At 45.5% G+C, this 576,716-nt stretch overlaps 1 protein-coding gene across 13 annotated transcripts; it reads right to left on the bottom strand.

The window, feature by feature from the left end:
* Positions 1 to 100,999: 100,999 nt before the first annotated feature.
* LOC138451221 (variant surface antigen F-like) lies at positions 101,000 to 443,865 on the bottom strand. Of its 13 annotated transcripts, none has more exons than XM_069604894.1 (10): positions 443,737 to 443,865; positions 421,626 to 421,693; positions 368,472 to 368,525; positions 326,038 to 326,109; positions 315,051 to 315,083; positions 181,621 to 181,728; positions 176,274 to 176,381; positions 136,057 to 136,110; positions 117,500 to 117,542; positions 101,000 to 101,541 (listed from the first exon to the last, which is right to left on the bottom strand). In XM_069604894.1, the coding sequence occupies exons 2-10, from the start codon at positions 421,687 to 421,689 to the stop codon at positions 101,508 to 101,510; spliced, it is 570 nt and encodes a 189-aa protein (XP_069460995.1). In that variant the 5' UTR covers positions 421,690 to 421,693; positions 443,737 to 443,865; the 3' UTR covers positions 101,000 to 101,507. The 13 variants fall into 13 exon arrangements, with proteins under 13 accessions (XP_069460995.1, XP_069460994.1, XP_069460998.1 ...); XM_069604893.1 differs by lacking the exon at positions 443,737 to 443,865 and adding an exon at positions 442,019 to 442,186; XM_069604897.1 differs by lacking the exon at positions 443,737 to 443,865 and adding an exon at positions 442,019 to 442,185 and having other exon boundaries at positions 181,702 to 181,728.
* Positions 443,866 to 576,716: the final 132,851 nt, after the last annotated feature.

The following is a 576,716-nucleotide window of genomic DNA, read 5'->3' as shown; positions in this document are numbered from 1 at the left end:
TAGTATGGCTAAGTCTTGGTCCTGCTAAATCTAGGAAAAGAGTGCTGAAATTATATAAGGACATAGAAACAATTGCCAGAAATTATCCCAACAGCTAAGACATTCTAAAAAACAATTTACTGGACACATACTATCCAAACAGGAGTAGCACTTTGGAAAGGATGTGTCTATACCACATAGCTCAAAACGTTGCATATAAAAATAATATAAAACCCGATGAAAGCAAACATAGATATAGAGTGACCGATTGTGAAGGGAGCTTAGTGAAATTTACAAAACAAAGCTTAATTAATCATGTAAAATTGTCATTAAAAACTCCTCAACAGAAAGAACTATATTACATGTCTCTGTTACAACTTTTTAAACGATGGAGAAAAGAGGAAGACATACTAGATAACTATGACTGCTATGAAGATGCTTTCAAAGCAAATGAAAGCGCTATCACCGATGTGAACTTTACGCAGTACAAACAATGTTACACAATGAGTAGCAACAGGAAGAAGGACTTCAGGCCCAACTAGATAAGGACTCTTCCGACAGTAACAGGAAGTCAAGACCCACTAGGACAACCACCAATAGCAAATGAGGCAGAGGTAGCTATGGCAGAAGTAGAAAACACCATGTATCAGTATCAAGAAGATACAAAAGACTTAACTGTACAACAAGCAAAGCTTAACAAAGTCCAGCGCACCATTTTTGAAGACGTAACAAAACAAATTGTACATGGTGTACAACACGAAAATAAAGAATGTACCTGCCAAAATTACAAACCTATACTGCTGTACGTGAGTGGTGAAGCTGGATCAGGAAAAACATTCTTGATCAAAATCATCATCAAGTTTCTTCAACAATTGACAAAGAACAAACTGTCAGCTGTTGTAACGGCCCCCACAGGTTTAGCTGCCTACAACATAGGCTGTGTCACTTTACACCGATTACAACTGCTTCCAGTAGAGCATCAAAATAAATTAGACTATTACAAACTTTCTGCAGAAGCTGCAATGGAAGTACGCAGAGTATTGAAACAAATGAAAATGCTACTAATAGATGAAGTGAGCATGGTCTCCAAACTAATGTTGGCTTTGATTCACCTCAGTTGCAGTAAGTACTTAAAAATAACAACGAAGAACTCTTTGCAGGGAAACACATTATCGTTTTCGGAGATCTTCTACAATTGACACCAGTGAAAGGTGAACCTATTTTTGAAACCTTAGGCCACAAACTCTGCCGTAAATATGTTGGCAGCATAGGAAATGTCAACCTTTGGCAACATTTCCAATACAGAGAATTAACAGAGAACATGCGGCAATCTGCAGATCTCACTTATGCCAACATCTTAAAAAGTATTAGAGTTGGTGTACTATCGCAAGAAGCACAAGAAGTATTGAAAAAACGGCACATTCATGCACTTTATGGCGATAATGCATGTGCAACTGATGTTATGGAACAATTAACACACACAAATGTCAATTGTATGGCCTTAATGCTAAATCTTGCAAGCTGTTTCAAATTCAATGAAACAATGTTAAATAAAGAAATGCAACCAATAATGGAAATTAGGGCTACAGACAAACTAGACGTACATGGTATGACAGTACCCATGTGTGAGTAAGCCACAACAAGACTAAATAGTTTAGGAAATTCAATCTCCAACACAGCTGCGTTGGAAAAAATATTTAAATTATCCTTAAATTGTAGAGGAATGCTTAAACGTAAGCTTGACGTTGAGCAAGGGCTAGTTAATGGAGCACTGGGTACAGTTGTTGGCTTTCAATCATACCCACGTGATAGCAATGTTCAGTTTGTTAATATTCACTTTTATAAACTTTCAGAAGTGAAAAGGATAGGGCGCTCAATTGCTCGATTCCTTCTCTTCAAAGACATGTATGTACATAGAGAGCAATTTTCTCTAACTCGTGCATATGCAGTTACCATTCATAAATCCCAAGGTCTTACCCTAGACAAAGCATTGATAGATATAGGAAACACAGTCTTTAAAGAAGGCATGAGCTACGTAGCATTATCACGCATACGTACACTTGACGGTCTATTGCTAATGAACTTTGATGCAAGTAAAGTCAAAGCTGATATTCCTTGCATTCTACAATACAATAGACTGCGTTCACTGTGCACCCCCATCTGAAACAATATCCTGTTCCAGATAAAGTAAAACGTGGTAAAAGAAAACTAAATCAAACTGAAATGCAACAGAATCCAAGAGCAAATCCCTCAAAGAAAACAAAAGAAGCTAAAGCTTCATCAATTACCACAAACAAAGAAGAACCTATCAGGGAATGTGAACCAGGTGCGCCTTCAAAGAAGGAACAGAAACTCTGAAAAATGCACTCAGATACAGAACTATCTGGTCCATTCAAATTTGCAAATGAAACATGGGTAAGTTGCTATGCAAATGTAGCAATGAATATTGTATTTCAATTGCCACCAATTGTTAACAATATTTACTTACACAGTACAGACCAATTGTGTTTGCAAATGTTAGTGCTTCATAGAAACGCAACAAACAATCATGACAACACGTACAGTGTGAATGGAATAAGGCAAGAATTGGACCACTGTGCTAGAATGGTGAGATTCACTATAAACTCACAAGAAGATCCAGTATTGGAAAACAAAAGCATACCTGAAAATGAAATCTTCCAGATTTCGTACATGTGGAAACATACATGCACTCTCTGTAGCAATGTGATACATGAACAAATCCCAAATGAGCGATTTGTGTATGTTTACATACCTAATTGTGAATCTATTCCATTTCAGAAACTTTTACAGAATGGAAACCATGGCAGATTATGTACTATTTTGCAATTCAGACAATTGCTCCACCTTACTGATACAATCACATAGTACCTACATAATACTTATGCTTCTACGTAATAATGCAGATGGTACTAAAAACAACTGCAAACTGACTGGATTCACACACGGTCAAGTGCCACTTGGAAAGAAAGCCTTTACAACAATAGGTATTATCTACCATGCAGGAGCTACAACCAATGCAGGTCACTACACTGCATACATTAAAAAGAAATGTGGATGGTTTGAATGTAATGATAGCATCTTTACTCTAAAGCAGAGATTGCCAGCTAATCATACAAATGCGTATTTAATTTTCTTAAAGCCAAAATTTAATAAATAATGTGTACTTCAAGATTACCAAAAAATTATGTGAAAGACTACAAACAGTTAGAATACGCCTACAGGTATCTAACTGCCCAAGAGGATATAACAACGACACAAATAAATGAATATCACAGATCTGTAAGAACAAATGCCCAGTTAGAATACGCCTACAGGTATCTAACTGTTGTTAAAAACTGGCAGAAAGGCAACAAACATAACATTAATCAGAAAGAAGAAGGAAGCACTCAAAGGAAACAAGGAAGTAGTTAGTACCATAGCAAATAAAGGTTTTTTTAATCTGACAAGGATTTTTTTTCCCCAGACACAAGGATTAGAAAAGCAAACACAGAAACTGAGCGTAATGCACAGTACACTGGTTTGTAAACTAAATATGAGGGTAAAAAAAAAGATAAACTGTCTATTATGCAATGTAGTAAGTTTTCATAAAATGCAAAGACTAACATACCTTTTTCTTTTATCACAGAAATTAAGAAAGGATACTTCTGCCAAGTACTAAAGACATTTTAAACATATATGGATTCTGAACAAAGTAAGGCGTAAGTATATTAGCAGTCATTTTGTACACATGCAAACCTACACAGCAAATCTATGGTAGCAATATGCTTCTGCGGCTGTAGGTTGGCCCTTGCATCTTGATTGTGTAACCTACCACTTACGCATTACGACCAAGGTACAAAGAGTATAGTTCCTACCCACAACCATCACTGCATATCAAAACCATGGTCCTTGTAAATTAACTACTTTTAAGTTAACTTTTGGGACCATCGTCGGCAGCCATGCAGCCAAGACACTAGGACGTGTACACAACTACTGCATTACACCAGACCCATATTAATTTATAACCCCACTGCTTATGACTTCAGTCTTGGGTGCATGGCCTTTGGGCATGCAGGCAACACTCTGGGTCCGGGGCAGAAACACCACAGCATATCAGAACCATTGTGCCTTGTAATTTCACTACGTACAAAGCTGGTTTTCAGAATATGGCCTTCGGCCATGCTCCCAAAACGCTACGCCCTCCCCACAACCATCTTAATGATGTTGCATAGTACAAGTGTACCTATAGCTGTGATATGCTGCAGTAGTTTGTAGCCACAGGCTACAGACGTGAGTGTGAGGCCATAGATTTATCAATGAATGGGTATACAGTATATAAAATCCATAGGTGCTTACAACTGCAGTGCGTATTACTTTGTTCAAAAACTCTACATCCCGGCCACTACTACCACACCATATGACATCCATTGGGGCATATAACATCACTACGTACAAATGTGCTGCCCCTCCCTAGAGCCGCCTGAGTGATGCACTACCACACCATATCACACCCATTGTGCCTTGTAAGTACACTACATATAACTGTGATGTTGCATGACTGCAGAACCTCCCCACAGCCACCTCAGTTCAATACTAGGGGTGTCTCTGTAGCTGTGAAATGCTGCAGTGGTTGTGGGCACGGCCTAAAATCTTAGGTGTATGTCCATACATTTCAATATATGGATGTGAAGTGGCTTATAACCTAAGTGCTTAGAGGTTTCGTCTTGGGTGCATGGCCTTCAGCCATGCAGCCTAGACTGTACACACTCACCACAACCATCTGATCAATAATTAAATACTACAGGTATACCCATTGCTGTGACATGCTGCGGTGGCTGTGGCCAGGGCCTACAGTCTTGGAAGTATGGCGGTCTGCCTACAGCCTATGGCCATGCACCCAAGACTGTAGCCCCTGGCCATAATCTCCGCAGCATATCACACTGATGGTTGCGTAAAAATCAGTAGCACACCCATAGAAGGAAAGATTGTAAATGTAGCATGTACTGAATTTGTACCCAAAATTCTGGGAGCTGGCCACCTCTGCCAGATACATAATCGATTGTGTGGGTGTGAAGTATAAATGTGATAAGCTGCAGTGGTTGTGGGCAGTGTGTACATGCTTGGGTGTATGGCATACAGCCTGCAACCATGCACCCTAAAGTATACATCTTGGCCACAACCACTGCAATAGATAAAACCCATGTTGGCTTGTAAGTGAAGAGGTTATAACTTTGTTGTTGGGTGCAGGGTCTCCCCACAACCACCTCAGTGATGTGTGGTAGTTGGGGTTTTTCTATAGGTGTGGTATTCTTCAGTGCTTCTGGCCAGAGGCTGCACTCCTAGCTGTATGTCCATGGATATTACATGGGATAGGTGTGCAGTGGCTTAGAGGTCCAGTGCTTATAACTTTGTTCTTGGGTGCATGGTCTTTGGCCATGCACCCAAGACTGTACACACCCCCCACAACCAGGCAATCGTTATGCAGTACTACGGGTGTAATCATGGGTGTGACATGCTGCAGTGGTTTTGGCCAGGGCCTGTAGTCTTGGAAGTAAGGCCTTCACCCTTCGGCCGACGGCCATGCCTCCCTGACTCTAGGCCCTGGCCACAACCACCGTAGCATGTCACACCCATGGCGGTGTAGTAATGAATACAATACCCATAGGAAAAAGTAAAGCAATAACGGCATGTTGTCAATTTTAATGGTCCTGCGGCCATGCATCCAAGACTGTAGGCCCTGGCCACAATCACTGCAGCATATTACACCCATGGTTGCATAAAAATCAGTAGCACACCCATAGAAGGAAACATTGTAAATGTAGCATGTACTGAATTTGTACCCAAAACTCTGGGAGCTGGCCACACCTGCTAGATACATAATTGATTGTGTGGGTGTGAAGTATAAATGTGATAAGCTGCAGTGGTTGTGGGCAGTGTGTACATGCTTGGGTGTATGGCATACAGCCTGCAACCATGCACCCAAAAGTATACATCTTGGCCACAACCACTGCAATAGATAAAACCCATGTTGGCTTGTAAGTGAAGAGGTTATAACTTTGTTGTTGGGTGCAGGGTCTCCCCACAACCACCTCAGTGATGTGTGGTAGTTGGGTTTTTCTATAGGTGTGGTATTCTTCAGTGCTTCTGGCCAGAGGCTGCACTCCTAGCTGTATGTCCATGGATATTACATGGGATAGGTGTGCAGTGGTTTAGACGTCCAGTGCTTATAACTTTGTTCTTTGGTGCATGGTCTTTGGCCATGCACCCAAGACTGTACACACCCCCCACAACCAGGCAATCGTTATGCAGTACTACGGGTGTAATCATGGGTGTGACATGCTGCGGTGGTTTTGGCCAGGGCCTATAGTCTTGGAAGTAAGGCCTTCACCCTTCGGCCGATGGCCATGCCTCCCTGACTCTAGGCCCTGGCCACAACCACCGTAGCATGTCACACCCATGGCGGTGTAGTAATAAATACAATACACATAGGAAAAAGTAAAGCAATAACGGCATGTTGTCAATTTCAATGGTCCTTCGGCCATGCATCCAAGACTGTCGATTGTGTGGGTGTGAAGTATAAATGTGATAAGCTGCAGTGGTTGTGGGCAGTGTGTACATGCTTGGGTGTATGGCATATAGCCTGCAACCATGCACCCAAAAGTATACATCTTGGCCACAACCACCGCACTAGGTAAAACTCATGTTGGCTTGTAAGTGAAGAGGTTATAACTCTGTTGTTGGGTGCATGGCCTTTGGCCATGCACCCAAGAATGCAGGGTCTTCCCACAACCACCTCAGTGATGTGTGGTAGTTGGGGTTTTTCTATAGGTGTGGTATCCTTCAGTGCTTCTGGCCAGAGGCTGCAGTCCTAGCTGTATATCCATAGATATTACAAAGGATAGGTGTGCAGTGGCTTGGACGTCCAGTGCTTATAACTTTGTTCTTGGGTGCATGGCCTTTGGCCATGCACCCAAGAGTGTACACACTCCCCACAACCAGCCAATCGATACACAATATTACGGGTGTATTCATGGGTGTGACATGCTGTGGTGGTTGTGGCCAGGACCACAGTTTTGGAAGTAAGGCCTTCGCCCTTCGACAGATGTCCATGCATCCAAGACTCTAGGCCCTGGCTACAACCACCGTAGCATGTCACACCCATGGTGAATACAATACAATTCACATACTCCAACACCAATAAATAGAGACAACTCAAGAATTTTGCAAAGAGACTGTTAAGTTCATCAAGTTTTATTTCATGCCATCGCTGACACAGAACACACCCAGCGTTGTGGTCAAATATTCAGAGTCAACTCCCCAGACTCAAAATGGAGCGCCTTCTTATAGCTCTCAGGGGGAGCATTCTGCCCCCACCTTCCCTAAACAGTCTAGGCAAACTCATCATTAAGCATTAGCTCACTGGGCAATTATTTTTCAATTGAATTAAACCTTCAAAATGAAATACAATCTGCGCACAATCTTGCTTTTTCCCTCGGTGCTCTGCCCAATTATGGTTGATGCAGCTGGAACCTTCAGATAAGTTTCTGGACAAGGCCCAATTAAATGTCTGGTTTCTGCCCATTTGTCAACGTTCTGACCGCATGCTATCCTTGACTGTTTCAGCTTTGGAACTACCTCATTCTACACACTCTGAATCGTTGCTTAATTTCTCTCATTTTAGCCACATTTTCAGTTACATGCTTTTTCAGTAAAAGGCATTGTCGGAGCCCTTTTATGTCTGTGTACAGAAATTCTTATTTATCCATTCTGTGCCTTGCCACCTTACCACATCATGATCATGACAATTTCGACCTCATACACACGACGCCCATTAGACTACTATTATATACTAACATTATAAATACCATTTTCACATAATTACAACACCAAATTAGTCCATATGAATTTCTCTACTTAGTTTTAAGTGGGGGTGGGGGCTGCCCCCCACTGCATTCAGTTGTTGGTACCCTATCTTTATTTCAGCTTTCCCATTACATTAAAGACATCAGAGATGTGAGGAGAGAAGCGGAGTGTGCAGTTGAAGATGAACCCAAGGTTCTTAGCCTCAAAGTTGGGAGCAGGAAGAGGGCCAAGAGGGGCTGGGCAGAGAGTGACAGGAAAGGAAGGTGAAGGTGTGCCGATGATGAGGATCATCGTCTTCCTGGCATCAAGGCAAAGATCATTGCCGGCAGACCACTCATATATTGCAGACAGGCAAACTGGGATGAGCGAGAGAGAGAAGTGGCAGCAGAAGAGAGCCTGAAAGCAAGCGGAGTGTTATCCGTATAACACTGAAAGTTGGAGCAGAGAGCAGCAATGCGGTGGGCGAGAGGTGCCAGGCATTGATTGAACAGCCAGGGAGATAGATTAGACCTCTATGGGAACGTGACAGGTAGAATTGAAATTGAGGAGAGGAAGGACCCAAGTTGGACCTGGGAGGCTTGGTCCGAGAGGAAAGAGGTCAGCAAGGCCGGGGCCTGATCAGTGATACCCAGGTTATCACGAAGCCGGTTGAGCAGGATGGCATGGTTGACCACGTCAAAAGCAGAAGAGAGGTCAAGTAAGATGATGACAGAGGGTTTTTAGCATCAAGTTCAGAGGGCAGGTCTTCACGCATGTTCAGGAGAGCAGTTTCCATGCTTCTGGCTGATCTGAAGCCAGACTGATGGTCATGGAGACAACCTCTAATAATTCAAGTACGGGCTCTGATGATGAAGCTGGAGCAGCAGGTGGGGGCCCTTTCTTTCGGCCAAGACAGCAAGTGCGTTTCAATACACAGGTCCATCCTGGCAACTATGGTTGAGGCGGTAACAACAACAACAACAACAACATTTTTTAGGCCAGCGTGGCAACAACCGAGCCAGGCCCAGGTGGCAGACATTCTCACCAAGAATAACCTGCCGCAGGGGATACAACTTCATACAGCCAACATTTCCTTAATCATATATTTTTCAAAACACATACTTTCAACACCAGAAGAACAGTTTCTACAGAAAGGGCTAACCCTTTCCAAACACGCATAGAAATCACCCAAATAAGGCGTAAGATTAACATTTTTTGCCAATAAAATACCAGAGATGAACACATCCAACACAGGCCTGAGTCCACCATCCCAGTTTTTGCAGCTCCCACAAAGTAACACGCCCGAATCAGCCACCTTCGAAGAGGCACTCATGAATAAATTGGAAGAGCTAGAAGGTCGCTTGCCATTTATCAACAATAACTGTACGAAAGAACAACTACAGGAACTTAACTGCCTGGCACAAAATGACGACATAAAAATAAAACCTGCAGACAAAGGGGGTGCTACAGTAGTCATGGACCGTGAGGATTACAACAAAATGGGAACACCCTTTTACAGGATGAAAAGAGTTACAGATTACTACCTACAGACCCGACAGGCATTATTCGAGGACTGCTTGCCCCAATAATAGAGGAAGCACTATCTGAAGGCTTGATTACGACATGAGAAGCAGCCTTTCTAACACCTCCGTATCCATGATTACCTGTATTCTATGCCCTGCCTAAAGTCCATGAGGGGGTGGTTCCAATACCAGGGAGACCAATTGTTTCAGGGATTCAATCGATCCACAAACCTTTATTGCAATATGTGGACATATTCCTCCGAGATGACATACCTAAAATTAAGTCTTTTGTGAAGGACTCCACAGCAATGCTCATCCTTGTGGGGACTCTAACTTTTGACACTAACACACAATGGGCCTCATTACGAGGCGGGCGCTAAGGGATTACCGGCACCGGTAAGGGAACCGGTGCCAGTAATCCCTTCCTGCCCTACTACGAGTTCCCTTTGCAGGTCCTCCCTTAACGCCTGGTTTTTCCAGGCGTTAAGGATGGGACCCGCAAATGGACTCTGGAGCTAATAACGGTACCGCAATTTGCGGTACCGTTATTAGTGCCTTCCCCATTCCCTTTGAGCCCTATGGGGGCTCGAATGGGAATGGGGAAGGGCCCTAGTGAATGGGGAATTACCGGTCCTGCCAACCTTGGAATGGACCGGTAATTGCTCCATTCACCAGGGCGGAGTCGGAATGAGTTTGGAGGCAGCCATGGCGCTAATGGCTGCCTCCAACCTCGTAATGAGGCCCAATGGCTGGTAACGATGGATGTGGAGTCGCTCTATACCTGCATCCCACAAATGGAAACCATGGAGATGGTGAGGAGACATCTGGAACACGACCCAAATACATCAAGGAGGCATGCAGCATTCATCACTGCATTAACAGAACTAGCCCTAACAAATAACTTTTTCATTTGCGAAAATCAATTTTACAACAAATCTCTGGCACGGCCATGGGCACCACTTTTGCCCCAAGTCTTGCAAATCTGTATGTGGATCATTTTGAGACCGAAAATATATTCTCTGCCACCGATCTTTACCTTGACAAGATTAAGGCATGGCAGAGATATATTGATGACATTTTTATGATTTTTGAGGGCGCTAAGATAGACCTCTTATCTTTCCATCAATGGATCAACGGATGTAGTCCACATTTAAAATTCACTATAGACTACAATACAATTGAGACACATTTCCTGGACCTTCATATTTCAGCACAAGAAGGTACCCTCATTTCAAAGGTCTACAAAAAACAAACTGATCACAATGCACTGCTCAATTACACCAGCTACCATCCGCGTGCATTATGTGACAATCTGCCATTCGGACAGTTTCTTCGATACAGACGCACATGCACTGAAATCACAGACTTCAACACACAATCAGCGGAACTCAAAAACCAACTGCTCTCCATGGCTACCCAAGGAAGTTAGTCAGGAGTACACACAAGAGGCGAGGAACAACCTACACAAAATCACCCTACAGCAACATGGAAAACAATTCCAATCTGAGAACATCACAGTTGTTCTGAGCTACTCTCCGATTTTTAACACCTTGAAGAGAGAAATCGTAAAACTGTGGCCGATCTTGAACACAGGCACCAACAAATTACCCCACCCGACCTTCGATATTAAAAGAAGACAGAACATTTGGGACAGATTGCTACATACTCTGGAGGAACCAAAAGACAAATCCTATCCGAATACCATCTGGGGCACCACTGCACCTAGCAGTCACTCCCGAATCGGTTCTTGTGTAATGTGTAAACAAACAGTTATGAGCAAACCCATAGATATCGGGTGGAACACACCCTGGGAGCAAAGGAAGCTCAGTAACTGCAACAGTAAGGGGGTCATCTATGTCCTTGTAATTGAAAATATATAGGGATGAATGCCCGACCTGTAAAGACCAGGCTCATTGAGCCTAAATCCTGCATTAGGACACAAATACTCACAGCACCTTTGGCCACACACTTCAATCTGCACAAATATACTGCTGAAGACTTTAAGTGGACGGTTATAGAGAAGATCTTACCACCTCACAGAGGGTGGAACTACCACAACTGGCTATTGCCTAAAGAACATTAGTGGATCTTTCCTTTAAACACAGTGAACAATGGTTTAAACGAAGAGATACAGTGAAATAATCTAGCCCTGATGAAATAATCTGCAAATTATGGAAATCTACTTTACGACCCACAATGACACCATTTGGACCGTGCCTTTGAGAATGAAATGTAAGTATGACAGCTCGCACAACACTTATCTATCTGGCGCAATATTAGGTATGGGTTCCATATGCGGACTGGTACTAGCGAGAGCCAGCCCTCTTTGACACAATTAACCACCACTATGATGAGTGGCTTCACAGGACCATACAACCAATCAAAGACGGCCAACGCTATGCCCCAAAGACTTAACAACAATAGGTGTCCTTGAATGCGTTTTCTTTATATGTCGGTCTATTCACCACCACAGGGCACACGCCCAATTACACAAGGTGTAAGGTTTGAACAAGTTTGCCTTTTCACCTTTTTTCCTGGATTAACGCGCTGGTCTATCCAAACAAGGCCAATTTCAAAATGGGCGCTGTAACGTATACAACACAGCCCATTCCAAAATGTCCGCCGTAACGTATGCAACATGTAACGGCGTCGTCAGGATATGGTTGCCATGACTACCATTTTCCAAACAAGCAGCATGAGATTCCTCACGGAGCCTCACTGCAGTCTTGCGGACACGCAGAGGAGAACTAGGTAAACTCTTTTCTGCGAAACTGCTGATGCAATCCTTTCCCATAGCGAGGCATACAAAAACGATGCGTGTTGCACTCAAAATTACTAGGTACCTGGGAATGCGTGGCTATACACACGAAGCACTTAGGTGCCACTGATACTGGTCTGATAAGTTAATATGTCCTTGTAAATATCAGTGCCATTATTTTTCTGTCAGTAAGTATCCAAATAGATCTACTGCCCGAGTGAATACTCCTTCCCAATTTCTGTACCAGAAAATATAAATCAAAATTTGAAACTGCAAAGAGCATCACATTTTACAGGCTATGTTAGCGAATACTCTGCCCAAAAAAGGCGTATCATTGAATGTGACATAAGCTGACTGCCAGTGACTATTAAATCAACAACAAAATTGTGTCATTAAATATCTCTTTGGAATGCCACTTGGCAGTCTTTATATGATCAGGTTTAATGTGTTGTTTCAAATCCCACCTTGTTTTCCTGCCAGTGAATGTTAAATGAGCATTTGTATACCAGTGATCCTCCCATTACAATCCCTATTAGAAACACTACCGTATCACAATTGCTCTTTGTTTAGAGTTCATACCCACGTTTGTGAGTGGTGATGACCATAACTGGCCAACCAGCCCGAGCCAAAGTAGGACCAAGTGAAGCGAGGGCCACACAAGGGCTGTGGGCTGTGAGCAGTTTATAGACTTAAACCTTTGTTATCGAGGATATGAATGCTATTAGCACCCCAGACTTGTGCCTTGGGTGATGTTAGCATTTAGTGTTATGAAAAAGAGAAACAGCTACTTTTCATGAAGGGGGACATGCTCGAATGCTCCGTTTCTTGGAAGTGTTAACAATCCAAGATGGTCATCATAGATTAGGAAAGGGACTCGGGAGTGGCTCCCTTGTCACTGTCTACAGTGGCTCTGAGAGCAGAGGGAGAGGTGAGTTAAATGGAGAGAGGTGTGGGTCAAATGTGACTGGAGAAGAGCTGCGGGGTGATGGGCGATGTGAAGGGAGGTGGGGGGTGCTGGGAGAGAGGGCTGACTGGGAAATAATTACACTCATAGCGTGGAGAGCCTGCATCTCTCTCCAAAGGCAGGCGTTAATTGTGCCTTCAGGCCTGGCAATGGAGGGAGCTAATTGGCCGGCTCGCCATGCTGGGTACTAATAGACCTTATCCACAGTTATTTTGGGTCAGAATAAAGATGGCCCTTGTGACACGGGGCCAGTTGCCAGTTACGATTGCATATGAAGAAACTGGTCAGCAAGTAAAATTGTCACTAGGCAATCTGCCAGTAAATAAAAACAAAAACACGGAGGCCTTAGAGGCAATGCATATATGAGTTTACATTGACGGATAAACGACCTGAAGCAGATTACAACACCCCTGTCTCCTGAAAGCCGATCAGATGCTCACTCTCTTAGGTGCACTGCTTAAGGAAGGGGCTGCATCACATCCCACCTTAACCTGCGAACCAATTTACATGAGTGTATGCTCACGCCATGGATAGAAAACAATATGTCTGCCAGTAGAATAGCTGCACTGATGCTTCTTCAGTATTGACACACTCACCCACTTCCTCGTTATAGTCCTTAATAACAGGATGATATGTTGTCTTCTAGAGTAAAGCAACAAAAAAGGTTTGGCTTCGATTTGATATATCTTCTTCACTCCTTGTCAACCCTGTTCTCTTTCTCCCTGCGAGACAAGTTTCTCCCTTTAGATTGCAGCTAAGGTGTTAATGAGTTCCCACTATAAATGCACTTTTACTAATATATTGCAGACTAGTCCCAGAACATTCCAATGTGGTGCATTTTAAGCTTTATTTCTCCCCAGGGCTCTTTGCGGTATCCTAGAGGGAACGGTGAAGAGATTCAGATGGCATAGGTCTTCGTTGGGAATGCCCCATTTGGAGACATACTCCCTCCTCCCATCACAGAATCAGAAGGGCATATTTCTGCAATAGGTTTTGGCCTTATTCATTTCTGCCTTAGCACTTGGGAGGCCAGTCTATTCATCACTGCACTGCATCCCAGTTCATGGGAACTGGCGATCTATTTTGGAGGGGGACAGATATGTGCATGATTTACCAACAATATACATGCATAGCTTGATTATCCCATTGTCTTGCAGTGGTTGACCATCATGGCCTCCCATAAAGATTGGACAGGTTACAATTGGATCTCACGTCTAAAAGTAGATGTTTTAGAAATGAGATCTACATGGTCAGGTGACAGGAGATGCTGCATGGCAACAAGATGCCATCTGCCATTCCGGGACAGTCAGATATGGTGCATGAGTTCATCGCTGGTGGGCACGCCACATTATGATGGTGGCTGCAGGTTTAAAAGTTTTGTTTTACCGCAAAAGTATTTCCTGTTCTTCTTTAATAACTGAATACCATCTGAAGGTTTCGCACATTGTCAGATTTTCTGATGAGTCCAGGGGGAAAAGGAAACACACGCACCATCACCTGCCCTGTGCACTGAATAATGTGTGACATATGCACAGTCAACAAAGCATTCTAGTAAGTAGCTTGGTGGCAGTGCACAGATTCACATTAAGAGGTTCTATTTGCTTTGCAGCAGTAGATTGGGGGAGCACTCTGATGACTGCAAAGAAGATAGCACACTGACTTAAGTCACTTCCCCTAACTGATGGGGCTCCAGAGACCATGGACGAGGATGGGGCTCCAGAGACCATGGACGAGGAAAGGGCTCCTGAAATGAGTGGAGTGACATGCGGACTGAAATTCTACAACACATGCGTGATATCCTTTATCACCCAGCTACTCCTAGCTATCGAAGAAAATGTTTGTGTGATACAGAAGAAACATGGGCAGAAAGCAAACTACCCTGCTTTTCTCAAATGCCAGAGTGAGGAAGGTGAAGCCATATGATGTCTTTCTTTTGTTAATTAGTTTACTTCTTGGGTCAAGGTGGACTCATGATTAATGTTTCAGGTCGCTCGTTAGTGCAGAACAAAGAATTGTCACCTAAAGTAGTGATCAGGTGTTAACCCAGGTTCAGGCATCAATGTATTAGACGTATGCTGCATAGATCTCATACTACTAAGATATCAAAGCCTATAATGGATGTACAAAGTTGCATATCTGAGCCTTGAAACATCTGTAGCAAAATGACGACTCCTGTTGCAAAAAACCACTGCTCCACCAATCATTCATTCCTTGCCACTCCCATTTCTTAAAACAAGAGCAGGTAGATGATTTGGCATCCAAGCCCTCATGATATGGACAGCATGACCCTTTATTTCACACCTTGCCCTATACCCACCTCCATCAGGTGGATCTTTTATCCCAGATCAGCTGACCAAACACCGCAGCACGACTGAGGACATGCTGGTGCATTATAAATCCATCAATTAGGCAAGGATCATGTAAAATAATGATCATAATATCTAGCTATGATGGTGAATGTGCTTTGCACTCCTTAGTATTATCTTATGAGTGTGATGCAAAGTGTGTAGCACCACAAATGACTTGATACAAAGTTTACTAATGCAAACTGCAGGAATGTGGCAAATGCACATTGTATAGCATATGGCCAGATGGAACACACGTATTGGCAGCACCACCTTTTTCTTGCATGCAATTATTAACATAACAAAAGATACAAAATTGTTATAATGTGTAAAGGAAGTAATTGTCCAGAAATGTGCGAAGACATTGAATGTGATTGGGGAGAGAAGAAAAGAGAGAAAGAGAAGAAGATGAAGAAATATATGCAATGGGGAATGAAGAGAAAAGAAAGATTGCTAATGATCAAATACCAGTGACAGAGTTACACAAAAAATAAGTAATTGGATTAGCAGAAAAACAAATGATATTGATAAAGGTGAGATCACATTTCCTAAACTTTGAGGTCGTAGCATCCCTGCATTTTGCACTTTTGACCATACTGAATGGCCCTCTTACCAAATTGTATAACCTTATGGCCCTGATAATCAGAGCCTAACATGTTGGCAAATTATCATTTGATCATCATGCAAACAGAGCAGAAAAAAGCCAAATGAAGAAGAAGACTGGCCTTCTATATTTCATAATCAAAACAAAAACAAACGTGGTCATCTTTCCCCTAGGAACAAGCTCTTTTCATGATACTTCTCTCCATAATCACCACTTTCTTAATTTCTCCCCACCATTGCCCAACACTTGCCAGTTTCATTTGCCTCCATCCCTCAAAATTACTAGTCTTGGCATGGCTTTGGAAATAAGATCCCCTTGTCCAACAATTCTCCACATTCATCTCCTGAACAAATTGTATTCTAAATGGCACCTTATTGTGAGTTCCTCTTTACAATAACTATTCATAATCATCAGGTAGATTCCACATAGCTGTTTATTTCCCTGAAAGTAAGTACATATAGATGCATCTATAATGCTTCTCTCTCAACCAGCTCTCCCACCTCTCTGCCCCGTTCTGGAATGGAGCACATGTTTCACTCCATTGCAGACAGGCGGATGAGATCAGAACATATCTTCCCCTTGAAGGGGAATACGGAAATATAGGTGAATACATGCAGTGTTCTAAACGCGCGCGTAAATACGAGCTGTTGAAGTCCGTATGAAATAGCACATAGAAAGCGAAGAGCAGCCCTTTGTAATGATGGGATTCTTGCATAGGCCCAATAATCATGCTTTAGTTAGACTATGACACGCACCTTGTAGATTGACATAAGCATTTACTCTTAACCTAACCCAGCAGTATTTAACATAAGTACATTTAACATCATAGAAGTGTTTATAATGTTGAATAGATGATCGAAGGGCACATACGCTTTCCAAGTTTCAACAATTAACACAGTCAAAGGTTGAATGCCGGGCAATGATTGGTCGATGCAAGGTGGGCGATAGCTTTCCCAGGTTTTAGTTTGCGGTAGTGAAGTCACACGAGAGCAACATGAAAAGATACTAAGCCCCAGAGTTTAAGGACAAGACATTGTACCCTGATTGGCCTGGATGCTTCAGGTTTGCTGAGTTCCCACAGCCATGTTCCGGAGAGTTGCAACAATTTATGTGCCTAGGGGGAACAGCCAAAATACAACATAATGGAGGTCATTAGCTGGCAGGAGTCGAGCAGCACAACATGAAGAAGCATGATTGCAGAGCTAGGACAACCTTAACACAACACTGCCCTTTGTAGGGAAAATTTCACTTGGCAAGTTCTCCATGTCCAAGAATCAGTTATAAAAAGCTCCATAATCCACAAAGTAGCCCTAATTAGAATTAGCAACCAATAAAGAGGCTTACATCTAACTCACACGTGTAACTGCAAAGGTGATAGGGACTCTGGCAAAACAGAAAGGTGATGGCTGGAAGGTTTTGAATTAATCATAACCACGGGCAAAGCTCTGGGCAACCCTCCAGACCATCTTTTTTCAGCCTGTCAAGCCATTACAGAAGGGGAAAAACCATATGCAAATCAGGCTTAGTCCTACCCCAAAAGGGGCAGTCCAGCCCGAACTGCTAGGTCACATCCCTTCTGCACGAGACCACAAGCATCCCCAGACATGTTTCAGCCTTGTTGGGCGTCATCAGTGAGGAGTAGCTTGGGTCTCTAGGCCCGGCAGACTCGGGACCCACGTCTGGGCATACCCGTCCCACTCGGGGTGACTTTGGCAAAACAGAAAGGTGATGGCTGGAAGGTGTTGAATTAATCATAACCACGGGCAAAGCTCTGGGCAACCCTCAAGACCATCATTTTTCAGCCCGCCAAGCCATTACAGAAGGGGAAAAACCATATGCAAATCAGGCTTGGTCCTACCCCAAAAGGGGCAGTCCAGCCCGAACTGCTAGGTCACAGGCCCTGTATGAGGATGGAATGGTTGACCGTGTCAAAGGCAGAGGAGAGATTGAGTAGGATGAGGGCCGCTCAGGAGTTGGAATCCAGAGATGCGAAGAGTTCTTCACAGGTGTTCGGAAGAGCAGTTTCTGTGCATCTTGATGCTCAGAATCCAAATTGACAGTTGTGGAGACCACCAACAAGTTCAGTGTGCAAGTTGAGTTGGGGTAAGGCCAGCTTCTCCAGAAGTTTCCCCAGGAAGAGGGTGATGGAAACAGAGTGGTAGTTGGCTGGACAGTTGGGTGTACTGAAGATTTTTTCAGGAGGTGGGCACAAGGGAGTGCTTGAGGGAGGAGGGGAAATATCCAGTGGCAAAAAAGTGTTTTAGATCTGCCTTACACCCTTTTAAAAAGACTATCTAGATCCCTTATATCTTGCAACCCTATTCAAATTCCACCATTGTCCTTTATCAGTCATGACACTCATTCTGGCAACCCATACCACTCTGATATGTATTCCATACTTGGAATCACCTTTATGCACAATGTGTGACAATCTTATCCTGACCATATCTCTAACTTTGACAACAACATATTCCACATTCCTTTTCCTATCATACTCATCATTCATCCTTGTTTTGTTTCGCAACACAACTTTGGAATTCACATTCGTGCTCAGGTTCTTTCTTATTTTCACTGAGCGTACATTCCAACAAGCCCGGGTGCCTAGCATCTCTATAACGCCTTCCCCTCATCAATTCAAAAGGTGACTTACCGGTGGATGAGTGTCTTTTCACTCAGTATGCATATAACATACAGCAAATGTCCTCCTCTAACTCCGATCTAAAAGCATTTAGTTGAGTATGGTTTAATGGTGTGGTCATGTGGCTAATTCAATTCTCCTTTATAGACCTAGTCATTTTCTCTGACACAAATGATGTCACATTATTTGTGACAATTTTATGAGGTACACCTTCTCTGTGAAATATAGACATTTCTCTGACAAACTCGAACTCAGGCCTATGACTGTATTGATCCATCAAGACTTGTGCATACTTCTTCCCAGCCTTGACTGATATGGGCCTCATTGCAAGTTGGCCATTGTGGGTAGAATGCAGCAGTAATACCGTATTCTGCTGCATTACCGCACTCCCAACTATGAGTTTGTGGTTAAGTTGGTGGATTTACCTCCAGCTATGGGCTGGAGTTAAATCTGCCAAGTTTTCACCAAATTTCGGTGTATTTACCGCTGGCAGAATTATCATCGCAGAAATTACATCAAAATCCCCCATGGAGTCCTATGGACTCCAATTAAATGGGGACTAACACTGCTACTGCCACTTGTAATCCAGCAGTAAAACCGCTGGACCAAGCAGCGCTAGCAGTAATTCCATTTGGTGGTATTTCAGCAGATTTACCACTGAGATACCACTAAACTTATAATAAGGACCCTGCAGAAATGGTCCTATGAAATGGTCCTATAATATCCATTGCCACTCTGCTCCATGCCTTTGTCTGTACCACAGATGGTACAATGGTGGCATGTTACTGACTAAAGTTTTATCACTCACGTTACATTTCCCACACTCTCTGACATATCTGTCTCTTTCCCTAGCCATGCCTGACCACCAACAATTAACTCTAACTAGTCCTTTTGTGGCTGTCATACCTGAGTGACCCACATGTGCATTATCTATTATCTGCCCCCTGATGTCTTTGAGGGGTGCCACTCTCTCACCTCTTCTTTGAGTTCCTCCTTCCGTTGATAATTCTTCTCCCACTATCCCACATGATTTTAATTCTCCAGGTTGATTCTTAGGTAGTGGCCATCCCTCCAACACACACCTACTTACTTCATGTATTACTGCGTCATCATTCTGTGCACTCATCCAACTCTCTTTAGATATAGCGCACCCAGTTAACACACATACCTCAGCCATGGATATTTCTTCATCACTTGTCAAATCAACATCATCATTTCAGTTATCTTTGGTAAACAATCCTCAAATTTGTTATGTGTCCCCTCCCTAAATTCCATTTTATAATTGCATTCCACTAATCTTGATGCAATTCTAACAAGGTGGGTGTTGCCCTTTCTGCTCCCCCAACACTCAATATTCTGAGTAATGGCTTATGATCATTGCCGACAATAAATGGCGCCGCCCATGTAAATTGCCTATAATGCTGCACTCCTTAAGCACATTCTAATTCTTCCCTCTATACAAAAGAATATGTTTGTTCTGTCTGCTGTAAAGTCCTTGATGCAAAACGTATCTTGATCTTGCCCAATTTCCCATCCTCTTGCGTCAATGGAACCCTTTGTTACTGGTGTCAACAGTGATTATATTTTTCCTCTTGGTATCAAATGGTTTTAGGGTGAGAGCCCTTAATAAACACTCTTTTGCTCTCTCAAATTCTATTTGCTATCTTTGCTTCCAGTTAAAGTTCGCTCCCTTCCATGATTGTTCTCTGAGAGGCTCAACTACTTCTGCTTTATGAACTTGGTATAAAACTCAAACATACCCAGGAATGACACCAATTCAGTTTTGCCTTTGGGTTCAGGTGCTACAATAATGCTTTTCACTAATGACTCCCTTCCTTGTATGTCTCATGTCCTAAGTACTGTACCTCCCTCTGACACAATTTACCCCTTTGAATCTTAACTGTCAAGCCACACTGGTTGAGTTTTTTCAGTACTTCTAATTTCTTTGTGTTCTCCTTCTCACTTCTGCTGTATATCAATGTGTCATCTTGAAAGTGCATAACATCTTGTGTATCCTTGAATGATTTCCCTATCAGTTTCTGAAGCACTGAGGCCGCTGAGGCTAACCCAAATGGCATCCTGTTAATCCTCATGGGATTATAAATGTTGTTAAATGTTTAATTTCCTCTGTTAGCTCAATTAGATGATACACACTCCTCGAGCCTATAGTCAAGCAAATAGTTGTGACTCATATGCTGTGGATAATTTCTGCTAAATTAGGTAGTGGATGGGTCTCAATCACAACATTATTAAGTCCCCTCAAGTCCAAACATAAGCCTCATCACGAGGATGGTGATGCAGGAAAAAAGTGGCAGTAATACCGTTACCTACATATACAGGATTACAGTTGAACAATCTGTAATGCTGTGTGCTCACAATGTGTCCATGCACAAGGCAGGGTACCACAATCATACATAGAAATGTGATGACATTCGAATTGAGTGTTCAACTATTAATTATGCACAATAACCATTTAATGGGTTGATTGTGAGGAATAAAACAGGAAAGCAGAACAACAAAGGCCAATGCATTTCGGATAAACCATTATCCTTCATCAGGGCCTATATGAAATGGAGACATAAAGATGCCAGAGTTAGAAGAATGAACCACTAAATTAATTATAGCATTTGTTATACGCCCAAACCCGAAGGTATCTCGGCGTAGGTTACAGCAGTGCTTGGCATGTCTGATTACAAAGATAGAGCAATACAATATACGCATTTACAATTGGCGCAGAATAAACATTGGTACAGGTGCAATGGCCTTGGTTACAAGTGAGTCACAAATAGTTTATGTAGTTAAGTACTGATATTCATATTAGAGATGCAGAATAAACAGAGCTGAGATAGCGCGAAGAGCAGCTAGCAGAATTAGAATTTATTAAGGATCCAGGTTTTAATGAGGCTCTTAAAGCGCTGGTGTGAGGGCTCATTCCTAAAGTGGGAGGGGAGTGAGCTCCAGATTTTGGGTGCTGCTATTGGAAATCTGTTTCACCCTGCCCTTGTGGTTGTAAACCTTGGGACAATTAGTTTAGTGTTAGCATCAGATCTAAGGTTTCTGGTGGAACATTTTTGCAAAATAGCGATGTTGAGGTGGGGGGGATTCTTTGGTGACACATTTGTGGGAGACGCAGAGCATTTTAAAGCATTTTAAAAAGGATTCTGGAGTATATGGGAAAACAATGAGCTTCTCTCCGTATGTGGGAGATATCTTTGTTTCTTTTTATGCATAAGGCTGCTCGTAGGGCTTTATTTTGCAACAACTGGCGTTTTGATAGATGTGTTTTTGTGGTTCCTAAGAAGAGGATGTTGCAATAATTTATTTTGGGTAATATGAGGGCTCTGGCCAATGTGGTCAGTTTTGCAGGGTCAGGAATTGGCAGCTTAGTGCAATCAATTTATCTGTGTAGGCCATCGAAGAAGAGAGGGCACTGATATGTTTAATCAGCGTAAGGTTGGAGTCGAGGTGGACACCTAGAGTTTTGACTTGGCTGAGGACTGGGATGGGTCTTCCAACAATGGTGACTGTGGATTAGTCTGTATGCAGAGCTTTTATTCTGGCCGGTGAACTTATGATGAGGATCTCTGTTTTTTCATCATTAAGGCATAGGCTATTGGTAGCCATTCAGTTTTGAATAATATAGTATAACTTATTGATGGAGGTTGAGTCATGCTCATAGTTGCCTGTGATGGGTATGAGGATCTGGGTGTTATCAGCGACGTTCGTGTAGATGACACCCATGGCATCCAGGGCTGCAAAGAGGAGTTTTGTGTAAGCATTATAGAGAGTCAGTGATAAACAGTAACCTTGGATGACCCCTAGGGGTACGGTGATTGGGTCAGTGGCCTCGCTGCCAATAGAAACTCTTGAGGTGCATTCAGCTAGGAAGGATTTAACCCAAAGGGTAGCATCACTGGAGAAATTGAAGTTTGCTGTTAAGGCTTTACATAGTTTGTCATGGTCCACCAAATTGAAAGCCGCTGAGAGGTCGAGAAGGAGGAGGATACACAAGTTACCAGAATCTCTTATTCCATCCATCTGGATCTTTAGGTCTAATAGAACTGTCTCTGTACTATGATTAGGCCTGAAATTAGATTGTCTAGCTCCTAGCAATTTGTTTGTTTCCAGGTGGTTTTGGACTTGGGAGTAGGCTATTTTATCGACTATTTTTTGCAAGAAAGGCACCGTAGTTATGGGACGGTAGTTGGTCGGTATAGTGGGGTCCAATGAGGATTTTACCAAATAGTGGGGTGACCCAACCTTCTTTAATGCTGACGGGAACCAAATTAGTATTGAAGGAGGCATTGATGAAGTTGGTGATGATGGGTGTTAATGTGGGCGCACACAAATTGACTAGGTGTGCCGGGAAGCTATCGCCTTTGCAGTTAGATGGTTTTAGTGTGGAAATGGTATTCAGGACCTGGTCTTTGAGACCGGGAAGAATTTGAACAGTGTATCTGTTTTGTTTGCGTCAGTGTCTGGTACTGTGCGTGATGAACCTTTGCTGGCTAAGAGGTTCCTTTTGACAAGTATCTTGTTTAGGAGTGTGAGAATTTTGGAGGCTAGGTCTTTTGGATGGTTGTGCACCAGGCTTTGCTGGAATTGGTAGGGGTTGGTGGATGGGGTGGGGGGATTAAAGTTCCCTGAGAATCATAATAGTTCTTTGGAATTCGAGGCAGCGTTGTTGATACGAGTGTTGAGAGAGTTGGCTTTGTTGGTTATAACTGTAGTTTTGTACGTTTTATTAGCTTTTGGGTATGCATTAGTTGAGGTAGTGGAGGGGGCCTTTTTTGTAGGTGTTCCAGTGCTCTTTTGTTGCGCCCGAGTACCGTTAATTCTTCATTGAACCAAAAATTGGTTCATTTGGCAGGACGGGGTGTTTTGGTTTTCAGTGGGGCTACTGCTTAGATGGTGGAATTGAGGCAATTGTGGTACATGGAGAAAAATGTGAGCAGTGTTGGAGACTGAAGGTGGATAGGCCTTCAAGGATTCTGAGGAGATTAGGTATGAGGCAGCCAGCAGTGAGATTGCAAGTGTTTCTTACTGTGATGGGACGGGGGGTGTGGAGATGTTCCTTGTGAGCTGTGAGTCTTAAGGATGAAACTTAATAGGTAGTTGTCCGACCATTTGATTTCTGAGATGGATTTGATGCTTAGTGTGGTGTTTAAGGTTCAAATCCAATCCAGTATTCTTCCCTTGGAATGAGTGGGTGAGTTGACAAGTTGAGTGAAGTGCATTTCTTGGAGTGCCGAACAGAGAGCACTAGCTTTGTGATCCAGTTTGTCATTGTAACCTAGGTTAATGTCTCCTAGTATGATACATTTGGTGTTGGGCTTTAGGTAGGGGGTGACAAGGAGCTGAATATCTGATTCAGGGTGATTAGCATTGTTAGGAGCTCTATATATGATGAGGAAGTTTATAGTGGATTTAGGGTCGGCGGAGAGTTTGAGGAAGAGAAGGTTGTATCTGTCTACAGGGTCTAGTGAGCAAGCTCTGAATTGTAGGGAGGATTTTGCAATAATAGCTACTCCACCTACTGATTTATCTTGACGGTCAGCCCTGAGTATAGTATAATCAGGGGGGTGGCTAGGGAAAGTAGGGGGCCTGAAGCTTGGTGGAGCAACATTTCTGTGATCTCTAGGAAGTCTAGCTGCTGGTTTAGGATGAGGTGATGAGCGTCGATGGCGTGGACTCCTAATGATCTTACATTGAGGAGGGCACCTTTAAGACTGGGCGTGGGTTCTGGCTGGGGGGTGGAGGGAGCAATGTCGAGGGTGGTGAGAGGGTTGAGCAATTTGGGTTGCGCAATGACGTTGTTGTATATCGTGGTGGTCTTTGCAGAGGTTAGTTTGGTGTTTTGAGGCATTTGTTCTAAGATGCAGTGAGGTGTTCTCTAAGTGAACCCCCGATGGACGCTAGTGCGTGTAAGTAAGTCACACTCGTACGTGTAGTAAGTCTCACTCGTCTTGCATTTCCTAGGATGGCAGAGAGGTGACCAAAGGGGTTTTAGTCAGTCTAGACATGAGACGTTTGTATCGCAAGATTCCTGTGCATGGCGTAGTGAACTTAGGTAGGGTTGTGCAGTCTGAGGTCAAGGAAATCCTGCATGGTGGGGTGGAGGTCTTGGTAATGGGTGTGGGTCTGGGTTGGTTAGTTACTGAGGTGGGTGTTTGTGTTGCAAAGGGTTGCAATGGGTGGCTTTGGGTAAGAATGGTGTAGGGCAGGGTAGTGGGAAGTGTCTGTGACATTGCAGTTTGGCAAGGACATAATTGACATGGACATAAGCACCTGTTGTGCATAGTGGGAGAACCTGTGTATTGAGGTTGGTGGTCATTTTAGTAGTCACTAGTTGCTAAATTGTAGCACTGTCATGTGGTGAACAGGGATGGGCTGTATTAGAGAGGATCTAGGTCCTTTCACGTTGTAAGAGAGTCCCTCTGCTTCTTAGCAATAGGTAAATTAGTTGTAGACTATGTAGCACTATGTAAGTTATTTAGCAGTTAGTTGTGACTTAAATGGTAAAAGGCTCAAAGAGGGGTCAGGAGCTAAATTTAGCTAAGTTAGTTTGTGCCGCTGGCGTAGCATTAGCACTAGTCAAGGAGGGCAGAGTAGGGTCTGCTTAGGGCAGATACTACCATAAACTGAGCATAAAAGGTGAAGTGCATGCTGTGAGTATAGAATCTAGTCAGCAGGGGAAGGGAGGTAATGGTGGGGAGACTCTCGAGTAGTAGAGATCTGGGATCATCCTAAGGTGGGGCACAATGTTGTTCTGGAACACGGGCACAGAGGAACTTGGTATTGACACAGTGTGGCTCTGTGGGGTGGGATGAAAGCAAATGCTATGAGGAGCCGCAGAAGGCTTGGCCATCCAGCTTGAGCGACTGGTGCCGTGGGGCGAGGGGGTACAATTACAAAGCTACACGTGGCAACATGTGAGAGTTAAACATTAGGTAAGCAGCGTACATAGTCATTAGGCAAGGGCTAGTACAAGTGGTAACAAGGAGCCGCAGCAGGCTTTGTAATCCAGTTTGTGGGACTGGCACTATAAAACAAGGGGGTACAGTTAAAGATCATTAGTCAGCAATATTTAAAATTTAAACATTAGGAGAGCGGCGTGGCAGTAGGACAGTAGGCAGAGCAATTTGCGCGTACAATATGCAGCAAGTACAATTTTGCACCGGGCAGTTATTTAAAGGCACAGATGGAGGAAAGCAGCTAAGCAGTGCTCCTGTGGTACATAGATCTTGGGCTATGGCTGGTTGGTCAATCGTAACATCAGTGTTCCGCCAGCTTTGAAGTCATAGTTGATGCCTTGGTAGTGAGTGGTATAGGTGGCAGCAAAAGTCATAGGCCTTGAGGTGAGGTTGGTGAGATTTCTTACAGCTTGTGGCAGCCAGCCGCTGCAAACGCTAGTTGGAAGGGTGGGTGAGGTGGAAGCTCCTTATTGGGGGATCAGCTGGACAGGGATCAGGCGAGTGGTGAGCACAGGGAGACGGGAGATTGGGCCAGTTGTTGGATATATCAAGTCGAATACTGATACATGGTGGATCTTACCTGCAGTATTCAGAGGTGTGTGGGTAGGATCAGAGTAATGGCGCCTCTCAGTGCTGCGCCAGCTACGACAGGCTCAGTCAGAAGCCTTGTTTGTTTGCCTTAGTTGGGGGCCGGCTTCCACCTGCCGGTGGACCCTGATAGGTCAAATGATATTGGGTGTCCAATCAACTACCAGGGGGAAGAGTGTAGGCACTGGAGGTACGAGAAACAAACAGCGGCTGTCTTAGATGGTGTAAACTTTGCGGTTTACTTGTAGTAGAAGATCTCAAACAGCACAATAACGTGCTCTGCAACACTTGTAAAGCAGGCAAAAGCAATTTAGTGAATTGTAGGGAAGAGCTGCCGGCTACAGGTAGATTTCAAGGTGTAGCACCAAATCCAGCTGGGTGAGATTAAAAAGCCCACGGGTTTACCTCAATGCCACCAAACGATGAAGCCTATAAAGCACACCCACGTACACCTTAAAACCCCTTAGGTGTAGAACAGTAAAACCACCTTAGCAATGCTTATGCAACATAAAGCATGGATTAATGGTGACACCAACAGGAACAGAAATAGATAAATGAACAACAGTAATGATAAGAACCACCTTAACAATGCCATGGTAAACCACATGATAACAAATCAAAAGCATAAATGATAAGAAAAAACAGCTTAACAATGCTATGGTAAGCTAGAATGTGAATGTATTTATCAATGAATTTTTTCACTTATAAAGTGCACTAAGCTCGAAGGCAACAGACACCCACTGTTAAAAATTGAAATAAAAAGCATAATGAGATGAATTCAAGACATGTAAAATATATAGCACAGTGATAAACATACTCAATTCTGTGTTACCCTGCAATCATGATGAAGGGTGAACGAATATGAATGTAATCATTCCGGTTTCCTTACATCAAAACATACTGATGAGACAAATAGCACACGAGACTCCTGTATAGAAAAGTGGAAAAAAGCATATAGATAGAGATGTTTGAATGAATTCATTGAATGAATTCAGCAAATAAACCAATGAGGTAACATATGGAGCCACTAATACCATGAGTAATGCTTGCAGATCATCCAGCACACACAGGTGATGCCTAAGAGCTAGGGTGTGGAAACAATGAACACAAAGCAGATAGCCAGTAATACCCAGAGGTCCAAACACAGTATATAGTCCTCTAAATAGTGAAAACTGCACCCACCCATATATAGTAAAGCAGAGGCACTGCCGAGCCTGCCTGAATGCCAGTGCTAGAAGAAGACCGGGACCATGCCAGCCGGCTTGTTTAAAGCAAAAAAGACACAACGAGTGCACTTGCACATCATGTGGACGTGCACGTCCAAAATTCAACTACAGAAGGTGGACTCAATTTTGTAAGTATCACAGAAACCAGCCTGACAGTAGTATAGTGAGCAAAACCTGACCATTCCACACAATACTTAGGAAGGTATGAATCAGAAACAAAGGTCCAAAACTCTAAACCAAAAATAGAGCCAAAGTGGGTGTTCTGGCAAATAGTCTGGCAACAGAGTGATAAAAACAGTGAACAGAATGTAAGAACCAACAGTGCTAGGAGAATAGCAAATAGTAAACAAATGGTAAAAAAGGGACCAAGGGAAGTAAATAAGGGGGAAAACTAAACAGACACACTATTATGGAGGAAATGTGAGGGTAGAAAAATACACAGGAAATTCACAGAGCTTTCTGGGGCACGGGTCCAAAATGCATTCAACTTTCCCTCCGTAAATACCTTCCTACTCAAGCTCTTCGCTCCTCGCCTCCATCTCCCTCAGGGTCAGTCGCTTCTCCAAGCAACGAGTTGGTGGTAGATCTATTTCCTCAGCAGGAGCCTCCCTCTGGAACAGCCTCCCTGCCTCTCTGAAAAATGCGGAGAACCATCTCTGGTTCAGGAGGCACCTCAAGACCTTCCACTTTGCTTCTGCCCTCGCTCTCCCTCTCCCCTGCTGATCTGTCTGCTTCGGCAGAGTGCACCTGGTTACCCTGTGAATTCTGGCCCAGGTCCATGCCCAGCCACTCAGCCGCACTGCCCCAGGCAACCCTTGCACCAGTCCCTTTACCTGCACTTACAGACACCCCCTGTCTGCGCTCAAAACCTGCACTTCCCAACTTTACAGTTCTTTGAAGTTGGAATTCTCCATCAAAGAGTGGTCGCGTGTGCCTAATTCCAATTCTGTTGTGAAACCTGAATCTTGTAACATCCACAACAAGTACTTTATAATTGTAGAAGTTGCTGAAGTAACGAGAAGAGCAAGCTTTAACCAAGTCAGCAGACACATCGTTTCGAATGTGAAACCAGCCCTTTTAAGATCTGACCACCTTTTATTGGAAGTTGTCAAAGTTCTTACAAATCCAGTGTCCTATGATACAAGGGTGACAAGGTTATCCAAGGCTGGAAGAGTGGCAATACAGTTTTGGGATAACTGCTGGAATGAAGAATGTATGAATAAAGCTGAGGAAGGGAGCTGGGTGCTTGTTAAAATGATTAATCAACAATCTGTAAAGCTGAGACTGTGGATGCTGAGAGAGAGAAGCAGTCTAGAAGCCAAAGCAGATGTTAGTGATAGCTATAAAACAAACAGAAGAAGAAAAGAGACAGTCACTTTCTTATGATTTAGAAAGGAAGAGTGCCTTGCCTACCTGTGGGGGTAAAAAAGTCTTGGCCTTTAAGTTGGCTAACAAGTCCTCAATGTACCAAGCTGCAGCAGAGTTAACCGATATGTGGTTGTCTATAATATTGTCAAAGAACAATATATTGAAAGTGGTTGAAGCAGTAGTACCATGTGAAGCAAAGGAGCCTGCTTTCACAGGGTCATTAGCAGAAGGGAGTTGTCAAGAGGAAAACAACCCCCTTAGAAGAAGCATCCTGACAAGTTATACCAAAGACGATGCAAAGGTTACAAAAAGATGGACAGTTGTTGAAGCAGAAGTGGTACTTTTGTTTTGAATTTTGTCAAGTCTATTCTGGAAGGAGGTTATCCGGGATTACCATAGGTGCTGTTATATTTGTGGAAATTGGAAAGGGAACTTTTCAACAAACGGAGAAAGAAACATAACTGTGACCAATGGATTTTTGTTTGGGTGAACTTTGTTTTCTTTTGAATTTTCAAAAACTGGTTCAAGAGTTTACTTTTCTTTGTAAGAGATTGACTTTGGACATACCTGGGAAAGGTTTCTACCAAGCACAAGAGGAAGTTATCCAAGTCACTGGTTAATTGTTAATCATTTATTTATGTTGTTGTGATTTACTTTGCATGTTTTATTGTTTAGTTTGAGGGTCAGTTTTGTATATGATAGGAGATTTTCCCTTAGAACCTAGACTAGGTAGGTAACTCCCTGATAGAGTAGCCTTAGTTAGGTTTTCATTGCATGTTCTTTCATTAATAAAATGTCAAATACTGAGAAAACTACAAGCAGTTATCTACCTCACACTACTGACTCTTCACAGGAGCCAATGCTAGTTGCTGGTAGCTGTGGGTTTCAAGGTAACCAGGCTCTCCTATGGTAGATAAAGGAGCTAAATAGCTTGCAGCAATTTTGAACCTTGCACTCTTGTTGTTATATTAATATGACTGTCTCACTGCCAGTTAAAATAATAAAGTTGTCAAGACACCACAACATAAGCAAGCTGGAATCAGCAATAAGGGCAGGGGCTCAGAAATATGTGCCAGGGCTGAGACCAGGCAAGCCTCCCACCCTCCAAATTAAGCACTGGAAGCATTCCCTATTTAAAATCCACAATTTCCTTATCTACAACCTCCATCTCTTACAAATACAGGTTTTGACAACAATCCCTAAATTCTACATATATGTCCATCACTGTTTCACAAATCATCATGTAGACCAATTTTTTATCTTTTTCCAACTCTTCACATTCTGCCAACTACTTACTTCTCTTACTCCCAGATTTGTAACTTTTCCCTGTTGTAGGTCAGACTGTTTTGCCCTCAACGTTCTCAAATCACAGCTCATATGCATACTTGTTGTTTTTCAATGTATCCCAAACGTCTTTCTCATAAAACCCTGTCATCCTGTGCCTGAACCATGCTATTTTTCCCATGTATTAAGGGCAGACTTAAGTCACCCCTTCAATTTCTTCCTTGCTTCCTTTTTATGAATCACAAATGTGTTTGGGTTGCCGCTCAAGCATGCCTTAAACGTATACCCCCAATATTCAAGAACTTTTTCTTAATGTAATCCTGTATACATCTCTCTGCCCTCATTACAAATTCAGGATCATTTAATAAATACTTACCACATGTCCAACTACCAATTACCTCATTCTTCCTTCTTTCTGGCATTTAACCTGAACATGATCTGATAAACATATGGGCTCTTTACAAATGCTACTTAATTCAACTTGTCCTACACTCATCAGCAGCACACATTTCATACACATTCTACCTTTGGGAGTAGAAGGAAAACAGCCCGTAGATCATTCAACTGGAATCTATTCATCATCCTAATAATGTCTGACTTTCTCTTTTTTATTGTGGTCACACTTTTAAGGAAAATTCCTTCTTATTATTTCCAACTGTGCATTCACATGAATCTTGAAGGCACGCCCTAGGCAATATGTTTCTTGAATGAAGCCAGTTCTAATTGTAAATTCCCTAAAATCTTCTGATTGTAAATTCCCTAAAATCTTCTGATTAGCTATATTTGAACCAATGAAATAAACAAAACAGAAGCCCTCATCATGACCTTTCATTCTTGCCATCATCTATCTTCCTGCCTCGTCCCTTGCTTCTCTAGTGACATACAAGTCACATTTCCTTGCTAGCAGAATATAGCCTCATTTGGGCTGATGTAAAGCTCCCAGAAACCTCTTTGAATGTTGGAAATAACAGTAGCCACTCCTGTGGTTCTAGGTCTTTTATGTAGATTTAAAAGAACATTTACACTCCATATTGTAATATCACGACCAGCTATCTTAACTTATTACAATGCACCCTTTCCTTCCTTTTCAAACTCAGTTGCATGCTCCTTCTCTCCCTCATTCTCTTTTATGTCTTCCATAACTCTTATTGGTAGTGATTTTCCTTTCTTTCCATTTCCCCCTGACCCCAATTCCCCACCTCACCCACTTCCTTCTTATCTACTACCCTGCCCTCTACCACATCCAACCTCAAGGTTCTATAGAAACCTTCCCCACTTCATATTGCTGATTGTAACCTCTTAAAGGTACTTATAGAGCTTCGTACCCTTTCACACATTTATCCCACCCTCCCCTATCTCTGCTCTGCCCTATCCCTGCTAAGCTCTATCTCTGCTCTGTTTGCTTTCTTTCATAGCAGTAATCAAATTCATACTGATCTGCAAACATCCATCCCATAAACCCTGCTCTTCCATATCCTTAAATTCCTGTTTGTGGGCCCACCTCTACGGTCTGTCCATTCCTTATCTCTCTCTTAATCCAATATGACACTTTGGGGCCGATTCATGGACTACTTTGTGGGGAAAACAGGGACTTTTTGGGCCATTCTGCACGCAAAACCCCCCTTCATCGATTCGTGGAATCGACTATGCAGGACTTTTCCGGACCTTCGCACGCCATGCGCAAGACTCCTTGCAGAGCGCAGGTGGGGCCTGCGCAGAGACCAAAACATGGGGTGGAATATGCATATACCCCATTTTCCACACAGAATGATGATGAATAATGTGGTCGTGTTGAGGGACGGGACACACAAAGAAATGGCACGCCAATCCACCACAAACCCAAACACATTCATGGATTCCAACGCACAACTTTGCATTTTGAAAATTCACACGCACACCTGATGAGCCAACTGAATAAAGTTCAATGCGCAAGGGATCCAATGCATATAAAGCATGCAATGCACACCATACGAATGTCACACAGCCACGATGAACACTGCAATAATGGGAGTTATCGTAAATGGACACAGAAGGAGGAGGGCGATGCTCAGGCCCCATATTTTTGCTACACACACCACTCTGTTTGGGATGCCTGATGACCAGGTTTATGCCGGGTACCGGTTCCCTTCCCATATCATCCTAGACCTAGCCAGGTAGTGGGAGCAAGACCTAGCATCACCAACCATTTGCTCCCAGGCCCTTATCCCCACCCCGAAAAAAGGTACTGACAGCACTACATTTCCTTGCCACTGGATCCTCCCAGCGCACCACTGCCATAGTAGGTGTGATATCCCAGGCCACACAACCCTGTTGTCTCCACCAGGTTTTGGCCATCATTAGATCATGGGTTTGTCTGCGTAGGCACTTATATATTCCGTGAACACTGGAAGAAAGGCAGAGACAGGGCCATGATTTCTATGCAGTTGCACACGTTCCACATGTACTTGGAGCCATAGACTGTAGACATGTTGCGCTTCAGCCCTCTCCAAATGACAGAGCACATATGCTGCAATTGCAAGCACTAGCATTCCATCAATGTGCAGGTTGTCTGCGATGCAAATGGAGTGATCATGCAAGTAAATACCAATTACCCTGGCAGCACGCGTAACAGCTACATTTACCACCAGTCAGCACTCACCGTGCCCTTGCATCGGTAAAATAAGGCAACACCTGGCTCATTGGTGAGTATGAACTGGCACGCACATGCATGCATGCATGAACATAACACACCCAACAGACCATGACAATAAGTGCCAATAATAACCATGTAAACATTTCCAGGGGATAGTGCTTATCCACTATCACTGTTCATGGTGACACCATAGAGGAATCCTGCCACACCAGCTGAGGTAAGATACAATGATGCACATGTGGCCACAAGGGGTATAGTGGAGTGCACATTCGGGGTGCTTAAGTCATGTTTCCATTCGGTAGACCACTTTCTTGGGGTATTGCTATATGCCCCTACCAGTAGTCTGTAAAATCATTGTTGTAGCATGAGTACTGCATAATGAAGTCACATGGCATGGTGTACCAGTCGATATGCAGGCAGGGCATCGCCCTCAGTAACAAGCACTACCCTTGCACATGGTTAACCAAAGGGCACAGGGAGAGGCTGCACGCATCCAGCTGGTGCAATCATACTTTACGTGGAAAAATGTCCCTGTGGAGTACACACAGTGAGGCCACAGCCTTGGTGCCATTCAATGATGACTTGGGGGCATATCCTCTGTGCCTATAGCAATACCCTGAGAATGTGTGTCTGCAAGAGGCAAACTGTGTGTGTCCACTAGAAATAATATAACATGCACCAAACACCAACACAATAACAGCACATGGAAACAGCAGAATCCATTTTGTTGTTGGGAAGCCCGTTCATATCCCAGCCCCACCCAAATGAATCACATTGTGGAATCAACACTAGCACATGGCGAATGTACATCTGTGGGCATAGGGGCGAGGGGGAATCATGTGGGTAGAGGTGACTTGTGGGAGACACATGTATTGTATAAGCACATACATATTTAGGTGAAAAGAACCTCTTGCTATGTAGAAGTGCCATGTACAATACATTGCCTGTGGTTGATATACAGAACATTAACTAATACTGTATCTGACAGGCCTCAATCATCACAGGTTGTGTTTGAAACACAGAAAAATTAGGCATCTTCTCTTGCTTGAGTATCACATCCTAACTCCCATGCAAGTCACTGAACATGCACGTACACACACATACAAATATATCAAGTTACAACTTTGTACAATTAGACAAGAATGCTAGCAGTCGCAAGGGAGTAGGGCTGATTGGAAAGGTCATACCCATAGGAGCCAGGACAGAGGTCCAGAGCTACCAAAACATGAACTGAGCTTTAGGACACCATTGTCCCCCAGGATAATGATTACCCATTTGAATCACCAAACACCTAGGGAGAAAGATCATGAATCCATCAAGAATCAGATGGATCATTGGGTTATGCAGGAACCCCAGTCCTACCCCTTGAGAGGAGTAACGGACAAAGGGGGCAACAGAGAACAACAAGGTCCGTCATGTGTACCAGGTGCGATGCCAACGTCAAAAAGATTGCAGTGGGGAGGCCTCAAGGGAGTGCCTCTGTGTCTGGGATGGAAAACAGTCTCCTCGTTTGCAGGGACCAGGCTGACCCCGAAGTAGTCTACTGAGCGCGTGTTGGTTGCCATGTGCACAATCACATGGTTAGAACCCAAGATAGGGTGGAGCAATTTAAAGCTTAACCAATCATTTCACAATGACCCAAAGTGAAGAGGCTGTCACCCATGTGTGAATAAGTTGGAGGATAAAATGAGATGGCCAATGGGAGACTGAACAATATGTGAATATAAGCATTTAAATAGATGGTAGACAATGAGGGTGGTGGATGAACACTGCACATGAAATTATTCACACTTGATGACTTACATGGTCATACTGTGCTGCTTGCTAAGAATAAAAAAGCGAGCTCTGTGGCAGTGGATTAATAATACCATGTTGCCATTTCCATGTTTACTATACAAAACAATGCTCATTTACTTCCCACAAAAAGTGGGCACCAAGCCCTTTTCCATACTGGGCTGTCAATTCAATGTCTGTCTGTTGTGAGGTTACCCTACATTGTCCACAACAAAGCTCACAACACAAGCAACAAAGTCCCGACCACTGTAACGTGTGCCCCACTGAGTGCCATGCAACAAATGAAAACAAGAACTCCAAAGCCACCAATCACCATGTGTCACTGTTCCCATGCAATCACATCCACACACTTCTGTCAAATGCAATCCAATCACCCCACACAAAACCTACACTGCCTGCCCTCCAAAGTGCTATGCAGTGAAGGAGCAGGTACCACTTACCCCTTGTCCTGGTGAAGGGACATTGTGGACACACTGATCCAGCTTGAGTCAGAATGATACTGAGAGGGCTCCCAATTAGAGATCACTGAGAGATTGGAAACCCAGGATCCTCTTGGGAGCACTCCAATTGCCACAAAATGGCATCCCCTGATTAACATGGCATCAGGACAGTGCAGTAATCACTGGCACGGGAGCCGATGATGGAAAGTCCAAGATGACAGACTGCAAACATCTCATTGATTACAGTGAAGACAGGACCTGGCACAAGGCAGCTGGTCAAAGAGGCAGGAGTCATACAGGAAGGCAGGGAAGAGAGGAAACTAGCATAAAAGAGAAAGGCAGACACGAAAAAGGAATGAGGAAAGGAGACCAAGAGGACTGCCAAACGAAAGGGAGTAGGGAACAGGCAAGAGGAAGGCAAGGCAGAGTTCACAGGGACTGTAGTGAACAGGGACCAATGTGGTTTGAACTGAAGAGAGTGCTCAGATGCACTGAGCAGTAGTCAAAAGGCAGCAAAATATCTGCCAATGTGCCGTCCATGAAACGTGTCCCCATGGGAATCAACAACACAAGGAAAATGGCATATGCCTGGTGTCTGTGATGAACATGGCATCCCCAAATGACCATGGCCTACAATTCTGTGCTGGGTGTGGATTTGTCTCAGGACAACACCCCCAGAAGGGCCAGAAGTACCAAGGGTGGACTGCCTGCATGGGCAAACATGACATGGACATCTGAGGGAATGGGAAGCTGTGCGGCAGGCAACACACAAGCAAAAACTGCAAGTAATCACACACTAGACTCCCTTCACCATCTGTCCCAACACCCATGCAGCCGGATGGGCCACCCTCATTACAATTCACCAATGAATGCTCTACAGTAACAGCCTCCCTCACACCAATCCCCCCGCAACCAGTGCCTCCCTGATTGACATGCAAAAAAGCAAACATACAACCACCAGCTAACCGACACCCTGTGTTCCCGAACCCATGAAACCAGACGTGCTCACATCAGTACAAAGAAACAAAAAAAGGGATAGGGGAATTGTGGTATAAGGAGGAGAATGGCTGGTGGGGAGATGAGGAGAGACACGTAGTACATTAAAGTGGGCAAGGACAGAGAGAAGGTGAGTAAGAGAGGAGGACAGGCACAGAACCACATTAATAAAAACCAGCATGGTCAGAGTGCCTGGAAGCCATAGAGATGGAAATCTAGCACATGTTAGATGAAAAACTAGCACATGGTGGCAAGGAAGGACAAAGGTGGGTGATAGGGTAGGGCAGACTGGAAAACTAAGGCCACCTATGAAAGGTCAATCAGCAGCTTCACTTTACCAGAAACAACATGCAGAAATCACCATGCCACCTAAACCTTAAATAGACCCATGTCCGCAATATCTCAGCAAATAAGTGCCTCCAACCACATGCCCGTACTGTGGAATTTGGTGAAATGAGGAGCCTGGGATTGTTATCATTATTAGAAATCATAAGACTATCTGTAGAAGAACCATTAACCATTATTAGACTCACTGTTAGAGAATCATTAGAATCTTTGATATGGAATCATTCCATTATTGCATTCTGTTTAGTTCTGATTAGTACATTGCTGAAGTAGACACTGTCCACATATTAGACTGTCACCTTTGTATGCATTTGCAATTTGCTTATAGATTGACATATTAGGCATGTGAAGAGATAGGCCCTGTTATATGAAGGGTCTTCTTATAGATTGATATGTTTGCATATAGCGCTTGCCATGAGAAACATTAAGCCATTTTGCACTTTGCCATTTGCAATAGAATGACACTTGCGCCATATATTTGAAGTGCCATGGTAGTGTTTTAGAGACACAATATATACTCATCTTGATATGCTATGTATCTATGTTTGCATTAGATATAGTGCTTAGGCTGTGAGAGAAACTTATGTTTGCACTAGAGAGAAACAAATTAGGCCTGGAATGACACACACTGGCATATTTGAAATGCACGTAAAGCCATTCACACATTGTTATGCTTTGTAGAGACACATTTAGAGACTGTCATGTATGTATGTATGTATGTATGTATGTTGAGTCACTTAGAATGAGTTGCCTTATAGTGCCTGGATTTGCGGTAAACGCTAGAAAGCATTAGGCTGCATTTGGATCCATTCTGATGTGCCTGCGCCACTGGGCTCAGTGCGGAGAATTGTTATGAATTACACTGAGAAAGTATTCGTAAACATTGGCAGAGAGGGAGAGATAATATGACTCTTGTCCGAGAAGGGAAGCTTATCAGCTTGGCTGGTGTGCTTCGCGGAGAGACTGCAAGGGAGGGGGAGCGACATGGAGTGGGTAGAGAGGAGAGAGGGAAGCCTTTTCACACAGAAGAGGTGCTTTAAGAACGGGCCCTAAGAGAGCATTTTTGTAATGTATAGAGTGCCTACAGTGGAGAGAATGGGTATGAACAGTGAATAGATGGAATCAACAGACTCAGAAGGCCAAGACAGAAAGATATGGTGTTCTAATGTAACGCTGACAGTACACACAGTGACAGGACATGCTGTAAAAGTACACAAGACAAGAACCCATAACACAGACAGACAGGCAGGCATTTTGCTAAACGCTGAGAGAAAGACATTCTTGCAGAGATATGTGCGTCATTGGGGAATATAACCAGGAGGGAAGCGAGAGTTGGAGTTACTGAAGAGTTGTGGGACTGTACAAGAGATCGAGAATTGGCCAGAGAGATCGGGAGAGCCACAGAGAGAGTTGGCTGGAGATGGTGCTTGGTGCAGCAAACTGATGGGCCTTGATGAGATCTATGAGGCTGAGAGAAAGCTTGGCAGTTGGCAGTCTTGAGGCCTGCCACTGACTGATTGAGGCCTGCCACTGACTGATTGACAACAGAATGGGAAGTATGGTTTTGGCATAGGCTAAACTGAGGGGAACAGACACACACACACCCACACAGAGTTTTGGGTGAAGGGGAAACTAGACAGGGATTGTCTAGAGTGAGAGTGTGGATTGGCGTGGATTGAAGGAGAGGATTGTTGGATGCTTGAAGCTTGCATTAGATTACATTAGAACCACACACTTGCAGCACAGGCTTACATAGTTACTGCATGGTAGCTTTGCACCAGAAGTATAAAAGGTTCAAATTAGACATAGCATTAGAACTGCTTGCATTGTTATGCATTATGCTTAGCTGTGTGTATATAAATAAATGTATCCCATTGTTATAAATTGAATCGATTCTTTGTGTTTTCTTTGTGTCTTAATGTTATTTGTTATTTGTGTAAATAAACACAGTGCACATAGGGCCTGATACGAATGCAGTCAAGGGGTGGTATAGTGATCCATAACCCCCTAGGAGATTGTCTGAAGACCGGAGCGTGCTTGCCCAAAAAGGGGAGGGGCAACACGATGGTTAGGGGTTTGGGTTTTTCAGACTGACAGTACCCTGCAATAACCTCTCCCCTTGTTGGATACCACTGTAAATTGATATACACAGCTGTTCAATCACCCTCTAACAGTGGTGACGACTGATACAGATATAATACAAGAGACTGTGCTCATACTTACTTGCTGACAGAGCTGCCTTGGTGTGATTCCCTCATCAACTCCCCCGGAAACTGTAACTCTACATTTGTGAAAGCAGGGCCATTGCCTGGCAGAGGGCACAGGGACTAAGGAGTTGAAAGGGTGCAGGGCAGACCCCCTTGGAGTGCAGTCACTGGATGAATCAGGATCACTGCAACAACACAAGACACTGTATGTTGCCAGCCATAGTACCAAACCATGCATGCGGCACATATGTGGAACAGGTCCATCAACCCATTGTTACCTGCACATGCCATCCTGTTGTTCTCAAGGCAACCATGGCAGTTGACACCCCAGAGCATGGCTGCATCTCCAGTACTACACTCATCAGTACTTTGAGAGGGCAACAGCTCTTCTCTCAAGGAAAATAATAAAAACAAATAAAATTAAAGCCCTTCTTGGAATGGGAAAAAATACATGCCTCCATCCTGGACAGAGGTATCAAAAATAATGAAAAAAATTCCCCATCAAGTGGTGATGAAAAACAAAAATCAGACCACACCGGCCAGGTAAAAAACAAAAAGATGTGTCCATCCTGGACTGGGGGTACACAAAATGTCCACACTGGAGGGGACAGGGGAAGGATGCATGTCTGAATCTGAAAAAACCCAAAAAACTCTCCATTGGTTCATGGACATGAAAGCAATTGTGGATGAGGAGGCGTGGGTTTGCGGTTCTATGTTCATTTTTCGCTATTCATTTTTTCGATGTTTTTTTGGCAATTTCTTTCTCCTGAAAAAACCCATCAAAAATGTGTTTTCCCTTCCCCTATAAATTTAACTCTATTCCCAAACACCCAACCCTTATATTCCTTTCCAGAACCCCCCCCTAGGTTTATGGATGTTTTATTACAAGGGGGAAGAATTGGCAAAAAACCAATCGAATCAAAAAACGACCTTCAATGTATGAACGTTGTACTGGGTTTGCTGGGCCCCCCATCCTATGATTGATCTGCAGGTGGTTGTGGTGGTGGATCCAAACCACGGATGGCACAGAGTCTGTATGCGCTCACACGTGACACATCGAGTTGCATGAGACAGTGTCTGACACAAGGCATTCATCTCCTTATGCAGATGTGCCCTTGTGGCTGATTGTTCATCATGCAGTGCAGCCCTCAAGCTCTCCCTCTCATGGCAATTCGATCTATGAGATGCCAACTTCTCATTCCCCAGGGCCTTTCTATGTGCCCTAGCATCTGCATGAAGGGACTCCTGCAGACACCTCAGATCAGCAGACGGCCCTTGATGTTGGCATCCATGCTGTGTCTGTGGGAGCGTTTTGAGGACTGCATGATCTGCAGCAGTTACGCATCACGGGCGACTGGTGGGGTCATGTCTTGGCCACTTTGTCCATGCCCTGTGCAATGCTATCCAACTCATTGATTTGTCGGATGGTGTTACACAACATTTGCTGCTCCCACACTGTCTCTCCATCCTGCACACATCCACCATCTGTGCAGGGCCCACATTGGTATGATGCAAGGGACCAGGACTGTTGCTGTGGGGCCTCTGTCCTGTCATTGGCTACAGCTCTGCAACCCTCCATTGGACATCAGCCCCTGAACCTGACACCAAATCATGGGAGGGTGGCCTTGCAGCTGTAACCACCATGGACGTGGTGCCTGCCACTGACTGGCCTTGTGAAGCCAGCTGCACCGCTGCAGACCCTACGGCCCTATCTGACCTGCCTGTTGGGCACTCACCTTCTCCCTCAGTGAGTGCTCTATGTCTGATTCTGCATCCAAATCTGCAGAGTCAGAGGAATCCGAAGTGGCTGGGGCATGGTTGATAATGGCCTGTAGCACCTGTGGGTTTTCACGTTGCACTGCACGACAGCCTCAACTGGTGGACTGACGTACCACCTCCTCTTCTTCCTCCTCCCCCTCTGAATCTGCTGCATGATCACCTGCACATGGACAGACACAGACATTTGTAGTCAAGTGTGTCCTGACAATCATGCACATGTCCATCAAAGGGCAGACAGACACAAAATGGCAGGACACACATGTATCTGAAATTGTGACTCGTCAATCTGTGAGCTGTATACCACAGAAATATTGCATTTGCTGACATGCAGCACCACCCCACACCTGGTACAGTCAATGCCGTTAGTGGACACGTAGACATACTAAAGTGGAGACACAATTAGGCAAGTAATAAGGCATGTGTCTGTCATGCATCCACTGATGGACAAATATAGGGATATCATGTCAGACAGGTGGTACTATTTTGAACCATATGTACACATTTGTAAATCTATCATGACATACAATGAATACAGACACACTCATTGGTATTATTCATGCCCCTAACACGTTGTGGCACCTTATATTACACAATCATTGCTGTGAGCCACGTAGGGTTGCCGCGTAGTTGCGCTGAGTCCCCCGCATAGGACGTAATTTACTCATAAAGTGCCTTTAATCTGTTGTTGACTGTTATGGATGAGAGACGCACACCACAGTTCCTTCTGCATGTGAAATGCTGATTTTCCCACCTCCGTCCCTGCCTTGCCTCACTTACTTCTTAGCTGCTGCTGCCTGCGTGAGTGTCAGTGCCTGCTTGCAACCAGCACTGTCTTGGAGTGCCAGCTGTCCTACATTTGCCTGTATGCCTTTGTTGGGCCTGTGACCACCTCTTCTGTAGTTGGGCCTTCCACCTCACCCTGCCAAAACAACCACGGCTCCACAGCACCTACCATACCCTGCAAAGCCATACCTGCCTTGGGGTAGGAGGGGCATGTTAGGTCCATCGACATCATCAGAAGAGTGCAGCACCCCAACTTCACCTCCACCAAAGTTGTCATCCTGCTAGATTAGGCTCTAGGTGCCTATGTTGCACTCTTTAACCCAGCAACACAGCTAGGCAACAACGCAAGGCTAAAGATCTGGGATGACATTACACTGCCATCAACCCGGACGGAGTGGAAGACCGCACAAAGAACACGGTCTGCAAGGGTTGGAATGACCTTAAGGCCCATAGCCATTTCAAGGTGGTGGCAGCCCTCGCCAAGGAACCCACTGTGGAGGTGTATCATGCAGGATGCTACTTGTTCTCCCAGGTAGAGCTTTGGGTCCTTGAGAGGTTCTATCTGGACCATCATGCCCAGATCTGTGCCTGGAGAAGACATCTGGAAGTTGCTGGTAAGTTCCCATGTGGAGCAATGCTCTACAGTGTATATGTGGCATTCATGTTTCCACATGCCACATTCTGTTTGCACTGTGTGTGGTGTGAGACATAGCAGTTTGCTGCCTCATGCCAATGCTGGGCGTATGTGGATCAGAGATTGTATATGCATGGGTATTGGCAGATTTTTCATCAGTTACTTGTTGGACTCCGGCACATGCTGTATGAGATCATGGACCAAGTGCAGGGACAGTACAGATGCGGGCATGCGATGGTGTGGCCATGTGAGGGACGTGCATGATGGACACCTCCTTGTGTGGCTCACCAGCAAGTGCATCCATATGGCCAAATCTGCTGAGAGTGACACATGTGCATGGATGTCTGTGAATGTGAAGTTGTTGCATTGACATCTCCAGGACAGGGATGTGCATTTGGAGCACCTGTGTACGGGTGTACATGCAATATGCATATTCTGGGCCACACAACATGAGTAATTGATTCACAGATATGTGTGGTGGTACATGTTGCTTGCTTGAAGTCATGCTGTCACATATGCATGTTGGTGACTGTTTTTGTATGGGCACCTGCCCTCGTGTTGTTCCCATGCCGCTGGCTGCATGTCATACTTGTGTTGGTTGATCCTTGGTATGGTGGCATTGCAGGTTTTGGGTGATGTGTTGGCGGTCACACAACTATGTGCTGTGTTCACACGTGTGTGTCATGACTGTGATTCATCCTCCAGACTAAACTCATGCAGCAGTTGACATGCAGTTTGCATGGGCACATACATGTGTGTGTGTGCATTGTGTGTGTGTCAGTTCCTGTTTGAAACATGTTGCATGATCACTGATTTTAATGTTATGTAAGTCGTCATGCACTTACAATGATAACTGATGTCAATGTCTTTTGTCCCATTTTCACAGATGCTGCACCATGTGAAGAGGGCGGAGGCATTGCTGTGGAGCAGAAAGACAGGTACCGGGCCACCATGCTGAAGCACACACTCCGGCCAGACACCAATGAGACCACCTGGGAGTGTTGGCTGAGGGAGCGCATATAACATCGGGCGGAGCGGCTGGGTGTACATCCCAGGAGGTTGTTGTGGTGGGGAGTCAGTGGTTGTGGGCCAGGGTGCGGAAACAGAGGGGCCATCCAGGGAGGCAGGCTCTCTGCAGTCACCCAGTGAGATGCAGAGGTTGGTGGAAGAGGGGGCAACTGAAGGCCAGCACACAGGGTCTGGTGGGGACATACAGGAGGGTCTTCAGGCTGCACCCCTACACCAGGGATGCGAGGATGTGCAGTGCACCATGGAGGTATCTGCACAACCTCCTGTCCCTAGTTCATCTGCTGCAGCCCTGCCCACCATCGTTGATGCCTCCAGAGCTGCCCATTGTCCCCAAGGAGACCAGCCCTGAGTTGTTGCACGTCCTGCTGACTGGCCTGGGGCAGCAGATGACCATGATTTGTGATGCTGTGACAGCTTCTCGTGAGGAGCTGTCACAGCATCAAGCTTCCATGTGCCTCTACCTGGCCAAGCTGGCATGTTCACTACTCTCGGGTGGTCTCTGTGCACTGGCACATTCACTTGCCCCCTCCTCCACTGACTCCTCTGTGCCCCAGTTGTCCTCCGGGGAGCCTCCCTTGTAAGGTAACATCAAGGCACCCTCTAGACCAATCCCACCCAAACCGCCCAGTCTGCTGGCAAGCACATCCCTGCCTCCAGTGGAAGTCCCAGCTACTACAGAAAGGGTGGTCATTGTCCCTGCCCAGGCAGCAACATAGGGGCTGGCATCATTGGGACAGCCGGCACCTTAGGACAGTGCTGGCACTGTAACCCCCAAAATGTAACATCCAGACGGTGGGACCTGTGCATCCTACGCTCATCCAGGCAGCAGCAGATAAGGAGTGCCCGGAGGCAATCCTCGCAGGGCCATTCAACATTGAGTAGGCAAGTCAGGTGGGACAGTTCGGTCACCTGGCAGGAAGAACGGAGGAGACTCCATGAAATGGTGTGTGTCAGAATGGAATTCAGAAGGCAGCTGATGCCAGAGAGGCAGCAGGCTAGGGAGGCAAAGGTTGCTAGGGCTAGGGCAGATGTGGTGGAGAGCCAGATTCTGAGGTGGGCTCCCATCCTGGAGGAGGCTTACAGAGATGAGGAGGAGGAGGATGTTTGGGGGCCTGCAAGCCATCCATGATAGACCTGAGGCACGCCTCCAAGTCGAGGACGAGGAATGAGACTCTGCCCGGAGGACATTATGAGAGACAATTGACCCTGCTGCCTGTGTATATAGTTATTTGTGTGGATTTTCTTTTTTTTCTTTTGTTCATTTTTGTCCTTGGACATTTCCCCCTTCCACATAGTAGTTTCTTTATAGTGTACATATTTTGAATACAGGCAGTTGTTGGTGTCTCTTTGTTCAAGTGCTGCATTTGGTTTATTGTGGTTTTGTATGCATTTGTTCTGTGACTCTCATGTGGGTTGGGGGCCTCACTGTGGATGCGTGGCATACACTCATCACTTGTGCAGTCATTATTCGATTGGTGTGTCCCTCCCTATTCATGGCCACCCACCAGCACACATCAGCTATCACCCAGTGGATGCTATCATATCATGCTGCAAATCTGCCACTCAAATGCTCCATCTTCAAATGTGAGTCTTTTAAGTCTGGCTGTACACATCATCCATCTTCTTGGCTCAAACAATCTCAGACATTCTTCACATCACCCAAACACAGGCCTGTTCAACTTGTGTTAGAGTCAGGGGCTTTAACTTCTTTGCCTTCCTACCTGACTCCCTTAATTCATTGATTTGTACATGCTACTATGCACACACACATTACATTTGACTCGGTCCTATCAGCAATGCCTTGGACTTGTGTCCTCCTAGGTCAGTCACCTGCAGCACTTTGAGGCCATTGAAATGGCACATGGCCACAATGCTACATCACATTTCATGACATTGCTTTACTATGTCACATGTTTGAGTTACATATCTTTATATCAAATATTGCATATTGAAAGTATGTTTAACTGAAAAATATATACCGAAAACCTATTTATCAAACTGCTATTACCAAAATGAAAACAGTTTATTTAACGAAATATGTTTAGCGAAATACCCGAATATCGAAGTACATTGAGACCACAGTACTACATGAAATTGCAAAAACAAATAATATATTAGAAGGATGGCACAATGAGATAAAGCAATTGTTTAATACATGCAATCTAAACCTGTGGTGCTTTATAAACCATATAAAAAAGGAACAATTGCGGCAACCAACAAAGATGAAAAGAATGTGTTGTTTTTTGTGCTATTGCTTTTAACATAAACTGTTAGGAAAATGAATGTAGACTTAACGCTGCATAGGCGAAAACACATAAGAGCCAAGATTCCACAGACAAATCCAAAAAAGTGCAATCAATCCAAAGGGGGAACCAAAAAAACAAGAATGCAAAGAGTGAAAAAATCCATTAAATACCGAAAAGGTTTTAAAAAAACATAGCAGATCCAAGACACACTCCGGGAAAAGCATTGGAAAACCAAAAAATTATCCTAGTCAAATTCCATGAAGTCCGCAAATAAACCCAGAAATCTATCCCAAAAAGTTGCAAAACATCCAAGGAAAGGAACCAAATAAATCAAAATAAACAGCCAACAAATCCGCAAAAAATCATTATCTCCTGAGAAATCCTCCTTTAGCTCGACAGGAAGAAATCCAAAATGCCCGCAATGGATGCAATACATCATAATGGAAAGAAATGGAGGAAAGCTCGACATCAGGTGGACAAAAAAGATATTGCAACCACATAAACTTTTAACTGATTTAAGTATTGATAAATGAGTTAATATGTTAATATGTTAATATGTTAATATGTTAGTATCATAGTATGTTTTCAAGAAAAATAATCAAGATAAAAAAGTTCAATTTAAAAAATATTTGCTATAAAAGTATTTCAGTAAAGGATTTTGAAGAAAAGAGGTTTCAACATTAAATAATTTGACATAAACACTGTATACCATGTTCATGATGCGTTCACAGTGTAGCTGGTGCTACATTCTGCTGTCCTGTTACTGTGCCTGATTGTGATGTACCAGGGAGTCCTGTGATGAGCTACGGACATGGATTCTGCAGCAGTGGCAACAGGTGGTCAGGCTAGGGGTGGATATGTGGCTGTGTGCTTCATGTTGGAAGCTGGCCAGTGAAGTTGACGTAAGTTGTTGGTCAACATTTAACTGCTAGGGGTGTAATGTGGTAGGGCCTGGCTGAGGTGTGTCAGAGGTAAGGGGGGCTGGTGGGTAGTGTCAGGGCTGCCTGGGGGTGGTGTTGTAGGTTAGGGGGGCTGGCTGGGGTGATGTCAGGAACAGAGGGCCAGCTGGGGGTTGTGTGTGAGATGAGGGGGGCTGGTGGGTGGTGTCAGGGCTGCTTGGGGGGGTGTCGGAGATGAGTGGGGCTGGTGGGTGGTGTCATGAAAAGAGGGGATGCCTGGGGTGGTGTCGGAGGTGAGGGGGGCTAGTGGGTGGTGTCAGGGCTGCCTGAGGGTTGTGTCAAAGGTGAGGGTGTCTGGTGGGTGGTGTCAGGACCTGAGGGGCTGCCTGCAGGTAGTATCACAGGTGAGGGGGGCTGGTCGGTGGTGTCAGGAACTGAGTAGCTGCCTAGGGGGTGTGTCAGAGGTGAGGGGGGTGATGGGTGGTGTCGGGACTGAAAGGCTGCCTGTAGGTAATGTCCGAGGTGAGGGGGGGCTGATGGGTGGTGTCAGAACCAGAGGGGCTGCCTGGGAGTGGTGTCAGAGGTGAGGGGGTCTGGTGGGTGGTGTCGGGCTTGAGGAGGATTCTCTGAATTAGGGGTATATGCCAACAGTTTGGGTGCATTGGGAGTAGGGTGGACGAGTCGCAGTTTTGAGGGGTGCAGCGGTTACTTACAGGGGACATCATGCAGACTTGCAGGGATGCATTCATTACTTACGTGGGACCTTGCATAGGTTGGCAGCAGTGCAGCCGTTACTTTCGGGGGACCTCATGCAGAATCGCAGCGGTGTAGCCGTTACTTACATGGGACCTCGCACTGATTGCCAGGGGTGCAGCCGTTACTTATGGGGGACATAGCGCAGGATTTTAAGGGTGCAGCCGCTATTTACGTGGGACCTCGTGCAGATTGGTAGTGGTGCAGCCGTTACTTATGGGGGACCTTGCGCAGGATCACCGGGGTGCAGCAGTTACTTACATGGGACCTCGTGCAGATTGGCAGGGGTGCTGCCTTAACCTACGGGGGACCTCGTGCAGAATCACAGGTTTGCAGCTGTTACTTACGTGGGACCTCGTGCAGATTCACTGGGGTGTAGCCGTAACTTACGGGGACCTCGTGCAGAATCACAGGTATGCAGCTGTTACTTATGGGGTACCTTGAACATGTCTCTGGGCTGCTGGATGTTGGGTCAGAGGTGAACGCGGAGGTTTGCAGATCGGGTTGTTTTGCAATTTGGATTCCCTTTAATACATGAACCATTTATTAGAAACTTTGCGCGTAGGGTCGCGCAGAGTTGTGTTTATCACAAAGACTTTGCAGAATCAATGCAGACTTTTCTGTGACTCGGGCCCTTTATCTGGAGTCTACAAAACACAAATTGGCCTTTCGATCTAATTTGAAATGAAGTATGCACTTGCATACAGACCGCGGCAGCAGGAGGAATAGAATACAATTTACCCAGCAACCTCCTCCTATGAATCGGTTCTCTGCTAACATCTAGCCTAAAAGCACCAAGTGTTTGTCTTTACTGACTGGACAAATTGGTGTTGCTGTTTGAAACTATTTTACACAGAGAATTGTACTCATATAGGAAATGAAGAGCCTAGATACCAGTCTTTCTCATAATCTATTGGGTGGGATTCCACGAGCCCACTTTATTTACAAGCTCATCCAATATACAAAATTCCATTTCAACCAAAGAGCCTGAAATACCCTGGGATCTGTCGCCCTCATGCCCTTCCTCATAGCCCATCACCCTAAGGCTAGGTCTTCTATTCCTGTCCTCCAATTATTTTAACATCCTCATAAGTAATGTAATCTTCCTCTTAGAAACTTCAATTCCCACAGTATGTATTGTTGCCACTTCCTCTTTGGCTACCCTTTCCTGCAGCTATTCCCATTCATCTGTGGCCCTGCAGAGCTGGTTATCTTTTTTGTTTTTACTTTATTTTGTATTTGGTTACATACAATCTGAAACACACTTACATCAAATACACTAGATACATTTACAGATTATAAATTCAAGCATTTATATGTAAAACCAAGTAGGTAAAACAGAATATCATCAAATTCATTTAAAATTCAACAGGATAAAAGGAATGCATATACAAATAGAGCATTTCATCAAATCAGCTTAAGACAATAATTTCAATGCTTCTAAAGATGAAAGGCAGCTGCAGTGATAACTAATGAGGAGGCACTATACAAAGTGTCCCGGAATTGATCAGTTGTGACTTGGTCTGTGTGTTGTACACATTTTCTGTAACTCTTCAGATACCTAGGTATTAAGCCAGGACACTTGGTCAGAATGTGACGATCGGTTTCTATTTCTACACCACCGTTTCTACAAAGTATTTGTTCAGTCAGAAAATTCTGGCGAGCCCCCTGGAATTCCATGGTAGGTAGTAGGTTGAATCGCAACACCTTGTCAACGTCGGGGAGCCGGGCTTTTTAAGATAGTCAGCCATCTTATTTGCACCACACCCAGGCAAAGTGAAACTGAGGTAAAGAATAGTACGCTGGACAAGCAAGGATGAGGAGAAAGAATAAACAGCAAATTCCATCCTTAGCGCTTCGACAGGCACTGAGTTTGGTAGGTTCATCATAGACTATTGGATTTTGGCCTCAAACCCATCTAGCCATTTTACCAAGTTCCATGGAAGTGCCTGTAGGCTATAAAGTATCGGAGAGATGAAGCTGGTGCCATAAATGAGCAAAAGGCCCTTCAAGTTATTTCCCCCCTTTACAATAGACATAGCGCTTGGCAGCCAACCACTTCCTCCATGTCTTAGTGATGACATAGACCCTTATAAAAACAGTGTGAAGGGTTGCGTTTTAGCAGGAAACCCAGATATACATAAGTATTGACTACTTCCAATGGTTCGCTCCCCAAATTCCAAATGAAATCCAGTTCTTTCAGTCGAGAACCCGCAAGGCGCATGGCTTTAGTTTTGCTGACAATAATAATCATATTATTAGCGTATGTGAAAGCAGACAGTGCATCTATTCAGTCCTAAAGCCCGGTAGGGCTCTGATCGAAGAGAACAATATCATTGGTGTAGCAGAGCCATGCATTGGGTACACCATTTACCCTGGGAGGGAAGTTTCTCAATGCATCTAAGTAATTTGCTATATCGGAATATAGAGACTGAAAAGTACAGGTACAAAAAAACACACCCTGGTTCAATCCCACGTTGGTCTCAATTGATGCAGTGGTTACCCCCTCTTGTTTGAGGTGCAAAGTCGCTGTGTGTCAGTATACAGCAATTTTAGGAAGTAGAGCAAATGTAAGTTGATCCCCCAAGCAGCAAGCTTTGGCCAAAGAAGGGCACAAGACACTAAGTCAAAAGCTTTACTCAAGTCGATTAGAGAGCAATAGAGATTAGAGCTAGTGCGACAAGCGATATCAGTCATGAGTAGTTGGATAGTACAAATATTATCTATTGTTCCGTGGGATTTCCTAAAACCAGTTTGAAAAGGAATAAGGAAGTCTCTTTCCAAAGCCCACCGGTTCAGCTTGCTAAGAAGAATTGTAGAAAATATCTTCATACTTGAATCGAGCATTGCCAAGAGCTTATAGTTTAATGGATTTTGCCTTCCTCCTTTTGTGTACACAGGAATCAAAATAGGCTTTGACCAGCTGTCAGGGATCTGCCCACAGAACTCAATGTGACAAAACAGTGCCAGCAATACTGTTGCCCAAAAAGTCGGGTTGGCTTTCAGGGCAACATTGGCCATGCCATCAGGGCCAGGTACCTGTGATGGTTTTAACTTACTGATGACATGAAGTACATCCTCAATGTCACAAACCTCTCCAAAAAGAAATGGGAAGGGTCATAAGAGGCAATGGTCAGAGTATTCACAATAGCTGAGAAATAACAATTTCGGATATGCTCCCTCCATTGAGATTCAGAGATAGGGTGTAATTCATTTGGGGCAGGTCCTGCCAGGTGTTCCCTAAAGTGGGACCAGAATCTGTGATTGTCCTTAGCCCTAAGATTGCGAAACATGGACAAATTATGAATGCTATTTAAAGATGGTTTGTGCTGGGTTAACCAGTTTTTGTAATAAGTTGCTAGGGTAAGGAGCTGAGATAGCTTCTCTTTAGGGGATAACAAGTGTTGACTTCTAACTTGAGCCCTGGCCCTATGATGATGGACATTATTTTGATGAATTAAAGGATCAAAATCGGTCAGGGGTTGCCCAGTCCTTTTACCAAACATGTTAGAGCTCTGGATGGTTACCATGTGCATTAACTTGCCAATAAGAGTTTCTATGACCCCTTTATGCAATGAAAGCCTATTTTCTATATGTCGTTGGCTGGGATGATGTTGTTAAACTTGGCAGTCATTCCTGCCAACCAGACAATACGGTTTCCAGCACCGTTCACCCTCACCACTGGTCTGCGATGCGTTGGCAAACGGCGATGTGCAAATATAGAAGACCAAGTAAGTGTAGCATGATCACTCATGGTGTTATATGCAATGTGCAATTGGGAGCATCGATTGAGCTTGTTGGCGTTAACTATCACATAATCTATACATTATTTGGAGCGACCGTTAAACCAGGTAAATGACGAATCTGGGAGGTCTGAGTTTGGTCTAGGTAGATAGGCTAGGTCATGAGTGCCCAAAAAGAAGGCCCAGCCACGGGTAATTGCACCAGTGGTATACAGCATGCCAGAGGCATGTATTTCGCCATCGGTGTCATCAAGTATTGATAGATGCAGATCATGCACATTAAGATCGCCAGCGATCAGAATCATACTGTCAGGATAGATGTCATACCAGGGGCTTAGGATTTTCTCCATCGTACAGTGTATTTTTTGAGTTGCATTGCCATCTTGGGGTGATAAACATTGACAATCAAGACATGCTCCTTAGTTTCAGACAAAGATAAAGATGCTGCAAGAACGTGAGGAAGAGAACCCTCGACAGAGAAGGGAGCAATATTGAAATCGGAAAGCACGCCAATTGAGAGCCCTCCACTGGGACTGCCTCTGCATGATGCCCTTGCAGGATTGCATAGCATGTTCTAACCATCAATGTAAAAACTGGTGGTGAGCCATGTTTCCTGCAGAAGAAACATGTCAGCCGAGGTGAGTTTTGCAAGGCCCAGCGGTTATTTGCAGAAAGAGTTATGTCCACGCGTGTTCCTTGTGAGCCAAGACAAGGTAGATATAAGGTCTGGCTGCCAAGCAGATCCAGAGGCTACTTCTTCATAAAGCCATTGCACAGTGGATCCCACTGGTGCCGAGTTGCTGGCAGAATGAATACATGAAGCCAGCAATAGTGATCGTTCGGATTGAGGAGTGGGGGATGGGGTGACTATGGTAGTTGTCCAGGTAGCACGAGAGGGTCATTGATATTGGGCCTCTCTCTGTTTAAAATTGTGCCGTTTCCTGCATATTTCCGGATTAAAGCCCAATGTTTCCGGTTCATTTCCACTAGACTCTAGCAGGGCGACCACCAAAGGGGAAACACATTCTAATATTACCTAGTTGGATGAGCTGCTGAATTTAGGGAAGTTAATATAGGTGATGTCAGTGGAACATAATACACTCAGGCTGGCAATTTGTGTCAATATCACCAGAACAATTCTCCTATTTAACAACGGGCTGGAGTTTGTTGGGGCAGCTCTTCTAGCTTTGCCCATTTGCCTAATGCACTAATATTTTCATTTGTCGCAGTATCTCTACTGAAGAGTTGCGAGGGAGCTGCCATTGACTGCGTGTAGTTGGGCAGAGATGGAATGGTAGCATGATCAGAGACTAATGCACTACTATGCAGAGTAGGAGCAGTGTGTTGTGAAGGTGTCAAGCTTGAGATGTCAATAAATGGAACAAAGGTAAAGGTTGCATCATTCGAAGTAGCATTCATAGGTTGTCGAGAAGGGACTTGCAGCCAGTTATCCATCGGGCTTTGAAGGTACGTTCGCCTGACCTTTCCGTCAGACAAAGTGCGAGTTACCAGGGATTTACTACCTGTTGCTGGGTGGGCTTGGGTATGAGAGCAAATACCAGCTAGAGAACCAGGCTTCAAAGTGGATTTAGCATTGATTGTCATCTTCTTCTTTTTTACAAGAATTGGCCCGGCTCTTGTCACCACTGGAAGGGGAAGGGGCATAGGGGGAGCTTGATCTGCATCTCGATAACTAAATGAAGGTGAGAGAGAGAGTTATTCATAATCCCAATCGCTCTCCTCTGCATTTTCAGGGAGGACCCTGGTTGTTGCTGGCAGTGCTTCATTCTCGTTAAGTTTTCAGATAATGGGGGAACGGATTTCTTGCGACACATTTTCATTAGTGGGGCGAGAGGTCTTATTTACCTACTTTGCATTTCCAACAGAGGCCAATTGAGGAGGCGACGGAGAATTCTCTAAAATCACATTGACGATCATAGCTATAGCTTGCTTGGTCTCCCGCTGTTCTTTAGCAAGAGTGGAGTACAGTGCAAGGAGAGCTTCAGTACTGGCAAATATGGCGTTCAAAGCTAATGTGATAGCTGGTTCCCTGCTCATATCCGCTCCGGTTGGACCAAGGGGATAGTCGGATTCAGTATCACTATCTGACTCAATATGACAGAGGGCGGAAGAGTCAGAAGAAGGGGTACGTATAGCCACTTCAGGTGAAGGTTTGGCTCCAGCGAGGTTTTGAATGTCATTAGATGGTAAAGCCACGTTCGTCAATGTTCCTGCAGAGTTCTGCTGGAGTCCAATGCACATATTCAAGAGAGAGTGGTTGTTATCTATTGTATGTGAGATGATCGCAGCAGCAGTGCGCTGGGATGAAGAGGTGATAGCCCAATTAGATAGACCAGGAATTGGCAGTAAAGTACTGAGGAAGTTTGTAATAGTAGGTTGAGTGCCCATTGCAGTGTCAGGGTAATCCTTCTTTGAGGATTTAGTCATGGCTTTCAGGGCTTCTAGCTCTTTTGGCAGCACACATTGAGTTGCTTCGCAGCCCGTATTTGCGGTTTTCTGCTTGTTTGATATTGACACAAGGTTTACTGCTTGCTCTATGGAAATAAACAGCAAGCTAAACACAGTAGGTACCAACTGTTGTCCAATAGGCTACCTCCTCGGTTAGTTAAGGAAGTGGCAAGCTTCAGTTCAATAGGGCAGGCAAAGTCACAGAAAGCCGTGTGATTCAAATGTCCAACAATCCAGCAGTTAACAGACTGGTGAGATATTCCCTATGGATCTGGTGTCCCCCGGTTCCAACGCGGACCACGGCAGACCATTCCACCGCCACTCTTGTGCCACGCTTCGTGCATGTGAATTGCTTATGAAAAGGGAGCAGGCAGCTCAGGGTTCAAGGCACCGCCTTCACAAGAAAGCTAGTGAAAGACTTCAACTCGCTCCAGTTCACGGTAGGGACACGGCAGACCACTCCACCGCCACTCTTGCACTTGTTGTCTACTCCTCCATCTTCTCCTCCATCATGTATTGCTATTATATTATCTGCTATTATTTGGTTGATTCCTCCCCTTCTCGATAGCAGACAAGAAAGATTTCAACCTCTTTTGACTCTCGTCCTTCTGGTCCCTTGACTTCTATTTGTCGTCTGGCTCCTTTCTTACTTTAGGCACCCTCTCAACATCTCCAAAGACATTCCCTCCTTTCACCTGCCCTTTCCCCTTTCAGAGACATAGGAAATTACCTGTGTGCTCCCAAGTAAGAAGCCAACATACTAAGTCATCATTTTTTGTATAATAGCTGTAATAATTATGTAACTAAATTTGCTTTTCCAACTCACTGTTTTCTGAGCTCGATGCCTGAACTGCTGAAGTAGCCCTCAGCCCCACTGGGTGAGGCTTTGCCAGCTTGTGACTTTTAATCCTACTGTTCCCCATTTATACGTCTACTGTGCTCTTGCACGCCCACCTAGCGTTAACAAGGACCCAGCAATGGGGCCTGTCCCTTAGATTTTCGTCCTGCATATTTATTCCCCACTATTTGCTCCACATGCTTTCCCGCTCCCCACCCTGTATTTGTCATACAACTGTATACATCTCAACATTTACCATGTAACTGGCATACTACCATGTAACTTACAATATCACAGTTCTTTCTGTTTTCCAACCATGTAACCTATAACCTAAATGTAACTCAAACTAGCGCTTAGATGTCTCAGGGCTTTGTGCGCAGCTATAAATGTAAAACGAAATAAATAAATAAATCATGATCCACACACTTCCTGACTTCACACTAGCACTTAATGTGATTACAAATGCCTCAAATGTTCCATAACCAACAATCTATCCTATACCTACACCTTCCTCATTTTCTCTAGATAGGTGCAATGGAGACCTACTTTTCTAGGTGTGGAAATGATCAGGGGCTAAGCTAATGTCGGGACTGGTGGGATTCGTGGCTAGCTATAGCCTTTTGGTTGTAGTACCTGAGCTTCTATCTGGGGCTACAACCGAAAGACCTGGGGCTATAGCCCCCTCATCCCCCCAGGAAGCAACGCCTCTGGATGACACATTTGGGTAGAACACTGCCACTGGTTTGAGTGAAAGTGTTCCTTATGGTTACAGAGAGGCTCAGGGAGAGTGCAGACTTGTCTGGGTGGTGGTGTTTGTTTCCCTCCTACTTAACAACTACCTGCAAACTGATGTGTGGCAGACAATAAAGTGGACTTACCTCTCACTTACCTGAGGCTCTGTGTCCATCATTGCAGTTATAACATTGGCGACTAGTGGAGAAGCGACTCTTCCTGTGCTGCAGCTGCTGTGGGGGGTGCAGAGTGTGGAAACCACCCCAACACGAAGACCACCATCGAGGGCTCTGCCGTCCTTCGCCCGCCTTGCTGTACCCGCCTTGCTGTTGATTGTGCTGAGGCTGCCGTTGGAAGCTGTGCGTCAAAGGAGGAAGTTGATAACTGCAGCTGGAGCTTTACCACGTTTGCAGAGCTATGTTGAATTGTTCTAGTGAACTATTGAGGATGATGCAGTCATTTCAGATGTGATTCTTTGTTGAGAAACACCTGTTGTATGGAGTGAAGATTAGAAATGCGCCGTATGTATAGTATTGCTAGTGGTGTAATTTTGGGCAATGTTATTTAGCATTATGTGTAGGTATCACTAGGAGACATTTTTTGCAAGTGTTTTATGCCATTCTATGAAAGAGGATGGTTTGTGAATGTAAGTGTACTGAGTTGTGTGCAAACAAGCACGCAATGTCATCATGTATGTGATCAATTGGTGACAAATTTACACAGTGGGCCTCATTACACGGATGGCGGTAAAGGTTTACCGGTACCGGTATTTTACCGGTACCAGTAAATCCTTGCCGCCTTACTACGAGGTCCCTTTGCGGGTTGGGGAATTTAACGGCTGCTGTTTAGCAGGCCTTAAAAATCAACCCGCAGAGGGACCAGGGAGCTAATTACGGTACCGCAATTTGCGGTACCGTAATTAGCGCCTTCTCCATTCCCATAGAGCCCTATGGGGCAAAAATGGGAATGGGGAAGGGCAATGGTGGAAGGGAGAATTACCGCCCCGCCAACTTTGGATTAGGGCGGTAATTCCCCTTTCCACCAAGGCGGTGCCGGTATTTTACCGGCATGAACTATGGCGCTAATAGCTAATAGCTAATAGCGCCATGGTTCACCGCCATCCGTGTAATGAGGCCCATTGTCTGTAGTACTGTCATTTATGGCAGTGAGGTATTTTTAAACAACTAGTTAAACTATTGTGTGTGGATTTGCCTGGTGGCAAATACTTGTTTTGTGTGAAGAGTGCCTGTAACACTCTGAGGTATGGGTGGCAAACGTTGTGTTGTGCTTATGACCCTCATGGCATAGGTGGTGTTTGCATGTTTTGCGCATATTTTTGATGTTCTATGAACTTTGGCGCCTAACGTTAGGCTTGGTTGTCTGCACTCTTATATGTTGGAATACTTTTTTAGCCATAGGGGCCTGCTGGGTATTTGTGTCATGATGTGGGGGCCAAATGGCTTAATGCATTGTGCATCTTGGTATTTGTTTTGTGGCCAAGGGGGCCTTTGGTTAGGGTATGATGTCTTATATGCCTTTGTGCATTATGGAATATGTTTTAGGGCCAAAGGGGCTTGATGAGTTGTGTATGTTATGGAGCAGAATAATTTAGTTTTATTACATGACGCGAGGGCGATGTGGCTTAATATGTTATGCGTTGTACATTTTATGTCAATAACTGACTGTGCGTTCTAGTTAGCGGCAGCTGGGGGATATATTCATATTCTCTTCATGCCCCAGAATTATGTTCAAAAGTCTGAGGTTCCACATTATTGCCAGTACGTTTGTGTGATGTGGAGGGATGGCGAACTACGGGTTATTTAGGCTTTCTGCTGTCCTAAGCCCAGATAAGTGCATGAGCCGCTCCCCAACTTTACTTCGCATCTGCCTGTGCGCATTCACCAGATTATGTCCCTTCAAAAACTCTGTCTGCTTTGTCCAAACTATGCCCCTTCACCTGCCTTTTGTCCCCCATTTTGGCTCCATAACATCATAAGGATGTGTTTAAGGTTGTAGGGATTAGAACGTTACTGCTTCCTGTATATTAATTCAAGCTTGTTATCTTCTATTTTATGTTAGTGGAAAGAGTGTTTTCCGATCTCTGCTGCCCAAGATTTGGAGAAGACAGTGTGTTCTACAGTTGAGTGCACTGGAGGTAATTGTTATGGTTAATTGTCTTCTTTGGGTTAGGTCAGAAAACAATCTTCTAGAGGAAGTGATAAGAACATTAGTAGTCCGCCAACTGAACAGTAGTGAGGGAAGGTTGGAATAAGGAATGTTGGTTTCATGCTAATGTCTAGTTTCTCTCACGCATTGCCTGCTGCCACTCTGTCATGAGAAGCCCCTAGAGTGGTTTGTAATCTTAATGCAACATAACTACATTTCTACATCAGGTCTTGTCAAATGGTAAAGTTTACATATGAAATATATGCACATGGTCCAGGCACATCTTATTAACAGGATTACCTCAACCCCCTTCTCATGGTTACAGCTCTGGTGTTAGCCGGGGCGAAGTGGAAATAGGGCAAGTTACCTGCTGTAGCCGATGCACCCCCAATGCACCTCCAATTCTTTGGGCTGGAACACCATTAAAATATGGCAAAATAACAAGTGAAGTTTGTAAACTCTGCCTAGGAATAAACACCTCAGTAGAGTAAAGACAGTTGGAATCTTTGGCTGTGTATTCTCACGGTGGAGCAATGGATTAGGGCGACCGTGAACATTCATGTGCGGGAAGCAACAGCATTCCTCATAGCTGCACAAGGCAGGCACCTTTGTTTAACAAATTAATTCGTACATACTGTTAACATCATTGCTGTTTGTGCAGTTGTTCAAAATAGCAACACTTGAGCAAAGGATCGAGCGTTCCACCGCAATATTACCTTTGTGGGTGCGGTTTAGGCTTTGGGTTGTGCCTGCTCGCTTTTATTGTAATTTATAATGTTTGTTAACTCTGTAGAGTTGGTTGGACTGTACAAAACATAGGAACATTTTGAGATTTGTGGTTATAGATATGGATGTCTTGCTGTCCTGCTGTCGTTTGAAGTACTGTTTAACAGTAAAAGTCCTACCTTGTATTTAAAATATAATTACTGTAAAGGTTACTTATAAACATCACAGTTATGCATTGTGTGACATACTTTGCAGTTGGTTCTTCTGGTAGTACTGAGCATGCAGCAGAATGTCATAAAAGACACATGATAAACACAGCAGGAATGCCATTTGCCTGCTTACCACAGAGCAGCTTCTGTAAAGATTGCTGAATGGAAATGTTTACGGGACACCTTTACAGCTTGGAAACAGTGTGGACCTTTTGGCACAGAGTTTTTGTTCTCACCATTCTATGGCTTTGGGTATCCTTTCACAGGCTTCTTGAAGCACTTGCGCATTTGGATTTACTCATGCCATTTTAACTTCTGTATGATCTATTTCATGCTTGCACCTTTAGGGCGGTCACAGACCTGACATGTGGGGCAGAGTAGGAAAATAAGTGCTTGCTTCTGAACATCATTTTAGTGTCACCTGTGGAAATATGTGCCTGACTTATGCATAGGCATGTGTTTAATATTGTAAAATGATGTGTCATTTGTAACCTTTACTTTTCTGAAGGGAAAAGGTTCATTGTTAGAAAGGTTAAACAAATTCATGTTGTGTATTTGAATATAAAAGTGATTGCTTAACACAGTGTATGTGTGTATTGATTAAAAAGAACTCAAAGTATAATGTTAAGTGGCATCAATAAAAACCAATGAGGTTTTGGCTGTTTTGCATATCAAGTTGTTTTTAGGAAGATAGAAATGACCAAAGAGCTTTATATCTGTCATAAAAGCACGCTGAGATTGGTACGCGTTTCCTTTCCTTTTTTAAAAAAAAGTTTTTTATGTTCAATCAAACCTCACCCTAAAAATAAAGCTTTTGTAAATATCAAGCATATATACATGTTTGGCCATCAATAACGTAAACTGTTAGAGTGTAATTACTGCAAACAGCTGAAAATGACTTGCAGTGTTGTGAATCTGTCAGACACAGAGAGAAATAAATGCCAGGTTCAAAGTGAATTTGCCCTGCTGAAAAGTGACTTTGCACTGCCGACAAAAACCCTGATTCATGGAACCGTGCAAAGTGAATTTTGCAGTGCATGGTCCTTTTTGCAGTTCAAAATGACTTTGCCCGGCAGAAATACAATTTGCACAGTTCCATGAATCAGGCTATGTGTCGGCAGTGCAGTCAATTTAACAGCAGTGCAAATTAACTTTGACCTGGGCAAATATTCCATGAATCGGGCCCAGAGAAACAAAATTGGCTTTATATTTAAAAAAAATGATAACCAGTAAATTGAAAATAAACTGAAATAAAATGCTGCTGGCCTAGTTGGCCTTGTTGTAATTACATCTATGCCTATGGGTTCTGTCGTGTATAGAGCGGGACAAGAACTAGCTGTGGGTAGCGATTGTTGGTTTGTGTGCACCCCTTCATTCATGTGTCACTTAGGCCATGTTGTTTAGTGAACATGTCTATGCTGTTTCAATTGTTTAGTGTGCGGATGTGCTACCTGCAATCTATGTGTGACATTTGTGAAGTGATGATTTGAGGTGGATGCTTGGTTGGTTGTTGTGAGTGGCATCCGTGTATGGAATTTTATAGTTTGGTTTCTTAGTTTACTAACTGTTGTTGTTTCTGGTTACTTGTTGTTCTTTGGTTATTGAAGGGAGGGGTGGGGTTTGTACTTTACTGTATGGCAACAAGTTAGGATCTGTGCATGGCAACAACTAAATTCTGTATCCCTGAGTGTGTGAATATGCCTTAGCTGGCAGTTTCAGGTGAAGGGATGTATGGTGAGAGATAAGTATAGTACCTGTGTGAGAATTGTCTGTATTACCATCTCTGCAATGCGCAAGAGTTAGGTTCAGCAACGAAGAGTGATAGGTTATTTTCAAAACCTTTTGGTTTAAAGTTACTATAAGTTACCTAATCATATCTCATGCCGTTTTTAAGTTATGTGATTATTTACAAGTTGTATAGGGCTTAACAAACTTTTATTCAATACTGCATCCGGTTCTTCTGTGTTGAGTGCCAGTGTCGCCATGTTGGAAAGTGTGCACCATTTACTTCAGTTATCTTGTGGGTGGCACTACTTTTCTTTCCATGTTACAGAGGTTTAGGGAGGAGGAGTGTTGTTAGTTCTTCTGTGCTTGTGATGTCATTGACAAGTCAGTGTTCGATGATGACACCTCAGGGTAGAACAATGCCACTGGTTTGAGTGTCAGTGTCCCATATGTGGGCAGTTATAGAGCGGCTCAAAGAGAGTGAAGACTTGCCTGGGTTGTGGTGCCAGTTTCCCTCCTTAACAACTACATGCACACTGATGTGTGGAAGACAATAAAGTGGATTTACCTCTCACTTACCTGAGACTATATGTGTCCATCATTGCAGTTATAACACACTACTTTACTGATATCAAATATTCAGCAACAACAAACCAAAGAGAAATACATCACAATATGTGACATCAAAAAGAATGTTAAGGTGCAAACGAAGAGTCTCCCAGCCATCTCCATTATTTTGGGCAGATGAAGTAGGATGAAGCAGGACCATCTCCTGAACATTACTGGCCCCTTAGTGAAGATTTTTGACCTCAATGAAAAATCATATCTATCTGGCACCTCACCGGACCGGTTGCTATGAGAGGCTGGCTACAGATGGCCTTTTGCCTCCTGGGAGATACAAATGAGTCCATCACAGTTGAATGCCCAAGGGGGATCCTCCTTATTATTGAATGCAAACTGGATTTTGACAATGATGCAGCACAGACACGCCATCCATCCACGTTATCAATGATGCTCTACATACCTGGACAAAGAGGACACCCGATTAATCATCCTACTCAACCTGTCTGCCACCTTTCATACCATTGACCATGAAGCCTTCTCCAACATCCATGCTTTGTACATGGGCTTCAACTCTCCCTTCAATTTGCAGCTTTACTTTTTCTTCAGCTGGTGCCTGAGCTTGGACATGAATGGCTGGGTCTGTCCAACCCATACGAATGAATGCTTGAACCCTGTGCTTAGCAACCTTCAGCTTGACTCCCATGCTCCTCTCGAGGGTGTGTGAGGGCAACTGCCCCTTGGTGCTGTTAGCTCTATTGTGCTGATCCCAGAATGTATTTCCCATTCTACTGGAACATCTAGAGGATTTCCACATTCTCTATTCACCTCTAGATTCTTCTGGCCTCTTCACATGTATATATCCCTAAATCTTCAGGGTCACCTTGCCCTGATGATATGGAGTATTTATCAGAATGCTTGTCTATCCCAGATCTTTTTTTCCCATGCTCATCTGTTCCTCCTGGGCAAAGAGAATGGTCAATCCCTACTGCTTCTCTTGGTTCACTTGGATCAGCAAGTGCTTCAAACCAATTTTGGCTCCTTGTGTTCGAGGTAGTGGACTTTTTTTACCAGCCACTTCACGGCCGGCAAATCCTACCATAATATTAGGAGCCCTGATAAGTCACCAAATTGGCAGGTTGTTTCCACCTAGCTGGCCTGCAGGTTGATCAGGACCATTGGTGTGTAGATCAGTCAGTAGAATTCACATCACATTTCTATGTCAAGCCCCCCTCTGTGGCACATTGATGTGACTCTAAATCGTGTTGTACAAATGGCTCTCTGTCTCAGTCATGGGTGTGAGGCCTGGCTTGGTCGAACGTTTGAAGAATTCATGGATACAGGCTTCGGTGTGGCGGTAAAGGCTGCCCCATGGTTTGCTGCCCTGCACAAAAGACAACAAGCCTTAAGAACAGTCAATGCTTAACTGAAGGCTGAGTGGCCAAAACGAAGACTGCTGGCATGGTGCAGTGGACTCAGGTAGCTGATGCAGTTCTGTGACATCATCCATTCTTATGATTTCTATGTATGCTGTTTGTAAGATGCTACAGAGGTTTGCTAGTCTTGCGTTTCATTAAGGAAGTCATGCCCAATTCTTACCACTGTATCATGCTGTAATATTCGGTTCCTCTGCATGCAGGGAAAATGGGGACTGTCAGGCGTTATTATTATTATTATTATCATCATTATTATCATTATTAAGGTATTTATAGAGCTCGGACCTAGCTTTGAGAAGCAACAGAGGCAGCTCTTTACAGAGGTATACAACAGTATAGATGCATAATGGAGCGCTTTTCAGAGGTAACAACAGAACAGAAATACAATGGGGCTAGGATACAGAGGGGCACAGAGGAGAGGTACAGCTGTACGGGGTGGCAGGGAGGAGAGGGGCGGACGGCCTCTAGCAAGTCATGTGGCATGGGGTACGAGTGACCTTACCAGTTTACTGTACAGAGGAGTGCAGTGCCAAAAGACAGCACCGGATTTCACGAGATGGCACAGACTATTTTCTGATGTGGTGGCAGTTACTAAGAGGTACTTTTTCCATGACCTATATTTTAAAGTTTCAGCAAATAGTTACATTTCAGAAACTCTCTACCCTTTGATTTTCCCTTCAGGATTTAACTTTGATGCAGCTTTGACTGCTTGAGGGACTTCAGCCATGTATTTCCACCCAGATTGCTGATTGTCTTTCCATCAGTGGTATTCTAACATTTGAAAACTTTGTTTTTTAGTTTCTTTTTACAGAATGGGGGAATCCTCCTATACCCCTGTAAATTGTTTATTCCCCTAACCCGTTGTTCTAGCTACTCTTTTCATTCTGTCTTTCAATTGAAAAATGATACTTTAACAATGTCACATTTACACTAAAGAACAGAGATAACGATAGTCTTGCACAGATGTAAAATCTATGCATCTGCTGCACTATCAGCATTTAACATTCAGAAAACTAAAAGAACTATTATAACCTTGTAGACCTAGGGTATAGGCATTATCGTGGGATAATGACCCACCACCAAGTTATGGCCGGAGGCGAAGCCAGGGGCCATAAATTGGGAAGGGTCATTATCCTAAGTGATAATGACCCCCTCCAGAGGTCTATAAAGCTATTTCCACATAGTTGTAGAAACAATACAAGTTTTTGAGTTTTGGTGGTGATGTAAGAACGAGACTTTCACAATGAGTCCACTAAAAGACAAACTGAGTTAGGAAATTAAATGTATCTTTTTGGTAGTGTTTAAATAAGGTTGTCTTCATATGTTAAGAATTTTAATTGCAAACTTGTTTAAACTGAAGTGGGTTTAACATGAGCTGCATTAGGTGTAAGGTAAAAGTAAATGGTTTATCTATAAGAAAATGAAAACGTATTCTCATGTTTTCTCTCTGATGCATTGAGTAGGATGTGGAAGTGAGAAAAGGCCCTCCAGACAGGCCAGTGTTCTTTTAGTTTGTCGTATTGATCATGCTGTACTATAACTAACACATTATGGAAATATTCTAGGTCTAACAGTTTACATCCTTCAATGTTATCCAACTTTAAATATGTCCATGCTGTCAGTAATCTGAATATAATTCACATACACCAACCCAGGGACACAGTCTGTGAAATAATAAACTGTCAGCCCCATTATGTACACATCTGATTTTCTCCTCTTGGAAGTGATATTTTAAACAAACACAGATCAATCTATGCAAGCCGTCCACTAACAACTACCAATGATGGACATTTGTTTATTTGTTTTCAGTAACTTTAATAGCTTACTAAGGTACTAATGGCATCAATCCTTGAGGGCTGTTAATAGTAGATGCATATATTTTAATATATTGATATATTTTCAAAATATCTATTGGAAAATGAATTCGCAGATCTGCTGAGTGCCAAGTTCTTTGCCTTCATTGAATTTAGCTGACTTAGATACATTTCAGCTAACTTCCAATATTTGTTCCTGGACCGATGCTTGACTTCCATTGAAGTGTGAATATGGATATGTTTATGTTTAAAAATGTGTAAGGTGCCTTAGGCCCAAAGGCAAGCGGGCACACAAATAACAAGACCATATAAAAAAAACACAAAAACAAGTAAGAAAAATCAAACAGAATACAAACATACCAAGAAATAAAAACAACCAGCAGCAGTAATAACATCACTAAAATCAATAGATTCTTATAGACATGAATCTTCACTCAAACATGCTTATTTTAGTTCAATCAATTAGTCAGTCAAACACTGTTATTTTGGGAGCCAGCCCAACAAAGTGCAAAAGCACATAACATGCAAAATGTTAAAATGTGCATATTTTAGCTGCCTTTTTAATCAAATCCCATTCATTTTCGAGGAATGACTTGGCCTTTAAGAAGTTGGTTATATGTTATTCTAATTCATTACTTTTCATCAAATTCCCCACCCTCAAAGTACCAGCCACCGCATCTGAACCACCAAATCCTTCTCCCCCTTTCCTACCGATCAAATCCCATCACATCAAATCACCTACCCCCGCCTCCCGCTATCTTCTGTAAGGCCCACTAAACTATCCCCTGCATTAGGCCCTGTATTATGGCATGGATCCACTATGATACTCATGAAACCTGTAGTATAGACATTCATACCACTTCCTGTGTGTTGTGAAGTACCCACATCTCTTATATCTGTACTGTAAATACTGTAATAACTTCTAATGTATCCACTGTATGTACCATTGTATGCAACCAAGCTTTAGTATTCTTGTTACCGCTGCGCCCAGCTACCCCAGGGTTGGGAGTGCATTATCAAATAATAAACTAAACTAAACTAAACTAATGGGAGTGCCCCCATAATACCTCCTTCCCTCAGCCACCACTCTCCTATCTCTATGCTTAACAGGGGGCTGCTCCCAGAAACTCTGCAAACCCGGTACACTGTAACCTCACTACTCTGCTCCACTCCAAGTCCTCTACCCCCCACTCATTGTCCACAAACTCCCAGCATGCTCCCAATCACCCCCATTATCCTTACCTGCTCATCCTTCAGCGGACCCTTCTACACTTACTGGCTCTGCAAATTGAACATTAGGTAAAGATTGTAGACTACTTTTTGTTCGTCCAGAATTCGCTGTGGGGGGTCAATTGGTGGCCGTTTGGAATAATCTGCTGATATTCGATGGATTTGATGAGTCAATCTTCGCTAAATATGGGTATAACCGACTACTATACATTTTGCATGCAGACCAATGTACATCACCTTTCTGACCCTATGTCAGTGTGGGTCTGTGCTGAACATGCTCCCTGCTGCTATATGTTCAATATGTTCTTTCATGTCTTGCATAATGGTACTGTAATATGGATTCTACTTTTTTCAAAAATGTATATGTGTACATTATGGTAATATTTAGTCCATAATGAAATTCTGAAATGATCTTTTGATGGTGATGCTGAATTTTATGTGCATTATCGTAAGATCATTGTTTTGTTCTCCCCTGTTCCCCTCCCTTGCCTTGTCGCGCTCTGAAACACTTGTGTACAAGTGCAATATAAATAAAATATCAATTCAATTCAAGTGCAAGATTTTGGTGTGGGGTGCAACAAATAGATGGGGTTTAGAATCACTGTGGACCGAATGGATAGAAATTGCTACACAGATGATATCACTCAAAGTGCATCAACAACAAGAGGTACCTTGTGACAGTAAAATAAATACATTCTTTGGACTTATTTTGTTGTTAGAGGAGGAATAGTGACACATTTACAGTGATAGTTTCACTTCAGGAGTACCAAGGGCTGTATTACAGAAACATTGCACTGAAGCAAGAGCAAGTTTGCATGCTGTTAGCACTAGGCACAGTATTGTCCTAGTGCAAAAGGAAATATCCCGTCGATGAAAGGAATGTACCAGGGCAATGTTTCCAAAATTATTTATGAGAATGCGTGTCTCTCCCAGCTGCCCTAGAACTAATGTTGAATTCTATTAGCACCTGAACCTACTTTGCCCTGGTGCAGAAATTCATTTAAATAATCTGTTTTGAAACTACTGCAATTCTAACACATGGCACTGAGGCTTCTGTTGTTACTTCTTCTTTATCGTTTACTATAAATAGCACTAAGAGAAAAAAGAACATCTCCCATAATCCACTGTGCCGGCACCTACCAATCATGAGCGAGTGGTTTTATCACGTGGATAGACTGAGTGGAACTTTACAGATCTCAAATAGTGCTATGATGCCAAGCCCAGAAAGGAGAGAGGATGTTCCATTCAGAAATGCATTCTTAATGGGATCAGCTAAATATGTCACACCGGCATTTCTGTTTGAGGCTCATTTGTAAAATCCAATAAAAAGCCTTGAGGTTTCTGTGTTCAGAAGCCAAAATGTAGGGATGGGAGTACTATTTCAGTTTCTCTGTCCATTTCGGTTTAGCTGCATGGAAATAAACCTTTTATCTGCCTTTGCTGCCTGGTTTCCTATTGGATTATTTGATAATGAACTGTGGGATTCTAGACCCCACTGAGGAAACCATATCTAACATCTTTGACCAGACTCCATGAATTCCTTCAGAATATTTCATGCATATGCATGTACAGGGGGTTACAGCGAAACAAACAGACAAGATTTCCAGAAGGAAAATGAAAGTAGTGTCCCTTGTAAGGAGTATTTCTGGACCCTGTGCTTCTCTGATTTTCATTTGCTAAAGCATGGGAAATTAGCTTAGTATTATACCCTTTTTACATGGCTTTGCCTAGGACAATGCTAGACTTAGCGCTACACTAAGCATACCAAATGTTGGCACTGACGGATCAGATGCACTAGGCTCCACAAATGATATAAACTGATCACACAATAACAGACCACACATGGCCTTCACATGAACGCTCTCTGGCATTTTATCTTCACTTAGCAAAACAGAATAAAACAAACACAGAGAAAGCATCAGCGTTGCATCTCATAGTACGTGCCAGAAACAGGAAAAGAAATTGGCATAAACTTGCATAGACTTTCTTAATTTCCCCTCTAATACAATAGTTCCTCTTTCGCACCCAGTGAAACAGGCTTCTATTTTTAGTGAACCTGGCAGAGCACATGCATTTTTATATGCAGCGTACAAAGTCCCACTTTCCAGCAAATGCATATCTGGGCACAGAAAATAAAAATATCTGTTCTCTGGTGCTTGAAGAGGAGAGAGGTTTTTCCCCGCTTGTGCCTAATCTGACACTACTCTAAATATAATAATATTACCTCCAAATAAATATTTCTCTTTTATTTTGTCACTTATGCTTACCAAGATTTCCGTGTCAGTTTGTCTACATAGCCGGCAGAACGATGTCTTCTACATAACAGGCTGTCACTCTCCCACTCTCCACTGACTGCCGAGATTACAGCCAGCACTCGCCTGTCTCCTTTCTTCCTTCACTGTCTCCAGCTCAGCTACCGATCCCCACACACAGGCTGCAGCTTAACAACCACAACCAGCCAATGCCCAATCGCGCAAAATGTTCTTTTTTTCTTTTCTTCCTTCTTCTTCCTTTCAACCTTTTTCTTGCCCGCCCTCCCTTCTTCTTCCCTGCCTATATTTTTCTTTTAACCACCCACCTTCATGCCCCCTGTCGTGAGATCATAAATCAATCGAATCCCTCCCCTTTTAGCCAACATCCCAGTACTTTTCCAAAACCATTTCTGCTTCCCAACAATAACCTTCATCTAGCACTCTTTCTCCAGCCCGGAAATGTGTGCAACATTTCATATCCTGACATCCTGTATGAACAAAGGAGTTGTTTTTTTTGCAGCACGTTCAGCTGTTCTCTACTTCTCCCAAGCACATTGCAGCTCAGCTTTCAATTTGTACATTCATTTTCTAGGCCAATATTGTGGTGCAAGTTCATACGCCCCCCCAACCTGCAGCTGGACTATGGCCTAAACCCCACTAAATCCCTGAAATTCTTATTAGGTAATAGCAGTTTAAACAGGAACATTTGCTTCCATCTTCACATCCTTGGATAAAGTCCAGAAATCTCTAAAGCATATGTTTCAAGCAAAGATTTTTGCCAGAGCTGGATTTTACAGATGCTGTCGGTCCAAATGTGCTCAGAAATCCTACTCCCACGGGAATGCAGGGCCTGTGGACTGATAAATCAACCCATGTTGTATTTTTCACAAAGAAAGGCCAATCACATAGTGGTAGCGGTGAGTGAGGGTGTGGTACACCTCAATACGGACACTAATACCTTTTAAGTTACTCATAAGGATTTTACAGTACGGGTTGCATAGGATTCTTCGTAGCAAATTGGCTGTATGTTTTATAAACAATAGCGGTTTTAGAAAGTTTTACAAGAATTCCCCATAAAGTTTGAAAGTATGACAGACCCAAAGAATTTGATTCACCTTATTCTTTCACTTATTTGAAACATAGCATCAGCTAATACAGAATGCGATACAGCAATTGTGGGACAAAACGGCCATAGAATTGAGTAAAAGGTAAATTCAAAATGTCTGGAGCAAAGTGTATTTGGTGAGAAAGAAGGTCAAAGGGTTTCACCTTGTCTTCAAGTGAATGTTTCAAGACTCAGTGTGAGGTGTACAGGCACTTCAAGATGGAGATTGCCTTATTTTGAGATGTGTTCAGGTAAGTCAATTGCTTATTTCATCTGTACTACAAGGACATGTGTCATTGTGGAAATCGATATAATATTGTGACCCCAATCGCATTGTTTAAATGTATGTTGGCCTACGCCAAGCTGTCTAAAGAATACCATGTACATAGGTTCCGCGGCAAGGTCTTGACCTTAATGTATTGTGTAAGCCGCCATCTTGGATCTAGCCGCCATTTTAGGTACTCTTGCAGTGTGGAAGTCACCCTGGAGCACAAAATGGAGGCCGAATGACATTTTGAGTAAGACTCCGGCCATGGTGACCTCCGCACACGTGAATAAATAATATGTCCGCAGGCCACTTGTTAGGGTCACGAACTAAGACCTTGTCCTCTCTTTAACCTGTGTGTAAATATGTAACTGTATCAGCGGAACTGATCAAATTATGTAAATTGTGTGTTCGACCTGGCTACGAACCCTAGCCACGGTTCCAAGAATGGTTAACTTGCGAGAGGGCTGGCCAATGCAGGACAAAACGTATAAAAACCCAAGCATCCCGATGATCGGTCTCTCCCACTTTCAGTGCGAACCTTACGTTGAAGGTTCGCGTGTTAGTCAGAGGGCCGAATAGCTATCCGTATGTCAATTGACTTTGGTAACTTTGTAACTTTGAAATAAAGCGCTTTGTATGTCCTTTGTAACCTGTGTTGGTGTGTTTCCTTTTGGGCTTCCCGGCCTCATATAAAATTCTCTGTTTCAACATCATGACCCACAGAACACGCCCCTTCCGGACTTCCTGGTCCTTATCGCGGCGGGGCTTGAATTCATTGTTTCTCCCAACATGGCTGTATCATGTGACACGCCTCGCACCAGCCTTCACGGCAGACGTAGTATGTCCCATAAATATGCCACACCACCGCGGCCCCGCGTGTCTCAACGCTATCAACAGGTAGTGACTAGACATGTACTTCGCAGCATGGCGAACCCTTCTGTTATCCAAGTTCCTGGACCCTTATTCCCACTCCTTTCCACCCTCTCCTTTCCACCCTGTTCCTGGAAATCACGTATCCTTGCGACCGCTTCTTTCTTCCTGGATGTCCTGAACCCGCGAGTATCCTGGAACTCTGAACGCACGCTGGAGTCGGAAGAGACTCGTGCCGGCCTGTACCAAACCCGATCCGCCCGCAAGAAGAATCTTCCCACGGATCCCTGCAAGAAGCGATCTCAGGTGAGACGGGGGAGATTCATGACAGTTTGAGACGCCGAATGACCGACATTGAAACCGATATGGAAAAGGCCATCCAGGATCTCATGCGTGGCATGCAAGCACTAACAACCGAGATGCAGACTTAAAAGCGGAGAATGCCGCATTAAGGAAACTTATTTTGTCTCGCGATTCCGCTACAAAAGAGAGTGTGTTACTGGGTGGTGTCATAGAGAAGTATGATGGGTCTGCAAAATCCCTTCGTGGACTCCTGGCCTCCTGTTTGGTGCATTTTACCTTTAAGCCCTATTATTTTTCAACTTCCAGGGCAAAGGTGGGCTTTATAATCTCACACCTCGCAGGAAATGCATTGACTTGGGCTACTCCCTTAGTCAATTCTGGAGATGCCCTCCTAGATGATTATGACAGATTCATACAGGCTCTCAAAACCATGTTCGACCGCCCAGAACAGGTTTATGGTGCCCAGGAACGCCTACTTGACGTTCGGCAAGGATCCCAGGACATGCTAACGTATGTCACAAGATTCAAACAATTGGCCAAAGAAGCAGATTGGTCCTCAGAAGCAAGTTTCACTCTCTTCCGTAGGGGCCTAAACGAGGATATAAAAGATGAATTAGCCAGAGTGGCTCATCCTAGCTCATTCCAGGCTCTTATGGATTTAGCCATGCAGATAGACTTTCGTATCCGGGAAAGAAAGGCTAAGAGAAAAAAGACCAAGATGCCCTTCCAGAAAAGTTCTCTTGAGACTCCAGTAAAAACTGATCCTGTTCCAACCCCTGACACTGACCCGGAACCCATGCAAATAGGAGCCTTCCGTGGACCTATTTCCCCACAAGAAAGGATGAGAAGGATCCACACAGGCTTGTGCATGTATTGTGCATCGGATAAACACCTGGTTAGAGAATGTCCTCTAGCCCCTCCACGGCGTTCGGGAAACGCCAGCTCCCGATCCTAGATGGAGCGAGGTGTCGGGAGAGAGATATTTGCTCCACATCTATCCCATCCTTGAACTCTCCTGGACAGAACAACCTAGTGGTTCTACAAGCCTTCTTATCGTTATCAAAGAAGGAGACCTACCCCATCCTGGCCTTGGTGGATTGTGGGGCTATGGGAGTATTCATTGATCAAGATTGGGTCTTTAAGCACCACATTCCATATGAAGCACGGGGTGTAATGCAACCTGTGGAGGCAGTTGATGGAAGACCCCTCAGTTCAGGACCCATATACTTGCAGACCAAGGAAATACAACTTTCAATAAACCATCACCAGGAATTGATCAAGTTTGATATCATCAAATCAGCCCACTACCCCATGGTGCTAGGCATGCCCTGGTTGCAGAAACACAATCCATACATCAATTGGACAGCAGGATCCTTGTTTCTTGGTTCAGATTATTGTCTGTCTCATTGTTTATCCTTGGATCCCTCCTCGATATCGTCTGAAAGTAATCCAGCAGATCAACAAGAGGCACTCTTGGTTTCCAATATCATTCAGGTCCCAAAGGCTTATCAAAGTTATGCTGATGTGTTTTCAAATGCAATAGTTCAGGCTCTACCCCCTCACAGACCTGAAGACTGTGCCATAGACACAGAGTCTTCAGCAGTGATTCCCTTTGGGAGGATGTTTATCCTATTCGAACCCGAAAAAAAGGCCCTCCGAGAATACTTGGATAGCAACCTTGAAAATGGCACCATAACACCATTGAAATCCCCTGCTGGGCCTCGCTGTTCTTTGTTCCCAAGAAGGACACCAAGGAACTTAGACCTTGCCTCGATTATCGTGGATTGAATCAATGCACCCTCAAGGGTCGCTACCCTTTACCCTTGATCTCGGATATCCTAGAAGCGGTGAGAGGAGCTGTAATCTTCACTAAACTGGATCTCAGGGGTGCCTATCATCTGATTTGTATCAAGGAAGGAGACAAATGGAAAACAGCATTTAGAACACCTTTTGGACACTTCGAATATCTGGTCATGCCCTTTGGACTTGCTAATGCCCCTGCAGACTTTCAACGATTCATGGATAGGGTGTTCTCTGACATGCTGTTTCTGTTTGTCATCGTCTACCTGGACGATATCTTGATTTACTCCAAGGACCCTTTAAAGCATGAAGAGCATTTAAAGGCAGTCTTACAACGACTATGTGAACACAGACTCCTAGCCAAACCTGAGAAATGCCTGTTTCACATTACTTCTGTTCATTATCTAGGATTTGTCCTTAGTCCAGAAGAAATTGGTATGGATCATTCGAAGGTAAAGGCCATACTATCTTGGCTGGCTCCCACTTCTGTGAAACAAGTTCAATCCTTCCTGGGGCTTGCCAATTTCTACCAAAAGTTCATACCCACCTTTTCTGAGATTGTTCAACCGATCATCGCTCTCTTGAAGAAAGACATTCCCTTTCTCTGGTCTGCACCTCAAGACAAGGCATTCCAACGCCTAAAGTCAGAGTTTACTCAAGCCCCCATCCTAGCCCAACTGACATTAATCGGCCATTCCTAGTGGAGACAGATGCCTCTAACTACGCCATAGGAGCAGTCTTGAAGCAAGAATTTGAGGACAAGTTGGAACACCCCATTGCTTACCTTTCACGAACCCTGACTCCCAGTGAGACACGTTATTCCGTCTTGGAAAAGGAACTGTTAGCCATCCGCCAAGCCTTCACAGAATGGAGACATCTACTCCTGGGAGCTAGACATCCAGTCCAGGTTCGCAAGGACCATCGAAACCTTCAAGTTCTACAATCCTTGGAGTGTAGGACCAGTCGTCAGGCCCGTTCGGCTTTCTTCTTTGCCCAGTACCAGTTCCACATCAGTCATGTTCCTGGATCACAAAACATAATTGCTGACACCTTATCTCGTCGTCCTGATTACAAAACTATTGAAGATCGAGCCTATTCCAAGATATTTCCCCACACGATTTTTGTAGCTCAAGCAGTCAGTCTTTTGGAAGAAGTCCGGATGCAAACCCAATCCTCTGAGCTCTGGAAGGAGATTTCAAGGAATAATCCATGGAATCTGAGAACCAAGGACGGATATTTGTTCAAAGAGAATGCTCTAGTCATTCCCACACAGAAACTACAACAAAGGATAATAAACCTCTGCCACAATACCCTCCACTCCGGACATCGTGGCATCACCAACACTCTCCGTCTTATACAAAGACAATTTTGGAGGCCTAGAATGAAGACTGACGAACAACTGTGCATCCGAGCCTGCTCTATCTGCAGTCAAAACAAACACGATAACAAGAGACCGGAGGGTCTCCTACTGCAACCTACACTACCGACAAGGCCATGTGAATTCATCACTACATACTTCATTGTGGAATTACCACCTTCCAGGGGATACACGACTATCATGGTCACCATTGACTTGTTCACTCATATGGCTCAATTTACACCCCTGTACAAACTACCATCCTCATCAGAACTCGCTGGAATCTTCCTGGAACACATTTTCCGCCTTCATGGACTTCCTTCCAAGATCATATCAGACCGAGGACCTTAATACATCTCACAATTCTGGAAACATCTCTGTTGCATTCTAGGAATCCAACGTGCTCTTTCATCAGGTTATCACCAACAAACTAACAGAGCTATGGAACGTGTAAATCAGACCCTGGAAGAATACCTTTGTTGTTTCGCCACCAAGGTAGAGGATGATTGGTCACTCCTTATACCTGTGGCTGAATTCGCCTACAACAATTCTGATCACTCAGCAGTCAAGACCAGCCCCTTCTATTGCAGTCAAGGATTCCACCCGTCAGTTTTACCTTCTGTTCTTCCACATCCTACACCAGTACCTACCGTCAACTCCTGGATCGAAACTCTCATCAACATACACAAGGAATCCAAAGAACATTTGGAAAAGGCCCAAACACACACTAAGCGTTATGCGGATTCCAAGAGAAGACCAGGGCCTTCTTATTCAGTCGGTGATCAAGTCTGGTTGTCCTCAAAACTACTACCACAATATTTACTACCAAACAAATTGGCCCCCCGTACTACGGGACATTTTCCATAAAAGAAGTCATCAACCCAGTCTCATTCTGGCTCAAGCTACCAGACTCCAGGAAGAAAATTCACCCAGTTTTTCACACTTCTTTATTGAAACCCTACATCCGATCCACCCGGAAATCCTCCAGACCCAGTCCCGTCGTTGTGGACGACCAACTGGAATATGAAGTATCCAGAATATGCGATTCCGGATATAAACGGGGTCAACTTCAATACTTGGTTGAGCGGAAAGGGTATCCTCCTAGTGAAAGAACCTGGGAACCACTTTCTAACCTGAACACCCCTTGATTGCTCCGAAGATATCATCTCATACACCCGGGCAAACCTGGTGGAACAGGTTTTCGGAGGAGGCATGCTGTCATGACCCAAAGAACACACCCTTTCTGGACTTCCTGGTCCTTATCGCGGCGGGGCTTGCATTCATTGTTTCTCCCAACATGGCCGTATCACGTGACACGCCTCGCACCAGCCCTCACGGCGGATGTAGTACGTCCTATAAATATGCCACATCCCCGCAGCCCCGCGCGTCTTAACGCTATCAACAGGTAGTGACTAGACGTGTACTTCGCAGCTTGGCGAACCCTTCTGTTATCCAAGATCCTGGACCCTTATTCCCACTCCTTTCCACCCTCTCCTTTCCACCCTGTTCCTGGAATCCACGTATCCTTGCGACCGCTTCTTCCTTCCTGGATGTCCTGAACCCACGAGTATCCTGGAACGCTGAACGCACGCTGGAGTCGGAAGAGACTCGTGCCAGCCTGTACAAAACCCGATCCGCCCGCAAGAAGAATCTTGCCGCGGATCCCTGCAAGAAGCGATCTCAGGTGAGACAGGGGGAGATTCATGACAACATGTATGTCACTATACCAACTTCACCAAAACAATGTCACTTCAGTGCTTTTTTGGCACCATTAGATGTTTCAATTGTCTTCTTTGCCTTTTGGTCTTTCTTCCTCCCCTTGATGTTTTGCAAAACTAGAATACCCGGTGGTGTCAGTTCTAGAAGCAAGAAATGCATATGGATCTTATCTCTCTGGACAATATTCCGATACTGATGCAGGATCAGGATCAGACTGGGAATCATGCACAAATGGTGGTACATCTATCATTGGAACTGGGTTTTCTGGGAGAAGGCAGAATTCTACCCAACTCAGAGAATTCAATTGTTGTGCTTTGTAATCAATTTTGTCTCAACCACATTGCAGCTTCCATAATCAAAGGTTATAGCAATCTAAACTGAGATGTTGCAGGTGCTGAAGGTGGGAGTGACACTGGCACAGTTAGTCTGAATTGTAGTCCTTTTATCTGCTTCCATTCAGGGGATCTTTCCAGGTCCCTTACACTGCAGGGGCCTGAAATGATTTTAAATCCTCTACCTGCAAACTATTTTAGCCTATTTGGAATAGAGCCTAATTTCTTCAGGTGGTGAGACAGAATTGCTATGGTGGGTAAATATGATTTACCCACCATAGCATGTGATGGTGTGGAATATGGAGCAATTTTCAGTTCGACTACAAATTTTCTCTTATAGTCGGGTACCAGCCTTGCAGGTTTGGGAGCGAAAATTAGGCGTCTATCAATTGTGGATAACTAGTTAATAGAAGATTGCACATGAATTGTAAAGATTGTGTCAGGATCCTTTGCAATATAGGGTTTTGCAAATGACTAGTTGTGATGCATCATTTGTTTGAGGATGGACAACCTTTGTGCAGTCAGATACATCAACAAACTGGAGGAGAAAAACACAAGAGCAGTAAGAATCTTGCCAGAGACTTTGAAGAATTTTGTCTATCTCAACAGTGATCAAAGGAGAGTTTTTTCCAGGTCCTCGAAACAAAATAGCAGGCTGGCTCGCCCATCCTTTGGCAAAACCAGCAGATTGGTTCCTATGCAGGAATTTGTTCTTGGGGTTCAAGAAATCATTTTTTCCTCGTTACAAAATAAGCAGCTTCCCAGTTTCTTCAGCTAGTGAACAAACCCCCAGCATTGAATGATTGATTGATTGATTGATTGGTAGTTTATTTGTATTGTGCCTATACACAATGTGTTTCAAAACATTTCAAGGCAAGGGAGGGAGCAAGGGAAACAAAAAAATACAATGCATTCTTACAAGGCCTTGATACATTACAAATGTAAAATTACTATTGTACTAGGCCTGGCCACATTTCAGATAGTGCAAGAGCTATGGCAAGGATTAGTCGGGGGGGGGGGGTAAGAGATGAGACAGACAAGCAACTATCCTACTAGGCCTGACAGCATTTCCGGTAGAGCCAGAGGAATTGACAAGAGGTGAGGTGCGGGTGGGAGGAGCTAGGAGGAGAGTTACAAAACAAGTGACTATCGTACTAGGCCTGACAACATTTCAGGTAGTGCTGGAGGGGGAGGAACAAGAAGGAGGGAGGGGGAAGAAAACAAACAAGCTACTATCATATAAGGTCATATGACATTTTGGATAGATTAAGAGCTATGACAGAGATAAAGGAGGGGAGGGGAGTAGGAGATAAGACAGACAAGCAACTAACTTACTAGGCCTGAAGACATTTCTAGTAGAGACAGAGAATTGACAAGAGGTGAGTGGCAGGGGCGAGGGAGAAGGAGAGGAACAAAACAAGCGACTATCGTACTAGGCCTGACAACATTTCAGGTAGTGCTGGAAGGGGATGGGTGAAGAAGGGAGGGGGGAGGAAAACCAACAAGCTACTATCGTACTAGGTCAGATGCCAATTTGGATAGAGTAAGTGCAACAGTATAGTAAGAGGAAGGGGGAAAGGGTTGAGGAAGAAAGCTAGGGAGAGGAAGAGAAGACTGAGAAAAGGTGAGTGTTGTGAAAGAGAGCAAGAAGCAGGCGGGAGGGGCAGGGGGAGAGAAGTACAACATGCAGGAAAACACACATCGCAAGCACAAAGCAAGGGGGAGCGTACAAACAACAGGCAGGCAGACAGACATCACACACATACAACAGATGGAGGGGGCGAAGTACAACAGGCAGGCAAACAGATATCACAAGCACAAAGCAGGCAGGGAGCATATAAACAACAGGCAGGCAGACAGACATCACAAGCAAATGGCACAGCAAGTTTGCATAACATTTTGGGAACCCAGTTTAAATGCAAAAAACACAGTCAGATGTTAAGCTAAGTTATATGCATAAGAACACACTCAGATGTGAAACTACGTTAAATGCATAAAAACACAGTCAGATGTTAAACTAAGTTAAATGCATAAAAACACAGATGTGCATAAAAACACAGTCAAATGTAAACTCAGCTAAATTCATACAAACACAGCCAGATTTGAATAACAACCGGCATCATAAGCTAGCAGTAGGTGCAAAAACACAGTGCAACCAGAAGTGCAAACATGGGAGACAAGTAGAGAGGGAACTGAGAGTCAAAAGAGGTAGAAGCATGTCCAGAAGGAGGCAATTAATCCATAGTTATGGAGGTGTTTTATGGAAGACCAGATTTCTTAGTGAAGTGAGGTAGCAGTCACATGGAAGTTCAAGTGCAGGGGTGAAAGAAAATACCTCAAGCAGTATTCTGGTAGCAGACAGGGTGCAGACACGGACCTCCGTTCTGGGCCCTTGGCATACTGGCCAGCTCCTGCCTCGCGGGTGCTCTCATTAGCTTAACAAGCCAAGTGCAACCAATGGGGGGGGGGCTAGGCCAGGCACAAGGCTTTTTGAACTGGTTGAAAGTGATGCAGCCATATTGAAAGGCCAAGAAACAGTGAGGCAAGAAAGCAAGGTGCCAACTCAGAAAGGCACAAAAGTAGTCAGGGATGATGAAAGCAACTCTCGGGTGTAAATTGAGGTGATCCTCGACATGCGCATTCAGAATGCAGATTTAAGGCAGAAAAAATGCAGACTGTCATTGCACTGATGTGCGCTTCCAATAAAGGCATCAAGCTCACCCAAAAAAGTTGCACGGATGGAGAAGCATGATGGTCGTGTTGAAGGCCCGGGACGTGAAGAAAGAGAGAAAGATGCCTTGTTCATGGTGTCTGGCACATCAATACATTAAGGGCCTGATTTACAAAAGGGTTTTACAATAGCGCAATGCTATTGTAAAAGGCTTTGTAAATCGGGACCTATGCCTTTCCACCATTTCCTGTGATTGCCCGGGGAGTATTTCACTCTCAATTTCAGAGAGCAGAGAGGGGTGTGCATTACTCCACTCTGGAGTTCACAAGCATGATATCCATTATTGGTAATCAGAACCATCAAATGCTGCCACCACCTTTCCCAGAATTACTAACAAATCCACCAGGGGAATCTAGCCTATTTTTAATTTGCAACCATTTATTTCTCATTGCATAGAGAACTTCTGGCACAGGTGGACACCAAAGGTATTTACCAGAAAACCTTTGGGCCCCAAGCACCATTCATTCTGACAGCTCGTTCAGGCAGTTGCTGTGCACGTGGTGAATTCCTTGGCATATTTGGCAACATTTTTATAAACTGAATACATTTTTTTAAATCAGTAACATCCATTCATTATGATCTAGTGGCAGTGTTTTCAGTTAGGGTCGTCTGTTGGGATTCACCTCTACCCAGTTTGAGAACCTATGTATGTATATTCAGTGCCGTGAAGCATTCCCTCTGTGCCACTTTAAACAGTTGTATAAAACCAGACTGCGCATAAGGAAAAGGCGGCAAGTATTTGGGTGTGCTCCTTGACTGACATCAGGGACTTTTCTCACATGTCATTGCTGACAAACCAAACACTGCTTGCATAACCGTTTTGCCACAGATACAAAGCCTGACGTATACCATGCTCTTCATACCTGAGGGAACCCCCCTGCAGCCCCCCTTTGCCTACACGTGCAACCCTGTGATGCACACTTGCAAAATAATGCAGGAGAGACAGGTGTACCACCAAAAGGCCATCTTTAGAGTGCATGTGTGCATAAAACACATCTTGTCTTGCACAATTGTTTCAACATCTGATGCATGGTGTTGTATTTCGTCACGCTCATGAAGGCATCAAGAGTAGAATAAGGAGGTGTAAGTGGCTGCACCTGAGTTTATACAGTTAAAATAAAGTGGTGGGCATGGCGTATATCATCGTTATTCTCAATATCTTCTCAAACTGGGTGGGGGTGTTTCCAATGAGCAGATTTACAGGCAGTGGTTAATGAACTGGTCAGAGGTTGGGTTCTGGGCTTGGGAGTGACAGTGGGTATTAATAGTGACTGCAGAGCACACTTCCCAGAGAAAGTAATCCAGGAACTTTGTTAAGCACTGAAGAATCCACAGAAGCTCCATTGTCCCTACAACACTCAATCAGCGAGGGCAGTGGTAAGACACAATGGGGTCCTGAAAGATCAAATCTACAAAATGTGTTTTGAAATTGGTTTAAGTTGCTCTGTCACTCACTTTAATGAGTATGTGAGGAAGTGCAAATGGGAAAACGGGCTTCCTACAACCTTTGCCTTTTTCCTCTGCTGGTTTTGATGGTGAAAGAGCCATAGTCATTATTTGCATGTACACATGGTTTTGAGTGAAAAGGTATTTTTTGTTTACTCACAAACAAAAAAGGCCGATTTAGAAAGACCACTCCGAGACCGCTCTGAGCAGTCTTTCTAAATCAAACTGTCACGCCCTTGGGCGCACAGGAGTGCACGCAGGGGCTGACCTGCAAGCGTGAGGTGTTTGTGTGACTTTGTGTATGTTGTGGAGTAATGTTTGTAGTGCTGAGGGGAGGGGGCTGGGAGAAAGTATGTGTAAGTGAGTTTGTGTGGAGGAGTGTTTGTTGCGTGGAAGGGAAGGGTGAGTCTATGTGAGTGTGCTTGTTTGTGTTTGTGAGTGTGCATCTGTCTTTGTGAGGTGGTTGTGTGGGAATGTTTTAAGGGTTAGGGCGGGTGGGCGATTGGTTTTCAGGGAGGTTTGGGGGTGGTGCAAAGTGATATTAGCGACTATTAAAGCTTGCACCAAATCAGCAGAAAAACATCTTGTTTTGCGTGCAGCTTTCAATATTGGAAAATATCACATATAATCGTACACGCAGAGGAGATGCTTCCAATGCCAATAGATATCAAGGAGCTTGCAACCTTTGAGGATAACCCTTCTTTGGGGAAATGGTCAACACTGTGTTGTTAATGACTCCAATCAAGCATTCCCACTAAGTCAGTGCCTTGTCTGGGATTGCTCAAGGGAAGCCCTTATTTATATTTTTTATGAGAACTTATAATCTGGATGATGAACCCTTGTATAACGCCCCTCTCTTAGAATCCCCCTGACCCTACAGAGCCAAGAAGTAGGTTTGTGTTGCAAATTAAAAAGGTTTATTTGAAAAATTAAACAATAGATATATATCACACTTTGATAATAAATTAATATTTGATATCACACTTAGACATATGACAGTGAGTGATCAATAATGGATGATGATATACTAGCACACTGGTTTAATTACTTAGGAGTAGTATAGAGGATAAGGTAGCTGATAATGCTTTATATGGTACAAGGAAATGCAAGGTGGAAAAAGCAACACAGGAATAAACTTGATATGATTTCAGCAAAACATAATATAATCACTTTTCCCCTTTTGGCAGTTCATCCCCCCTCTATGCAATGTAAGGAGTCTTCAGGAATACAATCACAGTACCATCCGAATTCAGTTCCCCCCTAGCAAGCTTAGAGAAACAGGGATGATTTTAAACACAGGCAAAGTACTTTAAAGGTGGTATGCAAAGAAGGGGAAATATGCTTACAATGCTTTTAATTCCCTCTAGAGGTTCAGGGTGGGCGATAGCTACTTTAAATTAGTTAAGGATCACTTTAGCAATGCTCTATGAATGATTGTCAGGTTGCAAACGAATTTCAGCAAAGGAAAGCAAGAAGCTGCTATTTGACAAGTGAAGAAATTTGAGCCAAATCGCAAATCGCACACTTTTTCCTAGTGCGTCGAGCGCGATTACGGAACAAGTATAATGAATAGGAAGTTGGTTCTGGGTTTGTTGGAAAGCCTAGAATCTTAGCTTTATAATGAAAGTTAAATTTCGCTTCAAACGGTTCAAGAGATACGGACGATTTAGTGGAGGTAGATTTTCAGAAATGAAATTTTAAAGTTTCAGAATGACAGATGACAGTTTTGCAGCTTTAAAGTCACAGAAGGACACACAATTCTATGATGTATTCTGGACAGGTCCAAATGTTTTGAATCAGATTATTTTAAGCTAAGAGATTGGTTTTGCACAGTTCTGGCGAGATACTCACACTATAAATTTAAACGGAATGGCCTTGTCACGGATCTGGTCAATAGGTTTAGCTGCGGTTCTCTCTGCTCGGCAGGTCAATCAGGCACCGGTTCTCTGGTTCTGCTCACAGCGATCTGGTCTGGGTCCGGTCTGCGGTTCTGGATACAGCTCTGCTTTCTGGGTGTTTCTGGCACAGGGTTCTAGGCCAGAATCCGACATCTCAGCCCGGCTGTTTGAATAATTTGCAAATGATTTTGAGGCCTGCTGAAAAAAGATTCAGCTTGTGGATTCAGGCCTCTCTGCTACAAGTTCTGGAGTCTGGATTCAAACTTCTGGTCGCTGGAGAATGATGGATTTGAAGTCTGGAGTCTCCCGGCAAAGCGTCCCGCAAGAAAGTGGAAAGTGAATGAATCCCTATCTGGCTTCCAGTGGCTCTTTTTATGTCTTTTGAAAATGGGTGTGGATGCTAACTTTCTGTGCCCAACCCACTCACGATTTGATAGGTCAAGGATTTCTCTTTGACCTGATTTGAGAAGGGAGCAGTGAGTCAGAGTGAGTCATCTTTATGGCATACAGAAAGAACACTCCCCTTTGCTTTTACCTTAGAAAAACATTTTCATAACCAAACACATTTCCCAGATACACAAGTGGTTGACATTACATATACACATCATATATCACATAAGGTAGTTTCTGTTCCAACTCTGATGTTCCTAAGAGCTTGGATTAAGAAATGACATTTTGCGCTTTTCGGTTGGTTTCCCAATATTGGACTTTTACCCAAATTTACACAGAGGTACCCTGTCTCTCTACACATATTCCAGTAAATTTCCATGTCTCTAGCTTAAACCCAGTGTCTGCAACATGAATAAATTGCGGGGTTCAGTCCCAGAACATCGTACGGAATTGAGTTTAGACTCAAATTGTAAGTACATTTTCCATTTTAAGGATCTCCAAAATTGTACATTCCTGTCATCTGGTTACAATTAGTTATCAGTGTATTTATAAAACATATATTTGCCTTCAATTTAATTCTCAAAAAGTGTCTGGCCCGCCCCTAGGAGCTGGGTGAGTCAGGGATCACATGTCTCTTCTTCCAGGCAGAGCTCTGTTTACAGTCCACAGCCAAATCAGCATATCCCATTCAATTGAAAGAGACTATTGTGTTGGGTCCTGCAGGCTGGAGGAGAAACCCCTCCCTCTCAATTAACAGGGCCATGTGATATCCTGCCTCCTGGTATGGGTCTCTGGGGTGTTAAGAGTTCTCAGGAAAGGCATGTCTTTTGAACTTATAATTACATACAACCCCTTTCTGTTCACTGGACAGTTCTGCAAGACAGCTCTCCTGTCAGGATTTATAGAGCGCCAGCGCCGGTCAGTGTCCAATGCCGGTACTGCACCTATTTTTGACAGCTGTCTTGCATTAATACATTTCAAAAGGAAAGGATTTTACTTGATAGTATATGATCCTTGCTTGACATGGCATTGATGTGGATTTGTGGTAGAGTAAAGTAAAACACTCAACCATAGTTGGATTTTTGTTTGGTGGTTCCGGGCCCATGATCTTAGCAATTTTTGACATTAATAAAAACGGGTTTTGAACAGAACCATCTTTCTTTGCACTGGTGGGTGGCAGGTCTGGGGGCCATTTTGATGTGCGCAAAACTGCACGGTTCTCCAGGATTCTGGCGCAAATGTGGGCTTTTCCGCCCTCTTGGATTTCCTAAGCCCACAGCACCAAATGTTGCAGCATAATTGTCCAAACGTGGGTCAGGCCACCCAACAAGCCCCCCCGCCCGACTGCGCTTTGATTTCGAGTCGAGGGGGAGTCGGGTGCAGAGGATGTTTTGATCACCGCGCTGGTATGTCCGCATCATCTTATTCCAATTCCGCAGAAGGCACAGTTCAGCATCTTTTCCTCCATCCGGTTGGATCAATCGATTCTCCTCGCCTGTCCTGATGGGAATATTGGGCGGTACCCCGGGCCCCTCGGATCATTGCTCCCGGGCCCCGGGTCGTTCTCCTTGGTCAGTCTCCAGGTTTTCATCTCTCCTAGGATGATAAAGCGAAGCGGCAATACACATTCCTAGACATTTTTCCACCACTATTAATGGTGCGGCGAACATATACATTTTATACATCAGGATACAATTTGCAGTCTTATTTTAAAAACAAGTTATAACAGGATACATTGGCATTTAAGAATCATAATATTTTAGAGACTATATGTGGGATATTTTAGGGTTGGAACTGAATTACTCTGGAGCGGCCCCCTCTGGGATTCCAGAGGATTCCTCCAGTTGTTGCAGAGTGTGCCTGGGATGGCAACACTTTAGCTGATTGATGTGGACCCACTTGTCTTCCCCCTCTGCCAAACTGCCTTTGGGGAGGTGGATCTTGTATGCAACGGGGGAGACCTTGTCTATAATTTCAAAGGGTCCCTTCCATGTAGGCAAACATTTTCGCTGTTTGGCCTGGTTCCTTTGGAAATTGTATAGATAGACCCGGTCTCCCACCTTATATTCCTTCCTGGTGGCTTTCAAATCATAATGGGTCTTCATGCTATCAGCTGATCTTTCTAGATTTCGCTGAGCATAGGCTAACGCATGTTGGAGGTGTTTCCTCAAATTCTCCACATACTCATGAGTTGTGGAGGCATTGATCAACGTCTGCTCTTAGGTCTTGTATAGCAAATGCTGGGGAAGCACCATCTTGCGTCCAGTCATCAACTCAAATGGTGACATTTTGGTTGCAGATGAAGGGGTAGATCTGATGGCCATTAGGACCAGAGGTACTCGGATATCCCAACTGGGCCCAGAATCTGCCACAAACTTTTTTAATATGCTTCCAATGGTTCTGTTGTATCTCTCTACTGCACCAGAAGAGGCTGGCTGGTAAGCAATATGTAGCTTCCTTTTGACCCCGAGTATCTCCCACATCTTTGTCATTACCTCGCTGGTGAAATGGCTACCTCTGTCTGACTCAATCCTTTGAGGTAGACCAAAACGGGAAAAGATGTGGTTAATCATCAGGGCAGCTGCTGTTTCTGCCTTGCAGTTTGGGGCTGGGAGACATTCCACCCACTTGGTAAACAAGCATGTGACCGTGAACATGTACTTATTTCCTCTAGACGAGCGAATCACAGGGCCTACAAAGTCAATTTGAAAATCTGACCATGGCAGTGTCACCCCCCTCTTTTGGAGAGGCGCACAGTGTGTGAGGGATGATGGCTGAAATTGTGCACACACCAGACAAACCTTCAAGTATTGGTCGAGGTCCTGCCCCATGTGTGGCCAGTATGCAACCTCTCTTAAGATCTCAAGTGTTGTATGAAACCCCCTATGACCGGCGGTGGCCGCATCATGGGCATGACTTAACATCAGGCTTCGGAATGAGGTAGGAACCATCCACTGATCATGGCCAGTTTGGGATTTCCTTACCAACAAACCGTCTTGGATTCGGAACATCTTTGGACATTTCATCAACACTCTAAGGTCCTCTTTCCCAATATAATCGGTATCCGTCAGGGGAAAGTTCTCAGGGTCCTCAATGTGTTGGTAAAACTTACCAATTATTGGATCCCCCTTTTGAGCCGTAATCAAATCAGCATCTGGGGTCTCCTTACTCCATTGTGCAGTTGAAAGATCATTGTGAGCATTTGTATGGGACCTAGTGATAGCAGTGACCTGGAGTTCCCCCAACAGGGACTCAATCTCTATTAGATCCCCTTGGATGGCCTCGGTTTTGGCCAGCTGATCAGCTAAGTCATTTCCAGTTTTGTCTGGTCCCTCTACTTTGGAACCCTTGATCTTTTTCCAGTAGATGGTCATCCCATTCGATGTGACCAGATCATCAATATTTTGGATTAACTTCCTATGTTTCAGGGGTTTGTTATTAGCACATAACATGCCTCTGGTTTTCCAATTAAGCAGGTGCTCCACGAACCCATTACGTACATAATCGGAATCTGCGATTATGACCAGTTCGTGGAGTTGATGTTGGACAGCATTGAGGATGGCCTGATGCACAGCCATCAATTCTTCCACCTGACTACTTTGTGGACCGATTTTGTACCCAGCGGAGGGTTCTGGGGACTCCTTCACCCATGCATTCCCTACGCCGGCCACTAGTTCTTTTTCCCCGTTTTTGTCAACATGGTAAGAGCATTCGTGCACATAGACAGTGGGCATTCCCTCACACTTGTCTTCTTCAAAGACTTTGTGTGGGGAATTAAGGTATGCCTCCATGTTGTCCTTGATTTTTAGACTTTCGTCCTCGAGACAGTTTTCTCTGGCACAATCATGCAAGTCAGCCAGACCTTGCGCGAGGGGACTCTTCTTGTTTTGGCCATATCTGACCTCCACAGGAAAGCCTTGCATTGACAGAATCCAGGAAGTAATTCGGGAATTACTCACATTTCCGGCCCGGATTCTGTCACTTTGGAGGTATTGCAGAGGCTGGTGTGGAGTCTCCACTATGATGTGTTCCCCCTGGATGAACGGGCGGTAATTCTTCAATGCCCACACTGTTGCCAGGAGTGCCTTCTCACAATCGTTGAATTTTTCTTCCACAGAGGATAAAGTTTTGCTCGCATAGGAGATTACTTTATTGACCTTGTCATCCTTTTGGTATAATACTGCCGTCAAGCACGTATTAGAGAACCCGGTCTCCAGGAAAAACTCCTTGTTTCTGACAGGGTAAGCTAGGCAAGGCGCTTGTGAGAGGTTTCTTTTGAGTAGTCTTACTGCCTCGGATTATTCTGGACCCCATTCCCACTTGACCCCACCCTTCAAAAGATGAATCAGGGATCTGGTGATCTCTGCGTAGCCCTCAATGAACTTTCTGCTGTAATTATTCAGTCCAAGGAGGCTCCTTAGTTCCTGCAGAGTTGTGGGATCCTTTAGTTTCTGGAGTGCTTCCACTTTCTTTTCCTACAGAGACCCTGAGGAGTAATCTCATGCCCCAAGAAATTAACACGTGTTCTACACCACTGTGCTTTTTGGAAGGAAAGTTTTGCTTCCAGGGGCCCTCAACTGGGTCAGGACATAACGGATCTCCACTATCTGTTCCTCAACAGTTGAGCTTTTAATGAGGACATCATCTACATAAGCCAGGTTACCCCTCGCACCCAGGTTGGGCATGGCCAAGTGTAGGAAAATGTTGAACTCATTGCCGGAGTTGAGGTATCTGAAGGGAGTCCGGGTCCATGTGTACTGCTGGCCCCCAAAGGTAAAAGCCAGTTTGTATTGGTCCTCCCTACTGACAGGCACGGTCCAGTATCCATTGGTCAGGTGTATTGCAGTGAATACCTGTGACCCCTGAATCTGGGCCAGCCCTTGGTCAATGTAGGGCAGAGGCCATCGGGAAGTATGGACCCGTTTGTTGAGCTCCCTAAGGTCGGCGCAGAGTCTTCACTGGCCGTTTGGCTTCAATATTCCCAGCACCGGATTATTGAAGGTGCTGTGTACTGGACGGATTATTCCCCGGGACTCAAGGTTCTTAATTATTTCAGTAAGGGACTCCATTGATGCGAGAGGCAAGCGATATTGCTTCACAAACACTGGAGTCATGCCAGGGTCCGTGGGAATTGTTGTTGTTTGGATGTCGGTGCGACCACAGTCATATGAGTCTACCGCAAAGAGATCTTGGAAATCCAAGAAAACTTGTTTCAACTTTTGCTTCTGTTCCAGAGTTACACAGGCATCAGCTAGGTTGACTCTCTCTTCCACCATCTGCCTGAAGCCTGGAAAGACTTCTGGTTTTGCTATCTCAGCGGCCTCCTCCAGCTGGGTGGAGAAGTCCCTGGTCAGAGTGCTGATTTGGACCGGAGGCTTCAGGTGGGAAAGGCAGCCCTCATGGACATGGAAAATCACCTCATCCCCTCTGAAGTCACAAGTCACATCTTCCTTACCGTAAGGGCAAGAAGTGTACACCAGGAAGTTCCCCCCATGCCGGGTAAAGATCCTGTCTGGTGTTGTATTGTCATCACTGTCAATTTCAAAACAGTCCTTGGGGATTGGTCCTAACAGTTCATTTCCTAAATCAATGGAGAAATGTCGGTCATAAACCGCCATTCCAATAATGGTGCCTGCGGCTAGAGTAATACTTTTTAAGTCGCTGTTATCCACCTCTATTGGAATGGTGTCATGTTCTAGGTTGACTAATGGTGTTGGGTTTACCCCTAACCCTTGCTGTTGGAAGAAAGCATTTAGATGAATATAAGCATCAGGGTTTTTCAATTTTTGTCCTCTTTTAACTTTCACTTCCAGGGAGAATTGTCGGGTCCTTTCTGGGATGGTGACTTCCTCCTTAATCTGAATTTCAACTGCATAATGTAGCAATTCAGCTAACCTAAATGCTTTTTCTGGATCATCAAAGCCCATGGGATTATCCGCTAATCGGGACCAAGCTTTGAAGTTTATTAGATCCTAACTAATGGCAAAGCGATTGAGAATGTCACTGCCTAAGTAAAAGGTGGCAGTGACGTCTCGTACGACCCAACAATTATGGACTATGCTCTTATTGCCAATGGAGATTTTGAGCATACACCTGCTTGGCAGGAGATGTTTGGAATTAGGTGCTTCCAGGTCCATTTCCCATTTGTCTATCAGTTTGAATGCGGGCATGGCTGGATTTTTTGGGAGTTGGCGGAACATGGCTTTGCTGATGAAGCTCTTACCGTTGTTCACACACACTCGGGCGAGAACAGAGTCCTTCCCATCATTTAACTGAGCAGGGATGAACAACTGCTCTCCAATTTGCTGAATATCAGCCAGGCTCTGAGCTGATTACACATCTTTCTGGACTATCGGAGTGGGAATGTCTGATTGTGGATTAGTAAAGAATTTCAGAGTATTTCCTTCCAGTGTGGAATACCACCTTAAACTGGAAGGAAGGTTGATTTTCAGAAATAGAAAGGACCCCCCATCACCAGTCTGTTGTCCTACTGCTATTATTGTCACGTCTGGAATTTGGTTGTTCGGGAAGTGAAATTCTACTTGGTCAGATTTTTGTTCAACCATGTGGCAGGTGCCGTTTAAACTAACATGGTTGACACTCTGTTTTAATTTTATTGGTCGGCTAGTCTGGGTCCAGAGGACCTTGTTTAAGTAATCTATTAGGGGTGACAACCTTCTCAGGAGGTCATTCCCTAATAAACAAGGGGTGCCCTCTGGAGTCACTACTATGACCGGGTGTTTCTCCTTGTGTCGCCCAATTTTGATGTCGAAATCTGCAGTCCCCTTGATGGGAATTTCCTTCCCGTCAAAGTTCTGAAATTGTCCCGGAAGAGAGGTGAGGGGAATTTGGTACTTCTCCCCCTACCTGAATTCAGTTCATCAAAGGCCCTTCTGGACCGAAGGGTAGCATGAGATCCAGTGTCCACCAGCGCCAAAATGGTACCCTGCCCCTGACTTGTACCGGGGCATAATATCTTCCCTCCTTCTCCTCAAGGGGGCACAGATAATGCACATTTTTGGACTACTGGTGGGCTAAGTTTCTGGTTTTGGACATTGAGAGAGACGAAATTTTGGCAGAATTCTGTGGAGAGCCTTGGGAATCTGAAAGAAAAAGTTGGCAACTGGAAATGGTTTCGTGATCCTCTGGTTCCGGTTCTGGGCCGCCCCCTCCCCCTTTTTGGAGGCAGTCATCAGGATGGGTTTGACCCATGGGATTTTGGTATTGTTGGTTCTCGGATAGAATGATGGGCGGCGACAGCTCAATCCCCACATCTACCTAGTCTATTGATGCGGTTTTGGGTTCCCCTGGTTGCGGTTCTTGGCCGCCCCCCCCTTTTTGGAGGCAGTAACCAGGATGGGTTTGAACCAGGGGTTTTTTGGTCTTGTTGGTTCTGGGATAGAATGATGGGCGGCAACAGCTCAATCCCCACATACCCAGTCTGGGTTGGAATCCCTTGGGACCCATTTTTCCTTGGGAATTTCTGCCCTCCTGTGGGAAGTTAGGAGGGAAGTTCCCTGGGTCAGGTGCTTGGCTGGATCCCCCCACTCGGGCTGGAGGAGTCCACACATAACCCAGGATTGGTCTGTTTCCCTTGTAGCGGGGACTTACATAGTAAGGGGAGCGAGGGACCCCATTTGTGGGATTACCTCCTTGACTCCCTGTCTGTGACTGGCCCGAGGGCCTTCTGGGCTGTGAATTGTTTGGTGCAGGCAGGTTTTTAGGCCCCCCATCTCCAAATCTAAAACGGGGGCAACCTTTACCTCTGCCACCTTGGCAGCAGCAGGGGTGCTGTTGGTTTTGGGGTTTTTGGGCTGATTCTTATTTTCCACCGGTTTCTGCACCTCATAGATGCGGGTGGCTTGCTCAATGAGCCAGTCTAAGGATCTTTTCTCATGAAAATCTCTCATGAGCTGGGTCATTATGTATTTGGGTAAGGCATGGAAAAACCTATTAACAAATTCCTTACTGTCGGTGCGCACCCTTTTGGTAGTCTGCGCAAAAGCATGTTTTAACTCCTGCACAAATTCTTGTGGGGCCTGATCCTCCCCAGATTGCAAATTGTAGGCTGCCTTGCGAGCCTCTTGAGGATTTCTATGAACAGAAAAATGTTTCAAGATGGCCACCCTATAGGCGGACCATCTTGAATGATTTTGGCCCTCCAGCCCCGCAAAGAAACTGGTGTATTCTGGGGAGAATGTCCATTTGACATACTGGATGCAGCTACTGCTGTCCTTCAAATGGAAAGTCTCCATCATTTGCTCAAAGAGCTCCAAGTGTTCCCAAACAGAATACTTGGAGTTCTTGTGATAAGGGGTGATGACACTCCTTATTGCCTTGATCTGCTTTAAGGGGTCCTTAAGCAAGGCCCTTTTTTGCCTTATTGGCCTTTTTGGTTCGGGTAACCCTGGTCCACTCATCCTCTGACTCAGAGGCACTGCTCTCAGAGGTGCCCGTCTGATCTTCCAGGTTTTCCCGGATTCTGCGAGCCTGGGAATGGCTGGCAGAATGTGGGGACCTGGTCTCCTGTGTCCTGGGCTGCTCAGAGGAGTCTTCAGATCCCTCCTTGCTGCCAGGATTTGATGGGTACCCCCCAATGACCTAACTGGGCAGATGTTTTCAGGATGCCCTTAGTGGGCCTACTCTTCTGGGGTTCCTCACCAAATTGCACTGTGCTGGGGTGCCCATATCCGGATGCCCGCCCCTCCATTCCTGGGTGGTACTGGCCTATGAGCCCCATACTTTTGGCTGGATAGTAATCTGCCATCCCTGTGGCCCTGTGCTCATGTGCGCCGGGGGACATGGGGGTGGCAGAGTCCAGGGAATGGGAGAGGTGGAGGCCTCTGGTACTAGGGCTCCTGAGGTTATGCTCAGGGGTTTCCCTTTCCCAGCAAACTTCATCTCTATCAGCCCCTGCTCCCTGTTGCAATGCAAGAGCCTGGGCTTTCAGTTCCTCAACCAAGGCCTTACTAGACTCTATCAGTCTCTCCTGCATGGCTACCTTTTGCTGGAGCCTATCATTGTGTTGACAGAGAGCCTCATTTTCCCTCTGTGCTTCCTGATTGGTCCTCGAGCACTGGGTCAGTCTTTGCTGCAGGGTGGTTACCTCCTGGGCACCGTCCCTACTGGCCTGCTCCTTTCTTGTCAGAGCATCTTCCACCCTCCTGGTGTGCTGTAACAAGTCGTGGTGCTCTTTTTGGAGGTCACCCAGCCCCTGGAGGGCCAGATGATTTTCTTCCATTTTCCTTATAAGTGGCAGACTTCCTGGCCTAAGGTATCCCTTTCCTGAGTAAGAGCCTGCATCTGTGCCGCCAGGTCGTCCCTCTGCCATTGAAGGGCACCAGCTTTCTGGCGCTCTTCATCAAACTCTGCCTGGGTATCCAGGTCTTTCAAAATCATTTTATTGCTTTCCTCTTTCTCTCTGTCTAGTTGGATTTGCAGGGTGGCTACCTGCTCTGTGCACGCCCTGTAGAAATTGATCTGTTGCTCCAGCTTTTTCTGGCTCTGCAGTAAGGAGTCCAAACTGTCGTGGTGCTCCTTCTGCAAGGCCAGAATTCTGGTATCCTGGTCAGCCTTTTCCTGTTGCAGGATATCCATATCCTCCTTTATTTTAATGATGTACTGTCCACTCTCATTTTCGGACTCCTGGCTTCTGTGCAGCCTCTGCTCAGAAGAGTCCAGATCAGATTGGGCCTTCTGTAATGCCAGCAGTTGCCTACTCGCCAGATCTTGGCCTTCAGCACATTTGTCCTGTATGGCTCCCATATGTAAATATAAATATGCCGCCACACTGGCAATCTTGTTGTGCTCATCCTTGGCCTTAGGGGCCATATATAGTTCACTCAGGGCCACATGTAAGGGACCCTGATCTCTCCATATTTCAGTGATCTGGGGTGTGATTGCCTGCAACCAGACCGCCTGGTCCTGATGAGCCCACTCACCTCTCACAAATAGCTTATGTAAGAGGTGTTCTCTGGCTATTTTGATATCTACCAAGGTCGTCATTCTGGAACTTGATTTCCTTCCTGATTTACGGAAGTTTGTATTTTATTTTGCAAAACAGACCGTTTCCTTAGAGCATTCCTTTGAGGGGTGTTTTTACAGTGTAACACGGTGTGGTGATCCAACAGAATTTATATCTCCTGTCAGTTAGCACACTGTATTAATTTGCACAAGTGATGGATCTAATCCAGAATCCCCGGCTACGAGCCCCCACTCTGTTTATGACTCCAATCAAGCATTCCCACTAAATTAGTGCCTTGTCTGGGATTGCTCAAGGGAAGCCCTTATTTATATATTTTTATGACAAGTTATAATCTGGATGATGAACTCTTGTATAACGCCCCTCTCTTAGAATCCCCCTGACCCCACTGAGCCAAGAAGTAGGTTTGTGTTGCAAATCAAAAAGGTTTATTTGAAAAATTAAACAATAGATATATATCACACTTTGCTAATAAATTAATATTTGATATCACACTTAGACATATGACAGTGAGTGATCAACAATGGATGATGTTATACTAGAACACTGGTTTAATTACTTAGGAGTAGTATAGAGGATAAGGTAGCTGAGAATGCTTTATATGGTACAAGGAAATGCAAGGTGGAAAAAGCAACACAGAAATAAACTTGATATGAGTTCAGCAAAACATAATATAATCACTTTTCCCCTTTTGGCAATTCATCCCCCCTCTATGCAATGTAAGGAGTCTTCAGGAATACAATCACAGTACCATCCGAATTCAGTTCCCCCCTAGCAAGCTTTAAAAGGTGGTATGCAAAGAAGGGTAAATATGCTTAAAATGCTTTTAATTCCCTCTAGAGGTTGAGGGTGCATGATAGCTACTTTAAATTAGTTCAGGATCACTTTAGCAATGCCCCATGAATGATTGTCAGGTTGCAAACGAATTTCAGCAAAGGAAAGCAAGAAGCTGCTATTTGACAAAATCTTGCTTGTAGTACAAACGGTTCAAGAGATACGGACGATTTAGTGGAGGTAGATTTTCAGAAATGAAATTTTAAAGTTTCAGAATGACAGAGGACAGTTTTGCAGCTTTAAAGTCACAGAAGGACACACAATTCTATGATGTAGTTCTGGACAGGTTCAAATGTTTTGAATCAGATTATTTTAAGCTAAGAGATTGGTTTAGCACAGTTCTGGCGAGATACTCACACTATAAATTTAAACGGAATGGCCTTGTCACGGATCTGGTCAATAGGTTTAGCTGCAGTTCTCTCTGCTCTGCGGGTCAATCAGGCACCGGTTCTCTGGTTCTGCTCACAGCGGTCTGGTCTGGGTCTGGTCTGCAGTTCTGGATACAGCTCTGCTTTCTGGGTGTTTCTGGCACAGGGTTCTAGGCCAGAATCTGACAGCTCAACCCGGCTGTTTTGAATAATTTTGAGGCCTGCTGAAAAAGGATTCAGCTTGTGGATTCAGGCCTCTCTGCTACAAGTTTTGGAGTCTGGATTCAAAGTTCTGGTCTCTGGAGATTGATGGATTTGAAGTCTGGAGTCTCCCGGCAAAGCGTCCCGCAAGAAAGTGGAAAGTGAATGAATCCCTATCTGGCTTCCAGTGGCTCTTTTTATGTCTTTTGAAAATGGGTGTGGATGCTAACTTTCTGTGCCCAACCCACTCACGATTTGATAGGTCAAGGATTTCTCTTTGACCTGATTTGAGAAGGGTGCAATGAGTCAGAGTGAATCATCTTTATAGCATACAGAAAGAACACTCCCCTTTTCTTTTACCTTAGAAAATCATTTTCATAACTAAACACATTTCCCAGATACACAAGTGGTTGACATTACATATACACATCATATATCACATAAGGTAGTTTCTGTTCCAACTCTGATGTTCCTAAGAGCTTGGATTAAGAAATGACAACATTTTGCGCTTTTTGGTTGGTTTCCCAATATTGGACTTTTACCCAAATTTACACAGAGGTACCCTGTCTCTCTACACATATTCCAGTAAATGTCCATGTCTCTAGCTTAAACCCAGTGTCTGCAACATGAATAAATTGCGGGGTTCGGTCCCAGAACATCGTACGGAATTGAGTTTAGACTCAAATTGTAGGTACATATTCCATTTTAAGAATCTCCAAATTGTACATTCCTGTCATTTGGTTACAATTAGTTATCAGTGTTTTTATAAAACATATATTTGCCTTCAATTCAATTCACAAAAAGTGTCTGGCCCGCCCCTAGGAACTGGGTGAGTCAGGGATCACATGTCTCTTCTTCCAGGCAGAGCTCTGTTTACAGTCCACAGCCAAATCAGCATATCCCATTCAATTGAAAGAGACTTTTGTGTTGGATCCTGCAGGCTGGAGGAGAAACCCCTCCCTCTCAATTAACAGGGCCATGTGATATCCTGCCACCTGGTGTGGGTCTCTGGGGTGTTAAGAGTTCTCAGGAAAGGCATGTCTTTTGAACTTTTAATTACATAAGACCCCCTTCTGTTCACTGCACAGTTCTGCAAGACAGCTCTCCTGTCAGGATTTATAGAGCGCCAGCGCCGGTCAGTGTCCAATGCCGGTACTACACCTATTTTTGACAGCTGTCTTGCATTGATACATTTCAAAAGGAAAGGATTTTACTTGATAGTATATGATCCTTGCTTGACATGGCATTGATGTGGATCTGTAGTAGAGTAAAGTAAAACACTCAACCATAGTTGGATTTTTGTTTGGTGGTTCCGGGCCAATGATCTTAGCAATTTTTGACATTAATAAAAACGGGTTTTGAACAGAACCATCTTTCTTTGCACTGGTGGGTGGCAGGTCAGGGGACCATTTTGCTGTGCGCAAAACTGCACGGTTCTCCAGCATTCTGGCGCAAACGTGGGCTTTTCCGCCCTCATGGATTTCCTAAGCCCACAGCACCAAATGTTGCAGCATAATAGTCCAAACATGGGTCAGGACACCCAACAGTGTATTGTTTTACTTACTTGTTTTAGATTGTAGTGTCAAATTCAAAATCAATAAAAACACATTTCACAAAAACAACCTTTGAGGAAAACAAGAAGGATAAAGAAACAGATGGAGAGATCGAAAATTTGATGCAGGCTGAATATTTATGAAATGTGATGTGCAAGCACGCACTCAGAGAAATACATGCTAAATAATACATTTGAGTAAAGGTTTTTACTACCACAACTTTGTACATGCATGGACAAAAAATAAAGGCTCAGTGAGGAACTCATCATTCGGATGAAACGAGGAATTATTAAATGTTACGGGATGGAATAGAGAAAATAAAATACAGTAACATTTGTGCACAAAAGTGGGGGCTATCAAAACAGTATTTTATGTTCTCTTATAAGCACTTACCATGCAACTGTAAGTGGCAATGTAGCACCACATGTGGCAGAAATCTTTGGAGCCTGAAGACTCTGCAGTTTTGATATTTGCCTCAGCTGAAGGATGTAGGCATGCCTAGTGATGCACGACATGCCACACATGAGAGAGAGGCACTCTTCCCTGAGAAATGGAATAGGGGTCACATGGGAGATGGTCACCAGACCAGGGAAGTCATTTCACCAAAATGCCAGGGGTAGCGGAAGTGACATCGCAGTGCCACACCCCAAGAGTGACATCACAGGAAGTGATGTAATTTGACCACACCCCACAGGAAGTGATGTCATTAGACCACCCCCCATGTGAAGTGATGTCATCAGACCCCATCCCACAGGAAGTGATGTCATTAGACCATGACCCCACCATGACATCACAGGAAGTGGCCTCATAAAGCATTAAGAAAAAATGGTTACGATATCAGTGTATTGTGACATTTCATACAAGAATGGATCATCATATGTAGCAGTGTCAAGGTCCATGTTGCCACGTGAAGTGTATGAACCCCAATCCCCTCTTTATGTCGATCTGCCCCGTTATTTCACCAGGACTACAGAGCGAAATCACATTCTGGTGGGACAGGGATGGATAGGCGGGCACGGGGATAGGGGAAAGCCAGGATAAAAGGGGAGAGGGAGAATATTTCAACAGAAATCATGCATGGCATCCTCTGTTTTTAATGACTCTTCTGCTTGTGTTATTTTGGCTGCCAAAAGATTAGTTCAAAATGTGTTCAAGTCATACCGTGCATTACTGAGTGATACAAACTTCAGTACCAAAAGCCTCATCAGTCCAGTCCCCATATTTTATGGGGGAAACATTCCTGGCTGCATTTTGCATTACTCCCACACTCACCAACACTCTTTATATGCCTAGGTTTCTGTTCCTACATGTTCATTGTCCTCCACACCCCGCACCTCTCCACAATGGTACACATTCCAACAATTAGTACTATTATATAGATTTTGGGATAATGTCCAACAGTTGCTCTTCCTTCACTCTGATCATAAGACTTAAAATGTAGTTTCTTACTAGATTGAGCAGAACAGTGGCTTGATATGGGGTAGGGACAAACATTGAGCAGTGTGGATATTCTGCACACAAACCTGAATTCACTTATGATGGAGAAAGAGAGCCCAGCCAGCTGACTAGATTACTGGGAAGCTGGGATTAGGGGAACCAGGCAATGAATGACCTTTGTGGCCACTGGCCAGTGTGGAAGGTGGTGATCCGGTGTGCTGAGCAGTGGATCCCTGCACTCCTTCATCTTCTGAATGTGAAATAGGAGTGCCTGAATATCACAACACAGGCGGGGGAACTACAGGCTGAAAGAGGGAGACTATCAGTCACAAGTACGAGTCCTAGAAACGCTGGTTAAGAATGTATGTGCCGGCGGCAGCTTAACATTCGAAGCCACCGCCGGCACATATTTGCACGTTAGTAAAATGAATTTGGACGTTTACAATGTACAACTAATGGATCGTGTGTTCCCCTATTACTCGTTAATTGTTCTTGCTTAAAGAAAGAAGGTTGTTTTCTTATGCAAAATTACATATAGCTACCATGGGTAAATCAGACCATTCGTTGTGAAGGTATAACTACCGAATTAGGATGCTGAACATCTTGCATATAACTGTTAAAGAAATTAAAGGAACTTTGCGTATCATGTGCAGCAGTTCAATTAGTCCAACATTTACACTGCAATAATCCTTACGATTATGAACGAACGCCCCTCAGGGTTCTGAAGCCCTCGTTCCGCAGAAGTACAAGCAATACCCAGGCCTTCCACTACATATCTTTTAAGGGATGTTTTATTATGCATGCAATGTTTAGGGAAATGGCAAACCGCTGAAGAGGAGATATTGGCAGGTACGCACAGCGGCAAACAATCATATCTTTAAGCCATGCACAAAGTAAAAGCATTTTATGCTGTTGGGTCATGAACTCCCCACTCATCTTCCAGCACCTCTGTGCTCTCCACATACACACGCGATCGGTTTTGTTATGTTGCATTACTCTGCTTGATGCATACGACCGCGGCGCTCATGAGGGAACCATGATTTCACGAAGTCTTCAGTGAAGTGCGCCATTAGGTAGTTCTAATGTTGTAATTAAATGGCTCATTAGAAAAAATATGGCGGTCCTAATTTAATTATGTAATTCACTGTAGCCACAAGAGCAAACATCGTCTAACATCGAAAGCACCCATACAGCCGGAAAGACAATCTTCTTGTGATCGTGTGATCTTTTATTATATGCTCTGCAAAAATGATATTGTGTGTGGAGGGGAATGGGGCCGAGAGGAAGGTTTGTTCCAATGTGTCTAGCTGTGTGAGAAATGCAGTATTCATACCACCCCACCGCCCTTGGTGTTGCTGTCGGCACCCAATTCATTATACTACATTGCAAATATGTGCCGGCGGCAGTTAACAACATTGCAAGCCGCGCCCGCGCAGGCACATATTTGCACGTTAGTAAAATTAATTGGTGTCATCAAGTTAATAAGAGGAGGTGCGCCCGTCCGCCCGTGCACCAGTCAAAAATACCACAGACTCCTGCCTCTGTGTCCTGTTTACTGCTCTATGCGCTATGCCAGTACTACACCATGGTCAGAGGGTCTGCCATGCAGAGCTTTTCCGAAGCAGGTCCTAGCACCTCTGGGCCCCCTAAGAACTGTCCCCCCCTGCATGCACCCGCCTGGTGGTGTGCATTGCTGGTCGGGTCATACCCGACGACGGTCGGCATTACCGACGAGGTCCCTGGTCCCCCATGGTGCGGGCGGGCACACGCTCCGGAGTCCCAAGTCCTCTAGCCCGTTACAGTATTACCGTTGAATGCCCCTTGCCATGCAGGGGTTGTGATGGTTTCTATTACACCTACAATATATGTTTTTACACAATTATGTTATCTTTAAAAGCAGTGCTGTGTCCTCATTTTTTGCACATACTGCCTGCCAGTGCTTCAGTGAAAGCAAAACAGGCCTTAAACTAAATCAGCGAGAAACATTGGTATGCAGGGATGGGCCTTTATACAAGAATTGCCACCACGCAGGATGTTATGCAGTAAATATGGAAAACGACATGCACATGTGTGCCTAATAACACCCATATCATTGCGTAGGAAAGGATAATGCGCTGTAATGCTGTTCTACCAGTACACACGTATATACTGTTACCGTTCTATAATTAATTAAAGGTTTAATGGGCTTGATAATGCCCTCAACACAAGCAAATGCTAATTCACTCTCTAGAATCTATCCACCTTTCGAACGCACAGAGCCCCACAATGCATCCCCTACTTCTCATTGTGCACTGGTGAAGGCTGTGTTTCCAAGGAGATCACTTCATTGCCAATGCAAGAGAATAATGTCTCTTCCAAAATAACACAAGGCAAGGCTGCCGGTATAGCACAACCTAAATGATGGAGGGGGTGTTCAAACCCACGTAAACGATGCAGAGAAAGTGCTGAATGTTTAAATGACTGCATCTGCTAGGAAAAGATAAATCCACTTCGATTACCATATTGTATGTCAATAAATGGTGTGATGTTCACACTTATGCATCATCATAATAGTATGCATGCTAATTATTCTTACTGCTGACACCACCTTCATATTTATTACAGTCTGTACTGCCTCACTCGTACTCGAGTGGGACATTAATGGTAAAGAATGAAAATGTTACCTCCTACAAGGTAGCTTTTGCCTATTATAGTGACAGTGGGCTAGTGATTTGCAGAAGAAACTGGGTGTGCCACTGCAAGCACAGCAGGTAGGACAAGAAACGACGACAACGGCTGGCTCCTCCGGCAAGGCCTCTACTGTGGTGTGTGCGGCAGGAGGTCCCAGCACACATGCAAAACAAAAAAAGAAGAAACAAAGAAATCAGGACTCCCGATTTCTTTATTTCTTCTTTTTTTGTTTGGAGAACAAAAGGCTGCTCCTGGCCGGCGGGGGAGAGAAAACAGAGACGCCTTGACCCTGCCACATCACAGTGCCCTCCTGCTCCTGCTTGGGGGAGAGAGGTGCGGCAAGGCACCACAGCATGCCATTGGACTCAGGGCCTGGGGAGGACGGCGAAGCACAGACCGCTTTGGTGCTGCGGCTGCCGCGGCACTGAATTCATTTTACTAACGTGCAAATATGTGCTAGCGGCAGCTTGCAATCCGCCGCCGGCACATATTTGCACGTTAGTAAAATGAATTCGATGCTGCCTGCCGTCGGTACCAAATTCATTTTACTACATTGCAAATATGTGCCGGCGGCAGCTTTCAAGCCGTCACCAGCACATATTTGCACGTTAGTAAAATGAATTTGGTGCTGCCTGCCGTCGGCACCAAATTCATTTTACTACATTGCAAATATGTGCCGGCGGCAGCTTGCAAGCCGCCGCCTGCACATATTTGCACGTCAGTAAAATGAATTCGGTGCTGCCTGCCGTCGGCGGCGACCACGACTCGACTCACTGGCACTGACTCACCTTGAAGTCACTGGCCTGGCCTCCTTCTGTGGGGGGTGGATCGACGTGGATGCAGCCTGCCTGGACACAACAAACTCAGCCTCAGCAGTGAGATGAGAAGCACCACATGCGTTTTGCATGTGCAATAATAAAAATGGAGGCCAACACAAGCGTTGCAGCGCGCTGTGGCCACGCCCCCATCTCCTCTGATTGGTCAATGGCCAGAGGTTGCAAGAGATTGACAGGGGTCGCTGCCCAATAGCCAGCAGTCGTTCTTGCTACATCTGGCGACCCCCAAATGACGTCCCTGCACCAGACTCTGGTCCAATGATATGTATGATTGAGAGATATGCCAAAGGCAGAGATTGTGTAATGTGCAGATACTCTGTGGAATTGCCACGGAATCAAACTGACAATTGGCATTAGCAGCCGGCACGGGTGAACCAGCTAATCAATTGGCTAGAAACGTGGGCTGAAATCTACAATCTAAGGCTGCATTCTAAGCCTCCTGATGGCTGGTTCCCCCAGCCGTCCTTCTTCCCCCATCCTCCGTCCCCTTATTTATTTTCTTCTCCATTTCTCACCACCGTTTCCAAACCCACTGACCAGCTTGTTGTGGCAGCACAAGGTGCCACCCCATCTTCCCAGCTTCTCCCGCCGCTATGGAAAGGGAAGAGGGGCTCCGCATGGAGTGCTCTTCCCTTTCCATCAATGGTGTTGCTAGGTCTGGAAAAGATCCGGGGCTATGCTAAAGGCGGGACTGTCGGGACTCGGGGCAAGCTAGCCTTTTGTTTGTAACCCCTGAGATTCTATTCAGGGCTACAACCAAAAGAGCTATAGACCACTAAGCGCCCACCCCCTACCAACGCCTCCGCTTTCCATGGCGGCCATATTAACGCAGTATTTTCAGTTATTGAACGGCATGCGCGAGGTGTCCCATTCAATGACTGAATATACTTATTTTTTCAGCACCCTGGTTTATTGCTTTAGTAACCCAGGGTGCTAATGATGTTAAGCACCCGTTCCAAGGGCTGGAATGGGGGTAATGGCCCAGAGCCCTTGTTAATGGGGCTCGCTGAACTCAGACTGCTAACTTGGGCTTCTGGGCCGTTACCCACATTCCAGCCCTTGGAACAGGGGCTTAACGCTACATTGTACAGGCATAGGATGGTGATGTGAAGCCATGCCCCTCAAGGTCATAGGAGGTTCTGTTAGGAAGTTTATTGTTCAAATGTAGCCAACTAAATGTATCTTACTGTCTTATGTAAGATTCTCATTGTGTAAAAACCTATAACAACTCTTGGAAATCTGAACTGGGTTGGTAGGGTGTCAATTTTTGGTAGTCGGATACCCTGCCAATTTCTCTAGCTATTTCTCTGCATCTGCTCAGATACAATCTGTTGCTGCTGCAGAGGTAATTGTATTGGATCTATTTGGAAGGGTTTCCACACCCCAGACACGATTTTATCAGTGGCACGGAGGTAAGTATTATGCCGCCCATCCCCTTACCTAGTTTTGATCTTATGGTATTGTTTTCAGAACCATTGTATAATCAGACTCATTCCATTTACTGAAGAGGTGTTATCTGATATACACCGCATTCCATTTCTAAGGTGCCAATTTAGGATATGTCAAGTGATGTGAATATGTTGTTGGCCGCAATGGAAAAGAGGACTTGCTCCTCTCTAGAGGGAAGAATACATTTAAGCAATGCACTGTTTCCGTTTCTCAACTTAAAAGAAACATACGCAACAAAATGGCTGTCATGTATATAGGGTTAAGGGAATTACACGGAGTTCCTTCTTCATTATCCAAGGTGGCTATTGCCATGGCGGGGAAGAGTCAGGTCAGTGGAAGTGTCAGGAGCCGGCAAGGCTGCGGGTAAGTGGGGCCTGGGTTGGGAATGGAATAGTACAGAGTGGTTGGGCGAGGAGCAAATGGTGAGTAGTGGGGGAAGAAGGTACCAGGTGAGCATCGGCTTACTCCAGGGAGGAAATATGGCAGCCTCCTGCTTCTCTGGAGGTTTGGAAAGTAAGCAATACCTTGAGGTAAACCTAGCCTTGCAAGCTCTCTGATTGGCTGGGAGGTCCATGACATCCCCTCCCAGGTGCTAATGGAAATTCTAGACTGGATTGCTGGAGGATCACAGGGGCAGGGGCCAGCACAGGGGATTATGGACACATAGATTTTGCTTTCCTGCTGCTATTTACAATGAACAAGAACACAGCTGTGCACATTTCTCTCTTCAGGAGCATCAATAGACTCACTCCTGTTATAGTTTACAAGGACTCATCAGCATTGTTGCCTCGGTGCCAGTACACTACACAATTGCACTTGCATTGGTGCAAAGTTTCTTTGACAGGACCCCAAATTGGGTAGTAAACCCACTAACATGTGGTATTTCTCTGTCATGATTGACCGCACATTTGAGAAAACCTTTAGGTAAAATAGGCAGTCATTTAATACATGGCAACTTTTAAGAAGGAATACGGGTTTCCAAATCAACATTTATACAAGCCAAAGGAGAATTATTATAAAACTACTATCCATCAATAAATAGCATTTAGTTACACAGACCACGTTCTTCCAAGTACACATTTGCAGAAAACGACACCAAGTTTCAATGGATATTTTTGTCATCAACAACATATAGATGCGATGTTAGAGTGTTCAACGTAGTCTTCTTTCCATAACAACCAGTGTAAGCCTTGACTGCACCATCCTCCACTGCTTTATTTCGAATTAATGTAACCATGAATTTCATAACATCAAAAGGTTTTCTGAAATACTCCTCATTGTATCAGGAAAATCTCCCCTCGTCTTGGTGCAGGATTACACTTTCACATACACTGCAAAGCTTTGACACTGCTCTTGTGGGATCCTAGCTCATGCAGCTTCATTTCTTTCATTTCCAGTGCGGCGATGTTTGGCTCCAACACTGAGCATCATTCCGCGGTTCTTGGTGAAAGAGCGTAGTCCCTAAAAGAAATGGAAAAAGAACTCTGAACTGTGCTTTCCTTGGCAAAATAATCCTCCACCCGCCCACATTCTCCAATCCCGTTCTTTCAGCTGCATCCTAAACCATTGGTATGAAAGCTGTGGTGCTCCAGAGGTTTTGTACTATGTCCCACAATTGACTCTACTGGATAGGGCGGATGCAACCCTAAAATCCCAAACATGCAGATAGCTCAGACTTGCAGGACTAAGTTCTAAGCATATACATCCTACAGTGTGGTGCAGAAGTAGCCAGTCTTGGGGCGATATGAGGCTACACTATGCTCCTTCTATTGGTTGGCTGCCAACAAAGAGGTTGGCAAGGAAGAACTTTGCAGTTCTCTCCTCACAGAGAAAAAAGGGCCAATGATGAGGAGGGCCATTGCTTAGTTTACTCTAGGCTCTAGGATGTTTGAAATTAATCTTGCTGCCAATGACACATAAATCCATATGCAACCCTACCCAGTCCCGACCATCTTCTGGAAGATCGAACCACGCTGCACAGCCAGAGAAGTGAGGACCACTCACTTCTTGCACACACACGCACACACATATTAATCTACAGTGGGTATGAAACATCTGGGCCCACCGAAGAGAGTGATCTGCATCTTGCTAGTGATACAGTGGATCATCCGAAGCAAGGGCATCTTTCTAATGACAATATTCTTATGGTGCAGTGTACTTAAGGGCAGTTATTCATGACACTATTTGAGTTATGTGGGCCCTACTGGATCAAGGTATTCATCACAGCTACGGCAGATCAGAGCAAGGACCATTACCCAGGACAGCAGCACGGTTATCAACCATTAGTACCTGGCGTGACAAAAAAAAGAAAATCACTTAATTCTTGTTGGCTGGATTCGAGCCTTACTGGATGGTTATCCCAATAACGCAAGGGCGTGCAGCTCGCTCCCATCTCCAACAGCATTTTTATTCCGGAATGGCCACCATGGAAAGGGAGATGGGACTACATGTAGTCTCTTCTCCCCTTCCATGGCGGCCATTTTTTTGTTCGCTATGGCCACCACGGAAAAAGAAAATGGACTACGTTTTCTATCCGCGACAGGCATTTTTTAAAACTTGTGAAAACTTTTTTTTCTGCCAAGGCATCTCGCAGCCGAGAAAAGAAAACATTAGTACCCCGGTCTAACGCTCGGCCCTGTAACTATGGGCCCCAGGGCATTACCTCAGGAGGTAATGGCCTGCAGTCTCTGGGCTCATTGTCACAGTGTGGGTCACCAGCTAGTGTATTGTAGCGCAATATCAGCAGTGCACATGGGTCATTTTGTAGGAAAACAAACTGTGTACAGGGTACACAAATGTTTTTTCCCCCAAATTACAAGATATAGCCATCATTGAAAGCAGTTAGAAAACTTGTGTAAAAGCTCTTTTCCATGGTGGTTGGGAACAGTAAATCCAGGAGTAGAGCGGGAACAAGGCGACGCAGCATGGAGCTGAGAGTTAAGTTCAATTTTTTTCCCTGAAACAGCACTATGGGCTGTGGAGCCAACGTCCGGGGGCGCAGCTCTCAGGCTACCCGGAGGGCAGCCTTTGCTGGGCTACCACACCTTCCTCGGATACTCACTGTCAGTCACATTACAATGGGAGGATTCTCATGACACAGGATTCTGAAGGCCTTTTCCTAGGGAAACCTTTGGAGAGCATAATTCTTTTGGCACAGTGCTAACGCGTGATTCTTTTGGCAGAGCACTCTCGTCCCTTAACCTTCTGCCAGGGTCATGTTGTGGATATTCCTTTTATAATACATCCTCCAGTGGGTTGGCTCACTTAGTAGGATGCCCTACCTGACCATAGTGTCACATCTTAACACAGCGCTCCTTTTGACGACCTCTTGAAAACAGTGGGATTAGGGAGAATGCTGCCTTTCCTTTGTAGTGCCTGGATTTCAGCTCAGGTTTTTAGTTTAAAAATACCTTATTTAAAAAATGGCCATTTTTATACGGTACAGCTTTAAAAATGTGATTGCATTGACACTTTCAAGGTACTGCCCACAACCTTAGGTAATTATCTAAGTTGGCCAATTAATTACATAAGTTATCTCTTTTTTTATTATGGTTCTACTTCTTGGCTTAATGCATTTTTCCAATTACATTTTTCTACGCAGGTTATAAAGTTCACTAATTTAGGTTATAATTTAAAATGCGTTGGAAATGGTGAAACATCCGCCGGCAGGTTACCCGGCATTATCCCTTCAGTCTTTGCATGCATTTTTACTTGACCTCTTGCTCTGTTGCACGGCCAAATTTAACAATGACACCAAACACTCCTTCTTTAATCATTTATGTCTATTTGTATTTTTGTTTTTTTGGTTTTATTACAGGCTTTCTTTAGGTAGTAGTCAGTGGGCAGAATGTAAACAATGTTTTACACCTCGAGTCTGTAGGCAGTGGAAAAGAGTTATGTTTACAAGCCTCTTTGGTATTTTAGGAAGTTCTCTTCATGGGGCAAGCGAAGGGGACACTTCCAGAGCTGGCAACTCTTGCCGAGAAACTAGTCTCATGGATATTGGGCCTCATTACGACCCTGGCGGTAAGGGGTTAACGCCAGCGTTAGCTGCGCCGACCCCTTACCGCCAACTACGAGGTCCCTTAGCGCCATGGCGCTTTTAACACCTGCTTTTAGCAGGTGTTAAAATCCATGGCGCTAAGGGACCATGGAGTTAATTACGCCACCGTAATTTACGGTGGCGTAATTAACGCCTTCCCCACTCCCATTATGCCCTATGGGGCAAAAATGGGAATGGGGAAGGGTAAATGGGGATTGGGGACTTACCGCCCCGCCGACCTCGGAATGGGGCGGTAAGTCCGCCAACCACCATGGCGTAAACGTAGTTTACGCCATGGTGGTAAAGTCACGGCCCAGGCGGTAACTTACCGCCTGGGTCGTAATGAGGCCCATTGTGTCTGTTATGTAATGCTGAACTCAATCAAGGATGTCTAGGGGCACCTTGGAGAAGTGACTTTGAGCGCAGGAGAGTGTAGTGACCTTTGCACTCAACACAGTGAGGCACATTCTCAAACACAAAAGTACTCCTGACGATGCACTTCTTGTTTTTGGTGCATTCTGGTGGCACACTAATCACAAGGAACTGCCTGCACTGTTTGGTATTTCCAAAGGCAAGAGAAAGGGATCTCGGACTTACAATCAATTACTGCTGAGCTGTTCCTGTCACAAACTCTGTGAAGCATTTAGGGAAATCAGACATCCTCCCCTGCTCAAACAGAATCGCCAAAGCCTCCCATCCAACACCAAAACAACTCCAAATAATGATATATAATACACACCCTACCGTTAAGGTGACTGTTATGTTCCTAAACTGTGCTATGATTCTATGCAAAACACTATCAAACCACTTTGTTTTATTTGTCCCACTCTGCTTTTTCATAGATTATTTAGTTATTGAATAAAGGTTATTTATTTACTCACTGATTGTGTTGTTTATATAATGAATGGTGTAACTGTCTCTTAGATGTACGTTTCTCCCACTCCTACAACACCACACTGTGCAGTGAGCCTCTCCCTCGTCAATTACTTTACATTTTCACTTTAACTACAGAGAGGAAGCTCGTACAAATAGGCAACTATAAAACCACTCATACACTTCACTTATCACAGTTTAATAAGGGAAATATAATATTGGGGATGTGAATTTGTGTAATTTCTTATGGGGACTTCTGTTGGTCATCAGTAGAACTGCAGAGTTTCTGGCATTGCAAGAAATGTGGAGAAGAATGTGTGCCTTACCACTGATGATATAAATATGCCCTTAAAAGAAAGACATTGGCAACCAACACTATCTCTCTCTCTCTCTCTCTCTCTCTCTCTCTCTCTCTCTCTCTCTCTCTCTCTCTCTCACACACACACACCTCTCTATGTCGCACACACATACATAGACATATATACATACACACAGAATTACAAACCCACAAACCCCACACAGAAAGGGATTTCAGAGTGTGGGATACTTTGACCCACTCAGCAAAATCTCCATCCGTAACCAAGCTGCGCTTCTGCTGTCAACAGCAAAATGGCTGCGCTGACTCCTTGTAGCACCATTGCATCAAAACTGCGTTCTGCAGTGACAAAAGGTTGGCTGCCTCATCTTGCCAAACATCATTGGGCGTGTTGGAACAGAGGACACACTGAGAAAAGTGCCAGTGTGTTCTTGGGTGCACCCAAAAGAAGCAAATCAAAGCAACACTGCTGTGCTGCTTGCAAAAAGTTCCAATTGAAAAGGAAATATTTTACACTGAAAAGGATGCTGCCCTGATGCTATTTTCATCTATTCCACATCACATTGCTTTCATCCATAAGGCCCTGCAATGCCCATCCATATCCACATTGTGCTTCAGCAGAAGAAACCATGATCCCTGCATGACAGGCTGTATCAGCCAAAATCTGAAAAAGGCAAAAGAAACTTCACTTTCAGCTGCAGAAAACGCTTTGAGTCACAAAATATCAAAACATATCAAGGCTTCAAAGACATCCTAGCTCTCTGGGCCTATGTCAATTTTAGTGCGTCTGTGGTTTAAGCAAATTGCTGTATACAAGGAACTGATTATGGCTGCAAAACAATATTGGGAAGTCAGATGGAGAAACATATTTAAAAGGGAAAACCTTTCACGCACTTGCTCCCACCTGAAATGGGAGCCTCTCTTTTTTAACCTTCTCTTTACATACCATTCTAGGTATGATCTACTCTCTGGCGTGTCACACAATATATTTATACATTGTTTTTATCCGTAGGGAGACCTGCTTACACTTGCCACCAGAAGAAGGCTGTAACATTACCTAGCCGAAACGTCAACGGTCACCATGTCCCGTCGGAACTACTATGAACTATGACCTCAAGAAACATCACTACTTTTATCCTGACGTCAACCAGTTTCATGGTCATCCCTCCTAAACCAGGCTATAACAGACCCTATTTTTAAGGTCTAAACCCCACCCAAAAGTGGACCACACCATCAGATCCCTGCATAGTACTTTGCCACCAGATGAACAAACCCCTTTTTAAAAAAACGTGTGGCTTTTTGGTGACACTCGTACACCTTAAACATCAGGGATCCTAAGTGGACTGTTTGGTATAAATCAGTTGCATTTGTAAGGCCCACTGCATCTATTATGTTTGTAATGTTTGCACATCATTTTGGACTAATATGAAGTAATATTTAGTCAAACTATGCGTATGTGAGAACACGCTTTACAACTGATTCTTTGTTTTTTTTATTTGTTTTCACATAGTACTTTATAACTTTGTTACCTGTACTATTTAAATTGTATTGTTTATTCTCCTTTTGAAAATCTACGTGTGTAGCCAAATTAAAAAAAGGCAACAGTAGCTAAATTCCAGAGGTTGGATCATTCCTTTACCATTAACACAAATGTGTTCATTGACTTACTGGCTGATTTTGGAGGTTTAAATAATGATTGCAAGAAATTGCTGCAGCTTTAAATGTTTTGAGGACAGGACATCCCCCTCATATACACTATGATAACATGTACACACACCTAAAGTTATAGAATTATAAGTAAAATATTTCTCACTAAAAAGTGCAAAAAACTGGTAGAAGGGTGAAACAAAGTCTGTTAAACTGTAGAGTTGGACTGCCATGCTCAGCGTGACATATGTAATATGCCAAGGTAATTTGTAAAGATGCCAACATTGCGTAAATGTGTGATTTATGTGAAGAATGTTTATAGCTAAAGTAACTGTGGGATGATCCTATGAATAGTAAACCCACATCATAAAGCTGATGTCAGGTTTCTAAAAGTCCAATCAATTGACAGGAAAGCGGTAACAATCCCCCCTGACCAATCCAGTTGTTAAGAGGCATGCTCATATAATTCTATGATGTCACTATGCCTTATATAAAGGGTGGGTGACAGAAATCTAGACACACTCTCTCCTGAATTTCCAGCGCCTGCGTTTCTGATCTTCTTTATTTGCATTTTTTTAAAGAGCACAACTGCCCTCGGGCATCGTGGCACTGTTACAAGAAAATGTACTTGGCAAGGGTGAATATAATGAAGACAATGGGAACATGGTTATAGACATAGCTAAAGTTCCGAGGTTACATGGGAACAGTGAGCATAGGTACAGCTGTATATTACAGCCATTCTACATCCATCTTGCCAGATTCCAGATTCCCCAGCAAGGCTAAAGCATAGCTGATCCTATCCCAGCAAGGCCTTTATCTAGAAATCCCACTAAAATCCCATTAACCAGGGGAAAAGCTGTTGTACCGTAAGCATCCTGTGGCCAGACCGACTTGCTGCCCAGTATCTGCATCCAGCTGTACCTGTGCCATCCAGTGACCAGAATTACACAGCTGTTTGCTGTAAGGGCCCCGCCATGTGGTGACCAGACCTGGTTGACTGTTCCAAAATCCCAAAACTGAAGCGTGGACTGTGAGTATTTCCCATCCCATAGAAACACATAGCCTACCCATTCTGACCCCTTTTATCTTTATTCCACTCTCTAAGCCATCCTATCCATGCCTTGGTAATTTGTCCCACTGTCAGAATTTTCTGTGCATCTGGTCCGTGATTCCTAGTGTTAGCACAATTCTTTTATTCACCCCATCTTGTAATTCCTTAGCGATATTTGGAATAATTGAAATTAATTCCCATATAGATCTGAACACGGGGTGAAAGGGTTAAGTTGCAAATTACCCAGGATCCTACCGTGTCTTTCTTTAACACTATAGTCCTAGTAGTCTAGTTTAAGTAAAATCTGTTCTTTTTTCTCTACCAATTTTCTCTCTTTCACTGCTTCCTTTTACCAAAACTGAACTTCTTTTTATCTTGCAAATCTTCAGCTACAACCATACTTTCATTCCTATATTGTCCTTGTGATGTGCATCTATCCCCCAGCCCAAAAACCGGATTCCACATCTGAGTATGTCACCCGTTTTTCATAGAAACCGTTTGTGTCATTTAAAACGGCAATTGAGAAAAAAATGCAACTTTACAACATTGATTTCGGCCGCATCATGTTCTTACTTTCAACTTGTTGTTGAACTGTAGGCCTTTTGTTGAGAACTTGCCTTGTGATTGCCAGTGTTCATATATTCCTGCTATTGTGAGAAATCATATTTGCCTCATAGATTTAACTGCATATTCATTATTTATTTGTCAATTTCCAAGTGTCATTTTATGTCATTGCAAAGGGCTTGCCTCTTATTTCATGAGGGAAGGTAGGATTTTGATTCTCTTTGCTGCACAACATCCCTGACTCCCTGCTGATTATTTCTGCCCATTCGATTCATAGGGGTTAGTAGAGCATTGCAGGGGGAAATCTTAACTCATGTGCTATCTACCCAAAGAGAAAAAGTGCTCCTATTCATTTGTGCTTTGTATATGTTCTTGTAGAAGGTTAACCCTGTGTATTGCTTCAGTTTCCATTGTAATTAATTATCACCCCATTGGTGATTGCTGCCCAATATTACAATTTGTATGACTTCCTTTGAACGTTAAAATAAATGAATATTGCATTTTCACCAACCGGCCTGGTTCATGGTCCACTGTGACCTGGGATATTTGAAAAAGGGGGTGTGAGAGGGCTTGTGTGCCATCTCAAATCGAATTTGCATAAAATAAAGAGAAAGCATTCCAATTGTGCGCTACATACTAGGCTAGGACCAAAGTGTGTTGCCCAATTGAAATCATTAATAAGAGGCATGGAGATCAGATGATTGGACATTTGCACCCATTTCAGGTTTTTTTTTCATGTTATGGCCATGTCCAAATGGCAGTGCTTGGGAAGTGTCTTTTCCGTGAAAAGGCAGATTGATAGGCAGCCAGGATAAAGAGAGTAGACAACGAAAAGGAAGATAGATAGACAGATTGATGGATACATAGTGGGATTCACTGATAGGTACAAAGATAGGTAGAGTGATAGATAGACTGAAAGATGAATAGATTATATAGATAGATAGCTAGATAGAGAGGCAGACGGATAAGGTAAAATAATATAGACTGGTTAGGTTAAGCAAAATATTAAAATGCAGGTCTTTGGGAACAGAGTGTGAATGGGTTTAAAATTGGTTTAATTGATGGATGTGCACATTTAAGGCCATGAGTTCAACACTACAGGCAACTGTTAGACTTATGAGTAGATGTATCTAGAACAGGTACATTTATAGCCCCAAGAACTGACTCCTAAACAGGGTCAACCTATCTGCACGGTCTGGGGTAGGCCTAAGTATATAAGCAAAAAATAGATAGATATACAAAATATAACAAACTATCTTACAGTGTGTAAACGGGTTCTGGCTTTCTCACAGTACTGTTCGTCCAGATAAAATGTACCTAGTACCCATAATCAAATCTGTAGATTGTATAACAATTATTTATTAAATCATATATCAAATATGTTTGTAAAAAATCCATAGAATCACAAAGTGAGTAGTTACTCAATACAAAATTACTTCAACAAGTTAAAAATGCATCAACATTTACACAATACAATAGACACAATGACAATGATATAAACTACAGCACTCCTAAAGTGTCTCTATTCTATTTTCCCATCATGTTTCTGTTCTGTAATACCACGCTGGCTGAACATTCATCAGGGGATGTTCATAAATGTCAGTTTCTTCAACACTTTGTGCTCAGTTTAATATGCACCTTTCATGCACGCAGATTAAAACCTGTGGATGATACTTTATTCACGGCAACAACCCAATAGTTTTCGTCGCACAGTTCCAAAATCAATAAGGACTGTCCACTCAGTAAGTTGCTCAATCATAGCATTTAAGCACTTTAAACACTTCCATAGACTTGTCGGAGGACATGCAAGTCTCAAACTTTATTCCCAACCCAATGTGCTAGGCAGAGGAGGATATTCTTGATTATTCAAAGGCGCTCACATCAAATTAAATTTGCTCTATATGTCATAGAGACCGTGTCTGAGCCATCAATCATTTTCATTTTCCTTGGCTTCACAGCGTTTCCAGGAGCCAACTGTATTAGTGGCTCTCAAATAGACCTTGGGGCAGCAGACTAGCACTTCCAAAGGTCCATTTTGTTAAGGACGAACAGTGCTGTGAGAGAGCCAGAACCCATTTACACACTATAAGATAGTTTGTTATTTTTTTATATCTATCTCTTTTTTTGCTTATAGACTTAAAGGTAGCAGCATCTGATCCCTGTTGGGTTGTGAATGGCATCTTATTTTTGTGGTTCTCAGTGGGGGAGGGTTTACTTCTTCCTCCTGGTTGGCAGTAATTTACAAGGATTGGGGAAAATGCTGCAGAGACGGACACAGGTGAGCATCGGTCAGGTGCTGGCACAGACCCTGCAGCACGTCCACTTTCCCCTTTCCAACTGAGAGGGTGGGGTCATCAGGGAGACTTTCCAACTTAATTTTTTCATGTAGTAGTGGACTGGCCTACAAGGAACTCTGGAGATTTCCAAGGGGGCATCTGATCCGTGGGCCTCTTATTTTTGTTTTCTGCTCTCCTCACCCGCTCACTCAGCCATCCATTATATCCATCTCTCCTCAAACCCCACATCATTTTGATGCACAGAACTTAAAGTAATGTTTCCAGTATGTAATTCCTCACTTGTAACCGATGCTTTATGTCTCATTTATTATGCTAAACTGCTTTTTAATCCCTATCTAGATATAAAAGTGATTTAAAATTCACTGTTTGGACCCATTTTTCCAAATCTCCGTGAGTGGTGAATCCCCTAAACCCTACATAAATGGGTTGAGCTTGCTTGCTAAATTCTCTCAAATGGCGCAATATAGGGCCACTTTGAAAAAACATTTCCAGGGACACTTTTGATTTCAAGTCACCCCTGTTTTCATGCTCATGTTTTTTTTCTTCAGGTCAATAGCTGCTTTCACTATTCTGAAAATGTTTCAATTTTCACAGTTTAAAAAAAAAATCACCTGCAGGTTATATGTAGTGTTTAACAGTAGGAGGCCAACCGGGCAACAACAAAGGCAGACTTGACATAGGGGCTGGGTTCGAAATTGAGGGGAGCTGGGAGCTATTCAGCTCCTGCTTCTAGCATAGTAGAACCTGGTTAGCTTGAAACTAACAACTATCAGGAACTACTTTGAGCTCGTAGGGCAACTTTTGCCTTCCAAATATGTAAATGTGACATTAACTTTGACTATTGGAGAATGTTAATAAAGAAACATTTCAGATCTAATATACATTTAAACACAATGGTTCATACAAAAAGGACAATGAGGTAAGGAAGCATCTCTGGTAGCTCCTGGTTCCCTTACAGTAGCTCGTGCCTACGGGGTGATGCCTGACACCCAGGAGATGGTTTTAGCAGGTAACAGAAAAATGACTTGACAAGACAGATAAACAGAGCCGAATTAGCTGCATGACAGGCCCTAGGAAGCTTGCCCCTTTTCCACAGAAATGACCCCTTATTTCCGTCCATGGGAAAAGTGGATGGAAAAAGGTATCTGGATGTGAACATCCATAATGCACACATTCTGATGTGTTTCTTCAAGGCACACATTTCTTGAGCGCAAGTGATAAGATGCACCCAATAAATGGTTAGAATCTGCCTCTCTGTTTTCCTGATTGGTGAAGGGTCTTAAGCACCACTCTGATGTGGTCAAAATGTTTAAGGACAAAAATGAGTCTTAGCACATGCTTTCTGGCACCATGCTGCTTGTTTATTGATCTTGCTGTGGCCCTATTCGTAAAGCATTGGAGCAGTCCAGGCATGTTCTTTTACATGTTCTTTTACAGCCATCCTAAGGCTATTTAGTGATTGAGTTGAAGAATAGATAGAGAATATCCCAGGAAGATGGCAGGGGATGATTGGATACATTTGTTGTAACTGTGCTTACCTCTGAGGTGAAAGTGGGTGTCAAAGATTACCCAGAATTTGAAACACTGCTGCTGGTATCAGCTGCAGGCCCAATGGGTCAGGCCAGCGTTGGGGCGCCAGGGTTAGATCTACAGAGCCCATCAACATGATTTGTGTCTTCACTGCATTTAGGCATTGGTAGTTTTGAGCATCCACCATTGAACTTGAATCGGACAACACATCACTATGTGATGAGCCAAGTAACCCCCTAGTGATTTAAGACCGAACTGTTTGCCATCAGTTAAAAGCAGTTCAGGGGTCTGCCACCCGAGACTCTCCAGATGATTAGGACTATGGCTCCCATGATCCCTCATCATTGCCTATGATGCCTAAGGGTTATGGAAGCTGTAGTTAAAATCATCTGGAGAACCTACAGGGTGGCTACTGGATGGAGCTGTGAAGGGCATTAGGGTTCTATTTAGGAAGACATCGATCTGTGATAGGCTATGGCTATAAACCTAGCAAACATTTTCAGACAATCCAGCAGTATTCCATGATCAATATCATTGAAAGTGATGGTTAAATTAAGTAGTATAATTGATTACATTGCTCTAATTCCAGGCATTAAGCATCTCTTATCCGATATCTATATCAGACCTTTGCCATTCGCGGAAGCCAGCTTGGTAATCATTCATAATTTACTGGAATTCCTCTTGCTGTGAAATTTGATTCGTCAGCACTGTTTCAAAGCTTTGTCAAGTGTAATTATGCAAAAATTGCCCTACTGTAAAAACAAAAAAATTGCTTTACTGCCAATACCATTCCAAATTAGCAGTACTGCAAACGGTGCCCCAGTGCAAGAATACATTGGAATAATGAACTGGGGCAATGCTTGACTTAGTGGTAATACCAAACTGCACATGCACCTGTGCACATTGTCCATCCTGAACACCTGCTGGAGGAGATCTGTCATTTAATAGGACATCACCTTTTCACCGCACAGTTGGGAGTGGTGGGCTCCGCCTGCCTGCTCTGCTGATGACACTGCCATATAGATTTTGAAGACATCTATGATAGAACTGTGGCCTTCATTATGTATCTTACAGTGTGCATGGCCAAAATTAGGATCGATTGTACTCAATTTTCTCCGTACGGCTTGACCATGATATTTGATTTAGTGAATCTCATCTTTGCACCTGCTTTATTTAGAACTTTTTTAACCACTGCCTGACATCCTTGGCCTCTCTGCTGAGACTACCAACTAATGGAAATGCAGTAATGCTGTGTTGGCCTATTAAACCCCCAGCAGCCTTATTGAAATATATGACTGCCACATTCATATTTATTATGTACAGCGCAAGCAGACCTATTTGTGCTAAAAATACAAAGCATAGTTCTTCTATTTTTTCTACTTGAAATGTTTTGTGCTTAAAATAGAAAAGCATAGTTCTTCTATTTCCAAAGTGGGTGCATTGAAAATAGAATAAGTCTAACATGTACCCACTACCCTGTGACAGCCCACCAAGCCAACATGCAGTGAGACATGCAAATGGACTCTGCGTTGGATGTCAGCAGCCTGCCTCTCTTCACAAGACCCACATGTGTCAACCTCAAACATGTTCTCCCAGGCCTAGTAAAGAGCGAGTCGAGACTTCCGTTGTTGAGTTCTCCAAGTATACCACCAACATGCTAGCATACACCATAATAATAATAACCACATGCATTCTTACACACACCATCTTCTGATACAAAGCCAGACCTACTGATTTTAAGAATCTTTGTTTCTATGTTGTTATGTGAGGCTGTTTGTCTTTTGCTGGGTGGCCTTTTCTCAAATAGCCTGGATTATATGAACATTTTTGTAAATGCAAAATGTGTGGTTGGTTGTAAAACGCACGGCCACTTTCTTCGACCACTGAAAGACATTGCTCCCAGGCAAATATTTTGTCATTGCCAAAAATGTTGCAATATGATTAGGTTGGGCCAGTAGCAGTCAAATATCACGTTCAGGAGAGTAGGGGGTTTGTCCTTCTCTCGCCCTCTCTCTCTCCCTCACATACTCCCTTCACTCCCTATGTGCCTTGTATGACGATATACTGTGTCATCATATACCTAGGTGTAGCCTTGTAACCATCTGCAGGCATCAGAGGATTACTGTATACACTCACGAGAATGCACTGCAGTGCTGTCATATGCTGGGGGTCTGGGACCGCCATGAAAAGGGCATTTATCACCACAACATGACGGCCCTTTACATCCTATGTAAGCAACTCATTCAGTGTGTGCAGCGGTAGCATCACATGTTGAGCTGCACAGTCAGAATCATGGCTCGAGATTCGCTGGTGCATTTTGTTGAAGGGCAGGTTTTTAAAAAGACACTGGGCCTGATTGTCTTTTTGCCATGAGAAATGACTTTGCGTCGCAAAAAGCCACTTTGCACTTTTCTATGAATTAGGGTGGAGCAGTGCAAAGTGTCTTTTTGCTGTGCAAAGTGACTTTGCATGGCAAAAAGACACTTTGCACTATTCCGTGAATCAGGGTGTTTTCTGGCAGTGCAAAGTCACTTTGCACCATTGAAAAGTACTTTGCACTGTGCAAAATAGTCCATAAATCAGGCCCAGTACCTTTCAAAATAAGATAATAAGAGCACCTGTTGTAAAGTGCTTAGAAGCTAGTGGAGTCTAGCTTGAACCATTATATAAGAACACCATATTACGGTGATTTTAAAAGCTTTGTGTCTATCTTTGTTAGAAAGGCTAGATTTGATGACACGGAGGTTAAAATCAAAATCAAAAGGAACCCTCTCTAAAACTTGCTGTCAACTCTTTTCCCCATCCTGAAGCACCGAATTATATGGAATCCTTCAATGTTATCCTCTCTGATGTTGCTTTTAACCAGGATGAATATAGCCCAATTCTTCTACAATCCAAAACTAGTGAAGATCAAAATCTATGTATACTGGCAGATAGCTCAGTGAGTTAAGCGCTCACTTTCGAACATCTGTTTTCAGCATGTGGGACAGATGTTTGGAGAATCAAGGCATGGCCGGATTGGCCCTTCATCCGGCTGAGATTGATCAGTTGAGGGGTAGTAATACCCATTATTAAAGCACTTAGAACAGGAGTAATCATACATGAAGTGCCATATGAAAACCTGATACTATCCCCACCACTGACATTGTAGCTTCATTGCAGCAAAAACACCTCTGCTCAACTTCTAATGCTCCACGGTTCAACTTCCTCTTACCAGGCTGTGTCTAGTAGCAGTTTGATTGTATTGTGAGAGCACTGCAGATATGTAATAGTTGGAATGCAATACAAATGCATACTGTAGGTCAGGAAATAGGTGACCTGTGAGAGCTCCAGGGATTCCTAAGCTCTGGGATACCTATGCATACTGCAGATTTGAACAAGGTGCATTGCACAAACTCTATGGATGTATTACTTACGAGTGGGATACCAGCTTGTGTGGTGCACACAATCAGACTAGAGGTGCATTGCGAGCAATCTATGGATATTTCATTAGAGGAACACAAATGCATACTTCTCGGGAATACAGTGGTTTGTGTGAGCTGTTTTATATGTATCAGTATGAGTACACCAGAACACTTATGAAAGTCTACATAAAGGTGCATTTTGAGACTTCTGTTGCTCCACAGATATTATCTACTATGACTCCCATGATCCTCGCGATTGACTATGATGGCTAGGGCTGATGGGAGTTATAGTCCAAAACATTTGGAAAACCAAAGGTCGCAGCCGCCTGCATTAATGGAGTAGCATACAATGGTACAAGCCCAGATACAGGTAAATGGTAAGTGGTAAGAGATGTCTCATTACAGGAAGAGCAGTGAATGGAGTGGATTCGGATAGGCAAAACAAAAGATGTGATGGCTGGAATGTTTAGAATTAATCTTCACCTATGGCACAACTCTGGGCAACCCTCTATGATATTGTTCTTTGCCTGCCAAGCCATTAGCAAAAGGAGAAGAAACATAATTAAATCAGGCTTGGTCATACCTAGTTGGGCATCATCAGTGAGGTGTAGCTTGGATCTCTAGATCCAGCAGGCTCAAGACCCACTCTAGGCCAGCTCTAATGTATTTTAGCTTTCTCCAACCCCACTGCTTGCTGTTGGTGGTAAACACACCTTACTTAGTGACTTCTAATGCAGACATGTTAATTGCTAGCTGCTGGGCACGTCAACACTTCAATGTGCAGTGACCGGACGCGAATTGGGGGGCGCAAATCTGACAGTTTGCCTAGGGTGGCAAAATTCCTTGCACCGGCCCTGAGTAGACCTTGAACTTTGAGTATGTGCTTAATGGTGGCTGTTAATGTTACTGGACGAGAAGAGACTACTTAACAATTTGGAGGTGCTAGACAACAAGCAGCTGACCCTTTTAAATGTACAAGTAAACGAACAGAGCAAATACGTCAAACTGGAGCTTCGTACAGCACAGAGAATGGTGTGACTGAAAAACATTGTGAAGAATAACTCCTGTATGAAGTCTTTATGGAATGTATCTGTGATAATTACATTGTGGTATGTTTCTGTTGGTGGTAAGTGCTTCATTTGTTCACTTAAGTATTGTTCACTTAACTATGGTCGAGATGACTGTGAATACATGCATGATCACATTGCTGTTAGGTATGAAAGGCTAATTGATTGAAGGTTATTGTTTTTTATTTTCCTGGGGTTGAATACATTTTGTTGAACACTTTTAGGTTTGCCTCAGACTCGGATTTATCCTGAATGGAAGACAGCTGGTGTGTGGCAGTGGGGACCGACGAGGAAAAATATATGCGCACAACCAAAAATGCACGCAGCCAAGAACACGTTCAATTTCCAGAATAGTTTTTGTTACATTCACAGTTGTAGCTTTTTTAGCAAGTCTTCTCTACTTTTGAAAGCTGTTAAGAAGTACAATAAGGGAGCATTCAATAACATTCATATCCTCTGGGAGGAATTCTGGGTGACAATACCATCATGAACCTCAGGTGTGGGGATTAGATGCGAAAGCAGGAGGCTAGGGTTCAACCTGTACACAAATAAATGTACCTGCCACCTGAGGACTAGTTTGGTTAACAAGCACAGGGGGGAACAGAAAGGTGAAAGGGAATTCACTCACCCTCGCTCACTGGGCTTTGTAAGATGTTTCACCAGAACAGCGACTGAAAAACAAAATGGCGGCGAACCAGGTTATGCAGACATAGACATTCAGGGGAGCTGCAAAGGCAACTGCAGTCATGAGCCTTTAGTAGGTCCCTGTGATAGTGACTGAATGCTCAACACACCTGAGGAGCGCTCTTCCAATCTGCTGCAGAAATGACACACAAGTGAAGGCTTTCCCATTACTCCAGTGCCATAAATTCAATATCTCATTTATACTTTGCTATATTTTGGCTGTCACTTATGCCCATCAAATGTGACGGGCGGTGTCAATAAATAGCATACAACTCAACAAATGAATTGAAGAAATACAGTTAGAGAAAAACTAAGCTTAAAAGAATTTGAGAGGCAAGGAATCATGAAAAACGCATGACTTACGACATGCCACACATCTTTTCAGCACTTGAGGCACTGTTTCCTCACACACGAGGCTTGGGTTTTGTGCTCATTGCTCACAGAGAATTTCTTGCCACAGGCTCTTGGCCTCATCTCAAATGTTGTGGTAATGTTAAAATATCTAGGGGATGGGGGTCATTACGGGTAAGGTGCCGGTAATAACGTGTTCCAGCACATTTTTCGGACCTGCATACTCCGACTCTGCCGGTAGGGACAGTGAACTACCGGCATGTCTGACCTTCTGGAAGTTCAGGCCCCAACAGCTGAGACATGACTGAAGGCCCAGCACTGTTAACAACAGTGCTTCAGTGGTTCCCACCCCATGAAGTCCATGGTAATGGCAGCTTACTGTTACCTCGCCACCCGTAATATCCTGGTAATACTCGGATATCGGTGGTGGAATTGGTAAGCTGCGTTTGCCAGTAAGATGCCTCTACTACCGGCGACTTACCGTCTAACTCGCAATGAACCCCAGTCTTTTTTTATTATGGGAAGATTTACCACTGAGCCCCGATCACACATTTTGTGGTAGTGTTCTCAACATCCGATATTTTCTAAAACGGGAAGATGTAACACTCCGCCAAACTATGGTTTTCACACAGAGGGCATGATTCATGCAATTATTTTAGATGATGAAAAGTGACGATGCACTGGTGCAAAGTGACATTGCACTGCCAACAAACACCCTGATTCACATAGCAGTGCAAAGTGTATTTTTGCAGTGCAAAAGCCTTTGCACTGGTGCAAATGTGGTGCAAAGTCACTTTGCATTGCAACAATACACTGTGCACCGCTCCGTGAATTAGGGTGTTTGTTGGTAGTGCAAAGTCACTTTGTACAGTGCAAAGCCACTTCGCACCATGCTTAAAGTTACATGAAAGAGGCCCTGGAAACCTTCTTCTCCACTTGCATTACCACATGCAGTAGTTGCCGCATGCAGTAATAAAAAATCCCCCTGGAATGCTATGAGCCTTTAACATGGGGACTAACCTTTGGGCCTGCTTGACTTGGAGTCAGGCAGACCCATAATGGTATTATGATTTTGTGGTATTTTCAGAGGAAGTACCACAAAAATCATGATCAGGCCCTTTAGGTGGAAGAGGTGATGGGGCGCATCGTGAGTTGGGCGCTATCCTGGCAGTAAATCCACCAGGATACTGCCCAATGCAATTAGCATTACCGCAATTTGGACCGGTGCTATACGTGCATGATGACAAGTTGTTGCACCGCAGTAAATCCCCATTTATTGTGAGTCCATAGAACTCTATGCGCAATTTCGGCACAGTTACTGCAGCGTTAACTGCACTGTGGTAATTGCACTGAAAATGGGTGGAAAGTCAGTGCATTCACCCCCATCTCAGAGCTGGAGGTGAGTGCTCTGACTCTTCCCCAAACATGGGATTGGCAGAGCGGTAGTGGGACGGTAATTGTGTTACCGCAACCTTTTTACTATTCCCCCTAACTCTTGATGAGGCCCATATATGTCAGTTGATAAGCCACGTTACAAGGGAAACTCAATGGGGAATCCCCTATATTTAGTCATTAAAGGGGGCATTTATCATGCAGTCCTCTATAAGCCATGTGTCGTATAGTGCTCTATTGTCAATGCATCATTCAGTGCTCTCAGTATTATAAATATTATAGAGCTCTGTGGGCCATTGATTTTGCTTTTCCCAATAGGGCTTGTACTTCTCTATGGAAGTGAGCATTGAGTGATCTATGAAACACGGATTGCATAGTGCTATATGGGCTATGGAATATGTATTGGTTTATGTAAAATGAATGATGTAGAATTCCATGGGGCATCATTCATGTAGTAAAATGCACAATATAGAAAGTGGTGGCTGGTGAATATTTAAAGTGGTAGGGTGTAAATATTTCCCCCGATCAGTGTGGTGTGTCTACTTTGGCACCAGAGCTGCCCAATGCCAGTTCAAATTGTCTCGGAATTGCTCCATGGCACATTCACTCTTTTCAGCACTGCTGCATTCTACCTCTCATTGCCCGAATCACTGCATGCCACTAGTTGTTCCCACAGAATGGGACCATGCCACAGCCATTGCCCACTCTGTTTACCCATGGCAGTGTCTCAGGTATGCTCAGTGGCAGCTTTGGACCCCTGGCCTCATCCACCTATTCTCCCCTTGCTGTCCGCTGAGGGACAGAGGGCATGCATACTGGATACCATCCTATGAGCAGTGTGCATAGACACACAGGTGCAGAGGTGCGGGTATGGTCACATAGTACTGTATAACTACTCTCTATATCAGGAATAAATGAACATAGAAGAAGCAGGTCCTCTTTGGTATCCATACAAATGTTGACATGTGGATACACCCCCTTTCTCCAGTGTTTGTCCCTCCCCCTTTTGATACACTTTGATATAAACTTAATATACATTTGATATAAAAATGATCTTAAACATTTTTTATATCGATTTTATAACAAATGATTATTTGGAGTGCAGTGTCCATACATTTTATATTATTTGATATAAGTGAATATACCATTTTATATAAAATATATACAAAGGTGGGAGCTGAGGTGGACGATGTTGCTTGGTCGAGTGGTGAGAGCGAAGTGAGCTCTAAAGACAGGGACTTTGAATCGAGAGTTTTGCACAGTTACACAGTGATGGCATCACAGAGAATCTCTGCCCTGATGTGATAGAAAGTAGAAAATGATATAAAACAATGTAGATATCTTTTTAAGATAAAATGTATTTATACATTGGTATAAACATTTCTATTTCTGATATAAAAATGTGAACAAAAATGAATATAAACAATATTTGTTATATAGAAATGTATAAAACAAATAATATTAAAAATCATATTTTAGTTATAGAAATGTATATACAAATTAATATATTTTTGTTATCAAATATTTATAAAATGCATATATAAAGTTCCCCCAAAATGTTGATAAAAAAATGGTTGATATCAATTTTGATCTAAAAAGTTATATCAATGGTATATGCTGAGTATAGATGAGCTTTGATACAGAATGTAAATAATGGAAAAACAGTTCGCTTTATAAGTGTAGTGTACTTAACAGAGCCTGTATAAAGGTTCAAGGCGTGTTTCTTTTTAAATAATGAGAAACAGTTCATGTTATAAGTAAACTGTGTTTCCCAGAGCCTGTACAAAAGTCATTGTATTGTTCATATTGGTAACTACATCATCTCCCATGCAGCTTGCCTGTGTCCCTCGGCAGCTCTGTGTCCCAGCAAACAGGGTGTGACAGGAGAATGGCTAGGGGTTGTGTACTGCTCAAGCACAGATGATTAATACACATTGAATGCCTGAAATCCCAGAAATTCTGTTGACTCACACCAAGACTTGTGTGGGAAGCAGGAAACACAGACAGTGCTTTATATTTATCTCACCGGAATACAAGCTGTTATGCAACAGCTGTGTAAACACACCCAGGGAAATACACAAGGACATTTGTTTATCAACTAAGCCCAACTGACAGAATGCTGACACACGAAACATCTGCAGGATGAGCTTAATTTCCTGAAAATACATTTCTATATACACAATATGATTAATATACATGTCTATGCACATTTCTATATTAAAACATTGTTTATATTAATTTTTATATACATTTTTATATCAGAAATATTATTTTTTATATTTATTTTATATACGTTTTTATATTTCAAAATTGTTTGATATCATGTTCCGCTTCCTATCACACTCGGAGCAGAGCCCCTCTGTGACATCATCACTGCGACACACTCCAAAATCCTAGATTCACAGTCCCTGTCTTAAGAGCTCACTTTATTTAATGTATTTTGACTGATATCAAATGATATACAATTCATACACACTTCATATAAAATATACATTTGATATAACATCGATATAAAACACATTTGATATTTTATATCAAATGTTTATTAGGTTTATATCAGTGGGTATTAAAAGGGGGGGACTGAGACTGGAAATAGGGGGTATGCCCACCTGTCAACATTTTGTTGGAGACAAAAGAGGGCCCCTGCTACTTCTAAGGAACCTCCCTACACAGGAGAGAATTCACCAAGCACCAAGCACTGACAGGTAGGCACAAGGACATTTAAAACATCTTTTTTCTCTGCACATTTTGCCATATCAGAATGGAGAGGCTGGTATAATCATTTGTCAGCACTGCAATCTCTGACATCCCACTCTAAAGTGCACTTCTGAATCCTGACACACGTACACCGGAGGGCTCATTGCAAGGGATATATTACATTGTACATATCACATTTTGAATGTATCTACAAGTGTAGTCATGGCAGATGTAAACACTGCACACTACAGTATATGATGCATTGAGGAGTGAGTGTCATTGTGACAGGCCCAGGAGTTCCCCATTAGGATCTTAGAGGTGGGGTTCACAGAGCCTTTCCACCCGCTTTTAATAGCTGCCACTGACTATACATAGGGTAGTCCTCTGTTGGCCACAGATCACACAGTGCTTTGTGGATCATTAATAATGAAATGCTTTATGAGATTACTTTTTAAATAATTCTTTATTATTATATGGTTAAAAAAGAAACAACATTTAACCTTGAATAATTTAAAATAATCAGCAACCGATGTGTATAGAGTAGTGATGCATCGCTCTCTGGACTATTGTTCCGGGTGTGCTCAATGGGCCATGATACATGTGCTGCTCTACTATGAGCTGTATCGGCCATGAGTCACATAATGCTGGACAAACTATTGATCATCTACTTCTACAAAATGTTCCATGAGGTAGCACAGAATGGCTTGTGTAATGTTTGCAGGACATCAGTCAAGTACCACAACATGAGGATTAATGGCTTAGTATGGCAACATCAGCTGTTATTGTAGTGCTCCTCATGCTATTACTGTATGTGATATTAAGTAGACAATGTAATAATGAGTACTCTATTAGCCATGGATTGTATAACTCTCTCTTGGCAATGGATATGTGTTCAACCATCTCTGGGTATTGAGGGCCAGATTGCAGGTTTTCAGGATATCCCTTATTAATATTCATGAGCAAATATGTGCATACATTTAGAATCAGTGTTTGCAAATGTATCTCATGCCTATTGATGAGGGATATCCTGAAAACCCGACAGGGATCCGGCCCTTTTGGCCTGGAGTTATCATGCAGTTCCAATGAGTCATCAATGATGTAGTGCTGTATGGGTATGGGCTACTGTATATTGGATGCTATGCGGATCATGCCATGCTCTATCAGTGAAAGACTATTTTGTGTTCTATGGTCAATGCGTCAGGAAGTGCTCTTTAAGATATCGATAGTGCAGTGCACTTAAGATCATGTAACACAGAGTGCTCGCGGAGCCATGTATCAGATGGCGCATGGATGATTTAGTGCTCCACAGACCATGAAGTGCTGAACAGGCCATGCATCATGTACTATGCATTATGTAGTGTTCTATGGGCAACTGGCCCTGTAGTGCTCTACAGAAGATCAATAGCAGAGAAGCACATCTATCATGTGTTGCATGAAATTCTATGAGCTATGGATCATTTAGTGATCCCTAGGCCATGGAAAGTTCATTGCTCAGATTCTTTAGTAGTCTGTAATTTATTTATCACATATTATTCTATAGGCAACTAATCATGCAGTGCTCTTTGTATTACATTCCAGGTTGCACTATAAGGCCAATGGGTCACAAAGCTCTCCATGGGGACATCAACCTCGGCTTGCCATTTTCACCCCCCTGATTTCCCAGTATTACTGGGATATTATGGCCGGCAGAGTAACAGTAAATTCCCATTCTCATTTGAGTTGTTAATGGTGTCGATGCTTTAGTGAATTATCTGCTGGTAGGGGCCTTAACTACCGGCAGGTCATGCCTGCCGGTAGTTCACTGCCACCACAGTCAGACTCGGAGTGAGCCGGTCCGGTAACAATGCGAGAGCCAGTCACACAGCATTATTTCCGGCTTTGTTACTGTACCAGCTCACTTATAATGAGGCTGAATATCTCATGGATCATTTAATGTGCTAAGGATCACTTAAAGGTTCAGATGCCTTCTAGGAAAACCTGTTACTCTGCATTTTCTGTTGTATTCCCTCAATATAGTGACCTCCACATTGCCTCTCTTGCTCGCTCCTTGGCTGAGTTCTGTAACAACTCTTTTGTCACTGGCTCCTTCCCTTCACCCCTCAACCACTCCCCCAACCACTCCCTTGTGCCCCCCTCCTAAAAAAACCATCTGCAGACCCTTCATGTTCAGCTATCTACCACCCTATCTCCACTACCCCTTTCTTAGGCAAACTCTTGAAGAAATGATTTATCTCCAAACTGATCTATCACACTGAATCTGTTGGTTGTCTCCATGACCACCAGTCTGGCTTTAGAGCAGCCAGATGCATGTACACTGCTCTCCTGAACACCCGTGATGACTTGCTTTCAAACCTTGCTTCTAACTCCCACTGCATTCTCATCCTCCTCGATCTGTCTTCTGCTTTGGACATGGTCAATCATTACACCCTCATAAATACATGATAATCTGAGCATTACAGACCTGGCACTGGATTGGTTGACCTCCTTCCTTTCGAATCAGCCCTCCCAAGTGCAACTGGAGCCTTTCCTCTCTTCCACCTGACTCTCTACTTGCAGCGTCCCTCAGGGCTATCCTCTTGCCGTGGCTTTTCAATATTTATCTTGCCCCTCTGGCCCATTTGATTTCCACTTTCTCTCCTCAATTCCAGTGCTGCACTGATGTCCCACAGCTCTCCTTCAAGCTGCCCCCCTCTACCGCCTCTGCTTCCTCTCTCATTCCCGACTGTCTGACTGGTATTAATTTGACTGCTCTTGGAAGATAGCAGAAGACCACTGTGCCAATTACATGACTGCAGTTTAATGTAAATGGAGCCAGGATGTGCAAACGTCCTCACCAACATGTACGGGCCTCTGTCAAACATCAGTGATTAGAATGACATGTACTTTGGGAGACCCCCTGTATTTAAATGCAGCACTTGTACTGCATAGTAGTTATATATGCACATGTCCCATGTTACATCGTGTTTAATTCCATGCAGTTCATTGTACTCATCACCCTCCTGGTCTGGCAGCACCATATGTTACAGTGACAAACTGACTCCATATCAATTGGACACAACATTTACAGTCAAGGGTTTTCATTTAAATAACAAAATGCACTCCAGGAATTGTGAACATGGTTACATTCAATTGAATGATAATATAGTAGTCACACCCACCTTAGGGGACGTACATGGCCTGTATTAGCCCCCGAGCCTAGCTAGACCCAAACGAAGTGAGAGCTGTGGGCCATTAGTAGCCACGTACGCACACCCTAAATAAGGGGGTGATAGCTGTTCGCGCCCCAGGGTTCGCATAGGGTACAAATAGTTTCATTTTATTTTACAGGAGATGGGATCTGAATGTATTGCGTGAGCTCAATCCCCTGGATCAAAAATCTACAAACAAGATGGCCACTGTCATAGGAAAAGGGACAAAGTCAATTTTACATTTCCATGGTGACATCCATGGGCGGGAGAAGCGCTGGGACCGAATTACAAATCTCTATTCCAGCAGGTAAGTAGTGAGGGAGGGAGAGAATGAGGAGGGAGAAGATGGGGAAACAGAAACGGAGCAGAATCTCTTTGGGAGTGGGGGAGTGGGGAGGAAACAGAGAGAGATTCCCTGTTGCCTTCCGACAACCAAGATGGTGCCACCTGGGGAAGGCCTGGGGTGGCTGGAAAATGCGGGCAGTACACTGTGTGTTCTCGCCCGCATTTCCAGCCACCTGATTGGCTGAACGTCCAACCCTGGGTGCATATAAATATGTTGAAATCAAGAAAGGGATAGTATACTTTCTCACCTTATCTGGGATGCTAATCAACTAGTACTAATAAGACCTTTCTTACACTAGATATTTTAACATATGGTTGCATGTTTTGGTACAGAAATGGGGTAAATGTGCAAAAGCGTGGACCTTTCAATACTCAAATTATTCAATAAAACATATTTGGTTTATCTGAACAGCTTATACCAATGTTAACTGTGAAAGAAAATACTTGAGGAAAAAGTTTTATTTAATTTACCCCACTCAAATCATTTACTATATCTGAGTGAAACTTTCGCTGAAGACAGGCCTGTCAAACCCACATATGTAAAATCAACTGAGTAGGATTCTGTTGCAAATTATTTCATGGTTTCCTTGAAAAACTGCAGATCCATCATGGTTTTGTTGGACTCAATTATTTATCACACTCCTTTGATGTGTAAACTAGAATTGATTGCTACAAGGTACTTATAAAAATGCAAAGATACAGGGAAACCCTAAAGTCTTGTATAAAATAGACCTTTTTTCACTTTTGTTTCTAATCAGGATAGATGAGCTTCATGCTTACATCATGATAGAGAATTAATCATTCGTAAATATAATTAGATCTGAAATATTGAAACGAAATATTTCAAAAGACATTGCTGTTATCTAAAGAATAGTTATGGGCAAGCCTGCTACTTTGTAGATATTTTAAATAAAAAGAAGGTTTTGACAGGGATGCAATTTCACCAAAATGCCAGGGGTAGCAGAAGTGACATCACACGACCCTTGACCTCTCATGATATCACAGGAAATTATGTCATTTGACCCTGCCCCCACATGGCATCATGAGAAGTGATGGCACGCGGCCTTCAGATGCGTCTAACACCTGTGTTTCCACCCAGAACATTCAAACATACACTATCACATTCCTACACATTTACCCACTAGTCACTCCCTCAAAAACCTTCTCTTTCATCCACTCTCATAGCATTCTCCACAAAGGCACACATCCACCCAGAACATTCAAACACACACACTATCACATTTCTTCTCATTCGCCCACCGGTCACTGACCCATAGCACATACATACATCTGACATGCACTTCACACATGCAAAATACGCATCACATTGTTTTTTTTATTATTTAAAAGTCTTCTTAACTGTTTTTCTAGCTTTGGTACGTCACTCCAGGCCATCCTCGGCTCCTCTGTGCTGCTCACAAACAGGAACCAGGAAGCTAGTAAAGTATATGAGCCGCGAGGAAGCCAGTGGAGAAGGGGTTGGAGTTGAACATGACATGCATGTCACATGTCATGTTCAGCTCGCCCTACTGAGTGCTCTCTTCTCGCGCTACAAGCTCCGGGTCAGCCTTCACCCGCCCCCAGACCTGGTGTGCTGGGGCCACGCTACTCCAGTGCCCAGGATCTTCCATTTAAAAAAGAAAGTAAAACATCTTTTTTTTAAAGGGGTATCTAGGGAGGCTACAGGGGTAGAAAGGGAGACCATAGGGTTTGCGGCTGCGACTCCTGGTGACTTCCAAGTGACGTCCTTGGGTTTTGATATAGATATTTGTCATGCATAACCTGAATGTGATTCATCTTTAAAAGTTACATTTAAAAAATGTAAGGATCAGATATAAGCACACAAATAGAAAAAAAGATTATTTATTGGGACCAGTTATGCAACAGCCTATTGATGCCATTAAGAAGCAAATATTGGCAAAGCCAATAGTTTGGGCATTTGTAGTTGTTTATTGCACTTTACATTCAGCCTGGAGTGAAGGAATGAGGAATGACTGAACAGAGACCAAGGACTCACAGTGTGTGAGGGAATGAAGGGCAGCACCGAGGGGTGAGAGAAGTGCTGTTGTGGGAGAATTAGACATAAATGGACACACGAGGAAGAATAAAAAATCCAATAGATGAAAGCTAGTCCAGCAACCTTACACAGGAAAATTCTACAACATTTGAAGGAAGGGGAGAACGCTCAAATGTGAGGAAGGAGTGAGAGGAAGAAGTGGGGCGGTGGAGTCACAGCACAAGGGGAGCTGACCGACAGAACGAAGGTTGCGAGGGACAGCTCTAAAGGGGGAAATAGAGACAGCACAAAGGGGAAGGAGTGATAGCGCAAGGGGAGGAGCGACAGTACAAGGGGGAATGAGTGACAGCACAAGGCGGAAGGAGGGACAGTGCAAGGGGGCAGGAGGGAAAGTGCAAGGGGAGCAGAGGGAATGCACAAGGGGGACAGTGCAAGGAGGCACGAGGGCCATTGCAGAGAGGTGGGGGGACAGTGCAAGGGAGGGAGGAGTGATAGTCCAAGGCTTGAGGAGGGACAGTGCAAGGGAGGGAGGATGGACAGCACAAGGGAGAGATGAGGGACAACATGAGGGGGAGAGCAGGGACAGCACAAGGGGGAAGGAGCAACAGCATAAGGAGTGGGCAAGAGGACGGCAAAAGGGAGGGAGGAGGGACAGCACAAGGGGGAGGAAGGACAGCACAAGGGGGGAGGAGGGACAGTGTAAGGGGGAGGAGGGACAGCACAAAGGGAGAGGAGGGACAGTACCAGGGGGGCAGAGGGGCAGCTCAAGGGGGGGAGGAGGGACAGCACAAGGCATGAGGAAGACCAGCGTAATGGCATAAGGATGGCCAGCACAAGGGGGTGAGGATGGACAGCAGAAGGAAGGCAGGAGGGACAGTGCAAGGGAGGAGGGACAGAACAAAAGTGGAAGGAGAAATAGCACATGGCTGGAAGGAGCAACAGCACAAGGGTAGAGGAGCAACAGTGCAAGGGGGAAGAAGTGACAGTGCAAGGGGGAAGCAGGGGCAGCACACAGGGAAAGGAATGGAAGCACCAGTGGTGGGGAAGGAGGGACAGTGTAAGGGAGTGAGGAGGGGCAGTGCAAGGGGAGGATGTGGGATAGTACACGGGGGAGGAACAACAAAAAGGAGAAGGAGGGACAGCACAAGGGGGTGGAGGCACAGCGCAAGGGGGAATGGAGCAACAGTGCAAGTGGAGAGTGGCATCTGTTGGTTGTATGTATAATTACAGTCTTTGGTCGTAATTGTACTATGTTCTAGTTTTGACCAAAGTGATTTCTTAGAAGGACACCTGCATGTTGTCAATGGTACTGCACCTATCAAAAGAACTACAAGTTGCAGATGTCCTCACAACTTATTTTATTGGAGAGGTGTAGAAATGGAAACAGGTTGTGAGCGGGATAAAACATTTTTCAGTGGTAATGTACCACACCAATGAGCTGTAATTTACAGATGTCCTCATAATTTATTTTAATGGAGATTTACAGTACCACTGACAACATACTGATGTCCTCATAAGAAATCTCAGATATAATATGAGGAACTCTGTATGTTGTCAGTGGTACTGCACTTCTCCAAAAAAGAAAGCCTTGTAGAGTAATAGTATTCAGAAAGTGAAACCTACATGTAGACTAACGAGTCCAGGTAAGGAGCCCAAATATTTCTCAACTCCCTCTGATTGCGAAGAAAAAGATCAATATGCCACAGTCACATGATATGAAATAGAATGTCTGATTGAGAGAACATTAGTTAAACAAACCTCTATTGGATTACATCAGCATAATGGAACAAGAAATAACATAGAGTGTGTCAGACTATTATGCTACAGTATGTACAGTTGTCATGCAAACCGCAAAGTCAGCTTTCTGTCACCCCTTTATCCCTCTTCTCTTCAGCAATGGTGCTGCGATATTTTGGTGGCTGCACCACCAAATTTCTCCAAAACCAAAATTAATCCCAATGCTTTATTCTTTCTGCCATGATACATTGACACCTTCTAATTCAGTAAAGGAGGAGCATGGAAACAATATTTTCTCCTATATATCAAATGAATGATGGAAATGGGACTACCTCATACCCCTTCAAACCAGAACAGCCTGCTGTTTTGATACCCTCTTCCTTTAAGAAAATTGAAACTTTGTTTTTAGCATGTACATCTTTGAGGGCTCAAGGAATTGATGTTATTTCCATGTACCTACCATCTGCAGCAGAATACTGGGCCTCATTCCGAGTTCGGAGGTAACCACGCAGCTATTTGCGGCATGGCTGCCTCCGAACTTGTCCAAACTCCGGCCTGGGGAATGGAGTAATTACCGGTCCATTCCGAGGTCGGAGGGACCGGTAATTCCCCATTCACCAAGGCCATTCCCATTTGAGCCCCCATAGGGCTCAAGGGGAAGGGGAAGGCGGCAATAACGGTACCGTAAATTACGGTACCGTTATTGACCCCGGAGTTCCTTTGCGGGTCCTTTCCTTAACGCCTGCTAAAAGCAGGCGTTAAGGAAGGACCCGCAAAGGGAACTCGTAGTAGGTCGGTAAGGGTTTAACGGCACCAGTCTCATTACCGGTGACCGTTAACCCTTACCGCCCTACTCGGAATGAGGCCCACTGAGTTGTGGTCAAGTATCTTGCATTCTCTCTATAAAGCATGTTTTGGTTTTTGCATATTTAAACATAGTGGGTAGTATTATATTCTATACAGATAAATGTGCCAGGGAGCTCTCCCCATTAAGTATGCCACAAAAGAATTGTCAGAGACCTGTGTCTCTGACAGAGGTTTTTGATGAAGTATATTCGGAAGGCTGTATAGAAACGGCATGTAGATAACAAAATAATTTTGTTTGAACAAATAGGTTTTAAGAGAACTCCTTTAACCATTGATACCTGCTTAGCGCTAACATGTTCAGTTGATCAATCCTAGAGAACATAACTGTCAGAACCATGTACAGTATTTGTAGACTTCTCAATAGCTTTTGATTTTGCTGACAGAACCCGACTATGATATATTTAAAAATCTGGGGTATTCTGTCAAATGTATAAAATATTTTGGATGCTTTTCATAATAACTAGCTGTTCCCAGCAGAACATATGCCATTCAGCCATATCTTAAAGGTCAATATCGGTCGGTAATTCATAGGGTAATTCTGTCTCCCTTCATAAATATCAGAATTACCACTGATCACTTCCAGGAAGGGGGCGTAAATCCCTGTGACTTATTAATGGTCATTGAAAAGGCTAAACATATAGGAAACTGTCTTCTTTTGAATTTGAAAGGCATATTTGTATCAGATGAAAGGTATGAATGGTATAAGAACAGCATCTAAGCTTAATACATCGATTACACAGGCCTCTATGATGTGTCTTTGTAGACACGTAATTGTCAACCTTGTTCATTTGCAGAGTCTGGCATAAGATTGCGTAGTAGCATAATTACAGCACCTACTTTCACTTTTAGCTTGTGAGGAGGCATTCACCCTTCAGCATTTCAGTCTTTAGAGACTGAAACGTTGAGCCGGTAATTGCCTGTTCATTGACGTTGGACACGCTGTACCCTCTGTGAAGAGAAGTGGGGGTGAAAAGAAGTAACTTGAAATTATTCCGAATGTTTGAACAAGTGGAAGGTGAAGGTTACTGTGCTTCGAGGTTATGGTTCAAAGTGACTTTGCACTGCTGAAATGTGACCTTGCACTGCCGACACACGTTCTGATTCATGGAACTGCGCTAAGTGTATTTTTGGAGTGCAAAGTCAGTACAAGGTCAGTGCAAGGTCATTTTTGTAGTGCAACATGACTTTGCACTGACCTTGAACTGCAAAAATACACTTTGCACAGTTCCATGAATCAGGGTTCGTACCAGCAGTGCAAAGTCACTTTTCAGCAGCGCAAAGTCACTTTTCAGCAGCGCAAAATCACTTTGAACCATACAAGAAATTCCATGAATCGGGCCCTATACTTGGTCCTAGCAGATAACTGCACTGCCAAAAAGAGTAATATTGGTTGAGACTGTTATTAAACAATGCATTAGAGCATAGGGTTCAAGAGAATTCAAAGCAATACAAGCTGTCTTTAAATCTAAAATACCACCGATACTCATATATGGAAGTGTATGCTGCCCTCATTCCATGAATCGAAATTTTAAAATATTTAAAATGAAAGTCTAGAAATCATTTCTTTTGCTTTGAAAATCTTTGCCAATAGAAGAAATTAGATTAAAGTTTTAACTTTCAAAGATCATTTCATAGTTTGATTATGGCTATTAGTAGAAGTCAAGAGGGCTTCCACTACTTATCTACGCCCCAATATTTATAACACAAAGCAGACAGTAGTTACTTTATTAAAAGTTAAGTTATTCCTAGGTCTGAGTCCCTGTAGATAACCCATTGGCCCTATGTACAAATATCTCGTGTCCCCAAGGTTGTGGCACACCCATCCCTAGAATAGCGATGCTGTCCCGCCTACATGGGGGTGTGGAGATACTTGCCCTCAGCTCTCTCACTGCTTTCCTAAAACAAGCGAATAGGTGCACATCAGTAAGTGGTCGGTTATCTTCTTTATTATTACCGCCACCGTCAATGTGTCTTATAAAAAATAAAAAATAAAATGTTATGGTCATATTGATGTTATGGTCATATTGGCCAACTTCATATCTACTGTGTTCCTTAAATACACTGTCTGACACAGAAGTGCAGATATTGGCCGTCATTACGACTTTGGCGGTAGCCATGCCGCTATTGGCGGCATGGCTGCCGCCAAAATTGGATCCGGGTTCCCAGAATGGGGAATTACCGGCCCATTCTGAGTTCGGAGGGCCCGGTAATTCCTCCCTTCAGCGGCCCGGACCTTCCCCATTCCCATTTCAGCCCCCATATGGCTGAATGGGAGAGGGAGCAAACAATGTGCCGATTACGAGCGGCCCGTTGTTTGCTCCCTCTTCCCCTCGCGGGACCCGCTCTAAACGTCTGGTAAAACCAGACGTGCAGAGCGGGTGCCTTGAGGGGACCTCGTAATCAGGCGGTAAGGGGTTGACGGCGCCGGCACCTCTACCGGCACTGTTAACCCCTTACGGCCTGACTTATAATGAAGCCCATTGTATTTAATGTTTAAGTTCTGGCAGAAATAAGGGCTGAAGTAATAGGGACGTAGAATCATAACCTAATGCAACATAAGACGTTGCCCATTATGAGTAGAAGGTACCCAGGGCCTTTCACCCATTTTAGGTGTGTTTACAACGTTGATGTATGTAAGCAACATCTAAAACCTCTGTTGATTAGATATGGTGCTAAGACTACCCAGGATGCATTAACTTTACTATATATTCCACCATATAATCTCAATTGTTTTAAATGAAGGCATTTTTTTAAAATAGTTTCCATATACTGATGTACGAAAAGGTTTAGGAATATTGCTAAGGAATTAGCACATTGGATGTGATATTTCATTAAATACCTCTAACAGCTAATACATGTTTTCCACATACATAGGCAGCCATAGCCACGGGTGGGCTTATCGAATTTTGAACTTGTGTTTCTGCACATATCACTATCACAAAACTGGATTGCGCCTGCCATATGTGTCCTTTCACACCTGACTCATGTTGTTTCCCTTCATAGCAGTTAGTGCTGCAAACAGGTACATTTGCAATGAGCAAGTAGGTTCTACTTTATAGGACGTAGACGGGCAGACCAAGTCCAATATTGAGATAGGATATATGTGTGTGCATACATGTGGGCAGAAACAAAACTTCAACTGGTCTGAGGTAACTGACTAAAAACTGCTAAATGGTTGGCGCTTAGGATATCTGCCCTATTTAGAGACCCTGCCCGGTCTGTAAAGCAGCAGTTCAAGATCTTAATCACATGTTTCTATGTCCTGAACTGAATATGACTGACAGACAACAGCTGAAACCCATATTCCTAGAAAGTTGAGTAAGTTGAGTACGTTGAGTAAGACAGATGATGGTTGGCTTGTACTTATACAGGCCCCCAGACATGTCTATTTGCTTTCAATTTTGTAAATGGTTTAATATTGTAGAGGGTTTAATGGTGGTCAGCTTTACCAAAGCACAATTGTTGAGGTTTTCCTTATATATGCAAGAGTCATGTCGAATTTGCAGAAAAAAGAAAGTTGTTTGATAAACTCTGGAGTGGCTTCCTGAATCTGGCTTGAAACATACGAGCTAGAAGAAGAGGCATATAAGGAATATTAAGATAACATTAAATTGATGTTTTAATTAGAAAGTATATATGTCTTTGTTTAGTAGACATGAATGTCTTATACAATATTCTGATTGTAGTTTTAAAAAAAAACATTGAATCACCATATTAGTGCGCTGAGAAAAACGAGGCAGTCAACAGAGGATCCTAAAAGAAATGGGGAATTCCATCTGTATTATTACTATGAGCGATCTTGGATTTCCAGAACACATCACACCAGGGGTTTGTGTTGAGAGGAGCTGGAATGGTAGCTGTGGGGCAGAGGTCCTTGGCAAGAAAGATCAGTCGCGGGAATCCCTCCCAGGGCGAATTGGATTAGAAATTGTTTCAAATGAAAATATTGGCAGAGACCCTGAAGTTGAAGGATTCCGCTGGGCATAGGGTGCAGCAAAGCAGCAAAGCAGCAAAGCAGAGATGGCAGATATGTTTAGAGCCCTGTCATTATGAAAATGCTCATCATATTTTATTCCTCAAAGACTTCTTTTCATTGGTACGAGCGATGATTTTTCAACAGAACACACATCATTTTGTCTTATATGTAAAAGGAAGTAAACAATATAAGAGAATCATTACATCAGAATGATACAACACCATTTAATGATGAACTTCAATTTGGCAAAAATATAATTCTGAAAAAAACTGATTTACAGCCCAGCGAGAAGGATATTATTGCCTTTGGCAGCTGTCGCTGGAGCAAAATAAATCCCCAAAAAAGGAAAACAGAAGAAAATGGAACGCGTGTGTGCCTCGTGAGCCACCTCAACATGTCGAGGTAGGCGTGGTGCACACCAAGCCCTGGAGGCAGAGTAGGGCAGTCACGCATGGTGGGACTTCGAGTCCCATATCGGGCACCAATCCCTAGTCCACAATAGCCACAACAAGGATGCAAAAGTGCATGCCTCAATGAATCCTAGCTGTTGCAAGAGGCCTCTGATGATCTTTCTATCCGGGCCTGCATGTTTGATCTCATGTCTGCTTACCTAAGTGGTCTTCAATGACTCCCTGTTGAACATATTTAGTGCATGGTATTATCTCAGGGTTACTGTGTCTGTTGTCAAAAGCTGATACTTCCTATTCATCAATTAAGGCATTACGATCCATATCGTTCCATATGCTGTGCACAAAATAAAATTTTCTGGAGGCTCGTCTGCATTTTTCAAAAGATCCTAAATTGAAGCTCTGTGATTTTGTGCAAACAACATACTTGGTTTTTAGAAATGAGCGCTAAGAGAGCAGTAATTGCAAAAGGGCATTCAATAGTTGTCTAAATTTACATCTATAGAACATGAAATTCACAGTGAAGCATTGATCAAGTAGTGATCTATAGGGTCTTGGTTTGTGAAGCGCTGTATATGGCATGGATCATGTACTACTCTAAGTCCCATGTAGAGCCATGCAGCAATTAGTGTGCTCCATGGGTTGGGGACTATGCAGTGTTCAGGGGCCATGTTGATCACTGCGTATATCATACGAAGCGTACTGACAAGAAGTACTTTGCAATATTTTGCAATGAGTGCTTTGGAACAGACCATCCATGTTTGCCCCTTTTTCACACAGATGAACACATACCCAGTTTCCATACGACCAGCACCCAGTAGTACCACTGGAGTTATGTGGAAACCTATTGACCCCCATGCATACAAGGTGATCTTGTGTCAATCTCTACACTTGTTCTTATTAAGTATTGCCATCTTCAGGATGAGGGCTGTTAATGGCCTTACTCTTCTGAATGATCTGTATTGCTTCAGAAGTTTTTAGACAGATTGTATTCCTGGTTTCTCTGGCCTCACCACTTCTACTTTAAATAATACTCCACTTTAGTTTGAAGCACTTCCCCCTGTTATGTTAATGTTTCTTCGGTTTGTTGTATTTTTGTCCCTGGTATATGTCCCACGTTTTTACACCCTCGGAAACTGGCTCACCACTTGTTCTCACCTTGGTGCTATTCGCCTTTGTGGGTTTGCCTACCCCATTTGTAAATGTGTTATTCTAAGACATTTCTGATCGAAATTGACATCTCTGGTCTTCAAAATAAATACAAATACTTGCTCTCATGCATTCGTCCCTGATGAAGCCCCAATTTCACTTTAGATTATGTTTGAACTGTACATGGCATTTGCAGCCCTAGCGGACCTTAATGATGAGCAGGCATCCATGTACTTCATACCAGGGGGAACAGAGAGGGTGGAGCTTTTGCAGTACACATGTGTCCTCCCTGTAGCAGTGACTGTCAATTACAACTCCAAAAATAACATAGATACAAAACAATTTGAATGCATTATTTGATAGACAAACACTTACCAGCAATTAGCAGAACAACCAAACCAACCAGAGAACAAACAATAATGGTGATGTCTGTTGAATTGACAAAGGTACAAGTTAATGACGTGCCCATCATAGCATGACATTCCATCAATCATTGTTTGTGGCCCTCCACTCTTCCCTTCAATGCATGCACTTCTTTTCTTCAACACCTCCCCCATCAACACCAGTGTTTGCCAAAGCCCACTTTGCCCATAGGTGGGGTAGTTCGTTCATCTGCTTCCACATGCATTTACCACTTCTCTTCCGAATCCAATGTCTCTTTACATTATTTTTCTTTCCTCATAACCCTACAACACGTGCCCCAATGTATCAACGACTGTCTTGTCATCTTGTCAGTCTCCATGCTGGGCTACATTTCCATTTATTATTTCTGTCACTATACCTTTCCCTCGGATTCTCCCACTCAACCAAATGTTTATATGATGGACAAATGCACTAAAGAAACTGGCACATTTACAAGGGGGTGGGGTAGGGGAAGCGGAGATAGAAATGTTAAAAGATGCACACTGTATTCAGATTTAAGGATATGCAAACTTGTTCACAGTCTGATCTGAATCCCGTGGGCAGGATTTGGGCATCCTGCGATATTAAAATGTTCTACATAGCCACAAGAAGTTCACATCTGGATGTGCACTCAGTGACAGCCACTGAATATAATCTCTACCTGTCTCTAAATAATTCTAAGCCATTTTCGGTGCATTTACTATTTTCTATTGCCATTCAAACTATTGCAAGGCGTTTTCCACACAAGCCACTATTTTTTTGTGTTGCCACTAAACTGGCCTTGTTACATTTCTCTGCACCTATTATTTTCTCTTGTCACAACAAAGATGGCACGTTTTGTTACAGCCAATGAATGCAGCGTCCTGCCTACAAACTATTTGAAGAATTTTAATCGCTAAAATATTTTTTTATGTCACTGAAAATGTTGCACTGAATGGCAGCCATTGAGGTCAATCCCCTACTGCCTCCAAATAGCTCTAAGATTTTTCCTTTGCAACTAGTATTTTCTCTTTGTCAGACAAAAGAATGCACAATTAGCCTTTTTTCCTATTTGTTAAAAGTATCGTGTCTCCTCACAAAAAGACACACTGAATTGCAGCCACGGAATATAATCTCATTCTGTCTCAAAAGAATTCTGAGAAATATTAAGTATTATTTTCTCTTGCTACCAAAAGATGGTACACTGATTTACAAACGTGAACACACTCTAGTGCCTCCAAACTGACATAGGCCTTTTTCTGGTTGTCAATTATATTTTGGCTTATCACGAAAAGGCACACTGGTTGGCAGCTACTGAATAAAATATCCTCCTTCCCTCAAAATAACTCCAAGACATGTTCTTCACAAATAATATGATTTCATGTAATAAAAAATGGTGCACTGAGTTACATCCACAGAAATATTTTTCCTGCCTCCATACTACTATAAGACTTTTTTTGCAACCATCCACTATTTTGTCGCACCATCAAAAAAGGTACACTGGGTTACATGTACTGTATGTTATGTCCCTCATGGCCAAAGAATCCTAAGAATGTGTGTAGTAGCTACTGGTATATTGTAGTTTTAGAAAAAAATGATGGTGATCTCATTTACATACACTTAAGATAATCTCTTGCTGACAGAAAATAATTCTAAGACATTATGGGCCCGATTAATGGAATATTCAGTGCAGAAAATAGGGTACTTGTGCGCGAAAAAAAAAGCACAGAAGTCCCCGTTCGTCGGTTTACCCAGGACTTGCGAGAAATCTGTACCGGTCTGCCACATTACTGCAACTCAACGAATGCCTTGCGCGAAACTCCAATAGGAGGGTGGGCCGGGCCTTTGCAGCCTGACTAAAGACTAAAGACTCCTTCAAGAATTTAAATACTTACCTTCAGAGGCTCTTCCCATTCTACAGCATGAGTATCTTCTGAGCCTCACCACCAACGCACCCCTGCTTGAAAAGCAGGACGGGGAGCTCCCTAAAAACAAAACACAGGTGAGGAGAGTGTGGGCCTTAGGAACTATAGGAGAGCCAATCATGGTGGGAAGAGGGGAGAGCCATAGTAGTTTTGCCACATTCACATTATATTGATCCTCGTTTCCCCCTCCTATTTTCTCTCTCCTTAATGGCAGGGGAAAGTACTAGTTAACCAGTGTTGCCTGATCACCAGGGTTCTGGACCATTAATGCTCCTGCGGGGACAAGGTAAGCGTTACATGAATGCCGGTTCGCGAAAAAGCATGCACGAATTCCAAAACACCTTCACCACGCTATAGCAGGCATAAATGTCAATGTGCACACTAACAAATACATGAAAAGCATACACACACAACAAACACATGAATACAGCTGCGATGAATGCACCATTTGTTGCAGCAATCATCCAGGAACACCGCAGGAGGAGGAGGATGGCCAGGGCCCAGATCTTCCACCCACTGACCAGCCTTTTTGGGATGCCTGATTACTAGATCTATGCAAGAATAGCCCCCCCACATATCGTCCTAGACCTGGTGATGGAGTGGGAAGATGACCTCACATCACCCACCATGTGCTCCCAAGCACTGACCCCCTTGCAAAAGCTGCTCAATGCTCTGCATTTTTTGGCCACTGGGTCATTCCAGCGGACCACCGCCATATTAGGTGGCTTCGTCCAGGCCACATCGTCTCCCTGCTTACACCAGGTGTTGGCAATCATAACTGCACATCATTCTGTCCATATGCCCAGAACACTGGCAGAAAGTCAAGCAGTTGTCCAGGATTTTTGTGGGGTGACACACTTTCCAAAAGTGCTAGCTGATATTGATTGCACCCTTGTTGCTCTAAGTCCACCTCGAGCAACAGACCACATCTACCACATCTGGAAACATTGGCACTCCATCAATGTTCAGGTTGTGTGTGATGCCAAGGGCATCATTACGGAAGTGTATGCCAACTATCCTGGTAGCACACATGATAGTTACATCTTCAGGATATCCTCGCTACACCTGGCCCTGGAAGCTGTGAAGCAATGCAAAACATGGCTCATTAGTGAGTATGAATGGCTATACACATGCATGCATGTTTCTCAGAGACCAAGAGACACTGTAAACAAATGACAATGACAACCATTCTCACATTTACAGAGGACAGTGCCTACCCTCTGAGCACATATATGATGATGTCCATACACAACCCCAACACACCTGCCGAGGTAAGGTACAAAACTGCCCATATTGCGATTTGTGGCATAGTGGAGCGCACATTCAGAGTGCTCAAGAAATGTTTCCGCTCCCTTGACCACTCTAGTGCTGTGTTGCTATGTGTCCCACCAGTAGGATCATTGTGGCAATATGTGTCCTACACAATGTTGCAACACAGTGTGGTGTCCCAGTGGACATGGTGGTGGCACACCATCCACACCCACAGGCAAACGCTTGCGTATGGCTGGGCAAAGGGCAAGTGGTGAGGCTGCACGTACCCATCTTGTGCAATCTTGTTTCACCTAAAATCCTTCCGCTGTGGAGTGCCCATGAGCACGGAAAATCCCACATGCCATTCAATGATGACAATGGGCCAATCCACTGTGCCCACAAAACCACCCTGAGAAAGTGACCTTGGAAGTGATAATGAGTGTGCATCCCTTAGAATTAAAAATACATTCCGTTTTGTATTTCCAAAAGAAACACATTGAAGAGGGAGGACACCACAACCACCATGCCAACTCGTGAATGAAATCACCCCTCTGGCACCAAAACCATCCATATGACTAACTAACATACCTGTAAAATGTGTAAGCAGTGATAAATCATGAAACCCATCAAACATCATGCCTGAGCTGCAAGCCATACATGGCCTCCAAAAGTAACATGTCCACAAAATATAAGAAGCACAATGGCATATTGTTGCACACATGTCCGAGAATGTGCGTGATGCGCACAAAGATGTCCCTATTGTGGGGTGTAGAAAAGCAGCGCAGTAACGATCCACGCATGACAGAATTTGGCAACGTGAACAAAATAAACCCCATCCAAAATAAACAAATGACAAAGTGGTAATTGACCATTGTGACAGAGAGGGCGACACACCACAATGGCCACATCCAGACATGCAGCAACTAATGTAGCCATTCTGTAAGGATCAAGATAAATTCACCTGTCTCCTGGGCATGCAGTCGACAGTCAAAATTCATCCAAGGAAATAGCTAACATTCCCTAAGGGAAGGATCTGCACACAATGAAAAAAATGAAACAGAGTGCAGCCAGCACATCCATGCACCCAAAAACTCAAGACTCACGTGCCCCCCTCAGTGACATACAACACATGCAAACATCTCACAAGACAACCATCAACATGTGTCCAAGCACACATGCAGCAACACCTGCACACTGCATGCAATTCAAACACACACAATGAGAAACAACAACAACCCCCACACTGCCTGACCTCCCTAATGACATGCAGCAAATGTGCATCACATATCCTCAATCCCAAGCTGATGGCTCATACACAACACATGCATCAGTCAACATGCTGCGTGACAATGAGAAGACATCAGATATGCAGATAATTGAGACCCAAAAAACCAGGGACACCCCTAGAAAAGAAGCAATGACATGACAAGGCATGCCATCAACAGTGTTGTATTGGGACAGTGTAGTGAACACAGTCATGGAAGCCCATGATGCAAAGCACAAGAAGGTCAATACACAAATACTCACTTCCTGCACTCCAGGCAGGAACATGCTAGAGGCAGCATTTCACGGAGGCCGATGTCAGACCGGAAGGCTGGCCTCAGAGGCAACTGCCATGGAAGACAGAAGCAGACATGACAAAGCAAAGTGATACTGGAAGCAAGGATGAATGGCACACACAAGTTAGGATGCAACAGAAACTTGCAAGGTCAATGCAGACTTCATTGTGACAGCATACAATTGGTCCAATTGTGCATTCAATTCAATGCATTTGTACCATGCATCCAGCTGTGGTCAATTTGAAGCTGCAAACACCATGGTGCAGCATGCATGTGAAAACACCAAGACAGCACAAAGTAGTGTGCCGGTTCACAACATAGCATTGAAAAAAACGTACATCAATGATTCCATGATTGTGGATTTGAACTGGGGCTGCACACCATAATTAGGGAACCCTGACCAAGAGAGGCCAAATGTGCTGTCAAACCATTAGCCTACAAACATTGCAAGAGATGTGAAGTGTGACTCAGTACACATGTGCAAAGTGCAATGAGAAACACACCAGCACAACCATTAACAACTGCATAGGCCACAAACAGCTGGCCCTGCCATCCACTACCAACCACCTGAGAAAGGCCCACACTGTTGGAACTCCCACAATATGGAATCTAAAACCTATGGCCCCACCAGTCCATAGAAACACCATCATACCCAGACCTATGACCAGAACCCCACCATGTGACACATGCACCCATGAAGTAGTACTGATGCCCCACAAGACAAGTCTATCCCAAGTGATCACACACAGTGCAAGACTCCCAGCCAAACACTATACAAGTGTTTGCAAATGCCTTCACTCACCCGCACAGAGTACCCACTTCAGTGCATATGATGCAACCCACAGGGAGACTCAACCCCTAAATGCAATGACATGCATAGGAAAAACAGAAAGAACCTGCACGTCCATGATAACACATGAATTGAGCATGAACATATGCGGAGACCACCCACTGCAGAAGGACCACAGGGTGCAAGAGGGTGACAGGACATAGATTGTGATCTACCCACGAGTGCAGTGTAGCATAACAGAGAGAGAGAGAGTGACAGTGAGAGGGAAGGCAAAGTTAAGAACACATCAAGGAGTACACAGCCTGGATTGGAGATGGCCAATGACATGCACTATACCACAGTAGGTGCAGGCATTGCTGAGTTGATCAAAGAAGGAAGACAGTGACATGAGTGCCACATAAAAAAAAAACATCTTGACATGATAGCATGCAAAGCACATATAAGGGTAACTTCCACATGCAGCAAACATGGGGAACAATGAGGAATGCTGAACATGGAAGACAGTGCTCCTGCTTACCCGCTGACTTAGCCAGCATAATGTGAATCCTGCATCACCTTCAGAGGGAACTGTGCCTCAAAATGACTGACAGGAAGACCTGTGCCTGGCGGAGGGCATGGGGAGCATGGACGTCAAAGGGTGCAGGGCATCTCCCCCGGGACAGCAGTCATGGCTGTTAGGGAGAATTCTCTGTTTAGGCTGAATTTCCTAACCTAGTGAGTCCCCTAGCAGCTTTGCTGGATTTCTGGAGTTTAATTTTTTCTCCTGCCAAGAGTGAGACTCTTTTACCCTCACTCTTGGACATGATTTGAGTGTGTCTCTTTGATTCTAGATGTGTTTAATGGGCTGTGGGGTCTTTTACTCCATAGGGCTTCATGTGTTTTTGTGATGTGTGTTACACAGCACCCTCAGTGCAGTAACACAGGGGTGTCATAGTGACCCCCCAGTATAGACTCCATACCCTGGGACTGACTACTGTCTCCCAGGGCATGTAAAGTCACCATTGACTTTACTAGTCTTGAATTCCGAACAGAACCAGTACAAACCATCATATTGTGGACTTACTGGCCGGGGCAATTGCATTGCCCCGGGGTCTGTTAGTCGAGGGGGCACGTCTCCATCCCCCTGATCGAGATTTAGCTGGTGGCAGTGGATACTACGTTTTATATTCGACCGCGAATATATTCGTATGGTATTTTCCCATTGTTCGATGCTAATACTTTTTCTATGTAGCCTCGGTCATACCGTCGGTTTATAAAATTATTATGAATTCACTGGTTGGTATTTTCTGCCAGAACTCGGTTTTTAAATGGCGTATGTGTTCGCCTCTGTAACTCCAAAACAGAGGTTGAGCCCTTTGTTCCACTTTTGGCGGGCTTCTGCACAGAAGCCCTCCAGAGTGGCGCCATTCTGTCTGGGTACCACAGGGGGTGTGGGAGGGGGTTAAGGCACCCTGGACTGAGTTGCCTTGCCAACTCAGGTCGCACTCTTGTGTGATTGGCCCAGGTGGTGAGCCGCCCCGCTCACCACTTAGCATGTTTGAGTGACAGCTAGGCTGAGTGAATGGGGGTTTTCTGCATAAAAGCAGGGCTTTGGGGACTGGAACTTCAGAAGACGCCACAGGACCTAAGAATCCGACGAGGGAGAAGCTGAGCCGACCTGCAACGACGACACCACCGGTGGAGCCCTGCTGAACCGACTCACCACTTCCCAACGACAGAGGAGATCTCCCTGCTGGAGAGACTTCTTCCCTTTGACTGGTGGGAACAACCAGTCCCTTGCTTTTGCTTCGCTTCCGGGACGTCTAGTGGTTGAATTGCCCGTGCTGAGCACCCCGGCAACCGGATAGCCACTAACCACTGTACCGCGACCAAAAGGTGGTGCCTTGTGACTGAGCACTCCGTGGCTGGTCTCTTCCCTGGTGGTGCAACGATCTTCAACTTTCCTCTACGAGATCATCTCTTCTTCTGGCAAAGCCCCGACTTGCATCCACCACCAGGAACAACTGCCCCCGCCGGAGCTGTCTCTCCACTTTGAAGGTACTGTGTCCGCCTGGCTTCCCTTGAAACGGTTAGCGTGAGGTGTCTTAAATCCTTACCTTTCCACTGGGTCGCCTCCAGAGCTTCTAAACTTTTGTTCTAAAACTGGTCCAACCCTTCTGTGACATTTTGCTACAAAGACTTGAAGTGCATTTCCACTGTGGTATTTTTTGGGACATACCGCCTTGCCTCTCTCCGAGTGGGCCTGGCCTCTGAACTTTGTGATCTACAGTAGACCCTGCCTTGCTTGCCTTGCATTTGCTTCGTAAAAGTGTTGGTACTGAGTTGGTTTCATACCGTGCCTTTTTCTCTCCCTTTCTAACGAATACTAGAGTGCCATCTAGGTTAAGCACTCACCTCTGTCTGCAAATAGGTGGTGCCTTTGATCCTAGACTTGTCGAAATATTGTTATGGGATTGATATATACTTATAGTAACTGTGATTGAAGTTGTTTGCCATATTAGTGCCAGTGTGTTTTTCATAGATGTGTTTTTAAATAAATAATTATATATCTTTACACCCAAGCTCTGATCAGTGTCTGCTTGCTCTACTGTGTAAATTGCCCTATCTTGTATACTCTATATACTGCCTAACTCGTCTTGAGAGAGGTCTGACTGCTCAGCCACAGCTACCAGGTAAATCTGGGTGGTGCAGACTGCTACCAATTGGGTTTACTGCCAACTCCTGTAGTCTTAAACTGTTTGCAGTGGTCCCAGAGGGAACTGCACAGGTTTCTGCCTAACACTGGTGGCAGCGGTGGGATTTGCATCGAGTATACAGTTTAGAGTGCTTTTCAACACTTTAGGATAACTAACCACAAAGCTTAGCACTAAAAAGCAACTTTCTAAAAAACATGTCTACTATGGAAGTTTACAGTCACGAGTCCTTGTCAGGTGAAAATACTGAGAGTTTGAGAGCTCTCTGTAGACAAGAGAATCTTTCTGTAAAAGGCAAGAAAATAGAACTGATAGCAAGATTGCTGGAAAACCAAAGTCTGGGTACTGATTCAGAGGAACCAACTTCTCCAGCTTATGTAGATGACAGTTATGGTGTTGATCTAAATCAAAGTTCTGATGATAGTGCTGAAGAGGAAGGAGAGGCTAATTAAACTGTCTCCCCTACCCCTCTGTCTGCCTTACCAGCTGTACCTACTGGGCCTATAGCAGGTCCCACACTAAGTCCTCAAGTCCTTGAACTAGAAAAAATGAAAATAGACTTGGAATTCAGAAGGATTACTGCTCAAACTGAACAGAAACACCAAGAAATGCAACAAATTCTTAGGCTCAGAGAAATGGAGCTCAAGCATGAGTTAGAAATGGAAAAGTTGTCTGTTGAAACTGCTTCTGTCTCTGGCTCCTCTAGAAGTTCCAGTCCCAAAAGACCCCGGATGCCTAAGGAATTAATTGGTATGTATGAACCAAAGTTGGATGTGTTGGATTGGCTGAGTTTGTTTGAGAATAATCACGGGCTCCAGAACATCACAGGTAATGAGCTACTTACCTGGTTGTTCTCTAGGCTCCCTCCTGTTGCAACTGATGCGGTAATGGAGTTGGGGGAGGAGGATAGGAAAGAGTATGAAAGTGTGAAACTAGCTCTGATAGCTAGATTTCGGAAGACCCCTTCCCAGTATCTTAAGAGGTTTAGATCCCTCAAAAAGCATGATGGTACCCCTTGGGCTACCTGGGTGAGTGAAGGGTTGAAAAACTTAGAGGGATGGATTAAGAGTTACAAGGTGAACACTTATGAGGGTATGAAGAATCTTTTTATGTTGGAGTCAATTTATGATGCCTGTTCTCCTGAGCTCAGACAGCACTTGGCTGATTCAAAGGAATTGGATTCCAGGAAGCTAGCTAAGGCTGCTGACTTGTGGGTTGCCAACAGGGCTACTCATAAGGATTCTGGGGCAACTCAGAAAAAGGATGAGGGGAAGCAGCCATCCAAAGTGACTCCAGATAATTCTAATACCTCCCATACCAAAGAGGGCCACAAACAACAACATGACCAGGGTAAGCCACCAAGGAAGTCCCAGCAGACTAGTGTCCCTTCTGGCCACAAACCAGAAGGAGGTCAGAACAAGCCACCCTTCCAGAGAGCATTTGGAACATGCTATCTCTGTGGGGCAACTGACCACATCAAAGGAGATCCCAGATGTAAGGGTAAACCTACAGGGATCGCACAGTCTCCTTAGCCTTCACTCCTGAGGAAGAAGTCCAAATGGCTAGTGCTCACTTTGAAGTCTTTGCTGAAGAACCTTTGTTCTTCAAGCAAGTGTATCAGTAGAGTCAATGGATCTGGTTTGTAATCAGAATAGGAGTGTGTATGACTCTATACCAGAAAACTCTAAATGTTATTACGTGGACAGTGTTCTTGTCAATGGCCAGGATACTCCTGCCAGGCGAGACTGTGGTGCCAGCAGAACAGTAGTGGACGAAAGCTTTTTCAGGCCGGAGGATGTTGCTAAGGCACCCAAAGTTCCCACTAAGATGTCTGGAGGCCCTGTCCAAATGGTTCCAATTCTACCAGCCCTCATTCAGTGTAATGACATGACAGTGTTGATTCCTGTCAGTGTTCAGACTGAGGTGCCTGGGAGAGTCCTGTTGGGGAATGATCTGACAACTTTAGGAGTAGTATCCAGTACCCCCAGGCCTCCCAGTATGGAGAAACAGAACCAAACCAAATTGGCTAGAGAGGCCACTTTAAGGAACCACGCTATGCCTGTGGGAACCTCTAATGAGACCCCCACTACAAGTCCTAGTGTTGGTAAGTTGACCTCTGACCCAGGCAAATTTCAGGTAAAAATGTTAGGGAAATGGGAGCCCCAACCAAGCTCCATCATAGTTCCCCCAGTTTTAGAGTCTGTGACTCCCCCTGCTTCTGAGGAAGAGGTGGATAGACCAACTGGACCCCTAACTAGGCCTAAGAGAACTGGTAATTCTCAGTGCCAGTGGAAAACCAGAAAAGAAAAGTCTAAGGCCAAAAACCTTCAGACTGTGGGACCTTCCACTGAAGCCTCCCACCCAATTCCTAGTATTGGGAGTGAAACTCCTAAAGTAGGTAAGGTAAGATCTCAGAGGAAGGAGGAGCCTGTACCTGGCTTATCCCCTCCAACCAAGAGGCCTAAAACCCAACCTTCTCTCAACAGAGAGGTAGGGAAGACCTCTGGAGGCCCCTCTAGATCTAAGGAGTTTCTTTATAAGGACTCCTTGAAAAAGCCTATCATAGTTTCAGTAGTTGTAACAACTTCTGAGGGACTGGTCAACCAGATCCCCTATAAATTTAAAAAGACTGATGTTCCTCAAAGGGTTTGTAGGTCATATAGCTTACAAAGGAAAACCTTTGATTTAACCATAGAACACAGGTCAGGGTGTCACCACCAAAATGCTGATGGTCTCTCTAGGATGTATGTCATCGACTAGAGGTATGAGATTCATCCAGGGGTGGATTAAATCCTCCTGTCCCTTAGTCTTGGGGGGGCAAGTGTTAGGGAGAATTCTCTGTTTAGGCTGAATTTCCTAACCTAGTGAGTCCCCCAGCAGCTTTGCTGGATTTCTGGAGTTTATTGTTTCCTCCTGCCAAGAGTGAGACGCTTTTACCCTCACTCTTGGACATGATTTGAGTGTATCTCTTTGATTCTAGATGTGTTTAATGGGCTATGGGGTCTTTTACTCCATAGGGCTTCATGTGTTTTTGTGATGTGTGTTACACAGCACCCTCAGTGCAGTAACACAGGGATGTCACAGTGACCCCCCAGTATAGACTCCATACCCTGGGACTGATTACTGTCTCCCCGGGCATGTAAAGTCACCATTGACTTCACTAGTCTTGAATTGTGAACAGAACCAGTACAAACCATAATATTGTGGACGTACTGGCCGGGGCAATTCGATTGCCCCGAGGTCTGTTAGTAGAGGGGGCACATCTCCGTCCCGCCTGATCAAGTTTTGGCTGGTGGCAGTGGATACTACTTTTTATATTGGACCGCTAATATATTCCTATGGGATTTTCCCATTGTTCGAGGCTAATACTTTTTCTATGTAGCCTCGGCCATACCGCCGGTTTATTAAATTAATATAAATTCACTGATTGGTATTTTCTGCCAGAACTCGGTTTTTAAATGGCGTATGTGTTCGCCTCTGTAACTCCAAACCAAAGGTTGAGCCCTTTGTTCCAGTTTTGGCGGGCCTCTGCACAGAAGCCCTCCAGAGTGGTGCCATTCTGTCTGGGTACCACAGGGAGTGTGGGAGGGGGTTTAGGCACCCTGGACTGAGTTGCCTTGCCAACTCATGCTGCACTCTTGTGTGATTGGCCCAAGTGGTGAGCCGCCCCGCTCACCACTTAGCATGTTTGAGTGACAGCTAGGCTGAGTGAATGGGGGTTTTCTGCATAAAAGCAGGGCTTTGGGGACTGGAACTTCAGAAGTCGCCACAGGACCTAAGAATCCGACGAGGGAGAAGCTGAGTCGACCTGCAACGATGACACCACTGGTGGAGCCCTGCTGAACCGACTCAACACTTCCCAACGACAGAGGAGATCTCCCTGCTGGAGAGTCTTCTTCCCTTTGACTGGTGGGAACAACCAGTCCCTTGCTTTTGCTTCGCTACCAGGACATCTAGTGGTCAATTTGCCCGTGCTGAGCACCCCAGCAACCGGATAGCCACTAACCACTGTACCGCGACCAAAAGGTGGTGCCTTGTGACTGAGCACTCCGCGACTGGTCTCTTCCCTGGTGGTGCAACGATCTTCAACTTTCCTCTACGACAAGATCATCTCTTCTTCTGGCAAAGCCCCGACTTGCATTCACCACCAGGAACAACTGCCCCCGCTGGAGCTGTCTCTCCACTTTGAAGGTACTGTGTCCGCCTGGCTTCCCTTGAAACGGTTAGCGTGAGGTGTCTTAAATCCTTACCTTTCCACTGGGTCGCCTCTAGACCTTCTAAACTTTTGTTCTAAAACTGGTCCAACCCTTCTGTGACATTTTGCTACAAAGACTTGAAGTGCATTTCCACTGTGGTATTTTTTGGGACATACCGCCTTGCCTCTCTCCGAGTGGGCCTGGCCTATGAACTATGTGATCTATAGTAGACCCTGCCTTGCTTGCCTTGCATTTGCTTCGTAAAAGTGTTGGTACTGAGTTGCTTTCATACCCTACCTTTTTCTCTCCCTTTCTAACGAATATTAGAGTGCCATCTAGGTTAAGCACTCACCTCTGTCTGCAAATAAGTGGTGCCTTTGAACCTAGACTTGTCGAAATATTGTTATGGGATTGATATATGCTTATAGTAACTGTGATTGAAGTTGTTTGCCATATTAGTGCCAGTGTGTTTTTCATAGATGTGTTTTTAAATAAATAATTATATATCTTTACACCCAAGCTCTGATCAGTGTCTGCTTGTTCTACTGTGTAAATTGCCCTATCTTGTATACTCTATATACTGCCTAACTCGTCTTGAGAGAGGTCTGACTGCTCAGCCACAGCTAACAGGTAAATCTGGGTGGTGCAGACTGCTACCAATTGGGTTTACTGCCAACTCCTGTAGTCTTAAACTTTTTGCAGTGGTCCCAGAGGGAACTGCACAGGTTTCTGCCTAACAATCGCCCCATTACAGATTACTGAAACAACATGGGGCAAGACATTGCAATAGACATAGTTAAGTACCATTCACAAAGCACACATTTGTGATGATACACTGAACCCATATTTATCTGCACGTGTCATCCACACTATGAAAGGGGCAGAGCGCATGTCAACAACCTTTCCTGGGCTCACAGACTGCATGGCTATGGTGGACCGGGAGGCATGTGTGTGCTGGCATCCCCATCCTGCATTGAATCTGCAGGTTGAAGTGATGCTGGAGGCTGACCATGCAGGGCCCTGGCCTAGTCCTTAGTGGCAGCTTCCATGCGTAACATTGATGAATCACCAGGAGACTGAGGGCTTGGAGGTCACTATGCACAATCTCACGGGTTGCACAGAGTTTCTTCCAGATTGTCTGCCTCAGTGCTAACACCTCCTGGTGGAACGGTCTTCTGGAGGCTGCATGTTGCTCACGGATTTCAGACCTGTGGGCCAACAATTTATGCCTCAGGTCATCCCTGTGTGCCCGACCCTCTGCAAGCAGGGATGCATGCAGACACTTCAGATCTTCCCATTGGCCCCTTATGTTGGCCTCCATGCTCAGCCTGTGGGAGCGGCATGTGGACCGCATGACCTGCAGCTGTTTCCCCACCTGTTTTGCTGGAGGGATCATAGAAGTGGCTACTCTATCCTTGCCCTCAGCCAAACTCTAAAAGGCAGCATCCTGTCGGTGTGTGGAATGCAACATTTGATGTTGTCACTCTGTCTGCCCAGCATGCACACGTCCCCCACGTGTGCAGGCCCACACCTGCATAATATAAGGGAGCATGGCCCTTGCTGTGATGCCCCTGTCATTGGCTGCAGGACTGCAGCACTCCCTTGGACATCTGTCTCAGGACCATAAGCCAATACATGGGAGGGTGGCCTTGCAGCCTTAACCACCACAAATGGGTGTGCCACCGCTGACTGGCCTTGCGAAGGCACCTGACCCCCTGCAGATTCAAGGTCCGCAACTGCTCCACCCATTGGTGCACTGACCTCTGCCAGCATTGATGACGGCACAGCCGGTTCAGCATCAGAGCCAGTTGAGTCCAAAGAGTCAGAAGACTCTGTAGCATGGCTCAGGATGGTCTGTAGCACCAGTAGGTTCTCACGGCTTGCCACACCACGTCCTCCATTGGTGGTCTGAAGCACCACAGATTCTTCTTCATACTTCTCCTCCTCCTCCTCTACATCTGGTGCATCCTCACCTGCACATGCATAGAAAAAGACATGTGGAGTCATGTGCAATGTGTCTACAGTAAACATGTGTATCACATTGCTGTCCTGCACCAAAATGCAGGACATGTCACCATAAGAAATACAGCATCCACACACTATGGACAACAAGCTATCTGAGCATGGCACATGCAGACTGGCAACATAATTCCCTGCTCAGGGCCATGCTGCCAGTGGACACATTGCCAACCAACAGGGTCGTTAAGAAGCACATCATGTGCCATGGTACCGCAAACTGTCGACTAATAGCAGTGAAATGAGCATGAACATGTGCCCCTTTGATGTGCAATTACATCACATGGCAACAGGCAGACACACATATCTACATCCAAGTCCACATCCATCACATGCCACAGCAGTGTTTTCTTGGTACAGGAACTGTACACAAGGGGAACATGCCATACATTTGGGAAAAGGGAAATAGTCCCAGGTATGGCTGTAAGGTTTGGCTAGTGGCAAGGTTTGGGAAGTGGTGAGTGTAAGTCAATGGAGTCGTAGATAGGAACACGGGACAGTGGCCCACAAGAGGGAGAAGGGCATCTATCCAAGGAGTGTGGGCTGAGTGTGAGAGGGTAACAGGGAGCAGGCCTCACACTAAGTTGAATCAGGAGTCATTGCCATGGGGCAGCAGGGATGTGGACAGTCTGGACATATGCACACTGACTCAGGGCACACCATTTGGAGTGTTGGGTGTCATCTTGGATTGTCACTGTGGCATGATAGCACATATGTACATGTGTGAAAAGAGATTCAATACCCTGCATGGCATGAAGTATAACTAGGATTTCAGACACATGCACATGTCTAGCAGACCAGAGTCACTCACATTAAGGATGTAGCAAACAACTGTGCACATTGTGATATCATGTTGCAGATGTTGAGGGGTATGCTAGTGAGGGATGAGTATTGTCACGCGCACATGTTCAACTGATGTGCAACACATTGTTTGTATCCACTCTTGTGTACACTGGACTGGGGTTAGTACCCTACATGACATGGTAGCCCGTTGCAGTCATTCCAATGCAGCCAGATGTGCACCACAATTATAAATCTTGGTGATGCATTACTTCACGTACTCAGGATGCAAAATGTTGGTCACTCACCGGACATGTCATTTCCAGGCCTCCCACGCCTTGCACCTGCTCCAGTAGAATGATTTGGCTCATAGACTCTTCATGCTTGGTCAGCTCCTCCTCTGGTGACCCCCCTCCAGTTGTCAAAGCCGAGGCCAGGTTGGCACCCAGCTTGGAATTGGTGCGATGGTGAGATCATTCCAGTGCTTCACTGCCTGTGCAGCAGTGCACTTCTCAAACCCTAAGGTGTTCATCTCATCCATGACATGCTGCCAATGCACCATCCGCTGAGCAGTTATATGTGTGCTCCCCGGATGCTGGCACATGTCACGGTGGTGAATGGCCACGTAGTCCAGGAGGATCTGAGCTCTTCATCATTAAAGTTCTTCTTCCTCAACGTGCCAGTGTCCTGTGTTGAGTCATGGGGTTGAGCCTGTTCCTGCTGTGCAGGCTTTGCCTTCTTGCCACGAGGTGCTGGTGCCACCCCCGAGTGGCTGGGACCACTTTTGGATCCAGATGCCAGACCACAAGTGGTGTGGAGCATGGCATTACCCCCTGGGGCAGCAGCTTCCAGAGCACGTTCCTTACCCTTTCGGGCTGGGAAATCTGCTTCCACAGCACGTCCCGTACCCCCTGGGGCTCGGGCAGCTGCTTCCACAGCACGTCCCAGAACCCTTCGGGGTGGGACAGCTGCTTCCACAGCATATCCCTGACCCCGGCCCTGTCTGCCCCCTTTCCCTCTTGGGACCTTTCCACTCAGGTTCCAAGTGTAACGGAAATATGGAAGGCACACCAAGTAATTGTCCTGAGCAATATGAGTGAGGGGGCAGTCTACGTGATGTAAGACGTATTTCTGTGGTCCAGCAAGGCTTAAATGTACCCCAGGTGTGGATATTAAAGTATGTGTAATGCACAGACACCCCTAAAAAAAGAAAAATGCGCATGCGATATGAGGATAGCTTCCAAAATAAGAAAAAAGCGGTACGAGATACACAGTGGCTCCCAGCAACACAAAAAAAGGTATGCAAACCCCAGAAAGCTAACAGAAAGGTAAGGCTAGTGGTACGCGATACACAAGGGCACCCAGAGTGCAAAAGAATGCGTACACGACTCACTGTTGGCCTTGCAAAAATCAAAAGTAGATGAGAGTATGCACGGAGGCAAATCCTCCACCAAAATAAGAAGTTTGTACAGTCCCTGAAGTGAACGGAATGTGTGGTACCCCAAAATGCAAAGTACTCAACTTGCTCATCTCCTCCCCTTCACACGCATGTTCAGAGTTGCTTCTACACATACTTAGGTATCCCCGAATATGGTGTGCTCAAAGCCTGCGCGCAGGCTGTGTCATGTAAATTACACGCTGAAGGCCTTTCCTCTGATTTCAAGTGTCCACACTTTCCTAATTTTTTACACGCAAAGTCCCTTCACCTATTCAAGGCTGCCATCATTGCGAGACACAGAAGACCCATGCGCCTATCTCCATGCCATTTACTTGCCTTCACCTGCACTGTGCTGCCTTCAACTTTGCCATCCGCTGCTCCAAGTACAGTGTGTTTGTCTGCTGCCCACCTGCACTGCGTTTAGAGTGCCTTCTGTCCAGCCATTGCCTATGATCCTGTCTACGGCCCTGTGACCACCTGAGCTGCTTCATTGGCCACCCACCATGCCATTCCACCACCAGCCCGGCTTCAGGACTACATTGCCCACTCACTCCTGCCTCTGGGGTTGCCATGTCTGCACCATCATCCTCAGACCAGAGCGGCAACTCCATGGCAGCGAGGCAGAGGGTTGCCAACTTCAGTGCCAGGGAAGTTGACATCCTGGTGGCGAAGGTCCTGGAGCATTATGATGCCCTCTTCAACCCTGTGGTGCAGCACAGCAAGAAAGGACATCAGCAGATCTGGGAAGGGATCACAAAGGCCATCAACATTGAGGGGGTGGCAGTCCGAACCTTCAAAACCATGCAAAAACGCTCGGAAGATCTCAAATCCAGATCCCACAGCAAGGCCATGTGATTCATCCAGCCGGCGCTACCATGGAGGGGCACCGTGCGAGCAGGTACCAGATGTCGGGGAACAACATGCAGGTCATGGATAGGTTTTACCCAGCGCTGCACACCCATGTCTGCAAATTATACCAACGTCTGGAGTTGACTGGTGAGTAGCCTTGTGGTACACTGCTCTACGGTGCATGTATGTTGTGCATGTACCAGCATGCTGGCAGTGACCCCCTTAGGCTTGCAGCAACTATGCTTCTGAGATGGATGTCTGCATGCATGCCCCAGACATTGCTCTCCATGTGTGCATTCAGACATCTTTGGATTTAAAATGTGCTCATACTTGCATTGTGTGTTGTAGTGCTGTTTTACATACTGTGCACATGCAATGTTGCTTGTAGCTGTGATGTTCCAGGATGGCAAGTGTTCCAGTTGAGGTAGTGTTGCCTACGTCGTGTGCATGCATGATGCTCATGTGTATGTGCCCAAAATGGAAATGTGTGACTGTGCATCACTCATGCCTGAATGCAACACGTGCACTTGGATGTCTGGCTTAGTCACGTTGAGGCATTGCAGTTCACGGGAGTCTGATGTGATTGGTCATGGCACTGCTTGGGCCCAATGAGTTGATGTGTGTGCATGACATGTGTATGTGTTTGTTGCCATGGAATGCACACATGTGCATGTGCAATTGATGCATGTGTGTATAGCATACATAATAGTTTGGGTGTGACAGTCGAATGTAGTTTGATGTGATCGGATGGAGTGATGGCCAGGCAGGTGTCTGCATGGATGTGGATTGCATGTCCATGTGTGTCGGTGTGGAGGTTTATGGTTGTTCCCTTGACAAGTCATGTTTATGCGAATGTTGGTGGTGCCACGCTGCCTTTGGTGCAGTACAATGATGTTGCTGTTCTGTGTCTCCTTTTCCACAGTTGCATCTGATGAAGAGGGTGGAAGCAGTGCTCTGGAGCATGGATGCAGGGATGCCTCCACCTGGCAGAGGTGCACACTACAGCCACGCACACTCATCTTTGGGGAACAATGTGGCTGGGGCAACGTGGGTGACATTTAGCATGGCTGCTGGGGGTAATTATAAGAAGGTGAAGGTGGGAGTGGACTCCCCAGCAGTGGTGGGGCCAGGTGATGCCACACAGGGGCCATCAATGGCAGAATATGCCCTGGAGTCATCGAGGTTGATGGAGGTGGAGGAGGTGGCTGTTGCAGCCCAGCCCAGGGGGTCAGGGCTGAGTGTTGAGGTGGGTGTGCTTGGTGCAGTCCTGTCCCATGGGAATGAGACTGTGCAGGCCACTGTGGAGGTGCCAGTGCAAATTCCGGTCCCTGGGATATCGAATGCAGCAGGCCCACCCCCCTTTATCGGCTGGTGTGTCCACTCAGACCAACACCCCTTTGCCATCCGGTGTGTCCATGCGGGATTATGTGCTGCTCCTGCTGGCCGGGTTGACATGGTGGACAGGTGTCATTCGTGATGATGTGCAGGCTACTCATAGTCTTCTTGCCCATCATCACAGTGAGCTATACCGCCTTGCGTCCTGGCTTGCGACATGCCTGTTCTGTGGTGTACTCTATGTGATGTTCACTGCTGCAGCCACCTCCTCGTCTTCCTTCTCTGTGCACCAGTCATCCACCAGGGTACCTTATGGCCCAGATACCAGCAGGGCTCCCTGTGCAACAGTACCACCCACAACGCCCCATCTGGTGGAGCTCATGTTCCTGCCCATGTTGGGAGTCCAGGTCACAGCAGCTGAGGTGGCCACGTCCCTATCCAGGCACCGACAGGGGCATAGGCAAAGGAGGGACAGCAGGCACCTATGAGCAGTGCAGGTGCTGTAAGCCCCTGGGGATCATCATCAGTTCGGAGGGGCGTACCAACATTGCAGGCATCAGGCACTGAGCCAGGAGGTGGCAATGAGGAGGAGGTGATTTTTGGCAGGGCAGACCACCCAAAGGAGGCAAGTGGGAAGAGTGAGGCAGAGGGCACACATGGACATGAGGCACAGATTATCTTCTGTGTTTCAGGATTATGAAGGGCAGATCGTGGCAGAGAGGCAGCGGGCAAGGGAAGCAGGAGTAGTGATGGCCGGGGCTGGGATTGCGCTGCATCGTGCAAGGAGGCGTGATCCCATCCTGGAGGCCGCTTGCCGGGAAGCGCAAGTGATAGAGGGACAGATGCTGGACAACCTGCAAGCCTTCCAGGCAATAATGGAGGCCCACCTGAGGGCGGGAGCGTGGCATTGGACCCAGCCCTGGTGAAAAGGCTGACTGAGATCTGAGTGGAGGACTACCTTTGTGCATAGGTTTTTAGGTGTAGGTTTATTTTTTTTATTTTTTTTTTCCAGCCTTTGCAGACTTTCTTTCCCAGTATTTCATGTATATAGTTATTTAGGCATAGGGTTTTTATTTCATTTCTTATTTTCCCCTGGACTGCTTTGACCTTCATTCCCCATTTTAATTGTACATATTTATTTTCAATACAGCTTTCTTTTTGTTACATTCCATGCTTCATGCAGTTCATTTATGTGTCTGCAACTTTAATCGTTCTCTTTTCCGCAAGTGCATCTCTCCATTGCAAGTCATGTGTCTTGTGACGTGCATACATGTGTGTTGTCGTTGCTGTGATCATTGCGGCTGGAAGGATGCACATGTGCCTGACATGTGGGGGTGGGTCCATCAGATGACTGGGTCTCCACTGTATGTTTTCATTTGCATTTAGCTGTGCAGCATCACTGTATGTTTGTCATCAGTGTGGTTGGGATGGATGGAGGTGGGCTCACTGTGGAAGTGTTCCATGGGCACGTTAATGGCACATTTGTTTGTCATTGCCGTGTTAAACACGTCATGTAGACAAGTCCACCAGCATGTGCAGTCACACAATGCCTTCTCTCATGTGTTGCTCCACCTCGGACACTGGATTGCAGTACTGAGCCATGTTTGCTCTTTCGGAGCGGGAGCACAATTCTCCAGTCCCTGTGACTCAGGCACTCTCTGACTGCCCTCCAATCACCTATGCATGGCCCTGTCATTTTACTGTTCCCTGAAAGGTAATTTTCCACCCCTTCTACCCAGGTCACTGAAGCTGAGGCGGTGCCGCGCCTGACCATTGTTAGCAGATATTTCATATTTATTAGTAGATTTACTTCTGTCGTGGGCATACATTCAGTTAGTGTGCTTTGATGCCTCTGCAATATGCCATGGCCAACATGCACATGCCACTTCCCATTGCATTCACTTGTCACATGTGTGTGGAGTGGGCTGGTTAACGTCTTGAAGGATGTGTCAGCAGATGCTCCAGTCCCGGATGGATCTCTGGTGCTTCCTGATGATCGTGTTTGCAGTGGAAATATTGGTGTTCCACTTCATGTTGCTGGCAGGGCACATAGGTTCAGGTAAACTGCAGACATGCATTACACTGGTACTGTGGGAGACTGTTAGGGGACTGCCTGTGGGGTGATGACCAGTCTAGTGGGGGCTGCCTGGGGCGTGCCACAGGTGAGGGGGGTTGTGGGGCGGTGTCCAGACTGGAGGGAGCTGCCTGGGAGTATCATAGGTGAGGGGGGCTCGGGGGTGGTGTTCAATCTGAAGGGGGCTGCCTGTGTGGGTGTCACAGGTTAGGGGGGCAAGGGGGTTGTGTTCAGTCTGGAGGGGGCTACCTGGAGGGGTGTCACAGGTGAGGGTAACTGCAGGTTGATGTCCAGACTGGAGGTACCTCGGGATTGGTGTCCAGTCTGGAAGGTCTGCCTGCGGGTGTGAGGGGGTCACAGGTGAAGGGGGCTTGGGTATTGTCCTGACTGGAGGGGGCTGGGGGTGGTGTCCAGTCTGGAGGGGGCTGCCTGGGGGACTGATGGTGGCTGTGGAGTGGCGTCCTGTCTGGCAAGGGTTGCTTGTGGGGGGTGTCACAGGTGAAGGGGGCTGGGGGTGGTGTCCAGACTAGAGGAGGCTGGGTGGTGGTGTCCAGTCTGGTGGGGGATGTCTGGGGGGTGTCATGTGTGATGCGGGCTGGGGGTTAGTGTCCAGTCTGGAGGGGGCTGCCTGGGGGGTGTTACATGTGAGGGGGACTGGGGGAGTGGTGTCCAGTCTAGAGGGGGCTGCCTGGGGGGTTGTCACAGGTGAGGGGTGCTGGGGATGGTGTCCAGACAGGAGGGGGCTGCCTGTAGGTGAGGGGGGCTGAGCGGGTGGTGTCCAGTCTGGAGGGGCTGCCTGGTGGGGCGACACAGTTGAAGGGGGACAGGGGGTGGCGTCCAGACTGGAGGGGGCTGCCTGGGGCGGGGGGGTGACACAGGTGAAGGGCGCTGGGGGGTGGAGTACAGTCTGGAGAGGGATGCTTGTGGGGTGTGTCACAGGTGAAGGAGGCTGTGGGTGGTGTCCAGACTGAAGGGGAGTGGGGGGGGTGTCCAGTCTGGAGGGGGATGCATGGGGGGTGTCACATGTGAGAGGAGGTTGGGGGGAGATGTCCAGTCTGGAGGGGGCTGACTGGGGGGGTGTCACAGGTGAGGAGGACTGGGGGGTGGTGTCCAGTTAGGATGGGGCTGCTTGTGGGGGGTGTCACAGATGAAGGAGGCTGGGGGTGGTGTTCAGACTGGAGGGGGCTGGGTGGTGGTGTCCAGTCTGGAGGGGGCTACCTGGGAGGGTGTCACAGGTGAGGGGGGCTGCCTGGGCGAGTGTCAAAGGTGAGGGGGGCTGGAGAGTGGTGTCCAGGCTGAAGGGGGTAATGGTGGTGTCCAGTCTGGAGGGTGCAGCCTGGGCTTGTGAGGGAGGGCGAGTGATGTTCAATGAGGTGCAGTCTGGCCTTGTGAGGGAGGACCCACATTTTCGCTGGAGTGCAGCCTGGGCTTGCGCAGTGAGGCATGAAATTTCACTGGGGTGCAATCTGGCTTTGCGAGGGCGGGCACGCGTTTCCGCAGGGGTGCAGCCTAGGTTTGCGATGGATGACCTGCGTTTTCGCTGGGGTGCAGCCTGAGCTTGCAAGGTGAGGCACGTGATTTAGCTGGGGTGCAGTATGGGTTTGCGAGGGAGAATCCGCTTTTTCCCTGGTGTGCAGCCTGGGCTTGCAGGGTGAGGCACACGATTTTTCTGGGGTGCAGTCTTGCTTTGCGAGGGAGGGCCCACAATTTCGCAGGGGTGCAGCCTGGGCTTGCGAGGTGAGGCACGTGATTTTGCTGGGGTGCAGCCTGGGCTTGCGGGGAAGGGCTTGCCTTCTCACAAGAGTACTGGATGGTGTTTCAAGGGTGGACGCTGAGTCTTGGGCCTGGTTTGGCCTTTAGCTTGCTTTTTGGTGTGCATGGGGTCGATTTGTGGGTGTTCGTTGCACAGTTTGTTTTTACTTTGCGCGGCGGCTAGTGATGCGCCTTTGAATCCATGAATATGCAGGGAGTACAATTCTTTTTCTGCCGTGGCACAGGGTCCTTCTCGGCCCTTGGCCCTTGTGCCATTTCTGCACCTGATTCCATGAATCTGGCCCTATATGTGCAAATAGTACTTATTCTTGTCATGAAAGTGATGTTTCACAGAGTTACAACCACTGAATACACTCTCCTATCAACACACATAGGCCTTTATTTTCACAAGCAACTCGTTTATTTTCCTGGCATAAAAAGTTGGGAGTGACAGCCACTAAATTTGATCTCCTCCGGCACCTCCAAAGATGCTTTTGACTTTTTCTCCACAAATCGTATTTTGTCTTGTCACATAAAAAGACACACGGACTGACAGCCACTGAATAATTTCCTCATGTCTCGTATTCCAGGACAACAGCAAATTAGGGCTCAATAAGTAACAGTCAATTATTATAATCTACACCTGCCAACAATGAATATGAATACTTTTTCTATTTGCCTCTAGCATTTTGTCTTGTCACAAAAAGATGACAGAGTACGTTACAACCACATAATGTACTTTCTGTCTCCCAAACTATTCCAATACAGTTATTTTTACAAGCAATGAGCTACATTGACTCACCGCAAAAAGGAGGTGCAATCACAGAGAGTCACTTAATATAATCTTCTCATGTCCCATAGAATTTGAAATAGTTTTCTATTCATCACTTCTAGTCACACACAAAAAAGGCACACTGGGGTGCAGCCAGGGAATATAATCTCCTCCTCGCTCCAAATATTTTTTCTAGACACTATTAGTATATTTAATCATTACAAAATAAGGCTAACTGAATAGAATCTCTTCTTGATTCCAAATAATTCGAAGACCCTTTTCTCTGCAGCTAGTATTTTGTCTTGTCACTGAAAGATGATACATTGACTGGCAGTCACAGAATGTAATCTTCTGCCCCAGAACTACTAATAGATTATTTTCGTAAGTAACCCTTATTTTGCCTCACCTCAAAAAGAAGGCACACTGATCTCAGGCATTTAATATATTCTACACCTGCCCACCAAAGACTTCTCAGAATGTTTCTAATTGCTACTAACACATTGTCACATCATAAAAGAATTTAACGGAGCAAAATCTCCTCCTGCTGCCAAAGAAATTCTAAGACTTTTTTTCTGCAACCACTCTTTCCTGTTGTCACCAAATAACACACTCGGTTACAGCTACTGAATGAAAAATGCACACACGCCTACAAACAATTCAGTTATTTCTCTACTCAATGTTGTGTATGTTCACATCATGCAAGATGGTCACTGGGATGTACTATCCAGTAGACAATGAAAATGGACACATCTTTTACACATTTCTACATTTCCCTCAACTAATTACTATTTTTATGTTCTACCTCCTCTTCAACAACATCCTATTTTAGTTTTCTACAGCTGCCTCCTATGTATCTGGTTTATTTTCTGGCACACCCTCAACTCAAGCATATTCCGTCAGCCAACCTACCAACCTTCTTTCTCTCCCTCGTCTTCTTCCTAAGAAGGTTGATAAAAGCAATTAAAGTAGTCATGCCTACAATTGAAACATTTTCCTCAAGCACTGAACATTTAAATGGCCAATATTCGGCTGTCTCACAATATGTTCGCCTCTTCTTATTAAGTATTGAGCCCAGTGTGCAAAGGACAATAGATTTTTTGCAAGCCCAAGCATGTCACCCATTTTTGCAACAGACATACGAGACCATTCCCAAAAGGCAATCCACTAACATTCAGATTCCTGGGTATCCTTCTGTGTACCGCTGAATGCACATAGGAAAGGTTGAAAAGTGTGAGCATAGCACAGCAAAACATGATCTTATTATTTGCATGTTTTTGACAAGATTCAACAAGTGTATGCTACCCTGCAAACGCCCTTCAAATGGGAAATTTAGTTAAACAAACTAAACATCAAAGGCAAATTGAATGAGACATTTAAGATTGTATGCTACATTCAACAGGGGAATTGTGGCCAAATCTGATGGCACAGCAGATAATATAATTGCTTTAACCAATGCAATTCAAACTGATGTAAAGGACTTTTTGCATCAGCACAAAATTATCTTTTAGTAAGACAGACACATCATCAATGAATTGGAAAGAAAAGTTTTATTTTTAATACATCAGGGAATATTTGTGATCATTTATTTACTTTGACAACAAAAGGAAACATTTCTCAACCATAAAGCGCGCGCGCGCACACACACACACACACACACACACCCCTCCCCCCCTGTTAAATACACAGACATGAGGGTTTCTTCATCTAAGTGTTTTGTCAATCTCACAGTGAACAGAGAAATCTGAGTGTACACTTCTGAACTATTTGCTCATACAACCATGTACAGCATTTTGGAACACGGTCATAAATGGTTATGAACTTTAAGTTTGGCTATTTAACGTGGGTCTTCATCCTACTGAAACTTCCTGAAGTAACGAAAAGCACTAGTGAAAATGATCCATACCTTCTCAACCATAGGACTAGGTGAACTAGTCTTGGGGTGATGTGAACCACATAATTTTGGGGCGATGCGCAACTTTTCCAGAAGTTCATCTCGAAAAGTTGTGGGTTTAACCCTCGGTCACAAATAAGGTTCCTGCAAGGGATGTCATGGTGCTGCTTTCTCTGCAGGGCATATAATGTGCCACATTGCTCTGCTGTGGCCCACTAGGACCCCACAGGGCGAGGGGCCATATTAACATGTTTTCTATTTGTTTGAGTGCAGTAAGGTAGTGACTTTGGGGGCTATGGAGTTGCTTTGCTGGGGAGGCATGGATAGTTTTACCCACAACAATGTTCTGCAAACAGAACATTCTTGGGGTCATTTTGCAAGTTATCCAGCTTAATAAACAAGGTGTTAAGACTGGTGGTATGTGCTATGCCCTTTTATAACAACATTACTTAACTGGAGGGATTTCCTCATTGTTTTGAGATGGAGAGGTGGTGCTGAGCGCACGAAAATGCCCACAATGCATCCCCACTCCACCCCAAAACACCACTAAACATTTTCATGCTCGCATTAAACCAGTGGATTCCTCTGCAATCGAGCTACTTTTTAAACACCTGGTGAAAGAAGCCACCTTTTATGAGACTCCACGCAAATATCTTCTTCAATCGTCTTTTGCTTTAGACATTTGCACTTGTTTCCACAAAAAACAAAGGTTTAAAGCCATTTTCGCCTGTTGTCACGGTTTTGTTTTACACTATGTAGTGGCAATACATACAGTTGCATCGAGGGCAGGTTTTTGCATGGAAGTGATAATGTAAGAAGTCCCCTTTGCCCAACTTACTGGCCGATTCATGGAATTAATGTGCGCCAAAAATTCCCACGCAGAGGTGCCAAAACTTGCGATTCGCAGTAAAAGTGCGAAAATCGCAGTGCAACTGCGAAAATCGCAAGGAAACCAGCGCACATCGATTCATGGAAGTCCGTGCGTGAGGAAAACATTGGATGTGTGCTGAAAAAGTGCGCGGCGCACGCCGGCGCACAGGTCATCCAACGTCGTGCGCCACGGCCGCTGCGAAATCGCACATAGCGTGGCGCACATTACAAAAGTAGGCGTAACACGGGGCGTAACACTCGGAATGGGGAACAACGTGCGAAAATATGGGCTTCATGGGGGAAGTACAGGAGGCAAGTGCGCAGAACGCCCACACGCTCGCCTACAACTCGTATTCATGGAATCGAATAGGGCAAACCAGCGCACGGTCAAAGACGCGCTTAGGGCCAAACAAGTACGCCACAAGAAAGCAGGCGGTAGCGTCCCTGCGCCTGAAATAAATGTGCGCCAAAATGTGCGCTAACAAAAAGCACCCATATACAGCTATGATGAATGATCCATACAGTGGCCGTCTAGGACAAATGAGGTGCAAAGGGGTACCTACAAACACGGACACCCGCTGTGTGAAAAATAGCGTGTGCGTGTGTTACAGGGTTTGCGGGAAGTTCCACACGCGATTGGACTGGGAACGTCTATTCGGCATGTCTATTCCTGGGTGCGCGGGAAGTTTCACACGCGAATTTGCAGGGTACGTGTATTTCGGTGTGTGCGCATGAAGTTCCACATGCAATTTCAGCAGGGTACGTGTACTCCGGGTGCGCGGCAAATTCCACACGTGAATCCAGCAGCCTACGTGTATTTCGGGGGTGCCGGGGAGTCCCACACGTGAATTGGCCGTGTGGGTCCTCCCAGCTGTTCCCGCTACACCCTCCACGGCTCCTGCAGGCGGCACACACCACAGGGGACTACCCTGCACCCCTGCACATGTCCCGCAGGCAGCCCATCCACCATGGCCATGCCTCCCCAGCCAACCCACATGTTGCCTTGCACTACTGCCCATCAACGCATGTCTCCCAGCACCCCTACCCCCTGCATCCAGGGGCACCCTCCACAAGGCCCCCACTCCTGTCCCCCTGCACCCTCACCCCCCTGCATCCAGGGGCACCCTCCACCAGGCCCCCACTCATGTCTCCCAGCACCTCTACCCCCACCAGTCAGGGGCACCCGCCACCAGGCCCCCACTCATGTCCAACTCATGTCTCCCAGCACCCCCGCCCCCCAGCACTGCAGGGCACCCTCCACCAGGCCCCCACTCCTGTCCCCCTGCACCCCCACCCCTCTGCATCCAGGGGCACCCTCCACCAGGCCCCCACTCATGTCCAACTCATGTCCCCCTGAACCCCCACCCCCCAGCACTGTGGGGCACCCTCCACCAGGCCCCCACTCATGTCCAACTCATGTCTCCCAGCACCCCCATCCCCCAGCACTGTGGGGCACCCTCCACCAGGCCCCCACTCATGTCCCCCTGCACTCCCACCCCCCCTGCATCCAGGGGCACCCTCCACCAGGTCCCCACTCATGTCTCCCAGCACCCCCAACCCCCCACCAGTCAGGGGCACCCTCCACCAGGCCCCCACTCATGTCCAACTCATGTCTCCCAGCACCCCCACCCCCCAGCACTGTGGAGCACCCTCCACCAGGCCCCCATTCCTGACCCCCTGAACCCTCACCCCCCTGCATCCAGGGGCACCCTCCGTCAGGCCCCCACTCATGTCTCCCAGCACCACCACCCCCCACCAGTCAGGGGCACCCTCCACCAGGCCCCCACTCATGTCCCCCTGCGCCCCCACCCCCCAGCACTGTGGGGCACCCTCCACCAGGCCCCCACTCATGTCCAACTCATGTCCCCCTGCACCCCCACTCCCCAGCATCCAGGGGCACCCTCCACCAGGCCCCCACTCATGTCTCACAGCACCCCCACGCCCCTGCATCCAGGGGCACCCTCCACCAGGCCCCCACTCATGTCTCCCTGCACCCCCACCCCCCAGCACTGTGGGGCACCCTTCACCAGGCCCCCACTCATGTCCCCCTGCACCCCCGCCCCCCTGCATCCAGGGCACCCTCCACCAGGCCCCCACTCATGTCTCCCTGCACCCCCACCAGTCAGGGGCACCCTTCACCAGGCCCCCACTCCTGTCCCCCTGCACCCCCACCCCCCTGCATCCAGGGGCACCCTCCACCAGGCCCCCACTCATGTCTCCCAGCACCCCCACCCTCACCAGTCAGGGGCACCCTTCACCAGGCCCCCACTCATGTCTCCCAGCACCCCCACCCTCACCAGTCAGGGGCACCCTTCACCAGGCCCCCACTCATGTCTCCCAGCACCCCCACCCTCACCAGTCAGGGGCACACTTCACCAGGCCCCCACTCATGTCCAACTCATGTCTCCCAGCACCCCCACCCCCCAGCACTGTAGGGTACCCTCCACCAGGCCCCCACTCATGTCCCCCTGCACCCCCACGCCCTTGCATCCAGGGGCACCCTCCACCAGGCCCCCACTCATGTCTCCCTGCACCCCCACCCCCCAGCACTGTGGGGCACCCTCCACCAGGCCCCCACTCATGTCTCCCAGCACCCCCACCCTCACCAGTCAGGGGCACCCTTCACCAGGCCCCCACTCATGTCTCCCAGCACCCCCACCCTCACCAGTCAGGGGCACCCTTCACCAGGCCCCCACTCATGTCTCCCAGCACCCCCACCCTCACCAGTCAGGGGCACACTTCACCAGGCCCCCACTCATGTCCAACTCATGTCTCCCAGCACCCCCACCCCCCAGCACTGTAGGGTACCCTCCACCAGGCCCCCACTCATGTCCCCCTGCACCCCGACCCCCCTGCATCCAGGGGCACCCTCCACCAGGTCCCCACTCATGTCTCCCAGCACCCCCACCCCCTGCATCCAGGGGCACCCTCCACCAGGCCCCCACTCATGTCTCCCTGCACCACCTCCCCCCAGCACTGTGGCGCACCCTCCACCAGGCCCCCACTCATGTCCCCCTGCACCCTCACCCTGCATCCAGGGGTACCCTCCACCAGGCCCCCACTCATGTCTCTCAGCACCCCCACCCCCCAGCCGTGCGATTTGCCTGGGTACGTGTATTCCAGGGGTGCGCGGGTAGTCTGACACGCGATTCCATCAAGGTACGTGTATCATGGGTCCCGTGAACTTCCACACGCGATACCAGCAGGGTACGTGTATTTCGGTGTGTGCGCGTGAAGTTCCACACACGACTGGGCCTGTGAGAGTGGGGTACGTGTATTCCAGGGGTGGGCGGGAATATTTACTCGCGACTGGGCCTGGGAGAGCGTGTTATGTGTATTCCTGGGGTGGGCGGAAAGATTTACACGGTCGCCTACAACGCGCCAAAAAATAAAAGGACCAATCCTGAAACATGTACGCCAGCATGAAGCAGGCGCACGTCCCGCGCAGCATAAAAGAGTGCGCAAACAACAAACAAGCTCAGACGCCAGGATGAATATACCGTTCCTAGCAGCAGTGGCCGTGGGATACCGCAGGAGGAGGAGAAGGATAGTCAGGGCCAGAATCTTCACACCCAGAACCAGCCTATTTGGTATGCCTGATGACCAGGTGTATGGGAGATACAGGTTTCCACCACGCATAATACTCGACCTGGTCAGTGAGTGGGAGGATGACCTCACATCACCCACCCTGTGCTCCCAAACACTCAGCCCCCTGGAGAAGGTCCTCAATGTACTGCACTTCTGCACTTCTTGGCTACCGGATCATTTCAGCGGACAAGTGCCATAGTGGGGGGGTGTCACAGGCCACGCAGTCACGGTGCCTACACCAGGTTTTGGCCATCATCACTGCACGCCCATCAGTCCGCAGGCACATATACCTGCCCAGAACACCTGCAGAAAGGCAGGCTGTCAGCCAGGATTTCTACAGGGTGCCACAATTCCTCAAAGTGCTAGGTGCCATTGATTGCACCCATGTGGCTCTACGTCCCCCCAGGGCATCTGAGCACATTTATAGAAACCGCAAGCACTGGCATTCCATCAACGTCCAGGTAGTATGTGATGCCAAGGGAATCATCACCTCAGTATATGCCAACTATCCAGGTTCCACCCACGACAGCTTCATTTACAGGATGTCAACCCTAAACCGGGACATGGAAGCTGGGCGGCATGGCGATGCATGGCTGCTTTGTGAGTATAAATGCCACAGCACACGCATTCATGACAGATACAGAGTAATGCCAATACCCCACTAATGATCCCCATCAGCACCTCCCCAGGAGACAGTGCCTACCCTCTGAGCACACACATGATGACGCCAATTCGGAACCCCATCACTCCTCCCGAGGTAAGATACAACACAGCCCATATTGCAACCCGGGGCATAGTGGAGCGCACATTCGGAGTGCTCAAGTCACGCTTTCGCTCCCTTGACCGTTCTGGCGGGCAGCTGTTATACGCTCCCTCAGTAGTGTGCAGTATCATAGTGGCAGCATGTGTCCTGCCCAATGTTGCAACACGCTGGGGCCTGGCTGTGGACATGGTGGTGCTCCCACATCCCCAACCACATGCACGCCCACTGCGCATGGGCGGGGAAAGGGCACGGGGTGAGGCAGCCTGTACGCAGCTGGTGGCTAATTACTTCACATAGAAAGCACACCCCTGTGGAGTGCACACAGCCCTGGCACATACCATCTGACAATCAATGATGACTCAATCTGACAATTATGATGAACAAAGGGACAGTCAACTGTCAGAACCATAGCAGCCTGAGATTGTTCATGTGGAAGTGTCACAATGTGTGCATCTCTACCTACACAAACAGCACCAATGCAGTGTCATCAAAAGACACACTTCCATGCAGCAGAAATGAATACCCACTTGCAAAATACAACATGAGAACAGTGCCATGTCACCCAACCCCTCCCCGGCACGGCCACACAACACACCATGGCATGTCATGCAATGTGAGAGCAAACAAATTAATCCCCACAACATGCCCCAAGTGTCACCAACTACAGTGTCCCTAATGGAAACTGGCCACACATGAAATGCTCACAGTAATGCAGGACCAACAACACACATTACCAAATACTTACCAAGAATACCAATCACCTACACAACCTCCAACCTACCATAAACATGACAGTACATATTTAAAAAATTTGTTAGCCTCACTACCTGATAATGGCAGCACTTCGAACACTTCCAAGTATACAGTGTTAGCGCTATGCAAGAGTGTAGGTGCACTGCTTACAACATGGACTCCAGTCCCAAAGTAGACCACCTTGTGAAGACATGAGAAATGGACCTGCAAATTAGTAGGATGAGATGGATGCAGAGCCACATATCAATACACCATGCAGTGTACAATACAACAACAATATGCACTAGGAATGTATACACATATTCACTACAGACTGCCCACATATCAAATGGGAGTCCAACGTCACTGTGTAAGTCAATGTCACTTGGGCACACCCTTTGCAAGAACATGGAAACGGGAAGCAGGAGGGGTGTGTGTCACACAAACCCAAGCATCTGACCCAAATTCAGGACAAGCCTGCATGTGCCCAGCCACAATACAGCGTATGCCCACGGGAGCCACACAAGGCAACACACTGTCTAAAAAATCAAAAATCAAAAAAAAAAAAAAAGAAATCAAAAATGGCCATTAATGGGCCCGGGGGGTGGGGGAGCACACCCAGGAGGTCCGGGGACAGGGTGCACACCAAAACCCACCTGTGTGGATCTTGCGGAAAAAAAAAACACCTCCATGGGCTCATGGCCTGCATGGCTACCCTATTGTGGGAGAATCGCTGCTGTCCCTCTCCTCACCCTCTGCAGCTGCATCAGGAGGTGGTGGCACAATGGGAGGCAGCCCACGCAAAGCCCTAGTCTGGTCCTCCATGGCAGCAAGCATGCGGGTGTGGAAGGTCTGGTTCTGGAGGATAATTGTGCGTAGGTCCCCATGCAACAACTCACGGGATGCCCGGACCTCCGCCCTAGTTGCCTGCATCTCAGCTGAGAGCGTACGTGTGAGCCGCTCCAGCTGCTGTTCTGTCCTCGTGTTAGCTGAAGCCTCAAGCTCAATCAGAGTTGCCCTGAGCTGACGGAGTTCCACCCTCAGGGCTTCCCTGTGACCCTGGGACTCAATGGAAATGGCTTCCCGCAGAGTCTCCAGTGCCGCCCGCCTGTCCCTGTTGGACGCCAACATGTCCTCTCTGTGTGCCTGGCTAATGGAGTCTGTTGCCTGCTGTAGTTGTTCAATTAGCCTTTCTTGGGGGACAATGGAAGTGGCCACCCTATCCATCTCAGTTGATGCTGCCTGTTGGACTGCGATACCGTATATGGATTGCACCCATGCGGTATTGCCAGGTGGCGTACGGCCACTGCGTCGGCGGGCACCACACCTGTCTGGGGCAAGGCGAACTGCGCCTTGCTGTGCCGGCACTGCCTGAGGCTGCAGGACTGCATTCCCCCTCTGATCTGCTGGCCCAGGAACAGGATCCAATGTTGCAGAGTGTGACCCTGCATCCGTAACCACCAAAGGCGGACCTACCAACACTGACATCCCCATTGAGGGTTCTACCCCTGGTGCAGGTGGGTTGGACAGTACAGAATCCCTCCCAGAAACACTTACCTGCGACGCCACATAGGTCTCATCATCCGAATCGACACCCGAATAGAGCTTGGGGGAGGTGCACCCAGAGACACCCCTTGAGATGACGGCTTGCAGCAAGTGTGGGTTCTCACCCACCACTACACCACGTCCCTCACTGGTGCCCGGTCGGGCCTGAGACCCCTCCTGGGTCTGCACCATCTCCACAACCCCAGCAGTATCAAGTGCGTCATCCCCTGCAAAGACATGAAAGAAAAGAAATGGGAACAGGCATTAGCAACATGGAACACAATTAGGGCTGAGAAGCAACAGAAACAGTACTTCATTGACACATGTACCACATGACTATAACCCTCCCATGCATGCACTGTCACTGCGTATGAAGGGGAGGCAAATGTCACACATTGATGACACCAAGGTGGAAGACCAACACATTTGCTGCATGCTGCCTAGCAGTGCCATCACACATTGGCCTGTGATTGGCATTTCCAATACACATACATGACACATGCCATCACACAGATGGCATGTACCCTAGCCATGTCACACATGTGACAATAGGACTGAGAAATGCCTAGTGAAGTGGTGGAATGCAGACAATCAGCCTGAATGAACAAAGAATAACATGCAACTATGTTGTGGCAAGATGACAATTCAAGGGCAACTGGCGTGAGGTTGGGCTGAATGTCTATTGTTGCTAGAAGGGATACTGCAACACCCAAATCCTGGTGCGCAGAATGTATTGGATGAAGCACATTGGTGACCCAAACCACTCAGGCACACACCCCCTCACCTGGCACTCAATCAGAAGCACTCACTCACACACCATGCACATGGATGACACACACATGCATGTGCACTCACCGGACAATGCCTCGTAATCTGGCAGGTCTCCCATGCCTTGGATCTGTTCCTCCGTGACGTAGGTCCCAGCAACATACTCATGTGGAGTGAGTTCAATGTCCTCTGCCGGAGACCCACCTCCAGTCACTAGAGTTGCGGCATGACTTGAGGCCAGCTTTTTCTTTGCCCTGCGCTTAAGGTCATTCCAGCGCTTGTAGCAATCATTAGCTGTGCGCCTCATGAATCCAAGGGCACTTATGAGTTCCGCAATGGTCTGCCAGTCTGCCTCACGTTGTGCAGGTGTGGTCTTTCCTCCTGCAGTAATCACCATTTCGCTGTCATGTGCGGACACATACTCCACAAGTGCATGAAGTTCGACCTAATTGAAGCTGGGCTTCCTTGGTGGGCCGGACTGTGTAGCCGTGTCTGGGGCATCAGCCTGTACTGGACAAACTCTCTTCCTCTTCCGGTTGGAAGGTGGTGGTGATACTGAGTGTCCTACGCCGCTCTCGACACTAGGGGCAGGAGCCCCCGTGGACTGTGGACTAGGAGTGTGGGAATGAACACTCACCATGGGACTTGGTGCAGGCATTAGCTGAAGTGTGATGTAGTCAGGGGGAACGTCAGCAGGATGGACTAGGACCGACACTGCCCTGGCTGGGACACTCAGAGCTGGGGTGGATGGAGCCGCAGCTGCCCCTGCAGCCTCCCCACCCTGCCTACTCGGGGCAGCAGATGACATAGCTGCCCCTGATCCACGTGTGCTGGTGACACCAACGTGCACCGCCACACGTGGCCTAAACCTGCTGACCTGGAAGTCAGCCATGGAGTCACCCAGTGCCAGGTCTGGTGCCACAATGGGCTGGTCCAACAAGGGCTGAGCAGGGATGGTGTCAGCCACGTTACCCTCAACCGGGGGGGCATGGGTGTCCCTGACTGGTCACCCACACATGGGGGGCTAGGGGCACCCTGCAAGTCCTGGCCACGTCCCCTACCTTATCCACCACAGCCACCTCTTGTGCCTCGCCCACCTTTGCCACCCTTACCGCGTGCTTGCCTCCCAACCATGGCACTGATGTAGTTGTGCATATGGGAGTTGCAGTAAAATATTGTCCTGGGCAATTGGGGGTCAAAGGGGTAGGGTACTAGATGGAATTCATACCCTAGTGCTCTAGCAAGGCTGCATGTGACCCCTGGGGGAAGATGACGGGTCACGCAATGCACAGGCACCCCGAAAAAGGGAGATAATGTGCACGCAACCCCTCCTAGACCACGTGCGTGGAAAAAAAAACCTGCACTACGCTGTGGCACCCAGAAACACAAAAATGAACGTATGCGTGTCACACGAAGCCTAGACTGACCTCTGAAGGGGTAGATTACAGACGGGGCAAGCACAGATGTCAAATACGTGCGCGACTCACCGTCTGCCAGGAAAAATCGCGTGAAAAATACGCGCGCGTGCGCGTTGGCAACACCCCCGCCAAAAGAAGAATTGTACGCTGTCTGAGGAGACAGGACAACAGGAGAAGTGAACGCTGTTTGAGGAAACAGGCCCAGGAAAAAGACAAGAAGAGAAAAAGCTGTCAGAGGTAACAGGGAGTACGAACTTGGAACGCTGTGAAGCAAATCGCGTGTGAACCAACAAGAAGTACAGATTTCCCCCACTCGCTCTCCACGAAAAGCACGTACAAGGAAATGGCGTTCTACACGTACCTTTTAAAAATGCCCACACGTCCAGCGTCACTTCCGCGTGTACGCGCTAAGGCCCCATCCTCCAATTACACGAGCTGACACTCTGATGTGCAGTCATTGGACGTGTAACATGCACCCGTGTACAGGGAAACGCACAAGCACGCACGCCACAGACGCGCGTACGCGCTGTTGGCCTTTGGGCCAATGAATTTGCGTACGTGTGCTGACACGCTTACGCGCTAAGGCCCTTTTTCTTTCGAATTACACGCAGACGTGCTGAATTTTCACGTGCCAAATCACTTCATATCAAGCTGGCCACGCGTAAGCACACGGAAGACCACGCTCCTGCCCAGAAGGCCGAATTACTGCCCCCCAGAGCCCCGAGCACGCTCCCACCTGCCATCTGCTGCTGCCCGATTGCCTGCTGCCCACGTGCCCTGCCATTTGCTGCCTGCAGATCAGCCAGGGGTGCTGTTGCTGTGACCACCCCTGCTGAAACGGAAGACTCCCGACTGGGATTCCATCGCTCCACAGCCCAGCCCCAGGACCCACTTGCCCACCCACTCCTGCCTCTGGGGTTGTCATGTCGAGCACTGCAACATCTGGCATCACTGACAACCCCCGGCCAGAGAGGCAGAGGGGCACCAGCTTCACTGCCAACGAAGTTGGTGTCCTGGTGGAGCAAGTCCTGGGGCAGTATGATGCCCTCTTCAGAAGTTTGCGTGCCGACAAGGAAGGACGGACTCAGATCTGGACGGACATCGTGACTGCCATCAACGCGGAGTGGGTGGCAGTCCGCGACTTCCAACATGTCAATAAGCGCTGGGAGGACTTCAGGTCCAGGACCCTCAACAAGGCCCGGCACCTCTTGAAGGCAGCGGATGCTAAGGGGCACCGGGGCCACTTGTCGGACGATCAGATGAGGGTCCTGGAACGCATATCCCCAGTGCTCCACGTCCAGGTCCTTGAGAGGCAGACCCGTCTGGAGTCGAGCGGTAAGTGTACATGCGTCATGATTGTAAGCTGTGTGTGTGGTGATGTGCCAGAAGTGTGCAGGTTGCACATGTGTTTGTATGGGGCCAAGTATGGGTGGGGGTGTACAGGGCCGTGAGGCTAACACATGCCAGGGCTGTCATGTGTGAGACATGGATGGTGCTTGTGTGTGTAGGCTTGCATGCCAAATGCAGTTGTGTGGGCACACATGTTTGGATGAATGTGTATGTAAGTAGGCATGTTCGCGATGTCACACATGGATGTTGTTTTCAGCTGCATGTATCAGCACTGTGTACATGTGCATGTGTGTGTATTTGACAAGGGTGCAACAGTGATGCAACATGGATGCATGTGACAGCCGGATGTGGAAGCCTGATTGGCAGATGTGACATGGAAGCCCATCTGAACACTGTGACAGTTGGCAGAGGTGTACACATGCATGCAAGTGTGGTGGTGTGTGTGCATGTGTAGTGCACTCCCTGTGTTGCATGTGATGTCTGGCTCACCTTTTCCTGCTCATGCTGTTGTATGTGTATGGATGGTGCTGGCAGTTGCGATATTGCTGTGGTATGGCTCATGTGTGCAAGTTGAAATGACAGGTGTGTTGGCGATTGTGATGCCATGTCTGAGGTTTGCCAATGCCACTCATGTACAACTGTCATGTGTGTATGTGTCCATTGTACAGTGCCCTGATGCCTGTGTTTTATTTCTCCCTGTCTGCAGCGTCAACTGATGAAGAGGGCGGAGAAGGTGCTGTGGAGCACAGCGGCGGGGATCGCACCGCCAGCCGGAGACGCAAGGCCCGGCTCCCCTCCCAGGTTGTGATCTCGTCGGGGAGAAAGGAGTCCGGTGCCGCGTCCCAGGCCGCAGCTGCCGGGGGGAGGTCCAAGAGGAGGAGGTCGGAACCAAGGTCGGAACCAACGGGGGAAGATGGCACGGAGTCATCCAGGTTGGTGAGGGGTTTGGTGGAGGAGGAGGGCATGCAAGCAACAGAGATGGGGTCTGGAGGTGGGGATTCCACTGGTGCTAGTGGTGCAGTGCAGGACCAGGGACAGGAGGCAGCACAGGCCGCTGCGGAGGTGCCTGTGTGCAATCCTGTCCCAGATCCTGTCACTGCATCATCTTGCACCAGCAGGGATGCCTATGTCCAGACCCGTTTTCAGGCAGGGGATGAGCTCACAACAACTGGCCTTCCTCTGCCTGTGGACGTGGCTATCCGGGTCTGGGTTGAGCCTGTCCTGACTGGTGTGGCGTTGCGTCAACGGGCCATGCGAGGTGACCTGCAGTCTTTTCATGAGGAGACTGCACGTCATCTCGAATGGCTCGTTGACCGCGTCGGCCTACTGGGACAGGTCACCCAGGCCGGATTCCTCTGTTTGATGGGGCTTGCTCAGACCCCTCCTCAACTGAATCCCCTATGCGCCAATCGTCCTCCGTGCCATCTTCCCACTCATTAGTCATTTTTAAGGTCTATTTATTTTGAGCATCTAGTTCTAATATAACGATTAATTTATATGGAAGTCTTGAAGTTATTTTCTTTGATTAGTGATAACTTTTAGTTTAGAGCGGAAGGCTCACCTATATATTGAGGATGAGCACAATCCGTGAAGAAAAATTATTCACAATTGCAGCACAGAGATGAAAGTTAATGTGCTGTTCCTATTGCAACGTGAACTGTTGAAAAAGAAAACACTTTTAACATCAATAAGGTGTTTAAACAAAATAATATTATTGTTGAACCCTTTTTGGTGAATAATTAGACCAATGCTTACCATTGTTGTTCCCATAAGGGCCAGGGATCTAGGTTGTGATGACATGTTGGTTGGGGGACATGTGTGGGGGCCTGCTGGCAGGTGCCCTGACTGGTGGGGGGTGGGGGTGCTGGGAGACATGATTGGGGGCCTGGGGGAGGGGGGCCCACAGTGCTGGGGGGTGGGGGTGCTTGGAGACATGAGTTGGACATGAGTGGGGGCCTGGTGGAGGGTGCCCCACAGTGCTGGGGGGTGGGGGTGCAGGGGGACATGAGTGAGGGCCTGGTGGAGGGTGCTCCACAGTGCTGGGGGATGGGGGTGCTGGGAGACATGATTTGGACATGAGTGGGGGCCTGGTAGAGGGTGCCCCACAGTGCTGGGGGGTGGGGGTGCTGGGAGACATGAGTGGGGGCCTGGTGGAGGGTGCCCCTCGATGCAGGAGGGTGGGAGTGCAGGGAGACATGAGTGGGGGCCTGGTGGAGGGTGCCCCACAGTGCTGGGGGGTGGGGGTGCAGGGGGACATGTGTTGGACATGAGTGGGGGCCTGGTGGAGGGTGCCCCACAGTGCTGGGGGGTGGGGGTGCAGGGGGACATGAGTGGGGGCCTGGTGGAGGGTGCCCCTGACTGGTGGGGGGTGGGGGTGCTGGGAGACATGAGTGGGGGCCTGGTGGAGGGTGCCCCTGACTGGTGGGGGGTGGGGGTGCTGGGAGACATGAGTGGGGGCCTTGTGGAGGGTGCCCCACAGTGCTGCGGGATGGGGGTGCAGGGGGACATGAGTGGGGGCCTGGTGGAGGGTGCCCCTGACTGGTGGGGGGTGGGGGTGCTGGGAGACATGAGTGGGGGCCTGGTGGAGGGTGCACCACAGTGTTGGGGGTGCAGGGGGACATGAGTGGGGGCCTGGTGGAGGGCACCCCTGACTGGTGGGGGTGCTGGGAGACATGAGTGGGGGCCTGGTTGAGGGTGCACCACAGTGCTGGGGGGTGGGGGTGCAGGGGGACATGAGTGGGGGCCTGGTGGAGGGTGCCCCACAGTGCTGGGGGGTGGGGGTGCTGGGAGACATGAGTGTGGGCCTGGTGGAGGGTGCCCCACAGTGCTGGGGGGTGGGGGTGCAGGGGGACATGAGTTGGACATGTGTGGGGGCCTGCTGGCAGGTGCCCCACAGTGCTGGGGGGTGAGGGTGCTGGGAGACATGTGTTGTTGATCTGTAGTGCAAGGTGACATGTGGCTTGGCTGGGGGGCATGGCCATGGTGGATGGGCTGCCTGCGGGACATGAGCAGGGGTGCAGGGTGGTCCCCTGTGGTGTGGGCTGGCTGCAGGGGCCATGGCGGGTGTAGAGGGAACACCTGGGAGGACTCACATGGCCAATTCACGTGTAGTGCTCCCCGCGCACCCCTGAAATACACGTGCCCTGATGGAATCACATGTGATACTTCCCGTGCACCCTGAAATACATGTACCCTGATGGAATTGTGTGTGATACTTCCCGCGCACCCCTGAAATACACGTACCCTGCTTATTTTGCGTGTGATACTTCCCGCGCACCCCTGGAATACACGTGCCCTGATGGACTTGCGTGTGTTACTTCAGGCGCACCCCTGATGTACACGTACCCAGGACAATCGTGTGTGAAACTTCCCGCGAACCACTGAAATACACGTTCCCCGCTTGGCATTTGCTGTTTGGCAGCCCTGTGAACTGGTCCAGGGTTAGCGCCGCCCTTTGCGATGAATTGGGAATTTTGAAGGCTTTTCCTTGCGCGAGGGCGTTCTTGAGGGCGTAACTGGCGCTGCTGCAGGGTCGCTGCATCACTCTGCGCCACGGCTGGTTTTGGAGGCTGGAATCCATGAATACGCTGTGCGATGAAATGGATTTTATCGCACGCGGCTGGCGCAGTGTATCGCACGGGGACACTGTGCGCCAGCCGCGTGCGCCACTTTTGTGCGAAATTCTATGAATTACCCTGTTCGTTTTTAAATGATAATTACCCACTCTGACTTTTTGAGAGGGTATTTTCTTCTGTTTGATCATATGATCTTTCAGGTTATATATCCCACTAGAAGCTTTCAGCAGATCATGCTACCTGTATTTCCATGAACCTTTCATCATCTGATTCCCACACACCTGTCCCTTGTTGGTTGCACCCATGGCAGGACGTGGACAAATTATGATTGTACTCCCACTTTGGCTGCTCTGTTTTCTCACCTGTGCTGCTTCCATCCTGTGGGCCTTCTGTTATAGACAGGAAGAATAACATAGAAAAGGAAACACGTATTAATGATTTGTGTCTTCAACATCACCGAATAGATTCATTTTCAACTGATAGCCTTGCTCAGACGTAATAGCATCCATCTGCTAATACACATCATGCAGCCCGGCAACACCCTTGCAAGGATACTACTTAGGAAGCTCAGAGATATTCTAAGCTGCTCCATTCAACCCTCTGCTGAATAAACCGTCTCTGTTCCAGGATGAGGGCGGACTAGTAGTAACAGGAGTTATGTCTGATGCTTGACAATTTACGAGTGCTGCATCTGTGAATGTGGCAAACCAAGGAAAAGCACCGCCCAATGAACTAAGATCTTATTAAATGAAAAAAATCCTGTGGCATATCAACAAATACATTCTAAAGCTTTATTAAAACGTTATATAATTTCCACTTTTGTTTTAAAAAAAGGATACATAACTTGTATACTTCTGTACAAGAAAAGTCATTTTGTATAGAAATGATAAAAGGCATATGTAACTTAAGACTGAACCAATAATTTACATCTTTCCAAGAAACTAAGATACATTTGTAAATACAAATGCAGAATTCCTAACCTCAAAATGTATTTTTATCAAACATTTTATTTGAGGTAAATGTATTCTTCAACACTGAGATTAGTCGAGCACTGATATCTGGCTCTACAACACATTCATTCAATGTATGACATTTTTTTCAAATGTCAAATAAAATTTGAAGAATATAAATCAGTAATGTTGGAAAGAATTAATTTGATAATTTGATAACATACATTTAAAATTGTACAAGTAAAATTGTAAAATATCTTCTCACCCTGTACAAAGAAACACAATTTTCTCAAATTTAAAAAAGTTATGAAAATATATTAACACATTTTTAGCAAGCTTTCCAGATATATTTTTAAAAAAATGTATTATTTTAAAATGTTTCAACGTATTTTTATAATTGTGTAAAAAAAAGGAGAACATATTTGAAGAAAAGGTTTTGCAATGGTGTAACCTCTTCTCATCTTTTTGATCTTGCAATCCAGCCTTGTGCAAATGCTGTTAGAATTGGAAATTAGTTACAGGTATTTTCATTATTTCAAATGAATAGAAAATGCGCTTATTTTATGATGTTGCTCTTCAAACGGATTCTCCCCTACGTCAAACACTCTATGTTCTCTGCCTTTCTTACGGGAATTTGACCATTTTAAAGATTTCACAATCAACTGTTTCTTGTCCTTGGCTCAAAGAACAAAGCAGCTTCAATGAAGTCAACATAGGCATTGAGTTAGGGAGAGCAATATAACACCGGTTTGTGTTGAAGCCAAGGTTGCAAGCAGCAACATTGTATTGCGAGCGCTGGAAAGAACATTGTTAAAACGCATGTTATAAGAGACACAAGTGAAGTTGAACTGCTGATGAAGGATTTGCCCAATCAAAGTTCTCTTTATGGTATCCAGTTGAGAAGTCACAAAATTAGATAAATATGGTCCGAGCCTGATGGAGGGAGATGGATTGAAAGAGAACAAATAAATGTGAATTGAAGTGGTCCTGCGACGGGTCAAGCAAAATTCCACGCACTGTGTAAAGTTCATGAATTTAGTCCGAGCCCGGCAGAGGGAGAACAATTGAATGTGTTGTATAAAAGTGGGTCTGAGCCCAGTGGAGGGGGACCCGGGGTGAACAATACATCACCCAAAAGGTGTATAAGTAAAAATCCGGAGAAGAAAGGAACTTGTTGTGTTGCATCAGGCCCTCTGAAATAAGAGACTTTGGGCCTCATTATGACCCTGCTGTTCCGGCAACAATGGTGCTGGTAAATCCGCCACCACCTGTTGTTTCTGGACCGGCTGATTCCGAGTTCTGCAGGTGGGAGGTGTCAATCCCGCCAGGTTTGACCACACACACACCCCTCCCAGTGTTAAATACACAGACATGTGGGTTTCTTCATCTAAGTGTTTTGTCAATCTCACAGTGAAGAGAGAAATCTGAGTGTACACTTCTGAACTATTTGCTCATACAACCATGTACAGCATTTTGCAACACGGTCATAAATGGTTATGAACTTTAAGTTTGGCTGTTTAACGTGGGTCTTCATCCTACTGAAGCTTCCTGAAGTAACGAAAAGCAATAGTGAAAATGATCCATACCTTCTCAACCATAGGGCTAGGTGAACTAGTCTTGGGGTGATGTGAACTACGTAATTTTGGGGCGATGCGTAACTTTTCCAGAAGTTCATCTCGAAAAGTTGTGGGTGTTAGGCGGAAACCTGTGCAGTTCCCTCTGGGACCACTGCAAAAGATTTAGGACTACAGGCGTTTGGCGGTGAACCCACTTGGTAGCAGTCTGCACCACACAGATTCACTTGGTAGCTGTGGCTGAGCAGTCAGACTTCTCTCAAGAAAAGTTGAGCAGTATGTGGAGTATACAAAATAGGGCAATTCTTCACAGCAAGACAAGCAAACACGCAACGAGGCTTAGTGTAAAGATATTAAGGTATTTCTTTATAATCAAAACATCTATGAAAAACACTAAGGCTCTATCACGGCAAACAAATCAAACACAATTGCTCTACGAAGAAGAAAACGATCAATCCCCCTAACAATATTTCGACAACTCTAGGTTCTACTGGTACCACTTATTTTCAGACAGAAGTGTATACCTCAACCTAGATGACACTCTAATATTAGTTAGGACGGGAGAGAAAAATAAGCAGGTTACGAAATCAACACAGTTCAATCCTTTGCGGATAAAATGCAAGGCAGGAAGGCAAGAATCACAATAGATCATCAAGTTCAGAGGCCAGGCCCACTCGGAGAGAGGCAAGGCGCGATGTCCCAAAAAGTCCCTAGGGGAGATGCATTCAAGTCTTTGTAGCAAATTGTTATCGGCAGATTGAACCAGTTCAGAACAATAAATGAGAAAAGCTTGGAGGCGACCCAACGGAACGGAGAGGATTAAGACACCTCACTCGAACCGATCGAAAGGGAAGCCAGGCGGACACGGTACCTTGTTGTGGAGGGCAGTTGTTCCTGGTGGTGGATGCACGTCGGGTCTTTGCCAAGAGTAAAGATGATCTCGTCGTCGAAGAAAAGTGAAGTCCGGTGCACCACCAGGGAAGAGACCAGCCGCGGAATGCTCCGTCACAAGGCACCACCTTTTGGTCACGGTACAGGGGTAGTGGCTATCCGGTTGCCGAGGTGCTCTGCACGGGCAATTTGACCACTGCGTCCTGAGGCGAATAAAAAGCAAAGGGGACTGGTTGTTCCCACCAGCCAGGGGAAGAGACTCTCCGGCAGGGAGATCTCCTCTGTCGTCGGGAAGTGGTGAGTCGGTTCCGCAGGGCTCCACCGGAGGTGTCATTGTGCAGGTCGGCTCAGCGTTACCCTCGTCGGATTCTTAGGTCCTGTGGCGACTTCTGAAGATCCAGTCCCAAAGCCCTGCTTTTATGCAGAAAATCCCCATTCATTCAGCCTAGCTGTCAATCAACACATGCTAAGTGGTGAGCGGGAAGGCTCACCACTTGGGCCAATCACTCCAGAGTGCGACCGGATTTGGCAAGGCAACTCGGTCCAGGGTGCCTAAACCCCCTCCCACACCGCTGTGGTAACCCAGACAGAATGGCACCACTTTGGAGGGTCTCTGTCCAGAGGCCCGCCAAAAGTGGAACAAAGGGCTCAACCTTTGATTTAGGAGTCACAGAGACGACACAGACGCCATTTTAAAAACCGAGTTCTGGCAGAAAATATCATCCGATAAACTTATTTAAGATAAGGAGACCGGTGGTACGTTAGAGATTAACGAGAAAAAGGGTCAATCTCCAACAATGGGACGAATTCCATAGGGTTATGTTCGGGGTCGAACATAACAAGTAGTTTCCACTGCCACCAGCCAAAACTCGACGAGGGGGGACGGGACAGTGCCCCCTCGAGTAACAGATCTAGGAGTAATCGAATTACCCCTACTAGTACGTCCACAATAAGATGGTTTGTACTAGTTCTGTTAGTAAATTTAGGTCTAGTAAAGCCAATGGTGACTTTACATGCCCGGGGAGACAGTAGTCAGTCCCCGGGTATGGAGTCTATGGTTGGGGTCCGCTAGGACGCCCCAGTGTTACGGCACGTAGGATGCGGTGTAACACACATAGAAAAACATATGAGACCCTATGGAGTAAAAGACCCCATAGCCCATCGAACACATTGACATTTCAAAGGAATTACACACATACATGTCCAAGAGTGGGAGAAAAGAGTCTCACTCTTGGCAGGATAGAAAAAAACAAACTCCAGAAATCCAGCAAAGCTGCTGGGGGACTCACTAGGTTAGGAAATTCAGCCTAAACAGAGAATTCTCCCTAACAGTGGGTTTAACCCTCGGTCACAAATAAGGTTCCTGCAAGGGATGTCATGGTGCTGCTTTCTCTGCAGGGCATATAATGTGCCACATTGCTCTGCTGTGGCCCACTAGGACCCCACAGGGCGAGGGGCCATATTAACATGTTTTCTATTTGTTGGAGTGCAGTAAGGTAGTGACTTTGGGGGCTATGGAGTTGCTTTGGTGGGGAGGTATGGATAGTTTTACCCACAACAATGTTCTGCAAACTGAGAACATTCTTGGGGTCATTTTGCAAGTTATCCAGCTTAATAAACAAGGTGTTAAGACTGGTGTTATGTGCTATGCCTTTTTATAACAACATTACTTAACTGGAGGGATTTCCTCATTGTTTTGAGATGGAGAGGTGGTGCTGAGCGCACGAAAATGTCCACCATGCATCCCCACTCCACCCCAAAACAGCACTAAACATTTTCATGCTCGCAATAAACCAATGGATTCCTCTGCAATCGAGCTACTTTTTAAACACCTGGTGAAAGAAGACACCTTTTATAAGACTCCACGCAAATGTCTTCTTCAATCGTCATTTGCTTTAGACATTTGCACTTGTTTCCACACAAAACAAAGGTGTAAAGCCATTCTCGCCTCTTGTCACGGTTTTGTTTTACACTATGTAGTGGTAATACACACAGTTGCATGGAGGGCAGGTTTTTGCATGGAAGTGATAATGTAAGAAGTCCCCTTTGCCCAACTTAGTATTTAAATGATAATTACCCACTCTGACTTTTTGAGAGGGTATTTTCTGCTGTTTGATCATATGATCTTTCAGGTTATATATCCCACTAGAAGCTTTCAGCAGATCATGCTACCTGTATTTCCATGAACCTTTCATCATCTGATTCCCACACACCTGTCCCTTGTTGGTTGCACCCATGGCAGGACGTGGACAAATTATGATTGTACTCCCACTTTGGCTGCTCTGTTTTCTCACCTGTGCTGCTTCCATCCTGTGGGCCTTCTGTTATAGACAGGAAGAATAACATAGAAAAGGAAACACGTATTAATGATTTGTGTCTTCAACATCACCGAATAGATTCATTTTCAACTGATAGCCTTGCTCAGACGTAATAGCATCCATCTGCTAATACACATCATGCAGCCCGGCAACACCCTTGCAAGGATACTACTTAGGAAGCTCAGAGATATTCTAAGCTGCTCCATTCAACCCTCTGCTGAATAAACCGTCTCTGTTCCAGGATGAGGGCGGACTAGTAGTAACAGGAGTTATGTCTGATGCTTGACAATTTACGAGTGCTGCATCTGTGAATGTGGCAAACCAAGGAAAAGCACCGCCCAATGAACTAAGATCTTATTAAATGAAAAAAATCCTGTGGCATATCAACAAATACATTCTAAAGCTTTATTAAAACGTTATATAATTTCCACTTTTGTTTTAAAAAAAGGATACATAACTTGTATACTTCTGTACAAGAAAAGTCATTTTGTATAGAAATGATAAAAGGCATATGTAACTTAACACTGAACCAATAATTTACATCTTTCCAAGAAACTATGATACATTTTTAAATACAAATGCAGAATTCCTAACCTCAAAATGTATTTTTATCAAACATTTTATTTGAGGTAAATGTATTCTTCAACACTGAGATTAGTCGAGCACTGATATCTGGCTCTATAACACATTCATTCAATGTATGACATTTTTTTCAAATGTCAAATAAAATTTGAAGAATATAAATCAATAATGTTGGAAAAAATTAATTTGATAATTTGATAACATACATTTAAAATTGTACAAGTAACATTGTAAAATATCTTCTCACCCTGTACAAAGGAAACACAATTTTCTCAAATTTAAAAAAGTTATGAAAATATATTGACACATTTTTAGCAAGCTTTCCAGATATATTTTAAAGGAAAAAAACAAGTACTTTAGCTTTTTAAAAAGATGTATTGTTTTAAAATGTTTCAACGTATTTTTATAATTGTGTAAAAAAAAGGAGAACATATTTGAAGAAAAGGTTTTGTAATGGTGTACCCTATTCTCATCTTTTTGATCTTGCAATCCAGCATTGTGCAAATGCTGTCAGAATTGGAAATTAGTTACAGGTATTTTCATTATTTCAAATTAATAGAAAATGCGCTTATTTTATGATGTTGCTCTTCAAACAGATTCTCCCCTACGTCAAACACTCTATGTCGTTTGCCTTTCTTACGGGAATTTTACCATTTTAAAGATTTCACAATAAACTGTTTCTTGTCTTTGGCCTGAGGCATATGTAAAGAGCAATTCAGTGTACTGAACATTATGCTGAAATGCATGCCAACTAACCTCATACAGTCTTCACAAGAGATTAATTCTATCATTTGGGCTAATATAAACATCATTAAAACATGTGTTTTCAAAGTTTCCCTTCATATTATTTTACCTAATTTGACATGTGCACTATTTCTCTTTTTCTGCCAATTGAGCTCTTTTCAATTCATACTTTTCCTTGGGGTGATGGAAATAGCCTGCAACCTCCTTCGAAAAATGTGAACATGTGGGAACAGGACAATTTGGATTTCCAAATACCAGCCAATATGATTCAATCAAGGACATTCTTGCTTTGACTACTTAAGGTGGAATGCGAGAAAGCCGAAGGTGTCTCATCCACTAGTCCCAGGGGATCTGTCATCTGGGTGGCCAGGACACGCCATCGCTTTTGGATCCAGTTCCTGGGGTGGACAAGTGCAGGAGGATCACCTGGGTGAGGGGTCTTCAGGGAGTGGAGTGGAGTGGGACACCAGATGGTGAGACGTGGTATCCCCTTCCTTGTAACTCCTTTACCCCATCCTAGTGGGCAGGATATTTAGGAGCTCTATCCCCCCTTTACAACACAAACACTTTCTCATGGATAGCCCGCTACGAGAGAAAACAGACTAACACCAGAGCAGTATACCTGATGTGTCTGAACACAATAGTCAGACGAGGCCAGACAATTACTGACTATCACACACACCTGACTTCCATTTCACTTCTCAACACAGATAAAAGGTGTAGCACGAGAGCACACTCTGAGCGAGGCAAAGCACATGAGGAAACAGCAGATTCGAGACAGCAGCTGAACGAGAAAGGAAAGACGGCACAGCAGAAGGGGATTGCAAGAAGGGAAATTCCCTTGACCTTTTTTCGAAAAGGAACTGTTACTTTCCAGAGACCTCGAATAGAAAGCATAAGAGCAGGAAACCAGGCTAAAGAATTCTGCATTTTGTGTCAGAGATACCCAGGACCCTCCCACATCAATTATCAAGGCGGGCAGAATCACCATCCGCTGTGGTTCCGTCCTTGGCTCAAAGAACAAAGCAGCTTCAATGAAGTCAACACATGCATTGAGTTAGGGAGAGCAATACAAGACCGGTCTGTGTTGAAGCCAAGGTTGCAAGCAGCAATATTGTATTGCGAGCGCTGGAACGAACATTGTTAAAACGCATGTGATAAGAGACACAAGTGAAGTTGAACTGCTGATGAAGGATTTAACTATAAAGCAAGCTACAATACATATGCCAGAGTGGTCCGGCACCGCGTGGGTGCTCAATCAAAGTTCTCTGTATGGTATCCAGTTGAGAAGTCACAAAAGTAGATAAATATGGTCCGAGCCTGACAGAGGGAGATGGATTGAAAGAGAACAAATAAATGTGAATTGAAGTGGTCCTATGACGGGTCAAGCAAAATTACATGCACAGTCTAAAGTTCACGAATTTGGTCCAAGCCCAGTCATGGAGGTGAAATGGTATTTCGGGTCTGGTGGCAGCCTGCCGGTTTTTCCAGCACGGCTACCTCCAGACTCGTAATGAGGCCCTTTGAATGACAAAGAGACTTTGGCACAGAAGGCCCTGATGTTGAAGTTTCTAACTGCATTCTCGTGCTGGAGAAGCTAGAGAGTGTGCTGAGCTGCAGTGTGCCTACCTTGCCCCGTGCAGAAAATGTTGCATAGTGAAGCCAACGACTTGAATATCATGGCATATCATGTCTCCAACGCTTTTCTTTTGCATAAAATTGTTTCCCACACTATTTGTATTTCAACGTAAGGCTTGGCAATAGGTTTATTAGTATAGGCTCTTTTATGTTGACACACTCGACTAGGACTGTATTATTATTATTTGATGGTCGTAGCTTGCTCCTACGTTTAGATTTAGGATTAGATAGTCATTTTTCAAACCCAATTGAAGTTCAATAAACACCCTTGAACTGTGATCACTTGCGCCTGTCTTACTGTTTAATATCATGCCTTCCCTACAGGAACCACCAAGATATTATATCAAAATTAAACAGTCCAGAAAGTCTCACTTTTTCGAGAAGGGTCTTTACGATAATATACATGATGTGTAATCTCAATATTGTTTAATCTTGTTTTTCTACATTATGGGATAAACCCTCAATTTCTTGTCATGGCAACATTGTGGGAAGTGGCTCCCAGACTGGGAGCTGATATATTGCAAAAATTGGTTAAAAATGTCAGTATTCCACCGTCTAAAGTAAAACTGAAACTGGTGTTGGACATATTCCTGGATACATTTATTTGGTCAAAATGAAGAGTTCAGAGCTGTATTTATCTATAAGCTCCACAAATGTTGCATTTCGAACAGAATTGGCAATTTGGGGCCTTTGCCCACCAAAAATGTGTTTTTCAAAATTTCGTTTTTGAAAAATGACTTTCTGGGTGGGAAAAGAGGTATTTCGCCCATGAAAATTTCGCGTCTTCCCCAAAATGTCTGTTTTTCTGTGAAATTTGGACAAAAAAACATATTTATGGGAAAAACGAAATTTCCACAGCAGAACCAGAAAAAAACCAGAAAACGTGTGGCAGAAAAAAGTGACACACTGCCCAGCCAGCGGAACAGAATTATTGGTCAAATTCCATTCTGCCAATGGTAATTTCGCCCACCATTAGTGCATAAGAAAATATGTTTCCATTAGCAAAAAGACTAGGGGAAAATGAGCTCTAGGTGAAAATACATTACATTAAATGGGAAATAATTTTGAAAGGTGCTCAGAGGATGAGTTTAAGGACCTGATTTACAAAAGGTTTAGCACGGTACAAAGTGACTTTGCGCTGCAAACGTACACTTTTTGCCACGCAAAATAGGTTTTGTCCCTTCAAAACTTAGAGCTATGCAGGAGCACTGTGCACGACACTGGACGCAAAGCAGGGGAAGGGCCAGCGCAAAGAATACAACTGGGGCAAAACATGCAAAATCCCCATTAAAGGGGGAAAATGAGAAAAAAACGCGTGCGTGTGGAGGGACGCACCACGCAAACAACCAGCACCCCACCAAGCACAAAGTAAACCCTATTCACAGAAACAATGGTGGTATCGCTTTGACTCTATCCTTTGATGCTTCTTCCTGTATCATGCAACCGAGAACGCAACACTCCACCCACTTACTCCTCGCCTCATGGTGCCTGCAAGCAGACCCATGGGGCTTTGAAGATGGCCAACTGTGCAGCATGGAACATCAGCTGTTTTAGCATCTTAGCTGACGTGTACCCTTCCTGCCACCATGATTGGCTGGTCAGGTCTACATCCCTTACTGCTACGACGGAGGCGGATGGCGCTCGCCGGCCCGATCAAGGGCCAATGACGTATATAAGGTGCATTGCCTCCTGCAGCTGGAACACAACCCACCACCCACTTACATCTCACCTGATGGTACCTGCGAGCAGAGCTATTGGGCTTTGAAGATGGCCGACCATGTGGCAGGGAACATCAGCTGTTTTAGCATCTTAGCCCACGTGTCTTGTCAGTGCCGCCATGAATGGCTAGGCGGGTCTATAACCCTTACTGCTACAACGGTGCCGGAATGTGCTCACAGGCCCCATCAATGGCTGATGACCCATATAAGGTGCATTTCCTCCTGCACCTTTGGTGCTTATTTCTCTATCCTGCAGTTGGGAATGCAACCCTCCACCCACTTACACCTTGCCTGATGGTGCCTGCAAGCAGAGCTATGGGATCTTGAAGATGAGTGACCGTGCGGCATGGAACATCAGATGTTTTGGAACCTTAGCCCACGTGTCCCGTCCCTGCCGCCACGATTGGCTGGGCAGGTCTACATCCCTTACTGCTATGACGGAGCCAGATAGCTCTCGCTGGACCATCAAAGAGTCAAGTCCTGTCTGATCCTGTCCGGGCCTGGTAGGGCCATGGACCACGCATTTCAAACCTTCCCCAGTGTATCCACCATCTACCTCAGTTCGTTCCTTGTGCCTTACATCACAATCATGGCATAACAAGGTAAGAAGACAAAGCAGCTTGCACATCCATTGATCAAAGTACTGTTCCAGCTTACTGTCCTAATGGCACTCCCCCACTCACAGTCCCGTTCTCTGGCTGTGTCATCACTCCTTGAATTGTTGTTGCTCCACCACCCCTCACTCCCTGATCCTTCTCCCCTCAAGCCTCGTTCACTCCTGCTCCCCCCCTTGTTGTCTGCTGCCCGTCACCCTGCGGATGGATTACTGTCCCTTCCTCTGCTAATTCTCATTCTCCCTTCAGATGTTCTGGCGGTCCCTGCCTCATTCAGCAACCTGAGACAGTGCCTTGAGATTGTCGCACCACCCGTTTCTCAATGCATTCATGTGCTTTCATGAACTCTTGAATCATGTTATTTCACATCTTGGCACCGCCCACTTCTCAATGCATTTCTGTGGTTTCATGGACTCTTGAATCATGTTGAACTGGGACAGCCGACCCCGCCCTTTATCATGAGGTAGCAATACCTTGAGATGAATGGGGATGCAGAAGTTACTGAAACATCAATAATCTAAATGACTCGGGAAGTTGGCAAAGTTGACGGTTTTATTATCAATTATGTAAAACAGGGAGTACAATGGACATCAACAGACGTCTCATAGCAAGGTCTCTCATTGCATTTACCAAAAAACATCATACTTCTAGAAAAACCTTGTCATTGATGACATTAACCTACATACTTACTAACGTCCTCCTAAGTGGCAAACTACAAAACCTAGTGGCAAATGTGATAGGCTTAAAGGGAACATCTAGGTATACTTTCCATACTAGTCTAGAAAGTGATAGGCTCCTTAACATCAGGTGGGACTACTAAGCCCATCCAAGTCATTATGAATGTCACTAAATACACAACGTCCCATTGGTTACACAAACTATAGGGCTGTCAATCATATGGCCCCCTACCGTTGGTTGGCACTCTTACATTACTTTTTCAACCATGTTAGCAGCACGCAGGCTGGACTTCCAGGTGCTGGTGAGCTGGTCACAACCATAGCTTCTGACCAATGAGCATATCATCTATCATCACCTCAGTGGCCTGCATGTCAATAAGTCTTTGAACTTGGGGGGGCGTGGCTTGGACGGCCATGTAAGGAGTCGCACTCTGGAGGAGCTCCGCTGATCCTGTTTTGATCCTGATGGAGGGGTACGTCCACGGGGGCCGGCCGACGCTGGAAATCGATGTCCAGGTGTGGGAATGCCACCACTACACCCGGTGAAAGTTTGTGATGTCTGGGAGACCCAGGAACCAAAATAAATGCGATTGACTGGGACGAGCCCTGAGCAGGCAGACAAGACAAAATGGCAGCGACACGTTGCGAACACCGAGGATCGTGAAGTCAGTGTCGCGATAACGAGTGCAGGACCCATGGGTCCCTTTGCTTGGGGACTAGTACACGTGAGCGCCGCCTAGGACGCACGGTGGCCCAGCGAGCTGGAGGGCCGAACGGATGTAGCTGTGACGATGGGACCGTGTGCCCGGTGGTTGGGGTGCTCCGGGCGTGTTGGATGCCCTATGGTCGGGTGGGCCAGGCTTTGAGCATTGAGTGGCGTGACTCCCCTTCGGTGCCTGGCGGGACGGGCCCCCGCCCGACTCATACAACAACATGACCACGAGAGGTGTGAAACCCAAGGCCAAACAGCCCACGATGGAGGCTTACGCCAAGTCCCCCTCAGGGGCGGAAGGAGGCAAGAACAAAGAGACCCCCGTGACAGCCGCGGAGTCACCGGGCATGATACAGGAGGTGCTGGCGGCGATTGAGGACTTAAAAGTGTCATGGGAGACCAAGTTGGGCCTCGCCATGAAAGAGTTACAGGAAGGCTTAAACCTTAAGATCGGTGCCGTCCAGGAGGAGGTGAATCTGCTTAGACTGGATGTGAGGGCGATCTCGGAGCGCACGGGGACCATCGAGAAGGAGACGGCCACGAACACGGAAGACTGCGCTGCTCATAAAAAGGAACTACACGCCCTTGTGCAACGGGTGGGCAACCTGGAGGACAGAGCGGAGCAGGCGGAGGGACGTGCCAGGCGCAACAATATTCGCATCGTGGGCCTACCTGAAGGAACCGAAGGGCCAGAACCCACGGAATTTGTGGAATCCATGTTTTTGCAAGAGATTACCGGCGGGGTACTGACCCAGGGGTTTGCAGTCGAGAGGGCGCATAGGGCCCTAACCAGGAGGCCGCCTCCTGGGGCCCCCCCGTGGCCGGTGATCGCGAAAATTCTGAACTACCGAGATCGCGAAAAGATTCTTGAATTCTTTCGAAAAGGGGGAACGATTGACAGAGGATCGGCCAAGATCACGGCCTACCCTGACTACACGCTACAAGTACAGCGGAGTCGGATGCACTTCGGGGCGGTGAAAAGGAGACTTCGTGAAGCTGGCCATCGCTATATGCTACTCTAGCCGGCCAAATTGAAAGTTTCCTACAGAAGCAGATCCCTGTTCTTTGAAACACCGACTGAAGCGATGGACTGGCTAGACGCGCTGGGCAGTCCTCAAGAACCGGGCATCGAGGCAGAGACTACGGAAGATAAGTAGCTTACGGCTGGGTCGCCTAGGGCAATGGGGCCGAGACATTGGGACTTGAATATAGTCATTTATACGGTATTTGAAGCGTATGATGTGGTGCTGACTGGCTGGCCCATTGGGCGTGCCTACCCGTGGTTACTTGGTTGGGAGCTCCAAGAGGCTTCCTTTGTCCCCAGTAGTAACATATCTAGTTAGTTAGGTCGCTGTTAGATCGGCGGGGTCCTACTCCTTGAATACGGGATAAGACCAGACGCGGGTGGGCCTGAGATCCAGGGATGGAGCTGGGCTTTTGTTGGGATGGGAGGGGTTGTTTGCTGTGGTGTGCAGTTGGGAAACAGGGAGGGGGGACTGGGATCAAGGGTGGAAGAGCCGGCGGAGTGTTAGACCAAGGGGGTATTGTGTGGAGGGCGGGGCTGAATACAGACCGAACTGATGGCATCGGATAGTCTTCGCATAGTAACCTGGAATGTCCGAGGCCTCAATAGTTACCTCAAGCGGAACAAGGTAATGCTATACCTGAAGAGGATGCGGATAGATATAGCCCTGCTACAAGAGACCCACCTCACTAGGGAGAAATTGGAGGTGGTCAAGAGGAAGTGGAAGGGCAAGGTGGTGGGTGCCACGTACTCGACGTATGCTAGAGGGGTCATCACCTGGGTGGCGCCACACGTGCCGTTCCGGGTGCTTGACTCGATAGTGGACCCGGAGGGTAGAATGGTGGCGATAACAGGACTCCTGGAGAACAGAGAAGTACACATCCTCAACCTGTATGCCCCCAATCATGATACTGCAGCCTACTTTAGATGACTCTATGGCAAACTTGGCCCCTTGGTAGGGGGTGCGATGGTGTGGGGTGGGGACTTCAATTGCGCCTTAGATCCCAAAATCGACCAGTCCGCTGATACCAAAGGGAAAATGTCGCCGGCGGCCAAGGCGCTCGGGACATTGCTGGGAGACCTGGGACTGGTAGATGTGTGGAGGAAACTCCACCCCATAGATAGGCAGTATTCGCACTATGCGGCGCCATACGATTCATATACGAGATTAGATTATGTGTTTGGAACTGCCGAGATAGCGAGCGAAATAGTGGGGGCGGAATACAAGGCCCGAGTATTGTCGGACCATTCGCCCCTGGTGGTAGAGTGGCGACACCAACCCCCTAGGCCTCGGGTCCCCACATGGAGGCTCCGGTCGGAGGCACTGCAGGATGAGGGATTCCAGGAAGACCTGAGGGTTGCCATCGGGGAATATTTTGAGATAAACACGGGTAGCGTGCGCTCTGCGGGAACTCTATGGGAGGCCTTTAAGGTAGTGGTGCGCGGAGTGGCCATCTCTAAATCCAAGGGACTTCAAGGGGGTATCGGGAGGGAGCTTCAGGACACCGAAAGGGAATTGGAGAGCCTGGCTCGTCTCGAGAACGCCACTCAGGAAGTCACGACTAGGATGAGGGACCTTCAGGTGGCGTGCAGCGCTCTTTGGGATCGACTATGTAGATTGAACCATAGGAAATACACCGCGCGGCTGCACGCGGGGGGCGACAAGCCAGGCAGACTGCTGGCCTGGCTGTACAAGAGCGAGTCCCCCTGAGTGGTTATTCATGAGATCCGTGGTGAAGACGGTTGTCTTCGCAGCACTCAGGATGAGGTGAACGAGGAATTCCTCAGGTTCTACAAACGTTTGTATGAGGACACTGGGGAGGACAGGAGCCAGGACATCCTGAACACACTGGAGGACATTGGCTTGCCCACCCTAGACGACCTGGAGCGGGAGGAACTGGACGCCCCTATCACTTCGGATGAGCTGGAGGTGGTGATCCGGGGCCTCTCCACGTGTAAGGCACCTGGAGCGGATGGACTGCCTAGTGAGTTTTACAAGGTGTACGTGCAGGAGCTGCTCCAGCCACTGCTGGCCTTGTTCAACGAGGCATACGAACAGGGAGAACTCCCGCTGTCCCTCCGTGAGGCCATGATTGTCCCATTACTGAAACCAGGCAAGCCGGCTGTTGAGTGTGGATCTTATAGACCTCTGTCCATGCTAAACCAGGACAGCAAAATACTCACGGCGGTGCTAGCCAACAGGTTGAAGAAGGTGATTGGCAAGCTGATCCACCCGGATCAAACGGGATATGTCCCAGGCAGGAATATCAGCGATAACCATAGGAGGCTGCACCATGTTATCGACCATACTAAGGATGACATGGGTGAGATGGCGGTAGTGTCGCTGGATGCGGTCAAGGCCTTTGATTCAGTGAGATGGCCTTGGCTGAAAGCGGCCCTGCAGGGATACGGCGTGGGCCCTGGGTATATCAGATGGGTCCAGTTGTTATATAGCAGCCCGGTGGCAAGGGTCAAGACTGGGGCTACGGTCTCGGATGCCTGGCAACTCAGCAGGGGGACCAGGCAGGGATGTCCTTGGTCACCCATGTTATATATACTCGCGCTGGAGCCGCTGGCGATATGCCTGCGGCAACAATACGGAGAGGTGGGCATTAACACTGCCAGCAGCAGCCACTTAATATCTCTCTATGCGGACGATATGCTGCTTTACTTACGCTACCCGGAGGAGAACCTGCAGTACGTACTGGAAGTACTGGATCATTATGCTGTCCTCTGGGGCATATCAGTGAACCCCAGGAAATCTAGCCTGTTCCCTCTGGGCGGGTACAGGGACGTCCCGCTGGAGAGGCTGCCTGTGTTGCCAATACCATGGCGGACCGACATGTTTAGGTACCTGGGGGTAAATATTTACCACTGGATTGAAGCGGTACACAAGCATAACACAGAGAGAGCAATAGAGGGGGTCAGGAATAGCATGACATTCTGGTCCAGATTGCCCCTGTCCATGATGGGTAGGGCGGCTTTGCTGAAAATGGTGGTCCTTCCCAGACTCCTGCATTTCTTCGTGAACGTCCCGCATTTGATCCCCAAGAGCCTATTTGTACGACTTCATAGTATGTGTAGAGGCTTCGTGTGGGGTAACTCCAGAAATAGGGTGGCCCTGTGGAAGCTCCAGAACCCGTACGAGAAGGGGGGTATAGGCTTGCCCAACTTCGAACTATATTATCTGGCGGGGCAGCTGTTGTATGTGGCCAGGTGGTTGTCTGATGAAGATTCGGCGGAATCTAGGTTGTTGCGGGAGGATGCGGCCCCATACTTCCTGAGAGAGGTGGTGTGGCTACAAAGGAATAAACTGACGGGAAGAGGGCGGCTATTGAGGTTAGGATGGGAGGTCTGGCACAGAACGTGGAAACTGATGGAGGAGCCAGAACCGCTATCTTGGCAGGTCCCGCTGGTGGCCCTGTGCGAAAACGACTCCCAACTGTTTCAGTCTGTCCGTAGGCACTGGGAGCCGGTGGGCCTGGCCACGCTCGGGGACATATGGCGGGAGGGGGAGGCATTGGACTTCCAAAAGTTGCAGGATGAGACGGGGGTGCACAGAGGCCAGTACATCACCTATGCCAGGCTAGCGCAACGAGTAAGAGAGAGATGGCCGGTGACGGCACTGGCAGATGATCCCGATGCCAACCTTGAAACTATGTATGATGTCCCAGAGGGCGGGCATGAAATATCACGGATATACGAACTCCTCAGAACGAAGGCTGGGAAAGAGTTGCCCCAACTGAGGCTTGAATGGGAGGAGGAGATGGGTGGACTCATGACGGAGGGTCAGTGGAAGAGGGTCCTGGGGTATCATAAAAAGGTGTCCCGAAATGCACGGCTCCAACAACTCCAGTTCTACATTACTCACAGGGCCTACCTGACTCCCCAGAAGATCGCACGGTTCGGAGGCTCGATCACTCAAAAATGCCCCAGGTGTGGGGAGGTGGACGCTGGGTTCCTACACATGTTTTGGGCCTGCCCGTAAGTGTATAGATTTTGGGAGGAGGTCAAGATGAAGCTCGCAGGTGGGGGAGTGGTGTTGGACGTGGGATCTGCCTGGTTGTGTATGCTTGGGATCTTCCCCAGGCCCAGACACTTTAGGCACCTGAGCAAGCTGAGGGACCTGGCATATGTTCTGGCCAAACGCAGGATTGGAAATCGGCTCGCAGGCCGAGAGTGGAACTATGGTGGGCGGACCTTATGAGGTGGGCGGAGGCTCAATCCGTGGTATGGTTTGAAGCGGTCACTAGAGGGGGCGAGGAGGAGATAGGGCCCTTGCTGGCCTGGCGACAATTGGGGGCCTCTATGACCAACCCACAACAGGGTTTGGACGAATCTGAGAATTCGGAAGATGGGCCCACGGACAATGTTCCACCTGACAGTGCCCTGACTGAGGATACAATGGAGCCGGCTCTGGCTTGATGGGGGGTGGGGGGAGTATTTTCATATTTTCTTTTGTGTTTCTGTAAATAATTAACAGTTGTATTGTGTTGTGTGTTGTTTGGTTTTCTAAAATATAAAATCAATAAAATATTTTAAAAAAAAAGTCTTTGAACTTGGCCTTGGAAATGTTCTTAGCTCTGGAGAATACAGGGGAGTAGAGGCACACTCTGCCTCTCTGCGTAGGTGTGGTTCATCATGACTGAAGACAGCAAATCTGAGCTCTGGTGCATTTAAAATACAGCTAATTAATGAAACTCTGACGTCTTTCTTGTTTTCGGCCATGCCTTCTGAATAGGAGTTTCATCCTTTCACATGATTTGCAACTAATGCCTGCTCCTCCCAGTCTGATAAGACCTTGGCTTCTTGGGGCTGATTCAGCCTCGCATTTCTCCAAGATACACTTCTGTAATTTTGTTGTTTTTCAACTGCGACACACTTGAAAAAAGGCCTTCCTTCCCTGGCCAGGCTCTGATACAATACATTGTGGAAACATCCATTCTTTACTTGATTCCTATATATGTATATGTTGGCGCATGCTGCAATCTATTCACTACTAAGCTAGCCTCAAGACACTTCATCTGCTTGTGTTTCATTGCATCTGTACACATGTAAAATTACTTGATCTCTTCATCGTTTCTGTAGCATAGGTTTCTTCATCTCAAGCCCGAGATGTCACTTATCTGTGATACTTTCTTGATGTCTTATGGAATATCTACAATCTCTTGTCTCTGCATCTCTTGTCAGTACATCAGTATTACTTTGTGTGATGTCACCAATCCGCTCTTTCATTCATTGGTCCTGCTTCTTCTTAGAATTTATTCAAATGACCATCATAGAGTCTAGTATGCAGGTATGGCTTTGTCAATGGGAACCTTGCCTCCAAGATTCTCCTCGGTATTGGTATTTTCACTGCTACTTCACATGTCTCACCCTCTGGTTCCCAACACATAGATAATATGGGTGAGTTGGTTGAGGTGGGGGTACTTAGCTCATTCTCTACACTCCCCCTTCTGGGCGATTCACCGACCACTCTCCTATCATCCTTCACATATAGATATCCTTGTCCAAAGAGATGCTTTTTTGGGACCTATATCTTGATTACTCCTTTCAGGCATCCAGCTGATTTCACATATTTATCCTAGTTCCATGTCATGAGCATGCACTGACCACTTGGACTGCAATAGATCCATCTTCTTACATATTTCTTATGGTTCTTTGGGTACAGAAAGTTTGTTCCCTCAGGTGCATGGACAGTCTTTCACAAATTGTCTGATTTCTTCACCTTTCAGCTCTTTAGATTTCCATCATGATTCACCACCATTCATGATCTTCATTAATATGGCTTTCTTTGCAGTTTTCTTGCATTGTAAGATTATTATCGTAATCACACAAAATCCAAGAAGTACCATCACTATTAAGGCTCCAAGGAACTTGAATATATCTGCCATCCACTGTGGAACTCAAGAAAAGAGCACTCCGAACAAGCTATCATCAGGAATGTCTTCCACTTTGTCCACCATTTGGACATGCAGCCTCGTCAGTATCTCTATGGCCTCTGTCAAGGTGCCATTTTCGTCATCATGAGAAGTTATAATTGTGTAACATGATTCTCCAATTTTTGCACAAACGCCTCCATCCATAGCAGTAATCATGTCTAGGACGTAATTGTTCTGAAGAGTCATCAGTCGTATGGCTCTCAGCTCTTCTCTGATAGCATTGAATCCCTTTATCGTAGTGCTGATTGTCTGCAAGAACTCCCATCTGGTAATTTGCAGCCATTTAATATTTTCTCCAACCTGGAAACTTGACATAAAGATCAACGTGAATATGGATGAAGTCTGACTGAACGGTCTATGTTCATATGGAATGGCATCAAAAGCTTCTATAGAATTGGCTTAGAAATAGTTCTCTCTTTTTTTCTACTTATCAGTTCAACAGATCTCTTCTTTCTTAGATGTGCATCTGCTTTCGGGAATTCACCAATGTTCAGATCACTCTTTGGAATCACCAACGCTGGAACATGAACATTCACTATGGAACATCGTCCTTCCCAGTCCTTGGGCAGTTTCATGAAAACCTGGATCCACACGCCCAGTAGTCTTCCATGATCACTGCTGTTCCAATGCTCATTCCTGGTACATCAAAGATTCAACCACAGTTCTGGTTCTCTCCAACCTTTCTTGTGCCATTATTTCTGAAGCACAATTTTGCATTTTCCAAAGGCACTATATATGCAAAGGTCCTCCTTTATCTTCGACCCATGTTAGTAGTTTATCCAGTTTTCAACATATAGGTTTATATCCGTTCTGAACTATGTCATTGGTTGGCTTATTGAAACCGATGACCACCCATGCCCTGCAGATGACCAATCCCTCATTCCATCTATCTGCTGAAAGTACTGATCCTCATATCTGCATTTGTCCTCTATTCTTCCATCTATGAATTTCTTCTGCAGATTTTCCTGGACTTTCTACTCTTCTGTTTACTTCCCATCTGATTCCAGCTCCTTTCACTCTAGGCTTTTCTTATCTGATCACACGATTCTTGGTGTGAGATCTTAGTCTTCTCTTTGTATCTTAGACATGATCATCTTCTTCTGGATCAGTCCATTCAATTGCTCATTTGATATAGGCTGTTCGGCCCATGAACTGACCTCTTGTACGGCATAGTGCTATTTGTGATAGACAATGTGCTGCCTGGACGTCTATTTCAATTGCTATAAAGATCTTAGACTTCCCCATGCTATAAGGCATGAGTGCACCTACAAAACAAAACTCCTTCGCACTTCTTTCATATGCTGATACCATATGTTATTCCCCAAGTGTGCTGTACTATCCAGGCAATCATTTAACTCATGTTCATCCTCCCTGGCACGTCTCATAGGTCTCATTCTTTTCTGATGAGTTTCTATAATCATCTCATGAAGTCTGTCAGCATAATTCCTGCTTACTGTACCAATTACAGAAACATTTGTCAGTGGACTTGGTGTTTTTACATGTACTACCTGTGTAGGCGAAAGCTCCAAAAGCCTTTACCTATTAACATAATATGGAGTCCAAAATGTGTACCGTATAATGACCTTCTTCTAAAAGGAAGCCTAGAATTAAATATCACAGGACTAGGTGCTTTTGAATGCATAGGGAACATTGCATAAGGCCTTGCCTGCCTTGTAGTTGCCACATCTCTATGCTCCTTCTGCATAGGACGATACTCAGGAATCCTTGCCTTATTTGGATACAAATTGTAGCTAGTGCATAGTGTAAGCGAGATAAGAATCACAATAAACAAGATGCATGTATAAATGATGTGCAAATAGGCCCACATCATGCAGCAGTAGTTTCTTGCACATCGGGGAGGTCTGTCGTTGTCAGTCATGACATTATTACTATTTATGCTGCCCATTCTTAATCTTTTTTAAGGAAGGAAAAAAATCTACTTTTATTCGGGCAACATCATGCAGTACTCTAGTAATATCTTTATTATCTCAACAAGGTCTTTGAGCAACTGACTGATTGCAGGACGACTAACAGGGTTTCTGATGTGTAGAAAAGAGTCATCCTTTTGTTAACCAAACTATAGATCACCTCTCCAGCAAGAAGTAGAAGAGTGCAGATAGTAGCCGGTGGATCTCTTTCTCCAAAAGTCTCCTTCAGGACATCCTCAGTATTCGCTCTCTATATAGATTAACTTGCTCGATTATGTCGAATAGCAGTTCATTAAGTGCCACAGTATTCCTCAGATCTTTCAAGAAGTTGCAACCATCAGTTTGTCTTTCAGCAAGATGTGGGCATTCCTTAATCAGGTAGCAGAAAAACAACCCTATTACTCTATGAGCATTATCATCAGATAGGGGCATTTGTGTTTTCTCCACTGTACTCTGGAAGCTGGTGAACTTGCTCTAGTATGGCTTTGAGCAATCTCCTCACGATTGGACTGTTCTTAGGATCTTGCAGGACATTACAAACGTTGGTAGTTCTCCCCACCAACGAAGGGCATGAACGAAGAATGTAGAGAAAAACAGCAATGGGCACCCTCCAAAGAGAAACTCAAGTGAGAAAGGAATCATGGTATTGTTCCCTTTTCCAGTCGTCGAAAAGGAAATCAATATCTGGCATTCTTTCTTTCGTGATCAAGACTTAAACATGTCTCAGTCCAATGTTTAACAAGTTCCTGTGGTTCAAGAACAAATAGCCTTCTTTCACTCCTTTTTTAGCAATTTAAAAGAGCGTCCCAAAACAAGCCACAGTCCAATGTACTCTGTATCTGTTTATTTGAGTCGTTCTGCGTCCTTTCTCGTCATGGATCCCGTGTCCATGTTCTGAGGTTCTTCCCCAATGCTTGCTTCCGATAGGGGTGGGGGTAAAGGGGGTTCTCCAGCATAAATCTTCACGTCTCCAAGAAATATCCAGGCACGTCTTCCTAGTACTTTCACTACTGACGGCGTTACATCCTCAATGGTAAGTGGCCCATTAAAACGTGGCTCATGCGATCGACGTGCAAAGTTCCTGATTAAGATCTGATCACCGGAGAAAGTTTGGGAAGACGTAATTATTCAAATCTGTTTGTTGAATTGTCTCCATCTGTGTTCTGAGCCCCACACCCCTTCCGTTTGGCTGATCTGAAATAACAGAGATACTTGAAGTCTTGCATGTTAAGTAATCACGTAACTCTTTTCCTAACAATTCTGCTGTCATCTGGGAATCACTTCTAGTTCTAGATTGAGGTGTGAGAGGTGTCCTCATCCACCTCCCTGTCACTATTTCATGGGGCGTAAGATGGTGGTTGGAACCTGGTTGATTTCTCAACGCATACAATGCCAGTGGTAGACAATGCAACCATTCTTTCTTCAAAGTAAGCTTTAATTTGGCTATTCCTTCTTTAAGAAAGCCGTTGAGTCTCTCACAGTCACTGTTCACTTGCAGGTGATAAGCCGATGAAAACTTGTGCTTTATATTAAGCAACAAGCTTATCTGTTCAAAGACTTCATTGACAAAATGAGGGTCATTATTTGATCTTAATACTTCACATATTCCCCATCTGGGAAATACTTCTCATACTAGAAATTTTGCTGCGCAGGTGGAATCTGGGTATGTACATGGACCAGATTCAATCCACCTTGAAAAGGGACAAACAACAACAATCATATATCATAGTTGATGTCTAAATGCTGAAAGGGACCATTAGGTCTCGTGATAACTCCTCTAACTGTTCACAATATGTGCCCACCAGTAAAACCTTGACATACGATGCAGTTCACTGCAGTTCACTGCATAAAATGCAACATGTTATAGTAAATTTAGAACAAACAAATCCTCTGCAATTGTTGCAGCGAGGCTCTCTCTAGTTATATTCGCAGGGTAGTGCAGCTGTTCCAACGTCACCCTTAATAAGGCTACAGGCATCACCGGTTTACCAGTGCTCTCTTGTCGCCACAATGATTTGGAAGGAGTTAAAGACACCCCCTCCACGTCCACATGTCTTTCTCATCCTGCGGCGCTTCCCCTTACATTTCCATTAACTGAGTTTTAGACAGATTGTTATAACAATCAGGCACACTCATCATTACCACCATACTTTCATTCCCATCAGACGTGTCAAACTTCATGATATTGTATGAACATGCAACAAGTTTTGCTTCCTCGTCTGCAGCTTGATTTCCAAGTGAGATAAAGTCTGTTCTATTTAGTGTGAGCTGTGCATTTAACGACTGCGATGGCTACTGGGAGTTGTAATGCTTTAATAAGTCTGTCCAATAAGGCGGTATGCTGCACTGGATTGCCGTCCGCTCAGAGGTAGTCCTTCCTTTTTCAACATGTTAGCCCTGCATGTACCGTCAATGTCACGTAGGCGGAGTCACTGTACACGGTTACTTCCTAGTCTGAATGATTCTCCAGTGTGAAAATCAGTGCAAATAATTCTGCAGCCTGTTCCGAAAAGTGAGACGGTAGTCGTGCACTTATCAATACTTCAAATTCCCCATTTGCCTTGTGTTTCACCACACCAGCACTTGTATGTCTCTGTCCATCATCTTGATCGATTCTAGAAGAACTATAAATAAAAATAATCTCCCCAGCTGCCAGTGCATTGTCCTTTACTCCCGAAATCTCATCATAGAATTCCTCATAATTTGCACAATCATGTGCATGCTTGTCTTCTGCTAGTGGTTCTGCTATAAACATGGAAGGATTCACTATTCTACATCTAACTATTTTAATCGCTGGATTCGACATGACTACCTCGTAGGCAGAATCCCTTTGAAAAGTCAACGTACCTTTTGGTTTTTCCAAAATGGCAAACAAAGCATGTTCAACAAATAACGTCATGGAACATCCCATTACTACGTCAGCAGCCTTCTCAATGGCGAATGCAGCGGCTTCCAAAGATTGTTCACAGGGAAAGTGATACTTCATTACTGGGTCCAAAATCGCACTATAATATGGTAGAAGCTTGTACCACAAAGTGCTTCTCTGTGTGAGTACTGCCGTCATACATGTGCCATTTGTATGCGAAAATAAAAAGAATTCCTCAGCATAATTGGGAATACCTAAAACTGGAGCTGTGCAAATTGCCTTTTTCAGTTCAGCAAACCCTTTTTCCATTTCCTCAGTCAAGACATTTTTTTTCTGAGTTACCTGTGCTTTTTTTCAGAGCCTGCAACATGGGCCGTATATATGAACTGTAATCAAAGACCCATGCTCTCACATAATTGCACAATCCCAACAATCTTTGCATGAGCTTTATCGTATGTGGTTTTGCTGTTTTCAAAATAGCCACAGCCCTTTCAGGAGTATTTTTCTTTCCTTCATGCAAGATCAACTGTCCTATGTATAGCACTTACTCTTGGCAATACTACAATTTCTCTTTATATACTTTATATCCTTCTCTGCAAGAATAATCATCAGTTGAAATAAGTCACGTATGCACTCCTCCTCTGAGATGCTACAGTCCAATATGCCATCTAAGTATTGCAACATAACACTTTGCAAATCGATATTGCTTAAGTCCATCTGTAAGAGTCTATGAAAATCGATGGAGACTCACAATACCCCTGAGGTAATCTCATGCTTTTTAACTTAGTCTGACGAAATGTAAATGACATCAGATCTTGAGAATCTTAGTGCAATGGGATTGAGAAAAAACATTTTTCAAGTCAATAACCATGAAATATCATGCATCAACTGGGATACTACATAAAATTGTTGCAGGATTAGGAACTAGAGGGAACTCGGCCTCTACAATCTGGTTAATTGAGCGTAGATCTTGAATTAAATGTCACAATACCCCATTAGATTTTTTAATAGGGTACACTAACGTATGACAAGGTGACTCTGACATCACTAAAATGCCTTGTTCCATCATGGCGGATATTGTCTTGAAAATACCTTTGTCTGTCTCTCGAGACATGGGATACTGTTGTGCTCGAGTTAAAATTGCTACTGGTTTCAATGTATTCTTAACTTCTCCAGCCCCTTTCAACAGGCCTACATCATAGGGGCCTATAGTCCATAATGAAGCTGGCACCTTTGCCATATCTCTATCATAATTTATTGATGAACCTCACGTTTGATTGCTCTTACCCAATAAGTAATACTCATTTCAAATACTACTTCGTCATCTGACGGATGGTCTCCAAATATATCCTCATCAGTGACATCCGTCAATCTATACCCTTCCCCAGTGGCAATCACTGTGCACCATCATCTTCTTTCATAATCAGTTCCATCAAGCAAAGCCATTTCTCTTCGCACTATGGCTGCTTGTAATTCTAAGGGAAAGACTCCTCCCTCCTCATCCATAGGTATCTTTGGCCTGAATAAAAACTCATCAGGTATTGTCACAGTTTTACCCACTAAACCTGGTAACCATGTTAACAAAATGCATACCCCATAATGAAAAACCTCTGGATCTAATTGTGTTTCTAGTATGGTAATTTGTCCCGTGAATGCCACAATGAATTCATTCACATTTAAATAATGCATTCCTTGCATTGAACATACTATGCTTTTATCAGCAAATGAAATTGTCATGTTCAACTTTGTCATTTAATCTCAATCTAATATATTAACAGGCGTCTGTCTCGAATATAACAATGGTACAGACAATTCACATTCTCCTATAGAGACTTGCAATCTTTCAGTAAAAAGAACTCTACTTGTAGCTCCTGTGAAACCTTGAGCATTCATGGCATTTCCAGATACCGTAAATTTCCCCTCTTGTATACATGACTGTGTTGCCCCCGTGTGTACTAAAAAAGAAATGGATGTGCCTCCTATATTGACATCAACCCTTGGCTTCTCTTGAGGATAGGGCATCATTGATAGTACTGAACACATTAAGTCTCTCAGTGAGCTGTCCTATTGTGGGTATAAACTTATCCCCGTGCCTGTAAAAGGATTTCCTCCTTTGCCGGTAACACCCCCTATCCTAGGAGTCATTAACTGTCCTGCACTTGTTCTCTGCTGTATTTGCATGGGTGAATGCTGTGATTGCCCTTGTGGCGGATTCATTATTGGCTGCTGTGTTTGCAAACCTGGTTGCATTCTCGGTGCTTGTGTTTGCTGCACTGTCTGATTTTGGGCGAACCCTTCTCCATTCTGTTGAGTATATGCAGGTGGGTACATAGTCCCCCCTATTGAGAATTGCCTGTTTTGCACAAACCCTTGGCTTCTACACATGCGTGCACGGTGTACTGCCATACCACATGTTCTACATACTGGAGGTCTCCTAATTTGCCCTTCCTGCATGCTTTGATTATCATTCTGCATGTTTTGAAACCCACCCTGGTTATTCTGAAAATATCCCCAATTACCCTGGAGGCATCTGCTTTGGAATCCTCCCCTTCTCTGTGCCATAAATCCACCATTACCTTGATCAAACTGCCTTTGTTTATTCACCTGCGGCATGCTTGCTGTTTGCTGTGAACTCAAACCTTCTCTGCTAGTCAACATTGCCCCTTCTATGGCATATGTTGACAATGTACTCATTTCACCTCTTCATCTTTCCCAACATCATCCTTCTTTCAATTATTTTCCTGTAACAGTTTGCAGTAATGTGCAATAGTCAGCTGAATTTCTGATAATGGCTTCGCTTCCATGCCCACCAATTATTTGAGCTGCCTCTGTACCGGCTCTGGCAGCCTGTGGCATAGTATGTGATAGAATATAGGTATAGACTTCCCCCATAGCTTGCGAGTTTCCAAAGACCATTGCTCTTAGAAGTTTTGAATGTAAACAAGAGGATCATTCCCTTGCTGCATCTTTTTCGTCATTATAGCTCCCATATCTGAAGTGTCCGGATACAGCACTCTAAGCGCTTTTCAGACTGCCACTCTACAGTTATTAAATGGTGTTCCATCATGAGCCGTGTTCTGCATAGTAACACTTGAATATCCTGCCCTCAACCAGACATCATCTGCTCTCTCCCAAAGGATAGCGGCTAGAAGACCTGTAATGTCTCCTATAGCTAACGTATTTCCTCCTGTCATTTTTTCTAAATCAAGTTAAACTCAGGAGTTTACACTTTAATATGCCTTTATCCATTTGTGGGCATGGTATATACTGTGATCTTAACCCGCCTTTCTCTAACAAAGGAAACTGTGATATCTAGTCCCCCATTGTCTGTCTGTCCATAGCAGGGACAATGGTTCCACACCACCTTCTTCCTGGCAGAGATCTTAACCTGCTCACATATAGTGGCACGTCCCTCCTCTCACCATGGGACTGCCATTTAAATTCATCTAGTCGTGCCCGAGATTCTGACACGCTTGATTTGGGTAGATCTAGATCTGACCATCTCACTTCTCTGTCCATTGGGGATCATCCCTTGGGACCAAGTTATCTCCCTCCTCCCCACAGAAGGTTTCTCTGTCTTCGTCTGACATATCCTGTCCCCAACTTGTGTGGCTTCCTTCCTCTTCATCTCTATTCAGAGTTAGTCTATCTAAAGACAACTCTTTAAGCTCAAAACTACATGAGCCTCCCTCTCTGTCGTATAACTGTGTACTCTCAAGTCAATTATTTTTACCCTTTTCTTTCAGTTCTTTCTTCGTCCTCATGTCATGATAGACTTTATTGATTGTGCCCCCAATGCTTCTAGAGTTGTACTCATCCTCTATGTTTAATCTAGACGGGCCTGGCAATGGTTCATATGTAGGGAAGAATTCTTCTATGTCCTCCCATTCTACCGCTGGATTTTTTTTTAAACATTTTTTTATTGGTTTATAACAAACCTTCAAAATGGTTTACATTTACAACAAACAAACAAACAAAACACACATCACTCTAAATTGTTCCTTCCCTTTGTCATGTCAACATCTATACATTCCTTCAAGTAATTTTCAATTACATTCAGTTACTTTCAGTTGCATTCCAAGGAGTCCAAGCTCAAACCGTTTTCAATTATGGCTAAGAAATTCGTCAAAGGGAAGTAATAGTTTCAAGTCTGTTCCATTGAACATGTGGCCCCACCATTCGTCCGCACAAAGAGACGGGTGATTTGTACTCCAAGGACCCAACTGAATTGTTTTTTTCAGCTCGGAGGCTGGTACAAAATAATACCAAATGTTTAAGTGTTTCGCTTTCCTTTGTGCAAAATCTACACCTTAGCTCTAAGTTTTTATTGCAACTCCATGTATGCAGTCGCAGTCTTAAACAAATTCAATCAAAACATCATAAATGATCTTTGTGCATTAGCATTTGGAAATAAATTGATGTAACGTTATATGGAATTAAAGGCACAAGCTTCACAGGTACATCAATCATCAATTTGGCCATTGCTCTCTGTGTACATGTTAATTCCCAATCAAGTCGCCAGATTTTCAATTTTGCTGCATTTGGATTTTCATGAAGCATTTCGATCTTGATGTCGAATTCCACCAACATGCATTTGCATCTATCAATCCACATAGAAACAATGTCCTTCTTTGAGGACGAGGCACTATGAAGAATTTCGAAACTGTGGTATGTGTTCACGGGCACGTGTTTTGCGATACAGAGCCAGCAATATCCAACAAACCCTTGTGTGGAGTGAAATGAGCAACAATTCATATCTAATACACAATGTCATGGTCTCCTTTGGCAATCCCAGAACTTTCATCAAAAATTTCTTTTCTGGAGAGGACCATATTTCATGGGAACAGCCAAGCGCATTTTTGGCCCCATAGATTAACACTGGGATTACTTTTTGCTGGTAAAACAACAACAAATACTTAAATGAACATTTTCCAAATTTTCTCTTCATAATTAGAGCTTGGCTCGCCAATTGCATGCATTTTCTTTTTGTGTCAGCGATCCATGGGCCGTCATTAATGCAAGAGCTTATCGTCATTCCAAGATATTTTACGCTCTGTGATATATTTATTTTTTCACTACATAGCGTCCATCTTGTCTTTTTAGCACTCTTGGAAACAACACCTTTCAGATTCCTAAGTACAAGAATTTCAATTTTTTTTGTGTTGATCGTGAGTCGAATCTCAATTACATACCGCTGTATGTCATCAAGCTTCCTTTGCAGACTGATGGGTGTCACGTCCATCAAGATCAAGTCGTCAGCGTATAGGAGCCAACTTAGATGCAAGTTGTTGACTTTTGGTGGAAATGATTTTACTGCATCTATTGATGTTCCTACATCAGATATGAACAGATTAAATATCGCTGCAGCAAGAGGGCATCCTTGTTTTACGCCGTTGTGTGTTTTGATTTCTGCCGACAAGGACCCAGACTGGTCTAAACGGACATTAATGGAGGTCTCAGTGTGCAATTCGCGAATCGCTGCTGTTAGATCTGCGGGACAGCCCCATGTTCGCATTTTAGTTCACAACTGTTTCAAGGGCGTTGGAGAAATCAATGAAGGCTAGGTACACTGTCGTGTTAGATTTCAGAGCCTCCATTTTGATCATGTTGAGTAACAACAGATTTAAAGAACAGCCCACCTGTTTAACAAAACCAGACTGTCTTACGTCTATATGTGCTGTTTTTACTGCCCAATCGACCAATTTTTGTTGTACCATTGTAGCGTAGATTTTACCCAACACGCCCAACAATGCTATTGGCTGATAGTTTTTAGGATTAGTTCTGTCGCCTTTTTTGAATACCGGCACAATGATTGCTGACTTCCAAGATTTGGGGTTCAACCTTGCTTATTTATTCTGTCGAATAGTGGCACACATATCTCAGCCCATATTACAGGATGCTGTTTGATGGTAAAATTTGTGAGGCCTTCCGGGACAGGAGCTCCTGAATTTTTGGCCTTCATAATTATTGCCACAATATCCTCTTTTGAGAAAGTGAGTGACCAAGGGAGGAAGGTTGTGGCAGTCAAACCACCTGGCGTGTTGTTTCCTTTATATACAGCCTCAAAGTGAGAAATCCACACAGCTTTAGAAACCATACACGTTTGTAGTGCTTTTTGCGGGGCCTGCAAGTTGTTAATAAGACCCCAAAAGTCCTGTGTGTTTTTATTCTTTAGCAACAGTAACATTGCTTCAGAGTCATTTTGTATCATATTATACTTGTGGAATTTCAACCAATTTTTGTACCGCTGTTTCACAACTTTTGTTTCACGCTCACGTGCCTCTATTTATAGAGCTTGAATTGAACGAATTGCGCATCTCATCAGACGCTTCTTTTTTAGGATCTCAAGATCAAAGTAGTGTATACGGGTGAAGTTCATGTGTTTCAACCCAACATTCTTAACTTTAAATTGTACCAATAGATGGTTGTATTCCATTATCATACTAGTTTGACAATAAAACTTTGACAATATGGTAACTTCCTGCTCCTCCAGTCATAATCTGACTCTATTTGTTTCTACCGAAATGTGATGAGGCCACTTCCAGTTTAACTCTTTCTGCGCAATCAAAAGTTCTAATGTTAACATGTCGTGATCACTGCAGGTTTTCTCTCTGATTTTCAAAGATTTAATTCGAGAATGCAGATTCTCAGACACGAATATATAGTCAATTATTGACGATGAATATGCTCGATGCTAGGTGGTTGCCGAAGGGATGTCTCCAAGAGTGTTTCCATTTAGCATATTAAGTTTTCTCGCATCCATCTCTTCCATCCATTCTTTAGCCAAGCTCTTTTTGGTCGCTTCCACCTGGCTTAAAAAAGTCAATATTTAAGTCCCCGCAGATCATGATGTTTGCCCAGTCGGTACTTTCTTGCAGACTGTCTAGTATACTTGAGATCTGCTCTATAAACTCGAATTTTCCTGCTTTCAGATGGTCCCAATAAAGATTCAGTATAGTTATTTCATCTGGGACTTCATCACTCGAAGATTGTCTTTTAATCATAGTTTCTTGAATAAATGATGTGCGATTAGTTGACTTTGTAATCCGAAAGCCAGAGGCTCTTCTGACCAGAATTATCAAACCTGTCATCGGATGCCCTTTATTTAGTTTTATAGCCGGATTCAAAGCCACTTCAAACTCAGTTGTCATAGCCACTACAATTAACCAGGTTTCCTGTAGACAAGCAATCTGAAGACCATCCAACCAATTCAAATCAAACAAATGCGAAAACCTGTGCGTGTTCCAAGAGGCCACTGTGAAATCAGGATGGATATTCGCCTCCTGGCATTGTTGTTGGGGTTTACTGTTAAGTGTTGCAGCCAACCAGCGCCAGTCGCTGTTCTGTTCCATTGTTTTAGCACAAGTTTTACTGGCGTCCAACATATTACTATTGCCTTGGTTCCTTGTATTCTAATTCTTATTTTAGACTTGGTGGCATCATGTGTAGTCACATCTTCCTCAGGCTTCTCGGGTAGGTTCTTTCTGACTACCTGGATGACGTCAGGGTTATAGCTCATCTTCTGTTGATTTTCAAGGTTTCTTCTAGATGGTGGCTGAGGCCGTAGCACTATATTTTGGTGCAGGCTTGCGTTCTTATCGGGATTAACCTTCTCGCCTGCCATAGATTGTGTCACATGGTCCACTTCAGCCTTGTAGATGTCAAACCCTAGTGAGAAGAGCGCTACGTTGGCCTCAAGGATGGTGGTAGCAATTAAAGACAAAGTTACATGGAGGACCACCATGTCGTTCCGTTTTTCGTCAGGAAACTCAACAATCCTAAGATTGTTAGATGTAATTGCTCGAAGACTTGGTATATAGTCAAATAGCCTAATAATGTTGCTGCGATTCAAGATCAGCTTGTCTTTTGAGTCTAACCACTCGATCATTAACTTATAGACTATCGCCTTATCATCCTTCACTTTAGAATAATTATGTTGGAGTGCTTGAGGCCGAGTCCATGGTTCAGTTTCATTGCCCATTTGATTTTTATCACCAATCCATATACCATCAGATATAGTGTTGGTGGTTTGAGAATCTGCTTTGACATGTCTACCAGAGTCATCAAAGGTAAGCACTTTCCTCCCTCCAAGCACCCCTTGGAAGTCTGTGCTTAACTTTAGCCACTTTTCGTGCTTTGTTACAAAAACTGTACTCAAAGGGGAACGTAATTCACCTTCCACACCTGCCGGTTCGCCAATAAAATGACAAGTTCTTGTTGTTTGAATTCCTTCTGTCGGGGCAGATATTCTCCCCCCAGATTAGCATTCGTTCGTGACTGCCATCACTTTACTTTGGTCCACATTGTCGTCAGGTTGAACATTTGTATTACTTTGTGCCGTGATTGCAGACATACTAGTGTCCGTCTTGTTATTCCCACACTTCTCCGACATAACAACTCCCGGTCCATCCTCTTGTTCTATGCCGTCATATGTGGACATGTTTCAGAGCTCAGCCGGTGTGTCGTCTGTGGGACATATAAGATAAACCATGTCAGGATGTGTGGGCACTTGTTTTGTCGTAATTGAATCAATCTTATTGGTATTATTCAGTTGTGGTGCCATGGTAGGTTTGCTGGTCTCTTTAGTCACAATCTGTACCACTTTTATGTTCCTCAAGAATTTCTGTGCTCCTTTTAGCTTATTGTTTCATTTACTAGTAGATTTCATTTTTTTTTTACTGGGTTTCAGAGTTTCATATTTTCGTTCCGACAGGTTCGTCAAATTCTTGCAACCAACAGTAAAGATTGGAAACACAAGGGGTTTCTCAACAGTCGAATTTATAGGAGCCGTACTTGGTCATAACTTGTGTGAGGTAACATATTGGATGCCGTTGCTTCTTGTTCATCAATACCTGTTTGCTGCCTGAATGCTCTGGCTTGTTCAAAGGTGTTAGGCAGAAACCTGTGCAGTTCCCTTAGGGACCACTGCAAAAGATTAAAGACTACAGGTGTTTGGCAGTAAACCCACTTGGTAGCAGTTTGTACCACACAGATTCACTTGGTAGCTGTGGCTGAGCAGTCAGACTTCCCTCAAGAAGAGTTAGGCAGTATGTAGAGTATACACAATAGGTACAGAGATACAGTAGCACACGCAAACACTGACCAGAGCTTTGGTGTAAAAGTATATTATTATTTATTTAAAGACACACTTGAAAATTACACTAGCACAAAGAGGTAAGTAAATTCAGCACACAGTCACTATTATATATATATATATAACCCTAAGTACTTATTAGACAAGTCTTAATGAGAAAAAACACTTATTTTCAGACAGAGGTGCGCGCTTAACATAAGATGGCACTCTAATAAGTTATTAAAAATGGAGGGAAAAAGGCAGAGTTAGGAAAGCACACACATTTCAATACTTTTAAAAGAACCACAGTAAGGCAGGATAGGCAGAATTCTACTGGAGAGCAAGGAAGTCAATTGCAAGGCCCACTCTTGGAGAGAGCAAGCAGAATGGGTCCAGGTTCACACAGTGGGGTTATGCCCAAAGAGTCTTGTAGATAGTTTGCACACAAAGAATGAAATTAAAGTCAGGAAAAGTTAGCTAGGTTGTCCCAGGCCAGCCCAGGTTAGAAAGTCGAGGCTTTACTGTCACCCCAAACGATCTGTCGCAAGGGAAGCCAGGTGGGACACAGTACCTTAAGTGGGAAGGAAGCTCCAGCGGGGGCAGTTGTTCCTGGGAGTGGGTGCAAGTCAGTGTTTCGTCCAGAGGAAGAGGAGGTCTCGGCGTGGAGGGAAGATGAAGGTCGTTGCACTGCCAGGGAAGAAACCAGCCGCAGAGTTCTTCAGTTAAAAGGTACTACCCTTCTATTCGCGGTAGTGGTAAACCGTGGTATTCCGGTTGCCGGGGTGCTTGACACGGGCAAGGCGGCGACGGGATGCTCCAGGAAAGTGAAAAGAAGGCAAAACTGGTTATCCCCACCAGTCAAAGGAAGAAGACTCTCCGGACATTGAGATCTCCTCTGTCGTCGGGAAAAGTGCTGAGACGGTTCAGCAGGCCTCCACCGGTGGTGTTGTCGTTGCAGGTCGGCTCAGCTTCTCCCTCCTCAGATTCTTAGGTCCTGTGGCGACTTCTGAAGTTCCAGTCCCCAAAGCCCTGCTTTTATGCAGCAAACCCCCATTCATTCAGCCTAGCTGTCAATCAAGCATGCTACATGGTGAGCCAGCCGGCTCACCACTTGGGCCAATCACACAAGAGTGCGACTTGAGTTGCCAAGGCAACTCAGTCCAGGGTGCCTAAACCCCCTCCCGCACCCCCTGTGGTACCCAGACAGAGTGGCACCACTTTTGGAGGCTTCTGTGGAGAAGCCTGCCAAAAAGTGGAACAAAGGGCTCGACTTGGGTTGGAGTCACAGAAGAGAACACAAACGCCATTTTAGAATCGAGTTCTGCCAAAAAATACCAACCGGTGAATTAATATTAAATAAATAAACCAGCGGTATGTTCGAGGCTATTAGAATTAAATAATTAAAGTTGGTAGCCTCGAACAATGGGAAAATCCCATAGAGATATATTCGCGGTCGAATATAAAAAGTAGTATCCACTGCCACCAGCCAAAACTCGATCAGGGGGGACGGAGACGTGCCCCCTCGAACAACAGACCCCGGGGCAGTCGAATTGCCCCAACCAGTACGTCCACAATATGATGGTTTGTACTGGTTTCTGTTCATAATTTGGGACTAGTAAATCCAATGGTGACTTTACATGCCCTGGGAGACAGTAGTCAGTACCAGGGTATGGAGTATATGTTGGGAGATCGCTACGACACCCCCTGGGTTACGACACGGAGGGTGCTGTGTAACCCACATCAAAAACACATGAAACCCTATGGAGTAAAAGACCCCACAGCCCATAAAACACATGGAAAGACAAAGGAACACCTCAAATCATGTCTAAGAGTGGGAGTAAAAGAGTCTCACTCTTAGCAGGAGAAAAAAATAAACCCCAAAAATCCAGCAAAGCTGCTGGGGGACTCACTAGTTTTGGTAAATTAGCCTTTACAGAGAATTCTCCCTAACAAAAGGCAGTGTTGAAGGAGATTTCGGCAATATCATGACACTCAGGTGAGTCGCTACACGTTTGCCCTTGTCCATTCGATGGTAAACGGTCTACAGATGTGATAAACATAGACACTGAACTTCTTAGGCCTGCTTCCACAGAAGACATAGTCAATTCATGCTGGTCAATAACAGGGCTGCTTTTTCCGGTTAGGGTCTTGCTGAGGTTCTATGTTCTCCCATAGAATCTTGTTGAGTGAACTGTTGTTTCATCTTTGTATGATCAGTGAAAGGTGAGTTCCGATCCTTTGATGATGTTCTAATGGGCTCAAGAACCCCGCGTTGCAATACTCCAGATGTTCCTGAACCCTCACGTTTAAAAAAGAGAGTGCTTCTCTCACAACTTCGGCAAAAAGTTTCTTGTCAGTGGTGTCATTTTTCCTTTGGTCAAAGAGATTTATAAGTATCATCTAACCTTTTAATCCCTTAATAATGGCCTCCTGTAGGGTGACACTCTTCTCCATCGTATTTTTGGAAAAGGGTGCTCTATGAATAATGAGTTAGGAGAGTCGCTTGCGTCAAATTCAATATAACTCGACAGGTGTGAATTTTTTCTCGGCTGCATGGTGTCTTTAGACTCTGCTCGATTCAAGGTGATTGACCTTTTTTGAGAATTCAACTGATTGTAGGATGAATCATGTACAGGGTCACCACTTGAAGCATGTTCCAGAGGCTTCATTCGTTTGTAACATACATCAGGCCATATGTCTTTGTTTGTTTCAGACAACTGAGTGTTGTGCCTCTTCAAAGATGTTTTGTGCATAGGGTCTAAGTGCAGCGTCGTGGCTTTTTGTAGTTTGATGGTGCAAGCTTTATTCATTGAGAGCAAACTAGAAAGCACGTTGTTTGCAACGTCAAGCGAGTCGTGACCAGTGCTTTAAGTGGGCCGGGGCCTGCCGGGGCCGGGCCCTGGCAGTCTCCAAAAAGTGGGACTGTGCCGGGACCCTGCCGGGGCCCCGGTCCCACACAACATTGGCGGGACGCATTATCCCACCGCAGCCGCGACGGGAGATGCGCCCGCCATTATGTCAGCAAGCTGACAGAAGGGCCAGCCAGCCACAGCAACACTGAGGCTGGCTGGCACTTCTGTCAATGTAACTTCCTCTGACGACCCCTCTTCAGGGTCATCAGAGGAAGTTACTGTCCTTTGTTTTCCCTCCCCAGGTCACTGACCCTCGCGGTTCCGTGATCTAATATGCAGATTAGATCACGGAGCCCGCGGGTTCGCAGAGGGTGAAAGGCACCTCAGGCTCAGTGATCTCTGCTCAGAGCAGATAGATCACAGAGCCCTAGGCGCCCTTCTCGGTCGGCAGCTTTATAAAATATGTCCTGAATTGTTACGTTTCAAGCCATCTTTTATAAACATAGAAATATTTCTATGTTTATAAAAGACGGCTTGAAACGTGCACAATTCAAGGCATCTTTTATAAAGCTTTGTCGACGGATAAAGCCACTTTGGGTTTTGTCCGTCCTCAATGCTTTATCAAAGATGCCTTGAATTGTTTACCTGTCAAGCCATCTTTTAGAAACATAGCAACATGTTACAAATGTCTATGTTTATAAAAGGTGGCTTGAAAAGTACACAAACCGTAGTAAGGTAAGCACACACGTGTGCGTAACTTACTATGGTTTGTGCACTTTTCAAGCCACCTTTTTATAAACACAGAAATATGTAACATTGCTACGTTTATAAAAGATGGCTTGAAAAGTACACAAACCATAGTAATACGCATACAAATAAATAAATGCTCACATACATTTATATATTTGTTTGTGTACATTACAATGATTTGTGCACGTTTTAGGCCACGCCCACAATGGAAGCCATGCCCCCAAATGAGGGCCCCCCCTTCAATTTCTTACCCCACTTAAAGCACTGGTCGTGACACACATCCTTCATTGAATCCGGCGTTGTTTTCATATGTGCGACCGTAACCTGACCTTCAGACTCCCTATGTTGGCATAAGCTAACGTCATCTGCTGTATCTGCCGATTCTACCGATGTCGAGTCTGGCGAGCAGGGAACCTCATCAATGTGGTCTGCTTCAAGCGACCTATCTGCATTATGTGCCGGCGAACTTTCAGTAATGTGCTGTCCTAGTTGATTCAGAGAACTAGGACTCGTACACACTGAGTGAGGCCTCACTTCAACAGGGTCTTTCATGAATTGTAAAGTACAATCACACAGTGATATTTTCATAGGTTGCTTGACTGTTTACAGCAACAGGCAATCCTCCCTCCTTTTCGTTTAACAGTGTACGTTCTGCAGGGATCGGCAAGGGCGTCCCGCATGTCACAGACGACACCGGCACCTCTCCTACCCCAGACAGTGCTGCTTTCAGCGCGCGGTAGCCCGACCCACAAGCAGGCAGAGCGCGGCGCTCCGCGTTCGGCGTCCGAGCTCAACCCGCTAACGGGAGCAGCGACGGTCGGTAAGTCGCCATTCATTCCTCCGATGCAGGGCAGCAGTTGATAAGTCGAAGCATCTGAATTAGAGCACCCTGTAGTTAATAGTTGTTGAAACAGGGTCTCGATTCTCGGGTTGATAGTACAATCAACCCCACTCAGCCCTGTGACCGCGTCACATGATCGCAAAGTGCCGGCCTGGACCTCGCATGAGTCATTGTTTGGGGGCACAACAGTAGCGTTGACAGTGTTTATGTTGTGACCATCAATAGTTGAGCTGCATGAAAAATAGCGACTTACTTTAGTCGTACAGTGGCGTTGTGTCGACCCTCGCCCTTCAAGTCCTTCAGGGCACTTGCTTTTTTTCTGTGCTCATGTACTCAGGATTGGGGAAGCCGATGTTGACATCGTGGAGTGTCAGTGTTTTCCCGGCGCCAGGTCGCCACTCGCCAAACAGCTAAAAAGCAAAGCACAGCCCTTTCTCCACAGGGCTCACGACACAAGGGCATGCGATGCGGTCTTTTGTAGTCAGGTGACTGCAGACCTTAAAGGCACATGCACCTCGTCTTCTCAGGCACACTGGGGAGGTTCTTCTTCTCCAACTCCACTCGCCACAGCTAAACAGCAAAGCACAGCCCTTTTTCAACAGGGCATGGACCATCAGCAAGTTCTTAAAATATCTGTTGTGGCGAGACAGGGCTCCTGGGATCCATGTGTGATGTAATGCCGCGTGAGATGCTTGCTTTGCCAACCAACGCCTTCTGTAGAACTCAGTAGTGCATAGATAACCAAATAGCGTAAGACACGGATAGCCAGGAACCGCTGGATTTGGATCCATTAATCCTTTTTCTACATGCTCAATGTCACGTTCTCTCTGCCTTCTCTTTCATTCTATTACATCATCAAGCTCTCTTCGCTTCCTTTGTTTCTTCTCTCACCCTTCCTTCTTCCTTTTTTTATATCTCTTCTCTCATTTGCCCTTCGTATTTCTTTGTTTCTTTGTCTTTTTATCCTTTTATCCCTTAATTTTTGTTCTTTCTGTCTAGCCTTTCTCGTTCTTCGATTGCCCTCTGTCTGTTGTCATATTTCCTCTGTTCCTCTGCCCTTTCTTGCTAATTCAGTTGTTCATCCTGATACAACTGTTCTCTTCATTTTCTATCCTTCCTTCTTGCCCCATCTTCTTTCAATCCTTCCTCTCTATCCCTATCTTTTTGTCTTTCTCGTCTTGATATTCATTTTGCCTTACTTCCTCAATGCTCTTACCATCAAGTTTGAGCCACCCATCCAGTCTTTCTGTATGAGCGCTAACTCATCAGCATTATCCTTTTCTCCCTTCATCTCTTTATTTCTCTTCCTATATTTGAGGAAGTACTTGGTTGGTCACTTCTCACCTTGTCTTTTCTCTATCTGTCCCTCAGGACTTTAGAGATCTCTTCTTTTTCAGGAATTTTCTCTGCATCCTCGTAGCTGCTGTGCACAGGCGACTCATATGCCGGATTGCAATACCCTGCCGCTGCCTCATTCAATGCCTTGTAACTTTTTTGTTACATGAAATATCTCAGCCAAATTCGTCCCCTTTTTTTCCGACATGTAGGTGGTTGTAACGCCACCCAGAATCCTAGGTTGCTGTAGGGGGGTTAGAAAAAATAACCAAAAAGTGTGAAAATTTGGGTTTTTTTGAAAAAATTCCAATAAAATAATGTACAAAGAAGCCTGTGTTTTTTTCCTTGTAAGAGCTAGTAACAAATGGTTTGCTGTGCTGAATTCCCCAATTTCCTGGCTTTCAGGAACAGGTTGAGTAGATACAAAAAAATATATTTTTATGTATTTATCAAACGTTTTGTTAGGTAGGCGATTTTGGCCATTTTTGCCAATTGGACATGCATGGACAGAATGGAAGAAAACGGTAGGAAAGCCGAATTGGAGGACACAAAGGCATATATTTATGAAAAGTAGACATAATCCCAAGTTTAGGAAGGGGTGATTTGCGTAGGTCGGGCAACAACTAGGTAAGGGAAAAAGCCATAGATTGGGAAAAGCAGGAAAATGACAGAAAAAAAGGTATGTGGTGGACATGGTTGGTTTGGTATGGCAATGGCTTCAATGAATTTTGAGAAAAACAATGCTCCGCTCCATTCCTCCGACTCTTGCAGTTAGGAAAGCACACATTTTTTGTAGTGTTTCACAAAACAAGCAGTACCACAAGCCAAACACTGAGCCATGGTACACAGGAGTTTTATGCTTACGGCCTGAACAGACATATTTAGCATGTGTAAATCAGGAAAACCAATGTGGTGAGGAACGGCAAGCATACATTTTCTGAAAGAGCACAGGCAGTCCTTTTCAAGGGTAGGTAACTTGAGCAGGTTACAAAAGTGTATGGTGCCTAAAGCAGCAACTAAATATAGGGCACATTTCAGAAATTAAAGGGTTGTGTGACAAAGGGCACCAGAAAATGGGTCAAAACTGAATGAAAACCACACAAACACACACATGTCATACCTTCTGGCGTTCCCACGCGTGTCTCGATGAAAACGGTACCTCACATGTGTGGGTGCACCTACCTGGGCGCCAAGGAGAAAGCCGAGCACACCCCTAACTCCAAGTCTTTTCCGACATCTGAATTTCATGATTTTTCCAGATGGGCAGACCATACAGATATGGGCCTCAGGTGTCCAAACCACCAAGGAAAACAGGGAACCCCATACATTTCCGAAAAAAGGACACACGTGGGAATCCGCAGAGGTCTGACTTGCGCAAATCAGCCCAGAATGTATTACCCAGAAACCCTGGCAAAGTCAGAAATCTGGCAAATAAAACGCATTTTCCGCACATTTCACTCGGCTTACTCACAGAAACACGCGGCCAACAACACATGGCCTACCGTCCCTCGTTCCCACAGGTGTCCCGATGAAAACGGTAGCTCACATGAGTGGGTGCACCTACCTGGGCACCAAGGGGAAAGCCTAAAAGACCCCTACCCCTAAGTATGTCCTGACAGCTGAATTTTACACTTTTTCCAGACGGGTACACCTTACAGATATGGGCCACGAGTGGCCAAGCCACCAAGGAAAACAGAGAACCCCATGCATTTCCAAAAAGAGGACACCCGTGGGAATCCGCAGAGGTCTGACTGTGGAAATCGGCCCAGAATCTCTTACCCAGAAACCCCGGCAAAATCCGAAATCTGGCAAAAAAAAAAAAAAAATTCCGCACATTTCAATCGGCTCACCCACTGAAACAGGCCGCCAACAACACAGGGCCTACCGTCCCGCGTTCCCACAGGTGTCCTGATGAAAACCGTACCTCACATGTGTGGTTGCACCTACCTGGGCGTCAAGGGGGAAAGCCTAAAAGACCCCTACCCCTTAGTCTGTTCTGACAGCTGAATTTCATACTTTTTCCAGACGGGCACACCATACAGATATGGGCCTCGGTGTCCAAGCCACCAAGGAAAACAGGAAACCCCATGCATTTCCGAAAAGAGGTCACCCGTGGGAATCCGCAGAGGTCTGACTTGTGCAAATCGGCACAGAATTTATTACCCAGAAACCCTGGCAAAGTCTGAAATCTGGCAAAAAAATGCATTTTCCTCACATTTCACTCGGCTCACCCAACGAAACACACCGCCAACAACACATGGCCTACCGTCCCGCGTTCCCACAGGTGTCCCGATGAAAACGGTACCTCACATGTGTGGGTGCACCTACCTGGACGCCAAGGAGAAAGCCTAAAAGACCCCTACCCCCTAGTCTGTTCTGACAGCTGAATTTCACACTTTTTCCAGACGGGCACACCATAAAGATATGGGACTCGGGTGTCCAAGCCACCAAGGAAAACAGGGAACCCCATGCATTTTCGAAAAGAGGTCACCCGTGGGAATCCGCAGAGGTCTGACTTGTGCAAATCGGCCCAGAATGTATTACCCAGAAACCCTGGCAAAGTCTGAAATCTGGCAAAAAAATGCATTTTCCTCATATTTCATTCGGCTCACCCAACGAAACACACCGCCAACAACACATGGCCTACCGTCCCGCGTTCCCACAGGTGTCCCGATGAAAACGGTACCTCACATGTGTGGGTGCACCTACCTGGGCGCCAAGGAGAAAGCCTAAAAGACCCCTACCCCCTAGTCTGTTCTGACAGCTGAATTTCACACTTTTTCCAGACGGGCACACCATAAAGATATGGGACTCGGGTGTCCAAGCCACCAAGGAAAACAGGGAACCCCATGCATTTCCGAAAAGAGGACACACGTGGGAATCCGCAGAGGTCTGACTTGCGCAAATCAGCCCAGAATGTATTACCCAGAAACCCTGGCAAAGTCAGAAATCTGGCGAATAAAATGCATTTTCCGCACATTTCACTCGGCTTAATCACCGAAACACGTGGCCAACAACACATGGCCTACCGTCCCTCGTTCCCACAGGTGTCCCGATGAAAACGGTAGCTCACATGAGTGGGTGCACCTACCTGGGCACCAAGGGGAAAGCCTAAAAGACCCCTACCCCTAAGTCTGTCCTGACAGCTGAATTTTACACTTTTTCCAGACGGGTACACCATACAGATATGGGCCACGAGTGGCCAAGCCACCAAGAAAAACAGAGAACCCCATGCATTTCCAAAAAGAGGACACCCGTGGGAATCCGCAGAGGTCTGACTTGTGCAAATCGGCCCAGAATTTATTACCCAGAAACCCCGGCAAAGTCCGAAATCTGGCAGAAAAAACCAATTTTCCGCACATTTCAATCGGCTCACCCACTGAAACAGGTCGCCAACAACACATGGCCTACCGTCCCGCATTCCCACAGGTGTCCTGATGAAAACCGTACCTCACATGTGTGGATGCACCTACCTGGGTGTCAAGGGGGAAAGCCTAAAAGACCCCTACCCCTTAGTCTGTTCTGACAGCTGAAATTCACACTTTTTCCAGACGGGCACACCATACAGATATGGGCCTCGGGTGTCCAAGCCACCAAGGAAAACAGGGAACCCCATGCATTTCCAAAAAGAGGTTACCCGTGGGAATCTGCAGAGGTCTGACTTGTGCAAATCGGCCCAGAATGTATTACCCAGAAACCCTGGCCAAGTCTGAAATCAGGCAAAAAATGCATTTTCCTCACATTTCACTCGGCTCACCCAACGAAACACACCACCAACAACACATGGCCTACCGTCCCGTGTTCCCACAGGTGTCCCGATGAAAACTGTACCTCACATGTGTGGGTGCACCTACCTGGGCGCCAAGGAGAAAGCCTAAAAGACCCCTACCCCTTAGTCTGTTCTGACAGCTGAATTTCACACTTTTTCCAGACGGGCACACCATAAAGATATGGTACTCGGGTGTCCAAGCCACCAAGGAAAACAGGGAACACCATGCATTTCTGAAAAGAGGACATCCGTGGGAGTCCGAAGAGGTCTGACTTGTGCAAATCGGCCCAGAATTTATTACCCAGAAACCCTGGCAAAGTCTGAAATCTGGCAAAAAAAACTAACTTTCCGCACATTTCACTCTGCTCACCCACCGAAACACGCTGCCAATAACACATGGCCTACCGTCCTGCATTCCGACAGGTGTCCCATTGAAATCGGTACCTCACATGTGTGAGTGCACCTACCTGGGTGCCAAGGGGAAAGCCTAAAAGACCCCTACCCCCAAGTCTGTTCTGACAGCTGAACTTCACACTTTTTCCAGACGGGCACACCATACAGATATGGGCCTCGGGTGTCCAAGCCACCAAGGAAAACAGGGAACCCGATGCATTTCTGAAAAGAGGATACCCGTGGAAATCTGCAGAGGTCTGACTTGCGCAAATCGGCCCTGAATATATTACCCAGAACCCCAGGCAAAGACCCACATGGGAGAAGGGCCAGGGATATTACTGCCAACTTTGCTGGAGCCCTGGCTGCCCTGCGTTACAGCTTCTCCCCACCAGGGAGTTCCGGCAGTGTGCCAATACCTCCCCTAAGGGAAAAGCTGTAATGCAGCCAAGCCGCAACTCCAGGACGGTTGGAGGTGATGTCCCCGGCCTTGGATATCCATGTACCATGTGGGCGTACCGTCCCCTAAGCACAGCAGCAGCTCCAGGGAGCCCTGGCAGGATCCCCATTCCTCCCGGGAGGTGCCATCTGTAACGTAGCACAGCCAGAGGTGGATTCTGGGCTTGCAGATGGACAACCCACATGGGAGGGATCTGCTCCCAGGGAAACACCAATGTCCTGCTGGCATGGGGGGCAATTTGTGGCCTGCCCCTGCAATTGTGTCCCAGCCCACCAACATAGCTGCCCAGACGGCCCATTACCACCCACACCACCAACAATCGAGCCCCGGTCTCACCCACCCCACTGACACTGGGACCTAACCACAGAATAATAAAAAACAGTACTCACATAACGTTGCAGCTGCTCGCGTAGAAAAAGCTGTACACAAAAATAAAAACATGTGTTACCTACGGTCACACCAGCAAAAACAAATAAATACTTTGCAAGCATGCCTCTGCTTGCTAGCCATCCCTGGTGGTCTACTGAACCTCACCCCCCCCAGTGAATACCCTTTGCCCCTTCCTACGGACAGATATCTGCCCGCAGGGAGGCCTGCATGAGGTGCCCCCGCCACCCATTTGGGGTGAGGGGGGAGAGGGCCCCCAAAAATTGTGGGACAGGCCCCCCAGTGGGTGGGGCAGTAAGGTTTGGGCACCCCGGGCCAGAGTGGCACACCAATGTGCCCCTCTGCACCAAGGCAAGTTTGGCAAACAAAGAAAATAATTCAAAATGGCAGGCTGCCCTTTAGCAGGGGCTGAGGGGCACCCTACACCACTGGGGAATTTTCTAATGTGAATTGGGGTCCACCTCTCCACCCCCACCCCAATTGGAGGGGAGGCGCATCTCATGTAGCCCTCCCGGGGGCAGATAAGGGGGGATGTCCTGCACTCCTCCCTGGGCTCAGGCATCCCTTCCTAGGAGCAGATATCTGGTCCCAGGGAGGGCTGCATGACATGGCACCCACTCCATTGCAGGGGGGGCAATGCCCCATCCCATTAGAAAATTCCCCATCCCTTTAGGGTGCCACGCAGCCCCCCCTAAAATGCGTTCCACCATTTTCACTTTTTTCCTTTGGTAACCCAACTCCCCTTGGCGCAGAGTAGCACATTGATGTGCCAATCTGGCCCCGGGGTGCCCAAACCTTACTGCCCCACCCACTGGGGGGCCTGTCCCACAGTTTTTGGGGGCCATCTCCCCCCTCACCCCAAATGGGTGACAGGGGCACCTCATGCAGGACTCCCTGTGCCTCCTACAAACGGCTGTGTGAGGTACATCCCCCCTCCATGGGGGGGGAGGGCCCCAAATAACTGTGGGACAGTTGGAGGACCCAGTTGGAGGCTCCGGTGGAGCCCTGCTAAACCGACTCACCACTTCCCGACGACAGAGGAGATCTCCCTGCCGGAGAGTCTCTTCCCCTGACTGGTGGGAACAACCAGTCCCCTTTGCTTTTTCTTCGCCTCAGGACACAGTGGTCAAATTGCACGTGCAGAGCACCTCAGCAACCGGATAGCCACTACCCCTGTACCGCGACCATATGGTGGTGCCTTGTGATGGAGCAATCCGCGGCTGGTCTCTTCCCTGGTGGTGCAACGATCTTCAACTTTCCTTCGACGACGAGATCCTCTCTTCTCTTGGCAAAGACCGGACGTGCACCCACCGCCAGGAACAACTGCCCCCGCCGGAGCTGTCTCTCCACAATCAAGGTACTGTGTCCGCCTGGCTTCCCTTGTTGCCGGATAGAGTGAGGTATCTTAATCCTCGCCTCTCCATAGGGCCGCCTCCAAGCTTTCTCTAGCGTGTTGTTCTGAACTGGTCTAATCTGTCGATAACAATTTGCTACAAAGACTCGAACACATTTCCACTAGGATACTTTTTGGGACATATCGCCTCGCCTCTCTCCGAGTGGGCCTGGCCTCTGAACTTTATGATCTACCGTGGTTCTTGCCTCCTTGCCTTGCATTTGTCCGTAAAGTATTGGGACCGTGCTGATTTCGCAACCTGCTTATTTTTCTCTCCCATCCTAACAAATACTAGAGTGCCATCTAGGTTGAAGCATACACCTCTGTCTGCAAATAAGTGATGCTGGTAAAAACCTAGACTTGTCGAACTAGTGTTAGGGGGATTGATCTTTTTCTTCTTAGAGTAATTGTAATTGAAGCCTTTGCCGTAATAGTGCCAGGGTGTTTTCTATAGATGTGTCGTTATAAATAAATACCTTTATATCTTTACACTGAAGCCTTGTTGCGTGTTTGCTTGTCTTATTGTGTAGAATTGCCCTATGTTGTATACTCCACATACTGCCTAACTCTTCTTGAGGGAAGTCTGACTGCTCAGCCACAGCTACCAAGTGAATCTGTGTGGTACGGACTGCTACCAAGTGGGTTTACTGCCAAACACCTGTAGTCCTAAATCTTTTGCAGTGGTCCCAGAGGGAACTGCACAGGTTTCCGCCTAACAGCCTCCGAAACCAGCCGTGGCGCAGAGTGTCGCAGCGACCCTGCAGCAGCGCCAGTTACACTCCCAAGAACGCCCTCGCGCAAGGAAAAGCCTTCAAAATCCCCAAATCATCGCAAAGGGCTGCGCTAACCCTGGACCAGTTCACAGGGCTGCTAAACAGCAAACGCCAAGCGGGGAACGTATATTTCAGTGGTTCGTGGGAAGTTCCACACGCGATTCCATCAGGGCACGTGTATTCCAGGGGTGCGCGGGAAGTATCACACGCAAAAACAGCAGGGTACGTGTATTCCAGGGGTGCGCGGGAAGTATCACACGCAAAAGCAGCAGGGTACGTGTATTTCAGGGGTGCGCGGGAAGAATCACACGCAAAAGCAGCAGGGTACGTGTATTTCAGGGGTGCGCGAGAAGTATCACACGCGATTCCATCAGGGTACGTGTATTCCAGGGGTGCGTGGGAAGTATCACACGCAAAAGCAGCAGGGTACGTGTATTCCAGGGGTGCGTGGGAAGTATGACACGCAAAAGCAGCAGGGTACATGTATTCCAGGGGTGCGCGGGGAGCACCACACGTAAAATGCACGAGTGGGTCCTCCCAGGTGTTCCCTCTACACCCTCCACGGCCCCTGCAGGTGGCCCACACCACAGGGGCCTACCCTGCACATGTCCCGCAGGCACCCCATCCACCATGGCCATGCCCCCAGCCAACCCACATGTCACCTTGCACTACTGCCCACAAACGCATGGCCCCCTGCACCCCCAGCCACCAGGGGCACCCTCCACCAGGCCCCCACTCATGACTCCCACCACCCCCACACCCCAGCATCCAGGGGCACCCTCCACCAGGCCCCCACTCATGTCTACCATCACCTCCACCCCAGTGCAGGGGCAGCCTCCACCAGGCCCCCACTCATGTCTACCACCACCCCACCCCCCAGCCACCAGGGGCACCCTCCACCAGGCCCCCACTCATGTCACCCACCACCCCCACCCCCCAGCAGTGCAGGGGCAGCCTCCACCATGCCCCCACTCATGTCTCCCATCACCCCCACCCCCAGCAGTGCAGGGGCAGCCTCCACCAGCTCCCGACTCATGTCTACCACCACCCCCACCCCCCAGCCACCAGGGGCAGCCTCCACCAGGCCCCCACTCATGTCTCCCACCACCCCCACCTCCCAGCAGTGCAGAAGCAGCCTCAACCAGGCCCCCACTCATGTCCCCTATCACCCCCACCCCCCAGCAGTGCAAGGGCAGCCTCCACCAGGCCCCCACTCATGTCTACCACCACCCCCACCCCCCAGCCACCAGCGGCACCCTCCACCAGGCCCCCACTCATGTCTTCCATCACCCCCACCCCCCAGCCACCAGGGGCACCCTCCACTAGGCCCCAACTCATGTCTCCCACCACCCCCACCCCCAGCATCAAGGGGCACCCTCCACCAGGCCCCCACTCATGTTTACCATCACCCCACCCCCCAGCAGTGCAGGGGCAGCCTCCACCAGGCCCCCACTCATGTCCCCTATCACCCCAACCCCCCAGCAGTGCAGGGGCAGCCTCCACCAGGCCCCCACTCATGTCTCCCACCACCCCCACCCCCCAGCCACCGGGGGCACCCTCCCCCAGGCCCCCACTCATGTCTACGACCACCCCCACCCCCCAGCAGTGCAGGGGCAGCCTCCACCAGGCCCCCACTCATGTCTCCCATCACTCCCACTCCCCAGCAGTGCAGGGGCAGCCTCCACCAGGCCCCCACTCATGTCTACCACCACCCCCACCCCCCTGCCACCAGGGGCACCCTCCACCAGCCCCCCACTCATGTCTACCACCACCCCCACCCCCCAGCCACCAGGGGCACCCTCCACCAGGCCCCCACTCATGTCTCCCACCACCCCCACCCCCCAGCAGTGCAGGGGCAGCCTCCACCAGGCCCCCACTCATGTCTACCATCACCCCCACCCCCCAGCAGTGCAGGGGCAGCCTCCACCAGGCCCCCACTCATGTCTCCCACCACCCCCACCCCCCAGCCACCAGGGGCACCCTCCACCAGGCCCCCACTCATGTCTACCACCACCCCCACCCCCCAGCAGTGCAGGGGCACCCTCCACCAGGCCCCCACTCATGTCTACCACCACCCCCACCTCCCAGCCACCAGGGCCACCCTCCACCAGGCCCCCACTCATGTCTCCCACCACCCCCACCCCCAGCAGTGAAGGGGCAGCCTCCACCAGAACCCCAATCATGTCTCCCATCACCCCCACCCCCCGGCAGTGCAGGGGCAGCCTCCACCAGGCCCCCACTCATGTCTCCCATCACCCCCACCCCCCAGCAGTGCAGGGGCAGCCTCCACCAGGCCCCCACTCATGTCTACCACCACCCCACCCCCCAGCCACCAGGGGCAGTCTCCACCAGGCCCCCACTCATGTCTACCATCACCCCCACCTCCCCAGCAGTGCAGGGGCACCCTCCACCAGGCCCCCACTCATGTCTCCCACCACCCCCGCCCCCAGCATCCAGGGGCACCCTCCACCAGGCCCCCACTCATGTCCCCTATCACCCCCACCCCCCAGCAGTGCAGGGGCAGCCTCCACCAGGCCCCCACTCATGTCTACCATCACCCCCACCCCCCAGCAGTGCAGGGGCAGCCTCCACCAGGCCCCCACTCATGTCTTCCACCACCCCCACCCCCCAGCCACCGGGGGCACCCTCCACCAGGCCCCCACTCATGTCTACCACCACCCCCAACCCCCAGCAGTGCAGGGGCACCCTCCACCAGGCCCCCACTCATGTCCAACTCATGTCTCCCTGCACCCCACCCCCCAGCCACCAGGGGCACCCTCCACCAGGCCCCAACTCATGTCTACCACCACCCCCACCCCCCAGCAGTGCAGGGGCAGCCTCCACCAGGCCCCAACTCATGTCCAACTCATGTCTCCCTGCACCCCCACCCCCCAGCCACCAGGGGCACCCTCCACCAGGCCCCCACTCATGTCTCCCACCCCCCCGCCCCCCAGCAGTGCAGGGGCACCCTCCACCAGGCCCCCACTCATGTCTACCACCACCCCCATCCCCCAGCCACCAGGGGCAGCCTCCACCAGGCCCCCACTCATGTCTACCATCACCCCCACCCCCCAGCAGTGTAGGGGCAGCCTCCACCAGGCCCCCACTCATGTCCCCCAGCCAACATGTCACCACAATCTAGATCCCTGGCCCTTATGGTCAGCCTCCAAATGCCAAACACCCACCTGAGTATTTCATCCACCCACTTAGAAATGGCAAAAACATGATAGAACCCCAATTGCAGGTTTGGAAATGAACACATGTCCCTCACATACACCCAATGGGTGTCAGTAAATGTCAAAACCCATATCATGATAATCATGAAACCAATGAGATGATACTACACATTGAAGTTTGAAGAAAAAATAAGTATTAAAACCAACATAAATTGAATCAAAAATAAACAAACAATAATGGACATTTTAAAAAAAATAAACCAGCAGGTACGTGAAATAATGCAAAACCACAAATCATAATGCAAAGGAAAGGTGTCCAAAGTTACAGTCCACAAAAGTAAATCCAATGGAAAAATAAAATCGAAAACCATTGCTCCATGGGGAAATCATGAAAAAAAATGAAAAACCAAAAGTCAACTTTATACAGATAAACAATCCAGGGTCCATGATCCCAACCGAAGAAATGAAACCTATCTAATAACACTACCTAAAAAAAAAAAAACTATATACAAAAATATGGCCCATTGTCCAAAAGGTCCAAAAAAAATGCAAAACCAAAGGAAACCTAACACTAACTACAGAACTATTTACAAGGGCAGCGGGCTAGTCCGACGGCTCACTTCAGGATGTTCCGGGCCAGGGCATCATCGAACTCCTGCTCAATGTCCCCGAGGCGGTCCTCCTCCATGGCCCCGAGGGCCCACAGGGCCGTCCACATGTTCACTCCAAACTCCCTGCGGATTGCCTCGAGGCACTCGGCCCGCCTCAGGGCCCTCCGCATGGAGTTCTCCGCCCTGACCCTCGTGAGCCGTGCCTCTTCCGCCCGCTGCTGCTCCGAATCTATGGCGTGGCCCAACCGCTGCCACACAGAAGACACTTCCCGTCCTGGGTCCTCCTGCCCTCCGGCCGATGCCTGCCCCTCCGATGTCGAAGGCCCCGAGCCATCATGGCTCCCACCACGTTGCTGCTGCTGCTGCGCCTCTGCCCGTGCACTGCCTCCTGCTGCCTGCACATCCTCCGCTGGCTGGGGTGCAGTTGTTGATGTCGCCACCCCTGCTGGACGTCCGACTCCCGACTGTGGCAGGGATGCCTCCTCCTCCAGCCTGGCCGCACCCTCAGAGGCAGCTCCACAGGGCACCCAGGTGACTTATGGGTGGGAAGATGGCACGGAGGGGGTTCAGTTGAGGAGGGGCTCTGACCAAGCCCCATCAAACGGAGGAATCCGGCCTGGGTGAACCGTCCCAGTAGGCCGACACGGTCAACGAGCCATTCGAGATGACGTGCAGTCTCCTCATGAAAAGACTGCAGGTCACCTCGCATGGCCCATTGACGCAATACTACACCAGTCAGGACAGGTTCAACCCGAACCCGGATAGCCACGTCCGCAGGCAGAGGAAGGCCAGTTGTCATGAGCTCATCCCCTGCCTGAAAACGGGTCTGGACGTAGGCATCCCTGCTGGTGCAAGATGATGCAGTGACAGGATCAGGGACAGGATTGCACACAGGCACCTCCACGGCAACCTGTGCTGCCTCCTGTCCCTGGTCCTGCAATGCACTACTAGCACCAGTGGAATCCCCACCTCCAGACCCCGTCTCTGTTGCTTGCACGGCCTCCTCCTCCACCAAACCCCCCACCAACCTGGATGACTCCGTGCCATCTTCCCCCGTTGGGCCCTGTGGGGTCCCAGCTGCCCCTTCTGCTGCCGAGGAGTCCAACTCCGACCTCCGCCTCTTGGACCTCCCCCCGGCAGCTGCGGCCTGGGACGTGGCACCGGACTCCTCACCGGACTCCTCACTCCCCGACGAGATCACAACCTGGGAGGGGAACCGGGCCTTGCGTCTCTGGTGTCGGTGCGATCCCCATCGCTGTGCTCCACAGCACCTTCTCCGCCCTCTTCATCAGTTGACGCTGCAGACAGGAAGAAATAAAACACAGGCATCAGGGCACTGTACAATGGACACATACACACATGACAGTTGCACATGAGTGGCATTGGCAAACCTCAGACATGGCATCACAATTGGCAACACACATGTAATTTCTACATGCACACATGAGCCATACCACTGCCACATCGCAACTGCCAGCACCATCCATACACATACAACAGCATGAGCAGACAAAGGTGAGCCAGACATCACATGCAACACAGGGAGTGCACTACACATGCACGCACACCACCACACTTGCATGCATGTGTACACCTCAGCCAACTGTCGCAGTGTTCCGATGGGCATCCATGTCACATCTGCCAATAAGGCTTCCACATCCCGCTGTCACATGCATCCATGTTGCATCACTGTTGCACCCTTGTCAAATACACACACATGCACATGTACACAGTGCTGAAACATGCAGCTGAAAACAACATACATGCGTGACATCACGAACATGCCTACTTACATACACATTCATCCAAACATGTGTGCCCACACAACTGCATTTGGCATGCAAGCCTACACACACAAGCACCATCCATGTCTCACACATGACAGCCCTCGCATGTGTTAGCCTCATGGTCCTGTACACCCCCACCCATACTCGGCCCCATACAAACAGATGTGCAACCGGCACACTACTGGCACATCACCACACTCACAGCTTACAATCATGATGCATGTACACTTACCGCTCGACTCCAGACGGGTCTGCCTCTCAAGGACCTGGACGTGGAGCGCTGGGGATATGCATTCCAGGACCCTCATCTGATCTTCCAACAAGTGGCCCCGGCACCCCCTAGCATCCGCTGCCTTCAAGAGGCGCCGGGCCTTGTTCAGGGTCCTGGACCTGAAGTCCTCCCAGCGCTTCTTGACATGTTGGAAGTCGCGGACTGCCACCCCCTCCATGTTGATGGCAGTCACGATGTCCGTCCAGATCCGAGTCCATCCTTCCTTGTTGGCGCGCACACTTCCGTAGAGGGCATCATACTGCCCCAGGACTTGCTCCACCAGGACACCAACTTCCCTGGCACTGAAGCTGGTGCCCCTCTGCCTCTCTGGCCGGGGATTGTCAGTGGTGTCAGATGTTGCAGTGCCCGACATGACAACCCCAGAGGCAGGAGTGGGTGGGCAACTGGGTCCTGGGGCTGTGCTGTGGAGCGATGGAATCCCAGTCGGGAGTCTTCGGTTCCATCAGGGGTGGTCACAGCAACAGCACCCCTGGCTGATGTGCAGGCAGCAAATGGCAGGGCATGTGTGCAGCAGGCAGTCAGGCAGCAGCAGATGGCAGGTGGGAACGTGCTCGGGGCTCTGGGGGGCAGTATATCGGCTTTCTGGGCAGGAGCGTGGTCTTCCGTGTGCTTACGCGTGGCCAGCTTGATACGGAGTGATTTGGCACGTGAAAAGTCCTGCACGTCTGCGTGTAATTCGAGGAAAGGCCCTTAGCGCGTAAGCGCGTTTGCACGCATACGCGATTTCATTGGCCCAAACGCCCCCATGCGCAGCTATGACGTCATGTGCATGGCCGTAGAGAATGGCGCGTGTAAAAAAAAAGATACACGTCCGAGTGTCAAAGCGTGTAATTGGTGGAAATGGCCTCATCGCGTATGCGCGTCTGTGACGTGTGTATAAAAGGTACGTGTAGAACGCCATTTCCTTGTACGTGCTTTTCGTGGAGAGCGAGTGGGTGAAATCTGTACTTCTTGTCGGTTCACACGCGATTTACTTCACGGCGTTTCAAGTTCGTACTCCCTGTTACCTCTGACAGCTTTTTCTCTTTTCCTCTTTTTCCTGGGCCTGTTTCCTCAAACAGCGTTCCCTTCTACTGTTGTCCTGTCTCCTCAGACAGCGTACAATTCGTCTTTTGGTGGGGGTGTTGCCAACGCACACACGTGCATATTTTTCACGCTTTTGTTCCTGGCAGACGGTGAGTCGCGCACATATTTAACATCTGTGCTTGCCCCGTGTGTCGCGTACCCCTTCAGAGGTCATTCTAGGCTGCGTGTGACACGCATACGTTCATTCTTGTGTTTCTGGGTGCCACAGCGTAGTGCAGGTTTATTTTTCCACGCACGTGGTCTAGGAGGGGTTGCATGCACCTTACTTCCCTTTTTTGGGGTGCCTGTGCTTTGCGTGACCCGTCATCTTTCCCCAGGGGTGACATACATCCTTGCTAGAGCACTAGGGTACGATTACCATCTGGTACCCAACCCCTTTGACCCCCAATTGCCGAGGACAATAGTTCACATTGACTCCCATACGTACAATAACATCAGTGCCATGGCTGGGAGGCGAACAAGCCGTAAGGGTGGCAAAGGTGGCCGAGCCCCAAGTGGTGGCCGTGGTGGATCCGGTAGGGGACGTGGCCGTGACTTGCAGGGTGACCCTAGCCCCCCATGTGTGGAGGAGCAGTCAGGGACACCCATGCCCCCCCCCTGGTTGAGGTTAGCGTGGCTGACACCATCCATGCTCAGCCCTTGTTGGACCAGCCCACTGTGGAACCAGACCTGGCACAGGGTGACTCCATGGCTGACTTCCAGGTCAGCAGGTCTAGGCCACGTGCGCCGGTGAATGTTGGTGTCATCAGGCCACGTGGATCAGGGGCAGCTCGGTCATCTGCTGCCCCACGTAGGCAGGCTGGGGAGGCTGCAGGGGCAGCTGCGGCTCCATCCACCCCACCTCTCACACACCCAGCCAGGACAGTGTCGGTCCAAGTCCACCATGCTGACATTCCCCCTGAAACCATCACACTTAATAATAATAAATAATAATAATGCTGAGTTAAATAAATAATAATAAAACTTGAGCTAATGCCTGCACCAACTCCCATGCTGAGTGTGCAATCCCACAATCCTAGTACAGAGTCCACCGGGGCTCCTGCCCCTAGTGTCCAGAGCGGCGTAGGACACTCAGGATCCCCACCACCTTCCAAGCGGAAGAGGAAGAGTGCTCGTCCAGTAGAGGCTGATGCCCCAGACACTGCTACACAGTCCGGCCCGTCAAGGAAGCCCAGCTTCAATGAGGCCGAACTGAATGCACTTGCAGAGTATGTGTCCGCACATGACTGCGAAATGGTGATTGTTGCAGGATCCAAGACCACACCTGCACAACGTCAGGCACACTGGCAGACCATTGCGGACATCATAAGTGCCCTTGGAATCGTGAGGCGCACAGCTACTGAATGTTACAAGCGCTGGAATGACCTTAAGCGCACGGCAAAGAATAAGCTGGCCTCAAGACATGCCACAACTCTAGTGACTGGAGGTGGGTCTCCAGCAGAGGACATAGAACTCACTCCACATGAGCAGGTTGCTGGGACCTACGTCACAGAGGATCAGATCCAAGGCGTGGGAGAACTGGCAGATTACGAGGCATTGTCCGGTGAGTGCACATGCATGTGTGTGTCATCCATGTGCATGGTGTGTGTGGGAGGGCTTCTGTTTGGGTGCCAGGTGAGGGTGTGTGTGCCTGAGTGGTTTGGGTCACCCATGTGCCTCATCCTATACATTCTGCACACCAGCATTTGGGTATAGCAGCATCCCTTCTGCCAACATTAGACATCCAGCCCAACACCACGCCAGTTGCCCTTGAAGTGTCATCTTGCCACAACATTGTTGCTTATTTACCTCTGTTTATTCAGGCAGATTGTTTGCATACCACCACTTTTACTCGGGATTTCTCAGTCCTATTATCACATGTCTGACATGGCTATGGTACAGTGGACTGGCTTTGTTTCCTGGACATGATTTGTTTAGACATGTCCCTGTGCTATAGGACCATTTTGGACTGGGAGCTCCAGGTTAAACATTTGAACCATTTCAATGAAAAAATCAATTTCATGAGCAAACTGGACTGAATGAACAATTGGAACCCTCCTCTCCCTCTTTACTTTATGGCTAGGGTACATGCCATCTATGTGATGGCATGTGTATTTGACCTGCCAATCACTGGCCAATGTGTGATGCCACTGCCAGGCAGCATGCAGCAAATGTGTTCATCTTCCATCTTGGTGTCATGAATGTGTGCCATCTGCCTATCCTTCACACGCAGTGACGGTGCATGCATGGGAGGGTTTTAGTCATGTGGGACATGTGTCAATCAAGTACTGTTTCTGTAGCCTCTCACCCCTAATTGTGTGCCATAGTGCTAATGTCTGTTTCCATTTGTTTTCTTTTATGTCTTTGCAGGGATTGACGCACTTGATACTGCTGGGGTTGTGGAGATGGTGCAGACCCAGGAGGGGTCTCAGGCCCGACCGACCACCAGTGAGGGACGTGGTGTGGTGGTGGGTGAGAACCCACAACTGCTGCAGGTCGTGCTCTCAAGGGGTGTCTCTGGCTGCACCTCCCCCGAGCTGTATTCAGATGTCGATTCGGATGATGAGACCTATGTGCCGTCGCAGGTGAGTGTTCCTGGGAGGGATTCTGTTCTGTCCAACCCACCTGCACCAGGGTTAGAACCCTCAATGGGGATGTCAGTGTAGGCAGGTACGCCTTTGGTGGTTACGGATGCAGGGTCACACTCCGCGACATCTGATCCTGTTCCTGGGCCAGCAGATCAGATTGGGAATGCAGTCCTGCAGCCTCAGGCAGTGCCGGCACAGCAAGGTGCAGTTCACCTTGCCCCAGACAGGTGTGGTGCCCGCCGACGTGGTGGCCGTCCGCCACCTGGCAATACTGCATGGGAGCAATCCATATACGGTATGGCAACCCAACAGGCAGCATCAGCAGAGATGATGGCTCAGGCCATGGATAGGGTGGCTACTTCCATTGTCCCCCCCGAAAGGCTGATGGAGCGACTACAGCAGGCAACCGACTCCATCTGCCAGTCACACAGGGAGGACATGTTGGCGTCTGACAGGGACAGGCAGGCGGCACTGGCGCCTCTGCGGGAAGCCATTTCCATACAGTCCCAGGGCCACAGGGAAGCCCTGAGGGTGGAACGCCGTCAGCTCAGGGTAACTCTGGTTGCGCTTGAGGCTTCAGCTAACATGAGGACAGAACAGCAGCTGGAGCGGCTCACACATACGCTCTCAGCTGAGATGCAGGCAACTAGGGAGGAGGTCCGGGCATCCCGTGAGTTGTTGCATGGGGACCTCCGCACAATTATCCTCCAGAACGAGACCTACCACACCCGCATGCTTGCTGCCATGGAGGAACAGACTAGGGCATTGCGTGGGCTGCCTCCCATAGTGCCACCACCTCCTGATGCAGCTGCAGAGGGTGAGAAGAGCGACAGCAGTGATTCTCCCACAATAGGGTAGCCGTGTAGGCCATGAGCCCATGGAGGTGTTTTTTTTCGCAAGATCCACACAGGTGGGTTTTGGTGTGTACCCTGTCCTCGGACCTCCTGGGAGGCGTCCCCCACACCCCCAGGCCCATTAATGGCCATTTTTTTTTCTTCTTTTTTTTTTGGGACAGTGTGTTGCTTTGTGTGGCTCCTGTGGGCATACGCTGCATTGTGGCTGGGCACATGCAGGCTTGTCATGAATTTGGTTCAGATGCTTGGTTTTTGTGACACACACCCCTCCTGCTTCCCGTTTCCATGGGCTTGCAAAGGGTGTGCCCAAGTGACATTGACGTACATGGTGACATTGGACTCCCATTCAATGTGTGGGCAGTCTGTAGTCAATACTGTGTATACATTCATAGTGCATATTGTTGTTGTATTGTACACTGCATGGTGTATTGATATGTGCCTCTGCATCCATCAAATCCTCCTAATTGCAGGTCCATTTCTCATGTCTTCACAAGGCGGTCCACCTTGGAACTGGAATCCATGTTGTAAGCAGTGCACCTGCACTCTTGCGTGGCGCTAACACTGTATACTTGGAAGTGTTCGAAGTGCTGGCATCATCAGGTAGTGAGGCTAGCAAATCTGTAATGTCATGTTTAAGGTAGGTTGGAGGTTGTGTAGGTGATTGGTATTCTTGGTAGGTATTTGGTAATGTGGGTTGTAGGTCGTGCATTACTGTGAGCATTTCATGTGTGACCATGTTTCCATTAGGGACACTCTAGCTTGTGACAATTGGGGCATGTTGTGGGGATTAATTTGTTTGCTCTCACATTGCATGCCATGCCATGGTGTGTTGTGTGGCCGTGCCGGGGAGGGGTTGAGTGACATGGCACTGTTTTCATGTAGTATTTTGCAAGTGGGTATTCATTTCTGCAGCATGGAAGTGTGTCTTTTGATGACACTGCATTGGTGGTGTTTGTGTAGGTAGGGATGCACACATTGTGACACTTCCACATGAACAATCTCAGGCTGCTATGGTTCTGACAGTTGACTGTCCCTTTGTTGGTCATAATTGTCAGGTCGAGTCATCATTGCTTATCAGATGGTATGTGCCAGGGCTGTGTGCACTCCACAGGGGTGTGATTTCTATGTGAAGTAATTAGCCACCAGCTGCATACGGGCTGCCTCACCCCATGCCCTCTCCCTTCCCATGCGCAGCGGGCGTGCATGTGGTTGGAGATGTGGGGGCACCACCATGTCCACAGCCAGGCCCCGGCGTGTTGCAACATTGTGCAGGACACATGCTGCCACTATGATCCTGCCCACTACTGGGGGCGCATATAACAGCTGCCCGCCAGAACGGTCAAGGGAGCGAAAGCGTGACTTGAGCACTCCGAATGTGCGCTCCACTATGCCCCGGGTTGCAATATGGGCTGTGTTGTATCTTACCTCGGGAGGCGTGATGGGGTACCGAATTGGTGTCATCATGTGGGTGCTCAGAGGGTAGGCACTGTCCCATGGTGAGGAGGTGATGGGTATCATTAGTGGGGTAGTGACATAACTCTGCATCTGACATGCACGCATGTGCAGTGGCATTCATACTCACCAAGCAGCCATGTATCGCCATGCCGCCCAGCTTCTAGGTCCCGGTTTAGGGTAGACATTCGGTAAATTAAGCTGTCGTGGGTAGACCCTGGATAGTTGGCATATAATGAGGTGATGATTCCTTTGGCATTACATACTACCTGCACATTGATGGAATGCCAGTGCTTGCGGTTCCTATAGATGTACTCAGATGCCCTGGGGGGACGTAGTGCCACATGGGTGCAGTCAATGGCACCTAGCACTTTGGCGAATTGTGCCACAACGTAGAAATCGAGGGCGGCAGCCTGCCTTTCTGCAGGTGTCCTGTGCAGGTATATGTGCCTACGGACTGATGGGCGTGCAGTGGTGATGTTGAAGACCTGGTGTAGGCAGTGTGACTGCGTGGCATGTGACACCCCACCCACTATGGCACTGTGTCCGCTGAAATGATCCAGTGGCCAAGAAGTGCAGTACATTGAGGACCTTCTCCAGGGGGCTGAGTGCTTGGAAGCACAGGGTGGGTGATGTGAGGTCATCCTCCCACTCACTGACCAGGTCCAGTATTATGTGTGGTGGAAACCTGTACCTCCCATACACCTGGTCATCAGGCATCCCAAAAAGGCTGGTTCTGGGAGTGAAAATTCGGGCCCTCACTATCCTCCTCCTCCTCCTTTGGTAACCCACGGCCACTGCTGCTAGGAACGGTATATTCATCCTGGCATCTGAGCGTGTTTGTTGTTTGCGCATACTTTTATGCTGCGCGGGTCGACGTACGCCTGCTTCATGCTAGCGTACGTGTTTTAGGATTGGACCTTTTATTTTTCGGCGCGTCGTAGGTGAACGTGTGAATCTTCCCGCCCACCCCAGGAATACATGTAACACGCTCTCCCAGGCCCAGTCGCGAGTGAATATTCCCGCCCACCCCTGGAATACACGTACCCCACTCTCACAGGCCCAGTCGCGTGTGGAAGTTCCCGCAAACCCCGTAAAACACGTAGTCTGCTGGTATAGCGTGTGGAAGTTCACGCGGACCCATAATACACATACCCTGATGGTATCGCATGGGAGACTACCCGTGCACCCCAGGGATACACGTACCCAGGCAAATCGCACGGCTGGGGGGTGGGGGTGCAGGGGGACATGAGTGGGGGCCTGGTGGAGGCTGCCCCTGCACTGCTGGGGGGTGGGGGTGCAGGGAGACATGAGTTGGACATGAGTGGGGGCCTGGTGGAGGCTACCCCTGGATGCTGGGGGTGGTGGTAGACATGAGTGGGGGCCTGGTGGGGGGTGCCCCTGGATGCTGGGGGGTGGGGGTGGTGGGAGACATGAGTGGGGGCCTGGTGGAGGCTGCCCCTGCACTGCTGGGGGGTGGGGGTGATTGTAGACATTAGTGGGGGCCTGGTGGAGGCTGCCCCTGCACTGCTGGGGGGTGGGGGTGGTGGGAGACATGAGTGGCGGCCTGGTGGAGGGTGCCCCTGGATGCTGGGGGGTGGGGGTGGTGGGAGACATGAGTGGGGGCCTGGTGGAGGCTGCCCCTGCACCGCTGGGGGGTGGGGGTGATGGTAGACATGAGTGGGGGCCTGGTGGAGGGTGCCACTGCACTGCTGGGGGGTGGGGGTGGTGGGAGACATGAGTGGGGGCCTGGTGAAGGCTGCCCCTGCACTGCTGGGGGGTGGGGGTGCAGGGAAACATGAGTTGGACATGAGTGGGGGCCTGGTGGAGGGTGCCCCTGGATGCTGGGGGTGGGGGTGGTGGTAGACATGAGTGGGGGCCTGGTGGAGGGTGCCCCTGGATGCTGGGGGGTGAGGGTGGTGGGAGACATGAGTGGGGGCCTGGTGGAGGCTGCCCCTGCACTGCTGGGGGGTGGGGGTGGTGGGAGACATGAGTGGGGGCCTGGTGGAGGGTGCCCCTGGATGCTGGGGGGTGGGGGTGGTGGAAGACATGAGTGGGGGCCTGGTGGAGGCTGCCCCTGCACTGCTGGGGGGTGGAGGTGCAGGGGGACATGAGTGGGGGCCTGGTGGAGGCTGCCCCTGCACTGCTGGGGGTGGGGGTGATGGGAGACATGAGTGGGGGCCTGGTGGAGGCTGCCCCTGCACTGCTGGGGGGTGGGGGTGATGGTAGACATGAGTGGGGGCCTGGTGGAGGGTGCCCCTGCACTGCTGGGGGGTGTGGGTGATGGTAGACATGAGTGGGGGCCTGGTGGAGGCTGCCCCTGCACTGCTGGAGGGTGGGGTGGTGGGAGACATGAGTGGGGGCCTGGTGGAGGCTGCCCCTGCACTGCTGGGGGGTGGGGGTGGTGGGAGACATGAGTGGGGGCCTGGTGGAGGCTGCCCCTGCACTGCTGGGGGGTGGGGGTGCAGGGAGACATGAGTTGGGCATGAGTGGGGGCCTGGTGGAGGGTGCCACTGGATGCTGGGGGGTGGGGGTGGTGGTAGACATGAGTGGGGGTCTGGTGGAGGGTGCCCCTGGATGCTGGGGGGTGGGGGTGGTGGGAGATATGAGTGGGGGCCTGGTGGAGGCTGCCCCTGCACTTCTGGGGGTGTGGGTGATGGTAGACATGAGTGGGGCCTGGTGGAGGCTGCCCCTGCACTGCTGCGGGGTGGGGGTGGTGGGAGACATGAGTGGGGGCCTGGTGGAGGCTGCACCTGGATGCTGGGGGGTGGGGGTGGTGGGAGACATGAGTGGGGGCCTGGTGGAGGCTGCCCCTGCACTGCTGGGGGGTGGGGGTGCAGGGAGACATGAGTGGGGACTGGTGGAGGGTGCCCCTGGATGCTGGGGGGTGGGGGTGGTGGGAGACATGAGTGGGGGTCTGGTGGAGGGTGCCCCCGGATGCTGGGGGTGGGGGTGGTGGAAAACATGAGTGGGGGCCTGGTGGAGGGTGCCCCTGCACTGCTGGGGGGTGGGGGTGATGGTAGACATGAGTGGGGGCTTGGTGGAGGGTGCCCCTGCACTGCTGGAGGGTGGGGTGGTGGGAGACATGAGTGGGGGCCTGGTGGAGGCTGCCCCTGCACTGCTGGGGGGTGGGGGTGCAGGGAGACATGAGTTGGGCATGAGTGGGGGCCTGGTGGAGGGTGCCCCTGGATGCTGGGGGGTGGGGGTGGTGGTAGACATGAGTGGGGGTCTGGTGGAGGGTGCCCCTGGATGCTGGGAGGTGGGGGTGGTGGGAGACATGAGTGGGGGCCTGGTGGAGGCTGCCCCTGCACTGCTGGGGGCGGGGGTGATGGTAGACATGAGTGGGGCCTGGTGGAGGCTGCCCCTGCACTGCTGCGGGGTGGGGGTGGTGGGAGACATGAGTGGGGGCCTGGTGGAGGCTGCACCTGGATGCTGGGGGGTGGGGGTGGTGGGAGACATGAGTGGGAGCCTGGTGGAGGCTGTCCCTGCACTGCTGGGGGGTGGGGGTGCAGGGAGACATGAGTGGGGGCCTGGTAGAGGGTGCCCCTGGATGCTGGGGGATGGGGGTGGTGGTAGACATGAGTGGGGGCCTGGTGGAGGGTGTCCCTGGATGCTGGGGGGCAGGGGTGGTGGGACACATGAGTCGGGGCCTGGTGGAGGCTGCCCCTGCACTGCTGGGGGGTGGGGGTGATGGTAGACATGAGTGGGGGCCTGGTGGAGGCTGCCCCTGCACTGCTGGGGGGTGGGGGTGGTGGGAGACATGAGTGGGGGCCTGGTGGAGGGTGCCCCTGGATGCTGGGGGGTGGGGGTGGTGGGAGACATGAGTGGGGGCCTGGTGGAGGGTGCCCCTGGATGCTGGGGGGTGGGGGTGGTGGGGGACATGAGTGGGGGCCTGGTGGAGGATGCCCCTGCACTGCTGGGGGGTGGGGGTGATGGTAGGCATGAGTGGGGGCTTGGTGGAGGGTGCCCCTGAACTGCTGGGGGTTGGGGGTGGTGGGAGACATGAGTGGCGGCCTGGTGGAGGCTGCCCCTGCACTGCTGTGGGGTGGGGGTGGTGGTAGACATGAGTGGGGGCCTGGTGGAGGGTGTCCCTGGATGCTGGGGGGCGGGGGTGGTGGGACACATGAGTGGGGGCCTGGTGGAGGCTGCCCCTGCACTGCTGGGGGGTGGGGGTGAAGGTAGACATGAGTGGGGGCCTGGTGGAGGCTGCCCCTGCACTGCTGGGGGGTGGGGGTGGTGGGAGACATGAGTGGGGGCCTGGTGGAGGGAGCCCCTGGATGCTGGGGGGTGGGGTGGTGGGAGACATGAGTGGGGGCCTGGTGGAGGCTGCCCCTGCACTGCTGGGGGGTGGAGGTGCAGGGGGACATGAGTGGGGGCCTGGTGGAGGCTGCCCCTGCACTGCTGGGGGGTGGGGGTGATGGGGACATGAGTGGGGGCCTGGTGGAGGCTGCCCCTGCACTGCTGGGTGTGGGGTAGTGGGAGACATGAGTGGGGGCCTGGTGGACGCTGCCCCTGCACTGCTGGGGGGTGGGGGTGGTGGGAGACATGAGTGGGGGCCTGGTGGAGGCTGCCCCTGCACTGCTGGGGGGTGGGGGTGCAGGGAGACATGAGTTGGGCATGAGTGGGGGCCTGGTGGAGGGTGCCACTGGATGCTGGGGGGTGGGGGTGGTGGTAGACATGAGTGGGGGTCTGGTGGAGGGTGCCCCTGGATGCTGGGGGGTGGGGGTGGTGGGAGATATGAGTGGGGGCCTGGTGGAGGCTGCCCCTGCACTTCTGGGGGTGTGGGTGATGGTAGACATGAGTGGGGCCTGGTGGAGGCTGCCCCTGCACTGCTGCGGGGTGGGGGTGGTGGGAGACATGAGTGGGGGCCTGGTGGAGGCTGCACCTGGATGCTGGGGGGTGGGGGTGGTGGGAGACATGAGTGGGGGCCTGGTGGAGGCTGCCCCTGCACTGCTGGGGGGTGGGGGTGCAGGGAGACATGAGTGGGGGCCTGGTGGAGGGTGCCCCTGGATGCTGGGGGGTGGGGGTGGTGGGAGACATGAGTGGGGGTCTGGTGGAGGGTGCCCCCGGATGCTGGGGGTGGGGGTGGTGGAAAACATGAGTGGGGGCCTGGTGGAGGGTGCCCCTGCACTGCTGGGGGGTGGGGGTGATGGTAGACATGAGTGGGGGCTTGGTGGAGGGTGCCCCTGAACTGCTGGGGGGTGGGGGTGGTGGGAGACATGTGTGGGGGCCTGGTGGAGGCTGCCCCTGCACTGCTGGGGGGTGGGGGTGCAGGGAGACATGAGTGGGGGCCTGGTGGAGGGTGCCCCTGGATGCTGGGGGGTGGTGGTAGAGATGAGTGGGGGCCTGGTGGAGGGTGTCCCTGGATGCTGGGGGGCGGGGGTGGTGGGAGACATGAGTGGGGGCCTGGTGGAGGGTGCCCCTGGATGCTGGGGGGTGGGGGTGGTGGGAGACATGAGTGGGGGCCTGGTGGAGGGTGCCCCTGCACTGCTGGGGGGTGGGGGTGATGGTAGGCATGAGTGGGGGCTTGATGGAGGGTGCCCCTGAACTGCTGGGGGGTGGGGGTGGTGGGAGACATGAGTGGGGGCCTGGTGGAGGCTGCCCCTGCACTGCTGGGGGGTGGGGGTGCAGGGAGACATGAGTTGGACATGAGTGGGGGCCTGGTGGAGGGTGCCCCTGGATGCTGGGGGGTGCGGTGGTGGTAGACATGAGTGGGGGCCTGGTGGATGGTGCCCCTGGATGCTGGGGGGTGGGGGTGGTGGGAGACATGAGTGGGGGCCTCGTGGAGGCTGCCCCTGCACTGATGGGGGGTGGGGTGGTGTGAGACATGAGTGGGGGCCTGGTGGAGGGTGCTCCCGGATGCTGGGGGGTGGGGGTAGTGGGAGACATGAGTGGGGGCCTGGTGGAGGGTTCCCCTGCACTGCTGAAGGGTGGGGGTGGTGGGAGACATGAGTGGGGGCCTGGTGGAGGGTGCCCCTGGATGCTGGGGGGTGGGGGTGGTGGGGGACATGAGTGGGGGCCTGGTGGAGGGTGCTCCCGGATGCTGGGGGGTGGGGGTGGTGGGAGACATGAGTGGGGGCCTGGTGGAGGGTTCCCCTGCACTGCTGAAGGGTGGGGGTGGTGGGAGACATGAGTGGGGGCCTGGTGGAGGGTGCCCCTGGATGCTGGAGGGTGGGGGTGGTGTGAGACATGAGTGGGGGCCTGGTGGAGGCTGCCCCTGCACTGCTGGGGGGTGGGGGTGGTGGGAGACATGAGTGGGAGCCTGGTGGAGGGTGCCCCTGCACTGCTGGGGGTGGGGGTGCAGGGAGACATGAGTTGGACATGAGTGGGGGCCTGGTGGAGGGTGCCCCTGGATGCTGGGGGGTGGGGGTGGTGGTAGACATGAGTGGGGGCCTGGTGGAGGGTACCCCTGGATGCTGGGGGGTGGGGGTGGTGGGAGACATGAGTGGGGGCCGGGTGGAGGCTGCCCCTGGTGGCTGGGGGGGTGGGGGTGGTGGGAGACATGAGTTGGGGCCCGGTGGAGGCTGCCCCTGCACTGTTGGGGGGTGGGGGTGCAGGGAGACATGAGTGGGGGCCTGGTGGAGGGTGCCCCCGCACTGCTGGGGGGTGGGGGTGGTGGAAGACATGAGTGGGGGCCTGGTGGAGGGTGCCCCTGGATGCTGGGGGGTGGGGATGGTGGGAGACATGAGTGGGGGCCTGGTGGAGGGTGCCCCTGGATGCTGGGGGGTGGGGGTGGTGGGAGACATGAGTAGGGGCCTGGTGGAGACTGCCCCTGCACTGCTGGGGGTTGGGGGTGCAGTGAGACATGAGTGGGGGCCTGGTGGAGGGTGCCCCTGGATGCTGGGGGTGGGGTGGTGGTAGACATGTGTTGGTGATCAGTAGTGCAAGGTGACATGTGGGTTGGCTGGTGGGCATGGCCATGGTGGATGGGTTGCCTGTGGGACATGAACAGGGGTGCAGGGTAGTCCCCTGTGGTGTGGGCTACCTGCAGGGGCCGTGGAGGGTGTAGAGGGAACACCTGGGAGGACCCACACGGCCAAATCACGTGTAGCATTCGCCGGCACCACCGAAATACACGTACCCTGCTAAAATCGCGTGTGAATCTTCCCGCGCACCTTGGAATACACGTACCCAGGCCAATCGCATGTGGAACTTCCCGCGCACCCGAAGTACACGTACCCAGGACAATCGCTTGTGGAACTTCACGCGCATCCCGAAGTACTCGTACCCAGGCCAATCGCGTGTGGAACTTCCCGCGCACCCTGAAGTACACGTACCCAGGCCAATCGCGTGTGGAACTTCCCGCGCACCCCGAAGTACACGTACCCAGGCCAATCGCGTGTGGAACTTCCCGCGCACGCCGAAACACACGTACCCAGGCTAATCGTGTGTGGAACTTCCCACGCACCCCGACGTACACGTACCCAGGCCAATCGCGTGCGGAACGTCCTGCGCACCCCGAAACACACGTACCCAGGCTAATCGTGTGTGGAACTTCCCGCGCACCCTGAAGTACACGTACCCAGGCTAATCGCGTGTGGAACTTACCGCGCACCCCGAAACACACATACCCAGGCTAATCGCGTGTGAAACTTCCCGAGCACCCAGGAACATACGCACACGCTTTTTTTTCACACAGCGGGTGTCCGTGTTTGTCGGTACCCCTTTGCATCTCATTTGCCCTAGAGGGCCACTGTAAGGACCATTCATCATGGCTATATATGGGTGCTTTTTATTAGCGCACATTTTTTTCAGGCGCAGGGGCGCTACCGCCTGCTTTCTTGTGGTGTACTTGTTTGGCCCTGTTCGCGTCTTTGACCGTGCGCTGGTTTGCCCTATTCGATTCCATGAATACGGGTTGTAGGCGAGCGTGTGGGCGTTCCGCGCACTTTCCTCCTGTACTTCCCCCGTGACGCCCATATTTTCACACGTTGTTCCCCATTCCGAGTGTTACGCCCATTGTTCCAGCTACTTTTGTGATGTGCGCCGCGCTATGTGCGATTTCGCAGTGGTCGTGGCGCACGCTGTTGGATGACCTGTGCGCCGGCGTGCGCGGCGCACATTTTTAGCACACATCCAATGTTTTTCTTGCGCACGGACTTCCATGAATCGATGTGCGCTGGTTTCCCTGCGATTTTCGCACTTGCACTGCGTTTTTTGCACTTTTACTGCGAATCGCACGTTTTGGCACCTCTGCGCGGGAATTTTCGGCGCACATTAATTCCATGAATCAACCCCTAAATCTTATGCACAAGCCAAAAATGAATGCTTTTTTAAAATAGGACTTCCGTGGCTTGGCCAATGCTTGTTTTTAACAGGACTTCAGTGAAGGACATGCTGAGTGCTTATAAATCGAGTGGCTGAAGGCAAGCCATTTTAACTACACCAGTAACATGTATACAACTCCAATTAAGTCATTGGCCCTCATTACGACCCAGGCGTTGGACCATGGTGCTAACTTCACCATGGTCCATGCCGGTAACTTACCGACTCCGCCATGGCGGAATGGGGAATTATCGCCCCATTCCGAGGTTGGCGGGGTGGTAATTCCCCATGCCGCCATGGCCCTTCCCTATTCCCATTTTTGTCCCATAGGGCTCAATGGGACTGGGGAAGGCGCTAATTACGGCACCGTAAATTACGGTGCTGTAATTAGCTACTAGGTCCCTTTGCGGGTTGGTTTTTTAACGCCTGCTAAAAGCAGGCGTTAAAGTGCCACACGCAAAGGGACCTCGTAATCAGGCGTTAAGGGTTTAACGGCGCCGCCACCTTTTACGGCACCGTTAACCCCTTAACGCACGGGTCGTAATGAGGGCCATTAACTCTCAGAAGACAGCTTTGAACAAACACTGCCAGGCACTTTGAATGCAAAGTCTGATGGTAAGGCTTGACTGAAGTGAGCTCAAAGAGTTCCCATGAGGAGGTGTTTTGGGCAGGTAGAGGCAAGAATGGGTGGGAATGGCCATAGGGATTAGCATGACCATGGGCAGGCAACAGTTGGGCGCATAACCAAACAACACCTACAGACTCTGTGTCCTCCTCATATGCCATCGCTCCCTATGGGCCCTATCTGCACTCCAATAGGTTTCAAGGGGGTCCAAGGCTGTCTTTGTCATGGGCCCAAACAACTGTTAAGATGGCCTGAGGCAAAGCAGAGAGTGTGCTAGGAATTATATGCAATTGCAGACTTTCTCCAGGTCCTGGGAACCATCGACTGCACCCGTGTACGGGTACAACCCCCCCCAAGAGACTGAGCACATCTATTGCAACAGGAAACATTGCCATTCCATTGTCTTGGTAGGAAAGCTCATGGGTAATGCACTCACGTTTGAAGCAACATGATGCAGAGCAACAAAGGTTCAAACCCCGGGTCTGCGCATAGATATCTCTGGGTATTATGTGCGTTATAAATAACCAATTACACTTACACTTCCACTTACAATGGGCAGGTGATCTGTGATTCCAAAGGACACATCATGCAGGTGAATGCCAGTTACCCAGCAGGCACGCATGATAGCTACATCTTCCGGAATCCCCCCATATACCAGGCCCTTGCATCGGGAACCTTTAGAAACACCTGGATTGTGGGTAAGTATCAACTATCACGCACACAAGCAGTCACATGACACTCAGGAACACAAGAAATATCAATACATGCAATTAATAAGCATTTTGTCCTTCGCGGGGGACAGTGCCTACCCGCTGTCAACATACTTGTTGACACCAATCTGGAATCCAGCCACCCTAGATGAGGCATGCTACAATGTAGCACACACAGCCACTAGGGGCATAGTGGAGTGCATATTAAAAGTACTCAAGTCACGCTTCCGCTCCCTTCACCACTGAGGTGGCATATGGCTATATGTACCCCCTGTAAAATGTAAAATCCTTGTGGCATGTTGTGTCCTGCATAATATTGACAAACATTGTGGCACAGCAGTAGAGCTGCAGAAGGGCCTGCACCCTCATTCACAGGCAGCACCCATACCCTTAACATGCCAAAGGGAACAGGGACAGGACACACACAACCAGATAGTACAAACCTTCTTCACAGGAATTGCAACCCCTCTGGAAAACACACAGTAAAGCCACATCCCTGATGACTTTCAATGATGCAATCAAACTAATACATCTTGCCCATAACACCCTGAGAATACGTCTCTTGGATTGGCAAACAGAGTGTGCCTCATAACATTAAAAGTACAATGCCACCCCATCATCATCCATCTCATAAAGTTTACAAACCATGTCCCAAGTCCTTTCAAGTGGAAATTAAAGTTTCCATGTCACAGGCACAAAAATCCAAATATTGCAAAGTCAGCCCCTAGCACAATGTCTCCATACCATGTGTACCCCTAAGTTGCATGCATCAAGTACAACAGAAATGAGTCACCTGGCAGCGATCTTGGTGATGGGTCCCATTGCACGATTTCTGCTCGCCCTGCTAACATCCACTCACCACTGCCATGTACATGCTCTGTAATGAGGAAAATCAACAGCTGGCCACCGACCCCCTGCTCACATATGTCTCCAATACCCTCAACATGTCCCTTGTCCAATCATGAAGATGCCTTCCAAATCTTCCAGAATGCAATGTATCCACTAACAGAACACATTAACATAAAAAATGATGTAAGGTTACACACACTTCATCATCAACATTACACATCAGAAAGACATTTAAACCCTCCACACTTGCACCTCACCAGCATACTTCACACATCATCCACATGCACACTTGTCCTCTTACATGGATTGGGAGAGTCAGGTGCATTGCATTCCCATGCATCACAGCCTGGTGTGGACTGGGAACCAAAAGAGGCCCTGGAAATAATTCTCAAAGTTGCCCCATTTCACACTTTTTAAACAAGTCCAACCCTTTCCCTATGATTAAATGTGGAAATACCACACAAAAGAGGCCTAGGGTGCAGAGACCTACCAAGACATTTTCAGAGACCCTATAAGCCAGTCCACACATGATCATGGAGTGGCTACTTGACATGGCAAATGCCAGGAGATGTCATGCAAGTCTTACATGACAGGAGTGTAAATGTAAGGCCACACCAAAAAGAAGATATTGCTTCAGCCCTCACCAAAGACATGTGTGCAGGAACATCCTGAGGAGACTGACTTAAAGCAGCAAGTCATGGCGGTGTAACCAGTAACACAAAGCGGGTGCATAGGTGATCAAGGAGACATGCAAACAATTATGTAGGACAATTCACATCTTCAGTGAGAGTGACCCGCTCATCATCATGTACAATGCTCAACCTAATTTATGCCACAGCATGCCACTACTGGGATGCATATGTCACCAGCCATGAAAATAGATGACAGTGTCCAACCTTATCTGGTTGTACTGCTGTTGTGCTGTGAATGCCTCACTGCTTCCACCTAATGCTATGCCTTTGCATTAGTGCTAGGAGGGTCAGTGTCCAGGAGAAGGAATGGGAACTTGGGTGGAAATAGGGTGCTCGAGGTGTCTGCTAAGGCAGTGTCGGCACTGGGTGAGGCAAAATACCTGATATGACATTGGACATTTGTTTGGGCCAGCTACAGGAGTCTGTCTGACAGACAGCTCTTATACACATCAATGTTGAATGGAATATTCACCTGTATGTGGGAGGCTGTAGCAGTCCACAACACCACGTCAGTTGACTCCACTGAGCATGGCCGCATGTCCAGTCCCCAGCGCAAAAATGTGCCAAGTAGCATGATCAGTTGAGTCACTGCATCTAGAGCACAATGGCCCTGACATGAGGAAAACAAAAATTCAGTCCACCTTGGACAAGGAAAAAAATAAAAGGAAAATAATCCATATGCCATCCACAGGCTTATAGACTCCAGGGTGCAAGAAGAATGGGTGGTGGTGGCAAGAGGATAGGGGTGTGTGAGGAGATGCCCAATGGCATCACCTGCATGGTTCCTTTGCAATCCCCATTCTGTGGTGGATCCTGGGATAGGGCACTCTGACCATGCAATGCCAAAGCATTGTCCTCATTGGCTATGGCCACTCCTTAGAGGGATGCATGCATGAGGGCCCCAAAGGCATATTTCGGCAGTGAGTGCGGCTTTGTAGGAGATGACATTTACTGCCAGGCGATGTATGGACCTTGTCCCATTGGGCAATCGCACACAGCAACTTCTCCTCCCACCACAAGTGTTTGGCAGGCACACGTCCACCATATGTGTGTGGCCTACCAAGCCAGAATATGCAGGTGCCCGGGCCCATTGCAGTGGGTGCACTGTCATAGGGTGGCAGTCTACAACCCTCCCATGTACATCAGCCTGTGCTGCTGACTCCATGATGGTAGGAGGCACACTTGTAGATGCAGAATCCACCATTCAAGCAGGCCTCTCCACTCCCAGGGTCTCCTGGTTCTCCTCCTTGGACTCAGCATCAGAAGGAACTCAAGGAGCTCAGTGGCTGTAAAGACTGAAGGGGGCATCTGTACTTCTGGCAACTATATGGCACAGTAGAGGCATAGAGCACCCCAGCCAAGGTTCTCTATATGGTAGTAACCAAGGCTTAAGCTCTCAGGAGGTGATGCAGGCTGGTTCCTAAGTGCAGTGAGTCCAAAAGCCCCCACAAAGGAATGTCCACCCACTAGGTTATGTGCTAACACAGTTATTTATATAAAAATAAGGTTCAGAGAAAAATACACAAACCAATAACACACTTTGCTCTCTGGTAATTCTAGTATGGCAAATATATACAATGTCTATGTGGTACCACACTTAGCTATAGATTTCTTTAAAATGCATCAACTGTTGAGAGTTATAATGGCACACAAATCATTCAGCAAGGTGTAACAGCATAGATCATAGGAAGGAAGGCACATTAGGTTAAACATGGAAAATGCTTCTTTTGCTACTAAGCCACAATTCTGAGTGAGGATCTCCCAATTGGGCAACCTGCAATAAAAAGTATTAACACACCAAGTCCATTAATGTTAAATCAGTCTTGCTTCCAGGTCAAAAGGTTCAACCAACCCAATGTACCTGAGATAGAAGAGTTTCTTTGCCGGTTCATCAACCGATCCCTCGAGATCGGACTCCCTTTAAAGCAGGAGCCACAGTGCATCGAGATTCCTTGAAGAAAAGTGAACACAGGCGTCAGGACAGCAGCTTCGATCTTTACAGTGCTATTTGACGATCATTTGTAGAAGTCCTAGGAAGATGAGGCATGCTGTCCACCTTGATGCAAAGTGTTTGGTGCCACAAAGAAGACTCTTTGATGTATGTCGGAAGATGCTTCAGCGGTCCTCTGGCCTGTCATTGCTGCAGCCACAGCACATACCTCGGGATAGCTTTGGCGATTGGGACTCTACCATGGGCTGGACTTTGGATCTTCACTCCAACAGTGTTGTCAGGATGTCTTTGTCGGCTTTGGGTGGCGGGAAAATCCACTGACTGACTTTTCTCGGTAGCCGACGACCTCGAATTTCTCTGGCAGGACATAGTGGTCTACGGAAATGGCAAAGGAGCCCTCGTTCAAATGTTCTTAGGCAAGGTGGAGCTTTGTGGCTCTGGTCGTTGAGCAGCACAACGTCAATCTGTCTCGCTTCTGGACAACACGACTCGACTGGCTTCCAGTGGTTACAGAAATCCTCCGAACCCCAGTCAATGGCAATGGACTTCGATGGCCTTGATGTCCTGGCGCTTTACTTCAAGATTCTTGGCTGACCCTTTCTCCGTCGACAGTCTTTTGGGACTGGCTTCCAGGGTGCTTCGATGGCGATCAGCTTTTGCATGATGGTCCCTCGTAGCTCGGGGAGAGGTCCCCTAGCAAGTTCCTCTCTCGGATCAGTCCTCGACGGACTCGACAGCTTTTAGATTCCGTCTAAAAAAGTGCAGCAGCAATTCTTCTTCTTCCAGCTGGGCTTCAAGGATGAGCTTCAAGTTTCAACTTCACCTTCTGAACAAATTGGTAAGTGAGAGGTCGCCAGATACACACATCTGTCCCTCAATCACTCTGGCTGATCCAGGCTCAGTTGGCCAATCACACAGAAGGGCATTCATGCAGGCAGGCAGCCAATCAGGCTCACATGCATTCAGGGGTTCACTTGCACCCAGACACCCATAACAAGGAATGTGGATTGGGGCAAGCACCCAGCATTCCAGCACACTACACTGTGTTCATATCAGTTTCAGGCAGGACTGTCTCGCTCATTGTGTCACACACACAGAAACCAGACACTCATAACATAGAATGCATATTGGTCACACACTCTATTTACAAAGGTCCCACCCCAAGGGTGTACCCAAAACATACATTCACTGGGAATGCTCCAGCCAGTCTGACCTAGACTTCCCCACAATACCATATATGGTTCTTCCACCCAACAGCCAGTCAGGGGAAGGGACAGAGACAAGGTCTCCCAGGACATTAGGAAAAAAAAGGTAACAGGAAATAGAAACCAAGAGGACCTAGAGGCCATCTTGCCTTCTATTAGAATCCACTGATTCCTAGGGCAGGGCCTGGGTATTCCAACATGGAGGATACTCAGGGAACCTGTCAAATCCAGCATGGAGCTGCCACCAGGATATACCCTGCTCTGTGGGCAACACACAGGTGTCCAAAAACATACACTAGGGGTACAGGGTTGTACCCCCACCCATGGGTGACCTAAGTGTATCCCAAGGGTCTCTGTTCAACACAACTGAAAAGAGGAGGAGCTGCACTGCCCGGATTCCCAACTGGACTCCTCAGCAGAAAGTAACACATGAGAGTTACAATTAGTGTGCACAATGCCCTATCCACAAACATGACACTTTGTGCCCAAATCCATGTGTCTTGCAGGCCATTGCCACTTATAGCGACAATTCTAAAGAATACTGCATACACTAATGTGTGCATTGAGATCATTATCAACCGCGAACATGGTTCAAGCATCCACCTTCCAGGATGCACCACATTCAATGGAATTGTACATGTATGCATTACTGTAGTACTCATGGATGGGTGAGATGAACTATGACCAACTATACTACAACATGTGATAGCATATCATATCTGTGTCAAGAAAAACATGCATATCATGCACACATGGCACTCACCTGATGTGGCTGCATAAGTGTCCATGGCTCCCATGCCAACCACCTGCTCACTGCTGATGAGGCCACTGGCAAACTCTTCAGCTCATCCACATGTAGTGATCCACCTCCAGGAGCCTGGTCAGATGCCAAATTCCTGCCAGAATTCTCCTTGGTCTGCCTCATAAGGTCCCCCATCCTTTTGTGGACCTCTTTCGCAGTGCACCTCTCCGCACCACAGGCATTGATGAGATCTGTGACCTCCTGTCACATCCTCCACCGCAGCATCACAGGAAAGGTACTGCCAGTGCAAGGACACAGGTCGAGATTGTGTTCATTGATGTAATCAGTGAGGATTGTAAGCTCATCATCTGTGAAGTGTCACTTCCTTGGTAGCCCCTTCTTCTTCACTAGTGTCTCTTTGTGGGGTGATGTCTACGCCTGTACCCTCTAAATATTGCTGCCTCCAAATCGGCATGGTAACCCCTAATTTTCCCCACCTCAGCGCATAGCAGAAAATCTGCAGGGTACCCCCTACATTTTGATGCCCCCAAATCCATGTGGTACCCCATAAATATCGCAACCTCTGCGCACAGCAGGGAAGGCGCATTCAGGTTGGAGGTGCTCATGAGCATGTTATTTACAGAGTTACGTGTGTATGCCAGCTGCGTGCGGTGCGTAAATTACGTGCATATCGCCCTTCCTCTGATGTTTTCACTGCTGCCTCATACAGGCATGAATGTAAACACATGTGTTTTGCTATTACTGTTGTCCTGTGCCATATCTTGGCTTCCCCAGCCATATTTGCCTCCATACCTCTACATCTCCTGTTGCCTGGTAGTGTGTCACTGGCTACTGGCCCCTAGCACTGCCTTGGAGTACCTGGTATTCCCCTATATTCTTCAGTGGCTTCTGTGAACAACTCAGCTGCCATATAAGGATTTCCACATCTTTATACCACCACCACAGTTCCACCGTATGCATAGTCAGGGCCCAGATTCACACTATGAGCCTCAGGTGCGCCATGTCTCCAAAATCAACCAGCACCCCTAAGGTGTGGCCGAGGGCTGTCAACCTCTTAGCCGCAGAAGTTGGCATCCTGGGTGAACAGGTCCTGAAAAATTGTGATGCCCTCTTTGTTCCACAGAAGCAGCTTGGAACCTGTGGCCGTCAAAAGATCTGGGTGAACATCACTGCTGCCATCAACGCAGAGGCTGTGGCAGTCTGTAAAGAGGACCATGCAAAGAAGCGCCGGGATGACCTTAGGACCCGGAGCCCAGCAAAGGCAGCCCTTGAGAACAAATGTTTCTGAGGTGGTGCTCTCTGTAGGGCGCTATCGGGTGTCACTCCTTCACCACTGGATCCTCAAGAAAATCAACCCAGCGATCCATGCCCAGGTCTTTGACCTGAGTAAACAAAAACAAAATTTCAGGGTGAGAGGTCACACCAATCCAACATTTTGACACATATGAGAGTCAATAGTAATGCATTTTTTTGACTGAATGTATTTAAAAAACATCTGAGCAATGAAATAAATGGGGAAAGAGCACCGAGGGATATTGAAAGCCAATACAGGTAAGTATAATCCAGTGGAAAAGACTGGATTTCAATGAATAACAAACAAAGAATGCTAGTATTGGTCAACTATTACAATTGTGCAGTTACAGAATGAATCAAAAACCCAATTTGATGCGCATATAACAAAGAACAAAATCAGTGCATAAACTGTGCACTGTTCAGATGGTGTAATCGTCGACACAAAGGTGTTTCGGCCTAGAAGTGCTATAGAATGCAGCTTTTTATGCAGGCCTTCATCAGGACGTGTGATGGAGTAAGTTGTGGTCCCGGGATCTCCATCGAAGGCTTATCCAGTGCAGGGGTAAGTAAAAGTATCCATCACAGGTGTAGATATCTGGACGGCATATGATTGGCCGTTGAGGAAACAAGTGAGTACCTCAGGCGGTAAGTGGTGTCATCTATAGTAATGATGGTGTGGACACCCACTTCTTAATGGTGGCTGCTAACCCAGACTGTCTATAAGTGACAGAACCCCGGACTGATTAGAATGATTGTCTTGGGCTGCCCGGCTTGGGTTTTTGGTTCATTCTGTAACTGCACAATTGTAATAGTTGACCAATACTAGCAGTCTTTGTTTGTTATTCATTGAAATCCAGTCTTTTCCACTGGATTATACTTACCTGTATTGTCTTTCAATATCCCTGGGTGCTCTATCCCCATTTTTTTCATTGCTCAGATGTTATTAAATACATTCAGTCAAAAAAATGCATTACTATTGACTGTCATATGTGTCAAAATGTTGGATTGGTGTGACCTCTCAGCCTGAATTTTTTTTTTGTTTACTCAACTATGCCCACCTGGGTTTTTCAGGGCATTGCCAGGTGCCCTAATATTTACTCAGGTCCTTGACCTGCAAGCTCATATCCAAGCTGCTATTGAGTACTTACAGGGTGAATATTTGGTCAGTCCTGCATGGGTATGCATGACTTGAGTAAGTTACTTCTTTTCACTGCATGTGTGTTGCACGATCCTCAACTGGCATGCAGCCTCATACTGAAGCTGGAAGTATGTAATGGCACACATCTGTGAAGTGGGCAGGTGTAGGAATGAGCTCAGTCAGCTTTTGGTGACAACGTATACTTGTGTGCATGCACTGTGAGATGTTAACAGCTAGGCCTCTGACAGGAACAGTTGCCAGATTGAGATGTTGAGGGCATGTGAGGTACATTCATGCACGCTCATCTATGGGTTATTCAATTGTGTATGATGATTGCATCATCTCCACCCAGCAGCAGACACTGACACATGTGTTTGGATGTGTGTTGATGGTAATTTAGTGCATTCAACTATCCCGATTAACATTGAGACCTGTAAGGCCACTGAATGAGGGGCCATACATATTATGTTATCATGACATTTGTTTGTGTTGGGAGCAAGAGCATTGCTGTTTGATCCTCAGCTACAGGGGCATGCACATGTTGCATGCTTTCATGGTGTACGTTCAGCAGTGGATATTGTTACATGTGGTTGGATGGAGATGTGCCTGGCCCCGTCTGCAGTATACACTTGGGACAGTGCATTATTGTGATTGTGTTGTGAAAATAGTTGTTATTATGTGTATGTGGCCAGACATCAATGTGTATGTTCACATGTGCAAGTCTCATCATTGTGACGATTCATTTTACCTTCACTTGCAAGGCTGAATTCTTTCTGATTTCCAAGCATGGTCCTGTGTGTGTGAGGTAGTTTCTTTTTGACTAATGCCGACAGCAGGCTACAGATACGATTGGGCAGTGTACACATGCATTGGCACTTATGGTTAATTTCTATGTTCTTTGTTCCCTTTTCCACAGTTGCAGTGGCTGTATAAGAGGGTACGATCTGTGCTGCGGAGCTGCTTTTCAGGAGCAAAGCCTCCAGATGCAGGCGTAGACCCCAGGCATGCTCCAGTTGTATTCACCTTCACTGAGGGTGATCTGCCTTGGTATGAGTCCCAGTCAGATTGCAATGCTGCTGAGGAGGAGTCCCAGGATCCCATTTTCGTGGGGGACACCTGTTGGGAAGTATGGGTGAAAGTTACAGGGCCCCAAGTGATTTAGGATGAGGCAGTTGTAGATGGAAACGGTGTAAGGGAACTGGGAGAATGGGGGGGAGGCCCCACTCATAGAAATTGTAATGGAAACATAGTGAAATGTAACATTTGAATCACATGTGTAATGAAATGCCATTCTGAAATTTAGAAATTGTAGTGGAAACATAGTGAATTGTAACATTTGAGTCACATGTGTAATGAAATGCCATTCTGAAGTTGAGGCCTAGTGCCACAGCTATGCTAATACACTTACATTCAATCCCGAGCAATAGAAGGGTGTGTGTGCACTCTTTGCTTGCAGCCCTGATAGCTTCACAGAAGATTAATTCCGTGAACAACACACACACACACACACACACACACAGTGCTTTGTTGTGTCTTATCAGCAGTGCATGAAACCCAGAACGAATGTGCCCTGCAAGGCCAAGAGCGGGCTAGAACGGGACTTTGAAGAGTTATCCCATTAGAAAGGGAGTGAAGGTTTTAGGCCTTCACTGTCAAATTCTATAAGTTAAAGTGGCCCGAAGCCACCCAATCCCCGGTCTCAAACATTTGAGTACACAGAGCAGCCCAAGACATTTGGTCATAAAACTGTAAAATTACCAATTGATCAGAGAACAGGGGCGGCCTGCCCCCACCATTAGTTCATGCGATTTGTGCTGCGAGGTGCCAGGGGAGATGGTAACAACTGTATGCTGCACTTTTAAAGATGTGGAGGCACCAACATGTCTGTGAAAGCAGCGGCGGTTCACATAATTCTGTGACGTTATCAAGATCTCAAAAGTAGTGCCTCCGTCATGTGCTTAGTACCAGGTGCACTGTACAGCTGTGAAATAATAACTTGTGTTATGTGAGAAAGTTGAGGGCGTTCTCACAATCAGTCCCTGGAGATAGTCCATTCAGGTGGCCTAGGGAGGGCCATCGCTTTTGGATCCCAACATTGGGGGTGAACAAGCGAGGGAGGATCACCTGAGTGGAGGGTGTTTAGGGACTGGGGAGAGGATGCCCATTGGCGAGATGCGGTACACCCAAAACCCTTAGAAAAACCCACCCTCCCTCTTTGTGGACTATTGCCACTCATCCTGCCCAAAGGGGACCCCCACACACATTATAGGGGAATACCCAAAACCCTGATTAATGGGGGTTTCTGATAAAACAGTAACCCAGAAAAAGGGGAAACACTGGAGAGGACGGACGAAGAAAGACCTTGCCACTTATGGGAAAACAAATCCCTCTGAACCCATATTAGGGGAATTAAAACTACTGAAGCATCCTTCTTCTGCTAATACTAATCTCCCTTAGACCCCCCCTGCCTTTGTGGTTACTGGGACCCTTGCCCCGTGAAAAGTACTACACTTCTCTGCAAACTAGAAAAAGGAAGACGAAAAAAAGGCACACTGCTCCTTTAAGATTCAACTTGCTCAAAGCAAAAGGACAGGCATGTCCAGATAATTGGGTAATGGAAGGTGAGACAGGCTCTACACTGACCACACACCTGCAGTCTGTGGGGCAGTCAGTAGAGCAGAGAGCAGCAGTGGGAGACACAACAACAGGGGGGCTGCGTGGCTGAGTCCAGCAGGGGATCCCTGACTTGCAAATAACTAGTGTTTTGGAGGCGAGCAGCAAGAAGGCAGAGAGAAAACCAGCTGGAGGAGACTGACGAGCCGGCCCACTAAACGGTGGCAGAGCAAAGGCTCTCAGGTGAACAGGCAATGGAACCATGTCTTCAAGGAGCCAGTGTGGTTAAAAAGGGAAGGCCGTGGACAGGGTCTACCTTCCCTTACGTAACCCGAGCATGCTCATTCTACGGCTGTGGACAGGAGCATCTGAGGGGCAGGTGGTGAGACCCTGAACTCAGCTGCCTTGTTCAGAAAGCAGGTAGCCTAAAAGCATGAGCAAAATCACTGCCAGGAAGTCTTAAGTACAGGGAGACTCACAATGTGATACACGCAATACTGTATAGCAAGTGCAAGCAGAATGAAGGGAAAACCCATTATCAAAGCCTTCAGAGTGAAAGCACTGCACGCGGCAAGGCTAACAAACAGAACCTTGTTTGATACTAAGTTACTGAGTGGTTGCATAAGGAAGATTAAGTTGTCAAAAGTCTCAGTGGACTGAAAGAAGGAAATTGTCATTCTGAAGGGAGCTGTGTGAGGTACAAAGTGCGAGAAAAGTAGCGCTAGCAATCAAGAAACACAGGGAAAACTGGCAGAAGGCTGTACAGGAGAAAGAAACACTTTTAAAGAGCCAGAACAAGTACAGCCCAGCAAAGCCTAGGAAACTAAGTGAACTGGCAAGGAAGGGGCAGAGCTAGAAGCCCCAGGACCCAGGTTTTGCGACCTGTAATGGGTGGACCGTGCGGTCTGACAATTGTACCCAGACCTGGGAAAGCCTGAAAGTGGAACACAAAGGTCGTAGGGGAACCCCAGAAGTATCTGTGACTAACTACATCAGCTGCACATAAGAGCTAAGACTTGAATAAGTCAAGCCTGAGTCTAAAAAGGTACTGTGGACATTAAGGGAAAATACTAAGGGCTGCTTTCTGAGTTCAGGCAATAGAAGGCTAGAAACTAGCTGGACATGTGTTGTTTATGCATCTGAAGAAACCAAACAGGAAGATTGTGAAGCAGAGCATAACAAGACCGGTGCCACGTGTAACCAAGAGCCAGGAGCTAAAAAGGTACTGTGGCTTAAGATAAAGTATGAAAAGATCTGTGAATTAATATGTTACTTTGGTAGATTTTATTTTTGGATGTGTAACCTGAGAGACCTGTGGAGCTTTAAATCCCTGAGTGTCGCAAACATAGGGGAAGGGAGCTAGGTAAGAAGCTCCTGAAAGGAACTATTAGAGAAGACCCATATGCAGATTGGAAACCTAACCTGACAAGAACTGTGAGCCGTTAAAAGTTAAAATACTGTGACATTTACTTGAAACAAAATCCTGAAAGCTTTTGGAACTTTACTCCCTGAGTGTCCTGAACTTGGGGAAGAGGTACCATGACATACACTTGAAGTGAATCCTGAAATCTTGTGGAATTTTACAACCATGAGTGTCTGGAACTTGCGCAGGGGAGTTATGGGAAAAGATCCTGAAAGACGGTATTATATTATTTTGGAACACTTATTTAGGTTGAACATTCTAGCACATTGTTATTATTAGAAGTAAGGGCAAGTATAGGTTGTGACACAGACTGGCCGTAGATACATCAGTTTAGGGAAGTCCCCTCTTATAGTTAGGGCAAGTTAGGAGTTACTCCCATCCTGAAGTTTTAAATAAAGATTTTCAGCTGTATCTCTTAAGTCTGTGTCTAACTGTTGATACCATGTCTGTCTCACAGTAACTAATTTGCCAATTACTGTCTCTGTGCTGAATGACGACAGAAGAAGATCCACACATGGAAGAAGATGGATAGAAGACGCTGGGGCCAATCGCCTGTCATCTAGTATGGAGCAGGCTATATGTGTATAGGGTCACACCATACAGCTACCTGGATTTGTAAACTATGTGTGTATGTCAGTTGTGACGCTGTGCCACCTTTTAAAGGTATTGGTAATCAGGGGTGTTGCTAGGTATGAGAGCTATCAGGTTGAGCATTAATAATTGCAGGCTTGTCAGTAAAATCCTCCTCTTCCCTTAAATAAAGGAGATCTCCTGGTTCCCCCTCCTCCTCACCTGATGTGGTTAAATAGTCCAACTTCTTCCTTCGGGAGTGTCGATTGTTGGACTTCTTCTTCTTGAGCAGATAGGGTCTGCCTCGAAAGGAAGCCACCGTGATTCTAGGTCCGGAAATCTACAGTGACTCCCCTCCGCGACAGCCAGTAACGTTACAAGGGGAAAAAGCCTTCGGGCATAAAAAACCCCTTGGTTCCTAGAGGTGAACTGAAGAATGCCGGACCAGCAGATGATGACTTGGGCGCGATGATTGGAGGCAGAATACAACCCGGCTGAAGTATGTAGAATCTGGCGTAAGACACCAGTAAACTGGATGAACAGCCAACTGAATGAAAGGGCGCTGTGCCGTCCACTCTCCTGGGAAATATGCAGGTGAAAGCAAAGCATGATGTCATGCTTCCCCAATGGAAATTGTGGCACTCATGGAGACGCCATTGAATGGGTCGTTACGTTCTTGCAACGTTCCGCAGTGCGCGGTCTAGTGCTTTTTCAAGATGGCCGCCCACTCCTTATACTGGAGACGGTGCTGGCGTTCTTCGCGTTGCACCTTCGGTTCTTTCTCCGTGCTGCCAACGCTAGTGTATTTTCATTCTGTGAGCTAACGCTCCGCGTTATTTGCTTCTGACTTTCTCTCCCGCGACCGTCCCTTCGGTTGCTGCTCTGTCTTCATTACTTTCAACTACCTTGTTCTTACCTGTTTTTCTCCTGTTCCGCTCTCCTTCGTCCGTACACCCCGTGTATCGGAACTTCCTCTTCAGCTCCAGCCTCCTCGCTTCTTACCTTCTTGCCTCCCCTGACTATTCCGTTGGTTATATCCCCCGGCTGCTACCTCGTTGTCGGCAAAGGAGTGCGTCTGATTCCTCGAGGCTTCTCGTCCGGAACCCAGGCACTACACAAAGAGGGAAGTAGGTCTCCTTCCAAATCCCGCAATCCAGCAATCCCGCAAACCAGCAAGCCGGCAATCCAGAAATCCAGCAATTCAGCACAGGGTTTTTGCCGGGAGGCTTTTTTCCCTGTTGGAGGACGGTCTCCCTGCGGAGCCTCGCTCTCTGGGGGATTCTCTCCCCAACAGCGTGGCTTCCAGTGGAGACCGACCTTATTTACACGAGAAAAAGAAAACTAAAGAGCCTAAGGAAACACGCAGGAGAAGAAGGGCTACTCTACAGGAAGACGCCCACGAAGGCAAAGGTGAGGAGGAAGGGAGGAAGGATTTGGGTAGTTTTGACACATGAGTAATCCAAATGGAAGGGCAACAGGAGGAACAGGACGGGAGGATGCGGGGGAAAGAAATGAGAAAAAGGGGTCACTGACACAACAAGAGGAGGCCGAGAATAGGGAAGAAAGAAGGCAAGGCACGGAGAGAGGGAAAGAGCATGGTACAAGAGCGGGCGGTAAACCGCCAAGGAAAATCATCAAAAAATGGAGCGCAAGCAACGGAGAAACAAATAGTTGCAATGCGCTGAGTCGCCGAGTGCAAAATGGTAATATACTCAGTGGTGGCCATATTGGGGAAGACTAGACCGTAACAACGTCTACTAATTAACGTGGCAGCACAGTCTAATGGCACCGCGTTTCCACCTTCTCCACAACCGCCAGTCACCCGTGGTTGTGACAGTATGCCCCCCTCGAGGCGAGGGTCTCTTCCTCCCGTCTTTCCCAGGAGTAGACGGTGGAACCGTCGCAACAAACGGGGAGCTTGACCGTGAGTATGAGGTTCCCAGGTATCCTCCGATGTAGGGTAACCTTTCCAGTGAATGAGATATTCAAGGCGGCCTCTGTGATATCGGGAGTCTCGGATCAGGGAGACTTCGTATTCCTCAGAGACCGGGTTGGGCAAGATCCATAGTTTGGGAGCAACTTGCCTCCGGGTACCAGGTACAAAAGGACGTACAAGTGAAGAATGAAATACCAGATGCACCCGCCTAAGGGTCTTTGGCAGTTTAAGACGATAGGCAACAGGATTGATCCTTGACAGTAAATCAAAGGGTCCGATGTACCGGGGAGACAGTTTGGATGGATGGACTCAACGAGGCAAAAACTTGGTGGACAGCATCACCTTGGTGCCCTTATCCCAAGCAGGTACTTGTCTCCAATGTTTATCAGATTGCTCCTTGCAACGTCTGTTGGCCTCTTGAAGACTCTGTCTGGCCGTGTTATGGGCTTCTTTGAGATGTTCGAGCGTCGTTTCTATGGACGGTAGGTTGGTTTCCCCCCAACAGGTAGGTACAATAGACTGACGATGGAACACGTAGGTACAATAAAAAGGGCTAATTCCAATCGCAGTATGCACCGCGTTATTATATGCAAACTCTGCGGTGGGGAGCAAAGCGACCCAGTTGTCTTGTTTTTGGTTGACAAATCACCTTAAATATTGCTCCAAGGTCCCGTTTAGCATTTCGTTCTGGCCATTGGTTTGGGGGTGAAAACCCGAAGAAAGAGCCCTTTCAATCCCCAACAATTTACACAAGGCCGTCCAAAATCTTGAGGTATATTACTGCCCCGGTCTGAAACGATCTTCTGAGGAAGGCCTTGCAGTCTGAAGATGTCGTTCAGAAAGACTTCCTCCATGACGGAGGCTGAAGGTATCTTGGCCAGTGGGGAAAAATTTGCAAGCTTGGAGTAATAGTCCACAGTTACCATAATACAAGTGCAACCCTAGGAAATAGGGAGTTCAACAATGAAGTCAGTTGAGATGTGTTTCCAGGGACCCGGAGGGATTTGTTCCTGTTGCGATAACCCCAAAGGCTTTTGAGTAGAATACTTGTTCTGTAAACACACTAGAGAAGTCTGTATGTATGCTTGGGTATCTGCCTTCATGTTGGGCCAATAGAAAGACCTTTGAAGCAATTCCAGGGTACCTCGTGTGACTCGATGTCCGGCGACCTTAGAGTCATGACACCACAGAAGGACTCTTAGGCGAAGACCATGAGATGGTACGAACAATCTCCCGCGGATGAAGTACAGGCCATCTCTTTTATCGACTGGTAGATTCTCAAGGCCCAAGATTGACTCTTCCTGAGAAGCATCTCTTACTTCTTGCAAGAAAGAGGACACTGTAGAAATGATCCGGGTATGGGGGAACAACATTTCTTTCCTGTAGGATGGGTTAGTATCGTCTCTGCGAGACAAAGCATCAGCGATCTGATTTTGGGAGCCCGGAATGTACGTAATGAAAAAAATGGAATTGAGCGAAGAAATGCGCCCATCTGGCTTGTCCGGTGTTATAACATTCTTGCTGTTTGAGAATTTGGAGATTTCTATGGTCCGTCCATATTTGAAAGGGAGGCAAACTCCCCTGGAGTAAAAGCCTCCACTCCAGACTAGCCAGTTTCATAGCAAGTAGTTCTTGTTCTATGATGGAGTAATTACGTTGGTTTGGGCTCAAGGTCTTTGAGAAATAGGCTATGGGATGTTCCTGGCCTTGCCCAGATTGAAGGAGGACGGCACCCACTGCCGCCGCTGAAGCATCAGTTTCCAGTATAAAGGGCCGTTGTTGATCGGGCTGTCTCAAAACAGGAGCTGTGCAGAATCTCTGCTTTAAACTGAGAAAGCTGTCATCGGCTTCTTTGGACCAGATAAAAGGAATGGAAGTCTTTTTCAACAAAGAGGTAATTGGAAGTGTAAATTGGGAAAATTCTGGGATAAATTTCCTATAAAAATTTGCCAGTCCAAGGAACCGTTGGACCTCTTTGACAGATGAAGGTGGCGGCCAGGCCAGAATGGCCTCAACCTTCTTGGGGTCCATGGTAATCCCTTGCTCAGACAGGATAAACCCCAAGTAGGATAAGGAGGACTGCGCAAATGCACATTTCTCCAGTATCACCAGAAGATGATGTTGCTGCAGTCTACATAGCACTTCCTTAACATGAAGTGTATGTTCCTCCCGGTTGCGGGAATAAACTAGTATATCATCTAAGTAGACCACAGTGTTTTGACCCAATAAATCCGAGAACAAACGGTCCATGAATCTTTGGAAAATCGAGGGAGCGTTAACTAGGCCGAAAGGCATCACCTGATATTCAAACAGACCATAGGGAGTGCAAAAAGCCGTTTTCCATTCATCCCCTGTTCTGATACGGAGTAGGTGAAAGGCATTCTGTAGGTCTAATTTTGTGAACACCACAGAGCCCTGGACTGCTTCCAACACTTCAGAGATGATGGGCATGGGATAGCGATCCTTGATCGTTACCTTGTTTAATCCTTGGTAGTCAATACAAGGCCTCAATTCTTTGGTATCCCGTTTGGGTATAAAAAAACAATGAGGCCCCTGCAGCAGACCTGGAAGGTCGGATCAGTCCGTTAGTGAGGTTGTCATTGAGATAGCGTCAGAGTACCTCCTTTTCCGACACTGTGAGTGGATACATCCTGCCAAAGGGAACCAAGGCCTGTGGTACTAGGTCTATACGGTAGTCCTCTGGTCTATGCAGAGGGAGTTTAATGGGCAACTGTTCCTTGAAGACCTCCGAAAACTCAGTGTAACACCCCGGGATACAATGAATAGAGCTCGTTTCAGTGGCACAAACAGTCTTGACGTTTTCGAACAAAGGCTCCGGTAGGCACTCTTCTTGGCAACATTTGGAGTGAAAGCTCAGTAGATTTTCCGTCCAGTTTATAGTGGGGTTGTGCTTTCGGAGCCATCCAATACCCAATATAACTGGGAAATGAGCTGCGCGGATTATGTCAAAACTTATCACCTCAGAGTGTTGCTGGATGGATACTTGCACTTCCTCCATGGTATGGGTAATTAGGCCGGAACACAGAGGAGTTCCGTCCACTCCTTCCACCTTTTGATCTTCCTTTTTGGCGATCCTATGCAGCCCCACCTTATCGGCCCATAAGGTGTCCAAGAGGTTCCCAGTGGCTCCACAGTCCAATAGTGCCCGAGTGTCAACTTCCTTTCCTCTGAACCGAAGTTTGATTGTTATTACCATCAGGCACAAGTCCTCCGACGACTTGGCGGAGGTAAGGGAAAGAGTGGTGTAGGAACAGGGAAGCGTCCCTCGATAGTCCGTCCTACCAACTACCGAGGGTGTTCATTTCCCGCCCTCCTAGGGGGCACATCAGGGCAATCTCTCAAAAGGTGAGTGGCAGGACCACAATACATGCAAAGACTTCCACCACTTCTCTGCTTCTTTTCTTCAGCAATCAATGAAGCTCTAGCAGTCCCTATTTGCATGGGTTCTTCTCGGGCAGTGTGTGTAACAGATGAGGAGGCAGAAGGGTAAGTCTCCGGAAAAAATATACGACTTCGAGTCTTCTTCTTTTCGTACTTCCGTTCTGTCAAACGGAAATCGATTCTTAGGACAGCCGTTATGAGATCCGAGAAAGATTCAGGTCGAGGAATCTGTGCGAGTTCATCCTTTAATTCTTCCCGCAATCCCGTACGGAATATCGTGTATTGGGCCTGTTCTTGCCAGCCTGCTTCTGCGGCCAGTTATTTGAAGGTGGAAATGTAGCAAAGCAGGTCTGTGCTTCCTGGGCGCACATCTAGTAGGTCTTCACTGGCAACATGGGCACATTCAGTCCGAAGAAAGGTTTGTTTTAGAAGGTCCTTGAATGCTGCATAGTCTTGCAGAACCGGATCGGACTGGGACACTAACGAAGTCGCCCATGTCAGGGCATTCCCCGTCATACGGGTTATCATAAAAACCACCTTGGCATGATCAGTGGAAAAGGCATTTTGTCTGAAAGTGAAGTGTATATTACAGGCTTCCAGAAAGTCTTTCACCTTCCTTTCTGAGCCGTCAAACTTTCCTGACACCAGGGGAAAAGGGGGCAGATCCAAAGCCTTTTGTTCCCTAGCGGCTACTCTTTGCTGGAGGGCCGCATTGTCGGTCTTGAGAGCCTGGACTTCCAAACTGAGATTCTGGACTACTGCCACAAGCTCTTGAAGCTGTTGTGATGTTGCCATATTTTCACTTGGGCGTTGCAAGCTATCAGAGATATCAGGTTGAACATTAATAATTGCAGGCTTGTCAGTAATATCCTCCTCTTCCCTTAAATAAAGGAGATCTCCTGGTTCCCCCTCCTCCTCACCTGATGTGGTTGAATAGTCCAACTTCTTCCTTCGGGAGTGTCGATTGTTGGACTTCTTCTTCTTGAGCAGATAGGGTCTGCCTCGAAAGGAAGCCACCATGATTCTAGGTCCAGAAATCTACAGTGACTCCCCATGGACACTTATGCAGCCACATCAGGTGAGTGCCATGTGTGCATGATATACATGCTTTTCTCGACACAGATATGATATGCTATCACATGTTGTAGTACAGTTGGTCATAGTTCATCTCACACATCCATGAGTACTACAGTAATTCATACATGTACAATTCCATTGCATGTGGTGCATCCTGGAAGGTGGATGCTTGAGCCATATTCGCGGTTGATATTGATCTCAATGCACACATTAGTGGGTGCAGGGGGACATCAGTCGGGGCCTACTGGCAGGTGCTGTCACTGCTGGGTGGGTCGGGGTGCAGGGGGACATGAGTTGGGGCCTACTGGCAGGTGCCCGTCAATGCTGGGTGGGTGGGGGTGCAGGGGCATATGAGTCGGGGCCTGCTGTCAGGTGCCCGTCAATGCTGGGTGGGTGGTGGTGCAGGGGGACATGAGTTGGGGCCTGCTGGCAGGTGTCCGTCACTGCTGGGTGGGTGGGAGTGCAGGGGGACATGAGTCGGGGCCTGCTGGCAGGTGCCCGTCACTGCTGTGTGGGTGGGGGTGCAGGGGTACATGAGTCGGGTCCCTGCTGGCAGGTGCCCGTCACTGCTGGGTGGGTGGGGGTGCAGGGGGACATGAGTTGGGGCCTGCTGGCAGGTGCCCGTCACTGCTGAGTGGGTGGGGGTGCAGGGGGACATGAGTCTGGGCCTGCTGGCAGGTGCCCGTCACTGCTGGGTGGGCGGGGGTGCAGGGGGACATGAGTTCGGGCCTCCTGGCAGGTGCCCGTCAATGCTGGGTGGGTGCGGGTGCAGGGGCACATGAGTCGGGGCCTGCTGTCGGGTGCCCGTCAATGCTGGGTGGGTGGGGGTGCAGGGGGACATGAGTCGGGGCCTGCTGGCAGGTGCCCGTCATTGCTGGGTGGGTGGGGGTGCAGGGGGACATGAGTGGGGGCCTGCTGGCAGGTGCCAGTCACTGCTGGGTGGGTGGGGGTGCAGGGGGACATGAGTCAGGTCCCTGCTGGCAGGTGCCCATCACTGCTGGATGGGTGGGGGTGCAGGGGGACATGAGTTGGGGCCTGCTGGCAGGTGCCCGTCACTGCTGAGTGGGTGGGGGCACAGGGGGACATGAGTCTGGGCCTGCTGGCAGGTGCCCGTCACTGCTGGGTGGGCGGGGGTGCAGGGGGACATGAGTTTGGGCCTGCTGGCAGGTGCCCGTCAATACTGGGTGGGTGGGGATACAGGGGGACATTAGTCAGGGCCGTCTGGCAGGGGCCCGTCACTGATGGCTGGGTGGGGATACAGGGGGACATTAGTCAGGGCCGTCTGGCAGGGGCCCGTCACTGATGGCTGGGTGGGGGTGTAGGGGGATATGAGTCGGGGCCTGCTGGCAAGTGCCCATCAATGGTGGGTGGGATATGTGTTGGGGCTTGCAAGTGCATGGTGACATGTGGGCTGCCTGCGGGGCATGCCCATGGTGGATGGGCTGCCTGCGGGCATTGCCAGGGGTGTAGGGTAGTCCACTGTGGTGTGGGCTGCCTGCAGGGCCTGAGGACGGGGGATGGGGCACACCCAGGAGGACCCACACTGACAAATTGCGTGTAACACTCCCTGCACACCCCTCAGAATACACGTACCCCTCTCGCGCTAACGAAAACACGTGTAAAACTCCCCGCACACCCCTCGGAATACACGTACCCCTCTTGCGCTAGCGAAAACGCATGTTAAACTCTCCGCGCACCCCTCAGAATACACATACCCCTCTCACGCTAGCGAAATCGCGTGTAAAACTCCCTGCGCACCCCTCAGAATACACGTACCCCTCTCGAGCTAGCGAAAACGCATGTATTAGTTCCCGCGCACCCCCGACATGCATGTACCCCGCTCGCACAGGGCCTTTCCCATGTGAAACTTCCTGCGTACCCCACAAATACACGTACCACACTCACCCAAGGCCTATTGCGTGTGAAACTCCCTGAGTACCCCACAAATACACGTACCATGCTCGCCCAAGGACTTTCGCATGTGATACTTCCCATGCACCCCCGAAATTTGCGCAGGCAGCCCATCCACCCTGGCCATGCCCCACAGGCAGCCCACACCAGAGGGGGGACTTTTTCCACACTATTTACCTGGCGTGAGCGGGGTATCTGTATTCTTAGGGGTGCGTGGGGAGTTTTACATGCATTTTCGCTAGCGTGAGAGGGGTACATGTATTCGGAGGGGTGCACAGGGAGTTTTACATGTGTTTTCGCTAGCGTGAGAGGGGTACGTGTATTCTGAGGGGTGCGCTGGGAGTTTTACACGTGTTTTCGCTAGCGCGAGAGGGGTACGTGTATTCCGAGGGGTGCGCAGGTAGTTTTACACACGATTTCGTGGTTGGGGGGCTGTATGCTGGTCCACTGGCCTTTGCGCCATGTACTGGATTTGTGCGCTGTTCATGGCTCACGGGGCGGGGTTGGGGGCGTAACTGGCGCTCCTGCAGGGTCACTGCGCCACTCTGCGCCACGGCTGGTTCTGGATGTTTAAATCCACGAATACCCTGTGCGCTGAAATGGGTTTTGGCGCACGCGGCTGGCGCAGACTGCCGCACGCGCACACTGTGCTCCAGCCGCATGTGCCACTTGTACGCTGATTTCTATGTATTACCCTCTTAGTAATTTTGTCAACTCTTATTGATGATGATCACCACCTTCACCTTTGAAATCAATATTCTTTGGGGGGACTGAAGATTGCCTTGAGAGTAATTTGCTGAGTTTCTGATTCTTGAAGCGTTTGGGATACAGAACACAAACTATATGGAGTGCTTTTTACTCTACCTTTTGTACCAATGTTCTTACATCATTCTGTAAAACAGGAATGCAGCAGACCATTCTGAGATGTGAAATACATCTGGGAAATGCATCCGGTTTGGTGTACTCAAAGCATAATGTTTCGAGTGAATTTTCGAGTTTTTCAGTTCAGAGAATTCTACATTCAATTGTGTCAGTACTGATCTAAGTAGCACTGTTTCATCATTCATCAATACTAAAGTACAATTGGGACAGCTTGTGGGCTGTAGTGGAAAAGGTTACAGCAGGCTCTAATCGGGGGATAATATGAGGGATACAGGTACCCACTAAGGTAGCCAATGGTAAAGAAGGGTTGCCCAAACAACCAGAAGTCAAACGATTATCTCTATCCAATATTAAAAGTGAAAATCTATTGGCTGAAGGAATGCCATTAACAGTAAAATTAGCTAAAGTTACTATGGCAATATCATTAGGAGTAAATGTGACTGTACAGCTGTAATGCCTTCTTGCAATGCAGCTTGACGTGTTTCTCCTTTTTGCTGGGCCTCTTCTTTAATCTGCTTCCATGCTGCATCTATGCGGTCAGAAGGGAAAGCTTGCTCCAGCGGCTGTGCTGCAGCGTTCCTGGAGCTGTGTCTGGTGTACAGGTGTCTGGGTTCCCGCATGCTCATAACTCGGTGAGGCGAGTATTTCGGATGCCTGAATAATCGGCCTCTAGGCACTTTCTGACATGAATAGCAGAGGGTCTCGCCCTGCTATAATGTGCTTCTTTTAAAAGTGGTTGTGCTGATAGGCAATATGTCCCCATTGAGTGATCTCACTCCACAAAAACCTTTGAAACATGCTATTAGTGCCATACCTGCTCTGGCTTCAGAGCATGATACTGTGATATCTACATTTACGGCCATGTCCCAAGTCCACAATAGGAATGGTTTATCTGAAGTTATGGTGGTAAACTCACTTAGGAGGCGGAGGGCCTCATTATGAGTATGCCGGTCCAGTAACAACGGTGCTGGTAAACTACCGCCCAACTTTATTAGGGTTAGTGCCCACTCGTCCGGCGATATTACCACCGGATTACATGCTAACTGTAAATCCCCATTCCCCATTGGGTCCACTGGACCTAGTGGGGAAATTAAGGCACAATTACTGCACAGTAATACCACCAGTGGTGTGGGATGATTCAACCCACTTGTTGCTCTGCCATGCAGCATCACTGTGTTCTGATGGTGCCAAACATAGTAAAATGGCCGCAAAACCATTGTGCGCGCCAAAACCTCTGAAAATCGCGCTCTGTAAAACACAAAAAGATGGCTGCCCAATCTACTGCACAGGCTGTCAGTGGTGGAACAGAGATCTCACTCCTGAAATATGTCACTAGGCTCCACAACAAGCGAAAATGGAGTACAGAGGGAAAAGCAGTGCTCTGCTTAAGGAAACCCCCAAATCTTGCTTTAAATCTTTTTTCTTGGTTGCTGAAACAGCAGAATGTTGGCACAAAACACCCTCAAACATCCAAATTTCTTGCTGGGTGCTACAATTCACTTAGTTCAAGAAATCATTGTGAACTTCCAATTTCCTGAAAAGCTAAAAGTAACAAAGAAACATCCACAGCAAAAGTTGCCTGCCTGTGGAATCCGTCAAAATCTGGGCACAGTACCCACGGCCGCCTGAATGACAGCTGTTAGAAGCCTGCATGATAAACTTTAAACTTGTATAAACTGAAATCAATGTGTGCAATCTAAGTGGCCTGTACTGAAAGTAATCTACGTGGTCATGGTTTGAGCCCATGGTTTAAAATCTGGAATAAGTGCTCTAGCTGCTTGTTTGAAATCACAAGTTTGTTTTAAGCTAAGGAAAAATGTAACAGAATTAACATTTAAATTTAAGCCTGGCTAACAGCTACCCAAACTGGAATAACAGCTTTCCTCACAGAGGCAAGGCCTCTCCCTCCAGCTCCTCTCCAGCAGGAAATCACACCTAAGTGATGATTATAGGGTGGGGGAAGAATTTGCTCTGCAAGGGAAAGGAGACAATGGACATCCTCCAGCTAAAGAAAATGCGAGGCATGAAGGGTCGTAAATGGCCTCTGCCCAGGAGAAACACGGAGGAGACTGCTTCTGAACTGCAGGGAGACAGAATGAGGCGGAGACAAACAGCCATCTGTGGCTGACCATTCACAAAGAACATGTTGTTTAAATAAATATAACTTACTAGGTAAAATTGTGCAAAATATAGAAATAACAGCATTGTTAATGTAATTCCTGGATGCACAGGTGAAAAGGCGCCAGAACTCTGTGACATGTTCTGGGAAGAAACGGCGGAAAATGTGATATTACACAAAATGTATTTCTGATACTTTATACACATATGCCCATATTCAACGTGCACATTTTAGAAATTTGCTCCTAAATTGGACATTGTGTTCCGGATGAAAAGGGCAAAATTCTGTGAAAAGCAGACACAAGATCCCACAGCGACGGGGCTTGGAGGATTATCTGCTACACAAAATATGTAATCTGTAGATATGATTGTTATAGAGGCTGCGCATGTGGAAATATGTATTGTACCAAAAGTGGATTTTGTGTTCAAGGAGCTAGAGGTGGATTCTATGCCTCATAAACCCACAACAGAAAGGTGACACACTGTTTTTCTCCTCCTATCAAGGCAGAGAGGAGACCTTGACCAATCCCTGTCAATGGGCCTAGCTTAGGCCAAACCAGCAAACACACCCCTTTATCATAAGCAGAAATAGAGACAGCTCAGCCCTCAGAAGCACAGACAAATTCACCCATCCGAATGCTGGCGGAGAACCCTGCTGCAGAATTATCCATCTTACTTGCTCCAGAATCCAGAATCTTGGCAAAGCAGAAAGGCCCATTGCATAGCTGAACCATTTTCAGCTAGGCTTTACATTTTGAGAACCAGAACCAACCCCAGAAATCTAAGGGGATCGTCAAAATACAGCCGGGCTGTGCTGTACTGCTTGCCTGCTGAAATAATTATCATCAGAACCAAAAAGAAGGGTAGATCCGATCCATTTCAGTGCCGTGCTGTGAACAGACCCAGTCCAATCCGATGTGCCCAGCTGTCTATCCCAGAACCAGATTCCCTTCCCTGACCAGAAATCTTGACGGACCAGAATCCTGACGGTTTCGTTTAAAAACATATCTTGTGAGTATCTATAGATACAACTGTGTCACTAGCATATGTACTGTCCATAGTTAATCCCTATCTTAAACCCACCCTATCTTGTCTTCAGAACCTGATATTGTTAGGAGTATTTTTGAACTGTCAGAACTTTTCTTATTTGTATTCTAAAATCATAAGTCATTAGTGTTGTGAGTAACTAAAGTGAATCACAGAAAGAAATTGAGTATCCACCAGGTGAAGGGTTCCCTGGCCAGGAACTGTGGAGATTCATGTGGCACATTCTCTTTTTTTTATAGTCGTAATCTTGTGTAAGAAATCCCATTTGTCTTTTAAAAGTGCATTCCTGTTTTCCATTCCTGCGCCTATAAAAAAAAAGACCTCCACTAAAACGTCCATAACTTCCTCAGTTTTTGTGCTAGAAACGAACGAAATTCCAACTTCTGCGTGTAGCTAACATCCACATCTTTAATTTGCATCTAAAACCATATCCCAAATCCATACGGTTCTCCCGTAATCTCAATTATTGTACACTGAAAAGTTTGCCACGAATTTTGTTTTAGGGAAATTCTTACACATGTAAAATAGCTTTTGATTGCTTCCGACCTTAATTTTAAGATTTAACATTATTTCTCAATATCAAATCATTGCTAGTGTTTGTGTCCAACTATCCAAAGCGGCTCCCATAAGAATTTAAACAATTTCAGCAATTTAAACCATATTTAGTGTTTTGCCCAATCCATTCTCAAGATAACTTTAAAACCATTCTGACCACTTGCCAATCAATTCTGTTTTTCTCTTGTGTTGCTGGGGGGAAATTCGATTGATATTTTGTTTGAATTCTGCCATTCCTGAATACCTGCTCTCTCCTCCTATCTCTTTACATTGCCTATTGGGGGGGCTTGAGGGGTGTGCAAGGGGAAACAGTAATCACACTGCTATTTGAACTGAACACACACAAAAGTATAATTTCTGTGCTGAATAGTTTTGCTCAATATTACTCCTTGTGTATTACAGAGATTATTCTGTGTTACATCACCCCACTGGTGATTATTGTATACCTATAAAACATAGTGTGATTGAATTGTAAATACAAAAATATTTTAACTTTGCAAACCAGCCTGATTCCTGGTTCAGTGTCACCGGGGGGGGGGGGGGGTTCCAGGAGAAGGGCGTGATATGAGTGCTACATCATTCAAAATAAAAGAACTTTTAGACACAAATAAATAAGGATTTCAGTTGTGCATTACACGCTAGGCGTTGACTTAGGTGTATGCCGGATTGAAATCTCTTAGAGATTGGGGGCTCATCACGAGATCCTGAATTAGACATACCACTTGTGACAGTGTAACACAGCGTGCTAACTGGCGGGGTACATACACCTTGTTGGGCTACCACACTGTGCTACACTGTAAAAACACCCTTCAATAGAAATACTCAAAGGAGTTTGGCCTGTTTTGCAAAGGTAAAAGTAGCCCTGAGATAAGTCAGAAGGAAATTAATATTTCCGGAATGGTGACCCCAGTGGAAATTAATATGGCAAAAAGAACACCCACTGCACAAATTGTTTGTCAGGGGTGAATGGTTTGAGCAGGATGAGAATGTTTGTCTGCAGGAAATCAAACAACAAGCCACTGCCACAGAATTTGATATATGGCAGATATATGGCAGGACCAGGGTCAATTACGTCAGGCACTTAGTGAACTGTATATGGCCCCAAGGGTAAAAGAAGAGCAATGTAAAATTGCCAAAATAGCAGCGAACCTGTACCTCCACATTGGAGTAACACAGGAAAAATATGCCGAAAACCTATATCTGGCAAAAAGGCAAGTACAATCCCTAGAGAAAACACAAACTGATTTGGACTCTGTAGAGCAAAGGCTACAAAAGAGCCAAGATTCAGAGAGAGAAACCAGACAGTGCCTGACAAAATTAAAGGAAGATCTGGATCTCCTGCAGCAAAAGAAGGTAGAGCAAGATATCAGATTACTGACACTGCAAACAGAGTGTCATGAAAGATTAGACTCTCTACAACAGAGCCAACAAAAGATGGAACAGCAATTAACCTTCAACAGAGCATGCGCAGAACAGAACCGGATAGACAAATTAAAAGAGGAAAATAATAAATTAATTTTCAAAGACCTTGAATCCCAAACAGAATTTGATGAAGAGCGCCAGAAAGCTGGTGCATTAAAAAAACAAAGGGATGACCTTGCTGCACAGAGGGTTACTCTAATTCAGGAAAGGGACGCCTTAGGCCAGGAAGTCAGCTATTTGAAAACCAAGGTGGAAGCACATCACCTGGCCCTTCTGGGACTGGGTGACTCAAAATGGACTATGAAAAGCTGTTACAGCACACCAGGAGGGTGGAAGATGCTCTGGCAAAGAATGACCAGGCCAGTAAGGACAGTAAGGACAGAACTCAGGGGGCGAGCCTCCTGTAGCGAAAATTGGCCAAATTCTCCCAAATCAGACAGGAAGCTCAGAGAGACAAAGAGGCTCTCTGTAAGAAAAATGACAGGCTCCATAGACAAATAGCCATGCAGGAACAACTAATATAGACCAGTAAGGCCTTAATAGAAGACCAAAAGGGTCAGATCATTGCATGCCATCTGGAAGTAGGGGCTGAGAGAGATGATGTCCGATGGGAGAGGGAAACCCCTGAGCATAACCTCAGGAGCCCTGGCACCAGAGACTTTAATCTCTGAAATTTCATGAACTCTTCCATCCCATGTCCACTGGCTCACATGAACCAAGGGACACAGGGATGGTAGACTTCAACCCAAAGGGGAATATGGGGCTAATAGGTCAGCGCCTCCCAGAAATGGATGGGCGGGCATCTATGTACAGGTTCCCAAGTGCTAGGGCCATCTTCTCTGATCAGGGAGACTCCAGTGAGGGGAGAATCAGAGAAATGGATCCTCAGAAATATAACTCATCAAGAGATCAGGCAGTGACATTTGGTGGGGAATTCCATGTGATTAGGCCCACTAAGAGCATACTAAAAACTTCTTCCCAGCTAGGACAGTGACGGGGGGTCCTCAACCAATCCGGGGAGCAAGGAAGAGTCAGAAGACTCTTCTGAGCTCCACAGGACCCAAGGAACTAGGCCCCCACATTCTGCCAACCATTCCCAAGCTTGCAGAATCTGCGAGAGTCTAGAAGACCAGACAGCCACCTCTGGTAGCAGTGCCTCTGAGTCAGAGGATAAGTGCACAAGGATGACCCAAACTAAAAAGGCCAACTAAGTCAAGAGGGCTTTACTCAAGGATCCCCTGAAACAAATAAAAGCTATTAGGAGCGTCATCACGCCCTACCACAAAAATGCAAAATATTCAGTTTGGGAGCACCTTGAATTATTTGAGCAGATGATGGAGACTTTCCATCTGAAGGACAGCCAAAAATGTATTCAGTATGTAAAGTGTACATTTTCTCCTGAGTACTCCAGCTTCTTTGCGGGGCTGGAGGATCAGAGCCATTCCAGATGGTCCACCTATAGGTCGGCCATCCTGAAACATGTTTCCATTCATAGGAACCCTCAAAAGGCTCGCAAGGCAGCCTACAACTTACAATGTGGGGAAGACCAGGCCCCACAAGAATTTGTTCAGGTATTGAAACGCACCTTTGCGCAGACCACTAAAAGGGTGCGCACTGACAGTAAGGAATTTGTGAACACCTTCTTTCATGCTCTCCCTAAGTATATTATTACCCAGCTAGTGAGGGACTTTCATGAGAAAAGATCACTAGACTGGGTCATTGAACAAGCAGTGCAAATCTATGAAGTACAGAAGCCGTTGGAAAATAAAAATAGTAGCAAAAACCCCAAAAGGTCCAACACCCCTGCTACTGCTAAGGTGGCAGAGGTGAAGGTTGCCCCCATTTTAGATCTGGAGATGGGGGGTCCTAAGAACCTTCCCGCACAGAATCCAACCAACCTCAAACCCAGAAGGCCCTCGGGCCAATCCCAAACGTTGAGCCAGGGAGGTAACCCCTAACTCCCCTGACTACATCAGCCCACGCTACAAGAGAAATAGACCCATCCTGGGCTATGTGTGGACTCCTCCAGCCCAAGTGGGGGGGATCCAACCAGACACCTGGAAACCCAGGAAACCTCCCTCCTCACTTTCTCCAGGAGGGCAGTGTTAGGGAGAATTCTCATTCTATGGCTAATTTCCCTTACCTATAGAGTCTCCCAGCAGCTTTGCTGGAATGGAAGGGTTTGTTTTTTCTACTGCTAAGAGTTAGACCCTTTTTTCCCACTCTGAGACAGATTAATAGTGTATGTTTTAGGCTATCCTGTGACTTATGGTCTATGGGGTTTTACTCACCCTCATAGAAATCATCTTTTTAACATGTGTGGTACACAGCACCCTCCGTGCCATACCACAGGGCTGTCGTAGCAACCCCCAAACATAGACTCCATAGCCTGGGCTGACTACTGTCTCCCAGGGCATGTAAAGTCCCCATTGACTTTACTAGTCAATAATTATGAACTAAACCAGTACAACCCACTTAAAATGGAAGTACTGGAAAGCGTTAATAGTTTTTCTCTAGTGTTAATTTTCGAGGGGGTACCGTACAGTCCCTCTCTTAAAAGTTTCTGGCTGGTGGCAGTGGTTACTACCATAAATATTCGACTGCAAATATTTTCCTATGGGATTTTCCCATTGTTCGAGGCTACCACTTTTACTGTTTACTGACAGCCTGTAACATACCGCCGGTTTATTTTAATATTAACTTTAATCTGGTGTTTTTTTTTGTTGACAGAATTTTAATAAGATTTCTTTCTCGTGTCTTTCTCTGAAATCCTAACCCGGGTGGGGGATCCTTTGTTCATCCTTTTGGTGGGCTTCTGCACAGAAGCTCTCCTCTCGGTGCCACTGAGTCTGGGGTAGACAGGATGTGTGGGAGGGGGAATAGGCTCCCTGGACAGGGTTGTCTACGCAACCCAAGTCGCACTCTGCCCTGTTAGGCTGCGGGGTTATCCTGCCAGGAGAGCCACCCCACTGTGTGAGTGACAGCTAGGCTGTATGAATGGGGGCCTTGCTGCATAAAAGCAGGGTCCTGAGGACTGGAGGACAAGAGGTAGCCACTGGAACTAAGAAACCGAAGAGGAGAGAAGCTGAAGACATCTGCAACGACTGAACAACCGGTGAAGCCCTGCTGTAGATCCTCACCACTTTTCTCCAACGACTTGAGAAGATCTTCCTCTGCAAGAGTCTTCTTCCCTTGAGCTGGTGGGGCCTACCAGTTAGTCAATCGCCTTCCCGGAGCTGTCTTGGTTGAATCGCCAGTGCCCTGCAATGGGAGACCGGATAGCCAGGCACCCATCCACCACGTCCGCGATTTAAAGGAGCGTACCTTTTAATCAATTTCGGCATCACCGCGGCTGGCTTCTTCCCTGGGCAGTGCAGTAACTCGAACCTTCCTCCATGACGAGAACCTCTCTTCCTCTGCTGGACAACACGAACTGCAGGAACTGCCAGGAGCCACCGCAGAAGCCACTTCCACTTTTTCAGGTACATTGTTCCACCAGGCCTTCTGTTTCGAGGGGTACTGCTAAAGGTGTTTGAAATCCTTTGCCTACCTACTGGGTTGGCCGCCCCTATCGACTAACATTATCTTCTATTTTCTGCACCCTCCTTTGGAATCGTTAAACCAAATACTTGACTGCAGCTACTAGAACAGTTTGATCCTGGGCACATTGCCCTGTACCACTAACTCTGGCACAGGCCTATTGACTTTGGCTAAACCTGTTACAACTGTCTTCACTAGATTGCTTTTCATCCTCAACTGTGTTGGTGCACCAAAAACTCTTATAACCACTCTTCCTTCCACCTTAAGTATTTCTGAAGTGCCATTCTGCTCGGTTTTCATATGTATGACTATTGCTAAAGTGCTACCTTGCCTAACTTGTTCACAATCCACTTGGGAAGTGTTGCTCATGTGTTTAAGAGGTTAACTATGTATAACTTGTCCTTTTCCTCCCTCTTGAGAAATTACTAGAGTGACATTTTTGCTTGGTTGACCCTTTGCCATTTTGCTCAGTTTACACTCTGGCTCAAACTTGTCTATAATTTAAACATATAGTTGTGTATACTTTTCTTGACTGTTTTAACTTGCTTTGATAAATGTGATTTATGTGTTGAACTAGAAGTTTGTAAAATAAATATATATATTCTTTTTAATACAAATCTTTGGTCAGTGTTTCCTTGTACCATTGTACTGTAATCCTAATGTGTAAACCCTGAATACTGCTCATCTTCCTCTTGAGATAAGTCTGACTGCTCAGCCACAGCTACCAACTAAATCTTTGTGGTACAGACTGATACCAAAGGGAATTTATTGCATATACCTGTACTCTTAATCTGCTGTGGATTCTGCCTAACACTGCTGTTGTCATGATGCCTACTCCCGGGAAGCCAGTTCAGGCCCAGCGTCCCCGAAAGCAGACATCATGTCCCCAGGGAGGGACCCAGCAACCCCTTATAGGGTCTCTTTGGACATTGTCCTGGCGCCTTTGGCGCCGGGCTCATAGAAGGCATCAGTCCTGGCACCATAGGCGCCAGGCTCATTATGGGAGTGCTTGGATGGACTTACCTGATGCAGACCATGCTGCCGGATCCAGACCTCCTTGAGGTCTGAAAGGGACTATTTTACCTATGGGACTATTTTACCACTCGGGCGTGGCTGAGGAAGAATACTTATCTGGAATTACTTTGGGGGCTATTTAAACCACGCCCAGACAGCAGCTCACGCTTTGCGTTGTTCTGCATCTAGCAGCTGGACACTCACCGTGTCTGCTCCTGCATCCTGGCTCCAGTCACGCCCGCCTGCAACCTGGAACAGCTGAAAAGGACGGAAAGGAGAGAAAGGTGAATAATTGAACTTTACCTACCTCCATCCGGAGTCCGGAACCATCACTCCGATGATCCTGAGAAAAGACATTATTTTTAGTAGCGCATCACATCGCTCGCTGCAGCGCCGCGTTCCACTCACCTTCACAAGGCGCCCTCGGGCTCTTCAGCGACCATTGGCACCATCCGTCGCTTTTCAGCGCCTAAGGAGAAAAAGAGACAAAACGAAGGTGAGCGAAGGAACAGATTGAGGAAGGCCTGATTCTTACACCTTAAGACTTACCTGATTATTGTTGGGACAATCTTTCCTCACCTCGGGTCGGCGCCGCTTCTTTGGCACTTCCGTACCCCGGCCCCTAAGGGGAAAAAGACACACGCATTAGTGGGTGAAAGCAAGATCACTAAGGGAACCATCCATCAAAAAGACTCACCAGATTTTACCTTCGGTGAATCCATTCCTCTACGCGGAATCTTCATCCTGCATCTGAAATAGAGAAAAGGACACCGGACAATTAAGGCTTGAACTTTTGCAACTGAATACTTAGGGCCTGTAAGGATATTTGGCGTGTTACAGCACAGAGTACAGCACTACTGCACAGGTAGCAATTTTTTGATGCAGCACCACCACATGGGTGTGGTGCATTACTATATGTTTTGCCAGATTAACATGGACATATAAGTAAAGACAGGCTATTCAGTCAAAAATGATTTTAACATATAAGATGCAAATCTATTTTTACAGTTAAAAGCACACGTGCACATTCAAAAATGCACACTATTTTCACCTGAAATGCCTATGGTGCAAGAGACACATTTCAAAATTAATAACTAACATTATTAATAACTAACCTGACTAATAAAACTGCATTTAACATAACCCACTAATAAAAATGTGTCTTCACTGCAGAATTAGGCCTACTCTGAAAGTTAACTTTTAAACGCACATTCATTTTTTTCTTTTTCTCTGCTGCTCTCTCCACATAACTACAGGAAGCAAAAGGGCTCGAAGGAACAGGAAATCAGTTGGTTCCAAATAATTACTGTAGAAATGAGCCATTGTGTAGTGAGGGAGGAGATGGCATGATTGATTTCTGATTGGAGCAGCGTCATAGCAAGTATCATGCTAGAGGCAGTGATGAGAGTTTTGCTGGGGGAGCTTGAAGAGAGGGGGAGAACAGTCGGGATTTGGCAGAGCTGGGAGAAGGACCTGTTTCCTGGCTGAAGCATTCCTGCTGCAAAAGCTGAGAATTCCAGGCAATAACCCCGGTTTGAGAACGGCAGACGCTTGTTTTCACTGGGGTAATCTTCAAGGGAGCCAAATTCAGAAAGAGAATAGCCGGAGAAAACTCATGCTGAACAGATAAGGTAATTACAGAAGTGTGGGGGCTGAGTGTGTACGAGAATATTCAGACAGTGTAGGAAAGGAGAGTCCTGTGCTTTAATCACATGTTTAATGTTGCAATTTGAGTTCTTGTCTTCGCCACTCTCTTTTCAGTGTATCACAGACAATGCTGTTACTGTGCTATTTTATTTATTTCTGTAAAGAGTGAGATCGTGTTTAAATGCAACTTTTATAATACACAAAAATATTTGAAAGCAGACGGGTGGTGTGTTTTATATTTACCAATACAGTACTGATGATGTGGGGAGATGTTTAGACAGTGCAATTGTCATTTTCAAGGTAGCTAAACGTCAAATCTGCTGCAGCCGTGTGCACAATGTAATTCAGTATGAGCAATTATAACTAACTGTGTGTGTTGTAGTTTGTCGGAGGACTATGAGTCGGCAAAAAGGGAGGCCCGGGACATAGTTCACTACCGTATATAAGATAGTGAAAATACCACATGATAGCTCGCTGCCGTAGATAAGACAGAGAGAAATTGCCTATGGTGGCACACTAAAAATGAAAATGTGGTGTTCCTGAAATGCAAGCCTGAGGTCTCTCTAGTGATTACACGAAAAATCTAAGCAAAAATAAGGGGTTCTGGATATTGGGGCCACAAATAAAACAAGGGAATTATGCTCACCAAAATACCACCAACCACGCATACCAACCACGCATACCAAATACGCATGTCTGTGTGCTGAAATAATGCATGTCCACTGTATTATTGTTGTACATGGCCCAATCTGAATACAAGGAGTGATTGTTGCTAAGTTATTTTTCAGCGGTAAGAAAATACCGTCAGACCCCAAATCTCCACAAAATACCCTACAGGCCTCATATCGGAAAAGTCAAGCGGAGTTGAATACTCACCAAACCCAAGATCCAGTGAAGTAACTGGAAATCAACGCGCCCTGCAACGGAAGCAGGATGGAGAGCTCATCCTTTCAGAGGTGAGACTCTACGGGGAATCGCGGAGGGGGTTCGAGGAGTGTGAGAGGGGGAAGAGGGGGGAATCCGACACATTATCCAGTAGACAGTTAATCCCCTTTTCCATCTACAGAAGGATTCTTCTATGGGCCAGACAGGCGAGGTTTGGGGGTCCGGTCCAGTCTGTCTTCCGAGTCATGCGCATCGCCTTAGAAGAGGTCATAGCAGTCCAGAACAGATCGGCGCCTCCGTGGGAATCAGGTGAGCTTTACAGCTGTACAGCGGTGAGGATAAAAGTATTGGATTTACATTTTAGGGTGCTGCTAGTACCTTGGTTCAATTAACCAAAAGGTTTAACAATCACTAAAAGTTTATTTTAAAAAAGTCAAAGATGGAAAGCTATAGCCAGGAGACCCTCCTTATAAATACTGCTGATTATATAAGGGATCTGTGTAGACAGAAAGGTGTTCCTGTCAAAGGCAAGACATCATAAATGAAAGATTGTTGGAAAACAAAGTCTGGAGAATGGGGCTGTAGGGCCTACCCCTCCAGCAAATGTAGCAAACATTGAGGAAAATAATGTTGATGATGTTATTATTGAAGCAGATGAGGACGAGGAGGATAGCAATGCCACCCCCTCTGGCCCTGTGCCTGCTCAATGGCCTCAACCTGTGGCTACTGGACCATTGTCAGGTCCCACATTAAGTCCTGAATTTATCACCCTAGAAAAAATAAGACTTGAACCTGAATTCAAAAGAATTAGTGCCCAAACTGAACAGAAACATCAAGAACTAAGGCTCAAAGAAATGGAGCTCAATCATGAGCTAGAGATGAAGAAATTGTCTTTGGAAATGCTTCTCTCCTTGGATCCTCTAGATCTTCCAGTCCAAAAAGACCCTCAATGCCTAAAAAGATTGTGGGTATGTATGAACCTAAGTTGGATGTGTTATATTGGTTAGCTATGTTTGAATACAATCATGGGCTCCAGGTAATCACAGGGAATCAGCTGATCCCCTTCTTATTCTCTAGGCTCCCCCCACCCCGTTGCATCTGATGTGGTAATGGAGTTGGGGGAGTTGGATAGGATGGATTATGAATTTGTGAAACTAGCTCTGATAGCTAGATTTGGGAAGACCCCTTCCCAGTACCTTAAGAGGTTTAGGACCCTCAAAAAGCAAGATAGTACCCCTTGGGATACTTGGGTGAATGAGTGTTTGAAAGACTTAGAGGGTTGGATTAAGGGTTACAGAGTTAACAGTTATGAGGGAATGAGAAATCTTGTAATGTTGGAGTCTATTTATGATGCCTGCTCTCCTGAGTGCAGACAGCACTTGGCTGATTCTAAGGAAATGGATCCTAGGAATTTAGGCAAGGCTGGTGATTTGTGGGTTGCCAACAGGGTTACTCACACGGATTCAGGGGTCACTCAAAAAAAGGATGAGGGAAAGCAGCCACCAAAAGATAACCAAGAGAATTCTAATACCTCCCATCCCAAAGAGGGCCACAAACAACAAAATAGCCAGGATAAGCCACCTGGGAACCAAATAGGGCTAGTGAACCCTCTGGGGCCCAACCAGAGGCAGGTCAGCAGAAACCCCCATTCCAGAGAGCATTTGGGAAATGCTATGTTTGTGGGTCTACTGACCATATAAAGGGTGATCCCAGATGCAAGGGTAAACCTGCAGGGATCAGCACAGACCCCTTACCCTTCTTCCCAGAGGAAGATGTACAAATGGCTAGTGCTCATTATGAATTGTTTGCGGAAGAACCTTTGGGTCTTCAAGCAACTGTATCCTTGGAGTCCATGGGACTGGTTAGCCAACAGAATAGGGGTGTGCATGACTCCCTTCCAGTAAACTCTAAAGTATATTATATGGACAGTGTTCTTGTCAATGGCCAGGATACTCCTGTCAGGAGAGACACTGGGGCCAGCAGAACAGTAGTGGATGCAAGCTTTTTCAAACCAGAGGATGTTGCTAAGGCACCCAAAGGCCCCACTAAACTTTCTGGAGGTCCTGTCCAGTTGGTTCCTATTCTACCAGTTCGACCAGCCCTCATTTAGTGTAATAACATTACAGTGAGGATTCCTGTCAGTGTTCAGACTGAGGTGCCTGTGAGAGTCCTGTTGGGGAATGATCTAAAAACTCTAGGAGTAGTATCCAGTACCCCCAGGCCTCCTGGAGAAGCAGAACCAAACCAAATTGGCTAGAGAGGCCACCTTAAGGGACCACTCTAGACCTGTGGGAACCTCTACAGAGACCCCCACTACAAGCCCTGGTGTTAGTAAGTTGACCTCTAACCCGGGCAAATTTCAGGCTAGTATGTTAGTCGGAATGGGAGCCCCAATCAAGCTCCATCATTGTTCCCCCAGTTTTAGAGTCTCTGACTCCCTGTTATGCTTGAGATAAAAGATGGCGCTGGTGTGCAGTGTATTCTGGGGGCACTCAGAGCCATAATGGATATTTACTCCATGCCTCTTGAAAAGCTGTACTTACTTTGCTGAGAGCTGAATTTACTTTGCTGAAGAAAACATGCTTTCCAAACCTGGTATGCAGTCAATGACATTCTTCTGGGAAAGCTGGTTTTGTTATGTCTTGTTAGGAGTTATGCGACTGTTTTCCATGGCGTTTGTTCTTAGGAGAGGGAAGCGCTTGAGGTTACTGTCGGTTGACGCAGCTGGCAACCAACGGTTACCCATCAATGCGCAAGTGCATTGCCAGAAGGTTCGAGAAATTACCACCCATTTTCGAGGAGTGCATATATGCAGAACCCCTCAACGGTGAGACGGGACAAGTACAAAGACCTCAGTCGGAAGGGGGACGCCTTTGTCCGGCATACCTGTGGGCTGTTGTGCTCTCGGCCTGGCTGTTATTGGGGTCTTCCAGCCGCTTCTGGCGAGATGAGGGATTCAGTTACGCCCACGGTGATGTATTTTCTTTTGAATTCTCTGGGCCTCATTACACGGTAGGCGGTAAGGGTTTACGGTACCGGTAAGGGCACCGGTACCGGTAAACCCTTACCGCCTTACTACGAGGTCCCTTTGCGGGTCCTCCCTTAACGCCTGGTTTTTCCAGGCATTAAGGACGGGACCCGCAAAGGGACCTCGGAGCTAATTGCGGTACCGCAATTTGCGGTACCGTAATTAGCACCTTCCCCATTCCCATTATGCCCTATGGGGGCAAAAATGGGAATGGGGAAGGGCCTTGGTGAATGGGGAATTACCGCCCCCGCTCACCTTGGAGTAGGGCGGTAATTCCGCCATCCACCAAGGCGGACTAGGTACGGTACCGGCGGCAACCATGGAGCTAATAGCGCCATGGTTACCGCCTACCGTGTAATGAGGCCCTCTGTCTTTTCTGTGATTTATTTCTGTGTTATCACTTGTTGCTTCCAAGCTTTGAATAAATAGCCGTATAAGTGCTAATTATTTTCTAAGCGTGCGTGTGGTTGTAAGTCATTGCGTCGTCTACCTGCGTTTAAAGTATTGGCTCTGCAATTGCACTTGTGATTAATGACTGTCCGTGCACTCTGGGCGAGCAATACACTCCCCCTGCTTCTGAGGAAGAGGTGGATAGACCAACTGGGCCCCTCTCTAGGCCTAAGAGAACTGGTAATTCCCAGTGTTGGTGGAAAACCAGAAAATAAATATCTAAGGCCAAAAGCCTTCAGACTGTTGGACCTTCTATTGAAGTCTCCAACCCAAATCCTAGTTTTAGGAGGGAAACTCCTAAAATAGGTAAGGTTAGATCTAAGAGGAAGGGGGAGCATGTACCTTGCTTATCCCCAGCCCCTCCACCCAAGAGGCCTAAGACCCAACCTGCTCCCAACAGAGAGGTGGTGAGGAACCCAGGAGGCCCCTCTAGATCTATGGGCATCCTTTATAAGGACCCCTTGAAAAAGACTATCACAGGTTCAGGAGCTATACCAACTGCTGAGGGACTGGTCAACCAGATCCCCTATAGGTTTAAAAAGAAAGATGGACCAGAAAGGGTTTGTAGGTCATATAGCTTACAAAGGAAAACCTTTCAGCACAGGTCAGGATGTCACCACCAAAATGCTGATGGTCTCTCAAGGATGTTTTTAACCGACTAGAGGTAAGAGACTCAAACAGGAGTGGATTAGATCCTCCTGTTCCTTAGTCTGGGGGGGCGCGTGTTATGGAGAATTCTCATTCTATGGCTAATTTCCCTTACCTATAGAGTCCCTCAGCAGCTTTGCTGGATTTGAAGGGTTTGTCTTTCCTCCTGCTAAGAGTGAGACCCTTTTTTCCCACTCTTAGGCCTATGGGGTTTATCTCACCCTCATAGGAATCATCTTTTTAACATGTTGGTACACAGCACCCTCCGTGCCGTACCACAGGGGTGTCGTAATGACCCCCAAACAAAGACTCCATACCCTGGGGCTGACTACTGTCTCCCAGGGCATGTAAAGTCCCCATTGACTTTACTAGTCAATGATTATGCACTAAACCCAATACAACCCATCTTAAAATGCAAGTACTGGAAATTGTTAATAGTTTTTCCCTAGTGTTCATTTTCGAGGGGGTACCGTACAGTCCCTCTCTCAAAAGTTTCTGGCTGGTGGCAGTGGTTACTACCATAAATATTCGACCGCAAATACTTTTCTATAGGATTTTCCCATTGTTCGAGTCTACCACTTTTACTGACAGCCTCTAACATAACGCCGGTTTATTTTAATATTAACTTGAATCCGGTGTTTTTTTTTTTTGCCAGAACTTTAATAATATTTCTTTCTCGTTTCTTTCTCTGAAATCCTAAACCGGGTCGGGGATTCTTTGTTCGTCCTTTTGGCGGGCTTCTGCACGGAAGCCCTCCTCTCGGCGACACTGAGTGTGGGGTAGATAAGATGTGTGGGAGGGGGAATAGGCACCCTGGACAGGGTTGCCTATGCAACCCAAGTCGCACTCTGCCCTGATAGGCTGAGGGGTTCTCCCGCCAGGAGAGCCACCCCACTGTGTGAGTGGCAGCTAGGCTGTATGAATGGGGGTCTTGCTGCATAAAAGCAGGGTCCTGGGGACTGGAGGTCAAGACGTCGCCACTGGAACTAAGAAACCGAAGAGGAGAGAAGCTGAAGACATCTGCAACTACTGAACCACCAGTAAAGCCCTGCTGCAGATCCTCACCACTTTTCGAATGACTTGAGAAGATCTTCCTCTGCAAGAGTCTTCTTCCCTTGAGCTTCTGGGGCCAACCAGTTCGTCAATCGCCTTCCCGGACCTGCCTTGGTCAAATCGCCAGTGCCCTGCACTAGGAGACCGGAGAGCCAGACACCAGTCCACCACGACCGTGATTTAAAGGAGTGTACCTTTTAATCCATTTTGGCATCACCGCGGCTGACTTCTTCCATGGGCAGTGCAGTAACTCGAACCTTCCTCCATGTCGAGAGCCTCTCTTCCTCTGCTGGACAACACGAACTGCAGGAACTGCCAGGAACCACCACCACCGCAGGAGCCGCTTCCACTTTTTCAGGTACATTGTTCCGCCAGGCCTCCCATTTCGAAGGGTATTGGTAAAGATGTTTGAAATCCTTTACCTACCTCCTGGATTGGCCGTCCCTAATGACTAACATTATCTTTTACCTTCTGCACCCTCTTTTTGAATCGATAAACCAAAGACTTGACTGCAGCTACTAGAACAGTTTGATCCTGGGCACATTGCCCTTTACCACTAACTCTGGCACAGGCCTATTGACTTTGGCTAAACCTGTTACAACTGCCTTCACTAGACTGCTTTTCAGCCTCAACTATGTTGGTGCACCAAAAACTCTTATAACCACTCTTCCTTCCACCTTAAGTATTGCTGAAGTGCCATTTTGGTCGGTTTTCACCAATGTATGACTATTGCTAAAGTGCTACCTTGCCTAACTTGTTCACAATCTACGTGGGAAGTGTTGCTCATGTGTTTAAGAGGTTAACTCTGTATAACTTGTCCTTTCCCTCTCTCTTGAGAAATTACTAGAGTGCCATTTTTGCTTGGTTGACTCTGTGCCATTTTGCTCAATTTTCACTCTGGCTCAAACTTGTCTATAATTTAAATAGGGAGTTGTTTATACTTTTCTTGACTGTTTTAACTTGCTTTGATAAATGTGATTTATGTGTTGAACTAGAAGTGTGTAAAATAAATATAAATATATTCTTTTTAATACAAAGCTTTGGTCAGTGTTTCCTTGTACCATAGTACTGTAGTCGTAATGTGTAAACTCTTAATACTGCTGATCTTCCTCTTGAGATAAGTCTGACTGCTCAGCCACAGCTACCTACTAAATCTTTGTGGTACAGACTGATACCAAAGGGAATTTATTGCATATACCTGTATTCTTAATCTGCTGTAGTGCACCCCAAGGGAACTACAGTGGATTCTGCCTAACAGTAATCCCCCAAATGCCGGACCAAATTTCTTTCCCCGGTACCTGCCAAACTCCAACCCCCGAAACAACCCTTCTTTCTTTCCCCACTTTCCTGAGCCCAGACAGTCTAATCCGGGAGAGGGGAGGCCAAGGGTGGAGGGGTACCCAAACTTTCCTAACCAGGGGTATTATGCGAGAAGGGATAGTTACCCTTCCCGGGATCAACCCATGGTAGACTTGAGGACCCCAAACCAGCCAGAGCGGGTGTCCCAACTAGAGTACCAGGTCCAGAGCATGGCACAGGATCTGGGTCGCATGCTGAGGCTCAACAGAACCCTCATATGAGCATGGTGGCTCAGAACTCCTCGAATCCAAGGTCTGGTGCTCCAGAACAATGACTGGGGAAGAACCCCAACAACCCACCGGTTCCCAGGGAGGAGGCACAAGGGGAAGGGGGTGTAAAGCCTTGGAGGAAGCTCCCTTCCCTACTTGTGAAAAGCCCCTGGAAACCCAGGAACCGGAACCAAAATCTCCTGCCCACAAAAGTCTGCCACCCAAGGAGCAGAGGGCGGGTAGGAGAAATAAAGAGCCTAAAAAACCCATTTTGTGGAGGAGGTGCAAATCTTCCAGTTTGAAGAAGAGGGGTCTGCAGGGGATTCTGGGAAAAGGATATTCTCCTTCAGGGATGGGGGAAATCCTCCCAAAGAAAAATGGGTCCCAAAGGATCCAAATCCAGACTGGGCAGATGTGGGGACTGAGTTAAAAAACGCCCATCATCAAACCCCAGAATGACCAGAATGAAAATCCCTGTGTTCAAACCCATTCTGGTGACTGCCTCCAAAAAGGGGGGGGGGGCAGGCCAGAATCACAACCAGGGGAATCCAAAACTTCCCCCATATCTAGCTGTCACGTTTTTCTTACAGGTTCCCAAGATCCCAAACAGAATTCTGCCCAAATCACCTCTCTGTTGGTATCCAAAGCAAGGAAGTTAACCCACCAGTTGGCCACAAATGTGCATTATCTTTGCCCCCTTGAGGAAAAGGAGGGAACATGTTATGCCTGGTCCAAATACAGGGGGAATGTACAATTTTGGCAATGGTGGACACTGGATCCCAAGCCACCCTTCTGTCAAAAAGGGCCTGTGATGAACTGAATTTGGGAATGGGGGAGAAATACCAAATTTCTCTCACCCCTCTTCCTGGACAACTTCAGAACTTCGATGGGAAGGAAATTCCCGTTGAGGGGACTGCGGATTTGGACATTAAAATTGGGTGACACAAGGTGAAGCACCCAGTCATAGTTGTGACTCCAGAGGGCACACCTTGTTTACTAGAGAATGCCATCCTGTGTGGATTGTCTCCCCTCACAGATTGTGTAAACGAGGTCCTCTGAACCCAGACTAACCGACTAATTAAATTAAAACAGAGTGTCAACCATGTTAGTTTAAATGGCATATGCCCTATGGTTGAACAAAAACCTGACTAAATAGAATTTCACTTCCAAAATAATCAAATCCCAGACGTGACAGTAATTGCAGTAGGACAACAAACTGGTGATGGGGTGTCCTCTCTATTTCTGAAAATCAACCTTACTTCCAGTCCAAGGTGGCATTCCACACTGGAAGGAAATGCTCTGAAATTCTATACAAATTCACAATCAGAACATCCCATTCCTATACCCCAAAAAGATGAGAAATCAGTTGAAAGCTTGGCTGATATTTAGATAATTGGAGAACAATTGTTCATCCCCATTCAGTTAAATGAGGGGAAGGACTCTGTTCTTGCCCGAGTATGTGTGAACAACGGTAAGAGCTTCATCAGCAAGGCCATGCTCCGCAAACTCCCAAAAGATCCAGCCAATCCCACATTTAAACTGTTAGACAAATGGGAAATGGACCTGGAAACACCCAATTCCAAACATCTCCTGCCTAGCAGGTGTATGCTCAAAATTTCCATAGGCAACAAGAGCATAATCCATAATTGTTGGGTCGTGCGAGATGTCCCTGCTGCATTTTATTTAGGCAGTGACATTCTCAATCGCTTTGCCATTAGTTTGTACCTAATCAACTTCAAAGCTTGGTCCCGATTAGCGGGTAATCCCATGGACTTTGATGACCCAGAGGAAGCATTTCGGTCAGCTCAACTGCTGCCATATGCAGTTGAAATTCAGATTGGAGAGGAAGTCACCATCCCAGAATGGACCACACAATTCTCACTGGAAGTAAAAATTAAAAGAGGACAGAAACTGAAAAAGCCTGACGCCTAATGTCCATCTCAATGCTCATTTGCAACAACAAGGGTTGGGGTAAACGCCACAGCACTAGTCAACCTAGAACACAACACCATTCCAATAGAGGTGGATAACAGCGACCTAAAGAGTATCACTCTGGCCGCAGGCACCATTATTGGAATGGCGGTTGATGACCAACATTTTTCCATAGATTTAGGTAATAAACTGTTAGGACCAATCCCCAAGTACTGTTTTGACGGTGATTGTTACGATGACACAACACCAGACACGACCCTCACCCGGCATGGGGGGAATTTCCTGGTGTACTGTTCCTGCCCTTATGGTAAGGAAGATGTGATCTGTGACTTCAGGAGGGATGAGGTGATCTTTCAAGTCCACAAGGACTGCCTTCCCCAGCTGAAGCCATTAGTGCAAATCAGCACTTTGACCAGGGACTTCTCCACCCAGCTGGAGGAGGCCGCTGAGATAGCCAAACCGTAAGTCTTTCCAGGCTTCAGGCAGATGGTTGAAGAGAGAGAGTCAACCTAGTTGATGCCTGTGAGATTCTGGAGCAAAAGCAAAAATTGAAACAAGTTTTCTTAGATTTTCAAGATCTCTTTGCGGTGGACTCATATGACGGTGGTCGCACCGACATCCACACAACAACAATTCCCATGGACCCTGGCATGACTCAAGTGTTTGTGAAGCAATATCACTTGCCTCTCGCATCAATGGAGTACCTTACTGAAATAATTAAGAACCTTGAGTCCCGTGGGATAATTTGTCCAGTCCACAGCACCTTCAATAATCCGGTGCTTTGGATTTTGAAACCTAATGGGCAGTGGAGACTCTGTGCTGACCTAAGGGAGATCAACAAACGGGTCCATACTTCCTGATGGCCTCTTCCCTACATTGACCAAGGGGTGGCCCAGATTCAGGGGTCAAAGCCATTCACTGCAATAGACCTGACCAATGGATACTGGACTGTACCTGTCAGTAGGGAGGACCAATACAAGATGGCCTTTACCTTCGGGGGGCAGCAGTACACGTGGACCCGGACTCCCTTTGGATACATCAACTCCGGCAATGAATTTAAAATCTTTCTACACAAGGCCATGCCCGACCTGAGTGAAAGGGGTAACCTGGCCTATGTGGATGATGTTCTAGTAAAAAGCTCAACTGTGGAGGAACACATAGCGGAGATCCGTTATGTCCTGACACAGCTGAGGGCTGCCGGAGCAAAACTCTAAAATCAAAAGGTGCAGAACCCGTGTCAATTTCTTGGGGCATGAGAAAACTCTGCAGGGTCTCTGTCCCCAGGAAAAGAAAGTGGAAGCACTCCAGAAATTGAAATACCCCACAAATCTGTGGGAACTAAGGAGCCTCCTTGGGCTGACTAATTACAGTAGAAAGTTCATTGAGGGCTACGCAGAGATCACAAGACCCCTGATCCATCTTTTGAAGGGGGGGTCAAGTGGGAGTGGGGTCTAGAACAAGCTGAGGCAGTAAGACAACTCAAAAGAAGCCTCTCACAAGCGCCTTGCCTAACTTACCCTGTCAAAAACAAGGAGTTCTTCTTGGTGACAGGGGGCCTCATCACGAGATTGGCAATAAAAAGCAGCCATTAATGGCATGCCGTAAATAACATGTCCATCTTGGCTTGAACCCGTAAACATCGGGCGATTAAGAGTGCGCAAGCACAAGCACCTCTGCATGCCGGTAACAGCCGTACTGGCATGCCGGTAACGACCCTCAAACCCTCAGATAGCGGCATCAACGAATGCGCACATAACGACTCCGGCCTGCCAACCCCCAAATAGCGCTACCGGTATTAACATAGTGCTAAGAACGGGCCCATTATTACCAGACCTGGAAGTAACGTCATCGCGCCAGAACGGGAAATGCTTAGGCAGCCAGCTTCAAAAACACAATCCATTGCCATCCTCCACATACAGGACCTTCACCACCAGACCTCCTAGCACATCACAGACAAAATGTCGAAGTCTACCCAGAAATGCACTGCCCGCCTGCGTAAACCACAGTTCAAGGATGAGGAGCTGAACATATTAGCTGACATCCTAGTGGCGAATGCTGATGTGGTGTTCGGCAGCGACCACAGGCGTCCAGCCCAGCTGAAGAAGAAGGCCATCTGGGAAGAAGTTACCTGGAAAGTAAGTGCAGTCAGCACCACCGCACGCACAGTGCGCAATTGCAAAAAAAGATGGGATGACCCCAGGCTGAGAGTACGGAACATCTTGTCGGCCAATCAGAGCCAGGGGCTGGCAACAGTTGGAGGACCTCACTCACCAGTGAAATTGGCCAGATGGGGGGAGACTTGCAGCTCAGTCATAGATGTGGAGTCTATTGAAGGAGTCAGTGGAGCTGAGTTTGGCATGCCAACATCGGCAGATGAAGGTGAGTGTCCCTACAAACACACAACAACTAATCATCAACATAACCATTGACCTCCAAATGTGACAGCAATGCCTGCCAACACATGGCCCATCATGCACACCTACACATATCCATATTCACATGCTGGGCCCACCACTATCACATCCCAATGCATGCTGCATGCGGCACCCATACACAAATACACACCCGACACACAGATGACCTGCACGTGTCACACAGCACGTCACTCCCAACACACATCAAGGCCCAACAGCAGCCACCATGGTGTACATGTGAACACCTGCACGATTCCAAGCAGCACCCCCCAACCTTGCATGTACCCAGTCCGATGCAAAGCCAGGCATGCAACTGATCACATGGCGCCACCTGCACAAAGCCAAACACATGCATGATGCAAGCACCACCATCACTGATGCCCTGCCACTCTCTGTCCCCCACAGGTATGGATGCAGACAACGAAGAAGCACAGGGAAGTGCACAATGCGCAACACCCACCAAAAGGGCAAGGAGGCAAGATGATGGCACCGGAACATCTACTTCAAGTGGACCAAGGATGGGCCAAGTGGCACGCGGGACAACAACAAGTGTCCTACCAGCCACACTGAAACCCACACAGGACGAGCAGACACCTGCCCCTGCAACCCTGGACACACAATCGACACAAGCCGAGGACACATCTGGCATGGACGATGGCACACAGTCTGTTGCTGCAAGCACAATTGGGGAGACGGCTGCATCGGCACAGCATAGTGACCCTGGACAATGACAGCAATGCAGGACTCGTCCACTCAGAGCCTGTAGTTCGAACACCAAGCCCGCAGGTCACCCCACAGGACACACCTGGCGGGGATTCATCGGAACAGGGCAGCCATGGTGAGTGGTCTCCGACATTGCACAGCCACATATTACATGCAGTACCACCACGTAACCCACCAACCACCACGCACAGTGCCATAAGGGACCTTGAGGGACGTCTGTCCAGGATGGAGGGCCAGCAGGAGGAGATGCAAGGCTATGTCAAGCAGTACCTTGCTGAAGGGGAGACAACACGCCGTGTCATCCGTGACAGCACTGCAGCCGTAATCCAGGCCCTCAACTCAAGTGCACAGCAAGTGCGCAATGGCTTCAATGCCTTGGGACAGATCCTCACCAGGATTGCTGACAGCATGGAGCAGCGGCAAACTCTGGCTTTGGGGTCACAACCATCTGTATCATCCACATCAACCACACCAGCGAGTTCCAGGCAGACCAGCCCCGTGCGCAGGTCCCTGCAAAGTGCATGGTGCTCAGATATCCAAACCCCACCTCCGAAGGGGGCTTCACAGTAGCAGGGCTACCCTTCAGATTCTCTTTACGAATACATGCAGGCACATGTTGTGCCATTGTTGACTATGGGTTTTAGGCGGAGGGTGGAGGGTGGTGGTGGATGAAGTACTGGGGGTGTTGGGGGCTGTGGGGGTAGCGTGAGGGTGTGTGGGGGAGAGGGGGAGGGGTGTTGGGGGGCATGGATTGTTGAATCTTGTTGTACAAAAAATCACACTAATACACCTGTTGTGTACAAAACATCACATTAGTGGACATTGCTTATTTGTTGTTTGTCATAGTGAACTGTGCCCATATACCCACACACCCAGTGCCCATAGTGCCCAATACATGGCACCCTCTGCATCCAAGTACCTCAGAATGATTGGTCTATGACCAATCGACGGACTGCGCGACCCTCAAGTGCATTGCTTCCTGGCCTATGTCCAACATCTTCTCCTTCCTCTCCATCTACTTCACCAGGTGGTGGCAGCTCCATTTCAGGTGGCAGGGGTACGTTCTGCCGGATGCACATGTTATGCAGCATTGCACATACCATGATGATCTTGCCCACCTTCTAAGGCCCGTATATGAGTGCCCCTCCCGACCTGCTGATGCAGCGAAACCGTGCCTTCAAACGGCCAAACGTCTGCTCAATGACCACACGCGTGTGTGTATGTACACGATTGAAGTCCTCCTTGTGCCTGTGCTGTGGATTCCTGACAGGGGTGAGTAGTTATGCCTTCAGAGGATATCCAGCATCGCTTACATGGGAGCAGAAGGAGGTATGTATAAGGATAATGCTCAGTTGCCATGTGTCCTCAGCCAGTACATCTTACAAGTTCATATGCACAATCCCGTCAATGGCAGCCACATCCACATGACTATCAGCCCTGTACAGTGCATGCCAATCCGTGGTGCGAGCCTTGGGTGACATACATGACCTAGGGTCCTAGGCATTTAAACCACCAGGCCCCCCGATGCATTTTGGCTAGGGCCATTATGTATGCACATGTGAGGGCTGTGTGATGGCGGATAACTCAAGATACTTTCATCCCTCTCCTCCCATGGCCCAGGGGGCATTCCCCTTGCATATGCATGTATCCCCCCACCCCTCTCCTCCCATGGCCCAGGGGGCATTCCCCTTGCATATGCATGTAACACCCCCATTCCCTCTCCTCCCATGGCCAGGGCGAATCCCCTTGCATATGCACGTAGCCTCCCCATCCCTCTCCTCCCATGGCCCAGGGGGCATTCCCCTTGCATAAGCATGTAACCCCCACATCCTTCTCCTCCCATGGCCCAGAGGGAAGACTCACCCAACAGCCAGCCACTTCGTACAACATCTCCTTCCATGTAGCGGGGTAGTGAGGAGTTCCACAGCACCATGGCATCATGCGTGGATCCTGGGTATCTGGCACAGCAATGTGTTATTATCTGGCTGGCATCACACACCATCTGCACATTGATGGAGTGGTATAGCTTCCGATTGTGGTACACCACCTCCACGGCATGTGGGACTATCACCTCTACGTGCGTGCAGTCGAGGGCACCAATTACATTGGGCATGGCGGCCAGTGCATGGAATACTATTTTGGTGGCATTTGCCTCCTGTGGTGTATGTGGTAGGGATATGTAGGCACTTGCATGCTTCAGCAGTGCATCCAGCAATTGGTTTAAAAGAACAGAGAAGCATGATTGCGACATGCCATGCATTTGGCCCACGGTGTGTTGGTAAGTGCCTGTGTTCAGGAAGTGGAGCACAGATGCCACATTCAGCAGTGTGGGGATGGCTGTGTGGATGTTGATCAGGCTGACCAAGTCTTCCTGTATTAATTCCACCTTGTTGGTGATGGTGTCCCTGTCCAGCAAGTACAGGGTGTGGATCTGGGCTGGGGTTAAGTCAAATGGATTGGCCCTTATACGTGGAATTGATGGCTGACTGTGGGGAACAACTACCTGCATGTGTGGGGTTTGCTGGGCCAGTCTCACCCTCCTTTTCCTCCTGCATCTCCTCTGTGTTGCCTGTTTTACTGCCTGCTCAAGGAGTAGCAGTGCAGGCATGTCCTCCAGCCCCAGTATGGCAAGTGCAAGTGGTAGCATTTTGATTTGGAAAGGGGTGTGGTGTGTGGGTGTGCTCCTTTTGTGCTGGCCCTGACTCCATTGCCTCCACCTGTGCTGATTGTGTGCACCTGTCGCACTTGGCTACACAGCAGTTTGCTGTTAATGGGTGGTCCGCAATGCCGGTTTTGCCGGCATCATGGTGGCCCTTCTTACCAGCATCTCGATGCCGGTATGTACATGTCCGTGCGACTCGTGGTGTCCTCTTCGTTGCGGGATGCCGGTATTACAGGCATGCCACCCGCGCGCATGCCCACATGCCGGTACGGTGGTGTATGGCCACACCGGGTCCTTGTCGATGCCGGTGGGACCGGCATCTAGGGTCCTAATACTACGAACCAGTATTGGAGCCCGGTATTACCTTACCAAATTATTGCTGGACATCCAACCTCGTAATGAGGCTCAGGGTTCTCAAATACATGCTTGACTGCAGTATTATATCAAAAGCATGACAAGGGCAATAAAGTAATCTCCTATGCGAGTAACACTTTATCCTCTGTGGAGGAAAAATTCAACGATTGTGAGAAGGCACTCCTGGCAACGGTGTGGGCATTGAAGAATTACCACCCGTTTTTCCAGGGGGAACACATCATAGTGGAGACTCCACACCAACCTTTGCAATATCTTCAGAGTGACAGAATCCGGACCAAAAATGTGAGTGATTCCCGAATTACTTCCTGGAATCTGTCAATGCAAGGCTTTCATGTGGAGGTCAGATATGGCCAAAACAAGAAGAAGCCCCTCGCACAAGGTCTGGCTGACTTGCATGATTGTGCCAGAGAAAACTGTCTCGACAACGAAAGTCTTAAAATCAAGGACAACATGGAGGCATGCCTTAATTCCCCACAAATGAAGAAGGCCAGTGTGAGGGAATGCCCACTGTCTATGTGGATGGGTGCTGCTACCATGTTGACAACGGGGAAAAGGAACTTGTGGCCGGCGTAGGGAATGCATGGGTGAATGATGCCCCAGAACCCTACGCTGGGTACAAAATCAGTCCCCGAAGTAGTCAAGTGGCAGAGCTGATGGCTGTGCATCAAGCCATCCTCACTGCTGTCCAACACCAACTCCACGAACTGGTCATAATCACTGATTCGGATTATATACGGAACAGGTTCGTGGAGCACCTGGTTAACTGGAAAACCAGAGGCATGCTATGTGCTAATAACAAACAATTGAAACATGGGAAATGAATACAAAATATTGATGATCTGGTCACCTTGAATGGGATGACCATCAACTGGAAAAAGATCAAGGGTCATTCTAAAGTAGAGGGACCAGACAAAACTGGAAATGACCTAGCTGATCAGCTGGCCAAAACCGGAGCAATCCAAGGGGATCTAATTGAGATTGAGTCCCTGGTGGGGGAAATCCAGGTCACTGCTATCACTAGGTCCCAGACAAATACTCACAATTAACTCTCAACTCCACAATGGAGTAAGGAGACCCCAGATGCTGATTTGATTACGGCTCAAAAAGGGGGTCCAATAATTGGTAAGTTTTATCAACACATTGAGGATCCTGAGAACTTCCCCCTGATGGATACCGATTACATAGAGGACCTGAGAGTGTTGATGAAATATCCCAAAATGTTCCGAATCCAAGACGGTTTGTTGGTAAAGAGATCCATAGCTGGCCATGACCAGTGGGTGGTCCCTACCTCATTCCGAAGCCTGAAGCTAAGTCACGCCCATAATGTGGCCACAGCCGCTCATCGGGGGTTTCATATGACACTAGAAATCTTGCGAGAGGTTGCGTACTGGCCACACATGGGGCAGGACCTCGGCCAATACTTGAAGGGGTGTCTTGTGTGTGCACAATTTCAGCCAACATCACTCACACACCGTGCCCCCCTCCAAAAGAGGGGGATGACACTGCATTGGTCAGATTTACAAATCGATTTTATCAGGCCCGTGATTCGCTCCTCTAGGGGGAACCAGTACATGTTGACCATAACATTTTTGTTCACTAAATGGGTGGAATGTCTCCCGGCCCCAAATTGCAAGGAAGAAACAGCAGCTGCCCTGATGATCAATCACATCTTCTCGCGTTTTGGACTACCCCAAAGGATTGAGTCAGACCGAGGTAGTCACTTCACTAGCGAAGTGATGCCAAAGATATGGGAGATACTTGGGGTCAAAAGGAAACTACACATTGCCTACCAGCCAGCCTCTAGTGGTGGAGTTTAGAGATTCAACAAGACTATTGTGAGCATATTTAAAAAGTTTGTGGCAGATTCTGGGCCAAGTTGGGACATTCGATTACCCCTTGTCCTGATGGCCATCAGATCTACCCCTTCTTCTGCAACAAAAATGTCTAATTTTCAGCCGATGACGGGATGAAGGATGGTGCTTCCACAGGATCTGCTCTACAGAACCCAAGAGCAGACCTTGATTAATGCCTCCACAACTCATGCGTATGTTGAGAATCTGAGAAAACACCTTCAACATGCATTTTCCTATGCTCAGCGGAATCTAGAAAGATCTACAGGCAGTATGAAGACCCTCTATGACCTTAAGACAACTAAGAAAGAATACCAAGTCGGAGACCGGGTCTACTTGTACAATTTCCAAAGGAACCATGCCAAACAGTGCAAATTCCTCCCTACTTGGAGGGGTCCTTTTGAAATTGTAGACAGAATCTCACCAGTCACCTACAAAATCTGCATCCCCAAGGGCAGTTTGGCAGAGGGGGAACACAAGTGGGTCCACATAAACCAGCTGAAGAGTTGCCATCCCAGGTACACTTTGCGGCAAATAGAGGAGCCAACCGGAAATCCAAAGAGGGACATTACAGATCTCTAGAAAATTCAAACTGTTAAAACCATTCCACCTGTTAAAATCATTAGGAATTAAAGGCGGGAATATTGTAAAGAGTATTCATTGTGTGCATATGCCCCACTTCATGAATAGTAGTGGGGAAAGTTTCATAACCATGCTTTGTTCTGTCTCATAGCACTGAAACCAAGCATTCTAAGTACCAAGGAGGACCAATCGGGGACCGGGAGGAACGACCTATGGGGCCCGGAGTATCGCTCCATACTCCCATCTATAACCGGCGAGGAGAACATGTCATTTCAGCACTGATGGGAGAAGCAGCAGAATGTTTCCACCGGAACCAAAAAGAAAGAATGAACATCCCAATCTCCCGACTTCCCTTTGACAGGCGGTCAAACTCAAGTCGTGAGAGGGGGCTCTGTGGGATGATTCAACCCATTTGTTGCTCTGCCATGTGGCATCACTGTGTTATTATGGTGCCAAAAATAGTAAAATGGCCGCAAAACCATTGTGCGCGCCAAAACCTCTGAAAATCACGCTCTGTAAAACACAAAAAAATGGCTGCCCAATCTACCACGCAGGTTGTCAGTGGTGGAACAGAGATCTCACTCCTAAAATATGTCACTGGGCTCCACAACAAGTGAAAATGGAGTACAGCGGGAAAAGCAGTGCTCTGCTAAAGGAAACCCCAAAATATTGCTTTAAATCATTTTTCTTTGTTGCTGAAACGGCAGAATGTCGGCACAAAACACCCTCAAACATCCAAAATTCTTGCTGGGTACTACAATTCATTTAGTTCAAGAAATCGTTGTGAACTTACAATGTCCTGAAAAGCTGAAAGTATCAAAGAAATATCCACAGCAAAAGTTGCCTGCCTCTGGAATCTGTCAAAATCTGGGCGCAGTACCCTCGGCCACCTGAATGACAGCTGTCAGAAGCCTGCATGATAAACTTTAAACTTGTATAAACTGAAATCAATGTGTGCAATCTAAGTGGCCTGTACTGAGAGTAATCTATGTGGTAATTGTTTGAGCCCATGGTTTCAAATCTCGAATAAGTGTTCTAGCTGCTCGTTTGAAATCACAAGTTTGTTTTAAGCTAAGGAAAAATGCAACAGAATTAACATTTACGTTTGAGCCTGGCTAAACGCTACCCAAACTGGAATAACAGCTTTCCTCACACAGGCAAGGCCTCTCCCTCCAGCTCCTCTCCAGCAGGAAATCACACCTAAGTGATGATTATAGGGTGGGAGAAGAATTTGCCCTGCAGGGGAAAGGAGACAATGGACATCCTCCAGCTAAAGGAAATGCGAGACATGAAGGGTTGTAAATGGCTTCTGCCCAGGAGAAACAGGGAGGAGACTGCTTTTGAACTGCAGGCAGACAGAAGGAGGCGGAGACAAACAGCCATCTGTGGCTGAACATTTACAAAGAACAGGTTGTTTAAATACATATAACTTACTAGGTAAAATTGTGCAAAATATAGAAATAACAGCATTGTTAATGTAATTTGTGGATGCACGGATGAAAAGGCGCCAGAACTCTGTGACATGTTCTGGGAAGAAACGGCAGAAAATGTGATATTACACAAAATGTATTTCTGATAGAAGTATGAAACTTTATACATGTATGCCCATGTTCAACGTGCACATTTTAGAAATTTGCTCCTAAATTGGACATTGTGTTCCGGATGAAAAGGGCAACATTCTGTGAAAAGCAGACACAAGATCCCACAGCGACGGAGCTTGGAGGAGTATCTGCTTCACAAAATATCTAATCTGTAGATATGATTGTTATAGAGGCTGCACATGTGGAAATATGTATTGTACCAAAAGTAGCTTTTGTGTTCAAGGAGCTAGGGGTGGATTCTAAGCCTCATAAACCCACAACAGAAAGGTGACACACTGTTTTTCTCCTCCTATCAAGGCAGAGAGGAGACCTTGACCAATCCCTGTCAAAGGGGCGAGCTTAGGCTAAACCAGCAAACACACCCCTTTTTTCATAAGCATAAATAGAGACAGCTCAGCCCTCAGAAGCACAGACAGATTCACCCACTATCCGAATGCTGGCGGAGAACCCTGCTGCAGAATTATCCATTTACTTGCTCCATACTCCAGAAAAGCAGAAAGGCCCATTGCATAGCTGAACCGTTTTCAGCTAGGCTTTAAATTTTGAGAACCAGAACCAACCCCAGAAACCTAAGGGGAGCATCAAAATACAGCCGGGCTGTGCTGTACTGCTAGCCTGCTGAAATAATTATCATCAGAACCAAAAAGAAGGGTAGATCTGATCCATTCCTGTGCCGTGCTGTGAACAGACCCAGTCCAATCCGATGTGCCCAGGTGTCTATCCCAGAACCAGATTCCCTTCCCTGACCAGATATCTTGACGGACCAGAATCCTGACGGTTTCGTTTAAAAACATATATAGTGAGTATCTATAGATAGAACTGTGTCACTAGCATATGTACTGTCCATAGTTAATCCCTATCTTAAACCCACCCTATCTTGTCTTCAGAACCTGATATTGTTAGGAGTATTTTTGAACTGTCAGAACTTTTCTTGCACTCAGTTTCTCTTATTTGTATTCTAAAATCATAAGTCATTAGTGTTGTGAGTAACTAAAGTTAATCCCAGAAAGAAATTGAGTATCCACCATGTGAAGGGTTCCCTGGCCAGGAACTGTGGAGATTCATGTGTGGCATTCTCTTTTTCTATAGTCATAATCTAGTGTAAGAAATCCCATTTGTCTTTTAAAAGTGCATTCCTGGTTTCCATTACTGCGCCTTTGAAAAAAAAATAACCTCCACTAAAATGTCCAAACTTCCTCCGTTTTTGTGCTAGAAACTTCTGCTTGTAGCTAACATTCACAGCTTTAATTTGCATCTAGAACCGTATCCCAAATCCCTATGGTTTTCCCGTAATCGTGATTATCGCTCACTGAAAAGTGTGCTGCGAATTTCGTTTTAGGGAAATTCTGACACATGTAAAATAGCTTTTGATTGCTTCCGACCTTCATTTTAAGATTTCACATTGTTTCTTAGTATCAAATCAGTGCTAGTGTTTGTGTGCAACTATCCAAAGTGGCTCCAATAAGAATTTAAACAATTTCAGCAATTTAAACCATTTTTAGTGGGTTGCCCAATCCATACTCAAGATAACTTTAAAACCATTCTGACCGCTTGGCAATCAATTCTGTTTTCCTCTTGTGTTGCTGGGGGGAAATTGGGATTGATATTTTGTTTGAACTCTGCCATTCCTGAATACCTGCTCTCTCCTCCTATCTCTTTACATTGCCTATTGGGGGGGTTGAGGGGTGTGCAACTGGAAATAGTAATCACACTGCTATTTGATCTGAACACACACAAAAGTATCATTTCTGTGCTGAATTGTTGTGCTCACTATTACTCCTTGTGTATTAAAGAGATTATTATGTGTTACATCACCCCACTGGTGATTATTGTGTAACTATAAAACAAAGTGTGATTGAATTGTATATACGTAAATAAATATTTTAACTTTGCAAACCAGCTTGATTCCTGGGTAATTGCTCCAAAAATGTGCTTTTTCTTGCCGTGTTTACCCCCAGCTCTGAGCTGGGGATAAACATGCCAGACTTGTGATAGGGCCAGCCTTTAAATGCGGCAGTAACACTGTTACCACCGCATTTAAGGACTAAAACCCAAGTCATGATCAGGCCCAGTATCTGCTTAACACAGAACATTTTTTGCAATTGGATTCCCAAAAATCACTTGCGGTGTGCCTGAATGTTGATAAAATAAACAATTTCTGTCAAACAGACCTACTATCTGAGAAAGTGAACACGTTCTCACAAACCACACTGGAAATGGCAGACCATTATAGCTTGCAGGCAATGTTTTCCTTAAAGGCAGGACCATTCCTCCCATCTTCCACAACAAGCAAGCAAGTACAGAACTCTAATTCTTTATCCTTGGCTGGACTAGAGCCTGGTCTGGTTGGCTTTCACTGGCCTATGAATATCGGATTAAGATGGGCTATCCCACAAAGCTTCCAAATAAGGATATCTCTGGTGACAACGCCTAAGGATAAATCTATCAGAGACCTTGTTATGGACCATATGGATTTTATTATCATGAACATTGAGAAGTCACGTGAGAAAGAACAAAGAGAAGTCCTACGAAATAAGGTATTGGCATGGCTTTGCCAAAGAACAAGATCACGGGCCATCAGAGGTCTGGGCCTGAAGGTTCTTTGTAGGATAGAAATTAAGGATTGGTGTACCCAGACAACAGGGATTGTGTGTTGGTGGGGTGTGGAATTAGTAATCTCCCTAATTGTTTTAATATATGTCAATATTTGCCCAAGAGTTCCTAATATCTAAGACTTGTAGTTGATTACTTGACATATAATTTGCTTGCTCGTGTGATTTTTTACGGGTGCTTCTGTGATTATGTTATCCTTGGTGTTCTTTTTTATGTTTTTTGTTAAGATCTCTGCTATATTTGTAAGTTGTTGTTTTGTGTAGCACTCTGAGGCCTGTGGCCATTTAGCGCTTTATAAGAAATAATCTAAACTAAACAAACAATGGGGCCTTAGGAGGAGCCATGTGTTGTTCAACAGGCAAAATGAAGCTCCTAGGCTAGTCTTGTCGAGGGGCTTTGGGAATCTCAAACTGAGCATAGGGATCAACTTAAAGAGTCAGATCAACCCCAGATACACTGAGTTGAAGAGGAGCATAACCCGCCAATTCTGTCTTATCCAAGTCTTTCATATTAAATGTAGCAGTACACAATAATTTACTTGTTTTCTTTATTTTATTTTGTGTCTCATTTGTGTCTTTATTCACCACTGGGTTAGCATCTACAATAATTTACTTGTTGAAATTGTTCAAACGTGATCCTATTTCATTGATATGTGCATTAGCTTAGTTAATAATCATTTTTGGCAATTCTATGCTGGACCGACTGTTGGACTTATGCTTAGCAATGCTTGTAAAAAATATTTAAACAGAAAACGAATGATGGTATACTTAAGACATAACGTGAGATGTGTGATGTTATATCTCTAAGCAGCATAGGCACTGAAGAATAAAAACAACAAAGACCTATAAAATCTTAAAATCTAATCTAAAAAGTGCTACCCATAAATATCTAAATAATATACTATAATACTATGCTAATCTAACGAAATATAAAAACGACATAACAGCCTTAATGGTGCTAAGATTGTATCAAGGTATAAAATACAAGAGCTCAAGGGAGTAAACACTGACAGAGCATTTTCTTGCAGACATCTAGTTAAGAACCACAATAAATCAACACAATTATGGAGGGAACAAAAAGTCATAATTAATAGTCAAGTTAGAAACGGATGTCCACTCCAGAACAACATATGATGTGAGAATTCACAGGCATTTTCTCCTATTATGAGGAAGTGCCAGCAGCAAAATAAAGTCCAAGCTTCCTTCTGTGGTGGCCATACTCAGGAAGTAAGGGCCCACAATTATCTGAAGAACATCCTCTTTTCACAACCCAGCCCAAAGTCGAAATGGCCACTGTCACCCATTGTTCATAATACTAGGACGTCACACTTTCTACAAGCGATACAAATAAGGCTCATGGTACATTGGAAATATGTTATGAAGCCTCTGGCTGATTAGCCAAGTGAAAACCATATGATGGCCAGGCTCTTAATAGGATAATTGGAAAAGATTGCTGTGGGGTCATAAGACCAAAAAGCAAACAAACACAACAAACAACCCGCATAGGGCATGAGACACCTTATTGTGTCAATTAAAAACAAAAAATGTAATACAAAACTGAATCCATTTATGTTAGTGTTAACTGACAACTGAACAATTTGTTGAACATCAGAATATCAATTAATGTGGTGATAGCAATACAGCAATGCAAACCAACAGACAAACCTTTCTTGGAATCAATTTGTCAAAGGACAACAACATGATTGCACAATTGTACATGTTTTAACATAGCACTACATACAAAAAATAAATAAGAGCACACAAACATTCTGTTTTACAAATAACAAACACATTGTTTAAAGGGACAAGAACGCATGGTCCATAAACAGATATATGCTGACACTAACTGTATATGTAACACATTTAACCCATATTTTAGATTATGCAAACAATATTGTTTGTTCTTTTGATGGTCTTAATAATTTGTGAAAATAGTATTTGTTAATGTGTCTACGTAAGAACTTAAGTTTCGGCTCTTTGTTGCACACCAGTTCAGAGGGAAGCCTGCACCAGGATGTGTTTATGGATTCATGGGCTCCTGAGTGATTCCTTCAAGAATTAAGCAATATTTCAAATTGGCTAGAGAAAACAAACCAATTTAGAAATAAACTGAGACTTAAGACATTTCAAGCAACAAGCCAAATTAAGCACAGGCTTATCCACAGGAAAAAGCTTTTTACATTACCCTGAGAACGTGCTAACGGAGGCTAACATCAAACTCACTGCAGATAGCAAAGAGGTAGAAGAACTTATAAATGTTCACTCCCTAAGAAAATCTGATAAATTGAAAAAAGACATATTTTCATTTTCTAAATAGAAAAGGTCTATCTTTATTTGATCAAAGGTTATACAATGGCCGCCAAGTCCATTGTAGGACGAGGTTCCAACTTTCATCAAGGTAATGCCACATCTAACATCCCACTACTGATCTCCTGGTTTCACACGCCGACTGCCTGCTTGACCCGTATCCTATCATTCATCCGCCTGTAAGTACATTTCACCGCCTTATCTTTGCATTTCGCTGTTTAACCCACCACTCTAATGGTCCTGTAAGCACCATGAGTCTGATCACAACTGCTCTGTGAGACCAAAGCCACTGAAACCATTGTGCTACTACTATCTGTACTTTTGCTACGACAGCCCCAGACTCCCTCTGAGCTGTGAGCCCTGATCTGCGCTCCCAAATACTAAACTCTTGAACCTCCTCTGAACTTGCCTATGTCTTCTTACTGTGCCTTATATCTAATAGCTACTACTTCCCGGCCACTAGTACTTAAAACTGCAAATACATGCGGAACGCTCTCAGAGTACGCCTAGTTGCAACAACAACTTACAACCGCCGGAACAACGATTTTGCATCCGTGTATCTACCTTTGCTTATTTACATGCCAAATGCTTTATCCCTGGCCCAGGTACAACATCTCAGTCATCTATACATTTTGTTGCATCATATATAACGCACTGTCCGCTTCACAGTAGATCATATACTCTAATGAATGCCTGTACCCATTAAGCATGCTTATAGCTACTGTGTAATGAATGCCTGTACCCACTATTCATATTAACAGCTATTGGGTCCTTACCATATATCACATATACTAATGTTTGTACCCTCTATGCATTCTTATATCTTTCATGACAATGTATGTGCTAACTCCCTCAACATAATCTGTAGTTCCACAGTATTGCATGACTGTATGACTCACCGTATCTGCTCAAGGTGTTAGTTTGCTCTGTTTCAGCATGCCAAACATGATGCATTAGCCTAAATTATCCTTTAGATCCAATACTACCTCCTGGATACACTGCATCTGTGCATCATGTTACTAACCAGCTCCTTGAGTGTGCTGCCCTAGTCTTCTGCTCACTGTATCAACAGTGCCCCTCGGATACACTGCTTTGCATATTGTGTTACCTGCTCACCACTCTGCTAAACTTACCCTGCTACTAGCTCTCTAACCTCTTATATCTCTTCAAAACTTCGGCTCACGGTGTGATCTATACCGAACTTATCTCGTGGCAATACACATCTAATCTATGGTGTCTCACTACGTTTCTCTTTCTGTGCACCACTTACTGTTGGCCTTAACAACTTTGCAGGATAGCCTATCTCCCAGCCTCATGGGCACCTTACGCAGAGCCACGCTTACCATGGCTACCATCCTTCCGATATTCCACACCATCGCACCAACTAATTGCTTACCCCCTCTCGACCCTCATATATCTCACACAGCCTTCACCCCTCGCAATAATAATACTTGCATTCTCAGCCCTGTGGAATGGATTCAGGGCTTCGCCTCACCACCTACACCACTGGTACAATGTCCAGTGAGCTCCAGAAATAAGAGACTGGGGTCTCGCTTCCTAAACAGTAAGCCTCTCACCGGGCCCTCTGGTCGACCGTCCTCGATCAAAATCACTACCTCCTTTCCTGCTACCACACCGGTCGAGCCCTCGAAGTTCAATGATAACCCTAGTTCACTGCTACTTACATCACAGCATCAGGAAGCTCCACACTTAGCATCCCTTGCCATCAAAAGAGCCCTCATCAATGCACGGTCGATGACAGCTCAAGCAATCGACATTGCTGATCTCCTCGCAACCAACCGCCTAGACTTCTTGGCCATCACTGAAAACCTGGCTCCATCAGGCAGCAGGTCCAGCCCTTTCACTGGCTCTTCCAGAGGGCTACACCCGCATCAGGTCGGACAGAGACTCTGGCAAAGGAGGGGGAATATCTTTCATAGCCAAAACTCACCTTGGCCTCAGAGCTGTCTCCCATGTCGGCCTCCCTTCTGTAGAACTTCTGTTAGTTAAACTACCTTTCTCAACAACCCAAACGATCCTACTTCACCTAATCTACCATCCCCCTGGTCCTATCTCTTCATTCAAGGAAGACATCACAGACCTATTGACCCAAAATACCAAACCAGGGTTCCAAATTATCATGCTGGGAGTCCTCAATATAGGCCTCCACGACGCTAACGACACCACCGCTAGCTCTATAGAAAATTCTCTATCCGAGCTTGACTTCAAACACTGCATCCTTGGGCCTAGGCACAACAAGGGCAGAACACTGGATTGGTTTTCAGATCTTAATTGCACAACCACAATCCTCCAGAATGAGCCCATTGCATGGTCAGACCACCACTGCATCTCCTTCTCTATTCAGGAGAATGGGCCCCCTAATCTTAGCTCCACCATTGCCCCAGAAAGCCTATCCAGAAATAACCGGAACATAACGCTACAGAATCTACGACCCCTGATCCACGCCATAATGGACCCAGCTAACTACAACAACCTAGACCCAGATAAATTGGTTGACCTGTACAATGCACCTTAAAACTAGCCATAAACAACATCGCCCCTATCAAACTGAGAAAAGCTAAACCGGCAGCCCACCTTAATAAATGGTTCACAACCAAGCTAAAAACTCTATCGTAATGCCAAAAGAGTTGCTGAAGCCTTCTGGATAAAATCCCCTACCACTCATAAGAAGGCAATGTTCGCATCGGCTGCTTCCTCTCATAAATTGACCATCCTCAACAGCAAAAAAGAGACATACAATAACAGAATACTAAATGTAAAATCTGGCACTAAGGAGCTCTTCAGCATCCTGAGGGAACTGGAGAACCCAGCTCCACCAACAGAGGCCTGCGTCAAGGATGCAGACTGGTGTGCTAAAATGCAGAAGGCTCTTTCAGACAAATTAACAATGTTACAAACCAAAATAGAGACTAAAAAGGCTAGTTTGGCCAATAGCTCTATCACCAACTCCCCTCTGGACCCTCTCCTCTTTTAGGGAGAGTTCTCAAAATGTGCAAATTCCTCCCTACCTTAGAGACCCCCAGCTCCTTTGCTGAACTTTGGAACTCTGTACTTTTTAATTCTGTGGTTATTTCTTTGGTTATGGAGTTTTAAGACAACCCCATAGGCATCATCTTTTTTATTTGTGTCACACAGCACTCTCAGTGCAGTGACACAGGGATGCATTTTAGACTTCCCAAATGTTTAAATACCTTCCCTGGGATAAACTACTGTTTCCCAGAGAATGTAAAGTGAAATTGACTTTACTAGTCTTTCCAAATGTATAGACCCAGCACACACCATCTTACAATAGAGTGCTGGAGGGGTAACATAGTATCCCCTATGTCTAACTACTCATGTAGCAGTCAAATGCTACCATTTCCTATTGAAAATGCTGGTGGCAGTGGTTTTACAACAAACTACCACAATGTTTCTCGACCGCGAACACCGGTAGCTAAAAATCACAAGAGCCATGTTTTTCAAGATGGCACCTTAAGCCCCTTTGTTTAAACAGGCCCCGGTCTTCTTTTTTCACCATTTCTTCTTGGAAAGGTCCTTCTAGTGTTTGTCTCTGCATGCCAAACCAGGTTTGGTCCCTTTGTTCGTATGCCTTTTGGCGGGCTTCAGGACTGAAGGCCGCCTCTGGTGTCTGAGTGTCTGGGGTGGGTAGGAAGTGAGGGGGGTACCCGAAACTCCCTGTGCTTAGTCTCCTAGGAGACCCAAATGCACTCTGGCCTGATTGGCTGGATGACTGTCCAGCAATGACAGCCACCCTGCTGGGGGAGTGACCGCTAGGCTGGAATGAATGGGAGAAAACTGTTTAAAAGGTGAGTCTCTTCGACTGGAAAGGAGAGTCGACCACTGGAATGAAAGAACCGAAGATGAGCTGGAAGAGGACGGCTGCTGCACCTGGACCGTTGGTTTGCCCGGTGAAGCCCTGCTGCAGGTTCGAATCGCCAAGTTCATCTCGACAGAGAAGCCCCTTCAAGGATGACTTCTTCCTTTGAGTTGGTGGGACCAATCAACTCGTAAGCCACCTGGATACCATTCTCAAGGCTGGTTAGGATAAACCAGGGAGAGGGACACCAGCTTGTGCGCTTTAATCTACAGCTACTGGAACTGAAGCGACTCCATCTTGTTTGCTTTTTCGATGATCCTGTGCAGTGCAGGAGTCCCCCGACGTCCTCCCTCTTGTCCCCACAACTGAGGCCCAGGAACAGTGAGGTCTGCAGGAACTGCCAGGAACCAACAACTTTAGCTGCATTTGTTTCTTCATACTAAGGTACTGTGCCACCCCGATTGAGAGAATGCCACTCTTGCGGTGAAAGTTTGTGGAACTTTCCAAACTTGCAGGCCTAATCAGTTTGTGAACCAACAAATGATTCTTTATTGCCTAAAGTACTTCAGAGAACTTTCGCAAAGACTTTACCGTTCAATACCAGAACTGCTCTTTCCTATCCAGAACACTAGCCCATTGACTTTGGCCTAGGCCTATTGACTTGAATTGAACTCTTCTGGTCAAGTGAAACTATTTGCATTTTTGAATAAGTATATGTGATCTATTCTACTTACGTTGCCCCTTTTTGCTCACTTCTAAGTATCTAAACTGCCATTTCACTCCTATTTCAGTGGAGCTCAAACTGTCTGAAAATCTTGGAGTTTCGTATTCAAGTGTATTGGTTTATAATATTAGGATTCCTTTTCCTGTTGAAATGTTTTCTAAATGATTGTGTAATAAATGAATAAGTGTTTTACCGAGAAACCTTGAGTATAAGTGTCTACTTAAACCACTGTGACTAAAAGACCTCTGTGTAACTTCTCGTCCTGCTCACATTCACTCTTGAGATAAGCCTGGCTGCTCAGCTCGCTACTAACAACTGTGTGGTACAGACTTATACCAAAGGTTGGTTTGACTTACACCTGTCGTCCTAATTGTATGTGGTAGTCCCACAGGGTACTGCATGTCATTCTACCTAACATCCCCCAATCCTGCCCCCCTTTCTTCTTCTCTTCAGTCACACCTAAAGAGGTGGAAAATATTATCCCAGGCCTGAAACCGTCAAGGTGCCAGGGAGATGTTTGTCCTGCCCAGTCATCAAGGAAGGAGCTACACAAATTACGCAGATGACACCCAGGTCCTCATTAAACTTACTGGATGCTATGAAAATGATTCCAAATTGAAAAACAAAATCTACCTTGAAATTCAGGTGTGGATGGCTGCCCATAGCCTGTGTCTTAATGATAATAAGATGGAGCTCCTGATCATTGGATCCCAAGCAGGTCTTAACAAACTTGACACACGGTACACGACCTTCAACATTGACGGGAACACCATCAAAGTCACCAAGGAGGTCAAAACCTTAGGTGTCTACCTCGACTCCACTCTGTCACTTAAGACACAAGTGAATGCCACTGCCTCAACAACAGCTTATACCAATAAACTGATCAATGCCTGCAAACCTTACTAGTCTTCCAACAGCTGCATCACGCTAGCCAGGGCACTTGTCTTATCAAAGCTGGACTACTGTAATAGTCTACAGCTCCACAAAAAGGAATCTTAATAGACTACAGGTCCTACAAAATAATGCCCTGAGATCGGCATTAAACATCCCCCGGTCTAACCACATCTCAATTATCAGACGAGACACCGACTGGCTCCCCGTGCATGACAGAATCTCCCTCTGCACTCTCGTTATTACTCATAAATGTTTGTCACACATTGCCCCTAAATATCTGGCTGACAAATTTACTAGACACATACCCATCAGACCCACTAGACGCTTCTATTCACACTGCCTCAACATCTAGAAGTACAAACTAAAAACGGCTGGAGGAGCGAGCATCCCTGTCCTGGCCGCCAAAAGCTGGAACTCTCTCCCACTTACTATCAGAGCTGAACCCTCCTTCTGGTCCTTCCGAGCTAAAGTAAAAAAATTGGCTCATTGATAAGAAACTCTAAAAGGCCCCAGGTAACTCACCCCAACACCTGACACAATGTTTTATTGTATTTTTTGATGCTGTCTACCAATCTGTAACCGCTGGCAACAAATCTAAGCTTTTATATGTATTATTCTGTAATTCGACTAAACTGTAACCTATTGTCGACAAACCTGCCTTTCCTATGTATCTTTTTTGTATGTTTCTCTAACTCCTTTATAAGCTCAAGCACCCAGTTACCTCAGGGTTAGGTGCGCTCTATATATAATAAACTAAACTAAAAACGTTGTGTGACCTTCTCAGAAAGCAGGAGTAATGGCAGCCATTCAGAAGCCTATGCACCATCCAGTAGAGAGAGGGAACAACAACCTTATTTAGGGAGAGGTCGGCAAAGGGGCTGTCACCAATTTCAACAAGACCCAACATAAGGCACGGCTCAAAATCAAAACCAATGTCCACAAGGAATGCTTCAAACCATGAGCAGAGCTTATCCAATGTAGAAATGCATGTCTCTAACCAAATGCAGTACTTCTCTCAAACAGAAATGCCTATGTTTAACCTTTCCTCCAACATATTGACTAGAGACGAAAGTAACATTCTTACCAAGGGGTAATCAGTATAATTGATACAAACAGAAATTGAAATGTAAAGCCTACTTTGCTAGTGCTCCCTTTGACAATACTACATCTATGACAGTGTTCAGACCTACATCTTTCTTTGCCCTAGGGACACAGAAGTGCCACCTGAGATCCTGACCTTTGAGAAGCGGGTACTTAATGAATTACCTAGACTGCTGGACCAACACACATGCCTAGAGTAACCTATCTGCTGATGATAGAGTAGCCTTGCACAACCTGCAGCATAACCAAACTTTGGTTATCAAACCAGCCAACAAGCACAGTGGTCTGGTTTTGATGAACACATCTGATTACGAAAAAACGGTCCATGAACTACTACTGAAAAATAATCACTACGTTTGATTAGATAAAGATCTAGCACCTGCGCTCATGGCCTATATACAGTATCTATGTACTGGGGGAATGCATACAGGATTTCTTAGCCAACAGGAAGCCTGTTTCCTTACTCCCATTGATGGTAGGTGCCCCAAATTCTACACTGTCACAAAAATACAAAAAAGATCCCATAAATCCATCGGGGGAGACCAATCCTATCACTTTGTGGTTTTATTTTAGAACCACTTGGCAAATACATTGACTTCTTTTAGCAGCACCTTTCTACTACAACAAGAGCATTCCTTAAAGATACCAGGGATGTGATCAACCTGATCGAAAACCACATTTATGATCCCAAGGAACATCTACTACTCATATTGCAGCTTTGTATACTAATATTCTCCTAGACAAAGCACTAGAAGTGGCTGAATTTTCATTGGATGTGGGGCACACTGCCTTACAGCCACCTGCTCGGGATTAGAAGGAATTGTTCTTCCAAAGATGACTATTTGGACAACGCCAACGCCAACGCCAACGCCAACGCCAACAGTCTTATAACAAATTTACAAAAACAAGGCTATCCACTGTTCCTGTTGAACCGTACAGCCAAACGAGTATTGCATATTAACTGAGACTAAAAACTAAACTCATAGCATAGAAGACGTTTACATGTGTGACCACTTTCTTTAGATCTACTCCCACATTAAAACAGTTTATATGTAAACTATGTAACACTCTTGACATTGGCGGCATGACTTGAACACAACTGCTCTTTTCGTTTAACCAAGGAAGGAATCTTAAAGATAAACTGGAACATGCTTTGCATTTGATACCTCCAGTCCCCAAACAAAACAGGAAACAACTGAAATGACCACCCCTGGAACGCCACCACCCACGTGGCCATTGCTCTGTAGGTTAACTAAAAAAGAGTACCACCTTTCACGTGAACCACTTTATTTGGCAAATAAAATAAACTATCACATACTGCACTGAAATGCCATCTCATGCCCCTGCAGCTTGTGGTACCTTGGCATGACGACATGGGTAGTGGCTACCAGAATAATGGAATATCTTTCCAAAATCAGAACTTCAAAAAGACAAGCTCCTCCAACAAAGCACTTTTTGGGGAAAAATCACAGTGCAGATAAAATACTATTGCTAATCATCAATGTGTTACTCCCAGATGTTAACAATTTTGCAGTGGGAAACAGACATCTTAAATTGGAACAATATTGGATCTTGATACTGCAGACACATATTCATGGTCTTAAAGATCAAATCCATTGGCAAGCACTCTTGTGACCTTGAGTCTCAAAACTATCCTCCATGTATACTATAGAAGCCAAAATTCCCGTCCTGGTTAGTGCCACTTATTTCATAATGCACCATCTTCAGTTTTTCAGTAAAATACACACTGTTATACCACATTAATCCTAAAGTTGATGGAATGAGCACATGCTGCAAGTGTCGTGCACCCATAGAAATAGAAAACGTCAATCTCATGTTGCAGCTTTCACCTCCACAATGGGTGTAAGCAAGGTACATTTTGGATCCAGGCGGTGCGTCATGCAGACACTCTGTGCTTCTGGAAATGAAAATGGTAAGCAGAGCTGCATCCTTGACAATGCGCACAGCCACGCACACTATTTTACTGGGTTGCATTAACTGAGGTCACTTTGTAACCCCTTATAGCAACTGACTGAGACAACTGATATTCTTGCTTCAGTGTTGTTTGACCTGAGCCCTTTACACTACCAGCATTGAAAACTATGGTAAGGATATTCGTGCTTTTCTATTCATGTAGGGGACTGCATTGATGGCAGAACACAAACCTGGAGAGGCCCACCTAACTAGCTTCTCTACATTGTTGCTTCTCTAGGACAGTGGCCAGGGGCTACAGAGAGAGAGAGAGAGAGAGAGAGAGAGAGAGAGAGAGAGAGAGAGAGAGAGAGAGAGAGAGAGAGAGAGAGAGAAGAGAGAGAGAGAGAGAGAGAGAGAGAGAGAGAGAGAGAGAGAGAGAGAGAGAGAGAGAGAGAGAGAGAGAGAGAGAGAGAGAGAGAGAGAGAGAGAGAGAGAGAGAGAGAGAGAGAGAGAGAGAGAGAGAGAGAGAGAGAGAGAGAGAGAGAGAGAGAGAGAGAGAGAGAGAGAGAGAGAGAGAGAGAGAGAGAGAGAGAGAGAGAGAGAATGTGTGTGTGTGTGTGGGTGCATGTGCGTATGCATCTGCACTTGAACACCTTATCAGGGTAATGTAAAAAGCTTTTTCCTGTGGACAAGCCTGCCACTGAATTAATTTGGCTTGTTGCTCGAAATATTTTAAATCTTAGTTTCTTTCTAAATAGATTTGTTTTCTACAACAAATGTGTATTATTTATTTTTTGTTGAAGGAATCACTCAGGAGCCCATGAATCCATAACAGCGTCCTGATGAAAGCTCGCCTTTGAACTGCTGTGAAATAAAGAGGTATGTGGGGACTTCATGGGATCGCGGGAGCGCGGTCTTGTGAGATCTCGGCCCAACGTGATCTCGCGGACCCGCACTCCGCGAGCGGGGACTTTGGCGCCAGTCAGAAGCTTGTGGAGCGCCAGACTAGTCGGTATGGACAGCGCTGCTCCATGTGTGGAGCCAACGTGACTGAAGGCCCAAGCCAGTACCAGCTCACATCCAGGGCGTAAGTCCAATGCCAAGGAAGGCCTCCTGGGGGCCCTGGAAGTATACAGCGTGCAGCACAAATGCACACCCTGCCTCCAGTGCAAATAACAGGAAGGCTTAGCCAAGACTGTGAGTACCTGCCCCGTCCCACACATGGACTATTGCAATCCCACGTTTTGTTAATTAATAAAGGCAGTTACAATTACCCTGGCATCCTGTCGTCCTTAGAGGCCACAACAAGGTAAAACTTAAGTTCTTAAGTAGACACATCAACACATATTATTTTCACAAATCATTAAGACCACAAATAGAGCAAACTATTTTGCTTGCATAATCTAAAACATGGTTTAAATGTGATAGATAAACAGTTGATGTCTGCATGCAGCTGTTTCCAGACCATGTTATGTTGAACCTTTAAACAATGTGTTTGTTGTTTTTTATTTTTGTCCTAACAGTTAGTATAACCTTTGTTCGTATTCGTATGTGCTCTTGCTTATTTTCTGTACCCTACCCAGTGTTATGTTAGCACGTGTAAAATTGTTCAATAAATGTTTTGTCCTATGACAAATTGATTCCAAGAAATGTTTGTTGGTTTGCATGGTTGTATTTCTATCACCACATTAATTGATATTTTGATGTTCAACAAATTGTTCACTTGTCAGTCCACACTACTGTAAATGGAAAGCAAGGTGTTTGATGGAGCAGTAGTTGTTGAGGGGATCAGTGTACACCATAGTCTTCTTTAGTAGAGGGTGTTTCGAAGGTAGTCTGTGTAGTCATAATGCACGGTGGGGTGGGTGGAGATGTGTCTGCATTGGCGGGAGTCTCAATGTTTTGGTAGACTTACTGGGCTTTGGCAGGGGAGGTTTCGAGAGGGGGCTAATACACTACTCCCACTGCAACTTTGAATGAAGTGGGTACAGAGCTCAGATCTTGTAGGGGTCTCATTTTGCATTTATGCATCTGCATGCTTTAGAATCCTTTGCAGCTTGCACCAAGCTTTGGCTCTTTCTTGGTAGATGTTTGCTGCTGAGTACAGGTGGCTGGATCTTTCGCAAGTCAACCACAGTGTATTACCACTTCCCACTGGGGGTTGATTTGTGCTCTAGGATTTTGAGACAGATTCCGTGAAAGTACTCCTTCAGAATGTGGTAGCCTATGAATGCTTCACCTTTTAGGGTTAGTGACTTCCAATTACCTAGTTCTGGTGCGTTCAGCTTTGAGGAGATGAGTAATTGCCAGGCTGTAATAGGAGTCTTTATGGTGTCTCCAGATTCAGAGAACTTTCTCCAAATAATGTGTTTTCGGTGAAGAAGACCGCAGCATGTTTGGCAAGATACAAAGGCTGACTGATCCTGGAGAGAGCTGACTGATCCAACAGCCTGATCATAATGTTGGAACCCACTGATTCAAGCATTGAACGGCACAAATGCCTCTGCTGGAGCTCGAGGCCCACAATAGCCCCTACATTCAATCAAAATGATCACACTAGTCCAAAACATCTTATGCCATAGCTGGTCATATGGCACATGTAGTATGCACTCATCACAAGGCCGAGCATCGTACATTCAATAAGTTGCTGTGTCTCACTTTTTCTGAATGCAAATACACATGGAAAAGGGGACTTCAATACTCACGATATCTGTTGCCGCCTGTCCTCCATACCTGCATCTTCCCCTTTCATACCATTCAACTCCCCACCCTCTGTACTGGACTGTATCATTACCCCCCCTTGACTTGTAAATCACTTTGTTACTATCTAGCTCGATTTCCCCTGTACAAATCGAAATACATACATACATACATGCATACATACATCTAAAGGTATAAAGATTCGAGGTAGGGTGACTTAACAGTGAAAAATAATCTAATCATAAGGCATTGCCTCTTTCATCTTTTCATCCTTACTTCCAAACTGGAATGATTGCAACACGTTACATGAGGCAGCATGGTGCAGATTGTGTGATGATGAGCTCAGCTAATCAGCAATGAGTGCTATATTTCCAAAGGTCCTTTTTTACTCTACTCCTACTGACTGGGAACATGGCGCTGTCCCAAAACGGGAATACATATGTTTGTAGCTGAGGCAAACCCAGTTATATTTTTGGTACTTTTTTATATTTCAATTTAAATATTGGTACAGTTTTCTAAGCAGGCTTTGCAGGCTTTGTTCGTAGCTGCATTAAAACCACACTTTGGGGGGGCCTATGTTTGCCCAAGGTCTTCGTATGACTCTGGAAGATAAAACTCATTGGAGCTGCTCATCACATTCTACAGGAGGGCCAATTCACTCAGTTTAACACCTCTCACTATAATACTAGGTGTGCTATTAAAGAGAAAGTTTCAGGGAGCTTACTCCCAGGACAGAACATGGATTTTGGATAAATACCCTACTATACAACTATTATTGATCAAGGGAACCACCTATTAACTTGCATGTAATCACAAAGTGAACGTTTCAGGCACAGTCCATGCTTAATCCTTTCACCTAATAATTAATGTTGAGCAAATGGCAATTTGTAGTATGTTGCATTGCTCAGTTCATAGTCTGCAAACTGATTGACATGTGGCGTGTTTAGATCTGGGTGATGTTTTCTTTAGATGAGGGACAGGATCAACTACAATTCAAAAGTAGACCATTTCCTAGGCCCTCGTTTTTGGTTTTCCTATTGGTGATGTATTGGTAGATTTCCGTGTCATCCGTGCAGGAGTAGTGGAGGAGATTGCAGGTGTCCGGGATCTGTTGCGGCAACAGAGGTAGAAATTGATACACATTAAATTGGCCGGATTCATGCAGGGCTTCACTGCTTAAGGAGATGATGAAGTCGAACTTTGATCCTGAGTTTTGACAGCTGCATGAGATCTGGTAATTCTAGCAAGAGAAAACATGATTTTGTTCCATTGAAGTAGGTAATCTGCCTTTCTATAATATTGGCTGCTGTGGTTGTGGCCTATCTCCAAGGTGGATCAGAGTTTGGTAGGTTGATTGCTTACCCCTGACTAAAGTGCAAAATTGTTGGAAATGAGAGGTGGGTGTTTCCCCTCGATTCCACTTGATATTATTGCGGTAACATGACAAAGGAATCAACCTTTTATGAAATATTCCTATTTCCAATATATATGCACCTCGTAGACAATGATTGATAAGGAGCTAATTACTTTTTTGGGGGGAAAGACAATCAAATAATTCTTTCTTCCTTTTTCAAACTGCAAAACATCATGACCATCTTGTTATACTTGACCTTTCCACACGTAACCATGAAAATCATTGTCGCAGTACTCAAAAGGACTGATTGACACCCACAACACATACCCTCCTTTCCCAGAATGTCTGCTAAACTGCCTACAAAAGAGCAAAAAAACTCTGCAGCAAGACTCTTCCCTAGACAGCAAAGATGCCAATATACTACCCCATCCATTTGAACACTCCACTTGCTCAGAGCCAAACCATCTATATCACCTATCATGTGTTTCATAGTAGGTGCCCAGAATCCATTCAGAAGAAATGCATTCATTACAAACCAGATAAAAAACTTGACTTCAGCAAAATGGCTTTAGTGGCAATACCATGCTACAACTGGAATGCTTCTTGTTCCTACCAGCTACGCTATCGAAATCAACAGCCAGGCAACTTCACACAAAGGAAGATCACCAACTCTTCAGACAATCTCCCAAAACCTGGCTGTGAAAAAGACTAGCATGGCACATTCTAAAGGCATGACCACCCTGAATCATCAACTTCCTAGCCACTTCAAGCTGGCACTTTAAACTCCAAAGTCTGATCAGAGCACCAACACTGCAGAGCAGTATGACATAGAAACGCTACCTAGTCAGTTCAGCCTCACCGCTAAAATCTAAAACACTGGAGATCAAGCCAAATTGGGTCAGTCTTCCCAACTTTATTTTGTATTCAGACATAAGGTGTTGACACCAACCCACAATTATCACAAAATGGAAGCCGGAACATACATTAAGAACACCTTGATGGATGCTCGCCCAGGGGCAACGGGCAATGGAGGATAGCACAGGGGCAACGTGCTGGTCTTGGAAGCAAGACCATGCAGAGCAAAAGAGATTCGAATCCTGGATCCACGCTTAGAAACAGTACTCAGGTAGGGTATTGGAATGTTAATATATTTGTTCAAAATTATTTACCTTTCATCCTGTTTCTTGTATTAGTTCCCCAGTCTATAGAATCAAGGAGAAATAGAAAAATCAACACATTCTATGTCTGATGAGGTTAAAACACAAGCATTGCCAAGACATTCTAGAGTGGGTGAGAACCTGGCGGAAAGCATCACACCAGCATCTGGCATTGGAGGATTGAAAATGGTGTATTCATTAGAGATCACACATTGTATTGAATGTCAGGGAAGTGATTAGGGTCAGGCATAGAGTGGGAGATATGATAGAATGGAGAGAATGAAAGCTAGAACATAGAGAAGTGGGAGGGGCAGATTAGTGGACACATATTTCCCAAGGAGACCCGGAATGAGAAGCAGGCACAAGCACATTGCCAAAGCAAGATACACAATGAGAGATTGATATACACCTGTAAAAATAGAAAAGGTAATGTGAGGGTTAGGGATATAGACTGTAAGAGGATTCAATTCAACACTACAGCTAAGTCAACGCCTAGTCTATAATACTGAATGAAAACCCTTATTGATATAACTTTATGTCCAGTTCATGCGTTCTGGATGACTACCCCTATATAACACCCCTCTCTCTCTCTCTCCTCCTGACCCCACTGAGCCAAGAAGTAGTTCTGTTTTGCAAGTTTAAAGGTTTATTTGATAACTTAAACAATATATATTATATCACGCTTTATAATAAACTAATAATTGAATATCACACTTAATCTGATATGATAAAGATTAACAACGGAGAATCTGGCACTAGCACACTTCTTTATAATCACTAAGGAGTTGACATGAAATGGATAAGGTAGCAACAATACTTTTATGGTTTCAAATGAATGCAATGTGGAATGAAATGCAGTACAGAAAATAACTTGATAGGATTTCAGCAAAAGACAATGTAATCACTTTCTTGGACAATTCACCCTCCCCCCCCCTTTTATGCAATGCAAGGATATGGAAGGAGGCACACAATTCTCAGAAAGGCAATTCAAATGTAATTCAGTTCACCCAGCAACTTAGACTACAGAAGTTGAAAACACAGGCAAAATGCTTTGATATGTGCTGGCAATGGAGTGAAAATATGCTGGAAATGCTTTTAATTCCCTTTCACAGGTTCAGGGTGAGTGGTATCTAGTTAATATTAGTCCAGGCTCACTCTTGCAATAATTCAGGAATGATTAGCAGGTTAAACGAATTTCTGGCAAATGGAAGGCAAGCAGCAGCAGATTTTTTTACACGTGGAGAAATTTGCAAATCGCGGTAAAATTCGCGAATGCGTGTTTCACGATTACGGCAAAACTATAGGGCGTAGGTCGTAGGAAAGCCACGATTCTCAGCTTTCAGGGGAAAGTTACTGCAAGTCTCTAGCACAAACGGTCACGGAGATATGAGCGATTAAATAAAGGTCGTTTTTCAGATTTGAAATTTTAAAGTTCAAAAAGACAAGTGCAGCTTGCAACTAGAAATTGACAAGTGACAGCTTTACAAATGACAGGTGACAGTTAGGAGACAGTTCTACTTAGATTAAAATAGGATTGAATTATATTATTTTAACTAAGAGATTGGTTCTGCACAGTTTTCTAGGTACTCACACTATATTCTTGAGTGAAATGGGCCTCGCCACGGATCTGGTCAGGTTTTAAACTGGACTCTGGTCTCTGCACTTCACAGTGATCTGGGTCTGCTCTCTCTGGTTCTGCTAACAGTGGTCTGGATCAGCTCTCTCTGTGGATTCTGAAGATTGAGGGATTTAAAGTCTGGATCTTTCTGCACAGCTTTCTCTGGAGATTGATGGAGGTAAAGTATGGATTTTCCCGGCAGAGCTTCCAGCTGCAAATGGATTTGAAGGTCCCTATCTGTCCTGTCTGTCTGCTTTTATGTGTTTTGAATGTGGGTGTGTTCTAGCATCACTGACCCTACCTCTCTCTCAGCTTCTAATTGGTCAAACTTCCATTTCTCACTTGATTGGGGGAGCTAAGTTGCGTCAGAGTGATGTCATTTTACAGCCTGCAGAGAGGACACTCCCCAGTCAAATTGCACACATTCTATATTTGATAACAAAAGACATATTTGCACAGGTAAACATTGGTTTAAAATTACATGCACACATCACATATCACAGGAGGTATCTCCTGTTCAAACTCTGCTCTTCCTGGGAGCTTGCATTCAGAAATGGCAATATTTTGCACTTTTTAACTGGTTTGCAATTCCGGACATTACCCCAAATTTACACACATGTGCGCAAGGAGTATGGACATTAATTGATGAAGTGTCAGATTTTTCACATGCACACATCTTGAGTAATATCCTCTTTTCCGCTAAAACCCCCCTGAACATGCCACCGGTTCGAAAAACCTCTTAAAATGTGGGCAGAAAAATCACAAGAATTATGGTGTCATTTATACAATTTTCACATGTCCGCTCTATGAGTTATTCATCTTTTTCTAAAACCATATTCTGGCTATAGAGGTGTGTCTTTTCATGTCACATGGTACAGAAACCAGTCTTTCCAGTTTCTGGCAAGCTCAGAGACCCTGCCCCTCCCAGCTTCTGCCAAGAGGAAGCTCCATTTACGACTCCCGCCAATAAAACATTTGCCTGAGTCAGGACAGGGCTTTGTTCAATTTCCTGCAGAGCCCAGGTAATTCAATCAGGGAAGTGTCATATCCCTTTTGGTGTGAGCAGCAAAAGGGCAGCTAGGCCTGGGAACACAGCTCTGACTCAAGTTTCACTCCTGATGGGGGTAGTTGCCAGGCAGAATTGGAATCTCTTTAAGCCAGTTTCAGATAAAATGTCACTTTTTGTTCCCCAGTTTCTGCATTCAAATAAAACTAAACATTTTTACATATGCAGCTAGAATGCTGATTCTAAGTTTAAAACTATGACATTTAAACAATTGCAACCTATGTGACACTCAAAGTAGGTCACTCATTTCTTTTAAACATTTAGATTTGTAGTGTCTTTCAGTGCAAATTTACTTAAATTGCTGAAATCCACAGCTCAACCAGTCTTGTTATAAACCTTCAAGTCACTTCAGAATATAACTTTACATTGTATCCACCTCTCAGTAAGTCTTTCTTCGGCTTGCTTTGGGTTCATCTATTCAGTTTTCTACAAAAAAGTAAAATCTGGTGGTTTTAAAACGCCGGCTTTTGGATAGTGGTGAGTACTGGTACTGCACCCCTTTTTGGGATTTAAGAAAATGAATTCTCCACAGTTATGGGTTTGCTTTTGGCAATCAGCATTGCCATTCCCAATGGTTTCAGACTACTGTGTGGGTAGTCCAATGGTGGTTTTAGGCAGTGTCCTTCTGTGCCCATAACATTGGCAAAAATGAGTGGCAGCCTATTCTTCATGCATTTCCCTGTGCATTTTCTGGGAAGCTCTGGCCATCATGATGTTTTCCATGTCAGTACTGCACAGTTTTGAGGTATGGCTCGGATGCATGGGTAAATACATCCCACAAGACAATAATAAAAGATATGGGGAACCACTGAGCGCAGTATATTTTAAGATAAACAGAGAGATCTATTAATAAGAGTGACCCAACCTCCGGAGATCGAGCTTCAGGTGCAAAATATTTAAGATGTGTATGTCGAATGTTTTAGGGTATCTACATGTAGAATCAGAGATTGAGCGACTTAGATATAACTTCTTATTGCAGAGACAGCAATGGTGACTGCAGTTATGGCTAAGTTGCTTTTTTTCCTTTAATAGTACCATTTTGAGATGCTAGATCTTTGGGCCACTTACACTTCCAAATAGAACCGATATTCACTAAATGATGCCTGTGTGTGATCTCAATCAAACACCTATGGAAAACCACTGCTCATACATAGTGTAAACCTATTGGTCAGAATAACACAAACCTTGGTTTGTAAGAGAACATCTGGTGGGGCCAGATATGTTATTCAATTATAACACTTGTGGAATTAATATTGTTTTTGAAACAATTTGTATTCATAATTGTCCCCTGACCACCATCCAACACTCTGCCAGAATAGTCCAGTACTGGTGTTGTATTAGTAAGTTAAACCCATAGAATATCTAGGAGTGCATTTTGGCATCGGGAAACACATATCATTTCAAACATATTCTTTTTTTTAATTGATGTTATACACAGACTCATCATATGTGCAGGGCTTTCAAGTGTAGAGGTCAGCTACTGGTTCACAGACCTGAGCATGGGTCCCAATTTTCTGCTCTGCAAAATGCTTTTAGGGGGCATTTTGCAGCCCTGACCTAGGGAGTGTCCATAGCAGATCCCAGATTGGACGACAACGCCCTGCTTCTCCTATGTAGGCCACATTGAATCCCAAGGTCTATGGTTCTAGGGAGCGGCTGATCACACCCTGTGAGTGCTAAGTTGCACGATTATGCTTGCACTATGGTGAACACACATGCCTCACACAATGCCTCAGACACAGTGCCTGCAGGGCATATCCTTCAGGCGCTGTGGGCATGGCAGGAGTCCTGTGGCCAGGGCATGGATGAATGATGTACCACAGCACAGTACCGTCAAAGGCGCCTTGTATTGGCGGCTCTAACTACTAAGCTCTGTAATCCCCCTTTCAAGAAGGGAAAGTATCTTTCTGAATAATTTCACCAAAGTTAACATCCTTGTTATTGCTCTAGGACTTAACTTATGGCTGATGACGCACAAGACAACCACGTTGCTTTCCTCCTTGTTGCCTTGGATACCATTGGTTTCTTAAAATGGGTGAATCGGTCCATCCACGTAGGGGGACCCACAATTGACACACCAGTTTTCCATCACAAACACCACTGTCACCCACTGTCCCTGGTCTGACCTCTGTATAGTGAACACTCCAGTTATTCTTCCAGCTCCCCCAATGAGACTAGACGCTGTACCCATACACCTTAAGAAAACCAGAAACGCGAAAAACATTACACCTCACAAACTACCTATCATGCGCACGACTAGGTTATCCTCCCTTGAGTCCTTTTGCAACTCTACTGACCTTGCCTCCCACCGAACAGTGACTCTAGAATGTGCCCTCGAGGCGCTTGCCCCATGTAAAAACAAGATGATGAAACCTGAAAACAAGAGGAATTCCTGGTTTCACGATACCATTTTACAACTCAGACGTGTAAAGGGAGCTGCTGAAAGGGGATGGCAGAAACTCCTCTTCTATACAAGCAATTGGTTAAAAATGTACAGCAGCTACTGTTGAGGCAAAATCCATCAGTTTTAAAAACAGGATAGCCCACGAAAATCCAGCTCCAGGGGGCTCTTTACAATCTTGAAGGAATTTGAAGGCAAACCCGCCAGAATATCAGCACCTAGTAAAGACTCAGTTTGGTGCAAGGAAAATCACGTCAAATTCTCCTCTAATATCACCGGGAATCAACAAGCAATTCTTGCCAAAAAAGAGACTCGCTCATAAATACAGGGATCTCTTTTTGTCCCCTCCCGGCCCCTTTCCACAAGATAACAAGGCACTCGCCAAATTTGAATTTAAACAATGCACAGATATTGAAATTCAGAAAATAATAGAAGATTTGAACCCCACCTCCTGTTTGGTGATATCTGCCCAGCTAGTATTGTCAAAGACTGCATGGATGTATTGGGCCCATGGGTTACCAAACTAGTTAATATTTCATTCACGGAGGGCAAACCCCCCCCCTACTAAAAGAACCGTGGATTACACCTTTATTGAAAAAGAGCAATCTAGATCCATCATTAGCCAAAAACGATCACCCAATAACGAATGCGCCCTTCCTTTTAAACATCATGGACCATGTGGCATATTCCCAGCTTCAAGAATTTATTGAAAGCACTAACATCCTTGGCCCAGGGCAGTCAGGCTCCATAGCGGCATGGAGACAGCCATGCTGGACCTTATGTCCAACCTCACCATCATTGTTGACAGAGGTCAGCCAGCCTTTCTTATGCTGCTGGATCGCTCAGCAGCCTTTGATCTGGTCAACCACTGTTTGTTGGTGACCAGATTAAAGGCATCAGGCCACTTGCTCTAGCTCAGCAGCGCAGTGGATTGCATCTTTTCTGCAGCCACGGAGAGCAAGAGTTGCAATTGATGACGCTAGTTCCACCCCAGCTGACATAACTTGTGGGGTTCCACAGGAGTCCTATATCTCTCCTACATTATTCAATATTTACCTAATACCCCTCCATACCCTGCTAGAAAACCTGGGAGTACAATATACCAACTACACTGACGGCACTCAGGTCATCCGCGAGCTCTCAGGCACTTATAAACAGGATTCCCTGGCCATTAATTCCATCTATGAGTCAATCCATGTGTGGACGGCCATGAACTCACTTGCCCTCAGTAGAGATAAGATTGAGTTTTTGATTGTCACCACAGGTCCAAGATTGAAAAAACTTGCCACCGACTATGAGAGTTTTACCATTGCTGGCAGCAGAATTGCAGTGGCCAAGAGCGTGAAGATGCTGGGTGTCTTCCTTTCTGCCAAGCTCACAATGAGACTACAGGTCGTACATATTCGAGCAACCTGTGGGTACATCACCAAACTGCTTAACCACATTCATCCTTATATCTCTTTGAGCAGCAGATCCTTGCTGGCCATGGCATTGGTGAACCCACCGCTTGAATTACTGCAACAATCAGTTTCTTGCCACCTTCCAAGCCAGCATAAAAGCACGTCAAGTTACCCAAAACGGTGCAGATTGTGCCATTCACAGTCTGTGGTGATGAGAGCCTATCCCCTAACGCCAGGAGGAACCTTCATTGGCTCCCCATTGTGCACCGAATTACACACAAACTCGCCACCCTGGCGTGCAAATCCTGGAATAACGAGGCACCTAAATACCTCACAGACCACTTCAACGTCAGCCAGCCAAATTGTAACCTCCGGTCACAAGTCCAGTTCAAGCTGCTGCAACCCAGGTTTAAGCTGGTTATTCTTGGCAGGACTAGCTTTGATGTCCAAGCTCCCTCAACCTGGAATGATCCCCACCTTCGACTGAGAACAGCAAATACTCTTAAAGAGTTCAAAAGAATGACAAAGACTCATTTGTTCAACCTCAAATCTGGTTCACAACCACGCACCTTGCTGTTCCACCTCCAATGACCATGAATTTGATTCTGTTGCCTGTCTCGTCTCTGTTTTTTGTGTGCCCTGAGGCCCATGGGCATGTGGTACATTATAAACATTAAAATAAATAAATAAAGCTAGAGATCACCACAGCACTCCCAATCATAGACCTATTTAGAACATACCATGTGCTGCCAAGTCTTGCTACAAAACTGTTGAAATCGTACTGCGAACCCCACAACCTGTTCCATGACAGACAATCAAACTTCCGACCCAATAGATTCAGTGAAGCAACATTAATGGTTCTTGGAGAGTCCCCCGGTAAGTTATATGGGAAAGCACAAAAGTGTAATTCTAAACTAACTGGATCTCAAATTGGCATATGACACTGTTGATCTTTGCATTCGCTCAACATGTTCAAACATGTTATGTTATGTTGATTTATACTGTGCACCGCTACCACGCAAGGGCAGTCTCCAGGTGCTCACGTGGTTTTGCAAGAAAGAGGACGGGGTTAGTTAGTGAGGGTAGAGTGATAGGATAGGTCCAGAATCAAGAGAAACTAGTGAAACTCATGCCTTTGTGTGTTGGGTTGCAGATGGGTTTATTGAGCACTGGCTTGTTGTATCCGTAAGGGTGACGCCCAATGCCAAGGGTGTTTGCTGTAAGTGTTTGTTGGCTGGTATTTAAGGTTGTGGTTGAGCGCATTAGCTTGTGTTTCCGTAAGGGTGAGGTCCAATGCCTGGGTTGTTTGTGAGTGTCTGTTATGTTGATGTGTGTTTCATGTGTTAAATTGGCTGGTATTTAAGGTTATTGTTGTGCACCCTGGCTTGTTTTGTCTGTAGGGGTTGTTGTACACAAGTGTTGGTTATGTTGGGTGTGTTGGGTGTGTGATTGTGTGTAGTTTGGCTAGCCGATGGCTTGTATAGTACAAGCGAGTTGTGTAGGAGGGGAGCAGGAAAGGGGCAGTTAATACATAGGGTACTTTCAAAGTTCTTCTAGGTGCCTAATTATCACAATCTTATCTAAATGTGACACACAGGCTAATTTTCACAATTCTATCTAAATATGATGTGTGGCTAACTTTAACAATTCTACCTAAATGTGACGCATGGCTAATTTTCACAATTCTATCTAAATGTTACGCACAGCTAATTTCCAAATTCTATCTAAATGTGACGCACGGCATACTTGGCAAGTTAGTAAAATCAGAATATGATCAGATGCTGATCATACAGACATACACAGCAAGTGCATCTACATGTACAACTAGTTAAACAATGTATCTCTAAACAAAAGAGTGATTTTGTTGGTGCATGTTAGTGGGGGATACACAGAAAAACAGTATCCTTCTGAATTTTGAAATCCTTTTTGTATTGTCTCCATTACAATATAATTTATTTTCATCTGATCACCTTCAATGTGGTATTTCTGTTTAACAATGTTTTTTTCTTGTTTACACTTATCATTTTTTGTTTTAATTTTCTCTTGAATTTTTTCTTGATTTTTGTGCTTTTTAAAATTCATGTTTATAACCATACGTATTTCAACTTCATGTTGGAATTAAAATCATTGAACCTTGAAGACACATCTGTATATTCCTTTTTCTTTTTTTGATGACTCTTGCTGAGCATTGGGTTTGGTCTTTAAAAAAAAAACCTTCATGACTAACACCTTGAAATAAATAGGTGCAGATATGTGGATTTTTGCTTGGGACTACCCTACTTGTCTTGTTTATTTTGCACTGCTAATTTTCACAATTCTATCTAAATGTGACGCAGAGCTAATCTTACAATTCTATCTAAATGTGATGCACGGCTAATCTTCACAATCAATTCTATCTACATAGGACACCTTCACAATTCTAAATGCAGCAACATTTAGACCTGGGAAAGCTGAATAGAGGGAGAAGGGACTAAAGGAGGGGCGCAACAGTAGATGCAGTATCACTTTGAAATGATGTGTTACCAAAACTGTATAAATACGAGATATGGCTGGCTAACACAATCTGTCCAAATGCGAGATATGGCTAGCTAGCACAATCTGTCCAAATGGAGGTATCGCTGGCTAACAAAATCTGCCTAATTGCGAGGTACGGTTCAGTGATGGTTGGCCTAGGCGTTGCATGTGGCTAACAGATGAATGTGCAACTGACTACAGGATTTTAGAATAATGATAGGATAATAAGATGGGTCAGACAGTCCAATGTGGAGAAGTAATTGCTGGTCCCCCTGTTCAGATCTTGCCTACCTTGTCTCTGGGTGGAGGGGAGGACCCTCAGCTGCACTAATTCCTTCCTCACAGACTGATCAGTCAAACTGAGATTGGGATGCTTCTGATCTCCCATCAGTGCTGTCACGTGTGGGGCTCCGCAAAGATCATCCCTACCACAATGGCTTTTTAAGGTGTAGATGTGTCCCTTGGCATCCATCCTCGAAACCTGATGTAGTAATTTCTTCTATTTCTTGATGAGATGAAAATCCACTTCAAAGTCATTAACACGCCAAATTCCTACATCCAAAGCACGGATTTCAGGATGCCTGGACAGGCCTCACAGTTAGTTGCATAGTAACACATTTTGGTTCATGACAAGCAAGCATGTTCACCCACATTTACAAGTTTACCTTTCCAATGGCCAGGACTCTTGTTCAGTCAAAAATAATGGCATGCTTTGACTCTAAGTTAGCCTTCACACAGAAAAATGAACACACTCATTCAAAATACCAATTTAAAACTCCACCTACTAAATGAAATCAGTCCATGCCTGTACCTAGAACAGAAGTTGCAGTTTGTCTGGACAGTAATCCTTAGCAGTCTTGAGCACTGCAATGCTGTCTATCTTGGCCTATCAAAGTAGGGCAATTGCAACTTGTCATGAAGAGGTCTTCTGGATTCATATTTGGACACATCTCCCATCTTTGAAATATCTGCTTTTGCTTCCATTTCTAAAGAGGGTCCTGTTTAAATCACTTGGTCCCACCCTTAGGTGCTGCTGGAAAATCACTCTTGCAAATAAATCCAACGGATCACCCCAGTAACACCATAAACATAGTAATTAATTTGACCCTATGTCCAACGCAAAAAACTAACCTTTCCAAAGACTGAAAACTGGGAAGAAATCGCTCTCAGTCCAAGATATGGCATTGCAGAACAATCTTTCACTTGCCCTCTGTTATTCAAGATTATAGAAAGCATAGAAAGAAGAACCCTTGGTTCAAGCCTTTATCTAGACAGCTTCTGGGGGAAAGACCCATTATCTCAACAGCATGCTCTTGTATTATTCACATATGTATATTGGATGTATAACAGCACAGGGAACGTTGGTATTGTCACTAGAATTGACTCATGTGTTACCTTTTTCCTCTGATTCCCTACCCATTACCCCTGGTGCCTTGACACAAAGTGTCATGCATGTGGCACATAGAGATAAACAGAAATAAAAATAAAAACAAATGTTGATCTATCTGTTATTACTATTATTCTGCATCAGTAGAAGGAAACACTACAAAAAATACATGCATTGAAACACAGCAATGCTTTGAAAAGTGAAAGCTAGATATGAGTGACAGAGCCAGAGACGTCTCTATTAGGTGATACTGGCGTGTAGGTGTTCTGGATCATTGGCAGTAACCACTGGTTTTCACTGAAGCCCACAATTCCTGTGTGAATATGGAACCAGCAGTTTAAAGAATGTGTCATTTTGTAACCAATACAGACTATTTATTCAAAACATACACACTTAAACTGAAACTCAATGTAGTATTTTCCTTGAAAGGCAATTCTTTACACTAAACAAACCGAATACAAATAGTCTGAGTGTTCATTGCAACCTTTGCCAACTGATACATGAATATGTGCTAACACACAGGGCTCCTCTGTAGGTTCATGGCTGTGATGCCGAGAGGAGGTGCTGCATGGGTCTCTGTTGGGGTAGAATTATGCAGGACTATGATCCTCACCTGCAGAACCGCCCTCTGAATTGTCCTCATCATCTTCAAAGTTTTCACCCAATTTAGAATTATACATTTTCCCTACAACAAAAGAGACACAAAAAGAGGTTTACTGCACATAAAATAAAATATTTGATGTAATCCTTGCCAACATTGTTTCACTCTCATGTTTCCTCTTTCTCTTCGATGTCTATTTTTCTGTAGGTAAATATTCATGTAAAATATTGCCCTCTGTCCTTTCTCCATCACGTGTTCTTCTTGTGACCTCCCCATCCCGGTCAATTATCCTCCTCTTTTATTTCCCACCACAAAAGAGTGTGACATTTTCTCTCCCACTTCCTTCAAAGGTACATTTATTAACTCATAATTTCTAAAACAGCTTTGCAAAGAGAATCGGCTTACTAAGATTAATGCATAATGGGAAAAATGTATATCACACCAATAAACATTATGCACCCTCACTTAGTCTGATTTTGGTTACATAGTCAACACACACATATATTCAAAAGGGAATAGTAACATATATTCTATTTTGAAAGAAACATTCACTCAGTACCCTAGATGCCATTTTACATGCATTTATTTATTTATTTATTTGTTTAACATTTGTATCGTGCACATAACCCAGAGGCATCTAGGAGCTACTCTTAAGATAATGGTTACATAGGAAAAAACGTAGGAATAAGTGTTACAGTTAGACATATTACATACTTACAGATTTAGTGACAGAACATCTGCAATTCAGCAGGGCAGGTTAGACTAGGTTTGATGCCAGCAGTTCGACAAATTCAGACTTGCAGATTAAAGGACAGTGTATAAGTACAAATATTAAGTGTCGGGAATGCTGGTCTGACTGGACTTAAAACCAGCAGTAGTAGATATGTAGGAGTGTCTACTGGTTACAGTGTGATGAAGGGTGGCGGATAGTAAGGTGCAGTCACTTAGTCAACGGACAGTCATGTCTAGGTCTCCGGAATCAGAGTTGGGAGTCTAGGCTGAAAAGTCTAGTTTTCAGTGATTTGGGGAAAAGAGGAAGGAAGGCCTCAAAATCAGGTCACATTCTCCTGAAGCTGCACCAGAGAGAAAGGATACCCATGAAAACCCAACAGCTAAACTGTCCAGCCACTCCCTTTTGTATCTGTGTGTGATCTCTATGTTGAGAGAGTTCTGAGGAATAAAGTGCTATCTGTTAACGTCATCACGGTTTCCACGCCCCTATAAAACCTTCCTTTGATTACACACCTGATGTTATCCCTGGTTTGTTTCCATCACCTAGCTCAAAGGAATCTAACCATCAGGCTTGTCCTCTACCTCAAAAATCCATGTACTTGACTAAGACCTTCTATACTTCATATCTGGTTGTAGGTAGGTTAATCTTTTTGTGCTGTGAAGTGTGAGGCTTAAAGGTAGAACGCCATAGATCCATAGATGGAAGCCCATATTAGCTATTAACAAACAGGGTTAGAGCAGCCGGCCACTGAAAGACTTGCTGTGGATCAGTGTAGTCAATGTCCGCTGTAGATGTGCCATGGACAGAAGGTGAACCACTCTGAACTCAAGCACTGCAAAGAGATACCTCTGGAAAGAGGTTTGTGTTCAGGTTATACATGATTTCTTTCAGGGGGAGAGGTCCCTGATGTTTAGGCAGTTAGAATGAGCAGCATAAGCAGCATATCTGCCTGGTTACCGCCGGACTCGTATTACCATTCCGCCTCCGTGATTCCTGGAATTAGCGGGGCATTACAACCCCGGTTTCCCGGGAATCACGGAGGCGGAATGGTGTTAATCCCCATTCTCATTGAGTGCCATGGGACTCAATGGGAATGGGGATCATGGAAACACCGGCAGCATCTCGTGATGCTGCCGGTGTTTCCTCGTCCGCCTGCAGGCGGGCGGTGTTAAACCCGCCAGGTCAAACCTGGCGGGAACATCACCTCCCGCCTGCAGGAGTCGGGATCAGGCGGTCCGGAAACAACGGTGGTGGCGGGTTTACCGCCACCATTATTTCCGGACCACCTGATTTGTAATGAGGCCCAAAGTCTGCTGGGGACAGTCATCTGAGCAATTTCAGGTCTTTGGTCAAAGGAGCCAAGTTCAAGTGTTTCTTTCATTTCCCTGATGTCAAAGATATCTCACATTCTGGGAAGATAGCTATTCTCAGCCTGAACTATCCACTACTCACCTCAAATTTGGGTTACAGACTGCATTTATATTCCAATGGATCCTTGGCATTGGTGGTGCTGAAGATGGAACATCAGGGCAAAGGAGCAGCTAGTAATTACAGCATATAATGCGTTTTAAGCTGCTGATGTGTAAGACATTTCTAGCAGTCCAAGTCAACCTCTCTTCTGCCTTCAAAGCCAATGACCATAAAACTCTTTACAACACCCTTGCCATAAGCATGGGTGTTGATGGAACAGTCCTGCAGTGGCTCCCCCTACACTTTCGATATAGACCAGCTCATCCAAAAGTGCCATAACAGATCCCAGTGCCACCCAGTAATGTGCAGAGTTCCACACTGGTCTGTCCTGTCTCTCATCATCCTCAATCTCAACTAATGTGAAACTTCTGTGGGAACTCCTCACCAACACTGACTTCAAGATACCCTGATACCCAGTGCACACACAGATTTACATAAAGACCAATTGCATAAACAATATCCAGAACTTTGTGGTTGGTCTGTCCCTCATCCAAGCCTACATGTTAAGCACATATTTGGAGCTGTACCTGACAAAGACAAAATTAATTTTCCTAGGGAACCATACCATGCATGCCCGAATCTAGAACTGGTTAAATGATATGAAGCTCCGTGAAGGCATGCCTCATCTCCCACAAAAGCAACATCTCGAGGCTTTACCTTCGATTACAATCTCTCACTCAAAACACACATTGCAATGAACACTGGACCAGCATGGTATAAGCTTGTGAACATCCGCAAAGTCAAGCCTTTCATTTTTGTACTTAATTTTAGAACAACTGTCAAAAGCTTCTGTCATATACCAACTGGATGTTGGCAACACCTTACTTGCAGCAGTGCAATATGCCACTGTGGTCCCTCTGGAAGTCCTCCACCATTTTGCAGCATACCTCATCACAGTACGAAGAAATATCAATCACAATACCTTCATCATCTAAGAGCTGCTGCACTGGCTACTCCTTCAATCGAGCAATATGCTCATGATGGCCTGCAACAGCTACAAAACAGTCCCAACCAAAACACCACTTTACACAGATGAACAAATCACCATATCTGGAGACCAGTGCACTAGCAGAATTCACAACATTGTCAGACTGGAAGCAAGAAACATATGGATGTACCCTATGGAGGTTATTCTACTAGTCCTTGCATGTCAGGTGACTTCCCTGTCCCGTTCCCAAGAAACTATTTGTTACATTTTTGCAGAGAAGTGGGCTTATCATTGGTTCTTACCCCCTTACCATCGACCCCTGATTTTCTATTTCGTGATTGGCTGGAGCTGATCTCCCCAGACGTGGGACTCGATTTGGTTCTCAGCTCTCTTTGCACCTCTTCAAGGTGATGTGAAACTTCTATGTGTCTATACTGTATCTGGTAATCACCTTTGCCTATGAGAATGCGTCTCCAGGTTGCAACACGTGTTTCACTCTACATCTGGGTTGCTGGGATTGGCTCTCCTTTCCTACCATGGGTGAATACCCATTGTCTGGCTTAGCTGCATCACCTGCTTGCAGACCACAAAATCGAGCTCTTGAGCCTGCATTTAAGGAGATTTATTCCATTTTTCTCGTTCCTTGTCGTCTAGAGTTTGGAATGTGACTGGTTATCGCTAACCTTGGCTGTGAGCTTGCTTTGTGCTCTGTGCAGCCTCAAGCAGCTCCTCTTGTCTAGTGTTCTGTGGCTTGAGGCCTTCTGTAATTTTCCTTAGACTTATAATATGATTTCTACATGCTTGTGTTATACTAAGTAACGTATAAATTAGTCACACATGGTCCTACCAGGCTCCATATATACTCCTGTAGTTCCATAGGATTATTTTTCATAACCTCCTGCAAGCTTGCTCAGGATCTGTTGTTGCCTTGCGTTTCTGCATTAATGCATTTGGCGAGTGAAAAAATAATAAAGCTTTGATAGTATGTATATGTATCTGTCCTCTAAAGAATATAGAACTGTGTAAGTGTGTAATTTCTTCTATGCAAATGTGTGTTTGTGTAATGTTGTGCAGGGCTGCGAGTGTGCTTGATGCCTAACTCTGCTATGTCATGGTTTCTCTAATGATGTCAGCATAATGACTTCTTGGTGCTTAATCGAGACAGTCCATTAGGGTATTCCCATCCACAATCTCTGTTGATGCCCCCATACCTGTAAAGATATGTACTAGATTAGGTCTGTAGGGCTGGTTGAGGGGATACCTTTCTGTGTACGTGCCAGCCAGTGGTGTATTTGGGATTCGTCCGAAATAAGATGGGTGACTTTGAGCGTTCCTGGGTCGTCTACTTGTCCTGTTCCTGTGGGTGAGGAGGGGCATTCCTGGGACCATCTCTTCAAGTGTTTCTGCAAAATGTCTTTATCATATTTTCCATTCACATGGATTCAGCCCACGTCTCATTTCTTTTCATGTCCAGGGTGTGCACGCAAAACTTTAACATTGTAAGAGCTCTATGCGTAAGTACTCACTTCACAGTGACAGGCAAACAAGACAAACAATCACAATCAACAATGCCTACTTTACAAAATCAGCCCCAGACAGGACACTGTGCATGATAAGTGTTGTGTGCTTGCAAAATACCCCAAGTAGCTCAGTACGTGGCTTAGGGCTCATTGTGTTCATCTTCACAGGGCCCAGCCAACATGTGCATCTGTCCTACTGCTTTTTAATTCATTGAAATGTGGGATATTTTCTGTTTGATCCATTGGCAATGTTTGTGTCATTAAGAAGCAATGGCAATGCAGGCTTGATTTGTGGGTCATTGTCATTGTCACACCATCATATGAATGATTAGGTTTAGCTATGTATCAGAAGGAGGACACACTCCCCCTACCAGTGACACCATTTCCAGTCCAAAATCCAACTTCTTTCAACACAAACCTCATAGTCAGTAGTTGACCTTGATCCCTGTACCATGGATTTTTGTTTGCATCCATACTAGTGAATATTGTGTAGCTACTTAACATTTCGGTGCTTGCTCATATGTTGATGAATCACATCAATTAATTAATTTAGCCCTGATAGAGCTTGCACTCAAAGATCAACGTTCTATACAATATTTTATGGAATGTGACTTTAGTATTTAGGCTCAAGAGTTCAATGCATCTGTTTCCTTTTTGGCAGTCCTACTGCCTCTACGTATGTCTCCAGACTGCACACTATAGATTAATATGCAACAATTAAATAGTGTACTGTTCATATAATGCACCCTATGACCCGAATTAAACCTATGCCTTAATACAGGTTGGCTTGGGTGAGGCGTAAAACCCATTTAGCGCAGGCTACTCTGGTCTTAAAGGCATTCCCGGGGGAGTGAAAAAGAGCAGTGCTGGGAATCTGGCAAGGAGTGGGATGTTAAAAACCAAGCCAATAGCTCCTTGCAGGAGACACCTTCTTCTGTCTCACCACAAAAGAGTCCAACATGCACCTGGAAAATATTACTCCTATTTCACTTTTTCTAATTCCTCCTCCTCTTGCACCAAATATTGCAATATACATGTCTCAAGTATTTAAATACTCCTATACAAAATGCCAAACAAAACAACAATGGTTGCCCCAAATCCTATACCTTGTAGCACCTAAAGTACACCCTAGAAGGTTCACCCATTCCCTCCATGTTGAAAAATCTAAAAACCGAGGCCAAGAGAAAACATAGAGGACAAACGATGATCTTCCTGAAAGAACTCTGTCAAATGGTCGATGGCAGTGGCGTTCGGGCATTGATTTTAGAAAGAAATGTCAGTGGTATTCAGCATAGTTGGCTGTTAGCTCTCCTTCTATCATCCTCTTCCACTGCAAACAGATGGGAATTATGGGTATTGCGCTTCCTTATAAAAATGACATGGTCAGACTGTAGTTCTCCTTTACACAAGTCACTGAATTGGATGCCTCTGCAGAAATGATTTCTACAGAAAAAACCCATGCTCACAACTCCACTTGCAATCACTGCCCTTCATTTTTGGCAGCCCCTCTTCAGGTCTAAACTCCAACTCATTCTCTGAGATCTTCATATCCACTACTGCTAGTGGCAGTGTTTTTGACATAGACCATCTTGGGGTGAATTTGCTTCCTAAGGACATTTGATTGACCCGCAACTTCTGAAACCCTTATAGCGGTTGAATAGGAAATTAAACTGAAATCACTGTGCATCACTCACAGGACCCAACTGCTTTCTAAAACACACTGCACCCTACCGACTGACTTGCAAGGAGCATGAGCTCACCCACCTCCAAAAACTGCAAATGGTACAGCCTAAATAAAGTTTAGAGCAACTGACAATACAAGCCCATCAAACAAGCTTCAGGAAAAACCTGAGAGAACAGCAGCACCATGTCAGATGTAAATGGTTACTCAGAAATGCACTCAACAAACAGACCTTCAAACTTATGGTCAGCATGCAGAACCTTAAGACTATACCCAAAAGCAGACAGAGAACTATACGAAGAACGAGACTGCGAATAATAACCAGAACCAAGTGACGCATGATTTCACCAGAATGGGAATGCAACTCTCCGTGAAGAGCAACACTGGGCCTGATGCTCTAAGATCAGAAAGTCAAGAGATGATCGTGAGCATTTCTGATTTGCAGCAGCTACATTATACTTGATTCACAAAAGTTAAAAAGCAGCAAAGCTGAAGATGCCTGGTGCTTATCTGAGATGCCCATGTGCGCGTATAATTTGCAAAGATTTGCTCAAGCACGGTTCCCAGAAATGCTCCCGACATCTCTAGATGTGCCCCAGTTTCAGGCCTTGTGAATCCGCTGTAGTGTTCTTCGTGCAAATCACAGATACTTACTGGCATCGCTGATTTGCTCCAGCGCAGATCTTTGAGAATCAGGCCTATTATATGTAACCTTCTTCTTCACATGCCTCCATTCCACACCTTTCCCCAATTTCTTTTTAAATGTTCTCCGTCTGCAGTGGCTTTTTAATTTCCGGCGCATATGCAAATCAATATACATTAATAAACGCATCCATAAATGGGAGAGCGCCAGTTTTCACATTGTCAAGAATGCCGACAACTGGTATAAAGAAATGCAATGAAAAAGAAAAAGAACTACAGAATCCAAAATGCACATTGATGTCCAGTTTCTTCAGTAGTGTGAGATGTGTGGGACTGAGGATATATCCAAACGAAGGTGGGATTCATGCTTCTGGAGAAAGTATTTTGCACCTGCGAGAGTCAGATCTTAGTGGCTAATGTGTTCCACTGCAAGTACCATGTACATTGCTGTGATGCTACGGAGAGATGCCTATCCCAGAGATTTCTGTCCTCCATTTGCTCAGAGAAGGCTAAAGGATGGATTCAGTGTAGATGTGTAGATGGATGGTTTACAGTTGGGTGCTAAACAACCTGCCCTTTTTGTAGCTGTTGATAGGATCGTGAAGATCAAGGATCTCACGGGGGTCGGGGCGAAGATGAGGAACCACATAAGAATGGTGGGGTGGCCGGGTACCACATAAGAATGGTGAGCAAGCGAAAAGATGGATGAGAAATAAATAGATAGAGGGGTTTTGTTGTACAGCCTTCATGAGCACAGAATAACCAGTCAAAGCTCTAGGAAATGTAAAGTGTGGGTTTGTTTAGCAGTCAATGGTGTCATACTCAGAGGACAGGGGCAGGAGCTCCTTCACATCTATTTGTGGTCTAAATATTTGGAGGGTGAATTACCATGAATTACATGGAGAGGAGAGTAGATATACCAACGCCCATATAAAATGTGGTCAAGCAATGGGATAAATGGTATCCTTCCAATTTACATTTACAGCAACCACGAGCACGGACCTTCCCTTGGTTGACTTACATATAGCTTTGAGAGAGAAGGAATCGGATCACGGAGGAACAGTGACTTTGTAAATCACTGCCTCTTTTACCAAACGTACTCACTTTAAGAGAGCGTCCTGTGAGTCACATTCGGCCCTGTCTGATAAAATTGAGATGTCTGCCAAAGCCACAGGAAGACAAGGAAGAGAATGTGTTTGTATTTCCCTTAATCACAGCTCTGTTATCTTTTATACAAATATCAATATGCAAAACTGTGTTCTCTATGGCATTCATTGTAATGGGACTGGGTATTCTGGCCATCTTGGCCATCTCTCAGGCCCCTTTGTGACAAGATGCAAGATCAAATAAGTCCTTTCACACCACCATGTTTCTGAAGCCAGTGCGCAGAAACATATGACATATTTGGTAGGCTCTTGTTGTATATTGCTAACACTTCCTCTGCATTGCAGATTACATCTAAATGTTCAAGCATTGCCTTTAACATGCCAACATTGTGTCCTAACTGTCAAGAAACACCACAACCAATTCACTGAGGATAAAGCATTACCAGAAGGTGTACTAATCACAAATCCCACCTTGGATCTCTGTGTTCTGAAATGAAGAGGTATGAAGGTGAAATGGACTAATTCTGAGTCTACTATTGAATTTGCTGTACTTGGATTTTCATCACATGGTTCTCTCCTTAGGTAGTTACTGAAGGATCCAAGGTAACACCTAGTTGTTAGGTCTGGGCTTCTTTGGGCATCACAACCTGTCAACAGAAGTATGCGCAGGAGCTCAGACCTTGAGTTATTTGCTGATGGTGGATACAGCCTCCCAGTTCTTTTGGGCTCCCGGAATCCTGGAGACAAATATAGGTAAAGTCAGACACCTAGCAGAATATCCACTTCAAAGGTGGCACTGACCCTTGAAAGTATAGTCAAAACCAAGTCTTAGCTGAGGCAAAAACAGGATGAGTGATTAATCAGAGGGGCACCAATTTCAAGAACAGTGAAAAAAGGAGAACCAGGAAAGATCAAAACCCACACGACAACAAAGCAAAGAAGAAATGAGGAAGCACCAGTCAGGAGGGGGGATGCATGGAATGACAGCTAAGCACAGAGTGTTGCAACATGCTGAATAAATCCCGTGCTTTTTTTTCATGAGAAAGAAACCTGGAAGTGTTTTGTCACGCCAACGGTTATGCGTTTATCTTGGTTTGGTGAGCTTCTAGGGCCTTCTGATGGTGAGTACCATGTTGGCATTGCTTTCCTATTTTGTGTCTGGGGAAAGCTTCCGTCAAAAGCAGCTCTTCAACTGCAGTGAACCGTGATCATCCATGGCACGCCTCACATCTGGTCAGCCACCGCGCTCGGCAGTAGAGCCCTGCATACCACCCAGTGAGGTATCCTCAACATAAAACTGCAAAGGGTTGCCACCAGGTGACATATAATTCCCTGCAACATTCACACATGTCATTCCCTGCTTTTAAGGTGCCTTTGCTTTTTTCATTTTGCTTATTGCAGAGAATTCCATGACTGTGATGGGTGTACATCCATCTGAGCTGAGATCATGCAGCATGTTACATGAGTGTTTAGACTCAGGTGATGCTAGGGAGCCCCTCAAGCACTCTATACGAAGATAGTGTGTGCTGGGTCTGTACATTTAAAAAGACTAGTAAAGTCAATTTAACTTGACATGCTCTGGGAGACGGTAGTCAGTCCCAGAGAAGGTGTTTAAACCTTGGGAAGTTTGAAAGACATCCCTGTGGCACTGCACTGAAGGTGCTGTGTGACACACAAGAACAAGATGATGCCTATGGAGTTGTATTAAAACTCCATATCCAAAGAACACAAAAGTAAAACACACATCAAAATACATGAAAGAGTGGGAAGCAAAAAAGCTTACACTCTTTCCAGGTAAAAATTAAAAATCCTAGAAATCCAGCAAAGTTGCTGGGGGGTCTCAAAGGTTAAGGGAAATTAGCACATTCTGGAGAATTCTCCCTAACAGTGGTCTTCAACATCTAAATCTTAAAGAAAACCTATGCCTTTCTAGGGAATTCTTAATCTTAATCACATAAAAGGGGATTTTCTTAAATTGTATCTGCCCAGAAAATAAGAATAATCAAGTTGCCTGAAATTATGAATGTTGAGTTCAGTGGTGGCCTGATTATGGCATGACAGGTGTGAAAATGGTAGTTCCCCCTTTTTTAGTGCGTGCACCATGAGACGATATGCTTTGTATGTATAGAAAATCAGAATTTACCACTGAGGCGTGCTTACCGAAGAAAATAAGTTACCATGTTAGAGGGTGAGGTATAACTGAAGCATATCCCATGGAGTCGCTGCAAAGATTGTAGCCACATCACACAACGGCGACTCACGTATGGCCCTGACATGATTTGACTTATTATTTCTCAAACAAACAAATCAGTCTTCTCGCAAGTAGCACACACATAACCACATAAACAATTGCAAATATTTGGTTAAAAACAAATGTGCTCCATATGAGCAATTTTAATCCATTCATTGGTGCCCCAAACACAGATGATCTGCAGACATGTGCAGTATAATGTTGTTGTTGACTAGTGCTTTAATCGTGTGGCTGGTAAAGAGAGCTTTTTTATGCAGAAATAAAGATCTGTCTTGAACCACTTCATGCATAAACAGGAAAACATACATGGGCTTAATTTTGTTTAAAAGTGGAGTATAACAGAAAAGAGTAAATAAAGACAAAATTGCCTTTACTCTCTACTTTTACTCTCTCTTTGAGAGAAATAAAACACTACTTGTAAATACGCTTTGCAGGTGGTATTTTAGAACTGATTCTGTTGGAATCTGCCTAGTAAACACAAAGAGGCTTTTGTTGCCCAAAACCTTAATTTAATTGCAGGACGCCATTACGTTTACACTGTAATGTAAGGGGCTCCCACCACCAAATTTTCATCATTTGCACTGTGGGTTGCAAATGTAAAGGGCAAAAGACAGCGTTTACTTTTGTTGGTGAGCACCGCTTGCCATGCTTGCATTGGCTTACTCAAGTTTTGTACGCCTAGCATTTGAGTTACGCCACACATGGATCTGAGCTGCAAGGTGTAACAAACCATCAACCCCCATTCCTAAAATTGTTGAGAAGGTAGTGTCACCAATTTTCAAGATCTTGTATGATGAAATTCAAACCAGCAAAAATGATGTACTGAATATCTGGGTGCGAAACAGAAAGGCAACCCTGACAGAAATCGGCAGCTCTGAGGAAGAACTAGTAGTAAACCCATTGAGAGTAAAAAAAAATAACTACTTGAGCTGGATTGGATCCGGACATCTGAAGAGGCCTCCAAAAATACCCTGGCAAAAGATCTACCCTCGATTGACATAAAACTGAACCATCGTAGAGGGTACCTGAGAGATTTCCTTACAGATCCTTCCGAGATACTTTACTTCGAATGAGAATTTGCTCAAAACAAATTAAGTGAACTGCATTCGAGGAATATCAACTTCAGGATTCTGTCGATTATGCATACAGACTGGAGAAACTGAGTCGATCAAACATCTTTTTCTGACTTGTCCAAAATGGAACATTGAAAGAACAAAATACTTGTCACCTTTAGCAATGAACTTTCCATCTATGAGTAAAGAATCCCTTTGGAAGACCCTTGTCTGCGGAGAAAAGACAAAAACTGTGATTGCAGTAGTTTCCATGATGAATTTAATCATTCCATTGCTGGAGCAGGAACCTTGACTGATCTAGATAGAAACTAGAAAATGAACCGATCAAAACGGAGGAGTAATCCCATAACTTTCAAACACTACTGCAGTTCAGTATCATCAAAATGGAATGGATATAAAGAACCGCAAATTTGTTTTCTTTTTGTAAAAATTAATTAATTCAATTAAATCAAATAAAATAAAAAATAAAATAAAAAATAAAATAAAAATAAGGATGGCTGAAGGTGATACACCTGGATAGATTCACCCCCCAATTTGCCCCATTACCCGGATCTCTCTGGATCATTGTTCGCTGAGAAATCTCCTTTCAGCATTACATAAACAAGACCACACTGCATGGCATTAGATCATGTTGCCCCGAAAGCTTAAGCGCTTGCAGACTTCTGAACCATGCTATAAGATTTCATGATTGCACATGTTGAGGCCTCCTCTTTGGACTCCCCTGGTACATCTGCTACCCTTAAAGAAGTCCATCACTCCACAGCCCCCCTAAGCACCGGTTCTAAAATATTCAATCACATCACCCCCATACTGCACAACATTCACAGAATGCCTATCCCTTCCAGGATCCTATGTAAATGCCTGTATCACCTAAAAGGCAAACATCGCCTAGTCACCTTCTTACCTTGTAGACAAACATAACACCTCGGGCAGTACACTATCCTCTAGGAGCCAGACCGTTGCCAGGCGGGAAACCAATCTAGCTTGTGGGGAAAAGACTGGGAAATATGCTTCACCTGCTATGCCCCGTTGCACCGGAATAGCAACTTGGTTTTAAATTAGGACAGCTCCTGCCATTCAGCAAAAAACTGAAAACCCTGCTCTTCAGGGAATTTCTAGGTATGACTTAGGTAACTCTGTTCCTGTTTCTACCACTGCTATGGACCCATTGTAAACTGCCTTCCTATTTCTTAAACTCTTGCAGGGTGCCCATTGCTCTCGAGCTACGGTCACACTATATAAAACATACATGCAAATATAAGACATTATATTAGAACTAGTGTAGTAGTTTTAAAATGCACTTTCATTACTGGTTGCAGGAAGGTAGGAAGATCTGTCTCCTAAAGGAGACAGAAATGTCTGAAGAAACTTTATGTTGTACTTTGTTGTATTTATTTAATTGTTTCTGAAAATTGTTTTCTTTATGAATCATGGAAATGCTATGACTTGCAACGTTTTTTCAGAATAAGTGAAAAATACAACTTTTCGTTAATTATTAAAAGATTAGGAATTTCTTGCGATTGATTTTGGTGGCTTGGATGTTAAGTACCTGCATTGGCCTTTGTTAGGGAGAATTCTCTTTTTAGGCTGAATTTCCTAACCTAGTGAGTCCCCCAGCAGCTTTTCTGGATTTCTGGAGGTTGTTTTTTTCATCCTGCCAAGAGTGAGACTCTTTTCCTCCCACTCTTGGACATGAATGCGGTTGATTTCTTTGAATGTCGATGTGTTCTATGGGCTATGGGGTCTTTTACTCCATAGGGCCTCGTGTGTTTTGCTATGTGTGTTACACCGCACCCTCTGTGCCGTAACACTGGGGTGTCCTAGAGGATCCCCACCATAGACTCCATACCCTGGGACTGACTACTGTCTCCCAGGGCATGTAAAGTCACCATTGGCTTTACTAGACCTAAATTTACTAACAGAACTAGTACAAACCATCCTATTGTGGACGTACTGGTAGGGGTAATTCGATTACCCCTGGGTCTGTTGTTCGAGGGGGCACTGTCCCATCCCCCTCGTCGAGTTTTGGCTGGTGGCAGTGGATACTACTTTTTATATTCAACTGCAAATATATTCCTATGGGATTCTTCCCATTGTTGGAGGCTAAAACTTTTTCACATTAGTCTCTAACATACCGCCGGTTTATTTGTCTTAAATAAATCCACCGGTTGGTATTTTCTGCCACAACTCGGTTTTTAAAATGGCGTATGTGTTTCGCCTTTGTAACTCCGAAACCAAAGGTTGAGCCCTTTGTTCCACTTTTGGCGGGCTTCTGCACAGAAGCCCTCCAGAGTGGTGCCATTCTGTCTGGGTACCACAGGGGGGGAGGGCGGGGGTTTAGGCACCCTGGACTGAGTTGCCTTGCCAACTCAAGTCGCACTCTTGTGTGATTGGCCCGAGTGGTGAGCCGCCCCGCTCACCACTTAGCATGTTTGATTGACAGCTAGGCTGAATGAATGGGGGTTTTCTGCATAAAAGCAGGGCTTTTGGGACTGGAACTTCAGAAGTTGCCACAGGACCTAAGAATCCAACGAGGGTAAATCTGAGCCGACCTGCAACGACGACACCTCCGGTGGAGCCCTGCTGTACCGACTCACCACTTCCCAACGACAGAGGAGATCTCCCTGCTGGAGAGTCTCCGTCCCCTGACTTGTAGGAACAACCAGTCCCTTGCTTTTTCTTCGCTTCCAGGACATCTAGTGGTCGAATTGCCCATCCTGAGCACCCCGGCAACCAGATAGCCACTGACCACTGTACCGCGACCAAAAGGTGGTGCCCTGTGACGGAGCACTCCGCGACTGGTCTCTTCCCTGGTGGTGCAACGATCTTCAACTTTTCCTCAACTACGAGATCCTCTCACCTTCTGGCAAAGCCCCGACTTGCAATCACACACAGGAACAACTGCCCCCGCTGAGGTGGCTCTTCACTTGCAAGGTACTGTGTCCGCCTGGCTTCCCTTCAAACGGTTAGTGTGAGGTGTCTTAAATCCTTATCTTTCCATTGGGTCGCCTCCAGACCTTCTTAAACGTTTGTTCTAAACTGGTCCAACCTTGCTGTGACATTTTGCTATAAAGACTTGAAGTGCATTTCCACTGTGATACTTTTGGGACATACAGATTTGCCTCTCTCCGAGTGGGCCTGGCCTCTGAACTTTGTGATTTACAGTAGACCCTGCCTTGCTCGCCTTGCATTTGTTTCGTAAAAGTGTTGGTACTGAGTTGGTTTCATACCCTGCCTTTTTCTCTCCCTTTCTAACGAATACTAGAGTGCCATCTAGGTTAAAGCATTCACCTCTGTCTGCAAATAAGTGGTGCCGTTGAACCTAGACTTGTCGAAATATTGTTATGGGATTGATATATACTTATAGTAACTGTGATTGAAGTTGTTTGCCATATCAGTGCCAGTGTGTTTTCCATAGATGTGTTTTTAAATACATAATTATATATCTTTTCACCCAAGCTCTGTTCCGTGTCTGCTTGTTCTACTGTGTAAATTGCCCTATCTTGTATACTCCAAATACGGCCTAACTCTTCTTGAGGGAAGTCTGACTGCTCAGCCACAGCTACCAAGTGAATCTGTGTGGTACAGACTGCTACCAAGTGGGTTTACTGCCAAACACCTGTAGTCCTAAATCTTTTGCAGTGGTCCCAGAGGGAACTGCACAGGTTGCTCCCTAACACTGGTGTACAGCGGTGGGATTCGTATCGAGTATACAGTTTAGAGTGCTTTTCAACACTTTAGGATAACTAACCACAAAGCTTAGCACTAAAAAAGCAACTTTCAAAAAACATGTCTACTGTGGAAGTTTACAGTCAAGAGTCCTTGTCAGGTAAAAATACTGAGAGTTTGAGAGCTCTCTGTAGGCAGGAGAATCTTTCTGTAAAAGGCAAGAAAATAGAACTGATAGTGAGATTGCTGGAAAACCAAAGTCTGGGTACTGGTTCAGAGGAACCAACCTCTCCAGCAAATGTAGATAACAGTAATGGTGTTCATCTAAATCAAAGTTCTGATGATAGTGATGAAGAGGCTGAAGAGGAAGGAGAGGCTAATGAAACTATCTCCCCTGCTCCCCTGTCTGCCTTACCAGCTGTACCTACTGGGCCTATAGCAGGTACCTGTGGGATGTATTTACCCATGCATCCGAGGCCTACCTCAAAACTGTGCAGTACTGACATGGAAAACATCATGATGGCCAGAGCTTCCCAGAAAATGCACAGGGAAATGCATGAAGAATAGGCTGCCACCCATTTTTGCCGATGTTATGGGCACAGAAGGACACTGCCTAAAACCACCATTGGACTACCCACACAGTAGTCTGAAACCATTGGGAATGGCAATGCTGATTGCCAAAAGCAAACCCATAACTGTTGGGAATTCATTTTCTTAAATCCCAAAAAGGGGTGCAGTACCAGTACTCACCACTATCCAAAAGCCGGCGTTTTAAAACCACCAGATTTTGTAGAAAACTGAATAAATGAACCCAAAGCAAGCCAAAGAAAGACTTACTGAGAGGTGGATCCAATGTAAAGTTATATTCTGAAGTGACTTGAAGGTGTATAACAAGACTGGCTGACCTGTGGATTTCAGCAGTTTAAGTAAATTTGGACTGAAAGACACTACAAATCTAAATGTTCAAATTGACTGAGTGACCTACTTTTGAGTGTCACATAGGTTGAAATTGTTAAAATGTCATAGTTTTAAACTTAGAATCAGCATTCTAGCTGCATATGTAAAAATGTTTAGTTTTATTTGAATGCAGGAACTGGGGAACAAAAAGTGACATTTTATCTGAAACTTGGCTTAAGGAACTGGATTCTGCCCACCAACTACCCCCATCAGGAGTGAAACTTGAGTCACAGCTGTGTTCCCAGGCCTATCTGCCTTTTGCTGGCCACACTAAGGATATGCCATCTCTCTGATAATTTAATTAAGGGGAGCCCCACAGAATACAGGAGCTCTGAACAAAGCCCTGTCCTGACTCAGGCAAATGTTTTATTGCAGTTGTCGTAAAACAGCTTCCTCTTGGCAGAAGCTGGGAGTGGCAGGGTCTCTGAGCTTGGCAGAAACTGGAAAGACTGGTTTCTGTACCATGTGACCTGAAAAGACACACCTCTATAGCCAGAATATGGTTTTAGAAAAAGATGAATAACTCATAGAGCGGACTTGTGAAAATTATTTAAATGACACCATAATTCTTGTGATTTTTCTGCCCACATTTTAAGAGGTTTTTAGAACCGGTGGCATGTTCAGGGGGGTTTTAGCGGAAAAGAGGATATTACTCAAAATGTGTGCATGTGAAAAATCTGACACTTCATCAATTAATGTCCATACTCCTTGCGCACATGTGTGTAAATTTGGGGTAATGTCCGGAATTGCAAACCAGTTAAAAGTGCAAAATATTGCCATTTCTGAATGCAAGCTCCCAGGAAGAGCAGAGTTTGAACAGGAGATACCTCCTGTGATATGTGAGGGGTGCATATGATTTTGAAACAATATGTACCTCTGCAAATATGTATTTGGTTCAAATCTAGATTTGTGTGTAAGTTGACAGGAGGAGTGGACTTTCTGCAGGCTGTAAAATGACATCACTCTGACACAACCTAGCTCCCCCAATCAGGGGAGAAATGAAAGCTTGGCCAATGATAAGTAGAGAGGGGCTGGCTAGTGATGCTGCTCACACACACCCATTTTCAAAACACATAAAAGCAGAGAGACAGGACAGATAGGGACCTTCAAACCCATTTGCAGCTGGAAGCTCTGCCGGGAAAATCCATACTTTACCTCCATCAATCTCCAGAGAAAGCTGTGCAGAAAGATCCAGATTTTAAATCCCTCTAACTTCAGAATCCAGAGAGAGAGCAGACCCAGATCACTGTGAAGTGCAGAGACCAGAGTCCCGTCTAAAACCTGACCAGATCCATGGCGAGGCCCATTTCACTCAAGAATATAGTGTGAGTACCTAGAAAACTGTGCAGAACCAATCTCCTAGTTAAAATAATATAATTCAATCTATTTTAATCTAAGTAGAACTGCCTCCTAACTGTCACCTGTCATTTGCAAAGCTGTCACCTGTCATTTTCTAGTTGCAAGCTGCACTTGTCTTTTTGAACTTTAAAATTTCAATCTGAAAAACGACCTTTATTCAATCGCTCATATCTCCGCGACCGTTTGTGCTAGAGACTTGCAGTAACTTTCATCTGGAAGCTGAGATCCTAGGCTTTCCTAGGAACCCAAAACGATATTGCTGGCCCTTGTAGTTCCTCTGTAATCGCACCAGACGCATTCGCGAATTTTGCCGCGATTTGAAAATTTCTCCACTTGCAAAAGATAGCTGCTTTTGCTTTCCTCTGAAAAAAATCGTTTGCCTCATAAAAACTATCCCTGCATCACTGCTAGAGTGAGCCTGGACTAATATTAACTTGATTTCACTCACCCTGAACCTCCTAGAGGGAATTAAAAGCATTTTAGCATATTTTTTCTTCATTTCCAGCACATTTAAAAGCATTTGGGCCTGTGTTTTCAACTTCTGTAGTCTAAGTTGCTGGGGTGAACTGAATCACATTTGATTGCATTTCTGAGAACTGTGTCGCTTCCCTCCATTTCCTTGCATTGCATAAAAAGGGGGGGGTGAATTGTCCAAGAAAGTGATTACATTGTCTTTTGCTGAAATCCTATCAAGTTATTTTCTGTACTGCATTTCATTCCACATTGCATTCATTTGAAACCATAAAAGTATTGTTGCTATCTTATCCATTTCATGTCAACTCCTTAGTGATTATAAAGAAGTGTGCTAGTGTCAGACTCTCCGTTGTTAATCTTTATCATATCAGATTAAGTGTGATATTCAATTATTAATTTATTATAAAGTGTGATATATATATCTATTGTTTAAATTATCAAATAAACCTTTTAACTTGCAAAACAGAACTACTTCTTGGCTCCGTGGGGTCAGGAGGATTCCAAGAGAGGGGTGTTATATAGGGGTAGTCATCCAGAACGCATGAACTGGACATAAGGATATATCAATAAGGGTTTTCATCCAGTATTCTAGACTAGGCGCTGACTTAGCTGTAGTGCTGAATTGAATCCTCTTACAAATTGGGGGCTCGTGCCGGACGTTTGGGTTAGATCTACCATTTGTGCAGATTAATACAGCGTGCCAGCTGACCAGATACACATATCCGGTTGGATCACCACGCTGTGTTACGCTGTAAAGCACTCCTCAAAGGAACGCTCTTAGGAAAAGGTCTGTTTTGCAAAAATAAAATACAAACTTCTGTAAGTCAGGACAGAGACCATTCTCTAGAATGACGACCTTAGTAGACATGAAAATAGCCAGAGAGCACCTCTTACATAAACTATTTGTGAGAGGTGAATGGACTGAACAGGGCCAGGATGCCTGGTTGCAGGCCATCACGCGACAGGTCACTGAAACAGGGTCAGACCTATGGAGAGATCAGGGTCCATTACATGTGGCCCTGAGTGAACTATATATGGCTCCTAAAGCCAAAGATGAACACAATAAGATTGCCAGGGTAGCGGCATATTTATATTTACATATGGGAGCCATGCAGGACAAATGTGCTGAAGGCCAAGATCTGGCGAGTAGGCAACTGCTGGCATTACAGAAGGCCCAATCTGAGCTGGTCTCTTCTGAGCAGAGGCTGCTCAGGAGCCAGGAGTCAGAAAATGATAGTAGGCAATATATCATTAAAATAAAAGAGGATATGGGCATCCTGCAACAGGAAAAGGCTGACCAGGATACTAGATTTCTGGCCCTGCAAAAGGAGCACCAAGACAGTTTGGACTTCTTACTGCAGAGCCAGAAAAAGCTGGAGCAACAATTAGACTTTAACAGGGCATGCACGGAGCAGGTAGCCACCCTGCAAAGTCATCTAGATAGAGTGAAGGCAGAGATCAACAAGCTGATTTCGAAAGACCTGGATACCCAGGCAGAGTTTGATGAAGAACGCCAGAAAGCGGGTGCCTTTCAAAGGCAGAGGGACGACCTGGCGGCACAAATGCAGGCTCTTAGTCAGGAAAGAGACGCCTTAGGCCAGGAAGTCTGCCATTTAAAAAGAAAAATGGAAGAAAATCACCTGGCCCACCAGGGACTGGGTGACCTCCAAAAAGAACACCAGAACTTGTTAGAGCACACCAGGAGGGCGGAGGATGCTCTAGCAAGAAAGGAGCAGGCCAATAGGGACACAGCTCAGGAGGTAACCCTCCTGCAGCAAAGACTGGCCCAGTGCTCCAGGACCAATCAGGAAACACAGAGAAAGAATGAGGCTCTCTGCCAGCACAATGATAGGCTCCAACAGCAGGTAGCGATGCAGGAGAGACTGATAGAGTCTAGTAAGGCCTTAACTGAGGAACTGAAGGCGCAGGCTCTTGCATTGCAACAGGGAGCAGGGGCGGATAGAGACCAGGTTCGCTGGGAAAGGGAAACTCCTGAGCATAACCTCAGGAGCCCTAGTACCAGAGGCCTTTATCTCTCTCAGTCCCTGGACTCTGCCACCCCCATGTCCCCTGGCGCACATGAGCACAGGGCCACAGGGATGGCAGATTACTATCCAGCTAAAAGTATGGGGCTCATAGGCCAGTACCACTCAGGAATGGAGGGGTGGGCATCCGGGTATGGGCACCCAAGTACAGTACAGTTCAGTGGGAAACCCCAGGAGAGTGGGCCCCTTAAGGGCATCCTGAAAACCTCTGCCCAGTTAGGTCAGTGGAGGGGGTACCCATCAAATCCTGGCAGCAAGGAGGAATCTGAAGACTCCTCTGAACTGCGCAGGACACAGGAGACCAGGTCCCCACATTCTGCCAGCCATTCCCAGGCTCGCAGAATCCGGGAAAACCTGGAAGAGCAGACAGGAACCTCTGGGAGCAGTGCCTCTGAGTCAGAGGATGAATGGACAAGGGTTACCCGAACCAAAAAGGCCAATAAGGCAAAAAGGGCCTTGCTTAAGGACCCCTTAAAGCAGATTAAGGCGATCAGGAGCCTCATCACGCCTTACCATAAGAACGCTAAGTATTCTGTTTGGGAGCACTTAGAGTTGTTTGAGCAAATGATGGAGACTTTCCATTTGAAGGACAGCCAAAGCTGTATTCAATATGTAAAGTGGACCTTCTCCCCGGAATACTCCAGTTTCTTTGCGGGGCTGGAGGACCAAAATCATTTAAGATGGTCCACCTATAAGGCGGCCATCTTGAAACACTTTTCTGTTCACAGAAATCCTCAAGAGGCTCTCAAGGCAGCCTACAATTTGCAATGTGGGGAGGATCAGGCCCCACAAGAATTTGTGCAAGAACTGAAACGTGCTTTTGCGCAGACCACCAGAAGGGTGCGCACAGACAGTAGAGAATTCATCAATACATTTTTTCATGCCTTGCCCAAATACATAATGACCCAGCTCGTGAGGGATTTTCACGAGAAAAGATCTTTAGACTGGGTCATTGAACAGGCTACCGGGATCTATGAGGTGCAGAAACCGGTAGATAGCAAAAGTAATGCCCAGAAAAACCCCAAAGCCAACAGCACCCCTGCTGCTGCCAAGGTGGCAGAGGTAAAGGTCACCCCCGTTTTGGATTTGGAGATGGGGGGGCCTAAAAACCTACCTGCACCTAATAATGCTAGGCCCAGAAGGTCCTCGGGCCAGTCACAGACAGGGAGCCAGGGAGGCAGCCCCACAAATGGGGTCCCTCGCTCTCCTGATTATGTAAGCCCCCGTTACAAGGGAAACAGACCCATCCTGGGTTATGTGTGGACTCCTCCAGCCCAAGGGGGGAGATCCAGCCAAGAACCTAACCCAGGAAACTTTCCTCCTAACTTCCCACCGGAGGGCAGAAATTCTCCAAATCCTGGGCAGAACTTTTTCCCCAGGTATCCACCCAATTTCCAGCCCCAAAATCCTCCATCCTTCTTTCCCCAATTCCCTGAGCCCAGACAACCTAATCCGGGAGAGGGGAGGCCAAGGGTGGAGGGGTACCCAAATCTTCCCAACCAGGGGTACTACCAAAGAAGGGATAGCTACCCTTCCCGGGATCAGCCCAGGGGAGAAAACAGGGCCCCGTATCAGCCTGAGCGGGTTTCCCAGTTAGAGCGCCAGGTTCAAAACATGGCGCGGGATCTGGGTCACATACTGAGGGCGCAGCAGAACCCTCAGAACGGCATGCCGGCGCAGAACGCACCCAACTCGGGACCTGGTGCCCCAGAACAATGACGGGGGCAGCACCCCGATAACTCACTGGTTCCCAGGGAGGAGGCACAAGGGGAAGGGGGGTGTAAAGCCTTGGAGGAAGCTTCCTTCCTCACTTGTAAACAGCCCCTGGAAACCCAGGAACCAGAAACAAAATCTCTTGCCCCTGAAAGTCTGCCACCCAAGGAGCAGAGAGGGGGTAGGAGAAACAAAAGACCCAAACAGACTCAGTTTGAGGAGGAGGTACAGATCTTCCAATTTGAGGGAGAGGGATCCTCAGAGGATCCTGGGAAAAGGATCTTCTCCTTCAGAGAGGGGGGAACTCCTCCCAAAGAAAAATGGGTCCCTAGGGATGCAAATCCAGACTGGGGAGATGTGGAGACTGAGCTACCGCCGCCCACCATCTCATCCCAGAACCAACAGCAAGAAAATCCCCTGGTTCAAACCCATCCTGGTGACTGCCTCCAAAAAGGGGGGGGCGGCACAGAACCGGAGCCAGGGGAACCCACAATGGCTCTGATCTCCAGTTGCCAAATTTTTCTTTCAGATTCCCAAGGCTCTCCACAGAATTCTGCCCAAATCTCTTCGCTAGCGATGTCCAAAACCAGAAAGTTAGCCCACCAGTTGTCCAAAAATGTGCATTATCTGTGCCCCCTTGAGGAGAAGGAGGGAAGATATTATGCCCCGGTACAAGTACAGGGGCAGGGTACAATTTTGGCACTGGTGGACACTGGATCTCAAGCTACCCTTCTGTCCAGAAGGGCCTTTGACGAACTGAATGCAGGAAGGGGAGAGAATTATCGTATTCCTCTCACCTCTCTTCCTGGACAACTCCAGAACTTCGACGGGAAGGAAATTCCCGTTGAGGGGACGGCAGACTTGGACATTAAAATTGGGCGACACAAGTTGAAACACCCGGTCATAGTTGTGACCCCAGAGGGCACCCCTTGTTTACTAGGGAATGACCTCCTGAGAAGGTTGTCACCACTAATAGATTGTGTAAACAAGGTCCTCTGGACCCAGACTAGCCGACCAATAAAATTAAAACAGAGTGTCAACCATGTTAGTTTAAACGGCACCTGCCACATGGTTGAACAAAAACCTGACCAAGTAGAATTTCACTTCCAGAATAGCCAAATTCCAGACGTGACAGTAATAGCAGTAGGACAACAGACTGGTGATGGAGGGTCCTCTCTATTTCTGAAAATCAACCTGCCTTCCAGTCTAAAGTGGTACTCCACGCTGGAAGGAAACACTCTGAGATTCTATACTAATCCACAATCAGAAACTCCCACTCCAATAGTCCAGAAAGATGTGAAATCAGCTCAGAGCCTGGCTGATATTCAGCAAATTGGAGAGCAGTTGTTCATCCCTGTCCAATTAAATGATGGGAAGGACTCTGTTCTCGCTCGAGTGTGTGTGAACAACGGTAAGAGCTTCATCAGCGAAGCCATGTTCCGCCAACTCCCAAAAGATCCAGCCATTCCCACATTCAAACTGATAGACAAATGGGAAATGGACCTGGAAGCGCCTAATTCCAAACATCTCCTGCCAAGCAGGTGTATGCTCAAAATCTCCATTGGCAACAAGAGCATAGTCCACAATTGTTGGGTCGTGCGAGACGTCCCTGCCGCCTTTTACTTAGGCAGTGACATTCTCAATCGCTTTGCCATTAGTTTGGACCTAATAAACTTCAAAGCTTGGTCCCGATTAGCGGATAATCCCATGGGCTTTGATGATCCAGAAAAAGCATTTAGGTCAGCTCAATTGCTACCTTATGCAGTTGAAATCCAGATTAAAGAGGAGGTCACCATCCCAGAAAGGAACCGACAATTCTCCCTGGAAGTGAAAGTGAAAAGAGGACAACATTTGAAAAACCCTGATGCTTACATACATCTAAACGCTTCTCTCCAACAGCAAGGGTTGGGGGTAAACCCAACTCCATTAGCCAACATAGAACATGACACCATTCCAATAGAGGTGGATAACAGCGACTTAAAGAGTATTACTCAAGCAAAAGTTGAAACAAGTTTTCTTGGATTTCCAAGATCTCTTTGCGGTAGACTCATATGACTGTGGTCGCACTGACATCCACACAACAACAATCCCCACGGACCCTGGCATGACTCCTGTATTTGTGAAGCAATATCGTTTGCCTCTCGCATCAATGGAGTCCCTTACTGAAATAATTAAGAACCTTGAGTCCCGGGGAATAATCCGTCCAGTCCACAGCACCTTCAATAATCCGGTGCTGGGAATATTGAAGCCAAACGGCCAGTGGAGACTCTGTGCTGACCTTAGGGAGCTCAACAAACGGGTCCATACTTCCCGATGGCCACTGCCCTACATTGACCAAGGGCTGGCCCAGATCCAGGGGTCACAGGTATTCACTGCAATAGACCTGACCAATGGGTACTGGACCGTGCCTGTCAGTAGGGAGGACCAATACAAACTGGCTTTCACCTTTGGGGGCCAGCAGTACACATGGACCCGGACTCCCTTCGGATACCTCAACTCCGGCAATGAATTCAACATTTTCCTACATAAGGCCATGCCCGACCTGGGTGCGAGGGGTAACCTGGCTTATGTAGATGATGTCCTCATCAAAAGTTCATCTGTGGAGGAACACATAGCAGAGATCCGTTATGTTCTGACGCAGTTGAGGGCCGCCGGAGCAAAACTTTCCTTTCAGAAAGCACAGTGGTGTAGAACCCGTGTTAATTTCTTGGGGCATGAGATTACTCCTCAGGGTCTCTGTCCCCAGGAAAAGAAAGTGGAAGCACTTCAGAAACTGAAAGACCCCACAACTCTGCGAGAACTAAGGAGCCTCCTTGGACTGACTAATTACAGCAGAAAGTTCATTGAGGGCTACGCAGAGATTACCAGACCCCTGATTCATCTCCTGAAGGGGGGGGTCAAGTGGGAATGGGGTCCAGAACAATCCGAGGCAGTAAGACAACTCAAAAGAAGCCTCTCACAAGCGCCTTGCCTAGCTTACCCTGTTAGAAACAAGGAGTTCTTCATGGAGACAGGGTTCTCTAATACGTGCTTGACGGCAGTATTATACCAAAAGCATGACAAGGTCAATAAAGTAATCTCCTATGCGAGCAAAACTTTATCCTCTGTGGAGGAAAAATTCAACGATTGTGAGAAGGCACTCCTGGCAACGGTGTGGGCATTGAAGAATTACCGCCCGTTTATCCAGGGGGAACACATCATAGTGGAGACTCCACACCAGCCTCTGCAATATCTCCAAAGTGACAGAATCCGGGCCGGAAATGTGAGTAATTCCCGAATTACTTCCTGGATTCTGTCAATGCAAGGCTTTACTGTGGAGGTCAGATATGGCCAAAACAAGAAGAGTCCCCTCGCGCAAGGTCTGGCTGACTTGCATGATTGTGCCAGAGAAAACTGTCTCGAGGACGAAAGTCTAAAAATCAAGGACAACTTGGAGGCATACCTTAATTCCCCACACAAAGTCTTTGAAGAGGACAAGTGTGAGGGAATGCCCACTGTCTATGTGGATGGATGCTCTTACCATGTTGACAACAACGGGGAAAAAGAACTGGTGGCTGGCGTAGGGAATGCATGGGTGAATGAGTCCGCAGAACCCTCCGCTGGATAAAAAATTGGTCCCCGAAGTAGTCAGGTGGCAGAATTGATGGCTGTGCATCAGGCCATCCTCACTGCTGTCCAGCATCAACTCCGCGAACTGGTCATAATCACAGATTCGGATTATGTACGGAACGGGTTCGTGGAGCACCTGGTTAATTGGAAAACCAGAGGCATGTTGTGTGCTAACAACAAACCCTTGAAACATGGGAAGTTGATCCAAAACATTGATGATCTGGTCACCTCGAATGAGATGACCATCTATTGGAAAAAGATCAAGGGTCATTCCAAAGTAGAGGGACCAGCCAAAACTGGAAATGACTTAGCTGATCAGCTGGCCAAAACCGGGGCCATCCCAGGGGATCTAATTGAGATTGAGTCCCTGTTGGGGGAAATCCAGGTCACTGCTATCACTAGGTCCCAGACAAATGCTCACAACGACCTTTCAATTGCACAATGGAGCAAGGAGACTCCTGATGCTGATTTGATTACAGCTCAGAAGGGGGATCCAATAATTGGTAAATTTTACCAACACCTTGAGGACCCTGAGAACTTTCCCCTGACGGATACCGATTACATTGGGAAAGAGGACCTAAGAGTGTTGATGAAATGTCCAAAAATGTTCCGAATCCAAGACGGTTTGTTGGTAAGGAAATCCAAAGCTGGCCACAATCAGTGGGTGGTTCCTACCTCATTCCGAAGCCTGATGTTAAGTCACGCCCATGATGCGGCCACCGCCGGTCATAGGGGGTTTCACACAACACTGGAAATCTTAAGAGAGGTTGCATACTGGCCACACATGGGGCAGGACCTCGACCAATACTTGAAGGGGTGTCTTGTGTGTGCACAATTTCAGCCATCATCCCTCACGCACCGTGCGCCTCTCCAAAAGAGGGGGATGACACTGCCATGGTCAGATTTACAAATCGACTTTGTAGGCCCTGTGATTCGCTCTGCTAGGGGGAATAAGTACATGTTGACTGTGACATGCTTGTTTACCAAGTGGGTGGAATATCTCCCAGCCCCAAATTGCAAGGCAGAAACGGCAGCTGCCTTGATGATTAACCACATCTTTTCTCGTTTTGGTCTACCTCAAAGGATTGAGTCAGACAGGGGTAGCCACTTCACCAGTGAAGTAATGACAAAGATGTGGGAGATACTGGGGGTCAAAAGGAAGTTGCATATTGCTTACAGGCCAGCTTCTTCTGGGGCAGTAGAGAGATATAACTGAACCATTGTGAGCATGTTAAAAAAGTTTGTGGCAGATTCTGGGCCAAGTTGGGATATCCGATTACCTCTGGTCCTAATGGCCATCAGATCTACCCCTTCATCTGCAATCAAAATGTCACCATTTGAGTTGATGACTGGGCGCAAGATGGTGCTTCCGCAGCATTTGCTCTACAGGACCCAAGAGCAGACACTGATAAATGCCTCCACAACTCATGAGTATGTGGAGAATTTAAGGAAACACCTCCAACATGCTTTTGCTTACGCTCAGCGGAATCTAGAAAGATCGGCTGATAGCATGAAGACCCACTATGACCTGAAGACTTCCAGGAAGGAATATCAGGTGGGGGACCGGGTCTATCTATACAACTTCCAAAGAAACCAGGCAAAACAGCGGAAATTTTTGCCTACGTGGAAGGGACCCTTTGAGATCATCGACAAGATCTCCCCTGTGGCCTACAAAATCCACATCCCCAAAGGTCCTTTGGCAGCGGGGGAAGACAAGTGGGTCCACATAAACCAGTTGAAATTTGCCGTATCAGGCACACTCTGCAACAACTGGAGGAATCCTCTGGAATCCTAGCGGGTACTGTCTCAGACTAATTCAGTTCCAACCATAAAACATACCACATCTAGTCTCTAAAATATTGTGATTTGCATGAAACTGTATCTTAGTTATACTGTTTTTTTTTCAAAATAAGAATGTAATGTTTCCTTATGATGAAATGCATATGCTGCCCCACTATCTCAACAGTGGTGGAAAAATGTCTATGAATAGGTATTGCCGCTCTTCCTTTGTCGTCCTAGGAGAGATGAAACCATGGAGAATGACCAAGGAGGACGATCCGGAGACCGGGAGCAGAGACGCAACGGGCCCGGGGTACCGCCCAATATTCCCATCAGGACCGGCGAGGAGAACCGATCGATCCGACCAGATGGAGAAAAGATGCTGAACTGTGCCATCTATTGGGAGAAGATGAAGAAACATCCCAGGTCTTGCGAGTCCCATCAGTGAAACCGAATGGCCATCGCAAGAGGGGGGCTTGTGGGATGTATTTACCCATGCATCCGAGCCCTACCTCAAAACTGTGCAGTACTGACATGGAAAACATCATGATGGCCAGAGCTTCCCAGAAAATGCACAGGGAAATGCATGAAGAATAGGCTGCCACCCATTTTTGCCGATGTTATGGGCACAGAAGGACACTGCCTAAAACCACCATTGGACTACCCACACAGTAGTCTGAAACCATTGGGAATGGCAATGCTGATTGCCAAAAGCAAACCCATAATTGTTGGGAATTCATTTTCTTAAATCCCAAAAAAGGGTGCAGTACCAGTACTCACCACTATCCAAAAGCCGGCGTTTTAAAACCACCAGATTTTGTAGAAAACTGAATAAATTAACCCAAAGCAAGCCAAAGAAAGACTTACTGAGAGGTGGATCCAATGTAAAGTTATATTCTGAAGTGACTTGAAGGTGTATAACAAGACTGGCTGACCTGTGGATTTCAGCAGTTTAAGTAAATTTGGACTGAAAGACACTACAAATCTAAATGTTCAAATTGACTGAGTGACCTACTTTTGAGTGTCACATAGGTTGAAATTGTTTAAATGTCATAGTTTTAAACTTAGAATCAGCATTCTAGCTGCATATGTAAAAATGTTTAGTTTTATTTGAATGCAGGAACTGGGGAACAAAAAGTGACATTTTATCTGAAACTTGGCTTAAGGAACTGGATTCTGCCCACCAACTACCCCCATCAGGAGTGAAACTTGAGTCACAGCTGTGTTCCCAGGCCTATCTGCCTTTTGCTGGCCACACTAAGGATATGCCATCTCTCTGATAATTGAATTAAGGGGAGCGCCACAGAATACAGGAGCTCTGAACAAAGCCCTGTCCTGACTCAGGCAAATGTTTTATTGCAGATGTCGTAAAACAGCTTCCTCTTGGCAGAAGCTGGGAGTGGCAGGGTCTCTGAGCTTGGCAGAAACTGGAAAGACTGGTTTCTGTACCATGTGACCTGAAAAGACACACCTCTATAGCCAGAATATGGTTTTAGAAAAAGATGAATAACTCATAGAGCGGACTTGTGAAAATTATTTAAATGACACCATAATTCTTGTGATTTTTCTGCCCACATTTTAAGAGGTTTTTAGAACCGGTGGCATGTTCAGGGGGGTTTTAGCAGAAAAGAGGATATTACTCAAAATGTGTGCATGTGAAAAATCTGACACTTCATCAATTAATGTCCATACTCCTTGCGCACATGTGTGTAAATTTGGGGTAATGTCCGGAATTGCAAACCAGTTAAAAGTGCAAAATATTGCCATTTCTGAATGCAAGCTCCCAGGAAGAGCAGAGTTTGAACAGGAGATACCTCCTGTGATATGTGAGGGGTGCATATGATTTTAAAACAATATGTACCTCTGCAAATATGTATTTGGTTCAAATCTAGATTTGTGTGTAAGTTGACAGGAGGAGTGGACTTTCTGCAGGCTGTAAAATGACATCACTCTGACACAACTTAGCTCCCCCAATCAGGGGAGAAATGAAAGCTTGGCCAATGATAAGTGGAGAGGGGCTGGCTAGTGATGCTGCTCACACACACCCATTTTCAAAACACATAAAAGCAGAGAGACAGGACAGATAGGGACCTTCAAATCCATTTGCAGCTGGAAGCTCTGCCGGGAAAATCCATACTTTACCTCCATCAATCTCCAGAGAAAGCTGTGCAGAAAGATCCAGATTTTAAATCCCTCAATCTTCAGAATCCAGAAAGAGAGCAGACCCAGATCACTGTGAAGTGCAGAGACCAGAGTCCCGTCTAAAACCTGACCAGATCCATGGCGAGGCCCATTTCACTCAAGAATATAGTGTGAGTACCTAGAAAACTGTGCAGAACCAATCTCCTAGTTAAAATAATATAATTCAATCTATTTTAATCTAAGTAGAACTGCCTCCTAACTGTCACCTGTCATTTGCAAAGCTGTCACCTGTCATTTTCTAGTTGCAAGCTGCACTTGTCTTTTTGAACTTTAAAATTTCAATCTGAAAAACAACCTTTATTCAATCGCTCATATCTTCGCGACCGTTTGTGCTAGAGACTTGCAGTAACTTTCATCTGGAAGCTGAGATCCTAGGCATTCGCGAACTCTGCCGCGATTTGAAAATTTCTCCACTTGCAAAAGATAGCTGCTTTTGCTTTCCTCTGAAAAAAATCGTTTGCCTCATAAAAACTATCCCTGCATCACTGCTAGAGTGAGCCTGGACTAATATTAACTTGATTTCACTCACCCTGAACCTCCTAGAGGGAATTAAAAGCATTTTAGCATATTTTTTCTTCATTTCCAGCACATTTAAAAGCATTTGGGCCTGTGTTTTCAACTTCTGTAGTCTAAGTTGCTGGGGTGAACTGAATCACATTTGATTGCATTTCTGAGAACTGTGTGCTTCCCTCCATTTCCTTGCATTGCATAAAAAGGGGGGGTGCATTGTCCAAGAAAGTGATTACATTGTCTTTTGCTGAAATCCTATCAAGTTATTTTCTGTACTGCATTTCATTCCACATTGCATTCATTTGAAACCATAAAAGTATTGTTGCTATCTTATCCATTTCATGTCAACTCCTTAGTGATTATAAAGAAGTGTGCTAGTGTCAGACTCTCCGTTGTTAATCTTTATCATATCAGATTAAGTGTGATATTCAATTATTAATTTATTATAAAGTGTGATATATATATCTATTGTTTAAATTATCAAATAAACCTTTTAACTTGCAAAACAGAACTACTTCTTGGCTCCGTGGGGTCAGGAGGATTCCAAGAGAGGGGTGTTATATAGGGGTAGTCATCCAGAACGCATGAACTGGACATAAAGATATGTCAATAAGGGTTTTCATCCAGTATTCTAGACTAGGCGCTGACTTAGCTGTAGTGCTGAATTGAATCCTCTTACATACCACACTAAGTCCTCAAGTCCTTGAACTAGAAAAAATGAAAATAGACTTGGAATTCAGAAGGATTACTGCTCAAACTGAACAGAAACACCAAGAAATGCAACAAATTCTTAGGCTCAGAGAAATGGAGCTCAAGCATGAGTTAGAAATGAAAAAGTTGGCTGTCGAAACTGCTTCTGTCTCTGGCTCCTCTAGAAGTTCCAGTCCCAAAAGACCCCGGATGCCTAAGGAATTAATTGGTATGTATGTGCCAAAGTTGGATGTGTTGGATTGGATGAGTTTGTTTGAGTACAATCATGGGCTCCAGAACATCACAGGTAATGAGCTACTTACCTGGTTGTTCTCTAGGCTCCCCCCTATTTCAACTGATGTGGTAATGGAGTTGGGGGAGGAGGATAGGAAAGAGTACGAAAGTGTGAAACTAGCTTTGATAGCTAGATTTGGGAAGACCCCTTCCCAGTATCTTAAGAGGTTTAGAACCCTCAAAAAGCATGATGGTACCCCTTGGGCTACCTGGGTGAGTGAAGGGTTAAAATACTTAGAGGGATGGATTAAGAGTTACAAGGTGAACACTTATGAGGGTATGAAGAATCTTTTTATGTTGGAGTCTATTTATGATGCCTGTTCTCCTGAGCTCAGACAGCACTTGGCTGATTCGAAGGAATTGGATTCCAGGAAGCTAGCTAAGGCTGCTGACTTGTGGGTTGCCAACAGGGCTACTCATAAGGATTCTGGGGCAACTCAGAAAAAGGATGAGGGAGAACAGCCTAGAAAAGACTCACAAGAGAATTCTAATAACTCAAATTCCAAAGAGGGCCCCAAACAAAACCATAAGGGTAAGCCACAAGGAAAACCACAGCCGAATAGTGTACCTTCTGGTGCCAAACCAGAGGGAGGCCAGAACAAGCCACCATTCCAGAAAGCATTCGGAAAATGCTTTGTTTGTGGCTCTACTGACCATGTGAAAGGAGATCCCAGATGCAAGGGTAAACCTTCAGGGGTCCAGCTTGTCTCCTTAGCCTTCGCTCCAGAGGAGGAAGTCCAAATGGCAAGTGGAAACTTTCTACTGCTGGCTGATGAACCCATTGGAGTCTCAGCCAGTGTTTCTTTAGTGTCTCTGGGTTTGTGGGAACAACAGAATTTAGATGTCTATAATTCTATCCCAGATAATAATAAAGAGTATTATAAGGACAGTGTCCTGGTGAATGGTCAGGAGACTCTTGCCATTAGGGACACTGGGGCCAGCATAACTGTGGTGGATACATCTTTTTTTCAGGCTGAGGATGTTGCTAAGGCACCCAATTGCCTCACCAAGTTAGCTGGAGGGCCTGTGCAGATGCTTCCCCAATTACCAGTTCTCATCCAGTGTAACGACATGACTGTGAAGATACCTGTCAGCATACAGAGTGAGGTACCAGGACGAGTTCTGTTGGGTAACGATTTAAAAACTCTCTGAGTTGTGTCTCATACCCCCAGACCTCCTAGTAAACGGTTACAGGAGCTAACCAGACCTGCAAGGGAGAGAACCGTGAGAGGTACTCCCGATGAGATGATGAAGGAGGATATCACTCCTGCTCCACTAGATTTGTCAGCTGCTGTCTCCAAGAAATCAGAAGCTAAAGGGAAACCTAAAACTTCTATACCGAAACCAGCAGCCAGCACTTCAGTGCAGCCAACAAGGACTTCCCCTCGGTTGTCCAAAGTTACACCAGTAACTCCCCCTCCAACTGAGGCTGAGAGGGTGGTACAACCCTGTGTGGTAGAATTAGACTCTGAAGAAGAGCTAATGGAAGGCCAGGAATTCATTGGAGATCTGGATCCTGTTGACCATCCTGAGCTGCAGTCTTTACTGGCAGAAGGTGGACCCAACAGGGCAGACTTCAGCAAGGGACAGAGAGAATGTCCAACTCTGGAAGGTCTTTGCCACCAGGCAGAAGCTCAGGCTGAAGGGCAGGAGCCTGGGAAATACAGGTTGCACTGGGAAGATGGCCTCTTCTACAGTGAACCGACCGAGTCTGAACCTGGAGACTACAAACGACTTGTAGTACCCAAAGAGAACAGACAACAGTTCTTGCAGTTAGCCCACGAGATTCCTTTGGCTGGTCACTTGAGTTTCAGGAAGACTAAGGAAAGGCTCTCTCTCTCTACTTTTATTGGCCAAAGATGGGGGCCGAAGTGGAAAAACACTGCAGGAGCTGCCACACCTGCCAGACCTCTGGTAAGGTTGTCGCCAAGAATGTGGCACCTTTAGTGCCTCTCCCGGTTGTGGGAGTCCCATTTGAGAGAGTAGGGATTGACATTGTTGGTCCCCTTGATCCTCCAACCTCCTCAGGCAACAGGTTTATACTTGCTGTAGTAGACCATGCTACTAGGTATCCTGAGGCAATTCCTATGAGGACTGATACAGCTCCGGCTGTGGCTAAGGCCCTCCTTGGTATTTTTACCAGGGTCGGGTTTCCTAAGGAAGTAATCTCTGACAGGGGGTCAAACTTTATGTCCCTCTACATGAAAGCCATGTGGAAAACCTGTGGAGTTACTTACAAGTTCTCAACAGCTTACCACCCACAAACCAATGGGTTGGTAGAAAGGTTCAACCAAACCATGAAGAGCATGATAGGTGCTTTAGAGGAACCCCTTAAACGAAAGTGGGACCTTCTACTGCCATGCCTTCTCTTTGCTTATAGAGAAGTCCCTCAGGAGGGAGTAGGTTATTCTCCCTTTGAGCTTCTCTATGGTCATCCTGTCAGAGGTCCATTGGCCCTGATTAAGGAGGGGTTGGAGAGTGCTCTTCCCCCAAGCTAGTCAGAGTGACTGACTACGTGATAGGTCTCCGGAGGAGAATGTCACACATGATGGCGGAAGCAAGTGATAACTTGAAAGCTGGACAAGCATTGGTCAAGCACTGGCATGATCAAAAGGCTAACATGGTTGAGTTCACTCAAGACCAGCTAGTTCTCGTTATGATCCCAACAAGGCAGAGGGCCTTGCAAGACAAATGGATGGGACCCTTCAGAGTTTTGGGTAAACTTGGAGAGGTCAACAATCTGGTGGACTTGGGCAATCCCAAGGAGGCTCTGACAGTCTTCCACACCAACAGACTCAAAGCGTATGTCTCGAGACCTGATGTAGGAGCGTTGCTACTAGCATCATCAGAAGAAGAAGAAGAGAGTGAAGCGCTTCCGGATCTCCTCAGAGGCTTACCTTTAGACGAAAAAATTGAAGGAGTAAATCTCTCTTCAAATCTGACATCTGAGCAACAAGACGAGTGCAAATCTATGTTGAATCAGTTTGCCTCTCTGTTGTCACTTTCACCAGGCTTGACCCCTTGGGGCCAGCATGACATACTCACTGGTGACTGTCTGCCAGTCAAAAGCAGAGGATACAGAATGTCAGAAAGTGTAAGAACCCACATCAAAGGTGAGGTCAGCAAGATGCTTGATCTCGGTGTAATAGAGCCCTCTACTAGACCATGGTCTAGCCCAGTTGTGTTAGTACCAAAGGCAGGATCTAAAGAACTTAGATTCTGCATGGACTATAGAGCTCTTAATGCAGTCACCAAGACTGATGCCCACCCTTTGCCAAGAACAGATGAGTTGGTGGATAGACTTGGTTCAGTCAAGTTCCTCAGCACATTTGACTTGACGTCAGGCTATTGGCAAATAGCCCTGACAGACCATGCCAAGGAGAAAACTGCATTTTCTACCCCAGCTGGCTTATACCAGTTTAAGGTAATGCCTTTTGGATTGAAAAATGCACCTGCTACATTTCAACGGATGGTAAACCAGGTTCTGAATGGGATGGAGGACTTCTGCATGGCATACTTGGATGACATCGCAGTGTTGAGCAATTCCTGGGAAGAACATGTAACCCACCTAAGAGATGTTTTGCATGCTCTGGGACGAGCCAATCTGACCATAAAGGCGAGTAAATGCCAAATTGGACAGAGTAAGGTAGTCTATCTTGGACATGAGGTAGGAGATGGAGAAATAAGGCCTTTCCTCAGTAAGATTGAAGCTGCGCAAAATTGGACAACACCTACTACTCAGACCCAGGTGAGAGCCTTCTTAGGTCTCACTGGGTACTACAGGAATTTCATTGAGAAGTATGGGACCATAGCTTCTCCTCTGAATGTCATCTCCTCTCCAAAATCCCCTAAAAAGGTTAGATGGAACGAGGAGCGCAATCAGGCCTTTGAAAACCTGAAAAAGGCTCTTTGCCAAGCCCCAGTACTCAGAGCTCCTGATTACCACCAAACTTTCATTGTACAGACAGATGCTTCGAATGTAGGAATAGGTGCAGTACTCAGTCAACTGGATGGGAAAGGTAGGGAGCACCCCATTTGCTTCATCAGCCGCAAGCTGAAGGATCCTGAAACAAGGTGGGCAACAATCGAAAGAGAATGCTTTGCTATCGTGTGGGCTCTGAAGAAGTTTAGGCCATACTTGTTTGGTTCTACTTTCATCATTCCAACTGACCACCAACCCTTGAGATGGTTAATGCAAATGAAAGGGGAAAACCCAAAACTACTGAGATGGTCAATCTGCCTGCAAGGGTTTGATTTCACCATTGAGCACAGGTCAGGGTGTCACCACCAACATGCTGATGGTCTCTCTAGGATGTATATCATCGACTAGAGGTATGAGATTCATCCAGGAGTGGATTATATCCTCCTGTCCCTTAGTCTGGGGGGGGCGAGTGTTAGGGAGAATTCTCTGTTAAGGCTGAATTTCCTAACCTAGTGAGTCCCCCAGCAGCTTTGCTGGATTTCTGGAGGTTGTTTTTTCATCCTGCCAAGAGTGAGACTCTTTTCCTCCCACTCTCGGACATGAATGAGGTTGATTTCTTTGAATGTCAATGTGTTCTATGGGCTATGGGGTCTTTTATTCCATAGGACCTCATGTGTTTTGCTATGTGTGTTACACCGCACCCTCTGTGCCATAACACTGGGGTGTCCTAGAGGATCCCCACCATAGACTCCATACCCTGGGACTGACTACTGTCTCCCAGGGCATGTAAAGTCACCATTGGCTTTACTAGACCTAAATTTACTAACAGAACTAGTACAAACCATCCTATTGTGGACGTACTGGTAGGGGTAATTCGATAACCCCTGGGTCTGTTGTTCGAGGGGGCACTGTCCCGTCCCCCTCGTCGAGTTTTGGCTGGTGGCAGTGGATACTACTTTTTATATTCGACCGCAAATATATTCCTATGGGATTCTTCCCATTGTTGGAGGCTAATACTTTTTCACATTAGTCTCTAACATACCGCCGGTTTATTTGTCTTAAATAAATCCACCGGTTGGTATTTTCTGCCAGAACTCGGTTTTTAAAATGATGTATGTGTTCGCCTCTGTAACTTCGAAACCAAAGGTTGAGCCCTTTGTTCCACTTTTGGCGGGCTTCTGCACAGAAGCCCTCCAGAGTGGTGCCATTCTGTCTGGGTACCACAGGGGGTGTGGGAGGGGGTTTAGGCACCCTGGACTGAGTTGCCTTGCCAACTCAAGTCACACTCTTGTGTGATTGGCCCGGGTGGTGAGCCGCCCCGCTCACCACTTAGCATGTTTGATTGACAGCTAGACTGAATGAATTGGGCTTTTCTGCATAAAAGCAGGGCTTTTGGGAATGGAACTTCAGAAGTCGCCACAGGACCTAAGAATCCGACGAGGGTAAAGCTGAGCCGACCTGCAACAACGACACCTCTGGTGGAGCCCTGCTGAACCGACTCACCACTTCCCAACACAGAGGAGATCTCCCTGCTGGAGATTCTCCTTCCCCTAACTGGTGGGAACAACCAGTCCCTTGCTTTTTCTTCACTTCCAGGACGTCTAGTGGTCGAATTGCCCGTGCTGAGCACCCTGGCAACCGAATAGCCACTGACCACTGTACCGTGACCAAAAGATGGCGCCTTGTGACGGAGCACTCCGCGGCTGGTCTCTTCCCTGGTGGTGCAACGATCTTCAACTTTTCCTCGACGACAAGATCCTCTCATCTTCTGGCAAAGCCCCAACTTGCATCCACCACCAGGAACAACTGCCCCCGCCTGAGCTGGCTCTTCACTTGCAAGGTACTGTGTCTGCCTGGCTTCCCTTGAAACGGTTAGCGTGAGGTGTCTTAAATCCTTACCTTTCCATTGGGTCGCCTCCAGACCTTCTTAAATGTTTGTTCTAAACTGGTCCAACCTTGCTGTGACATTTTGCTATAAAGACTTGAAGTGCATTTCCACTGTGATACTTTTGGGACATACAGCATTGCCTCTCTCCGAGTGGGCCTGGCCTCTGAACTTTGTGATTTACAGTAGACCCTGCCTTGCTCGCCTTGCATTTGTTTCGTAAAAGTATTGGTACTGATTTGGTTTCATACCCTGCCTTTTTCTCTCCCTTTCTAACGAATACTAGAGTACCATCTAGGTTAAAGCATTCACCTCTGTCTGCAAATAAGTGGTGCCGTTGAACCTAGACTTGTCGAAATATTGTTATGGGATTGATATATGCTTATAGTAATTGTGATTGAAGTTCTTTGCCATATTAGTGCCAGTGTGTTTTCCATAGATGTGTTTTTAAATAAATAATTATATATATTTTCACCCAAGCTCTGTTCCGTGCCTGCTTGTTCTACTGTGTAAATTGCCCTATCTTGTATACTCCAAATACGGCCTAACTCTTCTTGAGGGAAGTCGGACTGCTCAGCCACAGCTACCAAGTGAATCTGTGTGGTACAGACTGCTACCAAGTGGGTTTACTGCCAAACACCTGTAGTCCTAAATCTTTTGCAGTGGTCCCAGAGGGAACTGCACAAGTTTCTGCCTAACAACCTTCACACATTCTTTCAAATATGTTTTTCCATGTTTTTGGTGGTTTTATTATCGTTTGATCTAAATTTCCCCCATTCAGGTTGTACTGACAAACTCTAATGTGCTTGACAAACACTTATTTGCATCCGGGGAAGGGCGCTCAATCAATCAGGTGTCTGGAAACGTGGGCAAAAACACACAGAGTAACGCCCAAATTTCTCCAGTCACCCGAGTCTCTTTCTCAGGATCTGCATATTTATTGTGGGAAGGAAACACAAAGTCTCTCCTGTTTGCCTTCCCATATGCCCTCATCCTCTCCAAGCCCCCAAGACATAACTTTACCCTCCTCTCTCCCTCCCCACTTATCTACTGGACTGGAGATGTGTGCTCCTGTCCATGCGCACCTTCCCTCCTGTGGCTGCCACCATACAAATAGAAAAAAGGACTATGTCCCTTTTCTATTTTGCTATGGTGACAGCCATCCTGTTTTATTATGGGAGAATGGGCTTGCAGAATATGCAATTGTAACCTGGATGAATGTGAAAAGCAATAAAGGTGGGCTTACGCCACTCCTTCTGCAGACAGTTACTTGATTTTGTGATTATCTGGACCTTCCTCTCTCCATTCTGCTGCCTTCCGCTACCCCACTCTGACTTCCGGGAAACTTTAATGTTCATTTAGGTTCCACCCCTACTCCTTTCCACTTCTCACTATTCTTAACTACTATTCCCTTTTAAAAATCACCATTCCTCCTTTTCATAAATCTGGTTCTTCCCTGGGCCTCATCTGTTCTACTTTTCCAATTTCTGCTTCAGTTTCTGCTCTTCCTCTCATTTGTCTCCTCATTCCCTTCTCTCATTCTCCATTTATCTTCTCTCCCCAGTCCTCATCTACATTTACTTTTTGATTTTTTGTTGTTGTTGATTTTTTCAACTTTTTGATTTATCTTCTTTCACAGCTGCTACTGCCTCTATTCTCCCCTTCTCATTGCACATTTTCTGCTTTCTGACCGGATTCTGCTTTCCTTCTATCCACTTCCTTAACAGATTCACTTGATCGTCTCTATCCCTCTATTCCTTTCTCATCTTCTCATAGGCCCTCTCAACCTTGGATCTTGCTGACGCTCTGCTCTGTAGATTCTGTGCCAGGCTCTCCTCTCTTCTCTCCACCTATAATTCCATTATTTTCTCTGCTAAACATCAATATTTCACTCCTCTTTTTTCCTCACTTGCTTCTCATCCTCACCAGATTTTTCAAAGTCTATTTTGTATTCTCTCTGCTCACCTGACCCTGCCTCATCCTCCCCAATGTCTGCTTCTGGTTTTACTAATTACTTTTCTTCAAAAATGTCTCTTCTTTGTGTATGTATCCCTCTTTCTTCTACTGCAGCTCCTCCTTCGCCCCCCTTGGAGATGTCCTCCTTTTCTTTTTCTTTAGTCTCTGATCTGGATGTTTCCTCTGCTCGCGCTAAGGCTCACACCACTTCCTCTCCGGATGATCCTCTTCCTTCTGTAATTTTGCATGTCTACTCCTCTCTTCTTGCTTAACTCACTGCTTTTTTAAACTCCTCTCTTTCTGCTGCTACTGTTCCATCTTCTTTCAAACACGCCTCAATCCTCCCCATTCTAAAACAATCTTAACTTGATCTCTCCTTACCCTATCATCCTATTTCTCTTTACCTTTCCTCTCCAAACTTCTCAAGTGCAGTATGTATTCCCAAATGTCTTCTTTTGTTTATCTGCACTCACTTCTACCAGTTTTTCAATCTGCATTTAGGCCCTGTCTCTACTGAATCTGCTCTTCTGATGGCTACCAATTCGCTCCTTCGCTCATGCTATTCTAAACTCTCCTCTCTTCTTGTTCTGTTAGACTTTTCGGCTGCTTTTGACACAAACAACCATTCTATTCTTCAGTCATCTTTTGATGGCATCGGTTTTCCAGGTTCTGTTTTTACCTGGTCTCATTCTTATCTTTCTGGTCGCACTTTCTCAGTTTATTGGGCTGGTCACTCATCATATATCCTGCCGCTGTCTCATGGTGTTCCCCAAGGCTCTGTCCTTGGTCCCTGTCTCCACTCCCTTTATGTTTTTTTCTCTCAGCTCTCTTATTTCATCCTTTGGTTTCTCCTACCATCATTAAGCTGATGATTCTCAAATCTTTCTCTCATTGTCCTCTTTCGCTATTAATTCTTTATCTGTTTGTCTTCTCTGAATACAAGCATGCATGTCCTCTTGTTATCTCCACCTCAACCCCTCTAAACAGAATTTATTTTCTTTCCTGCTACTTTATCCCTCCTCCACCACCCACTCTCCCTATTTCGTTTCCTTCATCCACTCTGTCTATTTCCTCCTGTTCGTGTAATTTGGCTGTTTTCTTTGATTCCTCACTTTATTTCCCTTCTCATATTTCTATTATTTCACGCTCATGACTCTACCAATTGTACAACATCGAGAAGGCCTGTTGCTTGCTCACCTTTTCCGCTACTAAACTTCTCAACTCTTTCCTTGTCTTCTCCTGACTTTTCCACTGTTCTTCTCTTGCTTTGGTGATCCCTCTGTTCCTCTTGCTACTCTTTGCTCTCTTTATTATCATTCTGTTCATGCTTACTGTTCCCTTGTGACTCTCTTGTGCTCTACACTCTCTTCAATGACTGTCTTTTGAATCTCGTCTGCTCCTCTGTCTCTTCTTTAAAGGCCTCTATATCTTCCTTATCTCTCTTCTCTTATTTATTTCAATTCCCCCACACGCTCCCTCCATTCACAGTCCCTTTTTCTTTTAACAGTTCCACACCCTCCTTGTGCCTCTTCCCATTTGTATCCCTGTTCTTTACTTGTACAGACGTGTTGGATATGCCCTGCCCATCTCTTTGCACTCTATTTCTTCCTTTTCCCTCTTCAAAACTCACCTTAAAGCTTAACTTTTTTCTATTTGATCTTTTGGTTTGATTGTCTCATTTCTCATCCTATTGTACTGCTGATCATTTTTTGTTCAGCGCTTAAGTGTTAAGGACTATAGTAATGACTAATAAACACAAAACAACACAGTGGGCAAACAAGTAGAAAGTGGAATAGGTTTTGCTGTCTGCTGCTTGCACATGTACATGCATAGACTTCAGAGATTCCATTCAGGCACACAGTGGTCAAATGTCAAAATATACAGATGATGCAATCTTTCTACATGATTGTGATTTTACCTCAAATGTTTTTACATTTCTGAACACCACCTCTACTGGTGCATGGACAGCAAAACATTTACTTTTCTCCAGTTTGTTACTCTTTGTTGTGCTGCATGTTTATTTGTGCACATTCGTTTCAATTGTGCCAGGGAGAACAGTTTGAGCTTGTCAAAACTTGGGGTATCGGTTATTCCCAAAAATGTGTAGACCATTAGAATTAGGAGAGCTTCTCTTTCACAGATGAATCTAAAATGTCCTTTATATCATTTTACACATTAGGGTTGTATTTCCTCCCTAGAACTGTTATTAAAAAATTGCACCCTTTTCCTGGCCTGTACACCTGTAGATATACGAGTCACTCCAAGTTCCAGTGGCAAAGCCCTACCAGAGGTGCTTCGTGGAACCCCAGGCATTTTCCGTATTGAAGCAATGTGATGTGGATCCAGAGTAGCCCAATTCTGCTTCCATACAAAGGTAGGGAGCTGACTTTAGCACCATAACTTCTCAGACACTGCTCGAGCATTCATGCACAATTTTCAGAATACATCTGGTCAGCCCTCCTCGGTTTTGCTGTATTAACCATTCTCCGGATATGGGGCTTCGCATTGCTCATCCCTGTGAAAAGAATCCCCATTAATGGGTAGGCCTTTATCACATCCACCGTAACAACCTCCAGGTTTACTTGTATCTCCTCTGCCCAAAGTACACTATTTTTCACTTTCCATGATTTAGTTTTAGCTGGTGAGCCCTGACATATTTATTCGCATCCACAACACTGTATTGCAGGTCTCCCCTCCCCAACAACCACACTCAAGATCAAGTTCACTAAAGAAGTCTAATCTCTATATAACAAGGATGAAGCTCTTCACCAGCTCTTCAATCATGCAGTGAAGAAGAGGGTGCCTAAAGACACCCAGATTTAAGATCCTCTTTTCTCCCACCGCTGACTTTTCCCCTAGTACTATGCAAACTAAGGCACTTCTGGCCCCAACATAGGCCATCTAGAGCTGTAACGGAATGATCCTAATTTGGTATGGCTAATCAATTATATTAATTTGTACCTATGCCTTCAAACTTGTCTTATTCAGATTTTCCTCACAACGTTCACCCTCATTTACACCTCCTTACGTAAGTGCCTTGAAGCCACTAACGAATGAGTAATTCACACTAAATCAGATAAGTAAAATGTTTCGGGAGGATAGCTCAGTGTCAACCGCTCGCCTTGGAAGCAGGATGATGCAGGAGCAACATGGGTTTGATCGCCGGGTCCGTGCTTAGAAAATAAGCACATTCTAAATAACCCATTACAATTACAATAAAAAAGTGTATAAATATGATTGTGATAAATCAAAATCCGACATGAACAATATATAAACTAAGGGGGCAGAGGACGTATCCCGCACCGCTGCCCAGAGCCCTCCTCTGTCGTTGCAGCCCCTCTTTTGATGTACACAGTGATATGTTTTGGAAATGGGCAGCCTGTTTGGTGCATAACAAACGGTCCCCAAGGCTAAGAGTCCCCAAAACACATTCATGTTCCTGTTTTTAGCTAACTGCCCCCATTGGCTAGAGAAAAGATTTCGTAAGACGTTCTTAATAGCCTCCTGTAATCTTTATTTGCAGATACGTTTTAGACCTGTTTTGCCTCTCTGGACTCTTTGTAAACCCGGATGCATGTCAGCGCCTTGTGGGGTCTCTGGGAACTACTTGAGAGGGCGTAACCCCACCCAGCAGCTCTTCAGCGTGCAGCTCTTAAAGTGTCAGCAGGCCTGCCACTGCTGCTAAGACATCAGGCAGCCATAAATGTAATTTTGTATAAACAACTGTTATACATAACGTCTTAGGTTCCAAATAATTGAATGGTATGCTGCTTGGCAAATTTGGCTAGTGCCCCGGGTCTTGTTGTGCCCACTAGCCTCGCATACCAATCTGTCCATCCCACTGGGGACATAACTTGCTTTTTTTTTTGCTACAGAAATCACAACAGAAATTGAACCACACACGTCTACCCAGAAACTGCCCCATCCAATTCCACCAACTCAAACAATAATACATTGTGTTCTGTTAGTTATACTCACCAGGGAATTGACCACTTGTCGATGGTATATTCTGGAAAGATGTGGTATTAGGACCTAGTACAAGAGCAAGAACATGCAAAGAGTTACTGCTTTCATGTGGTGTATGGCAATACTTATGTATCACAGCACTGATGAATATAGAGTGTTGTATAATACCATTTTCAGAAGTGGTGCTCTATTGGAAGCTTTGGTATATTTTGATATTATGTACCATATCCCAGAGACCATCAGTCTCCTTTTTTTCTGATTATTCCTGACATGCTTCCTTACATCGGTAGCCATGGATGTAAGTTAGAGATAAACAGGGGTATCCACCGCCGCACCTGGCATACATTGGCACACGATGGCATAATTAAACAGAACATTTTCTACAAAAACACCTGTCTGGTACGTGGCATCTAGAGATGTATTGGTATGTAGCTAGCTTTGTTAGTCTGTATACTTTGTGTGTATGTGTGTGAATGTGTGTGAGAGAGACTGAATGAGTGTGTGTTGATGCGTGCGGATGTGTTCGTTTCCTATAAGTGTGCCTTTTATGTCTTAGTGTGACATTTTTATGGCTAACTGTGCAAAGCACTTCTAGCTCTATATTTTTGAACATTTCAGAAATAACTTTTTTATACACTTCAAATGCGGGGTATGCAATAGCTCTGTGAGGTAAGTGTAATTGAGTGTTTTTTAATTGGATTACTGGCATATCTGACGTGTATTTTTACAAAATACATTAGAGCATGATAACAGAATATACTTGCTTTACCCAACATCTTCCGAAAACATACCTTTTATCATTTTATTAGGTTGATTAAGAATGTGGTTTGTTTCTTTACAAATAAGCTTCATTAAAGACGAACAATTGAAGGACACTAATACAAATAGGTTAGGCCCTTTTAAATGCTACATAACCTATCATTGTATGTTAGTATAAAACTATGGATGTATTAAAAGAGATGTGGTCACCAAGCTTAACTGGAAAATGAAACTAGGGTAATTGGGCCCAATCTCAGCTTCCCCACTTTGCAAAATGGTATGATCCTGGGCCAACCACTTTTACCTCAAAAGACCTATTTTTACTTAACTTCTGAAACTGAGATCAACGTAAAGTAATTGCTTTCATTGCACTACAAAGACCCCATGAAACATACCTGCCTACTCCCAAAATGCACAGCTATCACACTCAAGACCCCCATCAAATTCTGCCCATCGCAATCTCCAAACCCGGCGCACCATAGCCCCTTTTTGCATTCTAGACTAGGGGACCCCTCGTCCTAAGGATCATACTGCTTGGGAGCTTGAAGCAACTAGATTATCATGAAGCAAAACAAAAAAATAGTTACTAAACCAATGGTAGCTCTCTTAAGCTTTAAGGTAAGTTTGAGGATTTGTTGATTCAGTATCTTTTTTTGGCCCTAGAAGGAGGGGTGTCCCTGGACTGTATTTGGAACGAAATTTGGCTCCTAGTTAAAGGGGGTACATTGACAAAAATGTAGTATGTCGTGCGTTGTAAAGGCAGCCCAATGAAGTTATAGAGACTCAGTTGAGGATTTACTACATTAGTACATACTGAACTGCGATTCATTGTTGGAAGCACTCAACGCCACCCTCTCAGCTCCCATCGACCGACATGTGCCTCTGAAACAAAGCACCTACAGACCAACAGCGTCAGCACCCTGGCATACACAAGAACTGAACATCAGCAAAAGAGTCATCAGGAAACAAGAGAAAACCTGGCGCCACTGCAGGACCGCATCCAGCACACCGCTATTCAAGGAACTCTGAGCAACCTGCCGACAACTGATCAACACAGCCGAGGCCTGCTGCTATCAGAACACCATAGCAGAAGTCGACAGCAAAAGCAGAGACTCTTCAAAGCGGTCATGCACTGCATCAATCCACTACCCGACCTTCCAATACCATACTCGATTGAAAAATCCACTGCCATCAACACCTTCTTCATCGACAAAATCAGCAAGATTCGCCAGCACATTGACACCAGCTCTGCATTCACAGACCCACCTCACATCCCTCCTTGAGAAATCTCCACACCCTGGATGACATTCCCAACACTCTCTACAGAGGACCTGATAGAAACCATGGCTGCTTTCAAAGCCAAATCTTATACAGACAACACCCTCCCAGCATCCATACTCAAGACCCTCCCTGCAGAAAATCTCCTTCCCTACCTGGAGATCATCAGCAGCTCCCTAACTCAAGGCACCTTCCCACCGACCCTAAAGACAGGGCAAATACTCACACTCCTAAAGAAACCCACTCTAGATCCAGACAACATAAGTAACTATCTCCCCATCATCCATCTTCCCTTCCTAGGTAAGATCATCAAGAAAGCAGTAGCTGCACAACCGCAGCCACACATCGACACCAACATTCTTCTCAAAACCTACCAATCCGGGTTCAGAGCCAAATACAGTATGGAGAAGGCAACCATACAGGTGGTCGAAGCACCCCTTAACATACTTGATGATGGCCAACCCTGCCTCCTGGTTGTACTCAACCTCTCGCCTGCTTTCGAGACAGTAGACCACCAGGCATTCATGGACACCCAACATCTGTGCATGGGGATCAGCGATCTTGTCCTATGCTGGTTCAAGTCCTACGTCCCCAACCGCCAGCAGTTTTTTCAGATGGACTCCTCTTTATCACTAATGCTACCCGCTACTGTGTAGTCCCACAGGGTTCCATCCTCTCCCCAATGATCTTCAATCTGTTCATGTAGCCCCTGGGAGCACCTCTAGCCACACACAAAACCCACATCTACCAATACACTGATTTGACACAGCTATATCCCAAGATCGGCTCCATCAAGGACGTCCACATGCTCAAAATCTGCCTCTCGCTGATCCAGTCTTGGATCCAGTCTTGGATGTCCAGTGCATACTTGAAGCTCATCCTCTCCAAGAATTCCTACTCCTCAACAACAACACCGAACATGTGACATACAAACCTGGCTATCAACCATGAACCCTGTGGGATTCACCCCGAGCTCAACTCTGCGCCAAGTCCCTCGGGTTCCACATGGACAAACACCTCTCCTTCAAGACACACACAGCTAAGAAAATGCAAACAGCTTGGTATCAGCTCTCCCTCCTACAGAAAGTCAAGCCCTTCCTCCCTTCACACAGCTTTGGATCCACAGTTCAAACATTGGTCCTATCCACCTGGATGGGGCAATGCCTTCCTCCAAGGCCTCACGTCTTCCTCCCATGTGCCCTGAGAAGTGTCCTTCAGTCGGCCGCATGCCTCATCAAAGGTCTCTGCAGATATGACCACATCATTGCCCTCATCGACTTTCACTGGCTCCAACTGAACATGCAAATCACCTTGAAGTCTTGCTTCATCATCTATAAGGCAGTCACCCTCAAGCCACCCAGCTACCTTGCTGAGAAACACAGCATCTCTGGCACACAGCACACCACCAGAAGTCTGGACACAAGCAGACTTGAAATCTGCTGCTGCAAAAAGGAAAGGACTAGAAAACAAGCCTTCTCTTCCTACACTCCAAGACTATGGAGCATCCTCCCTGTCAGCATCAGACTCACCCCCACAGGCCCACAATTCTGAAAAGAGCTCAAAACTCACACCTTCAAGGAGTCTCTCCTCTTCAACACCTAAGCCATCACGTCACCCCCTGCATTACTTGTCTCGCTAGACACTGTCCACCCCTCTCTTCCTTACCAACCTGTACAGCTGTTCCCCTCCTCTTTGCCCCTCTGTATCCTACCCCCGCTGCATATCTGTTCTGTTGTATACCTCTGTAAAGTGCTCCGTTGCTTCTCAAAGCTAGGTCTGCACTCAATATATACAATAATAATAACAATAATAATAATAATCATAATTAGTGCTGAAGCTTTGCATGGTTATTTATTACTTCATTAAAACTATCAAATGTGGCCATTATAATGGATGTGTTAGGACAACCCTTTTTTTGTAAAGCTAGAAAAGGATAGTCTTTATCTTTTAATATTTAGGTTACAAAGAAAAAATAATCATCTGCATTTGTGAGAAAGTGACACTTCCGTAGTGTTTAGAATGGATATAAAAGCACTCTCCAAACCTTGGATAAGGAACAGGATTATAGGTCTGACTCTTTAAAAGCACACAAGTGAAAAATGTAGTGTGCACAATTTTTCTTTGCATGATTTTAAGAAATATGCAGGTCACATTTTTCACTAAGGCATTTCTGGGGGGCCGCGATCCAGCACAAATGATGTGTGTTAGGCAGAAACCTGTGCAGTTCCCTTAGGGACCACTGCAAAAGGCTTAGGACTACAGGTGTTGGCAGTAAACCCAATTGGTAGCAGTCTGTACTACCCAGATTTACCTGGTAGCTGTGGCTGAGCAGCCAGCCTTCTCTCAAGAAGAGTTAGACAGTATATAGAGTATACAAAATAGGTACAAGATACAGTAGCACAAGCAAGCACTGACCAGACATTGGGTATAAAAGTATATACTTATTTATTTAAAAACACACTTGTAAAATACACTAACACTTATATGGCAAGCAAGTTCAAACACTGTCACTATCAATATATATACATCCCTGATTACTTATTGAACACGTCTTAGTTAAAACACCACTTATTTGCAGACAGAGGTGAGCGCTTAACCTAAAATGGCACTCCAGTAAGGTAGTTAAAAAGGGAGGGAAAAAGGCAGGATTAGGAAAGCACACAATACCAACACTTTTAAAAGATCCACAGCAAGTCAGGAAAGGCAGAGTCTACTGTAGAGCAAGAAAGTTCATAGGCCTGGCCCACTCTTGGAGAGAGCAAGGCGGAATGTGTCCAAGATGACACAGTTGGATTATACTTTAAAAGTCTTTGCAGATAGTTCAAAAAAGAGTTGGATCAGTTCAGAGAAAGTTAGTTAACAGGTCCCAGGTCACCCCAGGATAGAGAGTCAAGGATTTACGGGACACCTTGAACAGTCTGTTGCAAGGGATACCAGGTGGGACACAGTCCCTGAAATGGTGAGAAAGCTCCAGCAGGGGCAGTTGTTCCTGGCAGCGGATGCAAGTCAGTGCTTCATCCAGGGGAAGAGAAGATCTTGGCGTGGAGGAAAGCTGGAGGTTGTTGCACTACCAGGGAAGAAACCAGCCGTGGAGTTTCACGGTTAAAAGGTACTACCCTTTTATTCGCTGTAATGGTGAAGCGTGGCTATCCGGCCGCCGGGGTGCTTGGCACGGGCGATTCGACCACGAGACGATCCAGGAAGGCGAAAAGAGGGTGAACTGGTCATCCCCAACAGTTCAGAGGAAGAAGACTCTCTGGGATGAAGATTTTCTCTGTCATCGGGAAGTGGTGAGGCGGTTCAGCAGGGCTTCACCGGTGGTGTCATCGTTGCAGGTCGGCTCAGCTTCTCCCTCTTCGGATTCTTTGGTCCTGTGATGACTTCTGAAGTTCCAGTCCCCAAAGCCCTGCTTTTATGCAGAAAACCCCCATTCATCAGTCCTAGCTGTCACTCAAACATGCTAAGTGGTGAGCCCGGCGTCTCACCACTGGGCCAATCACACAAGAGTGCGATTTGAGTTGCAGAGGCAACTCAGTCCAGGGTGCCTAAACCCCTCTCCCACACATCCTGTAGACCCAGACAGAGTGGCACCACTTTTGGTGGCTTCTGTGCAGAAGCCTGCCAAAAGTGGAACAAAGGGCTCGACTTGGGTTGGAATTACAGAGGCGAACACAAACGCCATTTTAAAACTGAGTCCTGGCAAAAAGACCCAACCGGGAATAAATATTAAATAAATAATCCAGCGATATCTTTAACATTGCACCAAAAAAGTGGTGTGTTTAAAATGAATGGGAAAATCCCATAGGAAATATTCCGGTGGAATATTTCACTTGGTAACCACTGCCACCAGCCAGAAACTCAACGAGGGGGGACTGCACAGTGCCCCCTCGAAAAACAGACCCAGGGGCAATCTAATTACCCCTACCAGTACTTCCACAATATGATGGTTTGTACTGGTTCTGTTCACAATTTAAGACTAGTAAAGTCAATTGTGACTTTACATGCGCTGGGAGACAGTAGTCAGTCCCAGGGTAAGGAGTCTATGTTTGGGGGTCACTATGACACCCCTGTGTGTTACTGCACGGAGGGTGCTGTGTAACACACATACCAAAAAGACATAAAGCCCTATGGAGTAAAAGACCCCATATCCCATAAAACACATTCCAAAGTCAAAGGTTATCTCAAATCATGTCTAAGAGTGGGAGAAAAAGAGTCTCACTCTTAGCAGGAGAAAAAATTAAACCCCAAAAATCCAGCAAAGCTGCTGGGGGACTCCCTAGGTTTGAGAAATTAGCCTAAACTGATAATTCTCCCTAACAATGTGCTGGCCAATTCCCTTGCATACATTGGTATTAAGGTTGTGCTCCTGCCAATAATGCATGATTGGCACCCAGCACTCATAGGGATGTAGGAACTATACAGTTCACAGGGACAGACCCTCAAGGTCCGTTTCATTGTAAAAAGCTCAAAAATGAAAATAAAAACATTTCTATCCCTATTTAAGGGATAGATCTGTAGTCTGTAAGTGGGACTGCATTTCTGTTCCACATAGAAGAAAAGTATGAAAGGGTCAGCAGCGAGCAGGAATGTTTTTGTTGTATGGAGATTTCAAAGCCTATCCTGTTTGTGAATTCTTGTTGTACTTTGCAATGAACAAAAAGGCCAGCTGCTTCCCACTTTGCTCAATTGCGCAAAGTGGGGTGGTGGGTGGAGGGAGTGAAATGGCACCTGAATGTGTTCACCTATATAATTGTTCTAGGGCAAGTGAAAGTGATGTGCAAAACACGTTTTCAGATTCAGGTCAATCAGTTTCTATCCAAAAAGAGCATGGATAGTGAGTACATTAAACTAACAAAATAATTTCCATGAACTCAACCACTCAAAGAATGACTCCCATCCAGGTCAAGGCAAAAGGAATGCATACTCTTTTGTTAGAACACAATTTCAACTTTTCAAATAGAAGTGGGCTAAAACAAAATCCTAGTTGAAATGATAGTGTGTAGGTTTTGTGTACACAACATTGAAACACTCAAACATCTAATGCTTTTGTAAAAGCTAAAGGAGACATATATAGTTATCACAGCCAGTGGCAGCTGGTCAGTTTTTTACTTGGAGGGGTGTATCGTCTCACAAATATGCCAGAACAACCGTGCCTAGTAAGGTAGCCTGAACCAGCCAAAGTGGGTTTGGGGGAGTGGGATGACCGGCAATTTACAATTGCTTTTGTAGGGTAACTGCAATACAAACATGGATGCAATTCACCAACAGTGCACAAGAGCATTTCCCAACGAATTTCCATAATGCATTCTCCCACATTATATGCCAGTATAAAAATATTTTCCGGCTGTAACAAAATATGCCAGAATTACGCAAGTTTGCTTTGTACATATTTGCCAGTAATCATGCTATAAGAAAACATGTCCACACTGGCTCAGCATATACATGGCTGTATCCCCACGTAACGACGTACTCCTTTTGGTGTTACCTTAAGAAAATGCCATTCCAAAATAAGAAAACCGGTCTAACCTGCGGCACAATGTAGTCCAGACAAGACACATCATTTACACATCATGGTTGCTTTATCCTTGATGCCCAGAATACAATGCTATTTCATAGTAAGAAATAGATAGGCTGGCTGCACCAAAATGGCAGTTTAGCCACATAATAACACCTAACAGGTTTCCTTTATCATAGATGCCCAGAATAAATTACCATGCCACAGGTAGAAAGGGCTATACTGGCTGCCCCAAAATGCCAGTCCAGCCAAGTAACAACACACATCCTGCTTGGCTTATCATAGATGCCCAGTACAACCTTCATTCCACAGTAGTAAAGGACTAGATTGGCTGCTCCAGAATGCCAGTCTAGCTTTAGTATAGTATTGCTCTGGATATCTCTCCAGTCCACCATTTTTCAGCGTGCCATGTCGGTACAAATGAAGAACGTCTTTATGAAAATGAGGCATACTTGTACCACAAAACTGGAGGTTCAGCAAAAACTGATAGGCCAAATTTGCATGAGACCACAAGCCAGCACTGATACTTTACTCCCAAAAGGGACTACTTGTGCATGGTGTCAGTGTGCAGTACACAATTGCATGATGCATGCCAAGGTTCTAATGCATCCCACAGCGATAAACTGAGTGGAGATCTTTGTTGGCAGAGATCTTCTGGTGGGGAGCTGGCGGCTCTGCTAACAGTACTGTAATGCACATGTTAACAGCCAGTTGGAAATCTGAAGAAAAAAAACATCTAATGCTATTGAACAAAAAAGTAGCAAAATGGGTCACAGCCAAGCCATAATTAGAGCTACCACCAGGCAGTAAATGTGGTACTAAGCTCCACTCCTTGTTTCATAACACGGATCCATGAGTAGAACAACTTCTTGCATAAAGGTTAATTTTCCACGGGCTGACCACAGGCTTTCAAGAAGCATTTCCCCTGCTCCACAAGTTTCACCCATGTGCCTGTACGTTATACTTCATGGGTCCATGGTGTGGTATGGGGGGCTTTCTGATGTACCTGGCACACGAAGATAGGGATGGAATTGAGGCATTGGGGGATACCCGGTATATCTCTGTTAACAATTAGGTCAATGTTCTCTGGTTCTACTGTCCCATTTTTTGGGACCCCTAAACCTTTAGCTTTTTCCTTTTTGGTTTATTAAGGCTTGCAACTTATTTCTGTGGCTCAAGAGATTGTATATGAAGCCCCCTTCCCCTGCAAACCTTTATCAGTAAATGGTCTTGTGGTAGCTCAAATGGCTCCTAGAACAGGGTCCATTTTAAGTACTGCATATTATCCCTACTGTGATTATCTCACCCCTCATAGATTTGAAGAGTAGGCTGATTGAAGCTGCAATTTCGTCTTGGTTTTTCATCAGGGGTGCAGACATGTTTACCACCTTAGTAGGCAAATGTACCCTTCTGTTGCCATCAGAGTGCTAACTTATTTGCTTAAATCCTACTGTCAGCCATTTTGTATTTGGGGCTTTCCATTGTTACGGGAACCATGAGGCAGGCTTAAAATGGATGATGTACACATATGGGCTCACGCTGAGCCCAGTCCTGCAACGTCTATAGTAGTTTGTACAGGTTTAGTCTGGTTCCTAGCCCCAACCAGCCCAATGCGCCAACTGTTTGGATGACTGTTTCGGTGGACCTGTGGGATTGGTGAGTGTCAGGGCCATCTCTTTTGACCGGCCAACAAAACCTTTGTGCATCTTACTGTTTGTGTGATTGTATGGTTGGTTTTGGCCAGCCCGTGAGCTAATGGGTATATATAAAAAATACTCTGACTCTTCCTCAATTCTGCTGGGATTTGAGCAGGTTTACTTATCTCCTGCTGGAGTATGTCCTCCACAAAGCCATGCTTCTGCTTTTAAGGACTTGTTCTTGCAATACTGGCTGTGCCCCATATTCTTCCTGTAGCCCCATTTTTCATCTTTGGCTACAGGGTACTTTTCAGGGCTTTCCTTCCCACTTCACTTGTCTTCATCACTGGAAGGACTGGACGACTTATGGAGGGATTATGTATAGGCCATTTTCCACTGTCTTCCCAAATTACCCTCCTTGTTGTACCTCCTTGAAGTAGAAAGCTTACATCATCCAGAAGGATGGTGGGATGCCACCGCCCCATCTCAGCTCTTTTTTTGGGATCCTTAATTTGATTGCTTTGTTGGTCCCTTTGTGGGAAATGTACTGCTTACTGGCTGTCCTCTTTTGCTCCTTAAACCATCTAAATCCACTTGGTGGGTTCTTCTTTTTTCCTGGAGTCTTCTTTATCAATGTTTTTGCTCCTGGACGGTTTTTCACCCTCCTGGAAAGGAATCGGTCTCCTTTTGTGTTGCATGGGTCCTTCATCTGCAGTTCAAGTGCCCTAAAACTTGACATGCAAGGGAAGATTCTTTTATCACCGATATGTTTCGCCTTTCTGGATCAAAGTTGTCCAGAACTGGCACCATGAGTTCTTAGCTCTGGGTCCTGGGCCAGTGACATATTCTTTAAATATACCATCAGGTGCCCCCTAAGTCTGTGAACACATGTTTTATGAGACTCTGTTTACAATATATTGTTCAAGACTTTCATTGGCACACATACTGTTCTGCATCCTTTCTTCCTGAGGTTTTGGGTCTCCAATCTGGCACTGCAACTCATCAAGAGGGTTTCCTTTTGTAGTCCCTCCGGCAGGTCAGTCCCCTCTGCACCTGCCGGGTAGAATTCAGACTTCCCTGACTTTTTTCAATAACCATGGCAGTGCCTACATATTTTGTCTCATTGTTTTCTATGGGGAACGTTTTGTCAATCTGGAAAAATGAATACCCTTCATTTGAATGATAGACGTAACTTGATGGCCGTGGGCCAACCGTCTTATGCACCGAATTATAGAAATATAGACTGTTATGTTTGACCAACAAGCGGCCATTTTAAAACGTAGCAGAATCACCATTTTGCTTGTTAACCATTGCTCATTGCTTTCTGTCTAAAAACTGCTTTGCAGCTTGCAATTCTTGCGGATTCTGCTTACTCTGCTCAACTGTTAACATTGTTGTCTGAATATGAAAGGACAAGGTCAGGGGACTAAAGAGTTTGCTGAACTTCTCATGAGTAGCCCAGAAAGGAATGCCCACGCTCCCTCTCTGTAGCCTTGGGAGGAAACTAGAGGGCATTTAATCACTTCACAGCTGCCAGCCAGTCTCGTACGATGGTAGAATGTGTTAGAATAATACAGTTAAAGGCTTGAATTATGCTTCTCTTACGGCCCCCCTTTGCAAAACCCCTTAGAACGTGTTGGCTCCCAGGACACGAATAGTACCTCATAGATAGTAAAGCTTGGAATGTGGCTCTTCCCCCGTGTGCAGATTGCTTCCAAGAACAGAACCACTGTGTTCTAAAAGATCCCTCCGCACTTTCTAAATTGCACATTGTTACAAGAATAGACATCGAAAGCATTATGATCGTCATACTCGTCGGATATGTCCATCGTCATCCGAGTTCAAAGGAACTTAATACAGAGGGGTGTTGATCATGACTTTGCTGATTGTATGATATGCATTTTGTATATATGTAACTGATGTACGTAATTTGCTCACTTGCGTCCCTCGAGGTCTAGGAAACTCACGTTGCGGGGCGTGAGATCAGAATTGACCAATTGATACTATCTTTTGCTTGCAATAAACCCTAGCATTTGGGATTTTGAAACCTCGTGTCTGGCGCATCTTTTCGTGTATGGCCATTGCCTTGTTTCCATAGCACAAGGGACCCCTAGGGGCCCCTTTCAAGATGGCGCCCGAATAGGGACCCTCCCCCACTTGCCCCATCGTACACGTTGTAACGGAGTAAAGGTGGAAGAACGGCGAGGACGGGACGGTCGAGCCGGGATCAAGAAGTGTACGGGGCGCCCTGTAGAAGAGAGGAGAGATTCCTTCTGCAGATCTGCACACATCTGATCCCTGATCGACGTACCGGGCAAGAGGGCAAAGGAGGCGAGGGTCCCGAGACGAGGCAGAAGCCAGAGAAGCGCAGACACGACGTGGGGAGAGGGTGCGTTAGAACAGGCGACTTGTTTTATCAGGTGAGTCATTCCCCGATTCAAAGAGGACCCTGATTTTTGGTAGAGTGTTGATTTTGCAAACTCAAACGTCCAGGTAAAGTTGGCTAACCAAAGGGGAAGGTTAAAGAAACATGCCTGGAGTACTGTCCACTTTAGCGGGGCTTTTCAGGTGCGGTAGACAGTCCTTGGAATATGGCCAAAGTGCACCGCCTGGGGGAACGCCGGCTTATGATATGTATGCGAAATATCGTGTGGGTGCGATAATATTTTTTGAAATTTGGCATAGGCAAACTAGAAAGCAACCCGACCATCAGTGGCCGATTAATGATAGTTTTGAGATGGGGAGGATAGATAACCTAGAGAGGGTGCTGATTAGAAAGAAAGCGCGACCTGCAGCTTTTGAGACCGTCAAAGATTGGAGGAGGGAAGCGATGCTCCGATTAAGGAGTAGAGAGAAGCATGCGCGTAGGCACAAAACGAAGCTGGAGACAGCAGAAGAGAAGGAAGAGGAAGAGTGGACTGAGAGTCTAAGACGGGAAGGGAGACGGAACCAGATGAACATAGACAGAATATACCCGCAGCGGGAACTACACATAGCAGATGAATTAATGGAACATTTGTTAACTAACACAGGTCGAGGCCCAAAACCAGAATCGAAACCAAACACGCCAGCAGTGACTGTGCGGGCCCAACCAATAGCTCTCATACCCCCTCCCGTAGCCCAAGCACTTCCCCTCACGCAAGCATTAACCCAAGCCCCACCCACAGCTCGAGCCCTCCCACAAGCGCAGACCGTGGACACACAATTTCCCAGCACCCAGCAAGGCCCTTCACAGATGCGACCTGTGTCACTTGTCCCATCCGCACCTCCCGCTTTAGAGACAGATTCAGCACCATCCGCCCCTCCCGAAGTCGAGATTGAGACTGGGGAGGAGAGAGGCGGGGCTGAAGGAACAGGATTTGGACGGGTAACTCGAAGCACGATCAGCAAAGAGAGAAAGATTGAATTACGGCAAGAGGCAGAAATGTACATAGAAGGAAATGACGAGACGGCAGCATTGGCCTCATTGTATGGGTACCGAAGAAGAGACGAGAGACAGGTAGTGTTGGAATGCATGGGGGAAATTCTGGTGGGAGAGTGGAAAAAGATACTTGGGAATTTACCGGCACAGCGGTTGTTAGATTTGAATAAGTTAGCACGCGGTGAGCAAAGAGATGAGGATGTAAGAGAACATGTTCACAAACTGATTCAAGTAAAGAATTAAATGGAAGACAGATATGCTGAAATGTTTGCTACACCTGAGTATAGTAGAGAGTTTATTAAGAAAGGTATGAAGGAGGCGTCAAGGTTGAGTATGAAAAAATCATGGCCGAGAGTTTTTCCAGGTAGTACAAAGCATTTGCCGATACCGGGACAGATAGGCGATGAACAGAGATTGCAGGTATGGGTAGGGGAAACAATGCGATGGATGTCGAACAAAAGAACGTCAGTAAAAGAAGTAAGTGAGATATGTAATGGGTACCCATTGGAGATGAGGAAGGAAGCGATGCAAACAATAGTAAGGGTGTTGTTGCAGCAGGTCATTGGATACAATAGAGGTAGAGGTAATGCACAAGGCCAGGGAAATTTGAATAATATGCACGGGGTGTCATTGGGAGTAAATCAATGTGCATACTGTAAGGAGGAGGGACACTGGCGAGCGCAATGCCCGCACCTACAGAATAGAGGTGGGTTTGGTCAGAGAAGGCCTCGTAGAGGACATCAGGGGTCAAACGGCTCAAGCAGAAGTAACATGCAGCAGCAGCAGGGATATACCAATGGAGGTACTCAAACCCAATCATATGGCCAAAACCAAGCACAGAAGAACCAGACATTGAACCAAAGCGTTTCGAACCAAAATCAGGGCGGGCAGGGCCAACAGAGAAATTATCAGAGTGGAGGACATCGAGGGGGAAATGGGAATATTTTAGATACACAACCAAACACGTATTATAGCAGTAGCAGTGACTACACATCGGATGATGTGTTATTTTCGCGATAGGACAGCCCACGACAGGGATCGGAACCAGTGTCTATTCCCGTGAATCAGAGAGGACCCTACGTAGAAATGAGAGTCGGGAATAAGGAGCACCGTTTCCTTGTAGATACAGGAGCACAGAAGTGCTCGATAGACCACCACTTGGTTCCGGAGATACCACTGTCGGGGCAGAAGAATGTTTCTGTAGGGTTCGCAGGTACACCAGTAATTAACCCCATGTCCGAAGCTGTCCCAATTACAATAGGACCATTTACGGAACAGTGTCCATTTCTTTTGACAGAGAATTGTGGAGAGAACTTGCTAGGATTAAATTTGTTGAGAAAATTGGGGGCAATCATACATTGTACGGCAGACGGGGTGTTCCTCACGATGTGGCCTCACGATGCACCAGTGACGGAATTTATGTCAAAAGAGTTGCCAAAAGAGCTAAGCAGAGTACCAACCTGTCTGTGGGCAATGCATGATAACGATGTAGGATGCTTGAAAATAGAGCCAGAAAAAAATAACTTTGAAAGAAGGTGTAACACTACCACGAATTCCCCAGTATAAGATTTCTGTTGAAGGTGAGAAGGGATTGAAAAGCATTGTTACTGACCTGGCGAGATTGGTGGTGGTTGAGGAAATTGCAGGAAGCACGTGCAACAGCCCCATTCTTCCAGTTTACAAGAAAGGAGGCAATGAAGTACCCTATCGTTTCATAATTGATCTGCGTCCATTAAACAAAGTGGTAGACCCACAATTCCCTTTGGTCCCAGATGTCACAACAATACTGACAATGATACCGGCCACTGCAGAATACTTTAGTGTAGTTGATTTGAAGAATGCATTATTTAGCATTCCAGTGGATAAGAGCAGTAGATACCTGTTTGCGTTCACTCTAGGAGGTTGATCATTCACATTCACACGCATTCCATAAGGATACACAGAAAGCCCGAGCATTTACAGCAGAGCGCTAAAAGAGCAGCTAGACATGCTAGAACTACCCGACAGTTGGTACTCTTGCAGTACATAGATGACTTGTTATTAGCTGCTGATACGAAAGAGATCTGCAAAGAAAGTACTATATTACTCTTGACACATTTAGCGACCCATGGTCATAAGGCAAGTTTGAAGAAATTCCAGTATAATCAAAAGGAGGTGTCTTATTTGGGATACCTACATTCGAAAGAAGGGAGAAGATTAACACCAGAACGCATAAAAAGTATTTCTAGTATGCCTATTCCAAAAACTCAAAAAGGAGTGAGAGCTGTAATAGGCATGGCTTCTTATTGTCGGCAGTGGATCAGTGATTTTGCGTTGATTGTGAAGCCGATGATAAAGTTGACTAAAAAGGATACAGAGATGCCTTTACAGTGGGATGAGGAATGTCAGAAAGCGTTTGAGCAATTGAAAATTGAAAGCTGCATTGTGTGCTGCGCCAGTTTTAGGCACTCCTAACTATAAAAAGATCTTCAGACTATTTGTGAGTGAGAGTGAAGAATGTGCATTGGCGGTTTTGACACAGGAACAAGGTGGAAGAAATAGGCCGTGCAGCTATTTTTCTTGCACGCTGGACCCTGTAGCGCGCGCACTACCACGATGTTTGCGATCCGTCGCAGCGGCTGCTATGTCAGTGAAACAAACGGAAGGAATGGTATTGGGGCACACTTTAATTCTGATGGTGCCACATGCTATAGACGTTCTATTAAATAGGACGCAGACGCAACACCTCACCTCAGCTAGACTGACAAGATATGAGCTCATCTTGTTTGCACCCCACATTCAAATTATGAGGTGTAGCGCATTGAATCCTGCAGAATTAATGCCACTGCCCATAGCAGAAATTGGTGACAACGAATCACCACCCCATGATTGTTTAATGATCACTGAAGAAGAAACAAAGGGAAGGATTGATTTGAGCGATATCCCGCAAAAAGAGCCAGATGGGGAGTTATTTTGCGATGGCTCTTGTTTTAAATTACCTGATGGCACATCAGCAGCTGCATATGCAATTACTACCCTAGAGAGTGTTGTAGAGAGCAGAAGGATCCCCTACAATTCGGCACAAGCCGCAGAAATAATAGCACTGACCCGAGCCTGTGAACTCTCTGAGAATCTGAATGTAAATATTTATACTGACAGCCAGTACGCCTTTGACGTGGTTCACAATTTTGGCCGACTTTGGGCTGAGAGGGGTTTCTTGACATCACATGGAGCCAGGATTCAGCATGGCCCTTTCATTGTGCGATTGTTGTCTGCGCTCACGTTTCCAAAACGCCTAGCTATAGTAAAGTGCGAGGCGCATAAGAAAGTAATATGCAGAGTGGGAGAGGGAAACGCGTTTGCCGACAGGATTGCGAAGCAAACAGCCACAGATTTGGGGAATAAAATGATGACAGTACAGACTGAGGAAGTACCTTGTATGATAGAGAATGGAGTTGCCACAGTCAAAGAAATGCAGGCTAAGGCCACGACCGAAGAGATTCAGGGGTGGGCCAAGGGCTCTGCTGAGTTAGATTTGGAAGGATGTTGGGTGGACAAGGAAACAAAGAACTGGATGTTGCCAAATTGTTACGTAATTGCAATGGTTATAATGGCTCATAGCCCTACCCACATTTGCGCAAAGAAAATGGTACAGCATTTATCCACAGTATGGAAAAATGAGCACATAAAAAAAGAATGCAGAAAGGCTAGTGCAGAATTATATCACGTGCCTGCAACACAATGTAGGAAAGGGAACCGTGACTCCAGGAGGTAGTTTCGGCCCACCCTCTATGCCGTTTGAGGTAATCCATTTTGATTTCATAGAAATGGAAAGGTGCCAGAATTACAAGTACGTGTTAGTGGTAATCTGTGCATTCAGCAAGTGGGTGGAGGCATATCCTTTAAAAGACTGTACTGCCATGTCCACTGCAAAAGTAATGCTGAAGGAGTATTTCTCCCGGTTTGGGTTGCCTCGTGTCCTGTGGTCAGACAACGGCCCCCACTTTGTGGGCGCAGTATGCTACAGATCTGTGCAGGTCTGCAAATAGAGAAACGGTTCCACAGTTCCAGGCATCCCAGTTCTGCTGGGCTTGTGGAGAGACACAATGGAATCCTGAAGTCAAAGATAGCGAAAATTTGCGCTGGGAGCAAGTTGAGTTGGGTGGATGCATTACCCCTAGCGCTGTTGTGTATGCGCACGTCTGTGCAGGCTAAGACTGGGCTCTCCCCTTATGAGATTATAATGGGGAGGCCAGCAAATGTATGGTGCGCACCGCAGCCTAGAAAATTATGTGAGGTCGAGCATCCTATGTTAAGCACTTACTGTGGACTTTTAATACAAAAGTTGCGTTTGATTCATCAGCAGGTTCAGGAGGCGTTGCCGATGCGATATACAGGAGCAGGACACTCACTGGAGCCTGGGAGCTGGGTGCTAATCAAGAACTTTGAACGGAAGACAGCACTAGCACCCAGGTGGCGTGGCCCCTATCAAGTACTTTTGGCAACACAGACGGCCATCCGAGTGGACGGACGTAAGGCATGGATCCATGCTACCCATGCCAAAAGGTTCCCAGCATCACTGAAAACTTTGCCTGATCCAGACGACGAGAAAAAGACAAAGGTCTCGGAAACTAAAGAAACTATTGCCAGTCCAGCACCACAGCATCAGCCTGAGCGAGAAGTGAAAGTTGAAACAAAGCGCAAACGAGAAGTGAAACTCGAAACAGAGTTTGAGGAGGCTCCCAGTAAGGGGGAAGGGTGAAAAGTGCCCGAACGTTGCTCAGTGGAAACAACATCACTGCCGAGCGACACAAACCCTGCATTGCAAACACGAGCAGAAACAACGCGTGTACCCCTTTGGCACCCAGCAGTTCTCGCGAATGCACCAAAGCCAGAGAAAGAAACTACATCATTGCCACGACGCCCATCGCTGCCCATCATTGTGCCACAGGCTGACACTGAGCCTGACACTGGAAATGCAAGGGCACTATTCACGAATCATACAATAGCAGGAGTGAATCGATACAACCTGCGGCCTCGACAGGCAAAGTGATCCACAGATCTTTGGTGCTTTTCTTTTTGGCCTTTGGTTCTACTCACGGATGGAGTAGGAACCAGGGGCGTAGAGGAGAGAAGTGTGAGAATTGTGCAAGTCGGACAATTCAAAACTCGCGGCTCCTCGGTGCGCTTATAGAGTACCTGTGTCCTAAGCCAGAGCGGGACAAGCTGGATGCACATGGTACTCTATCAATAAAGAACTGTTCAGAAATCGTCTGAGCAGTGGGAGAAAGAACAACTAATCTTGCTCGGGAGCGGTGAAATGATCCAGGCTGTGAAAAGGCTGGGAGAATTGAACTGTGACATTTTTCGTTGAACTTTTCTGGCATCAAGAACGAGAGACATTCACGACGAACTTCGCCAGCAAGAAGAAGGACGATGAAGAACAAGTCAAGACCGGTTTCAGCCTCCTCCTGCACCCCTGCTGAAAAGATAATAGATTTAGAGACTGTAAATTTAGGGAAAAAGCATGATGAGAAGAATAAGGTACTAATTTGGACATTGGTCCTATGTTTCTTAAGTATGATGGTACCAACAATAACCACTATTACATTATGGTTCCTGGAGTACGTACATCCATTAGAAACACTTTTGCCAAAAACGCTACTGAAAGCCCGGTTCATGTAATCACTGGTACTTTGTCCCCAATGGAAGAAAGACATAGAGAAGGTTATGACAACAATATATTGTTGCTCATCATGAACATGACCCATGCGGTGTTAAAGAAAAAAGATTGCTGGGTTTGCGCCCATTTACCACAGCACGGTGGGAAAGGGGTAGGCTGGTATGCACAATCATTGCCATTGATTTATTCCTGTGAAGTAACATTAAGTGCAATGTTCTTTGGGAAATGGAACAAGAGTAATACGGGTCAGCTAGATTAGACCAATATGAATGAATTTGAGGAAGTAATCATGAGACCTGTGGGTTGTTCCATATTACAAAAATCTCGCGTATTTGCACTAGAACCCGTGAGAAAGAATACACGAAAAATAAGAAGACTAGATAGATTACAAAGGCAGAATAGACCAACCCCGCCAGCAGAAAGAGCATCAGTAATGATATTTCGGATGAGGGATGAATGGAACAAAGATGCTGTGCCCCCTGCCTATGCAGTGGATCACAGCCCCACAATTGCTCCCCTATGTCTACAAAAAAAGGGTTCCTATAAAGTAGGAACGTTTAGAAACTGCCTGAACACAGTGGTTTTAAAAAATGAAATAGAACCCGTGTACGTGGGAGACCCTGTTTATTTTATATGTGGAGAAAAAGCATATCCATGATTACCTAAGAATTGGGGAGGTACGTGCTACCTAGGTCTACTGCTTCCAGGAGTGTTCCTCTTGGAGACAGCAGAAGTAGCCAGACGAACAAAAGATAGAACTCAAAGGAGTAGTGAGGATGGAATGATAGCAATGGATATAGCCAAATCATTTATACCGTTCTTGTCCCAAATAGAAAACTCTTACAATATAAGAAAACTGTCTGGAATATTACAAAAAACAATAGATTCCACAACGGATATTTTATTGAATATGAGTTAGAAGAAAAAGGAATAAGACTGATGGCACTTCAAAACAGGATGGCTCTCGATATAATATTAGTGGATCGTGGGGGAGTTTGCAAGCTCGTAAAAACTGCATGCTGTGTGTATATCGATGATTACTACCCTACGATATTTAAAGCAATCCAGAAATTACATGTCATAAGTTCCACACTCTCTACTAAAGCAGGGGGTTAGGGGATAGAATCCTGGTTATGGGGATTATTGCAGTCGTGGGTATGGAAGTTAATTTCAATACTAATGATGGTACTTGGGATATTCATAACATGATGTTGTTGCATACAATGCTTACCAATGATATGCACTGAAAATAACTGATGGATGTACTAAGGGATGTATGCACATGGGGTTGAGAGGAAAACAAACACATGGCCGGAATAACAGAGACACTGAGGAAACAAAAATAGTAAAACAATTCATGGCGATAGACATTAATGATAGAGATGATTCAGATACAGATACCCCAGACTCCTCCTCAGAAGAGGAGGATACAATGAATAAATAAGACGTTTGGCACATGGCCAAAAGGAGGGTTTGTCAATCTGGAAAAATGAATACCCTTCATTTGAATGATAGACGTAACCTGATGGCCGTGGGCCAACCGTCTTATGCACCGAATTATAGAAATATAGACTGGTATGCTTGACCAACAAGCTGCCATTTTAAAACGTAGCAGAATCGCCATTTTGCTTGTTAACCATTGCTCATTGCTTTCTGTCTAAAAACTGCTTTGCAGCTTGCAATTCTTGCGGATTCTGCTTACTCTGCTCAACTGTTAACATTGTTGTCTGAATATGAAAGGACAAGGTCGGGGGACTGAAGAGTTTGCTGAACTTCAAGTAGCCCAGAAAGGAATGCCCACGCTCCCTCTCTGTAGTCTTGGGAGGAAGCTGGAGGGCATTTAATCACTTCACAGCTGCCAGCCAGTCTCGTACGATGGTAGAATGTGTTAGAATAATACAGTTAAAGGCTTGAATTATGCTTTTCTTACGGCCCCCCTTCGCAAAACCCCTTAGAGCGTGTCGGCTCCCAGGACACGAATAGTACCTCATAGATAGTAAAGCTTGGAATGTGGCTCTTCCCCCGTGTGCAGATTGCTTCCAAGAACAGAACCACCATGTTCTAAAAGATCCCTCCGCACATTGTTACTAGAATAGACATTGAAAGCATTATGATCGTCATACTCGTCGGATATGTCCATCGTCATCCCGAGTTCAAAGGAACTTAATACAGAGGGGTGTTGATCATGACTTTGCTGATTGTATGATATGCATTTTGTTTATATGTAACTGATGTACGTAATTCGCTCACTTGCGTCCCTCGAGGTCTAGGAAACTCACGTCGTGGGGCGTGAGATCAGAATTGACCAATTGATACTATCTTTTGCTTGCAATAAACCCTAGCATTTGGGATTTTGAAACCTCGTGTCTGGAGCATCTTTTCGTGTATGGTCATTGCCTTGTTTCCATAGCACGAGGGACCCCTAGGGACCCCTTTCAGTTTAACCCCACTGAAGTGGGTATTTGACTGAATATTGGCATTTGTCATGCGTCTCCATGGGTCCCTGGAGTTTAATACAAGAGATTGAAATTTGAACATGTACTCCTGGTTTACCTGTATATTTAAAACCATGCATTATCTTCATTTTTATGGAAATGTATGATTACTGTATCTAGCTGTTGGTTAGTTTGTTAATTTCTGAGACTATCGGCCTGATTCATGAAATTATTAGCGTGAAAAATGCAGATTTGCGTGCCTTTCTGCCCGAAAATCCCTGTTTGAATTATGGGGATTTTTGGGCAGAAAGGTGCGCAAATCTACGTTTTTCACAGAAATAATTCCATGAATCAGGTTGTATAATGAGATTGTATGTGCCTGATACTGTAACGCATAACTGTACCATAAGTTTTGGTGACCCTCTCGTCTTGCATGGATGAAAAGTGTTAACTTCTTTTCCTCTTTTTATAGGATATATATATGTATTACTCGGCCCACTGTAGTGGCCGTGCAGTTATGGCTAAGTTGCTAAACCCATAGGAAGAGTACTTTTTGGGCGGCTTAAAACTTCGCTCCCCTGGACAAATCCACACCAAACTTTGCAAAAAAAGTATATGGCCCACTCTGAATTTATTTGTGAAGTTTGGTGAGGTTTGGTCCACGGGGGGCAAGTTATAGGGGGCTCCCAAAATTTATTTTTGAGTGGGGAAAAAACTTTTATCATGCCTACAGCCCAAACCGCAGGACAGATTTTCACCAAATTTGCGCAGGAGCAGCGGCTTGGTCCGGAAAGCGAGCTTTTGTAAATTTGGTGAAAATCCGTCCAGTAGTTTTTTTTAAAACAACCAAAAAGTAGGTCACAAAAAATTAGTGATATCTATGTCCGCTCTGCGGACACACTTCACTGTATGCTCCCTGGACAGGACACCGATTGGTTAATCGGCTTGCATCATGTCCGCGGACATGCAATGTGTTCGCTGATTGGATGGTGAAGAGTGTGACGTGTTTCAGATTTTTGGAAACGCTCACCATCTTGGATTCACGGACAGCGGTCGGTGTCCGCGGACATCGCTGTAAAAACATATTAAAAAACACACATTGCACTTGTCAAAGTTATCAAATAATCTCTGGGGAGGTGAGGGGTGATGAGGATGGGATGGAATATGGCTGCAAGAAGCAAAAAACAGGCATTTTTCGTCGCAAAAGTCCGCAAACAGTTTCGATGTTCGCGAACAGTCCTGTGAAAGTTTGTGGACACCTCAGCATTACAGGGTTGGTGAAATGAAGTTCTTGGATGGCTTATAACTTTGGGGCCACTTAGTGGAACTGCATGACAATTTGCATGTATATTCCGGACCTGATTCTGAGTGAGTATACAAAGTTTGGGGGGATTCTGTCATGAGGGGGCACAATTAGAGGGGGGTCCCAAAATAATGTAAAGGCTTATAAATGAGGTGCCATTTGACGTATCTACACTTAATTTGGGAAACTGATAATATATTGAGATATTAATGTTTTTTCGAAGTTTGGTGTGATTTTGTGAAGAGGGGGCAAAATTAGAGGTGGGATCCCAAAATAATGTAAAGGCTTATAAATGAGGTGCCATTTGACGAATCTACACTTCATTTGGCAAACTGATAATAGATCTAGATATACATGTTTTTGCAAAGTTTGGTGGGATTCTGTCAAGAGGGAGCAAAATAAGAGGTGTGGTCCCAAAATATTGTAAAGGCTCATAAATGTGGTGTCACTTGACAAATCTACAAAAAGGTTTGCAAAAAGATTATAGATCTATATATAGATGTTGTATTTGAAATCAGGTATTTGGTGAGACAGTTCTGGGGCTCCTCCAACCAAATACGGAAGTTGCTTAGGATGCACGGATTGCCATGGAATATTAATTCATTAGAAATAAAGTCCTATAGTTTATCCCCAAACTGTGAGTTGTACCTTAAAAGGGGGTACAAATCAAAAGGATAAAAGGGGAAGGAAGGGGAGATAATGGTCTTGATAATCATGGACTCAGAAAATGGAGAATCAAATAAACACTGCATACACTGCAATACCATTGTTCACAATGCTTTGTGAATCCTGACTATTCCCTCTACTCCTTGTTCTCTAGTCTTTAAGGTAAGGTTGTACCCTGGGGGGCATAGCTTTGTGTATGATTGGTGGAAAATCATTTAGCCATGGTACTTCAAGGAATAGACGTGAACGCTCAAATTCCAAAATTAACTCAAGTAATTCAAATGTATGTTTGGCCATAGACATCAAGTTATGAAGTGAAGAGGTTTATTAAGAAACCACATAATTGAAGGGCATAGTAATGTCCCTATTGTGTGTGTTCTAGAGCTTTAAGGGTGAGAAAGATACATTTTTACTGGTCAATGCAGTATGTCTTCCCATAAGGCTTAAGGTGCTGAAATTGTTGCCCTGGAAGGGTTGGTGTTTAATGATTGAACACCTTGGAGATTCTGGTAATGTCATACAGTAATCCATTGTGTAAATGTTGCATTGGGATCCTTGGTAATGTGTGTAATGTAGAGAGGCTCATCATAGGGGCTATGTTCTCATCAAATAGTGTGGAAAGAGGCCAGCAAATGGAAGGTTCTGGTGAAAGAGGAATCACAGGAGGCAAGAAAGAATGTTGAGAGTTGTTAGGTATCATACTATAATTATTTAGTAGACTATCTTGTCCTATGTCTCATAAGGGAATAGGAGAATCCAGGAGGATAGGGAGGAGAGATTTGGTGGGCAATGATTCTAGCAACCAGCCCTCAGGCATAGGGCTGAGTATAAGAATGAGTCTAGTTGGGGGATTACTGGAAAGGCATGGGGATCCAGACACTCCCAATTAAACTAGTCATACCGTCGTGCAATCTCTCTGTGGTATGGAGACTACTGGGAAGTCTTAGTTGATGCTAGCTCTGTCACTGATAGTTTTTGCAATGAGTAATGTGTTGAGAGTAAGAGTAGGGTGCAGGAAGTCGGGAGGGATAATGTGCCTATAAGCTTTTATGTCCTTAAGGGAAGGGAATGGGCTGAGTGCAACAACTAAGGATTACATCAGTGAGCCTAGCCAACATCCCTTGATAAGTGTTAATGATGAGAGAGGACTTTTGATGGAGTCTTTCGCGATGCAAGTGATCTGATCAGGCTTGATGCTATCAGGAACAAATGTTAAAAACAAAGTTCGATTGAGGTGTATTTGAGCTGGGCCCAGTCTTAGGGAAAATAGTATGAGTGAAGAATGGGGACATCCCTTTCTTTTAGAGAGTGAATGTGAGTTTGTAATGGCGTGATTGGAGGAACAACTGAACTTGTCATTATTTGGACTGAAAGAGAATCAAATTGAAGTGATTTAAGATTCTGCTGCAGTTGTGATGGACTAGTCAGAAACAGTAGAGCTGTAGGCTGTGTTTTTTGGGTTGATATGTAGACAAGGAGCAGCTGCTCTGTAGCTGTGGTGGGCCTTTAGATGTTTGGGGATCCTGGACATAAGCATGAGATGGAAGAGAAATGACAGTGAGTTCTATGGTTGTGAAATAGACTCAAAATGTAGTTGTCATATAAAGCTAATCACGGATTTGGGGACGTCATTTGGGGGTCACTGGGTGTTGTAACTGCAACCCCTGGGGACCACAGTTGAGACACCTGGGACTCCCTTGCGACCCCAACTTAAATAATAAAAAGAAAACATGTTTTTTTTAAAAAAGAAAATCGGGTGTTCCTGGTGTAGCGGGCCCTCCTGCGGCACAGGGCAGGGGTCACATCTGGTCTGGTGGGTCCAGGGCCTAGTCCTCACCCATCAGGGTAAAGCCTGGCCAGAGAGGCACTCAGTAAGTCTTGAAGCTGACTGTGACATGTGGCACATGTCACATCCCACGTTCAGCTCCAACCCCTTCTCCCTCGGCTTCCTTGCAGCTCACATACAGGAACCAGGAAGCTCTCGCAGCTTCCTGGTTCCTGTTTGTGAGCAGCACAGAGGAGCCAAGGGGGCCTGGAACGACAGACCGAAGCTGCAAGAAAAAAGAAAGAAGGCTTTTTTTATAATATATTGTGTGTTTTGCATATGCAAAGTGCGTGTCAGATGTATGTATGTGAATGGTGGGTGAATGAGAAGTGTTGTGATGTGATGTGTGTTTTTGAATGTTCTGGGTGGGTGGGTGTGTGCCTGTGAGCAGAGAATCTAATGAGTGGATGTAAGAGAAAGTGTGAGTGACTGGTGGGTGAAAGAGAAGTGATGTGATGTGTGTTTGTGAATGTTCTGGGTGGGTGGGTGTGTGCCTGTGTAGACAATGTAATGGGTGGATGTAAGAGAAGGAAGATGTGAGTGACTAGTGGGTGGGTGAATGAGAAGTGATGTGATGTGTGTTTGTGAGTGTTCTAGGTGGGTGGGTGTGTGCCTGTGTAGAGAATGCAATAAGTGCATGTAAGAGAAGGTGTGTGTGAATGAGAAATTATGTAATGTGTGCTTTTAAATGTTCTGGGTGGGTGGGTGGGTGGCTGGCTGGATAGGGCCTGTGTTGAGAATGGAATGAGCGGATGTAAGAGAAGGTGTGAGTGACTGGCGGGTGAATGAGAAGTGATATGATGTGTGTTTCTGAATGTTCTGGGTCGGTGGGTATGTGCCTTTAAAGAGAATGCAATGAGTGGATGGGTGTATGCCTGTGTAGAGAATGCAATGAGTGGATGTAAGAGAATGTGTGTGTGAGTGACTGGTGGGTGAATGAGAATGAATGTGATGGTGTGTTTTTGTGTGTTCTGGGTGGGTGGGTTGGTGGGTAGGTGTGTGCCTGTGTAGAAAATTCAATGGGTGGAGGTAAGAAAAGGTGTATGATTGAGTGACTGGTGGGTGAATGAGTATGAATGTGATGGTGTGTTTTTGAATATTCTGGTGAGGGGTGTGTGACTGTGTCGAGATTGCAATGAGTGCATGTAAGAGAAGGTGTGAGTGAGTGACTGGTGGATGAATGAACATATATGTGGTAGTGTGTGTTTCAATGTTTTGAGTGCTGTTTGGTCTCTGCCTGTGTGCTGAATGCAGTGTGAGTGAGTGTGAGAAGAAATGTATGGGTGAGTGACCGGTGGGTGCAAGGGGATGCATGTGTGTGTAAGGTCCTGGGAGATTGGGGATCACTGGAGCATTTTTGCCACATCCTTTATTGACTTTATATGTTTTACTGGCATGTTTGGGCAAAGGCGAGTTCATGTGTTCCACTCTCTGGCTAGACTGGCATTTTGGTGCAGTCAGTCTAGCCATTGGTTACTGTGGCATGGCATTTATAACTCAGCATCTTTAAAAAACCAAGCATGATAAGTAGTGTTACCTCACTAGACAGATGTTTTGGTGTAGCGGCCTGTATATTCTTCACTGTAGCATGACATTTTATTAACTGAACATCTATGATGTATCAAGCAAGATAAGTGTTCTTATGGGTCTAGAATGGCTTACATTGGAACCAGTTTGGACAGGTTTTCCTATTTTCCTATTGTGACAGGTCTCATTTCATGGCGAAACCAAAGGGAGTATGTACTTACATCGAAGTACTGGCATATATTGGCAGAGCCAGTTTTGTGCCCAGTGCCACTAATGATACTATAGAAAAACGTTGTAAATCAAATGAAAGTATGCTCTTAAATGGGAATACGAGCATATGTTGGTGGAGCCAGCATGGAAATGTATGGGCACAGCCAGCAAACAAATGTTTATTTCCTGGCACATATTGCTGGGACCGTCATGATAATGCATTGGGAAATGCCCTGTGCACTTTTGGTGACTTGCATCTATGGTGCTTTTTTCATGATTTACCCTACACCCTACAAAACCGACTGTTGGCTTTATACCCACCTCCATCGCTATGCTCAGTCGCAATCACATACTTATGACAAATATTTACACCCTCCAAAAAACAACTCATCAGCCACCATTGGTGGCTCGTATATATGTGGACCAGGCACCGCCCCCTAATCTCTATGTTACATTAAAGATTTAAGCATTGATTGAAAAACATATTTACTTCTTTCACTTGCAGTACTGAATGGCCCTGCAGTGGCATAATCATCATGGACATTGCACCCACCTGGTGGTCCGGACCAGCCCGGGGTGTGGCGTGCCCTGTGCTTAGTTAAGGAGCTTGGGGGGGGGCCCACAGCATGGCTCATAGGGGAGCTCCCAAACGTTGTGCTAAGCCATCGGGCACCAATGGATCTGACTAGGGGGTAGTGTGCAGTGCGCGCCTTGAAGTCTGCCAGTGAGTCCCCGGGTGAGAAGCAACTTGTGGGTGTTTGCAATTTTAAATAACTATGTGGTGCTATGCATTTATGTGTGCAGCAATGATATTACATTAAACAGTGTTTTTTTTATACTCCTCTGGCACCAAGTATTATATTTAGATAATAAGAACTAGGGGGGGTCTTGGGTATATTGAAAGAACCTTTCCCAGGTATTATACTCCAGCAAAGATAACATTATCAGGTGCACTCCCCTCTGTGCATGCAGAATAGTCTAACAGGTTTCTTCTATTGTATTGGTAGCTGACTCATAGATACATTTATAACCAGGGAATTTTGTTGATACTAAATCCTGGTCAATGATTTCATTTTCAGACCTTGCTGGAATATGGTATTCCCCAAATGTGTAATCGTGGACAAATCATGCCTCCCACTGTGCCTCGGTTCTTTTATCTGGCTGAAATGAGAGCACCTGGAAATAAGGGTGTTAGATTCATCTAATAAATCTGAAGGTCATAAGGTCATTCGCCATCCCTTCCTGTGATGTCACTTGGGGCGGGGTGAATTACATCATTTCCTGTGATCTTATCGGGGAGGGAGCGTGGGGGGGGGGTCAAGGGTCGTCTGATGACACATACGCTACCGCTGGCATTTTGGTGAAATTACGTCCCTGCTCTCTTATCCTATATTTTGTATTTTATTTCTGCAGGAAAATAGTCACATGCCGAAGACACCCAGTAGCTCAGAAAATGAATCACTTAATATGTGCGTGGCATGGCTGAGGTCCCCTTCATTAAGAAGACAGCATACCACAAGGGTGTCGTTCCTGCTTAGCAGTGAGTACACTGCGCTATTAGTGGAGTCATCAAATCTCCTGCACGCGGAGAGAGAGCCTCATCACACCTGTCTTGAGAGATAGTTGACCTCTAGAATATTCTTCAACTCCAAGCGAGGAATATTCCGATCAAAACGAAACACATAAAATCAAGTCCTCTGTAAGCAACGGGTGCGCACTAACAGAGCTTGTTGCAAACATCAGATGGTTTAAGTTAGTGCAGGTAGCATAGATGTTGCTGAATTAGACAGCATATGGTTATTTAGGCGCATGTGCCGCCCGAGTGAGTTCTGATGGAAATTGCTCAAGATGATGACTGTACGCCCCTCAACACGAAGATCAAAGGGTGGAGTCCAATAGTCTATACACAAACAAAACCTGATACACACCAGTTAAGTTGCAATGGGTGAAGCCTTGACTCACCTCTGCTGGACTCACTATGATGCGCCGCCCACAACAACCGTCTACATGAAAAGGCTCCCGAACAGTGTGGAACACCTTACTGGAGTATCCCACATTTCATAAGGGGCTTAAAAGGGGAAAACACGGGTCAAACACCAAGGAAAATGAGGCATGCAGCCTGCCAAAAGGATTCATTGTGGGATAGTTATTTTGGATCCTGCCTCGTGTTGGGGTGTGAGCAACAGCACTCATCAGAGATGAGCAAAGCGCAATAGCAATGGTAATGGAGGATACTGAATTATGGAGCGGCAGAAATGCACTGAAGCTAGCAAGAGAGGAGCGCAGGCATAGGTGGTGTTGATACGTTGGGGAATACTCCCTCGATATGACCTGGTGTTCTGAAGGCAATGAATGATATAACATGACCTGTAACATTGTGAAGTTTCGATAAGGATATGCGCAAGATACGAACTCACATTCTAAAATATTAAATGACACTCCTTGATGATAGCATAGGTAGCAGCAGCATGGCCGGTGATCCTTCAGGCAGAGGGCCTGAGTCACAGAGCTTCTTTCAGTGGGATTGCGCCATTGCAAAAGGCTTAAACCAGTTCCAAATAGCCTATGGCAGCATGAGGGTTAGTTAAAAATGATGTCCGTGACATGAGCTGCCATTCTTAAAACATTGAATGAAAACCCTTTATATCAGTAAAAGTTGGCACTCAAATAATTCTTTGTTAAGCGCTAATTCGCTGAAAGAGGCTACAACACCTATCTATGAGCAGCAAGCAATACAACCTTGATATGAGCTGGCATGCTTGAAAACATGGAGTGATTATTAAGGCTCCATTCCATGTATTTGCTGCACAAGGAAGGGTATTTAAATGGCTCTATGCGATTTCATGGAGGAGATTTGGTCGAAATCAAATCCATAGAATGTGCTTTCTTTTAAGCCATTTGGCTGCAAATATATGCAGGGAGAGACCCCCAGCACCCCCTTCTTGCCCCATACCTTATTTATTACCCTTACCCACCTCCACATATATTTGAAGCGATGTTCGGCAGAAAAAAGAGAATGGATTTGGCTTTGACCAAATCTCCTGCGATGAAACCTTCCTATCCCCTTTAAATCCCCCTTGTTATGAGGTAGCATGCAAGGTGCACATTAAGTGGTTGAGCTGCTAAGTAAACATTGAACATGGCCATGAATACAGCGAACGTTGAAATAGAACTGTTTGGTCTACTCAATGCGCAATTAAATTACTATTATTTGGGCTAGACTGACAACTAAACCTTCACAAACATCAGTCCCCAACAGAGCACGAGGAATGCTGGACTTGTATAGTTAAGCTGAACTCCCCAAGACAGAAACAGAATGAGGCGCAAACAGAAAAGGTTTAACTAGAAGGATTGATTTACTGTAATAATAATGTAACATGTAATTCTGAATAATTGCGCTAGGTGGCGATGCTGAAAAGGTTAAGGAGGTACATGTGAACGGAAAGAGTCGACAGTAGCCCAACCAGGCTGAGGATGTTCTAAGGCAGTAGTTAGGCAACGAAACACAGGCACAGACATAGACGATTCTAAACGGGGGCCCTGTCAAGTGTATGTAGAACGTCAGTGGTTTTATATCAAAGCAAAGTAAGAATAGGTTGGGTATGAAAAGGGTGCATACAAAATTCAAATTAAATAGATGATCTTAGAAAATGATAGATTGGCCCAGGAACCAAATGTATCTGTTACCACGAACGAATACGACCGTCTTTAATTTAATTCTGCATAATATTAAGCCTCCATAATAAATATGGAAAAAACAAAAAAAACAAAGAAAGTTCGTCGCGTGGAGTCGAAATATCGCCCCCCTTTCCAAGGGTCAAAGGGGTCAAAATACACATCATGTATGCAGTCTATTGTGCTAAGCTTGATCCCTTACCCTTTACGTCAGCCAGGTTGTGTCCCAACATCTTTGCATAGTTTTGCGCGATCAGCAGGCACGCATGAGATGGTCAGCTGCAGCTTGGCCATGAATTACTGGCTGGCCCGCGTGGGGGTGCAAATCCTTTTGAGGGGGCTGGGGAGAGGTTGGTCATCAGCACGAGGGTAAAGGTAGGTCCCCAGAATGAAAGGTCCCGCATTTGGGTACGACAGCAGCACAGGAATAATGCAAAAGGCCAGTGGATGCTGCCGTATATCAGGTGGGCAGGTCTCATAGGATCCCCTCTCCTGTAAGTGAGCCCTTCACCAATACCTGACAAGCTAGTACAGCAGCGGCCTGGGCACACCGTAGGAATGATGTGGCAGGGCAGTGGGTCCTGTAATATGCACAGGGCGGGCCTGAGGGCATCCCTGTCCTGCACATAAATTCCATGAACATTAGCATGTGCCATACTTAGATAGAATTATGAATGTTAGCAAGTACCACATTTAGATAGAAATGTGACCGACGTTAGCCTGTGCCGGACCCAGACAGAATTGTGAGTGATAGCAAGTACCACATTTAGTTAGAATTGTGAACATTAGCCTGAGTCACATCTAGATAGGATGGTGAAGGTTAGCAAGTGCCACATTCAGATAGAATTGTGAACGTTAGCCTGCGTCACATCTATACAGGATTATGAAAGTCGGCCGGTGCCGTATCTAGATAGAATAGAGAATATTAACCATTGCCACTTCTAGACTGCAATGGGAATTTCATCAATGCCATATTTAGATAGAAATATGAATGCCAGCTTGATTTGCATCTAGACATGTTTTGAAGATAGCTCAGTGCCACATATGGATATAATAATAGATACTGGCATGCATCATATATAGACTGGATTGTGAATATTAGCCAGTGCCGGATCTAGAAAGAAATGCTGAGATATTCACGAGCCACACCTAGAAAGAACGTGGACATATAGCACATATCTCCTCTAGATAGCGAGGCCAATAACCAACCCACTAACAATCTCACACCTCTGCATACACCTCTCAAACTCTAACCAAACACAACCACAACCACAACCCTAAAGCACAACAAACCACACAAACTTCACTACACCGCAACAACAAAACAAACCACACATAGCTTTGCACAACATCACATGACGGCTTCTGACCGGTGAAGCAGCCCCAAGCTCGGCGAACGGTGTTAACCAAACTGAAGCTGCCAACAACACATCACTGCTCTCTTGCACGTATCCCGTTCATTCCCACTAACTTCGCCCCCTCCTCACCCCCTTTTCTTTTCAGATCCGCCAGAGCGCCACGGGACCTCTCCGGTGGTGATAGTGCGCGGTACAAATAACCCTTAACATTAACATATGCTTTGTAGAAGGAGTCCCACGTTAAAAGGAGTACCGGTGCTGGGGCGGAGCAAAAACCCATCTTTTGGGCAATGGGAGGGTCCACAGCATGTGATTGTAACCAGGTGGTTAACCACCAAGGGTGTGGCGCTTTGGGTGGATCGAAAGCACGTCACCAGCAGTCTCCCTTTAGCATGACTCGATTGGCCTCTTGGTGGAACCAGTAAGCCTCTGAGAAATTCCTTGGAAATAGGGAAACATCCACCCCCTTTTGACAAGCACAACTGCCATCCACACTAGGGTCAGGCCTAGCCTGGGAGAGGTCCTGGGGCCAGACGCAAATGCAGCATTATGATTCTATGAGGGAGCAGGGCTGGTAGTCAGTGAACATTGCCTGGCAGAGTGACAACATGGTCTTTCCTGTAAATTGGTGCAGGTCGCAATATTTGTCCAGGAGTATGCCTTTCGTGCGGCTACCCTTGCAAGATGTTCATCCCTGTGAAGCGCATTGCATGCAGTTCTGCTTTGCTAGTGGTAGGTGGGTATGGTGCAGTTTGTTTTTGGTTTTACAAACAATGCAGCGCTGTACGAGACCCCTAGGAATTCCCTGAAGACGAGTGCCTTGAGTTCCCTGCTGAATTGCGGGGGCATTGGAACGGTCCTGATTGTAACTGGGATGGTATTTGTGTAGGCTAAAGAAGGGCTGCTTCCTGGTTTTGTCTTTTAGTCTTGAGACTCCAAAGGAACTGTCTCATAGAGGAGCACATACCACCTGAGCCCAGGAGTTTCTAACTAGGTAGGTTGCTGATTGGGCAGTGGCATAGCACAAACCTTTGGGGCCCCCCTGCGAGCCATGCTGAGGGGGCCCCGCCCATGCCCCAGCACAGAAACAAATCACGGGTCGTGCCACACTCTGGACCGGCCTAGATTACCATGCTTGCGCAATACACACAAACGTGCTGCTGCAGGGGTACGCTGCACACTGCACTAGGAGAAACATATAAATATGTGTTTGAATGCATTATACAGCACACTTTCTGAGAAAGATTGGCTAAAAAGCCAGAGCATTGCAAATTGTTTTGTAGAGTAGCACCAATTCAAATATCCAATAAATGCAGTACATGCGCCAACAGTGCACAGGAACATCAATGCTTCAATTATTTTAATGCTTTGCTATTAAAATGCTATGCCACAATGAAAACATGTCCAAATGACTGCACAATTTAGACCAGTCTAGACATGTAATTGCATATTACCGTAAAGCATGACAGGCCACATTTAGACATACCTAGACTGGTTGCATCAAAATGCCAGTTGAAGCCAAAACATTTATGTTAATGTTATGTTATGTTATTTGTTTTTGTAGAGCGCACGCTCAGCGAAGCATCTTGACGCTAAGAAGAAACCGGGGGGAATAGAAAGATAAATCAAATACCCTGAAGAAAATTAGAACAGAGAGGTTTTTTACAGCCGGCGAAAGATCAAGTGATTGTTGGTAGCTCTTAGCTGCACTGGCAGAGAGTACCACAATTTGGCGGCCGCCACTGAAAAGGGGCGACACCCACCTGCTCGAGCTGATAACGGGGAACCACCAGAAGGCAAGAGCCCTTAGACCACAGATCACGGGCCGGTGTGTAGATTTGAAACTTATCTTGTAGATATTCGGCACCTGAGCCATAAAAAGCCTGGTGTACAATAACCAGTGATTTAAAACAAACTCGCTAGAGAACCGGGAGCCAGTGCAAGGACCGGAGAATCGGGGACACATGAACATTGTAAGGGGTGTTGGTTCATATGCACGCAGTGTAGTTTTGAAGAAGCTGCATGCAATGGACGAGATAAAGGGGCTGGGCCAAGAGCAGAGAATTAAAGTAATCTAACCAACTCAAAATTAAGGAGGCCGGAGCTAGAGGTCTCAGTTGGACCGTAAGGAAAGGGAGAACCTTCCACAGCACAGAGTTGAAAGAATCCTGCCTTGCAGATGGCTCCCACTTGGCTTTCTACAGACAGTGAGGCTGAGAAAAATAACTCTGAAATTCTTAACCTCCACCGCAGGGGAGGGACATACTCCAAGTTCGATAGGCCAAAAGGCTGAAGACCAGGTTGGTGCAGCGACAAGGAGTAATGAAAATTACAGGGAACTAAGCCAAGCATTACCTCCATGTTCCTTTACCTCATTCCAGTACTTGTGTATGAGGCAAAGTGCCTCATACACAAGTACAGGGAGGAAGAAGAACATGGCTAGGAGTAATGAAGATTAGCAATAAGTAATCAAGGCATTAAACACAAGCAGTGGTGCAAATCCATCGCGCCCCCTCTGAAATGTCGGGCTATGTTTACCCGACCTGGCTGACCTACAGAGCCGTTGCTGGACAGAACAGGACAAGATTTTAAACAGTGACTGGGTTTTTTTGTTAATAAAGGCCCAGCAATTACTAACGTAAAGCATTACACTGTTAGTACCTGCACTCAAATGCTTAATTTTTAGGAAATTCAAATCATGATGTGGGCTTAGTAATTGCATACCAGGGGAGTGAATCAAGGTGTATAGAGGTGACAGGAGACGATTAATTCCACAGCAGTCCATAAGTGGGTGCCTTCAGACTTAAACGAGAGAGTTAACTGCTGGTAACATTGAAGCTGCACTCGAATAGTCTCATTAAAATGCATAAAGAATATAGATGCCCCCACACAAATACATATGCCCCTTCCCCACTGCCTATGAAGTTAGTACCTCTCCCAACATTTGAAGGGTTATGCGCCCCGCGAAATGTAGGTTTCGTTGCACCACTGAACACAAGTACACACACCATTCACCAAACATGCACACCCTGTCACCCATACATTTAAGTATGTACCCTTTCACCATAGAGGCACACACAGGCATCCACTCATACATTTAAGTATGCACCCTTTCACCATACAGGCACACCCAGGTAGCCACCCATACATTTAAATGTGTACCCTTTCACCATACAGGTACATGCGAACACCCAGCCAATCATACATTTATGTGTGCACCCTTTCTCCATATTCTCACACGAGCACACCGAGGAAGCCACCCACACATCATGCACTCACTCATTCATGCACATTACATTATATACATAAATGCATACACATTTACTTGCATGCACACACATTTAAAGAAAATACATTTTCTTACCTTTAATACATTGGTCCAGGGAACAAGGCCTTCAGCTCTCTGCGGCAGCCAGGAGCACTTGAACCCGTCATCTGCAGAGGATCTTGAGTCCTCCATGTCATGGGCTGGAGGGGAGCCCCATTACTTTAAAAAGAAATGCTTTTTTTGTTAAGTCACTCTGACTTCATAAAGAAATTATTTGCATTCAAGGACTGAACCATAACAGAAATCATTTCTTTATGAAGGCAGAGTGACTTAAAAAAGAAACAATTTCTTTTTGAAGTCATAGGGCTCCCCCACTCCATAACATGGAGCCTGGACATTATTTATGTTACGCTGTAATTATTTCAATTTTAATTTTTGCAATTTCTTTTTGATTTTTTTTAGGGGCCCCCTGCACCCTGGGCCGTGTGGGGCCCCCGCTACGCAAGTGTCTTTGGGCAGTAGTTTTTTACCTGCACGCCTCAAAGTACCAAGAGGCAAGGTCAGTTTCCACAGCACTCTCAGGCAAGACCAGTAACAGATCACAGCAAGGACAGGGAGTTGGTGAATAGGGTGTACCTCATCATTCAGGTATGGATGGCATCACATGGTCTCTGCCTGAATGATGATAAGACTGCGCTGATCATTCTGGGCACGCAGGCCAATATCAACAAACTAGGCAAGGACTACTCCACGTTTAACATAGATGGCAATTGCATTAAGGTCTTGAGTGTAGTAAAAACACTAGGTTTCTATCTCGACTCCACCATGTCTCTTGCCAAACAAGTTAATTCCTTAGCTTCAACGACAGCCTATACCTGCAAATTAATAAGAGCAGGTAAACCTTTCTTATCCAATAACCGTTGCATGATCTTAGCGAGAGCCTTAATACTATCACGACTCGATTATTGCAATGCCCTTTACAGTGGCGCCAACAAAACTATCACCAAAAGGCTACAAATCCTCCAAAACAACGCCCTTAGAGCCGCCTTAGGCATAAACAAAAGGGAACATATCTCCTCCACTAGACAACAATACAAATGGCTCTCCGCCGACAATAAAATTCACCTAAAAATGCTCTCCCTGACGCACAAAGCCCTCAATAACGCTGCCCCCATTTACCTGATGGACAAAATAAAAAGAAAAACCTCTAGCAGACCTACAAGAACGCCCAACTCCAACTGTCTGGAAATTCTAAGATTTAAACTTGCCAAAATTGGCGGCACAAGCTTCCCTGTGCTAGCCGCTAAATGGTGAAATGCCCTGCCACACAACCTTAGATCAGACCAACCTTTCCCCGACTTTAGAACGAACCTCATCAAACACCTCAATGACAACAACATGTAAGGTTTGAAAGACTTTATTTGTGTTATGTTACTCATCTGGATGTATATATGTACCTTCAAAGATTCATCACTATTGTAAATTTTAATTATGTAACATTGTAATTTGCTGTAACATTGTAATTTCTATGCAACTTTGAAAGCTTTGTATATTCTGCTCACTGCGCCCGGTTACCCTTGGGTCTGGCGCGCAATACAAATAAATAAACAAACAAACAAACAAATAAGCAAGCCTCTATGCTTTCTGAGTGTGTGTGTGTGTGTGTGTGTGTGTGTTCATTTACGTTATATGTTCCTTTTGAGTGGATTCATACTCAAGTGAGCTATTGGGTTATGTTCTTTTCTGTGCTCAGTGGAGTAGTTACATATGGGTTTGGCATTGACATTGTCTAAGTTACTTTTACCTTGGTAATAAGTGTGTTGTAGTATGGTATGTTTGATATTGGGATGTATTAATTTCAAGTTCTCCTAAGGGAATATTATAGCCATGGGTAAGAGGGAGGCAACAGGCCAACTCAAGGAGCATGAATCATCCAGACTTTGATGTCTCTGTGGAACATGGAATGGTCACAGATTAAACAGCGATGGGGCGGGAGTGGAGTCAATTGGTGGGAGGGAAGTCCCTGGGTGGGAGGCAAGTCCCTAAACCTAGGGCGACACGAGAGGCCCAGAACTTTAGGATAGGATTTGAGTATTGAAGATGCAATTGAGGTGTGCAAACTTGCCTTTAAATATCACAGCCAAGAGAAGATGCTGAGATTGAAAGGCTAAGTTGAGGACCACTGATGCAAAAGCATCCATTGCATATGTGGAGTCCGGAGTAGAAGAGCAGTGTGTCACTACTTTACAAAGGGGAACAAGGAAATCATACAAAGTGTGCCTACCACCTATTAACCGGATACCAGGGAAGAAATAAGTAGATGAGGAAATTAGATTTCGCAGCAATTCCCACCCTGCCTATGTCAGACATATTTAGTCAATGAGGAGGCCAATAAGGCATATACAGATATAGGGAACCATAGAGAACCATGGGATAGCCAATTCACTGTCACCAATAATAAATAGTATCTTCATTGGTTGGAGTTGAAGATGAGGTTTCAATAGATATGTTGATTAGAAATAGAAAGTTGATTAGAAATAGAGAAAGGATTGGAATGGTACTCAGAGGTCGAATCAGATGATGGTGTATAGGGTGAAACAAAATGGCGGGCAACAGCTAGCGAGGGAAGCACAGGCATGTTGACTTTGAGAGACTTTGCCAAAGACACACTGTCTTGGGCATGTCCTAGGCAAGGGTCCGGCACAAAGTGCTTTCCTTGGGCACACCTCCCATACACAAACAGTTGAAACACGCTGAGTTGAAAAAAAATAAATGAGGGCTGATTAAGAGGACCAAGGGCATAATGATGCCACTTCTGTAGTAATACTGAGAGAGTGTAAAAGAATATGCACTACAGGAAGTCTTGAGGGACAGTAGTAAAGTCAGTAGTGCCAGAAGAATTAAAAAAACAACAATAGAAGTCAAACCAGATAAAGCTGATGCTAGTGGACAGGCAGAATATACAAACTATAAGGAACCAAGAGAAATCAACAAACGAAACTTAAAGAACTTGAATACAAATGAATTCTGCATGATGTAAGGATAAGACACAAAGAGCATACAAGGGAATAAGCCAGAGGTTCTTTGTTACTTTAATGTTCTAATCCTTTTCCTGATCCTCTGCTAGGTTTTTCAGTTAAATAAATTTGGCTGGTGCTGCAGCAAAAGAAAAAATACAAATACAAGTGCAACCTCAATGTTTAAAATAACTGGGTTCTGACACATGGCTATTAACTCTGGCTGCTCTTGGCAGCGCTAAGTAGGACATGTATGTAATGGCGATGGCAGTAAATAGTAAAAGAATATCAAATAAATGAAAGCAAGGTCAGTCAACCATAATAAAATAACGTCCCAGCATCGAAATCAAGCTGTAAAGCAGGAGCAAGATGCAAACGTTCCTCAAGCAGCCTTGCAGCAGCGGCCTGTGACTGCACTTATTAGGCCTGACTGAGAGGATCATGGGCAGGATGATGTCACTTCCGGTATCCGCTCAAATGGACAAGGAATAAGCAGGCAAAAAAGGCTAAGGAGGACCCATCAAGGTGGAAAAATCAGAAAGGCAAATTAAATGAGTTAAAATACATAAAAGTAAGGCCTGTAACTTTTGCCAGCTGCAAGCAATGCATGTAACTGTACTTAATTATATAAAGTTAGGAAAAGATAAATCAAAAATGGAAAAAAAAATAACATAAAATATATCAACACAATGAATGACCAGCCATCGCGACCATAGACTTCAAACAAGTGGCGTTCCATGAGCATGTCGACCTCACTGAAGCAGAATTTGGAAAACTGAAGAATATGCATCAGCACAGGGGTGAAGAGCGGCTGTCAATGTGTTCGAAGCAACACACCATATATGCACACAGGAAATACATTCAACTAATAAAAGCAAGACCACAGAACCTCAAGTCTGGCAGACTTCATGGAACCAGGCCAATGAAATAAAAGAAACCTTAAAGAGGTTACATGTAAAAAAAATCAAATAAACTAAATCTGCATAATGTAATTCCCATGCCCCTAGAACATACAAATAAGCAAAATAACGTTTTAAGGCTAGAGTAGCATATGGGTGTTGTAGGAGAGGTTGTGAGTTAAAGGACATGTGCAACATGTGTACTTGTGCTAACATTTTGTGTTGGGAACAACAAACGGGGTGATGTTGGGCACTAACAATTAATATAGGGTGACTTGTGTGGGCTAGATTTGTTAGGCCACAGAGTCTGAGTGTACTGTGTTGTGCAGCAGGTGCACAAACGACACACTGACTGATCCTTGCCAGTTTCAGAAATAATGCAAAATTAAGAGCTGGCACAAGGAAGAGCGTGCGGTGTAGCTCCGAAAAAGGGCCTTGAGAATAAATGTTCACTGTTCTGAGCGGAAGAGAGGAAGGCAGAATAGGCAACATCATGTGGAGGTGTTATGGCGAATGCTGTCTGAAGGTAATTTAGCGGGTGCTGATAAGTTACATGTGCAAAGTCAAAGGAGGCAGGATAGATGCTAGAAAGTTTTGGCACGTGGTAATGGCATCACAAAAGAGGCTGAAAACTGATAAATATAACAGATGAATACATAGGCTTATAGTTGGTTTTCTAGGAAATGGTTACAAGGGTGAGAAACGATGAAGGTGGGGTCTTTGGCTTTTTGGAGCTTTCTGGTGAGAGGAAGATCTGCTGGGTGCTTTCTCTGACTTCCTGGGTTCTTTCTGGGCCTCTGTGGGTGAATCCTGTGGAGAGATTGAGGAGCTGCTGGAAGAAGGAGGGGGGTCCTGCAAAGCTGTCGAGAGGTTTCTCTGCTGGGTTGGAGGCTGATGTAGATGCAAGGGAGTCATTTGAAGGCCATATCGGGAGTCAGGGCTGTGTCCTGGCAGAGATTGTGCTTGGCTGAAAAAAAGGCCAGGCGAGTCAAATGCCAGGTCATTATTTCAAAAGTACAGAGAGCCCAGTGTAAGTATAAATAGTTAGGACCGTTTTCTGCAGAACATTGTAATTGGCAGCGTGTCAAACTGGGCACAGAAGGTAGAACCTTTTAATCTTTTTGGTACCAAAAGATTAACAAAAGTAGCTGCAACCCAAAATGTATTAGCTGGGGGTTGCTTCTTTCACGCAGAAAGGGTCACAATGTCATAATCCTGCAATTTCACAATCATAGTTTTGCTACTAATCCAACATGTGTTCCTCCAGAAGCCGTGAGCCAGCCAGCTAACAAAGATTGCCCTTGTCAGGGCTGACTAACCTAAGGATCCTGGAAGTGATGATGTCACTGCCTGAGCCAATATTGCCAGACACAGTAATAAGAAGATGAAAAAGAATGCACGACTCCCAATCAGCAGTGGTGTGGCAGCAAATGACTTACACCTGCATGCTTATAAGTAATACATACACATGCGTGTAAGTACAATGTGATCAGTGCCTTACCTCGCCAAATACTCTTACTATTTGATATACATTCTAATTAGTAACTTCTTAACAATGTTTTGGGCTGTCTGGAGCAAGCTTTGTTTGCTAGCACGGGGATCTAAAGAAGACACATAAAGAGAGGGTCTCTCGTGTCAGTGATCTGCTCTGTCATGCCTGACCTCTGTATCCTGCCCAAAGCTCTGCTACAGCAGTGGCCATTTTGAAATGGCCAGTGTAGCTGTTTATGGTGAAGAGAGATGTTCTGAGTGTTGGTTTAGGGTTTAAGATTTGTTTTCAGGCTGCCCACTACTGAGATGTTTTCCACTTTTGTGCTGCTAGTGTAACTGTCTACATTGGGGAATGATTTGAGCTTTTGTATGTTGCTTTGAAGAACATTTTCTGATCCCCCCTGCTTGGACATTCTAGTTGGAATTGTGGTTAATAGATGGTGCTTTGGGGTCTGGCACAAGTAATGTATGGCAAACACTAATATTTTGTGTGGCCGCAGAAACAATGAAACACTGCCCTCCAACTACCCCATGATAAAACAGCTGATACAATTACAGATGGGCTGTGCAATGCAAAGCTTTCAACAAACTGAAACATTAGCAAAATGGTTTCTGAGGGTGTAGATCAGCCTCTTTGTAAAACATGGGCTACTGTGTATGTGTGGCCTAGAGTTCTAGAATATTGTCAGGACAATCTTGTTTAGTCTTAATGGGAGCAGGCTGCTCCATGACGAATGGCCAAACACTGACAAATATTTTGCGAGGTGCCCATCTGATGTGGGTGGGTGTGCCACCTTTTTTAATTAATGTACGTGGAAACGTGCAATACTGTGGGGCCTGGCACCAGCTCTTGGAGTGCGTTATCGCAGTCATGAAACAATGGATGCACAAGGTTGCAGTACTGTATTCCATTAAATGGTGGCGTTATGCAATCTGCAAACAGCAGTCCACAACCACCCATGATTAATAGGTGGCACTGGGCCCATTGGCAGATGTAAATTCACTCCAGCCACACTAACCTTTTCATCACATTTGTCGAGTTGAAACACATGGCTTTGAATCTTTGTTTATATATTTTTCAGAGGATTTCGCTGTGCATTGATATTTTTTCCACTTATGTGCTGCATTCATACTTAAATATAGCAGGCCAATCCATGATGCACAGCTAATCACAGACAACTATTTGGTTATGGGGCCATTCTGATGGGTGTTGGTAAGCCACCATTGTAATCTGTGCACTATGGCATGGCTTACCATTAATCTATGTACTCACCCCACTTCCTTCCGATTTTCATACCAAACGGTGACTACTTAAGGGCTTGGTTATTTTCTCTCCCCTGATGCAATCTTCCAACAAGCTCAAAGGAGTGACCCGGTCAAATGACCAGCTTTGCCTCCTCCAGCTTTTTACACCAAATCGTTACAGCTTCCAACATTTTGACCGAATGGTAGGAAGGGGATTGGTAGTTTTCCACAATTCAAGACTGAACGTCTACCATGCTTAGCTAAACAGATCATACCCTCTCTAGAGCAGTTCCCATGCCACCTTCCAGTATTAGACCAACAGAATGACACATTGCATGTGACCTACACCCTGGATGGCATTTCTGAGCTCATCAACTAAGCATTCATTGCAAATTTGACAAACAACGTTCTTGCCGGCTTCAATTGCCTGGGACCGAATCCACTAAAAACACAAGGGATGCTTTTGCATTTCAAAGGCCGCAGAAATGGATTTTAAACTTTGTGGTTTACCCTGGTTTTGGGACAGCAGCAGTTTAAAGAAAACCCTGTGCCCCTATTGTCGTGCATTCTCTGCTCTGAAAGTGAGGTTGATAAATTCTCATCTAGCCCCCAAACTCTTGAAAACGGAGTTAAGTTGTCTTGTTTATATTTGTTGGTTTTCCCTGCGTTTGTGTCAGCAACCCGATGCTTGCGGGCTGTCGGCACTGTAGAAATAAATAAATAAAAATTAAATAAATAAGTCCCTCACATCCTCTCTGTTTCCTACACCACTTCCTCAATGACATTTTAAAAACTTCAGTAAGAAAGTATATGAACTTAAAATAGAGGGACTCATGGTACAAGTAAGATGCATGCAGTATGCAAATCAAACTCTCAACAGTTGGGTACTGGACTAGCTGATCTATCACCAACCGCCCATTAGCGGAAGGGTCATTTTTCATCAATGTTGCTGTGCCGACTTTTAAAATCAAGCATTGCCAAAGCCAATATGCAAAGCCAGACCTATTGGCTTGACAATTGAATGTCATTATTTATTTATGGTGTTGTTATATTGGATCTGTTGTATTTTTTTAGACATGCATACAAGAGTGTAAGGGGGGCATGTGGCAAAACATCAAATGCACACTCAAATTTATTTTAATTTTTATCAGACATCTCAATTTGTGGCAATCTTGCTCTCTTCAATTTAGGTATTGAGTGCAGTTCATGCTTATTAATTTGTAGAGCATGCACAACTTAATGGATTGTGGCTTACAGTTGACAGTGGGGCATGGTGATTGGCAGAGGAAGCTGTGGGCATGGCAATAACCTTCTTGGAAATGTTTTGGTGGGTAGGGTGGGCTTCCCTCATGAGCTAGAGCTTCAATTTACCCATAATGGGCCTTCAGTGAGATAGACTTGTCATAAGCCATCAATGTGATGTGCCTGTCTCTGCAGCTCCTGTGTGTCATATGTGTTTGATCATGGAAAGCTGACAGTGGTACATTATGCTTTATTTTGTCTTGTAGCTAGATTGGGCAGAGTTGTCCTGGAGCCTGCAGAACTTCTTAATAGCATTCTGGCCTATACTGGAAGTTGGTATATCGCTGTAGTTGTGTTGAGAGCGATTGGAAATTTTTGATGCTAAAGACAGGCCTGCTGATGGTGTTTTCTACCTTTTCAAGTCTCATGTTTTTAGATTTTCATTTAAAAGGGAATTGTCAAAGTGCAGTCGTGAGTTGCCCAATATTCCAAACACTATGACGTGATTTTATGGCGTGATGCTGGGCATTGTAGAAAGGTTTATTTAGAAGAAAAGTAATTTAACCATGGTTCCTACTAGCATATTTATGCTGGGGTTGACCACCCAGCTAACTCTGCGATATTTCGCCAAATAAGGTAGGAGCAAGACAGAGAACGTACACCTCCTTCAGACAGTCCTTTACATTTGGGACCAGTATCTCCGTTTTTGACCCATTCTGTTTGAGGCTTCTATTCCTTCTAGAGCTTGATGGTTTTGAGGCCCGTGGACATCGCAACAAACTGGTCCTGTTACTTGAATGTATATTTTCACATTGCCACCGTCTGAGTGACATTGCAGGTGATGTGAGTGGCCTTGGGGGAGGTGGAGACGTGGCCTCTAAGTCTCATACATTGACTTCAATTAGAAAATAATGGAAAGTACCATTTGAGGGAGGTTGCTTGGGCATTGGCGCATGTTCGAGGGCGGTAAAGGAAGAAGGAAGATGTTTTGTTGGACCACAACACATGCTTCCGAAAGGGCTAGTAGTGTCTGTGAGATAATGACACCATTCTCAGTGGTGGTGAGAAGTGCAAAGCTGGCACAGTTCTGCAAAATGCCTGGAAGGTAGAAGGCCATTGTCCAGTATGAACTCTGTGTGTAGGGAGCTGTGATGTGGCTGTGGCATCATTTCTATGGGTTCCTGAAAGGATAAGAGAATGTTTTCCACTTTAGGTGACAACACCCGATTGAAAGAAGCTGCTTTTAAAGCCAATTGAAATTGTGTTTCAAAAGAAAAGCGCTGGGCACCTTGCTGGGTATCAGTGTTTTAATATATAGATGTGTTGCTTTGTGTCACTTCCATTAGAAAAAAAATAATCAAGTATGTCCTCTGGTTAACACGTGTTTCGCAGTAAGCCTTTCTCAAAACCGAACATTAGCAATCAAAATCTTACATATATGGAAAATGAAATAAATAAACCAAAAACTATAACAAATACCCAAAATGTATGTGTGTGAAAATTCACCGACAGTAAAGGGATTGGTGAAGAGCAGGACAAGAAGGGTAATTGAAAAAAGTGAATACAATACAATGTTAGTAAGTTGAATATTCAACTTCCATATCTAACTAACTTCAAAATCCATTTTGATATGCTGTATTGAGATATGCAACTCACCCAATTGACTTCTCGTTATAGTTCACCATATTCATGTTCACGTCTCACCATGTGCAATCATGGGTTAATCCTTGATTAATCTGTATTTTTAACATCATGATGTAGATTAATATCATGAAAAGTTAGTCTTTATTACTGTGTCTTATAACGTGATCACTGCTGCTTGCAGTGTGAGGAGTTTGTCGTTTTATCTGTGCTTGGATGTAAATTGTGCTTGTACCATGAGAGATAAATTCAACTCGCTTCATGCCAAAGGAATAGACACAATAACTAAATATGCAATAAGGAGGTTCTTTCAATCCAGTGCAGTGATGTTCCCCCTACCACCCAGAATTTTTGAATGCTTATCAAGACCGTGGCATGGAGGCTGGGAATTCAGTCAGATATATGGAGCACAGTTGCAAAATATTTTCCATATTCTCTAATCTCTGAGTATTGGAGGAACATCTGAAGACTATGGGATGAAGTGAAATCTGTGTCTGTTGTGGTGGTGGTAGGGTACTCTGAGGAGAGAGAGCGTAATAGGTGAGGTGGAGAACTTGACCCCATTTCCAAGACTCCCTGATGAAAGGAGGCATTATTCAAAGGGAGCTAAAGGTGTAAAAAATTAAGGTTGAGAACAGACTTAATGAAGTGAGTAGGAAAAGGATCATCAGAAAAGAAAGTTTCCTGATTTAAGAAAACAGACTAAGCAAGTGGAGAAATGTATACCAAATGAGAACTAAAAGGGGAGTAACTAAAGAAGTAAAAATTAGGATTTTAGTTTTCACCAGCAAAATCATGCTCAATACTTGAGAATTTGTAAATGAAACATATTGACTTGGTCACGGAATAGGGTGAAGAATGTGAAGAAGAAGATTTGCTAATTTATTGATCACTCTTAATATTTTACACAGCTGATTTATATAGATTGAACTGAAAGTACAATGATTTGGCCTCAGGAATTTACATTTTGTAAATATTACCAAGATTGGGTAAAGTCATTTAACACTTAATATTAAAAACATGTATGCCATAATTGTTCAGTGTAGCAAACTTTAGCTCTAGGTTGGGTCCAGGGAACTGAGGGCTGATGCTTAGATTTAACTGTACAAACGTGGGACTGAACAATTAGCACTATGTGAGGCTCTTGGTTGATACTTGGACCGTAAGGAATTGTTATAGTATCATCAGTAAAATCAGCATTATTAGAAAAAAGAGAAATGGATACAAATAAAAGGGCAGAAGGAAATGTTTACAAGAACACATTTTTAAAGCCTGAGTACTGCTAGAAATAGTAGCAAAAAAACTGGGCAAGTAAGAGAGAAAGTAATTTCCAGGTAACCTGACCAATGAGGCAAACAGGGATCTCAGGAGGGAATATCCTCAGAACCAGAACCAAATATCTAAGCAGTAGCTAAGTGTTGAGTTCTGTGATTAAATTACTTCAGCCCGTCAGGATTACAAGGATGAGTAGAGGCTAAATCACCTACCTAGCCACACACTTCTACATAACAATAGTGATCCCAAACAAAGATAAAACAGGACCAGTTAAGACACATGCCTCCTTCACCTTTTGTGGTACCGTGGACTGAAGGAAGACTATACTCTCAAGATGGGTGTGAGTGTGATTCAGTAGCAAACCAAACAGCAAAGTATAACAGTCCAAAATGCAGGGAATGTCTAATCAAGGTTCTATAAAAAATATATACTTTAATTAAACTCGCCATCTGCGAGAAAAGTAAATAGACAAACACTGTATAAAACCCACCACTGTGAAAGGAACAGGAAAAATGCAAAGATGGAAGAGCAAGCACTCTGGGTAATGAAGCAGCAGGAGAAAATAAAAAATTATCCACATTGATTGTAAAATAGATATGTACTTGAGCAAAAAGGGATGAATGGTGACCTAGCCAGTCTCTAGGGCCCAACGATGAACCGAGAGGGCAGTTACCAGTTAATGGTACATTTGCTGTTCTTTGTATTTGACAACTTCAAACCAGGCTTCTAGGTGCTGTTTGTGTGGTTTGAGTGTCATTGTTCCTGACAGGGAATGATGTTTAGCATGGGATGAATTGAAGTTTGTTGCGGTTTGAAGCAATGCTTGAAGATGGGTGAATTATGAGTGCCAACAGGGTTGCTTTGACGTTTGATTCAATTGCGAAGATGCTAGTGATGTGATAGTCTGTTTTATGTGGTCGGTTCAATGAGCCACTCGAGGAAGTGCAGATCTGAGGGCCACCTGGTCTGGTTCAACAGCGAATATCCTGGTGACTGTACACACAGTTTGGGATGGCTTGATGCAGCTTTTGATGGTCATGGTTCGATGGGCCACAAAGGTCAGTTCGCTGGTGATGAAGATCATCAGCAAAAATGCTGGCGGGTCAAATGGTGCATAGAAGGTCGCATATTAAATGAAGAGATTCGAGTTCAAGTCTAGGCAACGACACACATGGTTAGTGTGGTGCGGAGGTGAATTGGTTTGAATGAGCAGTTCAGAAGATCAGATAAGTGCCAAAGGCATTTAGCAAGGTCCTGGTGGTTGAATGTGGTTGAGTGGGCTTGAATCAGGGCTCATAGCTGTCCGACAGAGGAAAATACAGAAATACTGGCTGTCTTGCCTCTCAAGTGCTACAAGCCCCTCTCAGCTGTCTCAGGAACATGTTTAGACCTTGTTGACAGGGTCTGTAAGCAAGAGAGGCTGGTGCACACTTTCAGAGGTCCTTCACCATAATGAGGTCCAGGCAACAGTGTAACTGGCAGAGATGCACATCTTGTTACAGCAGCAGGTCCCTTCCTGTAGATGGAGAAGCAACAGAGCTTACCTCTACCTTGGACACTCAGTCTTCACCTCAATTGTCAAATCTCTGAGCAGAGGTCCTTAGGTGTTTGTTCCAAAGTGAATCAGTAAATGCTGGAGACCCTTCATTTATACGCAAACATCTACATGTGATTGGACTAAAGCAAACCTTCCTTTGGGGTTCAGTCCCTTTACTTGTGACAAGTAAAAGTGTAATCACGCCTTGAAACACTTGTGTATAGGCGCGTTATAAAAGCCATATCATATCATATCATAAGTAAACTTTGTCTACTGAGATCATGCCCAAACGGCTTTGTGGTGACAGAAGTGGAGGGGACAGGAAGAAGAGAGATCAAAGAAATGAAACAAGAAGGTGGAATCTTGCGCCAGCTGGTCTGCGCTCCTCCTGTCTACACTAACTCCGCCCCTTCCCTTGTCAATAACAGCACAAGCCCTTTTGGTATGCAGCACCCTAGTGTGAGGCTAGTCCTTTTTGGATAGGTGTGTCATTTGATTCCTCTTTCACAGGCCAGATCCTACTATGAGGCTAGCTCACTAAAGAGATATGTTACGAGATCTCACAAAGGATTAAAGGTGAAGAATAGCCATTCTGTTTCCTGCCCTGTCAGGGCCAGGCTGTCTGGACAGAATACACATAAGCCCCCTTCCCAGCTGAGCTAGTACTGACACGTGTATAATATCAAATTGATGTGGCTGTAATACATATGACAGATGTTAGACGGCATACCCTAACTCAGGTATGTCTTATATTTGAAGTTTACTATAGCCACCAGGATAGTAACTCTCATAGTTGTGTGATTTTGGGACCAGGGGTGCATATCTTAAATGCAGTCTGGGAGCAGCAATGACTTGGCTCTCACTGCAGCTGTCAGATGGGCGCCTGTGACCCCTGAACCTGCTCAGTGCCACTAAAGAGCGGGTGATTCAGATCAGGATACCGACAGAGCAGGGCACAGGAGTACACTATGCTTTTGGCATGGAGATTTTGAAAGGAACATCTGATTTGTGGATTTTGCTTCTGGAGATGGAATTACCAGAATTGTTGAGTGAAACTTTCATCACTTATAGGAGACTATTAGTGCCTGGTTTAACTTGGTAAAAGCAATTTATTGCTCAGAATAAATGTGGTAGTGGATTGTCATGCATTTTCCTTTGAAAACAGAAAGCAGTGCAAAGAAAGAGAGACTGACCCATGATTTCTCTTCATCCTCTGATTATTTTTCTGACTACCCAGGTGGAGTAGGTCTGCTGAGTAGGCTGGATGTACCTGATGTTCCCCTTATTTCTACTGAAAATGACCAAAATGAATATATCTGGTGGTTTTGTGTCCATTGTGCCCAAGGAGAAAACTTGGGTAGAGGTGGGAAACCCTCAAATAACCCTCAAATAATTGACAGTTGTTTGGAAGGGGGAACATATTGCCTTGTGCTAGTTCAGATGCAGGCCCTCTATATTTGGTTGCTCTTCCAATTCCCTAAAGTGTAGGTGTCTTATCTAGGTGCCAAAGTAATCTAAAGTAACAGAGTCAGGGTCTTGATCCTGTCAGAGATGGGGAAAGTGACCCTTCTCTGCCTTGAGCAGAAGGCTTTAGAAAACATCCAATCTTCCCTCACCTAATCCGTCCTACCTTTTGCTGCTTGCAAATATTAATATTAGTATTGATATTTGCTTTTTTCACCCTCGCCCCATTCTCATCAGTCAGTTTTCTGTCTTGATTTAATTTTCCCTTAACTTCCTTCCTCTCTACCAGTGTCTTGATGTCCCTTTTATTATTCTAACCCTCTTTTAATTTCCTTTTCTCTCTCTCCTCCTGCTCTGCCTATTTCCTCATCCTCTATGCTTACCTTTACCTGCTGTAAGCTTAGCTCTTTTGACTCTGCCTCTTTTCTTTCTTTTTTGCATTCTTCTCTTGCATCTCTTCCCACCTTTCCTTCTCTCTCTCCTGATGTGGCTACTAACACTCTACATTCTACGTTGCTGGCTGTACTTGATTCTTCCTCCCCTCTGCATTCCGTTTCTCTTACTCAAAAAAGTTCCCCGCCCTGGCTTTCTGCCAAACTCATCTCTCACTGCTGCCATCTGATCTGCGTAAAGCTGAGTGGCACTGGAAAAAAAATCGTGGTCTCCTGCTAACCAAATCTACATTCCTCTTTTGACTCTTCTTTACTTGCTGCAAAATAATCATACTTTTCGGAACGCGCAGTTTCCCTCTCCCTCGACGTCTCTTTCAACATAGTTAATCTTCACTCTGACTTTACTCTCCCCGGTACTCCTCCCCTTCCTCCTCTCCTAGTTCATCTCCACATTCTCTTTCCTCGTTTTCTGCTCTTGCTGACTCTCATACTTCTGCTCTTCTTGCTTGCGTTCACCCTACTGCTTCCCCTTCTGATCCTCTTGCTTCTTCTCTTATTTCCCAGGTCTATCCTCATGTTCCTTATCTTGCTTCTCTTATTACTTCTCCTTTCTCAAATTTGTGCTTTCGTACTACTGTTAAGTATGCACTTAGGAACCTACTCTCGATCCCTCTATTTCTCCAATGTTTGCCATTTCTCACTTCTTCCTTTCCACTCTAATATCCTCGAGCAGGCCGCCTACACTCAGGTTGCTAATTATCTAAATCTTCATTCTCTTCTCCCACCCCTTCAATCTGGTTTTCATCCTTCTAATTCCACAGAGACTGCCCTCTTGCATATCTTTAACTCTCATCTGTCTGGTCGTCATTCCTAGCTTTCATGTATCCTCTTTCTTCTTGATCTTTGTGCAGAATTCAATAGTGTTGATCATTCTCTTCTTATCTCTCCTCTTTCCACATTGGACACCTGTGGTTCTGTTCATGAATGGTTTAATTCCTATCTTTCTCAGCGGTCCTACTCTGTTACTTGGGCTGGACACACCTCTTCCTCATTTACTCTCCTCTTAAGTGTCCCTCAAGGCTCTGTACTTGATCCTCTCCTTTTCTCTTTTTATACTGCCCCCTCTCAGCGTTCATTCCCTCATTTAATCTCTCCTTTCATGTGTATGGAGATGACACTCAAATGGTGTTCTCCTTTTATTCTTTTGAGTCTACGCTTCACTCTACTGTGTCAAACTGTCTTTCTGCTGTCCAGAACTGGATGTCTTCCCATTTTCTTCACCTCAACCCCTATAAGACTGAGGTTCTATTCTTCCCTGCTTCAACTATTCCTCCTGCTCTTCTTCTGCCATCTCTCTCCCTCTCTCCATCTTCTTTACTTTTTTCCTCATCTGTGCGTAACTTGGGTGTTGTTTTTGCTCCTTCGCTCTCTTTCTCACCCCGTATGTCTTCTATTGCCCATTGCTGTCACTATGCTCTTTTCAACATGTTTCGTGCTCATACTAACCTCTCTATCCATGCTACTAAACATCTTCTTTTTTCCCTGGTTTATTCTCGCATTGACTACTGTTCATCTCTTCTGCTTGGTCTCCCTGCCTCACATCATCTTCCTCTTTGCTCTGTTTATAATTCCTCAGTTTATCTCTTTTTTCTTTACCCCCTCGTTCCTCCATTACTTCCTCCTAACTCTCAATCGCATTGCACCCTTTCGAATCATGTCCTCATAATTTCCTCTCAATTGTTTTTAAATGTGTCCATGGTCTGGCTCCCCCCTATCTTTCTTCACTAGTGTTGGTCTACTTTCCTTCTCCGTCTCTTTGATCGCAGAATCTATTCCTTCTGACGGTTGCTAACCCACCTTGTGTTTCATGTCATTTCTGCTCATTTGCTCTTTTAGCCCCTAAATACTGGAATTCTCGTCCTCTCTCTGTCTGCTTTTCAACATCTCTTTGCATTTTTCAATTTCATTTCAAAGCTCATCTCCTGTCTTCTCTTTCCACTTAATGCTGCTTTTGCTCCCTTCTTCTGTTTTTAGCTATCATTGCACTCTCATGTAATTGTACAGCTTTTTTGTAGAGTTTGTTAAGCTCTTTTGGCAAAATCAAATGAAATGAAATGAAATAGTTGTCAAAGTCATATAATGTAATAGAGTCAGGGTCTTGACCCTGCCAGAGGTGGGAAGAGTGACCCTTCTTAGCCTGGAGAAGAAGGCTTCATAAAACATAACTCAAACCAAGACCTCCCCCAGGTATGTGAAGTAAGGTTTGGGGCATCACTGTTTCCTGGGAAATCCCCCCCTTGTGCAAGTTATGACAACACTGATGCCGCTCATCTATTCTCAATTCCTCATGATATAGCCACAATGCAACAGCAAGCGGCAAGGAAAACCGGGCCTGGAAGAAAACATCCTTAAATCATGAACTAAAGCAATGCCAGCAGACTGTGAAATGGCAACCCCACCAAACCACATCTAACGCATCAGAGAAGCAAACTACTCACCCTCCAGTCAGGTAAATTAACTTTCAGCCTACAGCATGGCAGAGAAACACCAAACTGTTTGTGAAAACATGCTGGAAAAGGGGGAGGGGGTAAGAAGGCTTTTTAAAGCCTACCAGCCGTGTTGCCGTCCTCCTGGGGAAAAAGCAGACAAGGATTGGCGCTGGGAATCAGCTGAGTACTGCAACCAATGGGGAGGTGAGACAGAGGAAGGGCAGCAGAGCAGTGTGTTGTAGAGTCAGATTCTGAAAAGATGAGTTATTTGAGTGAGAGTGGTATCAGTGGTCTGTAGTAGTGAACTGTTTAATAGTGCAGGAAGTAGGGAGGGGGAGTTTAGGAGGTGGGAGTGAAAAAGATTGGAATAGTGTAGGAGACAGTAGCAGTTTGTGGGAGAGAGAGCGAGTGTTAAGAGAGCGAGTGTTAGCAGAGAATAAGGGTAGTAGGGAGGGTGTAGAAGTGAGGTGCAAGGATTAAGGTGTATTAGAGAAGTGAGGAGGGGGTTTGAATAGTGAGAGCGGGTATAGTAAAGTGGTGGTCATAGCACCATATCCCTGAGTTTCCCGAATAGAGAATAGTAAAGGGAGAGCATGGCACCATATCCCTGAGTTTCCTAAAAAGAGAATAGTAAAGGAGTGAGCAGGGCACCATATCCCGAGTTTCCTGAATAGAGAATAGTAAAGGAGTGAGCATGGCACCATATCCTGAGTTTCCTAAATAGAGTATAGTAAAGGAGTGAGCAGGGCACCATATACCGAGTTTCCTAACTAGAGAATAGCAAAGGAGTGAGCATGGCACAATATCCTTGAGTTTCCTGAATAGAGAATAGTAAAGGAGTGAGCAGTGCACCATATCCTGAGTTTCCTGAATAGAGAATAGTAAATGAGTGTGTAGGGCACGAGATTCCTGAGTTTCCTGAATTGAGAATAGTAAATGAGTTAGCATGGCACCATATCCCTGAGTTTCATGAATACATGAGGAGTGGAAATAGTAGTAGCTGGACAATGGTAGCAGAGACCTTGGTCATGGTAGTTAGAACGATAGTGGTAATGATTAAAAAAAAGTCGTTTTCATATGAGTAGAGCAAGAAGACTCATAGTAGCATGGAGAAGGTAGAGAGAAGAGGAGAGAGGGATAGGAAGAAAAGGTATCTAGGATCCTGGGGAAGAGAAGATAGTCAGAGTTGGTAGAAGGGAGGAGATTAGGGGGAGGAGTAGAGTAGTAAATAGGACGGGGGTCATAACATCAGGGGGCACAGATACACCACCCTCTAGAACCAGCACCTTTGGGAGATAATCGGCCCGTGTCTCAGGGAATCCACCTTGAGTATAAGGAAGTTGCAGACTGTAGGTGCCAGCGAGCGGTAGCACTAACCCTGTTATGGAACCCGGGGTTAGGGAGGGGGAAATCCGGTGATATAATATGATATGATAAGTCATTTGGGAAATGAGTGAGGGACATCCATAGCTACACTCTCTAACCCCCTTTTCCAGCAGGTGCATCATGTATGTTGCCACCATGCATGGCTGTTCTGCAATTCCATTGAAATAGCAAAGAACTACCCCATAGCTGTGGTGTGTGCTAAATAAAAACCCTTGAAACAGGAGCAAGATTTCGTGCTTCATTCAAGCCATCTGTCACACTAATATAGTTTATGGAATTCAAAGTGCACCCAACAATGATACATGGAACGTAGCACATGTATGAAGAACAGCCTACAATTGTTCTATTGTCTTTGTTATTGTGTGTAAGATTTTGCTGGACCAGGTTATGTAGATATTCCAAATAAGCTATAGTTCCACTAATTGCAAATATCTAAACTAAAGGCACGGTTGCTTATCTGGATTTTTAACGACATCCCAAAACATTGTATATATGCAGGGGAAGAAAATAAGAGAACAGCAATGTTGATTTCCCTCATTATAAACTTACCAGTTCCCTCAGTAGACACTGCCAGGCCCAGCAGGACCACTGTCAACAGGGAAAGCCCCAACATCCTCCTAAAAAATTGAAAGAAGTGAGGGAGTCAGTTCTAGGTAGCTTCCACATTTAGACGTTCAAACTCGTTCTGAAGTCATCTGTCATGTCATATGCTATGGTATAGTATGTTCAAATATTTTTCGACAGCTTGATAGCTCATATCATAGGGACATTTTGGCAAAATTAGCAGTTTTTTTTTAACTAAACAATGAACATGTTATACCCCTATCCGTTTACTTGACTAGATGAAAAGTTTCCTAAATACCCCTTTCACTGTGCCCATCCATGCGGTCTTCTGCTGGCTCACCTTGCCTTTTCGTACCCATCTCTAAAGCACATCCTGCTTACCTAGGACCAGTGATACTACCTGTCAGTCTTGGCAAAACCTAAGAATCTTCCAACTTCAAAGCCTTCCAAACAAGCCCTAATTTCCAATAAGAATTACTGGAGGTCCCTAAGCTTTTCCCATTGGGATGGTAAACGACTGCACTTTCTATTTGCTAGGATTTGCCCGGCATTATCATTGCTTCATCCGTCCCTGGACAATTCCTCATGCGGCTGAGCATTAGTGTGTATTCCTTCAAAGAACTAACATAAACACACAAAATGCACTTATCATAGAGCCTGTTATGTTACCATTTATAGAACAAGTTAGAAGCACAGGGGCCCCTTATCGCTCGGATCTGAGTGAGGATGTGTAATGCTGAGCAAACATCTTGCCCATTGAGTTTGAACCTTGAAACAATGGTGTCAGTCCAACAGAGCAATTTTATGGCCAAATATTTGGCCTATGTAATATGGTATTTGTGCCAACCTATGTTATGGGCATCTCTTATTTACGCTTTATAACCAGTGTTGCATATCTGTGAAGTACTTAAATAGTATTATCCAGGGTATGTTTCGCAGTGATGCAAGAAATAATATCACTTATACAATGAGGCTCTTTCAACCGCCTATGGTCTACGTGATTGGGAGGATAGCTCAGGAGCAACGTGTTCGCCTTGGAAGCAAGACGACATGGAGCAACACAGGTTAGATCCCCAGGTCCGTGCTTAGAAACCTGTGGGTATTAAGCGCATTATATATGACCTAACATATCAATAGACTCAATGAAGGTGGCCACAACAAGGGAAAGATTAGTTTCAAGAAGAGGTGATCTTTCCGACATCTAGTGCTTCTCCACAATGCTGCTGAGACTGCACTGGCTCCATGCATCTTCGTTTACGTCACCAGCAACCGTCTGCCTTTTATTTTTGTTTAATCATATTGCTTCTGCTCTTGCCACAAACCTTTAGAGATGCTCCAAATTTCACCAACATTAAATCAGGGCCTCAGGGTAGAGTGTCAAGCTATATAACCACAGGTGCAAAGAAAGCCTGTTCAAGCAGCCCAGGGCACATCTGAAGAAGCAGAGACCAGTTTCGGTATTAGTTTGTCATTTTCCATTCTTAATGATGAAAGCAGTAAGACGAGGAGGCAGGTTGATGAGCGCATCATCCGATTGGGCCCACGCCACACCGCCTCTGCTTCTAACTCTCCTACTTTGCCCAGAACCCCGAGAATGCTGACACATGTAAGTATTTCAGACTTCAAGGGGAAACCCAAACACCAGCTAAAGAAAGGAGTCATGTCAACAGGATCTTTACCCCATGAATACATTAAAGCTTGAGGATTAAAGACCACAGGAGGTTCAAAGAGCCTCAATTTGTTGGCACATGAAATGGCCCAAGAGTCTTGGCATGTTTCACAGCAAACAATTCCCTATACTTTCAGTGAAATACAGCTGTTTCATGCTGTGGACGTTTTTTGAATCCAAAACACAACCCCTCCTCCATGCACCTTGGTAAAACCTCAGAGAAGTGAGGATTCGACAACCTGCTGTTCATGAGTGGACTCTATCAAAAGGGTGCATCTCCTCCACTGATACCTGTGTGAGGGGTTTGGTGTCTAGGACAGAGGCCAGAAAAGGGCCTTGAGAGAGGAAGAGGCCTACGCTCCCACCAACTGGGGCGTTGGGGGGAGATGTAGGCAGGCAGGATGGTGTGGGAGACGCTAGCTCAGTTGATTGGCTGAGAAGCCAGCAACTCAGGGATTTCCGACTGCATACAAGAATGGATTACTTCTTTGTTGCAAGGCTTTTAGCTGACATAGGCAAAAGGTCTTCATACCAGCCGCACGCCAACCCCATCAGCCCTGACTACAGCATTCCCTCCTGCCAAATGTGTCTTCATCTCGTAACAGGCATGTTTGGCCCACCATGTTCACATGCTGCCATTTCGCCATTTTGTTTCTTTTTATATCGAGGTCAAATGCAACCACTCTCTCTTACAAACACAATGTATAACACACAAGTTGGATAAAAAACAATGAGCAAATCTGGCAGAGTTACGCATAAAACTATCTGGCCGTCTTAGGAAAAAACCTTACTATCAGGTGGAAATAAAAATAACCATCCTCAGGATTCCAATGCAACACTCCCCCAACCCTACCCCTTCACACCCAGATATCACAGTTTGAGTCACGTTTCTGGGCCATTGTTGGCCACTTTAATGAGATACAGAAGGCATCAAGTCTGCTAAAACGTTCTTCCACCCACAGTGTTGGCTTTCCGGGCACCACAATTTGGTGGTGGAACGCTGATAACCACCCTTGTACCCTTCTTCTAGGCATCATAGAAGGCAATGACGTACCCTTTGCCCTGCTGTGTATTCATGGACTAGTGCATAGAATTCCTTTGACATGTTAGGAGTTGCATAGGAGTGCGACTACCTCTGCCAGCGGAAGGAGATGGCACGCAACCCAAAGCACAGTCTGGTAGTTCAGTTAATCCACCAAGCAAAAGTTCCCTCAGCCAGGTTGATTGCCCCCAATGGGTCATCATAAATGTCAGATGTGAAAATAGGGCAATGGCTCTGCCTGCTGGCTTGGAACCCAGGGGGTTGAGCTGAGACCAGGAGCAAGCTCTACTTCGGTCAGGTTTCTGATTAGGGACTTTAGTGCATGGTACAATTAGGAGCTTGGATCAATTGCACTGGCCCAACATTCTTTAAAATGTATCAATTTCTAGGAGCTGCATAAAAAGCCAAGCCCAGTAATACTCCGTTTTTTTGTGCAAAGTTAATTATTGCTTTTCATGAATGTGGGCCACACTGTTCCTTAATTTACTGCACAGGTACAGTACTGTCAGAAACTGTGCAAACTACACACACACACACACACCCCTCCACCCCCCCTAGCTCCTCACCTCACAATTCCCTGGCACACAGGAAATGTAGAACACTGGAAACGTCTGAGCAAGTGATCCCCACTCAAAAACCAGGTATAGCACAGGGAGCAAGCAGCTTTAAAATGTTCCATCACAAACTTTACCACTACATCAGAGGCAGAAGCACGCCAATAAAGCAATACACACATGCCAAACAGGCACAGGAAGGGTAGCAGCAGTGTCATCTTCCCTCACAGGCACCCATACATGACATAGCGGGTGAAGACAAGCCCCTTTTCATGCACACTGCAGAATAAAGACAAGCCGCTAGGGGAATAGTCCAGGAGATAGCGTTGCAAGGATAAAAGGATTTAATAATACAGAATACAAATATCAGACAAGGACTCTACTGTTCGAGAGCACTCTGACTCGACCTGCAACAAACAAGGGCTTAAAAGCCCAAAAAACGTCATTTCATACAGTACTACTTGGTGCCACTGATTGGAGGCACCCTACACATGGGCCTGCTCTATAGGGGATGCCAGGCTGTAATTGGTTGGTTTGTTCCCATCTATCAGATCCACGTGGGTCAGCTGGGCTCATCCTCGCAGTGAAGGTCATGGCACACGTTCCTACATTGTTGCATTCTAAACTAAACATGCTAAGCCTGGTTACTGTATCATTGTGGCAGGCACCTGGGCGGCACGATAAAATATAGTCACGCTCACCCACACATTCAGGGCTTCGTTGATGCCGCAGTTCTGGCACTCCAAGTCTTCACCCAGGGTTTTGATCTTTAATTTATCCCTCCATGTACTTCGTGTTACAAGAGATGTGTTTTCATGCTTGAGGAAATATAGCCATGCATGTTTAGATCTTCTGTGGATCCTTGATATGTGTTGGAACAAAGGGGGTTCTCTGCTTATCGAGGAAAGCAAAGGTGTGGTGGACGGGTCAGTGGTGTGGGGCTGGCTCCGGACTGGCTTGGTGGGGGTTATATACCTACTGGCAGTTTAGGGGAGATTAATGGGCTCAGTACGGAGCCTAGTGTTGTCTCACACTCTTGCAGGGTGCATTCCTTTGGAAGATACTAAATATTTGGAACACTTGGAGGGTCGAGGGGGAAGTGAACTTCCATGGGAATGAAGCTCTGCAGATCCATTCCATTCTACTGAGCTTGGGCCAGGTGAGCTGGTTCATGAATAGCACAATTGTACAAGCTCCTACTCGTGTGGGCCTAGTACAAAATGGAGTTGGATGCTATGTTTTTCGAGTGCTGCACATTCACTGTAGGTGCTACAGGACTTCTGCATAGTGTTAAATTGTGCAGATTAATCCCCCTTGTCACCTCATATGGCGTTCACCTTACCTGAATGCGCCTATTTGGGCGAAATAGGCTCACTTCCATCCCAACAGGCGTCATTACAAGTAGGGTGGTATCCCAGTGTTAAATCCGCCAGGATACCACCCAATGCAATTAGCATTACTACAACTCGGCCTGGCACTATTAGCGCTAGATCCCAAATTGCAGTGTGGTGGTAAGTCCCCATTTATATTGGGTCCATTGGCTTTCCTCACAAATCTACTACTTGGGCAGGACCAACACATACTTCCCTCACCAACAGAAAAGGTACTGACACAGCTTTGCAGGGCCAGCACAAGCCTTTCTCAAACAAGTACTACCTGCTGGCCCAGTGCCCCTTCTTACAAAGTCCATCAGGTGCAGGATGGTCGGAGCCAGTGGGGTATTTCTCAAGGAGTATGTGCAGTATGTACAGGGGCATGGTAAGATTACATGACAAACACATAGAGCTTTGACAGGACTAATGCAAGCCTTCCTCTCAGACAGGTACAGCATGGCCTTGATGAGAGTAGGCTTCACTCATAAATGGTTAAGCATGAGCAAATGGAAGTTTCCTCACCAAATATTACAACGTGGGCATGGTCAAGGCCTCCCTCAGCAATAGGTTCAGGTACAGAATGCATAGGACAGTTGCATGGTAACCACACACATGGGGAGAGTTACAGAATGCATAAGATTAATGTATGGTTCTCTAACAAATAGGCATCTGGGCAGCAGGAAAAGGGCCATTCCAATCATCCCTCACACATGGGTACATGTATAGGGTCAGTGCTATATGACACATTAGGCCTTTCATTAGGCTGATACGGTTTCCTTTGTTGATTTCCATTTTCAGTAAACCTGGTCACATATCTTGGCTCCATCTGATTGCTGTTCCCATATGTCATTGTTGCAGGGTTAAATCTCCTCTTTGCTCCCAGTGCCCGGTATGGCCCAGGAAGTGGTTGATTTGGAGTGCTATTAGATTCTACCACACTGTACCGAAATCCTACCTGTGGTGAGTTGCCAAGTTACTGGAGGCTGATGTATATATCCCTTTCTAACGGATTTATAGATTGAAATGCTGCCATTTGTGGTGTTGGTCTTCCCTACGTCAGCACACTTTTCTGATTCTGCGTTGTGCCATTTTGTCTTAAACCTGTTTCGGGTGCCATATTCCTCCCAGACCTAATTTCTGAAATTGCAGGAAGCTTTATTGTCTCTTTTGTTTTATGGTATGCCTCCTTGAATTTATTTTCAGTGTGATAAACAACCTCCCATATTTTCATGGCCTGGTCCAGAATCCAAAGTATAATTTTCTTATTTGTGAAAGACTTATATAGAAAAAGGATCTCCTTACCTCCTACTGGTAATTCTCCCACGATGAGATGCTCTGTTCATCTAAACTATGCAGAAAAGCAAAATGTGTTTGATCAACTATCCAGTGAAAGAAGCACATATATTGATCCATTGGAATTTTGAATGTCTGGTAAACCTGTCGTACCTCTTCTATAAGTACTTCTATTGTTGAATCTGAATCCTTCCTAAAGAGCTTTATCAGCCCTTTAAGTGACTTTATAGTCTTAAGTGGATCAATAATCATCACATGATTGCATCTTAATTATGCAAGCTTTCTATCACCTGTTGGCTTGAGTTCACGTCTCTCCCTGCTGTGCAAAGGGCCCTCTCTCGCAGGGCTTGATACTCCTTCCCCACATCATCTGTCTCTTCAGATACTGGAAGCCAGTTCTTAGGAAGCATGCTTCACCTGGCCCAGTTCTCAGACTGTGGCTTGACACAGATCCACTAAGTGACATATTCTGTAGCTCACCATGCCGTGAACGCAAAAAGTGCCGTCTTAGATTTTAGTTCTGCTGCCTTAATTGTCTGAGATGTGAATGCAGCATCTGATGTCATCATGAAATGTGTCAATTGTAGACTGTTCTTTTCTCAGTTTTATGAGTAAACCATTAATTTCGGTCACCTGTTCTTTGAAATCAGTGATTATTTTCAGACTTCTATCACCCCCTGGTATTAAATGAGAGATCTCATTTTCTAAGTATATCTCAAGACAAAGGCATGTTGTCTTTATGCAATGACTCCATCTCTGTTATGGCGAAATCCCTCTCCATTCGAATCAGAGTTAATTCACTTTGTAAATGGTCAATCTGCTCTGGATCTTCCTGCGCCTACTTTCTCTTAACTTCCAATTCAGTTTCCAATATTTCACAGTGCTGTGGGGTTGCCCTTGAATGTGACATTTTATCCATCAAGTCATCACATCTAGATTGCAACTATGAAAGTGTTAGCAGCCCCTCATCTGACATAATTTCTAACTGAAACACCCTTTTACTCACTTCTGTCCATTGACTCTGACATTTCAGCATAATTTGGCCTTCATTTTTTCTGATCTCTAGTAATCTGCACAGGATAAACCAATGTCCCACCCCCAACTGTCTTTTTTAGACTTGTTATCATCACAATCAAAAAGTCTGGTCAGGCACATGTGTAACACTGTGCTCACTTCAAATAATTTTTCAGGGTTCTCCATTTCTATCTCGCCAACTAGGCTCTCTTTCCACACATTCAAAGTATCTGAAGTCCATGACCCCAGAGCAACAAATGTGGCTTCTGCATACTCGCACAAATTTGTAAGAATACTCTTACACATCGCCCAGTTTTCACATAATGCATAGTGTGTCAACTTAAACACCACTTAATGCACAGCACTGTTGACAAACATGACTCACTGTGTGCCTATTATGGCACACTATCGACAAATACGACTTTGCAATGCCCGACTCATGCACTTAGTTAAAATGTCATTCCTGGCCAACGCACCAAATATGTAGGCCTAAGGGAATCTTGGACCTTCTCTTTTGCCAGCTAAGTAAACCACAGGTTCTTAGCTAGGCATTTACAGTCTTTGTACTGTGCCACCCTTTTCTAATGCCCATATATACATATATGTAGCAGAGATTATGAACTAAAGGATTGGTGCAGTATATTCTGTGTGCAGTTTAGTACATTGGTTATTAACACTTAGTATTAGGGATAACAAAGGGGGACTTAGTATTGGTAAATGGAGTGGGCTAGATTTGTTAGGCCACAGGCTACAGAAAATGCTGATAGCGGCGTGCACTGTGAGAAACCTTTGGTATTCTCCCACCCACTCCCTCAGGATCTTCCATTCAGGTGGCCAGGGAAGGGCCATTGCTTTTTGGATCCCGACCCTGGGTCACACGGGATTGAGAGGAGGATGCCAAAGGGCGAGACATGGTATTCATCCAGTCCCAAAAATTCCCCAACCTTCTCTCCCTCAGCCTTTGTGGGGTATCTCCAATCTCACCCCATCTCCCCCTCCCCCTTTCCAACAGATACTGAGACGAGGCAACTAAGATCATAAATATTACCCATAGGAATAACATGTGGAAAGTAAGGGCAACATACCCTAGAAAGAACTCGAGTTGTCCCACTAATAGAGGCAGGCAGGGTCAGGCAGTTAATGGTAACCATTTACACTTGACTCCACTTGACTGTTTCTTTCACTATAAAAGGTGTGGTTTAACATAGATGGATGAGCGGGCTGGAGAAGCATTTTGGACCAGAGAAGCCATGAAGCTGGGAGCTGCAGGAAAAAGGATACGGAGGAGAGCAGGGTGCTGCAATGCTGGACCGGTGTGCGAGGAGGTCTGCAGTGTGGCTGGGGAGCCGTGTTTCCCAAGAGCTGGTGCAAGGCAGCTGGGATCCTTCTGGCAGAGTCTGTGCAAGTGCTTGTTCCATTGGGCCGTGTGCCGGACCCAAGGGTAACTGAGGGGCAGGTGGTGAGACCCTGACCTCGACCCAAAGCATCCCGGAGAGACCGTTAACCAGTGTTACGCTGCCCGGTGAGTTTCGCATGACAAAGAGAAAGAAACTCAGGACTGTGCGGGTGGCTGGAAAAGCAAAATTGATAAAACAGCACGAAGTGGAAAGCAAAAAGCGTAAAGTAGAAAGAAACAAACAAAGTAAACGGTGCGCACGAGCGGTACAGAAATAAAAGGACAGAAAGTAAACAGATTTAAAAGTGGGCAAGTAGCCCAGATGTAAATTGAAAAGTGGACAGAGCAAAGTAAAAAGAAAGTGCGAGGGCGCACAAGAAAGCCAAGAGAGGGCAAGCGGCTTGAAAGAAAAGTAAGCAAAAGGTATGAGTGATCACAGAGAAGGAAAGTTAGGGCCTCATTACACGGATGGCGGTAAGGGTTTACCGGTACCGGTATTTTACCGGTACCGGTAAATCCTTACCGCCTTACTACGAGGTCCTTTTGCGTGTTAGGGAATTTAACGCCTGCTAATTGCAGGCGTTAAAAACCAACCCGCAAAGGGACCCAGGGAGCTAATTACCGCACCGCAATTTGCGGTACCGTAATTAGCGCCTTCCCCATTCCCATTATGCCCTGTGGGGCAAAAATGGGAATGGGGAAGGGCAATGGTGGAAGGGGGAATTACCGCCCCGCCAACCTTGAAATGGGGCGGTAATTCCCCTTTCCACCAAGGCGGTGCCGGTAAATTACCGGCATGAACCATGGCGCTAAAAGCACCATGGTTCTCCGCCATCCGTGTAATGAGGCCCCTAGAGTATTAAAGGTGCAAGGATGCACGACAAAGGAAAAGAAGTTCAAATGGGCACATCCAAAGACAGAAGTGAGTGAAACAGAAGGGTAAAAGAAGCACGCTAAAGCAGGAAGGTGCAAGAGGCACATAATGAGTATTGAGTGGTGAAGAACAGTGCAAGTGTGCACGGCAAAGTGAAAAGAATAACAGACAATGCAAGTATGCAAAAAAAAACACCTGAAGATAAAAGGTTCCACGGAAAGTGAACGTTCGAAATAAAGAGAGGGGCAAAGGGTTGGAGTCGTCACTCTAAGGAAAAGCAAAAAGCCTCTGATTCTACCCCATGAGAAGAGTGTAAGCAGACAAAGTTGTAAATAAGAAAAAGGCACCAGCTGACTTTGTGTTTGAAATTAGAGGGGTTTAAACTTGGGGAAGGGTGCCCTGAGAAAACAAAAAGGAACTGTGCTATATTTTGCTTTGTGTTGGAAGCCTGAGCTTGGGAAAGGGAAACCTGAGAGGCCCGGCTGAGTTGAAGACTTACTAGTTTGCTTTATATTGTTGAAAAGACTGAAGTGTGGGGAAGGCAACAATGAGAAGCTTAAAAGTAGAACTGTGACACATTTTCTTTTATGGTGCTTGAACCTTGAATAATTTGGAGCTTTGGGAATGGAACCCCATGGAACTCAAAGATACTGAACGTATTGGAGTTCACTGCAAGGACCCTTTGATGATTTCAAGCAACCCTCTTTGATTGGACTCTTTTTGGATAAGATTAAAACCAAGCCTGGCAAGAAAGCCACCGGAAACCAACCTTGGTTTCCTTCTTTTTCTGTTGAGCCACTACTTTTCATTTTTGACAAAATATTCCCTAACACATTTTTGTATAGAGTCAGGGCAAGCATAGGATTAGGCACTGGCATACTTTTTATTTGGATTTACAGACAGCAACGGGAAGCATCATTTCACGGAAACAACCCTTTAAGAGCTAGGGCTAGTTAGGTATTAGACCATGCCTAAAACATGAAATAAAGGTTTTGAAATCTTACTTTCTGAGTCTGTACCTCTCTTGTTACCATGCCTGTCTGACACCACACTAACATTGTCAGTTTCAGAAAACAATGCAAAATTGAAAGCTGAACAGCAGTGCTTCACAAGGCAGAGCATGCAATGTAACAGTGAGATGATCCTTGAGAATAAACGTTCATTGTGCGGAGCAAGAAAAGAGGAAGGAAGGATAAAATATGAAAGCAACATCATTGAGAGGTTGCGCCCTGTGGAATACTGCTTAAAGGTCATTCAAGCCAGGGGCTGTAAAATTACAGAAGCGGAACCAGAGAGGCAGCAGGATGGGTGCTGGAAGGTTCTGGCGCATGGTATGACAGAGAACATCACCAAAGAGGCTTGGAAATGGTAAAGAAAATGTACAGAGGCATAGGATAAGAGGCGGGTTTCACTGATATGTTTGAAAGAGGGAGAAAGGAGGAAGGAGGAGCCTTCTAGCTTCCTGGTGAGAGAGAGGTGCGGCTGGTGGGCTGAAAGGAGAGAACTGACCTGTGCAGTTATCTCTGGTGAGGTTTCTCGGCTGGGTTGAAGAACAGTGTAGCTGCAGAGGGCTGGTTAAGTGAATGGAGACAGACCCAATACACCTTCTGGAACTACTGAGAAGCTTGCCTATTCCTGTGCGAGCTGCCCATGATTGAGCAGCGGCCCAGAGTTTGAATACTGAAGGTGTCCTGAGATTCTGTGTACCTTGAGAGGATCTGAACCAGTCTTCAGTAGACTATTGTAAGAAATGATCGAAAGCCAGATATGCCACAGAGGTACACCGGAAGCTTGCTGCTAGGAACACCCTTACATAAGCAATCTACTGCCAGGTGAGGCTCTACTCTTCTATCAACAAGGGAGTCCTTCTACATTAGCTTCCTTCCTTGAACCTGAGTCATGCACCTCTGAGGGCTTCCTCCTGGAGCTCTTAAAAATCTGTGGCTTATAGATGGCATCTACCATCAAAAGAGGAGATGTATCCTGCTGCCCGGATCTTTAACAGGCAAATTCTGTGAAACTTACAAGGCCTCCTCCTCTGGGCTCTGGAAATTGCTGTTCTGCCATGGCTTCCCTCTTCAGGAAGATATGTCTGCTGGAGTCTTAGTCTTGAATTATGATTCGTCATGCACGAAGACTCTGCAGAGCCATTTAAACTGCTCACTGCATCTGTGGCATACTTAGAGTCTTCCAACTTCATGGTAGTGAATACAGAGAATCTTTACCTTCTTTGCTCCGAGTCCAGCCAAGTGATCTTCAAATCTGTTTGGTTGCTCGTGGAGATGGAACCACAGAATTTGCAGACCCAGCTGCCAAATGTGTCATCTCTTACAGAGACCCGTGGACATCTGACGCCCGAACCTACAATGGGAGCAGTTCTCTTCATCTGAACCCAACTTTTCTGGGCTCATTGATTGTCCGCATAATAGTTTGAGCGGATTGTATACCTGTTTGAAGTCCTCTTGTTCCCCATTGCTAACATTGGGCATACTGTCCTTCCTAACAGACACACTTGCCTTCCCTTTGGTGCTAGAACATGGGTATATGTATCCTGTTTGGGGCCCTGTAGATGTGTGAATTGGTAGCTTCCCCTGTTCTTTGCAGGAGACTTCCCTTTAAAATCATACAATTCGATCACTGACAAACGTGCTATCTACCACATTGAGCCTATTATTTCCTAAGAGAGAACTTTAAATAACATTTTTAAATCCCCCAAAGCCAACACTTGGTCAGTTACCTTGAACATTGTGGACAACTTGTTTTTAGATTAGAGTTGGACTCATACAGTTTAGCTACTGTGGTCCGGTACTGCCTCATAAATTATAATGTGTCCTCCTCTCCCTCCCACTTAATGTTAAATTATAGCAAAATGTGTAACTTCTAAATTCTATTGTGCCTCTCACTTTAGATGCCTGTGATTCCATTTTTTTGTTTGTTTTTACTGGTGATTTATATCATGCATAATGATAGACTCCTCTAGCTTTTAAGCACAAGATCAGTTATGAAACATATGTTGCAGCGCATTGTCTTGTTCCTAAAGGCAAGCACTTAGCCCCTAAGCTATCCTCCAAGCTCTATGCATACATCTTTTTTAACGTACCCTTTAGTACTTTGACTGAATGCATCTGTGTTGATAAATAAAGAAATGTTCTATTATACTAACCTGTGTAAGAATCTCTCGTGAATGTTATTGTACTATACACCAACCCCCTGATCTCCGTAGTCTAAGCGGTAACCATCTGCATGCTTTGCAAGTGAGAATTTGGTTAGACCTTTGTGGTAAACCTTTGCAGGTCCACTAAGGTCGGTTTCTCAGAACCCTACAGTGGCAGTGGTTGTGAAAACCCTACTAAGAAGGTAATGGCCCTTTCAGTGACCAGCATGATTGACTGTGGTCTGCAGGTCATAAGCACCCGCATGGATAAAATTTACCCTAAACCATGAAGCACATAAGTGTTGAGGTCCATTTCCCATTTTGCTTCTGGGGAGCCTATTGAAGGAATGTTCAAAGTAAACAAACAAAAAGTCAAACCTGACTGCACAGGTCAACTGACACTCAGACAATTCTCTTTGCCAACCACTCTTTGTGAGGTTGCCAGAGAGAATGAGATAGGAAAGAGCACTGCTCTGCTGACCCTGGTCCTTCTAGGATACACTTCAGAAGAGAAATCAGAATCAGGATGGTGATAGTCAATGATGAAGCCTCATTCTGTGATCCAAAAGATCTCATATGTATGCCTATGTGGGCATGTATCATGTCAAAGTTGAATGCACATGAGACTGATAGGGGACATGTTAGAGGGCTGGGTGATGATCCTAATTAAAGAGCAAGGCAGTTCAGGATAATATGATTGTTTGGAGGATGAGCTACAGGAAGACATTTGGAGAGGGTTGGAGGTGTGAACAAACAAAGTCAGGAGTTTGGAGAGACAGCACGAGTGGGGAGGAGGGTGAGTGGTGGCTAGTGGTGATATCAATGGCAGCAATGAAGAGGAAGAGCAACAGAGAGAGGTGAATGGAGTTGATCTTGAAGGGGAACAGGAGAGACAGAGTGAGGTGGCTGGAGTGCATACTAAAAGAGGAGATACAGAGAGTGATGGCTGTCTGACATAATATTGAAGTATACAAGTAGTGCCATAGAGGGATGGTCAGAGGAGCCATCAAAAGGGAGCAGGAGCAGTAGGACAGACACAATAAGCTGATGGAAGTGACAGATGTAAGGGAAAAAATAAAGGGCGCCTGGCGGAGTCCTGATATGCCCAGGAGGGTACATATATTGATAACAAAAATAATCAGCATGCGAGATCCTCACAACAATCCACAGTTTTTGGACATATTTATTTCAATCTCAAAAACCTGTGTCTTAAATTATTACAAACGTTCGCTAAGCACGCATAACTGTTATTTATTAACCCCTAAGTTAATATGTACCTTTTGAGATCCTCATAGTTCTCCTCCCTCCCACAGATCTTACCCACGGACAGACTCTTCCAACTAGTCTCTCCTGATGAAGGCCACCACAACTACAAGCTTCTACCAAGCCATTGTGGCCGAAACACAACTGTGTCGATCACTTGTGGCACAACTGTGAAAATACCCTTTGTTGTATGTTTCTAATTTTGTGTTGTGTACACCGTTTTTGTTTAAACCACACCCGGGTTGAAAAACAGCCTCGGGCAGCACTTATCTGAGTTACTTGTGTCACCAACTTCCTGTACTCTTATGTGCTTGTCACTAGGGTACTCATCCTCCACATCCTGATGAGGGTGCACAACTGCACTTCCCTATGTTTTTATATTGAAATCTGTCCGTTATCGCTTTCGTGCTTAGCGAAAGTTTATAATAATTTAAGACACTGGTTTTTGAGATTGAAATAAATATGTCCAAAAACTGTGGATTGTTGTGAGGATCTCGCATCCTGATTATTTTTGTTATGAATATAGTGACAGATGTAAGGACATTTATAGCATTTGTGACAGTATGTAATATATAGCGTTATTGCTAGCATACAAAGTACACAGCCAGGCCCAGTTTGAAACTGCAGACATTCAGAGCACACATAGGAAAACTTAGTGTGCTGCCAGGTTAAAATAATGAGGTGCACAATGTATTTTGGATGCTTCATGTGTGAAGACTACATTATAATACACAACTGATTAACATTACTAACCATACTAAAGTGCTAATTTCTAACATGATAATGCAGTTTTAGATGCACAATGAGGTAAAATCCATGTTTTGGGTGCACTGTTTAAAATTCATTTTTTCCATGAGGAAATGCACACTGGCGTTTTATTCAGCTTGTAGAGGACAGAAATATGTAGGGTGCAAAAAACGAAACAGTTACTCTGGACATGAAGTTTTCATTGTTTTGAAAACGAAGGCTGGCACAGGGCACATTCTTTTTACTCTGATTGGTAGAAATTGTAGGCAGACAAGCCACTTCAAATAAAGGGCTGAATCAGAGTTTTCCTAAGGAAGAGAAATGAGGAGAGCTGGCAGTTCGTGCTGGGTTCAGAAGACAGACGGATGGTGCTATCTCAAAAAGGGTCGAGCGCTGACTGTGAATCTAATCAGTTGGTGCTCCCCACAGACGTACGAGGAAGTTTCGTACTGAGACTGGATTGCAAAACTCAGCAAGGTCGTGCAGGGACTTCAAAGACTACTGGCCTTGGTAAGAAGTGTTAAGTGAGGAACAGATTGTATACCGTATGTGTGTGGCTAGGATTTATTGCAGTGCAGGGACGTTATGAATATTATATGATTATTTCTCTCTCTATAATCAAAGTGTGGGAACATTAATTCATGTTTGCAAAATACCTGCTTGTTCTGTTTTATTCTTTTATTTTGCAGGTAAGATTTGATGGCTTGTAAATGGCATGTAATACAACATGTATATAAAAACAACTGAGACTTTAGTGTCATTCATGCATCCTGTGAATTATTTATGTAAGTGAAGTACAGAGGGGAGGTTTATATCAGTGTGGTGGTGCATTTACCAAATTACCACTGTAATTGAAATAGCAAATAAGAAAAAGTCAGTAGTAAATATCTTCAAGGTAAAGGATGTAATAATAACAACAATAATAATAATGATGATGATGATAATAATAATAATTATTATAATAATTCTATATTTGGGTCCATAGTCGAAAGGATTGGTAGTCTCAAGTCTGTTCCTAAATTAATCTCTGTTCTTAAAGTCCAAGGACCCACTATATATCTCTCTGCTAGGAAACACCTGAACATTTCTTGCAAAGGGTTGCTAACTTGGCATAGCTGTGTTTTTGCCCAGGTCATCTTTGTCTAATCTTTGCATTGGTGTCTCTTGGCGATGATGTCTTTGGCCTGCTGGGAAGAAGTGACAGCCTCCTGGCTGATAATGATAGTGTCATTGTTCCCCTTGGGATGAGGGAACAGGCTCTCATAGCTTTTGGACAAGCCTGTATGCCACACTTAGCAGTTGGGTGTACTTAGCACAACAGAATTTGCAGCTACTCCCCCAATCTGGGTCTGTCTAGGCAGAGTTTCTTTGGTCTCTATGCAGGTCTAGAAAATATATATTTTCTTTGGGCTGATGGCCTTGCTCTCTTCAACAGGGTGTGCACTTTAGCTCTCAGTAGCTCAATATCACTCCCCGCACTCCACTCAAGGTTTGTTCTAGTCCCTGTAAGCGTTATCTGCCACCACTATATGAGCTTTGGACTAAAGGCATCTCACTAGTTCCTGAAGGTTACTCATAACTTACCTCCAGTTATGATGGCTCCACAGGTCTAGATTGGACTGTCCCTCTGATAGGCCTTCTGGCCAGGAACTGTCCAATATCACTCTCCCTTTGCAACATATCCCTCTTTGCTTTCTGCTTTTCACACTTTCCTCGCAACTCTCTCCCGCCCCTTACGAAAGCTGTCCTAACTTATACTTAAACACCCACACTCTAAAACATTAATTTTTGCCTTTAATACATCTGTGTTTGGTATTGATTACTCAGCCCCGGCCTTGAATTATTTTAATAGTTGTAACACGCAACTTGATTGGGCCCTCCAAGCTACCTCCAGCTCCTCGCCAATTGTCTTGGTTTCCCAAGAGATTGGTTTCATGTGCTATGTTTTAGTTTCCATAGGATTGCTCTATGTTTACATAATGAGCTGTGAGGGCTCTGAAAGAGGGTGTGACATATTGAGGTCAAGTGACCCTAGACTGCGCACTCGTGGCTCCACAGGTCCTCTACCAGGCATCCTACCTCACCCCGGACACCTGCAGTATGGCATGAATGTGGATTATTCCCTTTGCTGTCCCTCTGCAGTGAATCTATCACTGAAAACCAGTGTCTATGTTTGTAGACATTCCATGGAGTAGCTTGCAGGTCCTTCACAGGAGTTTTGTGACAATGTTACCTTTTGTGTTGGGTTCATGGTCTTGGACCATGAACATTGTCCTACTGTGGCCGAGGTATGATGTACAGGGGTTGCTTGTTTCACCACCTAGGGTTCCTCCCTGACACTCCTCAGAGTCATGGGGAAAAGGATGAGCATAGAATATCTATCTTACACCTGTCTCAAGTGACACCTGGTGTCTCTCCCACAAAGTGCTGGATAATCTCTGGGAGTTCCATCATTAACCATCTCCATGTGGCACATCATGGAGCGGATGTCACCTTCTATCCCTGTGAACAATAAGTGTTGTCAAAGCAAGTGATTCTGTCTTGAGCCTGGTGCATGGATGTTTGCACAGCAGCCAGAAGTCTGTTCTAACCTGCTGAAGTAAAGGTAGAAGATCACATGCACACCTGCACACTTCTGATGGGCACTTAGGGAGTGTGGAACCACTTCATAAATTAGTAAGTAGATGAGAAAATGGGATGTGATGTGCTGAACATAGGAATTTGATTTGATGGAATGACCCACATGTGTCATATGAAGCATGGTAAGCAATGCAGATGGTGTTTTAGTCATTGGCACATTGGAAGCCAGTAGAGGAATTTATTGACTAATGTATTCCTGATAGTTCATTTGGATTAGTAGGAAAGTGGCTGCATTTTGAACAAGTTATATACATTTGACCATGCTGTATCCAGTCTGTATACTTGAAAGGAATTACAAGTAAAGGTATTTAAAAGGAGGTACAAGTAAAGGTATTTCCTTAATCCAAAGGGCTACCAAAGACAATGCTGACAACTGTAATCTTATGGGGAAATCTAAGGAAGGGGAGACTTCTTGGTAAGGCATCTAATAGGAAAAACATGCAACTCACCGCAGGGTCAACTGCACAGCAAGAAATAGATGTTGAGGTCAATTGTGAATCTACCATTCTGTAGGGAGTATTTGGAGTTTCAGCCATTATTAGGGAGAAAGTCACAGAATTATTGTTTCAAAGATGAAAGTGATCAATGAAGACGAGAGCCTTGATTTTAGCAAGTTTCCTTTGGGCCATGTTACCTCACAGTGTTATGGATAATGAGCCAACATGTGATCAGATATAAAGGGGAAGGATATGCACTTTTCTCCTTGGCATAGGTTTGGTATTATTGGCATACATATACATGTAGATGTGATCAAGGCTGAGGCACCATATCCATTGAAAATCTCTGTAGAGATCTGACCCAATGGCCTTGAACTGGATTCTTCTTAACTCTGGACCTGTTGTTTTTCTGTCCCCATCAGCTGTCTGTGAAAGTAGGCAATGGGCTGATCAATAACTTCCGAGCTCAGCTTTGATGAGTCTACTCCAATTCCAGATTTACAGGTGATTGTCCAGCATGTAAGGAATATTATATGTTTATTTCTCTCTCTATATTCAAAGTGTGGGAACATTAATTCATGTTTGCAAAATACCTGCATCCAGAATTTACACCAATAAGATAAAATCTCCTACACAGAGGTGAACTCTAAGCATGAAAAGGATGAGCCTTGCAAGGGAGGAGGAACATGCATCAAGGAGGTGCAAGGCAAGCACAACAATAGTGCAGAGAGGAAATGAGGCTAAGAAAGGTTCCCAGCATGTGGTAAGACATTGAGGAGGTAACAGATAAATAGGTTGGTAGCTGGTAGAGCCAGGACCCTTGAACAGGGAGGTGGCAAAAGGCTAGGAAAAATACTGTGTAAATAATTAACCAGCATCCTATGTGGCTGAAACTGTGGGACTTTGAGAAGCTCTTCCTCTTTAGCATGCATCCACAGTGTGAGGGCACATTCAACCAACAGGGATGGTCTCACACATTTTGGTCTCTAGTTTGAAGAACAAGAGGTGTGAGGCCCTGTAAGGACATGTATAGCATTTTTGCGAGTACATAATATATAGCGTTATTGCTTGCATACAAAGTACACAGCCAGGCCCAGTTTGAAACTGCAGGCATTCAGAGCACACATAGACACACTTAGTGTGCTGCCAGGTTAAAATAATGAGGTGCACAATGTATATTGGATGCTTCATGTGTGAAGACTGCATTATAATACACAACTGATTAACATTACTAACCTTACTAAAGTGCTAATTTCTAACATGATAATGCAGCCTTATATGCACAATGAGGTAAAATCCATGTTTTGGGTGCACTGTTTAAAATTCATTTTTTCCATGAGGGAATGCACACTGGCATTTTATTCAGATTGTAGAGGGCAGAAATATGCAGGGAGCAAAACGAAACAGTTACTCTGGACATGAAGCTTTCATTGTTTTGAAAACAAAGGCTGGCACAGGGCACATTCTTTTTACTCTGATTGGTAGAAATTGTAGGCAGACAAGCCACGTCAATAAAGGGCTGAATCAGAGTTTTCCTAAGGAAGAGAAATGAGGAGAGCTGGCCGTTCGTGCTGGGTTCAGAAGACAGACGGATGGTGCTATCTCAAAAAGGGCCGAGCGCTGACTGTGAATCTAATCAGTTGGTGCTCCCCACACACGTAGGAAGAAGTTTTGCACTGAGACTGGATTGCAAAACACAGCAAGGTCGTGCAGGGACGTCAAAGACTACTGGCCTTGGTAAGAAGTGCTAAGTGAGGAACAGATTGTATGCCATACGTGAGTGACTAGGATTTATTGCAGTGCAGGGAGGTTAGGAATATTATATGTTTATTTCTCTCTCTATATTCAAAGTGTGGGAACATTAATTCATGTTTGGAAAATACCTTGGAAGGAAGGAAGGAAAGAAGAAAGAAAGAAAGAAAGAAAGAAAGAAAGAAAGAAAGAAAGAAAGAAATAAAGAAAGAAAGAAAGAAAGAAAGAAAGAAAGAAAGAAAGAAAGAAAGAAAGAAAGAAAGAAAGAACGGGCCCTAAAAAATACCCAGGGGTCTTATGTTTTGCGACACTATACCAGCCGGTATGGAACTGGCTAGATATTCTGAATGGTCAGGGCTTCCTAAGGCCTGTTTAGTAGTTCCAGAGATGACAGTGACCTGTAGAGGGCAGAGAGAGGTCACTTCGTCCGGCGAGACTCTGTTCCTACGCGCTCAGAGGCTGCAGACTTCGGAAAGGTGACGCGACATTTCAGATGCCCTGTATTCATCTAGCAACAGTAACTGCACCTTGTTCTTTTGCCTAAAGAGATCAATGTTTGTGCATACTAACATCTGCTTTGCAGACAATCATTCATGGGCATGGTGAGGTCTGAGCCATTGTGCGAGGTGATGGATGAGGGTTCCTACCGGTGCGTTACTTTCAGTTTCCAAGGTGGTAAAAGCTTGCAAGGTGATGACGTGAAGCATCTTGTTTCTGTGCCCAATTCGTAACCTGGCCCTGTCTGACGAAAAGCCACGCCTGCAGACCTGGTTCACTCAAAGCAGAGAGCTTCCCGCTTCGCCATCATGCTGTGCCTGCAGCCTGTTCCATAAACCAGTCCTGACTACAGCTTTGCCCCTTCTACCAGTAAGCTGCCTAGCTCCTATGCTCTTCTGCCAACTCCTTTCTCGTGCCTGCTAAGATTTACAGAGCACTTCGCCCTCACATGTCCAAAGTCATAACACATCATTGCTTATTACTACATGTTCTACATGCTACAAGAACCTGTGCTCACTAACATTGTTGTTGGGCCAATGTTTTACCTGTGCTGAAAGGTTTAGCCGATCAGTGACAAAAATAAATGACTCACTTTGAAATATGTTTTCAAGGTCAAGCTATTACTGTATCCTCAGGTATTAAGAAAGAAAGGCAACTCAAAGGTGTTCTCACCTGTAGGCCAGCATAGCCGTGCATGGGTGTCGGTGGACGTATGGCGAGAGGATTCTTTTGTAGTAGAGGACCCAGTCCCAGTGCGTGCAGGCGGATTTCCAAGCCCTTAAATCTTTGCGAGGCTTCTGCCTATGCACATACTTGATTGGACGACAGAGAGTTGAAGCAAATTCAGCAGCGAGGGCGATGATGAAGAGAAGGAAATGACGCCAGCCATTGGGTGACCACAAACCATGTTTCCTTTTTCAAAGCTTTCAACCGCTTCTGTTTTTTTTGTATGTCTCCATGTCTGCTTGCATGTTTACAGCCACTGGGGTGCTCATGAGGAGGAAGTTGATAACGAAACCGAGCAAGACCACAGCAATTCTTAGATTATTCTGACAAAGGAAGGAGACTTTGGCCTATATTTGCTGAAGATTTTAATTTTGAGGACAGCAGTTTTAGGCACATATGCACACACCATGGATTGACATCAAATACTTCCATGTCCCTGGGATATACGTTTTCCACTTCTGTGCTTTAATTCAACAAATTAATTCATTATGGCAGATGTATTGTTAGTTTATATGGAAACATTGAACCTAATTAGCTGGATTTAGCCAAAGGCAGAGCCACACTTCCCGCACACATCTGCTATCAGATACAACTTACATGACAATTTGAACAGCACTGCTGCCATAAGAACGTAGCTACCTTTGATGACAAAAATTCGAACTGTCGCTACACATAGGGCAGTTTCTACAGGGCGAAACACTAGGAATGCGCACCCCCACACCCCAATACCACCGCGCGCCACTCCCACTGCACGCCACTCCCACCGCGCGTCACTCCCAAATTCAATATAACACTGCTAAACAAATAAAATCGGTTTTATTACATCATGATTCAATAACTTTGTAGAACTAACCTCTACAATAGGACAGTTGGACATGCCTACCAACTTCTATCCTCTGAGAAGATTTGTAAGACCAAGAGTCACAACAGTGGGACATGGTGACCAGTGGGGGCACACACTGGGACACAAGGACCAATGGGGGCACACATTGGGACATGGGGACCAGTGGGGGCACACATTGGGACACGGGGACCAGTGGGGGCAGGGGACCAGTGGCGCCACACATTGGGACACAAGGACCAGTGGGGGCAAACATTGGGACACGGGACCAGTGGGGGCAGGAGACCAGTGAGGGCACACATTGGAACACAAGGACCAGTGGGGGCACACATTGGGACACGGAGACCAGTGGGGGTACACATTGGGACACAGTGGGACATGGGGACCAGTGGGGGCAAACATTGGAACACAGGGACCAGTGGGGGCAGGAGACCAGTGGGGGCACACATTGAAACACAAGGACCAGTGGGGGCACACATTGGGACACGGAGACCAGTGGGGGCACACATTGGGACACAGGGACCAGTGGGGACACATAGTGTGAAAAGGGGACCAGTGGGGGCACACATTGGGACACAGTGGGGGCACACATTGGGACACAGTGGGGGCACACATTGGGACACAGGGACACAATGGGGGCACACAGTGGGAAAAGGGGACCAGTGAAAACACACACTCTCATACTTTCACGCTGACACAAACACACACTCAGTACACACACACTAGAGCAATCATGCATAGTACGGCTCCGACAGGGAAAACACAAACAAAGAGGTCAAGGACTTAGAAGAACAAAGCATAATAAAATAAACATGGCACCTACCTTCTTTTTGATGAAGCGGTGCACTGTGCACACAAACAAATCCGAGCTGCAAAGAAATGTTTCTGCCGTCTCAAGCACAGGATATAGCCAGCAGCAAAGGTGGGCAGGCATCAGGAAAGGCGCCTTTTTATGCCTCCACCCCAGCCCACCCCCACCCGAAGTCGCGCGAAAGTCAAGGGAGGGGGTGGGCTGGGAGCCTGCTCTGACTTCCGTAATGTCACGTAGTACTTTACGTGACATTACAGTCAGAAGAGGCAGCGCCAGCACCTGCTACGGCGCTGCCGAACTCTCTGTCCTCCGCAATCGCCACCACAAACCCAGACATGTGAATCCCTCCAGCCAGGGGCAGGGACCGGGGCAATTGCGCCCCCGGGGCAATTGCGCCCCGGGCAGCTGCCCGCCTCGCCTGGGCCAAGAAACGGGCCTGGCTACACACATAAATGTCTATCCTCTTACACAGACACCAGCTTATTTTCCTAGTGTATCTCTCTCCACCCATACACATTCCAATTAGACATCCACCACACACCCCTCGTCCAAAACCAGGCAATGGCAGGACATCACCACACAAGAACCACTCACAAGGCACACTCGCAGAAGGGGCAGAGGTACAATGGGACACATTAGAGAGTGAACATGTGGAAAATATGCATCACCATACTGCATTAATGTGGTGTCATTATGCACAGCCGGAACCTCATGAACAATGTCATCATATGCTTGCACGGACACCTATTGACACACGCTAGATTTGTACGGAAAGGACAGAGCACAGCATCCAATCCAAGCAGGAGTCACAAAGTGTCCACATGGAATGAGTGAAGCTAACATCCCACCACCCAAAATTGCACAATGGGCAACTGCAACACTGTGTACCTGGCCCATGGGATGCACACACCATGGAATACGGCCTGAAGTCACACCAAGCATACAAGATGCACTAGTCCCACCAATTACAAAGTTGGGATGCAGACACATAATTCCCAAAAGGGGGTGAGGTCACACCGGTGAGGTGAGTGTTGATTCCAGAAGTGTATCATCAAAAAACAGCCATCGGATGCACAGATGACATGAGGCCCTGTAACTGCAGGCTACAGCAAGCGGAACGTCAGTAAGTACCAAACTCTGCAACCACAGACTACACACAACTCATGATGACAGTACAACGCAGCCAACAAGGGCACTGTTAGTGACGGTAGGTAGTGAACAGCTAATGCTGATGCACACTGAATATCTGCACTGCCTTGTTTGAGAGGTCGGGGGGAGAGGGTATGTAAGTGATTTCAACCCGCCACTCCACCTAAGTCAATGCCTAGCGTGTGATGCACAGCTGGAACTCTTAATTATATATTCGTGTCTATAAGTTATTTTATTTCTGAATGATGTACCCTTATATCATGCCCCTCTCTTTGAAACCCCCCGGTCTCACTGTACCAGGAAGCAGGCTGTTTTGTAAAGTTAAACGATTTATTTTATGAATTGGAACAATATATATATCACACTATTAATATTTATACAATGATCACCATCGGGGTGATGTTAAAATCAACAATCTCTTTAATCAGAAGGAGTATGGATAAGAAAAATAATGCAGCATAGAATAATACTTTGTGTAGGTTCCGTCAAATGCAATGTCACTCTTTCCCCCTGCACACTGTTCAATGCCCCCAATATGCAATATAGAGATGGAAGAAGAGAATACAGGTTTCAGGAAATACAGAATTCAACAAATACAGTTCAATCCCAATTTCCTCAGCAAGCATAGAGAGAGAAACAGGAATGATTTCAAACAGGTCAAATGCTTTTGAATGTGGCTTTGAATGAATGGTTAAAAACACTGAAAAAAAAATGGATTTAATTCTCTAAATTGGATTCAAAACTAGTGGGAGCTGCTTTGTATAGTTTCAGATAAACACCAGCAATGATGATTGAATGACTAGCAGGTTGAAAACTGAATTCTGAGGTCGGATGCAAAGAACAGCTGTTTTACATGTGATGAAATTGTGTCAAGATTAGTCAGGCGAGTACAAAGGCAGCAAATATGGCAAGGGAAATGTGCACCCAGGAACTACGACTCAGGTATGCTAGAACCCAGGAGTGCAAATAGAGTGTGACATCAAAACCAATATATGACAAGGGATTTGGGGTAAGCACCTGACCGCGAGGAAAGTCGGCAAGCGCCTTACCCCCAATTGCTGTTACAGGTACTGACAGCGCTAAACCCACGTGGAGGGCAAGCAATGACAGGATCTGTGTACTAACACTCTTGATGGTATTACATAAGGGAACTTAAGAACTGTACTCACGAGGACGAGATAAACCTCTTGAATGTCAGCTAGCCCACGAATCCTGTTGAAGAAACTGGGACCCCGAAAGGCTAGAACAGCAATGGAAGGAAAACTAAATACCTAAGTGGGAATAGTGTTTACAAAATAGTGAGGAAAACATAAGCATTCACACAGGAGCTAGCTACTACCGCACACCACACCTAATAATCAAAGGGAAAATAAATGCAGAAGTGCAGTGGAAAACATGGAATGGATCCTCTAGAAAGTAAGGATCAGGAGCAGGGAAAAACGAAATAACCAATGCAAACTTCTCCCTACCCCTCCAAGGAAAAGACAGGAAACTAAACTAAGAGGAAGGCTAAGGCAAATGGGTAACAGCAGCAAAGGACAGAGTCAAAGAAATATAGAACACAGACAAACTGGGCTGCATCTAAAAGGGGAAAGCACTGAGAATTGCTGCCTGCAAACAGAGGAAGACAAAAAGGGAAATCAAGGGAGCAGAAATCAATTAGCGCATGAATCCGAAATTCAGGGCGGAGGAAACAAGAAAACAGGAACAAGGAAGTAGGTACAAAGGCAAGGAACCAGGAACCAGGGACTAGTCAAAAACAGGAACACTGCAAACGATGACCAGCGCTGGACTGAAGTAAGACTGAGGCTTTTAAGCTGCTTAACGAGCACACGCCTCGGGTGTGCTGATTGCTGCACCTGCCGCCACAGCTGTTACCTATCCTCCACCCAACCTTGTGTTGCAAGCGTGGAGGTGGAGCAGTGGGCCAGGCATTCTGGGCAGCATAGTCATTTGGTTAAAGAAGCATGCTGGCTGCCAAAAACCTGGAATGGATCCGGAAGGGAAGTAGCTGGGAAAATAGGGATTTAGCGCTCCCAAATCATCACAGCACTGTAGCATAAAGTTCGGAGGAAAAGTCCAGTAGGGAATAAACCCCAAATCATGCCCCCAAATGGTGGGAACGGGAGCGAAGGGAGCGAGTCGTGACAGTATACCCCCTCCTACGGCCGGCTTCGGGTGCCCGCCACCCGCACGAGACATCTTATTTCCATGATGGGAGTGCTTTTTCTTTGGAGGTGGCACTGATGGAAATGGTGGCCTGTGGGCAAAGGCAGATGGACTTCCATGATAGGAGTGCTTTGTCTTTGGAGGTGGTACTGATGGAAACGGTGGCTTCTGGTGAGGAAGAGACTCATGGTTCGAAGAAAGGCATGAAGGACTTGCAGGACCAGAAGCAGAGTTGGAAGGTCCAGGAAGCTCAGTCACTGGGAGTGGACCCTTATAAGTCTTTGAGGAGGGAGGCAGGCTGGTGCAACATGCCTTAGGCAATGGTAGAAGCTCTGTTAGCCTTTTTGCCGAGAGTGGACATGCGGGAGGTGAGGAAAATGCTGGCTTCAGGAAAGGTTTATGCTCAGCCATTGGAGAAGGTGGTGGCTGAGGTAGAGGTTCAGATTTCCTTCTGTCATCCATCTGGGAAAAGGCTTGTGGTTGAAAGTGACTAACGTTTGACTGCACATGTTCTACGCCTTGGAGACCTGAAAGTCCAATGGGTTGTACAAGGCTAGTACTCCTGGTGACAGTCGTGTAGCCACTTTGTTTCACGTTGGATACAACAGCAGGGATGTTTGGCATACTGATAGGAGTGATAGACGCAGTACTTGGTATTTCAGGCAGACTCGCAGAAGGAGCAATAACAGACACATCTTGAACTGCAGCAGTCATTCCCTTCCTTTGGCTATTAGCACCCGACTGGTGCTTCTTGGCGGAATTCTGTTGCACAAGTCCTGTAGGTAATACGCCGGTCTGCACCACCCCTTGTGCACACCCAAGTGAGTGGTTCTGACTCACCACTTGGTCCAGCTTGATGACTCTGAAGCGGGAGCTGGCAAAAGTCTCAAACTCTGATGCTGCATCTTTGGGAGGCTCTGATGCTAAAGTGAAGCAGTTGGGAGAATCGTCTTGTGGAAAAGGCAGGCATTCTGGTGCTCCTCCTGAAGCAAAAGAAAGGCAGGCTAGACGTTCATCGACTGTAAATGGTTGGGATTCAGGAGGAATCGCTGGAGCAGAAGAAAATACAGCAGAATCTGATGGTGTAGACAGGTATACCTCTGATATTGGCAGCGAGGCTATGCAGGATACAGGCGTCTCATGAACTGAAGGCAAATACTCAGTATACTCCGGGACTGAAGACATGCTCTTTTGATGGACTACCGGAGGCTCTAAAGCTGAAGGATGATCTGCAGGATGAGTCACTGTAGCTGAAGACAGGCAGGTCAGGGGAAACCTTGAGGCTGAAGGCATGCAAGCTGGAGCAATCTCGGTTGCTGGATACAAACATGTCCAGGTCTTTGGGACTGGCTCTTGAGTAAATGGCAGACATGGCAGCGGTTCATTGGTTGAAGACAGGTGTGCCAAAGATGACTGCAGGGCTGTGGATTGAATCATAGAAGAGTCAATGGTTGTAGGAGGACAGACAGAAGTCTCAGAAATTGACAGACCCATCGGTGGCTCAGGAATGAAGGGCACCTTTAGGGCAGTAGACTCCTTGGCACCAGTAACCAAAGACTGAGCTGTACCCTTGCAGTCCCTTTCTTTAGTGGGTGACTCAGAGTCTTTTTCTTTGTAGAAGTCAAAATCAATCAGTGGAATCACCATAGTAAAGTCTCTGTTAATCAGGATTTCGTCTATTGTCCATTCCTCTGTTTTAGCTTCTGAAAGAGGCAGATTATCAATCAACAGTTCAGGAACCGTCTGACGGTTCTTTGGTTCAGTATACTGTGGAATGAGTCCATCAGAACATGAAATTTGTACTGTCTCTGACTGTTCGTATTGATCAGAAGTGGCAGAAGGAAGAGTGAACCCAGAGGTAACATTGTTTTCCACATCAGCTTTAACATCTACTTCAGTCTCAGCAGCTGTATCAAGAGCAGGGCCTAAGCCTACGGTAGTGACTGAATCTGTGTATGCCACCATTGTGGATTGTGTTTGGAAATCAGAAGCTTGTATGTGTGCTAGCTCAGAATTATGACAAACTGCTACACAGGGTATTTTTGGTAAAGGAGTGGCTTGTAACTCTTCAGCTAACTGCAATCTCTGATAAACAGCAGAACGATTGTTAGAACCTGTGCCTAGATTAAGCGCTGTGCTAGACGAAAGACCTTCACTCCCAATAGATCTAACATATCGACAAATATCATGGTTTACCAAAGTCTCTGCACTCAGGGGCTGAACAGTGTTCACTTCCTCCACATCAACAGATAAAGTCTGAGGTGTATTCAGTAAAGAGTGTAAGGTTTTATTTTCCTCTTGTGCAGAAATGAGTTCTTGTCTTAACTCCTCAAGTTTAGCTCTTAGCATGCCCTGCATTAACTGTACATCACTATCAGTAGGCACAGGGGGAAGCATAGTGGCATCAGGGCTGGATCCTGCACTAGCGATCTGGATGTGCATCGATTGTACATTGTCCTCTACTGCTTGCAGGTTCTGTGATTTATTGTTTATCTTTCCAACTTGGTCTGTGTTTCCCTTAAACAAACTATTGACATTAGACCTCTTGGCATTAGGGACTACAGTATGTACCTGTGCAACGGAGTATGCGTTAAACTGAGGGTAGAAAACAGAAGTTATGCAAGAAACTCCTCCATTCTTTATGTTGGTATCATGAAACTGTTCTATCTGAGGTGAAGCACAACTGGAATCATGGGGTTCAACAACAGAGGTACTCTCGTATAATAAGTCTAACAGTGTGTTGTTTTCTGCAGCTAAGGCTTGTGCTGACATAGAATCGGGATCAAAACCAAAGATAGAACTAGGATCAGGCCATGTAGGATGTGCCATCCTATGGGAAAAATACTTTGCACGTAAATGCCCATTCGTGACAAGGAGTTCATTGGAGTCAGGACTAGTGATTTGATTGTCATAGGTAAATGTAGGGGAAGCTTTCTGTACAAACTTGTTAGAGGCCTTGCTGCCTTTCTTTCTTAAACTTGCCATATTCAATGGGAATTTTTGGCTGGTCATACTGTCAAGATTAGTCAGGCGAGTACAAAGGCAGCGAATATGGCAAGGGAAATGTGCACCCAGGAACTACGACTCAGGTATGCTAGAACCCAGGAGTGCAAATAGAGTGTGACATCAAAACCAATATATGACAAGGGATGTGGGGTAAGCACCTGACCGCGAGGAAAGTCGGCAAGCGCCTTACCCCCAATTGCTGTTACAGGTACTGACAGCGCTAAACCCACGTGGAGGGCAAGCAATGACAGGATCTGTGTACTAACACTCTTGATGGTATTACATAAGGGAACTTAAGAACTGTACTCACGAGGACGAGATAAACCTCTTGAATGTCAGCTAGCCCACGAATCCTGTTGAAGAAACTGGGACCCCGAAAGGCTAGAACAGCAATGGAAGGAAAACTAAATACCTAAGTGGGAATAGTGTTTACAAAATAGTGAGGAAAACATAAGCATTCACACAGGAGCTAGCTACTACCGCACACCACACCTAATAATCAAAGGGAAAATAAATGCAGAAGTGCAGTGGAAAACATGGAATGGATCCTCTAGAAAGTAAGGATCAGGAGCAGGGAAAAACGAAATAACCAATGCAAACTTCTCCCTACCCCTCCAAGGAAAAGACAGGAAACTAAACTAAGAGGAAGGCTAAGGCAAATGGGTAACAGCAGCAAAGGACAGAGTCAAAGAAATATAGAACACAGACAAACTGGGCTGCATCTAAAAGGGGAAAGCACTGAGAATTGCTGCCTGCAAACAGAGGAAGACAAAAAGGGAAATCAAGGGAGCAGAAATCAATTAGCGCATGAATCCGAAATTCAGGGCGGAGGAAACAAGAAAACAGGAACAAGGAAGTAGGTACAAAGGCAAGGAACCAGGAACCAGGGACTAGTCAAAAACAGGAACACTGCAAATGATGACCAGCGCTGGACTGAAGTAAGACTGAGGCTTTTAAGCTGCTTAACGAGCACACGCCTCGGGTGTGCTGATTGCTGCACCTGCCGCCACAGCTGTTACCTATCCTCCACCCAACCTTGTGTTGCAAGCGTGGAGGTGGAGCAGTGGGCCAGGCATTCTGGGAAGCATAGTCATTTGGTTAAAGAAGCATGCTGGCTGCCAAAAACCTGGAATGGATCCGGAAGGGAAGTAGCTGGGAAAATAGGGATTTAGCGCTCCCAAATCATCACAGCACTGTAGCATAAAGTTCGGAGGAAAAGTCCAGTAGGGAATAAACCCCAAATCATGCCCCCAAATGGTGGGAACGGGAGCGAAGGGAGCGAGTCGTGACAAATTGAGCCAAACAAAAAATTCACAGCAAACTGTTCTGCGCGCGAGAAATGCGATTGCGGGAAAACTATGAGCAAATGTTTAGCATATACGGTACGGAAGTTATGAAGGTTTTAGTAGAGGTCGGTTTTTCTCAGAAAGAATCAAGATTTCAAATGAAAGATGTGCTTTTGAAATTACAAACAAGGATTTTCTGTACACTAAGGATTCTATGAAGCCACAAGCTACACGACAGCCAGCGACTTCTCCGGATGGTTTCTACCTGCCGAGACGCTTGTCTTTCTTCAACAAATATATTAGCTCAAAGATGATATTATCACTACCATTACCAAAGGAGTATATGGATGAGGGAAAGATTCAGGAAAACAAAACATTTTCTATAATGCAGTTCTGGATATGATAGAATGGGTTGGTTAGGATTACTTAAGGATAAGAGATTGGCTATGGACAATTCTATGCTATATATACTCACAACTACTGTTTGGAATGGGCCCGTCAAAGATATGGTCAAGATTTCTGGACTGGAATTCTGCTAACCCACCGGACAGGATTCAGGGCGCTTGGTTCCGCACACAGCACGGCACTCTGGACACTGCACGACCTCTAGACTGGATCTGACGGGTTGGTTCCGTGTTGCAGCTATCAGATTACAGCTCTGCTCTACTGGTTTGGATCTCTGGATTATAGCAAGAGTTCTTGGCAAGAAAACAGAAACAGCACAGCCCGGCTGTTCTTTTTTCGGGGTTGTTCCCCTTGGAAGTCTCGGGTAAAATCAGGTTTCAAGATTTTAAAGGCCAACCTGAGAAGGGTTTAGCTTTGGAATGTGGCCTTTGTGCTTTCAAAGTTCTGGAGTCTTGGATATGGGTTTCTCCTGCAAAGTGCTTCACCAGTAATCAGTTGATGGCTGAATCTGTGTGTGTCTAGGTCCTAAGCTGTCCCTATTTATGTATTTCCCTAAGGGGCGGATAGGCCAAATTATATACTAAGCATACCCTCTAGGAATCCTATTGGTTAGAATATTTCCCTCTCCTGATTTGAGAAGGAACTCTGTTGCCATGATGATGCTGTGTTTTACAATCCGGGGAGTACCTCCCCTCTGTTTCTGTACAGTAAATCTATTTTTCACATAAAGCATATTTACAATATTACCAACTTGCTAACAATACATATTTACATCACAGATTTAGTAGAGGAGGTATCCGTCCGAGTCCCATCTCAGTGAGAGCTTTAGTTCAGATTTGACAGTTTTTTGCACTTTTGGTTGAGTAGCCAATGTCAGATTTGTCCACATTTTTCTACATATCTGCGCATAACATCTGGGCATAATCTTGTGAATTGTCATATTTCTAGCATCATCACAATTGCTACAAAATAACATTTTCTGTAGTCCTGTCTCTGAACATCGCACAAAGTTCAGAGTAGTTTCAAACTGTGAGCAGCATTTTCATGTTAACAACCTATATTTTACAGATTTTTACAAATTTTGCACAGTTCTCTTTGAGTCTTTTTCAAAAAGATATTTTTTTGTGGTTTACAGATACACATATCTGTCTGGTCCTGCCCCCATGGTTTTGCTGGGCCAAGAGCAATCCAGGCCTCTCTTCCTGCTGGCAATAGTTTCTGTTGACACTTGAATTTGCATTCCCTTTCAGTCCAGGAAGCCTACTGTCTCTCCCCAGAGAAGCAGAGTAAAATCTCCACCTCCTTTCATTAGCATCTAACTGCGAGTTCCTGGGCAGAGAGCAAAAGGAAGGCACCTTTGTTTGGGGCATGCTGTGGAATTTGCCTTTGAAGTTCTGTGGCTGGCATCAGTCTACTTTAAAACACTTTGTTTAAAATTGTCTTTGCTAAAATAACTTTACATTTTCAAAAAGTAGACACACAGATCTCTAATTCTAGTCTTTTTAAAACATAGAAATTGAATAATAGCAACCTATATTGCTTTTGATGGCAAGTCTCTTCTTTTCAACAATTTGATCTTAATGTACAATTTTAAACTCCCAAGTAAGTAAATGACAGCTTTGACACAGGCAGCCAGTGGTACTGCACCCATATCTGACAGGTTTTCCCAGGCAAGCACCTTTTTTTAATGTGGATATTCTTGTGATGAAATGTGCTTCTCCTTAAAATGTGCTTGTGGGGATTCCTTAGATAAGGTGATCGTTAACACCCAACAAGGATATTGGATCTTTTCTGATGTTTGGGAACCATTATTTTGCAATTTCAACAGCCAAGGAAAAATGGATTTTAGAGCACTTCTGGGTTTTTCTGGCAATGCAGCACTGCCTTTTCAGATAGTTCCATTTCACTCTGTGGGCAGCCCAATGACACTTCTTGGCAGTGTGGTCTCCTGTTCTACCACTGACATAGGCAAAGTAGATTGGCAGCCTATTTTTCCGGTTTCCCTGTGCACTTCTCAGAGGTTTTCAGCATGCATAGGGCTTTTTGGCAGCCATTCTGTTGTTTCTGGGGAAAACAGCACACAGTGATGTCGCAGGGCAGAGCCTAGTGGGTCATTGCATCCCACAGGTACCACTTGGATCAACATCGACACACCAGAAAGATCCACCCACCCCATGGCAACAACTCCATCCGACACACATGAGAAAGTAGAGCACCAATCCCATCCACCCAATCAGAGTGGAGGACAAATCTCTGCAAAAATGCATCTCCCACATCCTCCACCCAAAATGATAGTCCATGACCAAGACAGCATAAGTGTGAACAGCAGTGCACCTTTCTTACCAGACGTAGGACACCGCCCCAGACGACCTGTCATAAAGCACCTCAACACATCAACCAGTAGATTGCAACAGGACCACTGCATGGACCCCATGGAATGGCACATCTCACCACACACCCAATGCACCCACCACCCCTCCAGAGCCACTCAACATCAACATGAGAGAAGTAGCAAGTAGCCACATTTGGGCAAGAGCACCAGCTTGAGCAAAAACCACCAGGTACGAAACGTGGACATGACTATGGTTCCAGCGGCGACTGTACACTTTCTTGCAAATCACTCACATCCCATTATGTCAGGGGTCGCCTCGTAGAACTCACCAAAAAATTAAAAAAGTAGTCAAAGTGGAGCGCATGCCAGTCCAAGAAGTAAAGCAATACTATTCAGAGCCCCAGACTCAACTGGGACAGCAAATTCAAACCAAACGCAGCACAGAACTGCAAGAAAAGGCGCTGTCAAAGAAACATCCTCAAAATAAAAACTTTTATAGAAAGTAAAATAATTAGCATTTGTGATCATGTGACAGAAAAAATCTCCCCATACAGAAATGATTGCTCCTCACACTTTGTATCCATATAGAACTCCATAGGTTGCGATTGATCATTGGGTGCATGAATCTTCACACACCGCCCTCAATTACAATAATGTGAAATCACAATCCATCCCTAGTTTCCACAACCCAAAATTATATGATTGAAATATTTGAGACAGGTAGCGGAAATGTATTATTCTGCCCTGGTCGCCTCTTCCTGACTCTCATGGGAACGGTTACCCACCCCGAGACTATCAGAGCCTTCACCCACGGATATACTATTGAATCATTGTTGCATATTAGGAACATTCTAACCCTCTTCAGGGTCTGCAGGCGATTCCGAAATCAATGTGAAATTGCGATTCCTCTTTCACTGGCAGACCCTGTATGTTCTAATCAGTTTACCTAATAAAATAACAAGCACTGTGTGCTTCTGTGACCGCTTTGCTAGGGATCACATGCTCTGTACTGATTAACCAGCTTGTTAGGCAGAATCATATGCAGTACCGTTTGGGAACACCACACACAGTTAAGACTACAAGTGAAAGTACAAATTTACCTTTGGTACAAGCCTGTACTAGACAGTAAAGTGGTAGCGATGGGTGAGCAGCCAGACTTATCTCAAGAGTAAAGTCAGCAGAATCAGAAGTTACACAGAGGACAGTAATTACTATGGTTCAAACAAACACTGACTCAAGGTTTCTGAGTAAAAAAATATACATTTATTTACACCATCATTTGTAAAACAGTTCACTAATATAAAGTAGCAGAAAATTATAATCTTAATACACTACACAACCCCCAATCAATTCTGGACAAGTTAAGCTCAAAATGAAGCATGAGCAAAATGGCACTCCAGTTATTTAAAAAGGGAGGGAAAGACAAGGTTATACAAAATCAAACAGCACGAACAAGTAAGTAGGCAGGACAATCTAGAAAAGGCTTACTACAACTAGGATTCAAATCAATAGGCCTAGGCCGATGTTAATGGTTCAGAGTTTTTGCAGAGGATCACACAGTTCAGAGTAGTTTGCGGTTAAGTCTTTGCCAAGAGTTTGAAACGAAGTTGGTCGAAGGAAAAGGTATTTAAAAGAGTAGAGAAGGACAAGCCCTCAGATTGGCGAAAGATTTAAAACACTTTCACTGTGGTCAGACAGAACGAACAACCAGGTTTGAACAGTACCTTAGAAGAAGAAGAATGCTGTAACTGAGGCAGAAGTTCCTGGCAGATCCTACAGGCTCCAAGTTTCTGAAGCGACTGTCAGACTGACATGAAGGAGCAAGACTGGAGGGTCCTGCATTGCCCAGGGAAGAAACCAGCAGCAGAGCAAAGCAACAAAAAAAAGGTGCGCTCCTTAAAACCCAAACGGGGTCCGGTCCTCATGGCTATCTGGTTCAATGCAGCGGTGCACAGCAAATTCGACCAGGGGAGGGAGGCCTTGCTTGGTGTTTGGCGAACTGTTTGGTCCTACCAGCTCAAGGGAAGAAGATTCCTTGCAGATATTCTCTGTCGTCGAAGTTTAGGAGATTCGGATCCACAGCAGGGCTTCACCAGGAGGTTCAGTAGTTGCAGTATTCCTCTTCCTTCAGCGTCTCTTCGGTTCTCTCGATCCAGTGGTGACTCTGCCTTCCAAGTCCCAGAGACCTGCTTTTTATGCAGTTTTCCCCCATTCACACAGCCTGGCTGTCCTGGCAGGACAGTCAACTTGCCAATCAAACAAGAGTGTGACTTGGGTCTCCAAGGAGACCCAGTGTAGGGGGCCTAAAACCCCTCCCTCACATCCTGTCTACCTAGACTCTCAGGTGCCTAAGGAGGGCTTCTCTGCAGAAGCCTACCAAAGGACGGTGAACAAAGGAACCAAACCTGGCCATCAGCCAAATCGTAAAGAAAGGGGAACAAAATAATGTTCCATGAGAGACAGAAACAATGGTATAACTATTAACCGTGTCCAGTACTCTATGTAAGATAGTTTGAACTGGGTCTGTGAATTTAAAAATACTAATAAAGTCAATGGCAACTTTACATGTTCTGGGGGACAGTAGTCAGTCCCAGAAAATGGAGTTTAAAGTGGGGAGTCTGAAAAAGACAACCCTGTGTCACTGCACTAAAGGTGCTGTGTGACTCACAGTAAAAAAGATGATGCCTATGGAGTAGGTGAGGCTCCACAGTCTATGAACACAAAAATGGAAAACACACAGCAAAACACATGTTATAGTGGGAAAAAAGGCTCACAATCTTACCAGGTTGGAAAAAAAAAAATCCTAGAAATCCAGCAAAGCTGCTGAGAGACTCAGTAGGTAAGGGATATTAGCCATTCTGGAGAATTCTCCCTAACACAGCTGCAGTGTGTTCCATGTGTTAATATCCTCGCAAAAATATTGCCATACAAAAATATCACCATTCAAAAATATTGCCATATTTTTGTGGCAATATTAAGGCATGGAACCTGCGGGCGACACCCCTGCATCCCCTGCATTATTTTTAAAGGGACAGGGGACACCCCTGCAACCCCTTCTCCCAAAAACTCCAAAAATATAGCCTATGGCCGTTCAAGACGACCGTATACACAGCAATATTTTTGGTGGAGATAATATGTAGTGATACCTTGAAGTAGCCTTTGCCGCATACAAAATGCTGGCCCACATTTAACGCAAAAGCAGGCTTTGCTTTTGTGCCTTTTTACTGTGCTTCATTCTACCACTAAGCTTGATTATACTTACCTGTGCCCCAGGATTTATGAATTTGTTTTATTAGGCTTTCAATTTTGCAGATATAGAAAGAGCCCCCCTCCCCTTTTACAGTGCTACTATTTCCGCTGATAAGTTTGTTCCTTAATAACGCACTAGACTTGCATTTTTATTGCATTATTCCCTCCTTTTATTAATAACTAAATCTTTTTGGTCCTCACACACTTTTTAGCAACTTCATATTTATGGATCTATATGTTCTCTAACCGTTTCATGTCTCCCCCAGTCTCCTTCCAGGCATTCAGGTCCTCTCCAACCCAGACACACCCTGTCCCATCCTCTAGGCATTGGATCCAATATTGGTTTTAATTTTCAACATCAGCAGGCTGTGTGAACACCCACAAATCAAGATACTCCCCTTCATTTTCCCCCATTACTTTTTTCCTGCTTTTCAGTTCAACGCTATTTTTATCAATACTGAAGGGTAACATCAAATGTCCTTTATGCTTATAAATACCTATTTTAAAACTGTTCTTAATAATGCAGAAGGTGAACATTAGCAGCACAAGCACCGGGACATTCACACGCAACAGTCCAGAAAGCCAAGTGGGCACCCATGCGAATACTCTTTCCAGCCATTCTTTTGCTTGCACTCCATTAACCTCGCTTGTCATCTTCCCCTGGCGTGTCCTCATCACTTGTATAGCTGCACTTAAACTTCCATTAGAGGTCTCACTGTCAGGGATTGCTGTGCAACAGCTTCACCAAATCGGTGCACAAATCTCCTTCAATAGCTGTTAGGAGGTCCAAGACGCACCTATTTTTAAAGGCCACCACACGAAAGGACCTCATCTCTTTTTTGATTGAGTTCAGTCCCTTTGTGGTTGAGTTAGCCAATTGCAATAGCTTGTAGCAAGTCAGCTGCAGCCATTTCACATTGGCTGCAGCCTGCACTCATTTAAGTAGCAATGAGGTGAAAAAGGTTGCTGCAGAAGAGGACAGGGGGTATTCATCCGGAATAGCGGACAGGTTGTCAGAACTTTTCATGGAAAAGTAATTGCTTTCCCTTTTTCTTCTCCTCACTATTTTCCTTTGCTCACTTTATTGTGCCATATTTCCCTGCAGTGCAATCTTCATGGCAGTGCTATTTTGAGGCACCAGAGGTGCAGGGCTATGCAAGGTGACAAAGGCACACACTTCACTATAGTCAGGCGGAAGCTGGACATATGCTCTGGACCCGCAGGCCCACCACAGATCCATCAGTGTAGCTGTTCCCTGCGGCAGAGCCGTGTTCCGAAAAACCTTGGCGCATCCCAAATTAGCTCCCAGGAAAATCGACCAATTTGACCTGAAACACTAAGGGAATCCTGTAAAGCTCCTTATTTCAACTGGTTGATGTTTTTCATGTAACCAAGTTTAAGGCATAAACATACTTTCCTCATTAACCTTGGCTACCACATTTTGCTCAAAGCCCACCAGTCCTTCAGCATGACATTGCAGTATTCCCCCCTCCCATTTGTCCCATACAACACTGCTCCCTCTATCCACATCAGCGGTCTCTTATGACACCAGGGGATACTCTTGAACCCAGGAGGCCTTAAATCAGTAACATGTCATGTAAAGGATGGAATGCAGAATAACTTTTACACCAAATAATCAGACCGACTCAGGAAGTTGGCAAAGTCACATCCAACTGTTTTAATATCAAAGTCTAAAACAGGGAGTTACAATGGACATCAATGGACGTTCTCTTGAGCTTTCAAACATTTTGTATAAAAAACACATTTATATACTAAAAATGTGTCATACATGACGTCATAGTAAGTAGCAAATAAGAGAAACCTATGGCGTATTGTGATTCGCTGAACAGGAACATATAAGTATACTTTCTATCAGGGATCGGGTTGCGATTGGGTTTCTACAGTCAGGTGGACAACTTATGCTCAGCCCTAGCGCAAGTCATCTTCATCAGTTATTAGATACACAGAATATCATTGGCTCTTGAAGTATAAGGCCTTCGTTATGTGGCCGCCTATAATTGGTTGGCACGCTTGTACCCTTCTGGAACAATTAGTTCATTAGCAGCACGTAAGCTAGTACCCCAGGTACTGGGAGGTGGGCATGACTTTTGCATCCGACCTAATTAGCCCAATATCTCTCATAGCTCATGCCTTCTTCCATTCAGATTGTCTTTGTACTTGGCATTGCAAAATATCCTTGATCCTGAGAATATATGGGAGTACGAGAACACACTATCTCAGGTCTGGCCTGCATGCCCAACTCCTATTTCCATCCATTGTCCACGTGACAGGAGACTGCCCTTCGGCCAATTTTCAAGCATTTCATTGTATTAAATGAAGAAACCTGGCACCCATGGTGTTCTTTCTTTGCACCTTAACAAGAGAGGATTCAATGTCTCTCGCCTACTGTTCTTCAAGGATAGATAATCAGTTCTTGGCCGCTCCATCCTTTGACACCAGGCCAGACAGCTCTTCCAGGCCTTTCCATGCTCTTAGCTTCATGATGCTGTGACACAGCTTTCCAATCATTCTTTCTCCGTGGGTGAGCTTACTAAATATGTGACACTGATGTCCAGCTTCTATATAATGATAGCAGCGCCTGCAGTCTATTCACTATTTATATCTTGCCTTTAAGAATTCTTAGTCTACTTGCGTTTCTGCTTCCGTACAGTTATTAAACGGATTGCATTTTCTGCAGTGCTCTCCACAAGTGCAATCTTCATTCCGCATATGAAAGTTTACTTGATTCTTTATTTCGTCATCATATTCCATACAGTCTATACATCCTTTTCTTCAGCTACTCTTCTCAGTGAGCCACGCTCACTTCTTGTGACATCACCAACTTCTCTTTCTCCCATCTTCATATTCCTTCGGGGATCTCCTCCAAGAGATTGTCATCTCTATGGGGATACATCATGTAGGGTCTTGTCAATGGATACCTTTTCTCAAAGGCTCTTCGTGGAATATGCACAATCACTGGTGTTGTGCATGGCGTGACTTCTGGCTTCCAACATACAGGAAGGATGGGGGTGGGAATCTGGATGATTCATCAAGTATTCCTTCACCGGTCTTCACATCTTGGCATCCTCACTTGAAGAAGTGCGTTTTTGGAGTCTAGATCTTCATCACTCCTTTCAGAGACCCTGCTGATTTTAAAAGTTCATCAACACTCCAGGTCATCTAGCTGCACTGACCATTCAGACTACAATAGACCCATCATCCTACATACTTCTTATGATTTCTTGGCTGCAAGAACATTGTTCCCTCAGGTGCTAAGATGCTGGCCTCTATGTATCGTCTGATCTCTTCATCTGTCAACTCCTTGGGTCCGAACCCTGATTCGATATTGATCATGATCGTCATTCCGACTATCTTCTTTGCTGTCTTCTTGCACTGTGTAATTATTATCCTGATCACACAGAATACAAACATCACTATCACTAATACTGAGCCAAGAAACTTGAAAATGTTTGCTATCTATTGTGAGAAGATAAACTCGAACCAACTGTCATCTGCAATGTCTCCTGTCTCATCTTCCATCTGATCATGCAGTTTCATCAGCAATGTTATTGTCTATGTCAAAGTCACATTCTCATCATCATGAGAAGGTATGAAAATGCAAGACTATGGCCCAATTTTTGCGCAAACTCCTCAATCCATTGCTTTGATCATATCAAGGACATATCTGTTCTGGAGGGACATCAGTCTCATGGCCCTCAATTCTTCTTTGATAGCATTGCATACCTTTATGGTAGTGTTGATTGTCTGCAGGAGCTCACAGTGAGTGATTTGCAACCACTTTGCATTGGCCAACATCTGGATTCCAGGCATAAAGATAGTCATGATTATCGCTGACGTCTGGAATAGCATCAAAGGCTTCTATTGATTTAGCTGAAAAGTAATTCTCCCTCTTCGTTCAGATAAGAGATTTGAGTGATCTTATCCTCCTTAAATGAGCATCTGCATTTGGAAACTCTCCCATATTCAGGTCACTCTTAGGAATCAGTAATGCTGGAACACGGATAAGCACTATAGAGCACATGTCTCCCCAGTCTTTGGGCAGCTTCATGTAGGCTCTAGACCCACAAGCCCAGTAATGATCCATCAGGATGGCTGTTCCTCCTTTCATTCCTGGTACATCATAAATTCCGCCACACTGGCGATTCTCTCCACATTTTCTCGTAACATTGTTTCTGAAACATAAGGATGCACTTTTTAAAGGTATTATCTGCAATAGTCCTCCCTTATCACCGACCCATGTCAACAACTTTGTAATCTTTTGCCATTGATCTGTGCATTCATTTTCTGCAGTTAACACAACTTCTTCCCACTGTCCAGTTAAGGCTGCTGCTCTGCGTACAACCAACCCGTCAGCCCATCCTTCATGAGTCAACACTGTTCCTTATTTTTTTGCAGTTGGCCTCTTTCCCAACATATCCATATCTCTTCCTTATTCTTGCCTTGGAAGTTTAATATCTTGTTTTCTTCAATTCTGATTCCTGCTCTGCCCATTTCAGCCTTCTCAAATCTTATTACTTGATGCCTTGTTTCTGGCCTCTCGGTTGTCTTGAAATCTTGCGCATAATTACCTTCTCTTTGATTTGTCACTTTATTCATCCACACTAGCAATGCTGTTCGACCCTGGAACTGTCCTCTTGTCATGCAGAGTGTGAGATGTGTCAGGCAATGAGCTTTTTTCTCGGATACTTCTGTAGCTATGAATAATTTGAAAGTTTCCATGGCATAAATTATAAGAGCACAAACGTAGCAACTCTCCTTTATCCCACACTTTTCATGTGCTGGTACCACATGTTATTACCCGGGTGTGCTGTAGTATCTAGATAAGTGTTTATCCCATCATTGTCTTACTCTGCAGTCCTCCTGTGCTTTAGAGAAAAAACTCTAAAGCAGCTTTACTCTGGGAGACAACCAAAGGGGCTTTCAATCATTGATAATGAGCAAATCTACAAGAGTTCTTAGAGTGGGGGGATCAAACGGACATCAGTCTTATCCGGACCAATGAAATAGAGAGTATGAACCAAGAGAAACAGGAAGACAAAGATAGAATCTGAGCATGCATATGTTATACACCAGAATATTAACCCACACCATTTATGACATTCTGGAATTGGTTGGGCTTACTCATTCCTCAAAATCGTACCAGTTTCAACATTCCTCATTTTTACTGCAATTTAAGGAAGGAAAAACACTTTTACTCTGGCAACTGCAATAGATATGGCAACTGCAGTAATTCCTCTACTATTACTACAAGCAGCCTTTTGATTGCAGGACCATTCTTGGGATTCTGTAAAAAGGTACGAACATCCACATCTCTTCTGACAAGAGCAGGTTAAGCTCGAAGGATAAACACAAAAACATTAAGTGCGAGATGATGCACATCAATGTCTGTGAGGACCACATGGCTAGCCAAATAAATGCTTAGTGAGAAACGAGTCAGGGTACTGCTCTTGTTTCCAGTTCTTTATCAAGTGTTGTCATTGAGGCAAAATTGTAATACATCAGCATTTCTCTAAAGTTCATTTCCAAAGATTCCTATGACTCAAGCAAAGAATTGCACGCCTGCTATAGTATCTATAAGGAGTGTCCAAGGGGAGTCACTGTTCAAATGCAAATGTGTATTTATTAACTTGTAGCTTTATTATCCTTCTTCCACATCATATATAGCAAAAGGATCTCCTTACCTCCTACTGGTAATTCTCCCACGATGAGATGCTCTGTTCATCTAAACTATGCAGAAAAGCAGAATGCGTTTGATCAACTATCCAATGAAAGAAGCGCATATATTGATCCATTGGAATTTTAAATGTCTGGTAAACCTGTCGTACCTCTTCTATAAGTACTTCTATTGTTGAATCTGAATCCTTCCTAAAGAGCTTTATCAGCCCTTTAAGTGACTTTATAGTCTTAAGTGGATCAATAATCATCACATCATTGCATCTTAATTATGCAAGCTTTCTATCACCCGTTGGCTTGAGTTCACATCCCTCCCTGCAGTGCAAAGGGCCCTCTCTCGCAGGGCTTGATACTCCTTCCCCACATCATATGTCTCTTCAGATACTGGAAGCCAGTTCTTAGGAAGCGTGCTTCACCTGGCCCAGTTCTCAGACTGTGGCTTGACACAGATCCACTAAGTGACATATTCTGTAGCGCACTATGCCGTGAACGCAGAAAGTGCCTTCTTAGATTTTAGTTCTGCTGCCTTAATTGTCTGAGATGTGAATGCAGCATCTGATCTCATCATGAAATGTGTCAATTGTAGACTGTTCTTTTCTCAGTTTTATGAGTAAACCATTAATTTCGGTCACCTGTTCTTTGAAATCAGTGATTATTTTCAGACTTCTATCACCCCCTGGCATTAAATGAGAGATCTCATTTTCTAAGTATATCTCAAGACAAAGGCATGTTGTATTTATGCAATGACTCCATCTCTGTTATGGCGAAATCCCTCCCCATTCGAATCAGAGTTAATTCACTTTGTAAATGGTCAATCTGCTCTGGATCTTCCTGCGCCTGCTTACTCTTAACTTCCAATTCAGTTTCCAATATTTCACAGTGCTGCGGGGTTGCCCTTGAATGTGACATTTTATCCATCAAGTCATCACATCTAGATTGCAACTATGAAAGTGTTAGCAGCCCCTCATCTGACATAATTTCTAACAGAAACACCCTTTTACTCACTTCTGTCCATTGACTCTGACATTTCAGCATAATTTGGCCTTCATTTTTTCTGATCTCTACTAATCTGCACAGGATAAACCAATGTCTCACCCCCAACTGTCTTTTTTAGACTTGTTATTATCACAATCAAAAAGTCTGGTCAGGCACGTGTGTAACACTGTGCTCACTTCAAATTATTTTTCAGGGTTCTCCATTTCTATCTCGCCAACTAGGCTCTCTTTCCACACATTCAAAGTATCTGAAGTCCATGACCCCAGAGCAAAAAATGTGGCGTCTGCATACTCGCACAAATTTGTAAGAATACTCTTACACATCGCCCAGTTTTCACATAATGCATAGTGTGTCAACTTAAACACCACTTAACGCACAGCACTGTTGATAAACATGACTCACTGTGTGCCTATTATGGCACACTATCGACAAATACGACTTTGCAATGCCTGACTCATGCACTTAGTTAAAATGTCATTCCTGGCCAACGCACCAAATATGTAGGCCTAAGGGAATCTTGGACCTTCTCTTTTGCCACCTAAGTAAACCACAGGTTCTTAGCTAGGCATTTACAGTCTTTGTACTGTGCCACCCATTTCTAATGCCCATATATACATATATGTAGCAGAGATTATGAACTAAAGGATTGGTGCAGTATATTCTGTGTGCAGTTTAGTACATTGGTTATTAACACTTAGTATTAGGGATAACAAAGGGGGACTTAGTGTTGGTAAATGGAGTGGGCTAGATTTGTTAGGCCACAGGCTACAGAAAATGCTGATAGTGGCGTGCACTGTGAGAAACCTTTGGTATTCTCCCACCCACTCCCTCAGGATCTTCCATTCAGGTGGCCAGGGAAGGGCCCTTGCTTTTTGGATCCCGACCCTGGGTCACACGGGATTGGGAGGAGGATGCCAAAGGGCGAGACATGGAATTTATCCAGTCCCAAAAATTCCCCAACCTTCTCTCCCTCAGCCTTTGTGGGGTATCTCCAATCTCACCCCTCCTCCCCCTCCCCCTTTCCAACAGATACTGAGACGAGGCAACTAAGATCATAAATATTACCCATAGGAATAACATCTGGAAAGTAAGGGCAACATACCCTAGAAAGAACTCGAGTTGTCCCACTAATAGAGGCAGGCAGGGTCAGGGAGTTAATGGTAACCATTTACACTTGACTCCACTTGACTGTTTCTTTCACTATAAAAGGTGTGGTTTAACATAGATGGATGAGCGGGCTGGAGAAGCGTTTTGGACCAGAGAAGCCATGAAGCTGGGAGCTGCAGGGAAAAGGATACGGAGGAGAGCAGGGTGCTGCAATGCTGGCCCGGTGTGCGAGGAGGTCTGCAGTGTGGCTGGGGAGCCGTGTTTCCCAAGAGCTGGTGCGAGGCAGCTGGGATCCTTCTGGCAGAGTCTGTGCAAGTGCTTGTTCCATTGGGCCGTGTGCCGGACCCAAGGGTGCCTGAGGGGCAGGTGGTGAGACCCTGACCTCGACCCAAAGCATCCCGGAGAGACCGTTCACCAGTGTTACTCTGCCCGGTGAGTTTCGCATGACAAAGAGAAAGAAACTCAGGACTGTGCGGGTGGCTGGAAAAGCAAAATTGATAAAACAGCACGAAGTGGAAAGCAAAAAGCGTAAAGTAGAAAGAAACAAACAAAGTAAACGGTGCGCACGAGCGGTACAGAAACAAAAGGACAGAAAGTAAACAGATTTAAAAGTGGGCAAGTAGCCCAGATGTAAATTGAAAAGTGGACAGAGCAAAGTAAAAAGAAAGTGCGAGGGCGCACAAGAAAGCCAAGAGAGGGCAAGCGGCTTGAAAGAAAAGTAAGCAAAAGGTACAAGTGAGCACAGAGAAGGAAAGTTAGGGCCTCATTACACGGATGGCGGTAAGGGTTTACCGGTACCGATATTTTACCGGTACCGGTAAATCCTTACCGCCTTACTACGAGGTCCTTTTGCTGGTTGGGGAATTTAACGCCTGCTAATTGCAGGCGTTAAAAACCAACCCGCAAAGGGACCCAGGGAGCTAATTACGGCACCGCAATTTGCGGTACCGTAATTAGCGCCTTCCCCATTCCCATTATGCCCTGTGGGGCAAAAATGGGAATGGGGAAGGGTAATGGTGGAAGGGGGAATTACCGCCCTGCCAACCTTGAAATGGGGCGGTAATTCCCCTTTCCACCAAGGCGGTGCCGGTAAATTACCGGCATGAACCATGGCGCTAAAAGCACCAAGGTTCTCCGCCATCCGTGTAATGAGGCCCCTAGAGTATTAAAGGTGCAAGGATGCACGATAAAGGAAAAGAAGTTCAAATGAGCACATCCAAAGACAGAAGTGAGTGAAACAGAAGGGTAAAAGAAGCACGCTAAAGCAGGAAGGTGCAAGAGGCACGTAATGAGTATTGAGTGGTGAAGAACAGTGCAAGTGTGCACCACAAAGTGAAAAGAATAACAGACAATGCAAGTATGCAAAAAAAAACACCTGAAGATAAAAGGTTCCACGGAAAGTGAACGTTCGAAATAAAGAGAGGGGCAAAGGGTTGGAGTCGTCACTCTAAGGAAAAGCAAAAAGCCTCTGATTCTACCCCATGAGAAGAGTGTAAGCAGACAAAGTTGTAAATAAGAAAAAGGCACCAGCTGACTTTGTGTTTGAAATTAGAGGGGTTTAAACTTGGGGAAGGGTGCCCTGAGAAAACAAAAAGGAACTGTGCTATATTTTGTTTTGTGTTGGAAGCCTGAGGCCCGGCTGAGTTGAAGACTTACTAGTTTGCTTTATATTGTTGAAAAGACTGAAGTGTGGGGAAGGAAACACTGAGAAGCTTAAAAGTAGAACTGTGACACATTTTCTTTTATGGTGCTTGAACCTTGAATAATTTGGAGCTTTGCGAATGGAACCCCAGGGAACTCAAAGATACTGAACGTATTGGAGTTCACTGCAAGGACCCTTTGATGATTTCAAGCAACCCTCTTTGATTGGACTCTTTTTGGATAAGATTAAAACCAAGCCTGGCAAGAAAGCCACCGGAAACCAACCTTGGTTTCCTTCTTTTTCTGTTGAGCCACTACTTTTCATTTTTGACAAAATATTCCCTAACACATTTTTGTATAGAGTCAGGGCAAGCATAGGATTAGGCACTGGCAGACTTTTTATTTGGACTTACAGATAGCAACGGGAAGCCTCATTTCACGGAAACAACCCTTTAAGAGCTAGGGCTAGTTAGGTATTAGACCATGCCTAAAACTTGAAATAAAGGTTTTGAAATCTTACTTTCTGAGTCTGTACCTCTCTTGATACCATGCCTGTCTGACACCACACTAACATTGTCAGTTTCAGAAAACAATGCAAAATTGAAAGCTGAACAGCAGTGCTTCACAAGGCAGAGCATGCAATGTAACAGTGAGATGATCCTTGAGAATAAACGTTCATTGTGCGGAGCAAGAAAAGAGGAAGGAAGGATAAAATATGAAAGCAACATCATTGAGAGGTTACGCCCTCTGGAATACTGCCCAAAGGTCATTCAAGCCAGGGGCTGTAAAATTACAGAAGCGGAACCAGAGAGGCAGCAGGATGGGTGCTGGAAGGTTCTGGCGCATGGTATGACAGAGAACATCACCAAAGAGGCTTGGAAATGGTAAAGAAAATGTACAGAGGCATAGGATAAGAGGCGGGTTTCACTGATATGTTTGAAAGAGGGAGAAAGGAGGAAGGAGGAGTCTTCTAGCTTCCTGGTGAGAGAGAGGTGCGGCTGATGGGCTGACAGGAAAGAACTGACCTGTGCAGTTATCTCTGGTGAGGTTTCTCGGCTGGGTTGAAGAACAGTGCAGCTGCAGAGGGCTGGTTAAGTGAATGGAGACAGACCCAATACACCTTCTGGAACTACTGAGAAGCTTGCCTATTCCTGTGCGAGCTGCCCATGATTGAGCAGCGGCCCAGAGTTTGAATACTGAAGGTGTCCTGAGATTCTGTGTACCTTGAGAGGATCTGAACCAGTCTTCAGTAGACTATGTTAAGAAAGGATCGAAAGCCAGATATGCCAAAGAGGTACACCGGAAGCTTGCTGCTAGGAACACCCTTACATAAGCAATCTACTGCAAGGTGAGGCTCTACTCTTCTATCAACAAGGGAGTCCTTCTACATTAGCTTCCTTCCTTGAACCTGAGTCATGCACCTCTGAGGGCTTCCTCCTGGAGCTCTTAAAAATCTGTGGCTTATAGATGGCATCTACCATCAAAAGAGGAGATGTATCCTGCTGCCCGGATCTTTAACAGGCAAATTCTGTGAAACTTACAAGGCCTCCTCCTCTGGGCTCTGGAAATTGTTGTTCTGCCATGGCTTCCCTCTTCAGGAAGATATGTCTGCTGGAGTCTTAGTCCTGAATTATGATTCGTCATGCACGGAGACTCTGCAGAGCCATTTAAACTGCTCAATGCATCTGTGGCATACTTAGAGTCTTCCAACTTCATGGTAGTGAATACAGAGAATCTTTACCTTCTTTGCTCTGAGTCCAGCCAAGTGATCTTCAAATCTGTTTGGTTGCTCGTGGAGATGGAACCACAGAATTTGCAGACCCAGCTGCCAAATGTGTCATCTCTTACAGAGACCCGCGGACATCTGACGCCCGAACCTACAATGGGAGCAGTTCTCTTCATCTGAACCCAACTTTTCTGGGCTCATTGATTGTCCTCATAATAGTTTAAGCGGATTGTATACCTGTTTGAAGTCCTCTTGTTCCCCATTGCTAACATTGGGCATACTCTCCTTCCTAACAGACACACTTGCCTTCCCTTTGGTGCTAGAACATGGGTATATGTATCCTGTTTGGGGCCCTGTAGATGTGTGAATTGGTAGCTTCCCCTGTTCTTTGCAGGAGACTTCCCTTTAAAATCATACAATTCGATCACTGACAAACGTGCTATCTACCACATTGAGCCTATTATTTCCTAAGAGAGAACTTTAAATAACATTCTTAAATCCCCCAAAGCCAACACTTGGTCAGTTACCTTGAACATTGTGGACAACTTGTTTTTAGATTAGAGTTGGACTCATACAGTTTAGCTACTGTGGTCCGGTACTGCCTCATAAATTATAATGTCTCCACCTCTCCCTCCCACTTAATGTTAAATTATAGCAAACTGTGTAACTTCCAAATTCTATTGTGCCTCTCACTTTGGATGCCTGTGATTCCATTTTTTGTTTGTTTTTACTGGTGATTTATATCATGCATAATGATAGACTCCTCTAGCTTTTAAGCACAAGATCAGTTATGAAACATATGTTGCAGCACATTGTCTTGTTCCTAAAGTCAAGCACATAGCCCCTAAGCTAACCTCCAAGCTCTATGCATACATCTTTTTTAACGTACCCTTTAGTACTTTGACTGAATGCATCTGTGTTGATAAATAAAGAAGTGTTCTATTATACTAACCTGTGTAAGAATCTCTCGTGAATGTTATTGTACTATACACCAACCCCCTGATCTCCGTAGTGCAAGCGGTAACCATCTGCCTGATTTGCAAGTGAGAATTTGGTTAGACCTTTGTGGTAAACCTTTGCAGGTCCACTAAGGTCGGATTCTCAGAACCCTACAGTGGCATTGGTTGTGAAAACCCTACTAAGAAGGTAATGGCCCTTTCAGTGACCAGCATGATTGACTGTGGTCTGCAGGTCCTAAGCACCCGTATGGATAAAATGTACCCTAAACCATGAAGCACATAAGTGTTGAGGTCCATTTCCCATTTTGCTTCTGGGGAGCCTATTGAAGGAATGTTCAAAGTAAACAAACAAAAAGTCAAACTTGACTGCACAGGTCAACTGACACTCAGACAATTCTCTTTGCCAACCACTCTTTGTGAGGTTGCCAGAGAGAATGATATAGGAAAAAACACTGCTCTGCTGACCCTGGTCCTTCTAGGATACACTTCAGAAGAGAAATCAGAATCAGGATGGTGTTAGTCAATGATGAAGCCTCATTCTGTGATCCAAAAGATCTCATATGTATGCCTATGTGGGCATGTATCATGTCAAAGTTGAATGCACATGAGACTGATAGGGGACATGTTAGAGGGCTGGGTGATGATCCTAATTAAAGAGGAAGGCAGTTCAGGATAATATGATTGTTTGGAGGATGAGCTAAAGGAAGACATTTGGAGAGGGTTGGAGGTGTGAACAAACAAAGTCAGGAGTTTGGAGAGACAGCACGAGTGGGGAGGAGTGTGAGTGGTGGCTAGTGGTGATATCAATGGCAGCAATGAAGAGGAAGAGCAACGGAGAGAGGTGAATGGAGTTGATCTTGAAGGAGAGACAGAGTGAGGTGGCTGGAGTGCATACTAAAAGAGGAGGTACAGAGAGTGATGGCTGGCTGACATAATATTGAAGTATACAAGTAGTGCCATAGAGGGATGGTCAGAGGAGCCATCAAAAGGGAGCAGGAGTAGTAGGACAGACACAATAAGCTGAGAAGTGACAGGTGTAAGGGAAAAAATAAAGGGCGCCTGGCGGAGTCCTGATATGCCCAGGAGGGTACATATATTGATAACAAAAATAATCAGCATGCGAGATCCTCACAACAATCCACAGTTTTTGTACATATTTATTTCAATCTCAAAAACCAGTGTCTTAAATTATTACAAACGTTCGCTAAGCACGCATAACTGTTATTTATTAACCCCTAAGTTAATATGTACCTTTTGAGATCCTCGTAGTTCTCCTCCCTCCCACAGATCTTACCCACGGACAGACTCTCCCAACTAGTCTCTCCTGATGAAGGCCACCACAACTACAAGCTTCTACCAAGCCATTATGGCCAAAACACAACTGTGTTGATCACTTGTGGCACAACTGTGAAAATACCCTTTGTTGTATGTTTCTAATTTTGTGTTGTGTACACCATTTTTGTTTAAACCACACCCGGGTTGAAAAACAGCCTCGGGCAGCACTTATCTGAGTCACTTGTGTCACCAACTTCCTGTACTCTTATGTGCTTGTCACTAGGGTACTCATCCTCCACATCCTGATGAGGGTGCACAACTGCACTTCCCTATGTTTTTATATTGAAATCGGTCCGTTATTGCTTTCGTGCTTAGCGAAAGTTTGTAATAATTTAAGACACTGGTTTTTGAGATTGAAATAAATATGTCCAAAAACTGTGTATTGTTGTGAGGATCTCGCATCCTGATTATTTTTGTTATGAATATAGTGACAGATGTAAGGACATTTATAGCATTTGTGACAGTATGTAATATATAGCGTTATTGCTAGCATACAAAGTACACAGCCAGGCCCAGTTTGAAACTGCAGACATTCAGAGCACACATAGGAAAACCTAGTGTGCTGCCAGGTTAAAATAATGAGGTGCACAATGTATTTTGGATGCTTCATGTGTGAAGACTACATTACAATACACAACTGATTAACATTACTAACCATACTAAAGTGCTAATTTCTAACATGATAATGCAGTTTTAGATGCACAATGAGGTAAAATCCATGTTTTGGGTGCACTGTTTAAAATTCATTTTTTCCATGAGGAAATGCACACTGGCGTTTTATTCAGCTTGTAGAGGACAGAAATATGCAGGGTGCAAAAAACGAAACAGTTACTCTGGACATGAAGCTTTCATTCTTTTGAAAACGAAGACTGGCACAGGGCACATTCTTTTTCCTCTGATTGGTAGAAATTGTAGGCAGACAAGCCACGTCAATAAAGGGCTGAATCAGAGTTTTCCTAAGGAAGAGAAATGAGGAGAGCTGGCAGTTCATGCTGGGTTCAGAAGACAGACGGATGGCGCTATCTCAAAAAGGGTCGATCGCTGACTGTGAATCTAATCAGTTGGTGCTCCCCACAGACGTACGAGGAAGTTTCGTACTGAGACTGGATTGCAAAACTCAGCAAGGTCGTGCAGGGACTTCAAAGACTACTGGCCTTGGTAAGAAGTGTTAAGTGAGGAACAGATTGTATACTGTATGTGTGTGGCTAGGATTTATTGCAGTGCAGGGACGTTAGGAATATTATATGTTTATTTCTCTCTCTATGATCAAAGTGTGGGAACATTAATTCCTGTTTTCAAAATACCTGCTTGTTCTGTTTTATTCTTTTATTTTGGAGGTAAGATTTGATGGCATGTAATACAAAATATCTATAAAAACAACTGAGACTTTTGTGTCATTCATGCATCCTGTGAATTATTTATGTAAGTGAAGTACAGAGGGGAGGTTTATATCAGTGTGGTGGTGCATTTACCAAATTACCACTGTAATTGAAATAGCAAATAAGAAAAAGTCAGTAGTAAATATCTTCAAGGTAAAGGATGTAATAATAACAACAATAATAATAATGATGATGATGATAATAATAATAATAATAATAATAATAATAATAATAATAATAATAATAATAATAATAATAATAATTCTATATTTGGGTCCATAGTCGAAAGGATTGGTGGTCTAAAGTCTGTTCCTAAATGAATCTCTGTTCTTAAAGTCCAAGTACCCACAATATATCTCTCTGCTAGGAAACACCTGAACATTTCTTGCAAAGGGTTGCTAACTTGGCATAGCTGTGTTTTTGCCCAGGTCATCTTTGTCTAATCTTTGCATTGGTGTCTCTTGGCGATGATGTCTTTGGCCTGCTGGGAAGAAGTGACAGCCTCCTGGCTGATAATGATAGTGTCATTGTTCCCCTTGGGATGAGGGAACAGGCTCCCATAGCTTTTGGACAAACCTGTATGCCACACTTAGCAGTTGGGTGTACTTAGCACAACAGAATTTGCAGCTAATCCCCCAATCTGGGTCTGTCTAGGCAAAGTTTCTTTGGTCTCTATCCAGGTCTAGAAAATATATATTTTCTTTGGGCTGATGGCCTTGCTCTCTTCAACAGGGTGTGCACTTTAGCTCTCAGTAGCTCAATATCACTCCCCGCACTCCACTCAAGGTTTGTTCTAGTCCCTGTAAGCGTTATCTGCCACCACTATATGAGCTTTGGACTAAAGGCATCTCATTAGTTCCTGAAGGTTACTCATAACTTACCTCCAGTTATGATGGCTCCACAGGTCTAGATTGGACTGTCCCTCTGATAGGCCTTCTGGCCAGGCAACTGTGCAATATCACTCTCCCTTTGCAACATATCCCTCTTTGCTTTCTGCTTTTCACACTTTCCTTGCAACTCTCTCCCGCCCCTTACGAAAGCTGTCCTAACTCATACTTAAACACCCACAGTCTAAAACATTTATTTTGCCTTTAATACATCTGTGTTTGGTATTGATTACTCAGCCCCGGCCCTGAATTATTTTAATAGTTGTAACACCCAACTTGATTGGGCCCTCCAAGATACCTCCAGCTTCTCGCCAATTGTCTTGGTTTCCCAAGAGATTGGTTTCATGTGCTATGTTTTAGTTTCCATAGGATTGCTCTATGTTTACATAATGAGCTGTGAGGGCTCTGAAAGAGGGTGTGACATATTGAGGTCAAGTGACCCTAGACTGCGCACTCGTGGCTCCACAGGTCCTCTACCAGGCATCCTACCTCATCCAGGACACCTGCAGTATGGCATGAATGTGGATTATTCCCTTAACTGTCCCTCTGCGGTGAATCTATCACTGAAAACCAGTGTCTATGTTTGTAGACATTCCATGGAGTAGCTTGCAGGTCCGTCACAGGAGTTTTGTGACAATGTTACCTTTTGTGTTGGGTTCATGGTCTTGGACCATGAACATTGTCCTACTGTGGCCGAGGTATGATGTATAGGGGTTGCTTGTTTCACCACCTAGGGTTCCTCCCTGACACTCCTCAGAGTCTAGGGGAAAAGGATGAGCATAGAATATCTATCTTACACCTGTCTCAAGTGACACCTGGTGTCTCTCCCAAAAAAGTGCTGGATAAGCTCTGGGAGTTCCATCATTAACCATCTCCACGTGGCACATCATGGAGCGGATGTCACCTTCTGTCCCTGTGAACAATAAGTGTTGTCAAAGCAAGTGATTCTGTCTTGAGCCTGGTGCATGGATGTTTGCACAGCAGCCAGAAGTCTGTTCTAACCTGCCGAAGTAAAGGTAGAATATCACATGCACCCCTGCACACTTCTGATGGGCACTTAGGGAGTGTGGAACCACTTCATAAATTAGAAAGTAGATGAGAAAATGGGCTGTGATGTGCTGAACATAGGAATTTGATTTGATGGAATGACCCACATGTGTCATATGAAGCATGGTAAGCAATGCAGATGGTGTTTTAGTCATTGGCACATTGGAAGCCAGTAGAGGAATTTATTGACTGATGTATTCCTGATAGTTCATTTGGATTGGTAGGAAAGTGGCTGCATTTTGAACAAGCTATATACATTTGACCATGCTGTATCCAGTCTGTATACTTGAAAGGAATTACAAGTAAAGGTATTTAAAAGGAGGTACAAGTAAAGGTATTTCCTTAATACAAAGGGGTACCAAAGACAATGCTGACAACTGTAGTCTTATGGGGAAATCTAAGGAAGGGGACACTTCTTGGTAAGGTATCTAATAGGAAAAACATGCAACTCACTGCAGGGTCAACTGCACAGCAAGAAATAGATGTTGAGGTCAATTGTGAATCTACCATTCTGTAGGGTTTATTTGGAGTTTCAGCCATTATTAGGGAGAAAGTCACAGAATTATTGCTTCAAAGAAGAAAGTGATCAATGAAGACGAGAGCCTTGATTTTAGCAAGTTTCCTTTGGGCCATGTTACCTCACAGTGTTATGGATAATGAGCCAACATGTGATCAGATATAAAGGGGAAGGATCTGCACTTTTCTCCTTGGCATAGTTTTGGTATTATTGGCATACATATACATGTAGATGTGATCGAGGCTGAGGCACCATATCCATTGAATATCTCTGTAGAGATCTGACCCAATGGCCTTGAACTGGATTCTTCTTAACTCTGGACCTGTTGTTTTTCTGTCCCCATCAGCTGTCTGTGAAAGTAGGCAATGGGCTGATCAATAACTTCCGAGCTCAGCTTTGATGAGTCTACTCCAATTCCAGATTTACAGGTGATTGTCCAGCATGTAAGGAATATTATATGTTTATTTCTCTCTCTATATTCAAAGTGTGGGAACATTAATTCATGTTTGCAAAATACCTGCATCCAGAATTTACACCAATAAGATAAAATCTCCTACACAGAGGTGAACTGTAAGCATGAAAAGGATGACCCGTGCAAAGGAGGAGGAACATGCATCAAGGAGGTGCAAGGGAAGCACAACAATAGTGCAGAGAGGAAATGAGGCTAAGAAAGGTTCCCAGCATGTGGTAAAACATTGAGGAGGTAACAGATAAATAGGTTGGTAGCTGGTAGAGCCAGGACCCTTGAACAGGGAGGTGGCAAAAGGCTAGGAAAAATACTGTGTAAATAATTAACCAGCATCCTATGTGGCTGAAACTGTGGGACTTTGAGAAGCTCTTCCTCTTTAGCATGCATCCACAGTGTGAGGGCACATTCAACCAAGAGGGATGGTCTCACACATTTTGGTCTCTAGTTTGAAGAACAAGAGGTGTGAGGCCCTGTAAGGGCATGTATAGCATTTTTGCCAGTATATAATATATAGCGTTATTGCTTGCATACAAAGTACACAGCCATGCCCAGTTTGAAACTGCAGGCATTCAGAGCACACATAGACACACTTAGTGTGCTGCCAGGTTAAAATAATGAGGTGCACAATGTATATTGGATGCTTCATGTATGAAGACTGCATTATAATGCATAACTGATTAACATTACTAACCTTAGTAAAGTGCTAATTTCTAACATGATAATGCAGTCTTATATGCACAATGAGGTAAAATCCATGTTTTGGGTGCACTGTTTAATATTCATTTTTTCCATGAGGAAATGCACACTGGCATTTTATCCAGATTGTAGAGGGCAGAAATATGCAGGGAGCAAAACGAAACAGTTACTCTGGACATGAAGCTTTCATTGTTTTGAAAACGAAGGCTGGCACGGGGCACATTCTTTTTACTTGGTAGAAATTGTAGGCAGACAAGCCACGTCAATAAAGGGCTGAATCAGAGTTTTCCTAAGGAAGAGAAATGAGGAGAACTGGCAGTTTGTGCTGGGTTCAGAAGACAGACGGATGGTGCTATCTCAAAAAGGGTCGAGCGCTGACTGTGAATCTAATCAGTTGGTTCTCCCCACATACGTAGGTTGAAGTTTCGCACTGAGACTGGATTGCAAAACACAGCAAGGTCGTGCAGGGACGTCAAAGACTACTGGCCTTGGTAAGAAGTGCTAAATGAGGAACAGATTGTATGCCATACGTGTGTGACTAGGATTTATTGCAGTGAGGGAGGTTCGGAATATTATATGTGTATTTCTCTCTCTATATTCAAAGTGTGGGAACATTAATTCATGTTTGGAAAATACCTTGGAAGGAAGGAAGGAAGGAAGGAAGGAAGGAAGGAGGAAGGAAGAAAGAAAGAAAGAAAGAAAGAAAGAAAGAAAGAAAGAAAGAAAGAAAGAAAGAAAGAAAGAAAGAAAGAAAGAAAGAAAGAAAGAAAGAAAGAAAGAAAGAAAGAAAGAAAGAAAGAACGGGCCCTAAATAATACCCAGGGGTCTTATGTTTTGTGACACTATACCAGCCGGTATGGAACTGGCTAGATATTCTGAATGGTCAGGGCTTCCTAAGGCCTGTTTAGTAGTTCCAGAGATGACAGGGACCTGTAGAGGGCAGAGAGAGGTCACTTCGTCCGGCAAGACTCTGTTCCTACGCGCTCAGAAGCTGCAGACTTCGGAAAGGTGACGCAACATTTCAGATGCCCTGTATTCATCTAGCAACAGTAACTGCACCTTGTTCTTTTGCCTAAAGATATCAATGTTTGTGCATACTAACATCTGCTTTGCAGACAATCATTCATGGGCATGGTGGGGTCTGAGCCATTGTGCAAGGTGATGGATGAGGGTTCCTACCGGTGCATTACTTTCAGTTTCCAAGGTGGTAAAAGCGTGCAAGGTGATGACGTGAAGCATCTTGTTTCTGTGCCCAATTCGTAACCTGGCCCTGTCTGACGAAAAGCCACGCCTGCAGACCTGGTTCACTCAAAGCAGAGAGCTTCCCGCTTTGCCATCATGCTGTGCCTGCAGCGTGTTCCATAAACCAGTCCTGACTACAGCTTTGCCCCTTCTACCAGTAAGCTGCCTAGCTCCTGTGCTCTTCTGCCAAATCCTTTCTCGTGCCTGCTAAGATTTACAGAGCACTTCGCCCTCACATGTCCAAAGTCATAACACATCATTGCTTATTACTACATGTTCTACATGCTACAAGAACCTGTGCTCACTAACATTGTTGTTGGCCCAATGTTTTACCTGTGCTGAAAGGTTTAGCCAATCAGTCACAAAATAAATGACTCACTTTGAAATATGTTTTCAAGGTCAAGCTATTACTGTATCCTCAGGTATTAAGAAACAAAGGCAACTCAAAGGTGTTCTCACCTGTAGGCCAGCATAGCCGTGCATTGGTGTCGGTGGATGTATGGCGAGAGGATTCTATGACAAGACTGGAGGCGAGCATTATGCTTCAACTTCTTTATTTACTACCCTTCAGCAGTTTCAACAAAACTATTTCAATCAATATCAAGAATGTTCATATAACCATATAACTTCCACATTCCCAAAACTACAAATCCCAAAGTCTCTGTAGTCCATCTCCTTCCAGCTCAGCTATGACCACATTTTGTCCCTGAGCTCCTCCTCTTCTTTTACTGCTCTTCATGCAGATAAGTCACATTCTCTTTACCTCTCAGTTAATGTGTATATGCATTGCAGTATCATATGCCTAGATTGGGTTGGATTCTCTTTACCTCGCAGTTAATGTGTATAAGCGTTGCAGTGTCATATGCCTAGATTGGGTTTGACTTTATATAGCATAAGAAATGGAGTTTGACATAGTGTCAGTGTGTTTAGGAACGCGCATGTAGACTATTTTGCGAGTAATGTATGGCACGTCAGCAGACGAGTGTGGCAGCTCGAGTTTCATCGAGAGACTGCGTACAGTTCCGGTATCGTAGTTGGGGCTCCAGCTGCCGCCTAGGCCCCGTGCCGTATCCCTGGCACCTCAGGGGTGCGCCGGCAGGCCGCGGAACTCCCTGATCCCGCGCTAGCCTTTGCAGGGAAGTAGCGCAGTTTCGCTCGGGCGCTGGCCCCCTCCCTCGCAGAGGCGGGGCCAGGCACCGAGCGCAAGCAGCCGTCATAAGGCTGTTACGGAGAGCTTTCCCCCACCTTCGCGAAGGCGGAGCCTGCCGAGTGCCGGGCCGCGACGCATTTATCCTGCGATGCGGACCGAGACACCGGCTCCAGTGTGTAATCGCGCTTCGATACGGCGGGGAAAGCTAGTATTCAGCCACGCGCCGAAGCGTTGACTGCAGTTGATAAGCAGCTCCAGGAGAGAGCTGAAGGAGGAAGCGAGCAGCAGAGCTCCCGTATTAGTGTGCGGAATACAAACGCTTACACGCAAGATAGAAGCCTCAGGGAAGGCAGGCAGTGATCCGGAGCCACCTCAGGCTTAAATAATATCCTAGTAGTCCGGTGCAGCCACAAAAAAAAAAAAAAAAAAAAAAGACTACTCAGTAAGAGAGTGAGTGTGAACTCTGACAAGCAATAAGCATCTACTAGGAAGTGGGCTGCGAGAACACCTTCTCACAGGTATTAAGGCACAGAGCACCCCTTGTCATGTCGGAATTCGAATGGAGTGAGGAGGAGCAGTCTCTAGACCTGGCTGCCAGCTTCAAGGAGGTGCTAGGGAATTCCCTAGTAGATGCAGTGGCCCAAGGGGTTAGGCCCCTACAAGAGAGGCTAGAGACATTGGAAGCAATGCTTCATCAGCCTAAGGAAAGCACCATGAGGACTCGCAGCTTGCCCACTGAACCCTCAGGAGCAGGGTCTACGGGGAGTATTCAGGCCCGCAAGAGGAAAGCCTCTGCAGACCCCCAGGGCCCTAAGGATGGGGCGGAAGATAAGGCCCCGGAGGTCGCCGACGCCTTCGCTAAGCTTAAGAAAGCATATTTGCAGCGTCAGGCCGTGCCGGACCTCTTGACCCCCTCTCCTGGGGAAGAAAATGAAGGAGATGATGACCCAGGCTCGGAAGAAGAGCCAGAGGAGAGAGACCTGACCCCTCAAGAGCCGGAGGACCCAGTCGAGGAAGATTGGGCTAAGCCCACCGGGGGGAAAAGGACCCGCAAAGAGAAGCACCTCGAGGAGGAGCAAGACAATATGTTCGACCCGGATGCCATTAGGAATCCGAGATCTTCCGACTGGCAGCCTTCTCCGAGAGTGGCTCAATATATGACAGCGAGGCTAAGAAAGGCGTTAGATAAGGAAGTGAGACAGCGCTTACGAGCAGAATGCCCTCGACCTGATTTGCCGGGGAAAGTGGCGGAAGCCCCCAAATTAGACCCCAAGATGCTCACCTTCGTCTCAAAGACCAATAAGGACCCCCGTAAGGGGATAGACAGACCCTGGAAGAGCTGCCAGGAGAAAGTCCTGGACTTAGCCGGTCCCCTCGCCAAGATCATGGACCTAGCAGAGAGAGCGAGGGACACGGGCGAAGAGGTGGACACGGAGGTCCTAGCAGGTTGGGCGCAAAGAGCAGTTTGCCTTCTGGGTAACGCAAACTGCGCAATAGCCTCCGAGAGAAGAAGATGACTGCTTCTAAAGATAGACTCTAAGGTTAGTGATCTAGCATCCTATGAGGCCGGAGAGGCGGTCCAAGGTTTCCTGTTTGGGGAGACATTCGGAAAGGAAATGGGCCGTTTCGTGGGCACTTACGCATCACTGGAGAAAGCGCAAGCATCCATATGTAAGATCTTCCCTCAGAGAGTTTTTGCCGGGACCGGTCGCCACAGGGGTCGCTCGACCGGTCGTCAACAAGGAGGTAGAAGACCCCCAAATCAGAGCCCAGTACTGGGAGAACAGGCAGCAAGACATGTTCTTCCCGGCCAGAGGTCGCAACTCCAGAGGGCGACGTGGAAGAGGTGTCGGACGAGGCCAAGGGTTTGCATCAGGTGAGAGCGAGAGCCTATCCTCCGGTGGGAGGGAGGACGTGTATGTTCTGGGGAAATTGGCGCGCGCTTTCCAGCGATGCCTGGATTTTGCAGACCGTCAGAGGTCTGCAGCTAGAGTTTATTCAAGAGCCAGTACAGACCACTATACCCCAGCACCCGCGCTTAGCGAATGCGGAGCAAGAAGCTCTCAATACCGAACTAGAGCAGCTAGAGAAGAAAAGGGCCATAGAAAGATGCCCCGAGACCCCGAGCTTTATCAGCAATATGTTTCTCGTTCACAGGAAAGAGAAAGTACGTCCAGTGATCAATTTAAAGGAATTGAATGGATGGATAGTCTACCACCATTTCAAGATGGAAGGGATCCATCAGCTCAGAGACTCTCTGAGGGAGGGGGACTGGATGACCAGGTTAGACCTGAAGGACGCCTACCTTACGGTTCCAGTGCAGGAACAGTTCAGGGGTTTCCTGGATTTCTGCTGGAAGGAACAGTTCTGGCAATTCAGGACAATGCCATTCGGGCTGGCGTCAGCGCCATGGGCTTTCACGAATCTGATGAAACCAGTAGCCACAGCCATACGAGAGAAAGGTATTCGGCTGATCATATACTTGGACGACCTGTTGCTTCTCGCAGAAGATCGTCAGGTGCTGGAGTATCAGACAAAGTGGGTGCTAGACCTGTTGCAATCTCTGGGGTTCCTAGTGAACACGGAAAAGTCAGATACAAAGCCGGCGCAGAGGTTGGATTTCCTCAGCTTCATTCTGGATACGAGGAAAGCCACCCTGGAACTGCCGGCGAGGAAAATACGAGACATCAAGAGAGAGATCAGAGCATGTCTAGCGAAGAAGGTGATCTCCCTAAGAGTCCTGGCAAGAGTAGTGGGCCTCCTAGCAGCCTCCATCCAGGCCATTATTCCAGGTCCCTTACACTACAGAGCATTACAGAGGTTGAAGATAAGACATCTACAACAAGGGTTGAGGTATCATCAATCGATTCCGCTAGATCAGGAATCTATAACGGAGCTGGAATGGTAGTTGCAGAATATGGACGCCTGGAATGGGCGTGCCATATTCGGAGACCGGCCAGATCTCGTGATAGAATCGGACGCCAGTCGTCTAGGATGGGGTGCCCGGTGCGGAGAGTTGCAGACCGGAGGCAAGTGGAGTGCATAGGAGCTCAGCCTGCACATAAACTGTCTAGAGCTCCTAGCGGGCTCTTTCGCGATAAAGACGTTCACAAGAGACAAGAGTGAAGTCTTGCGTCCTGCTGAAGATGGACAACATTTCAGCAGTGCGCTACATAAACCACTTAGGAGGGACAAAGTCCAGGATGCTAGCAGAGTTAGCGATGGACTTCTGGCATTACTGCCTAAGGACAGGGACATCAGTGACGGCAGAATATCTGCCCAGAGAGCTGAATGTAGTAGCAGATTGGAACTCGCAATATCTCACGGACTCCAGCGATTGGAGGCTGGATCCAGCAGTGTTTCAGAAGCTGGATCAGAGATGGGGCCCTTTGCACACAGATCTGTTTGCGTCGCACCTCAACGCCCAGATACCCAATTATTTCAGCTGGAGATTAGATCCAGACGCAAAAGGTACGGACGCATTCCTACAAGAATGGGCAGGCGGCACGCATTATGCATTCCCTCCGTTTATGATGCTGAGCAGAGTGTAGCGAAGTGTCGGAGGGAGAGAGCGGAGCTAGTACTAGTAGCACCGTTGTGGAAAGCGCAGGTGTGGTTCCCGACGCTGATAGAACTCCTGATAGATGCACCGAGGGTCCTCCCGGAGGGAGAGCGCTTGCTCACGGACCCAGCTGGGCAGTGTCATCCTCTGAGAGTGAGAGGGACACTCCCGCTCATCGCGTGCAGGATATCCGGAGACGATGGGAACTGCCAGGCATTTCGATGCAGGCGGCAGAACTTATTGCCGAATCCTGGGCTCCATCGACTAGGAGGAGCTACGACGCGGCTTGGGCCAGGTGGACGGATTGGTGTAGAAGGAGAGATTTTCATCCCATTTCTGCACCTGTAGTAATCATTCTAAATTTCCTAGCACACCTGTTGCAGGATGGAAAAGCTTTTCGCACTATTGGAGTGTACAGATCAGCGATCTCCGCAGGTCACAGTCCGATTGAAGGGGTGCCAGCAGGCGAACACCCAGCGATATGCAGGCTTATTAGAGGGGCTAAGTTTAGAGCGCCACCGGCTCCCAAATATACAGTCTTATGGGACGTGGCGAGTGTATTAAAGCTATTGGAAAGCTGGCCGAGGGATAGATATTTGTCTCTCAAGCAGTTATCAGGCAAACTAGCGATGCTGTTATGTCTCATATCCTGTAAGAGAGTATCGGATGTTAAGGCGTTAGAGATTAATAGAACATTTGAACCAGAAGGGGTGACCTTTGTAGTAGTACAAAGAACAAAGTCCAGCACGGCCGCAGTGCACTATCCCTATTTTCCAAGTAATGACAAATGGTGTGTAGCTAGTTGCATAAAAGAATATGAAGCCAGGACGGCAGAAGTGAGGGCGACGAGTACGAATCAGCTACTAATAGCGAGCAGGAAGCCCTTTCAGGCGGTGAAGACCACTACCATAGCGAGATGGGTTAAGGAGGTGATGCTAACAGCAGGTATTGATTTGCGGCAGTATGGGGCGCATTCAGTGAGAGGGGCCATGTCGTCTAGAGCATACAGGACAGGAGTTCCATTGCTGGATATTATGGCAGCCGCTGACTGGGCAAATGATCGGACTTTCAGGGAATTTTATTTCAAACCACCTGAGAGTTTAGTGAGTACAGTATTGGGACAGCTTTAAACAAGCATAATGCTCGCCTCCAGTCTTGTCATAGAATAAAGATTACCCCTGCTAACTGCGCAGGGAGTATTAATTCTATTAAAGACTAGGAGGCGAGCATTAGTTCCCACCCGCAGCTGTTTGATAATCATATTGTATTGTAATGATTTGTGGATATGATGACAAACTAGACTCTACCCTGATATTATGTTTATGTTTTCTCTAGGGGAAGAGCAGAAGAACAATTGAAGGGTGATCTAGAAAGAAAAGCGTGTGTTCAGCCGTTGTGATAATAGTTGTTGGAGTTCGAGAAGTCCTTGCCCGGTTGGCGGGACGAGAAAGTTTGGTTTCAGGACATTCAGAGCACGTAAAAGAGAGGAGGAGCTCAGGGACAGGATGTGGTCATAGCTGAGCTGGAAGGAGATGGACTACAGAGACTTTGGTATTTGTAGTTTTGGGAATGTGGAAGTTATATGGTTATATGAACATTCTTGCTATTGATTGAAATAGTTTTGTTGATTGAAACTGCTGAAAGGTAGTAAATAAAGAAGTTGAAGCATAATGCTCGCCTCCTAGTCTTTAATAGAATTAATACTCCCTGCGCAGTTAGCAGGGGTAATCTTTATTCTTTTTGCAGTAGAGGACCCAGTCCCAGTGCGTGCAGGCGGATTTCCAAGCCCTTAAATCTTTGCGAGGCTTCTGCCTATGCAGATACTTGATTGGATGACAGAGAGTTGAAGCAAATTCGGCAGCGAGTGCGATGATGAAGAGAAGGAAATGACGCCAGCCATTGGGTGACCACAAACCATGTTTCATTTTTTCAGAGCTTTCAACCGCTTCTGTTTTTTTTTGTGTGTCTCCATGTCTGCTTGCATGTTTACAGCCACTGGGGTGCTCATGAGGAGGAAGTCGATAACGAAACCGAGCAAGACCACAGCAATTCTTAGATTATTCTGACAAAGGAAGGAGACTTTGGCCTATATTTGCTGAAGATTTTCATTTTGAGGACAGCAGTTTAGGCACATATGAACACACCATAGATTGACTTCAAATACTTCCATGTCCCTGGGATATACGTTTTCCACTTCTGTGCTTTAATTCAACAAATTAATTCATTATGGCAGATACAGTATTGTTAGTTTATATGGAAACATTGAACCTAATTAGCTGGATTTAGCCAAAGGCAGAGCCACACTCCCGCACACATCTGCTATCAGATACAACTTACATGACAATTTGCACAGCACTGCTGCCATTAGAACGTAGCTATCTTTGATGACAAAAATTCGAACTGTCGCTACACACAGGGCAGTTTCTACAGGGCGAAACACTAGGAATGCGCACCCCCACACCCCAATACCACTGCGCGCCACTCCCACTGCACGCCACTCCCACCGCGCGTTTCTCCCAAATTCAATATAACACTGCTAAACAAATAAAATCGGTTTTATTACATCATGATTCAATAACTTTGTAGAACTAACCTCTACAATAGGACAGTTGGATATGCATACCAACTTCTATCCTCTGAGAAGATTTGTAAGACAAAGAGTCACAACAGTGGGACATGGGGACCAGTGGGGGCACACACTGGGACACAAGGACCAATGGGGGCACACATTGGGACATGGGGACCAGTGGGGGCACACATTGGGACACGGGGACCAGTGGGGGCAGGGGACCAGTGGCGCCACACATTGGGACACAAGGACCAGTGGGGGCAACATTGGGACACGGGGACCAGTGGAGGCACACATTGGGACACAGTGGGACATGGGGACCAGTGGGGGCAAACATTGGAACACAGGGACCAGTAGGGGCAGGAGACCAGTGGGGGCACACATTGGGACACAAGGACCAGTGGGGGCACACATTGGGACACGGAGACCAGTGGGGGCACACATTGGGACACAGGGACCAGTGGGGGCACACAGTGTGAAAAGGGGACCAGTGGGGCAGAGGACCAGTGGGGGCACACATTGGGACACAGTGGGGGCACACATTGGGACACAGTGGGGGCACACATTGGGACACAGTGGGGGCACACATTGAGACACAAGGAAACAATGGGGGCACACAGTGTCCTGTTCCGAGTCCACCTCCCCTTTCTCCTCACCTGACTCCTCCGATGTACGTACACAAGGATCAGTCTTGAACTTGCCTGGCTTCTCCTTAGTCCTTGGAACCCTGCTTTTCTGTGTTCTGGCCTTCTTTTCGTGAAGATAAGGTCTAGCCCCTCCGGAGGCCACCGTGACAGAAGAGTGGACCTATCCCCGGGGAACCCCAGGGGGCCAGCCTCAGTTCTAGGGAAAAAGCCTGAAGGCGGAAAAAACCCTAGTCCATAGATGGGTTCGGAAGGTAGAGCCTTTAGATGGTTCAGATCTATAATTTGCAGTTCCAAGATGTCAGGGGTGATGACATAGATAGTGTGTTTAAAGGCAGGAATCCAAGAAGCAAAAAAGCAAGGTACGGAGTAAAGGGGTAGCTGACCCTGAGATAAGGGTAGAAAAGGAAAGTAATAAAAAGGGAGAAGGGAAACAGTTATTAGAAAGGGCTACTGTACCCAAGTCTCAAGTAGTGTGAAGCAGCGCTAACCCCCTGCGGCGAAATGGAAAGGAACAACTCTCCAGAAGGTATTACGCCGAGAAGGTAGACAAAGTAAAAAAGTAACAAAGGCTTGAGAAATGCTGCGGCGACCAGCACAGCGCTTCCGTGTTTGTAAAAGAAAGAAATACCAGTCAGAAGGGTTGAAAGAACAGCCGATAGCAAGTCCAGTAAGAAAGCTCCTGTTTCCGGACACGGAAACACAGTGCGAGAAGCACCTTCGCGGCCGGAGTCCCAGGTTGAAGTAAGGTAAGTGAAAGTATTAGAGCAAAGAAAGAAATAGCGAAGCTGAAGGGTACCGCAACGGATGTAACAGCTGCACTCGTGGATGCAGAGAAAAACTGTAGCGAATACGGAGATAATAGAAAGGTAAGGAATAGGGATAAAAGGAAGGAACCGGGGGAAAATGAGGACTCGGAGGTATACACAGGAAGGCGATAATCCAAAGTCGGAGCATTGAGAGAGAGTGAAATCACAGATACAACGCGCCGAAAAGTGGGCAGAGCCGGATTATATAAGCTCAGCGTCATGATGGCCGCCATGTTGGGTGAGGACTAGACCGATCACCGGCGGAACCGCCAGCGATACCAATGTTTCCAATCTTGGGTCCTGACACACAGTGGGAAAAGGGGACTAGTGAAAACACACACTCTCATACTTCCACGCTGACACAAACAAACACTCAGTACACGCACACTAGAGCAATCATGCATAGTACGGCTCCGACAGGGAAAACACAAACAAAGGGGTCAAGGACTTAGAAGAACAAAGCATAATAAAATAAACATGGCACCTACCTTCTTTTTGATGAAGCGGTGCACTGTGCACACAAACAAATCCAAGCTGCAAAGAAATGTTTCTGCCGTCTCGAGCACAGGATACAGCCAGCAGCAAAGGTGGGCAGGCATCAGGAAAGGCGCCTTTTTATGCCTCCACCCCAGCCCAACCCCACCCGAAGTTGCGCGAAAGTCAAGGGAGGGGGTGGGCTGGGAGCCTGCTCTGACTTCCGTAATGTCACGTAGTACTTCTGTACTACGTGACATTACAGTCAGAAGAGGCAGCGCCAGCACCTGCTACGGCGCTGCCGAACTTTCTGTCCTCCGCAATCGCCACCACAAACCCAGACATGTGAATCCCTCCAGCGAGGGGCAGGGACCGGGGCAATTGCGCCCCCGGGGCAATTGCGCCCCGGGCAGCTGCCCACCTCGCCTGGGACAAGAAACGGGCCTGGCTACACACATAAATGTCTATCCTCTTACACAGACCCCAGCTTATTTTCCTAGTGTATCTCTCTCCACCCATACACATTCCAATTAGACATCCACCACACACCCTTCGTCCAAAACCAGGCAATGGCAGGACATCACCACACAAGAACCACTCACAAGGCACACTCGCAGAAGGGGCAGAGGTACAATGGGACACATTAGAGAGTGAACATGCGGAAAATATGCATCACCATACTGCATTAATGTGGTGTCATTATGCACAGCCGGAACCTCATGAACAATGTCATCATATTCATGCACGGACACCTATTGACACACGCTAGATTTGTACGGAAAGGACAGAGCACAGCATCCAATCCAAGCAGGAGTCACAAAGTGTCCACATGGAAAGAGTGAAGCTAACATCCCACCACCCAAAATTGCACAATGGGCAACTGCAACACTGTGTGCCTGGCCCATGGGATGCACACACCATGGAACACGGCCTGAAGTCACACCAAGCATACAAGATGCACTAGTCCCACCAATTACAAAGTTGGGATGCAGACACATAATTCCCAAAAGGGGGTAAGGTCACACCGGTGAGGTGAGTGTTGATTCCAGAAGTGTATAATCAAAAAACAGCCATCGGATGCACAGATGACATGAGGCCCTGTAACTGCAGGCTACAGCAAGCGGAACGTCAGTAAGTACCTAACTCTGCAACCACAGACTACACACAACTCATGATGACAGTACAACGCAGCCAACAAGGGCACTGTTAGTGACGGTAAGTAGTGAACAGCTAATGCTGATGCACGCTGAATACCTGCACTGCCTTGTTTGAGAGGTCGGGGGAGAGGGTATGTAAGTGATTTCAACCCGGCACTCCACCTAAGTCAATGCCTAGCGTGTGATGCACAGCTGGAACTCTTAATTATATATTTGTGTCTATAAGTTCTTTTATTTCTGAATGATGTACCCTTATATCATGCCCCTCTCTTTGAACCCCCCCCGGTCTCACTGTACCAGGAAGCAGGCTGTTTTGTAAAGTTAAACGATTTATTTTATGAATTGGAATAATATATATATCACACTATTAATATTTATACAATGATCACCATCAGGGTGATGTTAAAATCAACAATCTCTTTAATCAGAAGGAGTATGGATAAGAAAAATAATGCAGCATAGAATAATACTTTGTGTGGGTTTAGTCAAATGCAATGTCACTCTTTCCCCTGCACACTACTCAATGCCCCCAATATGCAATATAGAGATGGAAGAAGAGAATACAGGTTTCAGGAAATACAGAATTCAACAAATACAGTTCAATCCCAATTTCCCCAGCAAGCATAGAGAGAGAAACAGGAATGATTTCAAACAGGTCAAATGCTTTTGAATGTGGCTTTGAATGAATGGTTAAAAACACTGAAAAATGGATTTAATTCTCTAAATTGGATTCAAAACTAGTGGGAGCTGCTTTGTATAGTTTCAGATAAACACTAGCAATGATGATTGAATGACTAGCAGGTTGAAAACTGAATTCTGAGGTCGTATGAAAAGAACAGCTGTTTTACACGTGATGAAATTGAGCCAAACAAAAAATTCACAGCAAACTTTTCTGCGCGCGAGAAATGCGATTGCGGGAAAACTATAAGCAAATGTCTAGCATATACGGTACGGAAGTTATGAAGGTTTTAGTAGAGGTCGGTTTTTCTCAGAAAGAATCAAGATTTCAAATGAAAGATGCGCTTTTGAAATTACAAAGAAGGATTTTCTTTACACTAAGGATTCTATGAAGCCACAAGCTACACGACAGCCAGCGACGTCTCCGGATGGTTTCTACCTGCCGAGACGCTTGTCTTTCTTCAACAAATATATTAGCTCAACGATGATATTATCACTACCATTACCAAAGGAGTATATGGATGAGGGAAACATTCAGGAAAAACAAACATTTTCTATAATGCAGTTCTGGATATGATAGAATGGGTTGGATAGAATTACTTAAGGATAATAGATTGGCTATGGACAATTCTATGCTATATATACTCACAACTACTGTTTGGAATGGGCCCGTCAAAGATATGGTTAAGATTTCTGGACTGGAATTCTGCTAACCCACTGGACAGGATTCAGGGCGCTCGGTTCCGCACTCAGCATGGCACTCTGGACACTGCACGGCCTCTAGACTGGATCTGACGGGTTGGTTCTGTGTTGCAGCTATCAGATTACAGCTCTGCTCTACTGGTTTGGATCTCTGGATTCTAGCAAGAGTTCTTGGCAAGAAAACAGAAACAGGACAGCCCGGCTGTTTTTTTTGGGGTTGTTCCCCTTGGAAGTCTTGGGTAAAATCAGGTTTCAAGATTTTAAAGGCCAACCTGAGAAGGGTTTAGCTTTGGAATGTGGCCTTTGTGCTTTCAAAGTTCTGGAGTCTTGGATATGGGTTTCCCCTGCAAAGTGCTTCACCAGTAATCAGTTGATGGCTGAATCTGTGTGTGTCTAGGTCCTAAGCTGTCCCTATTTATGTATTTCCCTAAGGGGCGGGTAGGCCGAATTATATACTAAGCACACCCTCTAGGAATCCTATTGGTTAGAATATTTCCCTCTCCTGATTTGAGATGCCATGATGATGCTCTGTTTTACAATCCGGGGAGTACCTCCCCTTTGTTTCTGTACAGTAAATCTATTTTTCAGATAAAGCATATTTACAATATTACCAACTTGCTAACAATACATATTTACATCACAGATTTAGTAGAGAAAGTATCCGTCCGAGTCCCATCTCAGTGAGAGCTTTAGTTCAGATTTGACAGTTTTTTGCACTTTTGGTTGAGTAGCCAATGTCAGGTTTGTCCACATTTTTCTACATATCTGCGCATGACATCTGGGCATAATCTTGTGAATTTTCATATTTCTAGCATCATCACAATTGCTACAAAATCACATTTTCTGTAGTCCTGTCTCTGAACATCGCGTTCAGAGTATTTTCAAACTGTGAGCAGCATTTTCATGTTAACAACCTATATTTTACAGATTTTTACAAATTTCGCACAGTTCTCTTTGAGTCTTTTTCAAAAAGATATTTTTTTGTGGTTTACAGATACACATATCTGTCTGGTCCCGCCCCCATGGTTTTGCTGGGCCAAGAGCAATCCAGGCCTCTCTTCCTGCTGGCAATAGTTTCTGTTGACACTTGAATTTGCATTCCCTTTCAGTCCAGGAAGCCTACTGTCTCTCCCCAGAGAAGCAGAGTAAAATCTCCATCTCCTTTCATTAGCATCTAACTGTGAGTTCCTGGGCAGAGAGCAAAAGGAAGGCACCTTTGTTTGGGGCATGCTGTGGAATCTGCCTTTGAAGTTCTGTGGCTGGCATCAGTTCACTTTAAAACACTTTGTTTAAAATTGTCTTTGCTAAAAATAACTTTACATTTTCAAAAAGTAGACACACAGATCTCTAATTCTAGTCTTTTTAAAACATAGAAATTGAATAATAGCAACCTATATTGCTTTTGATGGCAAGTCTCTTCTTTTCAACAATTTGATCTTAATGTACAATTTTAAACACCCAGTGTAAGTAAATGACAGCTTTGACACAGGTAGCCAGTGGTACTGCGCCCATATCTGACAGGTTTTCCCAGGCAAGCACCTTTTTTTAATGTGGATATTCTTGTGATGAAATGTGCTTCTCCTTACAATGTGCTTGTGGGGATTCCTTGGATAAGGTGATGGTTAACACCCAACAAGGATATTGGATCTTTTCTGATGTTTGGGAAACATTATTTTGCAATTTCAACAGCCAAGGAAAAACTGATTTTAGAGCACTTCTGGGTTTTTCTGGCAATGCAGCACTGCCTTTTCAGGTAGTTCCATTTCACTATGTGGGCAGCCCAATTACAGGTCTTGGCAGTGTGGTCTCCTGTTCTACCACTGGCACAGGCAAAGTAGATTGCAGCCTATTTTTCCGGTTTCCCTGTGCACTTCTCAGAGGTTTTCAGCATGCATAGGGCTTTTTGGCAGCCATTCTGTTGTTTCTGGGGAAAACAGCACACAGTGATGTTGCAGGGCAGAGGCTAGTGGGTCAATGCATCCCACAGGTACCACTTGGATCAACATCGACACACCAGAAAGATCCACCCACTCCATGGCAACAACTCCATCCGACACACATGAGAAAGTAGAGCACCAAACCCATCCACCCAATAAGAGTGGAGGACAATCTCTGCAAAATTGCATCTCCCACATCCTCCACCCAAAATGATAGTCCATGACCAAGACAGCATAAGTGTGAACAGCAGTGCACCTTTCTTACCAGACGTAGGACACCGCCCCAGACGACCTGTCATAAAGCACCTCAACACATCAACCAGTAGATTGCAACAGGACCACTGCATGGACCCCATGGAATGGCATATCTCACCACACACCCAATGCACCCACCACCCCTACAGAGCCACTCAACATCAACATGAGAGAAGTAGCAAGTAGCCACATTTGGGCAAGAGCACCAGCTTGAGCAAAAACCACCAGGTACAACACGTGGACATGACTATAGTTCCAGGGGCGACTGTACACTTTCTTGCAAATCACTCACATCTAATTATGTCAGGGGTCGCCTCGTAGAACTCACCAAAAAATTAAAAAAGTAGTCAAAAAGGAGCGCATGCCGGTCCAAGAAGTAAAGCAATACTATTCAGGGCCCCAGACTCAACTGGGACAGCAAATTCAAACCAAACGCAGCACAGAACTGCAAGAAAAGGCGCTGTCAAAGAAACATCCTCAAAATAAAAACTTTTATAGAAAGTAAAATAATTAGCATTTGTGATCATGTGACAGAAAAAATCTCCCCACACAGAAATGCTTGCTCCTCACACTTTGGATCCATTTAGAACTCCATAGGTTGCGATTGATCATTGGGTGCATGAATCTTCACACACCGCCCTCAATTACAATAATGTGAAATCACAATCCATCCCCAGTTTCCACAACCCAAAATTATATGATTGAAATATTTGAGACAGGCAGCGGAAATGTATTATTCTGCCCTGGTCGCCTCTTCCTGACTCTCATGGGAACGGTTACCCACCCCAAGTCTATCAGAACCTTCACCCACGGATATACTATTGAATCATTGTTGCATATTAGGAACATCCTAACCCTCTTCTCAGGGAAAATGGTCTGCAGGCGATGTGAAATTGCGATTCCTCTTTCACTGGCAGACCCTGTATGTTCTAATCAGTTGACCTAATAAAATAACAAGCACTGTGTGCTTCTGTGAACGCTTTGTTAGGGATCACATGCTCTGTACTGATTAACCAGCTTGTTAGGCAGAATCATATGCAGTACCGTTTGGGAACACCACATACAATTAAGACTACAAGTGAAAGTACACATTTACCTTTGGTACAAGCCTGTACTAGACAGTAAAGTGGTAGCGATGGGTGAGCAGCCAGACTTATCTCAAGAGTAAAGTCAGCAGAATCAGAAGTTACACAGAGGACAGTAATTACTATGGTTCAAACAAACATTGACTCAAGGTTTCTGAGTAAAAGAATATACATTTATTTACACCATCATTTTTAAAACAGTTCACTAATATAAAGTAGCAGAAAATCATAATCTTAATACACTACACAACCCTCAATCAATTCTGGAAAAGTTAAGCTCAAAATGAAGCATGAGCAAAATGGCACTCCAGCAATTTAAAACGGGAGGGAAAGACAAGGTTATACAAAATCAAACAGCACGAAAAAGTAAGTAGGCAGGACAATCTAGAAAAGGCTTACTACAACTAGGATTCAAATCAATAGGCCTAGGCCGATGTTAATGGTTCAGAGTTTTTGCAGAGGATCACACAGTTCAGAGTAGTTTGCGGTTAAGTCTTTGCCAAGAGTTTGAAACGAAGTTGGTCGAAGGAAAAGGTATTTAAAAGAGTAGAGAAGGACAAGCCCTCAGATTGGCGAAAGATTTAAAACACTTTCACTGTGGTCAGACAGAACGAACAACCAGGTTTGAACAGTAGCTTAGAAGAAGAATGCTGTAACTGATGCAGAAGTTCCTGGCAGATCCTGCAGGTTCCACGTTTCTGAAGCGACTGTCAGACTGACTTGAAGGAGCAAGACTGGAGGGTCCTGCATTGCCCAGGGAAGAAACCAGCAGCAGAGCAAAGCAACAAAAAAAAGGTACGCTCCTTAAAACCCAAACGGGGTCCGGTCCTCATGGCTATCTGGTTCAATGCAGCGGTGCACAGCAAATTCGACCAGGGGAGGGAGGCCTTGCTTGGGGTTTGGCGAACTGTTTGGTCCTACCAGCTCAAGGGAAGCCGGTCAAGTGGCACAGCGAGTAGAGCGCCCGCTTTGACACCCGTGCAGAGCCTGTTAACGCAGGTTCGAATTCCGGCGGGGCCAAACTCAGCCTTTCATCCTTCCGAGGTCGATAAATGAGCACCACACACCGTGGGTAATAATAAGCAGCGCTCAGATACCTGAGGGTTTGTAGCGCTATATAAAAGCCTAATTATTATTATTATTTATTATTATAAGATTCCTTGCAGATATTCTCTGTCGTCAAAGTTTAGGAGATTCGGATCCACAGCAGGGCTTCACTGGGAGGTTCAGTAGTTGCAGCAGTCCTCTTCCTTCAGCGTCTCTTCGGTTCTCTCGATCCAGTGGCGACTCTGCCTTCCAAGTCCCAGAGACCTGCTTTTTATGCAGTTTTCCCCCATTCACACAGCCTGGCTGTCCTGGCAGGACAGTCAACTAGCCAATAAAACAAGAGTGCGACTTGGGTCTCCAAGGAGACCCAGTGTAGGGGGCCTAAAACCCCTCCCTCACATCCTGTCTACCTAGACTCTCAGGTGCCTAAGGAGGGGTTCTCTGCAGAAGCCTGCCAAAGGACGATGAACAAAGGAACCAAACCTGGCCATCAGCCAAATCGTAAAGAAAGGGGAACAAAATAATGTTCCATGAGAGACAGACACAAAGGTATAACTATTAACCGTGTCCAGTACTCTATGTAAGATAGTTTGAACTGGGTCTGTGAATTTAAAAATACTAATAAAGTCAATGGCAACTTTACATGTTCTGGGGGACAGTAGTCAGTCCCAGAAAATGGAGTTTAAAGTGGGGAGTCTGAAAAAGACAACCCTGTGTCACTGCACTAAAGGTGCTGTGTGACTCACAGTAAAAAAGATGATGCCTATGGAGTAGGTGAGGCTCCACAGTCTATGAACACAAAAATGGAAAACACACAGCAAAACACATGTTATAGTGGGAAAAACAGGCTCACAATCTTAACAGGTTGAAAAACAAAATCCTAGAAAACCAGCAAAGCTGCTGAGAGACTCAGTAGGTAAGGGAAATTAGCCATTCTGGAGAATTCTCCCTAACACAGCTGCAGTGTGTTCCATGTGTTAATATCCTCGCAAAAATATTGCCATACATAAATATCACCATTCAAAAATATTGCCATATTTTTGTGGCAATATTAAGGCATGGAACCTGCGGCCAACACCCCTGCATCCCCTGCATTATTTTTTAAAGGGACAGGGGACACCCCTGCAACCCCTTCTCCCAAAAACTCCAAAACTATAGTCTATGGCCATTCAAGACGACCATATATACAGCAATATTTTTGGTGGAGATAGTATGTAGTGATACCCTGAAGTGGCCTTTGCCCCATACAAAATGCTGGCCCACATTTAATGCAAAAGCAAGCTTTGCTTTTGGGCCTTTTTACTGTGCTTCATTCTACCACTAAGGTTGATTATACTTACCTGTGCCCCAGGATTTATGATTTTTTTTTATTAGGCTTTCAATTTTGCAGATATAGAAAGAGCCCCCCTCCCCTTTTACAGTGCTACTATTTCAGCTGATAAGTGTGTTCCTTAATAACGCACTAGACTTGCATTTTTATTGCATTATTCCCTCCTTTTATTAATAACTAAATCTTTTTGGTCCTCACACACTTTTTAGCAACTTCATATTTATGGATCTATATGTTCTCTAACCGTTTCATGTCTCCCTCAGTCTCCTCCCAGGCATTCAGGTCCTCTACAACCCAGACACACCCTGTCCCATCCTCTAGGCATTGGATCCAATATTGGTTTTAATTTTCAACATCAGCAGGCTGTGTGAACACTCATAAATCAAGATACTCCCCTTCATTTTCCCCCATTACTTTCTTCCTGCTTTTCAGTTCAACGCTATTTTTATCAATACTGAAGGGTAACATCAAATGTCCTTTATGCTTATAAATACCTATTTTAAAACTGTTCTTAATAATGCAGAAGGTGAACATTAGCAGCACAAGCACCGGGACATTCACTCGGAACAGTCCAGAAAGCCAAGTGGGCACCCATGCGAATACTCTTTCCAGCCATTCTTTTGCTTGCACTCCATAAACCCCGCTTGTCATCTTCCCCTGGCGTGTCCTCATCACTTGTATAGCTGCACTTAAACTTCCATTAGAGGTCTCACTGTCAGGGATTGCTGTGCAACAGCTTCACCAAATCGGTGCACAAATCTCCTTCAATAGCTGTTAGGAGGTCCAAGACGCACCTATTTTTAAAGGCCACCACACAAAAGGACCTCATCTCTGTTTTGATTGAGTTCAGTCCCTTTGCGGTTGAGTTAGCCAATTGCAATAGCTTGTAGCAAGTCAGCTGCAGCCATTTCACATTGGCTGCAGCCTGCACTCATTTAAGTAGCAATGAGGTGAAAAAGGTTGCTGCAGAAGTGGACAGGGGGTATTCATCCGGAATAGCGGACAGGTTGTCAGAACTTTTCCTGGAAAAGTAATTGCTTTCCCTTTTTCTTCTCCTCACTATTTTCCTTTGCTCACTTTATTGTGCCATATTTCCCTGCAGTGCAATCTTCATGGCAGTTCTATTTTGAGGCACCACAGGTGCAGGGCTAGGTAAGGTGACAAAGGCACACACTTCATTATAGTCAGGCGGAAGCTGGACATATGCTCTGGACCCGCAGGCCCACCACAGATCCATCAGTGTAGCTGTTCTCTGCGGCAGAGCCGTGCTCTGAAAAACCTTGGCGCAACCCAGATTAGCTCCCAGGAAAATCGACCCATTTGACCTGAAACACTAAGGGAATCCTGTAAAGCTCCTTATTTCAACTGGTTGATGTTTTTCATGTAACCAAGTTTAAGGCATAAACATACTTTCCTCATTAACCTTGGCTACCACATTTTGCTCAAAGCCCACCAGTCCTTCAGCATGACATTGCAGTATTCCCCCGTCCCATTTGTCCCATACAACACTGCTCCCTCTATCCACATCAGCGGTCTCTAATGACACCAGGGGATACTCTTGAACCCAGGAGGCCTTAAATCAGTAACATGTCATGTAAAGGATGGAATGCAGAATAACTTTTACACCAAATAATCAGACCGACTCAGGAAGTTGGCAAAGTCACATCCGACTGTTTTAATATCAATTGTCTAAAACAGGGAGTTACAATGGGCGTTCTCTTGAGCTTTCAAACATTTTGTATAAAAAACACATTTATATACTAAAAATGTGTCATACATGACGTCATAGTAAGTAGCAAATAAGAGAAACCTATGGCGTATTGTGATTCTCTGAACAGGAACATATAAGTATACTTTCTATCAGGGATCGGGTTGCGATTGGGTTTCTACAGTCAGGTGGACAACTTATGCTCACCCCTAGCGCAAGTCATCTTCATCAGTTATTAGATACACAGTATATCATTGGCTCTTGAAGTATAAGGCCTTTGTTATGTGGCCACCTATAATTGGTTGGCACGCTTGTACCCTTCTGGAACATTTAGTTCACTATCAGCACGTAAGCTAGTACCACAGGTACTGGGAGGTGGGCATGACTTTTGCATCCCACCTAATTAGCCCAATATCTCTCATAGCTCATGCCTTCTTCCATTCAGATTGTCTTTTTACTTGGCATTGCAAAATATCCTTGATCCTGAGAAAATATGGGAGTACGAGAACACGCTATCTCAGGTCTGGCCTGCATGCCCAACTCCTATTTCCATCCATTGTCCACGTGACAGGAGACCGCCCTTTGGCCAATTTTCAAGCATTTCATTGTATTAAATGAAGAAACCCGACACCCATGGTGTTCTTTCTTTGCACCTTAACAAGAGAGGATTCAATGTCTCTCGCCTACTGTCCTTCAAGGATAGATAATCAGTTCTTGGCCGCTCCATCCTTTGACACCAGGCCAGACAGCTCTTCCAGGCCTTTCCATGCTCTTAGCTTCATGATGCTGTGACACAGCTTTCCAATTATTCTTTCTCGGTGGGTGAGCTTGCTAAATATGTGACACTGATGTCCAGATTCTATATAATGATAGCAGCACCTGGAGTCTATTCACTATTTATATCTTGCCTTTAAGAATTCTTAGTCTACTTGCGTTTCTGCTTCCGTACAGTTATTAAACGGATTGCATTTTCTGCAGTGCTCTTCACAAGTGCAATCTTCATTCCGCATATGAAAGTTTACTTGATTCTTTATTTCGTCATCATATTCCATACAGTGTATACATCCTTTTCTTCAGCTACTCTTCTCAGTGAGCCACGCTCACTTCTTGTGACATCACCAACTTCTCTTTCTCCCATCTTCATATTCCTTCGGGGATCTCCTCCAAGAGATTGTCATCTCTATGGGGATACATCATGTAGGGTCTTGTCAATGGATACCTTTTCTCAAAGGCTCTTCGTGGAATATGCACAATCACTGGTGTTGTGCATGGCGTGACTTCTGGCTTCCAAAATACAGGAAGGATGGGGGTGGGAATCTGGATGATTCATCAACTATTCCTTCACCGGTCTTCACATCTTGGCATCCTCACTTGAAGAAGTGTGTCTTTGTAGTCCAGATCTTCATGACTCCTTTCAGAGACCCTGCTGATTTTAAAAGTTCATCAACACTCCAGGTCATCTAGCTGCACTGTCCATTCAGACTACAATAGACCCATCATCCTACATACTTCTTATGATTTCTTGGATGCAAGAACTTTGTTCCCTCAGGTGCTAAGATGCTGGCCTCTATGTATCATCTGATCTCTTCATCTGTCAACTCCTTGGGTCCGAACCCTAATTCAATATTGATCATGATCTTCATTCCGACTATCTTCTTTGCTGTCTTCTTGCACTGTGTAATTATTATCCTGATCACACAGAATACAAACATCACTATCACTAATACTGAGCAAAGAAACTTGAAAATGTTTGCTATCCATTGTGGAACCCATGAGAAGATAAACTCGAACCAACTGTCATCTGCAATGTCTCCTGTCTCATTTTCCATCTGATCATGCAATTTCATCAGCAATGTTATTGTCTCTGTCAAAGTCACATTCTCATCATCATGAGAGGGTATAAAAATGCAAGACTATGGCCCAATTTTTGCGCAAACTCCTCAATCCATTGCTTTGATCATATCAAGGACATATCTGTTCTGGAGGGACATCAGTCTCATGGCCCTCAATTCTTCTTTGATAGCATTGCATCCCATTATGGTAGTGTTGATTGTCTGCAGGAGCTCACAGTGAGTGATTTGCAACCATTTTGCATTGGTCAACATCTGGATTCCAGCCATAAAGATAGTCGTGATCATCGCTGACGTCTGGAATAGCATCAAAGGCTTCTATTGATTTAGCTGAAAAGTAATTCTCCATCTTCGTTCAGTTAAGAGATTTGAGTGATCTAACCCCATCTAATGAGCATCTACATTTGGAAACTCTCCCATATTCAGGTCACTCTTAGGAATCAGTAATGCTGGAACACGGATAAGCACTATAGAGCACATGTCTCCCCAGTCTTTGGGCAGCTTCATGTAGGCTCTAGACTCACAAGCCCAGTAATGATCCATCAGGATGGCTGTTCCTCCTTTCATTCCTGGTACATCATAAATTCCGCCACACTGGCGATTCTCTCCACATTTTCTCGTAACATAGTTTCTGAAACATAAGTGTCACTCACCGGATGCCTACTCCCGGAGGAACTCAAGACGGCCCGGACCTGATTTGATTGTAGAACCCCGGTTAGACCTAAACCGGGATCGCCTCTCTGTTGAGGGAATAAACTCTTTTCAATGATATGCCCCCCCACCGTTAGGTAACAGTCAAGGAGGCTGATCAATTAAAAGAGCGGATAGCACACCCGCTAAGATCACCAACTGCAAAAGAAAAGTAACACTGTTTAGTTGTATAATAATATTACAGAGGAATTAGATCTGTATGAAGGTATAGGTATACCTGAACTGTGGTGATGATTATTTTCTGACAACCCCTACCCCGATACCTAAAAGCAAGAACAACCCTGTAACTAGCAGATCACTAGAGGATGATGGGCATTCTTTGAGATAAAGAAAAAGGAATGTAGAGAAGGGAAGTTCTTACCAGTGGAATTATTTAAGAAGTCACTAATAAGTCCAACAACGAATAGGATAAAATAAAAAAATGGGAAGATTAGTAGAGGGACTATCCCGACGAAACGAGGGACGCACTGGAGTTGGGATGGTGCACGATGATGCAAAGCGTCCCGGAGTGCACTTGTATTGGACGTCTTCCTCGAGAAATAAGAGCAGAGTAGAAGGAGTGTCCACGGAATCCTTAAGCAGGGGATGTAACAGTCTTCTCACAAGGCAGGGTGCGGGGAGTAGGTAGCGTGCAACTGGTAATTGTAACAAAAGCAAATACTGTGCAGTCTGGCAACTTTAAAGTAGAAAATGAAAGAGCAAGAAATACTTGCGGTAATCATTCAAGGCAGTCCGCTAGGCGTGCAGGGGTCCGGTACACAGGTGGATGAACCAGAACAAAGGGCAGTTCGATGCAGTCCGTTTAAACATGCAGGAGTCCGGTACACAAATGGATGAACCAGAACAAAGGGCAGTTCGAGGCAGTCCGTTTAAACGTGCAGGGTTCCGGTACACAGATGGATGAACCAGAACAAAGGGCAGTTCGAGGCAGTCCGTTTAAACGTGCAGGGGTCTGGTACACAGAAGAATGAACCAAAACAAAGGGCAGTTCGAGGCAGACCGTTTAAATGTGCAGAGATCTGGTACACAAGCAGTAAGGTCAAGCCAAGGGAAATCCAAAAGGCAGTCAGTTAGGAGAAAAGAAGGTCAGAACCAGAAGTAGGCAAGATGAAATTTCAGTAACAAAGTGGGAACAACTTCAATAGGAAGCAGAGTTCGGCTCGTCTTGCCGTGCAATGAAGGATTCAGAAGGAGGCTCCGGTTTCCGATTGGTGGCATCCAGGAATGGAGCGGGAATGCTGGGACATGTAGTCCTTTTAGTATTGCAGCCAGTAACAGCTGCAGAAATAGCCCGTTTCCACGGCAGCCTCCACTGCCTATAGAATGGTGCTGAAAAGCGCCGGATTCTATTTCCTAGATGAAAACCAGGTCCAACAGATGGATTACGCTGTGTCCGGCGGGTTAACCCTTTTAATCCTCGGGATACCGCAGAGCCCTGAACCGTAACAATAAGGATGCACTTTTTAAAGATATTATCTGCAATAGTCCTCCCTTATCACCGAACCATGTCAACAACTTTGTAATCTTTTGCCATTGATCCGTGCATTCATTTTCTGCAGTTAATACAACTTCTTCCCACTGTCCAGATAAGGCTGCTGCTCTGCGTACAACCAACCCGTCAGCCCATCCTTCATGAGTCAACACTGTTCCTTAGTTTTTTGCAGTTGGCCTCTTTCCCAACATATCCATATCTCTTCCTTATTCTTGCCTTGGAAGTTTAATATCTTGTTTTCTTCAATTCTGATTCCTGCTCTGCCCATTTCAGCCTTCTCATATCTTATTACTTGATGCCTTGTTTCTGGCCTCAAGGTTGTCTTGAAATCTTGCGCATAATTACCTTCTCTTTGATTTGTCACTTTATTCATCCACACTAGCGATGCTGTTCGACCCTGAAACTGTCTTCTTGTCATGCATTGTGTGAGATGTGTCAGGCAATGAGCTTTTTTCTCTGATACTTCTGTAGCTATGAATAATTTGAAAGTTTCCATGGCATAAATTATAAGAGCACAAACGTAGCAACTCTCCTTTCTCCCACACTTTTCATGTGCTGGTATGACATGTTATTACCCGGGTGTGCTGTAGTATCGAGATAAGTGTTTATCCCATAATTGTCTTACTCTGCAGTCCTTCTGTGCTTTAGAGAAAAAAATCTAAAGCAGCTTTACTCTGGGGAGACAACCCAAGGGGCTTTCGATCATTGATAATGAGCAAATCTACAAGAGTTCTTAGAGTGGGGGGATCAAACGGACATCTGTCTTATCCGGACCAATGAAATAGAGAGTATGAACCAAGAGAAACAGGAAGACAAATATAGAAACTGAGCATGCATATGTTATACACCAGAATATTAACCCACACCATTTATGACATTCTGGAATTGGTTGGGTTTACTCATTCCTCAAAATCGTACCAGTTTCAACATTCCTCATTTTTACTGCAATTTAAGGAAGGAAAAACACTTTTACTCTGGCAACTGCAATAGATATGGCAACTGCAGTAATTCCTCTACTATTACTACAAGCAGCCTTTTAATTGCAGGACCATTCTTGGGATTATGTAAAAAGGTACGAACATCCACATCTCTTCTGACAAGAGCACGTTAAGCTCGAAGGATAAACACAAAAACATTAAGTGCGAGATGATGCACATCAATGTCTGTGAGGACCACATGGCTAGCCAAATAAATGCTTAGTGAAAAACGAGTCAGGGTACTGCTCTTGTTTCCAATTCTTTATCAAATGTTGTCATTGAGGCAAAATTGTGATACATCAGCATTTCTCTAAAGTTTATTTCCAAAGATTCCTATGACTCAAGCAAAGAATTGCACGCCTGCTATAATATCTATAAGGAGTGTCCAAGGGGAGTCACTGTCCAAATGCAAATGTGTATTTATTAACTTGTAGCTTTATTATCCTTCTTCCACATCATCGATTAAGTCTGCACACGCTGAGATGCTTCTTCTTGTCTTGTTTCTGCATTGAAAGTTGGGGGAGACTCACCAGTATATAGCTTTAAGTCATTTAGATGGAGCCACGCTCGTCTGCCTTGGACTTTCACTGCTGAGGGAGTGACATTTTCAATGCAAAAGGGGCCATTAAATCTTGGCTTGTGCAACTTCTTAGTGAAGATTCTGATTAGCACAGTATCACCAACAAATAGTCTAGGTGCTGATGATAGTTCACTTGATGCGGTTGCTGAATGGGTTTCATCTGTGTTCTGAGACCGACCCCCCTGGCGCTTGAGTTGATCTGAAATGAGAGAGATGCTAGAGATCATACATGTCAAATATTCATGTAACTAATGTCCTAACATTTTTACTATACTCTGGCCATTACTTCTACTCCTCGATGGAGGAGTTAAAGGCATTCTCATTCACCTTCCTGTCACTAGTTCATGGTGTGTGAGGTGGTGGTCCAAACCAGGCTGATTCCTTAGGGCATGTAAAGCTAAGGGCAGGCAACATAGCCACCCCTTCTTCAACGTTATCTTGAGCCTGACGATCCTTTCTTTAAGGATGCCCTTGAATCTCTCACATGTAATCTGTTGGCTTGTGGGTGATAAGCAGAAGAACACTTATGCTTAACGGTTAATAACAACACTATCTGTTAATATACTTAATTGACAAAATCTGGCTCATTATCGGATCTCAGCACTTCACGCACACCCCATCCTGGAAAATACTTTGTGCACTAAAAACCTTGCTGCACAAGTGGCATCAGGGTGTGTACACAGACCTTCTTCGATCCACCTGGAGAACGGACACACCACCACTATCAGAAACCTGTATCCAATGCACACCTACAGCATATGAACATAGTTAATATGTTAATGCTGAAAAGGATGATTCAGTCGAGGAATTACTCCTCTAATTATTTTCGGTAAACTTTTTACATACAATGCAGTTTATTACATCAAATGCAATGTGATGTAACAAGTTTGGAATAAACCAGATTTCTGCAATCATTGCAGCAAGGCTTTCCCTAGTTACATGCACAGGGCAGTGCATCGGTTCAATCGCTACCTTTAATAATGCTATTGGCATCACCGCCTTTCCAGTGCTTGTCGCCATGATGCTTAAGTAGGGATAAAGAACATCACCCTTTTCTTCCATAATTCCTGCTCTTCATTTGGTGCACTGCTCCGAATCTCAATTAATTGGGTTTCTGGCAAATTATTAAATCTTTCTTTCACTACCATAATCATGACTACCTTCTCTTTGACATCTGGAGTATCAAAACATGAAATATCTGGTGAATATGCAACCCTTTTGGCTTCTCTGTCTGCAGCTTCATTCCTGCAAGAAATAAAATCTGTTCACTTAGTGCCAGCAGTGCATTTAATGACTGCTATGGTTACTGGGAGCTGTAGTGCCTTAACAGGCCTGTCCAATAAGGAAGCGTGCTGCACTGGAGTGTGGTCTGCTCATAGGTAACCCCTCCTTTTCAGATGTGCTAGCCCTGCATGTACGGTTGATGTCACATAGGCAGAGTCACTGTACACCGGCACTTCCTGCCCTTTATGATTCTCAAGCACGACAATAAGCACTACTAATTCTGCCACTAACTTCAAACTGGCCATTTGCTCTATGCCTCACTACAGTTGCGCCAGAATGCCTTTCTCCACTTGTCTGATCAATTCTCGAAGACCCATCAATAAAGGAAATTTCCCCTCCTGGCAATGCATTTGCTTTTACGCACAGTATATTATCATAGAATTCAACATAGTTTGCGCAGTCATGCACATGCTCACCCTCTGCCACTGGCTCAGCAACAAATGTGGCAGGGTTCACTATTTTACATCTGACAATTTTAATCGCTGTCTTCAAAATCATTACTTCATAAGCCAAAGCTCTCTGGGAGGTCAATGTACCTTTGGATTTCTCTAAAATGCAAAATAAAGCATGTTCCACAAAAAGTGTCATTTAGCAGCCCATTAGTATACTTGTAGACTTCTCAGTTGAGAACACAGCAACTGGCAATGACTGTTCGCAGGGAAAGTGTCCTTTCATAACTCGGCCTAGAAATCCACTGTAATGTGCTAGGGGTTTGTACTCCAATGTAGTCCTCTGTGTAAGAACTGCAGTCCTGGGTGTCCCATTCATGTTTGGAAATAAGTAAAACTCCTCAGCATAATTGGGAATTCCTAAAACAGGAGGTGTACAAATTGCTTTCTTTAACTCTTCAAACACTTCCTCCGTCTCCTCAGTCCATTCTATTTTAACACCATTCACCTGTGCTTTCTTGAAAGCCTGCAATAGGGATCTTGTGTATGAACTGTAGTCAAACACCCAGGTTCTTACATAATTACATAGCCCTCAAAAACTGTTCCATCTGTTTCACTGTATGCAGTTTTGCAGTTTTCATAATCACCTCTGCCCTTTCAGGTGTCACCTTTTTCCATCATGTGAACTCAGTTGTCCTATGTATAACACCTCTTCTTGGCAATATAGTAGCTTTTCTTTGTCTACCGTATATCCTTTGTCTGCTAAAATAGTCATCAACTGAATCGAGTCCTGTCTGCACTCATCTTCTGTAGTGCTACAAATTAAAATATCATCTACATATTGTTTCACAGCACTCTTAAGATCAATATTGCCCAAGTCAATCTGGAAGACTCTGTTAAAGATAGATGGAGACTCACAATATACCGTTGGGGCAAACAAGTGTGTTTTGACCAGTCTGGTGGAACGTAAATGAAGTCCAGTGTTATGAATCCTTGTGCAACGGGATTGAGAAAAATGCATTTTTCAAATCAATCACCGTGAAATATCATGCTCTCGTGGGATACTGAATCGTATCATTGCCAGGTTAGGAACTAAATAAAACTCTGACTCTACAATCTGGTTAATCGGTCTCATGCATCTGGCTGAGTCTTGACAGATGTCTGCAGGAGCTGCTGAACCCCGACAGACCCACAAAGGTGTAAAGCACTCAACCCTTATATACACGACTAAGCACTTAACACCCCTGGGGGAAAGGGGAAGAGGATAGAATAAAAAAAACAGGAACAGGATTTCCTCCGAGTCCTTAGGATATCTGCAGTGGGAAAGAACACAAAACATCAACTCTGGTTAAGCAACTTGCACACATTTCTTAATCCCTTGGGTCTCCCAGTTAAACTGCTTATGGAGATGTTACCTGTTCTCCCTCTGCTAATTGCTTAGAGGGAAGTTTGGTTTAGGATGTTAAAGGTTTTGCAAGACGTACTAAATAACTTCAGATGAGGTTTAGAAATATGTTTTCAAGTTCCCTTACCATCTGTAATACTTCCCAAATATTGACCTTGTTTTCAATATTATGTGCTTTTACATATTCTCCAAAATGTAATGGCTGATAAAGTTCTGAGTCTTTTGCTCTCTTAAAAATGTCTTTATTTTTGAACTTTTAGTCTTCAGGGATTCACTTGCACACAGACCATAAACAGTTAATTCCTTTTATCAAGCTACAAAGAGTTAAAACTCATGCAGACGGAGCTTCTCTCCTTCCACGGTCAAACAGTCAATTTCTCTGTGTGATCCAGCGCTCTCTAATGTCTCCACGGAGAGATTACGGTCACTGCGCAATCACGAGGGAAAACAATGAAAATAAAGTTGTTTTGAAAGGCTGCCAAAATGGTGAGGGCTAGGAATATCAGCATTTCTCTAAAGTTCATTCTCAAGATTCCTGTGGCTTAAGCAAAAGAGTTGCATGCCTGCTATAAGATCTATAAAGAGTATCCAAGCCACAGTCCAAATGCAAATCTCCATTTATTAGTCAGTTTATGGCCTTATTGTCCTTCTTCTTTGTCATAGATCGGGTCTGCACATGCTGAAATCCTTCTTCTTGTCTTGCTCTGGATGGATGGTTGGGGGTGCTGCAACCGCTCCTGTGTAGAGTTTGACGTCATTCAGGTGGATCCATGCTTGTCTGCCTTCAAAAGGCTTCATGTACTACAAACCTTGCTGCACAAGTGGCATCAGGGGGTATCCATGGACCTGCTTCGATCCACCTAGAGAAGGGACACACCACCACTATCAGATACCTGTATCTGCTACATACTTGCAGCATATAAACATAGTCAATATGTAAATGTTGAAAAGGACCATTCAGGCGAGGAAGTACTCCTCTAATTGTTTGCAGTGTATGCCCAGTGGTAAACATTTGACATACGATGCAGTTTACTTCATAAAATGTAACATGTTCTAACAGGTTTAGAACAAACCAGTCTTATGCAATTGTTGTAGCAAGACTTTCCCTAGTTATATGCACAGGGTAGTGCAGCTGTTCAAGCGCTACCCTTAACATGGCTACTGGCATCACCGGCTTTTCAGTGCTATGTTGACACCATAATGCCTCAGTGGGGGATAAAGAACACCCCCTTCACTTCCACAATTCCTTCTCTTCCTGTGGTGCACTTCCTTGAATCTCCATTAATTGTGTTCTCAGTAAATGATTAAATCCTTCTTTCACTACCATATTCATGACTACATTTTCCTTACCATCTGGAGTATCCAAACTTGAAATATCTGGTGAATACACAACCCTTTTGGCTTCTGCATCCGTGGCTTTGTTCCTGTAAGAAATAAAGTCAGTTCACTTAGCATGTGCTGTGGATTTAACTATTGCTATGGCTACTAACAGTTGTAGTGCCTTAATAAGCCTGTCCAATAAAGATGCGTGCAAACTGGAGTGCCATCCACACGGAGGTGGCCCCTCCTTTTCCAGTGTGCTAACCCTGCGTGTATGGTTGACATCACACAGGCAGAGTCACTGTACACTGTCACTACCTGCCCTGCATGATTTTCGAGCGCGACTACAAGCGCTACCAATTCTGCCACTAGCACTGAAAAGTGAGATGGTAGTCTTGCACTTGCTACAACTTCAAACTCACCATTTGCTCTGTCCCTCACTAAAGCTGTGCCAGAATGTCTTTCTCCACTTGTTTGATCAATTCTTGAAGAACCATCAACAAAAAGAAATTCCCCTCCTAACAACGCATTTTCCTTTACGTGCAGTATATCTTCAGAAAACTCTACATAATTTGTGCAGTCATGCATATGCTCGCCCTCTGCCACTTCAGCTACAAAGGTGGCAGGGTTCACTATTTTACATCTCTCAATTGTAATCACTGGATTTGAGATCATCACTTCATAAGCAGAAGCTCTCTAGGATGTCAATGATCCCTTGGGTTTCTCTAATATGGCAAACAAAGCATGTTCTACAAAAAGCGTCATAGAGCAGCCCATTACAATGCTTGTAGATTTCTCATTTGCGAATGTGGCAGCTGCTGATGACTGGGTTTAGAATCCCACTTTCATATGCTAGAGGCTTGAACCCCAATGAGGTCCTCTATGTAAGCACTGCAGTCATAACTGTCCCATTTGTGTGCGAACATAAGAAAAACTCCTTGTCATAATTGGGAATTCCTAAAACAGGAGCTGTACAAATTGCTTTCTTTAGCTCTAGAAATCCCCCTCCAGTACTTCATTCCATTCTATTTTCTCATTGTTTGCCTGTGCTTTCTTTAAAGCCTGCCAAAGGGGTCTTGTGCACGAACTGTAGTCAAACACCCAGGCTCTTACATAATGAGATAGCCATAAAAACTGCTGCTCTGCTTCAGCATGTTCGCTTTTGCAGTCTTCATAATTGCCCCAGCTCTTTCCTTCACTTGAACTTAGCTGACCTATCTATAATACCTCTTCTTAGCAATACTGTAACTTCTCTTTGTCTACCTTGTATCCCTTGGCTGCTGGGATAGTCATCAACTGAATCGAGTCCTGCCCGCACTCATCTTCTTTGGTGCTACAGATTAAAATGTCATCTAACTACTCTAGCACAGCACTCTTCAAATCAACATTCTCTAGGTCCATCTGAAGGACTCTATTAAATATCGATGGAGACTCACAGTACCCTTGGTGCAGCCTAGAATGTTTTCAGAAGAGTCTGGTGAAACATAAATTAAGTCAGGTCTTGTGAGTCTTTATGCAACGGGATTGAGAAAAATGCATTTTTCAAATCGATCACCATGAAATATCGAGCTTCTATTGAGATACTACATAGTATCTTCGCCGGATTAGGAACTAGAATAAACTCTGCATCTGCAATCTGATTAATCAGTCTCATATCTTGTATAAATCTCCACAACCCTAACTTTGATTTTTTCACACGGTACACTGCGGTGTTGCACAATGATTCTGATGGCACCTGGATGCCTTGTTCCATCAGTGCTAAAATAGTCTTCAACATACCCTCATCCGCCTCTCGAGACATTGGGTACTGTCTTGCTCGAGGTAAAATTGCTCCTGGTTTCTGCTTTATTTAACTTCCCCTACCCCCTTCAATAGGCCTACATCGTAAGGGCCTGTAGTTCATAAAGCATTTTCCACCTTCTCCAAGACTTCATCAAAAAATGCTACCCGCTGCCGCATTATTGCCATGCACTGTGGGATCTCCCTTTTCTCTATTCTTGTCCAACATGTGATGCTCATAAAGAACACTACTTAATCATCTGCGGGGCCATCTCTAAACATGTAATTGTCAGTGACATCAGTCAATCTATTCACTTCCTCAATAGCTATCACTGTCCTCCATGGTCTACCCTCGTCATTCGTTCCTTCGTGCATCAACGTTTCCCCTCGTACTATGGCTGCATCTAATTCTGTTAGGAAGGTCTTTCCCCCCTCTTCATCCATGGGTATCTGTGGTCTGAACAAGGATTTGTCAGGTATCCTCATAGTCTTCCCCACTAAGCCAGATCGACATGTTAACAGAATGCTCACCCCATAAAGAAAAACCTCTGGCTCTATTGGAACGCTTTGCAGAGCCATTTGCCCTGCAAATGGCAATATGAATTTGCCTACATTCATGTAGTGTATTCCAGGGCTGGAACACACTATCCCTTCATCAGTGAAAGAAATTGTCATATTGAGTTTTGTCATCAAATCTCTTCCCAAAATGTTAACTGGCGTCTGTCATGAATACAACAATGGAAAAGACATGTCACACTTTCCTATAAAGACTGGTAATTCATCAGTAAAAGTAACTCGACACGTAGCTTTAGAGAACCCTTGAGCATTCATGGCATTTCAAACATTGGTTATTTTCCCTCTTGTATACATTAATGAGTAGTCCCTGTGTCTACAATCTAAAAGATTGGCCTCCTATAGTCACATTGACACTTGGTTACTCTTGGGGGTCTGGTGTCACTGATAGTACTGAATACATCAAGTCGTCATGTGAGCTGTCCTATTGTGGAGACATACATACCCTTGTACCTATGAAAAGATTTTCTCCCACCACAGTGACACAAGCTATTGTAGGTGTCAATAACTGTCCCATGTTTGCATTCTGCTGTATTTGCATAGGGGTGTGCTGCAACTGCCCTTGCAGTGGATTAATTTGTGCTTGTTGTAATTGCTGTGGTTGCTGTGCCTGTTGTTTTTGTGGCGTCTGATACACTGTCTGATCTTGTGTGAACCCTTCCCTAGCTTGTGAATTATATGCTGGAGGATAAGCTGTCCCTCCTTTTGAGAATTGACCATTCTGCACAAGCCCTTGTCTCCGGCATCCAAGCACAATGTGCCCTGTCATCCAATAAGTCCAACAAATGGGAGGAGCCCTTTTAACAAGTTCCCCTTGGTTGAACCCTCCTTGTACATTCTGATTCTGATTCTATGCACTCTGAAACCCACCTTGATTGTTTTGGAATCCACCCCTTCCTCTATATCCAATGCCACTACCTCGTGGTACAAACCCATTTCCTCCTTTGTCCATCAGGTTCTTATAATTCACCTGTGATATACCCGCTGCTTGCTGTACTCCTAATCCCTCTCTGCTCCTCAATACCACCCCTTCTATGGCATATTTTGACAATTTCTTCTACACTAGTTTAGCTTCCTCAAGTTTCCTAGACTCTTCTCCCTTCTTGTTTTTCTTCTGCAACAGCCGACAGCAATGCACTATTGTCAACTGTATTTCTGCCCATGGCTTTGCTTCCATTCCCACTTGCTTCTTTATTTTCCTCTGTACTTGCTCGGGCAACCCTTGACATAGAGCGTGGTAAAATAATGCCACTGTTTTTTCCAATGGGTCCCTCGTTTCAAAAGTCCAGCGCTCTTGAATGACCTGAATGTAAGCAAGAGGATATTTGTCTTCTTTCATGTTACGCGTCATGATTGCACCTATGTCTGATGTGTCAGGATACTGTACCCTGAGAGCCCTGCAGAGATCTGCTCTGCAATTATTAAACAGCAATCCATTGTGTGCTCTGTTCTCTGCTGTCACACTTGAATAACCTTCTCTCTTACATATGTCACTGCTCTTTTCCCAAGAATGGCTGCTAGGAGACCCTTAATGTCCACTATGGCTAGCGTATTTCGTCCTGTCATTTTTTCCATTTCATGAATCCATTTTCCTGCGCCCATGTCAAATTCGGAAGTTTGCATCTTAAATTGTCTTTATCCATCTGCGGCCATGGAATGTACTGTGGTTTTGCTCCCCCTTATTCCAATAAGGGAAACTGCGTAAACTCTAACCCGCCATCGGCTCCCATCGTTTTCCTATCCATTGTAGGGACAATGGTTCCTGACTGCATCCTCCCTGGCAATGATCTTAACCTGGCAGTGATTTTCCATTCTCATTATACGATCGTCCTTTGTGACTCTCTGGATATGTTATGGGATCTGGCATTCTATCCTTTGGTTGCTCTAGATCAGACCATCGTACTTCCATTGGGTAGCTCGGGTTGGTATCACCTATGGAAATATCCTACGTGAGTCATTCAATTGGTCTTCCCATGTTAGGTGGGTGCGCCTCAGACTTCCCCAAAAACTATTAATTACTCTGTTTCAGGGTCGCACGATGACCATTGGCCCTTGCAACATTATACACCACGCCCGGGTTGGAGCATCTGGATTGGCTGGAGCGGGTCTCCCCAGGCCTCACACCCTGTTCTGTTCACAGTGATTGGTGTACCTTTTCAAGGTAATGGGAAAGACTGTGTTTTCCCATTGGTGCCATTGATAAAGCCACCTAGTCTGGGGGACTGCATGTAAGTTGCAATGTTCGGTGGACAACCCATGTATCAGTCTTGTCTGCTAAACTGGGAACAGCACCTCTTCCCTCCATGAGTATATGTTCATTGTTCTGCTCGGCAGGGTCACATGGGTGAGGACCACTAAACTGAGTCTTTTGGCCTGCAATTATTGAGGATTTTTTTTGTATTTTGCAGGTGGCTCATTGCCTCGGAAATCAAGAATTTTCTACATGTCCTTCTTTTGGTTGTGAACACTGGGTCTGTGGTTCATGCTGCAGAGTCTGCATATCTTCTTTCATATTTTGAGGCCTAGGGCTTCATGCAAATTCACTACAGTCCATCTGTGGTTTCCTTATCTGTTCTAGTACTTCCTTGTTAGCGATTAGTATTGATCGAGCCCTTCTAGGTTTCTTATATGGTCTGTAGCTCCTTATGGCTAGTTGCGACAAAGTGATTACAAGCTAGCTTTGTGTATGCTTTGCTGTCTTGCATTTCTGCCTTTGGCTAGTGAAAAGGAAAAGCTTTTGACAATATGTATATGTGTCTGCCCTCTATCTACAGAACAGTGTAAGCAGGTTTCTTCATGCGTGCATGAGTGTCAGTGTAACTTCGTGCAGAAGTGCAAATTTACTCTGTGACTAACGTTGCTATGTTTTGTCGTCTAGTGAAGTGAGCACCACTGGTTATTCTTATCAGTCAACCTGATCCAGTGAGGAGGCACCTGTCTCTGAAAATAAATCAGCTGGATAGGGTTTGAATGGTTGTCTAAGAGACTATCTGTTCCCATATGTGGGACACAATGGTTCATCCGGTGGTTGGCCAAACAGCGAGTGGCATCTCTTGTTTCTCAACTTTCGGGCTGACAAGTGCATAGGGGACACAATGGCCATACCGGGGACCCTCTCTTCAGTCCCCCCTCTGGTTGACTTGTCGACCACTCCTACAAACCTACTCATCTTCATCTTCGGCAGCCAAATCGTTGTTACTCCTCCTAAGTGTCCATAAGATCTTGCATGGTCATCCAAACTCACGTAAAAACAATCTCCTTCAGGGTACACCATACCCATTTTCCCCAATAATCTTTCTAGCCATCAGGGCCCTCGAACACTACCCTAGTCGGGAACAATGGAGACCCTGGTATTTGTGTTCTCAGGGTATCTCGAGCTGCTATTATCTTGTCTTCTCTAGAAGTTGTTTCTACTAGTATTTTCGTTCCTACAGTTTTCTCTGTCATCTTTAGGCATTGTGTGATGAATTGTCTGATCACACATAGTGTCAGTAGCATTAGAACTGAAGCTGCAAGCAACACTTTCAGTGCATTGGCCATCCATGTAGGTATCCATGAGGAGGTGTATGATTCTACAACCTTCATCTTTCTCTGCACCTTTCGCTTCTTCTTCCATTTTGGCATGCATTTGTGATAACTTGTTAACAGCCTCAGCGAGTGTCCCGTTGGCTTCAACATTTGCTGGAACAAATGCACAGCAAGAAGATCTGATCCTTTAGCACCTTCCTCCTTCCGTTGCTGTGAGGAGATCCAGATGTTATACATTCTGGACGGCCATTAATCTTACTGCTTGGAGCTCTTCTTTTATGGCATTGAAGTCATTGACGGTCGAGTGTATTGTTTGCATCAGCTCCCATCTCGTGATCTGGAGCCATTTTAAATTTGTGTATGTCTGGACTGCTGGAACAATGGATGCTATGGTGCTATGTCATCTACAAACTCTTCCATTGCTGACGATATGTAGTTTCCTCTTTTGACTCTAGTGAAATCAAACAGATGCCTTATTTCTTCTTGTAGAGTCCATTTTAGGGAATTATTCTATCTTGATGTCCTTCTATGGCACTCCTAATGCTGGTGTGTTAATGTGTACCAGTGAACATTCTCCTCCCAAGCCGGGTGCCAGTTTCTCGCATGCCTTGGATCTGCAAGCAAATTAGTGATCCATTACTGCTACCGTGCCAACTTTCATGGCTGGAGCTTTCACTGCCTGCTCATATTATTTGTCCTCTCCAACATTTACTGCTATATCATTCTGGGAAAATAATGCTGCTCCGTTCAGTGGCACTATGGGCATGGGCCCAGCCTCATTGTCTATCCATGTTAGAAGCTTTGTACTCGTTTCCTATTTTTTTAGGCATTTGTGTCATGAGAGGACCAAGGCAGTGAATATGGCGAGGTAAATGTGCACAAGATCACACAGTGAACAACTTTCAGTCAAACAACATGCACACAGGAACCACGACACATCTACACTAAAGCCCAGGATGCGCAAGTAGAGCGGGATAACAATACAAATATATGAAAAGGGATGTTGGGTAAGCACTTAGAAGCTCCTTATGATTTCAAAGAAAGTCGGCAAGCTCCTTGCCCACAATTACTCTTACATGTACAGACAGCACTAAGCCCACATACAGGGCAAACCACAACAGGGTCTGTGAGCTAACATCCTTGATGGTATTGGATAAGGTAACTCAAAGACAATACTCACGAGGACGAGAAATACCACCTGAAATATCAGCGAATCCCACGAACCCTGTTGATCAAACATCGACCCACAAAGGCTATAACACCAATGGGAGGATAACTTAATATAAAAGACTCATGACAAGGGGCAAGTAGGACTGGTGATTACAGAATAGTAAGGAACTCATATACAGAACATAGGGAAACTGGCCTGCACAGAAAAAGGAAAGCACTGGGAAGTGCTTCCTGCAAAACAGAGGAAGACAGAAAGGGAATCCAGGAAGCAGAAATCACTAATAAGCACATTAAATTCGAAGTCCAGGGAAAAGGAACAAGAAAATAGAAACTAGGAACTAGACACTTAGCTATGAACCAGGAACAAGGGACCAGTCACAAACAGGAACACTGCAACAATCTCCCATAGGTTTGTCTTAGTTTGCCACAGAGTATGGCGTCTTGTATGACGAATTGTTGTTATATAAATATGTTTTTTATGCAAAATATTGAGAGCACGATCAAACGTCCGTTGAGGTCCATTGTAACTCCCTTTTTTAGACAATTGAAAATAAATCAGTCAGAGGAGACATTTTGCCAACTTCCTGAGTCGGTTTTATTATGTGGTGTATGAGTTATTCTGCATCCCCATCTTGTATGATGTGTTACTGATTAAAAGGGCCTCCGAGGGTTCAGGTGGTAGCATTGTTTAATGGTTGCACGGAAGACCCATCAACCTGTTGACTCCAGAGCTTTGAACGATCGTTCATCCTTCGCCATCTAGCTGGAAGATCGCAGGGTTTCCTGTGGAGAGCGTCCGATTAGAAAACATGCAAGTAGAATGGTGACAGTAGAGTAGAATCCAGGGACGTCATTTCATCAAAATGCCAGGGGTAGCGGAAGTGACAACACACGACCCTTGACCCCCCTGGTGACATCACAGGAACTGATGTCATTTGACCCCACCAAGAAGTGATATCGCGGGATGCGATGGAACGTGACCTTTCACCCGTTGACAAAACAGGAAGTGCTATCACATAGCATTGTACACTACAAAAAATATTGTCACGATATCACTATAATGTGATGTACATCTCATACAAGAATGGATCGCCGTATGTATCGTTAAGATCAGTGTGTATAGGCCCCTATTACCAAATTACTGTGAATGCAAGCAGACGTCCATGACCAAATGATAATAATGTGTTATTATAAAGCACTTACGCTTAAGCGCTTTATATAGAAAAAATATACACCCAATATCACCCAACCTGTGTTGGTACTCATTCATCGACCTCAGAAGGATGAAAGGCTGAGTTGAGGCATTTAAGAAAAGACTAAACCATCGACTCACCCCCTGAAGTGTGCCTGAAATAAACCTTTAATGAGTCTAGCAATTATTGTATAGAATTCCAGAAAGACACATTATTTGGTATTCCTAATCTCTCTTATTTAGGGTCAGTGCTGAAAGTGTTAGACTTGTGTGACTCCTTTTCTTCTTTTTCTTCTTTTTTTAAGAGGCTTTAACAAGAAAGCCAGCCACTCCAGAACTAAAGAGCCACATGGTGCTGGCCACAGCCAATGAGCTTACATTACAAAAAAAAATAGGTTTTCTTTTTTTTTTTTTTTCTTTCTGGAGGTCGCAAGGGTGACCCCAGAGGTCGCAAGGGAGACCTCAGAGGTCGCAGTTGCGACCGCTGGCGACCCCTAAATGATGTCCCTGGTAGACCCCCTACCTGGTTTCCACAGGCGCTTTGCGGAGGAAGGTGAAAGTGGTCGATTGATACCGAAGGCTTCAAGCTGAACGAGCGAATGGTGAGTAGACTAAGGAGAATGGCAAACTGAGGGGATTGGGTTGTGGTAGTTTAAAAAGTACCAAAAGTAACAAGAAAAAGTAACAGGGGTAACAGGAGATTTTTTGTGTGACAAAAGAGAGATAAGGAGATAAAGAAGGCCTGACAGTCCTGACCCAAGGGGTTTTAGAAGAGACTGTCTCACGCTCCAATGGGAGTACACTAGGCAAACATGCTGGGCAGATCTGCGTAAGGTGACAATCTAAACTCTGTAAATCAGGGTATTATGAGGGGCAGAGAGTAAAAGTGATCACTATGGTTTTTATTGAAAGAGTCGACTTCTCTGTTTAGGTATTTTTGTTGAATTAAGGTGTCGATGAGCAACACAAACTGTTGTATGAGAATTAAGATGAGGTTAAGAAGTTATACTATCTATCTAGGGAAGTGATCAGTGCCGATCCAGAGGTAGACAGAGAAAATTGGAGAGATAAAGGTTTTGAGAAGCAATTGTTGTAGCGCTCTCATATTTGTTGTTTTTATAAACACTGGTAAGTATTGACAGTCAATCGAGACTCATCAAATTGGTAGACATTTCTCCTCTAAAGCATATATGTAAGACATTGCCAATCCACATGCCCAAGCTCAAACAGTATAATGCGGAATGGGTGAAAGGCATGGCAGTTAAGATGTTCAGGCCATGGCCACAAGGGGGATCACTGTTGAAAGCAGTATTGCAACACATGATCACATACTTGCACGCTGCGTACACGGGAAAGAAGTTAGATAAAAGTTTTGATATTTTATAGCTTTGGAAGATGTACCAGGAAGAGAGGGTGGATCCGCCACCTGAAGAGTAAACAGCAATAACATAAAACATGTGGGATTGTATCTGTTAAAGGAACCGAAAGTAGCAACGGGGTATGGTAATCCAATATACAAACTTCCTGCTTATAGCAGTGACGATAGTTCAGAGGAGAGTAAGAGAAAAGAGGATCTTTTCAAGATGTTACAGAATAAGGGGGAGAAAAGCAAGCACTCGAATATATCAACAGAGACAGAGTGAGAAATTAGGGATGGAAAGGAGAGAAGGATAAAGCTGACGAGATAAAGCTTGTACAGAACGAATGGATGGGAGGACAGATACTGCTCAAGCTAGATGGGAAAAGCATCGAGGAAGTAAGGCAAAGAGAAAATTAGGATAAACAGGATTAAAAAGACAGGGAACGAGAAAGGAGATTAAAGGAAGATCAGCATAAAAGATGAGCATAAAATAAAAAGCAGACAGCAGCGAAAACAGATGTATCAGGAGGAGCAAGAAAGAAAGAAGTAAGGGCAGAGGAGCAAAGGAAGCATTACAACAGGCAGAGAGCAATAGAAGACTGGGATAGACAAGAAAGAAAAAAGAGAAGAGGAGGAAGCACATACATTAAAAGATAGAAGAATACAAAGACAAAAAGAAGAGGAAGAGAGGAGAGCAGGGGCAAGGAGAGAGGGGATAAGACAGGAAGAGGAGAGAGTTAGATGGGAGGCAAGAAAGCAAAGAGAATTAGATGAAGAATTAGAATGAAAGAGAAGACAGCGGGAGTGCAACATTAACCTCATTCGAAAGGAGCTGATGGAACCCAGTCAAGCAATACAATGGGGCAGTATATAGTTCCTCCCATTACAGGGAGCAAAATCAGGGCCATCCAGAGTAGCCTTAGAAGATAAATTTGATATAGGAAATATCAGAGACAGGCTTGATAAAGCCTATCGAGAATTGAGGGAAGGTAGTAAATCAGGAAGCTAAGGGAAGGGAAGGGAGCTCAAACACAAGTCCTCCAACCATGAAGCAAAGAGGAAAATCTGTTCAGTCTCGAGCCTAGAGACTTATCCCTAAGCAGACTGACCTTAGATAGAGGTGAGGAGAGTCACACTAGTTGTGGACTAGACATATCAGATGAAGAAAGGGAATCCTTCCATGGGGAGGAGGGAGGAGGTGCATGTGCCCCCGCTGGAGGCCCTCAGGAAGGGTGTGAGGCGCACCCACCTAACATGGGAAGACCAATTGAATGACTCACGTAGGATATTTCCATAGGTGATACCAACCCGAGCTACCCAATGGAAGTACGATGGTCTGATCTAGAGCAACCAAAGGATAAACCTTTAGGTTTTTTGGATGGGTTGGTGGTTGTGACGTCACCAAGAAACAAAACCGGGAGACATGTGCTCAAGAGCTGTGATTGCCAGAGATTTTGTTGTTTCCTGTATGATCCCTGTCTTTTGGAGAATAAAGACAGTTTATTTCCCCCATGGTTGAGTTCTCCGTTATTGCCAGAGAGAAGGGTTTGGATGGGCCCCAAACACTCTGCTAACTTGTGACATTATTGGTACGAACACCCGCGTCCTGTGGTATATTGCTACACTCTTTTCCCTGGTCTTGTTATTTGTTCTGATTAACTATTCAATGTTTTATTTTTTTTAGTTTTTCAAGATTTTTCATTTTTTGTGGCATTGTCCTTTTTGTGCTGTCATTCTTGTTTTATATATTCCTCCCCTGTCAGACTTTTAACACTATGTCTGACCCAGGTGGCAGCAGTGAGGATGATGTGGTTTGGGTTCCGAATCTGTCTCTACCACAGAGGGCTACAGGAATGACAACTACATCAGACAGTTGGAGATACTTCCATGTAAAGGCACACTGTTGCAGAAAAGAGGCTGAGGAGGTGCAATGCACCTTATGCCAGAAGATGCTACCACGTGGCCCTTCAAATGTTCTGTCACAGAGCTTGGGGTCATCTGTGCTTATCAATCATCTAGTACGGGTCGACTGGGATGATGTTGACGATGTATACAGCAAGGCCCATCAGCACCACAAGATCCAGATGCATGGACCTCGTTTGTTACGTAGGCGAGTATCTGCACATCTTCCATCAGTACCTCCATCCTCCATTGCAACACCTCCAACCAACATTGAACCCCGAATGTCTGCTACTGGTACCTCAAATCCAGCTGCGGCCATATTACTGGCACCCAATTTTTCAATGATGAAAATCCTATGCACTACATGCCACGATTGGGTAGTCCGGGAGGTGTGACGCTAGAGGATTGGACAAAGACTGTCTCTGAATATAATATTCATTGCCATCCCTAGTTTTATTTTAAAGTGGCAATTTTCCCCCCTTTTTTAGAAAAAACAAATAAAAATAAAAAACACCCCAAACAAATATATATATATTTTTTTTAATTAAAATGATATAGTTTATATATAAACTTTTCATTTAAGTTGCATAAGACATTTGACATTATTTACAAATTAGAACAATATGCTTCATCCTTAAGAAAAGAAACGATGGCCAAGAAACACAAAGAGTTACTTTAGGCAACTTGTGTATGCTCCAAGATATTGTCAAGGAATTGTACAACTGTGTGTATCAGCTTATTATTTTTGCCTTGAAGAAGTTTTAGCCATCCTGAATCGCCTTGTTCTTGTTGGTCTGAGATCTTGAATAGGTCTCCAAAGAGTATTCTCTTGTCCGCTAGTGCAGGACATATCATGATTAGATGCATGAGAGACTCTGTTATTTCTTTATTCTTGCAAAAGCGACAAAAATGTTCCTCCTTTGGTATATTTTGAATTTGGGATAGTCTTTGTCTGGTAGGAAGGATATTTAGTCGTAGCTTCATGAAAATTGTTCGAATGACTGGGGCCGGAAAAAGTTCCAAATAATGTGGAAGTTCATTCAGAGCTCGTATGTCAATTGGGCATTGTAAGTTCATGGAATATGCTGCCTTTTCTGCTATTGTTCTAGACCAATCATTGCACTGAAGTTTGATCTTTGCACGCTGTGGCCGGTTCATCAACATTTCCGTCGTGATTTCTTCTTTTGTCATTTGGTTGAACAGCTCGTTCTTCCATGCTTTCAAGCTGGTATTATGCATTGCTTGTGGCATTATTTTAAGGATTTGCATTTCTGGGACTGTGGGCCTCATTACACGGTAGGTGGAGGACCAAGGTGCTATTAGCACCTTGGTCCAAGCCAGTAAAATACCGGCACCGCCTTGTTGGAAAGGGGAATTACCGCCCTATTCCAAGGTTGGCGGGGCGGTAATTCCCCCTTCCCCCATTGCCCTTCCCCGTTCCCATTTTTGCCCCATAGGGCTCTATGGGAATGGGGAAGGCGCTAATTACGGTGCCACAAATTGCGGTACCGTAATTAGCACCCTGGTCCCTTTGCGGGTTGGTTTTTAACGCCTGCTAAACAGCAGGCATTAAAGTACCTACCCGCAAAGGGACCCCGTAGTAAGGCAGTAAGGGTTAACGGTCACCGCTACCATTACCGGTGACAGTTAACCCTTACCGCCTTCCGTGTAATGAGGCCCTGTATCTTCATTTAGGACTTTACGAAGGAGATCAAACTGCTTCCAGCGTATTATTGAGGTAAGTGATTGTAGGGCTACCTCAAAACGTATTCTGGGCATAGGATAGTTCCTTGGGAGCTGTAAGATTTTACGCCAGAATGAGGCCTCTAACTTTTGCCAGTTTATTCTAGTAGCAATGATCATGGCGTCGCTACCATAAGTGATGATCGGAATTACCTTTTGGCGGTAGAATGCTATGATCGGTTTTGCAGAGAATTTTCCATAGCGTCTATGCAGCATCACACCTTGACATGCCAGTAGTTGGATTTTTCCTTCGAGACTGGTCACCCAGGCTGTTTCTTCCTTTTGTTGGTTTAATAACACGCCAAGATATTTGAACGAGGTTACCGTATTCAGCACTTTGTATCCATGGTGAAGTGTGGTCTGCTTTGGAAAGACGACTTATGATAAGTGGTTAATGCCATGATTTTGTTTTTATTTAGATTTATATGGAGTTTATTATTGCTCATATATGATTCTGTCATACGTAGATTCTCCTGTAGTCCAGATGGCATTTTGTCTAGGAGTACAATGTAGTCAGCATACATCAAATATGGGATCGGAATTTAGTTTATTTTTGGTGGATTGAGCTTTGTAGTATCGATGCTTGTGGAGTAATCAGATTATACAGGGTTGCTGCTAAGGGGCATCCCTGTTTTAGACCATTCCAGGTTCTTATCACCTCCGTCGTTGTACCTTCTTTTGTTAACCTGATCGAAACTGTCGTGTTGGTATATAATAGTTTGATCGGTTTGCTGATTTCAAGTGAGCAATTCCATTTAGCAAGCTTGTTTCACAGGATGGACCTGTTTATGGTGTCGAAGGCCATTTGTAAGTCTATGAACACTGCAAAAACGGGGGCGTTGTTGCTTATGGCTTCATGTTTTAGCAGGTTTAAAGTTAGATGATTTATATTAGTTCCTACGTTCGCGGTGAAGCCAGTTTGTCGACTGTTCAACCGGTTGGAAGCTTTCGCCCATGTGGTCAAGTTTCGTAGCAGATATGAGGCGAACAATTTTCCCAAAGGATCTACCAGGGCAATTGGTCTAAAGTTGGCTGGGTTATCTCTGTTGCCCTATTTATAAATTGGAATCAGTACCGCTTTGGACCAAGTAGATGGTAATAACTTGACTGTATTTATTAAGGTTAGTATGAGATTCATTAGGTTCGCCCAAGTCTCCGGATCACGCTTCAGGGCAGCATTAGATAACCCATCCGGTCCGGGTGCTCTGGAGGAATTTAGTTTGCCAATCATTTCTGCAAATATGTGCTTCTCTCAGGAGATAGTCCATTGATTTGAGATTGTCTCTATCTCCATATTTTTGTCGGTATTCCGTGATTTTTAGAGATTAGAGAAATGTGCGATCCAATTCTTTTGGGTGACATTAGATAACATCGCTTGTTGTTGCTGGTGATTATTATTTAGCAGATCCAATAGAGATCTCAAGTTCTTCTTTCTGAGTGTTTGTAGCATAGCTTCGGCATCCGTTTGTTGCACGGCCATCACGTTTGATTTGGTCCAGTTTATGTATGCTTACTTTGCTTTCCGGATGTTTTCCAGGTTTCCCGGGTTTGGATCTGTTCTCCATTTACGCAGGTTTTGGCGCAACAATTTTCTTTTTTTAACTATTTCTTGGTTGTAGTAATGTTGGTGGATCAGTTTCTCTGTAGCAGGCTTGTTTTTTTTAAGGGGAGAAGGACCCAGGCATAATTTATTTTCTTGTCATCTGGCAGAGGTGTTTGTTGGAATAACTGCGGGATGGTGGCCAACAGATCTTTGCTGATTCTTAATCTGGTGTTACCTCCAACAATTTCTATCCGAGTAGGAGGAGGACAGGGGGCAGGCTCGTCCACTCCCGCAACTGCTATCGAGAGGAACGAGTGATCACTCAGATTAGTAGATGTTATTTGAAATACCAATAATGTGTTGGTTATGGCTGGTGATAATCATATGTAGTCAATGATGGTGGTAGCGTTTTGACCAGTCCAGGTCGGCATCAGCAGGTTCTGAGCATCATAAGGTTGCTTTATTAGCTGTAGATTTCTCATCGAGATCTCTTTAGTCCAGCGTAGGGCTCTCGTTGAAAGGTCATCAGATTGCTTAAGGAGTCCGTTGGTGTCATTCAGATGAATATTTAGATCTCCACAGATGATGAAGTTTATATCTGGGAATTTGCCACTGATTCTGTCCATTGTTATAAATACACCATCCAAGAAGCAATTGTCATTAATTGCAACTGGATTCCAATACACGTTGATGACTGCAATCATTCTGATTGACTTCAATTGTGGTTCAGATAGGCATTTTGGGGTCGTCTCAATCATAATTTGGATGATGGTCAAATGTGTCCATGGATTTATGTTTTCTGTTTCGACAAAGTTCCATTGTGGCGACTTCCTCACCAGCCTCAATAGGCCTGCGGCCGCGCGGCCCCTAGAGCTTTTCAGCGCTGGGTTGAGGGCAGTGATAAATCCATCACAAGCTGGGGTTTTAGTCAGCCACATCACTTGAAGACATATAATCTGTCAGGATTCTAGTAGTGAGTCTGGAGAGTCAAAGAGATGGGAAGATCCACTCGTACTCCACGAGCATAGTTTCCATCTGTCACTCTTTTTTTCGATTGATGGTTATGAGCAAGGTTCTGGAGGTGTCAAAGGCTGTGATGGATCTTCATCATAATCTCTCCAAAAGGGTTGTTTATTTTGTGGTTTTCTGTTAGTATCACACTAGTTGGTTGATGTAGGCGTGTGAATTCTTCCAGAATATAAATTAGTGCTCATATGTCATGCTGGTCTATCATCTCGCGGCTTAGTATCGTCATCAGGGCAGTTCACTTGTTGTTCATATGAGCGTGTAACGTCATCAGCATCACTTGGTTCATCCACAGTTGGCGTTAGTGCAAATCCTAATGAGAGCAGTGGCGTGGCCATGTCTAAGATTCGGTTCATGATCTCTGGGGTGTAAAGTTCAATCTGGACCTTGTCTAGGTAATATTCATCTTCAAAGCTCACTATCTTTATATCTTGTGAGTTAATTAATTTCAGTTGTGGGATTGCATGGAGCAATCTTAGTACATTAGTCCTGTTGAGTATGATGGATGTACTTAATTCATTAATACAGGCTTCGTAGAATACATTTCTGCTTTTTCTTCCATGGATCTATAAATTGTGGTAGAATGTAAGTATCGGTCTTGTGAGGATTCCTTATGTCTTTTCTCTGGATGTCTGGAGAGTCAATTGCCGAGGCTGATGTAGACGCCACAGTCTCAGTAGTTTTATCAGGCAGATAACTTGTTTCCTGCGAATAGTTTGACGGGTCATCTGATATGTTTGTGAGGTCTCCTGTTTGGTGGAGAGAAGCATCTGCAATTGTTTCACAGGACAGATTTGATTCCTTTAATGAATCAGTGAGGTCAATTGCATATTCATCTATTATTACGAGTATCGATTCATTGATTTTTGGTATCTGTTCATTGGACTCTTGGTGAGCTGAATACGTGCTGAGGTTGAGGAGATCTTCTGTTTTCACTTACAAGGTGTTGGAGGATCCTTGTTTCGGGCTTGTCATGTGGTCACCCTTTGGGTCTGATCTCATTAGATTTCTAGGGGTGCAGTTGTTCTGTTTCTTAAACTCAGGGCCTCCCGGAATATTCCTTAAGAAGGCTCAGGAGCCAGTTTGTTTATTCCCCTTTGTTCGTTTGGTTTGAGGTTTTGGAGTCTGTTTAACCTGCTGTATCTCCTTGTAAGTTTTCTTAATTGAAAATATCTGAAAAGTATCTGGAGGTTTCGGTACTCTTAACGTATCAGATGGGTTTGTGTTAGCATACTGGAGGCCAACGGCTGAAGTTGCTCTAGATGTTGATAAACATGGTGGCATTTGCATAAGGACTGGTAGAATTATGCTGTTTGAAAGAGCCGTTAGGGTTTCTTGAGGAGCTTTGGTGGTTGACACAGGATGAGCCTTTGTCAGGGAAATCATTGCGGCAGATAGCATGGCTTTTTCAGCGTGTTCAGCTGTAGCCATTTCGAAGAGTCTTGTTTGCCATTGATGGGAGAGTTCCGCTTCTCTGTCTAATCATTTTTCTACATTGGTTATTAAGGCTTCTAGATGGATTTGCTTCATGTGGATTAACGCTAAGAGCGTAGCTTGATCTTTAGTACTTTCGTTTATTGATTCGTACAGCTTACAGAACGGAATTGTGGCTTGTGTGGTGACGGTTGTGAGCATATTTTGTAGATCGAGCATTGTAGTCGGGATCCTCTGAGGAGATTGGTCTTCGAGGGTGGGGGATAATGCTTTGCTAAAAGCGTCCTGTTCTTCATAGTTAAAAGGGGTGTCACTCTTCTTCTGTGTGCCTGAACCGAAAGAGAACGAGGAGTCCATTTCATCGTATTTGTGCTTTAGGTTCTTTATCGGTTGGTCTTTTCATTTGGAAGGTTTTTTTGGCACCAGGTTCTCTGCCATCAATTTGGTGGGCAAGGTTGGAGTTGACGTGGTTGGTAAGTCATTTAGCTGCTTTGCCTGTGTGTCTCTGAAAACTTCTTTCCTCTTTTCGATGTTGGTCAAGAGTGATTCAATTTCAGTGATGTCTAAAGACAGGCGGGTTACTTTTGCTCTAGATTGTTGAGTGTCTTTAGAGCTTTCAGCTTTAGAAAGGCTCTTAGCCGTATAAGATTTCAGCCATCTCAATTTGGCTTGCCTGGCTTTTTCTTTTTTTGACGAGTCAGGTATTTCATGATTTTGTATGTGCTCTCAGGGGAGCATAGTTGAAGGTGCTGTGATCAACTTTGATAGGATGGCCAGATTTGTCTCGATGGCTTGATCTGTTTTACCAATTCCTTGACTGGCCATGTTAGGTGAGACTGTTAGAGATTCTCTTCCTTTTAAACAGGGTTTTTCACACAGCAATGGGGTTTGCACCAGGGGTACCGTAGTTAGCGGAGATATGGTAAGGGCTTCCAAAGTTGAAACAGTGGTGGCTGTAGTCTCAGTGTCCGGCCTCAGAATTTTGTTTGAGCTCGGACTGGCAGGGCTGTTATCCCGAGTAGGAGAAATCAGTATCTGCCCTTCTACGATTTGTTGAGGGAGACATGCCGCCATTACTTGCAGATTGTCTTCTGGCGATAGCGGGGTTTCTCTCTGAGATGGAGTACGGGAGATTACCTCTAATTCCTGTGTGTTAACTGCTGTCGAATTGGTGCCGATGGTCTGGGTAGGTTTGCCATGTATGTCTCTATTTGGCACTTGGTAAGTGAATGGGTGCATTATTCCCTTCGCAAGTTCTTGCTTAAGTAGGACTTCTTTAATTGAAGGTTGTGATGAATCATTCATCATAGTGGTCTGGTGTTTCTTGGCACGCTTTCCTCATAGCCTGGGGTGAGGACCCGATTTCTCTGTTTGGGACTGGTCTCCTCCAGCACTAGATGTATTTAATCGGGAAGACATTTCTAAGGTAGTTGCGTGCTCAGGCGAGGAAAGATAGTTACTGTAAGTTCTGCAGTGACCTGGTTGCATGATTTTCCGTACTTTATCTGATGGTATGGCAGAGCAGCAGTTTTATATAATACCAGACACCAAGGACGGCATGACAGCTCGAGGTAACAAGAGCGATATCAGGATCAAAGGGGCAAGCCCCCGCAGTCTCCTGGTAGCTCTGGTCCTCAGAGATAGTGATCAGACAAAGAGGCGCAGAATATTTGCTAAGAGCAGGTGGGCACTGAAAAGCACTGGCGGCCCACGGTTTCAGGGGCCGGTATCGGGATCAGGATCAAAGGGGCGAGCCCCCGCAGTCTCCTGAAAATTCTAACCCTGAGGGTTAATGGTCGACGATAGATGTCAAAATATAGGCAGTTCGAAAGGATCACCTACCGCAAGTTCTTCTGGTGGTGGCAGGTGCGGCAACGTGCCGGGGATCATGGGCAGGGGTGATATTTCTGTTCTAGTTATCCCACGCAGCCGTGAGGTAAGGTTCAGCTGTATGGGGATCAGCAGGTATACCGCCGACCCAAGAACCCAAAGGGCCCAAAGACCAAAAGACTCAGCGTCCCGACTCCATGGCCCGCTCCGCGGTCTGGATGGGTTTTTGAATCAAAAGACAGAGGAAGTGGACTGGAAGTCCTTGTTGCTCGTAGCTCGTAGCTCGCCGCACACAGTATCCTGCAGGTACTGCAAACCAAAAGACTCAGCGTCTCGACTCCGCAAATATGTTCATGTTTGTTTTAATCCCATTGTTACATGCTTTTTTCTAATGTTTTTTCATTCCCTGTTCCATCCCCTCTTTCTATCCCTCAAAACGGCCCTTTTAAGCGCAATCCACTAAGTTATAAAAATAGATGAAATGAAACACAGACTGCAAAAATAGATTACAACATCTTATATAGATTACAACATTTTATGTAATCTATTTTATGCAGTCTGAGTTACTGAATTTTTTTTTTTTAAATGTTCCTTTATAGCGCAAAATATTAAATAACCATAGTCTCTTTGGTCTGTCGATAGCTGTGCCTACAAGTGCACCCTAAAAATAGCCACAACTTGGTGTACCACACTGTGAATGGCGCTTTCGTAGCCACGGATACGACTTTCAGTCGTTGCTGCGTTTTATACACACCTCCAAAGCTTGGCATCTGATTGGCTTCTGTGAATTATATATGTATAAATATGTGTGTATTCATTAGTCCTTGTATGTTTTATTTTCAAACATATGGAGTATAAGAGAATGTGCTAATACGGTACAGAAGCATCATTAGATTCTGTAGTGGTATGATGAATGGGTAGGTGTCAAAAGGGTGGGGATATGCAGGGTAAGGGTATAGAGGGTGTAAATATGGTATACCGATAAGGGAAGAGGTGGTAGGGGTACAAAGAGGGTACAAAAAGTGGCATTACAATGAGTGGGTGGGGTAGTCAGAGTTAGATAAGCTGAGTAAGGATGAACAGGGGGAACATGGTGGGTGGTTTCAGTAGAGTGGGTGGGGTACATTGAGTAAATGTACAAAAGTTAGGATGCAATGCATCCACACAGGTAGAGACACTAGCCATGGTCACAGTAATATGTCCAGTCACTAGGTCATGCTTTGCATTTTTCTGTCCGTGAAAAAAAGAAAATATAATTAGTTAGAAAACATACTTTATGAAAAGCAGTTAGTTACAGTTGTACACATACATTTAATTATTCATACTACATTTGTGCATAGTATACTATTGTTCTCTTCACATATTATAATCATTGGGTCATTGGGAAGCAAATCTAAAATGGATTGAAAAATCCATGGTAAACATGTACAGTTTCTGAGAGCTCCTTGTAAGGGATCACCATTCCCCATGGAAGAGGCCTAGTGGAATGAAGACTTGTCCCGATACAGATAGGCTGGGTAGGGGTATAGAGGGTGTGGATATGGTATATCAATAAGGAAAGAGACAGTAGGGGTATAATGAGGCTATACAAGTGTCAGTAGGAGGAGTGGGTGGGGGTACTCAGTATTAGATAAGCTGGGTGAGGTTGGACAGGGTGGCGTATGGTGAGTTTTGCAGTAGAGAGGGTGGATAGGTTGAGTAAATGTAGAGAAGCTGGGATACAAAACATGCACACAGGTAGTGACACTACCCACGGCCAAAATAATATGTCCAACGTAATTATGAACCTGGAGGTCCTTTAAGATGAGGTAAGAGTATCTGAGATGGATGGGGATGCAGATCTTTCTCATACATCAATAATCAGACTGACTCAGGAAGTTTGGCAAAAACATGACTGTTTTAATTACACTTGTTAAAACAAGGCGTACAGCGGGCATCTGCGGACCCTGCACAGTATTTACTCTCAAGAGTTCCTCTTGAAGCATTTCATGAAAAAGCACAACTTTATACTAAAAATTCATCATAAGTGATGTCAAACTACATGGCAAAATAAGAATACCTACTAGGGGATGTGATAGGCTTAAAAGGAATATCTAAGTATACTTTCTATTAGAAACACAGGGGGTCTGGGAAACTCTCTACCAGCACAAACGCAGCCCACTGACTTGTTCTTGGTAGGATGGCCCCTGGGAGAGTCTCAACCAAGTCTTTAGCTGAGAGAGAGGCACAGCTTCACCTCACTGATGATGTTCAACTAGGGTGAAACATGTGTATGGGGTTGCTGTGGTACTCTTGTTCAGAGGAGAATTGCCTAGCATCTCGGTGCTGGACTGCCCCTGGGCAGGACAAAGACTGATATGCAGGGAAATGTCTTCTCTGTGAAAAGAACAGTGAGCTAAAGACTTGGTTCAGACACTCCCAGGGGCCATCCACCCAAGAACAAGTCAATGGGCTGTGTTTGTGCTGGTAGAGAGTTTCCCAGACCCCCTCTGTTTTGCATCCCAAGTAACTTTGGGTCTCACCCTAAATTACTAGGGGAATCCAGACGTGGACCCCTTGCTCATTGCTCTTAGAGAGGCACAGCTTCCCCTCACTGATGATGCCAAACTAGGCTGACAAACATGTATGGGGTTGCTGTGGTACTCTTGTTCAGAGGAGAATTGCCTAGCATTTCGATGCTGGACTGCCCCTGGGCAGGACAAAGACTGATATGCAGGGAAATGTCTTCTCTATGAAAAGAACAGCGAGCTAAAGACTTGGTTGAGACTCTCCCATGGGTCATCCACCCAAGAACAAGCCAATGGGCTGTGTTTCTACTGGTAGAGAGTTTCCCAGACCCCCTCTGTGTTGCATACATTCTATAAGGACGAGGATAGTTATTGGATCTCTAAGGTCAGGTCGACAACTAATCCCACCCAAAGTGCAAGTCATCTTCCGAGTCATGAAATTACACATTTTATTGGCTTATCAAACTATAGGTCTCCTTGCTATGTGGCCCTTTCCAATTGGTTGTCACACTTGCACCCTTCTGGAATATTCCACTCGCTAGCAGCACACAAGCTGTTACCCCAGGTGCTGGGGGGTGGCCTGGTCTTGCCTCCCCATCCAATTAGCTCACTGTGCCTGAGAATAAAAGGGAGTAAAGGCATGGCCTTATCTTCTGATCTCGGTGTAGCTCCCCCCAATGTCTATTTTCAGACCATGTGACTACAGACCACATTTTGCTCTCCTTTGTCACATTTAATACTATTACATGAAGAAAACCTGGCCCGTCTAGTGTTTTTCCATTGCACCTCAAAAAGGAGCTCAGCTCACTTCTCACGTTCATTGTATCTTATTATGTAGATAACCAGGCTCTTGAGGGTCCTGGCTCTTGACATTGGGCCCGGCAAGCCTTCTCGAATCTTCCTTCGCCATCAGCTATTCTGTTCTGCTGTACCACGGTTCCAGCCCTTTCATTCATGTGGTCCAAGTTTGCTAAATTGCGTCATGTCGCGGTTTCCGTCTGCCAACATATAGAGATAATGGGGGTGGGACTTCCGGTAGCGGTACTTTGCTCCTCCTCTTCACTCCCCCAACTGGTTGATTTATCGACCACTCTCCAATCAGTCTTCACATCTAGACATCCTTTTCTGAAGAAGTGCTTTTTTGGAATCCATATCTTTATAACTCCTTTTGGACATATTGCTGATTTAACATGTTCATTAACACTCCAGGTCATAAGACTACATTGTCCATTTGGCTGCAGTAGATCCATCTACCAAGATACTTCTTGTGGTTTCTTGGATACAGGAACTTTGTTCCCTCAGGTGCATGAATACTAGCTTTTACATAGTCTCTGATGTCTTCATCTGTCAGCTCTTTGGTTCCGAACCCTGACTCGACATCAATCATAATCTTCATTCCTGTTTCTTTCTTTGCTGTCTTCTTGCACTGTGAGATTTAATTCTGATCACACAGAATCCAATCATGATCATCACCAACAAGGCTCCAAGAAACTTGAAGACATTTGCTATCCATTGTGGAACCCATGAAAAGATTGATGCAAACCAACTGTCAGCAATGTCTTTCACTTCATCTTCCACATTGACATTTATGTTCATGAGCATGGTTATGGTGTCTGTCAAGGTGCCATTTTCATCATTGTGAGAAGGTATGAATGTGCAACAGGATTCTCCGATTTTGGCACAAACACCACCATCAATAGCTGTAATCATGTCAAAGACGTATCTATTCTGAAGAGTCATCAGTCTTATGGATCTCAACTCTTCCTTGATGGCATTGAATCCCTTTATGGCAGTGTTGATCGTCTGCAGGAGCTCCCATCTGGTTATCTGTAACCATCTGGAATTTGCCATTGTCTGGATCCCTGGCATGAATATTATCGTGAATATCGCCTACGTCTGACTGAACAACCTGTGTACATATGGAATGTCATTGAAAGCTTCTTTTGATTTGACTCAGAAGTAGTTCTCCCTCTTTGTTCGATTGAGAAATCCAACTGACCCCTCTTTCTCAGATGAGCATCTTGTTGTAAATCTCCCCCCGTCTCACCTGGGATCGCTTCTTGCTCTGTTCTGCGGGCGGATTCCTCTTGTGGACGGATCGGGTCTTGTATAGACTCGCTCGAGTCTCGTCCGGCTGCAGAGCGCGTTCAGAGTTTTGTGAAGGCCACTGTTCCAGGATGTCCAGGAAAGTAGGTAGTGGTCGCTAAGAATGGGGATTCCAGGAGTCGAATAGAGGGTAAGGGAGAAGGAAGGAGGTAGGAAGCCAGGATCTTGGATAGAAGTTTCGCCGAATCACACACACATGTCAAGTCACTACCTAATGATAGCGTTGAGATGCGTGGGGCCGTGGCCAATTTATAGGACGTGCCGTGTGCAACGTGAAAGCTGGTGTGAGGCAAGTCGCTTGTTGTGGCCATGTTGGGAGTAACAAGGAATACAAGCCCCGGTGCGATAAGGACCAGGAGGTCCAGAAGGGGCAAGTTCTATGGGTCATGACAGCATGCCTCCTCCGAAGACCTACTCCGTAGGGTTTGCCCGGGTGTATGAGAGGGAATCTCCTAAGCAGTCGAGGGGTATTTAAGTTAGAAACTGGTTTCCAGTTTCTCTCGCTAGGAGGGTATCCTTTCCATTCAACCAGGTATTGAAGTCGACCCCGTTTATACCTGGAGTCGCATATTCGGGACACTTCATATTCTAGCTGATCATTCACAACAACAGAACTGGGTCTGCAGGATTTTCGGGAGGATTGGAAGTAAGGTTTCAATAGGGAGGTGTGAAAGACTGGGTGTATTTTCTTCCAGGAATCACGTAGCTTGAGTCGCAATGAGACAGGATTGATGACTTCCTTTATGGAAAATGGTCCATAGTACCGAGGAACCAATTTGTTTGCCTGTAGATGTCGGGGTAATAGTTTCGAAGACAACCAGACTTGATCACCAACAGAATAAGAGGGCGCTGGTCTTCTCTTGGAATCCGCATAGAGCTTAGTGCGTGTTTGGGCCTCTTTCAATTGTTCCTTGGCTTCTTTGTGAATGTTGATGAGAGTCTGTATCCAAAGGTCGAGAGTAGGTACTGGAGTGGGATGTGGAAGAACAGAAGGTAAAATGGACGGGTGAAAACCTTGACTGCAATAGAAAGGGCTGACCTTGAGTGCTGAATGGTCGGAATTGTTGTAGGCAAACTCAGCCAGGGGTATGAGGAGAGACCAGTCATCCTGAACCTTGGTGGTAAAACAACAAAGGTATTGCTCCAGAGTTTGATTTACACGTTCCGTGGCTCAGTTGGTTTGTGGGTGATAACCTGATGAGAGAGCGCATTGGATCCCTAGAATACGACAGAGATGTTTCCAGAATTGTGAGACATATTGAGGTTCTCAGTCCGATATGATCTTGGAAGGAAGTCCATGGAGATGGAAAATATGTTCCAGGAAGATTCCAGCAAGTTCTGATGAGGATTGTAGTTTATACAAAGGTGTGAAATGAGCCATATGGGTGAACAAGTCTATGGTTACCATGATGGTCATGTACCCTCGGGAAGGTGGTAACTCCACAATGAAGTCTTTAGCAATAAACTCCCATGGTCTTAGCAGCGATGGTTGCAATAGAAGACCAGCCGGTCTCTTTTTATCATGTTTTTTTGACTGCAGAACCTACACAAGCCTTGACGTACTGTTGTACGTCGGTCTTCATTTGAGGCCACCAAAACTGTCTTTGTATAAGACGGAAGGTGTTATTTATACCACGATCACCAGAGTGAGGGGTATCATGGCATAGGTTTATTACCTTGTGTTGTAATTTCTGCATAGGAATGACCAGTGCATTGTCCTTGAATAGATATTCTTCCTTGACTCTTAGATTCCATGGATTCTTCCTTGAAAATTCCTTCCAGAGGTCAGAGGACTGGGTTTGCGCTAGGATTTCTTCCAGGAGGTTGATTGCTTGAGCTACAAAGATAGTTTGGGGAAACATCTTAGGATAGGCCTTGTCCTCAGTGGCTGCGTAGTCTGGACGTCGAGATAAGGCGTCAGCAATCATGTTTTGTGATCCGGGAACATGAGTGATTTGGAACTGGTATTGGTCAAAGAAGTAGGCCCAAAGGGCCTGACGACTGTTCCTGCACTCCAAAGACTGTAGGATTTGGAGATTCCGATGATCTGTGCAGACTTGAACTGGATATCTGGCACCCAGAAGTAGGTGTCGCCATTCAGTGAAGGCTTGGCAGATGGCCAAGAGTTCCTTTTCCAGGACAGAATAGTGAGTCTCACTGGGGGTCAGGGTTCGTGAAAGGTAAGCAATGGGGTGTTCCAGTCCATCCTCAAGTTCCTGTTTTAAGACCACCCCTATGGCATAGTTAGAGGCATCCGTTTCCACTAGAAATGGGTGATTTGTGTCGGGCTGGGTCAGGATGGGGGCTTGTGTGAACTCTGTCTTCAATCATTGGAATGCTTTATCTTGCGATGTAGACCAGATGAAGGGGGTGTCCTTCTTCAATAGACCTACGATCAGCTGAACAATCTCGGAAAAGGTAGAAATAAACTTCTGGTAGAAGTTGGTGAGCCCCAGGAAGGATTGCACCTGTTTCACAGAAGTGGGAGCGGGCCAAGCCAGTATGGCCTTTACCTTCGAAGGGTCCATGCTAATTCCTTCTGGGCTAAGGATGAATCCTAGGTAGTGAACAGAAGTAACATGGAACAAGCATTTTTCGGGTTTGGCTAACAGTTTGTTTTCACGAAGTCGTTGTAGTACTGCCTTTACGTGTTCTTCATGTTTTAGAGGATCTTTGGAAAAAATCAATATGTCATCCAGATAGACAATGACGAAGAGGAACAACATATCAGAGAACACCCTGTCCATAAAACGCTGAAAGACTGCGGGAGCATTGGCTAGTCCAAAAGGCATGACTAGGTATTCAAAGTGACAAAAGGGTGTTCTAAAGGCTGTCTTCCATTCGTCCCCTTCCCGGATTCGAATTAAATGGTAGGCACCCCGGAGATCCAGCTTTGTGAAAATTACGGCTCCTCTCACAGATTCCAGGATATCCGAAATCAGGGGCAGTGGGTATCGATCTTTGAGGGTGCATTGGTTTAAGCCTCGATAGTCGAGGCAAGGTCTGAGTTCCTTGGTGTCTTTCTTGGGAACAAAGAACAACGAAGCACCCGCTGAAGATTTCGAGGGTCTTATGGTGCCGTTTTCAAGAGTGGTGTCGAGGTATTCCCGAAGGGCCTTTTTCTCAGGTTCGGAAAGGATGAACATTCGGCCGAAGGGAATTACAGCTGAGGGATCTGTATCTATGGCACAGTCTTCAGGCCTGTGAGGGGGTAATGCTTGGATTATGGCGGTAGAAAATACATCAGTAAACTCCTGATAGGACTCTGGAACTTGTATGATATTGGAAAGCATGAGCAGTGCTTTTTGGTCTCTTGGAGGTTCTTCAGGAGTTATCGAGGAGAGGTCCAGGGATAGACAGTGGGACATACAGAACTCTGAGCCCAGGAATAATAATCCTGCTGTCCAATTGATATAGATTGTGCTTTTGTAACCATGGCATACCCAAAACCATGGGGTAATGGGCTGACTTAACAATGTCGAATGTAATCTGCTCTTGATAATGATTTATGGAAAGTTGGATCTCTTTAGTCTGCAGGCTTATGGGTCCTGAAGAGAGGGGTCTTCCGTCAATTGCTTCCACCAGCTGCATGGTGTTTCATGTCTCATACAGAATATGATGACTGACAACACAGTCTTGATCAATGAAAATTCCCATAGCTCCGCAGTCCACCAAGGCCAGAATGGGATAGGTCTTGTCTTTGGAGGGCGAGAGGAAGGCCTGTAGTATCACCAAACTATTTTGTCCAGGAGAGTTCAAGGATGGAATTGATGTGGAGCAAACATCTCTCTCCTGACACCTCGCTCCATCTAGGATCGGGAGCTGGCGTTTCCCGAACGTCGTGGAGGGGCTAGAGGGCATTCTCTAACAAGATGTTTATCCGAGGCACAAGACATGCACAGACCTGTGTGTATCCTTCTCATCCTTTCTTGAGGGGAAATAGGCCCACAGAAGGCTCCGATTTGCATGGGTTCCGGATCTGTGTCAGCGGTTGGGTTAGAATTGGTTTTAACAGAGGTCTCAAGGGAATTCTTTTGAAAAGGTGTCTTGGTCTTTCTCCTTTCAGCCTTTCTTTCCTGGATTCGAAAGTCTATCTGCAGGGCTAGATCCATAAGAGCCTGGAAGGAACTAGGACGAGCCACCTGGGCAAATTCATCCTTAATGTCCTCGTTTAGACCCCTGCGAAATAGAGTGAAACTTGCTTCAGAGGACCAATCCGCTTCCTTGACCAGTTGTTTGAATCTAGTAACGTATGTTAGCATATCCTGGGTACCCTGTTGGAAATCAAGTAAGCTTTCTTGAGCAGTAAAAACCTGTTCTGGGCGGTCAAACATCATAATCATCCAGGAGGGCATCCCCTGAGTTGACTAAGGGCGTAGCCCAGGTTAACGCGTTCCCTGAGGGGTGCGAGTTAATGAAGCCCTCCTTCGCCCTAAAAGTTGAAAAGTAATAGGGCTTAAAAGTAAAATGCACCAAGCAGGAATCCAGGAATCCAAGTAAGGGTTTTGCCGATCTATCATATTTGCTCACCACTCCACCAAGTAACACACTGTCCTTGTTAGCGGGGTCGCGAGAAAAAACTAGCTGCTTTAGCGCAGCATTCTCAGCCTTTAAGTTCTGTACTTCAGTTGTGAGCTCTTGCATGCCAGCATAAGGTCCTGGACTGCTTTCTCCATAGCAGTATCAGTGTCGGTCAGCTCTGTTCTGCGGGAGGATTCCTCTTGTGGACGGATCGGGTCTTGTATAGACTCGCTCGAGTCTCGTCCGCTGCAGAGCGCGTTTAGAGTTCCGGGAAGGCCGCTGTTCCAGGATGTCCAGGAAAGTAGGTAGCGGTCGCTAAGAATGGGGATTCCAGGAGTTGAATAGAGGGTAAGGGAGAAGGAAGGAGGAAGGAAACAAGGATCTTGGATAGAAGATTCGCCGAATCGCACACACACGTCACGTCACTACCTAATGATAGCATTGAAACGCGCAGGGCCGCGGGGCGTGGCCAATTTATAGGATGTGCCGTGTGCAACGTGAAAGCTGGTGTGCGCCAAAGTCACTTGTTGCCGCCGTGTTGGGCGTAACAAGGAATACAATCCCCGGCGCAATTAGGACCAGGAGGTCCAGAAGGGGCAAGTTCTATGGGTCATGACACATCTGCTTTTAGAAATTCTCCAATGTTCAGATCACTCTTCAGAATCACCATTGCTGGAACATGAACAATCACTATAGAACATAGTCCTACCCAATCTCTAGGCAGCGTCATGTATGCTCTGGATCCAATGGCCAGTAGTGATCCATTATCACTACTGTTCCATCTTTCATTACTGGTACATGGAAGATTCAACTGCACTGAAGATTCTCTCCAACCTTTCTTGTGCCATTGTTTCTAAAGCATAGCCCTGCACTAGCCATAGGCACTAGCTGAAACAGGCTTCCTTTGTCTTTGACCTATGTCAGCAACTTTGCAGGAATCGGCCATAGAGATTTGAATCCTTTTACAACACAATCTATAACTGGTTTGTGATGTCCTGTTACTGCCACAGCTCTATATACGACTATGCCTTCTTCCCAGCCATCTGGAGAAAGTTCTGTTCCCCAGATCTGCATCTGTCCTCTCTCCTTGTATCTTCATATTTCTTCATTGTTTTTTCCTTGGCAGTTAACCTTATTATTTATCTCCCATCTGATTCCTGCTCCCTTCATTCCAGGCAGCTTGTATCTTATCACATGATCTCTGATGTGTGCTCTTGACTTTAAATCATGAACATAATAATCTTCAACTGAAGCTGACCATTCCGTCACCCATACCAAGGATTTTGTTTGACCCTGCAACTGACCTCTTGTATGGCAGAGTGCAAGGTGAGCCAGGCAATGAGGTGTCTGGACATCTATTTCTATAGCTATGAATATCTTCGACTTCCTCAAAGCATAAGGTAGGAGAGCACATACATAGCAATCTTCCTAAGAGGGTTACTTTTTCCTACCTCCTTCATGTGTTGATACCTCATGTTGTTCCTCAAATTAGCTGTACGGTTTAGATAATTGTTTAACTCATAATCGTCTTCCCTTGCAATTCTATTAGGTATATTTCTTGCCAAATGAGCTTGTACATAATGGTCATTGAGTATATCAAAAACAAACCATCCCATAGGGGGAATCATAGAAACAATTGTCAGAGAAATGGGTGGCTTTACATGTGTCACTGGTGTAGGGATAATCACATATGGCCTTGGTTTCTTTGCAACAGCTAATTTCATATAGGTCACTGGTGTGGGAAGAATCAAATCGACTCCTACCTTTCTGGGACCAGCAAGGTAAGCAGCGTGGATTAGCAAAAACAGAAAAACAATAATAGATATACTATGCACCAATACCTGAGGCCCCACCACTGGTGTCTCTTCACACGTCATTGTGTCTTCTCACTTTCTTGAACTGCATTATTCTCAATGGTCCACATTGTGCCTGTGTACTACTTTTAAGGAAGGGAAAAACCCTGTTAATCATGCAGCCTTGTTAGATGCTCAAGGAGCTTCCGAATTTACTCAATTATCGCTGCAAGCAATCTTCTAATTGCAGGGCCATTCTTAGGATCCTGCACATAAGTGCATATGTCAGTGCTATGCCAACAAGAGCAGGGTAAGCTCAGAGCATAAAAACGAAGACAGCGAGAAGGAACCTATGGATATCCACATCAGATAGAACCATGAATCTAGCCAAAGAGAAAGTCAGTGAGGAAAGAATCAGGGAACTGCTCCCTTTTCCAGTCGTTGAATATAACATAAAGATATGCATTGTTAGCACATCAGCACTTTCTAAAGTCCAATCAAAAGATTCCTGTGGCTCAAGAACATTGACTTTTGTACTCCTGCTAAAATATCTATAAAGAGTGTTTGGGGTGAGCCACAGTCCAAATGCACACTTGCATTTATTTAATCCACAATCTTAGCATCCTTCTTCCTCGTCATTGATCGAGTCTGCACGTGCTGAACTGCTTCTTCTTGTCTTGCTTCTGAATCAATGGGTGGGAGTGTATCGGTCTGACCAGCATATGGCTTCACGTCACCCAAGTGAATCCAGGTGCGCCTTTCTTGGTCTTTTACTGTGAGGGTTTGACATTTTCGATGATGATTGTTTCACTAAAACAGGGCTCGTGCCACTTCCTTGTGATGTTACTTACTAAAACAGGTTCTCCAATAAATGACTTGGGGTACAGATAGTAATTTCTTACAACCGGTTGCTGAATGGTCTTCATCTGTGTCCTGAGACCGACACCCCTTACGCTTGAGTTGATCTGAAATGACAGAGATACCAGTGGTCTTACATGTCAAATATGCACATAGCTCATTTCCTAACAATTCTGCAGTCATCTGGGAATCACTTCTGCTCCTTGATGAAGGTGACAGGGGCATTCTCATTCGCCTTCCGTTTACTAACTCATGGGGTGTGAGGTAGTGGTATGACCCAGGCTGATTCCTTAATGCATATAATGGAGAGGACAGGCAATACTGCCATCCCTTCTTCATTGTCAATTTAAGTTTAGCGATTCTTTCTTTGAGAAGAAAGTTGAGTCTCTCACATAATCTGTTTGCTTGTGGGTGATAAGCAGAAGACAACTTGTTTTTTATACTAAACAATAGGCTGATCTGTTTCAATACTTCATTAACAAAATGGGGCCCATTGTCGGATCTCAGCACCTCACATACTCCCCATCTAGGAAAGACCTCTTGGACTAAACACTTTGCAGAGCAAGTGGCATCAGGGTGTGTACATGGACCAGCTTCAATCCATCTCAAAAAGAGGCACACCACCACTATCAGATACCTACATCCACTACATACTTGCAGCATATCAATATATTCGATATGTAAATGCTGAAAAGGACCTTTTGGTCGAGAAATCACTCCTCTGATTGTTTGCAGTGTGTGCCCAGTGGTAACCTTTTGACATACAATGCAATTTACTACATAAAAGGCAACATGTTATAACAAGTTTGGTACAAACCAGTCCTTTGTAAAAGCTGCTGCAAGGCTTTCAATAGTTACATTTGCAGGGTAGTGCAGCTGTTTAAGCGCTACCCTTAATAAGGCTACAGGCATCACTGGATTTCCAGTGCTTTCCTGTCATCACGATTCTATAAAGAACACCCCCCCCCATTTCCACAAATCTTGCTCTTCCCGTTGAGCACCACCTTGAACTTCCATTAACTGTGTTCTGGACAAATGATTAATCATGACCACTTTTTATTTTACATCTGGAGTATCAAAACTTGAAATATCTGGTGAATATACAACCCTTTGGGCTCTTCATTTGCAGCTTTGTTGATAGGTGAAATGAAATTGGTTTGCTCAGTATGTGCTGCACATTTAAGTATTGCAGTGGCTACTGGGAGTTGTAGTGCCTTAGTAAGCCTGTAATGCTGCACGGGAGTGCTGCCCGTTTTTAGGTAGCCCCTTCTTTTCCAATGTGCTAGCCCTGCGTGCACAGTTGACGTCATGTAGGTGGACGTCACTGTATACTGTACACTGTTACTTCCTGCCCTGCGTGTTTCTCAAGCATGAAAATAAGCACCACCAATTCTGCAGCTTGTGCCGAAAAGTGTGCCTTACCACAGCTGATCCTGAATGCCTTTTCCCATCAGTTTGATGAATTTTTGAAGACCTGTCAATAAAGAGAACCCCACCGCTAGAGCATTCTACTTTACCCTTGGAATCTCATCATAGAACTCCTCCTAGTTAGAGCAATCATGCACTTGCTCATCCTCTTTCACAGGTTTGGCTACAAACATGGCAGGGTTCACTACTTTACACTTGACTATTTTGATAGCTGGATTCAATATAACTACCTAATATGCAGAAGCCCTCTGAGATGTCAATGTGCCCTTAGGTTTCTCCAAAACAGCAAACAAAGCATGCTCAACAAATGAAGTCATGGAACACCCCATCACAATGCTTTTAGACATTTCAATGGCGAATGCAGCTTCTGCCAGCGATTGTTCGCAAGGAAAGTATCCTCTCATAACTGGATCTAAAATCCCACTATAATATGTGAGAGGTCTGTACCCTAGTGTAGTCCTCTGTGTAAGCACTGCTGTCATAACTGTTCCATTTGTGCGTGAAAACAGGAAGAACTCCTCTGAATAATTGGGAGTTCCTAAAACTGGAGTTGTTCAAAATGCTTTTTTCAACTCCTCAAACCCTCCCTCCATTTCCTCTGTCCATTCTATGTTTTCCTTATTCAATTGGGCTTTCTTCAAAGACTGCAAAAGGGGTCTCATGTATCAACTATAATCAAATGCCCATGGTCTAACATAGTTGCACAATCCCAGAAACTTCTGCATTTGCTTGATCGTGTGAATTTTTGGTGTTTTCATAATCGCCTCAGCTCTTTCATGTGTGACGTTCTTTCCCTCATGCGGGATTAACTGACCTATGTACAACACTTTTCCTGACTATACTGCAACTTCTCCTTGTCTACTCTATATCCCTTGTCTGCTACGATAGTCATTAACTGAATCAAATCTTGCCTGCACTCTTATTCTGATGTGCTACTATCTAAAATGTCATCTGCGTATTGCAGCACAACACTCTGCAAATCGATATTGCTTAGGTCCATCTGCAAGACCCTATTAAAGATCAATGGAGATTCACCATACCCTTGGGGCAAACACATACTGTCCAGCTTAGTTTGATGAAACGTGAATGACATAAGGTCTTGGTAGTCCTAACGCAACGGGATTGAGGAAAAATACATTTTTCAAGTCAATCACCGTGAAATATCGTGCCTCTGTAGGGATACTACATAAAATCGTCACAGGATTTGGAACTAAAGGAAACTTTGCCTCTACAATCTGGTTAATTGGCCTCATATCCTGAATCAATCTCCACGACCCCCATTTCGAAAGTTTTACATGATACACAGCAGTATTACACTGTGACTCTGACGTTACTAAATTTGTTCCTGGTTTCAGATTAATCTTAACTTCTCCCACCCCCTTCAATAGGCCTATGCCACAGGGCCTGTATTCCATAACAAGGTTGCCACCTTTTCCATGTCCTCATAAAAAAATGCTGGGCACTGCCACACTATCACCATTCGCTTTGGGATTTCCCTTCTCTCTATTCTGATCCAATATGTAATACTCATCTGGAATACTGCTTCATCATCTGATGGATCATCTCTAAACATCTGCGACGTCAGTCAATCTATACCCTTCCCCAATGGCAATTACCATTCTCCAGGGCCTGCCCTCGTCATCGGTTCCATCGAGCATGGCCAATTCCCCTCGCGCTATGGCTGCATGTAACTCTAGGGGAATAGTCTATCCCCCCTTCGTCCATAGGTACCTGTGTCCTGAACAAGAACTCATCATGTATCCTCATAATCTTTCCCACTAAGCCGGGTAGCCATGTCAACAAAATGTTTACCCCATAAAGAAAGACTTCTGGCTCTAATGGCTTTCCTTGCAGAGCCATTTGCCTGTAAACTCCATTATAAATTCACCCATGTTTAAATGATGTATCCCTGGAGTGGAACATACTTGCCTTCATCAGTAAAGGAAATCATCATATTTAACTACGTCATTAAATCTCGACCCAGGATATTAACAGGTGAACCCATTCCCTCCTTGATCTGTTTGGCATTGAATATTTGCCTGCGATGTACCCACTGCTTGTTGCATTCCCAGCCCTTCTCCTCTTGTCAATACCGCCCCCTCTGTGGTGTACTTTGACAATTTCTTCGGAACTAACTTAGCGTCCTTGAGTTTTCTAGTATCTTCCTTCTTTTTATTTTTCCTCTTGCAACAATCAGCAGTGATCCGCAATAGCCAACTGTATCTCTGCCAATGGCTTTGCTTCCATTCCCACTAATTTCTTGACCTGTCTCTGTATCTGCTCTGGTAATCCCTGACACAGTTTGCCATAATTGCACCCATTTCTGACATATCAGAATACTGTACACTGAGTGCTCTCCAAACGTCTGCTCTGCAATTATTAAATGGCACTCCGTCCTGAGCTGTGTTCTGTGCTATGACACTTGAGTAACCTGCTCTCATCCAAATGTGATCAGCCCTTTTCCCAAGAATGGCTGCTAGGAAACCTTTAATGCCCCCTATGGCTCGAGTATTTCATCCTGTTCTTTTCTAGCTCATAAATCAATTTTCCTGAACCCACCATCAAACTAGGGAGTTTACATCTTAAATTATACTTGTCCATTTGCGGCCAGAGGATATACTGTCATCTGGCCCCTCCGTTCTCCAATAAGGGTAACTGTGTGAACCCAAATCCGCAATCGGGAACCCATCGTCTGCCTATCCATAATGGGGACAGTGGTTCCTGATTGCCTTCTACCTGGCAATGGCCTCAACCTGTTCACTAATGGTGTTGATTCCCCCCTCTCACTATGCGATCATCCTTTAGGTCACTCTGGGTATGCCATGGGTCTGATGTCCTATCGTTAGGTTGCTCTACATCAGACCATCTCACTTCCTTGTCTGTCTGCAAACATCCCTTGGGACTACATGCACTTTCTCCCTCCTCCCCACAGAAGGTTTCTCTGTCTTCGCCTAACATATCTAGTCCCCAACTACAATTGCTTTCATCCTTTTCATCCCTATTTAAAGTTAGCCTGTCTAAAGACAAGGCTCTATGCTCGAGAATAAATGGGATTCCTTCTTTCCCTTGTGACTGGGCAACTATAGATCGATCTCCTTTTCCTCTGCTTCCCGATTCACCTTTTGTCCTCATCTCCTGATAAACTTTATTGATCCTATCTCCGGTACTTCCTATCTCAAAATTCCCATCTAGGTTTACCCTAAGCATTACTCCCTGCAACGGAAGAAACTCCTCTATGTCGCCCCATGATATTCCTGGACTCGGTTCCATCAGCTCTTTCTCAATGCGATCAATATTGTGTTCCCCCTGTCTCCTTTTCCGCTCCATTTCTTCGTCTAATTCCCTTTTTTCTTCGCTTCCCTTCTAACTGTTTCCTCTTCTTGTCTTTTTTCTTCCCTTCTTTTGTTTGCTCTACGTACTTCCTCTTTCCTTCATATTCTTTCATCCTGTAATTTCTGAGCTTCTTCCTCTTCTCTCGTTCTTCGATTGCTCTCTGCCTGTTGTCGTACTCTGCCCTTTCTTCCTTTCTTAGCTGCTCCTCCTGATACATCTGCTCTCATCTTTGTCTATTCTGCCTTTTATACTCATCTTATTAAAATTTTCTCTCGTTCCCTGTCTTTTCTATCCTGCTCATCTTGATCTTCCCCTTGCCTTTCTTCCTTGATACTTTTACCATCGAGCTTGAGCAGTATCTGTCCACCCATCCATTCATTCTGTATGAGCGTAACCTTGTCAGCTCTATCCTTTCCTCCTTTCCATCTCTTAATTTCCTGTTCTATATATAGGGTCACATTTGGTCGTTCACTTTTCTCCTCTTTTTCATGCAAGACACTAAAGGTCTCCTCTTTTACTTTAGCCTTTTCTGAGATATCATCACTGCTGTAAGCAGGCGGTTCATGTATTGGAGTACTATGGGCCTCATTACACGGTAGGCGGTAGGTATTTACCGGTACCGGTAAAATACCGGTACCGGTAAATCCCTGCCGCCTTACTACGAGGTCCCTTAGCGGGTTGGAGCTTTAACGCCTGCTTTTTGCAGGCGTTAAAAACCAACCCGCTAAGGGACCTCGGAGCTAATTACGGCACCGCAAAATTGCGGTGTCGTAATTAGCGCCTTCCCCATTCCCATAGAGCCCTACGGGGCAGAAATGGGAATGGGGAAGGGCAATGGCGGAAGGGGGATTTACCGCCCCTCCAACCTTGGGATGGGGCGGTAAATCCCCTTTCCGCCAAGGCGGTGCCGGTATTTTACCGGCATGAGCCATGGCGCTAATAGCGCCATGGCTCACCGCCTACCGTGTAATGAGGCCCTATATCCTGTCGTTGCCTTTAATCCCCTTAATGGATACAATTCTTCATCTTTGGTACTATCGTCATTTACTTCAGGTGAGGTAATGGGAGCAGAAAGCTCAGCACCTTCCTCCCTGCACTGATTAAGCATCCAGTCCTCAGGAGGCAGATCTTCCCGTTCCTCCTGATAAAGTTTCCAGAGACCTAAACTAGCTAGCCCTTTCTCCAATTTCTTCCCTGTGAACGCAGCGTGCAAGTATGTGGTCATGTGTCGCTAAACCGCTTTTGACAGCAATCCCCTTTATGGCCATGGCATGACCATTTTATCTGCTGTACCCTTAATGCATTCCACACTATACTGTTTGAGCTTGGGTGCGCGTTTTGGCAATGTTTTGCAAAGGAGCATCAGTGGAGTAACATCCCCCATTGCGACAAGTCTCCATTGACTGACGATGCTTACCATTAATTTACACAAAATACGTTTCCAGGAAAATAACAAATATGAGCGTGCACCACCTTCGCCGCTCAAAGCCTCTACTTTCACAGTTACTCCAATCTACCTGTTCAGTTGGCGCCGACAATGACTAAAAAGATAGATAACAACTTTTTCCTCTTTAACGAAACAATTCTACTTCTGTAGTTCCTCGACACCTTCTTCAACTTTAGAATACACAAACAAACAAACCAGTCAACTTAACATATATCTTGTCATGATACTCCTTTTCAATTAGCCCCTAAAATACTCTGACTGGAGTTTGAATCATTTTCTCTCATAGACCTATCTATGTGCCGCCTATGTGCTCACTTGGTTTTTGAAATTACTACTTCTGAAAGATCCTTGAGCTAGGACTCTGGGCTCTTTTTGACGCTCCTCATCATATATCTCTGACTCTCTTCATCATATATTAATCAGTATTGTACGAAACTACTGAATGCAAAAAGTCTGACCCCCAAAAGTCTGACCCCCATTTTTCCGCAGATATATATGTGGGGGGGGGGAGTTAATAAGAACGTATAGGGGTAAGGTGGAGGGGTTGTGGGGGTTCTTTTGGTAGTCAGCCTTTTGCATTTGGTCATTTCACGCAGATCCTATTAATCAACCCCCCATTACTTTATTCTTTTACCACAATCCCTTATTTTGCCAGTCCCCTCAATCTACTCACCATTCGCCTTTCAGCTCCTGACCATCAGGATCGTCTCATCCTCCAATCAGCCACCATCGTCTTTGGTCTGCTCAGCACCTATGGAAACTAGGAGCGATTTCGTGAAAGCGGGACCCGTCCCACCTGTATCGTCTTTTCTTGCAAGAGTTCTATATTGGCTGCTCTCCACAGGAAGCCTTGCAATCCTCCAGCTAAATGGTGGAGGACGCCCGATCTTCCGTAAATTCTAATAGCCTACTGGTCGAACGTTACCATCCTCTTTCTGCTGCCAAGTGAACAGGGAGGTCCTTTAAGACAAGGTAATAGTATCTGAGATGAATGGGGATGCAGATCTTACTCATGCATGAATAATCAAACAGACTCAGGAAGTTTGGCAAAAACACGACTGTTTTAATTACACTTGTTAAAACAGGGAGTACAACGGGCATCAATGGACGCCACACAGTATTTACTCTCAAGAGTTCCTCTCGAATCATTACATGAAAAAACACTCCTTTACATCAAAGATTTGTCATAAGTGACGTCATACTACGTGGCAAAATAAGAAAACCTACTTGGGGATGTAATAGGCTTAAAGGGAACATCTAAGTATATTTTCTATAAGGGCAAGGATTGTGATTGGATCTCTAAGGTCAGGTGGACATCGAAGCCCACCCCAAGTGCAAGTAATCTTCTAAGTCATGAAAATGCATTAGGTTCTACTGGCTTCTCAAACTATAGGGCATCTTTCTAGGTGGCCCTCTCCAATTGGTTGGCACACTTGTACCCGTCTGGAATATTCCACTCGCTAGCAGCATGCAAGCTGGTACCCAGGTGCTGTGGGAGGGGCCTGGTCATGCCTCCCCACACAATTAGCTCAACATCCATCATCACCCCTGCTGCCTGCCAGTCAATTAGTCTTTGAACTCGGCCTTGCAAATGCTCACTGTGCCTGAGAATAAAAGGGAGTGAAGGCATGGCCTTATCTTCTGGTCTCAAAGTAGCCAACCCTGAAGTCTATTTTAATCTAACCATGTGACTATAGACCACGTTTTGAGTTCCTTTGTTGGATTTAATCCTATTAAATGAAGAAAACCTGGTACTTCTAGTGCTTTTCCAAACAGGAGCTCAGCTTGCGTCTCATGTTCATTGTATCTTATTAATTAGATAACCAGGCTCTTGGAAGCCCCGACTCTTAACACTGGGCCAGGCAAGCCTTCTTGAATCTTCCTTCACCGTCACCTATTCTTTTCTGCTGCACCACACTTCGGGCCCTTTCATTTACAGGGACCAAGTTTACTAAAATGCATCACTGAACATCCAGATTCTAGTCTATTCACTACATATAGCTGGCCTTATGATTACTTCATCTACTTGTGTTATAGCATCTATACATTTATGAAATGACTTTGCATTTTCTTCAGTGCTTCTTCATACGTGCAATCTTCATTCCGCAAATGAAATGTTGCTCAGCTCTTTACGTCACCATCAGATTGTATAAGGTCTATATACTTTCTTCATTGGCATCTCTTCTGGGTGCGTCATTTCTGCTTCATGTGATGACACCAGTCTTCTCTTTCATTCATCTTCACACTTCTTCCGGAACTTCCTTCAGAAGACCGTAATTTCTTTGTGGATTCATATAGGATTTTATCAATGGATACCTTGTTTCAAGGACTCTTCGCGGTGTAGGTACCATTATTGGATTTGCGCATGTCGCAATATCCGGCTGCCAACATATAGGCAAAATGGGGGCGGGACTTCGGTAGAGGTACTTGGCTCCTTCTCTACACTTATGTTACAATTTGCCCTGCTACAACATGGCCCTTCCACTGGTGCATCACAGCGCTTGGGCACATCTGTCCTTATAAATCATCTAGTGCCACCAACATCGAAGCCACACCTTCTCCTAATGGTACCTCAAATCCACCTGCTGCCATTCTACTGGCAACCAATGTTTCAGAGATGATTATCGATGCACTATATGCCTCGATTGAGTTATTTAAGCCGTGACCATGGCCACAGTAAGATGTACAGAGTGATTATTTCATAATTTTTGCTTTTCTGTCTGTAAATAAAAGAAAATATAATTAGACAACATACTGTATGAAAACAATTAGTTACAATTGTACACATATGTTTAATTCCACAAAGCTATGTGTAAACTGTTTTGTAAAAAAAATTATGATTTTTAATTGAAAGCTAACATGCATATAAAATGGGAAATAATTGAATATGAATGCTGTTCCTCTGGAAAAAATAAATAGCAGCAGTTAAAAAAATGCATACATGAATTAGGAGCCCCACCATTTGTACTTTTTTTTTACAAGTAAGGATAAAGCAATTACAAAATATTTCTACAATACTGGTGTGGAACTTGGTCTGAGCAGGCACTACATGCAATCTGATAGCAGTACTTATAAAATAATGTAGCTTTACATTTAGAGAAATGTGCTACATTTTAGTGATAGGTATTTTTAATAGCATCAGAATAAAACACTGCTAATGCATAGGTATATGAACATATATAGATATATGTAATAGCATCTCAGTAAAACACTGAGAACGCAAATGTATATGAGCAGCACTAACATTTTTCTAATTCTTTAAGCTTAAGAAGAATACACTTTCTAAACACTTTTATGGTACAATTAACTGCCACCTGATGTAAGCAGGTGGAAAATAGTGGCCATATGTGCCATCTGATAGCAGTGTTTAATATAGCTAGCACATGCAACACTGCAAATAAACCTTTAAATATGTAAATATTTACTGACACTTTCACATTAGACACATGCTCAGAATGTGCACAGTGTGAGTTACGCAATCAGAATGGGAAACGTGTACAACAGGGTGGCTTTTATACTTCCCAAAATCAATTGCACAAAACGAGGACTATAGTAAGCAAAGTACTGAAATGGTTGACACTTTTTTACTGCAACCTATAACAGGCAAGTACACAATAACAACAATAATATCAACCAATTGCAAATACTGAAACACATACAAAACCTTTTTTTTTTCTAGCCATCTTTTTATAGCCGCGGCTATCCAACCTGCGGCTATAAACAACCTCTTAAAAATACACGGAAATGTTTTACTAACTCAGAAACAGACCTTGCCAACCTTTAAAATTTCAAATGAGGTAAGGGTAGAGGTAAGGACATAAAATCAGAAACACATGTAAAATTGCTAGGTCTAACATCCACAGAATAAAATATTGCACAGAAATGTGTAGCTTAATACCAGCAGCACCCCAATCTATATCTAATATTTAAAAAACGAAAACTACTGCACTGAATAACTCAAAACCACAAAAACACCTCCAGTCAATGCTTCATGCCCAAGTTGTTTCAGAGCTGGTCCAATTCTGGCCAGTGGTTTGGGATATGCGGTCTGGCAAAAATGTATCTTTTTAGTCTATGGGAAAAAGAATGGGAAGTAAGCTGCAACTTTGTTTTTTTATTTTTTTTGTTTTCTTAATAACTGTTTTACTTTTTAACACATCTTTACCAAACTTCGAAGTCTGGGGGGCCCACACATCAATAATTGACTTCAACATTTTGGCCAAATCCATTGCACGAGTAAAAAGTTATTAGCAATACATTTTTAGGGAGTTCATATGGTAGTCTGACTCACCTTAACTAAAGGGTGGCGATCGCCGCCCTTTAATATATATACATATTTAGTTTTGCACACACTTCTGCACTCACTTTCTTTTTTGTGCTTCGTACAGTGATAAGGTGTGAAGACTTATGCGCTATAATTAGGGAAGTATATTTGCTTTTCTCCCAGGTATTTATTGACCAGGTAAATTGTGTGAATTTCTTATAACTGCACTTTATGCATAGATATAGAGTGCTATTTACTACAGAGCATACCCTAGAGATGGAGCAGTTATGTATTTATTTCATCTACGAAAACATTTAAACTGCTAGGGGTACTGTTTCATTGGGAGTCGATGTTCCTATTGTTTTCCTTACACGTATAATAAGAGGGATGAGTGTTTACACTTACAGTTGAGGATTCTGGGAATAACACTGCAGTCACTCCCGGTGGATCTACTAATTGGACACAGGTATGAATAGGCGGCACCATTCTTCTTGGGTTTCAGCCCGGATCACAGTAAGCAACTCGGGTACTCAGGAAATGGTGTGTCCATCTCCTGTGTGACCATGAGGTTGCCCTATTATCCGCTGTCATACTCGGGGATCGTTATCAGCACCACATAAAAACTAAAAGAAAGGATTACAAGAATCATGCCAAGATCAGTCTGAGAGCAAACCCTTTCAGTAGATAAAGACACTGAAAGAAGAGACCAGAAGGGACAGACACATCAATGCTCTGTTAACCTAACCCAGTGGTCACAGCTGAGAAAGCATCAGGCTCAATCATTGCCAACTGCTTATCCCCTGTTCATATATGACACGAAGAGGTGGGGGAAAGTGTGAGCGCTGATAATGGATACAGAACTGGAGAGCAATAAAGACATCTAGCTGCTGCCACTGAGCACTGACATATTCTCCCAGTTCTTCTATTGCCTCAAGTATAGCGACTGCAAACAGCATCACTGCACTGCACCCTAACTTAAACGGTATATCTTGCGATTAGTTCATCGCCTTCTCCAGTGGACCTGCTGTCAGCCTGCTTGCCTGAAGCATGTCCTTGTCACTGCTGGAACGGTTGCTGAAGAACTAGAGCCCAGCACTGCCACTGGTGAACTTTGACTTTTCCAACTTGCAAACTTTTGCCAACCAGCATTAGAGTAACTAACCAGGTGAGTAGATTCAGGTCCAAGTGCACCCTATGGATACTGAATACCGGATCCAGTACACAGAGTATCGAAAGGTCTTCAGGCATTGCAGGTGCCCCTATCTGGCAGGGCCATGACGTCAGGACATTAAAAAGACTCTTTGTTAGAAAAGCGTACTTACTGTTAACCTACACAACACTCTGACCTCCCCATTTTAATAACATCTACATATGATGGCATACAAAATACAATGCAATGCAATAGGATATATAGCACACCTCTGCAATGTTTTGGTAGCCTCCTTGCTTATACCTCTGCAAAGAAAATGAGGGTTTGGAGTGTTGTTAAAAAGGGGATGCAGATGTGAAATCTGAAGTCGCAAGTTCAGGCCTAATGTTTTTGGGATGAAATGCTGGGAAATTAGGTTCGCCACTGGCCTGAGAGTTAGAGATATGACCTTCAAGATTCCTTTGCCAAATTCGTTTGTTATTGTTAGATAGGAGAGTCCCATGTAAGTGGAGGTGTGTCCTGTAGTAACATGCGAGGAGATAGAGAAAACAGGTGGTTAGATGGGGGAAAAGGAAATTTGCGTATAATAAAGACACATTTTTATTGGATTTCCAACATGCAGTTAAACTTATGAGTGGGGGTTTGGTTGTGTTGTTGAACTTTTGGGATAGAGAGAAGTGTCTGTTCCGGGTTACCTTTTTTGAGGATGATGGGGTGCTGGTGGAGTTTCATGAATGACGGGGAAAGGAGTGGTGATCGACCCACCCGACTGAGCTGGGTTCTCTTTTATTTTCTTCATTGGTGTAGGTGCAGCCCTCGCAGCCCCAGCAGTGTGGGGGGAGGGGCTTTGCTCTATTCATGACAGGTAGTGTTCCTGTCTGTGTGGAGCACAGAACCGAAGTCCTGCCCGAGAGGAGTAGTCCCTCAGAGCAACCAATTTGCCAAAAAAGATAGAACATTTGCATTTTTGTAAATGTGTTTGCAAGGGATTGTGTATATGTATATTATGTCATGTTTCTGAAGGAATGAGTGTATGATGTAGGGGTGGCTGGGTGTGTTTGAGTGTGTGGTGAATCACAGGGGTGGGAGGGAGAGAGGACGTGTGAATGGGCCATATATATTATGTCATGTTTGTGAATGTGCATATGATGTATGGGTGGCTGGATGGGTGTGTGTGAGTGTATGGTGAATGGGTGCATGGGTAAATGAGTGAGGGACTTGTATGGTATGTGATATGATATGATATGGCATCTATAAAGCGTCAATACACAATTGTTTCAAAGCGTGATGAGGCAAGGAAGGGGGAACAGAGGGAAGACAGAGACAACGACCTTACTAGCCCAGGTGACATTGAGATCGCACAAGTGCAGGGGAGGGGGGAAAGAGAAAGGTTGGGAAGGGGACAGGTGGTAGCGCAATACATAGGATCAACAGTAAAAAATATAAATAAATAAAACAGTAGGTAAAAGTGCAGCCTGCTAGTGGCGAGTGCAGGGGTAAGTGTAGATATCAAGTGACAAGAGCTAGAGAGGACTGTAGGGGTACGGAAACAGCCCCCAAGTTCAGGGGTTGCTCGGTAGGCAGTGCAGGTATGCAGCTGGTGGGGGAGGGGACCTGGGGCCGAGGTCAGAGGGTAGTCAGGTAACCAGTGCAGTTTCAGTCAGGAGTTCAGCAGGGGAGAGGAGTAGAGAAAGCCGAAGCAAAGAGGAAGGTCGTGAGGTGCTTCCGGAACTGGAGATGGTTCTCCTCAAGTTTCAGGGAGGCAAGGAGGCTATTCCAGAGGGAGGCCCCAGCTGAAAAAAGAGATCTACCACCAACTTGTTGCTTGGAGAAGCGACTGACCCTGGGGGAGTTGGTGGCAGATGAGCAAAGAGCTTAAGAAGGAAGATATTTAGGAAGAGAGAGTGGAGGTAATGAGGGCCCAAGCCCCAGAAGGCCTTGTGGACAATGCAGAGTGGTTTGAACTTAATCCTCACAGCCACTGGGAGCCAATGCAGAGATTTCAGAACTGGAGAGATACGGTCCCTGGGCTTGAGGCCAAGGACAAGTCTCACAGTCCTGTTCTGGATGAGTTGCCGAGGGCGGAGAGTAGAAGCAGGCAGATTTAGAAAGAGGCTATTGCAATAGTCCAGCCTTGAGAGGACCAGAGCTCTGGCGACTGTGGGCTTCTGGGAGAAGGAGAGGAAAGGAAGAATACCTTTTAGGAGGTGCAGCTGGTAGTGTGACTTCTAAGAGACGTCAGAGATGTGAGGAGAGAAGGAGAGAGTGGAGTCGAAGATGACCTTGAGGTTTTTAGCCTCACAGGTGGGAGAAAGAAGAGGGCCAATTCAGGCCGGCCACAGAGTGACAGGAAAGAAGGCAGCAGATGTTCCTATGAGGAGAATCTCAGTCTTACTGGCATTAGGGCAGAGATTGTTGGCGCCACACCACTCCTGGATAGCGGAAAGACAGTCAGAAATTAGAGAAGTAGAAGAGGTGGTGGAAGGGAGCCTGAAAAGGAGCGAGTGTCGTCCGGATAGCACTGAAATTTGGGGCAGAGAGCGGAAACGTGGTGGGCAAAAAATGCCAGGTATTGGTTGAACAGCCAGATAGAGAGGTCAGACCCCTGGGGAACACCACAGGTAGAGATAGAGGACAGGAAGGACCCAAGTTGGACCCTGGAGGTTCGATCTGAGAGGAAAGAGGTCAGCCAAGCCAGGGCCTGATCGGTGATACCCAGGTTTTCACAGAAACTATTGAGCAGGATGACATGGTTGCGAGTGTCAAAGGCAGAAGAGAGATCAAATAGGATGAGGATTCAGGGGGTATTGGAGTCAAGGTTGGAGAGCCAGTCTTCACGGATGTTAAGGAGAGTAGTTTCCATGCTTCTGGCAGCTCTGAAGCCAGATTGATGGTCATGGAGACAACCAACAGATTCAGTGTAAAAATTAAGCTGGGAGATGGCCAGTTATTCCAGGAGTTTGCCCAGGAAAGGAGTGATGTAGATTGGGTAGTTAGCAGGGTAGGAGGGGTCGGCTGATGGTTTCTTAAGAAGTCAGTACATAAGGGAGTGCTTCAGCGGGGAAGGGAAGACTCCAGTGGTGAAGGAGTGGTTGCAGAAGTCAGCCAAAGCAGGGGAGAGGGTGTCAATGTGGTCCTTGATGGTTTTAGAAGAAAAGGGGAGAACCTGTTTCGGCGACACTTTCATAGATCGGATTTGTCTAGAAACATCATCTAGGGAGAACAGGGGAAAGGCAGAGAAGGAGGGAGGAGAGGTTGTCACAGAAGGGCTAGCGGAAGAGAGGGGAGTAGAGGTAGGAGGAAGCGAGGAAGAGAGAGAGGAGAGGATGTCCCGAGTTTTAAAGATGAAATGAGAAGCCACGGCCATGCAGAGGGCTTGGGAGGAGATAGGCGAGGTAAAGACTGCAGCAGTATTGGCCAATGTGTGTGTGCTTGTGTTTAGTGGTGGGCTGAAGAGCTTATTTTAGGGGATGGGAGGGAGTGGGTTCTGTGGGGCCACATGGTGGTGCACTAAACATAATTTTAATGCACATCCATGATACAGCAGCCATGAAATATGTTATTATTGAGTTGACTGTCATTTTAGTGCAGCCAGTCTAGTCATTTCTTACTGTTGCATGACATTTTCTTACTTGGCTTGTTTAATAAAGCAAGCATCATACGTGTTATTAACTAGCTAGACAGGCATTTGGGTGCAGCCAGTCAAGCCAATTCTTGCTGTGGCATGGAAGATTTGTCTGGGCATCTATAATAGCATAAGCATCAGACATGTTATTACGTGGCTAGACTAGCACGTTGGTACAGCCTGTCTAGGCATTTTATACCTTGGCATGACTTTTTTTACTTGGAATCTCCGATAAAGCAAGCATGATAAGAAGTATTACCTAGCTAGAATGGCATTTTGGTGCACCTATCCCAGCGTTTTCTTACTGTGGTATTGCATGTATGTCTGGGCATCTATGACAAAGTAAGCATGATCAGTATTATTAAGTGGTTAGACAGATCTTTTGGTGTAGCCAGAGCAGATATGTCTTACAGTGGCATGACATTTCTTACTGAGCATCATCAAGAGTAAAGCAAACATGAGTTTTATAACGTGTCTAGACTGGCCTACATTGTGCATCCAGTTTGGACATGTTTTCTGGTTGTGACATTTATTCTATCGGATTGGAGATACCCTACAAAACCAATAGCAAATGCTCTGACATTTTACCCATTTTATGCAGTAAATGTGTTATACCACTTTAACCTAATATTCAACATTTATCTTAACGTAAAAATTCCCAAAATCTCTTTGGATGGTTTAAGCTCCATCGCTATGCTTGGTTACTCTGGCATATTTGTGGGAAATGTTTATGCCCCTTCAATTAAAAAATTCATAGGCCACCAGTGGATGAGTGACTGGTGTGTGAATGGATATGAATGTGTGCATGCAAGTTGGGGCCCAGGCTAAGCGCATTGGACCATGGACATTTTATTACGTGTTTTACTAGCATTTTTCGACAAAGTCAACCTGATGAATGTTATTAGATGGAAGGGTGTTTGGGGTGGGGGATTTTGAGTGCAAGGGTGGAGGCAGACTGGACATTTTCTATAGCATGGCATTTTATACTCAAATTAGGGGAAATCCCACATTGATATGTGTTCTTATAAGGTGACTGGAGGCATTTTTGCAGCCAAACAGGTAAAATCTTCCTTACAGTACAATTGCATGTTATACTGGCGTTGAAGGCAAAGTCGACCTGAAGAGTATTTTTACATGGTAGTGCTTCAGTTGGACAAGCATTTGTGCAGCCAGCAATATCAAACAATCTTCCTGTGGCAAGAGATCTTTATTTGGATTAAGGGCAAAGCCCACAAGAGATTGTTTGTTCGTGGTTTCCGTATGCTATCATTACTGTGCGCAATATTACTCTCCTTTCACAAGTTGGTTGGTACATTTGGGTGCCATGAACCAAGCACTGCCCCCTTGCTTCTGTGCTAGGTAAAAAATGTATGGTTTGATTAAAGCACATATGGGGTCATTATGAGTCTGGCAGTAATACGGCTGTAATTCCGCCCATCGAAATTACTCTCATGGTATGTGGCGGAATTACCGCCACATCACAAGCTGTCAGGAGCACGCACACACATTCGCTGGGCAGAATCATCACCAAAACAGGGCACCCCAGCTGTAAATCTGCCGATACCTGGCAGAATTACTGTTACAGCTGGACAATCAGAGGTAATTCCGCCGGCAGAATTAGTGCCAGCGGAAATAGGGCTATCGCCAGAATGGGAAGCATGGCGGCAGCCATCTTGAAAAACAAAATCCACCCTGAATCCCCCACTTCCTGTACCCACCCAAACCCACAAGTCACTGAAAAAATTTCCCAAGAGAAGGCCAGAGGGAAGGTGCCCGACATTCGGCCGCACAAGACAAAATTCAGTGAGGGGGAGCTCAATGTCCTCACAGATGAGGTGTTTCCTCATTATGATGCACCCTATGCTACCCGCCAGAGGAAAACCTCTGTGCAGTGGGAGTCTGCAATCTGGGCATCCATCAGCCAGAAAGTGACGGCTGTAGGCATGGTCCCCTGGGATGCAGAGTACTGCTGTAAAAGGTGGAATGATCTTCAGGTCAGAGTATGCAGCCTCCTCTCCCAATATAGACAGGAGGTACTGGCCACAGGGGTTGGAACCACAGAGCATCTTGTCCTGACCCCATGGGAGGAGAAGGCGAGCACCATACTCGACATGGAGGGGATTGAGGGAGTCAGTGGAACAGGGGCTGGTGTCAGCATCCAAGAGGCAGGAGGTGAGTTTGTACCCCCATGCCAATGCACAGGGCAAATGATCAACCAAAGAACGTGCCCTAAGCTCAGATGGACCCAATGGTCAAGGTTAGATGCCAGCAGGGCCGGTTTTCTGTCCCGGGCGGCAGGGCGACCGGACAGGGCACTAACTTAGCCCCCTGCCACGCCAGCTTGAAGGGGGGAGTCTTTCAAGGACTCTCCTGAGCTGGGGTAGTGTGTAAAGGCATGGCAGGCATACTATAGAAATGAAATGTGCCCCACTCTCCTGCTGAAGCAGGCGATGCCAGCTGGAGAGCGGTGTGCTTTTAATTCCAATACAGCGCAGCTGTCAAACAGCATGCTGTTTCGACACCTGTGCTGCACTGAAGTGTTCAACTCCCCGCTCCTGCGTGGGAGTGGGGAGTTAAACACTGAATCAAATAGAACGCCGCTGCTGGTTTTGCGGCTGTGCTCCACATAGCTTTGGCAGCGCCCAGGCGATTCAACAAAATTTGCTAGGGGGATAAGGGCGGCCGATTTCATTCACTCAACCCATGCACTGCCACAGCTAATGCTGGCCCTGGATGCCAGCACATGTCCATACGTATACTAGACCCAGTGCATGCACATAACCATGCACAGAAGCTTGGAACTGCATTTGCAGCACCCATGTGGGTTGTGAAGTGCCAAGCGCAAAGGTGGACTCCAGAACAACTGTATAGATAGGCCGCCTTGGCAGTAGAAGGGACAAAGAGCACCTGCCCATGGGGTGGACACACTCAGCAGCAACAATATCCGCATTGCTCAGGTTCCATGCAATGGCCCATGTACTACCATCCCCTTCAGACCACATGTGTGGCATGTCCCTCAAACAAATAGCAGGTGTGACTAACAAGCCAATGTACAGCAATGCACAATGTCTGAAAACATGTAATTCCCCCCCACCCCCCGCACAGGCTCATAGCTGGCTCAGGGTGAGGCAGGGGATTAGGAGGTTGAAGGCCCATTGACGGGCCTCCAGTGCGACAACCTCAACCACCACCCCTAAAGAGCAAACCAGCGGGAAGGGCATGCATAAGGGATGCCATGGGACACCAGGACCCAGCATCACCACACCTGCCAGTTCCAGTGCAAGCACTGCACCCATTCCACATGCTGCAGACATGGCAACCCCATCTGCTCCCCAAGAGCTGGCCAAAGTGGGTGTGATGGGTGACTCAGCTGCTGACATGCGTGCTGAAGCCACTGTGGTTCAACCCACCCAACAGGCCAATGACGCACCCTCATCACCTCGACAGGATAGCTTACATCCTGGGCAGCAGGGACAGTCATCTGAGGGCTACTTGGACAACCCGTTCTATGGATCACCGTTGAACCCTTCAAGGGCCCTTTTAATCAGTAAAACGTCATACAAGGATGGGGATGCAGAATAATAAGACCGACTCAGGAAGTTGGCAAAATGTCTCCTCCAACTGTTTTTTTTTCAATTGTCTAAAACAGGGAGTTACAACGGACATCAACAGACGTTCGATTGTGCTCTCAATCATTTTACATAAAAACATATTTATATAACAAAGATTCATCATACATGATGTCATACTATGTGGCAAACTAGGAAAAACCTACGTGAGATTGTTATAAGCTCAAGGGGAACATCCAAATATACTTTCTTTATGGGATTGGGTTGTGATTGGGTCTCTCCAGTCAGCTGGATGACCTATTTGCACCCCTAGTGCAAGTCATCTTCATCAGTTACTAGATAGAAACTTCATTGCGCATATGATAGTTTGCTCGATACTTTACTTCCCCATCAGATTCTATAAGGTTTTATACAACTTCTTCTTTAACCATTCTTCTCAGTGCATCACGCTAATTTCTTGTGATGTCACCAGCCTCAGCTCCTCTCATCTTCATATTCCTTCGAGGATCTCCTCCAAGAGGTCATCATCTCTATGAGGGTACATCACATATGGTTTCTTAATGGATACATTTTCTCGAAGACTCTCCGTGGAATAGGCACATTCCCTGGTGTCATGCATGTCACAATTTCCGGTTTCCAACATATAGGCAAGATGGGGGTGGGACTTCCTGTAGAGGCGTTCAACTGCTCCTCTACACCATATTTCATCCCCAACCCTCCTCATAGCCCTCAACCCATTTCCCAGGCCAAACCAGATGCCACAATCATGCAGAGGCTTGAGGCAATGTAAAGGGACAGCATACCGGGTGCAATATGCCGGTTTGTGCGGTCCATGGCGCCTGACCGGGCTCAGGTAGCTTCTACTTCTGCCTCCTTGATGCTCTACGGGCACTGGGTATGTGAGCTCACTGAAGGCATCTCAGCCTTTGCTGAGGCCATACAGCAGAACACAGAGCTCACGATGCAACACATCCAGGGGCCAGGGTCGATACAATCAAGTCCTATGACCCCAATGGAGGATTTATTGCTGAGCATGCCCAAGGTGCTGTTCTAAGCCCATTCTGGCTCAAAGGTGCTGGGCGGAAACCATAAAGGTGCAGAGGCCACGCAAGGGACTTTGAACTTGTAGATAGGCACAAGGATTTGTTGGGGATGCTGTTGTGAGTTGGAAGTGGGAGGTGGTGTGTTGGGGATGGTGTTGTGTGTTGGGGAGGGGGCATGTTGTGTTGGAGATGGTGGTGTGGGTTAGGGGAGGGAGAACGGTGTATTGGGGATGCTGTTGTGGTTTGGGGGGCGGATGGTGAGCTGGGGTGGTGTTGTGGGTTGAGGGTGCGTGTGTGTGACCCTTTTAACATTAAACATTAGTTCACCTGAAGCAATGCCAGGACATTCCTTATTGCGTCAATGGCCTCATTACACGGACGGCGGTAAGGGTTAACGGTCACCGTTAATGGCAACGGTGACCGTTAACCCTTACCGCCGTACTACGAGGTCCCTTTGCGGGTTGGAGGAATTAACGCCTGCTTCTTGCAGGCGGTAAAATCCAACCCGCTAAGGGACCTCTGAGCTAATTACGGCACCGCAAAATTGCGGTGCCGTAATTAGCGCCTTCCCCATTTCCATAGAGCCCTATGGGGCAGAAATGGGAATGGGGAAGGGCAATGGCGGAAAGGGGATTTACCGCCCCTCCAACCTTGGAATGGGGCAGTAAATCCCCTTTCCGCCAAGGCGGTGCCGGTATTTTACCGGCATGAGCCATGGCGCTAATAGCGCCATGGCTCACCGCCTACCGTGTAATGAGGCCCAATGTGTTTAATCATTAATGTGACAATATATACAGTATATACAGTGGTGCATGGCATTTGGAAAGAAATGTGCTCAGAAAAAATTGTCCATGAGTTCCTGGTGAGCCACTCATCCTGCTTTGACCTCATCCCATCCACTGCGCACGAACACCTCAGCTGTAGCCAGTGCATCCGCCTCCTCAGGGGGAGGCATGTCCACATCAGGGGGTAGAGGGACATTCCTCCTGGGGCATATAGTGTGCAGCATGGCACAGACCAGCTCAGACCAGCACAATTTTTCCAACCTTTTAGGCCTATATATAAGTGCCCCTCCGGTACGGTCCAGGCATTGAAACTGGCCTTCAGAGCCTGGTCCTGCTGTGGGCATCATTGTAGGCCCCGTCCTGAGGCATCTGTGGATCCTACACAGGTGTCATGAGCCACGGCAGCTGCATGTATCCAGAGTCACCTGCAAGCAGAAAGGTCAAAGGTGTCAGTCACAGTGCATTGTGTAGGTGTTGCCATTCACTACCTCATGTCGATGGGCATTATGTGCCTGCATTAGAGGCTGCATTGTACCACATGTCTTGCTATCACAGTATGTGCATGTTGAATCAAGCAGTATTTGCATTGTTCGGTTACTGCATGCACCCAGCTCATTAGCAGCAGTTGTCTTTCTGATGGTCTATGGCTGTCAGGCAAGATGACATGGTGCCTGATATGGGCCTGTATGTTGCTCTCATGCATGTGCCCTGTTGGTTGGTTGCTTGTACTTCAGTGGGTTTCTGGTGCCTTCATCTCTTACATGATGCCATCATGTACCTGAGGACTTGGCTGAGGAATTGCCAGGGTCGCGGGTCTTTGGTGGCATTTTGCACTTTGTGATACAATGATTAAGGATGTATCATGTTGCATTGTAGTACCTGTATTCTTGTGTGGGTTGGTAGTCCATTGTGTCAATGTGTACATACATATTCATATGGAATTGTCCATCATGTACGTGTCCTGTTGGTTGTAGACTGCCATTTGTGTGCTAAGAGGGCGGATCCTACATATACATAGCCTTGTGCGGGCATGCATTTTGCTGTTGTTCCCGTGCACAACCACCACCCCAATATGCTTAGCTGCATTGCAGCACATTGACATTGTGTGATGACACCTGTATTCACCCACTATCAACGTCTGTTGTTCTGTGCCTAGCTATGTATCCAGGCAGTGTACTATTGTGTAGGACCATGGCATCATGGATGGAACCAGGGAAGCAGGCACTGCTGTGTGTTTAGAGCATATCTGACTCACAGGTAACCTGGACGTTCAGTGAGGGGTAGTACTTACTGTTGCGGTACAGCATTTTATTTGCCTGGGGGGCCACCAATGTCACATGGGTGCAGTCCAGGGCTGCAATAACATTTGGCATGTGTGCCACAGCATGAAACCGTGCCACAGCATGAAACCATGCCTTCATAGCATGCTCCTGTCCCGGGGTGGTGCGCAGAGAGCCATAACGTGAAACATGGTGAAGGAGGGCTTCCAGTATCTGGCCAAGCACAAGAGAAAATGTTGGCCGTGTAATGCCGTGCAGCATGGCCATAGAATGCTGAAAGGGGACAGTTCCCAGGAATTGCAGGACAGACGCTAGCTGTAGCAGCAGGGTCACAGCTTGTCTGATGTTAATGCTGCTCTCAATGTCCCCTGGATTGTGGTGAGCAGCTCATCTATGGTCTCCCTTTTGAGCCATTACAATGTTATCAGCTGGCTGGCCATGAGGGTCGAGGGCGAGGGTCTAAACCTGTGCATGGGTGCTTGCCTTACATGGCGTCTCCTCCTCCTCCGCCTCCTCCGCCTCCTCCTCCTCCTCTCTGCCCCCGGTGCACTGGGCTGGTTTTCCCTCAGCTGTAGTTCCAGGCACAGCATGAGCAGCTGCATGTCCCATCTCACAATGGCTAGTGGCAGCATTGTGTTGGAAAGTGTATTGGGAATGGGTGCACCTGTGGCTTCATTTGTGGAACCTGTATGCATTTACCTCGTCCTGGAGGCTGGATGTAGCTGTGCAGTGTTTTCAGCACAATTAGAGCCAATTTTTCGGCGCTATTACTGCCGTGTCCAGACCCGCGGTAGGACGATAACACTGCTTTGTCGTTTTTCAGCAGTAATTCTGCCAAATGTTATTCGGCTGACTCATAACTCAGCTGAACGGTAAATGTGGTGGTAAATTTGTTACCGTCACTTTTAACATTTACCGCTGGACTCGTAATGACCCCCATATTTATATCTTTCACCTGGTGCAGTGTGTGGCATGCCCCTGCAGCAGCATGAGCATCATGTGGAATGCGCATGCGTGGTGGTCTAGGCCAGCAGGAGCGTGGCGCAGCCTGTACCTTGTTGCCATGCTAGGGGGAAAGGGGCCCTCAGCATGGCTCCCAGGGGGCCCCGCATTATGTGCTACACCACTGATTGTCTTCAGTTACATATAGTGCGCCCGTGTAAACCTTTTGTGGCCTCACGCCAACATCCTTTTGTGACATCTTTCTTACATCTGACAATTCACAATAAGGGTTGGGCACCCAAAGAGCTGAGAAGCTAATTGGTGGTTGGACACGGTGAGGAAACTGGCAGCCGCTAAATTGTGAACCGACACATTACCTCATGAATTATCCCCTATCCTAGAAAGATGCCCCGGGCCCCACAACTCTGCCCACGGCCCAAGTGTGTCGAAAGTTGCTGCTGGGGCATTATGGCCCATTATCTGCCTATTGCAGGATTTTTTACAACAGGTATCTTTCCGCATCTCAATATACAATTTGAAAGTAGTTAGGCTGGAAACAGAACGGGATTAGGCAATGCAATGACGAACGCAAAAAGATAAGGAAGTGCAATGTGAAATATGAGACTCGGTGTAATCCACCGCCCCAAGGTACTTGTGTATCACACGATAGGCTGCAAAACTAGAGGTTCAGGTTGTTCCTACCTTTGCCACTCTTGTAAATATCGTTCGAGGAGCATTCTTAACATGCCTACGCCCCCACAATGAATGCCGTCCCCAAAAGCAAAGAAGATACGATCAGCTAACGAACAACTCGGAGGACCTGTTCTCGCCTTTGCAAACATCCCATTGATTGAGGTGCAGGCGCGTATGCGATGTCGTGCTTGGATATGTTAGCATTGCAACGCAACACTGCAAACCAGTTAATACGTGACCCGGGCCTCAAATCCATTACACCGCCAGTAGCTAGTTGAGCTTGCCTAGAGAGCGACATAGAGATAGAGAGGCAGTGAGGGAAAGGGAGAGAGGACAGACGAGGAAATGAGGAAGCAAAGAGGAGAACAGATGAGGGAAGTGAAACCAGCGAGAAGAGAAGAGAAGAGAAGAGAAGAGAAGAGAAGAGAAGAGAAGAGAAGAGAAGAGAAGAGAAGAGAAGAGAAGAGAAGAGAAGAGAAGGCAAGGCAAGGCAAGGCAAGGGACATCTAGTTTTAGTTGTGTGAATTGAGGAAAAAGAAAGTGGGATATGAATAGAGAAGCATGGAGTGAAGCAGGGTGAGATAAAGGTAGTGAGAAAAAGACAAGAAGGAGAACATAACATTCATGGAGGGGCATGAGGCCCCGGGCAAATCTCAAGTGTTTGTTAAGAGAAGGGAGACTTAGGGGCTGAGTGGGGGAGAGACTCAGGGGCTGAGGAGAGAAGGAGACATTTTTGGAGAATTGATGCAGACCGTAACCTAAGAGAGGCACGGAATTGAGAGGTATTTAGGAATTTCACTACAGAAACTTCCCAAATCACCTAAGAAGAGCAGAATACAAGGCACCAGCTGAAGATAACATCACACATCCGTTTTCCCTGGAATTACCCCTAACTGAAAAGAGCAAACTGAAGGTTGGGGGACAGGTGCAACTATTGCAAACAATCATTGACAAAGCCAGTAGCTCACGCTTGTGTTTAGTTAACAGGTTTTTTTTTATTTCAATTATTATTATGGTATGTATTGAGTGCGGAACTAGCTTTGAGAAACAACAGAGAGCTTTATAGAGGTGTACACCAATACAAATACATCGCAGAGTGCTTTACAGAGGTGTACAACAGTACAGATGCATAAAGGAGTGCTTTTCAGTGGTAACAACAGAACAGATATACAGCATGGGTAAAATGCAGAGGGGGACAGAGGAGAGGTATTGCCTTACTGGGTGGCAGGGAGGAGAGGGGTGGGCAGCGTCTAGCGAGACAGTTGGCACGAGGGGGGACGGATGGACTAGGTGTTGAAGAGGAGAGACTCCTTGAAGAGGTGGGTCTTGAGTCATTTTCTGAATTGTAGGAGCATGGGGGAGAGACTGATTCTGACGGGAAGAAGGTTCCATAGTATTGGGGCGTAGGCAGAGAATGCTCGTTTTCTGGTCCTTTCTTTTTTGCAGCAGCAGATGTCAAGTCTGTACGTGCCCTGGCTTCTGGTGATGCGCTGTCTGCCGGAGATGCAGAGTTTCTCCATGAGGCAGCTGGGCGACTTAAAGGCAACTGCCTTATAGATGATGCAGTAAGACTCGAAGGTGATTTGTGTGTGCAGTGGGAGCCAGTGAAGGTCGATGAGGGCCAGGGTGATGTGGACGTATTTGCGTAGACCCTTGATGAGGCATGCAGCCATGTGTAGGACTCTTCTCACGGGCGCAAGGGAAGATGACGGGAGGCCTTCCAGGAGTGCATTGTTCCCATCCAAGTGGGATAGGACCAGTGCTTGTATGGTGGATCTCAAGCAGTCCAGAGAGAGGAAGGGCATGACTTTCTGCAGGAGGGAGAGCTGATACCAAGCTGTCTGAGTTTTTATAGCTATGTGTGTCTTGAAGGAGAGGTGTTTGTCGATGTGAAACCCAAGGGAATTGGTGCAGGAGGTGAGCTCTGTGCCATCACATACTGACATAAAGAACCAGTTACTCACAGCAGGTCACAGGTTTTAACACTAAATACCAAACAGTACTAATATTTAGCAGGGATTGCCACAGAATACTCGGGTATTTAAATATGTCAAGCATTGCCACCAGACACCATGCATTTTGCTAATATTTCCAGATGCAGACACCACTGCATGTATTACCCTCATCCCCATGTAGTCACACAGTTGACGCTGTACTGCCATGGAAATCCCACATTCTACCACCATAATTCAGGGTGTCCCATCATATGAGCAGGTATGCATATCAAGTGCCAATTTTCAGTTGTCAAATTCCTATGAACCTCGATAATTTTCCATGCATTGCCGTTTTATTGCAAGTATTGCCATTGCATGCTAAAGTACTCCAGTTGTTTAACAGGTAATCCTGTGACACACCCAGGTACACACATCATGGGACACATACTGTTAGCATGAACCAGATATTTGGGCCTCATTACAATTATGCCGGTCCGCAATAAACGTGCTGGTAATTCCGTTTAACGGCTCGATTCCGGACCAGCATACTACAAGTTTGCTGGTGGGGTGGCCTGCCTTACCTCCAGCCAAGAGCTGGAGGTAAATCAGGCACCCCACCAGCATAAAATAGCTGGTATTACTGACACCGGTATTACCAGTGCCAGTAATTCCGGCAATTCCCCCCCTGGAGTCCTATGCTACGCTAAGGAATGTGGATTAACATATTCTTACTGTCACTGTAATCTGCTGGTTATTCCAGCAGAACAGGTGCCACTAATGGTATCACCACTTGATGAATCCTGCTGGATTTACCGTCAGGATACTACCAAACTTATAAGGAGGCCCAACATGTTTGCCAGTGCGGTATTAATGTGCTGGTAGTACCGTTTACTGGCATGTTACTACACCAGCAAACTACAAGTTTGGTGGTGGAGTGGCCAGATTTACCTGCAGCTCAGAGCTGCCAGTAATTCTGGCACACGACAATCAAAAAATGCTGGTATTACCGGCACCAGTAATACGCAGTAATTCATGGAATGTGGAATTCCAGTACTTTATTGCACTTGGAATCTGCCGGTAATTCCGTCAGACCAAGTGCCGGTAACAGTAATACCATCTGGTGGTTTCTCACCTGATTTACCAGTGGGATACCACCAGACTTCTAATGAGGCCCATTGCCTTTCTAATACCAAGTATTCACATACTATGGAATGTTTTTCCATCATATTTAGAAGTTATCTTTTCATTTGCAAGCTATTGTCATCGGATGTCCACTTACTCACATCATATGCCAGGTAATCCCTGAATGTACACAGTAATAGCATCATATTCCCATGTAACCACACATAACAAGTATTGCCATCATATGCTACTTGCAAAGTATTTGCAAAATATTCCAAGGTATACACAGAAGAGGACAGGTATTTTCATTTTAAGTGTAGCATTTACCAGGAGATGCCATTACAAGTCCATGCACAAAATAATGTGTATCATTTTAGTATCATATTTCCAGGTACTATCACCAATAGGAAGCTATTACCATCATAGTACCACCATATATCCAGGTATTCACAACTGTCCTAGTTATTACAATCATACACGTATACATTCAAATCATTTGCCAGGCAATGCCATCAAATACACATGTACTCATATCATTTACCAAGTATTGGAATTGTCTTCTTAGCTATTCACATTTTCCAGCTTTTGTCATCTTGTATTAGGTACTCACAACTTGTGGTAGGTATTCCATCAACTGCCATATATATGCCAATGTATCCACCTCACTTGCTGGCCAATATTATCACAGCTCAGGCACTCACACAATATGACAAGTGTCTGTAGGTGAGTGGGCAGAGTAAAGAAACAGTACTACAAGATGGGCTCTGTAACACATTTATTGACAAAAATAATTTTCCAACCAACCCCCAAACAGTGTCTGATCTGTCAGGATAGAGGTTCTCTGGCACCTTGCTTCCTATGCCTTTCCAGACCGACCTCTCAGTTTGGGGAATAGGAGGTACTCTAAGGGCCTCATTCCGAGGTTGGAGGTAGCCATGGTGCTATTAGCACCATGGCTACCCCCATTACCACATACCAGATCCGGGTTCCTTCAATGAGGAATTACCGGGCCATTCGAACCTTGGAGGAAACGGTAATTCCTCATTGAAGGAACCCATCTCCATTGCCATTCGAGCCCCCATAGGGCTCAATTGGAATGGGGAGGAAGCTAGTAACGGGCCCGTTATTAGCTCCCTGGTCCCCTCGCGGGACCAGCAAAGGAAGTCTTGTCTGACCAGCACGGGCACCCTTACCAGCACCATTAACCTCTTACTGCCACACTCAGAATGAGGCCCTAAGCCTTCTCTGATCTTATCTGATCTCTCCTCTCATTATCCAGCTTAAGGGTTTCCTGAACCACTATTCCCAGTGGCTTTTCTTTCCTTTGCACGGCTCCTGGTCCCTATTGAACTTGCATGGTCTCCCTTGCCTGCTCTCTATTAACAGCTCTTTATATAAAGGAAATGTCGCGGCAAGGCTCAGGTAGTACTCAGAGGTCTGCTCTTCTCCCACAGCCCCAGACTGATTGAGTAGGGCGTTGTCACCTCCCTTTTCAAGGATCTGATCGTTACCCTACTATCTATTTCCATTCCTCCTCCCACGATAGGTCGAAGCCATTCCCTGCCCTCTTGCTTTTAGCTGAACTGACCTCCTTGAGCTTTCCTATGCTGTTGTTAACAAGTATTCCCATCATTTGCACAGATACTCTAAATGGATGGCAGGCATTACCACCTTTTGCAAGATTCTGGAATCCCCTGCTAAGGCTCACATACCATATAACAGCTAGCTATTGCCACTGCACACCCTAGTATACACACTGTTTGCCAGCTATTGGGCACATTTTCCTGTTATTGACATTCCATTCCCATGTGATCACATATATGACATGTATTTCCATCATATAACCAAGCACTCATAGTATTTGCTGTCAAGTTGAGGGTGCTTCAAAATCCTAAAATCATTGAAGATATGGGTGACCTTTTACATGCGCCTCTCTATCATACCTAGTTGTATGCAATAAAACACAGAGGAAGCACAGAGAATTTGTGAACAAAAGACTAATTTCACAGGAGACAAGAAACAGTGCATTCCTCAGATGCCAGTAGAGTGACAGAACTCACAGCCATTTCATCCTCACATTGTAAGCCTGAATGAGTATTTAAGAATACTGGTTACATGGTAATGTCAGGGTAAATTTTGTGAAAAAGAAAGCACCAAGCCCAGTGTCAATTATGTACTTAGTGATTCAAGCATACAACACTTTTTTATAAACATAAGACAGTTGTCCTTTGAAGGTAGGAATCAACCGCCTCCTGTATAGCCTGTGGTGCAGCAGGAGGAATCATCGGCCCCACTGAGGTAGAACAAGTGTTGGCAGGAGTGCAAGACAAGAGCACAGTAGAAGAGGTGCAGTCCAGTGAAAGGAACTGCCTTTCTGAGGGGAGTCAGCTGAAAAATCCAGATGTGGCGATGCATGGAAGTGTTGCTGAAGGATTACTGCCGGTTCTGGCAATAACACCAGTGCACATTTGCACATGGGCATCCTGAGCATTTGACACTCCCCCAATGGTGGTAAAAAACCACCACACCCAGGACTCTCCGACCACCAGACATAGAAGGTACCTCTTCCACTGCATCTTCTTCCTCTTCCTCCTGCAGCTCATCTGCTGCAATGCCCCTGTTCCCTTCGTCCGGTCCCCCCGGTGATGGTGGTGGTGATGGTGGTGGGAGGGATGGCCAATTACCATTTGTAGCAGATTTAGAGTGTGCAGCTCCCGCAAATTTAGAAATGTTTCAAAAAAGGTAGCAGGCGCTCCTCTCCAGAAAGAACATGGCATGATAACCTTTTCTGAGATGAGAGTTTGCAGCACATGCCTTTTGCTCACTGTACCTTTCACAGGTGGGAAATATCCATTTGCATATCAGTCTTTGTCCCGCCCACATGGGCAGTCCAGCACCGAAATGCTATGGCAATTCCTCTCTGAACAAGAGTACCGACAGCAACCCCATACACATGTTTCAGCAGCCGCTTCCTGAACAACCCAGCTTGAACTGCCGACTCCGGCCACAGACCAGGCCAATGAGCCCACACCGAGAACCCTAACCTGGGCCTTCACTCGCCAGATAACCACGGGGTTGTTACTTTATGATCTATGCCTTGATAAAGACTTCGGTTGAAACGCGCGTCGGCTACCCCTTTTTACCACCTTTGAGTGACTTGCCTCACCATAATATATCTAATTCCTGTTGTCACCAAAATGCGTATCAACCAATTGTTTTGTCACAATAAACGCACAAAATCACCAAAATATATGATCAAAGGACTAGACCCTTACTAGACTGCACAAATGTCTCTAATTGGGCTAACAAACCCAGCCAGCGCCCACAACTAACAAAGGTTTGTCACCCCACCAAGCACCAATTCAACCGGGAACCTAGGAGTTGGTCCCCCAGACAAACCACGTGCTAGGCGGCAGGCCTAACCACTACCACCAACAGGAGGTGCGCAGAGGACCAACTGTCCTGACACCCAAGACTCCACATCCCTTGAAACTTAATTAACAATGCCATTTGTGATGTCATCTTTGATGTCCTGGTTGTTAGTCTTAGCAGTCCATGGTGGTGGCGCTAGTTGTGGTTGCATAGCTTACCATAACTGGTTGAATTTCTTAGTTTTCTTTTATTTTACCGTGCAACCATAATGCCCCTTTAATAAATGTTTTTTCACTGAATATATTGTATATTAACAGTATTTGTTTGGTGATACACAAGAGAGGAACAAGAGAGATTTATTTGCTTCATGGAAAGAGAGCTGTTTGAATAGAAAACAAATGAACTTCTCAGGTGGAGATTAGTTCCTCACTCTATTGTATCAAGAAAGAATTACTGATCTCACTGAATATTTCTGTTGTTCTTGGCTCACAGTGTGACAGCAGCATAAATGACTACATGCCCCATGTCATTTAAGAGATGCACATTCAGTCCAGCCTACAAGTCCCAGAATGCAAAGAATCCAAAAAGGGACGGGATGAGCTTATCCAAAATGATATGGCTCCTTAAAATCTGTCTAGGCTGTTCATATGTAGAGAAAAGGGGCACAGCTGGATGCACAGAGAGAAAGAGGCTTAACAGGCGGGAGAAAGCATAAAGAGGGAAGGTAACGGAGAGCAGAGATGGAACAGGGAAGAGATAAAGAGAGGATCAGTAAAAGGAAGGGAAGAGAGAAGAATGGATGGTAGGGAGAGTGCTGAAGGGCTATAACTTAAGAGAAGAGAGTACAGAGGATCTTAGAGATAGAGCAATTGAGGCGAGACACGAAATGGCAGGGAAGAGTAGAAGAAAGCAGAGACTGAACAGGAGGCAGAGAGATGATATAGAATGAGAATACGGGATAAGGAGTGGGGCAGTGTGAAGGGACAGAACAGGAGTGAGAAGGGGAAAGAGAATGCAAGGGGGAGTGCATAAGTGCATAGAGAACAGGAGAGAGAGTAAGGCGCTGGACCGATTCCAAACAGGTGGGACAGAAGGAGAGAAAGAAGAAGAGAAAAGACAGAACAGGAGGAAGAGGAAAAAGTGACAAAACAGGATTGAGTAACATTCTGGCACAGAAAGAACCGATGTAAACAGAATGGGAATCAAGGAGAGTGTAAGAGGGAAGCTCAGAAAATATGAGAAGAAGACTCAAGGGGTTAGCGAGATAAGGAGACCCATCAAGTGAGAGGAAGAGACTGAAGAGAGGCAGATTAGAGGCAGACAAATGAATCACTAGGTGCATACAATGAAAAGATTAATATTAGTGCGAAGTCGAGAAAGAGGCAGGGTGATGGAGGCATTGAAAATAACAAATCTAAGGGCCTCATTACGAGTATGGAGGCAGCCATGCCCTTAAAAAGGGCATGGCTGCCTCCATGCCGGGTTCCAGGTCCGGGTCCCGCGAAAGGGGACTTAGCGGGCCATTCCGACCTTGGAGGGCCCGGTAAATCCCTTTCGCGGGACCCGGACCCGGTACTTTCCTATTCCCATTTCAGCCCCCATAGGGCTCAATGGGAATGGGGAGGGTGTTAACAACAGGCCCGTTGTTAGCACCCTCCACTGCTAGCGTGTCCCGCTAAGGACGTCTGCCCAGACCAGATGTCCTTAGCGGGTCCCACTGCAATCATCAGAATAGGACAGCCCGTAATGAATGTGCCGGTCCCGTAATGTTCATTGCGGGACCGCCAGGGTCCTAATACGTCCTAATATGTCCTAGGACATAATAAGATATAGGGCCTCATTACACAGTAGGCGGTAAGGGGTAACGGTCACCGGTAATGGTACCGGTGACCGTTAACCCTTACCGCCTTACTACAAGGTCCCTTAGCGGGTTGGAGAATTTAACACGTTAAAAACCAACCCACTAAGGACCCTGGTGCTAATTACGGCACCGCAAATTTGCAGTACTGTAATTAGCACCTTCCCCATTCCCATAGAGCCCTATGGGGCAAAAATGGGAATGGGGAAGGGCAATGGGGGAAGGGGGAATTACCGCCCCACCAACCTTGGAATAGGGCGTTAATTCCCTTTTCCACCACGGCGGTGCCGGTATTTTACTGGCATGGACCAAGGTGCTACCACCTACCGTGTAATGAGGCCCATAGTTCAGTGCATCTCTGTATCACAATGCAAGCAGTCAGTTCTACAATCACAGGTACGTTGATGTCTGTTTTGCACATAGCCTGCCTCTCAACCCCCTGCCATAAATAAGCTTGGGACATGAGGATCTCAGAGCATACCCTGCTCCACCATGCTACAATGTTAACAATGGATTCCTATGGAGTCGGCCTGCTTTTTGCTGGTGTAGGAAAAAGGCAGACTTTTTTTGAAGCCACAGCATTTGCACCAACATGAAAATGCATTCTGGCACAAATGTGTATGGCGGAGAGGAAGGAGAATTGTAGTAAAAAACATCAAAATAGCCGAAGGCTGTAGACTCCTGTATATGAGGAGGATCAAGAGCAACAGGTGCTGTGTGACATGATTTTATCATAGAAACAAAAATCATAGTGAAAGGTACAAATGAAAAGAACTTTACTGAAAAACCTGCACAGCATATACACGTGTAGAGAGACTAGAAATACAAAGAGGAAATATTAAATGTTTTTTTTTCAAATAACAAAATTCGATAAAGGTTTTAAAAACGCGAATCAAATGTCATATTTAATATTTCTTACTGTTCCCAATAGAATGAAGCACTAGGGCAATCTGTGAATTTGAACCACTCTTCACCTTCCCAAGTAATCAAATGCCTCCTATTGGTTTTAATTGGGGCAACTTAAATAACATCCGATTTAACACCTTCAACGGACTGGAGGCTCTGTATTTACTTTGATATATTTATTTTCTATTGAACTGCCCTACACTATGACTCCCATAATGCCATAGATAGCGAAATGAAAGCCCATGAATGAGGCACTGACATGGAGACACCTGGTAACCTTATGAACAGGATGACTGCTATAGATGAGGCTGGGGGCAAGTGGCCCCCTGCTACACCACCTTCTACTGACACCCATTGTGACAAGGTCTGAGTGGTCCCTTCCTCCCCTCCAAATCATGTCCAGTGGCAGCAGGGCCCATATTCAGAAAGGTTTATGGAAGGGTGGTTCAGCAAAAAGGAAACTGAAGACCAGTGATCCATGCAGGTCCAAACCTCTATGATGAGGCACGACTGAGAATCAATGGAAAGACAGTGCACTGTGCTGATAGGGCATACACACATGTGAAGATGAGATTAACAGACACACAGATGTGCTACTGACTTCTGAACAAATGTAAACAGGAATACCTGGAGTTTACCCACTAAATGTAAGGGGTGCTCTACAAATCTAGACGTAAATGCACATCTTGCATCTTTACAAAAAGCTAATCAGGTGGCATTTATGAGCGAGCTTAATGCATGTGCTGTAAGGTAGAGTTAGCATAGAGGCTGAAGTGCATGTGCTGTATGACACAGTGCACAAGCCGCATATGCAATGACTGAAGAGAGAAGTCGTAAAGATTACATGGGTCGTGACGCCACCGTCCACAGAGAAGCCAGAATTGATTGATTGAGTGATTGATATTTTATTTCTATCGCGCTCGTACACAAGTGTTTCCGAGCGCGACAAGACAAGGGAGGGGAACAGGGGAGAACAAAACAGCGATCTTACTAGGCCCAGTGACATTGAGAATGTGCAAGTGAATGGGAGAGGGGGAGGGGAAAAGTGCATGGAAGGAGAGAGAAGTGGAAAGTGCGAAGCATAGGAGAAACAGATAAATAACAATAAATAAATAATAAAGGCAACAAACAGTGGTAATGCAGCCAGCAATTTGCAAGTGCTAGGTTTAAGGCAGCAGACAGGGTAGGTCTGATAAGTGCAGGAAGAAAAAGGGGGGGGGGCTGTATGGGTACTGATACAAACCCCCGTGCAAGGGGTGGCACGGAGGCAATGCGGGAGGGTGAGCAGGCACCTGGGCCCGAAGGACAGAGGGTGGCCAGGTGCACAGTGCCAAGAGAGAACAGATCAGCAGGGGAGAGGGGGAGCGAAGGCAGAAGAAAAGAGGAAGGTCTTGAGGTGCTTCTGGAACCGGAGATGGTTCTCCTCAAGTTTTAGAGTGGCAGGGAGGCTGTTCCAGTGGGAGGCCCCGGCCGAAGACAGAGATCTACCCCCAGCTCGTTTCTTTGAAAAACGACTGACCCTGAGGGAGTTGGAGGTAGAGGAGCGAAGAGCTCGAGAGGGGAGGTATTTGCGGAGGGATAGCTGAAGGTATTTTGGCTCCAGGCCCCAGAAAGCCTTGTGGACACAGAATTAAAGTGTCTAACTATCAACTGCTGCCATACTCCTGGCTTTGGGCCAAAGTCATATCAACATTGGCAGGGAGAGGCAGTGTTTTCAATGCAACTTTGTCCAAGTCCTCTGGGACTGTATAAATCATAATTATTGGTACATACCTTTCAATTACGGTGTGTATCCACTGAGGGTTACAAGTGATATCTGGTAGACAATACTGAAGATGGAGTTATCTATGAGGTCATTCTGAAGTCTGAGCTCAAATGTATCACTGCTTGAATGTTGCACATATATAACGTTATGATGTGCATGAAGACATGCCTTCATTTTCACCTAGTTAATTGTCTCCTGAACCAGCAGAGTAGGAGAGTATAGAGAACAGGCAGGAGGGATCTGTACAAAACATAACCAAATACCAGGCTCCCTCGCACTACAGCAACCAACAATAAAATACCTGGCAGACATTTCCCTATATACCCCTGCTATGATGCCAGGAACGTTGGTAATACATTCAGCAATCCTCTGTCTTGACATCAAAGCAGGAGGGTACATCATTCAAAAAGAGCCTCATTACGAGTTTGGGGGTGCCATCCTGCAATGCTGAACTCTGACTTTGGAGGTGAAGTGGCGGATCCTCCACTGTACCTCCATAAATCGTCAGATTCACCACTGTGTAATTAACACTTCAGTTAAAGCTTCAAAGCTACCCATGGAGTGCTAGAGACTCAAAAAAAAGAGGTGATCAGCGCCTTACCTAGCTCATTATCCCGTGGCAAGGCTGCAGGCCGAGTGGTGGAAAGAGTAAATGAAAAACCGAAGGGATTACCACCAAACTCGTGAGGAGGCCCCTAGTTGTTAGGCCTTCCTTTAGAAGCCATGCATGAGTGAAATACCGAACAAGCACATTGATTGTCCTAATACAGACACTGAAAGGGGTTTAAAATCACCCCAATACATCCTAGGGTGAGATTGTTACTCAATTTGCATGGACTAGTTGAATTGTCAAGTGACTGTACTGTTTGTAACTAAACAAGTCATCCTGCAAAACTTGAGATGTGCTCGTTATCGATGCCCGAGTGGGGAGATCCCAAAGAATGTGTTTTATGAGCATGCATACCGGAAGTGCTACTTAATTGCTATTGCTGGCCGTGCTGGAGAGAAGGCGAGGCGAGAAGGAGTTTGTTGGTGAAGCTGACTCCTCCCCCTCCCCACCTACTTAAAGAGCAGGCCGCACGCATCCACGCGTGCGCATACCGGAAGTGCTACTGACGTGCTGTTGCCTGTTCACTGGGTCCGTGGGCGGGAAGCAGGCACGTATGCATTGGAGAACGGCGATATAATACCAGAAGACCAGGTAGGGACTCTTGGATTAGGTTTGTTCCTCCATTGTTCTGAGTGTGTTAAGGAAAGAAATTACCCACGTTCTTGTGACCCGCGTAACAGCATGTGGAATATAAGAGAAAGGGCAACGATAACAAAAAAAGGTCTGCTGGGGACCCCATTGTTGTTCACCAGCAGGAGAGATAGTATGTCCAGGGTCCTGGCGCTCCCACTCCAGCCATCCAACCCCCCCCCCCACCCCCTTCCTCAGAGTGGTATTAGCAGGCACAGGACAGCAGGAGGAGGGAGGGTCAGAGGTGGAAAGTGCACTGTATATTGATAAAGTTGTGGACTAAGTCGGGGACATGGCAAGTTTCCCATTATTACTAGACTCAGATGAATTCCCATCTCTGCCACAGGAAGTCCGTATGCGGGTTATGGGGAAGGACATGTTCGGTAGAGTGCTGGCATCCACCGACTCTGCAAATCTGTTTTCTTTGGATACCCTACCTGCCCCCTGTTTTTTGCTGCATGGGAAATTACGTTGCTTTCCATGTCGCAGAATCCACCCACTCTGGGGAAAGGGTAGGATGCCAGTCTCCCTTCTACTCAGACTCCTCTGAGTAGTCAGGAGGACGGATACATGCCAGCATTAAGTACATTGATACAGGAATACATTTCTGGAGAATTGAGAGAGCATACCAAATGTCTGCATGCAATATTAACAAAATTGATGAGAATGAATGTGTGTCTTGATCCGCTTCAGAGGAATGTTGGGGTCAAGGAGCAATGTGCAAAAATGGCCACTGATTTAATTGCAAGCACGCCCAATTTAATTGCGATTGTGGAAAGGACTGCAAAAGTTCCCGTGGACATACTTCCTCAGGTCGACGCGATGGAGGCGCAGGCTAGAGGTGGGGATGAGTCAACGGATCAGGTTCCTCTCATGCTTGAGGATGCAGAGCCTCTCTGTGTCAGATTAGTAAATACCAAAAAGGGAAAGCAAAAGTATAAAATGAAGGAAAAAAATAAAACGCAAACTTAAGAAAGATGCAAGGGAACTAAGAAACCCTCCCGAAATTCATGGAGATCTATGGTTAGAAATGAGATCATTGACACTGAAGATATTGTACATTTGGATTTCTCCCAGTCTTATGAGGAGGGGGAAAGTGGTGAGTCTCCAATTGGGGTAATGAATGCAGTGCCCTTGATCGCCAGGGTAACCGGTAAAAGTTGGGCAGAGAGGGTTGAGCCTCGAGATAAGTGCCAGCAAGGGTCCGATGCAGATTTAGTGGATACTCTAAACAAAGCCCTGAAACATGAGGGAGTGTGATAGAATCCTATGATGGAGAGCGACAATGGAAAAGAGGGGTCTCGAGCGAAGGTCTATAATCTATGTAACAAAACAAAGGGATTGCCGGTAGGGGAACCGGATACTGCTGGGCCAGCTCAAGGAACTAAGGATAAATCTGCTAGTATCCCAAGGTGCGGGGTGGGCTTGCCGCTGGTGGGGGGGAGGATCTATCTGATCAAGGAAAGGGGGAGGGTAGCGTCTTTACTGGAGACTCTCAAGCTCTGCTTACGGAGAACATATTCTGAGCAACAGTGAAGAATTTGATTGAACAGATGGCAGCAACAGCTCTCTCCCTTTGGGTGAATCCAATGAGGGGTGGTTTGATAGGCTGCAAGGGGAGAGGATTGTGAGACCAGGCAACAAGATGACGACCCAGGGGTTGGAAGTAATGAATTTATCAGGACTGTATATCCTGCTCCCCCGCTGGAGGGAAGGGTCAGGATGAGGCATACAGAGGAGCAGGGTGTGACTCAAAGTACCAAGGTCATCCTCACCGATAGACAGCCGCCCAACATGTAATCTCTACATTGCGGGGAACCCTGCCCCCTTAGCTCCTGCAGTAATATTGGCCCATTCGAGTGCCCCTACAAAAAGTATGGGGCTTATGACTGTATCCAGCAGTACACTATGTAATGTGCAATGGAGACAGCCATGTTTTCCAGATGAACATAACATGTTACTCTATAACATATTTGGCTATGGAGGACCAGACTCCCTAAATAGATGGAGAGTGCTGGCTCTCCTGAATGAAATACCAACTCTTAGACTCATTACATCATCTGATATCATATTAATGGATTATATTGATCGTGAGCGGCATGAGTATGTCAGGCTGGTCTTTCACTCTCGGGTGGTGTATGATTCACTTGTAGCATAGGTTAGTAATTTTAACAAGCTGGGTTACGATTTGCTTTCTTTCTATGTGGGTACTGGTAATGGCTACGGTAAACAAAAATCTCAGTAGATGCCTGATCGGAACAACTTGTGGGGTGATTCAGCTGCCCAGGAGTGGAGTGGCCCCAACCAGAATCTGATATTGGAGGAGGACCAAAATTGGAGAGGGCTAGCGTTGTCACTGAGAGAATCCATCTCAAAATTGAAAGGATTAAAAAAACAACTTGCCCTCTGTCTTTTCATTTATCTCATGGATTCTAGGGGTTTTTCAAATGTATGTTCTTGCGCAGACTTTTTCGGTTAGTTTGGCCCATTTCCAATTATTTTCTTGCAGGAAACATGGTTGGTTGCCCCCCCTCAACTCTGGATGGGTACAACATATGAGTGGAGCTTGCAGTTAAGGGTATTCGAGGTCAGCCGGAGGGAGGTCTACTTGTCGCTATTCATAACGGGTGGGCACTTAGAGTGATACACCACCAAAACATAGCCAATGGGTGCTAGCAGTTAAATTGGATTTGGAATCTATGTTTACATGTCAGTATGTCCTGTTAATCAATATATACTGGACTCCCCACTCAAACCTAAGCTCCACACTTAAAGAGTTGAATGTGTTGATTGAAAAATGGTTTGTTACCTTGTCCGGGGGCCAGATTACAATGGCAGGAGATGTTAATGCTGACTGCTCTTCTCTAATTCCTACGGGCTGTGATCATTTACAGCTGGGCTTTCCCCACGCCCCGGGAGTTCGATCACCCAAGGATACTGATATATTTGGTGGGATTTCCATAGAAAATAGAAAAAGGCTACAAGGACCAATCTGGTTCGAGACCATGAGTAGCTGGCGATTATACATGGTGAACGAACTGTGTAATCATAATGATAAGACCGCTGTGAGGTGGTCCTGTGGGAAATGGACCTCCAGAATAGATTATATATTTATGACAAAGGGCCTAGCGGATTGGGTGGTAGAGTTTGTGATATGTCCCTCAGGGTTTAGTGAACATATGATGCTTCCGGTGACTCTGTGCCCGGCCGATTGTGGTAGGAATATACAATTCTACACTATTCCTTTGAATGTAAATCTAAAAGGGTCTCAAATTCATTGGCTTGAGGGTAAACTGGAAAATGTAATGCTGTCTTTTTGAATGACATCACGAGTACTACAATAGACTTTAAGGAGAAAATATATACCCATAATGCTTTTGGTCCATATCTGCAGGATTTGATTGTTAAACTAGGGAAAGCCACGACAATAGTATCCTTGAAGAAGCAGCATACCCATAAGTTTGATGCTACGATCCAGACTTTAAAAAAAATATGTTGCAGGGAGATTCGAGAGATTGTTAAAATGCTGCAGAATATGGCCATAAAATACAAGGCAATACTGAAAGCAAAACAAACATTAAAAAACGGTATGAATGCATATCCTGTGTTGGTTGATAGATATGTTAAGAAGATGAAAGCGATGTTACAACTAATAGCTTTGGAGCAAAAAGAATTGTAAGAGTGTCCTGGCGTGGTAAAAAAAAAATTATTTCAGATGGATTGGGCCAATACAATCAAGCAAAACGCTAATTACACATCATATGGTGACCAGTCATGCTTCACTCAAAAACAACACCCTCGGCTCCAATACCTGGTAATATTTCCTTGTGAGAAAGCAAGGAGTTTGTACATGAAATTCAAGCTTAATCTGTTTCATACAAATGAAAAGTAGAAATGGTGGGTTAAGAACAAAAAAGCAACGATAGTGTTGGTTTTAGATTATGTTGAGAAAATGAAAGTAATGA

Source organism: Ambystoma mexicanum, chromosome 1p, assembly GCF_040938575.1.
Source record: "Ambystoma mexicanum isolate Mex_15411 chromosome 1p, UKY_AmexF1_1, whole genome shotgun sequence".
NCBI classification, from domain to species: Eukaryota; Metazoa; Chordata; class Amphibia; order Caudata; family Ambystomatidae; genus Ambystoma; species Ambystoma mexicanum.
Note: the sequence above shows the minus strand (reverse complement) of the source record. Positions and strands in the feature narration are given on the sequence as shown.

Coding starts and splice junctions, on each gene's coding strand:
- LOC138451221 (XM_069604893.1), bottom strand. Junction 181,729..315,050: donor TACAAGAAACAGGATGAAAG/GTAAATAATTTT, acceptor TGTCTATAACAG/AAGGCCCACAGGATGGAAGC. Junction 136,111..176,273: donor GTGCAACCAACAAGGGACAG/GTGTGTGGGAAT, acceptor TCAATTCAACAG/ACATCACCATTATTGTTTGT.